Here is a 524027-nt window from a genome sequence, read left to right as displayed (position 1 = left end):
AAAAAAGAAGAGCTACAAGGCAGATTTTTAGAAAAGTAAGTAGGGAGGAAAGAAACTCGACAGCTTAATATTTATTTAATCAATAATCTCCAAAAGAGGTTAGCTTGAGACTGAAATGATGGGAGTTCCTGGATTAGCCACGTTAAAGTCCCCCTTTCCTTACTGACTGCCCTTCAGATGCTCCCAGTGTGTCTCCTACTGGGCACAAAATGTCCCAGTTTGTTCCCAAACCGTGCCAATTCTTGGACAACTGTATTATTTTTTCAGTGTATTCCTCAGGGTAACACTCCATATACTATGAAGCCACAGGACTTCAACGGTTAATAGGCTTAAAACCTTTAACCACAAAGACCAACTGAAAAGCCTTACCAGTTGGAGGGTAGATGGGGGAGGAAACAAAACAAAGTATTGCCATTCAAAAGAAGAATTCAAAATAGAAGTTAAAGGGAAGCAAAAGAGGTTTCAGGTTCAGCATTAACTGATATTTTGGAGTATCATGCACAGTTTCATATTACATGCAGTATTTATCAGATATTTCCCCCAGTGTTATTTCCAATTTTAAATGCCATAATTAAAGCAGCTACAGTACAAAAAATAGACACGTATATGTACACTGAGTTGGGAAAGAGATGCCCCCAATTTTATTGTGTGTTATATGACATGAACAGAAAAGTATATACCGCCACTTTGGGGACACTGAGTTACAGTTTAGCTGTTTGAGAGAAGTTAAATAGTACAGTATGTCCTTTGAGGCCAAAATGACTAGCAGATCATTTGAGACTAGGCTACAATATTCTTGCTCAAGAGCTGAGCTTGTTTCTTCTCTCATGAATAAAATGAATGAGAAATGCATTTTTAAAAGATTGTTTTGTGGCAAAATTTGGCTCATTTCCAAAGTGAATTGAACTGGTCTTACCAAAACTTCTGAAGGCTGGTAACAATGAACCATTCTTTCACTCTTAGATTTTTTTCTTTCTCTCTTTCTTTCATTTTTAATAGATTTAGGGAGTACAAGTTGAATTCCATTACATGTATATATTGTATAGTGGTTAAGTCTGGACTTTTAGTGTAACCATCACCCAAGTCGTGTACATTTTACTCCATAGGTAATTTTTCATCCCTGATCTTCCCCTCTTTTGAGTCTCCAGTGTTCATTGTACCACTCTGTGTGTCCTTGTGTAGCCATAGTTTAGCTCCCACTTACAAGGGAGGACATGCAGCATTTGTTTTTCTGTTCCTAAGTCACTTCACATAGAATAATGGCATCCAATTTGCTGCAAAATACATTATTTCTTGCTTTCTTATGGCTGAGTAATACTCAATGGTGTGTAGATATATATACTACATTTTCTGTATCCACTCATCTGTTGATGGATGCTTAGATTGATTCCATATCTTTGCAATTGTGAATTGTGCTGCAGTAAACATATGAGTACAGGTACCTTTTTGATATAATGATTTCTTTGCCTTTGGGTAGATACCCAGTAGTGGGATTGCAGGATCAAGTGGTAGGTCTACCTTTAGTTCTTTGCGAAATCTCCATACTGATCTTCATGGAGGTTGTACTAATTAAGATTTCCATTAACAGTGTATAAGTGTTTTTAACTGCATCTGAGCCAACATCTATTATTTTTTGACTTTTTAATAATGGTCATTCTAATTGAAGTAAAATGGCATCCTATTGTGATTTTAATTTGCATTTTTCTGATGATTAATGATGTTGAGCATTTTTTCATGTTTATTGTCCATTTGCATATCTTTTTTTAAAAAATGCCTATTCATGTCATTTTCCCACTTTTAATGGGGTTGTTTTTTTCTTGCTGATTTGAGTTCCCTGTAGATTCTGGATATTAGTTCTTTGTCAGATACATAGTTTGTGAATGTTTTCTCCCATTCTGTATGTTGTCTATTCTTTTGATTATTTCTTTTGCTGTGTAGAATTTTTTTAGTTTAATTAAGTCCCATTTATCTATTTTTGGTTTTTTTGCATTTGCTTTTGGGGGCCTTAGTCACAAATTCTTTGCCTAAGCCAGTGTCCAGAAGAGTTTTTCCTATGTTTTCTTCTAGAATTTTTATTGTTTCAGGTCTTACATTTAAGTCTTTAATCTATCTTGAGTTAACTTTTGTATATTGTGAGATACAGAGATCCAGTTTCATCCATCTGCATATGGCTATCCAGTTTTCCCAGCACCATTTATTGAATAGCGTGTCCTTTCCCCAGGGTATGTTTTTGTTTGCTTTGTCAAAGATCAGTTGGTTGTGGGTATATAGTTTTATTTCTGGGTTCTCTATTCTGTTCCATTCATCTATGTGTCTACTTTTATGCCAGTACCATGAAGTTTTGGTTACTATAGCCTTATAGTATAATTTGAAGTCAGGTAATGTGATGCCTCTAGTTTTGTTCTTTTTCTGTAGGATTGCTTTGGCTATTTGGGCTCTATTTTGGTTCCATATGATTTTTTTTTCTTTATGAAAAATGACATTGGTATTTTGATAAGGATTGCATTGAATCTGTAGATTGCTTTGGGCAGTATGGACATTTTAACAAAATTGGTTCTTCCAGTCTTTGAGCATGGGATGTTTTTCCATTTGTTTGTGTCATCTATGATTTCTTTTATCAATGAGTTGTATTTCTCCTTGTAGATATCTTTCACCTCCTTTGTTAAATATATTCCTAAGTGTTTTTTTGTTTTTGGTTTGTTTTTTTTTGCAGCTATTGTAAATGGGATTGAGTCCTTGATTTGGTTCTCACCTTGGTTATTATTGGTAGTATATATTAATAGTATATAAAAATGCTATTGATTTTTGTACATTGATTTTATAACCTGAGATTTTGCTGAATTCATTTATCAAACATGCAAACATGGAGGAGTCCTTAGGGTTTTCTAGGTCTAAGATCATATCATCAGCAACCAGATAATTTGACTTTCTCTTTTCCAATTTGGATGCCCTTTTTTTCTTTCTCTTGCCTGATTGCTCTGGGTAGGACTTCCAGTACTACGCTGAATACAAGTGGTGAAAGTGGACATCCTTGTTTTGTTCCAGTTCTTAGGGGGAATGCTTTCAACTTTTCCACAGTCAGTATGATGTTGGCTGTGCAGTTGTCATATGTGGCCTGTATTATTTTGAGTTATGTTCCTTCTGTGCTAAGTTTTTTGGGGGGTTTTATCATGAAGGGATCCTGGATTTTATCAAATGCTTTTTCTGCATCTATGGAGATGATCATATTAATTCTGTTTATGTGGTGAATCACATTTATTGACTTGCTTATGTTGAACCATCCTTGCATCCCTGGGATGAAACCCACTTGATCATGATGATTTATCCTTTTGATGTGCTGTTGGATTCAGTTTGCTAGTATTTTTTTGTTGTTGTTGTTGTTGAGACAGAGTCTCACTCTGTTGCCCAGGCTAGAGTGAGTGCCGTGGCGTCAGCTTAGCTCACAGCAACCTCAAACTCCTGGGCTTAAGCGATCCTACTGCCTCAGCCTCCCGAGTAGCTGGGACTACAGGCATGCGCCACTATGCTCAGCTAATTTTTTCTATATAGATTTTTAGTTGTCCATATAATTTCTTTCTATTTTTAGTAGAGACGGGGTCTCGCTCTTGCTCAGGCTGGTCTCGAACTCCTGACCTCAAGCGATCCACCCGCCTCGGCCTCCCAGAGTGCTAGGATTACAGGTGTGAGCCACCGCGCCCGGCCGGTTTGCTAGTATTTTGTTGAAGATTTTTGTGTCTATTTTCATCAGAGACATTGGTCTGCAGTTTTCTTTTTTTGTTGCATCCTCTCCTGGCTTTGGTATCAGGGTGATACTGGCTTCATAGACTGAGTTAGGGAGGATTCCCTCCTTCTAGAGGGAATTTGGAACAGTTTCAGTAGGATTGGCACCAGTTCTTTTTTGTATGTCTGGTATTAATAGAATTTGGCTATGAATCCATCTGGTCCTAGGCTTTTTTTGTGTCGGAAGATTTTTTTATTACTGATTCAATCCCACTGCTTGTTATTGTTCTGCTCATGAGTTCTATTTCTTCCTTGTTCAATCTTGGAAGGTTGTATGTTTTCAGGAATTCATCCAATTCCTCTAGGTTTTCTAGTTTGTGAGCATATAATTGTTCATATTAGTCTCTGATGATCTTTTGTATTTCTGTGTTATTATTTACAACGTCTCCTTTTTTCATTTCTGATTGTGTTTATTCAGATCTTCTCTCTTCTTTCCTTAGTCTAGCTAATGTTTTATCAATTTTGTTTATTTTTTTGTAGAACCAACTTTTTGTTTCATTGATTCTTTGTGGAGTTTTGTGTGTTTGTGTTGTTTTGTTTTTGTTTTTGTTTTTGTTTTTTTGTCTCTGTTTCATCTAGTTCTGCTCTGATGTTTATTTCTTTTCTTTTGCTAACTTCGGGTTTGGTTTGTTCTTGTTTTTCTAGTTCCTGGAGGTGCAATGTTAGGTTTTTAATTTGTGATCTTTCTACTTTTTTTGATGTAGGCATTTCATGCAATAAACTTCCCTGTCAGCACTGTTTTTGCTGTATCCCACAGGTTTCGGTATGTTTTATTTTCATTTGTTTCAAAAATTTTTTTAGTTCCATCTTTATTTCTTTAATGACCTAGTGATTGTTCAGGAGCATGTTGTTTAATTTCCATATGTTTGTAAAGTTTCTGAAGTTCCTCTTCATGTTGATTTCTAGTTTTATTCCACTGTGGTGTGAGAAAATATTTGATATGGTTTCAATTTTAAAAAATCTGTTAAGACTTGTTTTGTGGCATAACATGTGCTCTGTCTTGGAGAATGTTCCATGTGCTGATGAAAAGAATGTATATTCTGTAGTTGGCAGAATGTTCTGTAAATGTCTGTTTAGTCCATTTGGTCTAAAGTCTATCTTAAGTCCAATGTTTCTCTGTTGATTTTCTGTCTTAATGATCATTCTCAGATTTTAATTTTGTTAAAATAGCTTTAAAAATCCTTGACATCAGTTCCAAGAGTTAAGAAAAAAGATTGTCTTTTCTGAGATTTTTAGTAAAAATTAAACTAAATTTTTCATAGCTGTTGATATGACCTAAATACAAGTGATTTAATTACTTAACTTCATTATGTAGTTTGTGTACATGATTTTCTATTACAACCCAAAAAATCCACTTACATGTGCACCTACTTAGATAGGAATTATACATCTATTTTATTTTCTAGAATGGCCTGGAGAACACAGTTGTGAGCCATAATGCCTCAGAGCCTGTAATTGAGTCTGAAAGAACAGGTGTATTCCACTGCCCTTCCCACCATGTGCATATTTAGACAAGCATTGTTCTTTGTTCCTCGCTGTGGTCATCATTTGCAGACCCAGCTCAGCTCTGCCTCATGGATACAGGTGCTCCACATACTGGTGTTCAATTAACGAGCTACTTCCCCACTGCTTTATGTTCAACTGATAGTCTCTTTGCTACTGTGTTTTCCTGCATTTTAATTTTTTTTTCAGTTATTAAAACCGATTATTCTGAATATACTCAGTGTTGGGCAATCTTTCTCCTGTGAACACATATGAGTTTTGAAAACAACCAAACGTCATCAGAGCTGAATCTGATAAATATTTGATAATTGTTTTAGTCAGAAACAAAGCATGATTACATGGTAGTGAAAAAAATTGGTTCTGCAAGTAATTCCAAAAGAATTTTCAAAATGTTTTCAGCAATTTCCAGTATCATTGGAATAGAGCAGATTAGGTGCATACTGAGGGAGAGAAGGAAGGAAGGAAAGGAAGGACAGGAAGGGAGGGAGGGAGGAAGGGAGGGAGGGTTGGTGGATGAATGGACAGACATTGTGTATCATTTTATCTTTTCTTGATAGTTTCTTAAGGAACTTCCCAATACAAAATAAACTACCAAGTCCTGGGTTACCTTTCCCTGTCTTTGGATAACATCTTTCACAAAATGAAGCCCACGCTTGGTTATCTTCATCACTTACACACTTTCCTTAAGTCTCTTCTTTGCTAAGACACTCCCTATCTTGGAATGAAATTTGACTCCCCCACAGTCTCTTACCTCTATTCTTGTCCTCTGTTTTATTAGATTACAGTTCTTCCATGTTTGTATCAGGATAATTTTTATACAAATATTAAAATAGGAGTAAGAGTGGCTGAGCTGTGTGCACGTCCTGTCAGAGATTTAAAGTGCTCCTTTTAGATCCGCTGAGAAAGGCTTATTTAGAGCCCTATTTAGTACTTTTGATTATCACTCAGGGACAAATTATGCCAGAAGCAACGAGTCTCTCTTTCAATACGGTAGTCCTTACATCTTCTCTGTGCAGTAAGTCACTCCACATCAGACAATATTTTGAAGTTTTTAATTATCCCTCTATCAGTTGATCCTTGAAATTTTTTTATCCAGGAATAACATTCAAAAAGCTACAGCTCTGCTTTTTGTAATTTCCCTCCTAAGTGAGGCCAGTCATGCACCAAACTACCTTTGCCAAATCTTTAAAAAGATTTAAATGTAAGCAAATCACGGACATGATTTTCCTCGATGTCTTAAACATGGAGTATGGTTGCTGGTTTTTTAACATATTTGAGCTTTTACAATGTGCCAGACACAGGATTTATAAGACAGAGACTATGCTCTCAAAATAACTCATTGATGAAGGAGAAACTGGAAAAAGAGAATTGTGATACAATGAAGGAAATTTTGTAACAGAAGCATCTACATATCAGAGTGACTAAAATGGGAAGCGGGGCATAGTCAGGTTAGGTTTCCCAAGGATGATAAAGATTTAGCCAAGTCTTAAAGAAGACAGACATTTGCCAGATTTCAGGCCAGGGCAGAAGGAAACCAATGGTGCCAAGACTCAAAGGCGTAAGAATGCAGGAAATGGAAGTGGTCAGTGTGTCAAGGACATAAGACGAAAGACAACATAACGGGGAGATGAGGGTTAAACTATAACAGGAACTTCTGCCTCTGTCCACTTTGGGAAAAATGAGATCAGACTTACCCAGCTATCACAAACGACGCAGAGATGATATATGAAAACTGATTTTTCAGTGTGGCAAACAGGCAGCACGGGGACGTGATGCCTGAGAGAAGGGGAACAAATGAAGTGAATCTTACCATCGTCTCAGCTTTCTCCCTAGGAGTACTCACAAACAGCTATGGTGCAGAAGGAGACCCCAAGGAGGGTGCAGAAATCTTGCTGAGATGAGGTGAGAGAGACCAGGGTTTGCTGAGAAACTGAATTTGTGGTACAGAGTCTATAGAGAAGGCTGCTGCCCAGACAAAGAGATCCAGTTTCCTCCTCATGGATGCCCTGGAAGCTCTGGCTGAATACTAAGCTATATGTGCGTAAGATAAAACTCCCTGGGTCTGAGCAAAGAATTTCCAGGGAGCTGTAAGCTGAGCAATGCCCAGAGCTCACAGGGGATTGGGATATATTTTGAGTTCGAACCAACCAGAGGGTATGGGTTCATTGAAGACACAGGCATTCAGTTGAGGCCCCAGAAGAATCAGACCTTAGTACAAAGGCTAACCTAGTCCTAGAATAATGCCTCAAGCCTTTCAAACAACCATCAAAAGAATCAAACTGATCTATGAGAAACTACCTGCCAAAACAAAGTCCCTATTCTGTAAAAGAAGACAACGAAATCTAGGCACGCAACAACATACATTTACAATGTCTAGCATCCAATCAAAAATTATCGGATATGCCAAGAAATATGAAATGTGACCCAAAATAGGAGAAAACTCAGTTGACAGAAGCAGAACAAGATAGGAAGGAAATGACAGAATTCACATACAAGTACATTAAATTAGCTATTATAAATATGCTCAATATGCTCAAAGGTTAAAGGAAAACATGAATCTAATGAGGAAAAATGGAAGATTAAAAAAACTAAGTGGAACTTCTAGAGGTAAACATACAACATCTGAAATGAAAACTGTCTGGGCTCAACAGCAGATTAGACACTTCAGAAGAAATGATTAACAAACTTGATAGAGCGGCAGAAACCGTCCAAACTGAAACAGAGAATAAAGAATCTTTTTAAATGAACAGAGCTTCAGTGCCTGGTGGCATAATAGCAAATGCCCTATCATATCTGTGATTGGAGTCCCAGAAGGAGAAGGGCAACAAGGGGCTCAGAAAAACATTTAAATACATGATGGGTGGAAATTTTCCAATTTGATAAATTTGGATAAAAATGACAAACCTACAGATGCAAGAAGCCCAAAGAACACCAAGCAGAATAAACACAAAGAAGACCACGTCAAGTCACTTCATAATCACATTGTTGAAAAACAGTGATAGAAAACTTTATAAGCAGCCATATAAAAATTGATACATTACATGCCAAGGAACAGGATAAAAATACTGCAGATTTCTTAAGAGAAACTACTCAAGCACAATGAATGACACCTTTAAGCTTCTTTAAAGTATCAACCTAAAATCTTTCAAAAATGAAAGCAAAGTACTTATTCAGACAAACCGACACTGAAACAATTCATCACCAGCAGACCTACATTACAAGACATGTAAGATGTTTTTCAGGCAGAAGGAAATGATGTCAGAAATGTGGATCTTCACAAATGAAGATCTCAAAGAGCATCAGAAATGGTAAATATAAAAGACTTTTTAAAAATAATTTCTCATTTTTCTAAAAGAAAATTGACCGTTTAAAGTAAAGCAGTGTGCTGTGGGGTTTATTACATATGTGAAATGGAAATATGACGAAAATAACACAAAGAATGAAAGGGGAAGTGGAAGCTATAAAGATCTGAGAGTAAATAAGAAGAGGTATGACGTTATTTGAAAGTAGATTGTGGTAAGTTAAAGATACATTTTCTACACCTTAGAATGAGAGAGAGAGAGAGAGACTATGAAGCCCAGTACTTGAGATAAAGTGGAATACTAAAGTATACTCAGTTAATCTAGAAGGAGGCAAGAAAAAAGGAAAGAAGAATAGGACAAACAGAAAACAAAGAGCAAGATGGTACCTTTAAACCCAACCACATGATAATTACATAAGAAGCAAATGACCTAAACACTCCAGTTAAAAAGCACAGATTTGTCAAGCTGAATTTTAAAAAAGCAGATCCAATTCTACGCTGTCTATAAGGATAGAGAACCCCACTTTAAGAATAAAGATACAGATGGATTTAAAAATTAAAAGGATATAAATATACATCATGCAAATACTAACGGTAAGAAATCTGTAGTGGCTACACTGACGTCAGACAGTGTAGACTTTGGAACAAGGACAAAGGAGGACCCCGATGGCCGGGGTCCCGGGGCCCAGCGTTAGGCTATTGCAGCCGTCTGGGGTGATGTCCACAGATGGACAGAACTGGAATCCTCTCAGGGCTGAAAACACAGATTGCTGGGCCCCAACCCCAGAGTTTCCGATTCATTAGCCTGGGCTGGGTCCTGACAGTCCGATTTCTAACAAGTTCTCTCTCCAGTGATGCTAACAGCTGCTGGACTTGAGATCCACCCCGGAACTCCTGGTTTGGACGAATCGTTGAACCTCTTCTTCCTCTGTAAAGTGGACATAATCTTACCCCGAATGGATAATGTCGTAATTAGAAAGATACAATAAGGCAGCGAGGTACCTGGCAGTGTAGAGACTGATTTCTCTGGAAATTGATTAATTGGGATTGAGATTGGGATTTGAGATAAACGGAAACCTAGGATTCTGCTTTAACCAGCCCATTGTGTGTGTGTGTGGGGGGGGGGGGTGGCCAGTGAGGCAGCAAATACAGGAGAAATAAATTATGGGGTGAAAATAATGAGTCCAATTTTGGAGTTTAATGTGGCTTAAATGCAGTACCCATATATCTTTCTCTTAAAAATAAAGGTCTGTGCTGTGGACATTTACTGGCTCAGACATTTTTACCATAGTTTAATTTTGTGCCTTAAACAGGCACTTGGGAGCTTTGACAAAAATCGATGGGAGTGTTTGCAATCTCCGCATTTGCATTCTTGGACTCCGGGAAGGTGCACATTTGTGGGGGGCAAATGTCAAATGAACGAGGATCAGAGATCCAAGAAACCTGTTCCCTGTGTCAGGAATGGTTGCTGGTGGTGGATGAGGAACGCAGATTTTCAAGAAATACTTCCCAACCGTTAATCACGATTTTGCACTGTTGTTCCTATAAAGGGAGTTGATACTGGCTCCCTTTCCTACCAATTTTGCTCACACTGCTCGAAGCGTTTTCGTTGCTTCTCCATCGCGAAGGTTCTGCGTTATTTCACCACGAGTTGGAAAATGGACGGCGCCGGTGCCGTTTTCCCCCAAGGGACGAGGACTGTGACCATTACGGCGGTTTAACCCTCTGTGGCGCGAAACGCCCACGGCGCCGAATGGACGCGGCCTGCAGAGCAGTCGCCGCCTAAGACCTGGGAGTCGCCAAGGATGTCCCCGCGGAAACAGTCCCCGCTCTTGATGAATATGGAAATCGGTCGGCGGCGGGGATCGTGACAGCTCGCGCGGGAGTCCGGGCAACGCCCGCCTCGCTGTCACCCCCAAAGTGGGGGGCGCCGCGCCGGTCCCCCTCCCCGTTCCTTAGCAACGTCAGCGGTAACCTTCGCCCCTCAGCGGCGACAATGCTGTGTGAGTTTCCACAGGTATTAAGCATTTCCCCACTCACGTCCCCGCCTCGGTGGCAGCTGTCTGTGGACGCTCTGGGGGAGGAGGGGGACTGGCCGGGGCCCGGCCTCACGGGTCGTCGGAACCGGCCCCAGGCAAGGAGCAGGGTGCGGGGGCTCGGGAGGGAGCCCGCGAGCCCCGCAGCCCCCGGCCCCGCGCCCACCCCGCACCCCGGAGGCCCAACGGGGGGCGCGGGCCGCGCCGGGCTGGGCTGCGGGTGGGAAACGCGGGCGGGGGCCGGGGTTGGGACGCGGGGCCGGGCGGGGGGCGCGGGGCCGAACCGAGCGGGGCTGGGGGTGGGGAGCCCGGGCCGGGCGCGGGGCCGGGCGGGGGGCGGGGAGCGCGGAGCCCCGGCGCGGGAGCCCCGGTGACGCACCAGTGACGTCTGTGGCGGCGGGCGGGATTTCCCGGCCCCTCCCGGGCTCTGGGCGAGACCCCGCGGCGGAGTGGGCGCGACCAACGTGGCAGGAAGGGGGCGAGGGTCGCAGGGTCACGGGCTTCTCCCCGCGCCGGGCCTGGCGCGACGCGGGGTGCGGGACGGCAGCACCCGGCGCCCGAGCGACTCGGCTCCGGACCCGGGCGGGGGCGCGGGGCGGGCGGGGCTCGGCCACCTGCACGGCCGCCTCCCCCGGCCTCGCGTGGTCCTTCCCGGCCCGGGCGCGGGGCGGGGCTGGGGACGGGCCCGGAGACCCCGCGGGCGGGGGCGGGGCGGCGCGGGGCGCGCGTTTGCACCGCGAGCCCGCACGCGCCCGCCCGGCCCCGCGCCCCGATGCGGAGCGATGCTGCCGGGTCCGGCCGCCCCCCGCGTGCACCGCGCGGGAGACAGAGCCCGCGCGTGAGCGGCGCCCTCGGCCCGCGCGCCCCGCTCCGGTAAGTGGGCGCCCGCGGCGGGCGGGACCCCGTGGGGCGCGGCGGGCCGGCCGCTCCGGGAGGGACGCGCCGCGGCCGGCCCCGGTGTGCGGGCGGGGACCGCCGTAGCCCTCGCCGCGGCCGGCCCCGGTGTGCGGGCGGGGACCGCCGTAGCCCTCGCCGCGGCCGGCCCCGGTGTGCGGGCGGGGACCGCCGTAGCCCTCGCCGCGGCCGGCTCGGGCAGAGCCAGAAACAACAGGGAAAGTCGGGCAAGAAAGTCTCCGCAACTAGAGGAACGGTTCTGGCGCCCGTGTCGTCCTAACGCCGTCAGTGGCGGCCCGCGACACAAAGACCCGGGGTTGTCTTGGCCGCCGTCGCTGGCCCGGCCTCCGCGGCGCCCGCACAGGTGCACGTCCACGGCGGCGTCGCCAGGTGCGGGGCTCCCTGGAGTTCCCAGGGCCTGCCCGATGAGCCCTGGGAAGCCCGGGCGCAGGTTTGGACAGCCGGCTCGGGACACCTGGGGCGTCCCCAGCGGTCGGGTGGCCCCAGCTCTCTGGCTTGAGACAGGCTTCTCAAGGACCTTTCCTTCCATATGTAGGTCACCAAGCGTTTGCTGTTCTCCCAGCAGGGACGTCCCCCGTTGAAGAGGACCTTAGTGGAGGGAGATGGAGTGGCTAGTTGGTCATTTTATTTGGGGACATGTGTTTGGCGAGCGCCTGCGGAAGCCCTCTCGAGTCCCCAGCACCCTGGGACACCTGCCTCGGGAGCGGTTCCAGTGGTGACTGTGGACGACAGGGCGAGGGTTTGCTTTTCTTCCCTCCTTTATGGCGTCTGTCCCCAAGGCTGGTGCTGAAATGTGCTGCGCTCGCCGCGCGCTCACCCAGTAGCATCGGGGGAGCTCGGGCTTCGTTTCATAATTGCTTCGGAAATAACGGGAAATAACGGGAGGATGAGGCGGAGGGGACACAGTGCGGTTGGAAAAGACTCCTTCATTTGGAAGGATTTGCCTCATTTCGTGCACTTTGAGCTAAGGTGTTAGAAAACCTAAAAATGTTGAAGTTGGATGGAGTGATAAAGTGGATCGCAGACACGGGGTCTCCCACCGTCTCCCCAGCTCTCGGGGCTGCCGGCTCGCTCCTCTTCCTGTCGCCTCCCGGGACTGTAAAAGGCTGGCACAGGGCCCGGCCCTTTCGGCCAGAGCCAAAGGCCTCCTGGGCTGCTCCTGTGTGCTCCATTAAACGTGCGAGTCCTGTCATCTGCTCGTGAGTGAGTGAGGTGTGATGCTTCCCACGGGGGGACCGCAAAATTCCGCAGCAGATGCCTCTAAGCCGCTGTGCGGGGACCCGGGGACCCGAGTTCTGTGGTTGGCTTCTGATTCCCTGGGCTACTTACTCCTTTTCCCGATCTTTGCAGCGGCGGGGGAGGGGGGGCGCACCGCGTCTGCTGGGCTCTTCCCTGCAAGAGGCTACGGGGGAAGAGCGCGGTGACAAAAGGCCTTTTCCAGCCCAGAGAGACGAGACAGAGAACATGGGAACTGTGGATTATTTTTGAAGTGTGGGGTCGGTTCAATGATCAGTCTTAGCAAATAGCAGGTGTCAGTGTAAATACGAGGTTTATTGTGACGCTTTGTTAGTTAATGAGTAGCTTCCCTGTGGGGTTATCAGGGTGACATGACTATTTAGGACCACAGACTTCCTGTTGGCCCCTCCACCCAGGCCCAGCTCCAGCCCCCATAGCTCCTTAAAATAAAATTGCCCGAAGGCAGCCCCTGGAGATGTGTGGCTGGCCAAGGAACACAGCAAAAGGCTCGTTCCTAGCGGTCCCATGATTGGCCGGGCAGTTGCCTTTGACATTTCTCATGCAAGTCAACAGTGGAGAAACCAGAAAAAAAGCTTTTTCCGTGTTCATTTTACAGTTTTTAAAGCAAGAGTGACAATCCCTGAAGCCCCCCAAATCTCGGTGCATTCTTTGAAATGGTGTTACAGAACATCGGGTGGGAACATGGACCCCGGTCCCTGCACACGTGGTGCCAAAAGCTGTCTCAGGAGGACAGGAACACTCGGGACTTCAGGAGTGACTGTATAAAAAGTCCCCCCTCCCCGACACACACTCACTCAAACTCACTCCACAGCTGCTGCTCACAGAGGAAGCAAAAGCTAAAGTCTGTAACCAACAAATCGTTCTCATTTGCTTACAGCCACACCTCACTAGCACATTTTACTCATTTTCTGCTTGGAGAGGGGAGAATGCCTAATGTGTGTCAGAAGATTTCCCCTTTCTTCGTGGCATCTTGAAACCATGTCTTTAAAAGATGACCTGATTTTCGTTCTCAGAACACCTTTCTGAGCATGTACTACGATCTAATCTTGCTGATTTTCCTTTTGTCATTTGGCGTTTTTATTCACTCTAGACATACTCAGGCATGGAGTCTTTTATCATTCAGGTAAAGAGATTATTTGTTCAGTTTTCTTAAACCAGAAACCAGAATTTAACTTCTTGAATACGCCGTAAGTACTACAGACATGTCCCATCAACAGTGATTAGCAAGGATGTTTTCACTGAAAGTCAGAAAAGCTAAATGAGTATCAGAAAAGAAAAACAAGGAGATCAATTATAGGGCAATACCACCGAAAGGCTTTAAGTAGCTGGTTAAAACCCGTATGAAGAATAAACCAAAGACCTTAAATAAATGATCAGAAGTGAAAATGAAAATGAAATTTCCATTTTAGGGAAGGAAATAGAGGCAAGAAAAACTGCTAAAAGAGAAACTGACTGCAGAGAAAAACAATGGGTACTTAAACAGAGATCCATTCAGCGAGCTAGCTGGAACATTCCAAATCCCTTTAATTGCCAGAGAGCTTTTGTTAGGTCAAATGGTAGCTGGTGGGCAATCAGTTTTCCTGCTGGAACCCGGCAGACAAAATGGCAGGCGTCCTGCAGCTAGGGGACATGTGGCTGTGTTGAAGCCATGGCACTTACTGTGGAATGCGCCATGCCTGGGCGCCCAGAAGTGAGGGAGTATGTGCAGCCGCGGGGGAGCTGTTCACCTCCATGGCCCTGAGGTTCGCAGGTGTCTGCGAGCAAGTCCCCGAAAGCCGCCCCTGCGAGGACCAGGCAGGGTAGGGAGCTCGGGCTAGGGGGCGGCGAGGGGAAGGGAGGGCCTGCCATGGCCAGGCGGGGGCTGGACGCATCATGCCGGGGATCGACTCTGATCCTCACATGATACCTGCGAGGTTTTTCTAATTTGCAGAAAACAGCAGTGACTGCTAGTGTCCCCTCTGCCCAGGCGTGTTCCGGCGGGGTGTTTGGCGGGGTGGTGGGAACTTCTTTTAACTAGCATCAGAAAAGTTTCCACGAGAAAGAGATGTCCCCCGTAATCCCACCACCCAGATTCAACTGTGTTTACCTCTTCTGCTGTTCCGTCACACAGATGTGTAAAATCGAGAGACTTTAACCAAAACAGTGTCCACGTGTGAAGGTCCGAGTAGGAGAGACGGGATTAGACCATGGGAAGGGAAGAGCAAGGACGCCGGGGTCGGGGCGGGAAGCAAAGCAGGGCAGGGAGGTTGCTGAAGGTCGAGAGTGGCTTATTCTCCACGACGGCCCAGGGGGACTCTGTGGCCCAGGTCCAGATGCTGTCGGAGAGGCGAGGACAGGAGTAGCAGACGGGGTGGCCGTGCCCCAGGCTGGGACTCTGCCTTCCCAGGGTGCCAGGCTCTCGGAGGCTGGGGACAGAGGTCAGGGAGCAGTACAGGCAGCCCACCTTTGCTGACTGTCCCCAAGGGGAAAATCATGAGCAGCCTTGGAAGGGCCTGTGCGTTCTCCCGCGACACCCGCCATCACTGGGGGGCTCTCACAGACCGAGTGCTGCGGCAGCGCCCCCTTCTTACACTGGGGTCCACTCTGACAGCGGACTCCGCCTTCCCATCGCTCCCTCTCTGTGCGAGGGTCCGGGCACACCCAGGAGCCAACGTCCTCCTCTGGAGTGTCTCTCCAGCCTGGTGCAGGGAGCCGTCTGTCCTGCCCTGTGGCCCTGGAGTGCCTGCTGCGTGCACAGCCTGCATGGAAATTTCCAGCAGGGCCTTTCCTCAGCCCAGAGCCCGTGGCACACTGAGCCTGCATGAGTCAGTCCCTATTTGGTTTTCGTGTCCCTTCAGCAGCCTTGGGAAAATTCTGTTTTCTCCGTGCCCCAGCTAACCTCGCCTGCAACCCGGGGGCTACCCCCATGTGCTTGTCCCCCCCCCCCCAGCACGTGTGGGGCCGCACGGAGGACAGAGGGCTGCAGCCTGGTTGGGGAGACCCCGTGGCTTCAGTCCACGACACGTGTGTGTTCGGTGGTGCGCACGGGGGAAGCCGATGTTACGAGCATGCGCACACACAGTCAGGCTTCCCAACGCTCGGGGACAGAGGTGGGAATGGGGTGTGGCCAGTAAGGGACCGTGGCAGACGTGAGGAATCCCAAAGTGCTGACCCCAAGGGAAATAAAGGGAAACCGATGGTGGTATCGGCCACTGAATTCTCCCTGGAACAGGTGTGCGGGTCCCTAAATTGGCTTTTTTTTTTTTTTAAATATAATTTTTTTTATTTTTGAGACAGAGTCTCACTCTGTTGCCCAGGCTAGAGTGAGTGCTGTGGCGTCAGCCTAGCTCACAGCAACCTCAAACTCCTGAGCTCAAGCGATCCTCCTGTCTCAGCCTCCCGAGTAGCTGGGACTACAGGCATGTGCCACCTTGCCCGGCTAATTTTTTCTATATATATTTTTAGCTGTCCATATAATTTCTTTTTATTTTTAGTAGAGATGGGGTCTCACTCTTGCTCAGGCTGGTCTCGAACTCCTGAGCTCAAACGATCCGCCCACCTCGGCCTCCCAGAGTGCTAGGATTACAGGCGTGAGCCACCGCGCCCGGCCTAAATTGGCTTTTGTCAGTGTCACACTCTTGCTCCCCTCTGCAAACTTTATCTGATGGGGACAGAGTCACTGGCATCTTCTGCTGACCTGAACCCCTGGGTGTCTGGGTCCCCACCACCCTCCCCTGTCTCTAGACAGCCACACCCGTCGACCTTCCAGTGGGAGTTTAGCATTTTCCTTCCACTCGGTTGCTCTTGCAGAATTGTGTTTCGGGAGCTCTCTCCGTGCACACCTCTCCGTGCATGCTGTCTACACCGCTACGAGTGTGTGTGTGCAGCCTTCTCAGGGTTCTCTGTGCTCATCGATAGGCCAGAATCTTCCAAACAACTCAGCTTCTTTCCAGACTCTCTCCTTGCGCTAGCGTGTGTTGCAGTAAATAGTATCTGAAAGAAGTCGATCGCTGGCCTGCACCCAGGCACGTTTTTATTAAAGAGACATTTTCTTTGTCACAAGATCTGCCGTCTGTGTGTTCTGCTGGTCCTCGCTGTGGATCTTCCCAGCGTGTTCGGCCTTTCTCGAGTTTCTGTGTGCGCCACGCTGCCTGCCTCTTCCCTGCTGGACACAGTCGAGGGACTTTTCCAACGCAGGTGCATTGCGGAAAGCAATAGACGTGTTTGTAAAAGATTGTATGTAAACCGTGTTTGTAAGACGCTCGCTGACTGCACACGCGGTAAACACCTGCAGCATGTGCACCAGGTAATTTAGGCACCGGCGACAGAAAGGTGAATAAGAGATAGTCATGCCCTGGGTCAGTGCCATGACGGACATGTTTAGAGTTCTCTGGGTGCAAAGATACTGGCAGCGGAAATTCTTCCTGAGAGCAGGGCAGGAAAGGCGTGACGATGGAGGGCGTGTCTTGGGCTGGCCCTGGAGAGCTGAGTGGGGTTTTTGAAGCCAGACAAGTGAGCAAGAGCTTTCTAGGCAGAGCTCCGAGCACGTGCGCAGGCTCAGCGTCGTGAGTAGCATGGGGGAGAGAGCGGAGAAGGCTGATCGGAACCGGGATATGAAGCCTCTTGCGTGACGCAGGGAAGAGTCTGTTCTGTGCAGAGTGGGCAGCCCGGGGCAGTTGGGCAGCACACCCAGGGTGTGGCGGGTGCCGGCCTCGGCCCTCCGGCTGTGACTGCCGCGTGGGGCAGGTCAGAGTTACAAGGCAGGAGAGGGGAGGGCAGGGAGAGCCGGTGACATCCTAGGATGCTCCGGCCCCCGCTTCAGTCGGGGCCACTGTCTGATCAGAAGCAGAGGGGCAGGGAGAGGCTGGCGTCCGGGGGTCCCAGGGTTTCTATCATAGCTTGGGCCTGGACAGGGAGAGGTAACATGGCTTGGTCTTGTGAGTGGAGTTGAGCACGTGGAGAGAAGGTGTGCGGCCTGCCAAGTTAGGAGGTGACACCTAGGGCCGTGTGCGTCCGGAGCTAAGCAGAGGTCTGGCCGGACACAGCCCGGAGGATGATGGACTCAGTGGTACCTGGGTGAAGCCACGTGGTGAACAGGCCGAGGGAGATCCAAGGCGCGGTGACAAAGTAGGGAGGCCCACGAGTCAAAGAAGGGGTCTGAAGTTTGGGACAGAACAAAACCCCTTCTGTAAGATGCATATACTGCTTCTAACACGGGCTTTCATGTGCTGGGGTCCCCTAAAAGGGACCGGACCCCCCCACACACACACCCCTCGCCCAGCTGCTCAACTGGCCGGTCTGCAAAACCACAGCCAGCCGCCACCACCATGCTTCCCTGGGTGACTCATTCTTTGTGTTCCAGCAGTTGCAGTTCTGCCTCTTGTTTGTGGTTCCTTTGTCCCCCTAATGCTTATGCGTTTGCTCAGACGCTGCAAGAACCAGTCTCTTGCTGCCTGTTGAATTTCAGTTTATTAACCTTCGGTGTGTGCCTGTCTCTCTCCGAGGGGGAGTTTCCATTTGACGTTCTGCTCAGTCCTCCCGGGCACCCGCTTCTCACCCCCGAGCTCTGGAGGCCCCGAGGCAGCCTGGCCCCGCTTCCCAGTGACCGTGGCCCTGAAGCACGGTGACCCCGGATGCAGACTCCTGCCCCTCTGCTCCCCGCCACAGGCAGCCAGGAGCAGCTCCGAAGCTCTGGGCGCCCTGGAGGAGCTGGGACCTACGTTCACCCGTCGATCACGGGCGAGACATCGGACCGCTCCTGTGGCCTCATGCCGGGGGTAGGAACACAGAGATGAGTGAAAGACCGTCCCTGCTCGTGAGAATTTGCACTCTGGTGACGGGGACAGATGATTACAACACAGCACAGGCTTCAGGTCCTGCCCGAACACGGCAAGACAGCAAGCCCAGCCCAGAGGTCAGGGAGGGCTTCTGGGAGGAGGCCCCCGGCAGAGCCAGTGAAAGTTCCATTTGCGCAAATAATAACAACAGTGGCTAACATTTCCTAAGAGCTCACTGCAGGCCAGGCTCTACGTGTCTTCTATGGTACTAACTGCTTATTCCCGACAACCGGTGTGGTCGGAAGAGTAATGATCCCAAAAGATGGTCACACCCTCGTCCTTGGAACCGGTGCGTATGTCACGCGGCAAAAGGGATTTTGCAGGTGGGATTAAGGGAAGAATCTCGAGATGGGGAGATGATCCTGGATTATCCGGCGGGCCCAGCGCATCACAGGGGTTCTTGTAAGAGGGGGCAGGAGCGTCAGGGAGAGACATTGGAAGATGCTACGCTGCTGGCTTTGAAAACGCAAGAGGGGCCATGAGCCAAAGAATGCAGGTGGCCTCCAGAAACTGGAAAAGGCAGAGGCTGCGGACTCTCCCCGGCACCTGGATTTCAGCCCAGCAACACCCATTTCGGGCTTTTGAACTCCAGAACTATAAAATAATACATATGTGTTGTTTTAAGCCGTAAGTTGGTAGAAATTGGTTGCAGCAGCAACAGGAAACCAATACAACTCTTCCTCTCCCCACTTTGCAACAGAAGAAAGCGAGAGGGTCAGCCACGTGCTTACATTGCACAGCTGGACAGGAACAGGGCGGGCTCCGGGCCCTGCACTTGGGCAGTCTCGGCCCTCTCCCGTCCCTGCCCCCTGGGAGAGACGAGGAAGCAGCAGTTCAGCAGCTGGTGCTTGTCACGGAGACCGGGAGCGTCGGCAGATGAGCTGGCAAGGAGAGCGGGCAGGAGTTTGGGTCCCTGAGGCCCTTCCTGGTCAAACAGGGGAGCAGCCTTCTCGGCCTGTTGGCCGGGGCTCCTTTTTGGTGATCAGCTCCAGTTCATGCCCGACTGGGAGTGCCCGTCGGGGACAGAGGTCAGCCGCCCAGGCCCAGCTCGCCTGCACCTGGCATCGGCCGCCCACTGCGCCGTCTGCCGTGCAGAGCGCCCTGCCCCCTCCACCGTCAGATGGTTCCAAGGTGCCTCCCCGGCCAGCGCTAAGGGCAGCCATCCGGTTAAGCACTCGCAGCATCCTGATGCGTTTAACATTCTATGTTCAAACATATGTTTCCGCCTCATCCTTCTTTTGCTCGTTCTGATTCTTTAACAGAAAGCATCTCCCGTCCGTCAGCCTTTGACTGCAAGAAGTGGTCAGAGGAATTTTTAGACAGTTTCGTTTTTCAAACAGGACTCATAAGCCTTACCTGAAACTACCACTCCAGATATGTCTGCTTAATTTATATTCCAACTGTTTTACAGGCTGTGCTTGGGTTTTCGAAGGAGCAATCATCGACATTTGATTAGCGTTTTACAATTTGCTAAAAGCATTCACGTGCCCTGTCCGCTTGATCTTTACAGAAATGCTAGGAGGCAGTGATCTTTACCCCATTCTTAAATGAACACGCTGAGGTTCTGGGACGTATCATTTGGCCAGGGCACAAGGCAAAGCCAGGATAGGAACTTAGGGCTTCCGTCTCAAATGCCACATTTTTTTCTATCGCATTATACGGCCTCTTAAGGGGAAAAAGAAAAAAGATCCAAAATGCACTTACAAGGAAATGGAGTCCCAGAATCCAGTTCAGATGTGTCCCTCCCGGGCGCAGAAGTACAACGCCGGGACATCCACATGCCACCACCTCTGCGTGCCGGGGACCCCACCCTGCTTCGGGGTTCACAGATCTCGGGCTTCGATGTGAGAGTGTCGTGCAGGGTGGTTGGAATGAGACGCAGTTGGCTCGACAGCATCTCGTGGCAGAGGCAGGCGTCCTGCTGGGGGACCCGCAGCGACGAGCACGTCTCTGGTGGGAGGCCACAGCGTGGGTGCCCTGCCCGGCGTGGCCGAAGCTCTCTGTCACTGGGGAGCCAGGGCCTGCAGCAAGACAGAGACACAGCAGGCCTGCTGCCCAGCGCCAGCCGCCCTCCTCTGCTCAGGGCTCCTGCAGCCCCCACCACGGGCGCCTGGGTCGTCCCGTCCCGCACACGGCCCCGCTGCCAACACAGCTGCCCCAGGCTCAGGTCAAACCTGGCCTTTCCCTGTTCTCTTTCTAGGTGCCTTTGGCCTGCTCCCTTGCGGAGACCCCAAAGAGCCTTCCTCAAATAAATCAAAAGCTCTGGCGTTCAAAACTTGTTCCTGAGGAGGGCATTCACAACCCGCTTTGGAAGTAAAAAGCAAAATACCTTTTTGTCTTTCTATTCCTGCCTTGATGATCCCAGCTCCCCTCGCGGCAGCACGGATGTCCCTGGCCAGCCGGAGGAGGGTCAGGTGCAAGAAAGCACCGCGAGCGACAGAAGCACAGCCCCACTGGCCACGATGCTCTCTGTCCTCAGAGAGAGCCAGGTGCTCCCCGTCCTGGTCCGGGCTCACCCGTCAGTGACCGGAAGGAGTCGCTGCAAAGGGGTTTCTAAAGCCAGGTCCCCCCAGGAACCCTGTGCAGACTGAACACAGAGACCACGTGTTTGTACGCTGCTCATTTGCAAATGCACGTAGACGCCTTGGAGATTAACAAAATAAAAATGAATCCAAGCATATTACAGCTTTGTCACGTTATAGCTTGGGAGTCAACAGATACTAGAAGTACTGCCATCAGGGAAGCTGCATTTGTTTTATTAGTTTTAGTAGGGGCCTAACTTCTAGATGTTTAGAACTTCATGCTTTAAAACCATGGGAACCGCGGTTTGCGAAATCTTCTACGTCTAGTACTCCGGTTCGTCGGCAATGCCGCGCTGCGGCACATGTCCCGCCTGTGCCGTGAACTGGCTCCCTGCCTGGTTCCCTGTCGCCTCCCTCTAGCGGCTGCTGGCCTCAGAGCGGGAACAGCTCTGGGCAGCCCCACTCCTCCCACAGGGGCATCGAGTGGGGGAGCTTTTCAGAGGGTGGGTCTTTCCAGTGTGGGGGTGAAGGGTAGTTTCGAGACCTGCTGATCCTTCACCCTTCCTAGAGCAGTGAGGTCTCATTAGTGACCCGTGACACTAGCTGCGCCATCCTGTAGGACCCCAGCCTCAGCCCTCTCTGGTTTTGAAACCTCCCACCTCCCACCACAACCCTTTCCTTAGACCAGAGCTTATTTTTCTTCTCCAGTTAGGATCCTGGTCTGTGTGTCCCCTCCCGTTTGCTTACAGAGACTTTGCCATGACCTGGACCCTGTGTACATTTTTCTTGCCTTTTTTTTTTTTTTTTTTGGGGGGGCAGAGTCCTGCTCTGTTGCCCAGACTAGAGTGCCGTGGCGTCAGCCTAGCTCATAGCAACCTCAAACTCCTGGTCTTAAGCAATCCTCCTGCCTCAGCCTCCCGAGTAGCTGGGACTACAGGCATGCACCACCATGCCCGGCTAATTTTTTCTATATATTTTTTTAGCTGTCCATATAATTTCTTTCTATTTTTAGTAGAGTTGGGGTCTCGCTCTTGCTCAGGCTGGTCTTGAACTCCTGAGCTCAAATGATCCACCCGCCTCGGCCTCCCAGAGTGCTGGGATTACAGGCGTGAGCCACCGCACCCGGCTTTTTTTTTTTTTTGCCTTATCCTGGTTAGACTCTTCCCAGCCCAGGTGCTTCTTCGCTCACAACCAGTTGGCTTCAGGTTAAAAGGAGAAAGAACCAAAGCCAGCCTCCCTGGCCAGCTGCCTTGCTCAGAGGGTTCCCACCACCGTCGAGCCATATGGCAGATACAAGAGGAGTTTTGTCATCCCGGGTGCTTCACGCAGAGGTGCTGGCTCAGAGGTCAGATCCCGTCATCTGTGGCTCTTTTGGCTGCCGGGAAGAAGTGGGATTTCTCCCTGCCCCAGCCAGCGCGCTCCTCCACCGCCACCTCTGCCACTCAGGGACAAGTCGCTGGGAACGGCCACGTTGCAGGATCCGCAGCCGCGGTGTTCGCGGTATCAGGCTGTCAGCACATAAAAAAAAAAAACCACCCATGTCAGACGCTTCATCTTTATTCCTAGAAAACATCCAGTTAATTTTCAGGCTTACTTAACGTGTCCTTTTTTTTGTTTTTCACTGCTGCTAAAATATTCTCTTCCATGCGTGGCATCCTTGAGCAACACAAACCAGTCTGTCTGCAAAGTCTGAGCAACCACCTTGGAGAGAGACTTTGAACGCGTGTAACAAGCGATCGACAGTGTCAGCCTTCGGCATCAGCTCTCCTTCCTCTTTTGAAACCGGTTGCCTCTGAGTCGTCATTTGGGCTTGTTCGTTCTTCTAATCCAGAAAGCGAGCTACGCGGCTGTGTTCTTCCTTTTGCTTTTGGTGTTTTTGTTTGTTTGTTTGTTTCAGGATCAAGCCATTGAGTTGTTACCTAATCTCAAGAAAGGCAGGTGACAATGTCTAATATTCTGTGGATTTGCCAAGTTGTCTTACTGGTTTTATTCCTACGTGAGGCATTTGACTTCATTCTAATCATTTTGGGGCAAGAAGATGACAAACTGTTAGAACCGGGAAGACTGAAATGCAGAGAGACAGAAACTTGCTCAAAGTCGTGCAAGGAATCAGTAGGATTAGAGGCAGGTCTCCGGGCACCTCACCCACCCTTCCTATCCGGAAAATACTCTCTTCCAGTCTTTTTTTTTTTTTGAGACAGAGTCTCACTCTGTTGCCTGGGCTAGAGTGCCGTGGCATCAGCCTAGCTCACAGCAACCTCAAACTCCTGGGCTCAAGCCATCCTCCTTCCTCAGCCTCCCAAGTAGCTGGGACTACAGGCATGCGCCACCAGGCCTGGCTAATTTTTCTATATATATATTTTTAGCTGTCCATATAATTTCTTTCTATTTTTAGTAGAGACAGAGTCTCGCTCTTGCTCAGGCTGGTCTCGAACTCCTGAGCTCAAACAATCCACCCGCCTCGGCCTCCCAGAGTGCTAGGATTACAGGCGTGAGCCACCGCGCCCGGCCTCTGCCAGTCATTCATGCTTCCTCTGCAGAACCAACACTCTGCCTATTCCTACTTCCCTGAAAGGCAGAATTTTCCACCTCAGTTCCAGAAGACCATTCTGCAGCCGAGACCTGCAGTCTTGGCACAGAAGAAAAGCGTGTTGACCAAACCTCGCCCCGCCTGAGGTGTGCACGTCACACAGCCCGCCCGCCCTGTGCTGCGGGCCTCCCTGCCCTCCCAGGCTTCGCTCAAACCCTGCCACTCGAGGTATTCACAGAAGGAAGTTTTCCTGCCATCTTTTAGTTAACTGAGAATTCATCCGCATATCACTACCCCTACGGGAATTGGATAAAAGTAAGATGCGCTGGACGTGTAGACAGTCCCAACTCACAAGCCACGTTAGAGTCCAGCCACAGTGCCACTGGCCACCGGTCCTCAGAGCTGCTCATCACCAGTGTTCAAAGATAAACGTAGGCACATTAAAATCATAAAGAGTTTCTTGGAGCAGAGAGGGACTCATGAATTGGGCAGCGCCAGCCTGCAAGCAGTTCAGGGCTGCCCAGGGGGGGGCAAGGAGAAATTTACAAGGTGTTCTTGGAAGCAAGACAAAGAAAATACATGTGATTGGTTAAAGTGCAAAGTTCCTAGTTAGAGGTCAGTTGGCAGTTTCTGATTGGTTAAGCGTAAGTTTTTTGTTTTTTTTTTTTTTTTTTTTTGAGACAGAGTCTCACTCTGTTGCCCGGGCTAGAGTGAGTGCCATGGCGTCAGCCTAGCTCACAGCAACCTCAAACTCCTGGGCTCAAGCGATCCTCCTGCCTCAGCCTCCCGAGTAGCTGGGACTACAGGCATGAGCCACCATGCCCGGCTAATTTTTTTGTGTATATATATTTTAGTTGTCCATATAATTTCTTTCTATTTTTTAGTAGAGACGGGGTCTCACTCTTGCTCAGGCTGGTCTCGAACTCCTGACCTCGAGCGATCCACCCGCCTCGGCCTCCCAGAGTGCTAGGATTACAGGCGTGAGCCACCGCGCCCGGCCCGTAAGTTTTGTTTACTGTTGACATTGAGCTGGGTTTGGGTTTGCTCAGGTAGGAGCCCCGGACAATGCAGTCTCAACCTATGGCCTCCCAGTTAATTTTTTTCTAATAGCAGCTACACAGTGTTTTGGAATTCCTCTTCCAGTGCCTGTGTCCCTCGAGTCTGAGGGCCGTGCATCAGGTTGTTCTGAGCTGCATCCACGCTCCCCTGGGTGGCCTTCTGGCCATTGCTGCAGCCGCTTGGGCCATCGTACAGGCCTATGATGACAGGCTGACCCTGTTCCAGGGGCCTCAAATTGCTGTCTCATGGTTTGGCATTTTACTGACCATCTGCTCTCATCAGAATTACTGGGCCAAACAAAACACCTGGCTTTGGGTGCTCGGCTTTGATGAGGGCGTCTGCTGAGTGACGAGATGGTGGCATTATTGGGCTGTTGGTGTTGATTATAGGACAGTAGCTGAGCCACAGGTTGCTGTTTTTAGCAGCAAAGATTCAAGTACTTGTGCTACTTTGAAGATGTGTATCTAACAGGGTTAAGGTGCTGACAATTTGTGGATCTTTCTGAAATAGTTGCACAAGAGAATTCTTAAATATCACAAATAAACATTACCAGCCTTTTTTGTGAGTGTGTGTTGGGTTTGTGTGAAGTTATGAGGAATGGAGGTTATTCTTATCCTATTTAAAAAGACAGAGAAGAGTAAAAGTGAAGATGTGTGTAATCTATACACACCAACTCTAATTCTAGTATCTACCCTACAGAAATTCTTGTTCAAATGACTATTGTAACAGGCTGGGCACATGGTTCACGCCTATAATCCTAGCACTTTGGGAGACCAAGGCGGGAGGATCACTTGAGGCCAGGAGTTCGAGACCAGCCTGAGCAAGAGCAAGACCCCATGTCTACAAAAGTAGAAAAATTAGCTGGTTGTGGTGGCCTACAGCTGTAGTCCCAGCTACTTGGGAAGCTGAGGCAGGAGGATTGCTGGAGCCCAGGAGTTTGAGGTTGCTGTGAGCTAGGCTGATGTCACTGCACTCTATCCCAGGAGACAGAGCAAGACCCTGTTTCAATTAAAAAAAAATCATTGTACAAAACAAAATATTGGAAATAACTAACTGTCCATCAACAGGAGAAGGGATAAATAGAGGTAAATAAACACAGTGGAAGACCCTTTGCATTAAACTGGGTTAATCTCAGAAAAACAGTTCAGGAGAATACATGTATTATACCATTACAAATATTTTTAAATAAGAAAGATAATTTTATGTATTATTTAAAGATAGATATATATCTACACCCGGGCCTACCTTGTATCATTGCACTTTGCTTCGTCGCGCTTCACGGATATTTTGTTCTTTATAACTGAAGGTCGTGACGATCCTGCGTCAGGCAGGCCTACTGGGACCATTTTTCCAACAGCGTTTTCCCACTTCATGTCTCTGTGTCATGTTCTGGTAATTCTCACAATATTTCAAACTTTTTGTTGATTATTGTGTCTATTATGCTGATCTGTGATCAGTGTTCTTTGATGTTACTATTGCAATTGTTTTGGGGGTGCCACGAACTGTGGCCCCATAACATGGTGAACTTAATCGATAAGTGATGTGTGTGTTTTGACGGCTCCACCAACCAGCCATTCTCCATCTCTCCCTCTCCTGGGCCTCCCTATTCCCTGAGACACAGCAGTATTGAAATTAGGCCAATTAATAACCCTACAATGGCCGCTAAGTGTTTAAGAGAAGGAAGAGTCACATGACTCTCGCTTTAAGTCAAAAGCTAGAAATGATTAAGCTTAGCGAGGAAGGCATGTCAAAAGCTGAGATAGGTTGAAAGCGAGGCGTCTTGTACCAGACAGCCAGGTTGTGAATGCAATGGAAAAAGTTCTGGAAGGAAATTGAAAGTGCTGCTCCAGTGAACACACAAATGATAAGAAAACAAAACAGCCTCAGTGCTGAGATGCAGAAAGTTTCAGTGGTCTGGATAGAAGATCAAACCAGCCACAACATTCCCTTAAGCCAAAGCCTAATCCAGAGCAAAGCCTTGACTATTCAATTCTATGAAGGCTGAGGAAGGTGAGGAAACTGCAGAAGGAAAGGCTGAAGCTAGCAGAGGCTGGTTCATGAGGTTTAATGAAAGAAGCTGTCTCCATAACATAAAAGTGCAAGATGAAGCAGCACGTGCTGAGGGAGAGGTTGCAGCAAGTTAGCCAGAAGATCTAGCTAAGATCGTCGATGAAGGCGGCTTCACTAAACAACCGATTTTCAGTGTAGATGAAACAGCCTTCTATTGGAAGATGTCATCTAGGACTTTCATAGCTAGAGAGAAGAAGTTAATGCTGGGCTTCAAAGCTTCAAAGGACAGGCTGACTCTCTTGTTAGGGGCTAATGTAGCTAGTGACTTTAAGTTAAAGCCAGTGCTCATTGACCATTCTGAAAATCCTAGGGCTTTTATGAATTATGCTAAATCTACTCCACCTGGAACAACAAAGCCTAGATGACGGCACTGCTGTTTATGGTATGGTTACTGAATATTTTAAGCCTACTTTTGAGACCTGCTCAGAAAAAAAGATTCTTTCAAAATCTTACTGCTCATTGACAATGCACCCAGTCAGCCAAGAGCTCTGGTGGAGATGTACAGGAGATGAATGTTGTTTTCATGCCTGCTAACACAACATCCATTCTGCAGCCATGGATCAAGGAGAAATTTTGACTTTCAAGCCTTATTATTTTAGAAATATATTTTATAAGGCTATAGCTGTCATAGGTAGTGATTCCTCTGATGGATCTAGGCAAAGTGTTTTGAAACCCTTCTGGAAAGGATTCACCATTCTAGATGCCATTAAAAACATTTATGATTCATAGGAGGAAGTCAAAATATCAACATTAATGGGAATTTGGCAGAAGCTGATTCTAACCCTCATGGATGACTTTGAGGCATTCAAGACTTCAGGAGAAGAAGGAACTGCAGATGTTGTGGAAATAGCAAGAGAACTAGAATTAGACGTGGAGCTTGAAAATGTGACTGAATTGCTGCAAGCTCATGATGAAACTTGAACAGGTGAAGAGTTGCTTTGTATGGATGAGTAAAGAATGTGGTTTCTTGAGGTGAAACCCACTTCTGCTGAAGATACTGTGGACGTTGTTTTTTTTTTTTTTCCTAAGTGAAATAACTCTTGATGTGGACATTGTTGAAATGACAACAAAGGATTTGGAGTATTCCAGAAATTTATTTGATAAAGCAGCGGCAGGGTTTGAGAGGATTGACTCTAATTTCGAAAGAAGTTCTAGTGCGGGTAAAATGCTATCAAGCAGCATTGCATGCTACAGAGAAATCTTTTGTGAAAGGAAGAGTCAATCAGTGTGGGAAACTTCATCATTGTCTTATTTTAAGGAGTTTCCACGGATACCCCAGCCTTTAGCAAACACCACCCTGATCCATCAGCAGCCACCAATACGGAGACAAGACCCTCCACCAGCAAAAAGATGATGACTTGCTGAAGGCTCAGATGATCATTAGCATTTTTAGCAATAAGGTATTTTTAATTAAAGTATGTACATTTTTATATATGCTATTGCACACTGAATAGACTACAGTGTAGTATAAATATTAATGTAACTTTTATATTAACTAGGAAATAAAAAAATGTGTGTGATTCACTGAACCAAGCCTGCAGTGTCTCTGAGGTTGCCTGTATGTTTGAAAAAGTATCATGTCATGTTGGAATGATAATCCACATTTAGAACAGTGGTTACTGGGGTGGGCACACAGTTAGGAAGAGGTACCCAGGAAACGTCAATCATCTGTTGGATTTCACAAGCTGGGTGGCAGGTAGATAAGTGTGTTAGTTATATTATTCTCTAAATGGTATTATATGTCCCATATCCCATAAGAAGAGGTGGGTTGGAAATCTACCCAACTCACTCAGGGACATATGGGACAAAATAGTCTTATAGATTATTAGGTCATAGAAGATGTTTGTGAAAAAGACGTAATACATATTTTGTTGCTATTTCTGTGCATGGTGGACTTCGGATGTCCAGAAGTCATCTCCTGGCTCGGTGGCCGCGCAAAGGGCAAATCACAGCTGTGCCCAGGATCCCGGGGGAAGACCCTATAACCAGCAGCCAGACTAATGTCCATGCAGATAGATGGCTGTGTGGAGGGACCAGTCGCTAACATAGCAACCAACCACCCAATCTGTTTAGAAAGCTTTGTGTCCATTCCAAGCAACAGAAACCAGCTCAAGTCCAAAGCAGAAGGTGGCTTTATTGTGCGGTTATAGGGAAGTTCACAGAATGAACACTTGCTGGAAGAGCTTTGAATTAAAGCAGCATTAGGATTCTGGAGGACGGGGCTGGGAAACAATGGGGTGAGGTCTCATTGACCTCCGAACACAGCCCCACCGCCAGTGGACACCACCATGTGAACGTCATCTCACCAACCTGTTGTCCCCAGGCCATGTTAGGAGCGTGCTGGAGAGAGGGCCTGAATGGTCATTTGTCCAAGCTGTTGCAGGGACACTGAAACAGGCTGCCGGCCTGGTCACTCTTGGGATTCATTGCAGCCTTACAATTCCATGGATTCTTGCAGACCTGGTTGCCACTCACTAAAAGAAGCTAAACAAATATTCCTGTTGTCTCATTCTACTCTAGGCTTCCAACAATCTAAAATTCTTCCCCTAAATATTAATTTTTAAAGTAGTCATAATATTGTAGGTACTATGTATATTTTTTCTTGAAATGAAGTCAGAGTATAAACAAAAATCTTATGAAACTGAAATAACTTATTGGTGATTTTAATTTTATATTTTTGTATGGAGTGTGAATATTTTCATAATGAACATATAATTAGAACAAAAGTTGGTTGATTCCATTTGGAAATAAACACCCTTTGTCTTGGTCTGTCTGTGCCGCTATAGCAAATTACCTGGGACTGGGTAATTTATAAACCATAGAAATTGATTTCTCACGGTTCTAGAGGCTGGGAAGTCTGAGATCAAGGCGCTGGTGTCTGGTGTCTGGTCAGGGTCTTCTGGCTGCGCCCTCACGTGGCAGAACGTGGAAGGGCACACATTGGCCTGAGCTAGTTCCCTGCAGCCCTTTCCTGAGCCCTACGACTCAATCACTTCCCCAAAAGGCCCCACCTCCTAATGCCACCACAGTGGTGATCAAGTTTCAACATGAATTTTGGAGGGGACACACATTCAAACCATGGCACCCTCCAAGAGAACTGTTGAGATCTGGAACTCTTGTGGCTGATGATATTGGAACCTCTAGGTTTATTATTTTTGTTCCATGGTATTGACTTGGAGAGAGAATGGAGTTGATACCGTATTTTGTGTGGTTTTTGGCATTCAATTCGATTAATTAAATGTCTATTGAATATAAAACCCTTTGCTCGTTGCTCCTGGAAGTATATAAATGAATCTCACAAGCTCCCTGCCCTAAAAAGAGCTGGAAGTCTAGAAAGGAAGAAAAGACACGTTCACATTATTGCCCACCAGATGGCACAGTCTAACACATCGCGGGCAAGAAACGGCCTGGAAGTGTCACAGAAATTAAAGGGAAGTGGTCGGGTCCCAGCGCGAAGGTGGGGAGCCAGCTGGGGAAAGCTTGGAGAGGCTGGGGGCCTCCAGAGGAAACCCTGAAGCTGAGTAGAGGAGGCTTTTAACAGGAAGAGCTGGTGCACTAAACCAGGGAGGAGTGGAATAAATCCAATAGTGGAAGCAAAATCATGAAAGTGGGAAAGTCCTGAGCCCCTAAGAATAAACTCAGGCAACCACCCCAGCTGGATTAGAATCACTTAACTTTTAATATCATATGGGAGAAGTTGGGACCGCTTTGTTGAAGCCTCTTGTAATTGCATTTGACATTTCGAAAGAAATATCCCCAGCCATTCCATTTTAACCACTGGATAGGGTTTTTAAAAATAATAGAATAGGCCGGGCGTGGTGGCTCACGCCTGTAATCCTAGCACTCTGGGAGGCCGAGGCGGGTGGATCGCTCAAGGCCAGGAGTTCGAGACCAGCCTGAGCAAGAGCGAGACCCCGTCTCTACTAAAAATAGAAAGAAATTATCTAGCCAACTAAAATATATATAGAAAAAATTAGCCGGGCCTGGTGGCGCATGCCTGTAGTCCCAGCCACTCGGGAGGCTGAGGCAGGAGGATCGCTTGAGCCCAGGAGTTTGAGGTTGCTGTGAGCTAGGCTGACGCCACGGCACTCACTCTAGCCTGGGCAACAAAGCGAGACTCTGTCTCAAAAATAAAATAAAATAAAATAAAATAAAATAATAGAATAAGCTTCATGGCTTTATGCTGGGCTTCCCCTTTTTCTTGCCTCCTATAAACGTGTCAGTCTCACCTGTTTGCGAATTAACTCCCTGCATGAAAAGTCAAGTAGGTGTTTAACTCCGTCCCTTCCAAGCAGAGGAAGTGCCAGTTTTGTTCAGAGAGGACACGTACGTCTGTCTGTCCCCCGCTCCTGCTCCGTCCTGTGGGGCTCCGTCGGGTGATTGACTTGGAGGGGCTCTGGCTGCCCGAGGATCGGTGGCAGCGGTTCCAAGGGACTAAGCCATCAAAGAGGTGTCCCAGCCAGCTAGTGAGCCACAGAGAGCGGGGTGAGATGCAAAGGTCAGGTGGCCCCGACCAGGGAGTTTTGCGGAAGCCTCAGAATCAAAGGAAAGGGAAGACTCCGTGAATACAAAAGCCAAGGGAGTGACAAACCGGGAGAGGAGGCACAGAGACAGGGGGCTGGGCGTGCTGCAGGGAAGCCATCGCTACAAAGGACGGCCACCTGGAGCCCGGGGGGCAAAGTGACCAGGGCTGATGCGAATCTCAATCCACACGCTCAGGGGTGAGGAAGAGGGCGACTCTTCTAATTTTCCCGTCACTCAGCTGTCACTGAAATATCCCTCCTGCCCGGCTGGCACTCGGGGGGTTGACTCGGGGTCACCCCCTAGACCTTACGCAAGACCAGGGTGGGAGGGGGTCCCCTCAGTCCTTCTCAGACTGGCTGCTTTCACTTAGTAATATGCATTTACGTTTCCCCCAGGTCCTTCCGTGCCTTGACAGCTCATTTCTTTTTAGCACTGAGTGATATTCCCTCGTGTGCGTATGCCGAAGTGTGTTTATCCATTCACCTACCGACGCCCATTGGTTGCTTCCAGGTTTGCGCAGCTGTGAACAGGCTGCTCTAGTGTCCTTGTGGCATCTGTCTACCGGGTGACCAATGAGACACAGGCTTCATCTTCCCAGGCTCGTAACCTTCCCTCTGCCCCCGCGACCCCGAGAAGAATCGATCATCTCCTCTTCTTTGGCCCCTCCCCCCTCTAGCGCGCCTTGACTTGGTCATGGCGTTGGCTGCTGTGAGCCTTGTCCCCACGCTGGATCGAAGGCAGGGATCACGGCCGCCTCACTTCGTCATTTCCTCAGTGGGAGGGTTGAACGAATGAATGATTGATTCGCGGTTCTCATCTTATTTTCACTGCCATTAGCTACTTAATGACTTTGGACGAATGACTCACTACAAATGAGGAAATTGAGGGGGGAATAGGTTATAAATCCCGTCGTGTAGGCTGTTCTCAGTTCATGTGCCCGTCACCCTAAGGTGAGTCCCCCTCCCACACACCCCGTGCTTCTCAGAGAAGAGTTTCTTACAGGTGTCGCAAAGAACAACAGAAATAAGCAAATCTGGTTCTTTTTTCTTTTTGAGACAGAGTCTCACTCTGTTGCCCGGGCTAGAGTGCCGTGGCATCAGCCTAGCTCACAGCAACCTCAAACTCCTGGGCTCAAGCCATCCTCCTGCCTCAGCCTCCCGAGTAGCTGGGACTACAGGCATGCACCACCATGCCCAGCTAATTTTTTCTATATATATATTTTAGTTGGCCAGATAATTTCTTTCTATTTTTAGTAGAGACGGGGGTCTCGCTCTTGCTCAGGCTGGTCTCGAACTCCTGACCTGGAGTGATCCACCCGCCTCGGCCTCCCAGAGTGCTAGGATTACAGGCGTGAGCCACCGCGCCCGGCCTAAATCTGGTTCTTTGCAGTGGTGAGCACAGACCCCCGGCCGTCCTGCATTGCTGGCTCCACTGGGTTGTGTAGTGCGCCCCGCAAATTGCTATGCCCCTGGCTTCAGAGTGTGACTCTATTTGGAGATTGTGTCTTTGCACATGTGATTAAGATAAGGATTAGAGCCGGACCTAAAGCCAATGGCTGGTATCCTTTTAAGAAGAGGAGATGACGCAGAGAGACGCAGAGATTGGAGTGCTGGTCTCCAAATCAAGGAATGCCAACGGTTGCCAGGGACCACCAGATGCCAGGAAAAGACAAAGAAAGATCCTAACCTAGGGCCTTCAGAGGGAACCCGGCCTCGCCGGCACCTTGATCTGGGACTTCTAGCCTCCAGAACTGTAGGAGAGTAAGTTTCCGTTGCTTTAAGCCACCGAGTTTATGGGAATGTGTCCGTGTGGCCCAGCCATGGAATCTCTGAACTGCCCTTTTGTCCTCTGTGACGTGACCTGCCCACTTCAGTAGAGCTGCAGTAAGACTCGAGGGAAAGCGATGTCATTATAACCTGTAAGGCTGATGAACGGTGTAAACGCAGAACGTGTGGGTTTTTGGTCTCCACTGTTCTCCCGCTGGGCAGCGTGGCGGCTCCGTTTGATGAACCCGAGTATCTAACCCAGCGGTCAGAAGGGGACTTAGCTTCACGCCCGGTGAGGGCTGATGTAAAAGCAACAGAACATCAGTAGACGTTTTAACAGTTTTTTTCCTGTCGATTAAGATTTTGGACTCTATCTGCAAGGCCGAAGGAATGGTCAGGGAGTGTCTGGGGTGGCCAGCTAGGACTAAGCACTCTGTGCCCGCCTGTCTTGGCACCGGGGACACCGCCGCTAATGTCACAGCGAGCAGTGTGAAGGGTCCAACCGAAGATGGGTCTGGTTTCTCTCTCTGCTGTCTGTTCTGCACTGATTTGTCCAGTGCCACCTATGACAGCTGGTCTGCTAACCTCTCATCGTGTCGACCTTAATAAGAGCTGGACAAGGGGGGCAGTGGCCCGGTGACGGGCAGCCGGCAGGCCCCAGCACCATTCAGAGCCAGAGTGCTCTTGCCAAGAACCCTTGCTTGTCTCCCAAGTCCATTGTGCTCCATGCCAGGGCAGAAGCTCCTCGTCCCCGTGCTTGTTTAGCGTCTGTGACATTAGACGTCATTAGCTCAGGCAGATGCCATCAGGCAGTCAAGATGTAAATTGAGTCATCGAGACCCAGATTGTAAAGTGCACCCAGCTTGACTGTCACGGTATTTAATTTGCAAAGTGGTTTGAGCTGCAGTGGGAAGATTCGCGCCCCTATGACGGGGACCGTATTCCCTCGGCAGGCAGAGCCCCGGGCGCCTGGCTGTGGCAGCACCTGGTTCCCTGTGGCTCCCTTCCGGGGTCAGGACATCCATCCTGAGATGACTGAGAAACAGCACAATTGGTCACATGATGCTAACATACCACTTTGTACGTCCATGTGTCCAGAAAGAGAGGCTGCACCCTTTTCCGCTGCAATGCTTGTGACTTCTCAGGTGACTTAGGGTCTCCCGTCCCTTTGAGATCCCTGTGACGAAGCCAGTGAGACCTCCGTTGTCGGGGGGACGCTCTGAGATATCCACTCAGTACAGGATACCCTTGGGACAGCTCAAAGCCAATTTATCTCAGAGCTGGAAGGGGGGAGTCCTAAACAAATGTTTGTGCTGAACGCTGGGAGAACCTCCTCCACTTCTGTGCAAAGCAGTGCTCCCTTGGGGACTGGCATTAGGGTAACATGTTAAACCCTAGAAGTGACCACAGTTGCACGAGGTGGAGTCCTTGCTATAACCATGTGCCTCATTGTATTGGGTTTCCCACACAGAATTTCCTAAATGAGTACTTTTGTCTCAGATTTAAAAGCATTTTCAGGCCGGGCGCGGTGGCTCACGCCTGTAATCCCAGCACTCTGGGAGGCCGAGGTGGGAGGATCGCTCGAGGTCAGGAGGTCAAGACCAGCCTGAGCAAGAGCGAGACCCCATCTCTACTAAAAATAGAAAGAAATGATTTGGACAGCTAAAAATATATATGGAAAAATTAGCCGGGCATGGTGGTGCATGCCTGTAGTCCCAGCTACTCGGGAGGCTGAGGCAGGAGGATTGCTTGAGCCCAGGAGTTTGAGGTTGCTGTGAGCTAGGCTGATGCCACGGCACTCACTCTAGTCCAGGCAACAGAGTGAGACTCTGTCTCAAAAAAAAAATAAATAACGAAAAGCATTTTCAGGGCAGCAGTGTTTCCATATAGTAACCTCTGTTGACATACTGTGTTGGTTAGCGAGATGCAAAGCTGTTGTGATGACTCTTTGTCACAAAACTTCAGTGACAAATGTACTTCTCTCTCCTGTGGGAGGCCAGAGGTGCGTAGCCAGGCCAACAGGGCAGCTCACTGCAGGCGGGTTTTCGGGGCTCCTTCCTCATCTATTTTGTTTCTCCCTCTTCTTCCCAGGACTGTGGCTGTCAGACTCTTTTGAGCATCTGAGTCACCTGGAGGGCATGTTAGCCCCCTCCCACTCCCAGAGTTTCTGTGCGTCAGGTCTGAGTGGGCCAAGCGTTTGCATTTCTGACGTGCCTCCCGGGGATAGTGACACCTCTGGTCCCGAGTCCACACCTGGAGGAGCACTGCCCAGGTGCTGTCCTTGCCTGCCCTTGTTGAAGTTGAGCTGCAGACACGTCCATGCCCCGGGTCATGCAGCGGGAAAGAGCGCAGGGGTGCACTCAAACAAACAAACAAAAAAAGAATACCTTCATCAGCAGGATTATTCCAACAGCGAATATTCCCTGGGGCACGTCTGATGTTGGAGCCGAAACAGAGCTGGGGCGTGAAGAGGGATGCGTGCTGGTCTGGCTGTGTTGGCAGCCAGGGGACGGCATTCGGAGGGGGCCTGGGACACACAGTGCCAGCAGGCCACGGCTAAGGCTCCCTAAGGAGGATGCGAGAGGGGAGTTACGCAGCTGTGTGGTCCTTCCCCAACTCCCACCTCTCCAGGTTTGTAGTCTTCCCGAAGGGTGGGCAGGGGAGACTCCGGGAATTAGACCTTCCTGGGGTGCGGGGTTTAGGCTGTGCCCCTCCCCCCTTCAGCAGGCCTTCCTCTAAGGTGTGTCTGTCTGTCTGTCTGTCTCCCTCTGGAAGATGCTAGGGGCAAGAGGGAGTTGGAGGAGGCGTGAGGGACCTATTGCACCCATCCCTCACCTTGCCTCGCTAGGACCGCTCTGGGCCCCCCACACTTGGCTGAGACCTACCAGCAATGAGATTCCATGGTGTCTGCAACACCAGTGACTTGCAAACAGGGTGGTTTCCAAGAGCATTGCTCACAAGGTGAAGAGAAAAGGGCCTTCCAATAACAGAGAGGTGAGAAAACAAAACAGGGAAGGAGGTTAGGGTAAAACAACATAAAAACTCAACAACTCAGGAATTTGAGGTTACAGTGAGCTATGATCACGCCACTGCACTCCAGCCTGGGCAAGAGAGCAAGACTCTGTCTCTTAAAAAAAAAAAAAAATTGGGTTTAAATAAAAGAAAGCCAGGCGTCGTGGCTCACACCTATAAGCCCAACACTTCGGGAGGCCAAGGCAGGAGGATCACTTGAGGCCAGATGTTCGAGACCAGCCTGGTGACCAACATAGCGAGACCTTGTCTTTGTAAAAAATTTTAAAATTAGCCAGGCCTCGTGGCCCATGTGCCTGTGGTCCCAGCCACTTGGGAGGCTGAGGTGGTAGGATCACTTGCGCTCAGAAGTTTGAGGTTAAAGTGAACTATGATCGTGCCACCACACTCCAGCCTGGGTGACAGAGCAAGAGCATGTCCCTAAAAAAGCGCAACTACTTTTTAGGGGTCAGAGCATGGAAATACGAGTTGCTCTAACAGGAACAATCACATTTGAAAGAGTAGGCACGTGGTGTTTGTCACAATGCAGAACAGGCTGTCTTAGTCCATTCTGGCTGCTGTAACAAAATGCCACAGACTGGTGGCCCATGAACAACAGACATTTATTCCTCGCAGTTCTGGAGGCTGAGAAGTCCAAGATCAAGGAGCCGGCAGATTTGGTGTCTGGTGAAGGCCTGCTTCCTGGTTCATGGCGCCTTCCTGCTGTGTCCTCACATGGAGGAAGGGTGAGGGGTCTCTCTCAGACCTCTTTTATAAGGACACTAATCCCATTCATGAGGGCCCCACCCTCATGACCTAGTCACCTCCCAAAGGCCCCATCTCCTAATATCATCACCTTGGGGGTGAGGATTTCCACACGTGAATTTGGGGGAGGCGGGTACAAACATTGAGACCATAGCACAGGCCAAGAAATACATACCCAGCTCAACTTCAAACAGTCTCCCCTGAAGTTCAAGCCAAAACAAATTTGGGTTCCACCCTAGCCAAGGAAGGAAACAGGACTATCATCTGTCCTCATTCCTGCCCGGCTTCTGTTTTCACTCCAAGTTCATTGGCACGCCTCAGAGATGGACGCTATAGGGCAGGACTCTTAGAAAACCCTTGGGGAACGAGCCCATCGTCCCAGTTGGCCATTCTCGAGGCACTCGGACCAAGGAGGGAGGTGGCCGAGGCCACGCGCCTCTCTCTGGAGAAGGGGCTGCAAGAGGCCTTTTATAATAAGCTGTGTGATCTAGTAGCTCTTCTGTGCTAAATGTTCTTTGAGCGAAATCAAGTTGTTTCTAATTTGTGTAAGAATAATATGCATCAACATGTTACCCGTTCTCTCTGGGAGAAGGCATTACAAGTGGTCTTCATTTTCTTTGTTATAATTTTCTCTATCGTCGCATTTTTCTACAGTGGATGTATATTTTTATGATCAGAAACCACATGTGAACTGTTTCTGTTGGGCCGGAGCTAGGACCGCTCACACGCGTGGCAGAGCGACCAGGCGTCGTGCAGGCTGGCGGGGACAGGTGCTGTCTGGCAGGGCTCGGCTGCCTGTGGCCTTGAGGTTGTGTTCCCAGCGTGCCTGAGTTGGGAAGTCTCTTCCTGCCTTCAGCTCCTCGTCTCCCCGAGGTCTGATGTGACAGTCCCCAGGCTCGCAGGGAAAGCTGCTGCGCTTGAGGGGAGGCAGCCAGGGGAGCGGGACAGCAGGGGACACCAAGGACAACAGAAGGGGGGCTTTCCCTGCACCTGTGGACACGTCTCTCCTTGTGCTTTCAGGTGAGCCTCAAAGCGGGAGCTCGGAATCGACCTCTCATCTGAGGACTGACCGCTGCTGCCAGTGCCGGCCTCTGTCCCCTGCCCAGGCCTGTCACTGTGCCGCCCCTTGGCAGGTAAGGGGAGTGGCTTGTCCCGTCTAAGAGCAGGTTCTCTCTGGAGAGCAGGTGTCTTTGCCAGGAGTAGGTGTGTGGGGGCCTGGCTGAGACTCAGCTCTCAGGACCCTTGAGGTGTGACCAGGCCATCACAGCACCTCACGCTCTCCGCGTGTGAGTGAACGTGCCCATCTTGGGCAGCCGGGGAAGAACACCAGCCCGCCCCTGTGGGCTGCTGGGCCTCGGCTGGAGACCCGTGCTGTGCGCGCCTGCCCGTGGGAAAAGAGATGCTCTTCAGGTAAGCGTCCTTGTTCTGCCACTTGCTGTGACAAGGGGAGGTCGGTGAGCACCACCCCCACCCCGACCCTGCGGTCTAAGCTGGCTGGTCCCTTCAGGTTCAGTGCTCTGTAGCCACTGGCAAGAAAGTGGAAATGGCTCACAGCCAGCCGTGACGCTCCACCTTGGGTGCGTGCCAGAATCACCTTGCGAGGCTGTAAAATACAGACGCCCAGGTGTGCGGGGTCACGGCGTGGATCCCAGGTATGCGTGCTGTGAGAAACCGGATTGGCCCCCTGGAGAGAGAGAACACGCATGCACACATGAAACAGCTCAAGGATCAGTGATGGCAGCAAGGGTGACTGCCCTGGAGTGGAATCGGGGACGGCTGGGGGCAGCAGAGCAGAGCAGAGGTGGCAGAGCAGGCTCTTCTGTCCCATGGACGGAGGGGAGCCCTTCTGTCCTCGTGTTAGCATCTCTTCGTTCGCTTACCGAGGGCCACTTAGTGGGACTCTCTAGTTACTCTCCTCCCCACCGCCTTCTTGAGTGAGACTGAGGGGAGAGAGGGTTTTCTGTGTTGTGTTAAGGTGGTCAGATGAAAAAGACATAAGTATATTTTATGTGCTGAGTTGAGGGAATCCAGAGACACAGACGTTACAGGACAGGGGGTGAGTGGCAGGGCAGGACCTTCAGAAAGGGGACTTGTAAAGTGTTAGCCTTGGAGAAGAAGATGCTCTCAGCTGCAGGTGACAGATGACCCAACAAATGCGGCCTGAACTGTGAGGAATGTGCTCTCAATTGCAAGGATCAGAGCTAGGCCTTCCAGGACCCATCCAGCACAGGGCTCTGCGGCAGTGTCCCTAGGAGTCCCTTGACCCTGTCTGTGGCTGATTCTCCTCTTGCAGCTCTGGACAAAACTCATTCAAGGCAACCAAAACCAGGGGTTCTCCCCTCATGCCTCGACTGGGGAGAAAAACCTTCCCTACACGTTCCCTGCAGACTTCCCCTGGTGTCGCACTGATTAGGGCAAAGTCACATGCTCTGGCCCTACTGCAAGGGAGGCAAGAAGGTGAGCGTCTGGCATCGTCAGTCTCTGGAGAGGAAGACGGGCTCTGCTGGCAGAGACAGTGAGTGTTGGAGCCACCATGGGTGGGTCACCAGCAGGCTCTGGTGCAGAGGAGGCGGGGATGGATGTGGGCACAGAGCAGCTGTAGGTGGAGCAGGGAGCATTAAGGCAGGTTTTGTCCTAATGGCCTTTCTCTGCAGGCAGAGGGGCTGAGGTCCTCTGCTAAGCATGAAAGGACAGAGGCGGCGAGGGGGTGATGAAGGCTGGAACAGGAGGACAAAGCGGGGGAGAGATGATTTGGGACAAGGGATCATCTTGCCAGGTAGCTGTGAGGACCCTACTAAGGCTGGAAAGTAAACATCTGCTAGCCAGAGTTTTGGGGAGTCTCTCCCACAGTGCTGAGCACCCCTTGGTGTGGGTGGAGAGGGGCAGGAGTTGGATCCTTATAAAGTTGGATTTTAGGGACAGAAGGAAGTGAGAGACAAGCAGAGAACGTGGGAGACAGTGATGGCAGTGCTGGGTTGTGTTGTTCAGGCTGAATGTGGAACTGCATGGAGCCAGGAGAGAAGGGAACATCAACAGAGAGGGTCGCAGGGCGAGACCAGGCCCAAGAGCACAGCTCCTGGCTGTGGGCTGGGCCTAGGGGGTCTTGGCTGGGGGTGGCTGTGGCTGGGTGGGCTGGAGGGCAGACAGACGTGGCGGGACTGAGGGGGGATGTGGGAGGGATGAGAGTCCTTGAGGGGAAGATACTCAGTTCCCAGCTATGGGAGCCCCCAGAGGGAGGGTGGGCCCACCCCAAAGCTAAATAAAAAACATTCCTAAAAAATAAAGGCGCAGACCAGATGGTTTCCCACCCGAATTTTACCAGACCTACAAAGAGCTGGTGCCTATGCTGCAGGAATTATTCCACAACATCAAGAAGGACGGAATCTTCCCCCAAATCTTTTACAAAGCCAACATCACCCTGGTGCCAAAGCTAGAAAAGGTACTCAACAAAAAAAGAAAACTACAGACAAATATCCCTTATGAATATATGAATATATATGAATATAAGATGCAAAAATTCTCAATAAAATCCCAGCAATTTATGAAGAAGACCCCAATGGCAACCGCAGTAACAACAAAAACAAATAAATAGGACTAGATTAAAATAAAAAGCTTTTGCACAGCTAAGGAAACGATCAATAGAGCAAATAGACAACCTGCAGAATGGGAGAAAACAGTCACAAACTGTTAAAGGGTGATTAAAAAGAATCTACAAAGAACTTAAGCAAATCAGCAAAAATAAATCCCCCAAACAGCCCCATTAAAAAGTGGGCAAATGACATGAACAGAAGCTTCTCAAAAGAAGATAGGCAAATGACCAATAAACGTATGAAAAAATGCTCAATGTCACTCATCATCAGGGAAATGCAAATCAAAACCACCTTACCCCTGTTAGAATGGCTTTTATTAAAAAGTCCAAAAATAATAGATGCTGGCATGGATGAAGAGAGAAAGGAATGCTTATACACTGGGGGGTGGGACTGCAAACTTGTACAACCTCTGTGGAAAGTAATATGGAGATACCTCAAAGAGATACAAGTAGAACTATCATTTGATCCAGAAATCCCATTACTGGGCATCTACCCAAAGGAACAAAAGACATTCTATAAAAAAGACGTTTGTACTCGAATGTTTTTTTGGTTTTTTTTTTTGTTGTTGTTGTTTTTTTTTTTTTTTTTGAGATGGAGTCTCACTCTGTTGCCTGGGCTAGAGTGCCATGGCATCAGCCTAGCTCACAGCAACCTCAAACTCCTGGGCTCAAGCGATCCTCCTGCCTCAGCCTCCCTGGTAGCTGGGACTATAGGCACGAGCCACCATGCCCGGCTAATTTTTTTCTATTTTTAGTTGTTTGGCTAATTTCTTTCTATTTTTAGTAGAGTCGGGGTCTCGCTCTTGCTCAGGCTGGTCTTGAACTCCTGAGCTCAAGCAATCCTCCCGCCTTGGCCTCCCAGAGTGCTAGGATTACAGGTGTGAGCCACCGCACCCAGCCCATGTACTCGAATGTTTATAGCAGCACAATTCACAATTGTAAAGATGTGGAAACAACCCAAGTGCCCATCAACACATGAGTGGATTAATAAAATGTGGTATATGTGTATCATAGAGTTCTACTCAGCCACAAAAAAGGATCGTGATCTAGCACCTCTTATATTATCCTGGGTAGAGCTGGAACCCATTCTCCTAAGTGAAGTATCCCAGGAATGGAAAAACAAGCACCACGTGTACTCACCATCAAATTGGTATTAACTGATCAACACTTAAGTGCACATATAGTAATAACATTCATTTGGTGTTGGGCAGATGGGAGGGTGGGAGAGGGGGTGGGCATATACACACCTAATGGGTGTGGTGGGCACCATCTAGGGGATGGACATGCTTGAAGCTCTGACTCAGGTGGAGCAAAGGCAATATGTGTAACCTAAACATTTGTACCCCTGTAATATGCTGAAATAAAAAAAAATTTTTTAAAGAAATTTACCTTGAAGAAATACCCATAAGAATATGAAAATACATAAATGCCTATAAATCTATTGATCAAAAAAATCATGCTTTAGCCACACAATGGAGCTGTAGCTGTGAATGTACTATGAAGCTGTAAAAAAGAATGAGTATCATCTTTTTTATATATTATTGAACATTTTTACATATCTGTGAATGTTTTTACATATTAGTGAACTAATTTCCAGGATATATTGTTAAGTGCAAAAGCAAAGTTCAAAAATACCACACAGGCTGGACACGGTGGCTCACGCCTGTAATCCTAGCACTCTGGGAGGCCGAGGCAGGTGGATCGTTCGAGGTCAGGAGTTCGAGACCAGCCTGAGCAAGAGTGAGACCCCATATCTACTAAAAATAGAAAGAAATTATCTGGCCAATTAAAAATATATATAGAAAAAAATTAGCCGGGCATGGTGGCGCATGCCTGTAGTCCCAGCTACTCGGGAGGCTGAGGCAGGAGGATCGCTTGAGCCCAGGAGTTGGAGGTTGCTGTGAGCTGGGCTGACGCCACGGCATGGCACTCGCTCTAGCCAGGGCAACAAAGCGACACTCTGTCTCAAAAAAAAAAAGCCACACACACACAAAATGTTATCTTTTTGTGTAAGGAAGAAAGAGAAATAAGAAAATACACATGTAACTGCTCACTTTTTATAAAAACATACTCAAAAAATTAATTTAAAAATTCCAGCAATCATAAGGTGGGAAGAAACTAAAACTGAAATGAAGTACAAACAGAAACAAACCACAAAAAGATCCCGGCCGAGACCTCCTCGCGCCTCAATCTGCACTGTTGGGAGTCGCTGTCACTCGTGTTTCTGCTCACAGTCCCCAGCTCTGAGACTGTAGTTAGTAAAGCAGTTTCTCGCTAGATGGGGTAACTAACTGCGCTCTACAGCATATGCTTTCTGTGACATAGGTGACATTACAGTGGTCTTTTCTTAATCATGTGGCATCATTATGTGTTGGGTCAGGGAGAGTTTCTTTCTAGAAAAGCAAATCAAAGCTTGGGATGGGGTGTGTGTGGGTGTTGTTGTTGAAAAAACAAACTCCCAGCCTAAAGTCTTTAAACTTTTCTGAAGTACAGCAAATTAAAATAATAATAAAGCAATTGTATTCATTGGAGCCGTAGATTGCTAGGGGAAGCTTCTGGAAACAGCGGGGAGGACGTTCAGCCAGGCCTTGAAGCTTTGCGTTCGGGCTCTGGATCCATAAATGTTGGCTGTGGACTCTTTGGCTGTTGGCTTGATTGCTCTGATTTTTGTGCTTTCTTCATTTACAAAACAAAAATTAATACCGTCCTGTCAACTTTTTGGGCTGCTAGAGGAACGAACAAGCAAGCATGTGTGAAAATGATTGATGGCCTTACAAATGCCCAGGTGTGCCTCACTGCGGAGGTGGTGGGGTGAAGAATTCTCTCCGGGACCATCTGTTCTCACTCTTCCCAGGACTGAGAAAGTCTTTGCAAACAAAAGCATATGTCTCCCTTGCTCCCCGCACTCTAGTGAGGCGTGCCCTTCTCTTGTCCCACGAGGGTTTTCTACCAAATGCTCCCAGACGCTCCCTGGCTTGAAAGAAGCTGTAGGAGGTGGGAGATGGGGAAAGCTTGGGGAGGGTCCTGCCTCACCCCTGGAAAAGCAGCACTTCTAACCCTTTGACTTTGGTTGCTTTAACTTTGACTTTGGTTGCTTTGAGTTTGACTTTGACTTTGGTTGCTTTAACTTTGACTTGGGTTGCTTTGACTTTGACTTTGATTTTGGTTGCTTTGACTTTGACTTTGGTTGCTTTGACTTTGACTTTGGTTGCTTTAACTTTGACTTTGGTTGCTTTGACTTTGACTTTGACTTTGGTTGCTTCCAGGGGCAGCAGAATGAAAGAAGGCATGTCCAATAACAGCACCACGAGCATCTCCCAAGCCCGCAAAGCTGTGGAGCAGCTGAAGATGGAAGCCTGCATGGACAGGGTAAAGGTAAGCGTGCCCCCGCCCTCTGCCCAGATCTCAGCTCAAAATTGCCCTCCCGTTTCCAGAGCAGCCTTGTGAGAGTTAACACGTCACCCAACAGAGCATCCAGCCAACCTTAGCTGTAACATTTACAAATGAATGTTTGCTTCCGAGTTCTGAGCGTGCCCGAGGATTCGAACGATGCAAAATACACAGTGTGCATGAATTCCGTAAGGAGCTGCCAAAAATAGACTCATAATTCATCTTGGCTCCTTTTTAGCTCCGTTGTCATGCCGATAAGCAAGAAAGAGAGTTTAACGATGAGATCAATCACTGTTTTTCTGCCTGATACAGTGACTCCGAGGCTAGACAGCATCGGATATTTTGACAGGGTTCCTGTCCGGGGGAAGCACTGAGCCATGCATGTGTTTGTCAGATATTCCCTTGGGGAAAGTGAAGAAGGTGCCAGCCACCTCGCACCGTGTTCATGTCGCTGATAAGTGCAGGTCCCTTCATGCTGGGACGGCTGAAGCAAGATGAAGCCACCTATTCTCTAGGTGCCACTTAGAGGCACGCAGGAAGTCGGGCAAAACAGGTGGCTCTGAAATACATTTGGGGCATATTCTTGCACATACTGATACCAACTGCAAATTAGGTATCAGTCCTTGGTCTCTAGGCTGGAGGAGGAAGCAAGGTTAGCACGCAGAAAACAATTCTGAAACAGGGTGAGACTCAATGGTGTAGAAAAATATTGAGGAAAGAGAGCAGCGCTCAGCAGTGCAAAGACAGGAAGAACAGCTGCCGAGAGGGTGCGGGCTGTGGCGGGCAGCATCCGTGCACAGCCACTGTGCGCTGGCACGGTCCCGGGGTAGGGCCATGTATGGGACGGTCTCCGCCATCTTGCTCAGAGAACACCTCTGGCAGTTGTGAGCTGATACTGGAGCAGGAAGGGCCAGTGTGAGCGGATCCCCCCGGGATGAAGTGTGCTGAACTTCAGGAGTCACTTAGGCACACACGGTCTCTAACAGAAGGAAGAGACGTCATAAGCCAAGACAGGGACAAGTTGGTCACTCAGTACGCAAAGGAACAGGCAGCCATGCTTCTGTGGTGACGGGTGTTATAGACGTGTGGTCACAAAAATCCCTCAGAGGCCCCCTGGAGACTAATTCAGATGCTGTGCTAATCCCAGGGTGTCGGCTGGTGACAGCCATGTCAGATTTGGTTCAGAAACGGAGTTGGCAGAGTCTCATCACTGCAGAGATAATCCCACGGCAGCCTGAGGAGAGGGGTGGCCCTGGGGAACCGTGCCTGTGCTGTAGCTGCATAGTGACATGTGTGGTTTTTTCATGCTTGGGCAACCTTGAACATTTTTTTTAATTGTGGTAAAATATATTAACACATAATTTCTTATCTTAACCATTTTGGAATGTATAATTTAATTCAGCAGTATTAAGCACCTTCGAGATATTGTACAACCAATCATCACCACCATCCATGTCCAAAACTTTTCCATCTTCCCAAACAGAAACTCACACCCATTTAACACCAACTCCTCATCCTCCCTCTCCCAGCCCCGGGCGACCACTGTTGTACTTTCTGCCTCCATGAATGTGACTTCTCCAGGTACCTCATGTAAGTATCGTAAGGTACCTCATGTAAGGATCACACAGTATTCGTCCTTTTGTGACTGGCTTATTTCACTTAGCATATTATCTTCCCGATCCACCCATGTTGTAGGTTGTGTCAGAATTTCCTTCGTTTTCATGGCTGAATAATATTCCATTGTATGGATCTACCACTTTTGTTTCTCCATTGATCTATCCATGGGTACTTGGGTAGTTTCTACCTTTTGGCTATTGTGAATAGTGCTGCTATGAACATAGGTGTACAAGTATGTGTTTGAGTCCTTGTTTTCAGTTCTTTTGGGTATAGACCCGGAAGTGGGATTACTGGATTATATGGCAACTCTATGTTAAACTGTTTGAGGAATTGTCATACTGGTTTCCACAGAAGCTTCCGCCATTTTACATCACGACTGCAGTGCACGAGGATTCCAGTGTCTCCACATCCTGGCCAACACTGGTTATTTTTTAGGTTGTTAAAAAAAATTATTTATTTTAATTGACAAGTAAAAATTGTATATATTCATGGTATACAATATGATATTTTGATATATATATATATTATGGAATGGCTAAATCAAGCTATTTAACATATATATTACCTCAGATACTTATCACTATTTTTGTGATGAGAGTACTTAAAATCTACTCTCTTAGCAATTTTCAAATATGTAATATATTTTTATTATCTGTGGTCACCATGATGTACAATAGATCTCTTGAACTTATTTCTCCTATTTAACTGAAATTTTGTGTCGTTTGACCAACATTTCCCCAATCTCCCCACCTCCGCCCCACCCCACCTCTGGTAACCACTATTTTACTCTCTGTTTCTATGAGTTTGACTTTTGTACATTTCACATATAGGAGAGATCATATGGTATTTATTTTTCTTTGCCTGACCTATTTCACTTAATATAATATATTCCAGGTTCATCCATAGTTTCTCAAATGACAGAATTTCCTTCTTTTTAAAAGGCTGAATAGTATTGTGCATATATATATATACACCACATTTTCTGTATTTATTCATCTGTTGATGGACACATGATTTTGGGGGGACCCTTTCAAACCTTGGCAATATATAATGGCATCTGTTATATCATCCAGCGCCAAACTAGCCGGTGTTGTTATTCCCATTGCAGGAGTTGAAAGCATCTCATCCAGGATGGTAAACTTGCAAAATGACTGAGTTATGGCTTTATTTGTGGGAAATTGGGAAATAGCAAAACTGAAAGCCAGATAGACAGATAGGACGTATCTGTTGAAAGAGTTTGGTCAAGTCAAGGTCCAGGGTGGGTCTGGGTCAATCATATTCTAAACAAGCCAAGGAAGGGCTTTGCTGTTCTTGTGCTGAAGGCCATGTAAGAACAACGCTTGCTTAGATTACCTTGGTGACATTGAAACTCTTTTAAATCATCTTAGATTTACTTCCCAAAGTGCAATCAAATTTTGATCTGAAAAAAAAAAATAAAGCCTTGTGCTGATGGTAGCAAACAGTGGCTGGTTCACTAGTATGGACATTTGACTTCAGAATTCAGAGAGGAACTCTCTACTGTGCTGTACTTTTATTCACACAGATCTTCCACTCTTCCCCTCTCTGGATTCCACCTTTGGGTATAATTTTCTCCACTCTTAAACTGCTGTTACCTGTGGCCTAGGACCCACCCATGGCCAGAAGCCTCCCCCCCACACAGGCCATATACCCACGATTGAGAATTTCCTATATTGATCTGGAACGGTACAAAGTAGTTACTGGGATCCACTGAAAGCCATAGTATGGAAGTATCTAGAGATGGCCCTTAGGAGCTGATGTGTTGGTCTCAAATACTTCCCAATGTGAGAAGAAAAAAAATCACAAAGCTTCACCCTGCAGTGTTTACTGAGAATTTAGAGATGAGATGTATGACTATAGTGCGCACAGGTTCCCGTTAGGGTTACCCATCATGTGACTTCTACTGGCGCATGCACCAGATTTGACCTTGTGAAAGATACCATCGCACCGTACTGGCTGCAACCTGGCTGTGCTCTTAACTATAATCCTATTTTGTTTTCTTGGGGCAGAGGGATGAACAGGCAAAACCAACAAAGATGGTTTTTAATTGATTCCAAGGAGTATTGTTAAATAGACAAGGATTGCTGAGAAATCAGTGTGGGTCTCTCTACTTTAGATGAAAAGGATAAATGCAGTGGGTGTCACAGCCAGAATAATAATTATGTCATCTGTCTTGTCATGGAATGTGACTATAGTAATTGCAACATTTTCACCCATCATTGAAGCTCGTAATTATAGTGCAACTAACAGGATCATGTGCTAACTTGGGCTGTTTTAATCACCTCTTTTACTGTGAGATGTAATGGTAAAATTCCACAGTTGTTCCCAGGCTACCCATTCTTTCAACATCTCTTACCTTGTAACTCAAACAGTTCAATACTAAGGAGGGCAGGTGCGGAGATGCTGTGGGCATTTTATCACAGCAGACTTGAGGGAAAGCCGACTTCAGGCTTGATCAGAAGGCACAAACAGGCCGGGCGTGGTGGCTCACGCCTGTAATCCTAGCACTCTGGGAGGCCGAGGCGGGTGGATCACTCAAGGTCAGGAGTTCAAGACCAGCCTGAGCAAGAGCGAGACCCCGTCTCTACTAAAAATAGAAAGAAATTATCTGGCCAACTAAAATATATATAGAAAAAATTAGCCGGGCATGGTGGCGCATGCCTGTAGTCCCAGCTACTCGGGAGGCTGAGGCAGAAGGATTGCTTAAGCCCAGGAGTTTGAGGTTGCTGTGAGCTAGGCTGACACCACGGCACTCACTCTAGCCCGGGCAACAAAGCGAGACTCTGTCTCAAAAAAAAAAAAAAAAAAAAAAAAAAGGCCGGGCGCGGTGGCTCACGCCTGTAATCCTAGCACTCTGGGAGGCCGAGGTGGGCGGATCGTTTGAGCTCAGGAGTTCGAGACCAGCCTGAGCAAGAGCGAGACCCCATCTCTACTAAAAATAGAAAGAAATTATATGGACAGCTAAAAAATATATATAGAAAAAATTAGCTGGGCATGGTGGTGCATGCCTGTAGTCCCAGCTACTCGGGAGGCTGAGACAGGAGGATCGCTTGAGCTCAGGAGTTTGAGGTTGCTGTGAGCTAGGCTGACGCCACGGCACTCACTCTAGCCTGGGCAACAGAATGAGACTCTGTCTCAAAAAAAAAAAAAAAGAAGGCACAAACAGTAAGGGAGTTTTCGATTTCCTACTAGAATAAAATTTTCTCTTTGAAAGCAAACTATCTATTTTATGTTTCAAAGGTAGCAGATGTTTTTGTGGGATCCGGCAACATCTGCAATCCATGTTTTATACATGTCGAAGGAAACCTGCAACCATAAGAATAAATCTAAGGCTGATTAAGAACCTCCCCCCACTCAGTCCAAAGAGCAGGTTTAGGTTCATTAATGCCTGGATACTAAGGCATGTGTCAGGATGGCACCTTTCATAGGAGGACTTGTTAAGGCAGTCATTCCCTATATTTATCATTTCAGATCTCATTACGATAAACTTCAGATGCTTTTGTATATAGGTTGTACAGGACTTTGGACACTATGTGAAAGGAAGGGGCTAAGGAGAGAAACTCCCTTGATTGTTTTGCTGTGAGATGGTTTACGCTCTGTTAGACACAGCCGCGCACGAGGGCCCATCCTTTACCGTGCTACATTTCTATAATCCTGAGTGATCTAGGAAATTAATTTTGCATGAAACCAGCCCAGATCCACACATTTGGTCTTAAACTGGACACCGATTACTCAGCACTAATCCTGGCTTCCTTACGTTTGCGTGCCTAGGGTGCAGCTGCGTAGACTCAGCCAGCCGGAGGAGTACAGTTAGAACCGAGCAAACGCAAGTGTGCTCTTCAGACAACAAAAGGAGACAATCTAAGAGCAAAATTTCAAGAAATTTTCTTGAAAGAAAAATTGTGGCATTAAGTACAGTGTCCTAGATTAGACCTGCTTAGAACCGGCACAGCCGGACGTTAACAGCATTATTGCTGGGTGCTGCGGCGCTAGGCTGTAAGGGAAGAAAACACTCTGCAGGAGAGGGAACGTGGGCCCAGCCCCATCTCTCCTCTACTGGGCCATCCCTCAAAGCCCCAACATTTTTCGAGCCCCGTCTTCGAATGTCATGGCCCTCATGTACCGGTTGACGGAGCAGCTGCCCCAGGAGATGCCCCCTTGAGGGTATTTCAGAGAATTAAACGAGTCCAATCCACCCACAATGGATGTTAATAACCACCTGCACGAGTCAAATGATCAAGGGGAAGGCAGCTGTCGCGATAATTCGGCAAGCCAGCTGCTGACTGGTTGGATTGGATGCGTAGGTAGAAGTGGATTAACGGGCCACAGCTGAGAGGCAGGAGAGTTTGGGAGGCCACAGTGGCAGCGTCCATCCCAGCACTTCTCAGGGCTGGGGAGGAGGGAGTGAGTCCCCGCTGAGGACACTTCCTGTCCCTAGAGTAAATGAAATGACCTAAGAAACTTTAGGTGCAAGACTCGTCTTCTGGTCGTGTGAGTTCCCAGGTAGTTGGTCTACAAGGATCTCTCCTCTTGTGTGCAGAACAGGCAGATGAGAACATTCCAGTCCATTTGAGAATCACATTTCTCACACCAGTTAATAAGGCAGCTGCTGTAGCATAGTGGCTGGGTGTAGATTCTGTGTAGAGATAGATTCTGTGTAGGTTCTGTATAGGGTACAGATTCTGTATAGAGTATAGAGTCTGTATAGATTCTCTATAGAGTGTAGATTCTATATAGATTCTGTATAGAGTGTAGACTCTGTATAGATTGTGTATAGAGTGTAGATTCTGTATAGATTGTGTATAGAATGTAGATTCTGTATAGGTTATGTATAGAGTGTAGATTCTGTATAGATTCTGTATAGAGTGTAGATTCTGTATAGATTGTGTATAGAGTGTAGATTCTGTATAGATTCTGTAGAGTATAGATTCTGTATAGTATGGACTACTTAGTTTCAAATTCTGGCTTCCTCTCTTAGTGGATGTGTGACCTTAACCTTTGTGCCTCAGTTTCCTCATCTGTAAAGTGGCCTTAAGAATAGTACTTATCAGGAATACTTGAAAATGGTGAAGAGAGTAGATTTTACATGTTTTCGCCACCAAAAAATAAGTATGTGAGGTAAGGGATGTAATTAGCTCGATTTAGCCATTCCACAATGCAGACACTTATCAAAACAGCATGTTGTACACCATAAATACATTCAATTTTTATTTGTCAATTATAAATAAATAAATAAGAATAGTACTTACCGGAAGAATTTAATGAAGTCATACATCTGATGTATTTAGTACAGTGCCTGGCACATCATAAGCCCTCAATAAATGTTAGCTACTATTTTTGTTATGGTTTTATGCAGCCACCTCCTGAGATCTTCTAGAGGGCAGAAATCTTGCCGTGTTCTTTCCCTTGCATCCTCTCAATTAGCTAAAAGGTAGATACTCAGTAAATATTTCCTGAGTGAGATAATAAGGTTTGTAGAGAATTCAGAATAAATTGGAGCATGTCCAAAAAAAAAAAAAAAAGAAGTAGATGAGAAAGTGAAAACTAGAAAACTGGAGAAAGCTGACAGTCAGGCTCGACATCCTGAGATGAAGCTCCTAGAAGAGCTCACTGAAGTCGGGGACAGGGACCCGCAGATCCAGGAGGACGGTGGCTCTGGAGGAGGAAGGCGGTTCCAACACTGCAGCCCTTTGTGGCGCTGGCCTGGGCAGCAGCGAAGGCCACTCCTAGATGCATTCAGAGGCTGTCCTAACACGGTGGCCACACGGAGACCCAGCAGCCTCTGCACCATTGGACGTGGTGAAAAGCGGGGAGTGGAGACGAAGAAGGTCATGACTAAGGCAGTTGGGGACAGCAGCTGGCTTGCATTCAGAAGGTGGCAGCGAGCACGCCGTATGCAGGGCCCAGTCCTCCAAGCCAACACCCACGCGCTGCAGCACTCACTGTGTGATTCCAGTTCTCCGTGTGTCTGGGCCTTGGTGTCCGCTTCCTGCTCCTGTGCTCTGGTCCCTTGTGGTGGCTTCATGGGTCCCCTGCAGGCTTGGTCTTCCCCTGGGCCTCCGCCCAGCTGGGAAATAACTCTATGGGTGTCCTGTAGACCATTGCACACTTCAAACACTCCCAGTCAACTCAACATAACATTTATTTAGGATCTAAAATACCAGCCGTGGTGCTATTGAATGTAGAGTCATAGACTATGTAGAGTGAAATGAATCTTGGAGAAATCTAACTGTCCTGAATTTTACAGATGAGGGAAGTGAAGCTCAGGCTTAGGGATGGAGGTGGAACTAGAAGCCCTCTTGTTCCACTCCGCATTCCCAACGAGTGTAGGCTTTGTCGGCATCTGGATGGACTCATCGCTCAACTTCGAGTTGATTTATTTGAGGAAGAAAACGCATTCTGCCTCTCTGCTGGAATTATTTCTAGCCATCGCTAAAGCAGTTGGGTCTGGGCTGGAAATCAGAAGAACCACCTCTGTCAAATGTTGAAAGATGAGCCAGTTTTTAAAACTCAAAAGGGAACGTGTGTGCTTGTATGGCTGGAGGCTTTGAAACATTTTTTTTTTGTATTCATTTGTGGAGTGTTTTTATCATTCTGGAGAAGATGTAGACATTGAATGTACTAAAAAGATTTCATTTGACTGCTATGTACTTACCGCTGCCTGTAAGCTTGTAATAAGCGCTCGCAGGCAGAACAGCCTAATTGGCGGGACGAGTTAGCGCAGAGGCCATTCATTTGCCAAGCGCATGACACAGACCACGAGTGAAATCAGCTGGTAACTTCGTCTTCCTCCCAGCGAATGCTTCTCGGCACCCCTCGCTCTCCCACCCAGCTCTTCCTCTGGACTTGAGCTTGCAGACGATCCCACGCACCACTGCCGTGCACCAGCAGGCTTAAGATAAGCCTGGAAGGAAGTGGAAGGGGAAGAACTTTCTGGTCAGGAGCAATTCTCTGCAGGAGAGTGGCCACCCCACGTGAAAACGTGTGCATATCAAACATGGCTAAATATATGTTCTACTGAAGAGGATGACATCTCTCTCTCTCTCTCTCTCTCTCAGCAGTGAGAGTGGATTGCAGGAAAACTAATATTAATAATAAATATGATCACATTGGTTGGCTGGGGGCTGCATTCTGCTTTTTTCTTCCAGAAATGATTTAGAAGAGTCATTGTGAGGCTACCGGCCTGGAGCCTCTTCTCACCTGATTGAGAGTCCCACGAGGTCATCTGGTCCTTCCTGCTGGACCTCAGTGCTCTCCAGACACCGACCTGCCATCCTAGGGTGGCCGCACTGCCTTGGAGGCGTGCTTCAAACTGTCCCTTGGGTTTGCACAAACCCCATCTCTCCAGCCAAGGCGTGGCCCTGTCATTGGCTGTGCACACAATATAGCCTGTCCTTGGGCTTGTCCCCTCTCTTCATGGACATCTCTCTGCCAGCCCCGCTCTGCGATGTGGCCTGTAACCAGGTGCCTGTGCTCTGTGTCCCCGCAGGTCTCCCAGGCAGCCGCGGACCTCCTGGCCTACTGTGAAGCCCACGTGCGGGAAGACCCTCTGATCATTCCAGTGCCTGCGTCAGAAAACCCCTTTCGAGAGAAGAAGTTCTTCTGTACCATTCTCTAACTCCATTTGCGGTGAAAATGTCTCCTTTTCCATCCCTAAAAGTCCCCCGTAGAGACCGTGCATGCTCTAAGCCCCAGGGAGCGCCACCCACACCCAGCCCTGCCCAACCCCTGGTGGCCGGGCCTTGTCCCGTTTTCTCACTTGTTTTGTTCGTGGCATTCGATTTCATTTCTATTCTTTTCATTTTCATGTTATTTTCATTATTGGCAGAGAAAACAGACATTTTTATAGCCCACTAACAAATATGCCATGTAAAAATAAGTATGGATGTAAGGGTTTAAACATCAATTCCCAAGCTTAAATGTATCATGTTAATACATTTCGGGGTTTAACTTACTGCAAAGAAAAACTGTACCCAAATATCCCCCATTTAATTCCGTATCAAATTAGAGCATTTTGACCAACTGAAATAGGCACGTAAAGTTTCCACCTCCCTCCTGGAGGAAGCAGCTGTGGAAGTTTTCTCTTTCCTGCCTTTTCCTCATCCTATTAAAAAGGAAACAACCCAAAGGATTGGAATGGTTTTCAGAACGGTGTCTTCCCGGGGCCATGTGACCCAGGCCCTGGTGGTCCCTGTTGACCCCTTTGACGGTGGCCCTTCCACAAACATAGGTGTTGGGCGGACATTGTAATCAACTTGGCCATGAACGTGCACTGATGTGTGTGTGTTGCAGCCAGACCTGCGGGTGCCATCTCCCCTTTCCAAATGCCACTTCTTCCTGCTCCCTCCTCTCCTGGCTCTTACTCAGTGGTCCCAACATGGGCTGCATTCACAAGAGCCTGTTCCGGACACAGCACTGGTCCCCCTGGGGTTTGACCAGGGCAGCCCCTTCCCTGCAGGAGTGAGTCGTGGTGACCGCGGCTCACTGTGTGCCACCACTGCTCTGAGCACTGATGTGTATTAAGGTATTTAATCCTCCAACAATAAATAGCATTAGTGCATGTCTGTTTTCGAGCAAGGGGAAACTGAGGCACAGAGAGATTATGTAGTTTGACTGAGGTTACAGATAGTAAGCAGGGAAGCTGGGACTTGGGTACAGGCAGTCTGGCCCTAGAGCCCTCCCCGAACCCCTGAGCTACGCTACCTGTTTGCAGGTAGGGACAGCCGCAAACAATCCTAACTATACACTGGGATGCGAACATCTTTGCTGTACCGACCCGGGGTCCACTCGCGGCACACTTCTCTTCCCACCTTGGCCAGGAGGAGGCCCGTCGAGCCTGTCTCTGGCGGTTTATGGAAGATGATATATAGATGCCCCCAGGGGGAGGCCGGACATCCACGAATTAGCTGTGGGATTATCCGAGATCACCCTGCAGACCACGCCTAAACCAAACTCACGCCACCCCCAATGTAAGAGGAGAATAAACCGTGGGGGCAGAGAGCTCTTTGTCTAAATTTGTTCTATGCCATGTGTTTGGGAACTGCCTCTCTCCCTGGTCCTGACAGAGCCTTGCTGTATGGCACAGGGCAGGCCATTGTGTGCCTGAAATGTTCTAACCTACAAATCGGGGACAATGGTAATTACTCCTCCTGCCTCTCTGTCTGGGAGGAAAAGGGGAGATGCTGCCTAGATGAAAGCCCTGATTATCATTTAAAACAAATAAGTGTACTAACTGCCACCCTCTAATACAGGGAAGAATGCATGAGTGCAAAGATTGGACGGTTCAGTTGGATGAAGAGTATGAAATTGGCTGCAAAGAGGCAAATCTAATTTCAGATAAATGAATGACTTGCCACTCTCATAAATGGCTTTAGCACATTTTCATTCCTTGCTGCTTTTGTTGAAACCTGTCCTTAGTTTCGTTAGAGCTCATGGATAATGCCGGTGTCGTTAGGAAGCTGTTGCTCAAACTATAGCCGAATTGTCCGCTGGATGTGATGCTTGACACTTCAGATCCTTCTATCGTTTGGTTTAGGACCAGGATCTCTTTATTCCGTGGTCCACGTCACCGTCACTAAGCTGATGAAACAAAGCACAATCCCTTAAAGCACATCAGAGAAGCCGAGGAGGTGGGGCAGCCCAGAGTGCCAAAATCGGGTCAAGAAAAAAGGGCTTCACCAAACCTTCTCTCTTTGTCTTTACTGTTCCTGTCCCTGCATGTTCAGTTTCCCTTTGTTCTCTCTTTTTCCTTTTCTTCCTCACCCTCCCCTGTGAGACGCTTTTCTGTCCTTTTACTACACCTCTCCCTTCCAAACCTATGGCATTTTTTGTGGGTCGCCCCTCCTAAAGGGATTCCTGAGTGCCGGTTCACGCACACGGCTTCAGCACGAGATACACACACATGTGAATGAGTCCCCTCCCCTTCTAACAATCAGTGGAAGATGAGTGACATAAAGCCCGCTTGCTCGATGGAGTGTAGCTGCGGGGGACAGTTGTCGTGTTGTGTTTTCAGCTTGGCTGTCCAGCATCTGCCATCTCCTCCTGTTAGGGGGGACGTCACCCCTTAGGTCCAAACTCAGTGGGATGCAGTTCCTACCTCCCCCTGTGGAAGCTGAGGTTGGGGGGATAGTCCCTGTCTCTCAGGGACACCCCCTTCCGGCCCTGTACCAGCCAGGCAGTGGTAGTGACCTGGGGTGGACCAACTGGACTCCCCTGCTTGGGGCTGTGAGCCCGGAACAAGTGACACAGAGATGACAGGGTGCTGAGACTCGTTTCTTGGAAGCTGCGGTGGCCCAGGGGTGGCAGTCATCCGGCAGGGGAGGTATCCAGGTAGGGACAGCAGGCTGCAGGGATGGTGTGTCCACTGGTAACAACGTCCAGGGCTGGCAGGGTCTGGGGAGACCATTCCTGCTCCCCTCCTTGGCCCCACAGAGCTATCTCCACCTCCACCCGTCTTCCTACGTCTCCCTTCTAGTTTTCTGTCAATTCTTTGAGCCGCCAAGCTCCGTCCAGTAAATTCCTTATTGTTCCATGAAACGGCCTGCATTGGATGTAAATACCGTGTGTGTGACGTAACAATTCCACTCCTAGGTGTATTCCCAACAGAGATGTGTACATATATTCATCCAAACAACAGCCCTAGAATGTTCCTAGAAGCACTATGTGTAATAACCTAAGACTGGAAAGCGCCCACGTGCCCGTGTTGCCTGGGTAAACAAATCGTGGCACAGTCCCGTGGTGGAATCCCACATAGCAATGAGGATGGATGGTCTGTAGCCACACCCCACAGCGTGGTGTGCACCCCACAAACCTCGTGTCCAGTGAGATACGGCAAGAGCACCCCCGTGATTCCATGTATATGAAGTACAAAACCCAGCAAAACTAATCTGGGCTGTTGCAGGCAGGAGGAGTAGTTACTCTCAAGGGGCTAGTTACCAGAAGGGTGCGTAAGGGGAACCTTCTAGAATGTTCTGTTTCTTGATCTGGCTGCCAGGTACCTGGGTGTGTTCAGTTTGTGAAAATTCTTGGAGATGTGTGCTTTCGACGTGGGCACTTTTCTGTGTGTTATGTTATACTTCAATAAAACGTTGATTTTTGTGGCTAACCATCAGGAATCCTACTGTTATTTTTTGTTTCTTTTTTGACACTTTGCTCAACTTTTTACTCCTCTTTAAATATCATTGTTAACATTACATTAATGATAACGACCATCCGTGGCGGGGTGTTTGAAGAGCGTGTTTGAAGATATTTTGAAATACGAAAAAACTTGTACCTGCAGCTGTCTGGATGGAGAAGGGGCGTCAGCGCCCTGTGAATCGCAAATGCAAACGCCACGCTGCGGAATTTCCGTGTTTTGGAAACACGGGGGAGGAATACTAGTGGGACTTCCCGCTTGATGACAGAGATGACATCCTCTCCTGCCTTGTCACCAGCAGGACTGAGTGGAGGGCATGGCCTGCCACCAACTCCATTATCAGACACCACCCGGCCCTAGGTGCAGGGTTCCTTCCGCTCTGCTCCCACCCGCGGGAGCTCCGGTCCTGCTTCCGAACCTCAGATTGTCCCTGAAGATGTCCCCGTGCTGGCTCCCTTGTTCCCGGCTACCACTCGGCCTCAGCCATTCTCCTGGCAGCTCTGACATGTTGAATTCCACGGTGATCACAGAGTAGCTTCACGCTGGGACCTGTGACATGAGTCAGAAGGTCTTACCTTTGATCCTGAGCTCCGGCCTCCTGGGACTCGACAGTGAGTCCGAGAATTGTCAGCAGCCCCGCTCTGGGGGAGCCATGGGGGGGCCGCAAACCAAAGGTCAGAAGGAATTTTGTTCTGGTGACTGTTCAGATTTGAGACAAAAATAATAACAAGGTTTTGACCTGAGAAGAATATGGGTTATGGCAATAGATCAGACAGAATTTATTTACACTTCCCTTTCCTCAGCTCTTCAGGGGGGTGAGAAGATACCGGATCACGGGCGGTTTTTGTAGAGGGTCAGCAAGTTGCTCCCTACCCTGCCCCCTGCCCCAGGTTTCAGCTGCGTCTCCTGGGCCACACCCCGCTCTGGCGTCCCCACGATGGGGGCCCAGGGTGGCAGCAGTAGGGGGTGAGCTGGGTGTCTGCCTGGTGTCAGTGCGTCCTGAGATACGTGAGGATGAACCGGTGACAACTCCCACTGGCCACAACCTGGCATTCCATTCTGTTTGTTTCTAATGAACCCACACTTGATTCTGCTTGAGCTATAAATAATTTAATAACTTGTAAAATTTTCAAGCCCAAGTGTGGTCATTAACCGCATGCTAGTGGTGGTGTAACCACTTCCTTCAAAGATTTCCTAGTGACATAGGGTGGCCGCCAGGGCCCTGCCTGTTCTGGCCTCTTCGTACTCTCCAGCGTCACTTTCCCACCTCACTCCCCCTCAAAACCCTGTGCTCCATCCACGCTGGCCAGCATTCAAGCCTTCCTTGCTAGCCATGTTCCCTGCTGCCACAGGGCCTTTGCACCAGCCGCTTCCTCTGCCCAGCACACTCTCCACGCCTCTCTTGGCCAGGTCTACTTATTTGGTAGATCTCGACTCAGGCATCGCTGAAGGCTCAGGCTTCCCTGACCTCTCTGACCAGGTGGGACCTGCTTCTAGGATCCTACTGCACTGGGAGGCTCTCTGTTACAGCCCTCGTCATTGTTGCCATTTTGCATTTGTATCAGTGATGGCTCAAGAAAGATCTGTGTCCCCTACTATCCACGCGGGCAGGAGTTCCAATGTTACTCACCACTGTATCCCAGCACCTAATGTAACATCTCCCACGTGATAGGCGCTCGGTAAATATTAGCAAGTGCTCACTCTGTAGACGTATATTCCTCATATGCAGATGAGGAACTGAGTTCAAATTAAGTAACTTGCCCAACATCAGACAACAACCAAGTGACTGAATCTGAATCCACATCAACCCACCCGACAGCTCCTGCCAACCACCACCCTGCTCGTCGTCAAACCAAAGGGTGTAAGGACCAAAAGGCTGTTGTCTCCTCCACATCCCACTTAAAGAGAAAAAGCTGCCAGGACAGCACGAGAGAGCACGCTATTGCCTGCAGGGCATCGTTCTGCTTCCTTGCCGTTTAAAAACCGCAAAGCACCTGTGTGCTATAAACTGCACCTTCACACTGTGTAGCTGCACGCCCCGCTGGGTTTAATTGCGGTAATTAAGACCAGGGGCTGGCCACTGCTGGGTAAGAAATGAAAGAACAGCTTGAAGAGGAAAGAAACATTGTCCCGCAAAGCACAAAGGTAACATTAGTCCCTTTAGTTCACGCCTCAGGCCCGTTATTAGGAGTAGGAGGTTTTTGAAGTGTTTCCGTGAGCAAAGAGACGTATTATTACCACGGCCAGGTGTGTGTCCAAGTATTCATTCTCTGACTTTGCTTCCCAAATCATTTGGTAAAATTCTTATCATTGACTTGGAGCTTTTACACTTTTTAGAATATTTTATTCCATCTTTTGTTTTTTCAGTTCAATTACATTTCATTGCAACTCGATTTTATGGAAAAACCAGTCCCGGGGGGCAGAGTAAAAGAATCCATCGTCTTGGGGAAATCCAGTGCTTTGCAGCTGACGCCAATCTTGTGATCCCTTTTCCCTGATCAGATAATCAGTTGTTTCGTGTTAGTACTGGCTGGTCTGTTACATTTGCAAGTGCAGCTTCACAAGCGTCTTCCTTTAGTTAAAAACGACAGAGCAGGCCGGGCGCGGTGGCTCACGCCTGTCATCCTAGCACTCTGGGAGGCCGAGGTGGGTGGATCGCTCAAGGTCAGGAGTTTGAGACCAGCCTGAGCAAGAGCGAGACCCCGTCTCTACTAAAAAATAGAAAGAAATGATCTGGACAGCTAAAAATATATAGAAAAAATTAGCCGGGCATGGTGACGCATGCCTGTAGTCCCAGCTACTCGGGAGGCTGAGGCAGGAGGATCGCTTGAGCTCAGGAGTTTGAGGTTGCTGTGAGCTAGGCTGACGCCACGGCACTCACTCTAGCCTGGGCAACAGAGTGAGACTCTGTCTCAAAAAAAAAAACAACAACAAAAAAAAAAAACGACAGAGCAACAAGAAGATGGAAGAGGACAGGAGACGCCCCACTTGGGGGTTGAATAATGATGGAGCCGGGAGGTGTTTGGAAGACCAGAAAACAAAGACCAGAGCGGTGAGTAGCTTGGGCTTTGGAAGCAGAGAGACTCCTCCTGGCTCTGCCACTTCCTGGCTTTGCCACTGCCCAGCGCTTTCATTTCCTCGTCTAGTGACAGGAGGATAGTACCACCTGTTTCCTAGGTGGCTCTTGAGGGCTCATGAGCATTTAGCATTGCCTGGGACGTAACATGTGCTCAATAAATAGACATTAACTATATTTATCCTGTTAATTGCTGTCGAAACAAGGCCACACAGAGACTCAGGATTTGAAATGAGACTTTGTCATTTATTGCAGATGCGTTAACGGAAGGAGAGTAGGTGACACCCGGCCAGCAGCTGGGCACCTCGTCACACTACAGGACATGACACACCCAAATGATAAGCTTTTGATAGAGGAATATGACCAGGAGTGGCCTTATGAGGAAGGGACCACGCAATATGTGGGGAACATGAGACCTCACCAATCCGCAGCGGAGGGGTGGTCGAGGCTAGAGTTAAAAGTTTACAAACTTCAACATTGCTGTTTAAAGGGCTGATGACACCAGTCATCTGAAGGAAGGCAAAGTATCTGGTCAAACATTCAGGCTCTATGAAGGGACCACTCAAGGGAGTAGACCATTAAGTGTCACCCTGGTGGCTGGGAGTTTGCTTTCTAGCTACCAACAAGGAGTGTTGTCCTTTTTGTAGTCAGATGATTTCTCTGTTACCTTCTGGTTTTTACCTCTGATGATTTTGGATGAATACACGCTGGACCAAGCCACAAAAGGCTGGGGCCCGACTCTGCGACGCCAGGTCATGCAGGGAACTAGAGGGACACACGGGGAGGGATGGCTGTTGCAGCTCAGGCTGGGCTGGGGGGGTGGGGACGCCCAGCTGCCGCCCTGGCCTGCTGCAGGGGCAGGGATGGCTCGAGGCAGCCAATGAGGTGTCCAGCCAGGGGCAGTACAGGGCCACTGTCCTGGCCAGTCCGTGCCTGTGTAACAAATTACCATACACCGGGGGGGCTTAGAAACAGCAGACATTTATTTCTCATACTTCCAGAAGCCAGAAGTCCAAGATCAGAGTGCCAGCATAGTCGGGTGCTGGTGTGGGCCTCTCGCAGGTGGCAGACAGCTCTCTCCTCCTGTGTCCTCGAGTGGCGGAGAGCAGAGAGAAGCCCACCCTCTCGGGACTCTCACAAGGGCGCTCATCCCGCCCACGAGGGCTCTGTCCTCATAACTTCACCTCCCAAAGACCTCGCCTGTTAACAGCATCACACTGGGGGGGTGGGGTGGGGTTCAACGTATGAATCTGGGGAGGGCACAGGCGTTCAGTCCCTCACAGTGGCTGCAGGAGCCTGGCAGTGTCCGGGCACAAATTATTCGTTTGGTTATCGTTAGGGGCTGAATTGTGTCCCCCACCAAACTTCATATGTTGGAGTCCTAACCCCCAGGACCTCAGAATATGACAGTACAGTAGTCCCTCCCCCCTTATCTAGAAGTTTCACTTTCCACAGTTTCCATTACCTGTGGTCAACGGCCGTCCAAAGATATTACGTGGAAAATTCCAGAAGTTAACAATTCATAGGTTTTTAAATGGCATGCCATTCTGAATAGCACGTTGAAATCTCACGCCGTCCTGCTCCACCCCACCCACCCAGATGTGAATCATCCCTTAGTCCAGTGTATGCACGCTGTAGATGTCCCCTGCTGTTCGTCACTTAGGCGCCATCTCAATTGTCAGACTGACTGTTGCGGTATCGGTATCGCAGGGCCTGTGTTCATATAACCCTCATTTTGCTTAATAATGGCTCCAAAGCACAAGAGTAGTGATGCTGCAATACTGTTGTAATTGTTCTATTTTATTATTACTTATTTTTGTTCATCTCTTACTGTGCCTAATTTATAAATTAAACTTTATCGTAAGTGTGGATGTGTAGGAATAACTGTAGTATATAGAGGCTTCAGTATTACCTGTGGTTTCAGGCATCCACTGGGGGTCTTCGTACGTATCCCCTGCAGACAAAGGAAGACCGCTGTATTGGAAAATAGGGCCTTTAAAGGGATAATAAAGTAAAAATGAGGTCATTAGGGTGGACTCTCATCCAATATGACTGGTGTCCTTAGAAGATAGATCAGACACACACACACAAAGACCACATGGAGACACAGAGAGAAGGCGCCATCTGCAAGCCAACGAGAGAGGCCTTAGAAGAGACCAACATTGCTGACACCTTGATCTTGGACTTCCAGCCTCCATAACTATAAGGAAATAAATCTCTGTTGTTAAAGTCACTCAGCCAACCATACTTTGTTACGGCAGCGCTAGCAAACTAATACAATTATCAAAGCTTTATACAGAGAGCTTACCGGGTGCCAGTCCATCTCCTAAGAACTTTGCCAATATCACTTTATAAATCCTCATAATAACCCTGTGAGTACTAGGAATAAACCCATTTCAAAGATGGCGACATGATACATGAGGAGATTGTGACTTGCTGAAGTCACACAAGCAGTAACAGGCACAGCTGGAAGCCAGGCAGGCCATGTCAGGGCGCAGGCTCTTGGCCACTGTGCTGTGCTTCCCCTTGCGGTAGGTGGGGACTAGTTGGCACTCAGGGACCAACTACAAATAGTGAGCTACCAAGCAGGAGGGCAGAGGAATCTGTGGGCATCTTGGCGGGCGATGCTGAAGAATCCCAGTAAGCTGGCAGTCATCCTGGGGGCAAAACAAACCTTTGGGTGGCTGGACAGTGCCACTGGGAAGGGGACAGGCCAGCCCCAGCCCCCAGGATGGGCCTGGCTACAGCAAAATCTGGATTCATGTAGTGAGTCTGGAGAACTAGAATTTGCCAGAAAAGAACTTGGGATGGAGACTATTTTAGTCTGTTTTCTGTTGTTTATAATAGAATAGCTGAGATTGAGTAATTTATAAGAAACAAAACTTCTTTCTTTCCTTTTTCTTTCTTTCCTTTTTCTTCCTTCGTTCCTTCCTTCCCTTCCTTTCTTTTCTTTTGTTTTTCTTTCTTTTTCTTTCCTTCCTTCCTTCCGTCCCTCCTTCCTTCCTTTCTTTTCTTTCGACAGGGTCTCACTCTATTGTCCAGGCTAGAGTGCAGTGGAGTCATCATAGCTCACAGCAACCTCCAACTCCTGGGCTCAAGTGATCCTCCTGCCTCAGCCTCCCAAGTAGCTGGGACTTGAGGCACACATCACCACTCCTGGCTAATTTTTTTATATTTTGTAGAGATAGGGGTCTCATTATGTTGCCCAGGCTGGTCTTGAACTCCTGGCCTCAAGCAATCCTCCCAACTCAGCCTCCCAAAGTGCTAGAATTACAGGTGTGAGCCACTGGGCCTGGCTGAAATTTATTTCCTATACAGTTCTGGAGGCTGGAAAGTCCAAGATCAAGGGGGTGCATCTGGTGAGAGCCTTGTTGCTAGTGGGGACTGTCTGCAGAGTCCCCAGGCAGCGCAGGGCATCACGTGGCAAAGGGCTAGCTCAGGTCTCTCCTCGTCTTACAAAACCACCAGTCCACTCCTGTGATTCCCCTTAACCCATTAATTCATGAATGGATTAATCTATTCTTGAGAGCAGAGCTCTCATGACCCAATCTCTTCCTAAAGGCCCCACTTCTCAATACTGCCACATTGGGAATTAAGTTTCCACGTGAGTTTTAGAGGGACATTCAAACCACAGCAGAGACTGTGGCAGAAGCCTAATCCTACCAACTGGGACACACCATGGGAGGAGAGCTCAGGCCTGGGACGTCCAGGGCAGGAGCCTCGGGAGCAGGACAGGTGGGGGGCTGTGGTCGGAAGAACACTGCAGATGCTCAGCCAGGTGACAGTCACTGTGTCCTAGATTGGCCTCGTCAGGAGGAGCAGGGACAAAACCCTTCCGAGGGGGCCAAGGCTACTTGAGCACAGGTTGGAACAGAACACATGGCCCTTCAGAAGCCCAAGTCCTGAAGGGGCAGGAACAGGGAAGAGCGGGAGAAACGCTTCTCCAAGAGGCAGCCTGGCGTCCTTTGGGAATGTCCCTTTTCTGCAGGGGTGAGGGAAAAATGTCTTAATTTTCCTTAAACTCATTGCTGAGACCAGACTCAACACCACTGACCGAGAAAGGCTTGGAAAAGGTTTACTGCTGCAAGGGAGAGCGTTCCCAGAGGCAAACAAGGTATTTGTTAACATCAGAGCATCTTGAGGGAGAAGGAGTTTCAATGGCTGTAGAGTCGCACCTCCTCGATCCAGGAAACAGGTTCCTGCTTCCTTCAAATGCCATTATCTTCCTAAATGTTGACATCTGCTATTTTGTAAACATCCTCCAAACAGGTTATTGCTTGTTTCTGAAGAGGGCAATCCTTTGAAGAGATGAACTTCTAAGCATCTTGATTGGAGAGTTCTCCATTATAAAGTCATCCTGGCTGTAGCGTTTGTGAAGGTTTTGTGATCCACTATGCATTAATAGCATTTTTACTTCTTACCATTGAAATGCTGAAAAAATTAGATCAAGATACACATATTACACGAATCGTGAATCTATTTTAATAGAAAGTAAAGCCCCCCCCAAACCTACTGCGAGTAAATGGACACGTTTAAGAGGACATTAAGGTGGGCATGGTGGCTCACGCCTGTAATCCCAGCACTTTGGGAGGCCAAGGCAGGAGGATCACTTGAGGATAGGAGTTTGAGGCCAGCCTGGGAAACATGAAATTTTTCTACAAAAAAGTTTAAAAATTAGCCGGGCATGGTGGTTCACACCGGTAGTCCTAGCTACTCAGAAAGCTGAGGCAGGAAGATCCTTTGAGCCCAGGAGTTTGAGGCTGTCGTGAGCTATGATCACAGCACTACACTCTAGCCTGGACGACAAAGTGAGAGCCAGTCTGGGGGAAAGAAAAAAAAAAGGAACATTGAGCTTAAACTTTGCCAGAATAACACTTAGATTTAAATACCACAGAAGTGATTAATTTATTCGTGATCAGATTGAGTCAAGTATTTATAATATGAATTATATTTTTAGCACTGAAATAACAGCAATGTATTACCAAGAGTTTATTTGCTCACCAAAGTATTAACTTGCATATAATTAATGTGAATTTTTGGCACATGCTTTACTTCAACACAGCTATTTAAATTTTTTGGAACATATTTGTTTACTGAACCACCAAATGCTGTGATAAACTATCTTTACGATCTTTGCCTTAATTGGGAGAAGAAAAATAGAAATTTCAAAGAAGGAATTCTTTCTAACACCCAGCCAAATGAAATATGTATAACAAAAGTAATCAGTACTAGATTTAGAAGAATTCTAATTTTATAATATATGTGTCATCAGTGTCTGCCTCATAAGCAACACTAGGCCACACGTTTCCTATCAGTTATGAGCTGGTTGTTTGAAGTTCCTAATCCAGCTAAGTGATGTTTAAAAAGTTCTGTTACCAATGCACGTGCTAGATGTGGCTGGTCCTGTCTTTGCAGCTGTGGCAGAACAGTGCACAAGAAGCAAAAAGGCAGGGGACCCTGCAAAATGGGGGAGATACCAAGAGCAGCTCATGGTTACTAAGTCTTCGCCATGTACAATGAGACTCACTTAATTCATTTAACCCCCACAGAATTCTCCAAGAAGGATGCACTATCGTGGCTCCCATTGTATAGATGAGGAAACCGAGCTGTATAAATGGTAGTACCCAGGTTGAGAAAAGGGGCAGGCACTGGTCTGCAGCACTTGCCAATTTCCCTGGTGTAAATACTCCACCAACGCCAATTTCAGGCTACCGATGTAACATCAACAGGCTCCTAAAGTTTCTGAAAATGTAACAATTGGCTGTCGCTAGCCAATCAAGTCGCTTGCTCCAGTTCCTAGTCACACAATCAGTAAATGGAGGAGCTGTGATTGGAACCCAGGAAGTCTAACTTCAGAGCCCATGTTCTCTCTCAACTGCTATGTCGTCTGTTTTTAGGAAGAATAATCCACGAGGGGAAGAAGAGAACAGGAAAGGGGACCCAGCGCTCCCAGGGCTGCACCGAGCAAGAGTAACAGGGTCAGGCACGGATAGGTGTTTGCCTGCTCAAACTGAAAACTTTAGTAAGAAAAGGGAAGAAAAAGTAACTCATATAATATAGTGAACTCTCAGAGGAAGAAAAATTGACAAATTGGACAGCTTTGAAGTTTGAAGAGATGCTGTATCTTTTGTTTCTGTTTTTCTAATAAAAATGCCCAGTTCTAGAGAGATCCCTTAGGTGGCTGGGCAGACAGTTAAGCCACCTTTATTTGGTAGAATTGACACAATTCCTTTAACCTTTCATAAACAGAACACGATCAGGAACGAGAGTACTCTGTAGACGCAGGCCAGGGCAGGGGAGGTCAGTGTTCTGGAACTTTCTTCTCGAAGTCCTCATTCATCTCCATTTCTGTCAGAAGTTTTATGGAATACCTTGGGAAACATAAAAGGCATTGCTTCTCCAAATCAATTTATGAAATCCATAGATTCACTGTGTTTTTATTTACCGTCTACTATGTCTTTTGCACCTTGGCACCTGGGGGACAAGAACAGGTAAAATTCCCTTTCTGTGAGATAGGATGCCCATTTCAAGGAGTTAGCTGGTGGGATTGTCTAAAGTTAACTGAGACCCAGAGGTGGCTTCAGGTTTCATGAGGACTAAGGCTATGCAGCTTTAAGAGAAGGAATCCCAGATTGCAAAATTGGGTACGAGGGCTTGGCACAGTCCCTGAAGCCTCAGCTTCATTAGCTTCTGCTAATAACTGAAGACTCCATTTCTGCTAAGACCTGAAAACTAAGTAGGAAGTAGCCAGGCCAAAGAGCTGTAGGGACAGAGAGCAGGAAGGGGACTCGACTGGCGCAGGCACAGGAGGGCGCTGGTTCCCAGCTGCCATCTGGGATTTGGGGTTGGTGTCAGGGTGGAGTGGAGCTCTGGTCGAATCAAAGGCAACCCGCTGAGCAAGGCAGGCAGGGCCAAAGCCCATAGTCTAAATGGTCTCAGCAGAGATGCAAACTGAAGATCCAAAACAGAGAAGTGGGAAAAACAAGAGGCAGGATTCCAACCCAGGGGATTGCTGGGCCAAGCCTCCTTTCCCAGGGACTCCAGGCACCTGTCAGAGCGGGGTGGGCTGTCAAGATCACTGCGGGAATCAGCACAATATATTGTACTGCTGAGTTTCTCACTTTTTCACCATGACTCACAAAAAGAAACCCATTTTATATTACAACTCAGGACCTACATACAGAAGTTTCAGAAAGCGTCTTTACTATGTGCAAGGTGCCCGATGTTTTCTATTCTGTTCTATTTCGTTTGCTAACGAATGCCAGCATGGTACACTAAATTGCTTTCACATGCACCAAAGGAGCCTGACCTGCAGTTTGGAAACCGCTTTTGCATAATATATGATGTTGATGTCTGGCTGCCTTTAAATGCTCCGGAAAGAATCTCATTCACACCAAAAGCACCAGTGGCAATGCAGATTTTTCTGGAGATTTTGCAGGGGCAATGGAGGAGGGTTTTATGTCACCCACAACTTTATAAGTCCTCTTGGACATGTCTGCCCCATCAACTGAGGGCGCTTCTCCTCCCCCACCCCCACCCCACCCTGCACAGGGCCAGGTCCCTTCTGTCCTCCCTCCCCGCCCACCCCCAGGAATAGATGCATTCCTGTTCATTTCACACAGGGCAGCACGATTGGTTTCTTGCAGTACAATGCACCAACTGACAAGTCCTGGCACCCTTGCTTCAGAAAGGGAATATCAAAACATCCACCCAATAAAATTGTGCCTCTTGCAACCTGCTAAGAAATTAAGGTTTCCTCCATATCATTACATATATCTATTTCTCCCGCTAGACTGTGGGCACCTTGAGGATAGGGACTTTGGGTACTCAATAAATGTTGACTCAATACATGAATTAACTAGTTAACGAAATGGGTAGTATTATTCCCATTTTCCAAGTTAGGAGATGGTGGACCACAGCGATTGCAGCGATTAGCACTGCTTTACTGGTGAGCTGAGAATTAGCCTTCAAGCTCAAGCCCATGTAGGCAGGATTCCTTTAAACCAGACACACAGATCAGTTCTTTCCCATGTCCCTGCAGTGGCCCCAGAAAGGGACCAATGATGGGAAAAGAGCAAGCATGGGTCATACCATTTCTGAGGTGCGTGCTACGGTTTGTGTGTTTGCTATTTCAGATTAAGCCAAAGCAATAAGGTCTTCAGGAAGGATGCACAAAAAGCCTCTCAATTCTTTTTCCATTTGATATTTAAGGTCACTAGGGACATCTTATCTGTAACATAACTTTATTTGTTAAATTTAATGAGTGGCCATGGTTACTACAGCAACAAGCATGTTGCTCCTTTTCAAATGAGGATGCTATAGTGTGTACCCGAATGAGAAACAGACAGTGGGAAGATATTAAGGTGGCTTTTATAGCTGACTTAAACATGTCTCAAAGATTTACATTGATCGTACGGGAAGCTTATAAAACCAAAAGCTAGCACCAGTGCAAAAATGTGTTCAAAATTGTTGGTTTAGGCCAACGTACAGAATCTGCTTTTCAATTTTCATTTAGCAGATGAATGAGCTCAATTTATAGGCTGAAATTATGCAGAGGAAATGTCCAGTTCCTGAATAGATCGCACAGCCCCATGCAGCTATATTAGAGAACATTCGTGATGACAGAGATAAACAAGTCAAAAGAGTTACTTACTGGACATGGGCTGTTCTGTCTTCTTTCAAAGTATTTTCATATTCTATTAACCTCTTCTCAGATAGTTACAGTGACAGAAAAGAGCCTAACATTAAGAGCTGGATAAAACCTTGAAATAACTAGTTAACTGTCCTTCAAGGCCCCCAGAACTGTTCCTACGACGCTGTATTCCCCACGCTAGTAAACACTGTAGAAACCCAGCACAGGGAAAGATGTGCTGGCCCAGCCATCCCACTTCTAGGCTTGATCAGGAAGATCTGGTTTCCTGATCTGGTGGCAGTGGGCATCAGAATCAGTACTGCCAGACTGTTAGAGTGAATTCCTGAAGCACTTCAAAAGGGCAGCAAGCCCAAGGGTTGGGACACAGACCCTGATGTGACAGATGACCTGGGTTTGAGTCCTGGTTCCACCACTTCCTAGCTGAGTGACTCTGAGTCAGTCACTTAGCCTCTCTGTGTCTCAGCTTCCTCAGCTATAACGTAAGGATGGTTAAAAGACACCACCCGTTATGAGGATGTAGGAATGAGAATTCATAAAGCACTTAGCACTGTGTCTAGCAGATAAAAAATATTATAGACACGTGCATCAGTGGGAAAATGCAAAAATCAACTGTGGCACATTCATGCAATGGTGCGATCTCCTGCTAAACAGTCATTGAACAAAATAGATCTACATATATCAAATAAGACAAGTATTTAAAACATGTTGAGTGAAAAGAACAATTGTGGAACAATAGATGAAGTATGCTATTTAGATGAATTTAAAAAACAAAACAATACTGCATATTGTATGGATACCCATACATGTGTGCACACACACAGACACACACACACACACAAAGTATAAAAACGTGGACCAGAGTCCCAAAGTCACTGTGGTGAACAACTCTGCAGAAGGAAGAGAAAGGAATAGAATTGGGAAGGGGAACAAAGACAACTTCAACTGTATCTACAGGGATTTATTCTATTATCTTAACAACAACGAAGTTAACACCCCCTACAACAGGGGATGTTACTTGTGAGGGCTGAGCCCTGGGGTGCTTTGGGGTGATCCTGAATCTGAGGGGCTCCACCTTCATCTCTTTTACATACTTCCGTGCCACTCCAGGTCCCTGTGCCCCAAATCGCTGCCTTGGCATGGCAGGCCTTGTGTTTGTCATTTTCATTGCTAAATCCCAGGGCCTGCCTCCGTGTCTGGCCCCAGCAGGTATTTAATAATCATTTGTCGCATTAAATTTAAGAGCAGGATATTTTAAGAAAATGTTTAAACAATTTGAATGTCAAGACATTAGAAAGTCATAATATAATGATGTAGGAAGATAGGATAATCCGCACCACTGTGAAAGAAAAGCTAACTCATCAGCTGGCTATTTGTGATGAGTTCATCACCAAGGTGGGCCACATGGTTCCACACAATGAAGGTGTCTGAGCATAATGGATTTGCAGCCATTACAGGGACATGGAATGAAGTCCTGAGTGCGGAAGTGCAAAGATAATGGAAAAGCGCAATTAAGTCAGTTCCGAACCACAAATGCATAATGACATCAATTCAAGGTTACATGACAGACTCAAGGCACAGGTTATGAATTCAAATTCAGATGTCTCACCCCTGCCTAGACCTTCCCGCCCTCCGGCGCGTCACTTGTGTTGTTCATCCCTCATCTTTGTCCTCTCCAAGGCCTCCAGCACTATCTCCTGCTGCCCACACAGCCCTTTCTCTCCCTCATTTCTTGCCCTGATCAAGTTAGAGTCTTTGATCCATCACTTCAACCTCCCTCTTGCCTGTTAGAGGTGATGTCCCTATGACTTTCTCACTTCCTGTGCGGGTGAGCTGGGCTTGAAACCTCCATACGTATGCTCTGAACGTTTGCTCGAACTCTCAAACCTACCTACCTTCCAGGTCACACCTCCTCTTCGAAGCCTTCCTTAACGTTCCCAAGTCCCGTGTGTTCCCAAAGCACCTGGGCTTACTGTGATCACAGGGCTGATCACATTGCCTTGCGAGCTCCCCGCTAGTCTCGCCCCCTTAGTCTTTGCAGCCCGGCGCCTGCTGCATAGCAGATGCTCCGGGCGACACTCGTGGGCGAGCAAATGGGCAGGAGCAGGCCAAGGCGTACAGTCTTCTGTCCCTTGGGCCTCACCATGGTCCTGTTTGCCTTTAGAGAACAAAAATCTCTCCTGAGCAGAAGGCAGAAGACTTCCCCCCCAGCCCTATCTTATCCTTCCAAGCCCCTGGACCCTTAAAGAGAAACCCGAGCAGAGGAAGACAGGGGGCCCCTCCCTTCCCTCCTCCCGCGGAACCCCCCCCCCCCACCCATGGCCGGGCTTGTGCCTTCCAGAAGCTCATTTCATCCCCTTGAATCATATCGCAGTTCCTCCTGGGGAGTAAAAGGAGAAGATCACAGAGAGGCCTTAAAGCCCTCCCCGAGGCCAGACCAGAAAGACGAAAACCTGCGTGTGTCTATTAAGTTGTAGTTCAGTGTTGTTCGGGATGCAGGCATGCGCCCTCCGCCTCTTTGTGTCATGCAATAAACGCGTTACCGCAGAGAAGATATTTTCATCATTATCACTTGTTTTGTCCGACATTGCAAAGGAAGCCGTCCTTCTGGACCCTCACTGTCCCAGGGACGCCGTCCGCCGCCCTGTCCCTTCTGCCTGCATGCTCTTCCCTCCTGCTCCCTCAGCATAGATACCAGCTCCTTGCATTTTATTAGCCTGGCCTTGACCTGGCCCAGTCTCATCACCGTGAGGTCGCGGGGTGTTTTTGCTTCTCTGAAAGATGGCACACTGCTCCCAATCCTTCCCTCTCCCTGCAGCCATGCCCTTTGCCATGTGATTTTGCAGCGCCTCCTGGTGGAGGCGGCTAGTATTTCATCGCACCACTGCGTATGGGGCTTGGCCTGTGGGCGGAAGCAGCATCAGCCAGTTCTGAACCTAGGGCTTAAGAGGCCTCTTGTGTTTTTGCTTAACCCTCCTGTGCTTCTGCCTCTGCCATGAGAAGGACATGCCCTGAGTAGTGACTGTCCCTTCTGCATGGGTCGCAGAACAAGACCAGCAAGGCAGAGCCACCCCTGCCAATCCATAGTCTACATCAGAGTGGCCCCAGCTGACTCCACATGCTTGGGCAAGAATGAACACTGTGGTTTATGATACAGCATAAACCAACTAATACCACTCTTTACCGTCTTCATTCCTCTAGCCTCACAGAGGAAAGGGGACTGACATTTTTTTTTTTTTGTAAGAGATGGGGTCTCGCTCTGTGCTAGGATGTAGTGGTGCAATCACAGCTCACTACAGCCTCAACCTCCTGGGCTCAAGCGATCCTCCTGCCTTAGCCTCCTGAGTAGCTGGGACTACAGTCACACACCACTGTGCTCAGTTGGGACCAACATTTTCTGAGCACCTATTAGTGCCAAGTACTTTTATTTAAATTTTTAAAAATTTTAAATGAAATTAGATTTACATTTTTAAAACTCCTATAAGGTAGTCATTTTTCATTCTACAGAACAGGAAACTGAGGCTCAGAGAAGCTAAGTAGCTTTGCTGAAGCCACAAGTTTAGTAAGTGACAGTTTAGGATTCCAAACCAAGTCTTCTGGCTTCATGGGAAACCCTGTTTGCAGTGCTGAATACCTTATAAAGATCAGATGAGTTCGCTGGGGTATCTGATTGCCATCTCCATGGAAGATAATTACTGGTTTTGTTCCCCGACACTAGTTCATCAGGAGAAAGAGTTATGCACTCACTATGTATAAACCAGAAGGAAAAACTGTTTAATAGCGTGTAAGAGTGGAATCTCGCCCTAGTATAGTAGAGAAAGCTCCTCCTAACACTTATATCGATATGGATAATGAACCCTATGCATAATGAGCTATAGGAAACTGCCCTTTTATCTTTTAAGATCAAAATATCATCCTGTCCTCTGACTCAGAAAGGCTCTAAGATATTCTTGCTGAATTAATGTAGCGTCATTCTGAAAACCTAATGCCATCCTCTCTGCTAGCGTTTGAAATTAATTTCTTATAAAACAGCTCTGCAATTTGGCACAAGACTTCTCTGTACATGTTTCGGTCCAAAAGCTTTGAAGTAATTTTCATGCTGTATCTTGGGCAAATATAAAAACAATGTTGATTTTTAACCTAAACAAAAGACAAAAGTATAGAAGAAACTTGTTTTTCTTTGATCTCCTAAAAGCATGCCTCCGAACCCATCTCAAGGACCAGAATGAACAAAGGGAACAAGATGGAAAAAATCAAAGGCGAGGGTAGGAACAAATCTCTTCCTATATGCACAAAACCAAATCACCCTAAGAATATTAAGTTGTGAAAGTTTTCAATTTGAGGAAATGTGTAGTTGTGAAGAATGATTAAGAGGAATGCATCCTGTTATATATAATATGGTGAAAAGGAATATTAAGGACCAGTCCTTTTAGGAAGCTTTCTGGTGAGCACAAGTGGAAAAGACGAGAATCTCTCCTTAAAAGGGTTTTAGTATGTGCTCAAAGTTGGACTGTTGTGATTGAAGACAATTAAGACCAAATTTTACTTAGGTTTTTAAAAACTTACTCATCAGTACAATCTATTTCATTTTTTTAAAGTTTGAAAAAATATTATTAACTTTATGAGACCCAGTTGCCACATACAACATGGAAAGCCCCTTTTATCCATGTCACAGAGCAAATGACTTCGGCGTGTTTAACGTTGCTGAGTGTCCCCATAGGTTTTGTTCCCCAGTGTCACGGACATCAAAGAAGAAGGACTGTCTTCTTCCTTGATTACCGTCTACACTATTCCTCGTCCTTCTAAATTACCCTCTTTGCTTGCAACACACTTCACCTTAATTCATTTAAACCCAGCCACTGGCCATCCTTGGTTTTCATTGTCATCTGTGTCCACTGTTGGGTGTGCTAGGGCTGTATGTGGCAGTCTCGACTGTCATCAGCCCCTGGGGCTCAGCTCAAAGAAATAGACATTCATCCTCCCTGACCGCTGAAACCGAGCCGCGTGCAGAGGGCTGTACGGTTGCCAGTCGGGTGCATTAAGGCTCTGTGGGCAGGAGTTTCAAATGTGAGCAACATATGAGAAAGTCCAAGAGCCATTTCTGAATGCAGAGCAAGTTGACAGAGCCTGCTGGAGAGGAAGTGATATTTAGTTATGGGGGGGGGCAGTTCATTGTTAATATTTTAATTTACTATAATTATAAAAATTTCTTTTTTTTTTTTTTTGAGACAGAGTCTCACTCTGTTGCCCAGGCTAGAGTGAGTGCCGTGGCGTCAGCCTAGCTCACAGCAACCTCAAACTCCTGAGCTCAAGGGATCCTCCTGTCTCAGCCTCCCGAGTAGCTGGGACTACAGGCATGCACCACCATGCCCGGCTAATTTTTTCTATATATATTTTTAGCTGTCCATATAATTTCTTTCTATTTTTAGTAGAGATGGGGTCTCGCTCTTGCTCAGGCTGGTCTCGAACTCCTGAACTCAAACGATCCGCCCACCTCGGCCTCCCAGAGTGCTAGGATTACAGGCGTGAGCCACCGCGCCCGGCCAAAAAAATTTCTTTTAAAAAGAAATTAAGTGGCAACGCTGCAAACTCGCCAGTGACTCCTTTCAGTGGGGAACCTAGTTGTGCAGACCACACAGGAAGCCACGAAAGTGTAACTGGCCACATGGTGGCAACCATATAGCCTAAATTCCATCAATTCTAAAGAAAATCAATAGCTTTTTTTCTGTTTGCTTGTTCTTTGTGTGCCTTCCCCACTAGAATGGAAGCTCCATGAAGACAAGAACCAAGTTTATTTTGTTCTCATTTGTAATCTTAGTGGCATCAGACATACATAGACACACAATAAATATTGTTGAAAGAATGAATGAGTGAATACTACCCAAGTCGAGCAAATTTTTACAAAAGGTAAACTTTGCTTCCATGGTGCAATCAGTACCCCATTTTTTTCCACTTCCGGTGGTCCTAATCATTTCCGGGACCCACCTCCCACCAGCTTTCCTCCCCGTACTCCTTTCTTTATCATGTTTCTCAGACTCATTACAAACTCTAGCCATTGAAATGTACAGGGACCAAGGAGTGGACCAGCTGATGAACAAATTAGTCTATGATATTGGTAGAAAGCTGGAGAACTTCTAGTAATAAGGGCATTTTAGGGAGTCTTACAGAGACAATGGATCTTTCTGATTTGTTGTCAAATCCATGAGTGACTCCAGCTTTGCCAATTCCCAGCTACTATGTATGACCCAGTGTAATGTAGCAAGTCACCTATGTAGGGGAGACTCCTCCAGAACTGACCAGCATCCATGACATTTGGTATGGTTGAGATTGTGGATTGCTTTTAGCGTTTCCTTTAAGCTGAGGAGGAAAGAGTGAACAGAGAAAGTAACAGAGCAATATAGTTCGTTAAATGAAAAAAGGTAGAGGATTGTTGGCAGGAGGAATTTGAATTCTGGCACTAATCCAAACATTGCAAAGAAGCCCCCTTGTCCCCAAATTCCCTTATAAAGAAATTTCTTCTGGATCAAGCAGTACTTGGACAATGGGGGTCTAAGATGCAAAGTTGAAGAATTATTGAATTAAGATATGTCTAAGACCTTTTTGGTTTTATGGTTTTATTTGTTTTAAAAGCAATTGTTAAAATTAATATTTTTTCCTTAATCTTTGTGATATCTTTTCCAAGGGCTAAGGTTGCATACACCTATTTTAATCTGGATGTCGTCATGTTCATGTTTAGAGAAGAGGATGAAAATAACATCTACAGACTTACGTTTTCTCATTTAATATTCAAAACAAGTCACTGAAGTAGGTCCTATGGCTCTCATTTCACACATTAGGAATCTGAGAAGTAAAGTACTTTCCTTGCTCAAGGTCACGTAGCTATTATAATAAATGCAAATCTGATTTTTGAGCTCAAATTTACCTGCTGGACCGGAAGAGAATATGTAGATTCTGTTTTTTCTCTTATAAAGATTTCTGAATTTTAAATTTTATGATATTAGATTCTGCCAAGATTGCCTGAATCATGTGTACTCTTTCACTTTACCATCCTAAACTTCTAAAAGTCTTTACTCTTTGGACATCTCTAGTTCTATCTCTAAAAATAAGAAATCCGCTGTCATGTGTCATAGCTTTCAAAAACATTTCTAATCTTCCTAGCAAGGTCCCCCAAAGTCTTCCAAAACTGGACTTAACTGAAAATTTATATATATAAATAAGAAATGCGTGCATATAGCGGCGCATGTGCTGAAACAGAAGTGGGAAAATTAATACAAATTATTCTGAATTAGGAGGAAGACAGAAGTTGATCTTTTTAAAGGTAAAATGACTCAGTGTGAAAATGCAACGCGGCCAACGCATTTTATAATTACTCAAAAATTATTTCCTCCTTGAGGACCAATAGAGATACTCTTCTTCATAAAAACGTACAATATGAATTTTCCCAAAGTAAAATCTAAGTTGAAACCTCCCATTTTGAGCTTACAGCTACGGCAGAATGAACCTTTACCAAGCTGAATTGCTATCCAAAATCTCCAAAGCAAAACAAAATAAAAAAAAAAAAAGAGACAAGCTATTTACTGCCACCTACCGTTAGGAAAAAAAAATGCCTGCTAAGTGCAAGGGTGACCGTAGGGCCTGCTTTGCAGAAAGTCCCTGTTGTCTTGACATCCGTCTACTTTAGCAATTGTCCTGCCCCCTTTTGCTCTCAAAACCCTAATTTGGATGATAAATTATACGATTGTTACTGGCTCTTTCCATACATCATTTAAAGTGGCCAAGTCAGGCTTGCTTCTTCCCAGCTCCCATTCTTTCTCTTTCCTGTGGTCATGACCAAGCTTCTTGAGATAGTGACGCACACACCACGCCCACTTCGTTACTTCTCATTCACTCCTCGGCTCACAGTACGCTCCTTATCTGCTCTCAAAACTGCTACCGACCCTCAAATCAGCAGACGTGGTTCTGCCTTTATCTTGCTTCCTATGTAGTGACAGCACTGTACACAGTGGCCTGTTCTCTCTCTGCCATCTGACTTCTTGTCTTGTGTGACACATTTTCTTGTTCTCCACCTACGTTCTGGCTTCTTCTCAGCACCCTCCATCATTTTCTCTGCCCCTGCTCACACCTAAATGTTGGTGTCTCTGTTCATCTTCGCTGTGCACACTGTCCCTGGGTAATTTCGTGAATCCCACTGCAATCACCTTGCTATGGGTTCCCAAATTCATTCATTCACTCACTCATTCACTTGTTCATTCACTAAACATTTATGGAGCACCTACAAAGCGACAGTCACTGCTTGAGGTTCCGGGGTACACTAGGAGGGGGGAATGTTTCTGCCTTGTGTGGACAGTAAGACAATAGACCATAAACAAAATAAGTATGTAAACCGGACAGTGTGTTTGCGAGCGATGATATAGAATAGAGCAATAGAGGTTGGGAGTAGGGGAGGGAACTTTTCGAATGGGATGGACAGTCCTCATCGAAAAGGTGAGCTGACTTGGAGGAGGAGAAGGAGTGAATCATGAAAATATCAGGAAGGGCAGAAGGAACAAAGTACAAAGATCCTGAGGCAAGAACATACCCGTAATATTCATGGGATGGCTAAGAGGCCAGTATGGCTCTGGAGCAAAGCAAATGAGAGGGGTAGGGGATGAGGTTAGACGGGACAGTGCTCCAGATCCCAGTGGCCTAGAGGGCAATCGTAAGGACTTTGGTTTCCCCGTGAGAGAACTGAGGAGCTATTGCAGGGTTTCAGGTAGAGAAAGGACACCGTCTTACTTACATTTTAACAGAATCACTGTCTTCGGTCAGGTTTCCAGGCAAACAGACTCAGAAACACAGGTTGTGTGCAGGAGGCTTATTGGGTCTGCTCTTGGGAACAGAGCAGGGAGGGAGGGAAGCTGAAGTGGGCAGAGGAAGAAGCTGGACTGTATTGCAGCTGCACCGGAGGCCGCGGGATGGCTCTTCAGAGTTATCCCAGATCCTTATACCCCTACTTCAGTAGTCACTGGAGGCCTCGTTGGAGGGAGCTGTACCCTTGGGCGAGGCAGCAACCTTCACCCCAGGGCAATTCCCAGAGGGACATTCCGCTCAGAGTCCTCAGCTGTCCGCACTCTCCATCGTGAATGGGGGGAGGTGCCACTGCATCTCTTACAGTCCCACCCCCTGCCACCCTCCCATAGATTTAGTCTCTATAGTATCTGGGATCACCCCTCCCATCTTCCGGTTGGCTCTCGCTCCTGCACCTTGTCTCCAAGCATAAATGATACTCATCATCTCCCTCCTCTAACCCCCTGGTAGATTTTCCTCACCCTCAGCCAGTCGATTCACAACCCAGTAACGTGAGTGATCCTGGTGAAACATAAATCAGATCATGTCTCTCCTGTGATCTCGACCCATCAAGTAGCTACTCCCTGTTCATTTCAGAGTAAAAGCTCAAATCGTTGTGATTTATCATCGTATTCTGACTCCAGACTACGCCTCTAACCTCATCCCTCATTGTTCCCCCCATGGCTCACTCTGTTCCTGCTACACCCGCCTCCCTCCTCTGCCTCGAGCACACGTTTGAAGGGTGATTTGGCGGGGTCTGTTTTTCTACTCTTCTCAGAGAAGCCCTGACTCTGATGCATGACCAACATATGAGTCAAGATGCTTCAGACTGAGATGGTAAGAATTCTATCTGCTCATGTAAAAGCCTGTCTTCTGCAACAATCATCTGGTAGTCACATGATAGGCATTTAATTTAAAAGAATGCAACTATTGGCTAAAAAAGAAAGAGAAGTAATCATTTAAAGAGTGCCCATTACAAAGGCAGCATGTACCCGCATGAAGCAAAGAATGCCAGCAGTCCTGCAACCCTTGAAAAGAATGTCTGAATGTTTGTAAGGTTTCCCAAGTATTAATTTTTAAAGAGTGAAATTTATTGTATTAGTGACCAGGCAAGATGGTTTCCTGGAGGAAGAAAGTGAATGATTGAGGTCTGCAGAGAAACACTAATGAGAAAGAATTAGAATAAAAAAAATAATAATCTTTCTACAGAATTACACACAAAACCATACATGCTCCACATTTTAGGCATGTAAGAGATTTTCAAGGGCGATTTTGACTTCATTGGCTAGTGATGGAGAAAAGAGAACCAGCGAGAAGTGTCCCTCACATGGAGGAGATGAGAAAGCCCTGGGAAATGGCATTAAGGAGGTGGGGTGGGGTGGGGCCAAAGGCCAGTGGGGAACTCTTCTGAGGGACGCCAGGAGCAAGTTTATCTCATATCTAGTTTCAAATTTTTCTTTCTGTATTTTCTTAGGCTAAATCCTTCATAAAGTCGGATAAACAGGACAGCCATGTCTTAGCTGTGATTTGGAGGCTAAAGGAAGGTCCCGTGTCCATGCCTGGAGAAGTGGTCATGAGTTGAGGTGGTTGATGAAGACTAGAACGCTGTCTGGAGCAAGAGGTGGCAATGAGAGTAACAATGATTTTGTGGAAAAGCAAGCACTCCTGGGGCACTCATAAATAGAGAGGGGATTAGAATTTCTGGAGTTATACAGGTTCAGGGCACAGATTGCAATCATGGGGGTTAAAAAGAAAGGAGCTGCTTCCTCCCTTTCCATGCCCGGGAAAGTAAAGAACTTGGGACAATTCAGAATATATACACAAGAAGAAATACCTAGGCCATAGTGGTTAAATCTGGAGAAAAAGATCAGGGTGGGCTGAAGGAGGAGTCTAACATTACATTTGTATTACTTGTACTTGTTATTATAACCTTGTATTAGATATAAGGCTTAGGAGGAAGCAGGAAAACTGTGAAAAATGATTATAAAATTCATCAGAAATTATAAAATTCATCAGAAATAAGAGTATCGAGGGGAGGCCAGGTGCAGTGGCTCATGCCTGTAGTCCCAGCACTTTGGGAGGCAGAGATGAGAGGATCGCTTGAGCCCAGGAGTTGGAGGCTGCAGTGAGCTATGATCGCACCACTGCACTCCAGCCTGGGTGACAGAATGAGACCCTGTCTCTTAAGAAAAAGAGAACTTTTTGTTTTGCCTTGGGCACTCTTGAATGCCCTTCTCACTTTCTGCCTTGTTAACTGGCCTCTGATTTCAAGCCTCAGCCCTGTGTTTTCGAGGGATAGCCTCCTCTGGGAAGCTTTGGGCTGAGTTAAATAGTTAGCCCTCCCTACCCGTGGGTTCCACATCTGTGAATTCAACCAACTACAGATGGAAAATACTCAGAAAAAAAAAAATTCTACGAAGTTACCACGAAGCAAAACTTGAATTTGTCACATGCCATTGAATCCACTTGAATGAAGTGATGGGTAGGCATTGTATTCAATATGGCTAGCGACCTAGAGGGGATGTAAAGTGTACGGAGGACGTGCACAGGTTATATGCAAATACCACACCATTTTATGTCAGGACCTTGAGCATTCCTGGATTTTGGTATCCATGGGGGGGTCCTGGAAACAACCCCCTGTGGATACTGAGGGAGGACTGTACCTCCTGCTTTGTGCTGCTATAACACCCTGTGCCTTCCCTTCTCACCTTGAATTGTAATTACTTATCACGTTGAATTGGAATCAGGGTGACCAACCATTCTAGTTTGCCTCTCCCTAGTTGTGATTCTCTGTTAACTTGTTCACATCATAGACTATGAGCACCTTGACTGTATAGACTGTTGATATCATCACTGGGTTTTTAAAATTTTATTCTTCCTATTGTACATACTCTCTCTCTTATGATCTTTACTTACCGTAGTCTTGAGTGTATTAGGGCCTAGCAGACAGCAGGTAAGTGGAAGGGTCGCTGGTCCTATCAACAGGTGAGATGGGGCTGGGCGCGGTGGCTCACGCCTGTAATCCTAGCACTCTGGGAGGCCGAGGCAGGTGGATCGCTCGAGGTCAGGAGTTCGAGACCAGCCTGAGCAAGAGTGAGACCCCCCGTCTCTACTAAAAATAGAAAGAAATTATATGGACAACTAAAATATATATATACAAAAAATTAGCCGGGCATGGTGGCACATGCCTGTAGTCCCAGCTACTCGGGAGGCTGAGGCAGTAGGATCGCTTGAGCCCAGGAGTTTGAGGTTGCTGTGAGCTAGGCTGACGCCACGGCACTCTAGCCCAGGCAACAGAGTGAGACTCTGTCTCAAAAAAAAAAAAAAAAACAGGTGAGATGGGCAGCTCCCACTGTGGTGTGATTTGAAGGATATTAAACAGTTATTAAAAACTATCTTTGTTACAGACTTGTCAGAGTGCCAGTGAAAAAAATTCCCTTCTAGGTTGTTGACCGGAAGGAACACCATCTTGATTAGTTCATATATTAAGGTGATATCATTTGTTCCTCCCTTTAGTGCTCATTATAACCTTGAAGAGTTACTTAAATGCTGCTATCTAATACTGCAATCTGCTCCATTTCTGTCCCACTCTCTCAATTCCCCTACCCTGCCCTACTTTTTATATTTTCCATGGTGCTTATCATCTTCTAACATCCTGGTCCAGGGTATTTCTTTATTATGTCTATAGTCTGCACCACACCCCCATCGCTACAGGACAGGGATCTTTGTTTTGTTTATTGATCTATCCAAAGTACATACAAAATTGCCTGGCACATAATAGACGCTCAATAAGCATTTGTTGAATGAATAGATCTAGCAAAATTAGGGATGATTCCTCTTTTTGGGTTAACTCATTACAATTATTCACAAAATGAAAATTTTAGGATATCAACAGACCATTTACTACTTTTCTTGAGGATAAATATAGTATACCCTTTGAGACAACCAATTACTACTTTCTTAACAATTTCTTTAATTGAAATATAAAAAGCAAGTCAGCATAGTTCTAAACACAGAAGAATTTCTAACAAGAAATTTCTAAACATTACATATTCTCCTTTCTTACTGAAATATATATTAACACACAATGTCTTGGAAAGGGGTGTACAGACCTTGGTAACATTTGCTCAAGAGCCACAATAATCAGCCTTTTAATTCCTTCTGTTTCCCATAAGAAGGAGAAAGTGTTCCTTCCTGTCTTCAGGGACCGTGGAGAGTATATAGGGACCCTAAAGACTTCCAAAACTGTTCAGAAACAGTAGTGTTTCTCAAATTTACATAATATACTGTGGTAGCCCACCTCTAAGATGGGTTCCAGTGATCGCTGCCCCCAGTATTCATGCCCCTGTGTCGTTCCTCACACCGTGAATCAGGGCTACTCTGTGTGATCAATAGACTAGTGCAGAAGTGACAGTGTGTGTCTTCCATAAAAAGCATTGCAGCATCTGCCATATAAGTGAGTCACCTAGGAAGTGGATTCTCCAGCCCCAGTCAAGCCTTCAGATGACTGCAGCCCTAGTTGACAGCTGCCTGCAGTTTTATGAGGGACCCTGAACCAGAAAGTAGCTCCCAAGTTCCTGACCTACAGAAATTGTGAGAGATAATGATTACTGTTGTTTTAAGAGTTTTGGATTGATTTGTTAAGTAGCAACAGATAACTAACAAATATATAATACAAATCCCTTTTAAAGGAAAAAAAAAACAACAAACAATTTCTGGCCCTACATGAGTTAAATTATCGTTATTAATTTACTTAATACAAACGCATCGTGTAAACTCCTAGGCTTATAGCTTTTATATAACTATTAAGCCAAACATTTTAAAATTAAATATAGCACAGCAGACAATATTACAAAACAACCAAATAAAAAGTAACTGCAACAGAGGGTTGCTTTGCTGGAACTAAGTTGCCACTCAATGAGACTCTTAATACTGACAGTGCCTGGGAAACCCACGGCTGGGCCGTTGTTACTCGAATAAAGAACTTTATGCTTGTTTGACATGGATCTTCTGTCAACCAAAACTTTTCTCAACAACTTGTGGAACCTTAAACACACACACAGCATAGCCCAGTCTCTCATTCTTATCCTTTCCCCCCATCTTCTTAACATCAGCACTCTCAGTGCCTCTTCCCCTCTTAGCCAAACGGGGTGGGGGTCCCCCGGGCCGCAGGTGCACGACGCCGGGGCAGTTTCATTTCGAAGGAGCCCTGCAGAGCCCGGTTCGCTCAGCTCCCCCGGTTCACCTCCCGTTTGGGAACGCACCGCGTTCCGCTTCCAACTTGACAGCGCCAGTCTGAACCCGGGCCATGTGCAATTCTATCCCCCCGATGGGACCGTCGCCATCGTACTCGACAGCCCGGTCCCCTGGGCGCTGTCTTTCTCAGCCTGCGTTCCTAGAGGACAGAACCGGGCAAAGAGCCGGGAACACGCTGCACCAGAGCTAATCCCTGATGATTCACCGTTCTAGACGCCGGCAAGCGGGCTTTCTCGTCCCGCTTTTCCGGCCGAGGAGACGTTGGCAGGATCCCATCTTCCAGGCGGGGGGAGGGGGGGCGAGCGGGCCTCCGCACAAGGGAGCTCTGCGTGATTTCCAACAAGAGTCACTCGTATTTCCTCGCAATCTGAGGCCAACCGCAACCTTTGTCTAAGTTGCTTTTCGCTTCCTGGCTCCGGGCAGCCTCTGAGGGCCAAGGCGCCCGGCACCACCTCTCCTCGGCCGGTGGGTGGCAGCAGGCGCCGAGGAGGGTTGCGCATGTTCCGTGCGGGGCCTCGAGCTTCGCGTCCGAAGCCTCCGAGTGACGGAACGCGTGCGTGGGATTGTGGGAAATGTAGTTTTCGGGCCTCAGGCTCCCGAGTGCGCCTCCTGCCTGGGCCCAGAACGGGACTTCAGCTCCCGGCCGGCCGGCGGGCGCGGGGGGGGACGCGCGAGGAGAGGGCGGGGCGAGTGGGAGAAAAGGTGGGCGGAGCCGGTGGGAAGGCCGAGCGGAGGGGGCGGGGCTCCGTGCAGCCGCCGCCCGCGGTCTGAGGGACCTGAGGCGCGGGGTCGGGATCCGAGGAGAGCCCAGACGGCGCCGGGCGCGAGGGCGGGCGTGCCCGGAGTGGTTGCGCAGGCGTCTGCCACAGCCCCTCAGTCTCCGCGCTTGCGGGTCCCCCTCCCTCTCCGCCGGGACGCGGGAGAGCCCGGCGCGCGGCGGGGGCGCGAGGTGGAGCCCGCGGGGGCGGCCAATGCGAAACTGGCTGGTGCTGCTGTGCCCGTGTGTGCTCGGGGCCGCGCTGCACCTCTGGCTGCGGCTGCGCTCCCCGCCGCCCGCTCGCGCCTCCGGGGCCGGCCCCGCAGGTGAGGTCCTGGGGCCGGGCGGGCCGGCGGCCGCGAAGGGTGGAAGGCCGGGCTCCGGAGCCTCCCGTGCGGCTCGGTGCCGCGGAGCCCCGCCGGGAATTGCTGGGGGGGGGCGGGGGAGGAAGGGCCAAACACGACGGTCCCCAGACGAAACAAATGGTTCTTTTCATCCGTGGAGCGTCCACATCGGGGAAACTTGAGGGAGCTTTTCTCTTTCTGTGTCCCCGCGGCTTCTCACCTCCCGGCTTCCCTTAACGGCCACCCAGCCGGTGCCCGCAGCTGCAAGTCCTTCGGCTGTCCCCAGGCCTGGTCGGCGTTGTGCGGCGCCCGCCGGGGGAGCAGAGCCTCGTGTTCCCTTCGGCACTAGCAGCTGCAGCTTTGGAAGCTCGGGCTCAAAAGTTTCCTTCCTCCCCAAGTTGCTGGTCTTTCTCGGTCAAGACTTTGGGGTTTTAGTGCCATGGGTAATGTTTGTGCGTGTTTTAAAGGGCGGCTGGGTTTTGCTTCTGAGGAATAACTTTGCTGCGAGAATGTACTGTATTTTGTGTTTTGATTATGATGGAAGTCGGTTAAACAAATCATGAAATAGGGCATGGCGGTGAGTGGAGTTGCTGTGAGTTTGGTTCGCGTAGCCTACTAATGAAGTTTACACGGAAATACCAAATTCCTTAACGATCTTTGCTCTAGAACTTAATCTCACAGGAAACAAATCTTTGTTCTTGTTTGCTTCGCATCCTAATAGAATGCTTTGCCCACAGTGCCCCGTGGATTATTTTATTAATAGGATCCACCACCCTGAACACTACTTTAGGTTTCTCTTTTTCTCGTCCTCTTTTTTAAGGGCTCGCCCTAGGACCTAGAAAAAAACCTAGAAAGTTCTTTTAAAGATGAGGTAATAGTCGTTTTGTTTTTTAACTACATTGGGATTTTTTTTTTTTCTTTCCACCTTGCCCCCAAATCCTGAAAACAATCTCACAGTTATATGAGATTGTATTGGGGTCATTTTGGTAACAATCTCTTTTTCTATTAGACAAACCACCAGCTGTTAGGAAAGAATTTGTGTGACCTGAACGGAATGAAACACCATTTAAATGATTTAATGAAAGTACAATTGTTACAATGCCTTTAACCTGTTAACAGGTTGGGATTTTTGTTTTATGGTGTTTTTTAGGTTTTTGTAAACTGAGCTGAGAAAGGAGTGCCATATATATAATTCCTTGTAACATCTGTTGGGTTTGTGTTTTACAGGTTTCTTTCTTTTTTTTATATAAGTGAGTCCTACTGGATTCTATTTGCAGAGCATCCTTAAAATATTTATGACCTTACCAGTTTTTCGGGGTTTAATAAAACAAACAAAAGCCCTGCCTTCAAACTTAAATCTTAGTAGACCTGCCAGGCAGTTTCTTAGTTTGAGAAGAGTTTTTCCTACCTGCTTAGTGTTTGGATGGTGCCTTTATCTGGCATCCAGTTAGACCAGGCTAGATATCAAGGAAATGAAGAAATAGTTGTAGGAAGGGACAGGGTAATGCTAATATATAGGTGACAAGATCAATACTAGGTACATCAATTAACTTGACTTTGAATGGATACTGTGCATCCGGTCAGATCATAAGTAGGATATTTTAATCTAAATTAAACATGGCTGACTCCCAACTTTCCTCTTTTCCTTTTGGTACGTTCAAAACTAAAAGCAGGGGAAACATCTTGATTGCTAAAATTTCCTACAGCAGCTTTTCCCATTGTCCTGTCACCATGTTTAATCTAAAACACCTGGGCATTTTTACATTTTAACCCTTACAGTTTAAGCCCAAGGAAAGAGAGAAAACCCAAGATTTTGCTAAGTATTCTTCTGTTGAGTTAGCATTTGAAGATTTACTTTTGTTCTCTTTTCTCTTCTGCCTCTTTGTTTTCAGTCTCATTAAGTCTTGGCAGTATTTTTTGAAAGAATGATTTACCTTCCCTAAGTATTAAAAAAGATGCCTGTGGTTGGCAGTTGATTCAGCAAATAATTGAGAGCGTGCTCTGTGCCAGCTTGTGTTGTAAGTGCAGAATTACAAGCTAAAGCACCTGCCCTCATTCAGTTTACAATTTAGAAGAGAAGACAGAGCATAAGGAAATAATTGTAGATATCACAGGGGGAAGAGCTCAGTATGGTGAAGAAAAATAAAGAGGTGTAAGAGAATGTTGGGCTGCTGTTTTATGTAGAGAAATCAGGGAAGGCCACTCTGAAGAGCTGAGCAGGAACGAGAATGAAGTGAGTGAGCCCTGTTAGTACCAGGATCAGCAACTTTTCTAATGTGGTAGCTTGCCTTAAATAGCAGAAACCACTCAGGGAGACCAGTTGGTGAAGAGGAAGCAGGTCTTCTCTTGTGAACTCCAGCACACCTAGGGGTGGCAAGAGGAAAATGGAGGTGGAGATATCCATTGGACTAGGGAATCTAGATACAGGATATCTTGATTACAACATAACTGGTTTGGGGTAATGCCTTGGCAGGAATTATTTAACATTTAATTTAGAAAAACTGTGGCAAAAGAAGCCTTGTCTTTCTAGGCTATTTGGAAAGAAGGAAACCCAAGAGAAAGGAAGGGAACATATATCCACTCAACAAATACTTAGTGCTGGGTGTTGTGCTGGATGCATATCCCTGCTCCCAAGGTGCTCACAGTCTGTCAAATGGAGACAGACATAAGGCAAGTGGAAGGTCAAAAATAAATTGAGCTTGCTTCGCAATTTTGCCTAGGGCTAGTTCTTCCAAAATTATCCCTATGCTAATTATGTCTCTGTGCTTCAGTTTCCTTATTTATAAAATGATCTCATAGAGTTACTGGGAAGACTCAATTAGGAGAACGGTGCCTGGTTCATAGTAAACACTCCGTGAGTTTTAGGGAGGAGGAGGAGTAATAGTATGGTGGTGGCCGATGCCTGTGTTCGTGTGGTGTTTTGGGAGGTATCTTTGGTAGTGCGTATGATGATGGTCCTTATCAGTAGATCTGCGGTGGACTTGTATATTTTCCTCGTTTTCAAGATTTCTGCCTATTTGTGACTGATGTCATCAAAGAGCGTGCACATGAGAGTGGAATTTTGGATTGATTTTTAGGACTCTTTGGGCTTATTTTGAATATTGGTTTGATGTTAATCTCCCTTAGACTTTAATATACTTTGGGATGTCCACTCTCAGTGCAGAGCCTAGCAGGTTGCTAGACTCTCAGGATATATTATATCTTAAAGAACAATAGTCGTTACTGTAGTGTCTCAGAAAACAATACCCCAAAATAAGGCCTCAGAAGCAGTTCTCTCTGGCCTTCTCCTACATTTCTGTCTCAAAGGGGGTTGCTATAAAAACTAGAGCCCCTTTTCCCCCAAATGAGCCATGAAACCTAAAAATATTGGTCTTAACTTTCCCCCTTCCTTTCTGTATAAAAACTGGCCATAAAGAAATTATCTGAGCTACCTTGTTTGATTGTAGGTCATAAGACCCTCATTGCAGAGAGGGTCCTGCCTCATACCCAGAGAGAAAGGATGCAGGCTCAGGCCGAGGAGCATCTTGACAGGCCTTGCTGGCTGGGTTTCCCTACTCAGTCAGGTAGCATTAGGTCATACCTGTTTTGTCCAACCATGTTTCTACACAACTGTCCATACTTTGTTAAACCTAAGCATAAAAATGGACAGTTTCCTCTCTGTCTTTGGATCTTCATTCTGAAGGCTTCCGTGTCACATAAAACTATGATCAAATAAATTTATGTGCTTTTTCTCCTATATTTTCAAAGAATTTTCAGAGGGCAAAGGGAAAGTTTTCCCTTGGCCCCTACAGTACCCTCAGGGAGCTTGCTTGGGATTGTGAATCATTCCTGACATTATGAAGATTTTGTTTGCTGTATGTGTGCCATCTAGAACAGTGAACATAGGAGATGCTTGGTAATTTGAATAAATAAATCAAGAGAATAAAACTGGGAAAGTAGGAATGAATTTTTCATCTACAGATCGTCTGCTTACATGCTATGAAAACTTGAGGATTTAAATTTTTTTCTTACAAAAGTGAAACAACTTCTTTGTGGGAAAATTTTGAATTTTTTTTTTTAAAAAGGAAAGAAAAATGGTCTACTTCTAGACTATTTTCAAAAGTGCATATGTGTTGGGTGAAATTATTTAATATATTTTAAAAATTGTATTGATATATAATACATTCTTTTTGTGCATGTAACTGTGCAGCGGGGTATATTTTCACAAACTGAACATACCCAAGTAACCGGCATCCAAATTAAAAGAAAACTACCAACACCCCAGAAGCTGTCTTCTGTCACTGCCAAGGGTAGTGACCACTATTCTGATCCCTAATGGCAGACATTTGACGACTTTTGTACTTTATATAAAGTACATGGTTCTTATAGCCTGCTTAATAGGATGTAGAATAATACTTGATGATATGTTTACAACATAATTTTGGCTGCGTAGTATTCTATCATATAGAGACACCATAATTAATGAGTCCCATGTTGCATTTATGTACCTTCCTGTTTTTCACTATTAATAAGTGACACTGTTGAATAGAGATCTTTGCGTGCATTACTGATTATTTCTTTAGAATAAATTCTTGGGCATAGAATTGCTGGACAAAGTTTATACTATTCTAAGTTATTTGATGTATATTTCCAAATTACTCTGCAGAAGACTGTACCAAATTACATTCCTACCAGCCCTGAAAGAAAGTAACCATTTCCTTGAAATCACTAGCAACATTTCCTTGAAGTACCCATCATTTGGTTATTGTCATTTAAGAAGACATTTGTCAGTTTGAATGTAAGAGAAAACGGGTATCTTATTGCTCTAATTCAAACTTGATTGCTAGTGAAGTTGAACTTTTTTTTCATAGGTTTGTTAACTATTTGCCTTTCTTCTATTGTGAGTTATCTTTATGTCCTTTTGTATCATGTTTACTTCTTAGTTTTCCTTCTTTTTTTTTTTTTTTTTTTTTTTACCTGTTTCCAGACACCAGAATCAAACTAGGTACCCTATGCTTGTAATAAATAACAGAGGGTGCTGGAGTGTAGAGCCGGATTGACAAAGGGAACTAGGAACTTGAATAACATTCTTATACAGGTTTTTATTAAGCATTTAATTTGGGTTTTATGCTGTGTAACACAGTACTCAGGAGTCTGTTGGACTGATTTACATTGATGGTATGTGATAGATAGAAGAAAACTATTTTTCTGAAGTCTAACTTCAGTATATCTGGAAGTACTCTAAAAGGCCAAAATATGCCATGTACTTCCTCTCTGAGGAAGAGAGCAATTAATGTAAAGTAAAGCAGTTGAATAGAAACAGCTTAGATGTGGATTAGAAGTAGGGAGGATTGACTGGGGCAGAGAGGTGGAATGAGATCAAAAAGTAGTTTACATCCTTAATCCCTGTGATTTTCCCATGCCACACAGTTATCTTTTTATTGATTTACTTATTTTTAGAAAAACCTAGTTTCACAGTAGTATGGAGAAGTCAGAGAGAAACTAGTTAGGATACTTTCATACTGGTCTAGGTGAAAGAACAATTTGAACTGAAGCAGCAGCTAGAATTAATTACGAAAGCGGGTGGATTTGAGAAATTTTTCATGAAGATTTTGGATCATCAATAAAACGTTAAATTATGTTCCATGTAGTCTATTTCTAAAAGATTTACTTTGGTTACCCATCAAAAATAAGGTAGTAAGTTTGGCATTAAAAGGGATATTTATTTTGAAAATTTGCTTTTGTACAGCAACCTTGTTTTCTGATGATGTCAGGTAAATGAGGCATTTAGATTAAATACGAGTTTTTGCCATTCTGCAGCTTTTAATCTTTTGAGATGCCATTTTGAAACAGATGAAAATAGAATGTCTAAAAACTTTTTTGGTATCAGTTTTCTCTGATTAAGAAACCGAGGCACAAGGAATTTAAATAACTTCTTACTGAGGTAACATAGCATGTTGGCTATGGACTCAATGTCGACTGGCTGGTTACTACATTTGTTTCCTTCCTGTCACTAGAATGTTCTTAATAGTTCTCTGTGAGGGGCGAGGCGTGGTGACTCTTGCCTGTAATCTTAGCACTTTGGAAGGCCGAGGTGGGAGGATTGCTTGAGGCCAGGAGTTCAAGACCAGCCTCAGCAACATAGTGAGACCCTATGTCTATAAAAAAAAATCTAAAAATTAGCTGGGTGTGGTGGCACGCACCTGTAATCCCAGTTACTTGGGAGGCTGAGGCAGGAGGATCTCTTGAGCGCAGGAGTTTGAGGTTGCAGCGAGCTATGATGATATTGCATTCTATTCCTGGGCAGTGAGAACTCAAGGAAAAAAAAAAAGTTTCTCTGTGAAACAGTGGAGTGGGGGTGGGGGTGGGGTACATATCATTCCAATTTTATGTAATCATTTAAATTAGTCTCCAAATCCAGACCCATTTACAGTTAGTTTCAGCAAAGGTACAACTTTTATTGTATAGTTAATATCTGAGAAAAAATGTTCCTGAGCCATGAATGCAAAAAAATTAACGTAGTAACCAGCATCTTCAGTGATCTGCTTATCACTAATTCACCACTGAAAGTGGTGTTATAGATAAAAAGATCAGACTTTAGACTCAGATAAGCTACATTAAACTGTATAGCTATAGAACAGTTATGAAGAATGCAGTTAGACTGCCTTGAAATAAATCTTAGCCCAGCCATTTTCCTAGCAGTTTGATGTAAGGCAAGTTACTGAATTCTCTGTGCCTACTTCCTCATGTGTTCAATAAGAACCTACCTCCCTCAGAGTTGTGAGAATTAAATGATACTCTATATAATTTGTCACATATTAGATATTCAAGAAGGAAATGGGGCTTATGATAAGCTTAATCCGTCAAAGTTTGGATTTATGTTAAAGATAAATTCTGTCTATATAGAAGAATTCATTTTGGTACAAGAGTCTGAGGGCAGGGCAAAATAACAAGTAAAATTATATCATGGAAGATAAGGTATCTACACAAAAATTCCTGTATTCTTATGATTGTTATAATATCCTTAAAATTGTCCTGGTAGAAGAATCTGTCTCCTGATTTTATTTTTATTTTAGTGGGGCCTTTGAAAAAATAACATGTTTTTGTTGTCTTTTAGACTGAATATCTAGATCCTATGGCATATTAAAAACATTGCATTTAATGTAGTAAAGATTCTAGCCTTTGATAATTTATTTTGAGAAACATTTTGGATCAGTTCCTACCACAGGAGAAAAAGATAAAATGGATCACTCATCAGGGCTGTAGATAAGCTTGTAGCTCTCAAGCCTTAAAACTGGTGATGAAAAGCAAAATATCTTTCTCTTCTGTCTTCTTTCGAAGGACAAATTTTAGAAATTGAAATGTAAACCTATTAGACCTATGACAGTAAAAAATGAGCCATTCACATGACTTGTAACTTTTTTTTTTTTCCTAAAAACGTTGCCTCCCGTCTCCTGTCCTTCATTCTTTAGAATACTTAGTAGATAATAAAAAGTTTGCTGGCAATAGAATTCATTGACATAAATAAAGGTTCTGATACTTTTCAGTATGGAAGTGCTTCGACTTCATTCCCCAAACTTTTTTTTTTTTTTTTTTTGAGAGACAGGATCCTGCTCTTGTTGCTTAGGCTGGAGTGCGGTGGCCAGATCATAGCTCACTGTAACCTTAAACTCTTGGGCTCAAGGGATCCTCCTGCCTCAGCCTCCCAAGTAGCTGGAACTATAGGCATGCACTACCGTACCTGGCTAATTTTTTTATTTTTGTAGAGATGGGTTCTCCTTATGTTCCCCAGATTGGTCTCAAACAAGCAGTCCTCCCACTGGGCCTTCCAGAGTGCTGGGATTACAAGCATGAGCCATCATACCTGGCCCATCCCCCAAATTTAATAACCTTTATATAGGACTTCAGTTTTCAAAAAACGTTTTTTTATTGTCATTGAGTTCCTACTATGTTCCTGGTACCAAGGAACCTGGTTCCTAGGACCTTTATACACATTATCTCATTTAATTTTTACAACAGCTTTATGAGAATTATTATACCCATTTTATAGTTAAGGAAACTGAGGCTCAAGAAGTTAAATGACTTATTGCTAGTGTGTGACAGAGCCAGGATTCTAACTGTGGCTTCATTGACTCTTACTGCCCACTGTTCTATTGTTGATGCCACATTGGCTTTCAAAACTGATTCTTATCACAGGCATCTTGTTTGTTTTGAAGAATTTATATACTTAAATGAGCACGAATGCATACATATACGTGGAAGACAAAAAGACTGTACACCAAAATGTTGCTAGTGGTTATCTCTGGATAATGGGTTTATGGGGGATTTTTAATATTTTTTTTCTTTGTATTTATCTGTATTTTCTGCAAATATAAACATTTTATTTTATAATAAACTTACATATTGAACATAACAGTAATCAAACATGACTTATTTTTAATTGTTGCTTATTTCTAGATCAGTTGGCCTTATTTCCTCAGTGGAAATCTCGTCACTATGATGTGGTAGTTGGTGTGTTGTCAGCTCGCAATAACCATGAACTTCGAAATGTGATAAGAAGCACCTGGCTGAAGCATTTGATACAACATCCTGCGCTAAGTCAACGGTAGGTTTTCTGAGGTTACCTTGTCTGGTTTACCAGAATTAGAGTTCTGAAAACCCTCATTTTGGATAGTCAGAGATGTTAGTTCAGGTATGTGTCCTTTTTTCCTGGGAGAAATGGTTGTTACATTTGCTTTTTCTTTTATATAGCTGGGCCAAAAAGTAAATTTAACCAAGATTTTAAGCCAGAAGTTAGTTGGAAGAGCGTGTATTCACTTGTTAACATATGTAGATTCATAGATACCAAGTATGGTTTGTTTGGTTTTTGCTTTGACTTAGAATAGCCATTCTTAGAAGGTTCTATTCCAGAGTAGTTCTCTGCTTAGACACACATTTCTGTCTAAATATGCTTTTCGCTAACTTCACAGAGATAAACTTAATTTTTTCCAGTTTTGTAGTATTTTTTAGTAGTGTGATCTGCAGTGTGTGTAGCATGGCATGCTGTTTTTTCCTGACTACCCTTCCAGAACTGCGGTTTGGTCGTACATCTCCTGCTGACAGTAGATGACTCAGTTATTAATTAGGGGCCCAGAGCCTTAGTCTGTTCTCAAAGAGACCAGCCTCTGAAGACTATGTAGTGAGGGGTTGGGGAAGAGATGCATAGACGGTTGGACTTCTAGTTATGAGAAGACACTCAGGTGACGAGTAGAGAAAGCCCTCCCGGGGTTGCATTAAACTGGCATGTTTGTGGTTGAGTGGGAATTGCAGTCGTGAATTTTCTTGTCACCAGTAGTAATCTTTTTTTTTTTTTTTTTTTTTTTTTTTTGTTGAGACAGAGTCTCACTCTGTTGCCCAGGCTAGAGTGAGTGCCGTGGCATCAGCTTAGCTCACAGCAACCTCAGATACTCCTCGGCTTAAGCGATCCTCCTGCCTCAGCCTCCCGAGTAGCTGGGACTACAGGCATGCGCCACTATGCCCGGCTAATTTTTTCTATATAGATTTTTAGTTGTCCATATAATGTCTTTCTATTTTTAGTAGAGACGGGGTCTCGCTCAGGCTGGTCTCGAACTCCTGACCTTGAGCAATCCACCCGCCTCGGCCTCCCAGAGTGCTAGGATTACAGGCGTGAGCCACCGCGCCCGGCCACCAGTAGTAATCTTAATCATAGAAGCTTTCATTCCTTTTCAAGACAGGTTTCTTTAGTTCATGATCGCAATGATGATAGAACCTATTAGTCAGCAAGGCCTCAGAATCATTACTACTGTCAGAACCACCTCTAAACCTGCATTTCCTATAGTCTGTCCCGTCTCAGACAATAATCACTCCTCTATCAAGAGTCATTATTTGCCCCAGACCAAAAAAACTTTGATAGCATCTTGACTCTTCTTTTCTCTCGTGTGCTGCATCCAGTCCATCAGCACATCCTCTTGGTGCTGCCTTTAGGTCACGTCTAGAATCCAGCTTCTCACCACCTTCACCACTGCCGCCCTGATCTAGGCCACCGTTACCTCAGCTGGGTTATTACAGAAGCCCCCTTCTCTGAAGTTCCTGCTTCTGCCTTTTACCCCCTACATTTTATTTTCCATGTAACAGCCGGGGAGATCCTTTTAAAATTAGTCAAATTATGGAAATTCTTTATTCATACCCCTCCGTTGACTTCCTTTCTTGCTCAGAGTGAAATCGTAAGTCTTTATGATGGTCTTTGACCTTATCCACCTCTACTGTCCCAGCAGTGACCACCTTGCTATGCTTTAATACACTCAGCGTGTTCCTGCCTCAGGGCTTTTGCGCTTGTTTCCAGCCTCCAACTCCCTTCTCCCACCGGGACCACTCTTCCACTAAATGTCCTCGTGGCTCACTTTCGTTAGGTCTCTGTTTAGATGTCACCCTAGCAGACAGCCCCATATTAAATAACACCTCACCCCTGTTCTGTCTCTGTCTTCCCTTAGTTGGCTTTATTTTTCTTTATAGCATTTATCACCGACTGGCATCTTTATTGTCCTTAGTTGTATATTTTTAAATTGTTTGTCTTTCTTCACTAGAATGTAGGTTTCATGAGCATTGGGGGCTTCGGTTTTTTTCACTGGTGTATTCCCAGTGCTAAGAACCTAGCTTGGCACAGAGTAAGGCACTCAACAACTATTAAATGAATGACTCAGAACTAAATGTTGTGAGTAAAGTTAGCATTCATACATTCACCAGGAATTTATTTGCCATCATAGCAGTCTTGCTTTAAATTTAGTAAGCTTGGTTTGTGTGATGAAAATGATTGGCTGTCTGTATAAAAATAGACATTAGGCAAAAAGAACTTCCCGGGGCAGGGTAATTTTGTGGATCTATAGAGAGTATGTAAGATGACTAAAAAAAACAAATTTGGTAAATATATGCAATAATATAGCATATTTACTCATTTTTGTTTATACTTTTATCCCAAATGCTAGTTGTCTATGAAAGGATTCTGCCTTAATTGGTCATTAGTAAAAGAAAATGCATTTCTGTGGTTATAGTTTACTTTCCAATCTTGCATTTTACTGAAGGAGCCAAACTCAACATATATTTCAAGGACCTTACTTCTAAGCCTTTCTAATAAAGCCATAATTTGTCAATTTAACATATTTATTAAGTATCTTCTGTAAGCAGTTAGTGTACTATGTGTGGTAGAGTATAAAGATAGATATAGCTGAGTGTTTAGGGGGGCCTAAAGTTTAGTAGAAGGAAATAGATGTAATGTTGTAATAAATGTTATATGTGCTGTGATATAAATAGATATAAAATGGTCTGGAGTGTTTAGGAAACTCCAAGCAGTTCTACGTAACTGGAGCCACAGGGATCACAGGGAATGGGAGTGGAGTGTGAGCGAGAGCTCCGGGAAGGAAGGAGGGGCAGAGAGGAAGTATATGAAGACAGGGGGGAAGGCTGTGAGAGGTAGGCAGGGACCAGAGCATGCAGAACAAGGGTTAAGTGGAAGAGTGAGACCTGTTTAGACAAGCACTGCTGAGAAGCTGAAAAGTGACTTTGCAAGAGAATAAGGAGAATAAGGTCATTGAATATAGAAAGAGGAGGAGTCGTCTAGGATATACCATTCTGACTTGGAGAATAGTGGAATCATCAATCAAGACAAAAATATGACATAAGAAGAACGGGTTTTATGGGAAAGAAGCTCAGTTGTAGCTATGTTGAGTTTGAGGAACCTACATGCGCTGATATACTGGTAAATGTTTACTAATTGGCTCTCTGGGAAAAAGTATGCTTAACTGTACATATATGTTTATTATAAATTTTATTGATTAAAGGATGTTTCCACATAAAGATTATTGTGTATGTTATTACCTGTCAATTATTGTAAATTCCATGTAGCCAATGGATTCTCATAGAATGCTTTTGTTGTTTGCCAGGCTCCTGTATCTGTAACCAACTTATAGTTGCAATTGACAAAGGAGTATTGTTCTGACATAAATCTTAAGAGTTAAGACTAAAATGACAACTAAGATATGTCAGAACTTTACTCTTTGTCAATGAAGTCAGTGGCTTCTTTGCTGAATCTAATAAGACTTTTGAACACTGGAATAGTATTTCCTTGATTTTGTTTTATACTATCCACAATGTAATAGCTATAGACACATCACATTAACTTTGATGTGCATTGTTAATATTTTCTCCATTCTTTCTTAAGTCCACAATCAACAAAACAATAAATCAAGTCCTTATTTGTATTGTTTGCCAATTTCTATGGTGTAAATATTCCCACCGTGGCAAATTTCAAGCAACCAATGGGACATCACTGAACACAGAGTTGAGGAAAGATACACAGTTGTATGCCATGTGTAAGCTTTCCATCATGGAGATGTAATAGATCTAAGTAACCTCAGTAACATAGATAATAGTAAAATGTAGTAAAATCAGAAAATGATTACTTTGAATATTGAGTTCCTTTGTTTTTAATATGTTTTTAATTGTAAGTGTATATAATTTAATTTTTAATAAAAGTGTGTAATAACCATCTCACAGAATTTCTGAAAATTTAACAGTTGGTTCTCATAAGCTAGTATGAGCAAGCTTTAGCACACAACTGTCTATGGGTCATCTCAGTGAAGATGTCTAATGAATTCATGGATCTTTTACTTAGAAGATGGGTCAAAACTAGAGTAACTAATTCAGGAATCATTTCCAGGCTAGTTAAAGCCTTGGGAATAAATAATGTCCAGGGAGAGGGAGGGAAAAGAATAGACTGAGAAGAGATCCGAGGGCAAAGCCCTGGACTAATATCCACTCTCAGTGGACAAGCTGTGGAAGAAGAGCCAGTGAAGCCAACTAACTGAGCAGGCCATGGAAGGAAGGGAGGAAAGCGTTTTAGGGAGGTCAGCAGTATTGAGCCATGGAGAAGTCACGTAGGTAAGGCTTGAAGGAGGGTCTGTTGATTTAGCAGATCTTTGGTTACATTGGTGATAGACATCTCAGTGGAAGTGGTGGGTGTCGAAGCTAAAATTCCTATTTTATAAAATAAGTGGGAAGTAAGAAACTAGAGGCTGCAATTTTAGTTAGTATTTTTGTAGGACCTCGGTGTAAAGGCATGTGGTGACAAGGAAGGATGGTGGGTGAATAGAAATTAGTGTCAGGAGCCACGGATACAGGAGTAGCCAGTGAAGCAAGGTCTAGGAGACGAGGGGACCTTCTCTTAGATAGAAAAACTAATCTTGAGCAAAAGGATCACCTTCAGAAACAGAAGAAAGCAAAAAAGGAAAATTTTAGATATAAATATGTTTTTAGGTATGGGCATGAGAAATTGACTCGTAGTTTACTTCTAAATGACATGAGTATTTGCCAGTAGTCAGGTGAAACATATTCATACTTGCTTTAATATCATATTGCAGTAGAGGACTTACACGTAAGTCACTTGGTAGTTAGCAACTTTTGGTTTGCTCGTTCCCCCTTTTTGCTAGCTAGACTAGAAGAATAAAGGTAGAGAATTAATCCTCGTAAATACTTGTGTCTCAAAGTAAGAGCTCTGAAATGGGCGTGAGGAAACATGCAGGTGCGAGGTGAAGATCAGTAACTGATGTTAATGCCAACACATCTCTCAGTGTGCTTGTGAAGTTCATAATAGGTGCTCATGGCTGCGAAGTGCCTGTGGAAGACAGGGAGGATCCTTATTCCTGCAAACTACTCAACATCACGAATCCAGGTAGGTCATCTTTTTCCTAAGACTGCTGTATACAAATTGGATGTTGAGTAAAAGTTGCTAAGTTTACTAGTATGGAGTCTGTTTTGTTTTGTTTTGTTTTATCCACACATCTGCACACTGATGGAGTCAGTTTTTAACAGATTAAATATCTTTCATCAAAATTTATGTTTCATCCTTTTTGACAGACTGACTAATCGGGATATCTGTAGAGATTCTTTACAGATACTGAACTTCAGGAGAGTTTATTTTTCAGTGTGATTCAGATGCGTTTGGAAATTCCTTATGCTTAGATAAGTCCCGAATTACTGAATTTGAACTTCTGGAAAACTGATGATTTCACCAATTAATTTATAATAGCCTTGATACAAATATTGTGAATCAACTTTCTCCAAGAATTATTGCCTAAGCTTCTGCCAAAGAAACAAATAGTAAAAAATTAAAAATACAAGTAATATTACTTATTCCTTAGAATTAAAAGTTTGTAGGGATTCTTGTGAGGATGAAGAAAGCTGATCCTGATTAGGTTCTCTGTGTCACCAGGGAACCGATTTTTATAAAGTTGCTAACTTTATAATTGTTTGTTAGCACTTCCCATTATGTGTTCAGCTATGATTCTAAGGGAAGTTAAACTTTACCACGTCTTAAATGTGCTGATTATGACTTCTGGTATTTTAAGGTTTGTGAAAACTATAAAATTAAATAACACCTCACTTTTATAGGTGACAATAGTATAATGCTTAAGAGTTTGGGCTCTGAAATCCAGGTTCTGCCGTTTTCTAGCTACGTGACCTCCTGTGCCTCAGTTTTGTCATTTGTAAACTGAGGATAAAAGTTTTTCTACCTCATGGGGGTGGATATGAGGATGAAATATTTAGAATAGTTTCTAGGACATGGAAAGTACTTGATACTGTTATTTTAAAGAATCTGCCTTTTTATAAAATTGGGTTTCAAACAACTTTTTAAATAAATCGGTCTGTATATTCAGGTCTGTATTTATAAAGCAGGGGTTTCTTAGAATGTCTATGAATTTAGTCAGCATTATAAGCAAAATTTTGTGTATTAATTGTATTCTAGGAACCTCTCCTTAGCTTTCACTGGGATCCCAAAGGAATCATGAACCTCATTAAATGTTGTTACCGATGATGTGGTAGCCACAACAAATTACAGTTGAAAACCAAACAAAATCCTCAGTTTTAAATTAACAAGTCTTTTATTATCTTAAGTGCTACTATTCTTAATAGTAAAGGAGTGGAACTTTCCATTAATAGAAAATTCTCAGATATATATATATATATATATATATATATTTAAAAAAATACCTAGGTTACAAATTTTTATAAATATATATAGCTAAATTAATATTGAACATAATTTTATCTTTTTGGTGATCTATTAGGTTATTAAGTATGGAGTGTCCAATTTCCTTAAGTACTAAGTTTGACAGTTGATATCTCTGACATTTCATTTTGACATTTCTTTTTTTTTTTCTTAATTGTGAAGGTAAATTCTTATTCTTTCAAATGCACATTTTGGCTTGTGATTATCTTTCATTTTTTTTTTTTTAGAGCAATTTTTGTGAAACCATGGATAAGTCAAAAATTCATGTTATTTTTTAAGATGAGTTCTATCAAGAAATCAGTGCAGCGCAGACAGGTCAAAATAGCAATGAAGTGTTAGGGAAGGATGTGGCTAATGAACATATAGTACATCAGTGGTTTGAGATGTTCCATTCTGGTGATTTTAATCTTGAAAATGAGCCGTGTGGGTGACCTGAGACCACGGTGGATAATGATGAGCTGAAAGCTGTAGTGGAAGCGAATCCATCTCAACCTACACGTGAATTAGCAGCAAGGTTTGATGTTGCTATTCCAACAATATTGAACCATTTGAAACAAATGGGCAAGGTAAAGAAGCTGGTATAGATGGGTGCCACATGAATTAAGAGTGTCAGAAGAGACACTGCCTGGAAGCTTGCCTTTCTTTGCTGTCACGACATAAAAGTGAACCATTTCAACACTGTATTGTTACGTGTGATGAAAAATGGATTCTTTTTGATAATCTCAAGTGTTTGGCACAGTGGTTGGAATAAAGATGAAGTGCCGAAACACAGTCCAAAACTGAATATTCGTCAAAAAAGCTAATGGCATCTGTTCGGTGGTCCAGAGCTGGTATTATCCACTACAGCTTCATGTAACCTGGTCAGTTGATTACAGCGGATGTGTACTGCAACCGTTTGGACAAAGTGATTGAGGGTGCTTGTGATTAAGCATCCGAGAACAGTCAGTAGAGACAGGCCAATCCTCTTGCAAGACCGTATGTCGCAAAAAACGACGCTGCTCAAACTATAGCAGCTGGACTTGGAAACTCTGTGTCATCCACTGTATTCACCAGACCTTGCACCAACTGACTACCACTTCTTCCAGGCTTTGGACCACTTCTTGCAAGGAAAAATAGTCAGTTCTCAACAAGCTGTGGAAAACGCCTTTCCTGATTTCATCACCACTTGCTCTCCAGGCTTCTTCACTGCTGACACAAACAAGCTACCGTTAAGATGGCAAAACTGTGTCAGTGGTTCAGGCACATACTTTGATAAATTGTACTGCTTCTTGTTTGAGATACAATAAACTACACTTTTGATTCGAAATCGGACATTTTATATTTAATGACCTAATAGAAAGCATTTATGGTTATTTCAGTACCTAAAGGTCGTGATGAGCATTAATCATCATGATACTGTGGATGTGCAGAAGGTTAGATTAATAGCATTATTAAAGGGACAGGATTTCCCATGTCCAGGTAACTTGAGGTTCAAGGTACATTTGTTCTAGATAGAAAATATCTAAAAATCATAATGTGCTTGACACGGTGCTTTTAATAGGCTTCTATTTTGGACATCTTTTATTTACTGAATATGTTAAAGAAAAAAAATTTTGTTGTCACCCAGTATATTTGGAGTCTAGACTCTCCAGCCAGTGCTTGCCCAGCCCATGACAAAAAAGTATATTCTCCTTTTTTTCTCTCCTGCTAATGTCTATAATTAGGTAGGAGCCATGACTACCCTGTGGTCACATTTTATTGAGCATCTATTAAATATAAAATAGCTTCTAGGAACTCTAATGTGGGGAGCCAAATGATCTGCCTGATGGTGGGAAGAAAATATAATCTTTATAGAATATAAAGACTGAGTATATAGACTGGTCACAATATATGTATATATTTTATAAATAAATTTTTGTGTTACACAAATTTTTTTAACTGATGGGTTTGTACAATCAGCATAATTTGAAAACCACAGGTCTAAAAGATATAAAGAACTTTGATATCTTTTAAAATAGGTTTTTATATTATTTCTTAAAGTAGCACTGATACCTGTGCCATATTAACTGCTTCATGTAACCTGTCCTGATTCATTTATGGTAATTAGAAAAATTATTTGAAAAGAATTGTTTTTGTCACTATTTAGACAGCTGTGTGGGATTGGAAGGGAACTGACTTTAAGGTCACTAAACCTGGGTTGGATTCCTGGCCCTGTCACTTTCTGTGACCTTGAGTGAATTGCTTAATGTCTTTAAGCCTCAGTTTCTTAATCTGTAAACCAGAGATAATGCTACCACCATGCAGGGTAGTTGTGAAGATGTCAGTGTGATTGGGAATGTCACATAGTAGGTGGTCCAAAATGTTTACTGTGTTTAATATGCTTATCTTTTATCAAAATTGTATAGCAAGAGTTTTTCAGTGTTATTTGAAGTTCTTTCAGCTACTTTTATACTGTGATAATTTACTGACATGCACAAATATTTTAAACTTATCAAGAAGTAGGATTTTTAGAATTTGCAGAGCAAAACCAGATTTACTGATTATTTATGACTGCAGTCAGTACTGTTTTTATTATCTCTCTTTATCCAGCCCTTCCAAATAGGTGCCTTCCAGTTGACTTAAATTTAATATTCTCCTGTGGCATTTGTACATATATTAATATATGCATATATGTGTACACAAAAATTTATTAAAGTAGTTCTGATAATTGGATATGGTTGAAAATTTTATTCTTAATTTTCAAAATAAGTTTATTATTTAGAAACAGACATGTTTTGCAAGCTTTTTTTTTTTTGAGATAGGGTTTCACTCTGTTGCCTGGGATAGAGTGCAGTGGCGTCATCATAACTCACTGCATCCTCAAACTCCTGGGCTCAAGCAATCCTCCTACTTCGGCCTCCAGAGTAGCTGGGACTCCAGGTGCTCACCACCATGCCTGGATAATTTTTTTTTTTTTTTGTAGAGACAGGGTATTGTTAAGTTGTCCAGGCCAGTCTTGAACTCCTGGCCTCCAGGGATCCTCCCACCTTGGCCTCCCAAAGTGCTGAGATTATAGGTGTGAGCCACTGCGCCAGGCCTAGTGGGTTTTTTTAAATTCCTGCCTGTGTGAAAGAATTATATAACAAATAATTAGGTTTTGCTGTTAAGCCCACTTCAGTACTTCATATTAGTAAATTAAAATGGTATATTTGTTTGATTATGTAAAACCTCTGTTCTCATTACTTCCTTAGTTTTAAATCAGGAAATTGAGGCATTCAGTCTTTCTGAAGAGACTTCGTCAGGGCTCTCTGAGGACCGAGTTGTCAGTGTGAGTTTCCGAGTTCTCTACCCGATCGTTATTACCAGTCTTGGAGTCTTCTATGATGCCAATGATGTGGGTTTCCAAAGGAACATCACTGTCAAGCTTTATCAGGCAGAACAGGAGGTATGCGCTGCTTTGTACAGGATTTCCGTCATTTCTCTTTTCAAAAACATCAACTTTTCTTTATGGCATATATATAGTAGATTGGAAGACTATATAATTCTCCCTGGTTGAGAGACTTCAACCTTTCTTCCCTTACTAATTGACTACGCTGTGGTGTGATATATTATAAGGCTGGTTTGGGGAGAGATTACTTATGAATATATGTATTGTATCTCAAAAAAAAGGAGTTGACTAAATTAGAAGTTCCCAACCTGAAATCCTCTAAAGCCTAAGGAATTTCAAAAATTGGTAATGGATATAAAAAGTTTGGGACTCCTAGGATGAGTATTATTGTCACTTTCCTTCAACCATAAAAGTCTATAATACAAGGCTAACAGCTGCTTCAAATCTTTTTTGTGATAAGGATGTAGAGGGAATAAAAGTTTAAAACCACTGAGATTACGCTGTTCCTATTATTTGGAGTAATCTGATTTGTTCACAGGGTATATCTAAAGGAGTGTAGCATGAAATTGCATTTGAAAAGATCTGTTTCTGAGTTTTAAACATACATAAAACTTGAAAGAATTATAAGGGTGAGCACTCATATGGCCACCAAATAGATACTATAGTAGTAATTTTTCTTTGTTTGCTTAATCATATATATATTCGATCATCAATCTCTTTTTGTTTTTTTTTTTTTTTGAGACAGTCTTTCTCTGTTGCCCCAGCTAGAGTACAGTGGCATCATCATAGCTCACTGCAGCTTTAAACTCCTGGGCTCAAATGATCCTCCTTTATGTGGATTATGTTTAGTACTTCAGAACTTTATGACAACTTTGATTATCTTAAATATCTTGATTTAATAAGCATGACTGCACTAGAAAACTCAAATGGTGCCAAATGATGCCAGTACAATGTTAGTAACCACAGTTAAGACCATTGTGGGTTTAGCTGACCAGGGTGTGAGGTGTTGGAAACTTGTTGCAGCATATAACATGAAGTATTGTTTCTTTTCCCCCCGCAATTTGCAGGAGGCCCTCTTCATTGCTCGCTTTAGTCCTCCGAGCTGTGGTGTCCAAGTGAACAAGCTGTGGTACAAGCCTGTGGAACAGTTCATCTTACCAGAGGTACAGGGTGGAATCAATGAAAAGACTGCAGTAGCAATGCAGGCGTTCATAGGAGCGGGTCTGTGCTTTCAGGGGCAGACACTTGATATTTTCCTGTACCCGGGCAGCTCCCCAGAGTGGTAGATGAGCTACCAACTGTGCATGTACTAAAACGTAGCACTCTGCACTTACACCTCCAAAGAACCTCTTGATGCCTCAGAGATTCTATTTTCTTGTTTTTTTTTTTTTGCCTATGGATGAGATTCAAGCCTCAGATTCTAAAGCCACTCCTTACATGTTGCCAAAGTTTATTTAGTGGAGTAGAGAAGTGTACAACTGTTTTAATGACAAAGGGTAGTATTAGGTATGGATTGACAGAAAGACCAGACACAGGTAACATTAGTTTACTTATCTAAAAGGGGGAGAGTGGGGAAGAGATACTGCAGACAGGATAATGGCAGAGAGATGAACCACGTTTCCAAGTTAAATAAAACTTCTCCAAAGGGTGAACAGCTGTGTATGATGCCTGAAAACATACCTATCACTTTCTGGGTCCCTCTGGGTCCAGTTTTAAGTAGCTATGTGCTGGAGGCCACCTCACCTGCCAAGTGCTCTCATCGGTCCCAGAGTTAAGCCACGATATGGTTGGCAGAGTGTGACAGGATTGTGCATGAACAAGTTATTCATCCATCCGTCAGCCTCAGCCGTTTCAGGCTGTTTTAGCCTAGCCTGAGTACATCCCTGATCTTAGTGCTCCAGAACCACAAGAGGGGTCAGTTTCCTGGACATCCCTGGGATTCACTTTAGATAAGGTATAAAGTTCATACTGCAGCGTCAAATCTTAGTTAAGACGTAGAAGCTAGACAGTTGGCCAGCCTTGCTGACTAACCAAGAAACTTTTTCCTACTACCAGTCTTTTGGGATGCTTTTCTCATTTGTGCAACAATGGGAACCACAAATTTTTATAATATACTGTGGATCTTTGGAGTTGGGTATAGGTAGTTGAAACTGTATGTGTTAATTCTGTGAATGTCAAAGAGATCTAATCTCCTTTTCATCTATATATGAACTTCTATTTTAAAAACTTTTAAATATAGCCAAACTAAAACACACTGGAAAAAAATAGAAATTGTACATAAACTAAAGGAAAACAGTTAAGACCACCAAAATCCCATAATTTGGAGATCATCACACTTAACATTTTTGCCTCTATGCATATATAGTTACTAGGATTATACTGTTCATTCTGTTTTGTAATTTACTTTCTTTAACATATCATGAACATCTATTTTTAATTTTTAATAATTATGGGTGCATAATAGTTGTATATATTTATGGGGTACATGTGATGTTTTGATACAGGCATACAGTGTCTATTAATCAAATCAGTATAATAGGGGTATCCATCACCTCAGGCATTTATCATTTCTTTATGTTAGGAACATTCCAATTCCAATCTTCTAGTTAAAGGATACCCTAACTTATTGTTGATTATAGCCACTTTGTTGTGCTGTCAAATATTATTCATTCTATCTAACGATGTAACTATATTTTTGTACCCATTAACCATCCCCACTTTATCCCCAACCCCCTGCTGCCCTTCCCCCTCCTCTGGTATCCATCATCCTACTCTCTGTCTCCATAAAATCAATTGTTTTTAATATTTAGCTTCCACATAGTGAGAACATGGGAGATTTGTCTTGCTGTACTTGGCTTATTTTACTTAAGATTCTCCAGTTCCATCTGTGTTGTTACAAATGACAGGATTCTTTTTAATGGCTATATCATATTCCATTGTGTATATGTACCATAATTTCTTTATCCATTTATCCATTGATGGACACTGAGATTGATTCCAATCCTTGCCTATTGTGAATAGTACTGGAATAAACATGGGTGTGCAGGTATCTTTTCAATACATGGAATTCCCCTCCTTTGGATGTATACCTAGCAATGGGATTGCTGGGACATACAGTAGTTCTCTTTTTAGTTTTTTGAGGAACATCCATACTGTTCTCCATGGTGGTTGCATTAATTTACATTCCCACCATCAGTGTACAAGGATTCCACATCCTCGCCAGTATTCGTTATTGCCTGTCTTTTTGATAAGAGCCATTTTAACTGGGGAGAGAGGATATCTCATTGTAGTTTTGATTTGCATTTCTCTGGTGGCTACTGATGTTGAGCATTTTTTCATATATCTGTTGCCCATCTGTATGTCTTCTTTTGAGAAATGTCTATTCAGATCCTTTACCCATTTTTTAATCAGATGATTTGATCTTTTTTCCTATTGTGTTTCCCATTGTGTTGTTGGAGCTCCTTATATATTCTAGTTATTAATCCCTTGTCAGATGGGTAGTTTGCAAATATTTTCTCTCATTCTGTTGGTTATCTTTTCACTTCATTGATTGTTTTCTTTGCTGTGCCGAAGAAGCTCTTTAGCTTGATGTGATCCTATTTGTCCAATTTTGCTTTGGTTGTCTGTGCTTTGGAGTATTACTCAAGAAGTCCTTGCCCAGGCCAGTGTCCTGAAACACTTCCCCTATGTTTTCTTTTAGTAGTTTCATAGTTTCAGGTCTTAGATTTAAGTCTTTAATCCATTTTGATTATCATAAACATCTTTTGATATAAATATATTCCTTTTTTTTTTTTTTTTTTAAGTATAGACGCGGTCACCCTCTTGCCCAGGAACTCCTAGACTTAGCCTCCGGAGTAGCTGGGACTTCAGGTGCATGCCACCTGGCTAATTTTTTTATTTTTTATTTTTTTAGAGACAAGGTCTTGCTATGCTGCCCAGGCTGGTCTCAAACTCCTGGCCTCAAGCAATCCTCTGTCCTCAGCCTCCCAAAGTGTTGGAATTACAGGCGTGAGCCACTGTGCCTGGCCTCCATTATTATGCTGCATAGAATTACATTATTTTGGTTTTGTTTTTATTTTGAGACAGTGTCTCACTGTGTCACCCAGGCTGGAGTACAGTGGCATGATCATAGTTCACTGTAACCTCAAACTCCTGGACTCAGGCAATCTTTCTGCCTCAGCCTCCCAAGTAGCCAGGACTACAAGCATGTGCCACGGTGCCCAGCTAATTTTTAAAAATATTTTGTAGGCCGGGCGCGGTGGCTCACGCCTGTAATCCTAGCACTCTGGGAGGCCGAGGTGGGCGGATTGTTTGAGCTCAGGAGTTCGAGACCAGCCTGAGCAAGAGCGAGACCCCACCTCTACTAAAAATAGAAAGAAATTATATGGACAGCTAAAAATATATATAGAAAAAATTAGCCGGGCATGGTGGCGCATGCCTGTAGTCCCAGCTACTCGGGAGGCTGAGACAGGAGGATCGCTTGAGCTCAGGAGTTTGAGGTTGCTGTGAGCTAGGCTGACGCCACGGCACTCACTCTAGCCTGGGCAACAGAGTGAGACTCTGTCTCAAAAAAAAAAAAAAAAATATTTTGTAGAGACAAGGTCTCACTTGCTAGCCTTGAACTCCTGGACTCAAGCAACTCTCCCACCTCATCCTCCCAAAGTGCTGGCATTACAGATGTGAGCCACCACATCCAACCTGCATAGAATTACATTGTATTAATTAAATTCTCATTTAATTCTATATTTGGATATTGATATATTTCCAATTTTTCAGTGTTATGAAACAGGCTATCGTGAACAACATTATACCTCTATTTTATGTACATAACTGGTTATTAGGATGAATTGTTGGATCAAGGATATACACATTTTTAAGGCATATGATTCCTTCCTGGAGGGCAGCTTAGCAATTTGCATCAATTTGAATAATCATTAGCAGTATATTACAGTGCCTGTTTTCCTACGTCCTTTTATTCTTTTTAGTTTCACATATGAACTTTTTTATTTTTTAAGTGCAGTATATATCGAAATTATCTTTTACTTTTAATTAAAAGTAGTGGTTCAACTAAGTAGTACTGGCCAAGTGTTGGATCTTAGTTTTTTGCAGGAAGCCATTCTTTGGTTTGTTCGTTCACTTACTCAGCAAATATTTATTGAGCACTTACTATGTGCCGAGCACTGGGGCCGTATCAAGACACACTATGAAGCTCTCTGCCCTTAAAGCTCTCTGCCCTCCCCACTTACATACAAGTGGGGAGAAAAGCGTGAACCCTGATACGCTACTGAACTCCCTGTGTGGGAGGCGCCGGTGTGAGCAGTTTTCGGCAGTCGCACGGTATGAGGCAAAGAGGGAGGAAGTAAACTTTAATGCTTCAAAAGCTAATCACAGTTTTAAGGACTCTGCTCCGTTTTCTTGGTCAGCCTCGTAGAAGGAATTATAAAATTTGATTAGTGCATTTAAAGGATTACTTTCCCTTAGAATATCCTTGTTCTTAGGAAATACGTGCTCACACGCCTAAAGGCAAAATATGATATCAGCATTTTACTCTTGAGTGATTCAACAACAGAAACGATGTGTGTAGAGAGAGAGAAAGCAAATGTGGCAAAACGTGGACAGCTGGTTTGAGCCCAGCCTGGTCGATGTAGCAAGACCTCATCTCTGTAAAAAAATTTTTTTAATTAGCCAAATGTGATGGTTCGCGCCTGTAGTACCATCTACTCAGGAGGCCGAGGTGGGAAGATAGTTTGAGCCCAGAAGTTCAAGGCTGTGATGAGCTATGATCTCACCACTGCACTCCATCCTGGGCAATCGTGTGAGACTCTGTCTCAAAAAAAAAAAAAAAATGAACAATTGGTGAGTCTAGTTAATTTAGATTGTGATTTGAACTTTTTCTTATAGGTTTGAAGTTTTTCAAAAGAAACACTGGGTTGAGGGAGACAGTTTAACCTTCCTTGCTGGTGTTCAGGACGGTTTAGTCTGGCAATGGGTACCAATGATGGGAAGTACGCAGCCAAAATAGTGGCCATTTTCGTTAAGACTTTTTCACAGCTATAGCCTTGTGATCTTTATTTCTCGTCAAGCTTTGAGCTAAATATACTTTTGATCTTTTATTACTTTTGAGTAAAATTTTTTTCTTTTAAAAACAAGCAATTATTTAATAGTGGCTACACCTAGGGGTGGGATTCTTTTTTTAATTTTATGTTATTATTGGGCAACACTTCACTCCACAAAATAGAGTAAGTGTTCCCTCTGGGGGAGAGGATTATGGCCGATTTTTGTTTTCTTTTTGTGTATCTATTTTCTAAATGTTCTGTAATAAATATATATGAGCTTTATAAAAGGAAAAAGTAACTTGAAAATTTAAAAAAATTCTCTCCTATTGTACAAGATCCTATTTTTGTTGAAAATATGTTTTTTTCTTTTGTTTTAACTAGTGCCATGACAGATTAGAAAATGTGTTTAATTTTACATAAAATTAATGTATCAAGCCTGAATGGGCTTCCTAGCTCAGAAAATGATAGTCATGGTTTGCCTGTATATCATCAGCAAAGAATGACAGAAGAAAAACTGTTCAGTCCCTTTAAGAGGGAAAGTAGATGACTTTTTCTTCATCTTACTCCCCCCACACTTGCCAAAAACACATGTCAGCAGTGTTCCTTGTCAAGTAGGCAGATCTCCTGCAGTGTTTTCATTGTGTAGCTCCCTAAAGCATAAATCTCAGTGGGAGTCACAAGTTTAAGTGAAGACTGCTGTGTGTTTCTCTTAAAATATTTATTTCTCTAATTTCATATTTTCCTTAATAGTTGAAACTTGAACCTAATTTTAGTAAAAAGCAGACTATTTTTGTTCACCTGAATCACTAGAGACATTACTGTTAGCATTATGGATTATTATATACTTTTTTTAATGAAAGTTGAAATTCTTTAGATGTAATGTACAGTAAGTTGTTAGGGTTTATAGGCACAAAAGTACTATATATATTTAAGCTACTCTGTTGTTTGGATGAGAAATTAGAAGTTATAACACAAAAGAATTAACATGCAAAAGGGGTTGCAGATAGCTTGCTTACGTTATGGGAGAGAGAATTTATGATACCTCATTTTTTCGACCTATACCATGCTGTTTTTTCCTCACTTTTATTTTGGTTTTATGATCTTAGCTGGGAATTGCCATAAACAAGTCATTTTGCATCTTAAATGATTGCTGGCTTTATAATTAGCTTATGTCAGAATAAAAAGTAGGCACATTAGAGAAGAGGTGAAGAATAGAAATTAAGCAGTGTTATGGAGCAGGAACAGGTATGAGAGAGGGGGAGAAGATACAGCTCCTCTCTTGCTTCATAACAAAACAAGGCTGGGCACAGCACCTCACATCTATAATCCCAGCTATTCAGGAAGCCAAGGCGGGAGGATCGCTTGAGGCCAGGAATTCGAGACCAGCCTGGACAACATAGCGAGACCCCATCTGTACAAAAAATTTATAAGATTAGCCAGGCGTGGTGGCGCATGTGTATATTCCCAGCTACTTGAGTTTAAGGCTGCAGTGAGCTATGATCACGCCACTGCACTCCCGACTGAGTGACAGAGCAAGACCCTGTCTCTGAGAAAAAGAAAAAAGAACCAAGAAATATCAGAGTGATAAGTGGTATTAAGAAAATAAAACAGGCTGATGTGCTAGAGAGATTTGGGGAGTTGGGGCCCCCTGTGGGATCAGTGGAGGGAGCCTGTCTGAGGAGGTGGCAGCGGAGCTGAGACCCGCACAGGGCTAGGGAGCCAGCTGTGCACAGAATCAAAAATGGGGACCTTGGAGAAATTAGAAGACGTTAAGATTTAAATGTACATCAAACCTTGGGGCAGGAGAGCATAACTTTCTAAGCTTAGAATTTAATAATAATAATCACAAAGGAAAACCTTGTCAGATTGGCCAAGGTAAAATTTATGGACTTCTGAATTTCACAAAAAAATTAATACTAAGTGGCAAACAATTTTGAAAAAATATTTTAGCATATAAAATATGCACAGGATTAAGATTGTTACCCTATAAAAACCTCGCATAGATTAATAAGAAAAATAGAAGAGTTGGGAGCTAAATGGCAAAAAAGCATGACAAGGCAGTTCTCAGAAGAAAATGTTCCATTCATAAGCATCACTAGAAATCAGAGAAATCCAACTAAATGAGAGATCATTTTTTTAAATTTACAATTTTAATTAGCTCAGACTTTTTCTCTTTTGCTAATATCCCATACTAGGGAGAGTGCAATGCAATTGATATTCTCATAAATTGCTAATGACCTTATAAATTAGTGAAAATGCTTCTGTAATCAGTTTGATGATGTGTACCAAAGTCCACAAAAAATATCTCTTTCTTGTCCCAGTACCTCTGGGAATTTATTTTAAATAAAGAAAATGTTGGGGAAAAATAAACATTTATACCAAAACATACCTACATTCTTTTTGTAGATGTTTGGTAGCAACCAAATATCTGCCAGTAGGGAAATGTTTGAGTAAATCAGAACGTATCCACTCAATGGCATGTTATACACTCGTGAAAAAGAATGCTTGTAACAGCCGCAGCAACAAAAGGAAATGCTTTTTTTTTTTTTTTTGGAAATGCTTTTGATACGGTGGGAATTGACAGCCAGCAGCATGTAAAATTGTCGATATATTTTTTGTAATTGTTTTTTATATGTGCATGGAAAATATGGTTAAGAATATACACTTAACGTTAACAATGGTATGTCAGAGTTGTGGCATAAAAATTTTAACTGATCTATCTTGGAAAAAAATTAACCTTTCTCTGAAATCTTACCTAAAAACTAACTTAAAACCTAAATGACGACAGTAAAGAAATTGACTCACTATTCATCTTTCCACAAAAGAGCTTTGAAGGTACAATCGTGTGGGAGAGTCAGGACCTCCATGGCCTTGTGTCAAGAAATCTTCACAAAGTGACAGTGAATGATGGAGGGGGAGTGTTCAGGGTCATTACAGTAAGTCATTCATTTTTTTTTTTTTTTTTATGTTTAGTAACATTAGCTTGTTTTCAATGCATGCAAGTGTTGTAAAATTTATTTTTATACCAATCTAGACAGTATGGGACAATAATTCTTGTGTGTTGTAGAACATACGTGGTAGAAAATGTTGTTGAATTACCATAGTAAAGACAAACATACTCAAAATGTTCTATATGATTCTGTAAGTCCAGTGCTAACGAATATACAGTTTTGCCTTAAGATTGGTACGTTTTTAAAGTGTGGTGTTTTATTTCTGAATAATGTTTAAGTGAACATTAAGAATGCTTGCTCAGTAGTATTTAGAATGTTCAGTATCTCACCTTGATAGTAAAATGTCAATTAAAATACTATAGATAGCAATATCAGAAAATAAGGTCGAGTATCTGCTTTCATTTATATTGCTGAAGCAACTCTGGGATTTCTGACTCGCATTTCTCATTTATTCAAATTTGCTTCAAATTTAATATAGCTTGACAGGTAAATTTCTCAAGGTAAAAAAATATAAGAAGACTTAAAATGATGAACGTTAGCAAACAAGGCTTGTGTGGTGGTGTCTTAGACAATCTTTTATTTTCCTTGATGCTCTGGTCTAATGATTAGAAATGCACTGGCATTTAAATTTACAAGCGTAGTGATTTCATTAATATTAACCTTATTCACGTGAATTAATTTCTGAGTTTAAAATGAATATCACGTGATATGTTATTGCTCATTCAAAAACCATTTACTGTACAGCAATCGTAAGGCAGACACGGTAGCAGCCAAAATGGGCCCATCGCTGGCCCACAGTGGCACTTACAGCCCAGTGAGGAAAGAAGACATTAAACAGACCCACAAATTCATATGTAATTACACAGACTTGTAGGCCTAGGATTTTATCTTTTATTATGAAGATTTTTTTGTTTAGGATACAAAGTTTCATGGAATTTAATTGTAATTTTCTTTCCTGATTTTTTAAGACAAATGCATTTAATATTTTGCCTCCTTTTCTATTTATGAAAACTTAAAAATATCAGAACATGCCGGAATTCTATAGTATTTGAGTTGGTTACACTGAAGGAAATAAGTTTATTTCTGAATTGAGGACTGGGCTCAAATGTAAAGACGCAAATGATCTACTTTGGGGGTAAAAACTAGTTATAGAGAGCTAAGAACAGCTTAAACATTCAGCTAACCTTAAAAAAGGTAACTTAGCAGCCTACTCTGAGAAAGCCCATGTGCGGGTGAAGGTTTTCATCATAAATGCATAGAGCTGAGAGTTTTCATTAAGTCTTACTTCCTTGACAGTAAGTGATGATATCAGAAAATTTTTAAAGCTCTATTAAAAGCCAAGTTGTGACCTTTTAGAGAGGAGTTAATAAACAGAAAACACTATTGAGTTCTAAACAAGTCAAAACAATATAGAAATATACACTAAAAAAATAAAGAGTATACAATTTTTATGGAACTACAAGGTTGGAATCTATAGCATTCACCTTTAGTAATTTTCTCAACATTTGGCTATAAACTTTTTAGAGTACATCGGCTGGGCTTGGTGGCTCACACTTATAATCCTAGCACTTTGGGAGGCCAATGTGGGAAGATTGCTTGAGGCCAGGAGTTCAAAACCAGCCTGGGAAAGAACAACACTCCATCTCTACAAAAAATAGAAAAATTAGCCCGGCGTGGTGGCATGTGCCTGTAGTCCCAGCTATTTGGGAGGCTGAGGCAGGAGGATCACTTGAGCCCAGGAGTTTGAGGTTGCAGTGAGCTATGATGATGCCACTGCACTCTAGCCCAAGTGACAAGAGCAAGACCCTGTCTCAAAAAAAAAATTAATGACAAGTTACCATAGTAACCTCAGAACACTCTTCTAGCCTTAAAACATTGTTTTGTACAGTACAACTCTGCTGAAAAGATCTGTTTAAAAAAAGAATAGTCAAAGAGTAGCCCTCTTGATTAGATGAGTACGTAGAAGAAATACCATAAACCTGCTGAACTGCAATTCTGACAGTGTGATCCAGCCCATAGCAGCTAGAGAATCGCTCTAGTGCTCAGTAAAAGGGCATTGAATAACTTGTGAGATGAAAAAAAGTAGCTAATAATAAAGGATCCTCTCCTCCTAAAAGGTAGAAAGGACTGCTGTTGGCTTTTGGCATCATAGACTCTAGGCACCTTCAACAGCGTCAGTAATCAATAGGGCTCTATCGGAACTGTCTAGGTCAGACTGTTGACATAGAGGAGCTTTTCTCTGCATGGTCACTTACTTTTAAAATATACCAAAATGTATTTGAACTCATGAGAATTTTCAGTCTCCAAAAAATCAAAGGTAGTAATATTTTTTTTGAAAAGTGATAGGGTCAGGATTTAAAATAAATTGGTTTTTGTGCAAGTGCAAGAACATGATTCTGTGTAAGTTGGAATTCTGAACACTGTATGGCCTGTTGAGTATGCCTTTTCTTTAATATTGTAATCAAATAAGAATAGTAGAATACTGTATGTCATATAGTAACTCATATTGTGATATGCTAAGTCTCAAATGCACTAACATCTTAGATGGATTTATCTGCTGCAATTCAGTCATATTACGACTTGTCAAATCAATTTTAAAATATACATTTGTGTTTAGTGATAAAACATTGAGCACACTTCTGTTATTCTTTTCAGACTGAAAAGGGTACATTGCCTCATGAATTCATGGAAGGTGTGGAGGGAGTCGCAGGTGGCTTTATATACACTATTCAGGGTAAGTTGGCCAGTTGAAAAGCACGCTGAATCTCATGTATTTAATCTTACTTTATACTTTGACATAAAAAGTGATTTGGTTTTCGGTTTTGGTCATTTAAAAAATAGCTTTATTGAGATAAAAATTCACCCCTTTAAAGTGTTGTGTCCAATTCAGTGGTTTTTAATGTATTCATAGAGTTCTACAACCATCTCCACTAATTCCAGAACATTTACATCACTCCAGAAAGAAGCCCCATTAGCAGTCACTCCCCTTTCTTCCCTCCCCCATCCCCTGACAACTGCTAATGTTTGTTTCTTTGTGGATTTGCCTATTTTGAACATTTTATATAAATGAAATTGTACAATATGTGGTCTTTGTGTCTAGCTTCTTTTGTTGAGCATACTGTTTTCAAGGTTCATCCATGTTGTGTGTGTGTGTATATGTCAGTACATTTTAAGGCCATATAATATTCCACTGCATAGATATACCCCATTTGATTTATCCATTCATTAATTGATGGACATTTAGATTGCTTCTACTTTTTGGTAATGATAAATAATTCTGCAGTTAATATTTATGTACAAAAAAAAATTCATGTACAAGTTTTGTGTGGTCAAATATTTTCCTTCCCCTTAGTTAAATACGTAGTAGTAGAAGTGCTGGCTCATGTGATAATTCTGTTTAACCATTTGAGGCACCGCCAGACTGTTTTCCAAACCAGTAGCCCATTTTACATTTTCACAGTCAGTGTATGAGGATTCTGATTTCTCCACATCCTTGTCAACACTTATTATTGTCTGCCTTTTTTTTTTGTTTTGTTTTGTCTTACCATTGTGTAGGATTTTTTTTTTTTAATCTTCTTTTTTTTTTTTTATTTCATCTTATTGTTATGGGGGATACAGAATTGCAGGTTACATACGTTGCCCATGTACTGCCTTTTTTAATATACCCATCCTAGTGGGTGTGAAGTGGTATCTCATTGTGATTTTGATTTGTATTTCTGTAGTAACTAATGATACTGAGAATTTTTTCATGTGCTTATTGGCCACTTGTGTATCTTCAGAGAAATATTTATTCGGATCCTTTGCCCATTTTTTAAATTATTCTGTTCTTGAATTGTAAAATGAATTCTTTATAAATGAGCCACTGCACCTGGCCACTTTCTTGGTGGTGTCCTTTAACACACAAAAGTTGTAAATTTTGATGAAATCTAATTTTGTCACTTGTGTTTTGGTGTCATATCTGAAAAACCATTGTCTAATCTAAGTTCATAAAGATGTATGCCTTTGTTTTCTTTCAAGAGTTTTATAATTTTAGCACTTACATGTAGGACTTCTGTCACATTAAGTTAATTTTTGTATATGGCGAGAAGTAGAGATTCCACTTCATTCTTGTGCCTGTGGAGATCCAGTTGTCCCAGCACTCATTTGTTGAGAATCGGTGACTGTAAATGTAAGGATTTATTTCTGGACTCTCCATTCTGTTCCATTGATCTATTTGTCTGTCCTTATACCAGTACCACACCATGTTGGTCATGTGGCTTCGTAGTGAGATTTGAAATCTGGAAGCGTGAGTCCTCCAACCTTGTTCTTCTTTTTCAAGCTTTTTTTCGCTACTCTGAGTCTCTTGCATTTCCAAATAAATTTTAGGATCAGCTGGTCAATCTCTACCAAAAAACCCCAAAAAACAGCTGGGATTTTGAAAAGGATTGCATTCATTCTGTAGGTAAATCTGAGGAGTTTTGCCATGTTAACAGTATTAAGTCTCTGAACATCCTTGAGCATGGGCTGTCTTTCCATTCATTTATGTGTTGTTAAATTTCTTTCTTTTTTTTTTTTTTTTGAGACAGAGTCTCACTCTGTTGCCCAGGCTAGAGTGAGTGCCGTGGCGTCAGCCTAGCTCACAGCAACCTCAAACTCCTGAGCTCAAGGGATCCTCCTGTCTCAGCCTCCCGAGTAGCTGGGACTACAGGCATGCATCACCATGCCCGGCTAATTTTTTCTATATATATTTTTAGCTGTCCATATAATTTCTTTCTATTTTTAGTAGAGGTGGGGTCTCGCTCTTGCTCAGGCTGGTCTCGAACTCCTGAGCTCAAACGATCCGCCCACCTCGGCCTCCCAGAGTGCTAGGATTACAGGCGTGAGCCACCGCGCCCGGCCGTTAAATTTCTTTCTATGGTGTTTGGTGGTTTTCAATGTAAAAAACTTACACTTCTTTTGTTAAATTTATTCTTAAATATTTATTTTTTAATGCAGTTATAAGGGGAATTTTTTAAAATTTTATTTCCAGATTGTTCATTGCTAGTATATAGAAATACAATTGATTTTTGTATATTGATCTTATATGCCGCAACCTTGCTGAATATGTCATTTTTTTGGTTAATAGTTTCCCAGGTGCCTTAGGCTTTTCTATACAAGATCATGTCATCTGCTAATAGAGGTAGTTTTGCTTCTTCCTTTCCAGTGTGGATGTCTTTTATCTCTTTTGCTTATCTAATTGTCTCAGCTAGAACATGTGGTACCATGTTGAATAGAAGTGGCGAAAACAGACACCCTTTGTTGGTGTATATTAATTTAATATATTTATAATCATTTTTCAGATATATTCAGTTAAAACGTGTAACTCATTAGTTTAAAAGGCTTATATTTAATTTCTGCTCTCATCTTAGTACCAACCATTTTCCTGTTACTGCAGTTTTATAACACTTTCATTTTCCTTCCAGTGTTAAATTGTACAGACACTCCTTGACTTATGATGTGGTTACATCCTGATAAACTCATGTTAAGTTGAAAATGCATTTAATACACCTAACCTGCCAAACATTATAGCTCAGCCTCTAGCCTACCTTAAATGTGCTCAGAACACTCACATTAGCCCACAGCTGGGCAAAATCCTCTAACAGAAAGCCCAAGAGAGTATTGAACATCTCATGTGTTACTAAATACTGTACTGAAAGTGACAGGCAAAATGGCTGTATGCGTACTCAGAGTACGGTGTCTACTGAACGCATGTCACTTTCATTGGAAAGTCAAAAAATCGTAAATGGAACCATTGTTCAGTCAGGGACCATCTGTGTATATCTATCCTTATCTTTAAACTGAGAGGATGTAAGAGTCAAGAGGGAGCAGAAGTCATTTAGGCCTGTGTTTCTCTCGGGGTGGTCTGTCTGTAAGTCCCCTGCATCAGCGTCAGAGAAGTGGCCATTGAAAATACAGACCTGCTGGGCCCCACCCCAGACCTAGTAAATCTTTAAGCCCAGGACTCCGTATTTCAGTAAGCGTTCCCCACCACTGACGGAGTTCCAGCCCTCCTTTGATAGATGACAACGCTACAGTCCAGAGACAAGTGTAACTTGTCAGTGTCTCACAGATAGTGGCAGAGGCAGAAGTCAAATGTCAGTTCAGACCGCCACCTCCATCCTTCCCGTTTCCAGCGACAGAGAGCGGAATGCTAAGTTACCTTTCATTTCCTGTCCCCACCCTCAGCAGCTCACTTTCTTTTTATTCTTCAGAGATTTTCTTTAATTTGATCGAGACATTTGAGAAAATCCTGACTTCTCCTGCCCTGGTGACAGAATTACTGCCTTAAAATAGTAGGATTTGGGGACAGTCCCTGCACACATGTGACAAGTGACTCATTAACTTGTGAGAGGACAAATAAAATGTCTTTTAAGCATTAATAATCACTAATCATTTTTATTATGAAATACAAATATACCAAAAATAGTACTGAAAGAAACACCCAGGTGCCCATTGCCTAGAATCACTAGATGTTTATGTTTTGTCATATTTTCTTCCAATTTTTTTTAAGAAATAAAAATGGTGGGCACAGTTGAACCCCGTCCCCTAACCACCTGTAGATCTCCCTAGTCCCATTCCTCCCCCTTCCCTCAGAAGGGATACCATTGTCCTAAAAAGTACGTGTACCCCACCCATTCTTATGTTTCTACTTTCTACTACATATTTACCTATCTTTAAATAACATAGTATTGGGTATTTTCCAATTGATATCATAGAATCATTAATATATATATCCCTTATCAATTTTCACTTAACATTATTTTTCAGTGCCATTCCTTTTAACATGCAAGATCAGGTTAACTTTCTTAACTACTGTAGTCCATTATGTGAATATACCACAGTTTGGTCTTTTTTTTCCTATCAGTGGGCATTTAGCTTGGTTCCATTTTTTTTACCCCCCAACACAATTACAAACAATGCTGCAATGGATATCCTTGTGACCATTTAAAAATAACATCTGTAGGGTGTATCTACAAGTGGACTCAGCCATAAGGTGTACATATCTTCAGCCTAACTAGATAGTGCCAAATTGCAGTCTCCAACCCCCAGGCTGCAGACAGGTGCCTCAGGGACCTGGCTGAGGAGCTCTGCTCTTGTGCCCCCTACCCTGTCCATGGAAAAATTGTCTTCCATGAAACTCAGGAGATGGGGGGAAAGGCCTCATAGCAGGAGGTGAGCAGCGGGGAGCAAAGCTTCATCTGTATTTACAGCCACTCCCCATCGGTGGCATCACCGCCTGAGCTCCGTGCCTATAACCTCCCCCCCCATGCATTCCCTGTACGTCCCTACCCTCCAGTCGTCCATGAAAAAATTGTCTTCCATGAAAACCAGTCCCTAGTGCCAAAAGGTTTGGGGACCACTGCCTGGCAATGTATGAGAGTTCCCGTTTTCCTACCTAAAGTTCCAAACAACTGTATTTGCTAGGTTGCCTTGGGAAAGGAATTTTAGCATACATCGTATTATAGGTTCTGGGTCTTAAGTTTGCAATAGCATTTTTCTCCAGTTCTCAACTTTTCCTTTTTAGAAGGTGATGCTCTTTTACACAACCTTCATTCTCGCCCCCGAAGACTTATTGATCATAAAAGTAATCTCCGTGAGGAAGATGCCTTACTGAAGGAGGAAAGCGGCACCTATGATGATATTGTTTTTGTGGATGTTGTTGACACTTATCGAAATGTTCCTGCAAAATTACTGAACTTCTATAGATGGTAGGTTGTAAAAATGTTGGTTATCTAAAACTTGTTTTATTTTCCTTTTTTTTTTTTTTTTGAGCTGGAGTCTCGCTATGTTGCCCAGGCTGGTCTCTAACTCAAATGATCCTCCCACGTCAGCTGCCTGAGTAACTGGGACTGTACCTGGCTTATTATTCTTTTGATGTAGAATCAATTTATCAACTTCAAACCTCTGAGATTTCAATAAACAAAAACAAAACTGCTGAACACCCAGGGCGTGACCCATTGTATCTGGGCTCCTTGTGAAGACTGAGCTTCTAAAATGCTGCCACGTATTTTGATTAGCAGATCCATAATGATACTGACCTATCAAAAATTGATTTACTTTGAGTCATTCCTACTTGCCTTGGTTGTCTCAAGCCAGCATTAGAGGAAAATTGTTGAGTTCAGAAATGGTCCATTTTCAGTAGTATTTGTACCCATCTGTCCATATTCCCCAGTTATAGTCATTTGCATCCAGATTACTGATCTGAATTCTGTTCAACTGAATATCCACTTTGTATTTCCATTCTCCACTCCATCCATTTAAAAACTGCTTGCCCTGATTCTGAAACTCCTATATAGATGACTTACTGAAATCCCACAACTCTTAGAGTCTATCATATTTACAACTTCCTAGACCCTCCAGTGTTTCTTGGATCTTAGTAGTAATTTCTACTGTTATAATAACAACAACAATAATATATAATACGTGTTATTTTACATATAATTATATTAACATATACATAGTTGCTAGTAGTATTAGTTACCCTGGGATCCCATAATTTGCTGTTGAGTTCACTGATTCTGTCTACCTTGACTGTAGAACTAAAACCTTTGAACTCTATCTCTGTCTAGACTAAACCTATAAAGGGTATTCACATCTTTTGTCTTTTCTTTTTTGAAACCTTATCCTGTTTCTTCGTGAGCCCCAAGGTCTGTCTTTTCCTTCCCTTCACTGCTGCCCTAGGGAGAGTGGGAAGTTCCCAAGTACAGTACTTTACGATCCTGAGAGTTAGATGGTCTAGTTAGCTTGTGGACGGTAACGTTTCCTAGCTGGGACATGGTAATATAATTTTGGAGTCATCCTGTGGGTAGAAGAAAGATGTAAATGAGGGTTGGAAATCTGGACGTGTCTAGAATACCTACCAGGATTAAGTTTAGACAACTGTAGTAAGAAAAAGAAACTTCTTTTAACTCACGGCCACTAATGGGAGTTTTAGCTGCGAGGCCAAGGCGAGGGGGTGAGTAGTATGAATGGAGATCCCGGAAGTGGAAGATCAGGGCTGTGGGATTATTCTGAGACTTCCCAGGTGTGCAAGTTGCATTTGGTGCAGTGCTGCCCACAGTTTAGTCTCTTCTACTCCTTACCCGCCTCAGATTTTGGCCTCTCCCCTTCGTCTCTGCTTCCACTGTTTCGGGCCATCGCCTTCTCTGCCTGGATTGCTCCGGGAACCTTCCAACGGGGGTGTGCGCCAAGACCCTTACCCCTAGCCGGCCCCCCATCTCCCTCCGCACCGTCGGTGAAAGTTTATTCCTTCTTCTTTATTCAGTTGAGTCATCAGTGACCTAAATGTCCCTTATCATGAAAGTTTATTTCTAATTAGCAAATAGGTATCATATATACCTTATGCTGTTAATTAGAAGTAAACATAGGGTTTAGAAACATAGGGTTATGCTAGTTGCTGTGGACCCATTGTTATTAAATTTACCGTTCTTTGAAACTTCTTCGGGATTTCTTTTATTGAGATTTCTGTCATATTACAAGACTCTGCATTTTTAAACAGAGACGGACAGGATTGTCAATGTGAAATGAAGGAGTGAATTTTGTCTTCAGTTGCCATTATATATTTTTTTTTATGTCTAGATAAATGAAGTCATCCTCCTGTGCCTTCCAGAAGGTCATTTATAATGGTTTAATTGTTGGAAATTGTTTCCAAAGGAAAATACGTTTCAATGATATAGCTCAGGTTTTTTAAAACCATAAATTAGCTTGAGTAGAGTATATAAATAGTAGCATAGAATGCATCTTGTACCATAGTCTTTTCTGTGGGAGGCCCAGGTGGAACACCTGACCCGTTATCCTGGGCCTTTGTGATTAAGAACACACGGGACAAAGTTCAAATTTTTAATAGATTTGGCAGTCTGACACGAGCGATGCCCAAGAGGCATTTGTTGGAACATATTCCACTTAAGCCAGATTAAAATCAGCTTGGCACTGTCTGTGTTATGCCACTTCGTAAATACCAGCTGAGGGCTGTAGGTGACAGCAGCAAAGCTCTGTTAGAGCAGATGTTCTCGGCATTTGAGGAAGGAGACACATGGGTAGTACAGGTACAATTTTGAATTAAAATGTTAGCAATGCCACCGCACTGGTTTCTTTGTACGGTCGTTACTGACTTTCATAACCCTTTTTTGCCAACAGGACTGTGGAAACAACCAGCTTTGATTTGTTGCTAAAGACAGATGACGACTGTTACATAGACTTAGAAGCCGTATTTAATAGAATCGGCCAGAAGAATCTGGATGGGCCTAATTTTTGGTGGGGAAAGTAAGTTAACCATTGTTAGCCCGTTGGCATTCTTGTACCTGACCAAAAGTAATTAATTTAGAATGAAATATGCAAGTCATTTTTTTCACATGGAAAATATAGTTGAGATAGGAAATTTCGTATTAGGCTCCTGGGTTAATATGTTTTATTACTCTACAATTAGAGGAAAATATCTTTTAAATGATAAGCCTGAGACTAATTTAACTAAGAAAGGAAAGTGATGTAACTTTTATTCTCATGCCTTAGAAATAAGTGGTACTCACAGTAGAAGCTGCTGTACCTTTTATATTAGAATACATTGGTGACACGTCTCTGAAACTGTTTTCTGTGCTTCATCAGGAATACAATGGGGATTAGTGATTTGGGGTTTTGGTTTTGATTTTTTTAGTATATACTAAAATACAGGGCAATCTTCTAGTACTTTTCTTTCAGAAACTCTACAAATGCAACTTTGAGAAAATTTAATATACCACTCTTCTATATAAAACACCACTGGATAAATGATAATATTCCTTTCCTTAGATTAAAAAACATTTTCTCATCTTGCGACCTCGCTTTTAGAAGCTTATTCCTTTGTAGTGATAATAAAGGATTCAAGTTCAGTAGTGTCAGGGTTTGTGTCGGACCGACACAGGAAGCCACGTTGTTTTTACTCTCAGTTTCAGACTGAACTGGGCAGTTGACCGCACGGGAAAGTGGCAGGAGTTGGAGTACCCCAGCCCTGCCTACCCCGCCTTCGCGTGTGGCTCGGGGTATGTGATCTCCAGGGACATCGTCGGCTGGCTGGCCAGCAACTCGGGAAGATTGAAGACCTATCAGGTACGTAAGGGTGTCGAACCTCAGTGTGCACCCATCAAACCAAGTGTTCTTCAGCCCAGTTTTCCGTCACTGAGAGCAGAGCCCGCCTACTTGGGGAAAAGCATGTTCTTTCTGTGTAGGAATCCCCTCAAAGGCTAAGGACACGCTCCTATCCCTCAAATCTTGGCTTTAAATTTTACTCCTGTGTCTTTTTTGAGCCTACTTATGTTTTCTGCCTGTATTTACAAGCATAATCCCTGGAGGAATATAAAGATTGTTATTCATTCAGGGAGGAAGAGCAAAAAGCACTTCCTAAAGACTGTAAAGTACATGAGAAGAAGGGGCTGTCTGCTCACTGTGTCATCTCATCACCTGTGGTGTGGATGCTTTGTGTTCATGGCCACTGGCTTTTACTTTGTGCGTCAGCGTTAATCCATGTTTGGCATTTCATATTAAAGTAATAACAAAGAAGTAGATTATCATGGAAGTGGGTGTGACATTGTCTTTACAAATGAAACAAGCTTTTAAACTTTTACATTTAAACTTGATGGGCCACGTGCAGGGTGAAGATGTCAGCATGGGCATTTGGATGGCAGCCATAGGACCTAAAAGATACCAGGTATGCAGATTTCTGGGGGCCGGCCTCAGGGTTCTTAAGAGTTGAGAAAGTGAGATTTCCATGTACAGTTAAGTATCCCTTATCCGAAATGCTTGGGACCAGAAGTGTTCCAGATTTCGGATTTCAGATTTAGAAATAATTGCATTAAATTGACCGGTTCAGCATCCCAAATCTGAAATGCTTCAGTGAGCATTTCTTTTGAATGTCATGTCGGTGCTCAAAAAGTTTTGGATTTTGGATGTTTGGAGTTGGGATGCTCAAGCTGCGATGTGGATCAGACCCTGGGCAGAAAGAATGAAAATCTTCTAGCATCGTAGCTGTGCCCTTGATTTAATTCACAGTAATCCGCCTAGGTTATTTCTCATACAGTATTTTTCTCAGTTTAAACCAAAAGGAAATGTTACAAATGAAAGTTCCCCTATCTACAAAGAATTAGGTTTTCATAGATTTGGTCAGAAATTCTTTGCAGCTTTAAAACTGAATGACAGAGTCCACTGACTTGAGTTTCCAGCAGTGTGACCCTTCGGTCCTTCTGACTGGCAGAAATAAAACACTGGATAAAATATCGCAAGATGCCATTTAAAGCACACTAATTGCAAAACCAGAAAAAAAAAAAAAATGAGTCTGTAGAGACTTAAACGGAAAGTAGGAGCCCTGGGAAGAAAGTAAGCGCAAAGCGGGCTTTTGCCGCAGAGATTTCTGTCGCATCCTCTGTTCTTGCAACTTCCACTGTGGCCCTAGATGGTGCAGGGCGCAGAAAGAGTCCGCAGCGTCTGCCGATTAGGAACCTGCTGGGACCCCAGAGCAGCACACTCAGTTCAGGGTGAACAAGAAATAAGCCCAGATCTAGTTGGGCAGCTGTGATGGTCCTATCCTTTGCCGCTTTGAATACAGCTATTTTACTTTCTGTACCCGGTAATTCGGGCATCTGTGATCTCTGCAGATCTGATGCCGCAGTTTGTTCTGCAGACTGTTGTCCGTGGGGCTTGTGTCCTGACATGTTGAGGGACTTTTTTTTATTGTGACCTCACATCTTTGGAAACCAAGACCTATATTTAAAATGCATTTCTACCGAAGGGGGTTTACATTTTTTTCCGCCATGCACCTAAGCGCACTACCATCTATGAGTACTTCAAATTTCTGGCTTGGGACTTTTGGGGCTGCGTAGACTGTAACAGCTCCAGACCCACCCAAGTGGAAGCCGTGGTCACCTGTGTCAAGGGGGCCCCCTTTCCGTCCCCCTCTGGGGGCAAGACAGAAAAGTCTCTTCCTTTCTGTATAGGAAGTTTCGTTTTCTTACGTACCTGGAGGTTGTGGCCCTTCAGGGATCGTGGCTCTCTGTGGCAGTCCCCGATTGGTCTCCTGTCCTGGGGCGTGGACTGTGAGACCTGAGGATCAGCACATGCCTTCAGGGCTCATGCTGACTCCAGCACTTTCTCCAACTCTTGTTTCTTCTTCACCACCCCAGTTCGAGTTCAGCCATGCTTTATAAATATTTTTCATTTTCTCCAGCATTTTTGAGTTCTCTAACTGAATGAGTTTCTTTGTAAATGTGTTCTGTTATATTGCTGAAAACAGAAGCCAATTCACATAGCCGGGAAATAGTCGCGATTGAGGAGTCTTTCACCCCCATCGTTTTACCAGCACGGTGGCCTTGAGCAAGTAACTCTCTTAATTTTAGTTTCTCATTTGTAAGAGGGAAATAATTCCTACTTCACAGGATTATTGTGAGAATTGAGATATTTATAAGATTTTTATAAGACACTTGGTACCGTCCCCAGACTATTACGAGCATTCCATTTTACAGCAGCTGTTACTAATGCCGCTGTATAACCACCTTTCCTCTAATAGCAAATACGCAACTCTCTGTTTGTGGCTTCCACACTTTCTTACTATAGAACTCGATTTGCCAACCCAAAATCGTTCCACGCCACACTGTGCTGTCTCTGTGTCCCACGGCCGTGGTTGGGGGGCCTGGTGCTTTCCCACAGTAGGAGGTGCCACCCCCAAACCTCACCCATCTGTTCACACACAGAATCGTCCCTGACATAATTTCAGCTTCGTTAGAAGAAAAGCTGCCTTTGTGTTTGCTTTCTGTCTCTCACACCAGCCTCTGTGTCCCCCAGGACAGCCTGTGGCTGTGCGAGAAGACCTGCGCGACAGGCATGTTGTCCTCCCCTCAGTATTCCCCGCGGGAACTGGCGGAGCTGTGGGAACTGAAGGAGCGGTGCGGCGACCCTTGTCAGTGTGACGCAAGATGACAGTGGTCAAAATCAGGGTAGGCAACTGATAATCTGAGTGGAAGTCTGGAGAAAAAGCCTAAGGTTTGGCAACATGGTCTTTCCAGGAGCATTATGGGCTGGCACTTTCACCTGTAACCAATGTGGGATTTCTTGACGTTTGCACAAATTTCCTTTTTAAAAGTCAACTGATACTGTAGCATAAGAAAAGTTTTTATTTATATATTGGAAGATGATTTGAAAAATACCAAATTGTTTTATACAAGGAAAAATATTTCTAAATCCTGATGCATTGTTGCTAATTAGTAATTCATTGTTACCTATCATTGTTGTTTAAAACTTGGCCTAGCTCAGAAATCTTGATTAGTAACCGAGAGTTTGAATTTCAAGCTGGATTGCAGAGCAGCTCTGTAATTATCAGCTAAAAAGAAATCACGGAAATGTTGTATGATCATGTGATCACTTAATTTGAGCACTGGTTACTTATACCAAAGTTTGGGGTTTCTGGAAATAATGTCAGATTTTTGTGGCTCTCTGAATGAAATGGGCAACTTGAAAAGAAACCAATATGATTCTCAGTTCACCGTGGTTTTAAGGAAGTTCACATTTATATAGTAGACTAATACTCAAGTTTTCTTTTGTCGTTTAACATAAATCCTGAAGATCACAGTTTAGTATTCCAAAAAAAAAAAAAGCTAAATTTTTGTGAATATGAATAAAAGCAAATACCTCTCAGGGTTTTAGTGCTATAGGGAAGGATATTTCTAAATTGCTGACACTTTGAAAGAATTAACTTTGCTTTCCTTCTATCATTGCATAATGTTTACCTAATAAAAGTAAATTTCAGTCAGAGCTGGTCAGCGCCTGTAGAAGAAGATAATGCTCAGTTTAGCTATAACTGTAGGGAAAAGCATGTGATTAATTTTTTAAACACTCTAAAATAGTACAACTGTGAAGAGATAATAGCATTTATGTTATACATTGTAGAGGATACATCTCTCTAAGTTTAAGGGCCATTTCCCAAAATGACCAACCAAATCATTCTAGTAACCTTTTAAAATAGTATCAATAGAGAATTCCATTAAAATTAGTCTTATGACAGACATTAACTGTGTTCAGATTTTATTAGAGTAGCTAGTTGCTATTTAATATTTAAATCTTCACATAATGAAATGCAATGATGAACTGTAAAAATAAATCAGAAAAGCATTAGTAGGTGCAAGGCCTTTACTAGTGCTATTATATATACAAGCCTAGAAATAAATGGTCTCTTCCCGACAAAAAATACATCCTTTGTTATACTTAGGGCAAGTTGTAAAACTTCATTTTTTGACAGAATTGTTCCAAGAAATCATTTATTTCCGGTGAACCCCAGACGTGATAAGCAGTCCAGTCTCTAAATTTTAGTAGCTGGTTGTTACCATCGTACTAATAGACAATCTCCATTTTCCACAGAATAAAACTGTAATGACTGTAGGTCATTTTCCAGTTCAATTTCTCTGCCCGGCATCTGCAATTAGAACAAAGGTGGGGAGAGGTGTGATTCAGCCAGATCTGACGAAGCATGGTACACACTGTCCCCAAAGCAGCAGGTCACCCTTAAAGACGCTAGATGTGCAGGCATATGTGGTCTCCCGTTTAGAATCCAACTGTTACACAGAGACAATTTAACGTCATCATGTGGGGAAGTGAGCTTGACTTTGTATTTTGCTGGGCAACTTACTTTGGGACTTTCATAGGACAACAGAAGGTCTGACACAGGAACTCTGAGAAGACGTGACAGCAGTCCCTTCACCTTCTGAATTGTCATGGAGTCTGGCAAAGAAAAGAAAAATCCATCAGTTCTCTCAAATGACAGTTAACTAGCTCACGTGCATCGCAATGGTAGCTATATCTGCCTTCACAGTATCAACTTATCCGAGTATGTAATTAGGGAAAAACTCGAGTCATTTGGGGAACTGGGGAAACGGAGCCAATGTTTGACCTAAGTGCCCTTTGACGGTGAATTTTCATACCATTTCAGTAGCATATTTCTTCCTTAATTCAAATAATTCTTAGCACAGAAGCATAAGTGGGCGTGAAATCATTTTCTTTTTAAACCTGTGATTCCTCTCCTAGGAAGTAATGAGAGAACACTGGCGTGGGGCTCAGGGGTCCTGAGGACGTCTCTCAACCTCTCCGGCCTTGGTTCGCCCCTCTGTAGAGGGAGGGCTGGGCTGAATGATCTGTAAGGCCCTTTCCAGCACTACTGTCCTGTCACTACAGTAGCGGAATCATTCTGATGTGTGACTGTGTTCAGCACAGAGACGACAAGTGACCGCCAGGCACAGGAATGTAACTTAAAGAGTACTGCTTTGGTTGGTTCAGAAAACACTATGAACTTCTTTCCAAAGATGGTTGTGGTAAATAGTGGCTATTTTGAGAAAGAGTTTCTTTGAAGCTTTAGCTGGAGGTACAGCAATAGTGTAGTGTTCCTACAAATATCACAATGTATTCAAACAAATATTTTTCTATCAAAAATCATTTTTGTAAAAGCTGTGTGTTTTTATGCAACTTGTGATAATAAATGTTATCTTTATTTTAGAATAAAAACTGGCTCTTATTTATGTATTAATAATATAGGTAAATATTTATAATTTTAATACAATTTGCTTTTTAATCTAGTCCTTTCAAAAGACGTAGGTGGACTGGCTTTCACTGTCTGGAGGGGTCAAGTGCACAGGGGGGAAGGACACATCCCTGAGCCACGCCGGCACCAAGTCTAAGAAACCTGTCTACTTGCACTGGGTCTATAGAAGAAAGTGGGAATTTGTTACTATGGTAACATCCGATTGTCTTTTCAGAAAATATGGAGGTAGTCAATTGTCTGTTTCCCTCCCTATGACCAGTGTTAAAAATGTGATAGAAAAAAGGCTTGGAAGCGTAGCTGTGTTCGTATAAGATGCATAGGTTTTATAATACATGTTGCTCTACCACTTGTATTTCTTTATTATATGATATGCCCATTCCTTTAGACATGCACTGTCCAACATGGCGTCCACATGTGGCTACTAAGGACCTGAACTGTGGCTAGTATGACTGAGGAACTGAATTTTTAATATTATGCTAATAAAATTAAAGAGCCACATGTGGCTGGTGGCAGCTGTTACTGGACAGCGCAGTAACTACTAGACCTTCTTCGTTGTCCTTAATGGTGCATTGTATGGTCCTACCAGAGTTTATTCTCTCCTTTGTAAACATTTAGATTGTTTTCATCATTACAAGTGCTATAAGATAGAATGCTTGGTCAGAGCATCTAGTTTTTATAGCAGTTACCACAGGACGTTACAGAAAGGGGACACTGCTTCTTCATGCCAGCCACTATTATTTTAATTTTTTCTAATCTGATGGATTAAAAAAAATGGTATTGTAGTATTTTACATTTATTACTTTTCTTTTTGAAGGATATTTATGTTTGTGGCTAGATATTCACAGCATGTAGCATAAGAATTAATAGTAAGAACCCTGGCTTACTATTAATCTGCTGGCTTAGTGCTGAGTTTATAGAATACAGGACTCAGATTCTGAATAGCTTAAAGCAGTAATAATTAAATATAATTTCTATGGATAATTCTAACGTGTTGGTTCTACCCAAAGATTAATAAAAACAATGAATATGGTGGGTGTTCCCCAAGTGGGAACTGAATCTCAAAAGACCTGCAATACCAGTCAGGTGTGCAGTGTGGGAGAAGGGGGAGGTGGCCCTGTCACTCCCGGCCTGGGGCTGCTTTTGTGCACATGCTCAGACCACAGTCCTCGACAGATCTATCTCATGCCTTCCCAGAGGAGGCCTGAAAAGGAAAGCTTAACTAAACAGGTCTAAGGAGAACATTCTTGAGCAAATATTCGTTAGTGGTAACATTCCCATGAATTTCAAAGCCAAAAACATTAACAAGTTCTAGCCCTCTTTCACTAGTCTATCCCCACCAAGGCCTTTACTGATCGTTATTCTGTTTTCAAACTTAAATACTAGGGAGTAACCGCTAATTTTAATTCATCATTGTATAGCAGTAGGAAAATTACATACCACAGGAGTAGAAATGGGATTGCCAGTAAATAAGGATGGAGAAATAACTGGTAAATTAACACTAAATGGATGGTTCTCAATCAGAAAGGTGCTTCTTTGAACACACTAAGGCCTTTCACAAGCAGTGCCATGATAAGCTCGCTTTATCTGATAGACACTAAAAATGAATGTGAATTACTGCCCTGACAGGCAAACAGGGAAACACAGTATACTAGAATCAATTAGGTTGATATTTCATTTTTTTCAAATCCTCACTGCTCTAAATTTAACCTGTGTATATATCTTGAGAATACACAGTATCGTGGCATACTTTAAAAAATAAGACTGTAATTGTTCTTTTGAGTAAAACTTTAAGGTAAGTTATGTTGATCTAATTTGTTGACACAAAAGTATTTATTTTCTGAATAAAACAGATTCAGTTCCCGTAGCACAAATTTCGTTCTGAAGTTTTTTCAGAGAAAACCATTTCAGTGTGTCCATTAAAAGAGAGCATCTGAGAATTGTTTCTGCAGGGACGTCTGATCAGTAAGGAGCAGAACGTAAGCAGAATGTAAGAAAAGTCACAAATGTCCCAACGATTCAGTTCACTAGGACATATCTCCTCTTTTATGAAGGGGTAAGACAGATCCCAAACCCAGTAAGTCTCTCTGCAAACAGCAGTGGCCTTGGGGAACTCCTCGGACAGGCTAAGCCACTCAAGCTCTCAGGCCTTCGGTTAAAACTAAAATTATATGCAGCGGCTTCCAATTTTAACAAAACTGTTTTCAAGATAAGCTGACAAAGTTATGGGAGACCCGAACTTTCTGGAGGATGGGGAGAGTGATGCCAGCATGACTGATTATATTTTAGACTATAAAAGACTAATGAAAACCTATAAGCTGTGAGGTCCACACTTTCAGATATGAATCAAAGGTTTTAATTCCAGCTGACTCATACATAGGCTGGCGATTCAGAAGTATAAGGAAGGTTCATCCATCAAATGGCAGTAGGGAAGAAAGTGTAAGGAAGGAAAAGATAAGGCGAATTCCACTTACCTGGCAGTTGTTTCTCTAGGACTTTCTGATCAAGTTGATTAGGGCATTTTATCTTCAGTGCTTTAAGGAAAAAAGGAAAAAGACTAATTGATCGCTACTATAATAAGGATTTAAATTATGCATGCAAGTTAATTGGGATTGCCAAATGATACGGCTATTCACTACGACATGGCTCAATCCTAATGAAAGAGCAGGTCTTACTGATGTTTAAAATTTCTTTTATTAATACTTCCATGAATTACTAACAACAAAAATATTTGGACCAACATGTTCTCACTTTCCCTTTTCCCCCTTTAGTATTCCTTTCCTGACAATTTAGCTGGTTTTCAAGTGTAAAAGTTACAAATTTCCAAATCACAGTTCAGTTCACAACTCAAATACCTCCCACATTTCTAACACTATTAAATAAGTTTAAAGCACGGGAGTTGCAAAACTGTTTAATATAGGAATTTAGATACGTGTGAGAATTCATCATTTCTTTAAAACTCAAGAGTCACGGCTAATCCCTACAGGCCATCACCATCTGCCTCAGCACCGAAGGACTCGAACACAAATAAGCTGTATCTGAATGTGCGGTTCTTACTTAGTAGCTGGTTTTTGAGCATAAATGGTTGTTGTACTTTGAGTTCCCCATCTTCGGGTGCACCATATTCTGTTTAAGAAGAAATAAAAGATGAATGATAAACCGAAGCTCACTGTAACAAAAACAAAAGTGTATGCTAAGTGTCCACAGCCTGCCTTTTGCTTTTCCAGAATAAACCTCCAACACCTGGCAGGCCAACCTGGGATCGGCTTCCTTTTATTAAGTTTGTTTGATTTTTAGGCGAGATGCACAGCAACCACTTCCGAGAGTGGAATCTTCCATCTACCCAGAGCTGCAGACCCTGTAACTTTATCTAGCTCGTTGATGAACGACCGGTGAAACCCAACAAAAGGAAATAAAAGAAATGCAACATGTTAACACGTACATATAGACTTGCCTCTTCCATTGTTATTTCTTAGGGACTGACAGCGTCCTGGCTCAAACTAGCAAGGTAAGGCTGTGCTTTCAGATACCGCAAATGTTTATTCAGAGTTTCGCCTTTGGTAACAGTTACCTTTCTTTCTGGGTCCCGAGAGCGAAACCCTGGTGCTGTGTGGGACACCATTCACAGGACACCTTCCCCAAGTTGCAACCAGATGGTTCAGTGCCAGGCTGGGCGCTGTCAGCGCCACCTCTGCGAACCAGCGCGGTGGCCTGGGCACAGCCTCCGTCTGAGGGCAGGAGGAAAGCAGCACTGTTCTGCTCTGGGCCCCCTGGTGACAGAATTTCTCTAAATATCCCCAGTATCTGTGCTTTCGTCTGACAGCGCTCTGAGCCGTGCAGTACTGAACCCTCCCTGCCCACCCCCAAGTGATTTAGAATTCACCAAGAGTGGCCAGGAAATTGGGCCACCTAATGGAGTCATTTGAAAGCGATTCCCACGGGCAGCTTTTCTTCCTCAAAGACACCGTTTGGGCCTGAAGCATTTATGCAGTGAGCTTCTTACATTAGGAAATACATAAAAAGGAAAATCGCATAAAAGTGAAATGTGGAATAATGATGAAGTCAAACAAAATGGAAAGTACATGAGGGACAAAGACTCATGAATCCTGAGCTCCAGAGCCGGAGGGGCCAGGCTGCAGAGCTGAAGGAGCCACCGTGCATACCAATGTCAGAGCCCGCAGGGCACACGCTGAGCCCTCGGGACAAGAGGGGTTTGGAACTGCGTACCCACGGGAACGTTCGCATACGTTAGAATTACCAACTTTAGTTATAAAGGGGCCTGAAAAAACACCGATGCCTTTGAGATAAACTGAAGCGCTTCCTACCCTCCGGAGAAGGGCACAGCACCAGGAATCTGAAGTCTCTGGTGAACACATGCAAAGAGAAGAACTTACATTCGAGAACTGGCTAACTCCCCAAATGCACGTCTCCCTTTCAGGAACCTAAACAAGCTTCTAGGTTCTTTCTGCAGCAAGACGCTGCTGACGTCTCTTTCTGTGCTGCTGCCCCACGGGAAGGCACCACAGTCCCCTTGGAGGGCTACAAACAGCCCCGGGACAGGGAGAAGAGCAAAAACAGCCCCACTGGGAGCAGCCTTTGACACCCGAGGAAGACCGTTCCAGGTGAAAGGCCGCCGGCGACATGTACTCACTAAGGCAGAGCAGCTGGTATCGGGGGTGGGCTGCGAGAAAGGCTTCATCTGGTCTGTTTCTGTCTGGATCCTGATGTCCCCCAGCCGCCTTCCATTCATTTCCGAAAGCCTTTCGGTAGTCGAGCTCAGCCCCTCGCCTTTCCTCTGGCAGAATCTGCGTCGGTGTGAGATAAAAAAACGAGCCTATCAAAGCATTTTTCTAACAAGTCCTTCGTGTTGTGCACCCTTGTCCTTCCCCCGCTGCCCACGCAGAGAGTGGTTAAATTGAGGGACAGGCCGGGCGCGGTGGCTCACGCCTGTCATCCTAGGCCGAGGCGGGAGGATCGCTCGAGGTCAGGAGTTCGAGACCAGCCTGAGCAAGAGCGAGACCCCATCTCTACTAAAAATAGAAAGAAATGATTTGGACAGCTAAAAATATATATAGAAAAAATTAGCCGGGCATGGTGGCGCATGCCTGTAGTCCCAGCTACTCGGGAGGCTGAGACAGGAGGATCGCTTGAGCCCAGGAGTTTGAGGTTGCTGTGAGCTAGGCTAACGCCACGGCACTCACTCTAGCCTGGGCAACAGAGTGAGACTCTGTCTCAAAAAAAAAAAAAAAAAAACAAAAACAAAAAAAAAAATTGAGAGGGATAAGAAAATAATTATACTTGTCACCTTTCTTTTTTAACATTGACAGAACTCGGGTGTTTATTCAAAAAGAAAACAGAATTTCAGTTTGATACTTTTCTTTGTGAAAGTAGTTTGCCCACGAGCCAGTTGTGGGACCATGCCAGGTGCCGAGGGCCACCTCCCGGAGGCTGGCCTGGAGGTGCCCGCACCGGAGGAACTGACTCCAAGTGACGACCCGGCAAGGCGCAGCCTTCCCGCCTCTGTGGGGAAGAATGGCCAAGGAGAGGAGAAACACACTTCGTGGTTTTGTCTTCTCTCTGCCTACGTTCCCCCCCAAACAATGCAGGGACTGCCCCAGGGGTCCTCGCCCCTCAGACGGTAACGGATCAGGCCGGGCACTAACCCGAGTGTGACGCTCTCTCCCGGGGGGTCAGGGAAGAGCCAGTGTCGCTGAAATGCAACCCCAGTGCTTCGCCGTTTGAAGGAAAACTCCGTCTCACATCCTTCACGACAGTCAAGTATAATTTCTTTAGACATTTTGGATCATCTATTTTCCTGCCTAAAAAAGAGCCCGTCGAGGCCAGGCGCGGTGGCTCACGCCTGTAATCCTAGCACTCTGAGAGGCCGAGGTGGGCGGATCGTTTGAGCTCAGGAGTTCGAGACCAGCCTGAGCAAGAGCGAGACCCCGTCTCTACTAAAAATAGAAAGAAATTATATGGACAGCTAAAAATATATATAGAAAAAATTAGCCGGGCATGGTGGCACATGCCTGTAGTCCCAGCTACTCGGGAGGCTGAGACAGGAGGATCCCTTGAGCTCAGGAGTTTGAGGTTGCTGTGAGCTAGGCTGACGCCACGGCACTCACTCTAGCCTGGGCAACAGAGTGAGACTCTGTCTCAAAAAAAAAAAAAAAAAGAGCCCGTCGTGATGGCGGCGCTCACCTTACACTTGTTCAGGGTCCTCAGCTGACCGATCTTGGCGATGATGAGCTGCCGCGTGGTCTCTGCTGCTCTGTCGCCTTCGGTCAGCGGGTTTCTGTTGCAGGACAAGGCGTGCAGGCTCCGTAACTTGTCTAGCTCGTTGATAAACGACCACTGAAACGCAGCAGAAGGAAATAAACGAAGAGCAACGGGCCTCAGGCCACCTCCCCGTATCATCTGAACCAGCAAGAGAAAAGCCAGGTCCCCCCAGGAAACCCCACACTCTTACTCCCTAACTGCCGTTTCAAATGACAGTCTGCTCAAGTGTGAATTAAACTCATTTCTTTCTTAATTTTTTTTTTTACTTTATATGCGGCATTTCATTCCGAGAAATAGAAGAAGGAACGTCCAAACTCCACCATGAGAGCAGAAGTAAGCAAGCATGTGCTCTGCACACTCTGAAGAAACTCTTACTTGTGATATCCTATTGTCATTTACTACAAGGTACTGCAAGTTCGGGAACATTGCCGTTTTGCACCCTAGAAAAAGGAGAATTAAGTTACACCGTGTAAGTGGAACAGGTAAAGTATCGGGGCGGGGGGAACTTTACTAATCGTACGTACCAATTCCAGCATCCGGAAAATGTATAGAAGAAATTCCAATGTCAGAGAGAATTAGTTGTTCTAATCTACAATTAAAAATGTTAAATTTGATCACATAGAAAAATATGAAATGCTATGGGCTATCAACCGGACTAGATTCATAAATGTTCTGCCTACACTCTCGGTTTCCATCCCATGTAAATTACTTAGGAACCGTAAAGTCCATTTTACGGCATGCAAAGTAGACTCTATGCTATTAATATATTCTAATGATTCTACAGTCATCTAACGGTGTCTGGGTAAGACTGCTGTGCCATGCTGAATGGGTCTCAGGAAAGAGACACGGTCTTACTGCCCGTAGTCTAATAAATTAAGGTCTTTGGCATCATCACCAGAGTCAAATTATTCATCAAATTATCTAGTACATAGTCCCCATTGTACATGGTTCACATGTAAATTCTCTAAATGTATTAAAATAAAAATCCCCCAACGTGGATCACTCTGTAAGAATTCCATCGTATTTCTATTGAGAAAGTATACACAGCATATGAAAATTCATTCACTAAAATTCTACTAAGCGCTATTGTGACAGGCATGTGGGAGCCAGTTACCTGGGCAGATACGCTATCAGAAACAGCTGACTTTCATCAATTAAGTGATTCGAAGAAAGGTCTAACAACTTGACAGTCTGTAGAACATCAGTTGGCCTGTATGGAAAAAGAACATTTTTTCAACGTGAATTAATCTCTTATTTTCAAAGATACAGCCTTAAAATACCTGCATTTGGTATTACGGGGGGGTTGGGAGTAAGAGGCAAGTGGATTATTGTAAAAGGGCAACCGGGGGATCCTTGGGGTGATGGAAATGTTCCTGACTGTATCAGTGTCCTGCTTGAGCTACCGTCCCATAGTTTTGCAACTTGTTACCGATGAGGGAAACTGGGTAATGGGTACAGTGATCTTTGTGTATTACTTCCTGTAACTGCATGGGAATCCACAGTTATTTCAAAATAAAAATTTTAATTTAAAAAATCTGCATTCACTTGTAATAATAAATGAAACCATTCTGTACAATAAGATCTTATTAATTTCAATCCTTTCATTGACAATCTGTTGTATTTTTTCCATGCTTAAGTTTATTTTACACAGTAATTTAACAGAGATGAAGCAACAACATATTTATTTAGGAGAACAAGCTTTTACATATACTTTAGTAAACTGACCTTAAACAGTTAATGCTAATTAAAAATGCATTATTTAATCTTTATAGCATATCGTACAGAACTTCCATTCAGAAACAGCAAGTTAAATACATTTATGCAAAACTAATAAAATTCATGTCTTCACAAAGATTTAAATCTGATGAGTTTCCCTCAATTAAAATCAATTAGTGAAGTTTTAGTTGACATTCTAATTTGTGATGGCAATGGATAATAAGCATTTTTTCTAATTCTTATTTGCAAATCCTTCTAAACATTAATAGGCCGCTTATTTATTCAGAACGACTCAGTGGTGACAGATGCATTTGAGTAAAGCCTTGTTACCTTTCTGAAATGACAATATCATTAGACTCGAGGTACAGCTCCTCGAGAACAGGACACGCAGAGGCACAGCGGAGCACCTGGAAGGGAAACTCGAGTCAGGGGGAAGCCCCCGCAGGTCATTTCTCCCCCGTATTCCTCACTACAGCCTCCAGGGGAATTCAGTTCCGTGACTATTTCAGAAATAAAGTCCCTCGTGGACAGCTCATACAGACTGTACTTCAGGCCCAGAGTCGCGGTGAAGGGGTAAGAAATTAAAATGCTAAAGGGCCGCATTTCAGTGCCATGGGAGCACACGCTGCTGGCACTTTGAGCCCATCAAGGTAGGTGTCAATGCGCGGTTGAGGCAGCTCCAGAGTGGAGCGGGAGATGGAGCCTGAACACGTTCTTACCATTTGACAGGGTTTGATTAACCGAAAGGAGGAAACTGATGTTAAATACAATACCTTTTCTCAGTGCTAGATGCCAATCTTGGCTTGTAAAGAATATGCTAATTAGACAAAATTTCTCAATTATTATTTAAGGGACAGGGTCTCACTCTGTCACCCAAGGTCGGGTGCAGTGGCGTGATCATAGCTCATAGCAGCCTCAAACTCCTGGGCTCAAGCGATCCTCCCCCCTCAGCCTCTCAAGTAGCTGGGACTACAGGTGTGCGCCACCACGCCGGGCTACTTTCTTTTATTTTTGTCCAGATGGAGTCTTGCTACGTTGTCCAGGCTGGTCTCAAACTCCTGGGCTCAAGCGATCCTCCCACCTCAGCCTCCCAAAGCGCTAGGATTACAGGTGTGAGCCCCCACGCCCGGCCTGCCGCCGGAATTTCTACGTGCCCTAGTTTAAGGCTAAATCTATACCTGAGGAGAGAGTACGTACTTCACATGGAAAGAACCCCAGAAAAGCAGCTCCATGGCTATGGGCACATTAAGGACACAAGTTAAAGGGCACCTGTCTGTCACTGAGCTGCCTCTGTGGCATTAGGTGGATGAACATGGGTGGGGATGTATTTCTACGAGTGTGGTTTGAAAATGGAAGATTCTGGGTGTGTGAAGTCAATAAACCCCTGACGGAAAACAGCAGTACCAGATACAAGTAGTGCTGTGCCAGGGATACACACGAGTCCACCTTGAGCCCAGCTGTGGGCAACAGCGGATTCTAGGAGCCAAACTTCACACAGGAGAACCGTTCTGGGGCTTGGAAACTTCCAGGAAAACTCAGGGAGCTCCATGAGCAGCCAACACTACAGCTGTGACAAGCTCAGCACGTGGCTCCTGCACACCATGACGGAATGCCACTGTTTAGAAAGACACTAGAACAAACCAGAGTGAGCTGAGAGAGAGAATACGGATTCCTAGATATTAAATTCTACTTAAACGCAGTGTTTTTTTAACTCCTTTCTATAAGGCAGTTTAAAAATCCTATTATGTGGATAACAGGATGATTAAAATGAAGCCACATTTGGACTTCAGTTCCCTATTAAATCAAAAAATTTTAATCTCTTATCATGGTGTAATAAACCAAAGAAATAGGATTACCTCAGCCCACGTTATTCCCGTCCGATTGAGGACTAAAACCTTCAGTGCGGAAAATGCTCCGGTTAGAGGTGCCGAACCAGAGGGACATCTGAGTTTATTTTCACTGTGTGGAAAAAGAAAACACGATACAGGAGACCCAACTTAAACACTGAAAGCGACAACTTGGGACTTAATTGAAATTCTATTAAAAACAAAGTGAGTCAAGACAACCTAATTTTTCATATTTACAACATACAACTTTTTAGTAGCTGACACCCAAAGACGATGTCACAGGGGTAGGGCGGCGGCGTGGGGCTGGCGGCTTCCAGCTTCACCGGGTGCGGCTCTGGGCATTGCAAAGTGAAGTCCTGTTCATGAGGGTCCTGCTTATACGCTAGATCGGGGGCCGAGGTTCTGCCTCTAAACGCAGCCTGCCCTCTGGCTAGGAGGGTGGCTGAAATATGCTACTGCCCTTTCCATTCCCTCTCAATAGCCTAATATCAGAAAGTACTTGATCTTGACAGTCATTTGGAAAGGATGTAACATTAAAAAGCATGAGCCCCTATTTCCAGAAGAGACACCAAGGGTCAAATCACCCCTGTTTGTTCTGTTCGGGAACACAACTAGTTTAGGCCTGACTACCGACTATATTGTACCTGCCTCGGCCAGGTACGGCTCACCTGTGTACGTAAAGTTGGTTCAAGTGTGACAGGGAAAGCCTGGTTAAGCCCTTGGAAAGGTAGGTTCTGAGATTAAAACTAACCAAATATTCAAAAACTGAAGCAGTATCCCAATGAACTTATACCTAAAGCAATTAAATGCTAGAAGCTTCCAAATAAACAATCACTTTTCATATGAATAGTATCACCTCACCTCTCCTACTCCCCAAACAAACATCACCTCCCCGATGTTCCATATTTTATGGTCAGCTTACAAGGAATATGAAGCTCTTTCAGCTCAATGTCAACCTACCTCATCCCCCACCCAGTCAACAGCAAAACACGTTCCTTATTAATGAATCACCTCATATGACCAATTTCAAGACTATAACAATCAATGCGCCCTTGAAGACTAAGTTTTTAGGTAAATTCAAGTAAGCCAAAATCTGCCTGAATTAAAATGTCTACGAGCTGGTGGCCTCAATTCTGTTCATCTCTCCCTCCCCATTGCACAGAGACACCGTGAAGGAGCAAGGAGACAGCAGGAGTTCCACAGTGACAAGTAGCAACCAAGAGTTCATACCTGAGATTAAGATCTTCCAGGTGTCTGAGCTGATCCGCAATGTGTATCACTTCATCCCACGATGACAACAGGTTTTTTGACAAATCTACCTTTCTAATATCTAAAAGCACAGGTTAAGAAACAGTAATTTCAAAAGATTCATAAAAGACATAAAAGTAGTTACTCTTGATCCTGGAGCGTGGGATCTTGAACTTTTGACTTTATACCCTCATACATATTCTGCTGGAAATTTTGTCATGAGCGTGTAATACTTCTATCTTGTAAATTACCCAGCTGCTCATTAAGAAACTAAAAAGTTCATTGTCATAAACTCAAAACTTGAGACAAACATCTACAATGAAATGAGTAAGAACCAAATGTCCTAACACTAAACCATCTAGCACTATCCAACAAAGGGGGAGGGGGGGAAAGCAGTGATGGTAACTGATTTATTAAGCACCTAAGGTGTACCCTCAGGCCTTGCCCTCGGCACTGCTTCGCAGCTGCAAGCCTCACACCATGCCCGTGACCTTCTCCTGACCTTCTATGGCGCACGCTTGGCCTATAGGAATGCCCAAATAAGCAGCATCATCTCCAAGACGGATAACGGGTTAGCTCTGACAAATGTTCACAAGTGCTAAGAACGATCTGGGGGTTCGGAGGGTCTACCATGGCCTAGAAGCAGTTACGACGACACACCCCACCTCTGGCAGAGGGGCTCAGCGAAGGGTAAACCAGCAGGATGGAAAAGGCAAAGGTCAGATCCCAGCTCAGGTACCCGAGCTGATGGGCAGGTGTGCCCGCTAGCAAGGAGCGAGGTGCGTGAGCGGTGCCACTGGAAGGGGCCAAGCTTAGCAAAGTCCCCGCCAAGAGACGGAAGAGAAGCCTGGAGCAGGACTGGACCAGCTAAAGGAAGACCTTACACTCTAATCTGAAATATCGGGAAATTATTCAATTCACTCATCTAGTCCACGAGGAATCACTGAGGGCCAGGAGTATCGCAGGAAGCGAAGTCTCAATGGGGAAGAGACAATTTCGAAGCAAGAGCCTCCACAGTGTGTCAGAGACAGGCCGTGCTCAGAGCGACAGAGCAGGCACACAGGAAAGGGGGAGTGGGCATTTTACAGGGAAGACCACGTCCCCTAACAAGACGGCACCTGAGCAGAGGACGGAAGGAAATGAGGGAACGCCACTTGGGAAAGGGTCTCCCAGGCTGGGGACGGCAAAGAGCAAGGGCCTGGGGAGAGAACGGGTTCAGCCGACGACAGGGGTCACCAGCTCCAGTGGGCCTGGAGCAGGTGGGGTTGAGGGTGCTGGACACAAGGTCACAAAGGCCACCGGGGGACCAGGCCAGATCATAAAGGGCCTCGCAGGCCACTTGGAAGTCTTTGCCAGTCTCCGCCTGAAGTGGGAACTATTGGAGGGTTTGGAGCAGCCATGGGATCTGACCTGGGGCTTTGAAAGGTCACCCTGCTGCCGGCTCAGCCACGGACTGCAGGGAAACAGAGGACAGGAAGTCCAGTGAGGACGCTCCGACCAGACTGGTGGCACTGAAGGGGACGGAGATGGCAGACTGGGTATCCTCATCTAGAAGAGGAGCTGACACGACCTGCCAATGGATTTTGATGTGGGGAAAAAGGAGCATTAAGGATAACTCCAAGGTTTGTGGCCTGTGCAGCTGGAACTGTCATTTACTAAGAGGGGACGGCTACAGACGGGCAGGTGTGAGGGGCCTTGGTTTTGGACATGCTAGATTTGAGATGACCGCCAGCCGCCCGGACAGGGATGTCAGATAAGCAGCCGGAGAGACAGGAGTGAACTCGGAGTGGCCGCGAGGCGGCCCAGCCACGCCCCAGAAGGCCTCCCTGGGAAGCCGGGGGTCAAAGGTCTGAGTCTTGGGTCACCCCCAACATTGTGTCCAGAGAAGGGTCCCGCAAAAGACACTGAGGAGGAGTGGCCAGCGAGGAGAGAGGAGCACCAAGACTCAATAAAAATCACCACGACCACCGACCCCCACCCTGCCGCCGCCGCCGCTGACCGGGCCCCCCAGGCGGCCGCTGTCTCATGCTCCTGTCTCACATGGGAAAGAACTGAGGCACAGGGCCAGCAGGTCACCGTGACCGTGTGCGAATTAACAAGTACGAATGGAAACACAGCTCTGTCTTCATCCAAAACCCATTTTATCACACCCCACGATGCAACAGGGAGTTGTCAAACATGGATAAAACACGGAGAAACAGCACTGCAGAGGACGGGCTGCAAAGGGAACAATCTGAGGCCGGAACAATGGGGAAGCTGTGCAGGCAGGCCAGGACCCAGGAAGGGCGGCAGCGCGCATGCGGAGAAAGGGAGGCTCCAGACCCAGCCAGCCAACTCGGCCGCACCAGTATCCGGCCAGCCACCGGTTTGTCCCAGCCCAAAAGCTAATGGCTTTCCCATTTCAAATGGCAATATCCTCGATGTTGCCTGTGGGCCCACAGGCCTAAAGTATTCATTATCTGGCCTTGGGGCGGCAGGGGGTTGATGACAGTGTCTCACTCTGTCACCCAGGCTGGAGTGCAGTGGTGCCATCATAGCTCACTGCAGCCTCCAACTCCTGGGTTCAAGTGATGCTCTCACCTCGGCCTCCCAAAGTGCTGGGACTACACGTACGAGCCACTGTGCCCAGCCTATAATTTGACCCTATGAGGAAAAGCTTGCTGACCCCTGACCTAAAGAAGACTTTAGAAGAACGTGGGGTGCAGGTGGTGTGTAGAAAATAATGCCTTGCGTTCCGATTGAGCGAACGACCTCACAGAGAGGAGATCAACCCAAAGGAAGATGCCCAGATTAAACATGCGAGGCAGTATGTCAGCTTCTGGCAGGAATTCAATCCGGAGCTGCAAGACATTCATCACTGTATCTGCAAATACCAAGCGTGACTTGATTATCTCGCAAAACCTCATTTCTCCCTGTCTTGGGGGACTTTTTTCCCCAGGAAAGAGCAGTATAAACAAGCAATACGGTAATTTTTCCGGTACACAGCTGACAACTCCGATCAACCAAACCACCTACATTCCCGATCCCATCCTCTGAGCAGGTCTTTTCCTGGTCAGGAACCCCCAGTTACCGATCTCCTGAGATCACTGAGCAGCAGGCCAGGCAGCACACAGACGCTCCAGACATTTCTGCAGCCGTCTGCTCCTTACAAACTCTTCTCTGCAGCCACTGCGATCCCACCCCCCGCCCCCCACTCCAGCTGCCTCCCCTGTGGAAACGGCCACACTTGTGCGGCCACGCTGGTGCCAGCAGAGGGGCCGCAGAGGCGACCAGCTCGGACTGCAGCTGCCCGGGTCCCAACAGACCCCAAGGCTGTTGTTCCCCCAAGGGGACAGCTCAGGTACCCCAGGTGGGGAAGCTCTGCTCTAACTGCCGTCACCACACTCAGGACGTTTCGCTAACGACAGATGCCTCATCTGGCATCTCTTGACTCAGATAAAATCAGTCATAAACTGCTATTTGCACAAATTACCATGCAGAGATCAGGCTGCCGAAGCGCTGGGCATTCCGTCCGCACTCGAGGCAGGAAGGAAGGTGAAGGCAACAGGCGTAGGCCAGCCAGGCGCGACCAAGAAGCCCCATCTAGAGGCTCCACTTCACATCGCGTCAGCTGGGGGCACCACGCTGGCACCCCGCAAGCAAAGGGGTCTGGGAAGGTAAGTGATTTATCTGGGCAGCGGCTGCCCCAAGCAAAACTGAGTTGCTGTTAGGAAGAAAGTCAGAGAGAATGGACACTGGGCGGGCAACTTGAGGTCGGTGGCTCAAGTGTCACATCCAAAGTCAGATTCCAGTAACATGCTATTCGTGAAAGGATACTAGGACACGCCTTGGCAATTCCTCCTTTTTCACCGGCACAACTGACTGCACAGTTCCTCAGAGAAATGTCTTGCAACTTGCTCAGCTGACTGCATGAAAACAGAGTTCACACGGACACGTAAGCACGCGTGCTACCCAGTGGCCCTTTAAACAATTAAACAGCATTTCAGACATACAAAAATGTACCAAAAGTAATATGCAAATACTAGTAATTCACCGCCCAAATTAAGAAATAAAGCATTACAAAAAAAAAAAAAGCAAACATTGCAGACATTACAAATGCAACTGAGGTCCTTTGTGTTCCTCAGCATGACACAGTCCTGTCCTCCCCCACGCCCCTGGGCAACCTACACTACGTTTGGGGTGTATTTACTCTTAAACATTTCTTAATACTCTTACTATATATTTCCATATCCCTGAGCAATTAGGGCATTTTTGCATAGTATGAAATTTGATATAAACAGCAGTCTACTATGTAGAGCCTCTTTGCAACTTACTTTTTCCTCAACAGTATCTTGCTCAGCAGTGAGATTCAGCCATACTGACACATGGAGCTCCAGGTATACTACATACACCTTATAGTTTTTCACTATATGAACAGACGACAATTTATTTACTCTTCTGTTGACATTTAGCCTGTTTACAACCATCCTGAAGTAAACACTATTGAATACTTTCTGCATGTCACGGGCCCTAGAGATACATGCTAGACAGCGTGCATAGCTTCAGCTTTACTACTCTCAGGAACCATTTTTTAAGTATAGAAAAATCTGTATTTTCTATTCATTAAAAGAATCCACATATTATCATGTCTAAGAACAGAGAATCTGGAACCTGACTCCCCGGGTTCAAATCCCGATTCCATCATCTCCTTTGGCTTTGGGCCAGTTAATTAACATCTCTGTGCTTCAGACTTCACATCTTTGAAATGCTGTGGTACACACACAAGCTCACAGCAGCATTACTGACGACTATCAAAGGTGCAGACAACCCAAGTGTCCACGGGCGAATGAGTGGATAAACAAAATGTAGTGTGTACATACAATGATACATTGCTCAGCCTTAAAAAGGAAGGAAATTCTGACACATGCTGCAACATGGATGAACCTCGAGGAGATTATGCTAAATGAAATAATTTCATCTCCTGTTCCATGCTGATTTTCAAGAGACACTTGCTTTTTTAAAAAAAAAAATTACTAATGTATAATAGATGTACATAAATACTTTTTATCATAGCAATCGCCCAAAACCCAACTTTGCAGGAAAATGACATCATCAAAAGGAATTGTCGGAATTTCATGAAACTGTGAACTACCTCAAACTAGTAGTTTGCACTGTGTCTGACAGATGTCGCTATTTCCCTCTAAAATGTAAAATATCCTGCCCTGCTGGCACAACTTGGCACAAAGCTTGGGGACCAGAGTCTCATACACGCATCACTCCAGAGCCAAAACCATCTCCAAGAGAAATGACACATAATGGCTTTTATTTCCTTTGGATTCCTTTATTGTGTAAGTCTTTTCTTAGCGGCACAAACTCAAAGCCAGTCAGCTGGGTACTATTAAGGCTTTAAGACAATGGCTGAAAGTAGAAGCTTCAATTCCTAACAATGACAGCTACTACTAATTGCAGAATCTCATTTGTTATTTGCAACAGCGCTAACATCTTGAGCATTATTTTGTAAATGAGGAAACTGAAGCTTAGAAATGATAAGTAACTATCTCTAACTAGTCAAAGGCAGAAGTGGCTTAGCTTGTATCGGAACTGGGCCTCACTCCAACACTTGGTGCCAAGCCGCCTCAATTTCTTAATTTACTAAATTAATCTCTGGCCAACATAAGAGATTGCTACAGAATCTCAACAATTTTATCCTTTCAGTCAAGAAAGGCACTAGTAAATTATTAAATGCAATAATACTCAAGTAGTAGGGTCAGTCACCAGAAAAGTCATGAGCTATGTAGTCATTTATAAACTAGGGGAAGAAAGTCTGTTTACAATTTGTTAATAGTCTCAGAGCTCATAATATTCTTGGAAAGAGATTAACCAGTAAGATAAAAAAGTGACTCTTTTGGGTAAAAGATATTTAAATATTTATTTATTTATTTTTTTTTTTTTTTGAGACAGGATCTCACTGTTACCGGAGCTAGAGTGCAGTGGCATCATTATAGCTCACTGCAACCTCAAACTCCTAGGCTCAACGGATCCTCCTGTCTCAGCCTCCTGAGTAGCTGGGACCATAGGCGTGTGCCACCACCTCCAGCTAATTTTTCTGTTTTGTAGAGACAAAGGGTCTCGCTATGGTGCTCATGCTGGTCTTGAACTCCTGGCCTCAAACAATCCTCCTGCCTCGGCCTCCTGTAAGTGCTAGGATTACAGACATGAGCCACTGTGTCTGGCCAATATTTGCATTTTAAATGGAAAAAAATAAAGCAAAGAACTCAAACCCTATGAAGCATATGGTTCTTTAAATCCAAGTAAATCAGTAGGATAAAACAGCAAAAAAAGGTTCATGATAATTATCTCTAGGTAGTGGCATTACTTGTGACTTTCTTTTCTTAAATTTACATTTTCTAAATTCTCAACAGTGAATGTATATTGTTTTATAATTTAAAAAACAGACAAGTTGCTTTTTTTTTGAAATCTTGATTTATTCTGAGTTTTTTTTTTTAATGAGGGCCATCTACGCTAAAGAGTAGAGGTGTGAGAAATGTATTTATTCCTCAACACTGTCCCATGTGCACTTTAATTCTGTATTATGTTAAATCTTAATAACTACCGTAACAAAAGATGGGAAAGAAATTTACTTTGGACAGAACTACAGCTTAATTCTTTCACTTTAGCGACTGAAAGTAAAAATTGCAGGCCTGTGCCAAGTGGTCACAAGTCTTCTCTCCCCAGTAGCCACGACGGGGCCACTCCTTGGATGCCTGGTCGAGGCCAAACACCACAGCACTAACCATCACTACAGCTGAGTGACCCGGCAGGTTCTCGTGCAGCTATGGCTGGTTTTGTAAGTAAGTATCAGCTTCCACTCTCTCTGATGCAAGCAGTTCACTGCAATGAGTAGTGAGTCACTGCACAGAGTTTGAGAGAAAACAGATTCTCTGGTACAGCAGTTTTAAAATGCATTATTTAGCGCCCCTCAGACTGGGGCCCCTTTTATAAGCAAATTCTTGGAGCCCACACCCTAAAATTCTGATTCAGCAGGTCTGGGAGGTGACCCAGGACTTTGCATTTTCAAAGCTCCCCAGGTGATAAAGGTGTGTGGCCAGAGGTGGGAACTATCCCTCCTGGAGGGTGGCAGCACTCTCCATGGCACAGGTGACAATCTGGACATCTGTTTCCACTCCTAACTTATCGTCCAACTGGAAATGTCACCATGAAATGGAAAAGGACCAAAATGTTACTTAGTGATTTATCAACACAAGATAATACGGTGTAAATATTAATAATGGGCAAATCGAAGTTTCAATTACAATCTAGAAAAATCCACTAATAAAAATTTTAATCTCCCTGAATCCTCAATCCTTGGGTTCCTCAGATTTCAATTCACTGTCTGCATGGACAGGATAAAACCAGTTTGGGAGCAAAGTCCTCAGCACCCAAGTACCGTCACGGGAATGTCAGCCTAGAATCTTGATGAAGCCTTAAAACTCAGCTCTACCACTGGCAAGTCCACTTACCTTTGCTGTTTTATCACAGAGTCAAAGCCGATAGTCTCCACAGGTCTACTTCCGATGATAACAACTTGCTCTTTTCCATCCTCCTCTGGTCCATCTTCTAACACATAGCGGTTCTTAACTGCAGTAAGAAAGTCTATTCCAAAATTTACCTTGTTAGGACGAATGAAGGATCCTCCTGTTGGGTGCCTGGAAAAGCAGAAAAATGAAACACAGAAAATATCATCCATCAAGAAAGGTCAAAGTGCAGTGTTCTGAAGGTTTTCAAAAATTTCTATGTACTGAAAAATCAAAATCAGCATAAAAGAGAACATAATGTGTTAAAGATAAATATATAATCAATATGGCCGGGCGAGGTGGCTCACGCCTGTAATCCTAGCACTCTGGGAGGCCGAGGCGGGTGGATCGCTCGAGGTCAGGAGTTCGAGACCAGCCTGAGCAAGAGCGAGACCCCGTCTCTACTAAAAATAGAAAGAAATTATATGGCCAACTAAAAATATATAGAGAAAAAATTAGCCGGGCATGGTGATGCATGTCTGTAGTCCCAGCCACTCGGGAGGCTGAGGCAGTAGGATCGCTTAAGCCCAGGAGTTTGAGGTTGCTGTGAGCTAGGCTGACGCCACGGCACTCACTCTAGCCCGGGCAACAAAGTGAGACTCTGTCTCAAAAAAAAAAAAAAAAAAATATGATTGATCATAAACGGTTCTGAGCTCATGCATGTGAAATCTATAGATAAACACAAAAGAAGTATGGAACAGATAATTCACATTAGAGAAAACAGAAGTATTAAATCCATGGGGGGAAGTTCTATCTTGCTAATGATTAAGAAATACAAATTCAAATAATGAAACTATTTTCAACAAAACTGTCAAAGAAAATATAGAAAAAGACATAAAACTCAAAAGACTGCAAGGTTTGGTTTGTCTATGCTTGTATAACCATACTCCTGGGGATCTGTCAGCAGGCAACAATTTAAAAACAAAAACAAAATTGCATTTACAAAGATTTTGTCTAATAGCATTTATTTGTAATTGAGGAACTCTGGAAACCATAAAAATGCCCAGCTGGATAGGAACTATTAAGTAATCCAGATAGATGCGGTCATTTAAAAATTCTATCTGTGACACTTTTTAAAATCACTTGCAAAATAATGATGAGATTTACAAAAATTGAACACAAATTGTACATGGCACACCAAGAGAGGAACCATATATCGACATACGGACAAAGATTGGATAAGGACACAAAGAAATGAAAACATTTGTTGGTGAGAGGATTACATTCAAAACCTTTTAAATGGCGACAATCTTAAATACACTTTAAAAGCTTAAATATGGGATAAAAGAGAGCATGTGGGAAGAAGTCCACGAAACTACAGAATCCAATTCATGTTAGGTTTTACAGCAATTTTTAGTAATAATCTCTAGCAGGATTTAATAGAAATATTAACTATATTGCTCTATGTAATGACCACTCTGTCAGGCTTTCTAAGAGACTCAAAATAGATTCTTTAAACTCATTAAACTCCAGCGTTCCTTATATCATCGCAATCATTATCTTCAGGAACATCTAATTATGCCTTATAAAACGGTTGTAAATGTTACCATAATTTGATCACTTTAGAAAATAAACAATGAATTATTTGAAATTGTATCATAAACACTATTTCAGCTTAAACCATTAACTCTGAAAGAAATGAGAGCTTCGGAGAAGTTGCCGTAATTAAAAAGGATGAAAACTAATATTTATGAAATATTGTCAATATAAACATACACACATTTTTTTCTAGGAAGGGAGTTCATAGCGATTACCAGACTGTAAAAGGGACTTGTGGTCCCCAAAAGTGAGAACCGATGCCCCAGGTGGGAGGAAGTGGCCAGGAGGTAGGTAGAAACTCGGAGAGTGTGGTGTCCCGGAAGCCGATGAAAAAGGTGAACAACGGTGCCCAGTGCTACGACCAGGCAAGGTAAGGTGACAGCTGAGGCCTGGCCACTGAGTCCAGCAACGTGAGGGTAACACCCTTCCGAAGGGCGGTCTGGGTGCAGCAACGGGGCAAGAGCCTGACGGGGTGAGTCCCAGAGAGGAAGAGGACAGTGACCACGGCCTACTCTCGTCCCCAGGATTTTTACTGGAAAGCGAAGAAGAGAACAGGGACAAGAGTGCAAGGGGTACACAGGTAAAAAGTGGGAGATTTTTTTAAGATGGGAGAAAATATCTAACATCTATGTTGATGAAATTAATCCAGTGGAGTGAGGGAAATTGATGATGCAAGAAATTAAATTCTGTGTTGCAGCGAAATCAAGCTCTGAGTTTGCACAGTCCGCTATGATATCAGAGGAAAATGGACTCTCAGAAGCTGTTAAGAAAATATGCTATTATAACCCTGAGAAAGGCTCATAGTGAAAAGAAAACAATTCTGTTTTCACAAAAACTATTACAAGTGTATCATTCAGCTAAAGAGATTAAATATAGCCAGCACCATTTTTAAGAGGTCAAAAGGATCTCCCTAAGAGATTACCTGGTCCAGAGCTTCTCTAACTTAACCTGAAATGCAGAAAGTCACCTGGAAAGCCAACCGGAACCTACTTCAGAGACGCACATTCGTTCAGTGGGGCTGCGCTGGGGCCCAGGAATCTGTTTGTTTAAAGGAAAGATCCAGAGGATTCTGATGCAGGTGTGCCTTGTACCACTCTTGAAGAAACTCTGATCTAACCCAACCCCATTTCCGTTGGGGATACTGAGGTCTACTGTTACAGAGGTAGCATCGCCAAGACCTAGGATCTTGGGCTTCTGACACTAGCACACTGTTCTTCCCCACATTTCTGTCTGGGCTTATAGACACAAATCAATGGTTCGTTTTTGTAAATTAAACAAAGCCCTAGTTAACGTATATGTTCTTAAAACTGGGGGTAGGGCTTGGGGCCAGAAATGGGGGCAGCACAAGCTTTGGAGTTAGACAAACCTGAGTTCAATTCCTGGCTCCATTACTTACTAGCTGTGTGACCTCAGGCAACTGAATTTCCACCTGTCAGCCTAAGTTTTCTCATCTATAAAGTCCTATCACATGAGGTTACTTATAAGGATTAAATAACCCATCTACTTTATTGCCTGGCATACGCGCTATCTGTCCTTCATATACGGTTATTGTACCTAAAATACTATTAAAAGTAAACTCACATATTTTGAAACACTGGGATAACCTAGAAGCCGTATCTCTAAACTTAACCAACAGCTCCCAAACTTGTTCAGACGGGCTCCTGAGCATCTACGCCATCAATGATGACATTAATTTGATCATATGAACTATATATAATTTTGCTAGCAGAAAATACAGTTATAAATATAAGCACAATAAAGTCATACACAACTTCAGGTATAAAGTTGTTATCTATTTCAGTCATCTGCTGCATAAAAACTCCACAAAGCACAGTGGCTTAAAAAAATGACTTGGTATTTTTTACATTTCTGTAGGTTAGCTTGGTTCAGCTGAGTTTTTATTCCATTTCACGTGGTGTCATCTGGGGTCATCGGGCGACTGCATTCAGCTGGGAGCTGGCTGAGGCAGAACCACTCACGATGGCTACACTCAGACTACTGGCACTTCGGCTGGGGTGGCTGGAATGGTGGGGGGCTGGCTGGCCCCTCTTCCCCATAGGGCACTTAGACTTCTCCTGTGGTAACTGGCTTCCAAGACTCTTTTCGGCAAGCTTGCATAACTAATCACTCATGATGAAAGGAGAAATCTTAGCTTTCCTGTGACATTTATAGGAAATATCTAAAGAGCTGACTTAGTGAAGTTGTTTTCCCATGAGAAAAATGGTGCGTAGATAAGTATTTTGTTGTAGACTGCTTTTGAGTGGCAGAATTAGATTTTGCCCTGATTCAAGAGACACTTCCAAAAATGAAACACATCTATCACCTTTTCCGGCAGAGAGGTACCCCGCCTACATACCATCATTACATTTAATGATTTAAAAAAACAAAACAAAAAACCTCTTCTAACACTCTACACCGTACCAGGACAACATTACATATGGATGCATTAATGCTCATACAAGAACCTCAGAACACTTTACAACAACCTTAAGGCACACAAAAGATGAATGAATCAAGGGCTTTATTTCTTCAATTCTCAAGTAGCCATTTTCTAAGTTGTCCGGTATCATGAACAAAGTCTGGAACAGCATGTCCTCTCTGATGCCAAGTATTAAAGTTAGATTCCACTCACTCGTGCAGAAGAAAAGTCACATTTTAAAATTTCTCACCAGAAAAGAAAAATCTCATCATTACTTGGAAACAGAACCATTGAAATACAAGCTGAGTGGCAGAACATGACCCACCCAATTCCGTTCAGAGCATACTCCGTAGTTTAGGTTGAAAGACAAAAACTAGAAATCACTCTGCTGTCCAGGGACGAGGTAGAGAGGACTTCAAGGTTAATTACCGTATTTGAACCCCTCAACTCCCCAAAAGATAAGAGGTACAGAACAGAAGCACCTGGGAAAGACACACATGACTGGTTCACAGCCATAAATTTTGGATAAACCTGTTGTGAATGCTGATTATACAAACTGTGTCATTCTTGTCATACCCAACTAAATCAGAGTCGAGGGCCCATTGTAAAGCACTAGGGGCACATAACATTGCTCCAAGAATTACATTTTGCACAAGCCCGACTGCTGAAACTGCCTGTTGTAGCCTGAAACCAATTTTATCTAATCAGCTGCTAAACAACCTGCCGTGACTCTAAGACTAGTTTTACCCACTGCTACCACTCACCAATCAGAATTGGCCAGCTCCCCAAAATCTTACTAGTGCCAGTGAACTTTTTTCAAAACAATATCTACTATTTCTCCTTTTTGTACAAGCTACAACCTCCTTTTTGCTCTTCGGACATGCTGAAGACCACCTGGCTCTGTGTGCATGACCCGAATTGCAGTTCTTGCTTCCCAAATAAAATGTTAATTTTAGAGATGTGTCTCTATATTTTGACTTTGACACTGTAAAATGCTATTAATTGATAATGTTACAAATATTAATTATGGATATAATACCTCAGGAGATTACTATATTTACCTTAGGTTATATATAAAAGATCAGATAGAAAATAGAGTGACGTGAAACCATCAAAACTCATGTTTAGAGGGGCCATCAAGGTGGTCCGGTCCACCCCCTAATCCTCTTCTCAAAGTGCTGCACCAAATAGTCAAGGAAAAAAACTACCCTATTTTTAGAGACCTACAATGAAGCCTACAGCCTGGATTTAGCTCAACTCTGGTTTTTCATGCTGCACTCATACCCACCACTTTATTTGGTCCTCAGTGAAAGATATGACTAATACCTGCTATGACCACTTCAACCAGTTAGGAGTTAGGAACGCTGATGAAATATGGAAACACTGCAAGTTAACTGTAAAACTGTTTATTCCCTGGGTACAAACCTATCCTATATTCTACTTCAAGATCATTGTTAAAGCAGAGGTTAGACCCTTGCAAATGTTATTCTGTTCTGTGCCAGAGTTTCATGAGATCAATGGAAGCTGCACTGGTTGGGGGGAAAATACACTAGGATGAGCCTTAAAAACTACACTGTCTATTCCAAAGTTATGTCCTAGAGAGGTAGAACCTAACCCTGAGCAGCAGAATACCATTGCTACCAACCTGAGACTCTGGGGAGATTCGAGAAGCTGACCTCAGGCCAGAACGGTGGCTCGTGCCTATAATCCTAGCACTTTAGGAGGCTGAGGCAGGAGGACTGCTTGAGGCCAGGAGTTCGAGATCAGCCTGAGCAACATAGTGAGATCCTGTCATTATAAAAAACATAAAAATTAGCTGCACATGGTGGCACACACCTGAGTCCCAGCTACTTAGGAGGTTAAGACAGGAGGATTGCTTGAGCCCAGGAGCTTGAGGTTGCAGTGAGCTATGATGACACCACTACTCTCTAGCCCAGCAACAGAGTGAGACCCTGTCTCAAAAAAAATAAAATAAAATAAAGAAGAAGCTGAGCTCACCATACATCCCACTCAATAATTCCTGGTATCCTTTGCATAATAGAGGGAGAGAAAAATAACTTTTTAAAGATTTATATGCCAAAGTGCATAACTACACGGTTATATGCCTATTACATTTGATATTAAGACATATTTCTGAAGAGATGGGGATGCTAGTTCTGCTATGACAACTTTTGATTCATATTTTGCTTATTTAAAACAGGTACACAACCATTTTGCCACCTAAGTATTTCACAAACGTATTTATAAGAAAATGTAAGATCTGACAACCTTAAGCTGCCCTGGCTTCATTAACATAGCATCTAAACATCTAAGAATGTTTACTGTGGTAAAATACATTTCCAGACTGATATTACCTTGTTATTATCACATTCCAAGTAAAATCTGAAATTTTATGATTCCAAGGAATTTCTTAAAAGGGAGTAAGTATATACAACATAGTAGCAAGATATCTGAACTAGCTTAATGACAAATACATGTAGTGTCATCTGTTTTGTCGGATTTCGTAATTCTAAGATATATTGGTACAGTCTTTGTTAGTTCAAGTCATGTTCTAGTTAATGGAAATGTAAGCATTAACAACTCTAATGGACAAGTTAAATTCCTGAAGTCTAGACCAGTGGTTCTCCACCACCTCAGACCCAAGGATATCTTTTGTACCACCCATAAATATCCTGAAACAGAATTCACAGATAATATTACCTACCCATATAATTTTTTAAAGTCAACAAAATGCCCATGCAATAAAACAAAAGTAATTTATAATAAGATAATGTGTATTTCAGTATGTAAATGTTTAGGCATGACTACACTAGAAGACATAACAAAGTAAGGAGTTACTCCAGGGGTAAGAATTCAAATATAGTCATGTACTGCATAATGTATAAAGAAAAAACATTTTTGTACAGCTGTACAATAGGCTTGTGTTCTAAGCTGTTACTACAAAAAAGTCAAAAACTTAAAAAAATTAAAAAGTTTATAAAGTAAAAAAGTGGCAGTAAGCTAAGGTTTGTTATTGAATAAAGAAAAATATTTTTTGTAAATGTAGGGTAGCCTAAGTGTACAGTGCTTATAAAGTCTACAGTAGCGTAATGTCCTAGGCCTTTCCCAGTCCCTCGCCACTCACTCGAGGACTCACTCACAACTAGCTCAATGAATGGCAAATGCCCCACACAGGTGTACCATGTTTTATTAATATTTTTATATCATATTTTTCCTGTACCTTTTCTATGTTTAGTCATGGTTAGATACACAAATACTATTGTGTTACAGCCGCCTACAGTATTCAGTACAGAACATGCTGCACAGGTTTGTAGTGTCGGAGCAGTAGGCTATATCATACAGCCTAGATGTGCAGTGGGCTACGCTGTTTAGGTCTGTCTAGTACATTCTGTGATGCTCACATAATGACGAAATGCCTAACAGTGCATTTCTCAGAACATACCACCTTCGCTAAGCGACACATGACTATATTGAGTCCATACCCCTGATGCAAGGCCTCCCATCAGCACTTCAGGACAAATCCTTTATTAGCCACGATTTGAAGCAATTGATTTTTCTCCTCAGAGTAACCAAGACTTTGAAAATATCACTGTGTCCGGAGACCATTAAGGACCATGTAATCGTGGACAAATTTGCACCAGCTTTTAGAAGCGGGAAGTAGGCTGGGGCAGGCTCCAAACGAAAAGTCCCTTCATTGGAGGGTTTATTAGGTTATGGTGCAGGTGGGGAAGGGATCTGTGGGCCTGGCTAAGAAATTTCTATTTCCACACCTCCCTAAACACATAACCTGTTCCCTTAATTCTTCACTAACACTTGACAGATTCATAGCTGGCCCTATTCCATTTCTGCCAGCATGGCTGACCACTTAAAAACATGCTGATTCGCCTTCTATCAAGACTTTCTAGAAATTACAGAATGGTAGACCAGGAGACATATTTTGCTATTATCTAACTCTGACCTTCATTTTGGAGGTTAGTAAATTTGGTCTTATTCAGAAGTTAAAGATTAAAAGCAGACTGGAGGCCTCCCGATTTCCTGGCCAGTATTGTGTTCGCTGTACTGTGGTTTTTCACTTAAGGAAAGACAGCTTACTAGAAAGAGATTCTTTAGAGAAATTGAAAGGTAAGAAAAATCAACAAAAGACAGGCTCTGCCTGAAATCTCGCCACCACCTTTTCAGAGTTTCATGCAATTTCTCCGACATCAGGTACTGAAAAATATTAGCAGAAGTGCAATATAACATGCAACTCTTTCTATGACAAGTACTTTTTTTTTTATGGTGGCTCAACATTCTACTATTCAGATGTTCTGTATTTTGTGCAATCAATTCCTTCTGATTGGATATCTAGGCTATTTCTTTTTCTATTGTTCAGTTAATGGATTGTGAATTGTTAATGAATCAATTAAAAAGGTTTACATCCACCTAATTTAAAAAACTGTCAAAAAAAAAAAAAAAGACAAAGCAACTCCACTTGTAAGGTTTAGAGTCAAAAATTGTTTTTAAAAAAGGGAAAACTTGGCCAGGCACGGTGGTACACACCTATAATCCCAGTACCTTGGGAGGCTGAGGTGGAATGATTGCTTGAGGCCAGGAGTTTGAGACTAGCCTGGGCAACAAGCAAGACTCCATCTCTACAAAAAATTTTTTAAGAAACTAGCCAGGCATGGTGGTTCACACCTGTAGTCCTAGCTACTAGGGAGGCTCAGGCAAGAGGCTCATTTGAACCCAGAAGATAGAGATTACAGGGAGCTTTGCTTGCACAACTGCACCTCAGCCTGGGCAATGAAGTAAGAATCTGTGTCTTAAAAAAGGCAGGGGGAGGGGGCACGCTACAAACAGTAGTGATTAAGCCACAAATCAAAGAACTGCCTTTTTAGAATATACCAAATTCTACATAACTACCCTATGAGCCAAATATTTCTCCCGCTCCATCCCTCTTTATCCAACTCTTATATATTACCTTGACCAAATGACCGTGCCAATTCATAATGAAAAGTTACCTGCATTTAAAATACACAGTCCCTTCGTGGCTCCCGTCATGCTTTCCTCTCTCGGGATTGTCCCATTCTACTCCTAACCAGCATCCTAGCAGAACAAGAAAAACTGAATGAATAACAAACGATGAGGAGGTAATGCTGTATTTTTCTGCAAGCAAATACAATTTGCAATGGGAACCGTATCACATAAGACACCACTGGGGGAAGAGATGTCGCTGGGAACAAACAAGTTAACCTTATACTTGGGATTTCAATCAGCAAACACAATAGCCAACAAAAACCACAACTGCAGAAAATAATCGTGGCTAAAATTCACGGAGCACGCTAAACATAGATGAACCTTCAGGACATTATGCTAAGTGAAATGAGACACCACTAAAGGACAATGACCACATGACTCCACTTATGTCAAGTTCTAAAGGTAGTCACTGCTGAACTGTACACTTAAAAATTGTGAAGATGGTTATTTTTACATTATGTACATTTTGCCACAATTTAAAAATTTAGAAGTGACTAAAATTGTAAATTTTATATATGTAACCACAATAAAAATTTCAAAAAAAGGAGGAAGGCAAAAATTGACAGTTTAAGCTAAGAAAAATGGGTAGGGGTGGTCTTCAAAGAAAAAGAAAATATTCCAGATGGAAGACTGAGGATACTGTGGGGGATGAAGAGTAAGAAAAAAGTAAAGATATGGGTAAATCTAAATGAATATGGACAACATAAAGTGACAGTATCGGTTGTTTAGGTTTAAAATACACATAGGCTGGGTGTGGTGGTGCATGCGTATTATCCCAGCATTTTGGGAGGCCAAGGTGGGAAGACAGCTTGAAACCAGGAGTTTGAGACCAACGTGAGAAACACAGCAAGACCCCATCTCTACAAAAAATTTTAAAAATTAGCCGGGCATGGTGGCACATGCCTGCAGTCCCAACTATTCGGGAGGCTGAGGCAGGAGGATCACTTGAGCCCAGGAGTTTGAGGCTACAGTGAGCTGTGATGATGCTATTACACTCTAGCCTGGCAAAAGAGACTCTGTCTCAAAAAAAAAATAACAATAAAGGAATAACTATCAAGTTAATAGAGAGGAAAAATAAAAATAATCAATCCAATGAAGGAGGAAAAAGAAGGCAAGAAGAACAGAGCATCAGCAAGACAAACAGAAAGTAAATAGTAAGACGATAGATACAAACACAAATTATCAATAATTTTATAAATGTTATGTATAAATAATATTTGTAAATGGTCTAAATATTCTAATTAAAAGAAAGTCAGCAAAATAACATCACTGGGGCTGGGCATGGTAGTGCACGCCTGTGGTTATCAGTCCCCTAATTAGCTTCTGCCTGAGGGTTATTTACTCTAACACCGGCACCCAATCCTCAATCCCCTGCATCCGGTCTCAGCCCTATCTCCTACTCTTCTCTCCTAACACCAGGAAGCAACCCCATATCCCTTCAAAGGCTGGAACAAGTACACACCTGAACACCAATTTTTTTTGCATCTATAAAGTGTAAAAGAGACGACCCTGGACCTAGAACATTTTAGAATACAAATTAATTAGAAATTACCAAGTGCCTATAATAAAATCTGCTACAAATTTCAAGCAGGACTGCATTCCAGTAATAAGGAAGCTACCACATGCATCATGAAATTAAATGAAATAATAAATTACCTAATTATACTATTTACAATTTTTCAAAATATCATCATTTGTCTGTCAAAGACAAGGACTTTGCTTTGACATAATCTTTAGATGTTCCTCTAGACAACAGTCAAAAAGTTTACCTGTTTCTTCACCAACTCCTAGAATATGAAAACATGTCATCGCCATATTTAAATACATACACACACACACATCTATTTGCTCTGGTAGAGAATAAAGGCACGATTCATCTGAAAGCTCTATCACACTGCTAAAAGAACAACACTGCTATACATACTTTATGTAGGGATTTGCTAACCAGATCATTTGTGTCACCTCTGATTCCCTAGGTAGTATTATTTCAATACAGGTTATGAAAACAAAGAACATTAAAAACTCTAGAACAACAGCAACAAAACAAAAACAATGAAGTACAATAAATAAATGTTATTTTTGAAAACATCTTCAGCATTATACCTCAGCTCATAATGTCAAAAGCCCATAGTAGGTAAATAAATACTACAAAAGTCTTAAAATGATAAACATTTCACTTTGAGAAAAATACTGTAACAACAGGAAATCGTAGGATAAAATTTAGATACAGATTTTCTATACATGGGATACTAAAATTCATATCTAAAATTAATCAAGAAAAAAGCTAGTACAGCATTTTGATGGAATAAATAGCAGATTAAAAGACCTAAAATTTGAAAGGACCATGTAACTAGCCATTTTAAAGAAGGGACACACTCCACTTTGGGACTAGTCCTCAAGGACTAAGCCAAGAGCAGGCTAATTAAGACACGTCTTTCAATAATCTGGGGTTACCGATTTAAAAGAACTCTGTTGGCTGGGTGGGGTGGCTCCTAGCACTCTGGAAGGCCGAGGCAAGAGGATCGTTTGAGGTCAGGAATTTGAGACCAGTTTAAGCAAGAGCAAGACCCATCTTTACTAAAAACAGAAAAATTAGCTGGGCGTGGTGGCGCACGCCTGTAGTTCCAGCTACTCAGGAGGCTGAGGCAGGAGGACCACTTGAGCCCGGGAGTTTGAGGTTGCAGTGAGCTATCATGACGCCACTGCATTCTAGCTGGGGCAACAGACCAAGACTGTGTCAAATAAATAAATAAACAAACTGTTAACCAATTTGACAATATGAATCACAATTTAAGTTTAAAATGTTCCTAGTGTTTTATAATAAAATGATTTACTTTTTAGAGATGTACAGTGAAGCACATCTGTCATGTGTACAATTTAAAATGCTTAAGCAAAAGAGAGGATGCAAATATAGCAAAATGTTAACAACTGCTAAATTCACAAGTATATACAGGTGTTCATTATACCATTCTCTACTTTTCTATACAAAAAATACACATACCCTTCTTAAATCTATTCTACTTCCAGGAATTAATCCTACAGATATACCTCTGTCCGCTAAAAAGGCTTAGAAACAAGGAGCAACCCAGCAGCAGTGAGCACACCTAGAGCCTAGACTGTGGCCTCCAAATGATATGTCTCACTAAAAAGAATTTTTTTTAAAAAGGGCAAGAAATGTAAGATGGACCTTACACACGTGATAGCTTCCTTATCACATCAGAAAAGCTTTTCCAGTCTCTAGAGGCTGCACACACCCCTCGGCTCATGACCCTCTTCCATCTTCAAAGCACTGCAATGGTGGCCAGGTGGAACATTCTCACTTCACTCTGGCGCTGACTCTTCCTTCTCCCACTTTTGCTCCTGATTCCTGTGCCTACACTGGGTCCACCTGGATAACCCAGGCTACTCTCCTTAGCTGATTATCAACTTTAATTCCACCTGCAACCCTAATTCCCCTCTGCCACGTAACCTGACATAATCATAGGTTCTAGAGGCATCTTTGGGGGGCCATTATTCTGCCCACCACAGCAGACCATCTTCACTTCTATCTAAACAGTTTTAAGATATAGCACTTTTTTGAATCTCTGTCTGATGCTATCACAGGAAATTATATCTCCAACCACAAGAAACCATTTGCAAAACATTAGGACAGTTAACGTTTCTTAATTTTAAAAAAATGTTTATTTACAATAATATGCACCAGCAACTGGCCTAAGTGCTACAAACATCTTAACTCATTCAGTTGTCATAACAGCCCCACAGCAACATCCAATGAAGTAACCCCAGGAGCAATTACTAAATCTGTGATCAGTTTCGCTGCATCTTTGCACCAATTTCACCAGATGATCTCTAGCAGAAATCCAAAACTAGCATCACCTGAGCTAAAGTAATGGAGAGAATACCCCACACAGTGAGATAACTGAGAAGGCATAAATACACAGTAGTTCCTTCTTTGCACAATTACAATTTTCATAAAGAAAAACAAAGCATTTCCCTGATAAAACACGCATAGAGAAAGTAACACACCCACAGGCAATTTAATAAAACTAAAGAAAAAAAAAAGAAAGGAAAACTAAAATAATACATACCACTTTATATTTGCTAAGCTACTATTAAATAGCTTCTATCTATATTACTGTACCGTTGCTATGCCACCCTGCCTTCAGGAATGAACTTATTCCTGCAGGTGATGTGAGCGCTGGATTTTGGCAGATAGCCCTCAACTGTTTGCTGTCTTATGGAATTGTCCACTAAAGAAAGCACCTTCCCAAGGGCATTCTCCTTTCTTAGAGCGACCAGAATCCAATGACAGATCATCACAAAGGTGTAAGACCTAGCCCCTCACCTCAACTAACAAAGACTCAGAAGGGCCATCTCACCTTCAGAGCATCCCACGGGGACAGCTGAAACCTTTGCTGAGACTGCATCAGAGTCCAGCTTCTCCCTCTGCCCCATCCTGCTTGCTCCCCTTGCCTTCCGTGAGCATTGGTCCCAGAGTACTTCCTAATAAACTTTCTGAACATAAACCACTACATCAGTCTGCTTCCCAGAGAACTTGGGTATTAGACATTTCCAATCTTGGACATTGATCCAATACTTGCAGACAGTAATTTGGCAATATATATCAAGAACCTGAGAATATTTATATTCTTGAGAAACAACAGAATAGAAAGGGCATGGGCTTTGAAGCACAGATGCAAATCCCAGCTCTGCTATATGAAAGATTTGAGACTTGGTCTCCTCATCTATAAACTTCAGACTAGAAACATATGTTTTAGGGTTGTTGCTGTAATACTCAGTTGAGAACATTCATGACAGTACCTGGTACACAGTAATGACTCTTTAAATGTTACTTTGTCTTCTCACTTACAAATAATCTCAGTCGAGGGGTGGAGTGTGGTAACTCTCCATGTTAAGTATCTGTTTAAGGACTTCCAGAGTAAATATTAACCTCCATGAAGGCAGATTCTACATCTCTCTAGTTCAATGGTTCTCATCAAACCTTAGTGTACAACAGAATCCCCTGGAGGGCTTTATAAGACACAAATTGCTTTTGGGTGATGTGGTATATTTGGAAAAAAAAACCGGAAAACAAAACCCCACAAATTGCTGTGGTACCTGGCATAAGAACAGACACACAGACTGATAGAACAAATTACAGAACCCAGAAATAAATCCACACATCTATAGTGAATGTATCTTCCACTAAGTTGCCAAAAAATACCGTGGAGAAAGGAAAGTCTCTTCAATAAATGGTGCTGGGCCAGGCGTGGTGGCTCACGCCTGTAATCCTAGCACTCTGGGAGGCCGAGGCAGAAGGATAGCTCAAGGTCAGAAGTTCAAGACCAGCCTGAGCAAGAGCGAGACCTCGTCTCTACTAAAAAAATAGAAAGAAATTAGCTGGACAACTAAAAATATATAGCAAAAATTAGCTGGGCATGGTGGTGCATGCCTGTAGTCCCAGCTACTCAGGAGGCTGAGGAAGGATTGCTTGAGCCCAGGAGTTTGAGGTTGCTGTGAGCTAGGCTGACACCATGGCACTGTAGCCCAGGCAACAGAGCAAGACTGTCTTAAAAAAAAAAAAAAAAAAGTGCTGGATATCCATATGCAGAAGAATGAAACTAAACCCTTATTTCTCACCATATACAAAAATCAAATCAAAACGGATTAAAGACTTAAATGTAAGATCTGAAACTATGAAGCTACTAAAAGAAAACATTGGGGAAATGCTTCAGGACATTTGTCTGGGCAATGACTTCTTGAGTAATACCCCAAAGCACAGGCAACCAAAGCAAAATTAGACAAATGGGAAAGCATCAAGCTAAAAAACTTCTGCACAGCAAAGGAAACAATCAACAAAGTAAAAAGATAACCCACAGAATGGCAGAGAATATTTGCAAACTACCCATTTGACAAAGGATTAATAATTAGAATACATAAGAAACTCCAACAACTTCATGGGGGGGGAAAATCAAATAATCCAATTAAAAATGGGCAAAAGAGCTGACAGACACTTCTCAAAAGATATACAAATGGTCAACAGGTGTAGGAAAAAATGCTCAACATCATTAGCCACCAGAGAAATGCAAATCAAAACTACAATGAGATATCATCTTACCCCAGTTAAAATGGCTCTTACCAAAAAGACAGGCAATAACGGATACTGGCGAGGATGTGGAACCCTTGCACACTGCTGGCGGGAATGTAAATTAGTGCAACCACCGTGGAGAACAGTATGGATGTTCCTCAAAAAACTAAAAAGAGAACTACTGTATGTCCCAGCAATCCCACTGCTAGGTATATATCCAAAGGAGGGGAATTCAGTGTATGGAAAAGATATCTGTACTCCCATGTTTATTGCAGTACTATTCACAATAGCCAATAATTGGAATCAACCTAAGTGTCCATCAACGGATAAATGAAGAAATTATGGTACATATACACAATGGAATATGATCTAGCCATAAAAATCAGTGAAATCCTGCCATTTGCAACAACACAGATGGAACTGGAGAACCTTAAGTAAAAGAAGCCAAGCACAGAAAGACAAATCTCCCATGTTCTCACTCATATGTGGGAGCTAAATTTTAAAAACAATTATCTCATGGAGATAGAGAGTAGAATGATGGTTAGCAGAGGCTGGGAAGGGTAGCGGGGAAGGGAGGATGAAGTGGGGATGGCTAATGGGTGCAAAAATATAGTTGAATAGAATGAACAATATTTGATAGTACAACAAAGTGACTAATCAACATAAGTTAGGAAAAGTACCTGAAAGAGTGGAAATGAAATGTTCCTAACACAAAGAAATGATAAATGGCTGCGGTGATGACCCTGATTTGATTAATTCACATTATATGCCTGTATCAAGAACATCACATGTATCCTATAAATATGTAACTATTACATACCCATAATAAATAAAAAGTAAAAATGTTTCAAAAACCCACAAATTGCTGGACACCACCCCCAGAATTTCTGATTCAGTAGATCTAGGGTGAGGCCCAAGAATTTGCATTTCTAACAAGTAACCAGATGATGCGTCAAAGACCACACTTTGAGAACCTCTGGTCTAAGTTTATCACTGAGCCCCCCTGTACCTCTGCAGGCCAGTTCCTAATATATACAAGATGTTCAAATGTTTGTTGATTGACTGAAACATATCAATAAGTCTATGACACTGTTCCTTACAAAAGTAAAGAAACAGAAATTAATGTCCAAAAATGGGGAAATGATTAAACAAACTGAGGAAAAAGAAAGAGGTTCCTTACCAAGGAAAGAAGACACCTAAGGGTTAATAAAAAAGCCAAAGCAATGGCTTAAGATAAACACAGAAAATAACAACAACAAAAAAAGCCCTAAAACCCACAAGACCCTGAGGGCATCTGTAAACCAAGTGCTTGTACTGGTTGAGATTGCTTGTAACCACTTTTGTTGTCCTATAGTACCATTTAGCTCATTTTACTATTAAAATCCCCACCGAGAGGAAAAGATCATTAACATAACATGGGTCACACAAAGACACATGGTGGATACATTACACATTTAATACGTTTAGCCTGTGCACATACAATGAAGTCGGAGAGAAGACTCCACATCATTCGCTAAAAAGAAATTTAAGGCGCCACAACACGCAGACAGTGCAGCTCTTGCTCCCTGAAGACGTCCTGGGCCGTCAATAATATAATAAACTCATTTCACTTGCCCAGCTGGACTCGTCCCAATCATTCTTTGGTCTCTCGACATCATCTCAGTTTGGAGGACAGCTTTTCTAAACCATCCCGGCATTTTCCCAAAGCAACTATATACTATACTAAATGCAACCAGTAAGAAATACAAGTTAAATAATGCTGCAGAAACATAGATGAGTCTATACCAAATAAGTGAAAAAAGGTAACAATAAATTGGATGTGTAGCAATTTACACTGTATTATATACATATACGCAGGAAATAATGAAAAAGAAATTATGAAAAAATTACTTAGTTTTTGAGTCGAGGATTATGAGAATTCAAAGACTTTTGGTTGTTTAAAGTTTCATCAGAAAAAAAAATTTTTTTTTTTTTTTTGAGACAGAGTCTCACTCTGTCACTCTGGCTAGAGTGCAGTGGCGTGATCATAGCTCAACGCAAGCAACCTTGAACTCCTGGGCTTAAGGGATCCTCTGGCATGAGTAGATGGGACTATAAGGCATTCGCCATCACACCTGGTTAATTTTTGCTATTTTTAGTAGAGATTCTGTTCTTTTTTTTTTTTTTTTTTTGAGACAGAGTCTCACTCTGTTGCCCAGGCTAGAGTGAGTGCCGTGGCGTCAGCCTAGCTCACAGCAACCTCAAACTCCTGAGCTCAAGCGATCCTCCTGTCTCAGCCTCCCGAGTAGCTGGGACTACAGGCATGTGCCACCATGCCCGGCTAATTTTTTCTATATATATTTTTAGCTGTCCATATAATTTCTTTCTATTTTTAGTAGAGATGGGGTCTCGCTCTTGCTCAGGCTGGTCTCAAACTCCTGAGCTCAAACGATCCGCCCACCTCGGCCTCCCAGAGTGCTAGGATTACAGGCGTGAGCCACCGCGCCCGGCCGAGATTCTGTTCTTGCTCAGGCTGGGCTCGAACGCCTGACCCCAAACGACTCTCCCACCTTGGCCATCCAGAGTGCTAGGATTACAGGCGTGAGCCACTGAGCCAGGCCTATCAGAAAACATTTTAAGGTTGATTTTACGTGTGATAGAAACACTAAATAATTAAACAGTATATAACTAAACAAAATCATTGATACCACAGGACATTGTCACCCAAATAAGGGAACTGCATACAGGATGTATCTATAAATTAGTTGCTAATTTCCTCAAAATTGGTGTTATAAAGGACTATTGAGAAGCCTACACAGAAACAGCTGCAAATACGCAAACATACACACAATCACAACGTACCTGCCACAGGAGGGACAATGCCAGAAAAACGCACTGTTGCATACTCTCCATTAACTTCAACTCTTCGACCAACGACATCGGATGTCAAAGCGTCATTCGTTGTAATACAGCCGGAATCCAAAATATGAGACCTAGGAAGAAAAAATACAACATTGACAAGAACTCAATAAAATTCCTTGGAAGTATTCTTTTGTAAACTACATGTAGATATTCACTAGGCCAATGCTTCTGAGCAATTCAGTCTTCATACTTCATATTTTGGTGAAGAGAAGAACTTAATATGTTTATATATCATACTTTCATAATTTGATTTTACTCTACTGTCTAACTATATTTTGATAATCTAATATTTTTAAAATCTGGTTTGACTCCAGTTAGTTCTCATCACATGATTTTGTTTATTTTGTCATTTACTGAAAGGGGTGGGAAGGGCAGGGGAACAGAAGGGAGGGGGAGAAAAGTGATAGAGAAAAAGAAAAGGAAATTGGCAACATGGGGCATCGTTCTCTCCTCAGGAAGGGAGGAAAAAAAAATCCCACAGATACAGGAGGCAACATATATAATGAACAATAAATGAAACATTTAACTGTAATGAAAACACAGAATCCTAAAAATAAAGAGGAGGTCTCCAAAGGAGCCCGAGAGAAAAGTATCATCTATACTTTTCTATAGAATATGATGCCTATAGAACATGATGATGGATGTGGGTGTCTAGCTCAAAAGACGTGTTTGCAATAGAAATACGTATTTAGCAGTCGTCAGCACATAGTTTATAACGGATACCACTGAAAGCAGATGACAGTGGCTGGGCACAGTGGCTCATGCCTGCAATCTCAGCACTTCCAGAGGCTGAGGAGGGAGGATTGCTTGAGCCCAGGAGTTCGAGGTTACAGTGAGCTACAATCACTCCATTGCGCTTCAGCTCTGGATGACAGAGTAAGATACTATCGCGAAAAGAGAAGAGGAGAGGAGGGGAGGGGAGGGGAGGGGAGAGGAGGGAGACAGGGAGGGGAAGGGGAAAGGGGAGGGCAGGGAAAAAAAGAATAAAAAAAGTACATGAGACTGAAAAGATATCAGGTAGAAAGAAAAGAGGGTCAATTACAGATCCCCAGGGATACACAGTATTTAAGAAAGAGAGAAGAAATCCCTGAGAAGTCAGAGGAAAAGCCAGAAAGGAAAAAAGAAAACCAGGTTCCTGGTATCTTAAATCCAAGGGGCAGAGTTTAAAGGAGGAATACTGGAGCACCGTGTCAGATGCTGCAAAGATCCTGTGAGACTAGGGCTTAAAAATCCGTGTCCCTTCTCCTAGCACAAATACCATTCAGAGCCAGCCCCTCATCTTTGTCTAAGTCAAACTCACTTCCAGTTATAAAAAACACTGCAGTCCAAGGATCTTTAAATGACCACAAGTTTGGGACTACTGAACAAAGTAATTTGCCATTTTATTACATAATATTACCATATGTGTACAAAACAAGAATAACATGCTGTTAATCAGACTTTCTTGGGCTATAATTACTAACCACCCATAAACTCAATTAGTATACAGATACCCGAGGCACGCAGTATTATTTCTCTACTTTTATGTTATCTTTTTTTAAGAAATGCTGGACATTCCCTCTGTAACTGGAGTTGTCTGGGTCACATTTGACCAGCCATTTCCATACTACAGAATAATCTCAGCATGTTTATCTCAGATTATATAATTTTCAATTTATCAAGTTTCAGTATCAGGTTCTCTATCAGGTCCTCTAGGATTTTATTTTAAAAAAAAAAAAATTTTTTTCCCAATTCTTGTGAGAAGAACCTTATTTCAAAATGGAGCTGAATTTCGTCTATTTAAATATGGGAGAACAAAGGAATTGGGAAGGGGACAGGATCTAGATCTAAACCTTCCCCAGCAGCACTGAAAAGCAAAGAGAAATCATCCCAGAGCCTAAACTTAGTGGGAAAACTCCAAGCAGTTTAGATGATTTGATGGTACAACTGACAGGCCTGCAGGAACAGGCACGGGAACCTATGTTTCAGTAAGCTCAGACTCAGATGTGTATGTTCAGCAGCTACGGGGTCTGGCCAAAGGCACAGCCCTACTCACAAGCCTGTGTTCAGATGCAGAGTTCTAGGCCCTGAGAAGAAAGAATAATAAAATAACTGTAGAACTCAATTCCTACAAGAAATTAAAGTACTAGGCCGCATCGTGGTTCTGTGAACTAGAGCGCATGGGGGTTATCTAAGCCGAGAAACTCAGAAGGCCCCACAGCCTGAAACTCAGGCCAGGGCTTAGCCTCAGGGCACTGTAAGACCTGGCAGATTAGGCTAACAGTGACAATGGCTTCGAGAGAAGAACAGGGCAGTGGTCAACAGCTAGTAAAACTGAGTGGCATGCCAGGCTTGGTGGCACACACCTGTAGTCCCAGCTACGTGGGAGGCTGAGGAAGGAGGATCACTTGAGCCCAAGAATTCAAGGCTGCAGGCTATGATCATACCTGTGAATAGCCACAGCACTACAGCCTGGGCAACACAGCAAGACCCTGTCTCTAAAAAAAATAAAACAACAAAACAGGCCGGGCACGGTGGCTCACGCCTGTAATCCTAGCACTCTGGGAGGCCGAGGTGGGAGGATTGCTCGAGGTCAGGAGTTTGAGACTAGCCTGAGCCAGAGTAAGACCCTGTTCTCTACTAAAAATAGAAAGAAATGATCTGGACAGCTAAAATTATATATGTAGAAAAAAATTAGCCAGGTATGGTGGTGCATGTCTGTAGTCCCAGCTACTCGGGAGGCTGAGGCAGAAGGATTGCTTAAGCCCAGGAGTTTGAGGTTGCTCTGAGCTTGATGCCACGGCACTCTAGCCCGGGCAACAGAATGAGACTCTGTCTCCAAAAAAAAAAAAAAAACAACAAAAAACAGTCAAGGGGCACAATAGCAGAAGTAAGGAAGGAAGGCGCTAGAAAGCCGTTCTCATTATGACTCTAACATCTATCAGTTCCTTCACATGAACAATTTTTTTTCGTTCCTACCTGTATGCTGCTGCCCACAGGACCAATGAAATCATTAGATATAAGGTATCTAAGTTCAGTAATTAATTGACTCCGTGTCTTCTTTTGTTTTGTTTTTGAGGCAGGGTCTTCCTCTGTCACCCAGGCTGGAGGGCAGTGGTACGATCATAGCTCACTGTAACCTTGAGCTCCAGGGCTCAAGTGATCCTCCCACCTCGGCCTCCCAAGTGGCTGGGACTACAGGCGTGTGTCACCACACCCAGCTAACAAAGTCAATATTTTTAAAGATCCTGCCTCTTAACTTTTCTAATAGTTTGTTTCTTGATACGGTGATCTTCTGAGATTTGGAAACTGCACCCATGTTTTGATGACCTATGCCTTAGTTCCAAAGCCTTTACTCTTCCTCTGGCTAGTCACTCAATAGGTTTCTTTTCCCTGTTGTTAAACCTACTCGACGCCAGTTACTAGCCTCCCCTGGACCTCTACTGCCGGTTGCTAACACCATTTTGATCATCCTCCATTCCCATATTAGTGTCCAGTCAAACTTTCCTGAAGTCAGTTGCTCACCTAGAGACTTTCTCCAATTGCCTGCACTGGGCCCTCTCCTAATCACCAGAATTTCAGGGGCATGTCACTATTCCTTGGTTAGGTCTACCTAGGTGCTGGCTAAGCCTCGGGTAAGACAGAATGACTTTTTTAAATATACATACTTTCGAACTAATGAAGACAGCCCACTTAATTTTACGAGTAAGATTATTCTTCTTTAAAAAAGAGATGAAATCTACCTCTACCATTTTCACCCAGTGATTCTAGTACTGCCCTCTGTATCTATAGAGAATCAACCTATTTCCTTTCCCAGCTGACATCTAAATGTTATGTTACCACTTCTGCTCCCCTTTCTTCCTATCCCTCGCCTCCCAAATCTCTTTACCAGCATGAACATTCTCAGGTGCTTAAACCATCCTCATGTGAATTCCAAGTTTACCCATAATTGATTTACCAATTCCGGTTTTTTTTTCCCCAGTCTATTAGTATTAGGTCATAACAATGGCATTCTTAAAATACAATACCTAGAACTAAAAACCATATTCCAAATGTGACCTGACCTGTCTGGGGTACAGAGGTCTGAATGCCATTCATTTAACAATACAGACATTACATTCACTTTTCCTCCCTTTCATGGGAAAGACTCTTACCTACTATTAAGGTTGCAATGAAATAAACTCCAAACTATTTCTGATGAAATATCATCTTCTGATCATAAAAATTTAAATGCTTAAATTTCACTATAATTACATTACCCTAAAAAACACTTTTTACTGTTTAAGTGTCCTTTCAATTTTCATTAACATGTAAACAGAGTTTTATTACAATTGAGACCTATTTCTGTTCTTTTAACATTTTTTCTATAAACATTTTTCTGTACATAGAATCATGTTAAGCACTTCAATGTTCAAGTGTGACCACAATTTAGTAATTTCTCTAATGCTGCATGTTTTCACTGCTTACTATCAGAAAGAAAACAGCTAAAAACAGCTTTGATTTTTAAATTATTATTGTCTTTTGATGGGAATTTTTTGGGAAAAATTACTGACACAATTATTCAAAGTAAATAAATATCGTTAAGGTTCTAGAAAGCCATGGCCAAACTGTCCACTAAAAAAAAGGTTAATTGTTGACACTGCCACCAGAAGAAAGGCCACTTATTTCTACAAAGTTTTGTGAATTCCCCTCAAGAACTTTGGAATCTGTGCTGGTACAACTAGTTTTGGAGGGAGGATTTAATTCACCGTAATATCATGTATAAATGTAGGACTTTACACATGTATATATTAAACATCCAATAATCTGACATATTAACTGTGTCGCCCAGCTTTGTTCTTGTAATTTTTTTAATAGAAACAAAAGAATATAAGACACTGACCAAAGACAGAAATCCATAAACGCTGTGGGTAAAACTTTGTAGTTACACGCCCACCTAATATCCAGCTCACATTCAAGAATATCATGAACTTTGTGAAATGCTTCACTGAAGTCAAAATACAGTCAGGGAATACATTCTGTCAATCAGACAGAGGAGGAATTAAGTTAGGGAAGGGGGTACTTCCACTGTTTTCCTTATACACCTCTGAGTTATAAGAATGTTTTTGGAACAAGTGGTTTTTTTTTTTCCTATTAATGAGGGCCTGGTATACGGTGGCTCATGCCCGTAATCCTAGCATTTTGGGAGGCCAAGGCAAGAGAATCACTCGAGGCCAGGAGTTTGAGACCAGCCTAGCAACATAGCAAAACCCCATCTCTACAAAAATTTTTAAAAAATTAGCTGAGTACAGTGGTGCAGGCCTATAGTCCCTGCTACTTGGGAGGATCGCTTGAGCCCAGGAGTTGGAGGCTGCAGTGAGCTATGGTCACACACTCTAGCTGAGTGACAAAGCAAGTCTTTGTCTCTAAAAAAACAACAAAAAAAAGGGTTGAGAGAGTAAATTTTGTGCTACTGTATATTTTAATATGATTTGAAAAATAGTTTGAAATTTAATTCCCAATATTTTAGGCTTTATAGAGTTCATTTGCTTAGTTTTAATTGGGACTCTGAATCTTACAAATATGGTGTATCTACTCCATTTTTCAAAATATACTTTCCTGGCTAGGCATGGTAGCTCACGCCTGTAATCCTAGCACTTTCGGGGAGATCAAAGCGGGAGGATTGCTTGCGCTCAGGAGTTTGAGACAAGCCTGAGCAAGAGCGAGACCCCATCTCTACTAAAAATAGAAAAATCAGTTGGGCGTCGTGGCGTGCACCTGTAGTCCCAGCTATTAAATACTTGGGAGGCTGAGAGGCAGGAGGCAATTATATCATATTCAACATTTTATTCTTTGGGAAGAATCTCAAAACTAGCAGTTTCCTTTCCCACAATATTTCAATCTCTTCCACTTCACCTATTGCTTCCTCCTGGTTGATTTCAAACCAAAGGAATCTTTCCTCTCATTTTGTTTCTTCCAAGGAACTTACATGGTAAAAAATAAAAATCCAATCTTCTCCCTAAAAAAGAATGAGCCTTCCAGATTTTAAGATAGCTGAAATCTCCATCATAATTCTATTTTATTTTTGTGCCACTTTTATAACCTGTATTAGGAGAGCAACAAACTTATTCTCCTTGTCAAATGATCCGTAGCATAATCGCAGATCTCTTCTATTTCTTATTCCTTTTATTCTCACATGTGCTGTCCATCCTAATGCCACTATTCATAACACCAAACAAGTATACAGCTTCCTGAAATCCACTATTCAGCTCTCAAATCTTGCAGTCATGCACCGCATGTTTCAGTCAACGATGGACAGCATACACGATGGTCCCATAAGATTGTAACGAAGCTGAAAAATTCCGATCATCCTGGCCTTTAACAAAAAAGTTTAAAATGTAAAACAAGAAAATTTAAGTGGAAAACAGAAGAAAGCTTACAGAATATGGATGCAAATTAAAAAGATATTTTTGCAGAGCTGTGTTGGTTTTAAGCTATTATCACAAATAAGTCAAAGAGGTTTTTGACTCTTGACTCAAAGAAATAAAAATCAAGTTTGTAAAGTAAAAAAATTATAGAAAGCTAAGGTTAATTTATTATTGATGAAAGAAAAGTATTTTTCATAAACGTAGGGTAGCCTAAGTGTTCAGTGTTTATAAGCCCACAGTGGTGGACAGTAATGTCCTGGGCTTTCACATTCACTCACCACCCACTGACTCACCCGGTGTAACGTCCAGTTCTGCAAGCTCCATTCATGGGAAGTGCTCTATGCAATCTTTCAAACCGTAATTTTACTGTGCCTTTTCTGTTTAAATGCAAAAATACTTACCACTGTGTCACAATTGCCTTAACTATTCAGTACAGTAACATGCTGTACAGGTTTGTAGCCCGGGAGCCAGGCAGCGTCCCCGACCTCTTTGGCACCAGGGATCGTTTTCATGGAAGCTAATTTTTCCCAAGGACTGGTTGAGGGGGGTGGTTTGGGGATGATTCCAGCACATTACATTTATTGTGCACTTTATTTCTATTGTTATTACATTATAATATATATTGAAATAATTATACAATTCACTGTAGGTCGGGGACCCCTGCCATATTGCTTAGGCATGTAGGAGGCTGTACCATCTAGGTTTGTGTAACTAACTCTACAGCGTTCACACAACCATGAAATTACTTAACATTTTGTTTCTCAGAGTATATCCCTGTAGTTAAGCAATGCATGGCTGTATTAGATTACTCTGAACAAAGACATATATTTGCGTTCCAATAATGAGCCTATCTCAGCAAATTTTAGTGACAGTCACAGTGTTGCATATCTCTCCCTAGAATGGACATTTGAAACCACAAGTTCAGTTACTATGCTTTTGCCACATCTCTTCCTGAAATCTTCTGGGAATTCCTTCCACTGCTTCTACTTTAGTTCTCCCACTTTCTTCTCAACAGCATCTGATTCCAATAGTTTCATGAGCAATTTTTTTTCCTCTATAAAATTTTAGTATCTATTTTTCTCAATCATGTTTTCTTGGTTCGTTTGAAAACTATTTTTCCCAATTCCTGTTAGAGGCATAGTATTTTAGAACGGAGCTGATCATTACCTGGGAAGTCAAGAAAGGAATCTGAGTATTATATGTGCCTACTAGGAATGAAAGATGGAAGGGAATAAATCTCAGTGGTGAAGTAATAACCCAAAAAATTCAGTCAGGAAGGAGGTCAAGGCTAATATACCTGACATCAACAGATTTAAGACGACATAGACGGCTCTCCCAAAAAGTAGGGAGAGCACAAAAATGGACAGTCCAAATGGGTGTTTCTCACAAACCCAAAGGTTGCATCTAGAAAGCTTGGATAAAGAAACATAGTGCAAGGCCAGGTGTCGTGGCTCACATTCGTAATCCTAGCACTTTGGGAGGCCAAGGCAGGAGTTCAAGACCAGCCTGAGCAACATAGTGAGATCCTGTCTCTACAAAAGAAAAAAAATATTAGCCAGCCATTGTGGCATGCACCTATAGTCCCAGCTGTTCAGAAGGATCGCTTGGGCACAGGTGCTGGAGGCTTCAGTGAGCTATGATGATGCTATTGCACTCTAGCCTGGGCAAGAGTGAGACTCTGTCTCAAAAAAAAAAAGAAAAAGAAAAAGAAAAAAAACGAAACATAGTGCAAGAAATAATAAGACCGGGGTTCAGAGGCAACTAATGAACAGAATGGGACCTCATTCTTATCAGGAAGTTGGAGCACAAGGCTAATCACCTACACACAGCCCAAGCAAGGTGGTTTTTACCTCAGGTCCATGAGCCTTCAAAGTACCTTCTAACTAAAGATTTTCACTAACTTTTAACTGAAATTTACCATTTTCCTAAATTGTGAACATAGGCAAAAAAAGTGACATATGGATCAACACCACCTATGACTCTTATCATTAGAAGTCACAAATATTTTTGTATCACATTACAGCTGTGACAGATATCTCAAAATATACTTTACAATATAACCCTGAACTCCTGGGCTCCAACGATCCTCCTGCCTCGGCCTCCCAAGTAGCTGTAACTACAGGTATGCACCACCATGCCCAGCTTCAACTGTTATGTTTTGGTTGGGATTTGGGGGGGGGGGTTTTGGTGGTGTTGTTAGTGACAGGGGGTCTTGCTCTGTCACCCAGGCTGGAATGCAGTGGCACAATCACAGCTCTCTTCAACTGTTATTTTTTATTTCAAAATATTAAGGGAGAACAAATGTGTTTGGTTACATGGATTGCTTTTCTAATGATTGAGTCATGGCTATGAGTGTGCCCATCACGCAAATAGTGTTCACTGTACCCGTTAGGTAGGCTTTTGCCCCCTCTCTCGACCCCTCAACCCCCGCCAGATTGCCACTGATTTTTACTTCCCTCTGTGTCGCATGTGTGCATTGGTTAGTTCCAATTTAATAGTGAGCATATGTGGTGTTTGTTTTTCCATTCTCAAGTTACTTCACTTAAGAGAATGGTCTCTAGTTCATCCAAATTGTTGCAAAAGGCATTAATTCATCCTTTTTTACAGCTGAGTAGTACTCCATGGTATACATATACCACATTTGTTAATCCACTCATGAATTAATGGGCACTTGGGTTGATTCCACATCTTTGCAATTGTGAATTGTGCTGCAATAAACATTCGTGCGCAGGTGTCTTTTTCTCTCTCTCTCTCTCTCTTTTTTTTTTTTGAGACAAAGTCTCCAAAGTCTTGCTCTGTTGCCCGGGCTAGAGTGCCGTGGTGTCAGCCTAGCTCACAGCAACCTCAAACTCCTGAGCTTAAGCAATCCTCCTGCCTCAGCCTCCTGGGTAGCTGGGACTACAGGCATGTGCCACCATGCCCGGCTAATTTTGTTTATATATATATATATATTTTTTTTTAGTTCTCCGGCTAATTTCTATTTTTTTAGTAGAGACGGGGTCTTATTCTTGCTCAGGCTGGTCTCGAACTCCTGAGCTCAAACGATCCTCGCGCCTCGGCCTTCCAGAGTGCTAGGATTACAGGCGTGTGCCACCACACCCAGCATCAGGTGTCTTTTTTAACTGTACTGTTATTTTTTAAGAGTGGAAGAAGCTCTTGAATCTTTTTCTTTCCTTGTTTTTTTTTTTGGAGACAGTGTCTCACTCTGTTACCCAGGCTAGAGTGCAGTGGTGTCATCATAGCTTACTACAACCTCAAACCCTGGACTCAAGTGATCCTCCTGCCTCGCTTTCCCAAGTAGCCAAGTTGGTTTTTTTTTTTTTTTTTTTGTAGAGACAGGGTCTCACTATGTTGCTCTCGAACTTCTGGCCTCAAGCAGTCCTCCCACCTCGGCCTCCCAAAGTGTTAGGATTACAGGCGTGAGCCACCGTACCCGGCAAGATTCTATATTTAGATAGTGGGAAAATATTCCATAAATCCAAAGAAATACAAGTTCAGAATAACAGTAGTTATCATGGGGCAGTTTAGTCACAGTAAGCCTACTGCTCACAGTAGACACAGATTTCAATACCAGTTTAGCACATTTCCTACCTTCTTTAGCCACCAAGAGATCCAAAACGTTGTTTGATGCAAAACAGACAAGGTAAAAACACTTGCATTTTGTGACTATTAGAAAAAAAGACTTTTCAGTATGGATTCCATATTTCTAAATTTATTTTCCTAAATCATTCCCTGATGTTTGTTCAAAATTGTACCAAAAGCTGGGCACGGTGGCTCATGCCTATAATCCCAGCACTTTGGAAGGCCAAGGTGGGAGGATCTCTCGAGCCCAGGAGTTGGAGATCAGCCTGAGCAACATAATGAGACTCCATCTCTTTAAAAAAAAAAAAAATTTTTTTTACTTGTACCCAAATAATTGCTATCAGGTCTGAAGTATCATTGATTCACTGACGCCACTTAGGACATCTATCAAAGAAACATCGACATCAATGAGGAATGCACTTAATTGAGATTTAGGAGCTCCAGGTAGTAATCCTGGTTCAGGCACTAACAAGTTGTGAGTATTTATGTGCCTTAACCTTTCTGTCATGGTGAAGAAGCTAAGGAAATAAAAGACGTGCTCTTGCAACTAATTTACAGTCTATTTGGGAAAGATAACAGCAGAAAAAAATTAAGACCTACAATTAGGAACACAAGGATCAAGTTCAGTGAAAGAGAACCACGTGGGTTAAAAGTGAATGAAGGCTTTACATGGAAATCATGCCCTGGTTAATCATCACGAGCGAGCACCTTAAAAATAACCAGAGAATAAGAGACTAGCTTTCCAGGTAGGGAAATCTAAGAGGGTTTCACTGATTGGAAGTTCACGTTGGGAGACTAGATGAAGAACGCAGAATACCTTCAAACATTTAAAAGAAAAATTACCACCCAGAAAGAAACAATTTCCAAGTATTTAGCCTAATTTTAGACAAACCTGTCTGCTCTTTTATTTTTAATTGTGGTAAAATACATATAACAAAATTTATCTTAATCATTAACTGTACAGTTCAGTTGCACTAAGTACATTCACATAGCAGTGCCACCAACCTCTAGGCCTTTTGTCTGCAAAACTGAAATTCTATGTCCATTAAACAACAACTCCCCATTGCCTCTTCCCCCACTCCCCCGGAAGGTGGGGGGGACTATTTGTTTCTATGAATTTGACTAGATACCTCAGAAGTGGAATCATACAGTACTGTATTGTAGTCGCTGGTTTATTTCACATAGCATAAGGTCCTGCTGTTTTTTCATATACTTCATGCCTAATGTAAAAGCCTCTGCCCAAGTTGTACTACACACTCCCGAAACTTCCTTTGCCCTCACAGGCTGAATTATCTCACAGCATTTTAAGGAGCTCCGCCAAAAAGCTTCAGGCATTTCCACAGAAAGCGTAGGCACGTCTTCTCTCTAAACACCAATGACCTTAAGCTACACCAAACCCACAATTCACTCCAGCTCTTCCTAATAACTGGCACACTATGATGTTTCCCCTTTCTGGTCCCTAACTACTTTCTGGATAATATTCATTTCACACTTAATATGTCTATCATATCCTTGTCCAATTGTCCTTCCTGCATATATTCCCAGCAAAGTGCTAAGGTAGGGAGAGTGTCATATGCTTCTTTTATAAACTTCGAACTGTTAAGTATATGATAAATATTCTATTAAAATGTATGATAAACTGACTTACATAAATCAAAGGGGAAAAAAAAAAGAAAACCACCAAAAAATAGTAACAACTACTAGTTTTATTATTGAACACTCACACCTTTTTTTGTTTTGTTGTTGTTGTTTTTAGTAGAGATGGGGTCTCCAGTGTTCCCCAGGTTAATCTTGAACTCCCGGGCTCAAATGATCCTCCCACTTCAGCTTTCCAAAGTGCTGGGATTACAGGTGTGATCTGTCATCTTATAAAAGTAATTAAATACTGAGGTGCTCCAGAAAACCTGTTTAAAATCAGTACCTTAATGGTAAAAACTATATTGTCTACAGGGTTACATTATGATTAGATTCGATTAAGTATGCACAATAAAATTAAAAATTAAAAGTTAACCACTATAAGAACAGAAATATACAGAGTAACATCTCTTCCAAACAAGTAGAAGGGGAAAAGTAAAAAGAGAAAAAACAAAAAACTCACTCCAGGCCGGGCGCGGTGGCTCACGCCTGTAATCCTAGCACTCTGGGAGGCCGAGGCGGGTGGATTGCTCAAGGTCAGGAGTTCGAGACCAGCCTGAGCGAGACCCCATCTCTACTAAAAATAGAAAGACATTATATGGACAACTAAAAATCTATATAGAAAAAATTAGCCGGGCATAGTGGCGCATGCCTGTAGTCCCAGCTACTCGGGAGGCTGAGGCAGTAGGATCGCTTGAGCCCGGGAGTTTGAGGTTGCTGTGAGCTAGGCTGATGCCACGGCACTCACTCTAGCCTGGGCAACAAAGTGAGACTCTGTCTCAACCAAAAAAAAAAAAAAAAAACCTCACTCCAAAAAAGGCAAGAAAGGAGAAAAAGTATAGGAAATACAAAGTGTAACATGGTAGAAAAAGCCCAAATTCATTCATTCAACATTATATTGTGGAGTGTCTATGAAAAGCCAGATGCTGTTTTAGGCAGTAGGGATACAGCAGTAAACGAAAAATAGAAAAATACCTGCCTTATATCCTAGCAAGGGAGAACCAGATAAATGACTGAATCACATGGCATATCATATGATGAAAAGCACAAGGACAATGAGTGCAACAGATATCCTAAGGATAAAGGTGGCTTGTCACAGAAGGCCTCACTGGGAAGGTAACAGTCCCAAAATTATGAGGGAGGCAAAGAACTAAACCATGTGGATTTATGAGAGAAGACCATTCCAGGCAATGAACAGCAAGTGCAAATATCCTGGGGCTAGGATGCACTGGAGGGACCATTCAGTAAAGCAAACAGGAGACTAGCAAAAGATTTGAGATTGAAGCAGGACCAGGTCATACAAGACCTCGGAGGCCACTCTAAAGACTTTGGCCTTTACGCTGAGTGAAATGTGTAGTCCTCGAAGGGTTTTTTGAGAGGAAAGAGATGATGATTATTTTTTTTTTAAGGAAGATCACTCTAGATGCTGTGATTTGAACATGCTGAAAAACTAGTTTGATGGCTGCAGCGGCAATCCAGGTGAGAAAGGACGTAACATGGACAAACGAAGGCGATGAGAAGGGCTTGTGAGTCTGGTGGATAGACTCTGAAGGTGGAGTCCATAGGATTTGCTGATAGATTAAATGAGTCAGGGATAAGGTTTTGATCTGAACAAATATCTCAGCAGCGACACTTAATGTAAATACAATAAACCTGCCAGTAAAATGCAGACTGTTGGCTTAGGTTAAAAAAAAAAAAAAAAAAATCCCCAGCGATATGCTGTTTACAACAGCACATAAAATACGAGCATACGGAAAAGCTAAAACTAAAAAGATGAAAGAAGTTATGAAGCAAATATCAAAAGACAACAGCCGTGGCTATATTAACGTCGGACAAAAGAGAAGTCTCTCTTCATCTCTACCTCTTCTTTCCCTAACAGTTTGGCATTTGTTAACCTTCTCTTCCCGACCGGACTGCTTCTTTAGGGACAGGACTGTCACACCCTCATTGGGATCCTCCCACAAATTATTACAGAACAGTCCCCAGGTGGTAGTAAACACCATGTAAAAATTCTTTTAAAAGTTCTCCACCTAGTTAACGTTATTTCTCCTTCATCACAAATGTTAACTGATTTGGAAGAACGGGGCTCTTGCTCTAAGATGACGCCAAGTCAAGTCTTTGGTCGCCTGTACCAATTACGCCCCTTCCAAAGTGACATGCCAATTTTCTGTGACAAGCTTAAAAAACAAGGGCTCACGATCGGCTACTCCAAAATAAGGCTTTCCACCAAGCGCAGGGCGGCGCTGCCAACCCGGCTGGCCCCACTCCCTTCGGCCCGCAAGTCTGGGTTCGATTAAAGCGGCAGGGAGCAGGCAACGCCCGGCTCCAGCAACCTGGGAAGACTCTAGGAGAGGAATAAAAGACCGAGAGCACTGCAGGGTGGAGCACTGGCCAGGAACGCCCGACTCCCTCAGCTCCCCAGAACCCCACGAAGCTCACCTGCCCTCGGACATCCCAGGAGGTCTGAGCAAGGGCCTCTTCAGCGAGCGAACAGTACACCTGCAAAGCTCCCGGCTCTGGCCGGAAGTACTGTAGCAAGACAGGAAGTCCCGCCTCCTCGGGCGAGAGCGGCGGCCGCTGGCGCGCTGACGTCATTGTCTGCGACAGTATTGGTGGAAGGAGGTTTGGTCGCCTACCCAAGCCCCGCACCCGCCCCTGTGCTTCCGGAGCGATTTCCTAGCGCAGAGACCTGGGATGACAGAGCAACCCAGTGAACACGCGTGTGTTCCAGCTTACTAGAAGCACTTAGAAGTCCTGTAGAGATTCAGTTCCATGTTTATTGAGCGTGTACCACATAGGAAGCACGGGATGGTCACAGAGAAGAATATAATGTTTGTCAACGGAAAATAACCCAAACTCTGTAAAATAATTTAAAAGAGGTGGTGTATTCTGAGCCGAATATGTGCTACCATGGCCCAGAGAGCCACACCCAAGAAGCTTTGAGCAAGGTGGTTGGGTTACAGTTTGGTTTTGTACATTTCAGGGAGATAGGAATTACATGTAAAGTCATAAATCAAATACGTGCAAGGTGTACATTGGTTTGGTCAAAAAAAAGCGGGATATTTCGAAGTGGGGCATTACAGGTTATAGGCGGGTTTAAAGATTCTTTGATTTTTATTGGTTAAAGAAACAAAGTTTTGTCTAAAGGCTTGAAGTGTTTTAAGTCTGTTGATCAGAGACAAGCCACCTGACATATTTACAGACTCTAGTGATCTGTTAAGTAAACTGATGACCTGCAGGTGTGGTTTAAGCTTTGCCTTGCATAGTCTTAGGCCTGTTAATGAGTTACAAAGGGTATCTCCCAGAAGGGAAGGGGGATTGACCAAGCTTGTCTGACCTCCCTTCTCATGGCCAGCAACTCAGCTTTAGGGTATTTCTGGAGTTCCCTTGACTAAGAGGGGTCAATTCATTCAGCTGGGGAGGCTTAAGATTTTATTTTAGTTCTCATGTTGAGGCCTCCAAAACTGAAAGAAAAAAATTAGCTAAAGCATAAGACAGAATGAAAGTAAATACAATAATAGAAAAAGCAACTACCTGGACAAGCTATGCGTCAGTTTTCTCATATGTTAAAAACTAATAACTGTCTCATTGGTTAGTTGTGAGGATCAGATGAGATGACACATAAATAAGCACTTAGCAATGGAGTCTGGCACATGGTTAAAACACACGATACCAGCTGGGAGAGATGGCTCACACCTGTAATCCCAGCACTCTGGGAGGCCGAGGCAGGAGGATTGCTAGAGTTCAGGAGTTCGAGACCAGCCTAAGGAAGAACGAGACCCTGTCTCTACTAAAAATAGAAAAATTAGCCAGGCGTTGTGATGCACGCCTGTTGTCCCAGCTACTCGGGAGGCTGAGGCAGGAGAATCACTTGAGCCCAGGAGTTTGAGGTTGCAGTGAGCTGCAATGATGCCACTGCACTCTACCCAGGGCAACAGAGTGAGACTCTGTCTCAAAAAAAAAAAAAAAAAAACCAAAACACCACAATACCTATGCTATTATTTTTAATTTTTTTATTTTTGCTTTTATTAGTTTTAATTGACTCAATAACTGTACATATTGTACCCATTTATGTACATACTGTACATATTTATGGGGTATAAGGTGTAGTGTGATATTTCAATACATGTATGGGGTATAGTGTGATATTTCGATACATCTATACAGTGTGTAATGATCAAATTGGTGTAATCAGTATACCCATCACTTCAAACATTTGTCATTTCTTTGTGTTGGGAACATTCAAAATCCACTCTTCTAGCTATTTGGAAATATATAATAAATTGTTGTTAATTATAGTCACCCTATAGTGCTATAGAACACTAGAACATAGTCCTTCTATCTAGCTGTACTTTTGTATCCTTTAACCCAGTGGCCCCCAACCTTTTTGGCACCAGGGACCAGTTTCGTGGAAGACAATTTTTCCATGGATGGCAGGGAGTGGGGGAGGGATGGTTTCAGGATGATTCAAGCGCATTACATTTATTGTGCACTTTATTTCTATTATTATTACATTGTAATACATAATGAAATAATTATACAACTCACCATAATGCAGAATCTAATGGAGGTGGGGCTCAGGCAGTGATGCTAGCAATGGGAAGTGGCTGTAAATACGGAGGAAGCTTCCCTTGGTTACCAGCTGTGCAGCCGGTTCCTAACAGGCCACAGACAGGTACCGGTCTGAGGCTTGGGCGTTGGGGACCACACTTTTAACCAACCTTTGGCTAACACCACCCCTCCCTATACTATTATTATTGTTGTTGAAAATAAAAGAGGCCTTTAAACCCAACCAAGGGGAAATTGCATGTTACCTACCTTCAAGGAGGTAACATTCATGCCGAATATTAAAGTTGAGCATGATTTCAATAGGTGGAGATATATATCCAGTGTGAATCTGCTTTTGTTAATTAAGAGAAGGACATAGGCTCAGAAACTTTGTTCCTCAAAATAAACTTTGAGAAGCTTTGCTCTTTGAAATCCTATCAGTAAGAATGGAACACCCCACTCTTGCCTGGAGGATCTGAGCCATGAGGGTCATTTAGACACTTTTCCATTCCAAGTATAGAGCTTCAAGTATGACATTCTACATTTATTTTGACTTTATAGCTTTCAAGGAATCAAAGCCTTGGAATCTGCTTCATTTAACTCTTATCTAAACTCCACCAAATCCTAAACTATCCCTGTCTCTTACCTTTTTTCTTAGGCCAGTTAACAAATCTAACTTTGTTAGACTACAGCTTTGCATCTTTTTTTTTCAGGGTCTCTCTCTCTGTCACTGAGGTTTCAGGGCAGTGGCACAATCACAGCTCACTGCATCCTCAACTCCTGAGCTCAAGCAATCCTCCTGTCTCGGCCTCTCAAGTAGCTAGGACTACAGGTGTGTGCCACCACTTGACTAATTTTTTTAATGTTTTACACAGATGGGGGCTTGCTGTGTTGCCCAGGCTGGGCTTCATCTCCTGGGCTCAAGTGATCCTCCTGCTTCTGCCTCCCAAAGCACTAGGATTATAGGCACGAGCCATTGCTCCTGGCCACAGCTTTGTTTCTATTAGTCTTTAACATATGGGCTATATCACTAGTTATTTTTATTTCTTTACAGCATAGGTTGATAGGGTTAATGATCCTCCTTTGTTGCAAAAATCACGTTTAAAATGTAGCAAGAAGCTCTAACGTAAAAATCAAATATTTGCACTGCAGTCCAGTTTGAGTCTCATCATTCATGCGTTAAGTAAATATTTAGTGCATGCCAGCACTGCAGCAGATACTACTTTTAGGCACTGGAGATGAAGCAGTGAAAAAGAAATGCATTAGCCAGGTGTGGTTTCATGTGCCTGTAGTCCCAGCTACTCAGGAGGCTGAGGCAGGAGGATCGCTTGAGCCCAGGAGTTTGAGGTTGCAGTGAGCTATGATGACACCACGGCACTCTAGCCAGGGCGACAGAACTAGACCCTGTCAAAATAAAAAAAAAAAAGAAAGAAAGAAAGGGAGGAGGTCCAGCTTTCTTCTTATGAACTTTTCACACCTTCTGACACACAACTACTCCTCTTGGCATGCTGGTTGTGATGGTTACTTTTATGTGTCAACTTGGCTAGACCACAGTATCCTGATATTTGGTCAAACACTATTCTAGATGTTGCTGTGAAGGTATTTTTTAGATGCAATTAACATTTACATCAGTAGACTTTGAATAAAGCAGACACCCTCCATAACATGGGTTAGCCTCATCCAATCAATTAAGAGCTTTAAGAGACAAAGACTGATCTCACCCGAAGGAGAAAGAATTCTGCCTCTAGAAGGCCTTTAGACTTGAGCTACGACAACTCTTCCCTGGGTCTCCAGCCTGCCAGCCTGTCTGTAGGTTTTGGATTTGCCAGTCTTCCCAATCACATGAGCCAATTCTTTTTTATCTTTAAATTTTTAAATGACAAATAAAAATTGTATGTATTTAGGGTGTACAACATGATGATTTAAAATATGTACACATTGTGGAGTGACTAAATCAATATAATTAATATAAGTGAAAAAAAAATTTTTTTTTTTACTGGGCAGCCCCTAGAGCCAAAATAGGTTCAGAGTGACTCCTTAATTAACATATCTATTATCTCACATGCTTATCATATGTGTGTGTGTGGTGAGAACATTTAAAATATACTTTCTCAACAATTTTCAAGAATATAATACATTGTTATTAACCATAGTCACATTGTCCAGTAGATCTCCTAAACTTCTTCCTCTAACTCAAATTTCATCTTTTTTTTTTTTTAATTTTTTTTTCTTTTTTTTTTTTTTTGAGACAGAGTCTCCAAAGTCTCACTCTGTTGCTTGGGCTAGAGTGCTGTGGCAACAGTCTAGCTCACAGCAACCTCAGACTCCTGGGCTCAAGTGATCCTCCTGCCTCAGCCTCCCGGGTAGCGGGGACTACAGGCATGTGCCACCATGCCCGGCTAATTTTTTCTCTATATATTTTTAGTTGTCCATATAATTTCTTTCTATTGTTAGTAGAGACGGGGTCTTGCTCTTGCTCAGGCTGGTCTCGAACTCCTGAGCTCAAACAATCCATCTGCCTCAGCCTCCCAGAGTATTAGGATTACAGGTGTAAGCTACCGTGCCCGGCCAAATTTCCTATCTTTGACCAACATCTTCCCAACATTCCACACCCCTCACCAGCCCCGGTAACCACCGTTTCACTCTCTGTTTCTATTAGTTAAACTTTTTGGATTCCACATATAAGTGAAGCTGTGCAGTATTTGTCTTCCTGTGCCTAGCTTATTTCACTTAACATAATATTCTCTAGGTTTATCCATGTTGTTACAAATGATAGGATTTCCTTCTTTTTTTAAAAGCTGAATAGTATTCCATTGCGTATATACACCACATGTTCATTATTTAATTTAATTTAATATATTTATTTTTCAAGGGACTGGGTCTGGCTATATTGCCCAGGCTGGACTCAAACTCCTGGGCTCAAGCAATCCTCCTGCCTCAGCCTCCTCAGCAGCTGGACTACAGGCACGGGCCACTGAGCCCAGCCCAGCAATATAGTAATACCACATATTCTTCATCCACTTATCTATTGACAGACACTGAAGTTGATTCCCCTATCTTGGCCATTGTGAATAATGCTGCAATGAAGGTAGGAATGCAGGTATCTCTTTGACATACTGATTTCATTTCTTGGAATATATAGCCAGCAGTGGGATTAATGGATCATATGGTAGTTCTTTTTTTAATTTTTTGAGGAAACTTCCATACTGTCTTCCATTATGGCTTTATAGCTAATTCTTTCCAATAAATGTCTCTCTTTCTCTATATGTGTGTGTATATGTACACACACACACACACACACACACACCCTATTGGTTCTGTTTCTCTGGAGAGCCCTGACTAGCACGCTGGTCTATAGCATAAAGCTTTGTTTTACTTCCCCCAGTCCTACCCTGCCCACAGTGTGGCCACAAGATCCATGACTCAGGTCTGACCATCAGAGTGCCCTATTCTCTTATTCATGTCACATGTCACAAAGATAGCAATATGACCCAAAACAGGCCAATCAAAGTGCTTCCCAGGACTTTACTGCTACAGCTAGAAGAAAAGAGATTTTTCCTTTGAGGTCATGGTACTTGGTGGATATGGGCCTTCGATGTCAATGACCATTTTTCCTGCCACATGGGAAGAGCTTGTCCTTAACATCAGAGAATGAGGCCAACATAAAAAGACAAATAAAGTCAACAGACCTGAGAGGAGAAAAGAGGGGAGAGTTAGCCATTCGAGCCCCATATTTAGCGATGCCTAAAGTCAGAAACACCTCTGGACTTCCCAGTTACATGTTCCAGCCAATTTCCTTTATGATTAAATTAGTTTGAGTTGGGTTTCAGTTGCTTGCAATAGAAAGAGCCGTAATTACCATAGAGTTCAACACCCATGTTCATCATTAATATGTCAAATAAAATTTGACAACTCTACATATCATTTAGGCTGAGGGAAAGATAAAGACTAAATACTTTAAGATAAAAGAGATTGCAGGTTACCGCTAGATGACTATTCAATATATAAAAAAAGAATGATTTGGGAAAACAATATCAGCTAAAAATGTTAGCTAGAACAGTTTAATTCCAGATCAATTATCAGGGAGTCTAAAGTAGATTCTAGTATTCAGACTGAAATAGTCTTCTAACAGTTTCAACAGCCAACTATATGTTGGATAACTTCCACATCTTGATCAAATTCAAGTTGTCCAAAATGGAATTCATCATTTCCTCTACAAATACCTATTCTCTCTGGGGGCAGTGGCTGATGCCTGTAATCCCAGCACTCCGGGAAGTCAAAGTAGGAGGATCCCTTGAGCCCAAGAGTTCAAGACCAGCCTAGGCAACATAGCAAGAACCTGTCTTTACAAAAAATAAAAAAATTAACTGGGCGTGGTGGCTCACGCCTATAGTCCCAGCTACTCAGGAGGCTGAGACAGGAGGATCCCTTGAGTCCAGGAGTTTGAGGTTGCTGTGAGGTATGACTGTGACACTGTACTCAAGGCTGGGACACAGAGAGAGAGCTTGTCTTAAAAAAAAAAAAAAAATCTCAGCTGGACGCGGTGGCTCACGTATGTAATCCTAGCACTCTGGGAGGCCCAGGCGGGAGGATCGCTTGAATTCAGGAGTTCGAGACCAGCCTGAGCAAGAACGAGATCCTATCTCTACTAAAAATAGAAAAATTAGCCAGGCGTTATGGTGCTCGCATGTTGTCCCAGCTACTCGGAAGGCTGAGGCAGGAGGATCGCTTGAGCCCAGGAGTTTGAGATTGCTGTGAGCTAGGCTGATGCCACAGCACTTTACTCAGGGCAACGGAGTGAGACTATCTCTATAGAGCCTATTGATTCTGTTTCTCTGGAGAACCCTAATACAAGTAATGCTGTCAGTAACAACCTTCAGCTATCTGCCCCTTCAAGGATTGTCTCATCTTCAGAGAACTGCCTTGCATTGGGTTATAACCCCCAAAATAAAATAAGTGTTTATGAGTCCATTCGATCTAGAATATATTTAAAACCCTCAAAATTCAATAAGAAAACAACCCAACAGAAAAGTGGGCAACAGATTTGAGGCAAAACTTCAGCAAGGCCAGACACAGTGGTTCACACCTATAATCCCAGCACTTTGGGAGGCTGAGGCAGGAGAATCACTTGAGGCCAGGAGTTTAAGACTAAACTGGGCAACCTAGTCAGACCCCATCTCTAAAAATAAAAATAATAATAGAAAAATTAGTGGAGCATGGTGGCTCACACCTGTAATCCCAGCTACTTGGGATGCCAAGGTGGGAGGATCGCTTGAGGCTAGGAGTTCAAGACCAGCCTGGGCAACATAGCAAGACCCCATCTCTACAAAAAAATTTAAAAGATTATTAGCCATGCTTGGTGGTGCATGCCTATAATCCCAATTACTCAAGAGGCTGAGGTAGAAAGATCACTTGAGCCCAGGAGTGTGAGGTTACAATGAGCTATAATCAGGCCACTGCACTTCAGCCTGGGCAACAGAGCGAGACCCTGTTTCTAAAATAAGGAAAAAAAAACTTCACTAACGAAGATATATGGATGGCAAATAATCACGTGAAAAACCAATCGATATATTAGTCAGGGGGAAAACATAAATTAAAATTACAATGAGATAATATTCCACACCTATCAGAATGACCAAAATTAAAAAGATTGACCATACTAAGTATTGGCAAGGATGCAGATGAACCGAAACGCTCATATTGTTGAGTCCTCTCATGTTCTTGGGAATGTACAACCATTTTGGAAATCAGTTTGGCAGTTTTTAAAAAAAAAGTTAAACATACAACTACCATATCATTCAGCCGTTCTACTCCTAGATATTACCCAAGAGGAAAGAAGACATATATCCACAGAAATACTTACGCACAAATGTTCATGGCAATCTTACTTGTGATAGCTCAAACCAGGAAACAACTCAAATGGCCATCAACAGATGAATGGATAAATTGCAGTATATTCGTACTATGGAATACTCCTCCACAATAAAAAGGAATGAATTATTGATATATACAACAACATGTATGAATCTCAAAATAATTATGCTAAATGAAAAAAGCCCAACAAACAAAAAAATATAGATAGGTTATTCCACCATGCAACTGACAGGATGATTCTAACCAGCACTCCAGCCCCGCCCCCTCCATCCCTGCATCTCCGCAGCCGGGAACCTGTGGCTTCCGCCACCCTATCTCAGCCCCAGAGAAAACTTTCTGAACTCTTAACTGCTTGCTGTAACTCACCTGATCGCGAACACAAGAGTCCGGTCTCCTACAGCGCAAACCTCTTCTGCATTCTATTTTTGCAGCTTTTTGTATGTTGCGTTGGGTCTACAGAGTGCTCTGCAGACAGTTAAGTTATAAAAAGGTAACCCCTAGCACCTGTCTCTTTCTTTTGCATGACCAAAGTCAGGGCCGGGGTAGGGGCGAGACTAGATTTGTCACCATCAATTTCAGCATAGTTTCATCTGGTATGTACGTGGCTGCCCCCACTTTTGATACCTTCCTCCTCACCCCACCCCCCAAAAATAAAAGACAAAAAAATGCACATTTGAGGCAGTCGGACGTTAAGGTGGCCCCGTGATCCCTGCTTTCTGGCACTCAGCCCTGTCTAATCCCCTCCCCTTGAGTGTGGGCAGGGTCTGTGACTCGCTATGATAAAAATGATAGGCTGTCATGCCTGGGATTACATTTTATAAGACTGTCTTGTTAGCAGACTGGCACTAGAGTCTCTCTGTCTCTCTTTCTCTCTCCTGCTGCCTTAGAACAAGCAAGTTGCCGTGAATCCTATAGCTGAAAGCAAATGAATCCTTCTAACAGGCTCAGGGAGCCTGAAACTGGATCCCTTTCCAGCAGAGCCTCTGATGAGACCTAGCCCTGGTAGACACCTGGATTGCAGCCCATGACTCCGAAGCGGAGAACTCAGCTCTTCTGCCTCCCTCTTTCACTTTCAAGGATAATGTCCCTATTTTAAGATTATCTGATTAGCAACCTTAATTCCATCTGCACCTTAACTCTCCTTCGCCATACAACCTGACACATTCATAGGCTCTGGGGATTAGAACGTGGACATCTTGCTGGTGGGGGCGGATCACACATGGTTCTACTGAGCCTGTTGAATCCCTTGTCAGCACGACCCCTTCTCTGCACACTCTTAGCCAAGGCTTTATCTCCACTGCTTTCACCAATCAGTAGTCTGTTCTCTGTATCCAGAATTTTTTTTTTTGGAATTTGTCATTCAATAACATGGATCGTTGTTACCCCTTCCCATCATTCTCAATGTATTTTGATATATTAAACTTTTAATTTTTATTATTTTTTGAGACAGGGTCTCACTCTATTGCCTGGGGTAGAGTGCAGTGGCACCATGATGCTCACTGCAACCTCCAACTCCTGGGCTCAAGTGATCCTCCTTCCTCAGCCTCCTGAGTACCTAATATCTTGGAGTATAGGTACACACCATCATGCTCGGCTAAATTTTTTGTAAAGATGGGGTCTCACTATTGCCCAGGCTGGTCTCTGGCCTCAAGCAATCCTCCTGCCTAGGCTTCCCAAAATGCTAGGATTCTAGTCATGAGGCATGGTGCCCGGCCCCCTTTTATTCCTTTCCTTTCCTTTCAATAGTCTCTCAAGAGGGAGAAAAGACAAACGTATGTGCTCAGTCCAGCATCTTGAAGAGCATCAACATTCTTCCTCCTCCTCCGTCTTGCAAGGCTAGCAGAAAACTTATATCTCTGTTAGTGTCGGGGCCTCCTTACCTCTAAGTTACATCAGCGTCTGGATTTAAGAGGTGCCTGGGGGCATCTCATCTCTAGTTACCATAGAAGCCATAAATCGGTTTATTGTTAAAGCCGGCAGTGATCCTTTAAAGCCTGGCATCTCTCTGCTTCCCTGCCACAGGCAAGGATGGGGATTGTTGCAAAGTGGGAATGTCATTGTCTAGTCAGGCTAGGCTCCTGTCATCCCCTTCAAAGTCTTGCTAATTTCCTGAGAGTACTATCAACAATCTTGGGAACTGCTGACTTTTGTTCCTTCCCAGGAATCTCTCCTGTCTTTTTCTCTTTGTCCTTAAAGTCACTTCTTTTCTCTATGCCCCATTCCAGAACTCCTGGCTTTATCTCTTCAACAGAATCAGACTTTAGGAAAATTAAGCCAGAAAGGGAAATATCCTACAGAAACTTTTTTTTTTTTAGCCTTACAATTGTACAACTTCCTTTGGCAAGAAAGCACAAAATGGTCTGTGTACCTTTCTAGAACTAAGGATGGAAAAATAGAGGGAGAAGAACACAATTATCTCATAAAAAGTATTTTGTGGCTGGGTGCGGTGACCCATGCCTGTAATCCCAGCACTTTGGGAGGCCCAGGCAGGAGGATTGCTTGAAGCTGGGAATTTGATACCAGCCTGGGCAACATAGCAAGACCCCCATCTCTACAAAAAATTAAAAAAAAAATTAGCCCAGCGTTGTTGAGTGCACCTGTAGTCCCAGCTACTCAGGACGCTAAGGTAGGAAGATGGCTTGAGCCCAGGAGTTCAAGGTTACAGTGTACTATTTTGCTACCAAATACATACATTCATTCATTCATATATATTCATTGCCACCATATATATTCATACCCATCTATTTGTCTTTCTATACTTATGGTATACAAATAGTTTCGCTCTATTAAATCACCAAGTTGTAACTTATTCAATTCACATTGATGGACATTTGTTACTTTTTTTCCTATTATAGATAATGCTGCGATGAATATACTTTTATATGTATTTGTATACTTATGGGAGTATATCTTAAGAACATATTCCCTCCTCAAAATATAAAACATAAAGTTACCATATGACTCCGTAATTCCACTCCTAGTTATCTAAGAAAATTGAAAAAATATATCCATGTAAAAACTTGTACTTGAATGTTCAGAACAGCATTATTCATAATAGCCAAAAAATGGAAACAATCCAAATGTCCATCAGCTGATGAATGGATAAACAACATATAGTATGTTCATACAATGGACTATCATACAGCCACAAAAAGGAATGAAATACTGACACAGCATGGCTGAACCTTGTCAACACTGTACTGAGAGAAGGCAGTCACAAAAGGGCACATGTTATTTGATTGCGTTTATATATGATACCTAGAATAGGCAAATCCTTAGAGATAGAAAGTTAGTGGCTGCCTAGGGCAAGGAGTTAGGGGTCGAGTAGGGGGAATGGAGAGGGACTGCTAATGGGAATGGAATTTTCTTTTAGCAGAAGAAAAAATGTTCTAAAATTAGATTGTGATGATGGTTGCATATTCCTATGAATATAACACCCACTGAATTGTATACTTTAAAAGGGTGAATTGGGCCAGGCGCATTAGCTCATGTCTATAATCCTAGCACTTTGGGAGGCTGAGGTAGGAGGACTGCTTGAGGCCAGGAGTTTGAGACCAGTGTGGGCAACATAGGGAGAACCCCTCCCAACAAAAAAAAAAAAAATTAGCTGGAGGGGTGATGTGCACCTGTTCTGCCAGCCTCATAGGAGGCTAAGTCAGGAAGATCTCTTGAGCCCGGGTGTTTGAGGTTGCAGTGAGCTGTCATGACGCCATTGCACTCTAGCCTGGGCAACAACAACAAAAATTTTGAAGCTGGAGGTGGTTGTACATACCTGTAGTCTCAGATATTATGGAGGCTGAGGTGGGAGAATCACTTGAGCTCAGAAGTTTGAGACCAGCCTGGGCAACCATAGTGAGACTCTGTTTCTCAAAAAAAAAAAAAAACCCAAAACCAAACAAACAAAAAAACCCAAAAAACCAAAAAAACCCCCTTATCACTACTGCACTTGACTAGTCTTTAAAAGAAAAAAAGGATTTTTGATCAGAGATATACAAAATAAGAGCAAATAGTTAATATTAATCTGGAAGTTGTGTGCAAGATGGGCTGAAAGAAGAGAAGAGCTCTAAGAAAATAAGTCAGGCAATATTAATTATCCATATATTCCATGATGATATTCTAAGCCAGTAGGAAATTAGTACTGTGATCTTTGGCTTCTTGCAGCAGTCACCAGCCAAATGATATTCCTATCTGAGCCATGATGTGACACAGGAAACAGTATCAAATTCTTCCAATTTCCTCATTAAATTGATAATCAGAGGCAGCTTGTAATTTCAATAAATGGAGAATTTCTCCCCATATTTGTGACATTCTTCATGGTGCGGAATTCTCACTTGCTTTCCTCTGAACTATCAGCATTTATATTCAGACTTTTTTCTAAGCTTTATTATACTCTCTGAAATTTTATATATCTTATCTTTAGTACTAATTCATTTATTAAAAGGAATAATTTTATTTTGGTTCAATTCACAGAGCTTTTAAAACCTTAATTGGCCAAGTTTCAAGATTCAATAAATTGAACAAACTTAAAAAAATTATACTTTCACTTTTGTTATCAAACCACAATGCATTTTCATAAAATTTATTAGAAAATCTATTAGTCTCTTTAAATTACTACTTTGTTTCAAATGGCAATTTGTTTCAATAACCTTCTGCTTCATTTTCAATTTCCTTGACTTGGTTTTCTATGTCCAATTCTTTTTGCTTAACTGACTTAATCTGTCAGCTTCAATAAACCATTGCTTCCTTATAAATTACTGACATCTCTGTTAGAATATCATTTATTAAAGCTAAATCTCTTTAAAACTTTTTTAGTCTTCAAATGTAGTCAATTGTAAAATGACTATTCTCATTTTACAATTTCTTTTAAGTGACTTTACAAGCTTTGGCGAGATTTACAAATTACTTTTCAGCTTATCATTAGTATTACTACACCCACTGAGGTCTAAATATGTCCATTACTCACTATATGAACTCTGAGATCTTCTGCTACATTATTTTTCTTTATGTACAGGGATAAATATAATTCAAAGATAATAAATTGGGCATTCCCCTAAAGCACAGAGTGCTTTATAAAGAATGTGTATGACAAGGCAAATGTTTCCCAGATAGCTCTGTAACAGGATACTCATTAATCAAGGGTCATGAATCATTCTCACAATTTGAACTATTGGGTTAATATTGAAATTTATATTACTAATAGTATTCCTTATTGTATTTACTATTTACCAACCAGTACAGAGTATAGAAAAACTAAGCTATTATACTGTACAGTCCTATGTATTCAATAACATAAATATTACAAAATTAATGAAAGGACCAGAAGGCGTAACTGTGAGAAAGATGGATTGGAGTGGGGAGAGATTATAGGAAAGAAACTCTGATTACAATAAACCAGTGCTTTCCAAACCTTTAAAGGCATTTACGTGTGCATCAAGAATGGGAGGCAGTGCCAAGTGCTTTGATCTCTATTACAGGTCAGTAAACTCTTCAGGAAAACATATAAAGCATCCAGCACCCAACGGATACTTCATAAATATACATTTCCGTCCTCTTGGTACACTGATTTAAAAAAAAAAAAAAAAAAAAAAGCCAGTGGAGCAATCTTGAGATATCAAGACGGGAAGATGGGATAGAACAAGGCCTTCGATAGAAAGGAAGGGAATCAAGAACATGAGAACTACTTTGGCCTAGGGCAGAACGAACAACCTTTCTTGACATAAAAGGCAGATTACTTCAAGACAGACCTAAAGTAAAGGTGAGGAAAGCTTGGAGAGTTTACATTTAATGGGAGAAGACTGGAAGAGAAGCAGGGGACATTAGACTGACAAGTTTTAAATCTCCACTAGGAAAGGAAGATTAGATGCAAAACAAAGGGGTTACTGAGGCTGCAATGCGTAAACTTAAAATGGCTACCACAGCAGTTCTCAGCAACATGGCAGGAGCAAAGAATGTAGATGGTTAGATTCATCCAGGATTGGGGACTGGCTGGATGACAGTGGCCAGGGAAAGGAGAAAAGTGATCTGAGAACGAATGCTCTCGAAGTCTCCCTGAAGTGAACCACTAATAGTGTATAGGTTACATAGGGAAGGAAGTAAAGTAGGAAGAAGTTTACAGAGAGGAATGAAGAACTGATGATTTTAAGATCTTGCTAAGGTTAGAAAGTGATTTATGGCAACATAACTGGCATTCATTCTTGTGTATTAACAGTTATGACAATAGATCAAGTGAAAAGGACAGAGTTTTGATTATTTGATAGATAAAATGATTCTCTGTTAAAAATCTCCATTTCAATGCCAAGCATTGTTGTCATTGACAAAGGCAGGATAAAAATGACAAAAGAATCAAAATTGATTTGATTAGGCAAGGAATAAATCTAGGTAAGCAATTTTTATACTTAAAAGTAGATACTTTGTTTACACAGCATTAGATTTTTAGAATCATGTTTTTTAAAAAAATTATGGTTTTATAAAGTTTAAATTTCCTTACTGTAGCACAATTACCCATGATTTTAAGAAGTTCCCTCATCACTGTTAAAATGGAAGATCTAAATTATTTTAGTAGTTAGTAAAGTCACTAACTTTTCAATATGATTTAGGTTGAATGCTTGAGTGAGAATTTCTCATACAATTATAGGTGATTAGATCCTATCAAACCAGTTAAGCAAAACATAATGTCTCTAAGGAAAACAAAAACTTTCATTTTAGGATGTCAGCAACTGTAATACTGAAATTAGGTTTTTTGCCCCCTACTTCTTGGACCACAGATGGCTCCAGTGGCTTGGGTCTGGAACTTACACAAAAGGCAGAGCAGGGTCAGGGTTAAGGCACGAAAAAATTACTTAGTGCTTGATAGTAAGCCTTTGGCTACTTTTCAGTCAGGCACTTTCTCTCAGGTTAACCCTTCTGTTTCCTTTAAAGATGCCTACTCCCTTTCCATTCAAGCATCTGTTGCCTTCGAGGGTGGTAGTGATCTGGGTGGGAAGGAAAAGGGCATTTTCTGCTTTTGTATTTGAGGTAAGCAAACAGCCCTTTTAAGATTTTCACTACCAGTGATGGGGAAATGTAATAAGGTTCAAATGCTCCCTCCTATACTACTTATTCCATACATCCTTTTCCCTTCCCAATTGGAAAGACAATGCTGTACCCAGATACTAATCAGTTTGGGGCACACAAATGTTACATTACAAGCGGGGAAAAGAATTCAGACTAGTACGTGAATTTCATTACAGCAGAACTCCTTGGTCAAAAAGCAGAATTTGTGAGGAAGAGAGGAAGGAAAACAGGAAAGAGGTAAGAAAAAGGACCAGAGTGCTTACTGTTCATCACTATCAGCCTTTTCATGGAAGATTTTAAGGGGAGTTTTCAGGGAGGATACTGAGATATTCTTAGCATCAGCATTTAGGAAAAAAGAGGAGCTTTGTGGTCTTTGGGCCACAAAGCTAGCTGAAGGAAAATAGCTTGGAACTGGAATACATGAATAGGGAACTGCTCATACAGTACTGTTAGGAAGTATCTGGATAAAAATTCCTGGAGGCTGAAGTCTTTTTTATTGACAGAATCAACAGCACATTTGTAGGGCAGAGATGGTCACAATATCCTGCCACAGCAATTTCTGACATTCAAATTAGACCTATATAAATGTGGCTCCTTTTAATTTCTTCAATATGTATTATGATTATCTGTACAGATGGGTTTCTAAATCGAAACAAATTCACATCTCCCCTATAGTTTTTTTGGAGAACAGCTTGGACCAAATTTTTAAAAAGGTGATAGGCTAAAAGACTAAAAGATAAGGGGGAAAAAAAAAAAAAAACACTAAAGCTATCAGGACCAGTCAAGAATAACTTAATATTATTCATCTTCTTCTTTAAACATCTTACTTAAGTGCTCTATTAGGGCTACCAGTTCAGGATTCCCACCGCGTGCATCAATTTGTTTGTAGGCTTTAGATTCGAGCTCTTTAAGAGTTTTCCGAGTGTATTCAAAGGAACCTACATCTTCAAGATAATGTACACAGTATTTTTTAATATCTATGTTTTCTGTTCTCTGGCGCAAGATATTCTGCACCTGGGTGCTTTCAGGCCTCGACCAAATAGCATGAATAGTGGGAAATGAGAACTTTCCCTCTGTTAAGTCTTCACAAAAACTTTTGTTTTCGCTATATTCTTTGGAGTGTAGGTTAGCATAATCATCCCTAATTTGGAAAAAGAGCCCAAGTGTATTAAGCAGCGGCTTTAAATCTTCTTTGTAATCAGAGAACAACTGCATGAGACCTACTGCTAATCCAAACAGTCCACCTGTCTTTTGCAGCACCATAGCTTTGTATTCTTCCTCAGTGGGACAAGTGTAATTATCCCTCCAGTAAATATCTAGGCCTTGTCCCTGATGGAGTTCCAAAAGTTGGCGGGTGAAAAGCTTTACTGCATCTGGGTGATCAAGGGTTAAGACTTTCTCTAAGCCAAGAAAATACACATAATTGGCAGAATTGATGACAGACGGAATTCCATAGATGCTGTGTGCCACTGGAAAGCCACGTCGGAGTTTTGAGTTGTCTTCGATATCGTCAATGAGTAAGCTGGCGTTATGCAACATTTCTGTCACTTCAATGATAATCTAATAAAAAAGAATGGAAAATTTCACTTTATGAGAACTATTCAAAAGAGCTGTACAGTAACAGATCATGAAGGTCTCAGGTGTCTTAATTTTTACAACTCATAGTTATTTAGCAACCTCAATGTAAAATAATATATTGCACGGGCATTAAGTTCAATCAAGAAGTAGGAGTATTTTTATGCAACAGCTATTAATTTCTTGGGGATTAAGAATGAGATTAAGAATTGCTTAAATACCTGTAGCTTGTCTTCTGGAACTTTCAGCCAATGATTAAATGCCTGTGAAAGTTTGGTTCTCACTTGTTTACCTGCAATTTAAGAATAAAATCTGACAATAAAATGAATAGAAACTTCCTTCAAAATTGCCCAAACTTGGTAAATCCAGCCCCATCAATCCATTACCTGCTGCAGAGCTTGCCTTCCACTGCTCGACACCCCACCCTCAACACCTCTGAAATCCACAACCTTTTAAAATCAGGGCAGGTCTGAGATTCTAAAGCACTTCAGTGGCACGCTAGCCCACTTCTTTTACCCTAACTTGAATTGACAATTTTGGTGTTGGATAGGCTTTTTAGGCATTATGGCCTAACTTATTACCTTTTTTTAAAAAAGGAAGCTAGTCTAGTTAGTGGCAGTTAATTAGCAGTATATATTTTATAGAACTATAGGCATTTTTAATGAAATGTACTCTACTATTGAATTACCTCATAAAATTACCTCTTAAAATTATCTACCATTCCTTTAAATTAAGGTTCTAGAGACTGGGCAGCTCTGCTTCTTTCCTATCAAATATGAGACTACTGTACCCAGAAGTATTCCCTTTTAATATCCCTAGTTTAGTTAAAAGCTAATCTCTTTATTATGACTATTTTGCTTTTCTTTTTTGAGACAGGGTCTTGCTCTGTCACCCAGGCTGGAGTGCACTGGTGTCATCAGAGCTCACAGCAACCTCAAAATTCCTGGGCTCAAGTGATACTCCTGCCTCAACCTCCTGAGCAGCTGGGACTACAGGTATGCACCACCACACCTGGCTATTTTTTTTTTTTTTTTTTTTAATTTTTTGTAGAGACAGGGTCTTGCTATTGCCCAGGCTGGTCTCGAACTCCTGGCCTCAAGTGATCCTTTTGCTTTGGCTTCCCAAAGTGCTAGGATTACAGGTGTGAGCCACTGCGCCCGGCCAAGAGAGGTCTTTGGATAGAAGTTAACCACGAGTAGTAACTGTGGCCCAAATACAAAGCAATGATAGATGAAAACCACAAACAGTTCATTTAGTAAGAATGTTCTGAGCTTCCTGATAAATGAATGCATAGTAACATCCCAATTTCAGATTAGGTTTCAGGAAAATGGTTACATAAAAAGTTAAGTTTCAATTAACTAAAACACTATTTCCTAAGTCCTATATGTTTTCTCTGTACCAATCGTCCAAACAAATGAATCTACAAACTCTCATTACATATCCTAATGGGACAAAGTTGCACTTTCTATGAGAAAGGAAAAGAAGGCATCTCTCTTCTGCCTACTAATACTTAAGGTGCACGTGGTCTGGGTGGCAATTATATACTTGATATTCCTGATCTACTTTCCAGTTTGACAAAGGTTAGTCTGGGCTGTACTTACAAAGCACAATTGTGCAAACTAATCTGTTATCACTTAAAAAAAAATAACTTTTGAAGATGAAAACCACAGAGTCCCATTACATTTGGAGTCCCATTTTTTATTTCACTTCCAAATATTATATAGAAAACAGTAAAATAAATGGCTTAATTTTCGGTACTACAGGTTTTTAATGTTTTTTTCCCTCTGATGAGATTCTCGGATCTGGCCTGATACGTTTAAGTTCCCAAATCATTTCTAAGATTGAGGCTAATCACAGAGATCCCTCAAAATGAAAACAAACATTCCTCCTTCCTCTTTAAGACCCTAACATCATTGATTGTCTTTTTGCAGCCCCTTGTCCTCCACTCCCAACTTCATCCTCCTCTCCCTAACTACAAGGCTATAGGGACTTACACTAGGGCAAATAAACAAACAAATCAAAGTCATTCTCTTCACTGGTTTCAGAAAATCCTGATATCATTATTACTGTAATATTTTATAAGCAAGAGTAATTTTATAACAGTACAAATGATCTGGCCCACCTTTACGTTATTTTAGTAACTCTGAAGCTTTCTGTAAAAAACAGGAGTGTGATACATATTGCAATGTCCTATTTTTTTAGGAAAATCTCTGAGGTTGTATTCACCATGGATCAAGAACATATTTGATAAATAAGGTTAGGTACCAATTGAGAATTTTAAATGTTATCTAATGGCTTAGAACATTACTTCCAGGTAATGAGAACTTTAAAGAAAGTTACAGAAGTTCATTGCATAGGTAAGCATTGCGGTTAAAATCTGACTACAGGCAGTCCTTGCTCTGCATGTAGTGGAGTGGGAAACACTCAGGAGACACTTGTTAGACTCCTCAGCATTCTGATAACTGGCTTATTTTACGGCAGTCCAGTTCTAGCCAACATTTGCCAATTTGTTACAAAAGAAGTCCAACAATAGCTGGTGGGTAGAATGAAGGAAAACAGTGCCATGTTTCTCACTAGGAGATCCTGAAATAAGTGAAGTTACTAAATGCTGAACAGATGTCACTCAGTAACAGTCTCTCGGCTTTTTCTTAAACAGCGGGCAACTTTCCCTTTGAATTCTCCATTTCTGTCTTCCCTGCACTCTTTTGCAGCATTGATATTAGCAGGTGAGTCTCCAGTAGGGTCTGCCAGAATAGAAATGACACTAATCATGATGGTTTTCAAGGTGTAGCTCAGGAGCTGGCACTCTTTTGACTTTTGATAACTGTATTTATCCTTCTCAGGCTCATGAAGAATCGAAATGGACATATTACCACTGAGGTAAGCACCATAAATAGAAATAAAAACATGTCTATTATGATTGAATTGAGAGCATCACTAGGGTATAGTTTAGCCACATTATGGGCTAAACAAGTTTTTATAGTTGTCAAAGAATTTACTACCTTTTATATTATTTCCATAAGAAAAGTATTCTACATTTCAAGTAACTGGTTTATAAATGAATTTTTATTACAAGAACCCTCATTTATTATATTCATGAGTTTTTACTCATTATCATTTCCCAAAGTTTAAAAAAAAAACCAAAATAAAACAAAAACATACATGTACATGTGATTAGGCAAGTGTCAAGGCAGGAAGTCACGTCCAGGTGACACACCCTCATACAGGAATAATGTGAGCTATGCTTCCACATCCTGTGATTTAAATGCATTAAAATTTGGCTCTCAAAGAACTAGTAATGTAAGAAACACAGCATGTGTATGAGATACTGGAAAACATGGACATGGAAGGGAAAACTTGAATAGAAGGTAAATGAAGTTTTCTGTTGTTACACAAATTTGCATAACTTCCCCTAACATTTAAACTGTGGGAAATTCAAATGTGTGACATCCATAAAAAATAAAACTTCCAATGAAATACCAAAATTAAAAAAAACGTTTCTTTTAGAGACAGGGTCTCACTATGTTGCCAAGGCTGGTCTCAAACTCCCGGCCTCGGTGATCCCCCTACTTTAGTCTCCCAAGTTGTTGGGTTTGCAGGCAGGAGCCACTGTGACCAGCCCCAGAATGTTTTAAGTATTTTTATTTTTCTAAGGAATGTTATATAATTGGATATTTTTAAAAGAGTGTCTTAAAAAATTACCCTTTTTTTTTTTTTTTTTAAAAGAGATGGGGTCTCATTATGTTGCCCATGCTGGAGCGCAGTAGCTGTTCACAGGTGTGATCACAGTGCACTACAGCCTTAAACTCCTGGGCTCAAGCCAGCCTCCTGCCTTAGCCTCCTGAGCAGCTGGTACTACAGGCATGCACCACTGCACTTGGCAAAAATCACCTTTTAAGAGACAAAAATTATGAAGTTCTGTTTATAATTTTTCTCATATGCATCACCTTAAGTAGGAAATCTCAAGAGCTAGCATGTCTAACTTTTTTCCTTTGCTAACATTTGAATGACCACTACCATATGAAAACTAACCTATATGTGGATTGATTGAACTGTTACCTGGTAACTGAAGTAAATATTTATAGGGTTCTAGAAGAATTCTTTGGACTGTTTCTTGAGTCTTCTCCATTGTTTTTAAATTTGAAAGCTTATCTGTCAAAAAGAAGAAAGATAAAAAAGATCTCATGAACCTAATTATCTTTGAGTTCAAACTGCAAAAGAATTTGTATCTCAAGGTGTATTTGGAAAGGTAGACTTTCAGTTTGGTTTAAAAAGAAAATTCTACAAGCACGAAGCCTTGAAAACATTATGTTAAGTGAAAGAAGCCAGTCACGAAAGACTCCATATCATATTATTCCATTTATACGAAATGTTCAGAATAGGCCAATCTATAGAGGCAGAAAGTAGATTAGTGGTTGCTAGCACGGGGGGAAACAGGGATTGACTGCTAATGAGTACAGGGTTTCTTTCTGGTGGATCAAAATGTTATAAAATTAAATTGTGGTGATGGTTGCACAACCCTGTAAATATACTGAGAACTACTGAACTGTACAATTTAAATGGGTGGTATTAAATTACATCTCAACTTTTTTGAAAAAAAAAAAAAAAAAAAAAATTCTTCATTCACTTGATTATTACAGTGGTCAAACTGTATACTTGGTTTTTAATCGGTTTTCTTAGTTACATAACTTATATCAAACCATTCCTTTTTATTTTTTCAGAGAGAGGACTGGCCCTGTCACCGAGGCTGAAGTGCAGTGGTGTGGTCACAGCTCACTGCGGCCTCAAACTCCTGGGCTCATGCGATCCTTCTGCCTCAGCCTCCCAGGTGGCTGGGACAAGTGTGCACCACTGAACCCAGCATAAGCCTTTCCTATTTTATCACCCATAAAAGGCTTCATTTGTTGACAGCAAATAAATGTCAAATCCATAGAATTAGACAGATACCTTTATATTTAACTGATTAAATTAGTAAACATATTCTTTGTTTCTATGAGCATTAAGATGGGGATGTTTTATATATTTAAAATTTAAAGAGATCCCCCCTCCACTTGGTATTTTCTATATAATTAATCCATTTCAGAGATTTTGACTAAAGACATGCCTTAACTTGAATGCAATTATTTTATTAAAAATATTCCTGGGCAGTACCTTATTATTCTGAATTTCACATTTATTTTAATATTTCCTAGAGTATCACTTGTGGTCATCCTAGGGTCTTCCTTTACTGTTGAATCTCTACTGTTTCTTTGTAAATTTGTTTCTATTTTACTTGTTCTCATATTAGGACTCTTTTTTTTCCTAATTGCTCCAGCATCTTTGGCATATTTTAGGAGGTTTATCATTTTTGTCCTATTTTTTGTCTTTTTTTTTTAGAGATAAGGTCTCGCTCTGTCACCTAGGCTCGTATGCAGTGGCATGATCATAGCTCATTGCAGCCTTGAATTCCTGGGCTCAAGCCATCCTCTGTCCTTAGCTGCCCGAGTAACTGGGACTATAAGCATGTGCTACCACACCCAGCTAATTTTTTTCATTTTTTGGAGACAAGGTCTCCCTGTGTTGCCTAGGCTGGTCTCTGATCTCTGGCCTCTGATCTCTGGTCTCTGGCTGGTCCTCCCATCTCAGCCTCCTGAGTTGCTGGGATTACAGGCATGAGCCACTGTACCTGGCTCTTTTGCTTCTTGGGACTATGATTTGGTCTCTGGGATCATGAGCCCTCTCCTAACCAATTATCTGGCTTCATAACACAAGGCTAAACATAACATGACATCTAATGGCAGTTCATGATCAGTGCTATTCAAAGAGTTGCACATTACTGAATTTTTTTTTTTTTTTTTTGAGACAGAGTCTCACTCTGTTGCCCGGGCTCGAGTGAGTGCCGTGGCGTCAGCCTAGCTCACAGCAACCTCAAACTCCTGGGCTTAAGCGATCCTACTGCCTCAGCCTCCCGAGTAGCTGGGACTACAGGCATGCGCCACCATGCCCGGCTAATTTTTTGTGTATATATATTTTAGTTGTCCATATAATTTCTATTTTTAGTAGAGACGGGGTCTCGCTCTTGCTCAGGCTGGTCTCCAACTCCTGACCTCGAGCGATCCACCCGCCTCGGCCTCCCAGAGTGCTAGGATTACAGGCGTGAGCCACCGCGCCCGGCCTATTACTGAATTTTTTAACTGGCACCTTAGAAAGTTCTTTTTTAGTATGCTAGAAGATAACAAAGCACAAGAACATATTTGGTGGAGAGTCACTTTTTTTTTCTTGAGACAGGGTCTTGCTCTGTTGCCCAGGCTTGAATGCAGTGGTGTCATCATAGCTCACCAAAGCCTAAAACTGTTGGGCTCAAGGGATCCTCCTGCCTCAGCCTCCCAAGTAGCTGAAACTGCAGGTGTGTACCACCACACCCCATTAATTTTTCTATTTTTTGTAGAGATAGGGTTTTGCTACCTGCTCAGGCTGGTCTCGAACTCCTGGGCTCAAGTGGTCCAACTGCCTCAGCTTCCCAAAGTGCTAGGATTATAGGTGTGAGCCACTGTGCCGAGCGGGCCACTGCCTTGGAATAAAGAAAATGAAGTTGAATTCATATATTCTGTATTATCCTGATTGCTCAAAGGTCTTTTTCTGATTCACTGAGTCTGGGCAGGCAACTAGGAATATCCATTTCTAATATGCATCTTGTATGATTCTGATGCAGTCACTTGAGAAAGTGTTAGGGAGAACTGGAAATGAGTTGCTTGCATTGTATGACACCACAGCATAACTAAGGGAGTGGGTGCTGATGTTTTTTATTTACTGTAATGCTGAGGATGCGTTTCTCAATTTCCAAATTTGCCCTAGTAACTTCATAAATGTTAACTACTAAAACTCATCTTTTACAGCCCAATCATCTGAGACTATGATCTCATCATCTATACTCCCAGGGTTTAGGCAGTTCTAGTACTAGTACTGTTACTCCTTGCTGGCATTAAATTAAAAAATGCAAAATATACTTAGGAAAGCAGAATCTGATGTTTAATGCACAAAATACAGGACTTTTTGCATATATTTCAGCAAATGGAACATAATGGTTGATGCACACGCAGCTAAGCAAATCTGAAGATCTTGAGTAAATAGTGCACAAAGTGCCACACAAGTGAAACAATTTCCAAAATCTTGCACCCGTATGTGCACTATTCACAATAGCAAAGATATGGAATCTAAGTGTCTATCAACGGATGACTGGATAAAGAAAATGTGGTAAATACACACGATGGAATACTACTCAGCTATAAAAAAGAATGAAATCAAGTCTTCTGCAGCACACGGATAGAACTGGAGGCCATTATCTTCAGTGAAACAAGTCGGATACAGAAAGACAAATACCACATGTTCTCACTTATAAGGAGGAGCTTATGGATATAGAATGTGGAGTGATAGATGACGTACACTTGGAAGGGTGAGCGGGTGGATGATGAGAGATTACTTAGATACAACGTACGTTATTTGAGTGCCAGATACCCTAAAAGCCCTGACTTCACCATTCTACAATCTATGCATGTAACAAAATCACATATCCCATAAATTCACACCCCTCCCATCTAATTATTAATGCTGGCATTCTACTTTAGCACTGAGACTACACCTATTGACAATTAGGTATTTGATGTCCCTGTTTTGTAGTAGGCAATCAATACAAGGGTAAAAAGGTTTGAACCACATTGTCATGTACTTTTTTTCTTGCTATGGAATGAGATGTATAATATAGCAACAGGAGGAAGGAATGAAACTTCTACATTAACTATACATTGCCAGGCACGTGGTAGGCACATGATAAAGGAGGGCTGAAGCTAATGACACACATATTACCATCAACTGTGCAAGTGCTTTGATGCTTCCGCATAGTATAAACCATCTCATGGGTCAGGGAAACCTTTGGAATATGATGAAACCTATGATCTTCTAAAAAAAAAAAAAAAAATCTGCATATATGTAAATATGCCCTCACACAAATACATGCACACCCACAAAAACCTACATGTAACTTCTCAGGGATGATATGGTCTCTTTCACATGTACCTCAGATTAAAAGCCCCAGCTACAGAGTATCTTCACTGTTTAATGCCAAACAAATATTCATGTTTGCGTGAAAACAGGCTAAGACATAAATTCCACTACCTTAACTCTTTATTGAACGCAGATTACAAATGGATATTAAAGCATGAATCTGGCACATAGTTCAGGTGGATCTTTAGGATTGAAAAGTATATTTTTTTCTAGCCTGTCCTAGATGATTATCTATGTGAACCAATCATAAAAAAAGTCAGCACTCCACCAAAGGAAATCATTTTAGGAAAATGAATTCAAAAAGAAACATTCCATATAGAAAATTTCCATGTCTACTTGGACTAGTAATTAATGTTAAATACATTATAAGGCAAAAACAGCTCATAAAATGTTTTGAAATAATAAAAATAACAATTTAGTAACCTATTACCTATACTGTTCGCTCTCTGATATAGGTTATCTTATTCTTAGAAATTAAAGAAAGAAAAGAGGATATAAAGTAGGGAAAATAATGGCTTAGGTAAAAGATTGAGTATCATTGAAGATAGAATTTTAAAAAATCTCACAAACACCATATGCACTCTCTAATACACTGGAACTAACTGATGGGCACACAAGTGCACAGAGAGAAGTAAAAGTCATTGGAAATCAAGCAGGGGGAAGGAGGGAGAAGAGGAGGGGCAAAAACCCACCTGATGGGTACAATGAACACTATTTGGGTTATGGGCAGATTTATTGCCCTGACTCAAGCCTTGTAACAAAGACATTTGTATCCCCTTTAATATTCTGAAACGATAATAAAAATCTCACATACTTTTTTATTTAAATCTTCTTAACTAGGTTGGGAGCAAAAATCATGTTTATATCTTTTTTAACAGCCTCCAAAACACATCTGACTTAACTTAAAAATCAATGAGACCCATTCTCAGAATTCTTTTTTGTGTCTGGATCACTAACAGGTGTACTTTTGCACAGAAGTCAGAGCTAACCTTTGTTTCAATTCTAGAACTTTATGGTTGATGTTATTTCTCAACTTAAAAGAATTATTCCGTTGCTCACTCAGAGAAGTTTAAGAATACTCAATTAACAAATAAGTCAATTAATGTTCCTTTCCCAGAGGATGTTTATATACAACTATTCTCAGCGGGAGGGAAAAAAAGGAACCTCAATTTTTCCAGGTATCAAAAACCAACCTGTCTTGTGTCTTCTTAAAAGTCTAAGAGATTCTATACACTGGCATGTGCTCTTCACTGCCTGCTTCTTTGTTTTTCTTTTTTTTTTACTCAAAGGACTCCCAATTTATCAGAGCTAGAAATTTCAACTATCATGTAGTAGCCGTAAATGTAGAGGCATATACTGTGTGTTACATGAACTGTACTATGTGGTGAATAACTACAGAACGCCGCAGTGAGAGTCTAAAACTACTCCTCCCTTTCAAAACTGAAAAAGTGCTGGAAGTTTGTTCAAAGAGTGGATAAATAAATATTAACACAAACAACATATTCTTTCCACCGTATGAATGAACTACTACTGTAGTAGCCTCCTGGTTGGGCTGTCTGCATTCGCCCCTCTAATCAATAGTCCTTCACTCTTCAGTAAGTAGTGACAGCGAAATTTAAATGTGGTCTTCTCCCTTCCAACTGAGAACCTTTCAAAGATATCTCATTTCTCTTCGGACAAGAACAAAACTCCTTAACAAAAAACCTATCAAGTTCAGCAACGTCCCTTATCTCTCCAGCCTCAGTTCTTGGAACTGGAGAAGCTCCCTTCTGACACAAGGCTTTCCAACATGTTACTTACTCTTTCTGCCTGGAGTGCCCTTTCCTTAGTTAACTCCTGCTAGCCCTTTAGTGCTCTGCTCGATCCTCACTTGCTCGGGAAAGTCTTCCCTTGCCTCCTTAACTGAAGCCAAATGTCTTACTTCATATTCTCCTATCACCATGTATTGCAGCACCATCGCTGCTGCAACTTCACATTCACTTGGGTGTCTGTTTTGTTTAACATCTGTCTGTCTGACCAGGCTCAGGTCTACGAAGGCAGAGGCCATACCGGTTGTTCCACATGGTGGGCGTTCAATACAAGTGAAGAAATGAAAGTACCTTCTAACGCACCACAGGACGAAACTACCGCACAAACAAACAAAAAGTGAAAATACCATGCAAAGTTTTTTTGCTTTTGTTTTTTTAAGAGAAGGGCCTGGTTTCAGAATTGCTAAATACAGACATACAAATGTTAAGCGCAGCTGTGACGCGCAGAGTAAATCCTTCCACTCAAACTCCGGGAGATGATGGAGTCTGAAGGAAACTAAGAGATACGGGCAGGGAATTTAATTAGTTTCGAGGCCGATTTTCAACAGCGCCTTGACAGAGAGCTTGCAATGTTTACTGGGCTAGCATAGAACCCGCAGAGTGAAGAACCGTGAGGCTCCTGCTTCCGCCCCACTGGGTCACCTCTTCCTTCTCCCTGTCTCAAGCAAGGGGATGGAAAATTCATACACAATCCGGTTCAGCATCCGGGTTCTCACCCTCCTTTCTTTCTTTCCTCTCGGCCCCGCCTTCCCGCCTCCCCCCGCCCTCCTTCCCATCCGGGTCCCCCCCAGCCGCCACCACCACCGCTCACGGTTCAATGATGATATCACGACTTTCACGCCGCCAGTCCAGGAGTCGCAGTACCCAGCATCAGCTTCTACTTTAGAGTTCACACTAAAGCGCCTCCGGATGCCTACATGAATCCCTCCCCCTACTTCACCACAGAACTCTCCGCCCTCCTCAGCCGCCAGCGACACCGCATTACTCGGTGCAAGAAAATGCGCCATCCCGGTCACACTGCGCAGGCGTCGTTGCCACCTCCCCCTCTGCTTTGGAGCCCCGCCCCCTTTCCCTCCCCTTTCTCGTCTCACGCAGGCGCGGGGCATTGCGGGTCTTGCAGTTCTCACTGGCGAGGGCTAGCGCATTGGCCCCAGAGGCTGGACTACATTTCCCGGTAAGCTTTGAGGCGTAACTTTCTGTTTCCATAGAACTGGGGGAAAATGGCGTCGTTGTTTGTATCCGGGGGCCAATAGGAACACGGTGTGGGCGGGTTCTAAAGAACCCTAACCAATCCGAGGTCGTCTGAGAGGCCATCCGGGAAAGAGGTAGGGGAGGGGAAAAAAATCTAGGGGAGGAGAGAAAAGAGGGAAGGGGGGGAGCCTGGGGTGGGGGGGAAGCGATGTTTGCCCGTCAGTCGAGTCCGGAGTGAGGAGCTTGGGCGCCGGAGCGGAGGGAGACTCCTGAGCTTAAGCTTCCCGCCGCCACGGCCACCGCTTGGACCTTTGCCTGGAGGAAGCCGCAGAGGGTCCATCGCCGCCGTCCTCTGGAGGGCAGCGCGATTGGGGGCCCGGACCTCCAGTCCGGGAGGGATTTTTCGTCGTCCCCCCTCCCCCCAACCAGGGAGCCCGAGCGGCCGCCAAACAAAGGTACCAGTCGCCGCCGCGGGAGGAGGAGGAGCCGGAGCCTCAGCCTCTGCAGCCGCTGGACCCACCGCCCTTCTTCCCCATCTCTCCCCCGGGCCTGCTGGTTTTGGGGGGGAGGAGAAGAGGGGACTCTGGACGTGCCAGGGTCAGATCTCGCTTCCGAGAAAGGTAGGGGACATTTTCTGGGGCTTTCTTGGTCTCCTAAGGGGGTCCCTTTGGTAGTCACTGGGCCCGGCCGAGGAGCAGGGGAAGATCGCTGTGGTGGTCTCACGGGCGCCTGAATTCAGGGCCTCGGCCTCCCGGGAGCCCCCGTCCCCCCTCCCGCTTTTGCCGTGTCCGAGCCGCCCCCTGGCCGGGTGGCCGCACACTCAGAGGTTTAGGGGCCTCGGTGGGGGGCCCTGGCGGGGTAGGGGGCCGTGCCGCCTCCCGGGCCCTCGGCTCTGTGGTCGTGCCCGCGACGGGGGCAGATGTTGATCCCACTCCCACTTGTCGGGTCTCCATTCGGAACGGGACGTGGGCAGAGGCTCTGCGGAGGGTCGGTCCTGCTCGCGGCCCTCGGGCCCGCCTGGCCCCTTGGCGGCCCCCGGCTGGGCTCCCTCTCCGACGCGGGGCTGTGCGGCCCATGGGGGCGCGGACCGGCTCGGCCCGGCGCGGAGGCCCACGGAGAGGGCGGCCGGCCCCGCGCCGGACTCCGGGCTTGTTGTTGAGTTTCTTCTCTGACAGAAATGGCGTCATTGTCGGAGACGGGAAACTCCGTCTGGCCCCGACAATGGGGACGGGAAGCCGCCGAGCTGTGTAGGTGGCTGGGTTTGCGGGGATGGCGAGGCCAGAGGGAGCCCCGAATCGGCGTATGATGGTTCGGGGGCTGACGCCCTGTACGACTCTTTCTTCGGGGTTCGGGCTTCGCTCGGTTCCTCCGCCTCCGCCAGTGCAGAGGGGTGCCCATGGTGTTGACGGGGTGTCTTTTGTTTCCCCTCCAGGTGCAGGTGAACCTGGTGTTTTCGAGGATATCTTGGTCCCAGAATCATCATGAAGGTAAGATTGCCTACAGAAAATGAACCTCCGGGGTTATAGAATTCAGGAAGTAAGGGGTTTGGACGAGGTCGCTGTGTGGGGCCTCCAAGTTGTGCATAGGGAGGTGTGTTTGGTGGCTCGGTGACCGAGCCCTTCCCCAGGAGACGTGAGGGTCAGCTGTGGTGGATATTCACGGGCTTTGCTGTGGAGTTGGAGTCAGTTATAGGGTATCTTATTGGGGATGATTCTCCTATATAGATCGTCTGTTTTTGCAGGCAAGGATAGGAATAACTGCATGAATTAAAGTGTTTTAAAAAGTAAAATGAAAAGCAGGTCAAGTAATCTGACTCTAGAAACCGAACTGTGTAGTGGTTCTATCAGTTACACTGATGAAAGAAAATCTCATTTATTGTGTGAACAGTACTGTGAAATTTTAGCAGAAAACCATTTGATTGGCCGCACAAATAATCTTAGTTGAAAGATTTTAAAAGAGGATTTTGGTGATCTTTATACAATTCACAGATAGCTGCAGTTCCTTGTATCTTCCAGGGGATTAGGTTATATGTTTAATCTTTCTTTATTGATCTAGTTGGTCTGCAAATTGCTGAGTTCCTATCTCACTTTCATGTAAATGAAAACATAACCAATGATGTTTCAGGAACGATTCCTTTTTGTTAGTCATAAACCCTAGCTGACCCGTGTCTTTTACCTGTGTAAAAGAGTGGGTGAAAAGTGATTTTATTAGGTAAACTATCTATCTACCTTGGTGTTGGATGAGAATTTCTTAAGAAAAGTGTTGAGTTGAATAATATATAGTAAGTTCAGAAGCTGAATAAATACAGGGCTTAGTTTGGAAGAAATGTAATTTGTCACAGTTCCCAATGTACTGCCTGTCACATCTTAAGTACTCTGTAAATGTTTGATTAAAAGAGATGTTGTAAGTTGAAGGTCTTTTAGATTTAAATTTTCTTTTTTTCTTCCTTTCGTTTCCCTTTAAAAAAAAAAAAAAGGCTGTTTGAAAAAATGAAAGTATGTTGGAAACTTTAGCCTTAAAAGTTTCAGGGTAAAGACTAGGCAAATGCAAATTTTTTGGTATTATTTTAGAACTACTAATTTTAAGTGCTCATCATTTCCATTCTTACTGCCTTTTAAAAAAGGGTACTATTAATGTTAAAAGGAAAATGTTATTAAAATACAGTTCTAACTTTATATAAGAAGGACTTCCTGTTATTGTAAGTACAGCAAATCTTCTCTTAGGGAATCAAGTAGTAATCTCTAGTACTAAACATTTAGCTTATTTTCTTGTATGATAAAAGATGAGAAGCTGTACATGATTTGTATTTGCTTTAGCAAAAATTGCAATGAAGAATGTTTTTAGTGTTGATTATACTGGGCTTAAATTTTCTTTTTTATGTGTTCCCAGTTTCTATTTTACAAGATAATTGAGCTGTAGAAGGACTTATGCCATCTATTGGATCTTACCAAACATATTTATACTTAGAAGCAAGCTTTTAGGTTTGAATTATCTATCTTATTATTGACAAAAAACTCTTAAATTTTATTAAATGACAATGTATTGAGGTAATTGAAAGAGTATTTTATAATATTTAGTAGTAGTACTTTCTGGTTGTTGCTTTAAAGTTCTGAAGAAAAGAAAAATACATATGCTATTTTAAATATTATATGTTTTGGCAGCAATTTTCCTGTAGTACCACCTTCAAGAATTTAAAAATAAATCCCTCTTACTGACTAGTACACAAATATCTTGTAATATTTTTGCACAATGTGTTTTTGAGAAATAAGACTTGTTGACAGAAAAGCAATTTGTGCTTTAATGTAGATTATGATGTGGATGTTACGTTGGGTTTATGTCAGGTTTATTTTTCATACTTTTGATAAACCTTTCAATGTTAGCGATAGCACCATTATCAGGAAATGATAGGTTCTTGAAGTTTGTAAATAATTTCAATACTGAATTTTTATTAATGTGAAATAAATTTCCTACTTTTTTTATATAAAACTTTTTTGTGCTTCTGTTTTGTGCATGTTACTAACATTTCTTACTACATTGCAGTAAATTTTTTTTTCAGAGGTTTAACATGATAGAACTTTATTTCTCACTACTGCAGTAAATTTTTGAATGGGCAGGATGGGCTACACATATCAGACTCTTTAAGAGATAAGTAATTTAGATGGTTGTCCTTAGAATCTGGGTAGATGGGCTTTTTCAGATGTACCATTCTTTCTTCTACAATAACTGGCTTAGACCACATAAAAATAATGGATTGATTACAAATGCCCTGTCTTAATGCTGTGTGCATGTTCTTTTTCCCTTTTTCTTTCCTTCTCCCTCACTTCCTTCTCCTCTCTCCCTGCCTTTTCCTTTTCTTTATCCTTTCTTTCTTCTTTCCTTCTGATGCATCCCTGTTTCATAAATCATTCATTTAACAACAACCCCTTCCATGTGTTAGGCAGTGTGGAATGAAGGTGAATAAAGTATCTGACCTACTCTCGATGAGCTCACAGTTTAGTAGAAGACAGAAAAATTAAAACTTACAGCATATTGAATAATAAGAGTACGTATATTATTTCAACATACAGTAATTGTAGTAAGTGCTATGGGAGGGCAGAATTCTAGAGGACATCTAAATCAGAGAGCCATGGAAAGTTTTCTGCTGTAGTTGATACGTAAGCTGAGTGTTAAAGCTTTTGCTAGGCAAAAAAGGGGAGAAAAGAGTGTTTCAGACAGAGAGGTAACAACATTGGAAAATAAAGAACAAAACAAGGTGATGTATCTGGACACTATACATAGTTTGCTGTGGTTGAATTAAAGGATGATGTATGTTGGGTAGGAGTAGACGGGCAATGATGGGAGATGAAGCCAAGTGAGGGAGTTGAAAATTTTCTTGAAAGCTACATGGAACCACTAAATGTTTTTAGTAAGGGGTAAAGATGTGGAGAGATCATTTTGGTAGTATTGTGGCGAATACATCAAAAGGGAGATCTGCATGGAAGGTCTGGAGATTCCAGATGAGAAATCCAAGTGAGAAATGAATGAGGACCTGAATTAATGCAGTGGGAGTGGAGCAGAGGGGATAAATCTGAGACATTTAGTAAGTGGTATTCAGGACCTAGTAACTCACCCTGAGGTAGGAGGAAGATGGAGGTTTCTATCTTGGAAAATAGATGGATGTTATTGTCATTTGAAGCATGTTGTCATTGGAGTAAAGATGAATAGAGTTTTGAGTATTTAAGGGAATGTGTAGGAGGTCCACATCCAAATGGACCTGTTAACTAAGAGGTAAGATTAAGAGAGCAGGTAGGATGAAGCCAGAGTCTTGGTTAATCCAGTGTGGATGTTAACCTTATTATTCATACTTAACTCTAATATTTGAAGGGATTTAAGATCCATGATATAGCAAATGTATTTTGTGCTATAATTCTGTGGTCTTTTTGATGAACAGGTAATTTTTGTAAAATACTAACTTGTTTTCTGTCCAAATTGCTAAATCTTTGCTTATTGCAATTTTAAAAACTATGCTAGATGAGTACATATTTCACTGAAGAATGTGTTTTTTACCAATTCAGCCAGTAAATTCAGTCACTGAACAGATTATATACCTTCTTTGTAGCAGACATGGTTCTGGGTTTTGAGGATGCAGCAGGGAACAGATAAGAGTTCTTACCTTCATGGAGTTTTCTGTCTACTAGGGTACACAGACACTAGGAAAAAAAGAAGTAATAAATGTTATGAAGAGAAATAAAGCAGATTAAGAGGTTAGAGTGACAGAGGTGTTACTTTAGATTAGGTAACAACTCATAATGGAGGGCCTGTTTGAGGAGGTGACATGTAATTGTGATGTGAAGCAAGTGATAAAGTGAGCCATTCACTCTTCTGGAGGAAGAGCATTCTCTGCAGAAAAGCCAAATGCAAAGTCCCCAAAGTGAAATGTGCTTGGCACGTTTGAGTGTGGCGTATTTAAGGAAGGCCATCAGGGCTGGAGTGGTAGGAGATGCTAGAGAGGGTCACAAAGGCCGGTGTAATGTGTAAGGCCTTCTGGGACTTGGTAGGGACTTGAGTAAATCAGAATGTGTTGGAAAGTCTTTGAAGGGTCTTGAGTGAAGTGAACAGATACATATTTTAAAAAAAGAACATCAACTGCGGTGCAGAGAATAGACTGTGGCAGCAAGAGTAGAAGGGGGAGGTCGGTCACAAGGCTCTCCAGCCAGTTCTGGGGAGAGATGGTGGTAGACCAGGTAGGAGAAGCAGTAATATTGGGATGTATTTGAAGGTGGGGATGATTGGATTTGAATGGATTGGGTGAGGGAAAAGTTCTACTTGCTGCTACTTTACAGATGAGTATTCCACCCCCCCCCCCCGCCCTTTAAAAATTTTTTTTTGCTGTGATTAGTTGGTTGATGGGATTCTTAGAACTCAGTATAACCAAGAAGGCATTTCCAACTCTTAGCCTTTCCTCAGTAATGAGTAGTGAACATTGAGCTGAGCAGGCCTGTCAGTTGTTTTTGGTTTTGTTTTTGAATTTTAAAAAATGAGATATAATTCACATACCATAAAATTCACCCTTTTAAAGTGTTGAAATTCATTACTTGTTAGTATTTCACAAGGTTGTGCATCTATTACTACTGTCTTTTTTGGATTTTTAAATTTTTATTTAAATTTTAGTTTTTTAGAGAGAAGGTCTTACTCTATTGCCTAGGTTGGCCTCAAATTCCTGGGCTCAAGTGATCCTCCCACTGTAGGCTCCAGAGAAGATGGGACTGTACTGCTGGGCCTGGCTGTCCATCACTACTGTCTTTAACTCCAGAACATTTTTATCCAATGAAAAAGAAGCCCCTTACTCATTAGCAGTCACTCCCTGTTCTTCCCTTCTGTCCTTGCGCTGACAATTAGATATCTACTTTCTGTCTGGAAGGATTTGCCTATTCTGGACATTTCCTATCAATGGAATCGTGTAATACGTGGTCTTTTGTGTCTGAAAACATTTTTAGAATGTTTTCAAGTTTCATCTGTTTTGTAGCATGTGTCAATACTTTATTCCTTCTTATTGCTGAATAATATTCCATTTTATGTATTTACCACATTTTGTTAATCCATTTGTTATTAATACTTTGTGGGCATATGGGTTTTTTCTACTTTTTGGCTATTAAGATAATGGTGCTATGAACATTTGCATACAAGTTTTTGTGTGAACATATATTTTTAATTCTCTTGGGTCCTAGGAATGGACTTTTCAGTTTTAGAGTGGTAATATTACCTGTATGAGATAACCTGTTGAGTGCTGTGTTTAACTTCAGGTGTTTTGTTTTGTGGCAAGTGGCCCAAAGAGTTGGATATTTAAAGTAAGTCATGCACCATTTATTGAACAGGTACTATATGCTAGTCTCCATTGTAGCCATTTAGGATGTATCAGTGAACAAAACAGCTAGAAATTCCTGGCTCTGGATTTTACATTTCAAGGTGAGAGGACAGACAAATAAGAATAAATATAAATAAATAAATTTCTAGTTTGTTAGGTGACCAGTAGTATGGAAATAAGAAAAGAATAGAGCTGGGTAAGGAAGATGGAGAATGTGGGTGCTGGGGCGGGTTGCAGTATTGCATAAGGAGGTCAGGTGAGGCTTTATTGAGAAGACATTTGAACAAATACTTGACTGAAGGACGCAAGTCAGTTAGCCATGTGGCTTTCTGGCAGGACAGCCTTCAGAGTTGCTCAGCATGTTCAGCAAACAGTATAGAGGCCAGGGTGGCTGGAGTGGAGGAATGAAAGAAGACAATGGGTGGGGATGGGGTCAAGACGGGTAAAGGGGCTGTGGGTTGGGGGTGGAGCAGATCAGATCTCTAGGTCCTTGGAGAGGTGCCTTTGTAAGGACATGGCTTCCACTGTGATAGAAATGGGGAGCCTCTGCAGCTTTTGAATGGAGTGGTGCAGTATCATTACAGAGTGGCAAAGTTTCATTAGATTTTTGAAAGGGTCACTGAATGCTCTGTTAAAAACAGCCTGTAGGTGAGTCAAGGATAGAAGCTAACCAGTTTGGAAGCTGTTTTGTTAAAGGATATGGCAAGATGATTGGTGGCTTCAGTGAGGGAATGAGGAATGGTCAGATTATAGATGTCTTTTGAAGATAGGACCAACAGGAGTTCCTGTCAGATTGAATGTAGGGGAAGGAGAAAGAGTCAGAGAGGACACCAAGATATTTTGGCTGAGTAACTGGAAAACGAGTTTAGGATGAACTGCAATTTTAATTTTTGGAAATAAGCATTTATATTTTATACTTGTGAAAAACGCTTACTGGTATATTACTCTGTGAAACGTGGCTCTAAACAAAATACAGATATGCTGTATTCATTTTTTACTAACGGACACATTTAAAAAGTTGCAAACTTTTATTCTTGATGAATTGTTTAAAAACAGGATTTATACTTGCCTTCCTTTTGGTGTCACAGAACAAAAGTAGTGAATCTTGTAGGATGTTTCTACATTCATGAGATGTATGCACTATTTTTCTGCGTAAGATGATCCACAATAAGCAATGGAAACCATAGTCACATTAATTCTTTTGATTTTAAACAATTGCAGATTGTGGAAGGTGTGGATTTTGGTAGGGTGTATAATGCAAATAGAATTAATTTAAAGTTTTTATTAAGTGCAAAGTATCACTTTTAGCTTGTAACTTAATTTGAATATAAAAGACTAAGGAAAATATTAAAGAAAATATGTCAGTAGTGCCTTCTTTTCAGTTTAGCCTTCTTTAAACCTAGTGGACATTGGATAAAATATAAGCTATAACTAACCATTGTTCCCAGGATGATTGAAATATTTTCGTTTAATTAATTTGCATCAAAATAAGACAGTGTATTTGTTAACTCTTAAACTACTAATCAATATGTTTAACTTAATTTTAAAAGAGAACTTTTGTTATGAAACTTTTTACATTTTTTTGCTGTCTTAGGAGTGCAGGAAATCCTAACATTCAAGTTTTCCATGAAAAATAATGTATTTTTAGAAATCTGATAATTTTCATTCTAAAATTGGAGACAGCATTCAGGTTTGGATAAGAAAAATTGAAGTTATGAAAGTATATAAACAGTTTACTAGAAAATAAAGCAGATCTACTAAGGTCAGCATGGAGAAACCAAATTTCATGTTCACCTTACTGTACTAACGGTCATATTTTAGACTGGTTAATAAAAGAAAGGGACATAGGAAAAAAGGCAAAAAAGGGGAAATGTTTTAAAACAAAACTTGCTTTACTCTGAGCATAGTTTCCAGTATTCCTTAATTAACACTTGCTCATACTTTACTCATGAAATACAAATACAGGCTTCAGAGGAGAGGAATCATAGCTTTCATCAAATTCTTCTTTTTGTCAAATTATCATTGCTATTTTTTAAGTAGAGACGGGTCTCACTATGTTCCCTAGGCTGGTCTTGAACTCCTGGCCTCAAGTGATCCTCCTGCCTTGGCCTTCCAAATGCTGGGATTACAGGCATGAACCAGTGAACCCTGACATTTCATGAGATTCTTGATGGAACCGCAATGCAAATGTTATACACAGCTCTGTAGCATCATCTGTTGCTGATCTGCTGCTGATCTATTTAGTAGGAGTAGTTGTTTGTGTATCCTTCTACTCTTCCCATTAAAGAAACAGTTAACCAGTCACTAATCATTTTTTAATTTTTTAAATTTAAATCATTGCATAGCCAGAAAAAAAATTTTTATTATATTGTTTCTGAGATGTTAGCATTTACATGAATGCATATATAGGTTGAGTATCCCTTATCCGAAATGCTTCAGACCAGAAGTTTTTCAGATTTTGGAATGTTTGCATTTATATACTTACTGGTTAAGCATCCCAAATACTGAAAATCCACAATGATCCAATGAGCATTTCCTTTGGGTGTCATGTTGGTGCTCAAAAATTTTGGATTTTGGGTTTTTCAGATTAGGGATAGTCAATCTGAATTGCTGGGAATGTTTACTTTTTTGAATGCCTAAGAAGAATCTGAATTTTTTCAATTATAGTTGGCCTTTGATTCATGGAAAAATTTTATGGAATAATTTCAAAAGTTTACTCAGGAAATCTGGAATTATAGTTTTTAGCAAATGGGTATTACTTATGAAACTACTATGAAACTTAATAGGTGCTCTCTCTTACCTTTTGCACAGTTTTTTGCCCTAATGGGGTTATCTAAGGTGAGGATAATATCTAACTGTGAATAACCAGATGTACTTAGCTTTAGGAGTCAGTTAGAAATAAATATAAAATTTGACATTGCTCTGTGTGGCATCAGTGTCTTTCCAGCTTAACATTAGTGTTGGTAGTAAGGTGGTAGAAGTAGCTACTTCTGTGGGTCATGATTATTGATTTGTAGGGAAGAAAATCTTACAGAAAATAGCATATATCACTTCAGTTAAGAGAATAATAATTCTGCTTATAGCTTTATACTATTAAAATGTGTCAGGTTATAGTATATCCTGGACAGTGGGACAGATACTTTATGTAGACTTTTTCTTTCTTTCTTTTTCTTTTTTTTGGAGACAGGGTCTTGCTCTGTTGCCTCAGCTACTGTAATCTTAAACTCCTGGGCTCAAGCAATCCTCCTGCCTCAGCCTCCCGAGTGTCTGGGACTACAGGCATACACCACCACTCCTGGCAAATTTTTCTATTTTTTAGTAGAGACGGGGTCTTGCTGTTGCTCATGCTGGTCTCGAACTCCTGACCTCAGGCAATCCTCCCACCTCAGCCTCCCTGAAAGTGCTGGAATTACAGACATGAGCCATTTTGCTGGCCTAGATTTTTCTTATTTTAGCCAGTATTTTCTAGTTGATAGGTAAATTGTTGGTGATGTGGCTTAACTCTAGGATATCTAAAGTCCCATATAAAGTTTCTATTTATGCTACCTGCTAATTTGATAATCTTTATATTACAGGGCATAATTGCTTATGAGAGCATAGTTATTGATAACTGTTTAATAACCTTAATTGAAAAATCACACTTTATTCTTTTTTTCTGCCCACACTAGAGTGGCACAAGCCATAATGCCTGGCTAATTTTTCTATTTTTTTGTACAGGTGGGATTTTGCTATGTTGCCCATCTTGTCTTGAACTCCTGGTCTCAAGAGATCCTCCCAAAGTGCTAGATTACAGGTGTGAGCCACTGTGCTGGGCCTACACTTTTAAAATATCATTTACAGGCTGGGTGTGGTGACGTGTGTAGTCCCAGCTACTTAGGAGGCCGAGGCAGGAAGATCGCTTGAGCCCAGGAGTTGCAGGCCACAGTGCACTATGATCATACCTGTGAAGAGCCACTGCACTGTGGCCTGGGCAACATAGTGAGGCTCCATCTCTAAAACAAAACAAAAATATCATTTACTTTAATAGCAGAAATGAAGATTATAAACTAAAACCTTTGAAAAAATGGCATTTAAAGAAAAGATTGGCTTTACACTTATAGTAAAAATACATACTTTATACTATATATTATGTATAGCTTAGTTAAATATAACATATAAATCATATTTAAATATAAAGAACCAGATTTCTTTATTCTGAGAACTCTTTGCTCTCATTTCTAACCTTTACTTTCCTAGTTCTTACTGATGCAGAAGCTTCTCTTAATGAGTATAATACTTGTCCTCTCTCCCAATTTACTGCTTGAATATGACTGTAAAAACTGTCTTTGTTTAGCTAAAGTGCCCAATAAACATTGTAGCTTAGTGATTAAGAGCATATGTCTTTGAGAGAGAGCGTGTTCTTGTTTCCAGTCCTGTCTCTCTGTCCTTTTGGCTGCTGAGGTTTGGGTAAATGTACTTATTTTTGAAGTGAGCATAAACATCAGTTTCATTTTTTGTAAAATAGGAATAATAGCACCTATCTTGTAAGGTTGTGTAAGTTACACTAAATGAAATAACGTATTTAAAATGCTTTACACTGTGCTTGGCCTAGTCCTGAGCAGTCAGTACACAGTAGTATATTATTGGCAGGCAGATGTCACTTTTTTTAATAAACTGATAGAATGAAGGTTCTTTTAATCAAGAGTGCTTGGGATCGAATTGCAACTCCTGCTTACCAAGTTTTGGGCAGCTTTCTCAAACTTTCCAAGAAGGCTGGTGTCCTTACTTAAATTGAGGAATGATTATAGTACTTAACCTCAGGGGATTGTTTGGGGTGACTCAGTGTGATAACAGAATTTATTACATACTATAAATTGTAGCTATTATAATTAGTTCTACAGAAGGAATTGCAAATTCTTGTGAATTTATTTTTTTTATTTTTATTTTTTCTTTATTTTCTTTCATATGTATCCCAACAGCAAGTCAGAAGCTATCTCGTGAATTTAAGTAGGCTTTCAGGGTGATGTTTATTTTGAAGTTGCAGTTTTGTGATTAAGATTAAAATCTTCTATTTTTGTCTTTTTGAAATCCTTAAAAACAAGGTTTAGTGGAAAGTGAAAACCAGATTTCTTTTTTCTAAGAACTCTTTGCTTTCATTTCTCACCTTTATTTTCCCAGTACTTACTGATGCAGAAGCTTCTTTTAGTGAATAAAATACTTGTCCTTTTTCCTAATTTGCTGCTGTCTTGCCCAGATGGGATTCTTTTAAGGGAAAAGTAAATTTTACTTCCAAGCCTAGAGGGTTTTAGTGGATTAGATGAACCACTAGAGATACTTATTTTCTGGGTAAGTGTCCACCTCAAGCCTTACTTATGTAGGGCAAAAAAATTTTTCATCTCTCGATCAGATCGCTGTTCTGATGTGGCACTTAGTCACCTGAAGCAGGTCTAGCACGGTGAGCCTCTGAGGGTGGGGCAAATGAGTGCTGGGGCCCTGCCAAACCCAAGAGTCTCTACTCTAGAGAGGAGTAAAAAGAAAGCCAAACAGGCCTGAAGACAAAGGAGTCACTATTGCTGTCAAGGTTTAAGTAAGGCAGCTTGGCTTGTGTTTGTTTTGGACTTTTCACATTTTCAATTTTTCTTGATAAGGATATCTCATCAAAGGACCCATTTCTGTTTTTTTAATCTGAATATTCTTACTGAAAATTGCTCAGTGATTTCTTTTTTAAAAAAGTCAAACCAGAGGCCTTTTGACATTTAATAGTCAAAACTTTTGCATTGCTCCAACTGGTAGAAACATTTTTCCAAACTAATTCTACTACCAAAATTAAAGAAGTTTTTGGCTGCTTGGTGAATGGTGACTCACACCTGTAATCACAGCACTTTGGGAGGCCTATTTGGGAGGGTAGCTTGAGCCCTCGAGTTCGAGACTAGCTTGGGTGACATAGCAAGACCTCATCTCTCTAAAAAAAATTTAAAAAATTAGCAAGGAGTGGTGGTTTGTGCCTGAAGTCCTCGATACTTGGGAAGCTGAGCTAGGAAGACCACTTGAGCCCAGGACTTTGAGGCTGCAGTTAGCTATGATCACACCACTGCAGAGCACTTCAGCCTGGGTGATAGAGCTTGAGCCTGTCTCTTAAAAATAAAAAAGCTTTTATTTTGAAAACAATAAAAATTTGCTGTAAATATAAAAAATTACAGAATACTATACAGTGAACAAACAGTAAAAGTCTGCCTTCCTGTTGGTAACCTGATTAAACAGTTTGGGGTGTATTCTTCCATACCTTTTTCATTGCACATATAAACTTACATATAAGTATTTAATGTTTGGCTTTATAAAAATGGGCTCATATTATGTATATTCATAATTTTCTTTACTTCCTTCTGTATCAGTACATACAGATCTGTGTCATTCTTTTTGATGGCTTTAGTGAGATTTTATTTTCATTCAACGTATTATTTTCTCTACAACCAAATGATTTATATAGGGTACCACTATGTTTCTTTTAGTTTTGGTAAATCTGTAGAAGCCTCACTTACAGCAGTGTTTAGCATTCAGTAGGTACTAGGTGTGTATTGCTTATTTATTTGGATGTGTAGTACTGCTAGGTGGTGAATAATCTCACTACCTGTAACAGGTACAAAGCCACTCATAGTGGTATAAGTTATTGCAACTACCAAATACTAATGAAATCTAATTGCATGAGATTGCTACTAAAAGGAAAGCCGTGAGTATTAGTGAAGGAGCATCCCTGTGCTATATGGCTATTTCTAAAGAAGCTTATGCTGTTCTTTGGGATCCCTGCTAGCATTCATTAGAAAGGTTAATTTTGCAACAGAGCACTGTAGGCAATGACCCCAACAGATGCTCAGGGTCAGAATATATGGTTTATAAGGGATTCTTTAACACTATAGTTATATAATGTTTTTATATGGCACATCATGTTTTTAAAGTTTCATAATCATTAGATGTTTCTTATAATATCCCTTTGAGGCAGGTCAGCAGCATTTTTCCTTTTTTATGGTTGAAGAAGCAGATATAAAGATGTTGAGTGATTTGCCCACAGGCACACATTAAACTGATCGCAGAGCCTGTTCTCTTGTTAGTAAACTGAACCATGCTGCCTCTCTACTAGTTATTCTAAATGAGTAATGAAGTTGTTGCCATTTAATGACCTTTTGATGGCTTTGTTGAATAGTAAATGTAGTTTAGGAACCATTTATCTTTATTGAAAGAAAACAGTTTTAAAGTTAGAATTTACTTGCATCATGGTATTAAACATTCTTATGTAAATTTACCATGTTTTCTTAAAAATTAGAATAAATTATATGAAAATATATTAAGACGAACTACAGTGGACTTAGTTCTTCTGAGAGAACCTTTGCTAGCTTGAAAATGGTTGTGTTGGGCGTGGTGGCATGTGCCTGTAGTGTCAGCTGCTGTAGTGTCAGCTACTCCGTTGGTTGAGGCAGGAGGATCGCTTGAGCCCAGGAGTTTGAGGCTGTAGTGGGCCCTGATCATGCCTGTGAATAGCCACTGCATTCCAGGTTGGCAACACCAACCTGGAGAGAGACTTTGTCTCTCAAAAAAAAAAGGAAAGAAAGTATTGTAAATTAAAATGTTAGAGGAAAATGGTACAATGCTTTGAAGAGTTAATATTTTAAAGTAGGAGAAAAATGACTCCTCAGGTTATATTGCCATAAGTAATTTTGGGTTGAAACACTGTGGCCCATATAGCTAGAAGAGACTTTCAAAGTTCATTTGGCCCTGTGGAATTAAGACCCTAACTATTCTGCCAGTTGACAACACAGAAGGTTATGTAGACTAAAAAAGTATTATCTGGGTAGCTTCCGTTAAATTATAAGTTTACTTTGTCCATTTGAAACATTTTCTGTTTACTTGTTTGAACTTGGTTCTATTATTCCATTCCCCCTTGAATTATTTTTCTCTAATTCATATGTGCAACCTTTTTTCTTCTCAGTTAAATAATTCCGACTTCAATCTTTCTGCATTGATGCAAGTAGTGAGGGGGGTCAATTAATATACAACTATTGCAAAAAGATTTTATTTAAGGGATCATACAGAGTCTGAAAATTATATATTCACAGTTGGAGTGTTAAGACAGATGGTTTGACATGAATATAAGTCTGTGATAAATAATGGTTAATCCTCATGTAGTTTGGTAGCACAATCCTAATTTTGAGCAAGGATGTAATTTCTGAATTCATCTTTTATTGCTATAGTAACATCCCTTTTATGTCACTGTTAAGCTGTTATCAGTTTTGTCTTGTTTTGAAATAGTGTTATTACACCAGCCTCTGTCTTGGTCTTGTTCTTTTTGCCATCATCATCATCGTCGTTTTTGTTATTGAATGATGATCATTTTGCTACTTATTTATTGCTTAATATGTGTCAGTCTTTTCTTATATTTTAAAATTTAATCTGCAAAAAAAATCCTCAGAGGTATCTATGAATGTTCTTATTTTACAGATGAAAAAAATCAAGGCTGAGAGAGATTATGTAATTTACCTAGGGTCGTGTCACTAGTAAGTGGCAGAGCTAGGATTTAAATCTGATTTGGATCTGCTCCAAACCAGAACTCTTCCTAACGCTAATGCTGTTCTACCTCTTATTTAACTTATATCTTTACTTGGATATCTAGTTTCCTTAGTCCATGGATGATTTAGAACTTGTGAGAGCCCCCAGCTACTCGGGAGGCTGAGGTGAGAGGATCCCTTGAGGCCAGGAGTTTAAGACCAGCCTGGGTAACACAGCAAGACCCCATTGTTGTCTTGAAAAACAATGACAACAAATGCTTTGTGTGTGAGTGTTTGTATCAAGAGGGAGGAATTTTGAAATGGGCATAGTGAGAGCTGTGGATGGACTCAAGACACTGAAGGAAAAAGAGACACTTTAAAAACTGTAACACATGTATTATTGCTTAGCATTAAGTTCAGTTTTCAAAGGTAGGCCTTGAGTTAGCAAGCTTTTAATGTGTTCCTTATCTTTGTTTAATAGGGCAAGGGAAGTAGAAAGATTTAGAAAGAGTTCCATTAAATTTTCATAAAAGATAAGTCTGTGTTCTGGAAAGTGTGAACTTCACTTATTTACAAAAAATCAACTTCTGTGGAATACGTCATTCTTCCTTGGTGTTGGACAAATAAGTTGCTGCTATATTTTTAAAGGATATTATGTTTTAAATTCAAGACTAATTATTTCAATTTTTTTTTTTTTGAGACACTGTCTTGGTCTGTCACCCTGGGGTAGAGTGCAGTGGCGTCATAGCTCACTGCAACCTCAAACTCCTGGGTTCAAGTGATCCTCCTGCCTCAGACTCCTGAGTAGCTAGGACTACAGGTGCATGCCACCATACCTGGATAATTTTTTCTATTTTTGGTAGAGATGGGGTCTCGCTTTTGTTCAGGCTGGTCTCAAACTCCTGACCTCAAGAGATTCTCCTGCCTTGGCGTCCCAGAGGGCTAGGATTACAGGTATGAGCCACCTCACCCAGACTAATTATTTCAAATATTTTAGGAGTCAAGACACTATCGTCTAGGGGTATACAGGTTGAATTTTGAGGTATTGAAAAAGACAGAGGCTTTTATAAGCATATCGTTGCTAAATTTTACTGTTTACTACATAGTTCTTCACAAAGCCACTTAGCAAATTTACTTTTTGCAGAATGGTGGCAGGATTGGGCTCTGTATTTGTTTCTTATTGCTGCTGTAACAAATTGCCACAGATTTAGTGACTTAAAATAACACAGATTTATTATTAAATATTTTACAATTCTGGAAGTCAAACATCTGGCATAGGACTTACTGGGCTGCATACCTTCTGCAGGCTCTAGGGGAGAATTGGTTTCCTTGCCTTTTCCAGCTTCTAGGGACTGTATGGTTCCTTTGCCTCTGGTCTCTCTCCTCTGTCTCAAAGCTGGCAGCCTACTGTCTCCGAATCTTTCTCTGACACTCTCCTGCCTCCCATTTCCACTTACAAGGACCCTTGTGTTAACATTGGGCTCACCCAGATAATCCAGGATAATCTCCCCGTTTTAAGGTCAGTTGATTAGCAAACTTAATTCCATCTGCATCTTTAAATTTCCCCTTGCTAGGTAACATAATATTTTCACATGTTCTAGAGATTAGAATGTGGACATTTTTGGGGAAGGATGCATTACTCTGCCTACCACAGGCTCCTTAGTTTAGCAAAATGAATTAGCCTTTTAGGCCTGTCTGTAAAATTAGATTAATATTTACTGTTTACCACAAAGGAATTTTATGAAGATAGAAATTATATGCCAATGCAGACAGACCATGCAAAGAATACACAATTAATAGATGCTTTCTGGTTGATCTTATCTTCTAGGCAGATGCTTGGGGGATAGGTAGTCTCCAGGGTAACCAGTGGGCTTGGTAAACTCATCTGAATACCTGACTCTTCTAAAGGCAGGTTTTTGTTTTAGAGTTCAGCCTTTCTGGACCTTTATGTGTTGAGGATAGTGATGATTTATAGAACAATGTTGACAAAATAGATGAGTGCTGCTTAACTCTAATTTGTTTTATGATTTGAATCTGTCTTAATCTAGAAGATACAACTTGTTTTTTAAGCAGGTGGCTTTTCTACTTACTATGATTTCCTAAAGGATTACTGTAGAAAATAATTGAGGGGACCTTGAGTAATTGCACCTTTTTTTTTTTTTTTAAAGAGGCAAGGTCTTGCTCTGTCACCCAGGCTGGAGTGCAGTGGTGTGATCATAGTTCACTGCAACCTTGAACTCCTGGGCTCCTTCAATCTGATTGGACTCGGCCACAGGGATGGTCTGGATGCTTAAGAGCAGTAGTGGCCACAGCCCTATTGGTCAGAGAGACCACTAAGTTAACCTTGGAGATGTCCTTAAAGGTCAGAACTCCCCACTGGGTGCAAGGGGTCTTAAAAACAAAAGGTCACCATTGGCTAAAAGGACCGTGCCTTACCAAATACCAGGCTCTCCTGCTGGACTCCCCAGATATCAGTTTCAAGGTATGTCAAACTTTAAATCTGGCCCCCCTGATACCCATGGGACCCCTTACCAACTTAACACATTACTGTACAAAAACTATAGAATAAGTATATTCTATCAGACCAGATTTAAAAGACACCCCCTTGGACAACCCAGATGAAGAATGTTATACACATGACAGTAAATTCATGCTGGACGACATCTGAAAGGCAGGATATGCTATAGTCAGCCTTAATGGTGTTGTAAAAATAAGACTTCTACCCCCCAACACTTCTGCCCCAAAGGCCAAACTGATTGTTCTCATAAGAGCCTTAGAGTTGGGGAGAGAAAAGAGAATAGCATCCACGCAGATGCCAGATACACCCTCCTTATCCTTCATGCCCATGCTACTATTTGGAATGAACAGAGATTAATAATAACAAACAATTCCCCCGTTAAACATCACTTTGAAATCCTTCAGTTATTATAGGCTGTCCTGAAACCAGCCAGGATAGCTATAGTACACCATAGAGGACATCAAAAGAAAAAGTCAGACACAGCTTCTGACATATGGAACAAAGTATCCTCTTGATGACCTGCTTTTAGGCAAATGCTGTGGTCCTGGCTAGTTTCCTTTATACTTTATAATCCCCATTATTATCATAGTTTTTACTTTCCTTTTCTTTCCTTGCATTATTAAACTTTTAAAATCTCTTGTCTCAGGTTATCCAGACTACCACACAACATGTCATGGCACTCCAAGGGTTCTGTCCTGTTCCTCTTCAGAGGTATAAAGAAAGAGACTATCAAAATCCCCTTGAGTGGGCTGCTTGTTCCTTCTGCTGACAGTCACTTGACCTCCCTGAGGGCCCTGAAGAAGATCCCTCCTACCACAGTGAGGTGCCTTAAATCCCATGCCCTGACACCCAGTCCTATTAACAGAGAACAAGATATCAGTGATTTTGGTGCCCACAGGCAGGGTCAGTGTCCCTTACCAGCAGGAGGCAGCTTCAGAAGATGGATTTTCTTCCCTCAGCCTTCCTTGTAAGATTCAACTGCCCAAAGCTCTTAAGGGGGGAAATGTTAGAGTAGGAGACTAGGAGACAGGGCTGAGAACAGATGCAGAGGCTTACAAAGTGGGTGCAGGTGTTGAAATAAACACCCCCCCAGGCAGAAGCTAAGTAGGCTACTAGGCTTGGAGCGGATGCAGGCCTTGCTGAGTGGATGCAGGTGCTAAAGTCTAACTAAGAGTGGGTCTGATGACCATAGACAAGAACCAGCTTCAGCTGGCTTGTCTGCTCTCTTGGGTCATCATACATGAACTTTGGCTAATTACAATATCATTTGCATTGTGGTTGTAAAATTTCTCCACCCTTGAAATTGCCATGACAGCTCTGAAACAACTACATAAAGTATAAAAACAGGAGGGAACCCAATTCTAGGAATTACTACCCAAATTCTTAGAAAAAAACCAACCGCTTATCCTTGAATATTCCTCCCCTCAATTAGTGAAGCTTCATAAGACCAAAATCCCTTCCTTTTGGTGCAGGTGCTCTTTTTGAGCTGCCTCTTTTTCTCTTGAGAGAGTGTACTTTCACTTTCAATAAAAGCTACTTGCTTGGCTTAAGTGGTGGGTCCTGAAATTCTTTTCTTTGTAGAAAGAAACCTCCACTTGGAGGACAGTAACAATAGTACATGTAGTACTGTGTACCTAACATTTTTTAGATTAAAATATCTACACCTCATTTTAATGGAGGTGATAATTTCAAGTGGCATTCTTCATCGTCAAACTTCGTCAGAGGTAAATTAGAAGCAAAATAGGATGTGATAGTGCTTACCTCATCACCTTGATAATAGAGAGTGGAATTGATTTGTTAGGTTTAAATCCTGCTCTGCTGCTTAACTAGTTGCATGGCCTTAGGCAGTTTACTTCTTTGAGTTTTATTTTCAGTGTATGAAAAATGTGGATAATAATATTTACTTCAGTGCTTTGTTACAAATTAAATATGATGCATGCAAAGTACTTATTACCGTGTTTGGTTTATAAGTGCCAAAAAATAATAACTATAATAAATTGTTGGGTTGGGGAGGACCACTTTACTAGATGTCTTCAAATTCCTAATTGGGAATAGTTTAGAATATGTGCTTGATATGGTCAGCATGCATTGCATTAGATAAGATGAAGTACTTATTACCTGTGCATTTAATTATTGGAAGTCAAATTCTTAGAGCTTTGGTTAATCTTTGTTCTTGCAGCCAAAATATGTGGGGATTTTTTTGCTTCCTAGTTGATTTTTTTTTTTTTTGAGCGTTTAATTTAAAAAGGGAATTGAATGGCTTTTAGAACCTCTGGAAAATACCTGTTTTGGGGGCAGTGTCTTAAGATAATGTACAATTCAGGAATATAAATTTCAGGTGGGAGATAGCAGAGCCTAGTAGTTAAGAACATAAACTTTCAAATTAGACCGTTTGAATTCTAATCATGGCATCATTACTTAACTGCCTCGTGACCTTGGGCAAATGACTTAAGCTTCTCTGATGCTTAATTTTAAATCTTCTCTGAAATGATGATAATGATAAAACCTACCTCCTACTTTGGAAGGATTGAATGAGGTGATCCACGTAAAGCATTTAGTGTGGTGTCTAATGTTCACTAAGTGACCCACAGCAGTTATTGTTGTTAGTGATGAATGATAAATAGGACAAGGGTAGATAATTCAGGTGCTAGGGTATATTGTTTAGAACAGTGTTATCAGTAGGAATATAATGTGAACCATGTGTAATTTTAAGTTTTTTAATAGTGTGTTAAATAAATTGAAAGAAACAGGTGTTGAAATTCATTATAATATTTTATTGAACCCAGCATACCCAAAGCATTCTTATTTCAACATGTAATAGTATCAAAATTATTAGTGAAATATTTTACATTTTTTTCATACTGTGTCCTTGAAATCTGGTATGTATTTATACAACTATAGCACATCTTAATTTGGGCACTAAATTGCATTGGAGATACTTGCTCTGTATTTAGGTATTTTTCAAAGCATAAAAATTTACAGTTGAAAAAGATTCACAAATCCAGGTTGTTCTAAACATACATAAAAGTCATCTAATAACTAACTGACTTGAGTATTAGTTTTTAAGTTACAATTAAATTTTCTTTTTTTTTTTTTGGAGACAGTCTCGTTCTATTGCCCTGGGTATAGAGTACAGTGGTGTCATTGTAGCTCACTGTAACCTCGAACTCCTGTGTTCAAGCGATCCTGTTGCCTCAGCCTCCCAGAGTGCTAGGGTTATAGGCGTGAGCCACCCTGCCCAGGTTTACAATTAAAATTAATTAAATAAAATTACAAATTGTGTTCTTCTGTAACAGCCACAGTCTAGTGCTCAGTAGCACATGTGATTGGTGGCTCCTGATTTGACAGCATAGTTTTGGAGGCTCTTTCTGCTGTGTCTCTGTGTTCTTTTTCATGCCTCCTCTTGGAGTTGTTTTATGGTGCTTGTGATTTTGTATTTTCTGTAAGAAAGTTCTTTCACCTTATATAAGCTTTTGCTATCTTCATTTAAGTAGCCCCATACTTTTGTTGAATTCTGGCATTTCTTGATGTACAGAGAATAAATTTTTTTCATTTCATTTCCTATGCCCTTTTAGATATTATTCTTTGATGGTATCTCATTTTAAAATAGTTAATTTTTCCAATAATTTAAAATGAGTTTCATTTAAAAATAATCTTGCTAAAATACATCTATATATTCAATAGGTATTGTGTCTATCATGTGCTAGATGCCTTTTTTGTTGTTAAAATAACATTTACATACTAAATTTCATATAGTCCATTTACCTTTTATTTGCCTTAGGTAATAAATTATTTGATTTGATTATTGATACATAATTTATTTTTATACACTTTTTAAAGGAAAATTTAAGATTTTAGTGATTTTAAATAAAATTTTATGTTTTTCTTAGTGTATAATATTTAAATTGAAACAAAAACTTAGAGAACACAGTATGCTCCAGGTAGCCTACACAAATTTAAGGAAATATACCATAAATGAAACTTCTGCATAAAAAATTTAAACCAGGTGCCCTAGAAATTTGTGTGCCTTTGAAAAATTTTAAAATATGGATATGATGGAGGAAAAACATCCATCACTGAAGAATAACATTTATTTAAAATGTGTTATTGTGGTTATCCTTTATTTCTCCAGCCAGGCATCTTTAATGTGGAATAAACTATATGTAGCAATAATAGTAGTGGTAAAGAATATTTTTATTATCCCTGTGGACAGAAGAAAATGGGGCCCAGAGAAAGTATTGATAGTAGAGTATGAATTTGAACTCAGGCTGACTCCAAAGCTTACCTTCCTAACAACTACACAACCTACTTACTGGTTCCTGGATAGAGTGAAAAAGCAAATGGAAGTGTTACTCCCCACCCCTTAGTAGTTTTCTGAGTTTCTTTTATGTGGGAGCTGGGTTAGAATGATGTAGAGGGTAGAGAGATAGTGTTTCAGCAACCCATTTAAAGATATTTAAGAATAGGACTAAATATTTAAATTCCTTCTTGTGACAAGAAGATACCAAGTAAAGAAAGCCACATTCTTTTCTAGTTCCAGATTCTTTGCACCATACATTTAAAAACTAGCATGGACTGTAGACCCTTTCTGCTGGTCCTAAAACGAAACTTTAGAATCTTTTGCAGGATAGTGCTATAGGCAGCTGCCACCAATGGATAGGAATTATGAATTCAGACTCTGGTGTAGACCAGCCTTCCTACTTGGACCTCTTAACCCCATAATCCAGTGTTCCTTTCCATTATATTGCAGAGAACTGCTCCACTTTTAAAAAGCAGTGCCAGGATTCTTATCTCCTCAAATGGTGTAAACACTGATAATCAAGACATGTTTGTTTCTGTGAGCAAATAACTCCTTGATGTGTTAGTCTGGTGTTAATTTTGACTAAGTTGTTGAAGTCTTATCATTTGTTATTTCTTCAGATATTAAACCTTCAGGCAATTTTAGAAACACACAGTTTATCCCTTAGAAAAACACTAAAAAGTTTCATATATATATGAACTTTTGTATTAGGTTCACACTTTAAGATGGCTTTAGGAAGTACAATGAGAAACTTATAATAAGACTACATTTTTTGTTATTGATCAATTAATTGCAGAATCTTGCTCTGTTGCCCAGGCTAGAGTGCAATGGCATGATCATAGCTCTCAGTGCAATCTCAAATTCTTGAGCTCGACTGATCCTCCCCCTTCAGCCTTCCAAGTACCACCACACCTGGCTAATTTATTTTCATTTATTTTTTTTGTAGAGACAGGGTCTCGATATATTACCCCAGGCTGGTCCAGAACTTGTGGCCTCCAGCAATCCTCCCACCTCAGCCTCCCAAAGTGTTGGGATTATAGGTGTCAGCCACAGCGCCTGGCTAATGCTGCAGTTTTTAATAATGAAATGCCTCTGTATGTGGATCGAAGCCAGCTTTTATGGCAAACGTTAACACTATGTTTTAGTTCCCCATCTCCACACCTCTTAACGTTATAACTTAGATTGTTGTGATTGTAGTATTAGCTGATGAAGGAGATAAGGAGTCCTAATTAAGCATGGTGAAGATCTCAAAAGTTGAAGTAGAATGAAGCAGTATAACTACATAAGCACCATTCTGCTAAAATAATGCTTAACTATGGATAGGCACAGAATTTGTTTATAAAACAGGTGGTCATTTATATATACATTTAATATGATATAGTAGTTGACTTTTGGATTAAATATATGAGTTTAAACTTTTTGAAGTTTTTTAATTTTTAGAGAATTCAATGATATTGAAATTTTGGAGGCGAATAAAAATAAATGATTAGCGATGAATACGTTTCAGGGTAACACACATGCCAGTGGTACAGTTTTAAAATTTTATTATGGCAATTTAAAACATACACAAATGAAGTTCATTGATGTTTCACATACTCATTGCCTAAGCTTCAACAGTTGACAGCATTTTGCCATGCTATTTTATCTCTTTCACTCTGCTGTCCCTTCTTTCCCCTTCACCATGTAGCATTTTAAAGCAAATCCCAGATACTGTTTTACCCATAAAATAGTTCAGTATGTGTCTGTAATACATACGGACTTTTTCTTCACAGCATAATCACAATGCCGTTGTCACAACTAATAACGTTAATGATAATTCCTTAATGTTGTCTGGTAGCTGGAACATGTTCACATTTGCCTGACTGTCTCAAAAATATCTTTCACAATTTGTTTGTTTATATTAGGACCCAAATAAAGTCCTCACATTGCAATTGGAAGATACATCTCTAACTAGTCTCTTAAGTCTCTCCCCTTTTCATGCCCTTTATTGATGGAGAAACTGCTATTTAACCAGCAGAATTTCCCACATGTTATTTGGCTGATTGCATCTTTATGGTTTGGTTTACCACCTGTAATTTCCTGTAAACCGGTGATAAGTTCTAGAGGTTTTTTCTGGTGCATAGCCTTCATAGGAAATGTTATATTCATTCTATTATGTATTATCAGAAGGCACATAATGTTAGGTTGGCTCGCTCTCAGTATTGGCAAAGATTGGTCATTGGTTTTAGCTGTTGTCAGCCTGGTCTGTCCTTTATAAAGTGGTTATCAACTTTCACCTAGAGGTTTTAGTAGCATCTGAATATTGTTGCCTAGATCTGTTAGATAAGGATTGCAAAATGCTGATTTTCTAATTATCTGACTCCTACATTTATTAATTGAAATTCTTCTGCAAAGAAAACTTTACTTTTTTAATTTAATTTAATTTAATTTTTTTTTGTTTTTGGAGACAGAGTCTAGCTCTGTCACCTAAGCTGGAGTGCACCGGGGCAATCATAGCTCACTGCAGCTTTGAACTCCTAAGCTCAAGCAGTCCTCTTGCCTCAGCCTCCCAAATATTAATAGCTTGCACACCACCACATTTGGATGATTAAAAAAATATATATTTTTTTGAGAGACACAGTCTTGCTTTGTTGCCTGGGCTGGAGTGCAGTGGCTTGATCAAAGCTCACTGTAGTCTCTCGGACTTCTAGGCTCAAGTGATTCTCCTGGCTCAGCCTTCCAAGTAACTAGGACTACAGGCCTGTGCCACTACAATGGCTAATTTTTAATTTTTTGTTAGAGACAGAGTCTTGCTATGCTCCCCAGGCTGGTCTTGAACTCCTGGGCTCAAGTCATTCTTCTGCCTCAGCCTCCCAGAGTGCTGGGATTATACACATTAGCCACCCCATCTGGCCTGTTTATTTATTTAATGTGAAAAATGTGTATTTAGAATTAGCTATCTGGACTCAGTTTAGATGATCTCAATTTTGTTGGCAACATCCAAAGCATCATAGTCAGGAGCTAGTTGGACATATGCCTTCTTTTTTCCATAGGCCTGATCAGGGTGTTGACCTTGGCCATGTCAGTGTCAGAGTTTTTTCTCAGCCTACTTGATCTGTTACTTCTTGGCCTTGACGTCCACAATGAACACAAGTGTGGTGGTGTTTTCTTCATGGCTCGCTCAGTGGTCAGGGGGAACTTGATAATGACTTAGTGGTCAAGTTTGTTTCTGCTGGGGGCATATTTCCGTTTACATTTGGACTGCCTCTGGGGCAGTGTCTTGGGCAGTCAGGAGGTGGGTGATGCATGCAGATGTCCTTTTCATTTTTTGTAGCTGTGGACACCTTTAGCATTGCCTTTTTGGCCTTCAAAGCCTTGGCTTTGGCTTTGGGGGAGCAGGGGCTTCCTTCTTCGTCTGTGTTGCCATCTTGGTAAAAAAAAAAAAGGCTGTTTAACTTCTTTTATCTTTGTATCATTTTTTATCTTATTCTAAAAATCTTCATTTCTAACAGCATTAACATTATATTATATATATAACATATTAGTTTTGAAATATTAGTCTTGTTAGTAATGATAGTACATATGAATATATTTGAAGATTCTTTTATTATTATTTTTTTTATCCTTAGGCTTTATTCCACTAGGGGCATAATGTCAGAATACTTTTAAAATAAAAATAAAATTTTAGTAGAAAATAATATTTTGAATATTTAAAATACTCAAAATAATTCTTTTCTATATGTTTATGCCAACAACTTAAAAATAGGACATTTACTTCAGCTTGGTTTTGGTTTTTAGGGATTGCTCTATTTTTTTCCTTTTTAATTTTTTTTGATGTAAAATATTTACATGGTTTCAAAATGTTGATGGTATTTTTAAAAAGATGTTCCTGGTTGCATGTCAGTATTTTGCCCATATCCTATCAGTAACTAAAGAAATGGAGGATTATTTTATCATGCGTTTTTACTTAAAATTTAATTTATGCTTACATAATTGAAAAATAAATTTTTTTTTGAGACAGCATCTTGTTCTGTTGTCCCAGGTAGAGTGCAGTGGCATCATCAGAGCTCACTGCAACCTCAAACTCCTGGGCTCAAGCGATCCTCCTGCCTCAGCCTCCCGAGTAGCTGAGACTATAGGCGTGTCTACAACACCTGGCTAATTTTTCTATTTTTAGTAGAGATGGGGTCTCGCTCCTGCTCAGGCTGGTCTCGAACTCCTGAGCTCAAGCGATCCTCCCACCTTGGCCTCCTAGTGTGTTAGGATTACAGGTGTGAACCACTGCGCCCTGCCTCCTTATACAAAGTTTTCAAGGTCCAGATTTGAAAGTTCAGTGTAAATTTTTCAAGTCATCGGCTGGTTATTAGACATTAGCACATAGTTCTTGTTTATATATTACGTTTTAGAATTTTAAATATTTTACTGGGTTTTGAACCTATTGCATGTTACTAGAAGTTGAGATTATGATATCTGTAGATAATCAATTTTATTCCTTGTAATCCATCCTCCCAATCAGTTAATAACTATTTAAAGACATTTTGCAGGCTGATATACTGAAATTCTGACATAGAATCAAACTTCCAGATTATGTTGCTCAAATTTGCCAGACTAGGTACTTCTAGTGGAAGAGAAAAAAAGGAATCTTTCCCTGAGTTTGTTACATATATATATTTGCTTAATGCTTTGTTACCATAGAAATAGATGTTAGAATCAGCTCTTAAGTAGGTAGGTGGTGGCAAATTGGCTGTACTGCTGTGTTGGGTTGCTAGACTTTATTTGGCCCTTTGTTCCTCTCATCCTTCCGCCTTCTCTTTTATTTTTTTCTTTTGCTCTGTGTGCTTTTTAGACTATTTTTTGTGGTTAGACCCAAGTTTACTTACCTAGGTTGGGGCAACAGTTTGCTTTTGCTTACAATTGTACTATCTATAAGTAGATATTTTACCTCATATCCACTTACGATTATACTCAGACACATTGATGTCAGTGCTTCTTAGGAAAGGTCTGGAAAGAACTGTAACAAGATGTTAATAGCGATTGTCTCTAGAGGGTGATGGTATAGAAAACATTTAATGTCTTATTTTGTGCAGTTAAGATGTTTGATTTTTAAAATGAGCATATACTGCTTTATTAGTTATAACTTGTTTTACTTGTAAAAATTTGTGTTAACGATCAATCTTTAAAATATTAAAAATTAAGGGGGGGAAATGGAAATCCTCTCTTAGAGCATATATATTTTTGGCCTTGACTTTGACATTTAATTGTGTGATGGTGATTGATTACTAGTTATTGTATGTAGATACTGAGGATAACATTACCTATGTGTCATAGTGTTGCTGTGAGATTAAATGAGATCGTATTACTAAAGCATAATGCTTGGCACAAGGAGAGCAATGAGTAAAATAGGAGCTCTGGTCTTGTGGATCCTAGATTTGCTGCCCTGTAGGTTTTGGGAGAGGGTAGTATAGCTGTACAGGTATGAGGAGTGTGTTGCAGAGTCTTAGAAGAGCTAGCTATGTATTCATTTCAGTCTACAACCTGCCCTTGAAGCTTTCTTCTTGGTTGTTTAGTTTTACTTCTGCTTTTCTCCTCTGTCAGTATATGTCCAGTCATTTCCAGTTTTTGGCTCAGCAGAGACTTTGGAGTTCATTTTGTACCCGTTCTGTTATTGTTACCTACAAATATATTTATAAATTTATCTTGTTAATAATTATTAAAAAAGTTAAATTTTCAAGTTTTATGTATATCTGGGATTAGTCTACTTCACCCAACCTTAAATTGGATCATGTGATTGAAAAAAAAATTTTGGGGGTACATCTTCCAGGTGTCACTGTTGATATAATTTGGACAATTTGGAATTTCCAAGATCCTTTATTAATTTATAAATTGATAACTTTTGGAATCGAGTATTTGGAACTGAAATGGTTCCAAGAATTTCAGGATGCGAAAGTTTCTGTAGGCACGGAAGATTCTTCACAAAAGCAGACTCTTCGGGACAATCATGATGGTTACAAAATTACATCAAATGTAATGTGTAATGAAGTGAGGAAGCAGATAATTTACATTAAAGGGTATATCTGTAATTATATTATTGAAGTCCAAATACGTATTTTTAGTTTAATTTTTCATATGATTAAAACATGTGGCTGAAAAGTTAAAAAAATACATATGAATGCATATAGTATTATAAAAAAAACCCTTCATCCTACTTTCCCCCTCCATTTGTTCAGTTTCCCTTCTTTCTGCACAGATAGCCATTGTTACTTGTTTGCTATTTATTGTTTGAAAGTTACTTAGGCATAGAAAAGTACACACAAATTTGCCTTCTTGTTCCCCTTTTTTGCCTTCAGGTTTTAAATTATACATACTTAGTTCTGCACTTTTTAATTTTGTCACTTAGCACTTCTGGGAGATGTTTTTATATCAGTACATAGAGAATGCCTTCATTTGTGTGTTCTTTTTTTGTGTGTATATTCCTGGTGCCAGGGTTATATACATTTTTAATTTTGATAATGAAAAAGAACACACAACTGAAGAACACCCTAGCCCGGGCAAGAGAGAGAGAGACCTGGTCTCAAAAAAAAAAAAAAAAAAAAAAAAAATATATATATATATATATATATATTTTTTTTTTTGTAGACATGGGGGCTGTGTTGCTAGGCTGGTCTCGTACTCCTGACCTCAAGCCATCCTCTCGTCTTGGCCTCCCAATATGTATTCTTTTTAACAACTTTATTGAGGTATAATTTGCACACTAAATTAAACCATTGTAAGTGTAAAAATCAAGAAATTTTAAATAAATGTCTAGGGCTGTGCACCCATCACCAAAATCTAGTTTTAGAACATTTCTGTCACCTTAAAAAGTTCCCTGCTGCACATCTGTAGTCAGTCTTCATGCCCATCTCCAGCCCCAGGCAACCAATGTTCTCATTTGTTTTTGTAGTTCTAAACTAGTCAGTTTTATGGTTGTAACATAATTTATTTAACCACTCCCCTATTTTTAGACATTTAGGTTGTTGACCTTTTGCTTTTAACAGACAGGTCTGAGATGAGGTAACTTTGCATATATATTATTTCATACATGTGCAAGAATATCTGTAGATTAAGTCCCCAAAGTACTGATAAAGGGGTATATATTTTTAATTTTTATAATTATTGCCAATTTTTCCCATTTAGGGTATACAGATTTACATTCTCCCCAGCAATATGAGTGCTAATATTTTCCAAAAATCTTACCAGCTAAGTATATTAACAGACTTCTGAATTTTTGCCAATCTGATATTGAAAAACGGTATTTTGGAGTAGCTTTTATTCAGTGGATTTTATATCAAACATGAATATGAACATCTTTTCATATGTTTAAGAGCCAACTGTATTTCTTTTTATATGAACTACCTCTTCCTGTCATACGCTCATTTTTCTGTTAAATGGTTGGTCTTTTTAAAAAATTACTAATTTTAGGTATTTATATATCAGAAATTAGATCTTTGTTTAATGATATTGAGTACAAATAATTTTTAAGAGCTTGTCGTTTATGTTTTGATTTGTTTGCTTTGTGGGGTTTTTTGCCATATAAAGTTTTTTTATGGTTAAATTTATCAGTAGTTTCTTTTATAGCTTCTGAACTTTGAGTTAATTTGCTATTTAAAGTAAGGCATATATTGAATCCCCTTCCAAGATCGTAACTTCTTACATTACTTTGAATTAAGCTAGAGTTTTGGCCAGACCTACTAAATTGCATCTGTGGTAAATAACTTTGAACATATGTTATCTCAACATGTACAAGTATATGTATTGGATACATTTTGGGGTATGTTCCTGGGGCCAAGGTTATATACATTTTTGATTTTGATAATTATCATCAAGTTGAATACATACATCTTTTAAGATATTACATTGCTAATAATTAGTGTAGAATTTAATGGTGATTGATGTTCAAGATGCCAGATTGTTAAATTCCCCTAGGACTGGAAAAGCTTTGGTTGAAAATAAAACACTTAGCTATAAATAAGAATCTTCTTTTTTCATTATGTATTGGTCTTCAAGGTACCAGAATTACATTTTAGAAATTCCTTGGGAAAATTTGGATTATCTATTAAAATTAAAAAATGTGCACGTTCCACGTGTTCCCTCTTGACATCTACCGTAGAGCAGTGCCTATGTAGGCGCACAAGGAAGCACGTATGAATATGTTTGTTGCAGCCTTCTTTGTAATAGTGAAAAACTGGAAACCATTTGACATCACCAAGAGAGAAGCTAAATAACCATGGTAAATTTCTACAAGGGTTATACCACAAAAACAATTTAATAGTCTGTGTTTACTGATGTACGAAAATCTCTAAAACATTTTTTGAATGAAATAAAAGTTGAAAGACAGGCTGGGCTGGTCGCAGTGCCTCACACCTGTAGTCCCAGCATTTCAGGAGGCTAACGCAGGAGGATTGCTTGAGCCCACGCGTTCGAGTCTGCAATGAGCTGTGGTTGTGCCACTGCACTCCAGCCTGGGTGACAGAGCAAGACCCTGTCTCAAAACAAAGCTAAAAGAAAAGTTAAAAGACATTGTATTGAATATAATATCAATTATGGAAAATATATTCACAGAAATGCCATTATGTGTGGACACATGTACATGTATGTAAGTGAAAGTCTGAAAAAAATCTGGAAGGTCATGTGTCAAAATGATAGTAGTGATTACTGATGGGAAGGAATTGGGATTGGATGTGGTAATTTAGGATTTAATGTTTTATTATTTTTATAAGGATAATATATTCATAGATTATATAACTAAAAGCTAACATGTTGGCCAAAAATTACGTAATTTTGTATATAGATCCCTGTAAATGCAGAGAAAGAAGACTGGAAGGATATCCTTTTTTTTTTTTGGTTTTTTTTGTTTTTTTGTTTTTAAGAAATGGAGTCTCTTGAGTGGGCGCGGTGGCTCACACCTGTAATCCTAGCACTCCAGGAGGCTGAGGTGGGAGGATCGCTCGAGGTCAGCAAGACTGAGACCCTGTCTCTACTAAAAAATAGAAAGAAATTATCTGGACAACTGAAAATAATATAGAAAAAATTAGCCGGACTTGGTGGTGCGTGCCTGTAGTCCCAGCTACTCGGGAGGCTGAGGCAGGAGGATTGCTTGAGCCCAGGAGTTTGAGGTTGCTGTGAGCTAGGCTGATGCCATGGCCCTCTAGCCCTGGCAACAGAGCAAGACTCTTGTCTCCAAAAAAAAAAAAAAAAAAAAGAAATGGAGTCTCACTCTTGGCCAGGTTGGAGTGCAGTGGTGGGATCATAGCTCACTAGAGCCTTGAACTCCTGGGCTCAAGCAATTCTCCTGCCTCAGCCTCCCAAGTAGCTGGGACTACAATCAGGCACCACCACGCCCAACTAATTTTTCTGTGTTTTGTAGAGAAAGGATCTGACTCTGCTTAGGCTAGTCTAGAACTCGTGATCTCAAGCAATCCACCCAGGCCTCCCAAAGTGCTAGGATTACAGGCGTGAGCCACCACTCTAACTCCTTCCCCCCCCCCCTTTTTTGTACTAGTTCAGGATCAGATCTGTTCTTAAGAAATAGGAATCAGCGTTGGGGGGGCGGGGGGAGGTAAAATTCTTCATCCCTTTATTCAGTTAGTCACTTTGTATGAAGATGTCTCCAGCCAGTCTTTCTGTCTTCATCCCTACTTTAGTGCAGGCTAATTATATCTCATTCTAGATTATGGTAGCAGATTCCTAACTGATCTCTCTGATTCAGCCTTGTATTCTTTTTTTTTTTTTTTTTTTTTGAGACAGAGTCTCTCTCTCTGTTGCCCGGGCTAGAGTGCAGTGGCGTCATAATAGCTCAGTGCAGCCTCCGACTCCTGGGCTCAAGCAAAGTGATCCTCCTGCTTCAGCCTCCTGAGTAGCTGGAACTACAGGTGCACACCACCATGCCTGCCTAATTTTTTCCTTCTTTTGCTCAGGCTGGTGGTGTACTCCTGGCCTCGAGCGATCCTCCTGCCTTGGCCTCCCAAAGTGCTAGGATAACAGGCCTGAGCCACTGTGCCAGCCTGAGAATTTGCATTTCTAACACATTGCCAGGTGATATTGATGCTGTTGGTCCTGGGAGCATACTTTGAGAACCACTTTTCTAGTTTATATAATAGTATGATCCACAAACTCATGTCAACAAAAAAACTTAGTTACAGTATACAGGCATACCTAATACAATATGCCGAAAGTGAATTAAGCAATTGAAGGCTGCAGCGTCAACCCTTGTGTATTGTGCACCTGCCCCTTTTCCCTCAGGATATATGTGTTTACAGGGCACATTGCTCATGTACATCAACATAAGACATATTTATTACTGAAGTTTGTTTCTTATCTATTTTTAAAATAAAAAGTTCAGGATATTTTGTGTGCTCAGTGAATCTTCCTCATATCACCTGGAATTTATCATCACAGTCTAGTGGATTCTCTCTTTACCATTTTCTTAGGGAAAAGGGATTGGCAAAGGAAATGCTAGACTATTTTAAGGGCTTTATTGGCTTTTTTCTCCTTTGGGAATGCTTATGGGAGGGGATGTCATGGAAATGTTTTTCATGATTTTAGTGGGGATTGGAAAATCCTAGGGAGGCTTAACAGGAGGCTAGGTAGGTGTGGTTACCACATTAGTTAGCAGGGCAGGTTTGATAATGAAATTCTCAGTGTTCTGACCTGCATTTGATCCCTACGTAGATAAGCAACGTCGTAACTCATTTGATTGGTATAATTTTTTAAAACTCCAGATCTTATGATAAACAATCTAATGTGAACTATCCTATTAGAATGCTTCAAGATTGAATCTGTTTAGTTCTCACAGCCTGTTCAAAGAAGGCAAGATCAGGTATCCTGGAAAGTCCTTCCTATCTGCCTTCATTTAGGATACCTTGTGTGCATTTACTTAAGTAACTGTGCAATAGGTATAGAGGAATAATACTCAATTCTTAAAACTTGATGTTGGCACTGACTTAGTAATTTCTGGTAACTTAATAGAAGAACACCAGTGTGATCTAGCAGTAAGACTAGGTACATGTGGAGAGTCAGGAGATAGAATTTTGATCTAAGTATATTTCTCTACACTAATCCTGAAATTGTTTCTCTTGGTCCTAAGTGTATAGTTGGAACAGATATACTCAGCAACTAATAGAATCTTCATTTTAGCGTGAGGTAGTATGATAGGAACAGCCAAGTAAAAGCTATTTCATGCCACCATTAAAATCCTGAAAGATTCTGGGAGGGTGATCAGGAGGAAAACAACATAAAAACAGAAAGAAAGAAAAAAAAACACCTGAACCAAAAATACGCACATAAGAATTTAAGGCATTAAAAACAATCTCATTTACATTATTTTTAATATCACTGTTTATCTTGTCATAGACTATCAATTTATAAAAAGAGAATTCTCTGGATATGGTATATAAGAAAGTTCTTTCCAGTTTTAGTGATAAACTGTAATACAAATTAAGACTGCATAGGCGGCATAGACTGTATATTATTGTAAGTGATTTCATTCTTCAAAATTACTGTTCCAAGTGTCTGACTTTGTATTATAGTGAAACACACACACACACTATGGGAGGATCACTTGAGTCCATGAGTTCAAGACTGGCCTGAGCAACATAGACCCCTCTCTCTACAAAAAAATAATAAAATTAGTGGGGCATGATGAAATATGGTAATTTTATATGAATTTCAGTAATATAAAAATAATTTATCATCACTATAGTGGAGAGAGTTTTTTTTTTTAAGTTTAGGAACAATGCTATGTAAACAATGTTGATCATCTTTTCTGCCATGCTCATATCATCTTTTCTGATTCCAGGACCCATGGATAAATATAACTGCCAGGAACTTAAGATTCCAGAAAACATTTCTCCAGAATATCTGGAAAATCACCTGGCCTAGTCAAACAAAATTGCTACTTGTGGATATTTGCTGTTGATGCCCCTGTCATTCCTCTCCCTAGTCATGTATTCATAAGATTAATAGCTTAGCCGCTCATACTATTCTTGTGCTATTTCTGTCATTAATCTCTATATCATCTGATTAAGTACAAAATCTGCTTTGAAAGGAATGGTAATAATAGCAGATTAAAACAAGCATTTATTTATCGAGTGCTTATTACATATCAGGCACTATTAAGCATTTTACATATGATTTTTGGTATAACAGGTCACAACTTTATTATATATTTAATATATAAATAAGTAAATGCATTGTATATTTATTTTATTGCTGTAATCAATCCCACTTTACAAATGTGAAGCTACTCTCAGAGAAGTTAAATGACTTGTCCCAAGGGTCATATAGCTAGTAAGTTATGCACTTGTAGTTGGATCCCAGGTATTTTGATTCCAGAGCTCATGCTTTTCACCTCCCAATATAAGGTGTCTCCCAAGATAGGGTACTTTTTGAAATATAAGTAATTTTCAACTTAAGAGAAATCTCATTTAGCAGGGCTTAACTAATGTCTGCTCTTTTTGATTGAACACGTATTTCCAGAATTCTTCCCATATGTAGGTGCTATTCTAGGACGAGGGCATACAAAGATGAATAAGATGCTATTTCTGCCTTAAGTAGCTCTAGAAGACAGATAAGAATTTATTAAAATACATTGTGGAATGGTCACCTTTACAAAATGTTTGTAAATTTGGGACAAGCAAAGTCAATATATAGTGTTGTATCAGTGAGTATTGTAGCATTGGTTACCAAAGGGCTCAGTACATTAGAGCTCTGAAATTAGAATGAATTCTGTGACTTAGAGTGTTTATTACATATTGTGGGGGTCAGTTTCTTTTGGTTGCTAGACAAGTAATTGATAGTTTTTTGAGAGATCAGAGATTGCTGTTTCCTATTGATGGCTTCTTTCAAGGTCATATTCTTTTTTTAATTGAAGATTTTATTGAGATAATTGTACATTCACACAAGCTGTAAGAAATAACACAAAGAGATTGTATTGTACATTTTGCCCAGTTACCAAAAGTAACATTTTGTAAAACTCTCGCATAATATCATACACAAACACATACAGGTGATTAAATTTTAGAACTTAATATGCACACATACAAATGAGTACAAGTAAAACTTGGAAAATCTGATTGGTGGATTGACTCAATGCCAAGGTCGTATTCTTAAGAATATAAAAACTTGATCGGTGGAGGTTTTTGAGAATTTTTTTTTTTAATCAAAAAGCTCTTAGAAATGTTCTCCAAATGCATCTTTAGTTCTTACATTTTAAAATATTGTACTTTTTGCCTTCTAATCTATGTCAGTAGATATTACTAACATGTCCAGATAGATATACATGAAAACAGTGCCAATTATGGTTTCTCTTTATTCTGATTTTTGAGCTGGCTGTACCACTAGTCTCCTTTAATTTCTATATCATTGAAGTTTAAATATGTTTGAGAGTGTTGTTACTCTAAAACAGAACCATTTGCATTTGAGTAGGTTGTGACCTCACTAGCAAGATAACAAACAAGATTAACTTTGCCTGCTGAAGGCAAAGTAAGTTGGTTATCTTTGAGTTACTTGCAGAAGCTCCTTTGCTTTTTTGGTACTTAGAGCAATGTCTTAAATACAATAGGCACTTAATGTCTTCCCCAGTTTCTCTCTTAACCTCTTCACTGAAGCTGAAAATTCCAGTTAGAATGTCTCTTTTGAGTTATTTAAGTTTCCAGGAATATATAGATACTCCTCTGTTAATATCTGTGAGTATACAGATATCGCTCTGATTAATAGATGTGTATCTAAAATTTACTTATAAATGACTTGTGATTTCATCCTCTGTAAAGTAATTTAAACTTTAAGAACAATTTTAAAGGTCAGGCGCAGTGGTTCACGCCTGTAATCCCAGCACTTTGGGAGGCTGAGGCAGGAGGATTGCCTGAGCTCAGGAGTTCAATGTCAGCCTGAGCAACACAGCAAGACACTGTCTCTACAAAAAGAAAAATTAGCCGGGCATGAGTCCCAGCTACTCGGGAGGCTGAGGCAGGAGGATTGCTTGAGCCCGGGAGTTTGATGTTGCAGTGAGCTATGATCATGCCACTGCACTTTAGCTGAGGCGACAGAGTGAGGCTCTGCCTTTAAAAAAACAAACAACAAAAAAATTGTTTTAAAGAAATGTAGATAGCATCCAGAGAAGATTTTTTTGGGGAGGGGTTGAGTTTTTAAGAATATGCAATAACTTTTACAATCCAGTAAAAAATGAGTAACTCAGAAGATGGGTAAAGAACATAAATGAATACATATTACTTAACGATAATTTATTTTTAAATAATTTCAAATTTATGAAGAATTCATGTAGCCCCCTTCACCAGGTTGGCCCGTTGTTGACATTCTATCTCATTTGCTCTATATCTAATCTCCCTTCCCCAGTGTTTGTATATACATATGTACCCATCATCATTATCTTTGAATTCTTTGAGAGCAAGCGGCAAAGGTGACTGTTCTGTCATTCCTACATACTCCAGTATGTGATTCCCAACAAAAAGGACACTCTTTTACCTACCCTGTATTTAATCCTCCAAATCAGGAAATCAGCATTGGTACAACATTATCATCCTATCCACAGACCCTCCCTTTCAGATTTCACCAACTCTCCTAATGGTGTCTCTTTTTTCTTCCTATTCCATGCTTCGTCCAGGAACCGTTGGTTGTCACTTCTTCAGACTACTTGAATCGAAAACTGTTCCCCAGCTTTCCTCATATTTCATGTTCTTTAGAGTTTTAAGGAATATAAACCTTATAAATTCTGTAGAATAACTTCAACTTTTGTCTAATTTTTCTCATTACCAGGGTTGGTATACCACAGAAAGGATGCTTTTTTTGTTCTTGGCGCATAACATCATTACACCACTGATAATTCAGTAGTATTCCAAGATTATTCCAATATTCTGTTCATCAAACCACTGGTCAGCTTAGCATCTATTACAACTCTATGAATCAGCCACCTTTATGATGGTTGCCAAATGATGATTCTCTATTTCCATCAGTCCTACTACCATTTTTTTTTTTTTTTTTTTTTTTTTTTTTTTTGTTGAGACAGAGTCTCACTCTGTTGCCCAGGCTAGAGTGAGTGCCGTGGCGTCAGCTTAGCTCACAGCAACCTCAAACTCCTGGGCTCAAGCGATCCTCCTGCCTCAGCCTCCCGAGTAGCTGGGACTACAGGCATGCGCCACTATGCCCGGCTAATTTTTTCTATATAGATTTTTAGGTGTCCATATAATGTCTTTCTATTTTTAGTAGAGACGGGGTCTCGCTCAGGCTGTTCTCGAACTCCTGACCTTGAGCAATCCACCCGCCTCGGCCTCCCAGAGTGCTAGGATTACAGGCGTGAGCCACCGCGCCCGGCCTGTCCTACTACCATTATTAACATTTTACTATAAGGAAGAGCTTTCCACTTTCTGCATCTTAAAAAATTTATTCATTCATGTCAGCATGGAATCATGGGTTTCAGTTTTATTGAATGCATTTTAATTTGTTATCAATTCTTAAAGCTGAGATATAATTAATTTACAGTGGAATACATGGATCTTAAGTTGATCAGTTTGATATATGTATACTTCCCTAAGAAGATAATAGAACGACTATTTGTTTGTTTGTTTGAAATAGGGTCTCGCTCTGTTGTCTGGGCAGTGGTGTCATCGTAGCTCATTGTAACCTCAAACTCTTGGTATCATGCGATCCTCCTGCCTCAGCCTCTGGAGTAGCTGGGACTCATGCATGCCCAGCTAATTTTTCTATTTTTTTGTAGAGACACAGGGTCTTGCTGTTTCGCTCACACTGGTCTCAAACTCGGGGCCTCAAGCATTCTTCTTGCCTCAGCCTCTCAAATTGCTGGGATTACAAGTGTGAGGCATGTGTCTGGCCATATTTATTTTAATGCTCAACATTTCCCCCATTTAGCCAGTAAGAGGAACCCCTTCAAGGAGCTGCCCATGTCCCTTTGAAATATCCCCATCATTCATTGAGTATTTCCTTAGTTTATGGCACAAGATGTCTCAGATTCTTCTTGTACTTTTCTAGGCCCAGTCTTGAAATTAGCCATTTCTCCCAGGATCCTGTTTCCCTTAAATGGAGGATGTAATTTAGAAATTAAAATCTAGGCCATTGCTATGTTTTTCATGTCAGTTGCTCTTAGCCCTTCTTGGTGGACAGAACTAGGAAATACAGGGACAAACACACACATACATCTATAAGTACTTTTTTATTTTTTCTGTGTATATGTATATTACACAACTATGAATTCAAGCCATATTTTGAATTCCAGTCAAATGCTTAAACTTCTTTATAGCCTGCCCCCTTCCTTCCTTTTTAACTTCTTTGGCAGTGAGAAGCGTAGCTTTCACTATCTTTAATATATTTACTTATTTGGTCAGTCAGTTTACTTATTTGGGTGGTGTGACCAATCTTCAAGCCACGCTGCTCATCTCCTCTGTCCCTGCTCAGCTCCTACCCAGGTCCTCAGTCACAGGGTCTGACTGTGCCTCCATGTGGCTCCCCCAGACCTCCACTGCCTTGTACATTCAGCATCTGTCTTCCACCTCCTCGTGCCTCCCCAACCCTCACCCTTCACAAACCTCTGTCCTTAGTACCACATGAAAAGGAAGAGAGGAAATGGCCCCTGTGAAGATTTCAAAGTTAGGTGGCATGGTTTTATTGTCTCAATGTATTCATTTTTTTGTATAGTCCCCAAAATTGTGCATTTTAAGCTAGTTTTTAAATGCTATACCTTTTTGTATATAAGTGTGAATATTTTTTATTCATTCATTTGTTGGAATTATCCCCATTACTGTTTTAATACCTCTTTTGGATTGTTATATACAAACTAGATTCTTTTAATAGATTTATTGTCACACTGTATGTGTTTAAGTACATTTATTACTTACTGCTTTTTACCACCAAATTTAATATTCTTGTTTTCTGATTCTCCTGGCTGCTTTGGCACTGTAACTAGTTTGAATGTCTTACTCTTTTAAAGAAACTATGATACCTCAATAAAATTTCATCAAGTATGTTTTGCTTTTAAAAAATAGATCTTGAATAAATGATTATTTTTCTAGGCATTGTCAACATTAGCCAGCCATTTGAAGAATTAACTACTGTCTTTCTAAAACTTATTTTATATATTTTATGTACTACAGCACAGGGGCACATTACAGATTACTGTTGATTCATTGTGCACTTATATGCTTCCCTGGCATTTTGGCATCCTGAAAGATCATTAACTACCAATAGCTAATTTAAAAATTGCTTATGCTTTTTAGTGTTTCCATGGAATTCAACGATTTTTAGGTGCCTGTTAGGACATTTGGTAGATTGGCTAGAAAAATAATTGTTTAAGCAATGCTGGATAACTGTGAGGTAGCAGTTGCCTTGACAACTAGAAAACTGTTCTGTTTGCTAAACAAAGGGATGGTAATTTAGTAGTTTAATTTCCTTTTTGGCATGGAGGTACTACATAAAAACATCTTATTTTAGCTTCTGAGATGGTCCATATTACTGACCAAAACCAGAGAAGCCAAACAAAAAGAGAAGGTAGGAGTTTTTTCTGGATATATAGATAGTCCGTATGTCCATCAGGGTTGGTGTTGGTCAAAGGAATCTTAATTAACCTGCTGACATAATTCTTTGTATATTTCTACATTGGACCAAAGTACATTAGCCTCAGAATCCGTATATAATCTTGTCTCTCTGCCACACTAAGAGGTCATGATATACTTAGTTATGGAGCATCGCCACAAGGACTTGTCCTCTCTTGCTGTTAGAATTCAATGTGATTACTTTGTATCTGAATTGAAGAAGGGAAATATTTTAAAGAAACCCCTCGCTGCCTACCTATATATAGTTATACTAGCATTTGCTCTGTTTCTGTGGGAATTAATTCTTTATGACTTAACCCTTTTAGAATGGGCTTAAATTTTTACTGGACTTATTTAAATTTATAATCCCCCTGATTATTATATAATAATAATAATGGCCTTTATTTGGCACTCTGCTGGGCCCCGGTTCCTAAGCATTATATGTGTAGCTTCTTATTCCTCATCCCTGTGAGTAACTGTTGTATCCTGAAGCACAGAGGACTATAGCTGTTACTGTATCCAAGGCCACCTAGCTACTAGTGGTAGATTTGAACCTAGGCATCTAATTCAGTATATTCTTAATATTATACTGTCTTTCATTAATATGATAATTGCAAATAAATTGGATAATGTAGAAAAGTATTAAGAAAATTCAAAATAACCCATACTCCCATTCATGACAGATAATATACTTTTTATTGCTCTGATACAGTATCTGGAATTCCCTTCAAAATAATGAGTGTTTAAGGGAAATTGGTAGGAGTATAGATAAGACAAATTGTCTATGAGTTCATAATTGTGGAAGCCAGATTATGGGTATATGAGGAATTCATTATATTGTTCTGTCTTCTTTTGTATATGTTTGAGATATTCCTTAGTATGCCTTTTAAAAAGCAAAGAATACATACTAATTGTAAAAAACAAACAAAAAGGAATCTTTTTTAGAAACGGAAAGACTTTGAGTAAAATGTTTTCATTTACATACCCCTCCATTTCACTGGGAAAGTTCTAATAAGTTAATTCTTCTTAACCTATCTTTATTACTACTAATACAGGTTTTTCCATATGTATAATATAATGTATCCTTGATTGTTTCCTCATTCTTGCAAAAAGTATCACATTTTAAAGATTTATTGTATATATTACCAACTGTCCTGTGGTATTTTTTAAAATTAGATTTATTACTGAAAATGTTGAATTCTGAGTACTGACACTGATTGACAAAGAGAGGAAAGTGATTTAACTTTGAATTTGCACTTATTTATGGTGAGCAATCATTTAAAATGAGAATTTGCCTCTAGAACAGCGGTCCCCAACTGCTGTTTTGGCACCAGGGCCTGGTTTCATGGAAGACAATTTTTCCATGGGGCGCGTGGCGGGGTGGGGGAGGCAGAGCTCAGACAGTGATTTCATGGAAGGCAGTGTTTCCATGGGAGGGGGCCGGAGCTCAGGCGGTGGGGAGCCGATGGCTGTAAATACAGATGAAGCTTCTCTTGCTCACCACTCACCTCCTGCTGTGTGGCCTGGCTCCTAACAGGCCACGCACTGATACATACTCAGTCTGGGGATAGGGGATCACAGCTCTAGAATATTAAAAAGAAAAAAATGGAGCAGGGCCAAATCTTAATTTGTATCGATCTAATGACTTGTTTGTGCACATAGAGTGTTTCATAATATTAATAGTAATTATTGCTAGCTATTTCAAGCACAACGGAGTGCTTTTTAATGTTGACCCTATTTTCCTGATGTGGTAACTAAAGCTTAGAGAACTTGAGTAGCCTACAAAAACTCATCCAGTTAGTGTATGGCATAGAGCTTGGATTAAGACCTTGTCTTTTTGCTTTGAAAGCCTGTGTTGTTAATCAATCTGCTACATTACCTCATGTTAGATTAATGACAGAGTGATACCTTATGCCCTGCTAAAGTTACATACACAAGTCTGACCATGTTGGTTATGGATTTGATTTGGGTTTTTGTGGAAAGTCTCATTTGTATTTTGGTTAGCATTTAAAAATAGTTCCATAGTTTCACTTCTAGATGATTATATATTCTTAAAGCATTGCATTCTGACCATCTTCGTAATGCCAGTGCTTTGATGTAGTCTTGTTAAACAAATGTATATAAGATTCAAATTATTATGCTAAATGAGAATTTAGGAACAGAAACGTAACTGATCTAAAATGATGGGAAAAAAAAATAGAAGCAGAAACAAGATCAGAACATAGCCTACTGTTTTTCCTATGTTCTTTCTAATAAATTAACACTGTTCCAGCAATGCATTTCAGTTTCAGTAGCTTTCATTAGACTTTGGCTTCCCATTTCAAGTCTTTTTCTAAGGGGCATTTCCTTTATATGCTTTAAAATTTTTCTATGTGTTCTAGCTTGAATGAAGGAAAATAGTACCCTTCAAAATAATTTTCCCCCTATGATTTTTGAGGTAATTAATACCCTTCTCCTGTAAACATGGATTTTTGTGTTGGTGAGAATGGGCAGTGGTCTTAGTTTGGAGGAAAATCCTTCTGTCAGATTCAACTTTTATAAATCTGCCCAATAAGCATTTCTATAGTTAAAATGTTGCTAGTGTTTGATATGAATATTAATAAAAAATACATAAATGGGTTCATGTATAGTCATCTAAATATGTCACTATTGTATTCCCTTTTTAAAAAAATTTTTCATTAAAAATTAAACAGTTTATCATTTAAAACATAGAATATTTGTATGTTCCTGAGAAGGTACAAATGTGCAACTTTTAGTTGATTTCTTGTTTTCTTCTACACTTGATAATTTTGGGTTCCTCATTTGTTTTATCTTTTTTTTTATTTTTTTAATTTCATTTTATTTTTTTGTCTAGTCTCCGTAGAGACTGTCAAAAATTGCCAGTGCCGATTATAATTCAAATCATCGTGGTGTGGGGTATTGGGGAAAGTTTTCAGTTAGCAATAATCGCGTCTTGGGTAAACCTCATTGGCTATCATACTGCCACTGTGCAAAGCTCCTCATTCGTTTTCATTTACTTTTAGTGTACTGTTTGTCTCTGAAAATAAAATTTTACCAGTTGACCAGGAACAGTGGCTCATGCCTATAATCTCAGCACTTGGGGAGGCCAAGGCAGGAGGATTGCTTGAGACTAGGGTTTGAGACCAGCCTGGGCAACACAGTGAGATCCTGTCTCTTAAAAAAAAAATAAAAAATTAACTGGGCGTGGTGCATACCTGTAGTCCCAGCTTACTTGGGAGGTTGAGGTGGGAGGATCTCTTGAGTATGGGAGTTTGAAGCCGCGGTGTGCTTTGATTGCACCTGTGAATTGCCACTGTACTCCAGTCTGGGCAACATAGTAAGACCCCCATCTCAAAATTTTTTTTACCAGCTAATAAGGTGGGATGTGTTATTGGAAGAAGTTGCAAGTTGTGCAGAGTTATGAGCCTATGGTCATGAAGACTGCCCCACCATTTGGGCTTTTCTATCACTGACATTCAATACCACTTGAACCACCAAAGTGAATTGAAATTTCCTTAAAATTTTTCTCCTTTTTAAAAAATTTTAAAATATTTATTTGACAGGTAAAGGTTAGATATATTCAGGATGTACGACATGATGACCTGATACACCGATACATTGTATAATTATTACCACAATCAGATTAACAGATCCATCATGACCCATGCTGTACATTATATCCCCATCATTAAAATTTTTGAGTGAAGTGCTGTGAATCTCCTTTGACATTCCCGCTAAAATAAAGCCGCTAGTCTGTCTGGACTCTAACCATAATTTTGGCCAGGAAAATGTTTTAAGAGGGCTGAGACAGGTAGGTTAACTTTCAACTTTAGGTGCAAAAGCAACGTAAAATTATCAAGCTGTAGTTAATATAAAAAATTTTAAAAGTAGTAATGCAGAAATGATTATTTCTCTGTGAGGGCACACTCCTGTTATAGCATGAATGAACTGTTGTCTATTTTCCTAAATAGATTTTAAAAATTATATACTTGATATGTTTTGAGTTTTTTTTTTTTTAAAAAATGCTTTCAATGAAATACGTAGAATGTGATACAAATGACTGTTATGGAGGTCTTTGATATATTATTAATTATGGACACTTTTGTTTCAGCATTAGAACAACTTTATTTATTTTTGAGACAGGGTCTCACTCTGTCACTGAGGCTGGAGTGCAGTGGCACGACCATAGGTCACTGCAGTCTCGATCTCCTGGGCTCAAGTCATCTTCTCACCTCACTCTGCCTTGTAGCTGGGACTCCCTTGTAGCTGCCACAACACCCAGCTAATTTTTAAAATTTTTGTACAGACAGGGTCTCACTGTATTGCCCAGGCTGACCTAGAACTCCTGGCCTCAAGGGATCCTTTTTCCTTGGCTTCCCAGAGTGCTAGGATTACAGGCATGAGCCCCTGTGCCTGGTCCAGACTGGATTTCTTCATGTAGTTTTTGCCAGTAATTTGAATACATGTATTCCACTCCCCCTTTTATACTGTTGTACCTTAGAATTATCTAGGTAGAGAAGTAATAGAACTATTCTGAATTTGGGTGGCTGCCAAGATATTACAAGAGATTTTTTCAGACTTTAAGCTTTGAAGATCTGCCTGTAGCAAATGGACCCTTCTCTGTAAGTTGTCATATAGTAAATAAATACTTGAATAAATGAATGGGTGAATGGAAGGCTGTATTTGTGAGTGAGCTAATTCATACCATGGACCATATGTGTTTAATAGGAAAAAGATGTCTTTATATTTTATATGATGTATATCTAGTACATTTAAATAGGCTTTATGATAAATATTTTACTTATTTTTAATTTATAGTATTTTATAAATTGGTCTTGTTAACAAATACATTCCATAAGTACAACTTTTATAGCTTAACAAGATTAGACACACTATTCTGAAGTATGATTGTAGGAAAGAATTAGTTTAAATCTAACCATATTTGTTTACATTTTTAGGCCCTTGATGAGCCTCCTTATTTGACAGTGGGCACTGATGTGAGTGCTAAATACAGAGGAGCCTTTTGTGAAGCCAAGATCAAAACAGCAAAAAGACTTGTCAAAGTGAAGGTATAGTATTTGTAGATTTTATCAATTATGTTCAGTAGTGGATATTTAAACTGTTATTTGGTGAATGTAATAATTATTTTTCTGCAAAATGAGTTTCTAGGAGTAATGGTTGTAAAAATACCCTAAAACAAAGCATTTTTTGTGATTTTAAAGTATTCCAATTGGAATAAAATTAGATTATCACAGTTGGTATTTTGAATGCCATTTCATTATAGACTTGGTATTTGCGTTGTTAGTGTTTCAGAGCTGGAAAGGACCTTAGAATCATCCAGTTTAATTGATTAATTTTATTAAAAGAAAAATGAGGCTCAGAATGAGTTAGTGATTTCTCCTAGGCCCTTATAGCAAATTAGTGGCAGAATTGGAACTATCATAGTTCATCAATTTTAAGTCATCTCCCTCACCACTTTAACCATGAAATTGGGATGTGACTTACAATTAATAGTGTGTTAGATAACAATGAAATAAGGTACATCTAGTTGTTGATTCTTTATTCTTTGTGTTTCTTGAAAAATCTTTGTAAAGTACTTGAGTTTTGTCCTAATGCAGAAAAAAATACAGTTGCTTCCATTTTAATAAATCATCAGTGTCAAAAAACACTGGACAAGTGAAATATCTGAATGTAGCTATTTATTCATTTGTCAATAATTTATTGAGTGGTAAACCCTTTGCAAGGAACTCTGTTAGGTAGGAAGGAGGATGAGGACATGAGGATGAGGTTGACCTGATCTCTGTTCTTAAGGGATTAATAATCTAGCTTAGCAGATACCTTATAAACCATTGGTTTTAATATCACCAATTAAACAGGCTGTGTAGAGGTGTTGTATACTTCCTGTGTAAGGTATCAGAGTCTCTTCTAGAGCTTTTTCCATGCCTGAATGCCTGGGTTCTTCCCCCTTATGCATGAATGTGTTGAAAAAAGCTTCCTGGGTGATTGGAATTTGTATTCCTGCTTAAGAACCATTGTGATAAGGCCTTTGAATTAACTATAAATCTGTAGGATGCTAGTCTTGGCCCCACTCTACCTTAAGTTTCCATATGCATGGTGCTAGGTACGTGGTGCTCTTCTAGTGGCTTTTCCTGTTCTGGCTTTACACACTGGTGTTCCCTGAGCGCTCTGTTTTTTGCCACTACTATTCTAGAGGTGAAGAATTTTCTCACTTTTGCAGGGCTACTGCTAGTACTTGTAACACCTTTGTGTGAATTAGACAAAAGCCCTGCCTCCTGGGGGAGAGCCTCGTTAGCTGAGCTTGGCATGCAGATAGCATGTCTGTGCCAGCTTGAAAAGGTATTGTCTTTGGGCAGAAGCAGCGTCACTCCAGGACTCATGCTTTGGCCTGCAAAGAAAAAGGCTAGATTTTAGCCCCTGCTTTCAACTTTAGCTGATTGTCCCTGTGTGATGAATGAACCAGGAAAATGACATTATAGCACACCTGCCATTTCTTGCTATAAATGAAAGAAACAAGACTGTTAGTACCTGGCTCTGATTCCTCTATTGATAGCACAGAGTACCTTGTGCCTTGTAAATAATGGATATCTGAAAGTTAATTTTTTTGGCTGCTCTATAAATTTGTTTCTAATTTAAAGTTAATGATTTTCTCAACTGCTATGGGGGTTTATTTCTCAACCAGTTTAATTTGTTTATGATTCAAAGTTAATATATTTTCAACAAGTTTGTTGATACGTGTCTTTACCAGTTTTCATTTATTGAGCTTTTACTATGTGCTAAGCACTGTGTAAAGATACTGAAACGGTAGTCTTCAAGACTTAGTCCCCGTCTGTAAGTGGTTTGCGGTTTAAGTGAAGAACACATACTTAAACACATGATTTAAATAAAGTGTGGTAGTGCTTTTGTGTGACACAATGCCTGGGATGCTGTGGGTACAAGGCATCTCCTTTCATAGTTGGTTCGTGAGTAAACCTGTTACCTAAAATGATTATCATATTCATCTGATAAGACCACGCTAATGGTTCAATCTCTGTAAGAATTCTTTTGCCCTACATAGAGAATACAACCTTTTCTGTACTGAATCGTAGAGGGTATCTGGTTTTTTACCAGTTAATTAAAATGTAAATTTGAACCCTTTATTTTAACTTACTCTTCATGTCTGGTTTCCCATTGTCTGATTTCTGTACCGATACAGAAAATACAGTAAGGTTCTAGAGCTGGACTACCTACATTTGAATGTCACCTTTACCATATAGTAGTTCTGTGATCTTCTTGGACCATTTACTGATACTTTCTGATCCTCAGTTTTCTTAACAAAATGGGAGTAATCATACCTACCTAATAGGTTGTTGTAAAGAGTAAATGTTTGATTCTTGAGGCTGATGCTTAGTTCTCCAGTAAATGTTTGTCACTCCTGTTTATTATTAAGGTAGGCCTTCACAAAATGATGTAATACCTAATGGCCTAAGATCTCCACATCTTCCTTTCTTTCTTTCTTTTTTTTGTTTTTGGAAAAGGAATTGTACAACTAAACTAATAACTGATAGTGTCAAGTAAAGTTTGATATGTAGAACATCGAGTAATTTAGATGTCATGTCATCAGTTAGTTTAATTTTTAAAAACTGAGATACAGTGTGGGCAGTTATCTGATTAAATAATTTTTAAGTTTTTCAGTCAATCTACTGAGGGATTGGTTTTTTTTTTTTTTGGGACAGGGTCTTGCTGTGTCGCCCAGGCTGGAGTGCAGTGGTGTAATCATAGCTCACTGCAGCCTTGCTCAAACTCCTGGGCTCAAGCAATCCTCCTGCGTCAGCCTCCAGAGTAGCTGGGATTACAGGCTAGAGCCAGAGTGCCCAGCTCAGCGATTGGGATCTTGTATAAACTAGGCAGCTTTTAGTTTATATTACTTGTAATAAAAACAAATAATTAGTGTATTGATGAGCTTGTGTTGCTTGATTTTTTTTTTTTTTTGGTGGCTAATTAAATTTATAATCTCTAGGTGACATTTAGACATGATTCTTCAACAGTGGAAGTTCAGGATGACCATATAAAAGGCCCACTAAAGGTAACTCATTTGTATATTATTCATTCTAACATTTGTTTGGGAAACAATGATAATACTTCGTCATTTCCTTTTAATTCATTGGCTATTTAGTTATTGAGTTGAAAAAGTAAACATGTAGTTTTCTCTAAAAAGACTAATAGCAAAAATAGATTTATATTAAATAATGCCTGATATGGTAGTAAAACATAACAATGCATTCAGAAATGAAATGAGCATCAAGGAAGCACTGACTGCTTTTACTTACTTAACTATTTGAGTTCTATCGTGAGTTTGTTATTGAAATGTTGAATTTTTCCAGAATTAGTGGGTGATGAACTTGGGATTAGTGATGCAAGTTCCACGGTAATTTAAAAAGTGAGAAAGTTAGAAAATCAAAACTCAGAGCTTTTATTCTTTGGAGCAACTATTGGCAAATGAAATCTTTTAAGGGTCATCAGACAGTTGTAAGTTATGAGCATGTTCATACCGACAGCTAGAGAGATTTATTTCTGTGCATTAATTTTTCCTCATTGGCCAGTGAAATAAATGCTGCATTACTCTTTCTTAGTAAGCAAGCTAAAGGGAATATGTGGGTTGCCACGGTGTGCATTTTGGCCCTTTTAAATGTCTGAAAATGGACATTGGTCTGGCTAGGAGAATTTTAAGAAATACTGAGAATTGAAGGAACATTTGTAGATGTAAGAAAAATCCTTTACTGATGAAACTATACTTTTTGAGGAGTTAGATATATTTGTGTGTTTGCCAGTTTTTGTTTGTTACTGAATTTAAAACTTTTAATTGGATTCCTAGGGCATTAGTACCTTGCATATATAGTAGGTACTACAGAGGACTATAACTCTTAAGGTTTTTATTTAAATCTTGCCTTGTAAAAATTATTTTCCACCATTTCTGTTTTGTGCATCTTTACTGTTACGTATACATGTTTAGCCCTTGCAGGGACAAAGGGCCAAAAACCTGTATAGTTACAATATGATGTTAGTCACAATTTATTTAGCGCTTGCACCATGCTAAAACTTTTACACATATTATTTAATCCTCATATCAGCTGTTTATAGAAGAGGAAACTGAAGTAATTTAGCCAAGGTTTCACAGCCAATAATAGCAGAACCAAAATTCTGACAGGCTCACAGCCTGTAATTGAAACATTGTGCCCTCTGTATACTCAATACACATACATATCCATGCCTTATTTGTGTTTTTGCTCCAAAGTACAGCAACATGTCTTTTCACTGCCTGCTTACCCTGTTCACCCAGCACAGGCCCATACCAACTACAGAAAATGTTCATTCAGTATTGCAGAGGGATAGAAAAGGCAGCAACTTACTTTTGTAGCCTTAAGCCATCTTTTTCTCCTTGTACTGCTCCAGCCTCTTTGATGGTGGCGTCGTTGGTATAGTTTGCTTTTTTGGTATTTATTTTATTAAAATTTTCTTTGTATGTAATTAGGGCTGGGGACCATTTTGAAATAGGCAAGTCTATTGAATTTCGGTTTCAAAATTGCTGAAGTATCTTTCTTAGTAGATTTTTGTTTTTTGTCTCTAGATTTTGAATTGTTCCCTAATTTACTTTGTAGCTTTTCATTAGCTGATAGAAGGTGTCAGCATTTGGATAAATGTTTCTTTTAGAGGCAATAAATCTATCAGAAATGATTGTCATTTGGTCTCAATACTTTTTCAATAATGAGTTTACATGAAAACAATACTTATACCATTTGATTATTAAATTAAAAAATTAGGGGGGTAAACTCACAACTAATGGACGCGGTGAGCCTGAAATAAAAAAAAAGAAAAAATTATAGCATGTATTTATTGACTTATGTCATTTAAGGAAAGTTTTGTTAATTCCCCTGAGTTCCCTGTCCTCTTTTGGGTATTCTGTGGGGCTAAGAGTCTCTTCTGAACAAGTTTATTTTTTATCACTATAAAGACCATATAAATGTAATTGTTAGCATTTTCTTGATCAAATGTAAAATATTTGAAATGGCTGTCATTAGTGGTACATTCTAACCCTTAAGGAAACCTCAGAGCAATTTATTAATTTCCCCTAACTTTCCCCAGCCTCCTTGAAAGAAGAGTGAAAATACAGGTCAAGGATAGTCAATTTCACAGACATTGGTTCTCCCAAGTATGGTCTGATGAGCCCTGGGAGGTCCCAAGACCCTTTTAGGGTGGTTCAAAGAACAAAAATTTTCGTAATATTATTAGATATTATTAATATTTGCCTTTTTCATTATGTTAACATTTTCACTGATGGTACAAAAACATTGGTGGGTAAAACTGCTGGCTCTTTAAGTCAAGTCAGTAGTCATTTTATTCTTCACCCCCATGCACTCAGTTAAAAAAAAAAACCCAGTTTTGGTTTGTTCATTTATTTTTTAAAACTTTTTCTAACATTTAAAAAATATTTTAGGTAGGAGCTATTGTGGAAGTGAAGAATCTTGATGGTGCATATCAGGAAGCTGTTATCAATAAATTAACAGATGCGAGTTGGTACACTGTAGGTAAGAGAATAAATTTTCTTTTAAAAATGTATTTTCAATTACACAAATAAAGCTTATCTTAAAGAATACAAATAAAGTGAAATTTCCTTGACTCACTTTCTCCCTGGATGCCATAGATGTGATTAGTTAATGGTTTTTAACTTTCCAGATCTTTAAAAAATTTATTTCAAAAATGTATATATGCACATATAACATAATTTGAAATTATTTAATGTATTGTGCATTTGGATTTCTGTTTTTACTTCCAAGTATATCTTAAATTTCTTTTTTATCTTAATTATTTTTAAGTGTACGGTTATTGTTAAATATATTCACATTGTTGTATAACAAATTCCTTTAACCATAGTATGTTTCATAATACTTGATATACCATAGTTTATTTTCTTACTGATGATCTTTCCAGTTTTCTTGTTATTACAGTAAATGCTGGATTGAATGTCTTTCATATGTGCACATTATCCTAATATTTCTCTTGTGTATACACTGAGAAATAGACATAGGTTGAAGGGAAATGTACTTTTAAAACTTTTAGTGCTTGATGAAAACTGCCTTCCTAAAAGACTATATTAATTTACACTCCCATGAACAGCGTATGAGTGTATTTGTTTTCTTAATCCTTGTCAGATTTGATGTTACTAGTTTTTAAAAGCTTTTGCCAATTTGGACTCAAAGTAATATCTCAGTTTCGTCTTAATATGCCCCTCCTAGCTGGGTGTGGTGGCTCATGTTTGTATTTCTAGCACTTTTGGAGGCCGAGGTGGGAAGATCACTTGAGGCCAGGAGTTCAAAACTCACCTGAGCAACATAGTAAGACCCTCCCTGTCTCTACAAAAAGTAGAAAAATTAGCTGGGCATAGTGGCCCGTGCCTGTAGTCCCAGATACTTGGGAGGCTGAGACAGGAGGATCATTTGAGCCCAGGAGTTGAAGGTTACAGTGAGCTGTGATGATGCCTCTGCACTGAGACCCTGCCTCCAAAATAAAAAGAATAAAAATGCCCCTCCCAGGATTACTTAATGAGATTGAACATCTTTTCATATATGTTTATTGATAGGAACATGGTTTGATTTGTATGTTCTCTGTTGTGAATTGCTGGTTCTTCCCATTCTCCTTCTTTTTCCTCTTAGGATGATAAATCTTTTTCCCATTATTTTGAGGATATGAGTTCTTTGTATATTCTGAATATTACCTTTGGTACTTTAATTGCAAATATTTTTCTCCTTTTCCTTTATTTTTATCTCTTTCTAATTTTCATGTGGTCAATTTTTGTGTGGTGACGTTTTCCTTTCTAGTTTTAGTTTTGAATGCTGTTCAAGAAGGTCTTCCTTCCATCGTTGTTATAAATCCATTTTCTAATGTCTTCTACAATTCATTTATGCTTTTATATTTGTTTTAAAAATAGGTTTTTATTTTGCCTACAGTACATTTTTTCAAACCCTCTGAAATAATGATTGAATATTATTTTTTCTAAATAGTCATTATCCCAGTATTATTTATTAAATGGTAATAATTCTTACTAATTAATGACCTCAGAGATGATTATAAACACCTAGTAAAATGTCTTTGGTGATGTCAGAATTTGATAGAGTTTTGAAATACTATAGATGAGTGTTTATATTTTTGGGGGCTGAGAAAACCTGGCGAAACAAGGGAAAATTATTTCATTTTGAGACATAAGGAAATATTTGACTTTATGTAAGTTGGAAGACTGAAGGCAATTCTGTGTAGTAAGTATAGATGGTAATTAGGTGTAGTTGTCCCACAAGTGTGGCACTTTTATTGTATATTTTAATTATAAATTTAAAAAATGTACTAAAAGTTATTTATCCAGTTCGACAGAATATAAAGTATTATATAATATATAAGAATCTAATTTTGATAGTAACACAAAAACTGTGTAATTTTTAAAATCGAGGCCTGATAACTTTATTTAAAATAGATGTACGTTTTTTCCGTGATTTCTAAGGAATGTAATATGTCCTAAAATTATGCATATGGTACAAATATGGGCATAGTCTATGTGTGGTAAGTTTGTAGTAATTTTGTTGGGACATGTTAGTTTTTTATTTTTAATTGCTTAAAAATCTTTTCCAGCTTTATTAAGATTAATTCACTAGTAAAATTGTATGAATTTAAAGTACATGTCATAACTAATGAAGACAGAGTAAGAAAAAAAATAAAGTACAACATGATGATTTGACATACATGTACATTGTGAAATGATTACCACAATCAAGTCAGGTAACATTTCCATCACCTTTTAGTAGACATTTTAGTACTTTAAATCAGTAATTATCTTTTTTTGTTTTTGAGAAAGGGTTTTGCTATGTCATCCGGGCTAGAGTGCAGTGGCATCATCATAGCTTACTGCAACCTCAAGCTCCTGGGCTCGAGCGATGCTCCTGCTTCAACCTCCTGCCTCAGCCTCCCGAGTAGCTGGGACTACAGGCATGAGCCACCACGCCCAGCCTAAATCAGTAACTTCCAACCAGGGGTAAATTTGCTGCCCCCTCCCAATTTGGCAACGTCTAGAGACATGCTAGGTTGTCACAACTGGGAAAGGAGGCGCCACTGCCATCTAGTGGGTAGAGGCCGAGATACTGCTGAATATCCTGCAATGCACAGGACAAGCCTGTCACACCAGAAATTTTTATCTGGTTCAGTGTATCAGTAGTGCTGAGGTTGAAAAAACCCTGCTTTAGATAATGAAAATACAATCTTTTTTTTAAGGGTCAGTCTTACTATAAATTTGTAATCATACTTTCTGTTTTTTGGATAAGTCTGTCAGTATCTGTCAACAGGAAAATTTTCCTTTCCTTTACCATCTTGAGAAGGGTTAATTAGCATTTAAATGGTTTTCTCCTGAAATGCCAACTTCTTATTTTTATTGGTGTTTTCTGTTTCAGGGAAGATGTTTTCATTTCAGGTATACTATTTCTTTTTCACTAGAAATTGGAAAAGATACTCTTACAGCTCTATATTTGAAGTTATTCATTAGAAAACAAAATGTGAATTGAATTTGAAATGTAATCCAACAGTAGGTCTATTTACACTCAGAAAATTAAATGAAAGTTTATATCGTCTTGTTAATCTTTGAAAGATCCTTCAGTAGCTTCCATTTTTACCTTTTCTCATAGTTTTTGATGATGGAGATGAGAAGACACTGAGACGATCCTCACTGTGCCTGAAAGGAGAGAGGCATTTTGCTGAAAGTGAAGTAAGTAATCATTTAACAAATTAACATGTGTTAATGTTTTATACTTGGGGGAAGTAAATTTTTGCTTTCTCAACTCAGTCAAGTTACTTGTTATTCAGGAAAATTCATTAGTAAATAATACCATTAATCTATGAAGCCTATTTAAGGCCTTGTGTTTGAGCACCAAGTTCTGTCTTCCTTTTTGCCTAAAATATTTTAGTGTTTGTCCACAAAGAAAATATAATAGGCTTGTTTAATTATTATCTTTAGGCAACTTTTATATACAGTTGTAAGATTTGTAAATAATTGTTAAAAAAAGCTGTCTGTTTTATAAATCCACACAAACCTTGTCATAGTTTAAGGATGTGTAGATACAGTAAGCAGTCTCTTACTACTGCTGCTACTGCTACGACTGCTGCTGGCTGAGATTATTATAGCCTCTCCTTGAAGAAGCCTTGCCTGACTGCCCTTTCTAAAATAGTCCCTTCCACGCCTCTTCATCCTTTTAGGTTGGTTTAGTTTTCTTCATAACACTTACTCCCTGACATCAGAATATGTGTATGTACTTAATTATTTACTTACTGTCTGCCTTCCCTACAAGGGCAAGGACTTGGTATGTCATCTTTATCACTTCCTTCCTAGTTCCTTTAACAGTGCCTGGCACAGAGTAGAAACTGACTAAATGTTAATTGGATGAATCAATGAAGTGCTTATAATTGCCAGAGGCTTTACTAAGTGTTTTACATACACTATTGTATTTGCAACATTGTGAGGTACTTAACTATTATTATCCCCAATTTACAGAGAGGAAACGGATGGCCAGATCTGATTTTCACAACCGGAGCTTTTCTAGCACCAAAGCCATGTTCTTAAATTGAAAGGTGTTACTAAGTTACTAAGAACAGAGGGTTCACAAAGTTTTATAACTCAGTAGCTTGCAATTCAGAATTTAAATGATAGACATATTATTATAAATGGTGTTATGTGCTGTAGTCCAGTCTATAAATACTAAATGATGCATAGTGTGGCCGAACTACGATTTTTTTTTCTAGTTACTATTTAGAACTATGTTTCTTTGGGGGTATTTTTCATATTACTTATTAAACTATAAGACTTTATTTTATGGTTTTGTGTTTTGAAAATATTTTTGTTTCACTTAATGATTGAATTCCCATTTAAATTCAGAATTTGAGACAGGTTCTCTGTATTAGGGTTCCAGCCTATCCCTTTAGTCTCATGTTCTACCACTTCCTTCTACTTTTGCCTTATTAGACCACTTGGTATTTCCAGACTGTGGTCCGTACTTTCCTTTCTTGGCTCCTGTTGAGCCCCACTGCTCTCCCCTCTTACTGCAATCTCAGTTATGTTGTAAGGCCACTAGAAATGCGCCCTCCTCTGTGACGTCTGTTATGAGTTCTCTAACCCACATTTGATCACTTTGTCCTTTGATCTTTTTGTACTTCTCTTTTTTATTCTTGTTTTATGATGATCTTTTTGTTACTTTTCCTATTTTCTCTATAAGAATTTAAGCTGTTTTAGGGGAATATCCATCTTCTTCTAAATTGATAGGCCATCCTTTTCCCAGCAGTTTTCTACACAAAAGCTTTCAATAAGTATGTGTTGAATTGTGAAGGTTTAAATATAGGATATATATAGACAGCTTTGGGGCAAGTATGGTGATGAAGTACTGAATTCTCTCAGAGTTTATGTAATTATTATAAATAATTTCATTACCCTTGAGTAGAATACATGTTCAGTTATAGACAGTGAATGGGGGCTTGAAGACTTGATTTTTCACCTGTTAAGTGAAGACATGCATCTTACTTGTTTGGTCCAGAGAAGTATCTAAAATAATAAAGTCACAGCGGCTCTCACTGTAATCCCAGCATTTTGGAAGGTTGAGGTGGGAGGATTGCTTGAGGCCAGGAGTTCCACATCAGCCTGGGCAACATAGTGAGGCCCTGTCTCTACAAAAAATTAAAAAATTAGCCAGGTGTGGTGGCACGTGCCTGTAGTCCTAGCTACTCAGGAGCCCAGGAGTTCAAGGTGGCAGTGATTTATGATTGCAACATTGCACTCCAGCCTGGCCAACAGAACAAGACCCTGTCTTTAAAAAAAAAAAAAAAAAAAAAAATTAATTTTGTTTCTACCAGGAGAATTTTAAGTCGAGATGTTCATAAGACAGTTGTAGTATAAAGGCTGACGTAGTATGAACAAGTAGTTGTATATCCTTTGTACTTTTAAGGAGGATCAGTTTTCCGTTGTTTCTTTGCAGGTATACACTTGTAGTTATATTTTGCTAGAGAGAAGTTAGAATATTGGTATACGATTCCTTAACTCCCTTCCCATATAGCAGGAGTTGTGCTAGGTACTGGGACCCAAGAGTAAGGCATGTAGACATGGAATTTTCCCTTCTGTTGGAAGAGAAAAAGCATTAGTCAAACAATCAAAAATATTTTAGAATTTACATGTGTTAAGCTGTGTGAAGACATGGTCAAGAGTGTACACAATAGGGGAATTTAATCTACTGTCTGTATATTATTTCTTCTTTATTTGATATATTTTTACAAAGTTTTAATTTTTTGAAAGACTACTCAGTATTGTTATTGTTAGTATAACTTTAGCCGTTGAGAGGAAAGCCGAGTGAACAAGATACTGCTTCTTATTGTTCTAACTCTTCATTACATACTAGAGGTAGTCTATAGTCTCTTATTTGAAAATTAGTATATGTGATTCTTAACTCCTTAGAAATTTTCTTTCCTATAACAAGTGAAATGAATAACATACTTAATACATTATAGAAATATCTGCTTTTAAGAAAGCAACTTTAATGTTTTGTGAGGGGAGGGCCATTTAATCCATTTGTTAGGTTGGCAAAAAGTGAATCCAGATCATTTTTTACCCCTTTTTACCAAATATATAATAGTAATTTAGTAATATTAGATAGTATCACCAAAGTAATATTTCAAATTATTTTGAAATTTTCACCCTTTGAAAGCATAATTAGGCTTTGATGACAAGTAATTTCTAAAGAGTTTAGGTTTGGCATATATTGCATTTAGGACAGCTTTTGACTCCAGATAATATGTTTTAAATACCTGATTCATTTACACAGGGGTTAGGTTCTATACAAACTAAATTTGAAAGATTAGATTTTTTTGCCTTGTGGAAGTTGGAATTTTTGTCTATCTTTTGAAGGAATCAATCTTTATTCCTTTATGGCTAGTGCCTTTTTTCTATGCCATATTTTTTGTTGTCATATATATATCTATGTATCTTAAAAACATTTATATACATACTAATGAATTATGCAAAAAAGATTAATATGCTTCCCCCTTTCACAGTTTAGTTCATCATTGTTTTCATAATTATATCAATTTAAAAAACAAGTTAGTCTGGGCATGGTGGCTCGTACCTGTAATCTCAGCACTTCTGAAGGCTGAGGTGGGAGGATTGCTTGGAACCAGCCTGGGCAACATAGCAAGACACTGTCTCTACAAAAATAAAAAAAATTAGCCAGGCATGGTGACACGTGCCTGTTAGTCCCAGCTCCTTGGGGGGCCAAGGTGGTAGAGTATCACTTGAGCTCAGGAGTTTGAGGTTACAGTGGGCCATGATTGTGCTGCTACACTCAAGGCTGGGTGACAGAGGTAGACTGTCTCAATCAATCAATGAATCAATAAACATTAAACATTAAAAAAACCAGCATTAATTTGTTTAGGTGTCTGATCTTTAAATCAATGGACAGCCTTTCCTATACCACTTTTGTTTGTAACTTTAAGAAGTTTCTTTATCCTAAATAGTTTCTCACCCTCACTTTCATTGTGACAGTTTTCCTGGGAATCTCTAGTTCCCCTGGTATTCATGAAATTATAACAATAAAAGTTCTGGGGGTGATGAAAGGAATAGCAGCTGTGTGAAATCTTAAAAATGAATAAAAAGTAGAGGGCTGGGGAACCTGCGGCCTTAAGGCCACACGTGGCCTTCTAGGTCCTTAGGTGTGGCATTTTGACAGAATCCACATTTTATGGAACAAATCCTCTTATTAAAAGGGGTTCAGCAGAGAAAGATGAAGCTTTTCTTGCCTCCCTTGGTATTTAAAAAAGAACTATCTTGAAATCAGAAGGCCGCAAGTTCCCCACATCATTCCAAAATACCTTTTTATTCTTTCTGCCTTCAACCGTCAACCAGTTCTTGCCTGGAAAACATTGTTGGAGAGAGGTGAGGGACAAAAGGATTAAGAGGAAGAAAGAAATGTCCATTTATTGATTATTAGTCTCATACCAAGCATGATGTTGGATGCTGCAGATTGAAAAGGAAAGGAAGAAAATTAAATATAGAAAAACTTAAGTCTTTACATTTTCTTTAAAATAGATTTATTGCAGATAATGTTTGCAGAGTAATCATAAATATGACTTAAGCCTTTTTCAGACAATTGATGCTTATCTTGATAATTAATTTTGTTTCTGTTACTTAAGAATTTTGTTTTATAGATTATGATTCCCTATGTACAAAGAAAAATAGGAGCTGCATTTGGCCCCATCCTAGTTAGGTCCTTACAACAAATACGGTTTTTTAACTCTCACATCTGTGTTTCCACTGAGCTGTGTTTGTTTTGTTTTATAATTTTAATCCTTCTTAGATGCCTGTCAGCCTTCAAATAGGTAATGAATCATCTAGAGACACCAGCCAAACTTCTTTTCATTTTTTTCCAGTGATGGGCTCATTCTTCTTTATTCTAGTATCTTTAAAACTAGAATTTTCTATCTTTAGGAAAGTTGTGTTTTAGCTTTCCTTGGGGGAGAGTTTTAATCTGAAAATCTGAGCATATTCTTAAACTGGTTTGGTTTAAAAAAGGAAAGCACTTGCAAAGTAATAACTTTTGATGGGTTTATGTTCTTACCCACAGACTTTAGACCAGCTCCCACTCACCAACCCTGAGCATTTTGGCACTCCAGTCATAGGAAAGAAAACAAATAGAGGAAGAAGATCTAATCATATGTAAGTCCATTTTCATAACTGTTAGTTGAACCTGAATTCATTTCGCCTTCTAATATTGTTTTAATAGTTATTTTTAAATTGTAATTTGCAAAATGCTTACTAGATCTAGTGGTAATTTCAGATCTAATAGTAATTTCAAACTTCTCAGCATGGGCGATTCAGGTTCTCCATGCCCAACCAACCTTAATCACCATGTCTATCTCCTGTTTCTCTCTATGCGTATCTTGATGCTATAGTCAAAATGAAACTAGTCGATAATCCCTGAATACATTGCTTGTTTTCTGATATTGTGTTTTTATTCATGCTGTTTTTTGTCTCTACTGCCTCCCTTCCCTGTCACTGTCTTGCTCATTCTTTAAATCTCAACAGAAGTGCTTCCAACTTTATGTGAATCATTTTGTGTCCTCCCCACTCTTTCCTTGAAACCCAGATGTATTTTTCTCTTCCCTGAACCCACTAAATTCTTTGCATCTATCTAATATCATAGATAAGATTTCACCTCTTATTATCATTGTAGTGTTTGTTTTCTCAATAATTTTAATTTCTCTGACGGCAGGAACTGTCTTACTAATTTTTTTTTGGCTTCTTACAGTTCTGACACTTATTTTACATCTTTAACCAATTACTTTCAATGAAATGTGAGAGCCTTGGCCTCAAAAGGCTGTCAGTGACTAGGGATCAAAGGACCAAGGGGTCATGAAAAGAAACCACTTTCAAACCATTCCACAAAGAAAAATAATTTATTGCAAAGGATTGAGAAAATGACGTCAGACTTTTCGATAATAACACTAAATGCTAGTAGGCAGTAGAATACACAGTGGAGGAATGGAAGTCCTTATTAAAAAGGAAGACTTGATTACCTAATATAATGGAACATTGGGGAAAAGCTAAAGATAGGGTAATACAAATAGAGGAAGGAAAATAGCAAAGGTGTTTAGTAACTCCTCCCCAAGAATTATATAAGAAAGGAAAGCAGAATTAGTAGAATAGAGAGTGGGGAAGTGGTTTAAATATAAAAGTTATCATAACAGTGGGAAGTCAGTGGGTTTAGAATAATGTCTTAAATGTGTAAATCAGCCAGCATGGTGGTGGTGGTGGTGGTGGTAGCTCATGACCTCTAATCCCAGCACTTTGGAGGCCAAGGCAGGAGAATTGCTTGAGTGCAAGAGTTTGAGACCAACCTGGGCAACATAGCAAGGCCCTGTCTCTATTTAAAAAAAAAAAAAAAAAATCAGCTGGGCCTGGTAGCATAAGCCTACGGTCCCAGCTACTCAGGAGGCTGAGGCAAGAGGATTGCTTGAGCTCAGGTGTTAGAGGTTACAGTGAGCTGTGATTGTGCCACAGCACTCTATCCTGGGCGACACAGCGAGACCCTGTCTCCAAAAAAAAAAATACATAAATCAAGAAATACGAGAATAAGGATATTATTTAAACATAAGCTAGTAACTACCAGGAAAAATCAGCTGAAAGAATTTAAAACATTAGCCTCTATGGAGCAGGAGAATGAAGTTGGAAGGGATGGGACAGGGGAATATAGTTTTTAATTTATTCTATTAGAGGATATTTTAAAATTTTGCCTGAATATTTTGTTTAGATTAGCATTTTTTTTTTTTTTTTTGAGACAGAGTCTCACTCTGTTGCCCAGGCTAGAGTGAGTGCCGTGGCGTCAGCCTAGCTCACAGCAACCTCAAACTCCTAGGCTCAAGCGATCCTCCTGTCTCAGCCTCCCGAGTAGCTGGGACTACAGGCATGCACCACCATGCCCGGCTAATTTTTTCTATATATATTTTAGCTGTCCATATAATTTCTTTCTATTTTTAGTAGAGATGGGGTCTCGCTCTTGCTCAGGCTGGTCTCGAACTCCTGAGCTCAAACGTAGATTAGCATTTTTATATGCATAAGCACAAACATTGTTAAAGTAGCTGTTTAAAAATAAATACTGAGCTGAATTATTAAAAACTTCAGTATAAGTAAATACTTTCATTCAAGGTATAGAATCAAGTGTTAAATCTCATTTTGACTGAGCTTTGAAGATAGATGTTGGGTAAGCGCTGTCTCTTACATTATTTAATTTTTCAGCCTCACAGCAAGTACATGAAGGTAGATATTATTTTTATCACTAATAAAATTGGAAAAATCGGCCTCCAAGACTGTAAGTAATGAATCCAAGGAAAACAGGAAGGAAGGGACTGGTGATTTCACCTTACCTTTGCTCTGTAGGCCTTTTCCCATCTAACTGAATGACTGTTTTTTGTTTATATAGAGTACTTCAGTTATTTCCCAAATTAGTTTTAACAATAAATAAATAATTACTCATTTGGGAGTAGAAATTAGAATATTAATCATGGCATCGAAAATACACTCAATGTTATTTATTTTCCTAATTATCAGGTAAATAATTTCTCTGACCTGTGACTTTGCTTGCTGGTGACTTGATTATTTTTAAGGTAGTCAGGATGTAACTGTTACTGACTCTTCATGTATGATATTTAAAAATTGAGTGCTTTGGCCAGAAAGAAAACAAATGAAAAAGGTATGATGGCATTATTAGTAAGAAAGCATTCTGTTGTGAATGTTAGCTGTTACTATGATCTAATGGTTTCACTTTTTCCTGAGGGCTGTTATATTGGCATAAAATATATTCACTTAGTCACTTAAAAGTTTGTGATATCTTTTGATATCTGTGAAAATTAATGACTTGACTTAAAAATTAAAATTTTATCTATCAGTGATCATTAGAACCTTTCTATAGTTCTATACTCAACTTTTAATTAACTATGATAGATGATATCAGCAGTGAATTGAGGTATATATAATATAAAATTATTTCATGAGTTATTTATCTAGAGACTTTCTAATTCTCTAGCATGGTATAAACTGTGGAACCAGATGGCCTTGATTTGAATCCTGCCTCTGCCACTTCCTTGCTGTCTGACCTTGGGCAGGTTATTTCATCTTTTCATCCCTCAATTCTCATTTGTAAAATTGGAATTAAGAATATTACCTATTTCTTAGAGTTGTTTTGAAAATTAAGGGAATTCATATCCTTAAAGTGTTTATATAGTAAGTACTATGTAAATAATAGATACCATCATCATATATTGACATGAAGAAAAATTTCATGATGAAACACCAGTATGTAACATGATTTCATTTATATATGAAAATGTATTTATATGTGTGTATATAAAAATTCTGCCTGGCCGGGCGCGGTGGCTCACGCCTGTAATCCTAGCACTCTGGGAGGCCGAGGCGGGTGGATTGCTCAAGGTCAGGAGTTCGAGACCAGCCTGAGCGAGACCCCGTCTCTACTAAAAATAGAAAGACATTATATGGACAACTAAAAAAAAATCTATATAGAAAAAATTAGCCGGGCATAGTGGCGCATGCCTGTAGTCCCAGCTACTCGGGAGGCTGAGGCAGTAGGATCGCTTAAGCCGAGGAGTCTGAGGTTGCTGTGAGCTAAGCTGACGCCATGGCACTCACTCTAGCCTGGGCAACAAAGTGAGACTCTGTCTCAACAAAAAAAAAAAAAAAAAAAAAAATTCTGCCTGGTGGTCTTTATGTCTGACAGGTAGGACTGGTTTTTGCTGCAATATTTGGTCTCTTTAAAACAACATTCTCGTATTATTTTCTATATATATTACATGAAAAGTAGTTTTAGTATCTATCAATAATTTTTTTTAATTTTGAAAAAATTGCATGTAATATTTTGACATTTTTACCTTTTTTACAAATGTCATTTAAAAGTAGAAGAATAAATTTAAAATAAATTCACTCTAGAATATCACATAATATACAAAATGAGCAAAGTTGTGATTTATTAAAAAGTCTGTTATATTTCTTAGCTGAGATGTTCCTTTCTTGTATATGAGAATAAAGAATGCAACTGTCGCTGAACAGGTTGATCTTTGCTTTCTAAAGACTCTAGCAAACATTCTAAGTTAGTGATTTTCTTGTTAAGAATCTCTGTGTGTAATGAGAGATTTGCTGTCGGGATTGTGTTGTAAATGTGAAAAGTGTGAAGCCACACAAAAGGTTGAGAATTACTAGTCTAGGAAATGAAGCTCAGCATGTCTGTAATCTTGTTTTGCTTGCACTTCCTTCCCCCTCACTGCTGTGGTTGGTCATTCTCACTGCCAAGGGACCTGACAATGTTATTTTTGCTTGGTGTTTTAAGCCTTGGTGTGTAATCATCACAGGCAGGTACCTCCATTTGAAATGACCATCTCTTTGATAACATTTCCTCAAAATTCTTTATCCCCTTTCCTCAGGGTTATTTCCTACAACAAAGTCTTGGACCCAGATCTTAAGAGCTTCATCTAACCTTCATTTCTTCTTCTATTACTCCACTGAAAAAAGTCTTCAGTATGGTTCTCAGATTGCCATTTAAAATGTATTTTTTATAAAGATAAATAAGTTTATCTGTTCCCACAATTCCCAGGACTGCATTGTTACACTAGGAAATTTGTTTTCTTTTAGCGACTTTTAATCCATATACCAGTTAATCTACCTCCAGTTATTCCAAAAGTGATTTTTTTACATCTTCCATTAAATTGAGTTTCACTTATAGTCTACCTTTAATTAATCCTAAGAAGTTCAAGTATTTTCTTTTTTAAATGATTATCATCCTCCAGCTTGTTAATTTTTTTAATCAATGTATTACTTGAGTTTTGCCCTTACAATTTACCCATTTTGTGCAGAGATTGTATTTCATTCTGCCTGAAGACTAGAATATCTGAAATTATGGAAATATTTTTGTCCCCTCCTGTCCAAAGTTTTTTCCAGTAATGGGGCAGAAGTTTATGTGCAGTTAAACAGCACGTAGGAAACAGTGTACTTGCTAGTATTTTTTTCCCCTTCAGAAAAAGAATAAAGTAGGCTTATGATGATTCTTGTTAATAAGGAATTATTTAGGGTATAAATTTTACCCAGTGACAGTGTTAAGATTTACCTGATACCTGATTTATACTTGGTATTTAAAGATCTACAGATCTTAACATGTGTTAAAAATTTATTTAATTCACATATCACAAAATTCACTCTTTTAAAGTGTATAGTTCAGTGGGTTTTAGTGAATTCAAAACCCATCACCAGTATCTAATTCCAGAAAGTCTTTTATTTTTTGCTGCTTTATTTTGTTATGAGAATTTGATTCCAGTTTCCTTCTTGATAAAAATGCAGAAAAAATTAAAATCCTTTTATTGTTGTCTTCATGTCCATATGATCTGTATGTTTTGATCTCTAAGAAGCTTACATTGTCAGTCTTCCTGATACTAATATAGATTCTAGCACTCCTCACAGTGAAGCTTGAATAATTAACTATGTCTTTTGAAAATGTGTCCCATCATTAAAATTTCTTATAGCCATTTTCAGGGACCTTAAATGACTTCAGTGTCCTCAAGGCTCATAACATGGCTTTACTATTGCCAGCTTTTAAAAAATTTCTGCACAAACACATTCAGGTAAGCAGATTCATTGGCTGGCTCCGATTCTAAATTTATTGTAACAAAGTTTGAAACTGAGTTAATTGACTTGCTTGAAATAATCATTGAAGTCAGAATTGCATTTCAAAGATTGAAGCTCTCAAATTCCTAACTCAGTTTTCTATTTGCATCTGATTATATGCTATTCTTTGGCTCACATCTTGTCTAAAGTTGTTGTTTCTTGATTTATAATTAATTTATAATTAATAGTGATGTGTGATCAGCTTTAAGTAATCAGCTGTTAGTGTATTCTGGTAAATATTTTCATGTAATTAGCTTTGTTTCCAGTGACAACATTGATTTTATTTCATAGAGAAAGTGCATTATTTTGTGGTGGTTCTTTATATAAATACCATGCCACCAAAGAAATAACAATGTCACAGATGAATAAAAACCAAGCAGTTCTGAAATGATGGGACTTGCTAACAAAAAAGAAAGAAAAGAAAATTAAAAAAAACAAGTGGACTCTCTGCTTGCTCTGTCTTTTGCTCTCTTAAAAAAAAATACATATATATATATATATATATATTTTTTTTTTTTTTTTTTGAGACAGAGTCTCACTCTATTGCCCAGGCTAGAGTGCAGTGGTGTTAGCCTAGCTCACAGCAACATCAAACTCCTGGGCTCAAGCAATCCAACTGTCTCGCCTCCCGAGTAGCTGGGACTACAGGCATGCACCACCATGCCTGGTTAATTTTTTCTATGTATATTTTTAGTTGTCCATATAATTTCTTTCTGTTTTTAGTAGAGACAGGGTCTCGCTCTTGCTCAGGCTGGTCTCGAACTCCTGAGCTCAAACGATCCACCTGCCTCGGCCTCCCAGAGTGCTGGGATTACAGGCATGAGCCACCGCGCCCGGCCTGTCTTAAAATATTTTTGATGCTCATTTATTTTAATTTATCAGTTTATTGAGCAACTGACTTGTGTAAACAGTTTTCTGGCTAACCTCCTCTAAGAGGAAAAGTTAAAAATAGCCTTAGGTATAATGGTGTGGTTTACGCTGATTACATACATTTTGTGATTTTTAGAATAAAATAAAATCAGAATTGTCATAGTAGAAAGAAATAAATCTTTTTTCACTTCATTTATTTCATCAACAGTTATTTATTGAGCATCTATCTGTGCTGTGCTAAGCACCGTTCATGTACTTGAGATATATCAGTGAACAAAACAATTTAAAAAATCTCAAGTAGGCGTGGTAGCTCACACCTGTAATCCTCGCACTTTGGAAGGCTGAGGCAGGAAGATTGCTTGAGGCCAGAAGTTTGAGACCAGTCAGGGCAACATAGTGAGATCTGGTCTCTGCAAAAATTAAAATTAATTAATTAATTAATTAATTAGCCTGGTTTGGTGGTGCGCACCTGTAGTCCTAGCTACTTGGGAGACTGAGGTGGGAAGATCACTTTGAGCCCAGGAATTTGAGGTTGCAGTGAACTATGACTGGCCACTGCACTTTAGTCTGGGCGACAGAGTGAGACCCTGTGTCTTAAAAAACAAGCAAACAAAACTCTCCACCTTTAGAACTTACATTTTCTCATGGGGGGAGATGGCTGTTTAAGAGTAAACACGGCCGGGCGCGGTGGCTCACGCCTGTAATCCTAGCACTCTGGGAGGCCGAGGTGGGCGGATCGTTTGAGCTCAGGAGTTCGAGACCAGCCTGAGCAAGAGCGAGACCCCATCTCTACTAAAAATAGAAAAAAATTATATGGACAGCTAAAAATATATATAGAAAAAATTAGCCGGGCATGGTGGCGCATGCCTGTAGTCCCAGCTACTCGGGAGGCTGAGACAGGAGGATCGCTTGAGCTCAGGAGTTTGAGGTTGCTGTGAGCTAGGCTGACGCCACGGCACTCACTCTAGCCTGGGCAACAGAGTGAGACTCTGTCAAAAAAAAAAAAGTAAGTAAATTACATAGTAAGATAGAAGTTGTAAGTGCTGTGGAAATAAGAATAAGAGCAGGGCAAAGAGAGGTAGAGGGGCAGGTAGGTTGTAAATGTAAAGTGGAATGAAGTCTTGAGTAGGTGAGGGAGGAGGGGCATCTAGTCCAAAAGTGGGGATGGCTTTAGAGTAGATGTTTCATCTAGCCAAACAAAGGTTTTTTGTTTTTCTTTTTGATATAACTTTTTGGAGTCTGAAGTCTTCGCACTTGTTAAATCTTAAGAAAGAAGTTAGAATTTTTATAATGACACAGATAACTTTCTTAGTCACTTAAATCGCAGTTTTCTCTTTCTACATTTTACAGATTTTTATATATGTTATCTCTGACATTGTGGATTTCTAGCTTGCTAATAATACATTATAGTGTTCAGGCTGGGCGAGGTGGCTCACGCTTATAATCCTAGCACTTTGGGAGGCCAAGGAGGAAGATCGATTGAGGCCAGGAGTTCCAGACCATCCCAGGGAGTAGCAAGATCTCCATCTCTACAAAAAATAAAAAATTATCTGGCACATGCCTGTAGTCCCAGCTACTCAGGAGGCTAAAGCAATAGGATCGCTTGAGCCCAGGAGTTTGAGGTTGCAGTGAGCTATGATGGTGCTGCTGCACTCTAGCCCTGGCAACAGAGTGAGAACCTGTCTCAAAAAAAAAAAAAATGCTCATAAATCCCTAGTGGAGCCAGGTGTGATGGCTCATGCCTATAATCCTAGCACTTAGGGAGGCAGAGGCAGGAAGATTGCTGGAGGCCAGGAGTTTGAGACCAGCCTGAGCAGCATAGCAAGACCCTGTCTCCAGAAAAAATTAAAAAACTAGCCAGCATGGTAGCATGCACCTTTTGTAATCCCAGCTACTTGGGAGGCTGAGCGGGGAGGATTGCTTGAGCCTAGCAGATTGAGGAGACAATGTGCTATGATTGGGCCACTATACTGTAGCTTGGGCAACAGAGTGAGAGCTTGTCTCTTAAAAAACAAAACAAAACGAAACAACCCTAGCTGAATGAGTCTTCTACAAGTGCTTTAGAAAAACAATTATTATGATTTTAAATTTGGTTGTGTTCTGTAGTTATTTGAAAGTGAAGAGATAAAGTCATTGCCCTTGAGAAGCTCTTCTAAATCAACTAGAAATCAAACTTGTCAAGTCTGTTACGACTTGTGCTAAGCTATGTGCCCATGTGTAGGAACTTTTGCTCAGCAAATATAAAGGTGTGTTGCTTTTTTCAGCTACCTGTTACCTACTTTCTAAGTAGGGATTAAACTTCTTTGAGTGCCATTCAAAGTATAGTACTTCTCTACTCAGTAGCAAACTTCAAAGATTTGATTTGTTTTTGCCAGGGAACAATTTTTAAGTTAGCTGTCTGATCATTGAAATCAGATAGTGATATTACCCATATCACTTTAAAATGTTTAATATTATTATAATAGTTTTTCCTTCTTTTATATTTATATTGGTATACATAAATATAAAGGGGTGTCATTTATATTGTCGTCCCCTTAGAAAGGCATCAAAGACAAATTCAGACTATACTGAATTTGTTCCAATCAACCGAACAGGTAAATTATGTTTAAAATTTTAAAATAGTTGATCTTTCACTTCATAGTTTTTGGTTGGTGAACTTGGTCATTGACAACTATGTCAAAAATATTTTCATCCCTGTAGGTAATCAATATTAGCTGTTATTCTGTTGTATTTTATAAGAACATATATTGTAGTCTATCTATTCAACATTTCCTGGTGTCTTTACTTATTCTGGGCATTTTGAGCAGCCAGTTGTTAGAAATCTTTATTTTTAGTACTAATTGTAGACTTTTTGGGAACCAGATTAAAAATAGAATAGCTTTTTGTTTTATTTTCCTTTATAGTTTTACTTTTTACTGTGTTTCCTCTAACATGAAACTGATGGTTTCAGATACTTCCTTTTTCTTCTGACAGTTAATATCTTTATAATTTACTAGTACAATATTCAATGTTACGAAAGGAGTTTTCAACTTAATACAAAAGAACCATATTGTATATTTCATGAATACCTAGTTCGTGTATATTTGATATTAAGGATAGCAGTGGTGATCTCTTACTATATTATCTCCTCTTCCCACTCCCACCCTCAGTCAGCAAAGATCTGCTTCCCCCCCTTTTAAAGTTAGTTTTGTACTGGGAATGTAAAATTATTATCTCTAGACATCCTTTAATCTGCGATTGGGATTGAATATATTTTCATGTAGTACTGAGTTTAATATGGGACCTTCAGCTTTTTGAGGATTTGGGGACCAGTTATTCTGTACTGATCTTCCTCTTTAATCTTTTGAAATAGCACTAAATAAATCAGACTTTTAGGAAAATAATGTGCTTTCCTCTAATGATAAACTCTTGCTGTCATTTTTTTTTTTTTTAGAAATTTAGAAAATGCTTTAAAATTTAAATTAGCCATTTTCTAGGTTTTAGGAAATGTGATACGAGTTCTGGAATGCCTGTGTTCAACATTGGCATGTTTATTCTTTGTGAAGATAAATGGAACTATCTATTTTTTTCTCTCCCTAGACCAGAGGAAGAATCTTCGTCATCCTCCAGTGATGAAGATGAGGATGATAGGAAACAGATTGATGAGCTACTAGGCAAAGTTGTATGTGTAGATTACATTAGTTTGGATAAAAAGAAAGCACTGTGGTTTCCTGCATTGGTGAGTAGCTTCAGTGTAAAAGAGTTTAATTTCAACCATGTAAGTTAATGAAGTAAACAATGGATTTTCTTACTGGTGTTTTTCGTAGGTCTAAAATGGGGAAATGTTTTTAGCATCGTTCATTTCACACAAAGATTACTTTCAAAATTTTCTTTGAGTACAAAGAACTCTTGAAGTCATCCAAGAAAGGCAAAAATCTTGATAATCTTAGAGACTAGGTATATGGGAGTTGATTATACTTTCCTCTCTATTTTGAGTAGAAAATTCATAATGCAGACTACTAAAACTCCTAAGTCCACCATGAGGTCTGGATGGCAAAAGAACACAATCTTTTTTGGTTCACGAAGATAGCCATTTTCCTCATACTTTTTGAGCCAGGGTGTTTGCTTCCTTGATCTTAATCTTGCATTTTATGCACTCTCTACATAACCATGACTGCAATTATAGGTTACCTCAGTCTCTGACTGTCCCTACAACAGATTCTTTTATCTACCTACTTTTTAATGTTTTCACTCCACAAGTTTTATAACTCCCTAGATCCCAGGTTCAATATTTTGAATTTTCTATTTGTTTTCTCACATTGCCTTTCTGTGATTCTGAGGAAGCACTCAGTGCTTTATTATCAGGAGTATCCTCATTATCCCAAGTTCTGTGCAACTCAAACTGTGATGACAGATGAGAGAAAGTCTTTTGAACTTTTACCTCTTTGTTTCTGATAACCACTAGCCTCTATAGCAAGTTGGAGGGGCCGTGTATAGGAGACCATTTTCTTTGACTTTTATAAAGGGAATATATACCAATATCTTTTAGAGACTTAATTAGGCTGCCTTTCAACTAATCTTTTGGTAGAAAACAAAACAATTTGTAGCTCTTAAAGCACATGCAAGTTCAATCAGTAATTAGTTATATATCATACTATTATGAAGATTTAACTCTTGTGGTAATAAGAATGCATTTCTTTTTGGACAGGATATAATTAAATAAGTCATTGAAAGTTTTGAACTTCAAATAGGAGACTGAAATTAGTAATCAGTGTCTCTTCACAATTATCTTGACTTATCTTTTAAAATTTGATGTGTTTGAATTGTCGTGGCCTCTGATGATTTTATCTGAAGGCCATTGGGTCATTTGTATCAAATACTGGGATCCATGTCTTTTACAGATAGATCCTCCCCCCACCTCATACTTATAAACTGACTCATACTTATAAACTGAAGATCCATTGTTTAACCTAAAGATATTTTGAAGGTACCATTCTTCTCATTTCTAACAACTACTTTTTCCTAAGGTATCAAGAGACAGAATGGGTCAAAAATTATTCCCTTGTCTCAGTTTCATATATTCTCACTCCCTTACTACTATTAACCAGATCCCCTTCAAATCTTGTTTTCGGCCGGGCGCGGTGGCTCACGCCTGTAATCCTAGCACTCTGGGAGGCCGAGGCGGGTGGATCGCTCGAGGTCAGGAGTTCAAGACCAGCCTGAGCAATGAGCGAGACCTCGTCTCTACTAAAAATAGAAAGAAATTATCTGGCCAACTAAAATATATATAGAAAAAAAAAAATTAGCCGGGCATGGTGGCGCATGCCTGTAGTCCCAGCTACTCGGGAGGCTGAGGCAGTAGGATTGCTTAAGCCCAGGCGTTTGAGGTTGCTGTGAGCTAGGCTGACGCCACGGCACTCACTCTAGCCTGGGCAACAAAGCGACACTCTGTCTCAAAAAAAAAAAAAAAAAAAATCTTGTTTTCTTCTGTTAATGGCGTTTAATAAAATTTTTGTGTGTTCTCAAGCATATTTAACTCGTATTTGTTAAATATGGCATTTATCATATACCAAACACTTCAAAATGTGTTACTAGGATTAACTCATTTAATGTTGTAGAGGTTCTCTGTTCTTATGTTTGATAAATTTTTAAAATTTTTAGTTGAGAATCTACTCAGCTTTATTTTCATTCTCTTATTTTCGTATTCACTGATTAACAATTGCAGAAACCATGGAAATAGGATTGAAATACACTATTCTTTGTTTATGTGCATTTGTATGAAAATTTATGTTCATAATATATATAAACTTTTGCATATTTGTGGTTTTTATGAGGTAAACTAAGTAACCATGGTCTCATAATTATTCATTTTTTCAAATGAAAAAGAAATATTATGGAATAGAAGCATCTTTCTTTTATACTGTTGTCTAGAAGTGATACCTGTTTATCTTTTTCAGTGAACATGTTGTGTACTTTATCCCCACTGCTTAATTTAGTGTTTAGCACAAATTAAGTGCCCAAAAATGTCAGCTCTTAAATTATAATGAAAAAATGTAGACAATTATTTGCTTTAATAAATACAAATACTTTATGATACCTTGGTACCTCCCCATGTGTCCATCCATCCAACGTATATTGGATGCCCATTACATACAAGGATTGTGCTAACACCTTTATAAGTATTATGAGGTAGTTGTGATTGTGTATCTGCATTTAGAGATAAGGAAACAGCATTAGAAGCATTAAGTAACTTGCAGCATTTTGGGGTTAATGAGTAATCTACAAATTTAAGTATCAGCGTGAGATTATTTCTTTGTTCCTAAAGCACTAAGATTCTTTTGAAAATACGTTTTTTGGAGACACGGTCTCACTCTGTTGCCTGGTTTAGAGTGCAGTGGTGCCATAGCTGACTGCAGCCTCAAACTGGTGGGCCCAAGCAATCTTCCCACCTCAGCCTCTCAAAAGTGTTGGGGTTACATGTGTGAGCCACCATACCTGGCCTGATAATATGTTTTTTAAAACTGTTTTGTGTGTCTTTTTCTCAAGCAACAGCAACATTAAATTTTCACCATTAGTGTTTCGGGTATTAAGTTTCTCTCACCGTAGTTAGTAGTTTCCTTGATGAAAAGAAAAACATTTAAGGATTTATGATATTGAAAGGTTAGTAATCTGTTTAGTCAGCCATTCCATTATTATTTCAAAAATCTGAGAATTATTGATGTGTGTTATCCCCCTCCCAAAATTGATCTATTGAACAGTGATGGAGTTATTTTTGTCAACTAGAGTGTGAAATTGTGCTCTAAGTCAAACAGTCTTGATAAAATCACATAAATAAGACTTATGTTTTAATTTTAAAGTTATTTATAAATTGAGTAAATTTTTATAAGTGTTTTGGTAACAACCTCATATTGGAAAACAATTGCCTGTTTCTAGGAACTATAAATAGCTACCATGCACTGAGCGTTTACCTTACTAGGCTCTGTGCTAAGTTTGTTAAATGTAAGTAGTTTTGTTTAATTCTAATTGATACTGGAAAATAAGTGGTATTTACTCCCATTTTAAGAGGAGGGAGCCTTAGCTTCCATGGTTTGCATCATCTTCCATTTCATTTTCCTTCACCAACTTCTCCTCTTCTAACCCACCTTTCAAGTTGTAATTTGGGTTCAGAATATATCACTATCTTCTCTTTGTGTGTGTGGGGGGTCTTCTTCCATCTTACAGCTTCAGTTGCAGAGATAACAAAGTGAGGTGCTTTAGGGACCAAGAAAATAACATACATGAGTGAACAGGGTAAAATGCAGATTGTGGCCAAGCACGGTAGCTCATGCCTGTAATCCCAGAACTTTGGGAGGTTGAGGCAGGAGGATTGCTTGAGGCGAGGAGTTTGAGACCAACCTCAGCAACATAGTGTGATGCTGTCTCTACAAAAAACAAAAACAAAATTATATAAAAATAAATAAAATGCAGATGTGGTGGAACTGGAGAGTGAGCCCACTTACACGCCAGTGGCAGCACTGCCCAAAGCTATCATATGTGTGGTTTTTGAAACCCTTAATTCATCAGAGAAAAATAATGGGTGGATTTGGCTCACAGGCCCCACATTTTAGACCCCTGATATTTAGGCTGTTGACTCCCAAATTTATATGAGCTCCAGACCTGGGTATTTGTCTGTTCACTATCTCCATTTGGATGTCCTTTAGCCGCCTCAGAACTTAATAAGTCCCATGCTTTTTTATCTCCTCCCTCATGCCCAGATGTGGCCTTCTCTGTTGTTTTCCTTTCATAGTGAAGGACACTGTCATCTTTCTGTTTGCACAAGGCAGAAAACTAAGTGTCCTCTTCACTGTCATCTCTACTTCCCTAGTTATCTCTGATATTTCTCATCCCTTTAATTTGCCACCACTGTATATCCAAGCCACCACCTCCCACCCAGATGATCATAGTAGCTTAGTCTCTTTCAACTCTTGCCTTTCCCTGGTCCATTTTCTTCATAGCATCCAAAGTAAATTTTTAAAAGGCATATCTATTATGACATTTTGCTTCTTTAGACCCTTCCTCTAAATACTTTAGATTTTATCCTAAGATTTAATATGGGCTACAAGGCTCTGGAAATTCTGGACCCTTGTCCTTCTCCTAACCATGACATAGCCCCTCAGTTTCCAGCTCTGCCTCTTTTCTATTTTTGGCTAGAACTTGGTCCGCAGCTCCAGCCTAGTCATAGCCATTCTTCTGCTTTCAACACCACGCGTGTGCTAAAAAACAGTCTGGATTATCCAGAGAGCTGGAAGGATGTAGGATACCAATTTAAAATTACTTATGTGTGCTCCCCCGTGTGTGTGTACCGATTTATTCTCAAACTAAAATTAGTTTTTAAACTTTAAGCTTAAATTTTTTTTAAAGCATTTAATTAGTAGGTACTTATATAACTATCTGTAAATGTGCTTTTAGTTACAATAGTTTCACACTTTTTTTTAAAGGTGGTTTGTCCTGATTGTAGTGATGAGATTGCTGTAAAAAAGGACAATATTCTTGTTCGATCTTTCAAAGATGGCAAATTGTAAGTATAATTCACTTGGTTTAAAAAACTTCTTTATCAAAATATGTTATTTTTTCAAATTAGGATGTTAAATGATGAATTAGTTATTCCCAGTGACCTTAGGCTTTTATTTCTCACATAAAATGTCTTTCAAATAGAATGTTTCAAAGAGTGACTGTTTTTCATGCTATCTTTAAGTGTAGTAGTCTTACAGTGTGTCTTTCCTTGCTCATCTTGGTCTTCCTTTCCACAGTAGACTCTCAGTGCTGTCTCACTGGTCAACATTTGCCCATATAACAGATGGTGATTTGAGACAAATTTGCTATACCTAACATATCTAATACTTTATTGATATATTTATTGACCTTTTTTAGGGTTTGTTCTTGATTGTTTATTTCTAATATTTCTAGTTATATCTAATGGTTGTAGTGATACCTCTTGGATAGTATTCAGCTTTTGCAGTAGTCAGGATTAAAATGGGTTACTGTAGATTTATGTTAAGTGTTAAGAGAGTGATTTTTCTTGTAGAACATTTTTAGAGCTGAATTCTGAATTTCTATGTTTTTTTTTCTTTAAGAATTACGTGACTAGAGAAGCCAGATATTTTATACTGAGCTATATATTGCGTGTCAGTACCTTACCTAAGAAGTTCATCACGTTTTAAGATTTGATGTTTGGGGTTTGAAGTTCTAAAAAGTTATTTTTAAAAACAATCTATGGAACCACCTTTAACAAAATTGAGATAAGAGATTTTTGAACACTGAAATTGATTACATTCTTTATATTAAATTATTGTTGGGGATGGAAGAAATGGGGAAATGTTAGTCAAAGGGTACAGACTTTTCATTATAAATGAATAAATTCTCAGGATCTCATGTATAGCATGGCACCTGTACTTACTTGTACTGTATTATATACTTGAAATTTGCTGAGAGTAGATCTTGAGCATTTCTACTCTCTCCCTCCCCCAAAAAGTAACTATGTGAGGTGGTGGATGTGTTAATTAACTTGATTTTGATAATCATATCACAATGTATATGTATCAAATCACACTGGATACTTTAATTATATGCAATTTTATTTGTCAGTTATGCCTTAGTAAAGCTGAAAAGATCACATATCTAATTTTTAGATGTGCAATTATGATATGATTATATTTTTTAAAAATTTTCTTTCAAAGATTCATGATGAAATATCCTAAATAAATTATGTAATGTCTGGGATTTGCTTCAAAATAATCCATTTGGGGTGGGATGAAGTAGATAGGGAAATAAATGAAACAGTGACTGTGAGTTTATGATCATTGTAAGCTGGGTGATGGATGCATGGGGATTCATTGCACAATTTTATCTACTTTTGCATTTGAAACTTTAAAAATAAAAAATGGTAGGCCAAAAATGTATTTGGAATAGTTTTAAGGCTTTTGTGATCAATGGACCCAAACCAAATGCACAGAAGCTAAATTATGATTTATTATTAAGAAACATGGGAAATACATGTGATATCTGTGATAAGCTCTGTTCCAGTAGTTTGCATCTGACCCTCTTTATATCATGGAGTTCCATGAAAGGCCTCACTCAGATTTGTATCTTAGAAGTTTGCTTGTGAGCCTAGAATCCGGTTCTTAAAAAATGTTTAAAAGAATATTTACATTATAAACTGGTACATTTTCTTCCAGTCTTAAATGGATTTCTTATGAATATCCCAATGTAATGGCAAATTCTTACTGTTTTCCTTCTTTTTTATTGGGTTCATGCATTCTGTCATCCAAACATTTTTATTCATCATTATATTATTATAAACAGTTTCCAGTATTACATTTAGGCAGGAGACTCTTTGCTATTTGAGAACATCTTGGTATTATAAAATATATCTTAAGGTAGGATCGTTCTGTAGATGATAATTACATATTTTAACATCCTCCCTAGCATATTATTTGGGCCTCGCAACCTTGTGTGCAGTCACTTTCATTGTAGTTACCAGTACTCCCATATTTTCAGTATCTTTCTATGTATATAAGCAACTGGATTCTTAATCCGTCTTTTTTTTTTGTTTGTTTTTTTCCTTTATAATTCAAAAATACATGTAGTACTTCAGTGCCAAGAAAAGATGTTCATGAAATTACTAGTGACACTGCACCAAAGCCTGATGCTATATTAAAACAAGGTAAGGATAATCTTGGAATAAATAACTAGTAATTTTAAAACTGCTGATATTTTTGAAGATTAAGTTTTATTTTACTCTTTAAAAAATTTTTTTAAAAAAATCATGTCCTTGAAGTTATATTTAGGTTCTTGTGGCTTATACTTTTATAAATCCATGTGTCTTTTGTTAAATAGATTTTTTTTTTCCTTTTTCTTTTTTTTTTAATCTCATAATCAGGGGCAATAATCTAGAAAAGTGGGAAAGAATTGTGTCTTTAGCTATTACTATAGTCTGGCTTTTGCCTAGTAAATAAAATAATACTTCCATGGGATGATAGAAAAAAGAATCAAAGTAATTTGTATTTGGTCTTTCTCACTAATGAATGTGCATCTTAAATCACAAGGCTCCAGTAGTTTTATTTGATTGAGGAATATGCTGTAATTGCATTTGTTACTTGGTTTTTGGTATTGTAAATAGTTATTTTTGCTTTGCCCTTATTCGTTGAATCTGATAACATGCTATGTATATTGGCTCAAAATCATCTAAATTTTATGGTTTATAATTTATTTCCATTTATTATAAAATGAGAATAATTGTGTCTAGCTAATTTTAGTTTAAGCTAATTGTTAACATAGTTTTAATTTGAGTTTAACTAAAAATGTTAAAAACATTTGTAGTCAATTTTTAAATGGTGTATGTTTATTACAATGGCTCTTTTTCGGATATATAATTGCTTTTTGGCTAAATTGTTACATGATTTACCTGTGTTAAAGTTATTTTTATTGGACAAGATTAATTTTCATTTAAAAGAAAAAAAAACTGTTTTTTTTTCTCCTGTATGTGTTTGAACCTAAGAACCTTTCAGTGGTAGCAGTATTGCCATCTGTAAAATGAGTACCTACTGCTTAGGACTGATAGGATTAAATGGACTTTTGTATTGAAAAGTACTTAGCATAGTGCCTGGTACATAGCAAATACTTAATAAATACTTGGTTGACTGAGGATGAGACGAAATAAAAGTGAGTGGTATTAGTGCAGTACTTTTGTTTTGTTTTAAGAGACGGGGTCTCCCTGTGTCACCAGGCTGGAGTACAGTGATATGATCATAGCTTACGGCATCCTCGAAGTCATGGGCTTAAGTGATCTTCCCACCTCAGTCTCCTGAGTAGTTGGGACTATAAGTGTGTGCCACCATGCCCAGCTAATTGTTTTTTCATTTTTTTAGAATTTGGGTCTCGCTGTGTTGCCCAGGCAGGTCTTGAACTCCTGGCCTCAAGCGATCTTCCCACTTCAACCTCCTGAGTTGCTGGGATTACAGGCGTGAGCCACCATGTCATGCTCTAGCACAGTAGTTTTATTTCTTAATATTTTTGGACAAATCAGTTGTCTTAATTCTTCCAGTTCATGTAGGTGTATGGTCTCTTTCCAGCCTTTGATCAGGCACTTGAATTTCACAAAAGTAGAACTATTCCTGCTAATTGGAAGACAGAATTGAAAGAGGACAGCTCTAGCAGTGAAGCCGAGGAAGAAGAGGAGGAGGAAGATGATGAAAAAGAAAAGGAGGATAATAGCAGTGAAGAAGAGGTAAGTAAAACCAGTTGATGCCTATTAAAATTATAAAAGTTGGGTTTCCTTTGTGGGTTAGGATTTGGCATAAAGTCATTAGTCACATATTTATAGTATGAGAAATATCTCATAATAAAATTGTTTTTGATATTTATGATCCAGGAGTTTGCTTACTTTAAAATAGAAATATGGTCTTGTGAAATTAAAAATATTAAGTATAGTTATCCTAGTGACCTCAAAAAAGTTTCTTGCCGTGCCTTTGGTTTATCATATGATTAAGGAAGTACCCATCTAATACTTCAAAATGTTTTTCATCACCATGTAGACAACTGTCACGTCAAAATGTTTATACCCGAATATTTTATTGAAATATCTGGAAAAGTGTAAAATAAAATATCTTTCATTTAGTATGAAAAGAAAAATCAGCAGAAAAGAAAACATTAATATCTCTTTGATTTAGAGAACCTTAAATCATTTTATCTAATACAAATGAGTAGATAGTTCTAATTATATCATAAATAAGACATCTGTGAATTTACATGGATCAAAGAGCTAAAGCTAGATTTTACTGTAATTGGTGCTTTAGGTTTGGCAGTGATAAGGCACTCCTCAGTGGTTTGCTGAGCAACTTCCTAAAAGTTATTGAATGAGTGGTACAGATAGTGAAGGCTACTATATTTGACCATAAAGTGAATTTTATTTAATATGTTTAGGAAATTAAGGTAATTTATTGTCATATGTAATATTTTTGGTAAGTTATTAATTTCTACCATTTAACTGTAGTAAACTCTTAATGAAATAGGATTATTTTGGAGGTTATGTTTTAGTGTATAGTGATTTATAATGACAGTGTATAGTGTAAAAATTTCCTTGCTTCAGTCTTTCCCCTGACTGCTTTCTATTAAAAATGCTAAAATGAGCAATCTATCCCTGGCTAAAACCCTGAATGGCTTTTTGTCACTGTAAAAGTCAAGCTTCAATGTAGAACTGCCTTTCTGGTCCCACTCATGCCTGTTTTTTCCCATCACTTCTTTTAGCACCCCCCTCCCCCCCCCTTATGCTGTAGCAGTGTTAAATTACATTCCCTGCTGCTGCTTACCTTCACGCATACCAGTACCTCTGCCTTCCCTGCTTTGCCTTTTCCGCCCTCAGTCAGCCTGGCACACTGCTGTTCAGAATTCACAACTGCTTAGGCGCCATCTCTGTAAAGGGAAACCTGTGAGCCGTTGCCTCCCTCACCTCAGGAAGATTCATTACTTCATTTACTGGTCTAACTGCTACTGTTCCTTGTACATATTTTTGTCATTTATGTATATGTATGCACACATACACATACATTTATTTATAATTATTGTCTGTGTTTCCAACATTAATTTATAAGCTCTTCATAGACAGGAACTCTGTCTTGCTCATATTCACACTCACTGTGTCCGTCATAGTATATAAAATGTAACAGATGATCAATAAATATTGTTACCAAACCTTTTGGTGCTTAGATTTGTGTTTTACAAATTGTTTTTGTAAAAGCAAATCTGATCTCCAGTGTATTTATTTCTTTTTTGAGACAGGGTCTTGTTCTGTCACTCAGGCTAGAGTGCAGTGGTGCCATCATAGCTCACTGCACCCTCAGACTCCTGGGCTCAATCTATCCTCCTGCCTCAGCCTCCCAAGTAGCTGGGACTACAGGTGCTTGCCACCACCACACCTGGCTAATTTTTCTGGGTTTTTTTTTTTTTTGTAGAGAGACAGGGTCTTGCCTCTTGCTCAGGCTGGTGTCGAATTCTTGACCAATCCTCCTGCCTTGGCCTCCCAAAGTGCTAGGATTATAGGTGCAAGCCACCATGCCCGGCCCTGATATCCAGTTTAAACATTTTCTTAAGTTACATACAACCTTTCCTTAAATGTTTGAGGAATAGGAATAAATTTTTTATTTATTTATTTTTTTTTGAGAAAGGGTCTTGCTCTCTCTCCTGGGCTAGAGTACAGTGGCGTCATCATAGCTTACTGCAACCTCAACCTCCTGGGCTCAAGTGATCCTCCTGCCTCAGCCTCCTGAGTAGCTGGGACTACAGGCATGCACCACCACACCTGGCTAATTTTTCTGTTTTTGTAGAAATGGGGTCTCACTGTTGCTTAGGCTGGTCTTGAACTCCTGAGCTCAAGTGATCCTTCCACCTCGGCCTCCCAGAGTCCTAGGATTACAGGCATGAGCCACCACGCCCCGCCTAGAATAGGAATAAATTTGGCAGTTTATTAAAGTCAAATATTGTACTATGAGGACACCTAATATCTAGAAAATAGATTTCCTTATATTTGTATTTGACTACCTTACCAAACCTGACATATGTGGAGTATGTTTAAATTGAGAAATGTAGATTTATTATAAGGAAATTAATGGTTGTCATTTATTCTTCTCTCCTAACTAGAAAACCTAACAGTTTGTGAACATGGATTTTTTTTTAACTTGGCTTTCTTTATTGTATTAGGTTTTAAAATAAGAGGGCAAATCTCAGTAGAACAATGGCATTAGATACATGAAATTCCAAATTAAAAAATGATAGGTTTTGGTTTATTTAGAATATCCGTTGAATATCCTAACTCTTACTATTAGAAATATGTACGTTTCAGCCAGAGTAACTGTAAAGCCTTGCTTTATATTTTGAATCATTTTCTCTACAGTTACTCCTAATTATATTCTGTAATGGCAGGCTCCATAGCTTATGGTCTTTTATTTGATTGAGCACCTAGCATAGTGCTTACACTTACAGGTGCTCATTAAATGTTTGCTGAATGGATGAAAGTCATAAATTGGTGAGTTCCTCCATCTTACCTACTACTCTGCTCCTTGCAAGTTGCTTCAGGACCAGCTCCCGACTGCCACAGCTTCAAGAAGCTAGTCCCTTCCTTGTAATTGATAAATCGAGGGAACAATTTTATCACTTGAAGGTTCCCTAAGTCTGAATCTTCAGGTATTGTAGATCAAGTTTGTTCCCTACTTTACTGATTATATAAGCCTGAAGTACGGTACAGTAGGGCTGTGTTTAGTGAAGGGTGCTTGTAGTTATAGCTAATGGGACCCAAGCTTGTGTAGTTCCTTGAGGAGCAATAATAGGGTCAGCTTTGACATTAAACCCTGACCCAATTTCATGTAAGTGAGAGTAAGTCTTCTTGAGCTTGTGACCCTGATTTAAAGAATAGATCTCTGATATGGTAAAAAGTTCATGAACAATCTTGCTAGTCATATTTTTTATATGAGAATTTACATTTGAGATTCTAACTGTTGTGATACTTTGGGGACATTCCTCTGTAAAGCATAAAATGTTTAGACTTACTTGGTTTTGAATAGCTTAGCATTGAGACATAATTCTTATTTGGTAAAATACCTTTGAAATATTTTAATGACTGTTAGTCTTTACTGTTCGTAGGAAGTATACTTGTATTATTAAAATGTTAAATTGAGGAAAATAATATTCTTTTCTTCTGTGACTAAAATTAGGAAGAAATAGAACCATTTCCAGAAGAAAGGGAGAACTTTCTTCAGCAGCTCTACAAATTTATGGAAGATAGAGGTGAGTAGTTTCTCTTTTATTCATCCCTAATGTTGTAGGTTTCAGACAGATAATTAGTGTCTTAAAAATAAGAATTCTGTTCATTAAGCTTGATGTCACCAGTAATTATGGTTGTATTTTTTTTTGAGACAGAGTCTCGCTCTTTTGCCCTGGCCAGAGTGCCGTGGGGTCAGCCCAGCTCACAGCAACCTCAAACTCCTGGGCTTAAGCAATCCTTCTGCCTCAGCCTCCTGAGTAGCTGGGACTACAGGCATGCGCCACCATGCCCGGCTAATTTTTTCTATATATTTTTAGTTGTCCAGCTAATTTCTTTCTATTTTTTTTTAGTAGAGATGGGGTCTTGCTCTTGCTCAGGCTGGTCTCGAACTCCTGAGCTCAAACGATCCTTCCACCTCGGCCTCCCAGAGTGGTAGGATTACAGGCATGAGCCATTGCGCCCGGCCATGGCTGTGTTTTTGACTGCTGAAATCACCAACACCTAGCATAGTGCGTGTCACATAATAAGTGGAATGAGGAATTTGACAGTATTTTGATAGATATTATGGCATGGACACATAATGCCTGTATCCTGTCCTGCCAATCCTTCCACCTATGCATGGGACCCCAAAGAACCTTTAAATTAGGGAGCGGTAGCAGAATGGACCTCGTAGTACCATTTTGTTAGCACCTGCACAAAGGCTTATAGTAAAAAGCCAAAATCACTTAAGTTTGATGTACTTAAAGTGTGTGTGTGAGAGAGAGACCATATCTTAAGATGAACCATAAGTAATCTTATAACCCAGGCACATAGAACTAAGAAGAGAATTAAACTATTCATAGGGAGCCAGAAATAGAGAAAGACTTGTGAAAGAGTCTCAAGGTAGCCTTGGCTCAGCTTATTGAATCTGCCTAATGATGCTAAAACCGTGCAAGGATTGAGGGAAGAGGAATAATTTACAGAGATGATCTGGTCCTTCAGTGACTGTGGCCCTGTTGCTTGCCTGCGTATCTTCTTGGTCAGTGTCTCCTTTTTCCTTTCTTGGAAAGATGCTAGAAAGGGGGTAGGAAGAGGCAGAAAACTTTTTAGCTTGAAGGGAAGATTAAAATGAAAGGTTAATATTTGAAAGTGTCACAATACTCTGGGAATTAATGTTTTTTAAATCTCTGTAATGCTGATGAGGAGAAGCTGGCTCTGTTTGTCTTTTGTTCTTATGATTGATAATGGCTACCACAATTTTAGTATTTTTTAATCCTTTAATATAAAATGTCTTTGTTTCTTGTATTGTTTTTTATATGAATGGAGGCATGGCCTAACAAGTTGCTGTTTCACAGGCTTTTGTATAAGATAAAATGAAAAAGTGAAGAAAATGAATAAAATCTGGTATTCGAGTAGATTAAAGATGATTAAGCCAGTCATATGTGTTCTGGAAAGGGCCATAAGTTGCATTATATCACCACTCTGTTATCTCCTCTACCACTTTCTAACAGTTTGTTAGTTTGATTTAGTGCCCTTGCCCTACATATTCCTGTATTAGAATGAAACAAAACTATAGCTTTACTGTAGAATCATTGTTTAGTAGTGAATTAGTAAAATAGAAAGAAAGTATTATAAGAATAAGTCTTATTGTAAAGTGGTTGCCTTTCAAATTACCTCAAAAAAAAAAAAAAATTTTTTTTCCCCCCAAAGACACAGGGTCTCGCCCCAGGCTGGAATGCAGTGGTACAATCATAGCTCACTGTAACCTCGAACTCCTGGGCTCAAGGATCCTTCCACCTCAGCCTCCCAAGTAGCTAGGGCTACAGGCACACGCCATCATGCTTGGCTAAATTTTTGTAGAGATGGGGTGTTGCTATGTTGCCCATGCTGGTCTCAAACTCCTGGCCTCAAGTGATCCTCCCAAAGTGCTGGGATTATAGATGTTAGCCATTGTGCCTGGCCTTCTCAATGTTTTCTTTAGTTCTACAAAACCTTATTTCCCTAATTTTTGAAATTGTTCGTTTCATTGGAATTTTATTTTGTCTTATTTGATATTTATGCTCTTGCTTACCAGAGGGAAGAAATCATGTAATATAAGGGAAGATAGGATTAATTGGAGGTCATGAGATTGTCTTAGCCGAAGATGGACTTAATCAGAACTTTTTTAAAATCTCTGTGCTTCTGCTCAGAAGCAGGACATTGGTACTTTGAGACAGAAATCTGCCAGCCTCCTCATTTGCCAGCAAATAAACTCCTCTCTCCTTCTCCTAAAAAAAATAAAATAAGTGAAATGGCTTTAGTTGTAAATACCACGTCTTTGATTTTTTAGCATGGGATTTTTTTCTCATATTTTTATATATATATGTATTGTACTATGTATATTCAGTGGTATTATTTATATCCTTTGAAATTTTAAGTAAAAAATGTAGTGTGTCTCTAATATATATTTTGTATCTCGTCTAACAGGTACACCTATTAACAAACGACCTGTACTTGGATATCGAAATTTGAACCTCTTTAAGTTATTCAGACTTGTACACAAACTTGGAGGATTTGATAATGTAAGTATTACAGTCATTGAGACATCTTTTTCATACCTGTTAGGTATCTGCCATCTCTAAAATTGTTTATTAATAAAAACCTAAGAATATAACAGAAAGAAAATGTACAGCTTAGAAATGTAGAGGTATCCTCCTTAGGCAAAATATAAACTTTTTTTAATTTTTTTTTTTAAAGGATGGGGTCTTGCTTTGTTTCCCAGTCTGGTCTTGAATTCCTGGCCTCAAGGGATCCTTTGGCCTCAGCTTCCTGAGTAGCCTGGATTTCAGGCAGGAGCCACTGGGCCCATCTAAAATTTAAGTTTTAATTATAGATTTTTTTAAAATGAGCTTTCTTATTTACTGTTAAGTTGGTCAAACTTTCATAAACCTCCTGTGTATATCTGAGTCACAGCACAACCATATTGGTGAAAACTCTTTTGACATCTCTTTTTCACTAGACTTCATGCTCCTTGAGAGAGCAAGGGTCTGTCTGAATATTCTTTATTTTCTTAATCCCTTTCACAATGCCTTATACAAGGAGGAAAAAGTTTGTTGAACTAATCTGAAGAAATTATTTGAAGGTTGCCATGATGTATGATACTCATCTAACTGAGAATATTCTGTAGAATAAGATGCTTTGATAATCGTGGGAGAACTGCTTTGATTTATTAGCTTATTAATTTTGTGGGAAATAATAAATCCTTTAAAAATTTTTGTCTGTCTACTTTTTACAAATTTTGATTTAGGAACCTGTATGTTTTTATATTTACTATAACTGGGTTTATTTAAATGTCAAATGATCTAATATTCCAACATTTATAATTCTTTGAGGTTTGTTAGAGTACTAAAACCTTTTATTTGTAAACCAAATTTAGAACTTATTGAGTTTGATAATTTTTATTCCTTTTGAATAAATACAAACCGATTTTTATATACTATATGTATCAAAACATTATTATATTCCCACCTTTTAATTTTGGAGTTTTCATTTCACTTTGTCCCTTAGATTGAAAGTGGAGCTGTTTGGAAACAAGTCTACCAAGATCTTGGAATCCCTGTCTTAAATTCAGCTGCAGGATACAACGTTAAATGTGCTTATAAAAAGTAAGTTAGTATACTAATAATAAGGCTCTCTTCAATATTTTACCTAGAAAACAGGATGGAATTTACTATATAGCTGAGTTTATTTCTTCAAAGAAGAAATCAGAAAGTTTTACTAGAGTAATCACTGTATGATAGCATGTTCTAAAGTGTATTTTATAAATACTAGGTATGTGAGAAATTCTGTGAAGAAAGTTTTTGTGGCCAGGTATATTTGTAAAGTAGTGCATACAGCTTAAAAAGCCAATGTTCTGAAGTCAGATAAATCTAAGTTTGAATCTTAATTTTGCCAGTTATTAGTTGTTTGTGCCTTTGGACCATTTATTTTTTCTCCTAATTCCTAGTTTCTTCATTTGTGTAATGGGTTAGTGCTGCTTGCCTCAGAGGATTACTCTGATGATTAAATGAGATTTACTAAGTGACCCAGAGCCTCACATATAATAAATGTGCATTGAATAGATGCTATTACTAATATTCTAATAGCTATTATTGTTAATATTATTATATTTAAGATTATGATTATGTTTTCACCCGGAGCACAGTCTTTTTAGTGATTTTTTTTTTTTTTTTTTGACAAAATTTTGTATTTGGGTTGAAAAGATTGGAAAGAACTAGAATAAATTAGAATGTTAATATGGCTGAATATTTGAGGGTTAAAATAAAGAAATGAATACACATTAAATAAAAACTCTATAGTTATATTTTGAAAAAATGTTTTCACTGAATGTAATGTCTCTTCCTGTTTCCAGATATTTGTATGGTTTTGAGGAGTATTGTAGGTCAGCCAATATTGAATTTCAGATGGCATTGCCAGAGAAGGTTGTTAACAAGCCATGCAAGGAGTGTGAAAATTTAAAAGAAATAAAAGTTAAGGAAGAAAATGAAACAGAGATCAAAGAAATAAAGATTGAAGAGGAGAGGAATATAATGCCAAAAGAAGAAAAGCCTACTGAGGACGAAATTGAAAGAAAGGAGAATATTAAACCCTCTTTGGTAAATCAGATATTGTTAATTGTCCTTTGCCTTCTTTAGTATATTTTCTACATGCTCTGTGAAGTTCCCAAGATTAATTTATTGTATAATATTATACTTTATTATTTATACATTTTCTGCATTAAGTGCTACTTTTGTATAATTTTGATGTAATAACTATTCAAAATAGCCATTAATTATTTTTGTGTAATGTTTTAAGAATGACAGGAGTTTTTTACAAGTAACTTTATTAATATTAGTGTTGGTTGGTACCTCCTGTTGCTAATAGTAAGATCATTGATTTAGGTTGAAAATTTTTACTTTTGTTGGTTTAGTTCCTCTGATCTTTTTCTAGGGAAGTAAAAAGAATTTATTAGAATCTATACCTACACATTCTGATCAGGAAAAAGAAGTTAACATTAAAAAACCAGAAGAAAATGAAAATCTGGAAGACAAAGATGATAACACAACTAGGGTAGATGAATCCCTCAGCATAAAGGTAGAAGCTGAAGAAGAAAAAGCAAAATCTGGGTAAGAAATTTGTTCTTGGTTACAATGCATTTTGGCTAGTTGAATTCTTATAATTTGCTTTTTCTTATGTGTGTTTTTATGAATCTAAATTTGATTAATAAAATACCAAATAATAGAGTGATTGGCACTTACTAAGTAAATAGCATTTGCCTCCTTCAGAGACCCTACTAATGTAAATTTGTAGAAAAAGATCATATTTGTGATCCATTCTTCTTGCTCTCATCATGGAAATTTATAAAATTTTTAGGTAGAGAAAAGTACTTTTTATTGTCTTAAGATCTGCTCAATGACATGGTAATACAAACTTGGGAAGATGTCCTAGTGTTTTGTAGATGGTATGTTGGGTGTAGATTGTCTGACAGTTGTATTTATTTCTTAAGCAAAGTAAGAATGGAAAAATGCTATTAAGTTTTAAAAAGGCCCAAACTTCTGTTTTATGTGGTAGTAGCATTTCCTTGTTTTAGTCACTTTAGAATGATGGATTATTTGACAATGTAATTTATGCACTGCCAGTGGACCCTGGATTTTATAGGTAATCTTTGGCGTTTGATCTTATTTCTCAGGTTTAAAAAACATAAACCTCTCCATGTTAGTGGTTCCTTTAAATAAGCACAGCTTATGTTTCTTGATCATTTTTAGTGTTTTTCTGAAATTTGGCCATAGCATGCAGACAAACAGGGAAGAAAAAAACCCGTGGACTCAGGTGAATATAGTAAAAGGTGTTTGTTTATTATACTTTGTTGTATTTCTGTGTATACAAATATGTGTTTGAAGTATATCTTATTGCTTACTTGGAGGCAGTTTTAACTATTAAGAAACTTAGTATAGATTCAACTTTTTGCCATTTAGAATTTCTTCTGAAATTTTGGTGGCATCATGGAGACAAACATGGAAGAAAAAAACCACTGGGTTTAGATGAACATAGTAAAAGTGTTTGTTGGTTATACTTTGTTATATTTCTGTGTGTACAACTGTATATTTGAGGTACTCCTTACTGCTAGTGGAGATTATTTAAGTAAGAAACTTAGTAAGGATTAGCATTTTGCCTAAAAATCTGACTTTTAAATCTGCAGATGTTTCTGGAACATCTACTGTTTGCAAAACACTGTGGTAAATGTGTATTTTTTCTCTGTTATTAATAATTATCTTAGTTTTCCAAGTTGGTACTTTTGCTTATTTTATAGAATAAATTATATTTTGTAGGTTGGTATTAATCCCTTTAGGTCTTTTAAGTATATGGATTTTTATGCACGGTAGATATTTAATATACACAAACTGCAAACTAAAATTTTCTTGCTGTGACTGCCGTAATTTGGTAGATATTGTTTAGAAGCATTATGTGTTGGGACTGTCTATACAATAGTCCCCCCTTTTCCACAGTTTTGCTTTCCACAATTTCAGTTACCATGGTCCAAAAATAGGTGAGTACAGTACAATAATATTTTGTGTGAGAGACCACATTCATATAACTTTTATTATGGTCTATTTTTATTATTGTTATATTATTATTTTAGTTCATCTTTTACTCTCCCTAATTTCTAAATTAAACAGTATCATAGTTACGTATTAGAATGTGTAGGAGAAAACATAGTATATATAGGGTTTGGCACTATCTGTGGTTTCAGGCATTTACTGGGGGGGAGCTTGGAATGCACTCCCCATAGATAAAGGGGGACTACTATAATTGTTTGAATTTTATTAGATAAGTACAAAATAAACTTTTATAATTATAAAGAATTAATATAAAGGTATTTTTCTAGTATATAAACTTTCCCTGAGTAATTGGCTACTACCAAGAATTTTCAATGTCCTTCCTCCATAGTCTAGGTATAGTAGGTTGAAGAAGTTAATATATATAAAATGCCTAGTTCAGTTCCTAGCCCATAGTAGGTACTTAATGTAGTACCTACTACCTTAATGTAGTACATTTTAAAAAAATTTGTTTCATTGTAGGGAGTGTAACATCAAACTGGGAAAATTTGGTATTTCTTTGTGAATTCAGCTGAAAAATCCTTGCTGATACATTTGGTTTCCCAAAATATTGTTTTCTAAAAGATAACTAACTTAAATACATATGTGTGTGTATGTGTATGATGCAATATATTCATCAACTTAATTTTTTAAAGTGTATCTGTTGCTTGTATTTTATACTTTTCAGGGGCTCTCTTGGCATTCTGTGTTCCATCTGGTTTGGTACATTACCCTCTGAATTCTTAGAATAGAACAGATATTTTTGGCTGATTGCCAGTAATTGTGGTGTTTGCTTCTTTAGTACTTCAGTGTATTATTTCAGTGAATTTCATTTGGTTTGTATCTGAAGTGGACATTAAATGCAAATCTTTTATTTTAAGTTTTTGATTGCTTTGTTTTATTGGGTTTTTATTCTAGATTAAATAAAAATTTGTCCTGGCTATCACTTAAAGTATGATTGTGCTTGCTGTTTTTGGCATTTACCATTTGTACTCAGTGTATTGTATTATGTAAGATAAAGTTTAGAGTTTATTTTCATTTTGAAATATTTAAAGTTTTTATTCTACATCTCTCTTTTATGTGATAAATCTCTTTTTGTGACCACCAGAATACACTTCTTTTCCCCCTCAAATGCAAAGATATGGTCTTATGACTTAAGCAAGTAGTATTCTTCCCTAAAAATTTCGTAGCTGTTTTAATTTACTATATAAAATAACATTAAAAATTATTTATAATAGTTTATCATTCATAACATCATTTCTGTTAATTTCTTAGCTATTTTAGCCTTATTAAAATTATTCTTCATTATAGAAATGTATTTCCAAAAGCAGATTTTTTTTTTTGAGACAGAATCTCGCTTTGTCTCCTGGGCCAGAGTGCCATGGTGTCAGCCTAGCTCACAGCAACCTCAAACTCCTGGACTCCAGCGATTCTCCTGCCTCAGCCTCCCGAGTAGCTGGGACTACAGGCATGTGCTATTACACCACAGCTAATTTTTCTATTTTTAGTAGAAACGGGGTCTCACTCTTCCTGAGGCTGGTCTCAAACTCCTGACCTCAAGTGATCCTCCTGCCTCAGCCTCCCAGAGTGCTAGGATTATAGGTGTCAGCCACCACACCTGGCCCCAAAACAGAGTTAATATTTCTTAAATCTCAGATCACAGCCAGTTTCCTTTAGGTTTTAGTTTTTAAATACCTATTCATTTGACTGTGTGTCTTTAGGAATAATTCTTGAGAATCTTTGTAGACTTTGTGATGTATTTCAGACAAACTTCATATATTTGGTGCTTCCATGAACTCAGGTTTAATTCCCCAAGTCTGTTAGGCTTATCCCCAACCCACTTGCTCTACTATAGAGAAAGAAAATGGTGAATAAAAAAAGCATTATAGTGCTGCTTATATCACTATAGATTATTTTTATTGTTTATATAATTACATAATTAGGAATGATAAAGTATGTTATCACTAAAAAGTTTACATATAAAAATGTAAAACTGAAATTATCAGTGGAGGAAGTCTTTTTATGTAAATATTATAACCATTAACTTTTAAAGCTTAATTACTAAGTTGTCTTGTGGTTGTGTTTTATGATGTTTATTCATTTGTCAGCTATAAATTGATGTCTTTTTGGACAACTGTTGTATTAAGTACAAACATACTGCAAAGCAGATAAAACTAATTATACTCAGATTTTATATTGAAGTTTTTTTTGTAAGTGTAGTGCTTGGAAATCCTAGAAAGATTTATAATTGAAGATTTTCTCTGACTTGTTTAATACAGATTCATGGTCAATATAAAAATGATACGAACACTCAGTTTTAGAAGGTATATGGTATTAAAATCAAAATGATTGTAATGCTTTCTAAAATAGTTTGGCTTTTTGTTTCATATATTTGTAATTGGCCTCTCATATACATATTTCTTTGGAACTTCAAAGTCGTGAGAGGATTTGTTGAAGAAAGCTTTGAGTAAATGTGGTAGAGAACAGAAATTGTGGCAAAGTTTGAAAGGATGGAAAGAACAAATGGTGTAATGTTGATGTGACATCAGTAGAATGTTTCTGTAAAAGTTACAGTAGTATTTCAGTTAGTAGAATGTTAGAAAATTTGGTTGGAGCATGTTTTAAAGTTATTAATACTAGCCATTTGCTAGTAAAAATTTGTTTGAAACATTCTGAGGCTGGAGATATTTGAATGTAAAATAACTTTTAGTGAGAAAATGGCAGTGACGTATAATGAATTTTTTTTTTTTTGTCAACTGAGATGTAAAACACTTTTATAGTAAAATTGTTATAGTTGACCTAGTAACTAGTTTCTTGCTATTCAGTACAACTTCTGTTTTCCTGACTGTTGGAAATTTCCTTTTAATGCACTCATTTTTGGACCTTCATTTTCTCTAAATGTATCTTTCTATAACCATGGTCATCTTACACAGTTTTAGTTTTTAAATATTAAATTGAAACTCAGAGAATTTCATACACATGGAATCTGCTGTTCCTGGAACAATCACAGCCACGATTTTTTATCAATTTATGTGGTTTGGAACTGAAAAGCTTATGAAGTATCTTTTATTAACTCTGCAATTTTTTAAACCTTTCAAGAGATGAAACGAATAAAGAGGAAGATGAAGATGATGAAGAAGTAGAAGAAGAGGATGAGGAGGAGGAGGAGGAGGAGGAGGAAGAAGATGAAGATGATGATGACAACAATGAGGAAGAGGAGTTTGAATGCTATCCACCAGGCATGAAAGTCCAAGTGCGGTATGGACGAGGGAAAAATCAAAAAATGTATGAAGCTAGTATTAAAGATTCTGATGTCGAAGGTGGAGAGGTCCTTTACTTGGTGCATTACTGCGGATGGAATGTGAGGTAACTTGAGTTTTAGCTAGTGATTATTACCTAAAAACACTTCTAAAATACTTTTCTATTTAAAAATTTAAGTAACGAATTATGGACTTGATAGTATTCTAATTGAGGTCATAGTACCGTATAGAAAATATGTAGTTTTTAGCACATAAATCCCTTACTTAGTGACTTCCTATCTAATGTTTTTAGTGCTTAAGAGATATCCTTAGTGTCTAGAAAACTGAAGTCTACACAGTTGATTTTTATGTGTAATACATGTAGGTTAATAGAGAAGACATTATTGATGGAATGATAGAAAAATCTATTAAAAAGGTAAAAGAGATTGTAACTTCTTGACATCCACAAGCCAATTCAGGCTGCCTATTCTTCTGCATTTTAAACTACATTACCACAGTAACCTCTTTGTATCCTCTTAAGTCATCATTTTTTTCCTTTGGTAGGCAGAGATTTAAAAGTTTGACTTTCCTAAGAAATATTAGCTATTTCAAGAAGGCCTTATCTCCTCAGCAGCAGCTATTACATTCCAACCTAGTTCAGAAGTCTCAGAAATTTACTGTTATCTTCAAAACAATATGGTGGAAAATGTAGGCACGTCTGCTTGACTAAAATCGAATGCACTTTGTGGTGACTACTGACCTAGGGATCTGAAAGGCAAAACTGAGATTCATTGTTAGGTTGTATTCAGTGACTTAAGTTTTTTTCTTACACAAGTTTTCTTTGGCTTATCAAAAGAAATTTGTATTTGATTTTATCCAAAATTGGCAAGCCTGTTCTGGGATCTGATCATTTAGTTATCTTTTAAGAATAACTTAATTCCTTTTGGAATGTTTGATATTATTTTTGATATCTACCCTATGATAGAGTTAGATCCCTTGAAAAATTAACTATAGAAGTTTTAAATTGTGGTTTCATGGTGAAACTAGTGTCTTCAAAAAGGAATACAGTTCTCATGATTTACATTTAAATTATGTTTTGTGGTTTGGGATGTTACTAAGGACATCATCTCACATTCTTTGTTTCTTAAAGGTAAAGTTTTATTGTCTGTTGTGGTAATAGTAATAAGCTCTAGAAGCATGGTTTAATCTAGTTACCCTTGTTATTTTGAGAAAAGTACAATTCTGATCCATTCCAATGCTTGGAAGAAAATAGCAACTTAAATCATGAGGAAATGTTCAGAAGTTTTGTTTGGGACTCATTCTTTATTAGTTCTAATCAAAACTAACGAAGTTCTGGAGTTTAAGAATATCTGTTATCAGTGCTTAGATGTGATAGCTGCCCTGAAACAAGCTTTTCCGGTTATCACTTTAACACTGTGTGCAATTTATCCTTTCAGCTGTTGATTCTTGTTGCTGCCTATATAATACATGATTTTCCTCACCTGAAGTCCTGGAAGATACTTGAAATCTTAGATTTAACCACTATAGGAATATTTTGCTTAGTTTTTGATTTTTAGTCATTTTGATCTTACTAAATGATCTTATTAAATAAAATTTAGAGGGAATTCCAGTTCTGCTTAGGATATAAGTGTAAAATACATTGTTTTAAAATTAGGAAGAAAAAATTGAATCAGCAAAAATGAATAATTACTAAGTAATGCCCACAAGATAGATAGGAATCACATCGTCTTTTACCTCTCTTCTTTTCAATTCTTCTTTCCTAGTTATTTTGCTGGTTTATGTACAGAGACAGTTTTTAGTCTTGGTCTTTATAAAATATTTGAAATTCTGTGATGAATGGATTGAATTTAGATGTTCTCCGATTTTCACTATAATTAGGGCTTGATTATTTTCTGTTAGCTCATTAATATTAGGTGTAAGCATTGAGAGATTCATGAAATTATTTCACAATTAAAATATAATTTTCTGTTTTGTTAAGAAAAGTTTTGACAGGGTCTTGCTCTGTCACCTTGGCTTCAGTACAGTGGTGTGATCATAGCTCACTGCGGCCTCGAACTCCTGGGCTCAGGCAATCTTCCTGCCTCAGCTTTCTGAGTAGCTGGGACTTTAGGCATGCACCGTGTCCAGCTAATTTAAAAAATTTTTTTAGAGACAGGGTCTTGCTATGTTGCTCAGGCTGGTTTTGAACTTCTGGCCTGAAGTGATCCTCCTACTTCAGCCTCCCAAAGTGCTGGTATTATAGTCATGAACCACTGTACCCAGCCTTGTTAAGAAAAGATTGACATAAATGAAACAAATTCTAGGAACACTTGGGTTTTAGAGGATAGAAAGAATGTCTAATAAAATAGTGGGAGGTGAAGATAAAGGAAGAGTTTAATTGAGGAATTTAAGTCTTGAACAGTCTTTAACAGTATGGGAAGGAAAATGAGACCTAGTTTAACCAGACATGCTTCTGTTACTAAGAAGGATGCCATATATTTCTGACAATTGAATGCTTGTGTGCTATGAACTTTCAAAAGAAGAAAACTTGCCATCTTTGTGAAGACGTGCAGGGTGGATCTTTCACGCTCCAGCACCATAGAGAAAATAGCTGTACTTCCGTAGATGAAGCTGTTTGTTTTCTTATAGTTAACATAATAGTATTATTTCTCTATGCAGTAGGAACCAAAGAGTCTGTCTTATTGATAAGTAAGCAATAATTATGATTTTTGCTGCTCCTTCAAGTCTGAATAAGGACTGCAGCAAACCCTTATCAGCTCTATCATAATTTTCCTATTATTTGGAGGATCCTTAGCTTGATCTCTAAATTAACACTTAACAGATATGAATTAGGAATTAAGATTTATGCATAAAGGTTCATGAAAATAGTTTTACCTTCAGTGGCAGTCATTCATGATGAGAACAATTTAGGAAATTTTGTATACAGCTGTTTACATGTGTTTTTGTTTTGTCTGAAACATCTTTTTTCCATCAAACAGATTTTTCTTAAAAAAAATGTAAGAATATCTTATTTTTTTAAATACTATTTTCTTACTAATTTCTACATTTTTTCTTTTTTCTAAAATGATATGTAAATCTTTAATATAATTTTCATTTGTCCCTATTTCACAGCTGATGAATGTTGATTTTTGTTACATGAAAGGCTAGCATTTTGGCCAGTTCATTTTTTACTACTACAATGAAAAAAAAAAGGGCCTATTTTATATGCTTATACCAGATTTACTGGAAAGAGCCAGAACTCTTGACCCAAAACCACAAATGGCGTAATACTGCTACAGAATTTTCCTGACATGGTGACCATATATAGAACTATTTTCTGACACTATAGAATTTATTAGATCACCAAGCACTAGAATGCTTTGGAGCATTCTAAGTTGGTGTTTTTTTTTTTTGTTTTTTTTTTTGTTGAGACAGAGTCTCACTTTGTTGCCCAGGCTAGAGTGAGTGCCGTGGCGTCAGCTTAGCTCACAGCAACCTCAGACTCCTCGGCTTAAGCGATCCTACTGCCTCAGCCTCCCGAGTAGCTGGGACTACAGGCATGCGCCACTATGCCCGGCTAATTTTTTCTATATAGATTTTTAGTTGTCCATATAATGTCTTTCTATTTTTAGTAGAGACGGGGTCTCGCTCAGGCTGTTCTCGAACTCCTGACCTTGAGCAATCCACCCGCCTCGGCCTCCCAGAGTGCTAGGATTACAGGCGTGAGCCACCGCGCCCGGCCTTCTAAGTTGGTGTTTTTCACAAATTATTTTTTAAACTCTACTAGAAATAGCAGTCAATTAGAAAACTGAGAACATATATAAAAACAGAAACAAAATCATTGTTAATATTGTAGTGTGTTCTCTTTTAGTCTTTTAAAAAATATATCTCCTTACATTTATTAAACTTTAGTCACACTTAAATAATTTTTAATAGTAGGCTCTCTGTTACATTTGTTTTAACTTTTCTTAGTGATAATATTTTATAGAAATTTTTAGTATCATTATCTAATTGATCCTTTTCACTTTCAAGTTTTGAAGTCATGTCATAAATATAGGATTGATTTTTGAAAATAAGGTTACATACATATATTACCTGCCATAGATTCTATTGAGTTTGTTTGACTTACCCTTGTTCAGTTGTTCAGTAACAACTGAATGTATTGAAACTGTCTAGACTGCTTGGTACAGGATTTAAAATACATCAGTATTTTATTATGGTGTATTGATACTGATTAAATTTTCTCCATTTATTTCCAATTTGGCTTTACATAGAGTGGCAAATTTGATGAAAGAATAACTTTTTCTATATTGAGGATCACCAGCTGCATTAAAGGACACCCAGATGTAAAAGAGGAGTAGAAAAGAGACTTCATAATTTCAACTGTGAAACTCTTAAATATGTCACACAACAGTTCTGGTCCATATTAGTAATTATGGAAAACTGAAAATAAGATAAATTATGCTTAAATATGTTAATATTATTTGAAATAGAAATGCATTACATTTAAAAATATCATATTTTTCTCTAAGTGAATTAAATCCTCTGTGGAAGGAGGGACTCAGGGAGGGAAAAAACCTAGTAGAAGGCTTTCACAAACAATTATGTTCAATCCATTTTTGCCAGCATTCAGTTGCTTTTAATCAAATTTTATTCCCTCATTTGGCAAACATACGATGAACATCTACTGTGTGCCAACTGTGCTTGGCACTGAAGATAACCAAGAAATGATCCCTATTAAGGAATTTATAGTCTAGGCAAAGGAATTGCCCCAGCAGATACTACAATCCATTGATCCTACCACCCTTCATCCACTGTAATGTCCTCAGCCCTCTGCTTATATTGCTTACATTGCTTGGTCAGCTGTTATAATCGCTTCTGTTGACTCCCACCTCTTCTTTTGCTTTCCTATTGCTTTGTAGTACTTGTCTGACAAAACCATAAGAACCCTGGTTAAATCCAACACTCGTACTTTTTGCCTGTACCTGTGTAGCTGATCCTGGTTGGAGTAAAGCAATCAACCACAATGATTCTTATTTTAAATTCATGACATGTGAACCTCAGTGGGTCCTTAATTCTTTATGTCCTTCTTTTATGCACTCTCCTACTTTCTTAGAAGACAGTTTCATGCTGCTTGTCTCCTCACATCCCTAATAACATCTCTTTTGCATTCTCACTTTCAGCTGGTGATCTTGCCTTTTACCTCATTGAGAAATTGAATCAGGAAGCAAATTTCTACAGACTTTGATTCTGTCAGCCTTTCTACTTGGATCTGCTGCCACATTCTCTGTGTTCTCATCTTTAGCCATAGATGAACAATCATGCTACTGTCTAAGGCCAGTCTTCTAATTGCCATCCCTTCTTGCCTAATCAAAGATATGGCCCATTTTCTTGCTCTCTTCTAAATCATTCCCATCTGCATGTAGACCTGTGGTTATTTCTCCCATCTCAAAGAAAGCCTTTTCTTGAGCCTACCTTCTCTTACTGCACCATTTCCATCCAACAAATCTATTTGAAAGTTATCTACGCTTGTTATCTAGTTTCTCTCCTACTGTTCCTGTGTAAACCCACTCTGATCAGGCTTTTGCCCCCTCCAGACCTCCAAAACTATCTATTGGCATCACTAGTGACCTTGTGTAGCTGAATTCCACCATCTCTTGTCCTCTTGTGTTACACGCCTTATTGGTAGTATCATACCCAGTTGATCACTTGTTCTGTGAGACACTTTACTTGGGTTCCAGCTGCTGTAGCTGCATCTGCTTTTCTTGTTTATTTTCCTTTTCTACCTTTCTCAAAATTAAGAAACCATTCCTCAGTTATCTTATCTTTTGTTCTTCTTGATTTTCTTTGTGTTTTCTTCCTTCTGATTGTTCTGTTATATTTTCCTTCTTATCCATTTTGTTTTTTTATACTTTCTGTACCCATTTTTCCAATCCTAATTTGTGTCACACTTCTGATACTGAATTTTTCTAAATTATTTTTCTGAGCCCAAGGAATTTGGTCTCTTGGAATATAACTTCCATCTAGCGTTCTGGGCAAATTCTTTTACTTCTACTCTCCCCCCTCCCTTTTTTCATTGTTCAGGCTTTCTACATCAAGACACATTACTTTATATTACAAAAGTGTGTTTAATTTTAAAACATGAAAAAAATCCCGATTCCATATCCATTCCCCTAATATCCTTTACCACATCTAGAAAAATATATACCTGGCATATTGGAAATACTAAATGACTGTTAAATTAAATTGGACCTCCTGACAGCAAAATGGAAGTAGAGCAGAAATTAAAATCCAATTAAAAGTGACAAGTAGAGAATATAGAGACTAATGGAGGGTTGGGACAGATGTGGCTTGGCCCTCTCATTAGAGCGTCTTCTCAGCTCATTTATATATATAAAACTCTGTATTTCATTTTCTGAGGAACTCTTACATCTTTCCACAGAGGCTAGGTCATTTTATATTCTCACCAGCAGTGTATGAGCGTTCCAATTTCTGTACATCCTCACCAACACTTCTTCATTTAAAAATTTATTATTGGCCTTCTAGTGGGTGTAAAGTGGTATCTCAATTTGGTTTTGATTTGCATTTCCCTAATGACTAGAGTCATTGAGCATTTTTCTATGTGCTTATTAGCCATTTATATATCTTCTTTGAAGGAATGTCTCTTCAAGTCTTTGCTCATTTTTGAATTGGTTGGTTTTGTTGTTAAGTTGTAGGAGTTCTTCATATATTCTGTATATTAATTCATTATTAGATATATGATTTGCAAATAGTTTATCCCATTCTGTGGGTTGTCTTTTTGCTCTCTTGATGGTATCTTTTGATGTACAAAAGTTCTTAATTTTGATAAAATCCAATTTATCTATTTCTTTGTTACCTTTGCTTTTGGTGTTATAGCTAAGAAGACACTGCCAAATTCAGTGTTGTGAAAAATTTCCCCTATGTTTTCATCTAAGAACTTTATAGTTTTAGCTGGAATATTTAGGTCTTTGATACAATTTGAGTTCATATTTATGTAAGATATATGATGGTTCTTTTTTGTGATCTCTTCAGTTCATATAATGAGCCCATCTCTTAGCAACTGAAATGGAGTTGAGGCTGAGAGACTAGAATGAATTTGATTGGAAATGCTTGTATCCTATGACTTTCTGCCTACACTTCATCTCATTTTTTAATGTCACTTTCCATCTTAATTTCTCTTTTCCTTCCTTCTCTAGAATGTGCTGTGTCCTTCAGTGTTTTTTTCTTTTGCTTCCATGTAACCTGATCCCTGCTATACTTTGTATATGCCATTGGAGTTAGAAATACTGATAGAAGAGTACCAAGTTCTACTTATATGTTTTGAAATAATTATTCTGGTAATGATAGAAAGAAAGCAAGGTTCCATGGGAACTAGTCTGCTTTATTTCTATAATGTACAAGTTAAAGGCCTATAAAATGAAGACCATTTAACAGTGGTTTCCAAGTACATATCTGTAAGCTTGTCTTAGAGGAGAGTGACTTGAGTTAACTGTAATTTTGGGGTACAAGTGAAAATAAACATTTCCTTCCTGAAAAAAGATTAACAATTTAATTATTTGTTGCACTCAAATAGGCTTTTTCTTTCTTTGTGTATTCAACATAGAGCATTTGCTAAACTTAGACCTGTTCCATTGAGTAGTTTTTGTAAAAATGGCAGGTACATTTAATGCATTAATAAAACATAGATGTGTTTCATTCAGTAGTTTTGTAGATTGGTAAGGACATCAACATTTTTGTCTAAATGTACACAAATACTAATTCCCTAAGCTTGTCAAATATTACCAAAATAAATTTTGGGGGTATTTTAAAAACTGAGTATCTGTGTCACAATATGCAATTAGTGCCACAGTTGTTAACCGTTTGCAGTGGCCCTTATAAGTAAGCTATGGTAAGATGCTCTATGATGTGTTCTTAGTGTTACATGTTATCTCTACCTAAAGACCTATACTTTTGTTTCATTTTATAGAGTTATATTGCTTAGGAAGACCTATTGATATAATTACTGTTTCATTCTGTTGAGCTGTTTATGTCAAATCTTAAATATGGCTATGCTATAATATTCATGTTTCTATTCTGCTGTTATATTCTTAATTATGATGAATACTATTCCTGTCTATTTGTGGATTTAACAGTGCTATATGAAATGGAAATATGAAATGTTGATAGCATGCTTAGGATTTTATTTTTTGAGTAATATAATACTTTAATTTTTGTTTTGTTTTATAATATTTTAGGTACATGACTAAAAGCACTAAATTGTTATAAGTAGTTCTTTTCATAAATCTTGCTTTAGATATTTTATTAGGTAAAAATATATGTAAATTGAGATTATTATATAAAATTCATAAAGTAATAGAAATATTGATAAAATTGCTCATAAAGTTTATAATTGATAATAACTAGCGTTGCTTTTCATCATGACTTGGCGTTTTCTTATTATTTTGTAATGCTTTTTTTTCATATTTTCTTAGTTAAGGAGGAGAAAATTCCTTTCCTTATTAAAATAGTCTAAATTTATACTTTAGATGTGAGGTTCTTAAACCAAGTAAGTTAGTTATACATATGACATACATTAATGTTTTTGCATATAGAGTGGCAAGCTATAAAATACATGTTGTTCAATAATTATTAAATGAGTCTGTCTATTACAGAAAGCAAAATGTAGATGATTTTAATATTTTACTTAAATTAATGGTTGGTCATTGGCTTTATATTTTTAATAATCTGTATACATATTTTAAATAGTATGTTTTTAACTATTATGTCAGTTTGGTCTTGCTTATGAAATTATTTTTAAAATATCTTTATTCTGCATGTTATTTATTATTTGTTTTTAAATCTCTAAGGTCATACCTTTACGTGCTTATAATATTTCCTTGAAGGTTGGGTTTAAGAAGAACCAAAATCTGAATTGATATGGGCATAGTAACCATTTTGGTAGTATATCTGGTTGACTAACATTGTTTTCTGTTTTCATTAGTGCTAAATGATTTCTTAGATAATTTGCCAATATATCCAAACAAAAAGTCATAAAGCTTTCTTTTTAGAACCCCTATTTTTCTCTGGTGAGAGCAAGTAGGTTATGGTCTCTGAATGGTTTCTTCTAGCTTTATATGAATATTTAAATTTATGTTTTATATAATTTAAATATCTATGTGACTTCTTCTTTCAGAAAGTTTCGGAAGGTTTGTATTATTATATTTGTAATTACTGTTTTAGTGTTGTATTCTCCGTAAATTGTAAGCTCCTTGCAGGCAAGAGCTGTGTTTGTTGCATTCATTGCTGAATATTCAGAGCCTAGTGCAAAATCTATCATATACTAGGTACCTAAGAGGTATTTGTCAAATGAATAAGTCAACATGCATACTTACAGTCTTGAAGTCTTATATAATTTTTCATTTTAGGGATCATCTGGTCCAGTTACTTCATTTTATCTAGGTCAGGGAGCATCTGAGACCTTTAGAAGTTAAATGAATTGATCTTGCATATCTTCTTTTATGTTTGTTCTGTTAGTTGAAATGTTAGATGATCTCAATAGAAAATTCTCAGATAAGTCATGTATAAACCTTAAAATATTTTCCTTAGTACTTTAGGTAAATATCAGATAGTATACTTGTCTAGATTCCATCTATAGCTTTAAGTATAATGAATGTATTAATAATAGAATTGAAAAAGTATGGGCTCATCACTAACCTGTAAGTCTTAACTTTTTAACTCAGTATTTGTTTTTAATATTTGTTTCAATACTTTATAAAAACAATATTCTTTTGTTGTTGTTATTTTTGTTTTTGAGATAAGGCCTCTCACTGTGTTGCCTGGGTTAGAGTGCCATGGCGTCATAATAGCTCACTGCAACCTCAAACTCCTGCGCTCAGGCAATCCTCCTGCCTCAGCCTTCTGAGTAACTGGGACTACAGGAGCTCGCCACCAGGCTAATTTTTCTATTTTTTGTGGAGATGGGGTCTTGCTTTTGCTCAGGCTAATCTCGAACTCCTGGCCTCAAGCAGTCTTCCCGCTTCAGCCTCCTAGAGTGCTAGGATTACAAGCATGACAATATCCTTTTTAAATGGAAGAATTTAGTAATCCTCTTTTCCCTATGCCCTGGCAAAGTAAATTTTCTATTGTCATGGAGAGGCCAATTACTCTCTTCTGATCATAATTTCCAAAGGCAAAGTCCAATTAAAGGCAAGATGGTTTATATCAACAATCCAAATCTACCTGGTTTTTCACAGACATTCCTGTAAAACTCTGTTGCTTAAATCTAAAGTTGCAAGAAAATTTAATTTGTTTGTAGGCCAATGGCTTACTTTAAATTTCTCTCCTACTTCTCCAGCTGTATTATCACTAAATGTAATACCTGACAGTAATGGATATGCTATACTTGGAGAGAAAGCTAGCTATTTAGCAGTAATGTGGTTTCTCTGAAGACCTGTTGCCCATAATTGCTGTTACAATATTAGTGTTCTTCCTACACAGTAGAGAGACCCCCATCAGAATATGCCCTTTAACCTCTTGATTGCCCGTGTGATTAAAACTTAAAGCAGAGTCAAGAATATTGGAGAGCCCCTGCAGAGGAGGACAGGGCATCTGTGTATTTGTGGATGTCTAAAAAAAGGACTTAAAGGCATTTTAAAACCAAAAAGTTTGTGTTTGACTTAGTTATTAAGATTCTTGTATTCCTGAAGAATGAAAAGCTACCTTACTTGATAGGGCCCTCCAAGGAGAAATTGATAGATAATTTATGGTCTTCTGTTATAATTCTTAGCTGTAATTTTCTGTTCTTTGCCACTTCCTTTTTAGTAATTCTAATATTATAATGTTCAAGATATTTGGACTTGAGCTAAATTTTCCCATTTTCTATCTGCATTGACTACTTATCTATTTTGACTAAAGCAAATGTAGTGTGTATTTAAAAATATATATTAAATATACTGTATAAAAAGTCTGAATTTATATAGAATAAACAGGATCAACTGAAGTCTGTTATAGTTTTGAACTAAATTCCCCTCATTCAAGTCTTTATTCTTGGTATTTGATAGGGAATCAGAAATCTTGATCCACTAATATTGCTCCCTTTTATTAAATTACTTGGCACCAGTATTTGTACTAGTCTGGCTATTTCTTATATAATTTTAGAGTCTGTAGGAAATGTTGAGTTTTGGGGGCATTATTCTTGTTTTTTCCTCCGCATGAATTTGTTTCTCTTTTTCTGTTCTTTGAAAGTATTCCATAAAGAAAATACAACACTTGGGTAAGACTCTAATGAAGGGAAGGAACGTTTCCTATCTTTAAAATATGATGATTACTTATAGTTATTTTATCTTCTGATCATTTTTATTTTCCTTATAACATTGATCAGACAACTAAAATGCTGTTTTAAAATGGCATTAAGTTTTGAAATATTTGTCTGCCAATATGTTTATATTCATGGTTTCAGCCTCTATTTGGTAAGGGCATTTGTAATTTGATAAAAAGCTTCCTCACCCAAAATTCTCACATGTTCTTTTCACCCGTTCTTCTCTTCATGGGTGCAGTTTCAGTGAGGCTTCTTCAGGCGCTGGTCTCCTACTGTTCCCCATGCGCAGTCTGAATAGGGCCTGGAGGGCCCTCTGCCATCATTCTGGTGTTACACTCTTTTACCAGGAAGTCCATTTCCTGTTCTTCTCTAATTCTCCACGTAGTGCTTTTCGGCAAACCTATACAGCTTGCAAGGTCAATTTGCTTCTGTTGTTGGAATGTCTTAGTCTGTGAAATAAATTCATTGATAGATTTTTAAGGTATGCTCTCATTTATAACAGTAACAATATTGTGTTACATTTTATAAAAAGAGAGGATAAATTGGCTAAGAAAAGAAAAATCTAAGAGAATAGTATCAGAATAAGGGAATACTTGAACAAACAAACAAAAGCACAGAGAAAGTAGAATAGAAAGAAGCCAAATAATAAAGAAGTCATAATATTAGCTAATATTTGTAGACCCACAAGTCACCATATAATTACTCCAACTTGAAATAATATAACCAAGGAATTTTCCAAGGAATCTCATAAAACCATACAGAATATTTAATGAGAGTTTTAAAATAAATTTTTATCCAGAATAGTAAAGACCATAGTGTTTAATTAGTACTATTCAAATATTTTAGAACTATTTATGTAGTTTATGTCATTTAATTCCAATATTTTCCTTTTTTGTGCCCTACCTGGTCCAACGTTCTTTCTACATCTAACTCACTACATTTTTCTGACAACCAGTTCTTTCATACCATCTTATTTTATAATTGGGTGGAGGAGAAAATGATTACCATGTGGCAACTGTACACGATGGGGCTTAGGCAGTGGGCCCCAGCCAGTATCATACTGAGCTCCATTATTTTATTGTTTGTGTATATGTTCCTTCTACCTCGTTCCTAAGAGAATTTAAGCAACATTATCTCCAAGTAATAAAGAAATCTTCCTCTATCACAATGAACATTTTACCCATGAGGCAGTAACTGTTTTTCCTTATTTAATGTGTTTGGTGCTCCATGTAAAATATACAAATGTAAATATCATGATGGTATTCTTAAACTGAAGACTACTATTTTGCCCTAATTTGAAATATAATTCCTGTCGAAACCCCAGGTTGAATTGAATGGGTTTTTTAATTGGCAGTAAAAAATGTCTGGTATAAAACTAGCTATATAACAGATAGACTTTGGTTAAGAAAGACAAAAAACTGTTATATCTTGGTTTGACTTACATTAACGTTAAGTGTAGTCAGCATGAACTGTCTTCAGTTTATCACATAAAAAATTAGAAAGCTTGTTTTGTTTTTTTTTAGACAAAGTTGACAGCACTGATTTTATTCCATAACTATATTCCAATAGAGCAACTGCCAGGAGTTAACATTAAACCTTGTAAAAGGCGGAGCTATTTTCTATTCCTTTTCCACCCTCCTCCCAATTTTGGAAGGAACTAAAATTGTTAAGGATAATGCTTAAGCATAATGCTTAAATAAACTACACCTGATGTTGAGAATGGCTTGGTCAGGGCCATATAACTAATAAGGAGGGATTATGTTAAGACTTTCCCAGCACTCATTCCTTTCCTTTCCCCATTCTCTTTAATTCTCATTATGGTCCTCGGCAACTTCCAGCATACGTACGTAACGTAACACCTTGCATGGAGTTGAATCCTCAGCTTTACTGCTGCCAGCAGTTTGTACCAGCAGCATGGCTTTGCCTGGGAGTTGCTACACATACTTTCCAGGCCTGTGCTAGGCCAAGAGTATCATTTACTAGTCAAGTAATGACCCAAGTTATTTACTTCTTGATTTGGGGCGTTTTGTTACTTCATTTTGTTACCCCTAACAATGAGGACATTTTAATTTAAAAGCTCATTTTCAGATGTTCACGTTCTAGAGTTAAAAATGTCAATGAGTTGTCCATTTTCCAGAATAAATGTATATAATTTTCAACCACAAAGAGGGAATGACTGTTAACTAGTTTTTAATGTTTTTTCCTAGCTTTATAAATTAGTCATTCTTTTTGTTTTATATAGATAGCTTTATTGCAGTTTATAGCAACTTGTACCTTATAAAATCATGAAGACTATCAGCATTGAATTGAGAGGCCATCACAGCTCTGTTGACTTTCAGCTGGTCTATACATGTAGGAAGCATCTCAGAATACTGAAAAGCTTTGTAGAATATTGTATTTTATGAGTAGGCGTTTTTTTTCTAGGTGATTTTGTGTTGTCTACAATGTATATTAATAGGATGCTTTTCTATCACACAATGCCATTGCAAACTACTATAGCATATTATCTTGGCTATTATCCTGAGTGTCTAGAAAAAAAATTGCCTACCTGATGCTTAAGAACAGAACAATTTTTTTTAAAGTGTAGAAAACATTGTGATTTCTCTTAATATTTATTGTACAGATTTAGTTTCTGTGCTAGTCAAGGGGTCAAGAAATCTTGCTTTCTAAGTCTTGGCCCAGCCAGTAGCTAACATATCCTTGGGCAAGTATTTCCCCTCTCTCTTTGAGCCTTGGTAGCTTATTCTGCAAACCACGAAGTTGAACTAAATGATCTCCAAGGTCCTTTTCCTTCTAAAATGTTATGATTCTATATATGAGTTTCTCTTTAATATGGCATAGTTATTTCTGTGGTATATGTTGTTCATATTTATATTAATTTCCTTTATTTTAGGTATGATGAGTGGATTAAAGCAGATAAAATAGTAAGACCTGCTGATAAAAATGTGCCAAAGATAAAACACCGGAAGAAAATAAAGGTAAATGCTTATTTTACTATACATCATGAGCTTTTAATTAAAGAACTTTTTCTCCAAAGTGATACAATTGAATGTGTGTGCCTTAGTGTTACCTTTAGTGTTGCACTCTCTTGAAATAGCACATTTTTCAAATGTTACATTTTATCATTAATTTTGTCAGATTGAGGAAAGCATTTTAGAAACAGTACTAAATGATCTTTGAGCATTGTATAATTCCACTCAACCAGATTTTGCTTATCCGTTTCAACCCTTTCCTGCCCCTCTGTTCCCCAACCAGGAGCCATTAAGCAGTATGGCTTGGAGACATGGGTTATTGTCATAGCTATAAACCCTTCCATGCAGGAAAAGAAGGTGTCTGAAGGCATAAGGAACCTATCTGACAACTCTTCTTTTTCTCTTTTTCATATCTGACTATAGGCAGTGGCTTAGAATATGCACACAAGACCCTATTAACCACACAGATACCATGGGGATTTATTCATGAGCTCATGGGGAAAATTAATATTACTTTTATGTATAATTGAGTTACTTTTATTCATGTTAAGACTAAATCTTTTTAAATGTTTGATTAGAAAGTAGACCATTAACTAGGTTTTAGAATATTTTTTATCTTTTTAAATGGCTTTTATATACTTTGAGTGGTACATGTAGTTGAGGTGCTTAATAGTTCTTTTGAAATTCAATCTTCATATTCAAAGTGAGGAGCTATTTACATTAATGATACCCTAGAGGCCCCAAATAATGAAAGCCTTCCCCTAATGTGGTTATTCTTTTCTCAGTATTAAATTGGCCCCTGTTTTTAAATTTTTAGTATAGCACCCCAGTAGCTACAACTCAGGACTTCTCAAACCTGTTTTCATCTTCACTCTTGGTCTTTATTAGAAAGTATGGGAATCATGGTGTATTTAGTATTGTTTCTAGTTACTAGAAAAGTTTTTGTGTGTGGCACTCCAAATGCCAATATTTTTTACACAAAGCAAGTTTTAGAGTAGTATTTCTAAGGTAGAGGATAGGGTAGAGGTGGGAGAATTAATACATTTGTTTCTATTCAGTTCTTAGCCCCTCCATAGGCATATAAAAATTCCTGGCCATATGGGAAGAAGCATGTGAATTTTGAATAGTCTTCCTAGATAGTATTCTGATTTTGTACATCCTCCCTCACTCCGTCTCATCTTGTGCTGAGAGCCACTGTTGTAGAGACTGCTCTCTGACAGTCATTAAAAGCTTAACCCATTAACTGCCATGTGAGTTGTATTTAACTCACGCTGGTTTTGAGCCTGGAGCCTTGTGAAGCATATGTAACACACATCTCTTCACCTTGGGAGCTGAGAGAACTATTTTTCAAGTTGCATATAACTCACACACAGAAATCAATAAAAAATAAGTTTTTCATTAAATTAGAAAGGATCATTTTGTTTTTGAAGTTTTTATTGTATTTTCATAAAAAAACACTGTGGCCCCAAGGAAAAAGTTTTTTTCCTAGTGTGGCAGTCAGTGTGTTAAACTTGGACTGGTGTGAACTGTTTCTGCCTTCAGCATGCATGGTAGATTATGACCTCTGGGATAAAGTAATGAAGTGGTGAAAAGGCTGGCAATAGCAGAAAAATTGGAACAACGCTAATTATTGATTGGCTGTGGAAGGCTACCTACACATAAGCCTTCTCAGTGCATTCTGAGAATTAAGCCCAGATGCCCTATGGCAGCGGATCTCGTATTTGAGTATATATCACAATCACCTGGAGGACTTGTTAAAACTCAGATTGCTTCACCCCATCCCCCGTATTTCTGATTCAGTAGATTGGAGGTTGATTCCAAGAGTTTGCATTTCTAGCAAGTTTCCAGAAGGTGCTACTGTTCCTGGGCCAGGGACCACACCTGTATAACCACAACCCTAAGGCATCTATTATATGTAAGGAATTAACGTCTCTCCTAATGCATCTGGAATGATACTAGCTGTGTACCATCCTTAGGAGAATTGTGAATATAGTCAGTCAAATTTTGTGGTCTGACTATATATATATTATTTTTCATGTAAATTATTTTTAAACAAACTTTAAGAGTAGTTTCCAGGAGATATATTAGTTAGCCTCTGTTCATCTATTTGTAAGCAGAGAATTTGAAAAAATTTCTCAGTTTTCTCTGGAACATTAATCTGTCAATGATGTATAGTAAGTCAGTGATTTAACATTGCAAAAATACTTGGAATTTAGTCATTCCCAAACCACATTTTATAATGAGAATGTTAAGGATTTTAAAATGACCAGATTGAAATTGTTTCTTTTTTCTTAGTGAATATTTAATTTAAAAGTAATCATGATTTAATTTTGAAGAATTTGTAATGCCAATTATTAGCAGTATATAGATTTGCTGGTCTTAATCACCTAATTGCTAATTTGATTCCCACTATTAAAATTTGTTATAAATATAAAAACTTTTTGCTCATCTTGTAGTATTTTGTTAATAACTTTTAAAAGTCTTTGGCTATTTTAAGGGGCCTTTTATATTCTTTTTATGTTCAGTAGTTAACAATATATTCTATAACTTTGAGTTAAAAAATGTTTATTAACATTGTTACTAATAAATGCCTCATGATAAATTATGGCTAACATGAGATACTTTTTTTCCCCTTAACCTAGAATAAATTAGACAAAGAAAAAGACAAAGATGAAAAATATTCTCCCAAAAACTGTAAACTTCGACGCTTGTCAAAACCGCCATTTCAGACAAATCCATCTCCTGAAATGGTATCTAAACTGGATCTCACTGATGCCAAAAACTCTGATACAGCTCATATTAAATCTATAGAAATTACTTCTATCCTTAATGGACTTCAAGGTAAATGTAACTGTCATCCTGTTGCATGCAAGTATTTGATTTTAATTTTTATAAGTCAGATTCTATAAAGGTAATTCATTGACATTTCAAATTCTGTTTTTCAGTCAGAATTTTGTTTGCTCTATTGTTACAGATAGAGTATCCCTTATTGAAAATGCTTGGGAAAAGAGTGTGTTGGATTTCAGCTCTTTTTGGATTTTGGAATATTTGCATCATACTTACTGGTTCATCCCAAATCTGAAAATCCAAACTGTTCCAGTGAGCATTTCCTTTGAGTGTCATGTTGGTGCTCAAGAAGTTTCAGATTTTGGAGCATTTTGAAAGTTTGGATTTGGGATACTCAACCTATACTTAAAATAAAGTCAACCATTGATTGAGGCTTGGAAATCTTTCTGTTAATAGTAGATCCAAGGGCATTATTAAATTGTACTTAAAATTTAATATTCACTCTACAGCACTGTTAACTGTATTTTTTTATTCATTCTTTCTGTACCGTCCTTTCTGTTTGCATATAAAGTGTAGTTTGTGTTATATAACATGAAACTATAAACCTCTACTGATAGTTTTTTGTAAAAAATACCAAATTTTGCTTACTTTGCTTACATCTATTATGATCTCTTTTATGATGGCGTTATTGCTTAGTATTTAAGGCAGCATGAAGTAAGTATCGGATAATAAAAGCAATGAGGACTGTGGGGGGTGTTTATTAAATCTAACTGGCAGGGAAGGGGACATATCCGATCTATGAAATGAATTAAGAGAATGTGTAGCTGGGCACAGTGACTCACACCTGTAATCCTACCACTTTGGGAGGCTGAGGTGGGAGGATCGCTTGAGCTAAGGAATTCAGGACTGGCCTGAGCAACATAGCAAGACTCCATCTCTACAAAAAATAGAAAAATTAGCTGAGAGTGCTAGTGCCTGCTTGGTATACTCATTTTGGTGGAGCAATTTTTTAGTATCTTTTTAAGAACAGCTGCATGAGAGGAAAGGTAAATTTTTAGAGACTGCAAATATCTCTATTCATTTCTGTAAATATTTTTATTCATAGTTTGGCTGGTTTGGAAGTTTTTCCTTCAGTATTTTATTGGCATTGGTCAGTTGTTTTTTTGCTTCCAGTGTTGCTTCTGTGAGGTCCAGAGCTCTTCTCATTCCTGATTTTTTTATATGTGACTCATCTTACTGTTTTTTCCTTTTCTCTGTTATGTTGAATTTTTTTTTTTTTTTTTTTTTTAATAATTTCATGGTGACAAGCCTGAGCAACACAGCGAGACCCTGTCTCTACAAAAAATAAAATAAACTGGGCATGGTGGTACGTGCCCGTAGTCCCAGCTACTAGGGAGGCTGAGGCAAGGGGATCACTTGAGCCCAAGAGTTTGAGGTTGCAGTGAGCTATGATGACACCACTGCACTCTAGCCCAGGTGACAGACCGAGATACTGTCTCAAAAAAAAAAAAAACTTCACAGTGAGATATGCCTTGTGTGGATATATTTTCACCCACTATGGTATGTATTATATTTGCTAAGCTATTTTATTCTAGGAACTTGTGTCTTTCTGTTCCCAGGCAGTTTTCTTGAATGATTTTGTTGATTATTTCTTTCCCTGCATTTTACTATTTTTTGACTAGTTATTATTTTGACATTATACCTTCTGTAATATACTCTAATTTGCTTATCTTTTTTTGGTTTTTTATGTGTTGTTTTGTCTTTTGCTTCTTATTTTTTTGAAATTTCCTTTATCTTCCAATTCTGTTATTGACTGTTATAATTGCTATAATGTTTGATTTTTCAATTAATGGTTTTAATCTCTTAAATTAAACTGGTTTAATTTTTTTTTTTTTAAGAGACAGGTTCTTATTCTGTTACCCAGGCTGCTGGAGTGTAATGGCGCAATTGTAGCTCACTGTAGCCTCCAACTCCTGGCTCAAGCGATCCTCTGCCTCAGCCTCCTAGTAGCTAGAACTACAGGCACCTGCCACCATGTCTGGCTAATCTATTTTATTTTTTTTAGAAATGGGGTCTTGCTTTGTTGCCCAGTCTGGTCTCAAACTCCTGGCCTCAAATGATCCTCCCACCTTGGCCCCCCAGAGTGTTGGGATTAATACCTCTATTTTCCTCATGTTTTTGAACCATTCTGTTCTTGTAAATGGGTGCGATATCTTACCTTTCTGACTTTGATCTTATCTTTCAAAGGATGTTTTAATTTTTTTATTATTTGCTTATTTTTGCATGGTCAGTTACCTTTTGTTTTTTTTTCTCTTTTATTGTTTTAATTCCCTTCCTAATAAGGGTTTTTTTTTTTCTTGTCTATCCTATGATTATGAGTGAAGGACTAAAAACTGAAATGGAATCTCAAGCATTAAGTTGGCACTAGTCAACTTTCAGCTTCACTGTAGGGTGATCTAATAGGCCATTTCTTGGGGAATCTGCCATATGAGATCTTTAAGGTCTTTTTGTCTTAGACTAGTTGGATTCCCTTGGCAGGTAAGAGAATAGCTTCCAGTGTTCTAGGATCCAGCTGAGGAACAGAGAGTGGGGTGGGGTGGAGATTCTTAAGATTTAGTGTGCATAATTTCTGTGTTCATGAATGCCCCTTATTTCAGCATCACACCTGTACCTGCAGCAGTTCCTAGCATCTCCCAGGTCAGAAAACCTCCTCTCTTTTACTATCTTCAGAGAATAAACCTCTAGAACGGTCACCTAGCAACCTGAAGTGGAGTGGGAATCTTAGGCATCTAAGTACTTTCCAAAGTACAAAGCACCCAGTGCTCCTTATGTTAGCCTTCCTGCTCCCCTTTTTCATTTTCACAGGTACATGATGCAGCCAGTTATTATTGAGGGTTCTATGGTAAACTGGGTTGGTTCTTGGCTCTTCTCACTGCTGGTGTGAAGTTTGTCTTTCACTCATTCATCTGTTTTCTGGCTTGCAAATTCTGTTGCTGTTTTCTCCTGTTTTTTTCCCCTATTCTTGTAGGTTTATATAATTTCAGAAATTGTATTTATATGCATATATACAACTTACATATGTATATGTAAAACATCCCAAAGCAATGTATGTAGTATGTATTATATAAAATATGTACACATGGTCTTTTTACAGATGGGATTATTACCATATTACAAATTCTTTCTCCCCCCCCTACTTAATAGTATAACTTACAAGTCTTTCCATATCAGCACATCCATAACTGCTGAATGTATGTATCATAACTTATTTCATTAGCTTCTAATAAAAAGACATTTATTTCCTATGTTTTTCTCATTACAGACAATTCATCAGTGAGCATCATATTGGCATACTTTTAACATTTCAAATATTCTCTTTGTATTTTCTCTTCAGTGAATTTTATTTTAATTTTAGCTGTAATTCAAATTCAAGACATTTAAGATATTTCTGGTTAAAAAATAATGTTCATATGAATGCATATGTGTATGTGTGTATATATACAGAAATAAAAGGATGCCTCTTGTGAGTGTAGTACCCAGACAGCTATGATTCTATCCCCTTGGCCTGAGGTGGGCTGGGAACAGAACTAGAGGGTGGGTGGTAGTTGGATGGAGTTTTGTGGAGAAATTGAGTGTCCAGAGAATAAGCCTTCCACATTCTGACATTGGAGATCCTTTAGAGTACACTGTATCCCTGATGAACCACCCAAGTGGAAAGCTTCATTATCTCTCTTGTTAATCTCAGAGAACCGATAGCATCTGTAAAACAAAAACATGATGCAAAGAAAAAGGAACAAGGAATAAGAAAAACCTGGAATTTAAAATTTAAAATTCAATAGAGTTCTAGAATTTAAAGTTGAGGAAATCTTCCAGAAAGAATATAAAAAAGCAGCAATGGAAATTTTAGAGAAGGGATAAGTGATAATAGAGTATTAATCTTGGAACAGAAATATATAAGAAAGATAATAGAGTATTAATCAATGAAACAAAAAGAGGGAACAGTGAAAACAGGTAAGTTAGCATAACCTAAAGAAGAAAAATTCCAGAACTGACGTGAATCTTTAAATCGAAACTATCCACCAATTACCTGATAAGTTAATGAAGAGAGAGCGATACCATAAAACATTATTGTGAAATTATAAAATACCAAGAATCTAAAAATCACCACAAAGGAATGAGAGTGCAAATAAATTATGGTTTTCAACACCATAAGCAAAGGAGCAGTACCTTCAAAATTCTGAAGGAAATAATTTTCGACCTAGAATTCTGTACCTGGTTAAACTCTTAATCAGTGACATTTGAGGGTAAGGAGGTATTCAGACATGTACGGACAAGGAATATTTATGTCCTGCGTACCATTTTTAGGAATCTGTTAGATGATGAGCTCCAGTACTGTATGGGAATAAACTAAGGAAGAGGAAGATGTGAGAGTCACTTAACAGTGGGTGGAGAAAGCAGTGAAGGGGATTCCCAGGATGACAGCTGTTGGAGTAGAGCCAGACAGAGCAGAAGATGGGCCTCCAGGGTGGAGGGATTGGGCGAATAAGGGGTAACTGGACAAGATGCATGACATTATTAATGGAGCAATTTAAATAAATGTGAAAGACATACAAAGGAAGACGTAACATTCGGAAAAGAAAGGCAGTTAGAAACTCTTAGAAAAAGAAAAGGCTATATAAGAAAGTTTATCAAGTATACTGCTTATTCTGCAGGGTACCTCATTTACATATATTATAAATACTATATTTTAAAAACTAAAGGTAACTATATATAGAAAGGATGGCAAAGGGGAAATACAGATGTTGATCACAGAATCCTCATTGCTCAAAAACTCCATAAATAAATCAACAAATAGTGTATTAGCAAGAGATGGTAGTAATTATCAGAAGAAGTAGTTATAACACTTTGGAGGCTGTGTGAGGCAGAAAAGGAGGAGCTGTTGGGTTTTTCACTATGAGTCTAAATTTGTTTTTTAACCGGTATATGTATTGTTTTGATGATTTAAAAAATGCAGTCATGTAGGAACACATTGAAAGATTAGATGTTTTGGCCATCTTAATTATACCAATTTTTTTTTACATTTAACAAATTTAGCTAAAAATATGCATGAATTTCTCAGTAGATTGTTGTAGTTAAGATTGTAAGTTCTGGAATTAAATGACTTAGATTTAGATCTTATCTTGACTATTAGATCTTTGGGGTAGTTTAACCTCTCTAAACTGCAGTCTGTTGAACTCTGAAATGGGGCTAATAAAAACATGTTCTCATAGGATTATTATAAGGATTGAATGAGATGATCTATGTAAAGCATATCAAAGTATCTGGCGTGTAGTAAGTTCTCAATAAAAGTTTTTTTTTTAAATCATAATATTAATAGTAATGTTATGTGCCTGTAGTCCTAGCCGCTTGGGAGGCTGAGGCAGGAGGATGGTTTGAGGCCATCCTAGGCAACATAGCGAGGCCCCAGCTCAAAAAAAAATCATAATAATGGCTACTATTTTCTATACTTAATTGAGTTTACTAAAATGAACACGGAAGAAATAAATTCTGTAATTATTTTTATATAAGTTATCAGTTAATTATATATATTCTTTAAAATATCATGGAGATCCATTATTATAAAAATCTTTGGATAATCATTATTACATTGAAAAATGAAAGCCACAATTTTATAAGAATACAAACTTTTGGAGGTAGTACAACCTGGGCCTACATCCTAACTCCACTATTTTCTACTCATATAAATTTGGAGAAGTTCTTTTCTTTTTTATAATCAGCTTTATTGAAGTATAATTTATATAAAATAAAATTTACCACCTATATGTTTATAGTTTGCTGCGTTTTGGCAAAATTATATAGTGGTGTAACTACTACCACTGTGATCATGGTAAGAGAACACACCATCATTGGGTGAGTGTCTTAACCTTTTCAAAACCCACTTTCCTTACCTGTAAAATGAGGATAAGAGTGAGCAACCAGAGTGGCTAAAAGCACACAAACTAAGATACAAAGTACCTGGTACATAGGAGACATTGCTAGTGTTCTTATCATACTCACCATTTTTTTTCTCTTATTTTTTAGCTTCTGAAAGTTCTGCTGAAGACAGTGAGCAGGAAGATGAGAAAGGTGCTCAGGATATAGATAATAATGGCAAAGAGGAATCGAAGATTGATCATTTGACCCACACCAGAAATGACCTTATTTCAAAAGAGGAACAGAACAGTTCATCTTTGTTAGAAGAAAACAAAATCCATGCAGATTTGGGAATATCCAAACCAGTGTCAAAATCTCCAGAAAGATTAAGAAAAGATATAGAAGGATTATCAGAAGATACTGATTATGAAGAAGATGAAGTCACAAAAAAGAGAAAGGATGTCAAGAAGGATACAACAGATAAATCTTCAAAGCCACAAGTGAAACGTGGTAAAAGAAGGTACTGCAATACAGAAGAGTGTTTAAAAACTGGATCGCCTGGCAAAAAGGAAGAGAAGGCCAAGAACAAAGAGTCACTTTGCATAGAAAACAGTAGCAACAGCTCTTCAGACGAAGATGAAGAGGAAAAATCAAAAGCAAAGATGACCCCAACGAAGAAATACAATGGTTTGGAGGAAAAAAGAAAGTCTCTGCGGACAACTGGTTTCTATTCTGGATTTTCAGAAGTGGCAGAAAAAAGGATCAAACTTTTAAATAACTCTGATGAAAGACTTCAGAACAGCAGGGCTAAAGATCGAAAAGATGTCTGGTCAAGTATTCAGGGACAGTGGCCTAAAAAAACGCTAAAGGAGCTTTTTTCAGACTCTGATACTGAAGCAGCAGCCTCCCCACCCCATCCTGCCCCAGAGGAGGGGGCAGCAGAGGAGTCACTGCAGACTGTGGCGGAAGAGGAAAGTTGTTCACCCGGCGTCGAGCTAGAAAAGCCACTGCCAGTCAGTGTCGATAGTAGACCCGCTGAAGAAAAAACAGTAGAGGTCAGTGACAGAAAAGCAGAGTTTCCAAGTAGTGGCAGTAATTCAGTGCTAAATACCCCTCCTACCACACCTGAATCGCCTTCATCAGTCACTGTAACAGAAGCCAGTCGGCAGCAGTCTTCTGTAACAGTATCAGAACCCCTGGCTCCAAACCAAGAAGAGGTTCGAAGTATCAAGAGTGAAACTGATAGCACAATTGAGGTGGATAGTGTTGTGGGAGAGCTCCAGGACCTCCAGTCTGAAGGAAATAGCTCGCCAGCAGGCTTTGATGCAAGTGTGAGCTCCAGCAGTAGTAATCAGCCAGAACCAGAACATCCTGAAAAAGGTGAGGAGGAAAAAATATATATTAACTTATTTTAGGATTTCCCCTCTTAAAGTTTCAATGGTTTCACAGTTATCTCTTGTCACAACATGAAGTTTTTAAGTGACGTATTTGTGTGAACATGGTAAAAATGAAAATTTGAAAGGTAATTTGAGTAATGCATAGTGGAATGCATTTAAAAGCTTGAGAAGGCTTTAATGTCCTTTGCTTGAGCCGTCCATGACGTTTCATTGTGGACCAGAACACATGCTAGAAATTGCAGCCAGGCCCAAATCCAAACCTATATGAAAAATCATTATATACACTGGTTGACTATATGGCATGAGCAGCTTAAATATATTTCTGTAACATTGTTTTTGCAATTGTAATGTGCAGTTTCTCACAAACATTTTGATTTATTGACAGACCCCTCCACCCTTAACCAAATACTGTATGTAGGGGTTTGGAGCAACCAACTGTCCAGGCACTGCTTCCCTCAGACAACCGTGTCAAACTGATTTTCAAGCCTGACTAACTTGTGTGAGTTTGTAAAGGAATTTGATGCTTTTTTAGATGCATAGCTTCCAAATTGAAGGACCAATGTGTATGTTAATAACCTAAAGTAATACTTTTTTGATTTTCCGTGAAGTTGTTAAAATTGGAAAGTCAAATTAGTACTTTCCAAAAGTATTAGTGCCTTTTGATGGTGCCATAGCTATACTTCTGTCATCATTTTTCTTATAAACCACTTCATTCAGGTATTTTTAAATCAGTATACTGATGCTTGGCTTTGAAACACACTTTTCCACTGTAGAGCACTAGGGTATGTATTTTATCTGACATATCAGATTTTAGTGTGCTAGCTTTAGGTTTTTAGATAAGCTGAAAGAGTTATGGTCTAGATCAGATTAGTTAATTTTAAGTTTTCTCACAAATCTTGACTTAAAACGTTTCTTTTTTAAATAAAAAAATATAGTTGCAATTAAATTGGGGTGTTCTTTGTTTTTTTCACATGCACAAGTACAGCTACTGTGATTATATTTGTGTGCCGTACTGTCTCATGGAATTGAATTATCCAGACATGAATACAGTAATCTTCAAAATGAAAGAATCCGTGAAATTTTAAATTCAGCTGATTAAAAAAAAAGGCGGCCAGGTGTAGTGGCTCACGCCTGTAATCCTAGCACTCTGGGAGGCTGAGGTGGGAGGATTGCTTGAGCTCAGGAGTTCGAGACCAGCTTTAGAAAGAGCGAGACTCCGTCTCTACTGAAAATAGAAAAAATTAGCCATGTATGGTGGAGCCTGCCTGTAGTCCCAGTAACTCAGGAGGCTGAGGCAGGAGGATCGCTTGAGCCCAGGAGTTTGAGGTTGCTGTGAGCTAGGCTGACGCCACAGCACTCTAGCTGGGTGACAGAGCAAGACTCTGTCTCAAAAAACAAAACACAACAAAACAAAAACCACAACAAAATGAAATAATCCTTTATCACAGAAGATTAGATAGGTTTTCAACAGTAATATAAGATTTTATTATAATTCTTTTTTTTTTTTTTTTTTTTTGAGACAGAGTCTCGCTCTGTCACCCAACTAGAGTGCAGTGGCATCAGCCTAGCTCACTGCAACCAAACTCCTGGGCTCAAGCGATCCTCCTGCCTCAGCCTCCTGAGTAGCTGGGACTATAGGCATGTGCCACCATGTCCAGCTAATTTTTTCTGTTTTCAGGCTGGTCTCAAACTCCTGGGCTCAAGCGATCTTCCTGCCTCAGCCTCCTGAGTAGCTGGGACTATAGGCATGTGCCACCATGTCCAGCTAATTTTTTCTGTTTTCAGGCTGGTCTCAAACTCCTGAGCTCAAGTGATCCTCCTATCTTGGCCTCCCAGAATGCTAGGATTACAGGCTTGAGCTACCATGCCAGCTAATTTTTTCTATTTTTAGGCTGGTTTCAAACTCCTGAGCTCAAGTGATCCTTCTGCCTTGGCCTCCCAGAATGCTAGGATTACAGGCTTGAGCTACCTCCAGCAGCCTTATTATAATTCTTAAGAGGTTGTATCCTCACAATGTTCCTCATATCTAAAGAAAGATTAAAATTGACCAAAAAAGAGTTCTGCTATCTTGTCTGCTGATAGACTAAGTCAGCACTGCCCTTTTGGATCATAATATTGTCTAGATTAAAAAGTATGGAATTTGAGAGCTACTCCCAAATTTAGGGCAAGAGAGACCATCTGTTATATTAAATCAAAGCATTATCCTATAGTGTTTTTTTGGAATTTATCTCTCTTGAGAAATAAATTCTTAAGCACCTATTTCATATGGCCTCATTTCAGTAAATTTGTCTCCTATGAATATTAGAGAATCCCCATTATATTAAAAGTAAAAATGTATGTAAGTTTTACTATTTAGATTTAATTTTTTCTTCTAATTTACCCTACATGAAAATTTTTATTTCTTAGTATCTGACCCCTTTAGAATTAAACTCTCTTGAAGAAAAACCTGGTAATTATTTTGAAGATTCTGTGCTTCAGTATGGTCGATATCTAAGTCCCTTTCTTAAGTTTCACTTCCGTTGTTATATTAAAATAGCCTTATGAAAAATTACAAATAAGATGATGTGACCCATTAAAAAAGAAAACTATCTAGGGAGTTGCAGACAGTTAATAGCCTGTTCCATTTTTGACCAAGGAAGCCATGTGTTATATATATACTGAATGTTGATTTTTACCATTCATAATAGGATCAAGAAACTTTTTTTCGTGGCAAACATGGCATAATTTTATCATAATATGAATGTATATAATGTGTTATAATATCTGATATTGGAACCAAATGGAGATAGCTTTATTAGTCTCTGGGATAAAAAGCTTATTTTGTATGAGTCTGAGAGACAATATATATAATTAGAAAGATAGAGAAACATAGCAGATGCTAAGGACCAAATGAGTAGTATAAAAAAATGCTACAGTTCCGAGTAGTGATTAATCAGTGAAGCCTGGAGCATCAAGCAAAGATGTAGGACTTAGGCTAGTCCTTGAAGAAAAGGAAGACGTTTATTTATAATGTTTTGGGATAATTTTCCTCCAAGAAGATGAGACATTTCTTAAAACTACTATGTTGGATTTGTAAATGATATACATGTTAACTAACCAGTGCCTTGGGAGCTAAGTTATTGAAATAAATTGATATAAAAAAAGATACGAGTGAATTACTGCTAAACCTTATCTCATTAATATTATATCATTTAAAAATTATATTAATATTATAACATATAATGTCATTAACATTTTAATTGGTAATAAAATCTTAATATTTTGGTTTTATTGAAACTTAACAAATTTCAGTTTTTATTTTCAGCATATACTTATTTTCAAATTACTAGACTCAGACTCATAAACACTTAGTACTATTTTAAAAACTCTTCAGTTTATATCTGACTTTTCTAACAAGGATATGCATACTTTATTTGCTTTTTTAAAAAACCTTAAGTGTTATAATGTACAAGAATTTCACTTCATTAATGACAGTTTATTAAAAATTTGTAATTTCTGTGATTTATAAATCTCATAATGAATATGTAGTTTTGGGATTGTTCTATGCTTCTAAAATGTGGAATTAATTTATACCTAGGAAATGTTTGATTTTATTTTGAGTTACTTAATTTCTTTCCCATCATAGCCTGTACAGGTCAGAAAAGAGTCAAAGATGCTCAGGGAGGTGGAAGTTCATCAAAAAAGCAGAAAAGAAGCCATAAAGCAACAGTGGTAAACAACAAAAAGAAGGGAAAAGGCAGTAAGTGTGAAACCTTTAATTTTTAAAATATAAAAATAATAGCTGATATATTTTTTCCCCCATTAAGAAAAAGGGCATTCAGGATATGGGATAGTACAATACAGATTCTGTGAGGCTACCTGCTTTAAAAAAAAGAAGTCACAGAAATTTTTTGATCCTAGGTAAATTCTAGGATTAAGCAAGTTGGCATTATTCAGCAGGGGTATTCATTACAAATGAATGATCAGGTAATCGGTTTTAAAAATAATATCCAGTATAATATAAACATCAACATCTTTGTTACCTTTATATTCCACAGCTCTTTCCACTTAGTGTTACATGTATCACATGTGAAAATGCTTCAGTTAATTATTTTTATTACAGTGAAATTGCTTAGTAATTCTTCAAGGCAAAATCAGCATAGAAGTAAAAAATCAAGATGGCTTTAGGGCCATAATTCCAACACCAGTCCATGACATTTATCTTTGGGACCCCAAACTGTGTGACCTGAGAACACCTACAGATGATACTTTGCTAAGCATGCTCCAACCCAAGACTTAATTTTAGCAATGGCTCTCTGTTCATCAGTCTACAGAGAATTTATATACTGTATTTCTTCTGAGGGCTGCACATTTTATCTCTCTTTTGTAGACAAAGTAAGAAGCAGAAAATATGTAAAGAATTTTTTTTCAGGTGCCCCACACTGACCTCCTGCTGCTCTTCCAGGAGACTCCTGCCACCTCCACTGCCTGACCTTTGCTAACAGCCGGCTTGGCTGCACTTCAGTGCAGAAAAGGGTTATTCGGCCAGCTCCCCGAGGTTCTGCTGAGCCCATATGACTTCCAGGCGGTGAATATGGCGTCCCTGGGGCCCCGGGCGGCTGTGCTCAGCAAGGCCATGAAAGCCAGGCTGAGGCAGGCCACTGCACAGAGTGGGGCCAAGCCTTGGGTGTCTTAGCTAGGAGTTGCCAGGGGTTCCAGAGCAGCAGCGGGGGAGCTGGGAGGGGATTTGTATAAAATATGTGTAAAAGAGTGATGGAGTTTCTTTATTTCCAAAACCACAGTGGGAGGAGTTGCTATATACCTTTACTATTTGGAATACTTGTCAGGCTTTGAGAGCCCAGCAATTTTTTTTGTTTTTTTTGGTGGCTGTTATATTTAATGAAGAATCAAGAAATATATGCCAAATTAAGTTGGTCATCAATTATTTGGTGTAACTGATAGGATATTTAAAGTGTTTTTTCTTACACTGTAATGCTTTTGTCTTCAAGACTTTATTATTTAAAGGGCTCATTTTCCACAAGTCAGTATTTCCGTATAATTTAGAGATATAGTGGTTGATTATATTCTCCTATTTTACTTAATTGGGCTTCTGCCATGGTAAATCAGAATGAGTTAACCATTCTCTGAGAATAATGTAGTAAAATGAATTAACTATTATATAATCTAAAGTAATACTTTTATCCAGAAAGAGGTAATCTGTGGAAATACTAATCCCATCACCTATTCACATGGTAAGCTGTCTAGGTTAAGTATTTCCATTCTAGTACTGAAGTTCAATTAGCAAAACCAGATGTAACATAATTATTACACAGACTTCTGAATTCTTCATAAAATAGTGCATATATTTACTAGGGTGAAACTGCTGATTTATTTTAGTCAAGATATGGTATAGAAGTTACTTAAGAATTTCATTATTCATGTCAAAATTGAGAGACTCCTTATTAAATATGATGAGCATGTGTCATTCTTTGTTACCAAAGGAGTAGGAAAATGTTATGTGTATACAATCTGAAGTATTAGAATTAAGAAGTTTCTATAATAATCATTTTAAAAGATATTATGTTCTATACAATAGAATAAAAATCCATTTAGATGATGGTTGTATATTTGACAGTTGACCAAGTATAATGAAAGATTAGTGTAAGTGATTTTTAAAAAAATACATTATTATTGGCAGGTCAGGTAAGAAGAGATTTTTGTGGGGTTTTTTGTTTTGTTTTGTTTTGTTTTTCCCCTTAAGATGCTGCTGCATTTGTATGTGATTTTCCATTTTTACAGACAGGTTGTTTTCTGTAGTAGTAAATTCAAATGGTTAATTTAAAATCATGCATTAAAATCTGTGACAGATTTGTTGTTCATTTTTGTTCATTAATACTTTTTCTTTTTCTTTCAGCAAACAGTAGTGATAGCGAAGAGCTTTCAGCTGGTGAAAGTGTAACTAAGAGTCAGCCAGTCAAATCAGTTTCCACTGGAATGAAGTCTCATAGTACCAAATCTCCTGCAAGGACACAGTCTCCAGGAAAATGTGGAAAGAATGGTGATAAGGATCCTGATCTCAAGGAACCCAGTAATCGATTACCCAAAGTTTATAAATGGAGTTTTCAGATGTGTAAGTGACAAACATGAAATTGACAATTAAGCATAGAAACTTCATCCCAGTTACTCTTGATGCCAGTCTGAAAAAGAGGCTGCAGTAAACTTAAGAGACATACTTACCAATTGCACTATATCTATCTTATTTGGGTCCGGAGTTGAATAAACACATTGTTAAAAGAAAAATTTTAAGGCAATTGAGGCAAATACCAATACTGACTTAATATTTCTGATATGTGATGTTGGGAATTTGGTTTAAAATAATCTGCTGTTGGGGATGAGAAGTGGATGGGGGTACAGATGAGACAAGATTTCCCATAAATTGGTTAATTACTGAAGCTGGATAACGGGGACATGGACTTTATTAAATGAATACTTCCCTCTGTACTTTTGTATATGTGAGAAATCACCATAATTTTCTTTTTCTTTTTTTCTTAAAGGCTACACCAGAGTTTCTTATACAGGGAAATATCTCAAGTGTTCTTAGGAGATTGAAGATTGCTTTAGATAAGCTTTTGAAAATTTTCTTCCAACACACTCCTAAGAAACAATAAAAAGGAGACAGAAGAGAAAAATTTACCCACAGTCCTGTCACTCAAAAAATATATACAATGTTAAAATTGTCATCTTTCCAGTCTTATATCTAAGTTTGTTTGTTTGTGGGTTGTGGTTGTTTTTTTTTTTTTTTTTTTTTTTTTTTTTTTTTTTTTTGAGACAAAGTCTCATTCTGTTGTCCAGGCTAGAGTGCCGTGGCGTCAACCTAGCTCACAGCAATCTCAAACTCCTGGGCTTAAGCAATCCTCCTGCCTCAGCCTCCCGAGTAGCTGGGACAACAGGCATGCGCCACCGTGCCCGGCTGATTTTTTCTATGTATACTTTTAGTTATCCATGTAATTTCTTTCTATTTTTTTTTTTAGTAGAGATGGAGTCTCGCTCTTGCTCAGGCTGGTCTCGAATTCCTGACCTCGAGCGATCCTCCCGCCTCGGCCTCCCAGAGTGCTAGGATTACAGGCGTGAGCTGTCTCACCCAGCCCTAAGTATGATTTTTTAATGATGCACTGTGATCATACTGTATATGACTGTGGGTATTTCAGCATACATATTTAGGTTATAAGATCTTTAATTCTGTACATATTCATTCAACAAATACTGCACATGTGTTATGTGCTAGGCATTGTTCTATGCTAGGGAAAAAAGCTTGGAAAACAAATACTTGGTTTTTTAGTTTATCTGCCTTGACTGTATTCTACAACCATACTCTGTGTTCTCTCTTTTATATATTAAATTTCAAAAATACATATTAATGAAAGCTTTAAATTCACAGCGGACCTGGAAAATATGACAAGTGCTGAACGCATCACAATTCTTCAAGAAAAACTACAAGAAATCAGAAAACATTATCTGTCATTAAAATCTGAAGTAGCTTCCATTGATCGGAGGAGAAAGCGTTTAAAGAAGAAAGAGAGAGAAAGTAAGTATTTTACCTTACTTTAAACATAAACTAGGGTTTGTGATTCCTTAAACTAACATGGGTTTTATGTCTGTGTATCTTCAGGAAGTTCTTTAATCTCTCTGTCTTACTCTCCCCATCATTTATAAAGTGAAAAAAAGGATCTCAAAAAAATTATTTCAAATTATAATATTCACTCTCATGGAGTTTATAATCTGCCAAAAAAAATCCTAAATAATTTCAGATAGGGAAAAGCACTGTGAAGAATCTCATGTTAAGGCAGTGATTGGATGGGTTACTTTAGATTACAAATGGCCAGGGCATTTTTGTTGATACCTGAATAACAAGAGGAATTGAGGTAAGTTAAAGTCTGGGGGAAAGGAGTTGTCGTGTTTTGCCAGGGCTGCTATAACAAAATACCACAAACTGGGTGACTTAAACAACAGAAATTTATTTTCTTTCAGTTTTAGAGGCTGAAAGTCCAAGATGAAGGTGCCAGCACATTTGTTTTTTCCTGGTCCTCTCTCATTGGCTTGCTATGGGGCCTCATATGGCCTCTGTGGGTACAGAGAGAGAGAGATCTCTGGTGTCTGTTCTGCTTGCTTTTTATTTGTTTTATTTTTCACTTTGTTTTTGAGACAGAGTCTCCCTCTGTCGCCTGGGCTAGAGTGCTGTGGCGTCAGCCTTCCTTTCAGATTAGCATGCTACCCATAGGACCTTAATTCCCTCCCTACCTCCAGATACAGTCCCATAGGGAGTAAGGGCTTCGACGTAGAATTTTGGGGGGGTACAATTCAGTTCATAACAAAAGTCCTAGGCAGAGAGAACAGCATATGCCCTTAAGATGGGGTTTCTCAAATTTGGCACATTTGAGGCAAGATAATTCTTTGCCTTGGGGGCCTATCTTGTGCATTGTAGGAGTTTAGCAGCGTCCCTGGCCGTTACCCATTAGGTGCCAGTAGCACCCCACAGTCGTGATAACCAAAAATGTCTGCAGACATTGCCAAATACCCTCACGGTAGGGGGGCAAAATCACCCCAAGTTGAGAATCACTGCTCTAAAGTGGGAATACACCTGGTGCCTTTCAGGAACTAAAAGAAAACCATTGTGGTGTGAAAGTGGTAGAAATAATCAGCCTGGGCCGTTGCAGTGACTCACGCCTGTAATCTTAGCACTCTGGGAGGCCAAGGCAGGAGGATTGGGTGAGCTCAGGAGTTTGAGACCAGCCTGAGCAAGAGTGAGACCTAGTCTCTACTAAAAATAGAAACAAAAAATTAGCTGGGTGTGGTGGCTCCTGCCTGTAGTCCCAGCTACTCGGGAGGCTGAGGCAGAAGAATCACTTGAGCCCAGGAGTTTGAGGTTGCTAGGCTGTTGCCACGGCACTCTATCCTGGGCGACAGAGTAAGACTCTGTCTCCAAAAAAAAGAAATAATTAAAAATTAAAAAATTAGAAATACCAGAGAGATAAGCAGAGGTTACATTATGTGGGGTCTTGTAAGCAAGGATAAGGAGTTTAGATTTTAAGTGAAATGGACAGCTATTGGAAAGTTTTAAACTGTGAATTGTGATGATCTGTTTATAATTTTTTGAAGATCACCATCTGTCATGTGGATGGTAGATCCTAGAGGGGCTGTGGCACAAGCCATGTCTAATAGGGAGCCCGTTGGAGAGGTTCAGGTAGGAGCTGATAGTGACTTGGACAAGGATGGTTGAAGTAAAGCTGGAGAACAGTTAATGCTGAATTAATGGTCCTTACTGATAGATTGGATGTAATAGATGAAGGAAAGAGAGGAATTGAGGATGACTTCTAGGTTTTTGACTGGAAGAATTAGATACATAGTGCCATTTTGGGAAATGGGGCAGATGTAGAAAAGACGGGTTGTGGGTTAGAGCACGACAAGGTTGAAACATTATGTTTCAGCAATGTTAAGTTCTGAAGTGCCCATTAAACATCCACGTGGAAATGTCAGGTAGACAGTGGGATATGTAAATTAAGAGCTCAGGGGAGAAGTCAGGACTAAAGATACAATTTTAAAGTCAATGGCATACCTAGATGCAGTAGGTTTTGGAAGTGTTTTTGAAAGCCCCAAGACCTGAGTAGATCACCTAAGAAAGAAATGTGGATAGAAAAGAAAAGGAAAGCTGTGGCAAGTCAGCTCCTAGAGGTAGAGCTGAGAAGGAGAAGACGGAACCAGCAAGACTTGAGAAAGGAGTAGCCCCAAATGAAGAGGAAAGAGGAAAACCAGAAGATGATGGACCAGAAAAGAAAGTGACCAGGAAGAGCTCAGTCCGCTCTGTGAAATGCCACTGAAAGTTCAGAGAAGTGGTGGGAGGGTTGGCAACGTAAGAATCTTTGTTTTGACCTTTCAAGAGCATTTTCAGTGAGCTGTGGAGATAGAATCTGAATTGAGGCTGGTTGGGGATGGAGGAAGAGGTAAGGAGTAGAGACAGAGACCCTAGGGAAATCTTGAGTTTTGCTACGAAGGGGAGCAGAACAATGGGACAATAGAGGTGGGAGGAGGGAAAAAGTGTCACTTATTGTAAGCTGGTGACTTTGCCTTCCTGTCTGTCTTCTTTTGCCATTGTTACTGTCCTCTGATATACTTTCCCTTTTTTTTTTGTACACAAATTTTTCCACTTCGTTTTTCTACTGTCATCTTATTCTTTAATTCTACCTGATTTGTCTAGACTTTTTGATTTGTGGAATGAGTGAAAGTCTGTCTGTCTGAGTTATAGAGTATTTGAAAATAAATTAAATGTTAATATACAGAAAGTATATACAGAACATTCTGTCAAAGGAAGAGGATCTAGGTTTTATGTGTTTGATGTCATGTACCATTTTAAAATAATTAAAAATCAATTATAATTAACACATTGACAGTTTAAGTGCTTTTTACTGGAGCTCCCCATTCTTTAGTAACCAAAGCCTTTTTGTATAGGAGCTTCCTATATGATAACATATTTATCCAGAAACTCCTTCAAAACAGTGTTTTGTAGATATGGTCACCACAAATTCTCTATAATGAATGATTCTGCTAAATAGATGCTTTCTCTGGGCAATTAGCATTAAAAATTCCTAAAGTTTATTTAAAAATCAGTAGCTGGCTGTTGTAGCTCAAGCCTGTCATCCCAACACTTTAGGAGGCTGAGACGGGAGGCTTGCTTCAGGACAGGAGTTTGAGACCAGCCTGGGCAGCATAGTGAGACTCCGTCTTTACAAAAAATGAAAAATTAGCCGGGCATGGTGGCTTGTGCCTTTATTCCTAACTACTCGGGAAGCTGAGGCAGGAGGATCACAAGCCCAGGAGCTCAAGGTTGCAGTGAGCTATGATTGTACTACTGTACTCCAGCCTAGGCAACAGAGTGAGACGTTGTCTCAAAAAACAAACAAACAAAAAAAAATAGAAAAATGCCAATCCTGATTGTCAAGGAAATAATATAGCTAAAACCAATGCCAGAAAAAAATATAGTGAATTTGATATCTTTAGGAATTGCTGCAAGCATTGGCGCAGTTACCTTGGAAAACATTTTGACTAATGTTTGGAGAACTAGGTAATGCTTGTTCTAAGAACAGATCTGAAGGAAAAATACTTAGCCACAAAGAAGTTCATTACACTGATATTTATAATAACAGATAGAAATTATTGTATGATTCAGTTGATGAAAAATAGACATTTAAAATTTTATTTATAATGCACAGAATATTGATAACATTGTTATTGGTAACAGCAAAAGACTAGGATAAGACTAGTCTTAAGACTAAATACTAGTCAAAAGACTAAATAAGTTATGGTTTATAAATATAGTGGCATACTACTCAACTTGGAAAAGAAAAAGATGTTATGTGCTAATATGGAAAAATCTCTTAAAATATATTAAGTAAAAAAAAATCAAGTCAGATACTATACTATGCTTCCACTTGTGTTTTAAAAGTACTGTATCTACATGTTTTAAATTTGCATATCGTATCTCTCGTTTCTAGAAATAAAATTCCGCTAGAACACAGGTTGTAAATATTTTTTGTAAAGAGAAAATATTTAAGCTTGTGGGCCATTTGTTCTCTGTAGAAACTACTCAGCTCTTCCCTGGCCAGTGTGAAATCTTCTATAGGCAATATGTAAACAAACAGACATGGCTGTATTCCAATACAATTAATTTTCTTTGCAAAAACAGGTGAACCATATTTGCCCTGGGGCAGTAATTTGCCAGCCTGTCATCTAGAGTTATAAAGAATATGAAGCAACTAGTGACAGTGGGGAGGGAAATTTGGGGGATTAGGAGGGTCCTAGATGAGAGGGAGATTTGCCTTTTTGCCTTACACCCCTCTGCTAAATGAATTTTTTTTTTTTTTTTTTTTTTTTTACCTGTGCATGTATTCCTTTAAAAATATTCTTTTTGGGACACTGTAACAATGAAGGGATTTTCCTGAGGAAAATAATGTGTCATTTGTTTTATAAACCTAGTAGAGGAAAATGAGGTAGTTAAGCTATGGACTCTTTTGTTCCAACTTTAGAAGCAGTTAGCTTCCCATTCTCATCACGATTTAAATGTATAAGAAAACTCCACGTGCAGAAAGATGGAGGAATCAGGAGGAGGGGGGAAAAGATTTTTGGATGGATTACAGATTCTTCCTATTTGATTCAAAGCTCTTCATGGCATTTGTTTCACTGTTACAGGAAGTGTATTGTGTTTTAGTTCCATGTCTTATAGACCGGCCACACAATTTTTTCCCCTATTTAATGCACACAGGAGCCTTTCCTGGTATGTCATTTTTCTTTTTTTTTTTTTTGAGACAGAGTCTCACTCTGTTGCCTGGGCTAGAGTGCTATTGTGTCCACCTAGCTCACAGCAACCTCAAACTCCTGGGCTCAAGCGATCCTCCTGCCTCAGCCTCCTGAGTAGCTGGGACTACAGCCGTGTGCTACCATGCCTGGCTAGTTTTTTCTATTTTTAGTTGCCTGGCTAGTTTTTTTTTTTTTTTTTTTTTCTATTTTTACTAGGGACGGGATCTCACTCTTGCTCAGGCTGGTCTTGAACTCCTGAGCTCAAGCAGTCCTCCTGCCTCAGCCTCCCAGAGTGCTAGGATTACAGGCGTGCGCCATAGCACCCAGCCTGTCATTTTTTATTACTTCTGTAGTTGGGCACATCATGGTACTGTGAATATTGCCTCCTCTTGTGGTAAGCCAAATGATTTTGAGGAATACAATAGAATTTCAATTCAGAGGCATTGAATTCAGTGTTTTCTTTCTTTCTGTTGGTGAATACACTTTTTATTAAGCTCCTGGTCTGGTCTCCGTTTTCCTTAGGTGCTGCTACGTCCTCATCCTCCTCATCACCTTCATCCAGTTCCATAACAGCTGCTGTTATGTTAACTTTAGCTGAACCATCAATGTCCAGCGCATCACAAAACGGAATGTCAGTTGAGTGCAGGTGACAGCAGGACTTGCTAAAGCACTTTGCACTTAATGGCTGTTGAGGGCCACGTCTTTTTTATACTGCACAGTGGCACAAAAAAGTCAGACAAGCACTATTTTATATTTAAAAATTGTTTCTTGACAAGCTGACTTGGCACTTAAGTGCACTTTTTTATGAAGAAAAAGTACAATGAACTGCTTTTCCTCAAGCAATAATTGTTTCCAACTTGTCTGGGAATTGTGTGTCTGCTAACTTGAAGGCCTTCCACTGTGGCAAATGGAGGCTTTTCACTGCCTGTAGAGACAATACAGTAAGCAGAGTTACGAGGTGGGCCAGAACATGTTAAGGTATCTTACTGTATATGTATTCCCTTGTATTTTGTTAAAGCTGGAACATTTGATATTTTTCCATTTATTTATGAAAAAATATGAACCTATTTTCATTTGTACAAGCTAATTGTTTTTTAAAGCAAGTCACCTTAGGGTGGCTTTAATTGTATAAGTCAAGCACATGTAATAAATTCAAAACCTGCAGTTAACAGGATATTAGACATCAAATCCTGGTAACCAAATGTTAAAGATTCTCTTTAAAAAAGACTGAAAATGTTTACAGGTTTGAATTAGGCTAAAAGGTCTTGCAGTGGCTTTTCATGCCCCTTCAAATTGGAATGGAACTACTGTACTTTGCCATTTTTCTATAAATCAGTATTTTTTTTTAATTTTGATATAATACATTGTGTGAAAAAAGAAAATGGCTAATAAACTGTATTAAATCTTAAACAATGTATAAAGATTGTACTTAGCCAGTTCAAAGTGTATATTTATTCATAATGAATTATAACAGTTATATTTTTGTGTTTTCTTGTAAATGTTTCTTTTCCCTTAAATACAGATAATTCATTTGTATTGCTTATTTTATTATGAGCTACAACAAAAAGGACTTCAGGAACAAGTAATGTAGTATGGTTCAAGGTTGTTGATATGAACTCTCTCAAAAGGATCGTTATTTTAAATATAAATAGCTAATTGGGGTGGTAGGCCTATAAAATTAAATGCCTTGTATAAAATCCAAAAATGAACGCAAAATTGTTTTCACTTGTATTGACTTTATGTTGTATGATTCCAATCTTTGTTCTGTTCGGCACTTGTATTTAATTCTTCACCTTTGTAAGACATTTGTATATTGCGGATGTGTTCATTCAAGCTATTTAATACCTGGCACTGTTAATACACAGTACTTTACTGTACAGACTGTTTTGCTGTTTTAATTGTAGTTCTGTGTACTTTTTTTGAATGGGGCTGGCATGTTTTATTTGTTTTCCGGCAGTACGACATGTGAGAATTTCGAAGCGTTTTGTTGTAGATGCTGACGTGTCAGAATCCTTTACATTCAACTTTTCTAAGAAAAGCATTTTCAGTCTTGTAGTGTGTGCTTACAGTAACTAATTTTGTTGAAAATGGTTTCAAGTTAATCAAATTTGTACAGGACTGTAAAGATTTGTTGACAGCAAAATGTTGAAGAAAAAGCTTATAGAATAAAAGCTATAAAGTATATATTAGGATCTGCAAACAATGAAGAATTATGTAATATATTGTACAAATGTAAGCAAAGGCTCTGAAATAAAATGCCATAGTTTGTGAATCCTTGATTTTGTTTCTAAAAGATTTAAGTAATTTTAGTTCATTTCTGTAGGTGATGACTGGAACATACATATCCAGTATGTATTATCACAAGGGATTAATTAACATATAAAAATGGATTCTAACTATAAAAATTAAAAGTCCTTAAACCAGATAAGGGATTTATTAGGCATTCTTTTATCTTTGCATACACTATTTTGCTTGAGTCTAAATGTAAATATTTTTATTAAGACTTCGAGGTTTGTCCAAAGAAGAAAATCAAATCAAATTTTTATTTTTTCTTTAACACTTGAAACCATTACCATCAGCTTTTTTCTTTTAATTTATTGGGACCCTTGCTGGTCTCTTGTACTCTAGTACACTCTACGCTGTTGCACATTGGAATCAGGTGGGCATTGTTAAAACGATAGTCAATACACAGACCCCATCCCCAAAGAGTCTTATTTAAGTAGACTGGGGTGATACTGGATGTTGATCTTTAAAGGTCTTCAGTAATCTTAATATGAATCAGAGTTGAGAAACCCTGCTTTGCCCCAGAGTTTTTAAAATCAATAATGTAGTTTTTTGGGCCCTTTAGTGGACTTTCCAACAAAAGAAAACAAAATAACCTTTTTTAAGGCCTAAAAAGGTCAAATATGTGTTTTTAAAGCATCGTTGGGATGTCTGTTTTCATAGAAGTTAGCTTAACTTTTAAGGGATGAGTTTTAAAATCTGTAGAACAGTACTTCCCACAATAAGTTCCTAGAATTCTGGCCCCTGGAAATGCTCTGGGAATTTATTATCAAACATATTTTGGTGGTGCTTATATATGGCACATTCCCTTCTTAGAGATTCACAGTTAGCATATTAAAAACTTAGAGAAGGCCTGTGAGGAGACACCTGGCTAAATAAGGTGGGGCATACAGGCTAGAGTGGAGGGGAAGAGTCTGAAGGCCAGATAGGATGAGGTTGCAGTGCTCCAGCTAGGAGGTAATTCATGGAATAATGTCAGGAATGGAGAAGGAACAGGTTTGGTTGGGAGACCTGAGGAAAAAGGAGTAGTATTTCTTCACTGGACTGTACAGGACAGAGGCGTGAGTTGCATCTCCTGTTTGTGTGGATATAGGTTTGTGTCATTTTTGTGATGAAAGATGATCAAGATTATGGGAAACCAAAAAACCCAGGGCCAAGCATTTAAATGTTGTGGGGTTTTTTCATAACCTTATCTGATGGGGGCAATAAAAGGTCCCAGTGAACTTGTTAAGAGCTTTCGAAAAGCAAGGCTGTTCTCAAAAGATTCAAAGTCAAATCCTATTTTACCACCTAAACTGTTCAGTAATTTATCTAGCAATCTTTTATTCCTAGATGTCAATTTAACAAGTATTCTCTAGGTACAGTGAATAGGGATACAGGCATGCAGGATGAATAAGACATAGATACTCTTAATGTCTTGCCTTTACATCTAAAGAGAGTGTGTATATAAATAACGCTAATGCAAAAAACGATTATAGTAGGTACGATGGGGGCTTGGAAAAAGATTATATCCCTACAGTAAATATTAGCAGAGAAATTTTCATAAGTGAGATAGTATCTGAGCCGGGTCTTGAAGGTTGGGTACTATTTTGCATAAGGGGAAAGAAGAGAGCAATTATTGGGGCAGGAATAACGAGGAGAGGCAGTAAAGAAAAGCTGGCTAGAATGGAAGGGTTTGGAGGGGTTTGGATATACAATCTTTCGAACTGTATATCCATTTGATCAGTTAGAGCCGTGCTCTCCACCTGTGTGCTCTTAACTTTATTTTGAAGTAACGTCAAACTTCAGAAGATGTAAGAACAGTTCAAAGAACCCTTGTATACTCTTCACACCGACTCGTAATTGTAAATACTTGGTTCCATATACCCCCGTGACCTCATTGCATGTCAAACCTCCCTCCTTCCTCTTAAAGTTTTTTCCTCTGCTTGGATTTAAACCCCACTCCCCGCCTGGTTGATTCTTATTCATACTTCAGGCCTCTGCTACTCTCGGAAGACTTTCTTGACTCCCAAGACTAGGGTTCTCTGAAAAAGGGCGAGGAAAGCCAGCCGATGGGCCCAAACCGATGTCCAAGCCCTGGCCCCCGTTCCCGGGCTCCCGCCCGAGCATCTCTCCCGATACCCCGCGCGGCCGCAGCCGGAGCCGAGCGGAAGAGGCGTGGCCAGAGAGCGGAAGTAGCTGGAACCCGGTAGTGCGGCTCGTGTGTGGCGGCTGTCTCAGAGGCCTTGGAATAAAAAATGGCTGTAGAAGGGCAGAACAAACGGAAGAAAAAGAAAAGTGCCGAGCAGGGGTGAGTGGCGCGCGGCACGTGTAGCTGGGCAAGGGTGTTGTGCGTTCGCGCCGGCGGACGAAGCAGTGGGGTGTGGCGTGGCTAAGTTTCTGGCGTCCGTTTCTAGAAAGAACCCAGTCGACGGTGTTCGCGGGAATCTGACCGGAGACTATCTGGTGGGACAAGTCGCCAATAGTTTATTCCACGACAAGCTCTCCAGAGGCAGCACAGGTCGGCTGGCGTCCCTCTTCGGCTCTTTTGAGCCTCAGGTTCAACCCGTGTACGTGCCCGTGCCTAAAGTAAGTCACTGGGGTCTATTTAGAATGACCCGTTAGAACAACTTTAAAACCAGCGTCTTACTATTCAAAGCATGTCCTAAAGGCAGGTAGATAGGATTAATATTAAATAACCTTTCATTATTCGATATAGCAGTGAGAGAGAAGAGATGCTAAGTTAGAACACTAATTATCGGTTGAAGTAAAAATTTTAAAAGATGAGGTTTCAAACCTAACTTCAAACTTTTGAAAGGAAACCGCCAGAAAAAGGAAACGGGATGAGGAGGAAGAAAGTACATCCCAGATTCAAAGACCACTTTTGCAAGAACCTGCAAAAAAAATGAAAGTGAAGAAGAAACGCTCTGATGCAGACAAAAAGTTGGCAAACAGGTTGGTAAAATTCTCTTATTTGTTGTTAAATAAATTAGGTGGTAAAGAAATTAAAATTTTGTCTGAATTTTTTTCTCATTTTGTATTTGTAATTTGTTGCTTTCAAAACTGTTATTATGGAAAATCTCATACATATACAAAAGTTGCAAAGGGTAAGAAACCTCATGTACCCAGCATCAACAATTATTAATATTTAGGCAATCTCGTTTTATCTTGTACTCAATAACCGTTCATTATTTGGAAGCAAACTTAAGACTTTCATTTCGTCTGTATATATGATATTTCATCATGTACATAAAAGATGAGTTGGTTTTCTTAAACTCAGTCAGAGACCAAATTTCCTCCATTAACTTAAAATTTTTTGACAGTGTATTTGAATCAGGATCCAAATAATGGTACCATCACATGGTCCTAGGTAACTTTCCTCATTCCTCTTGCCACTTTCTTTAAGCTCCTTTATTTCTTTTTCCCTTTTCTCTCCCCTCTTTGAGCTGAGGACCTTTTCACCTATTCTGAGAGCTATTAATCACAATTGTGCACTACTTCTGCTTTTGGGCCTGTTTACTTAATATATTTATGCACAGCCTTAATTTCTTCCCCATCTTTCAGAGAAAGGTGTTTTCCTTCTTGTCCAAGATTAACTTAACCACCTTTGTGCTGTGTATACCTGTTCTGCTCCCTTAGGGATTGTGCCGTCGGATCCATCCATTTTCTCATTTCTACATCTTTGATCTTTCCACCATATAAACATGCTCAAGATTCTCATCTTAAAAAAAGAAATGAAAAAGCCCTATCTACAGATGTATGTCTCTGTTTGCTACCATTCCCTCAATTCTGTGTTTCATAGTCAAGCTTTTAGAAAAAGTAGGGTATTCTTACACTCTTTTTACACACTTGCAGTCCGGTGGTGGTGGTTTTTTTGTTTTTCTTTTTGCCCTGCCCATAGCAGTGCTCAGGGAGGCCATCCTAACCTTGTTGCCATCTTTGCCATATTTAATGGGTAACGTACCCTTTGTCTTAGGAGTCTTCTCTGTTACATTTCACATGACTGCTTTTCTTGTTGAAGCTACTGGATTCTCTGAGAGCAATCTCTCTCTCTTTTTTTTTTCTTTTTGAGACAGGGTCATGCTATGTTGCCTGGGCTAGCCTTGAACTCCTGGGCTCAAGTGATCCTCCTTGGTTCAGCCCCCCAGTCACTGGGACTAAAGATATGTGCCACTGTACCCAACTGTGTTCTGTTTTTGGACTGATGCTCAGACCTTACTTATCCATGTGCACCAATACTTTATATTGTATTTGCCATTTCAGAATTTACTTTTGGTAAGCAGTCCTTTAAATATTACAGAACTATCATGAGTAGGAAATTTGGTTTGTCCTATTGGCCAGATTGCTTTTACAAAGTAAATATTTTGCAGGCATATGAACCTTTTTAGACTCCCGGGGAGTGTTATAGTGCCCCTAAAGTTTTAGAGCAGAGAGTGAAATTAGGCTTTGGTAGAGTGTAAACTAAATCTCCGAGAGTTTTAAATGAACCAGCTTTCATTTAGACAAACAACTTTTGCTGCTGCTATTACCTGGCAGTTTTAGCATATGTTTAGAAATTGAGCTTAACTTCTTTTAACTCTTGAGTTGTAGATTTGTTTTCTAAAGATACTAGTTAACTTTCTAGATAATGCTGCTTTAAAAATTTCAATATATTTGTGAGTGGTAAGTTTATATTTAGGAACAGCCAGAAGTCATTGGGAAATGTTTCTAATGATGAGGTTAGGACTGTGCTTTGTCAAATACTAGACCTGACTTCCATGACTTTTACATCTGCTTTTCTTTGTTTTTTTGTTGTTTTTTTTTTTTTTGCCTTAAAAAGGGAAAGTGCTCTAGCAAGTGCTGATTTAGAAGAAGAAATTCACCAGAAACAAGGGCAGAAAGGGAAAAATTCTCAATCTGGTGTTAAAGTCACAGATAGAAAAGTACTTGACGATGTAGGTGACGCAGTTGTAAATCAAAGAAAGAAAATTCAGATCAACCAAGAAGAAGAGAGATTAAAGAATGAGAGAACTGTGTTTGTTGGCAATTTGCCTGTGACATGTAATAAGAAGGTGAGTTTGTAGTTTGTATGTTGTAAAACTTGAAAGAAATGAATAACTTTGTTTACCCTTCCTTTATTGAATAAGCGTTTTTATAACTTCATTGTAAATGACTTCCTATTATAAATAAATCCATAGGTGGATTCCAATATCCGTCCCTTCCTTTTCATTCCTGTAGGCACTGCCCTAATTCAGGCTTTTGCAGATCATATTTGAGCTATTGCATTGACCTGTCTAGTTTTTTTCTTTCAGCCTTATCTCCTACTGTATGCTACTATATGGATGTAAGCTCCATATGTTTAGGGATATTTATCTCTTTTCTTCACTGCTGTATCCTTAACACCTGAAATGGTGCCTTGCACATAGTAGGGGCTCAATCAGTATTTGTTGTGTAAAAGAATGAATACATCCTCAGTGTATTCCATTATGTGGGGTTCACTGAACCAAAAATCTGCCCTTTGCTTTCTGTGTTCACGCGACAGTCACTCTGTTGACGATCCTTGTATCACAATCCTGCTTATCTTTTGAAAGACAATTTAAATTCTATTAATACTTCCTTAAAAACAAAGCAGTACAAAAAACTTGCTGATTTTTTCCGTTTTCACTTACCCATTTGCCTACCAGCATTTGATTTGTGATTATTTTGTAGGACATAACACATTTTACTTTATAGCATAGTTTTAGTTATTGATTCTATTAGATTATGAGGAGCTCAAGGGAAGGGAGTGTTTGTATAGTGCTTTGCACAAATACCATTCAGTAAATTATTTTTTAGTTAGAATTGGTTGTAGAAATTATTGTCGTATTGAGAGGATCACTTGAGGCCAGAAGTTCCAGGCCATAGTGCACTATGATTGCACCTGCACATAGCCACTTCACTCCAGCCTGGGCAGCGTAGTGAGACCCTGTCTTTAAAAAAAAAAAAAGAAATTATTGCCCTACCTATAAAACATATGCATCCTTCATATCCTGAGCCAGTCATAAGAATAATGCATAAAACTTATCCATAAGGATTTTCTTCAATCTGGTGGTCTGAATTAGAGATAGCTGGAGAATTTCTCATAGTGACATCAGCATCCTTAAATGTCATTTCTGATTTAAACCGATGTGATAAGATGAGGGAATCTATGGAAACTATAAGTCTAATCTTAATTTACATGTGGTAAAGATTATAAAGGATTGAAGGAAAAATATTATGCACCTGATGAATACTAATATGAATTTGAATTATATTTTCTTTGTAAATAAGTTTTAGTGAAATTTTTTGTTCATGCAACTGAATAGTCACTTTTCTCGAAATGTTCTTAAAAGATTATCAGACAATTTTACTTAATTTCTTTTTGTAGCACTTACTTGATGTTCTGAAAGTGAGCTAACGTATATATGTATTTTTTTAATTTTAGAAGCTGAAGTCATTTTTTAAAGAGTATGGACAAATAGAATCTGTACGATTTCGTTCTCTGGTATGTTTTCTCTCCCCTTACAACTGCATAGTATTGAAATGTATTGCACTGACAACAAAGTGACTACAATCAACAGTAAGTTAGGGTATACTTTAAAATAATTAAAAGAATAGAATTGGGATGTTCCAAATACAAAGACATGCTAAGTGCCTGAGGTGATGGATACCCCAGTTACCCCGATTTGATTAATTCACATTGTGTGCCTGTATCAAAACATCGCATGTACCCTCTAAAGATACAGGACTTTTATGTACCCATAATAATTTAAAAAATTGAAAAAAAAATGTATTGCATTTAAATCACACCTCCTAACTTCTTGATATTAGTGAGATGGAGGACCACTTGACTCTAACCTTTTCAGTCAACAGGTTCAAATCTAACCCAAGAAAAGAATTGTTCTTAGTATTTACTGTTGGACTTTGTTAAATATTTTAGTGAGTTCATCTAATAAAATGATATCCTTGTTATCCGGCAGTGTATTTTGGAATATATATGGGTGATTTTTATTTGCTCTGTGAATAGACTAAAAAGTTAGTACTTACTGAGTAGCATTTCTGGAATCACAGGCATTCTTATCACATGTTGAATCACATGCATTCGGTGTGGGAGGTTGGTGCGATTGCTGCGCACAGTACTTATGCTCTGCACACAGACAGATGAAGTATTTTTTAAGTCAATTTAATGTTAAAATTTTATACAAGTGAGTGGTGTCTGATTTACCAACTGAGCACTCTGGACCAGTTATAGCCACATTCTTTGGAGCAGGAAATGAGCATCATTTGTATTTGGTTTTCCCAAGTGAGTTTTTTTTTTTTTTTTTTAACTGGGTAGTTGACATAGCATAGTGTATATCCTTTGACACTATTTTTTTTACACAATTAATGTGTATTGGAATATAGGAAATGTTTATTGCATGTTTCTAATTGCTCTTTCTCATGTGATTCTCTAGACTGGGGTTTCTCAACCTCGATACTTACTGACATTTTGGGCTGGATAATTATTTGTTGTTGGGGACTGCCCTGTGCATTATAGGATGTTCAGTAGCATCCAGGACTTTTACCTGCTAGGTACTGGTAGCACCCCCCACTGCACCCCAGTTCTAACAACTGAAGGTACCTTCAGGCATCGCCAAATGTTGCTGGGGGCAGAACTGCCCACTGCCCTAAAAGTAGACATTTGACAGGTCTCCTTGATTTCTGTCAGTGTGTTTGTTTCCCACATCTATCACATACGCTTTGTCCGCCCTTCAAAGTCTCATTTCCCCTTATCAGACTGTTGGCTGACACATTAACTTGGGTGTCTTGCCAGCGCCTCAATTTCAGCATGTCTGTGCGTTCCTCTGTCTGTCCCCATGCCAGCCTGTGCTGCCTGCTGATCTTCTGTAGTATTTAAGTAGCACCGGGGTTTTGCAGTTGCCTTTGACTCTTATCACTGGCCCACTCAGCCTATTGTTTGCCATCCCTACCTGTTTTTCAGCTGTAATTTCTTCCTCATATGAGTCATTGCTTTCTTTTTCCCTTGTCCCACCCGAGTTCTCATTACCTCTTGTCAGATTAGTTGCAGAGGCCTACTGCGGTTCCTAGCTTCAGTCTTCCCCTAGTTTGTGCAGCATATGGCTATCAACTGCATCTTTCTAAAGCACTTGTTCCTGGAACTCCAGCCCACTCTGCACTACTCCTGTTAGTTAACATCACGCACCCCCCCCTCCCCCCTTGGCCTGGTATTATCTTCTCACCTTTGGGCAGCCTGCCCATCCTGCCTATCTGGGCTACTGGCATGCTTGGTGACCCTGCTGTGCGCTCTGCAGGCCCCATCCTCATTATAGTACGCACTACATTCTCCTGAAATTGTTTGTTATGTGGTTTGCTGCCCCACCACACTGTAAGCTGTGATTACAGATACCTTGTTTGTCTTGCTTGTCCTTGGGTCACCAGCACCTGCACATTGTGCTCATTGAATGTGCACTGAAGCACCTGAAGACTTTCGGCGAGTCTCACTGTCAGTGACACTTCCCGCAGGGTGGCAGTCCTTACTGAAGCACCTCCACACAAGGGCTGTCTCACCCTGTCCTCTTGCTCAGTTCATTTCTTTTGCCTGGAATCCTCCTTAAACTCCCATTTTGCCTATGAAAACACTGTCTTTCAGTATGCAGTTAAAATATTGCTTTTTCAAGCCTTTTCTGATACTTCCTACCATTAAATGGTATTTTTCTCTCTCGATTCTTCTTGTACTTTATTGCCTTTTGTTACGCTTATTAATATCTTCAGTGACAGGATGTAGATCCAGTAGATCTCGCAGAAGGCACACAATAAATCATTCATGTGATTATTTATTTGGAAGTTTCTCATGTCTTATACTGTTTTTCTCTGTATTTTTTGCGAGTTTGAGTATTTATTAGTGATTTGAGCAGGACAAACTGAAAAGAGAAGAAATAGTTTGAATTTCTTAGTTTTACTGTGTATCAGGTGACCAAGAAAGAAAATAGGCTTTCCAGAGGAGGTTTATAATACAACTGCCCTAAATGAGATTTACGTTCATAGATACTTCTGGATTGTGAACTTACAGGGTCAGCATCTTGTTTTCACCTTGATCTCCTGACTACCCGGTTGTATTGGGCACATTGCTGACAGTCATAGTTTTTGAATTTCTTCTTCCATAACATTTTCCCTACTGTTTTCCCACATTCACTTTGTTTTGTGCCGTAAGTTTATTTACAAACATATCTAGTATGCTATATGAGTTCAAGAGTTTGTTCCATTTTTCAAAGAGGTTGCACCTCTTAAAACATTCTTCATATCTGTTAAATGAACTGAAACATCCTTACTTCTTAAGCAGTTGGTGCATTACTTTAAAGAAAAATGCATCACATCCAGATCCAAAGTACAAAGTCATCATAATTAGTAACCGCTGCGTGTTCTTCCACTGATAATGGCAAGTTCTTTCTTGGGCCCTCCTCAGCGTGGCTCCTACAGACCACGGACATCGTGACTTTCCAGGTGCTCTGTTCTAACCTGGTCCTGTTGGAAGCTCAGGGACCAAAAGCCGAAGCAGTGGCACCACACCAAGTCCTCATGTTTTCATGACCTTATTCCCCCATGCCTGTTTGCCCTTAAGGGCTATAAGTGACTGAAAATAAAGTCAGCCTGAATATAAAGGGAATTCCCATACTTGCCCAATTAAGGACACCACTAATTTTTTTTGTTTTTTGCCAATTAGATTAAATAAACTCTTAGAAATATGGATGAAGTAATGTCTGCTTATATTATTTATCAGTTTAGTTGGATATTTAAAATTGTAGAACATACAATAAAATATTTATAAGCATTGCTTTTTTCCACACTCATTTTAGAAAACAGTTTTCCTTCCATTTTCCATGTGTCATCAACATCAGCGTCTCCTCCTGATGTCCTCCCCCTCACTGATAGTTTGAGAGCTCAGTGTCTTTACTTCCATCTGGGTTTTTTAGAGTGACTACCTGTTAAATCTGAGTATGATACTGTCATTGGAAACTTTATCCTAAGCAAGCCACAAGGTCCCTTTCATATAACGTTAGGATAATTGTTTCTGATTTATTTCCCCAGTGTGTTTTTAATCACAACGTACCAGAGTTAGATGTTTAGGCTTCAATTAAAATATAATTAATATGAAGTAGTATTTCAAATATTGCACTTTCTTTAATACTTTTCTTTTTCCTCTTAAAAGATTCCAGCAGAGGGAACTCTATCCAAAAAGTTGGCAGCAATAAAGTAAGTTTATAATTATCGGAAGGGAATTGTCTTAAACTTTCTTCCTTTTTGGTTAAAAATTGAGATCATTTCTTCACAATTTCATAGACTTTTATATTTTTATAATACAGCATGTTTGACTGGTTCCTTGTGTCTGTAATACTCCTTAAATTTATCATGTTTGTCTTTAAGCCTTAATGTAAATTATAGAGTCACTGAAGGTATTGTAAAATAATTTACTGGAAAATGTGCTGTGATAAATTTTAAGAATGTTTAAAGTGTTTAGAAGAGAATAAGAAAGTTTTGTGCCCAGATTTCTAGTGCAAATCATAAATACTGTACTTCATAAGTTCTTTTTTTGAGGGGGGGGACAAAATCTCACTCTATTGTGTGGGCTACAGTACGGTGGCATTATCATAGCTCACTGCAAACTCAAACTCCTGGGCTCAAGGAATCCTCCTGCCTCAGCCTCCCGAGTAGCTGGGACTACATACAGGCTTGTGCCACCGTGCTTGGTCCATATTTCATAAGTTCTAAGGGGTGCCTTGTAGTTGCTGTGGGATCAAAGTGCTCCTAAAAATAAGGGATGCCTCATACTTGCTGTTGGCTGCTCAGATTTTTCCAAAGAATTCATGTTTGTTTCTGCCGATCACCTAGGGGTACTGCCAGCTTGTGACTACTCTTACTTTCTCTATTTAGGGGTTCTGGGACTGGTGGTGTGGCTTGTGGTTCAAATTCTTGGGATTTTTTTTTTCCATCCAGTGTTAAGCATGAGACTTACATATCTCCATGTTCTCCCTTCCCACGTAGAAGGTTTCTCATTTACCTTCAGCTTTATGCAGAGTTTCTTACTAGTCTCACTATCTTGGGTATTTCTTTCTTAGTGGTATGTGAAATGATGGATTTTACAAGCAGAGGTGTCTTTATATGAGACAAAATATAATGTACTTTAGAAACATTTTTGGGAATCCTGTTCTATCAAAGGTATACATTACAGCTGTTCTTTTGGACATCTTTTGACTTCATATTGACATTCTTAATTTGGAGTTATTTGAGCAGTTTCATTCTTGCTCTTTTTATTCCCTGTGCCAAGGAGATCTTTTCCCAGAGAGAGTAAAATGCAATTACTAAGATTTTTAACAGTCACTTTGCAGTCATGTGTTCCTGGGGAGGCGCCATGATGTGTTGGATTTGGATGTTGTCTGCAACTGCGTGTTGTGTGGAAAGAGTAGGGCTCAGGAGTCAGCTGGACTTGGCTTCAGTCTTAGGCCGGTCACTTTGTGATTGTGGTTACGTATCTTTCTGAGTCTCGGTTTCCTTATTTATAAGGAAATAAGGAAAAATAACGCCCATGTCGGAGATGTGAGATTAAATGTGATACATAAAATGTCCAGCTCAGTGCTTGGTATATCTCGGGCATTCAGTAAATCACAGCTGGCCCTATCAGTCGAAAACTATTAAATAGCATAATACATTATTACAGAATGCCATGAGCCATGCTGGGCACTATTTTCCAATACCTGTTATTTGTGTAGTAGCATTTTTGTAAATTTTGTAAAATACTCATTTGTGTAGTAGCGTTTTTGTTACTTCAAAACAATAGATTGATGTCTTCAGGGAATGATTATGGTCATTACCAGATCCTTTTTGCTAACTTATCACATCTAAATTATATCACCATTTTGCAAACCTAGTGAATTAATGAGTTTAGGCATTAAGTAGCACCAGCTGCAGTCATTTTGAAAAATAGTGAAAACCGGTCATAATATGCCTTCCTTTGAAAGAACATAACACCTGCTACGGTCCTGGCAAAGGTAGGTGCTGGTCGAATCTGAGTCAGATCAAACCTTGGGATCCAACTCTCACTTAAACAAGGATAGAGGACAGAGGTACATATTGAACTGCATTATGAGCTTGCAGTCAGCAAAATCCAGGCTGTTGGAAATTCTTCAGGTCAAAGAGTAAGATAAAGAGATAAGGGGAGAAGCCTATAAATTAAACAAGACTCAAAAGGCGTATCAAGTCAAAGAATGGACAAGACCAAAATGTGTCCAGGAATAGACACTTGGATGGTAAAACCACATAGACATGCAGGGAGTAGTTCCTATAAAAGTGGGGAGAGTGGTTACCTGTGGATGGAGGGGAGGGGCTGTACCTGGGAAGGGCCATGAGAGAAGTTTCTGGGTGGTCGATGGCTGCAGTGTTATTGAGCTGTTGGTAATTCACGGAGCCTTATACAATTGTGTACTTTTCTATATGGGTGTTTAATTTTACAGTAAAAAGAAAAACTCAAAATGCCTTTGACATCTATTTGTGTGTGTTAGATACGGAGCTGCAGCTGAGATAGTTTCTAGTCGTATTGTTCTCAGGGATTGGTGCACTTGAGTGTCTTGTGGGCAGTCCCCCATTTTCTTACGGTGATGACACACATCTAAGAAGGTGTGGGTTACATGTGTCCGCCTTTTGTAAGTTGTATGTTATTTTTTGGGTTATTAGTAAATATTTGTTCCAAGAGATGAGATGTCTGCCCAGCAGTTCTTGTCACATGTGTTGATTGAGAGTAGAAAACAAGCTGGATTTATTTTAGTGGCTTAGATGTTAACAAATTTTACATTGTGGTGTTTTTTTTTTTTTTTTTTTTTTTTTTTTTTTTTTTGGTTGTAGGCGTAAAATTCATCCTGATCAGAAAAATATTAATGCCTATGTTGTGTTTAAGGACAAGAGTGCTGCTACAAAAGCATTGAAAAGGTAATTTTATCTCTGAGGTTTGAACATAATTATTGTCATATAAATGTGGGGGGGTACTTTTTTTATTCATTGATTTCACTTTAGAGCATATAAGTAATTTATTGCTCATTTTTAACAATTTTCCTTCCTATTTATAATGTAGAAATGGGACTCAAATTGCAGATGGATTTCATATTAGGGTTGATCTTGCATCTGAGACTTCATCTGTAAGTAGTACTTGATTGTTTAAAGAGCCTAACTAGATCCTTGTAGAGAGAAATATTTCCTTCTGAGCTTTGGCTGGGAGGGCAGTGGAATCAGTAATGTGAGCATGAGGGAAGCACAGAAGGAAACAGCATTTGTCCTTTGTGGTCACAGAGTGGTACGAAGAATGGCACAAGGACTTAGGTCAACATGAGCTTCAAACTTAGTCATTTTCCATTTAGATCCATTAGATCAAAGAATCACAGGGAATTAGATTGGATGGTACATTAGAGATTATTTGGTCTAGCACCTTAGTTCATAGTCTGAGGTCTAGAAAGTTCCCTTATTCATTAGACAGTTTTTTTTAGTATGTGCTCCATCAGGGGTACAGTCCTTACACATAGTCTCAACTCTCCAGAGCTGACAGTATATGGCGGGGACAAGCAGAGGGACCGCCTGGCACTGTTACATGATAAATGCACAGGATGCTTTGTCAGCCAGGAATGGGGCACTTGACTTAGAGACGTGCCAGTCAGAAGGGACAAGGAAGGTTTCCAGCAGAATAGCATTCATGTTAGTCTTGAAAGATAAGGAGGTATTATCTAGCCAAAAATTTTTTAAAGGACAATGACGATATCTGGGCAGGAAAAAAAAAACAATATAAATGATCGGGACAGAAACTTAATTTGCTCAAGGAATGGCAGGAGCTTGGTACAGTTATTAGGGATGTGTAGGGTATGAGAGGCAGTAGTAAGGAGTTGGTATTGGACAAATCGGTAGAGGCCAAATCATGAAGACCCTGGTCTGCCATGCTTCATGCAGAGGAGTTGGGATTTTATCCAGGAGACTTACTCAAAGTTTAAACATGAGAGTGATGTGACTAGATTTGCATTTGACAAAGGTGTGTGGAAATGAATGAAGGATTCTTTGTAAAGGTTCACCCACAGAAACACACAGTGCATTTCTGTCAGTGTCAAAGCAGCTTAGTTGAGAAATGACAACAGGCTGGATGAAAGCCCTGGCTTTATTGGAGACTTAGCACAGCATTAGCAAACTATGGCTGAGGACCAAATCCACCCACTGCCTGTTTTTGTTAATAAAGTTTTATTGGCACGCAACCACACCCATTCATTTCTGTTTCACCTGTGGGCTGTTCTCCAGCTATATGGGCAGAGTTGCATAGTCGCAACAGATACCACATGGTCCACAGAACCTGAAGTATTTGCTACTTGGCCTTTTACAGAACACGTATGTGGACTCCCAGTATAGCAAGTCATTTCTGAGCACTACTGTGTGTCAATGCCAGCTGTGAATGTAAAGTCACTCCTGCCCTCGTGCTCGCTCACAGTCTAGTGGGGAAGACGGAAGAAACAGAATTAAACAAGGGATAGCTGTGTGGTTAAATCAGATGAGCGGGGACTCGTCAGATATGGGGGACATGAGGGATGGGGACGCTTAGGATGACTTCCATTTTCTGGTTCAGTGAGTGATTTTCATTAACTCTCTTTGTGTTTCAGAGGGACAAGAGATCAGTATTTGTGGGGAATCTCCCTTACAGTAAGTGTGTTTAAACAAATAAAGTACAGATAACCTTTTTAAGTTAATAACAGGGAAATAAAAACTAAGTAGTAACTTAATGTTTTACCAGTATTTAAGACTAACTTTAGGCTGGGTACAGTGGCTCATACCTGTAATCCCAGCACTTTGGGAGGCTGAAGTGGGGGGCATTGCTTGAAGCCAGGAGTTCGAGACCAGCCTGGGCAACATAGCAAGACGCCATCTTTTTTTTTTTTTTTTTTTTTTTTTTGAGACAGAGTCTCACTGTGTTGCCCAGGCTAGAGTGAGTGCCGTGGCGTCAGCCTAGCTCACAGCAACCTCAAACTCCTGGGCTCAAGCGATCCTCCTGCCTCAGCCTCCCAAGTAGCTGGGACTACAGGCATGTGCCACTATGCCCGGCTAATTTTTCTATATATATATTTTTAGTTGTCCATATAATTTCTTTCTATTTTTAGTAGAGACGGGGTCTCGCTCTTGCTCAGGCTGGTCTCGAACTCCTGACCTTGAGCGATCCGCCCACCTCGGCCTCCCAGAGTGCTAGGATTACAGGCGTGAGCCACCGCGCCCGCCCAAGACGCCATCTTTAAAAAAAAAAAAACCAACTATAAAAAGCGTGCAGTGTAATTACATATTTCCATGGCGCTATGCTTGACTAGCTATAGTATTAAACGTCTCCACTTTTCTAAGGAGAGGCCAAGTCTTTACTTCCATTTTGGTTGAATTTGGTTTTAGAAGTTGAAGAATCTGTCGTTGAGAAACACTTTTTGGACTGTGGGAGTATCGTGGCAGTGAGGATTGTGAGAGACCAAGCTACAGGAGTTGGCAGGGGATTTGGCTACGTGCTCTTTGAGGTATGCGAGACTAATGCGTTTGTCCTTTGAAATGCACTGGGTGGGATTGACACCGCTATGTCATGTTTCAGACATAACTCTATCATTTCCATCCTCAAATTCCATCTGAAGAAAGTAAATTCCTGATCTGCCTTAGTAGAGTACTGTTGCTAAAATGGCACTTAACCAAAGATGTCCTAGTTCCCTCTTCCTTCATACTAATGTTATTGAACAGTGTTTTAGATTTTGGGTATTGGAACAAGTGTCTAAATCTCCACCTTTAAAATGGAGAAAATAATTGACCACTCACTCGGGTAGAAGAAAACTTTAGTCTTTGTACAAAATTGGTTATATTTAGTTCACTAATTGTTAACCAGTGTTTCATGCCTATAATTGTTAAGTAGTAAAAGAATATACATACAATCGTCCCCTGGTATCCGTTGGAGATTGGTTCCAGGACCGCCCTCCGATACCAAAATTTGGAGATGCTAAGTCCCTGATGTAAATGGTGTAGTACTTGCATATAACCTGTGCACATTCTCCTGTATACTTTAAATCATCTCTAGATTCCATGTAATACCTAATACAATGTAAATGCCACGTAAATAATTGTTATACTGTGTATTTTATTTGTATTATTTTTTATTATTGTTATTTTTTTTTTCCCCAAGTATTTTCTATTGCAGTTGGTTGAATCCTTGGATACTAAACCCGAGGATGCAGAGGTCCAACTGTACCTGTTATTTGATAGCATTTGAATTTTTCTTCCCTCAATAGCAACCTGTTAATGTGTTTCTTTTAGTTTTTTCGTCTGCTGCCTTTTTTATAGTTGAACTTACATCTGTGAACATAAAGTTTTGCAGCCTGCTTTTGTTTTCTGTTGTGTGTGTTCCATTAAGTGATGTATTTTATACTGTTGTTTCCCTAATATTGAACATTGGCAGTGTTTTCTATTTTTCCCTGTAATAATTAAATTGCAGTGGTTACATTTTTTTCCTCAAAAGTTTGCCTGAATTTGGGACTGGATTACTTCTTTAAGATAAATCCCCATTGGGATATTCCTAGGTCAAGGTATGTGACCATTTTAAAGACTCTTGGTCGGTATTGCCTGGTAGCTTTTTTAGAAAGGTTGTCACAGTGTATGTTGCCATTATTACTATTTCTCTGCTGTCTTTTTTTACTTGATGAGCTTGTAAAGTCCTTTAACAAATATCTTACGAATGTTCAGGGTTGTTAGCGTTAATGGTTCTATATTAGAATAAAAGAACAATAGCTAGGAGGAGGATATTGAATGTTCCCAACACAAATGATATTTATGAAATGATGGATAAACTAATTACCCTCATCTGATTACCATACATAAGTATTGAAACACCACTGTGTACCCTGTTGAATATGTACAGTTACTATCTGTCAGTTATAAAAATAGGCCAGGTGGGTTGGCATACACCTATAATTCCAGCACTCTGGGAGGCTGAGACAAGAGGATTGCTGGAGGCCAGGAGTTCAAGACCAGCCTGAGCAACATAGTGAGACCCCATCTCTACAAAAAATAAAAAAATTAGCCGGGCATGCTGGCACACGCCTGTAGTCCCAGCTACTTGGGAGGCTGAGCCAGGAGGATCGCTTCAGGAAGGGAGTTGGAGGTTACCTTAAGTTATAATGGCACCACTGCACTCCAGCCTGAGCAACATAGCCAGACCCTTTCTCAAAAAATAAAATAAGATTAAAAAAATAATAATAATAAAAATAAAATAACAAATAATTTACCAAAAGAAAGAATAATAGAATTTTGGATCTAAATGGAACCCTAGGGGTTATGTAGTGCAACATCTCAGGGACTGTGATGGAGAGTTCCCTGCCCTCAAGTCAACTAATTCAGCAGAGCTTTGACAGAAAGATGACTTGTGAGAAGGGGGTTCATTGGTTTAAAAGATTGCATATGACTACTCTAGTCAAAACCTCATTTTATAATGAAAAAAATGAAGCCTATGGGATTGGGACTTACCTGAATATCTGACAAGGCAGTTTGAGTGCTTTCTGGGAAAAAAGTCCTGAGGAGCATGACCAATGAGACTTCACACGTGGCTGCTAAAACATTTGGGATTGGATCCCCCCCCCCATGGAAATAGGAGGGGCTTCTATGTGCAAGCTTAAAAATCATTCTAATTCATTGAAGTCACACTTTTAGCTAGTTTCTTTGCAGATGAGTTTCTGGTAGAAATTAATGAATTGATTTTTTTTTTTTTTAAATTGCAGAATACAGATGCTGTTCATCTTGCTCTGAAATTAAATAATTCTGAACTTATGGGAAGAAAACTCAGAGTCATGCGTTCTGTTAATAAAGAAAAATTAAAACAACAGAATTCAAATTCAGGTTTGAAGAATGTCAGTAAACCTAAGCAGGGACTTAATTTTGCTTCCAAAAATGCAGGACATTCTAAGAGTTTATTCATTGGTGAAAAAGCTGCTCTTATTAAAAAGAAGAAGAAAGGACAGAAGAAAAGTGGACGAACTAAGAAACAGAGAAAACTGAAATAGTGATTAAAAGCTGCTTTTTACTCCCCTCACTAAGTAGTTAGTAAAAGTGCTATTATCTGCTAATATTCATGTAATGAGTTTTATAATTTTTTATGAATGGTGTGTACAAAATGTGGGGATTTCGCATCTTAGTTTATTCACATTGTAATACTACCTTTGAAACATTTGTTCTAAGGTTAGTTACCATGGATTATGTGTTACTTCTGATTATATCAGAGATGATTTTAGACTTAGGTTGAACATTCAGAATTTTAATGGCTGTTTTTCAGTGGATGTTAGAAATGGATAATTAACACTTCTGTTATTTCAAGAATATTACTTGGGATGAGATAAATTTAAAAATTAAGTAAACTGAAAGAAAAACAAACTTCAATACTGATTGTACTTACACCAAATATCCTAATAATTAAAGTAGAAACACTGATCCAAGATCTAGTCATAATCTCTAAGAAGAAGGTTTTGAGAGCTGTTATGTAATATCCACTCATTTCTTTCTTTCTTTTGGACTTATGGTAAGTGGAATTCTGGATTTTTATATTATTTCATCAACCTAATAACTAAACAAAAAGAATACTAAAAAAACGTCGCTCTGATTTTTATCATTTCTAACCAGGGATTGGACTGGTTATTGAAGTCCTTGGCAAATTGGCTGTAAAGCAGATTTATGCTTTTCTATTTTTATTTGAAAAATATTCTCCCAGGAAAACTTGTGATTCTTAATGTTAACCAGTAGAACGAAAAATTCTTTCCAAAAAAATCATATTTAAAGGAAACATTTCTAATAAAACGTAATTAAGCCACAAAGTATAAATAAAGTTCAACAAGGAGGGAGAGGATACCACTGCATTCCCTTGGGGCTTAACCTTGTGAGAGGCCGGCACCCCTCACGGTTCTTACAGACTGGGTCTGTGTCCAGCAAAGAGCTGCCACGTGAGAGTAAAGCAGCGTGGCTGGTTGTAGGTGGGCAGAATCTGCAGTAAACACATCCTGTCACTTAGATGGGTGAGGGGGTGAGGAAGGTGATTATTACTGATTGTTTTAAAAATCCTGTCTTTTGGGACTAGCACAAGGAAAACCTAGTGGATCTTTGAAATGCAGCTCTGTAGAGAGCAGAGAACTCTGTTTTCCTGTATGCAGGGACTGGATAGTTTATGCTTAGCATCCCTTATAGGGCTTAGAACCTTGTTTTTCATAAGTTGACTTCAAGTCAATATTTATTATCTGATCATTCTTGAATATTTTTGCATATATTTCCAGTTATATAAAGATGCAACATCTGTAGACTATATAGGTGATATGTTCATGTGTAGCCTGTGTGCATAAACTTAATTGTGACTCTCCTGTGAAAGGGCCTGCTTCTTAAAGCAGGGCAGATAAGATTATTAAACACATTAAAATGTTACTTCCCATTTGTTACTGTGTAATTGATTTCTATTTTTTCTAAGCATAACATGTATGTTACTATAATACTTTAAAAGCACATTTAACAGCCTGGGCAACATAGCAAGACCCTGTCTCTAAAAATGAAAATTAAATAATTAGCTGGCCGTGGTGGTGTACACCTGTAGTCCCAGAAGTAGCTGAGAACAGGATGCTGAGGCTGGAGGATGGCTTTAGCCTAGGAGTTCGAAGTTACAGTGAGCTACGATGGTGCCACTGCACTCCAGCCTGGGTGACAAAGCAAGACCCTCTCTCTCTTAAAAACATTTAACATAGACAAAAAGTAATGTGTGCTTTATAAATAAAATTCCACTAGAGATACTTTGTGTAATTCTTTGTTACCTAGGAAAAATACTGGGATGTCGTATCTGCTTAAATATTTCTAGCCATGAGAGTATATATGGGTGATCAACAGTGGCTAAAATTTGACTTTGAGTTACTGTTCTAAAGACTGTTAGTTTTGAGACTGTTAGTTTTGATTAATCATGAGCATTACTCTTGTCTTTCTCATGAACACTTTTTCCCTAACTCTGCCTCATGAAGGTCTGTTTTCTGCTAATGATCCTGGGCTTAAAATGTAAAGCCAAAGAATTCTTCCTTAGAATGAGAGGACAGGAATGCTTTATATCCTCTATTTCGTCCCTCTGAACCCATGGCTGGAATCACTCCAAAAGCAGCAATAGAGAGTTCCCCAGATGGGGTTGGTTGGGATTCCAAAGAAAGAAGTACTAAATGCCAGAGTGATCAGTCCAAAACATTTATTAGAACTTACAGAGTGCTGCAGCAATTCTCAAGCCAGACAGCGAGAGAAAAAGAGTGTTCTACCTAGGTATGTCTGCAATGAGGGGGTCAGGGTGTGGTTTATATGAGAGTTTAAGATTTTTTTTTTTTCCCCCACAGACAGGGTCTTACTCTGTTTCCCAGGCTGGAGTGCAGTGGGGTGATCATGGCTCACTGCAGCCTCAAACTCCTGGGCAGGATCCTCCTGCTTCAGCCTCCGCAGTCAGTGATTAAGGTGTGAGCCACCAGTGCCTGGCAAGTTTAAGGAATTTGGCTCAGGGCTGGGGCCAGTTTCTTTCAGCATTTTGGGCAACAACCTAATGTTATCAGTGCCTGGGAATGTTTAAGGCCCCAGCTTGGGTCCATGCCTGTTGGAAAAACCTTCAGTGGGCTGGGCCACAAAATAAGGCACTCTGGTTTTCAGTGAGGATACAAAGTGGAGGGAACTGGAGGACCCTACAATTCACCCCTGTGGCCGGCTGACCTCTTCCATGATGTTCCCTGAGCCTACAGGAAAGGGTGGGATCACATGCAAGGTCTTTTTCCCCAAGTTTATGAAACACTGCAAATAAAATCCACACCAGCAGTAAATGTAAGTGCACATGTCAAAACTGCAAGGGGGTTCGGGTCTAGGTCCAGTTGCTGGTCACACAAAGATCCAATTATTGAGATGAGGATTGCCATGGAAGAAAGGAATTTTTCATATGGCAGATGTCTTGCCAGGAGGGTGGGGAAAGCAAAAGGCTTACTAGCTGAGCTTTCCACCAAGGAAAATCAGAACCAGCCTAAGGGAGAGAAGCAAGGGTGAGAGGTCTGGGAGGGTCCCAAACCTGAAACTTAAGTCGTTCTCCTTATAGTTACGAAACATCATCTCAGCACGTTAGCACATCCATGTGTAACTACACATAGTATTGCCAACCTGGGAGGCTCACCCCAAACTTTAGTATCCAGGGTTTTTTTTTATGGGGGTTTCATTATGCAATCCACGTGGTTGAATCTCTAGCCGCCCCCTCCCTCATCCCAGAGGTAAGACTGATAACCACCTTTATCAAAGCACCAATCCTCAAATCACACCGCAAGTCAGGCATGGCCAGCCCTCATCCTGAGTCATTTTTGCATAAACTGTCAGGGCCCACCATGAATAACAAAGCCACCTCTATCACTTGAGAAATTCAAGGGTTTAGAGCTCCCAGGAACCAGGGACAAAGGTCAAGCAAAACTGTTTAATACACAAGCCTGCACTTGATTTCCGATACCCCTCATCAGCTTACGCTTGCCTGTTCAATGTCTGCTTTTTGCCCACAGTTTTCCTTTTGGAATATTCTAAACTACGAATGTAATGTTTTCGGGTGGCTTTAAAACAATTCAGGTTTTCTAATTTTTTCTTCAATTTCGTGTATAGGTTTTATCTTTTTCAAGGAATTGCTCCATTCAATTTTTTCCACTCATAAAATGAAACTATATCGTAACAGTCTTTTGAAATCTAATCGCTGTGTGCAATGGATCGCGACTGAACTTGAAAAGCAAGTGCAGTTTAATTCATGCAAGTCACGGGCTGCCTGTGTTAACACAAGAAGAAGATGAAGCACTCATCGTCGGCGACCCTCCATCTTGGCCTTTCACAAGGCAAGGCTGTAAACGAGTCTTTTGAGTACGTGCACGACGGCAGCACGCCCGCCTCGTCACATCACGCTCGGCGGCTTTGCAGGCAGTGCCTGATCCCTCCCAAAATCCACACGCCGGCGCGTTCACCAGCCCGCAGCCTGTCGGCTATGGCGGCAAGGACCGCTGCGCAGGCGCAGAAGCGGCGCGGGCGCCTCTGCTCAGGCACTGCCGCGGTCGACCTCGGGGGCCTCGGAAGGCCGCGACCGGAAGTGGCGTGCGCTCGGCCTTTCCGAGTCGCAGGCTGGCGGGCGTCGGGGACTGAGCGGCGCTGTCCGCTCTGAGGGTTCGCGGCCAACCGCTTCTTCGCTGTCCCCGCCGCCGCCGCCGTCGCCGTCTACACTCGGTGTTTTAGAGAGAAAGAGAAGATGGTGGGCCGGAACAGCGCCATCGCCGCCGGTGTATGCGGGGCCCTTTTCATCGGGTATTGCATTTACTTCGACCGCAAGAGACGGAGTGACCCCAACTTCAAGAACAGGCTTCGAGAACGTGAGTGGGTCTCCTCGCCCCAGGGCCTCCCGCCGCCGCCCTCCATGGAGTGGGGTGGGGTCCTTGCCGCCCACCCTGCCTGCGGGCAGCACGCGGGCGGCCGCGTGGTGCGGCCGGAAGAAGAGATGGCGCCGGCTGCGCGGCTCCCGGGCCCCCGGGGCTCTGGTGCCCCACAGGATTCCCACCATTTTGGTGGAAGGATTTTCCCATTTTCTTTCCCCCGAATACTTTTGCCGTTTAAATGCACTCTACTTGTTTGTTGTAATTTAGGCTATGTGTATCGGGCGGTTGTGTTTTTTTTTTTTCATTCACCTTTTTAAACCTTGAGTCTTAACTCAAAAGTGGTGCTTTTTGCATTTGTCGAATTTTAGCCCGAGACTAAATCCGCATACCTAATGCGGTATCTGTTGCATTCTTAAACCCTCTTGGTTGCTTCGCTCTAACCGCTTCCAAGATACGAGTGAATGCTATAGAGATTGCAGGGGAGTCCAAAGGGCTGCGCTTCTCCTGTGGCTCAGTCTTATTTCATACCTGCGACATCTTTTAAAAGAGGTTTACCAGAGGGAAGTCGTGCCACCAAAACTCTTGTGATCCGCTTGGAGTCTGTATTTGCAACAACAGAAGTGCAAGTTTGTTGCAATAAGAAATGTTTTTGTAACTTATCTGTAAGGTTGCTCAGCCAAAACAGCTTCTGAAGTTAAAATTGATAAATAAGTTACTAAAGCGCAGGAAGTAGAAAGAAGTGATTATTTACTCAAGTAACAGTGGTTACTTTTTAATTAAGCTATATTAAGTCATTTCAAGTGTTCATTAGCCACATATGGGTAGTGACTATTGGAGAGCGCTGAGCTTAGCTTTTACAATATGACATCTAGTTACAGTTGTCTTATGTTCCAGAAGGGAAGGGATTAGACATAATTTGTTTTATTTTTGGTCAGGCAGACGAATAGAAAGAATGCTGTTTTGGATTCAGACACTGGGCTTCCAGGCCCAGGTTGGTCACTGGTTAGGTTAGCAGAATAACCTTGGGCTTTCCAAATCCTAAATTCCTTAGCTTTAAAATCAGGTCATATGCCACCTGCTTATTGTTGGGTTTGTAAAGATTAAGTAAGATGTTTGAAGTGCCCACCACGATTCCTGACATAGGGATGCCCCTCCAAAAATGCTGGCAGTAAGTGTAACTAATGGAATTTAGGTCATTTTCCTGTAGTTTCAAATATGGGTGGCAACTGGGGGTGTTGGTGCAGATGCAGAGCTCTGTAAGGAATGGATTAACCATATTTTTCATTGGAAACCTTGAAATACTGTTGAACACGTTTGAGAAAACTAATTTTTTTGGTTGACAGAATCGTAAGAGCTATCATTTTAGGGAAACTGAGGAATGTTATTTTGAAAATTTTTTACATCCTCAATCCAAAAATTTTTTTTCTAGGTTTAGCAATAACTTAATGATTTAAGTGAATTACTAGCTGTAGTAGTACACCCTTGGGTAAACGACCTTAGTTTTCCTTTTTTGTAAAATGGTATATAGTAAGTGTAGAGTTTAGTTCTGTTCCTGACACATGGTGATTGATAAATAATAGGGATTGTTTTTATGAATAGAATTACTTTGTTTGATATTTTCCTTAGCAAGTATGACTTGTATTCAGAGTAGTTTTGCAGTCTGTTTAAAGGTTTTGCATAATGGGCAGAGTTTAACAATTTGAGGGTATTTTACATTTGTGAAACGAAATTGATTTCAGTTCAGTTAGAGTTTTTCTAGTCTAATTTCCTGTAGAATATTTACATCTACAATAAAAGGGCAGTTTCTCAATTCGGTTCTTTAGCTTGTTTGCTTTCTTGATTTTTTTTTTTTTTTCTTTTAAAGGAAAGGAGGCTTATGGTGTTGAAGGTTTGAGGTTAAATCTGAGATGCTAATGTGTTCAGACTTTTTTTTGTATCAGGACTCTTAGAGCATAATTCTTACCAACCTAAATAATTATTAATAAATGAAATTTAACCTCCAAATATACTGCCAACTATAGGAGTGCTTCACTTACAATAGTACCAGTTAAAATGATACATCACTTAAAAATACATTAAGTAAGCATCCTATTTAAATGAATGTTTTAAAAATGATTTTGGTTTGGGACTTTTGTAAGCTCATGTTTTATGTGTAATTTTTAAAGTAGGCATGCCCAGTAGCACTTGGAACTGGTAATCTATTAATAGCAGATATTGAGTCAGGGTGTGATTTGACTGATTGAATGTGTCATTTCTTATTGGCTTTTTATTTATTTTAGAGGCAGAATCTTGCCCTTCTTTCTTGGCTAGTGTGCAGTGGCTCTCATCATAGCTCACTGCAACCTCAAAATCCTGGGCTCAAGTGATCCTCCTGCCCCAGCCTCCCAAGTAGCTGGGACTACAGGCACGCACCACCACACCCTGCTAATTTTTCTGTTTTTTGTAGAGACAAGTCTCCTTATGTTGCTCAAGCTTTCCTCCTTCCTTGGCTTCCCAAAATGCTAGGGTTACGGCCATGAAGTGCCTGTTTTTTTGAGATGTCTCAACTCTGTCATCCAGGTTGGAGTGCAGTGGCACGATCATAATTAACTGCAGCCTCTAACTTCTGGGCTCAAGCGAGTCTCCCATCTTCGCCTCCCAGAGCGCTGCCATCACACTGGGACTTGGTTTTTTTAGTCAATTACTAACTGCCCCTTTACCACAGAGATACTATATTACACTATATCTGAAAGTAAATTAATATACCAACTTAATTGTCCTACGAAACTAAGGCCAGAATTTTAATGTTACTGCTAAAAATGTAAAGCAACTAGGTCATCTTAAAATTTGATAACTGTATCAGTCAGTTGTATTCTTGACAACCATACACTTCTCCCTGCCCTCTTGAATAAAATCTTTTAAGATTGGATAGTAATGGACACTAAGTTTCACTCCACTGGGTTGAACTATCATTTTTGTCATTTTCCCTAAATTCTGGTTTACAAACTGTATTTCTCAGTGTTGATTTACAAATTTGACTTGTTCATTTCTTAGGTGCCTTTTAGTTGTGACCTTGGTAAATCAGAATTCTCATCTGTAAAATGGTGATAATAGTATGTGTTATTGTGAAGATTAAATAAGCTAATTAATAAACATTTAGAATAGTGTCTGGCATGTAGCATCTAAAACTTGAGTGCTTACCCTTAACATCCAGGTGTTCTTTGTCTTCATATCCAGTTCCTCTGTGAAGTCTTCCATTTCTCTTGTAGACTTAATGCTCTCCTTTCGGTACAGGTTCCCGTCTGTACCATGATACTTAGCAGTTAGATAATGTCATCTTGTATCATTCATTATTTTTTGTCTAAAGAGGTGAAAACCTTTAGCAAATTGAGGGTAGAATTATATTCTGTGTTCTGTTTCCCCACAGTTGTGCAGTGATGAACTTAGGCAAGGCAGTTTGTTGGAAAAATTGAGTCTTCAGATTAATATGTAAGGTCACCTTTAGCCTATATTTTTCTGTTGAAACTGCTAGAATTGTTATTTAAGCCTTAAGAGTATTAGCACTTTGTGTATTATGGAGGACTAGAGTTGACATTGGATACTAATGTGGTTAAATCTGGTTTGTAAGAGTAGAATAAGAAAAGAAAGTACCCTGGCCATAGTGAATTAACCATCTAGCTAGAGTTAGGCAAACAGGTCACTTTAGTCATGCATTGAGACTCGGATTTGTAGCGTACTTTAAGGTTTTCAGACAACATTTGCTGCTTTTATGGCTTTTGTTTCTCATAGTAGGTCCTCTATGTGTAGGTAGGCTTTATCTTTGGAGAGTTAAGAGATTTACTTGCTAAGGTCACCCAGCTAATAGTAAAGCTTTACCTTTTCTCTCGATTACTTATAATACCTAATCCAGTATAAATGCCATGTAAATAGTTGTTGTATTGTTTTTATTTATATTTTTGTTGTTATTTTTTTTTCCTGACTATTTTCAGTTGATGTTAGTTGGGTGCCAGGGTCCGGAAGGCTGACTGCATTTAGCATAGCACAGCTCCTTACCTGAAGGGACTGTCTCAATTCCAGATGCTTTTGTGGCACATGGTATGAAGCAGGCGCTGTCAAAATACTTTACGTATATGAACTCGTTTAATCCTCAGAATAGCTCTGTGAAGCAGGTACTATTCTCAGACCAATTTTATGAAGAAAGTGAGGGCCAAGTTACCATAACTTGTCAAGGACATGCTGCCAAAAAGTGGAAGAGCCAGGGTGCAAACAAGGCAGTTGAGCGCAGAGCTTTGTGCTTACTGTGTGCCAGCGCCCTTTGACGTGGGGTGCACCGTTAAAGAGCAGAGAGTTGACTGATGATTAGGATCTCTCCCTCCTGCGATTTTTAGTATTGCTTGGTTTCATATTAAAAACAAGACAAAAGACAACTTAGACTTCTAGGCAGAGGGTTTTTTTTTTATGCTTAACTAATCAGCAATAGTTGATTCAGACTTTAGCAGTGCATTTCTGAGCACTACCCCCACTTTTGCCAAGTGCATAAATACTATATTTGTTTCATTTTTAGAAAACTTTATCACATGTTTTCTTTTTTTCATTGATGAATGGCAGTGAGTTTTCAACATTTAGTAAAGATAGAGTGTGGTATGTTCCATTAATGAAACTCTCTAATGCCAGTGGCCTGGTCCTCACTCCTATTACATGTCCTGTATAGGTTGGAAAGGGGTTTGTTCTGCTTATTGTAACTACTCAGAGGTCCAGAGTCAGGAATATTTTGCAAATGGAATTAATGACTTGCCACAGCAAGTAGACATCTTTTGATTCCCATTTTGATAATGACAAAATGAAAATATTGCATTACATTTCTTGTAGGAAGAAAGAAACAGAAGCTTGCCAAGGAGAGAGCTGGACTTTCCAAGGTAATGGTCGGTCTTTTGTTGAGCTTATGTGGTATACTTTATAGAAATATTTAAAAATCTGCTTCAAATACATATTTGGAGAAAGCTAGTTGATACCGACATTGATTTTCTATTTTAAGTTAGATGTTTTTAGGAATAGGTGAATAACTTAGTTTAACTACAGATTATGCGGTCCTGCATTATTTTCCCTTTCTTAGCCATAAAAACAAACAGCTTTTTGTACAAGCAATATTTAAGGGACAAAAAGATGATTGTTTCCAAAAGACATTTATACCAAAAGGTGAAAAATGTTCTTAGTTGCTTCAAAAGGATAAAATAAAACATTTATGTAATTTTCCTTGCTCCAGCTTCCTTTAAAAGAACCGCACGCTATTCGTTTGAAAAGTTATTCAAGATTATTCACACCCACTTATCCAGAATCCCACCATCCTGAGAAATTTTTACCTTGTAATATGCAAATGTAGGTATAAATCTTATTATTTATTTTTTCTTTTCATAGATCCTGGGTTCATGATTATTTTTAATGACTACATAGGTTTATCTACTTGGTAAAAAATGTTCTGTGGCATGAGTAAGTAAATTAAGTAAGTAGATGTTAATCATTGTGCATACAGCTTTTCCTTTTTATTGAAATTAGTTTTGATTAGATTCCTAGGACTTGATTGAATTACTGGATCATTAGTGGTTCCTTTTGAAGCAAGTTGAGGCAAGGAAAAATTAGTCAATAAATATTATATTTTGTTATTGTCAAAAAGTTGAGTAATCAGGACAGCTAATTGACTGGACATGGTAATGGTGAAGTGAAACTAGGGGGGAACCATTTTGTTCTGATATGTTCAAACTACCTTTCTGAAATGTGTAATATGTTAATTATATTTTTGGTGGCCTTTTCTTTCTATGGGTATAGGAAAATACAGACCATGTATCTGTGTATTTTTAGATCATGAATATAATTAAATTCTTCCCATATGTTGGGATAGTCAATGAAAGATGCTTCCACTTTCAGAAAATTTTTTTCACCTATGTTAAATAAGCATGTACAGTGTAATTCAAGAACCAAAAACTTTCATTAATAGAAGTTTAGATATTCAAATAAAAATGGACTTTTTAACATTTTTAGGAAGGCTTACATTTTTTAAAAGACAAGTCATATGGCCGGTGGCAGAACTATTCAAATACCAGTTTGATTAATAAGTACTTTTTTCTTTCATTCATTTGAAGGTACGTCCTAAACTGATTCTTACAAGTGTTGTTTAAGAGTAAATTTCTTTTATTGGTTGTTTAGAATGAGCTATTTAATTTTTTTGTTTTTATTGATTTTGTGAGTGTTGGTTGTATCTTCTGTTGTAATTTTGGTATCAGTTACTAAATATTCTATTCCCAAACAGTTACCAGATCTTAAAGATGCCGAAGCTGTTCAGAAATTCTTCCTTGAAGAAATACAGCTTGGTGAAGAGTTACTAGCTCAAGGTAATAGTCATTAAAAGACTGAGGAACTAAATAGAATTCTTCAACATTATATAAATTTATGATGATAAGGGGTTTTCCTATGTAGTTGGCTATTTTTAGGAAAGGTATTCTAAATATTTTAAGAAAAATATTTTTAGGCAAATATTTGAGATTAAGTGAGTTTTAGGTTTACTTGCTTTTTATCTTATGATGTAGAAGATATTATAAGAAATTTTTACAAATGAGGTTACCCTTACTCTTAAGTTTTTAGAGTATACAGTCGTAGTGCAGTATGTAAATAGTAACGGAAGGAATGTGAGCTAGGAATATACTCCTCAGTCCCCTCTTCTAATCTTCAGATCTTTTTCAGTATTTATAGGAAGGAATGGCTAATATAAATCCCAGAGAAGGTTAATTTACCTAATCAAGGTCACACGGTGAGTTCATGACACTTCATTTCAGAACCAACGTGTTAAATGATCCAGAATTTAGACTTCATTACTTTGTACCTTGTCTATTTCATCAGCAGTAGTAAGGTTTTTTAAAGTTACCTGTTAAGAAATTAAAATTATCAGATTGACAAACCTGAGAACCATAGTTGACTCAGTAATTTAGAGTCTTAAATGTTTATGTAAATCTTTTTAGTGTTAAATTAGCTTTTATCTCAAAAGTAGCTTTGAAGTAGTTGCCATCATTAATAAATATGGTATCAAGTGTCAAGTTTTTTTTTATTCTCATTGCTGTATCTACAGATTTAGACAGGATTGAACTACATGGTGTGGGGCATTTGTATGTATATGTTTCTGTTGTTTCTTTTATGAGAAGAGATTTAACTGTTTAAAATGGTGATGACCAGTCTTTTTATTATGTCTCTGCTTTCCCAAGAAATACTTTTTTGACATAATTAGAATTTGCTTAATTAATTTCACCCAAAGAGTCACAGATGGTCTAGTCTTGATACTCAAATTGCTACCAAACTGGAAAAGGTTAAAACTGAGTAGCAGAACCACTCAAAACGTCCATAATTGCAAAGGAATACAAGGTCGATACCAGTCAGGAAACATTTCCAGATCTTATAGGCTACACACTTCAATTGCTCCAAGGATCAGAACTGAGGCCCTAGGTGTTGCGGAAAGGGAGAGCATTCCCCTCGCCACTAAAACAGTGCTTGATCCTGAATGGCACTGCTCTTTGAGTCCTGTAACACTGGGTTTGATCCTCCTGTGCTGCGTAATAGATGGATTAAACGATGCTCTCAGTGCAGTTGGTGATATCAAAAGGTACCACTTATGATATGGTTTCTAGTCAGCAAAAGTTGTAGCAGCATCCACTTTGCATATAGGAAGGGAGCTCACGATGACAAGTTGACTGTGATTGAGGTTGTGTCAGTGTGTCATGCGTGTGCTCTTCAGCATTGTTGTTGGTTTTGCAGAAAAGATAATTTGCCAGCGTTGGTTCAGAAGAGGTTTAAGGCCTTTATAACTGTTCACAAGCAGGAACTGACTTAGCCAATCTCTTGATTACCTAAATTCTAAAGCAGCTCTCAGCTGGTTCAGTGTACGACCCTGGGTTGCATCTCCTATGATGGGTATCGTTATGACATCATTTCAGTGCCCAGGAAAGGAACTGGCTGAGCAGGTCAGGGTGGTGCCTGCACACTCAGATGGTAATGGTCAGCACAGTCAGGGGTATCCTGAAACAGTGTGTAGATGGGACAGTCACAGTCCCCACATTGGCAGTGGAGGTCGAGCTGTTTCTGACAACAGTCAAGAAGTTAAGAAACCTTTACGCTTAATGCAGGTGCCATCAGATACCCACAGTGTTCAAACTCTTAACCCACAAGATTTCTCAGTCTTTCCATGGCAGCCTATTGGTGGAACAAGAAACACACACCATCATATACCAGGTTGAGGATCCTGGAAAGAACACCAGAGTGAGAATACTATTAATATAATATACCCATGCCTGCCATCAGCTCACAGGGTCAGGCACCTGGGATCTGATGGTAGAGCTATTATTTCCCAAGACAAGGGGGAATAATGATGGTGATCTGAAGCCATTTCCTTAAGTTGCTGATTACTCTTGTAAAGGCTCAGAACACAACAGTTATTCATCGTATCATTGGTTATTTTATTTATTTATTTTTTAAATAAAGACTCAGTCTCGCTCTTGTTCAGGCTGGTCTCTCGAACTCCTGAGCTCAAGCGATCCTCCTGCCTCGGCCTCCCAGAGTGCTAAGATTACAGGCGTGAGCCACCGGGCCCGGCCCCATGGTTAATTTTGTAGTGGGCCTTGCCATGTCATTGTTAACTTAGTTTAGAGTAAATCTGAATTGGTTCAACACCTGTGCTATCTATAAGAAAAGTTGGATCAGAGAGGAAGTTTAGGAATATAAGCAGGGGTTGTGGAGTTAAGAAGCCCTGAGCTTAACTCAAAGCAAATTTCTTAATTTTTCTAAACCTGTTTTTTCAGATGTAAAATGAGGACTTTTACTAGTACCTAACTAAAGGTGGTGGGAATGGTGAACCTATTCATACAAGCCACTAAGAACGGTGTCCCTAGCACCTAGTAAAGGTTTGGTAAATGTTAGTAATTAATATTTTTAATGAGAATAAAGATTGAAGAGGAACTGTTTAAGCTACTTGAATGTATTTTTATATAAAGTCAAAACATGAAAAACACTGTTACATAAATACTGGATAGAGCAATTGAAAATGCATTATTGTTCATTAAGATCAGTTTCCTGTGAATTTATATCATGGCAAATTGTTTAGTAAATAAAAGGAACTTAGTAAAAAAAAAAATCTTAATGGTGTCGAGAACTGTGAAATTTCTGAGATTTATCTTGTGTGTTAACAAGTTAGTCTGCCTCAGTTTCCTGGATGATGCAGAGGGTTTGGTGACAACATGTATGTGGGTTGCATGTAGGAGAGGAGCCCTGAACTGAGGGAGCCTAATGTTTATATAATGGGCAGTAAGCAAACCTGTCCTTCCTCCATGCAGAGGCACTATGTATTTTTGAGGTTGTTCACTAGCCAGACACCCTTCAAAAGGGAATTTGGGGTAAAGGCAATGAACGCCTCTGCTCAGACATGCAGAATTGCAAGAGACTCATGGAGAATTGTTCCCAGCTTGTATCATCAGGTTTTGTGTTTGTGGTTTTGTGTTTTGTGTTTTGTTTTTTTTTTGTAATATCCAATATTAAAAGGATCTCTTTCATGGAAAAATCCTTTAACAAGGGAGTACTTAATTTGGAACCATATTTAATAGCGCAAAGTTTTGGTCAGAATTTGGGGCAATTCTTTGGATTTTGATTTAAAATAGAATTAACTGAGGAAAGGACCACATGGCAAATACTTAATATTTATTGAATTAAATGAACCTTCAAAAAATGTAAGACTTAAGTAATTTTTTTTATTTCAAAAGTAACAAGCAGCTGTTGAAGGAAATATATAGGTAACTGAAAAATAAATCCTTCCACTCAGATAATCATTGTTTTACTGGGCGTGGTGGCCCAGGCTTGTAGTTCCAGCTACTGAGGAAGCTGAGCTAGGAAGATCGCTTGAGCCCAGGAGTTTGGGGTTACAGTGGATTGTGATGATGCCACTGCACTCCAGCTTGGGTAACAGAGTGAGACCCTGTCTCAAAAAATAATGATAATAATCAGTCAGCCACGTGTGGTGCTGTATATCTGTAGACCTCACTACTCAGGAGGCTGAGGCGGGAGGATTTCTTGAGCCCAGGAGTTGAATCCATGAGCTGTGATTGTACCTCTGCACTCCAGCCTGGGTGATGGAGTAAGATCCTGTCTCTTTAAAAAAAAAAAAAAGATAATCATTGTTTTGTTAAGTGCTTTTTCCTATCTTATATGACCATTTTTCCTGCTGGTATAACTTAAATATTTTTTTGTTATATTTCTGTGTTGTAACATTCAAATAGTACAAATGGTTGATTTAAAATGAAACTGGGTCTTTTTTCCATTTCAGTTGATAGTCTTGTTCTCTCTTCTCATAGAAAAGTTCCATTTCATTGTTAGCAATTTCTTATGTCATCTTTCAGAAATATTCTAAGTATATAATATTTCCACCTCATGCATGTGTATTGGAAACAGTTCCATATTGGTGCATATAATCTGACTCATTCTTTTTAACGGCTACATAATATCCAGTTATGAATGCACTATAGATTGTTTCCAGTATTTGACTTGCTCAGTCTTTTTGGGTAGAATCACTTGGAGATAGAGTCAGAACAGCAATTGAATTTTTGACAAAGGCCGAGGCATTTCAGGTTACATGTCATTTTATGTAAATTTTGTAGGTGAATACGAGAAGGGTGTGGACCATCTTACAAATGCAATTGCTGTCTGTGGACAGCCACAGCAGTTACTGCAGGTGTTACAGCAAACTCTTCCACCACCAGTGTTCCAGATGCTTCTGACTAAGCTCCCGACAATTAGTCAGGTAAGGAATTGAAATGTTATGAAATAAAAGTGAGTAGGATCTGAGAACTGAATGGTTAGAGACATCTAAAAATGAGCCTGATGAACATGATGAAGTCATGAAACTCATCTGTTTAATGCAAGTCATGCTGGAGATAGCAGTTCTTGAGATCGTCTTCCCTCATGGCAGAACATCCAGACGACTGGGCGTAAGACCTGTGATTGTACCCTGGAGGTGGATCAGGGAGGTGTTTGTCTTAGCGTTCAGTCTCAGGCCATGGTATTCCAGTCCCTAAATTCAGGCCACTGTCAGCTACTTTCTACAAGAAGCTTTTGTCTACTCTCCTGGGAGACTCTGCCTTCAGTTAGGTGGCCTGACAGGAGCCAAGATGGCAGAGCCTGGTCATTAAGTCATCAAGGAATGAGGACTCCCTCTGAGCTGACCTGTCTAAAGACTCGGTGTCTCTGCTGCTGCTGAGGTGGGCTTAGAGTTCGGAGCTTTATAACTACATCTCTACTGAGAAGGACAAAACACCGTCAAAATACTGTAAAAGATTAATTTATGCATAACTGAAGAGTGAGTTAAAATGCATTGTATTCATTTTGAATTCTTTCCACAAAGCCCAAATGAATCTACTTTTTGGAATAACATGTCTGTTACATGTGTTAATTTCCCAAGTTGTTATGATTAAACATCAGTGAATTAATGATGGAAAGAAAGTTTTTACAGAACTTTAGTAACTGACTAAAATAAAGGTCCCAAAGATTTGAAAGAAAGAGTTGGAAAACCAAGGACTTGGTCTAAATCTTTTGTATTTAGAGTAATGTGGTTCCAGTCTATTCATACCAGAATCCTCTGTTTAATATTGTGTGCTATTTGAAAGGCAGCGTAGCTTAGTGCTTTTGGAAAATTGACCCGAGGATGATGTCTTGAAGTATGTGTGCGTTCCGGATGAAGCCTAATTCCTTTCTATAAAAGTGGCCTCCTTTACTCAGTATCTTGTCCCATGTTATCTGGAAATGTTTTCAGAATGCTAATTTCAGAATACTATATTCCTTCTTCACATAATGGCTACTAGCATTTCCAGGCCAACCAGGGAAATGTTTGGAGCATAGAATGACGGGCAAAGCACTAATCAGTATTTTCAATTTGTGTGGGAGTGAAAAGAGGTCTTGAATTCTTCTTGATTTTGTCTAGCATGTAGCATAATGTAATGTTATGCCTTCTTTATTAACTTTTGAAATGGGACTAACAGTAGTATGATCTTGTTAATTTATTAGATGCTGAGAGTGTATAAAGTGCTATATTTTGAAATAAATGTTAGAATGGGTGAACTTAAAAGAGTTGATTCTTTAAATACAAAGAACATTTTATGTTAAACTTAGAATGTTGATAAAACGCTTCTGACACTTTTGAAAATTATTTTCTTTTTTTTCCTCTTTCAGAGAATCGTAAGTGCTCAGAGCTTGGCTGAAGATGATGTGGAATGAGAAACAAATGTCAATGTAATAAAATCTCAGTTAAAAATACTTTAAAAATTCTTAACTCGGAAGTTGAGCAGCTCTGGGGGGATAAGGGCAAATATGCTTGTTATGGACTATCCCACACTGAAATCTACCAAAGTTCATGTTTACTTTGTGTAGATCCATTTGTCTGTTTTATTTATTTTTCCCAGTAAAAAGTGTATTTTCATAGAGAGCTTTTCATTTTATAAATACACTACGAGTTACTGAAATACCATGGATTTTGTTTATTTCTCAAACATGCAATTAAAATGTACATATAACAGAACATTACTTATATTCAAAACACCCAGTACTCAGTTTTGAAAGAGGCAGAAAAAAGTGTAAGAGAAGCTGACGAATGCACATTTTTAAAGCTAGTACATTTTGCTATAAATCAGAAAGTTACACAGAGACTTGCTTTATGAAAACTGAGCCTTAAAATTTTTGAGTAATCTTTTCTTTCCATTTGATCTCTTAAATTTGTAAGGTGTGCTGTATTAACAACTTCACCCCATCCCCACCCCCCCATATATCAGTCTTGCAATGCTTTGTTTAAATCAGTGGTCTTAATGTGTTCTGGGTATTTATCTCCTTGTATTTTAAATATATGTAGTTGCAAATGGCACCAGGAATTAGATCTATGTACACCCTCCTCTGGCCATGTGGGCTGCACCAGTTCACGTCTGCTCACTGTCCTCACTTGATTAAATGAGGGACTCAGGCTGCTCATCTCTGAAGCCTCCGTCCCTCTCAGCTTCTCATTCTGGCGCTCTGTTCAGCATTTTAGCTCCGCCTTCCCCTGAGGAGCGTGTGTGGGCAACTGGGCTTCGCATATTTTTATTTTCTGAATTTTGCATGCTTGCCTGACTTAGTAGTTGTGAACTGATCTCTTTCTTAATGGTATAACTATATGGTTGATTTTCGCTGAAATTATTGCGGTTCTGTCACTGCTCTGTAAATTAATCTGAAACTTAACCTTTAAGGTAACTGGGATGATCTTGTAAAAATGTTTCTTTCCTTTTGCTTTTATCTTCAATGTACCTCCTTAATCCTACTTCAACTTGATTAATATATCTTGTTAAACAGTGAGAGTGAGGTGTAACCTTGTGACTGAAGACTTGAAAAGAATGGAGCCGGTGGAACCTCTTATTTTCAAATAGTGACACTATCTGCAGTCTCAGTTCAGTTTCCGAACTGAGAGGAAGGATCCTTGGTACTTGGGCGTCTGTTGAGCTGAGCAGCATCTCTCAGCGTACAGATTGCCTTTCTTCTGGCTAAAAATCTGGAGAGATCCCAAAGACTTCCTATGTGCTAGGCTTTTTATTTTGGTTTACAGACTTTTCTTAACCACTATTAACCTTGGGTTTTTGTGGTGTAGTGGAAAGAGTCTGGAATACAGCCCTAGTTTCTGCCTCTGGTTAGCAGTGCACGGGCTTGGGCAAGTCGCCTAAACATCTCTGAACCAAAATGAGAGCATGAGACTAGGGGACACACATTTGAGGACTCTTTCAGGGTTTGTGATCCTGAACCCTTCAACAGTGCTTTTTTGAAGAGGACACGAAATATGCTTGGGTGGGGGGGTGACCTGTACAAACATGAGAGTTAGTCAGTGTAGTGGTGGTTGGTCAGTGACTGACCAGGCAGCTAAGGAACGATCTTCCACACCAGCCCAGACATAGATAGAGGAGTCGTCAGGGAGAAGAGAGGTGGGAAAGGGAGCAAGGGGCAGGCAGCTCAGCAAGGACAGAAGGGGCCCAGAGTAATGCGGGCTGGCTGCAGGGGCGAGGGGCAACTCAGGTTTGGGGAGGGTGGGAAGACTGCCCTGGAGAACTGTCGTGCAGTGTGAGTTGCAGATCACTGGGCTCCCGGGAAACAATCGGCTTTGGTCTAATGCTTGTGAAGGCAGCTGGTATATCTCTTCATTTTGCAACTGATTAAGCCAAGTACATTTTCTTAGTTAAATGACAGCTTTGGTGTGTTAAAATTAGGTACCACTTTTGAAAGCTAGCTGTGTGAAGTTAAAAAAAAAAAAAAAGAAAAGCAGCTGATTCTTTCCCCAAGGAAAGTAATTGCCGAACACTGTCTGTTCCCATCTTAAGTATTACAAGATGCTAGAACCCCAGGTAGCTTTGGTGATGCTGGCCTTATGGTGCTCAGTAGATGATATTGAAAAAACCCCGTATTTAAGTGGAGTAATAGCTGAGTGTTCCCATGTGCTAATGTGGCACACTTGTAAAAAACAAAAACTTTGGAAATGGAAAATATGTATTAGTGCACGTTGACATGCTTCTTTGGGCAATGATCTATTGTTTCCACAATTTGTACTTAAAGTGAAAAAGCATTTAAAACATAGACTTAACTGGCAGTAGCAATGCTACTAAAAGATAACTAGAACTTACGTTCACATTTAATTTGTGTAAAGTGTGTAAAATCTAGTACAGTGTGCATAGTGGGCGGTCAGTACCTGTTTGATTCTTCTTACCCTTCAGTAAGTTCGATGTTTCTACCATCTTCCTGCCTGCCTTCCGGCCTTGTTGAGTCAACCTGTGGACCAGAGTGTTAATGAAATGCTACTGCAGAACAGATTATGAGCAAATTGGTATATCACGCAGATAAAACACAAAATCTTTTCTTGTAACATAAAAAAATGCAGTTTTATTATTGCTTGTGCCTCAACTGTTTAAGTGGATATTAAAGGGCTTGGAGAAAATTTTGGCTTGGTGTCTGTTTGCAGAAGTGAACTCTGCTGAATTGGATGGCTCTAAAGCAGTGGCATCTAACCTTTTTTAGGATAATGTCCCTTTGAACGCATCAAGCTCTGCAGTTGCTTCCCCAGGGGACTGCACATTTGCCTGTGACTTCATGGGGGGGGGGGTGATGTCTCGGATTCCAGGTTAAGAACCGGCGATTTAATGTCAGCAGCCACGGGGTTCTGTGTAGTAGTGGTGGTCAAACGTCAGCATGTATCAGGATCACCTGGAAGGCCTGTTAAAGCAGATTGCTGGGCAGCAGGTGTGGGGCAGGAAGCAAGTACTAGTGTTTCTAGCAAGTTCTCAGGTGATGGTGGGATCACTGAAATTGACAGTGGAGCTCAATGGCGATGTGAGATGTGAACAGGAATCCTTATTGGAGAATATTGCCCATGTTAAGGTCACAGGTTATGGGCTTTAGCACTGAGTAGAAAGTGGCTTGTTGGTAGCAGATGGTTATATTTGAGAACACCAAGTAGGGTACGCTGCGTTATTGATAATGATCTGAAGCGTAAAAGACCGTCAATGTCAGACTTCAAATTATGTTCAAGACAGGCTAGTTCATTTAAATCTATTTTAAGAAACTTCAGAAAATAGCCCATCAAACTAGACAGGTTAATTAAGCAGAAATTATGTTCCCTAAGATTTCATCGTGAGTTTTTATTCCATATTTGTGTCATTGGTTAAATCAAGTGGATTTATTTCCCTTGTTAGACCCAGGATTTCTAGAACGTTGTTTTTATAATGTTTTTATACATTTTACTTGTAAAAGCTACAACTGTATTCTGAAGGCAGTCCAGGAGGCACTGGATCTTGCTAAATCTCCATTAATGCTGAGAAAAGAGTCAAAGAGTTGGCATAACAGTGACAAGGAAGCAGGAGTTTGGGGGGCGAAGGTGTGGGAGGGAAGTGGAGACCAGAGGCTGTGGGTCAGCTGGAGCTCGGCCGGAGGAGTGTGGTGGTCCCGTGGTCCCGTGTCACACCAAAGTCCCATTCCCAAAGGGCCCTGCAGAGAGCGTCAAAAGTTTCCCATGAAGTCCCCTGGATTAAGTAGGACGCCACCAATGAGTACAGAAACCCAAAGCCAATTAGTTTAAGAGATAATGGCACTTGTTAGCTCCCCGGGAAGAGCAGGTCTCACCTTTCAGGGTTAAGAAGTGGGATCTGCAAACAAGGGCAGCTCCGCCTCCATCTCTGCTCACTGGGATGGTTTCTTTTTCACACACCTGAGAAGGAGCCCTGGGCGCTGGGCAGCTCGAGGTTCACATGATACAGCAACTCCTCACAACCCTAAGAGGTAGTAAGTACCCTTTCACATCTTAAGAAACGTCCCCAAAGTGTGTGGCAAATGGAAGATTCAAGATTTGAATTAGGAGGGCAACTTGCCCTGTACCTGGCTACCTATTTGACAGCTGGGATTCACGGAGTTAGGAGGGTTTTTTTTTTTTTTTTTTTTTTAAAGAATGGCACTTTTCATCCAAGATGAGAGACCATGAGCAAACAAAACAAAATGGCCACTGTTCAGTTCAAGCGGTGCATGGAACGGATGCTCGTTTCTTGTGAGAATACAGAGCCTGAGGAGGAGTTGGAAACACAAAACAGCATTGAGACCTTGTGATCTCTTTTTAAAATAAGAAAACTTTTTGTTCTTTGTAATTTGCGCCAACAAAACCTCTTAGCCACCTCCCAGTTAGTGGAAGTAAAGTTAATGCTTTGGGAGGGTGTGTTGTGACCAAAGTTCCTGCCACGGACTGGCCCAGGTGGGCAGGACCAGAACGTGCTGGAAAGGCGGGGAGGGACAGGGGGGCGCAGAGAGCAGATGAACTCTGGAGGGCTGGGATGAACTTGGCCTAGAGCCAGAGACTCAGGCCAGAGAGTGGGACCTCTGCTAGAACTTCTCTTAGACTGGCCAAAGGTCCTGTTTTACCTAGAAATTCTCTCCATTCTTCCTGGGTGGTTTCTCCCTCTCTCTGCTTTCATCATCAGGGAGCTGGTGACTCCCTCCCGAGCTCCCTGTGGGTCTGGGCCGCTGCTTGCCCAGTGTCCCGTGGCTGTCCACAGGCACCTCAAACTCACATACACAGAACTGAATTCATTTTCCCGTATAATCCAACCCCATTCCTCAAATGCTGTCCTACCCTCCCAGACACACAAACTCATGCGACGTCTGGTCATCCTGAGCTAACTTGCCCCCAAATGTGCCTTCCTCTCCACCTGTCATCCCATCCTTTGCCTTGGGGCTTTTGCACATGCTGCACCCTAGGGTGTGGGCAGGCTCTGTGCTAATTGCCCAGATTGTCTTGATAGGCAGAATAGTCCCTGCCTTCTCTATTTTACCATCTGGTTGAGAGATTCTCTTAGCGTAGCCTTCCCAGGGGCTGCTTGGTTCAGTGCCACTTGGAGATTCTGTAAAACCCTGAGGTTATCTTAACCACGGCGTTTACGAAGGTCTTCTGAAATTGCTTGCTGACTTGTCCATCTTTCCCACTAGACCATTCCTAAGTCCTATTGATGACTGGGTTCTCCAGCATAAAACTGGTTATGCTCAGTTAGTACTGAATGGAAATCCAAATGGGCAGGGAATTTTTCACATTGAAACTTAAAAGATTCAGGGGTTATGTATGCCAGGGAAGTGGAAGGAAAAAAAAACATGATTTTGAGGAGTGACATGATCTACTTTAAAAGCCACCTAACCCATTTGATTATTAGAAATATGCTAAGTTTCAGCATAGGGAAGAGTAGGGAACATACCTATTTAATTTTTTTCATATTTCTTGATGGTCAGCCTCCTAATTTAACAATAAAATGCCAAAAAAAAAAAAAAAAAAAAAAAGAAAGAAAAGAAAAAGACCCAACAACCATTGAAGACCATTATAAGGTTTAAAAAATAAAACAACTTAGAGTCTCTCTAAACAGTTCACCCTTTTCATGGAAACTTGTCAAATTCAGCGATAAATTCTACATTTGAGGGTGCTCTTCTGTAGACCAATCTAGTCTTTGCTTTTCCCAAGCCCGTTGAAAGGACAGGATTCTTTTGTTTTTTTAGCTTTGCCTTGAGCTAGATGAGCTACAGATGCCACTGTTGCTCAGAATGGCATCTCACACCGAACTTTTAGACTTGGAATTTAGTGTACTCTCACAGATGACTGATTTGTAAAATCACTTTTAGATTCAGGAAAAGATGCCAGCTAAAATAACCTTAACTAAATTTTTGTTGACGAAGACGAGGCTTTCCAAATCATCTTTAGCTTCCCAGATATTACCAGGCCTGGGTGGCTCACGCCTGTAACCCTCCTAGCACTTTGAGAGGCTGACGTGGGAGGATCCCTCGAGTGCAGGAGCTGGAGGCTGCCGTGAGCTATGATGATGCCACTGCAATCTAGTCCAGGCGACAGAGCAAGACCCTGTCTCAAAAAAAAAAAAAAAAAAAAAAATGGGACTTTCAACAGGAAATTTGCAGAATTTTCATGCTCTTTTGCCACATGTAATTTCTGCAAAAGGCCATACAGATCTTGGAGCACTTACTTAAGAAAAATAGTATCAATTCCACCTGTTTCCCATGAAAAAGGAAAAATGGTTCCATGTGAAGTCCCTGGGTGATGCGGTGACCCGTCAGGATGCCTGGGGAAGCAGGAAAAATGGGGAGACTGGGAACACTGGGAGTCATCCCAGCAGCCTTCAGTCACTCAGTTCATTGACTCCGCACCTGGGCTGCACCCAGGTCTCTGGCCACCTCGCGGCAGCCCGTGCTCCTCCAGGGCACGTCCGGGGTCCCGTCTGTGCGTCTTACGTTCATCGTACCTCCTCCCTCCCGGGGTGCTAGGGTCACAGGCGGGAGCCACCGCGCCCAGCCTGGACCAGGTTTTTTTGAGAAACAAAAATCAGCGAAGTATGCGTCAAGTGACAATTTTTACAAAAATACATTCCTGCCCTTCCCCGAGGTCCCATCAGCGCTCCCGTCCTTGCGAGCGCCCGCAGCGTTGCCGTCACGGTGGGGACGGCGCCCCCTAGCGGCGACGGTCGGGGGTGTCCGCGCCGTGACCTGCCCGGCGACCACCTGGCGCCCACCGCAGCGGAACTGTGATTCTGCAAATGATAGCGATCGTCATAGCAATAGGAAAATGCTCCAACTATTGTTTCTTTAGGAAAAAAAAAAAAAGTACCTCCTGGAAAATGCGCCAGGATGGCAATTTGTGAAGTCTTGTTTGAGGTCTTCGTGCATTAAAATTTTATATGGGAACGTGGCAAATGAGAATGTGATTCAGAAGAGTAGCTGGGAGGACTGCGGACCTGTCCGAGGAGAGGCATGATTCCAGATCGGTCTTCAGAGTGACTCAAAGCCATGTATGACCTTTTCTGTTAAAGGTAAAGAATAAAGAAAAAAATAAAGGCAAAGAATAAAACGTGGCAGAGGGTTTCACCCCTTCCCTTCCCTGTTCTGTATAATTACGGTGCAAAAATAGAGGGGCAGCTATGGTGCGGTGGGAGGAACACGGTTTTTAGAAGCAGAGAGACCTGGGGTTTGAGTCTCGGCTCTCCCCTCCACCCTCAGGGTCACCCTCTCCCGCAGTTCTTTCTCTCTCTTCCGCATCATCAGTTTCACCTCCGTGACTAGATATTTCCGTTAGCACACAGCCACGGTGTAATTTCCCCCATCTTACAAAAATGTCTTGACCCCTCGTCCCCTGCACCTAGCACTTCTATAGCAAAACGTCCGCTGTCCTCTCTGTCTCCACTTCTCCCATTCTCACCTGACCCACCGTATCCGGCTTGTGACCACCCCCTTCACTGCGGCTGCTTTTGCCAAAAAAGCCACTGGCCTCTAAGGTGCTGCATTCTGGGGTCAGTGTTCCGCCTTCGTCTTCCGTGGCCCATCAGTGGCTTGACGTGTTCATGCTCTCCTGCAAACCTTCTGTCCCCTTGGCTTCAGGACTCTACACTCTGGCACATCTACGGCCCTGGCTGCTGGCGTCCAGTTTCCAGGGCTCAATCCTTGGGTGTCTTTTCTAGCTGTGTTCACCCGCTAGTGATCTTGTCCAGTCTGTCTGTCTCTCTCTCTCTCTCTCTCTCTTTCTTTTCTCCCTCCCTCTTTTCCTGTCTCCTTCCTTCCTTCCTTCCTTCTTTTCTTTCTTTCTGGACTGAGTCTTGCTCTGTCACCCAGAGTGCTATGATGTCATCACAGTTCACAACAACTTCCAACGCCTGGGCTCAAGCGATCCTCCTGCGTCAGCCTCCCGAGTAGCTGGGACTACAGGCATGCGCCACCAAGCCCGGCTAATTTTTCTGTTTTTTGTAGAGATGGGGGGGTCTTGCTTTTGCTCAGGCTGGTCTCAAACTCCAGGCCTCAAGTGATCCTCCAGGCTCGGCGTCCCGGGAATCTGGGATCACAGGCACGAGCCACTGCACCAGGCTGCAGCAGGCCTTTTACAGATTCAGATGAACCGGCCCACCGTGGCCCCCCTCCCAGCCACAGCACCAGGGCCCCCAGGCTCCACGAAGGAAGCGTGGCCAGCAGCTTGGTGCGGATGGTGCTGCCTCCACGTGGTTCTTGTGTGGCCCCTGAAAGACGAAGGGCACACGTGAGGTGCCACATGCTCCTCTGAGACACCAGCTCTCAGTCGGCTCAGCTGTTCTGGCAAGAAGGCGTCCGGTGCTGGACCAAGCCCAGAGCACAGGGGTCCTCTCCTCTGCCCCTGGGTTCCAGGAGTACAGATTTATGGCTTTTGAACGTGGAAGGAGAAAAACATATTCTTAACTCTAAATCAAAATGCTGCTAGAACTACTCACCACAGCTAAACAGAAGTGAGCTAATACGCTTCTGTTATGCGGCTTAAATGGGAGAACTGTGAAGGGGTCTAGTCTGGGTGACCGACATGTTGGAAGGTGCTCATGAATGGTGTCTTTACCCTATTTGGGGAAGAGTCGGTCCATTTTACCATTATCTCTAGGCTAGATTATGGGGGATTTTTTTTTTTTTTTTTTGCTTATTCTTTCCTGTATTGTTCACATACCCTGCCATAACCACACACTGTTCCCATAGTCTGGCTTTCTGACTGTACCTACTGTATGAGCTGGGACACTTTGCGCTGTGACTACTAACAGACCGGATCAAACTGAAACAAAAGGGGACTTTGTTGCTGGTCGGCAGGGTGGGCTTCAGGGACAGCAGGGCCTGGGGGTTCCGGTGATGAACTTAGACCTGGCTGCTTTCTCTCTCCTCACCCTGCACAGCTCGCCTACCGATTTGGCTGTGTGGTCAGGCAAACACTTCCCTTAGGTCACAGTACAGCTGTGGTGGCTTCAGGCTCACGTCCTTCCAACCCTGAGTCTAATGGGAACAATTTCTATCCCGTCATTCCTGGCAAACTGCTTTTTTGCATCTTGTTGCCTCTGATCGGTTAATATATGCACCTAAATGCCAGCATTGTGCAAGGGAGCGAGCGTAACTGCTTGGCTCATGCCTCACCGCCCAGACGGAGCAGGAACCTCTCTCCAAGCGCGTGGGCTAGGAGTCGGGGGAGGATAGTTTCCAGGAGGGACTTTGGTGTCCAGTTACCAAAAGAGGGGAATGTATGGATAGCCAGAAAATCACAAATGCTCCGTCTTCCTCCCTACTTCCAGAAAGAACTTGCAGTAGTGCAGGGAGAAGAAAATTTAGGCTACAGAAACACTGCTCTGATTAAACCCGGAATTTAGCTCTGAGCTTCCTGGCAGCCAAGGCAAAAGGGAAAGACTTGTTCACAGAACGTTAACCCATCAGGACTAAACAGCGGGGAAGGATCAACACCTCTGATAGAACTATGACCCCAAGCCTCACAGAGGCTGTCTGCTACCTCCATTTTTTCTTTCCATCTCAATATTTCTTACTATTTTCACTTTTTTCCTTTCTAGGACAATCTTCACTTTTTTTTTTTTTCTCATGCCACCAAGATGAGTCCTTGTCCCCCATCTCTGCCTAGGGAGGGCAGCATATGGCCTGCCGACTTTTCTTCGCAGTCACATGGGAAATTCTCAGAACGTCCCCAGAGTTAGGCCAGCACTGTGGTAACGTTCGATTTTATGCTCCTGGAGGAGGTGGTTAAACTTTAAGGTTAAAGATTCACTGCCATGGGAGCCGCCACGGGAAACAAAGCGTCAAGAGCCCTGGAGCTGAGTCCTGTTTCTCTTTCGGAGTCACCCACCCTCCCTGGACTCTTCTTAATTGGAAGAGGGATGAACTGCATCAGTTGGCGACACCCCCCATCCCCCCCCCCCCCCAAGACCCCGCAGCAAGCCCATCGCACGGTGGGAAAGTACAGTCCTCACCAGCGCCCCTTTCACAGCGTCCTTTGCATCCAAAGCTTTGCAGAGGTTTCCTTTCCAGACCGCGTCGTTTCTCACAGGTCCCGGGAGGTTCACACTCAATTCGTTTTCTTGCGTTGACAACCGGGGGAAGCGCATCTGTCCACGCCGCGGCCCTGGGGCCCCTTCTCGCCCGCCCCGCCCGGGCCTGATTCTGCGTTGCCGGGGCAACCGGCCGCGGCAGGTGTGCAGGGCCGGGGCCCGCGCCGCTCGTCGGTCCCCGCGGGGTGGCCTCGGGACAGGTGGTGCTGGCAAAGGACACGCAGGGCGGTGACCCTTCTTACCCACTGCTGGGCGTCAAGTTGACAAAGTAGCTACGGGGGTGGGGGGACTGTGGATCCCCAAAACCGAGAGCGAGAAGGGCGCCCTTCGGCCTTTCTCCTGTCGGGGACATTTCCTTTCCTAGATTTATTTTATTTGTCCCTTTTAAATTGCTAGCATTTTCCCGGAAAAGCCGGCGAGGAGAACAATTGGACTGTGGGAAGGGAAGGATCTCGAAGCTTTCCTGTGTCAGGGGGTCAGTCTCGCTTCTGGGTTATTCTTATAGCCCGGATTTTAGTATTTCATCAATAACTCGGAGTTACGTGGGCTATTGATCATCTATCGATTTTCCTCTTTAGGAACAGAGGTCAGGGCACAACACAATCAGCTGGGGAGAGCTGGTGAAAATGCAGATTCCAGGGCCCCGTCTCAGAGTTTCTGAGACAATAACGTGGAGTTGGGCCCAGAAATCTGCATGTTAAATAAAGAGGAGGCAATCTGATAGCGCTGGACTCCAGAGCAAACTTTTAGAGGTACGTTAAGAAATAGATATATATTTTACATAGTTATTATGCTATTAGTGAATATAGTCAAAGTTACCACTGTCCTGTATGTATTAGGCACAGCATCTCATCGAATCCTGGTAAACTTTCCAGACAGATATTGTCTGTCCCCATTGTGCTTTTGAGGACACTGAGGTTAAGAAAAGGTTAAATAATGAAAAAGCCATAGTGAGGAACATAATTAAGATCACGCATTAGGATCCCAAACCCATGGAAAATGAAGGGAGAAATGAAACTAACGTTGTTTGTTCCACTCAACTCGCCTCCCTGTCCCTGAAGCTGGGCTCTGCCGCCGACACCTGTTGTTTCCTGCCTGTCCAAAGTCTCCTGCTCTGTGATTTTGGGACTAGTGCCCCAGTTTTGTTTTGGAGAACCATCCAGTCCCTGCTCCACGTGGAGGCCCTGGTGGGGTGAAAGTCATTGTGCCCACAGGCCCCCAAAGTCAACTCATTTGTCCCAGAAAGAATTCCTTCTCTTTTCCCCTCGCTCCCTCCCTCCCTCCCTCCCCTCCTTCCTTCCTCCCTCCCCAGAGTGTACGGTCTCTGTTGAATGTCACCGGAGAGCCCTGGTCCCACGGTGCAAGGTCCTTAATTTAAAAGCTGGATTGCAAAGTAGAGGGTATCTTATATAATCAGACAGCTTTTCCCCCAATAGTTTTTGTGAGTTTATTACAAATGGCCTAATTTTGCTTTAATCTAAAGGGTTTTATTATGCTAACTGACAATGTATAAATACAAATTAAAGCTTTTTTTTTTTTTTTTTTTTTCCCTGAGAAGAGTTTCTTTAAAAAACAACAACATGGAAGAGTAATGGGTAATTTTACTAATAGTAATATTTGCAGTTTTAATGGTGGAAGAAAATAATTTAGCAGGCAAAGTGAGTTTGTGCCTTGCCTTAGCAAGTGGTCATTTATGAAACCTCTGAGTCTGGATCTACTCACAGAACTTTCTGTCAGTAGAGTGGTTCTAACAATTACACTGAACCCAGGAAGCTCCCTTTGGACCAGCAAATATTTCCAGTTGACAACAGGAATATAAACATGACTCCAATTAGTGAATTTGCTAATAGCTCTATCCTATCTGACATATTAGCTCTGCTCAGCTAAGAGGGTAAAATTTCTTCCTTTGTCTCCCAGCTTACTCATCTTCAATTAAATTAGTCACCATCAATTCACAGCCTTTTAAGGATTATCAGCTATTTTTTTTTTTTTTTTTTTTTAGACAGTCTCACTCTGTTGCCCAGGCTAGAGTGCCGTGGCGTCTGCCTAGTTCACAGCAACCTCAAACCCATGGGCTCAAGCAATCCTCCTGCCTCAGCCTCCCAAGTAGCTGGGACTACAGGTGAGTGCCACCATGCCTGGCTAATTTTTTCTACTTTTAATAGCGACGGAGTCTCACTCTTGCTCAGGCTGGTCTCGAGCTGCCGACCTCAAGCGATCCTCCTGCCTCGGCCTCCCAGAGTGCTAGAGCTAATTTTTAAACATTGATGAAAATTCTGAAAACAGCATCTATAAGCCCCATAGGTTGGGATAGTGCCTTTGGAAATTTAGTTCAGGACCACTCTCACGGGCCACGTTCCCTGCATTGCTTTCTGGGGTTGCACGTGGGAAAAACATGCCGGTCCATGAACCTATGGCTTTCTCCGGGAGGAAACAGGTCTCTGCTCCAGAACTTTGTGCTCATTATGGGGCTCTCGGGGGAGAGCGAGAGGGAGACGGCGGATGCAGGTCTCCATGCAAGATCATGGCTTGTCTGGATCTCAAGGGGAGTGTGTGTGTGTGTGTGTGTGTGTGTCACAGTTAATTTTATGTGTCAACTAGGAGGGTGTTTTGGGATGAGATTAACATCATACTGGTGACTTCTGAGTAAGGCACATTGCCCTCCCATTGTGAGTGGGCCTCGTCCAATCGGTTGAAGGTCTGGATAGAACACAAAGACTGGCGTCCCCCCAAGCAGGGGGGAACTCTCTGGCAGAGGGCCTTGGACTGCATCTGCCCCTTCGGCTCTCCTGGACCTCCAGCCTGCTGGCCCACGCTGCAGATTTGGGACGTGCCAGCCTCCATAATTGCATGAACTGATTCCTTATAATAAATCCCTTTCTGTATACATATCTTACTGGTTCTGTTTCTCTGGAGAACTCTAATACAGTATGATGCGCCGATACTGGCTCATTTGTGCAAGAGCTTAGACTTTCACTCAAGGGGACGATATAGTGACAGATCAGCTGCTCCGTGTTCCTTGAACCCCCCTGCCCAGACCACACAGCCCTCGGCCGTGTCTCAGCAGCGCCTTCTTGGTGTGCTCGGGCGCCATCTCGTGTCACTATGTGGGTACTGCAGCGCCCCTGCCTCCTCCCTCCCGTGTGTCCATCACCATCATCGCCGGTTTAATTCCCTGAGCACGTGTTAGCGGCCCCCCATGTCTGCGTGCATCATTCACTCTTTTATTCAGTCCAAAAATTCATCGAGGGCTGGCTTCTGCGCGAGGCATTGCATCAGATGCAACGATGGCCCAGGTGGCCTCTCCCCTTCGGGAAGCTCACGGTCCAGCACAGAGCGAACGCAGACGATGACAGTCGAGTGAGATCAGGGACAGGGGAGGAATGTGACAAGGAGCTCGGGAGCTGGGGAGGTGATTAAAGGGTGGGGGGCCACAGTCGATGCTGTGCTTACAGTGTTCCAGGCACTGAGTGGGCTGTGGACGTAGAGGGGGCAGTTTAGGCTTTGGTGACTCCTCCCCGCTGCCTGCGTGTGCACTGGGCCTCTGGCTGACGGAGGGACAGACAGACAGACGTAGGACTGTCCACGCCGGCCTCCAGGCCCGAGCCCCAGGAGTGACTTCCTTGCATTGCCAGAGTGTCGCAGCCGTTCTTTAAAGATCAGCGCCCTGAGAATAAGCTTCAAGTGACACCTGGGGACACCTGCGGGCAGCGGCAGGGGCTGCACGGCTGGGAGGGGTGGGAATGTCCCCTGGGGTCAGACTGGGGGTGGGGCCAGATCCTTGCTCATTTCCGTTGCCTGGGGGCTGGCCCCTCACCCTGCACTCCAGGGTCCCTCCCCCGCTGGTGTCCCTGTCCTTTCCTCCCCCATCAGACCCCGGTCAGCACAGGTCCTGCTGGGCTCACAGGTGCTTTGGGGGTGGCCCTGAGACTCTGGGGGCTCCTTCCCAGGGGTGTGACGATACTTTGCTGGAAAAGCCACTGTAAGCTAATAGCCACAAACACTTATTGAGCACCTACTGTGTGCTAGGCACTGGGTGCTTTACGCAGGTCACTTCCAGTCCTCCTAAGCTTCTGTAGGTGGTTTCTCAGGCACTTGGCTCAGAGGGCTGAACTGGGGTCGAGGTGAGAGTGAGGAGCCTCCGCCCCGGGGCAGGCCAGCTGGGCCCCAGCAAGGGGTCTGCGCCCGCCTCAGCCACCCAACCTTCAGCAGAGCTGCCGGCCTGGCTCGCGGGGAAACCTGGCCGGTGCCCTCACTCAGGCTCGTCATGGGGGTGGGCCGGGCCCCCCCTTCGAGGGCAGCGGGAAGCCAGTGCCCACCCAGCCTGACAGTCTGAGCTACCCACTGGGGGCCTCATTGCCTTTCATTCACCCATTACTGCTAGAGCCGGTTCCTTTAGAGCAAAATACATCTTTGTCTCACTCCTCATTTGATCCCATGATAAGATGACTTTTTAGCGACTTCACTGGGAAATATGGCTTTGGGAGAAGCGGATGCTTAGGGAAAATCTAGAAGAGGCTGGCACACAGCCTGCCACCCCTCCAACTGCCCAGCCGGGTGGGTCAGGCCATGGAGAGGCAGGGGGCTCGTTGTCCCATACGCAGGACAGGTGGCCTGAGTTCCACTTGTGCTTAACCAAGAGGGTTCAATTCTCCTTCCTTTTAACCTGATCCCAGGCCATGCGGATCAGGATGGCTCAGCTGCGGCAACTGCTCTTCCTACATGGGGACCCGGATGGCACCGAGAGCCGGGAGTGGTGGTCCTCGGTCCCGCAGCTTTGCTCCCTGCTTTGCTGCTGTCCCTTCTCTGCAGGAGGATCAGGCTGTTTAGACCCTGGGGAGGGTCGGAGGGGGGGGGGCGGGTCTCAGCTGGCCCTGGCTGCCGTGTCTGGTCAACAGGGAGTGGCACAAACGGTGATGACGGCCACCACCAGTGTGACTGGCTCTTCAGCGGAGCTCCTCCCCTGCTCAGCTGAACACAGCATCGCGTCGACGGTCCCCCATCACGACCGGTCAGCGTTGCTTTGGGTATCTGAACCTGCGGCCTGGTTACCTGGAGAGCAAACGTACCAAAGTTGGTGCTGGAGGAGGGAGTGGAGAAGGGTCCTCTCCAGCATAGGTGACGCAAGCAAGTCACCGATCATTTGAGAGCCCTCAGATAAGAAGCCCAGGCCGAGGTCTGGCCACATGGAGCCTGCCCCACAATTCGCTTTCTGCCAGAGCCGTTTACCCTCTGCCCAGAGGCAGGAGCTGCTGCGGGATCAGGGGAGGAGGCGGCAGCTTGTCCTGTCGTCGGCTTGAGTGATCTCGGCCTCGGTGGTCTGGGGTGGGGTTGTTTATGAGGGAGCTGGGTTTTGGGGTGTGTGTGTGTGTGTTTTGAGACAGTCTTGCTCTGTTGCCCCAGCTAGAGTGCCGTGGCATCAGCCTAGCTCACAGCAACCTCAAACTCCTGGGCTCAAGCGATCCTTCTGCCTCAGCCTCCCGAGTAGCTGGGACTACAGGCATGCACCACCATGCCGGGCTAATTTTTTCTATATATTTTTAGTTGTCCAGCTAATTTCTTTCTATTTTTAGTAGAGACGGGGTCTCGCTCTTGCTCAGGCTGGTCTCGAACTCCTGACCTCGAGTGATCCTCCTGCCTCAGCCTCCCAAAGTTCTGGGATTACAGGCGTGAGCCACTACGCCCGGCCTGGAGCTTTTCAATTTACGGGACTGTTAGGAGGCTTAGAGGATAGGTGTGAAAATACTCCAGAAGTTGGAATGTGCTGCAGAACTCTCCGGGCTTACTTCCTGGTCGGCAGGTTAAACCTCAGGATTCTCCTTCTGAGACTCATGGCATCTTGCCGCCCAAGGGGGACGTCACCATCATCCAGCCCCAGCCTGTCATCTCCCAGGTGAGAAGACCGCAGGGAGGGAGGTCGAGGGGCTGAGCCCTGGCCTCCTGCCTGGAGGTGCAGGACGTGGCATCGCCCAAGGGAGGAGGGGTTGGAGAGGCCAGAATGTCCCTTCTCTGGAGGGGCCGCCACGGGGCACGGGAGTGGAATGACACCTGGCCTTCAGCGTGGCGACAGGGGCCTCCTGCTCTTAGCAAGATGGAAGCTGCGAGTGTCTTCAGATACCCCCGTCCGGCTCCGCTGGGATAGCAGCTCGCTCTGCTCGGAGACATCCTCTGGCAAATCAGACAGGAGAGCCTCGATAAAATCAATACCATGCGCCCCCGCTTTCCCCGCCGGGAACGCATTAATCTTCCCATTTTTGCCACATCACTGCCTCTCGCGACAGCTCAAGATGTTTTCCTGCTGCTGAGTGAGCCTTCATGAAACGGCCTGGGGCCCCCGGCCCTGTTCACCGGGGCTCCCTCTGGCGCCCCCCGGCCTTGCCATTTGCCCAGCCCTGCTTCTGCCTCTTCGCTGCCCCCACAAGTCTCTCCACATCATTCATTTTGACATTTAAAAGTTTCCAAGCTTGCTCTGAAATGCCACAAGCACTGCCGTTGTTATTTGCTGGGCTTTGGAATCCTGAGAATCCCAGGACACTGGGAACCAGGGCCTCGTGCCTTGGCAGGGGAGCTGGGGGTGTGGGCCGAGAGGGGCGGCTCCCCTGTCCCTCTGTGGGACGCGCCAGGCCCAGGGGCCATCGGCTTCCTGGCCTTGTCCACTCTCCCTGTGCCAGCCCTAGTGTTGTGCTTCCCAGAGTGTCACAGCGTCCCCCCAGGCACCCCATTTATTTAGCAAAGTCACCCCTCTTTTCTTCACTGCCTGATTTCTTCACCTTCTGCCTGGTTCCTGCTCATGTCGGGCTCTCTGGTTTTCAGGAGAAGATATCAGATGGATGTGTTTGAAGGTCCAGCCACTGTCTTGTTACCATTCTTATGCCAGGGCTGTTTTTTGGGTTTTTTTTTTTTTTTTTTGGTTTGTTTGTTTATGTTTTGGGAGGGATGGGGTCTTGCTCTGTCACCAGGCTGGAGTGCAGCGGCATGATCATAGCTCACTGCAGCCTCGAACTCCTGGCCTCCACCGATCCTCCTGCCTTGGCCTCCCAAAGTGCCAGGACTTCAGGTGTGAGCCACCGCACCCAGCCTAGGGCTGTTTTATTAAGATTTCATGTCCATGACCATGGCGTTGGCCATGGGTGCTATTTTTGCAAGCACACGGCGCAGCTACAGTGATCTGCTAGTTGGTGGCTGTGCTGGGGCAGCCGGATGCCCTCGGGCGGGCGGGCCAGGACTCGTGTAGATCTGCTGGGATCAGGAATGCCACCTTCCAGCCACACTGCTGCCTTCCTGTGCCCATTTCTGAGCTCCGCGCAACGCTCCTCCCAGAGTGGGCGCCCCTCAAAGACTGCCGCACCCCGAATCTGACGGGGAACACCACGTTCCAGTCTTGCGTCAGCCGGCACAGGGTTCAGCAAGATTCATTTCTAGCTGTTCCCAGACTTTTGGATTCACAGGCTGGAAAACTGAAAACAACAGGGTAGACATCGGTAACCAAGTTTTATTTTGCCCAGCAAAGACATAAAACAAAACAAAACGACATCCACCATCGCTCTTGTTCCCTAAAACAAAGCATATTTTAATGCCAAAAAAGCAGTAGGAAAGGAATAAAATCAGAGTGGAAGCCAGCGCTTGCCAGGAAGGGACCGATCTCACGCCAACAGTTTCCCCGCGGGCTGACAAGGTGGCCGCAGCCCGGCGTCGGCGAGTGAGCCCGCGTTTCCAAAGCTCTGGTCTACGCCGCTCCTCGGACTTCAGTGCGTGCCCGGGTCTCCTGGGGGTCTTGTTAAAGTGCAGTTTCTTACTTGTTAGGTCCGGATTGGACCTGAAGTTCTGCCTTTTAACCAGCTCCCAGGTGACGCTGGCACTGATGCCACACTCTGAGTGGCAAGGTCTGCTCTATGCGGTGCCAAAGACAATCCGTGGTTCGGTCACGTCAGTGAAGAAAAAAGTTAGGTAAAATGGTTCTTTCAAGTCACATAAGCAAAAAAAATCACTTGTAACTACATCGTCTGCTGCTGCGTAGACATGGCCACAGCTGATAGGGGACCGCCACTGTCCCGCTAGGGGTAAAAAGCAGCGATGTGCCAGGACCCCGGGAACCCTTGGCACCTGTGAGAACGAGGACAGTTCCCATCCGGCAACTCCATGCACAGCACTCGTGTGACCTAAAGTGACCATGAGTTTCACGTCTGACTTCCTGAACTCTACTGACCCTATCAGCCACCCGCACTCCCTCCCAGCCCCTACAAGGAACCCCAAAACCAAAAACCAAAAGCCAAGCAGATGTCTTGGGAATCGAGTGTCGCGGGACTGGCCAATGGCAGAGGTGGTACGAGGAGGACAGAAACCAGGGTTGGGTCCGTCTTGGAAATTCCTACCGTCCCGCCGGGTTCTAGGCTGTTGCCGAGATCGTGGGCGAGTGCGGTGGTGAGCAGGGTCCTGGGGTGCGTGTGTGAGTGTGCATGTGTGTTGTGTCGGGTCAAGGAGTGAGGAGAGGGGCAGCATGGAATGGCTGGGCAAGAGCCCTGGCCGGCTGCTTTGACTGGGACCCACAGTGAGACGTACGTTGGGCATCTTCACCCAGCGCACACACCTGTACACGGTTGGCATCAGTTTTTTTTTTTTTTTTGGAGACAGAGTCTCACTCTGTCACCCAGGCTAGAGTGAGTGCCATGGCGTCAGCCTAGCTCACAGCAACCTCAAACTCCTGAGCTCAAGCGATCCTCCTGCCTCAGCCTCCCGAGTAGCTGGGACTACAGGCATGCACCACCATGCCCGGCTAATTTTTTCTATATATATATTTTAGCTGTCCAGATAATTTCTTTCTATTTTTAGTGGAGACGGGATCTCGCTCTTGCTCAGGCTGGTCTCGAACTCCTGAGCTCAAACGATCCGCCCGCCTCGGCCTCCCAGAGTGCTAGGATTACAGGCGTGAGCCACCGCGCCCGGCCCTGGCATCAGTTTTTACAAAACTGGTGACACACTCTCATTTTTAAAAGAATTCTAAAATACTGGTTCTGATCCACTAAATTGGTTTGAGAGCCCACTATCGAGTCGTGACCCAAAGTGTGATAAGTCCTGAAGTACCTTGGTGGCCTTTTCTCACAGTGAGAATATGTAACTCTTGGATCTGTTACAGGGTCTTCTTGAAAATAAGAAAACCCAATTAAGGAAATGCATGCTTAAAATTGTGATTTCTTCAGATTCTACCCTGGAAGCTCTTAGTGAAGGGATTTTTTTTGCCATCTGTGTCTTCAATAAATCTCAGAGCATCTAAGAAAATGGATAAATGAACAAATGAATGAACTAGCCTATTCACAGATAGTAAGTCCGTGGATGGAAGATTTGAGGACAAATACATTTAAAGTGTTAGATGGCATTGATAGGTGTAGCCCAAACAGATATGAGTAATAAAGCATTTTTGAAATTAAAATTTATAGTGTTATAGCTAGGTTGTAGTCCATGTAGCTATGAACAGTAAAATGTTTTTGAAACTAAAATTTACAGTGCTATTGATAGATGTAGTCCAAGTAGATATGAACAATAGTGTTTCTGAAGTTAAAATTTATAGCAACAGGAAAATACGAATTATTTATCAACAACTTTTGAAGACATCAATAACGGAGGTGATAATGTTAATATTTACGGAGTCATTTTATGCCATGCTGTGTTGAATTCGTCAGATGACAGTCTATTTAGAAATCACCCTTTATTTTAAAAAAACAGAATGTGGCCCTGAGGGAATGAGGCATATTGCACTAGGCATGCTGATCTTGTTTCTTAAAGTTGGGAAGAAGCTTTTTGATGATCTTGTCTAGTGCTTTATTTATTTATCTATTTATTTAAAGACGAGTCTCACTCTGTCACCCAGGCTGGAGGGCAGTGATAGAATTATAGCTCACTGCAGCTTCCAATGCCTGGGCTCAAGCCATCTTCCTGCCTCAGCCTCCTGCATAGCTAGGACCATAGGTGCACGCCACCATGCCTGGCTAATTTACGTGTACATTTATTTTCTTAGAGATGAGGTCTTGCTATGTTGCCCAGGCTGGCCTTGAACTCCTGGCCTCAAGCAATCCTCCCACCTCGGCCTCCCAAAGTGCTGGGATGATGGGCGTGAGCCACCATGCCCAGCCATGTCTAGTGCTTTTTAAGCTTTTAGCAGAGGCCCTTTGATACCAGTCTAAGGAAAACGGGGGAAATATATTGTAGGAGAATACGGTGCTTGAGGGCAGGGTGCGGGGGAATTGGGGAGCGGGGCTGGTGCTGGACAATCCACTGAGCAATCCAACATGGTGCCCCAGTGGCCACGGCAGCCTCTGGGGTCGCCATGTTCCTGCCTGTTCAGGCGCTAACAGAGAGACTAACTTTGACTTGATTTGACTCAATTGCACATTCTGGGGAGGGAGCATCAGACTGGCTCCCTGGGACAGGTGTCCATCTCTTAGAAAGCCAACAGTAGTCTGGTCCGGGGTCATGAAGTATAAACATGGAGTCAGGGGCTCAGTTCTGCCGGCCTGGGGGACAGTTCTGAGAGCCGTGGGCAGGGCACATCCCTCCAAAAGTGGCTACAACACCATGGAACCCTTCGTGCAAATGACATCTTGCCTAAAAGCCAAATGTGAAAGATGGAGGGAGGCAGAGTTGCTCTGGTAACGGGGGTGGGGGCGCAAGTCCCACCCGACGGGCACCCCCTCTCCTTGCGGAGCCCGAGGAACGGACCTCGTTCTCGTCCCTGTTTTTACACAGGAGAAAAAAGAGGCCTAGGGAGTGAGGCCACCTCCTCAGAGGGGCACAGTGACTTAGTGTCCGCACTTGGAGCCACCCCAGGGGCCCGGACTCCTTGTGGAATGTTCTCCCTCCTCCTATCCACCTCCTCCTCGCTCCCAGTTATCCAAACACACCATTGCTGAGAAAGTCTTTTGTTTCTTTGAAATTCTTCTCTTTAGAAATAAACTAAAAACCACTTTCCTATTTCTAAGGTGAATTGATTTTGATTTGCAGAGTTCCAAAAAAAAAAGAAACAAAACAACAACAACAACAAAACACGGAATGCAAGTGGAATAAGAGAAAGGCCAGAAAACGCCTGTGTCCCTGGCGGGCTGGAAGCTGAGCTGGAGGGGTCCTAGCAAGCCTGCCCCCCGGAGTGCAGGGGGCCACAGCTAGTGTTGTGCAGCACCCTTTTTTGTCCTCTGCTCTCCTTTGAACACAGACAAGGGTCTGATGGCACCGACAGGCTTGCTCTGGTCGCTGATCACATCTTGTGTTGAAAATGTGCTTTGTGCCTCTTAGGAGAAGGTGACGTTTGTCCTGATGCCTCCCAGCGAAGCCCTTGCAGGAACTTGGTAAACCTGATCACCTGCATCCATGAAGATTCTTAGGCATTAGACTGCACTTGGGGAGTCGCCTTGCCCAGCTGCTTGCAGACCATTCTGCGGAGAGGTGTTTGGCCACACAGCTGGGAGGCTCAAGACTGGCCCCTGGCACGGGCGGGGGCTCAGAGCTGCCCCTCGGCTGGGCCCCCTGCCCCTGTCTCTCGGGGTCAGCTCGGGCTGTCTGGAGGCGCTGCCCTGCGCCTGCTCCCCGCGCCGCTTGATGGCACTGTTAGAACTGCGGAAGAGAGAGAGGCTGCTTCTCCAGAAACAGTTTGCTCCACGCTGATGTCTCCAAACTGTCATTTCCACCCACCTCCTTCCCAACCCAACAGAACAAAATCACTTCACGCACCCGTTGCTGCGGTTGTGCTCCCTTCGCCCCGCCCGGCCACGCATCCCCCAGCTGGGGGCAAAGATTTAGCGGCCCCTCTGCTCTCTTTCCTGCCCTCACGCACTGATCTTCCCATCTTATTTTTCCAGAGCCTTATGGCTCTGTGCGTTTTGGGGGCCTCAGGGGAGCCCAGGCAGTCTGCAGGCGGACAGAAGGCCGTGAAAATCTCATAAGAACCCGGGGATCTAAAAGAGAAAGCAGCAGTGCCCGAAATCCTTCTGGCCATGTGACTGCTTTTCTAGAAGAAAGAAGAAAATAGCAGTGGGAGAAGGAGCTCAGGAGGAATGGAGGGAATGGGCAGAGAGGGCAGGAAGTGGGGTCTCTCGGGCGGAATCTTGGCATTAGGTTGCATGGCTTAAAGGCGTTCTGTTCTGGGCTTCGCAGCTGCCACCGTGTCAAAATCCCCCTCGACCCGGTCAGGGGTGGGTGGAGGCGTGGCCAGCAGGGACCCTCGCCTTCATCTACTTGCTGTGGCCTCTGCTTCCTAGTTCTTTTTTTTTTTTTTTAAATAAATTTTATTGTGCATGTTTAAGGTATACAACATGATGTTATGAGATACACATATATATGTACAGTAATATGGTTACTATAGTGGAACAAATGAACACATCCATCATCCTCCCATAGTTACCCAGTCCCCTCCCTGTGGCAAAAGCAGCTCTAATCTACTCACTTAGCAAAAATCCTGACGACAACACACTCTGACTAACTATTGTCTTCATACCGTACATTAGATCTTTCCACTGTTCACCCTGCGTGTTTGCTACTTGGTGTCCTTTGACCTCGACCTCCTCGTTTCCTCTCCCTCCCCCCAGATCCTGGTAACGACTGTTTCATTCTCTATCTGTATGTGTTGGACATTTTTTTTCTTTTTTAAAAAAATTTTCCGCATAAGCGAGACCATGCAACATTTTCCTTTCTGTGTCTGGCTTATAACAGCCTCCAGGTCCATCCATGGCAGGAACCTCTTTGTTGAAGGCTGAGTGACCTCCGAGGTACGTCCACACCGCAGGTTCTGTCGCCATTGGCCGCCGATGGGCCCCCCGGGCTGTTTCCACGTCTTGGCTGCTGTGAATAGCCCCGAGGGGACCGCAAGAGTGCGGGTATCTTTATGATGTGGTGATTTCATCTCCTTTGGGTGTATACCCAGGAGGGAGATTGCTGGGTCAGATGGTGGTTCTATTTTTAATTTCTCTGGGTGGTTCCTAGCTCTCGCTGCCGCTTCCTTCTCCTTGGAGACACGAGCCGAGGGAGGCTGGGGAGACTCACGGGCTGGAGCAGGAGAGAAGCCCCACTGCCCACCCGCGCCCCCCGACCTCAGGCTGCACAGCGCAGCCCCTCCCTGGGCTCCCCTCCTCTGCAGGAAGGAAGAAAACGCTGCTGCTTGGGAGGAATTTGCTACGACATAGGCATTTTCCCCAAACAATGACCAGGAAATATTGTCTTCGCTGATATTCCTGACACGCACTGCCCTCTTGGCAGAGTTATTTGAAGGCTCGTTACAGCCCGCAAACGTGGATCAGGCATGGTTCCCACACCCAGAGTGGCCCGCCCAGCCCAAGGCCAAGGCCTTTTGGTTTCCCCTTGACAGGTGCTAGGTGTGCTCTCCACGCCTCTCCTGTTGGCCAACCCTGACCTTGGGCAGGGGCCCCAGCCAGCTCTCCCAGCCTGCCCGTGGGTGGGAGGCCATTCTCTGCTGACTCAGGCGCAGACCCGGGCAGGTGGATGCCTTCAACCCCGTGAGTAATACCTGCGTTTCATCTTCAAAGGGCCTTCCCAAGATTAACCAATTAGTCACCCCTGGGAGAGCTACAAAGCAGGTCATTACTGTCTTTATTAAGCCCGGGGTGGGGGAGGAGGGTAAGTGGAGTCCCCACCCCAGGCCAGAGAGGAAACTGGGAGGAAAGTATGGATTTGGGTACGGGAGTTGACAGCCACCCAGGACTTTCCAGGGTGTTGGGGGTGGGCAGTGGTGGACCAAGGGCAGATAAGCTGGAGGCTGGAGCTTCTCACCTATCAGGAGAGGGAGAGACTACGGGAGTTTTGGGGGAGGGATTGGAGAGTTTCGGGCCAATGGAAAAGAGCATCTTGCTGAATCCCCGAGTGAGAAGATGGAAAGAGCATAGCGTAAACTCACCCATGGAGGGCGCCACCCTGCGTTCTCAACCATTGGTGCCAATTGCACCCGACTCACTCTGCCCCTTTGAGCCCTGCAGATATTTGAGAAGTGAATCTTGGAGCACTTTCCTTTTTGTATCTATGTGAGGATTTTGAGGGACTAAAAATGATGATAAGACACGTCACTCAAACACTTTGCAAAGAAGAAGCGTGCTATGACAGCGTAGCAGGGTAAGAGGTGAACGTTTCTCCAGCTCCCCCCGAGCCTTCAGGTGCACAATGAAGAAAGCTGGAGAGTTTTAAGAGGTAAGTCCGAGTCCTGGTGACAGAGTGAGAACCCAGGCACCTTCTGGAAGCCAGACAGCAGAGCAAGCCTTCAGTCAACCCTGTCTGCAGCTGCTTTTTATAAACTTGGCATAAATATGTGCTTGGGAACGCCAGGACAGTGTATCTGGAAAATATTTTCTACCATTTGAAAACACACACACACACACACTCTCTCTCTCTCTCTCTCTCACATGCTCGGAAAGGAAAAAAAGAAACAACAGAAATTGTGCATAATACAGAGTGGCTTCGCTTGTGGTTTTTTTCCATTACTTCCTCAGTTCATTTTTCTGCTGCCAATTTTAGAAGGCCATAAGTCATAGTTGTTGTTAAACTTTGTCAGTTAAAATGTAACTCGAAGAACAAAGTCATACGATACACTGTAGTCGAATAGCCTTTGTAGAGGAGTCTTGATGGGAGGCAACACCTCCCCGTGCTCTGTGAGGTCTGCTAAGTTCAGTCCTGGGCGTCTCCAGGTATTTTCTGGTATGTGTTACACATCGTGCCTGCAAAGCCGTCTCTCAGGCCCCGGGCTTGTCGTCTGTGCCACAGCTCAAGGGCCACTTAGCAGAGGGAAGGAGACGTGATGAGTCAAACTGTCAACATTTACTCTGCGTGACCCAGGAACAGAATGTGGTTTCATTAGGGGTGAATCGTTACGAGTTCCCCGCTCTTATTCCTCCTAGAAATGGCTGGATCCACTTTCTCACAAACCTTGACCCTGTAGAATCAGACATTAAGAGGCCCAGAAGGCACAACTGGCTTCGTTTGATGCTGGAATGACCCAGCGTCCTCACCCCTAGTTGGGAGAACTGAAAATCCAGGAATGACAGACAGCCGTGGCGGGTGCCCCTGAGCTTACAGACTCCGGGAGGCCTTGCTGTTTGGTTTCCCTGCTAGACTGGGAGCGTTCTGAGGGGAGGGCCCTATGTTCCTCCCCACCCCCACCCCAGAAGTCCTAGTGCTCAAACAAGGCCGGGAACACGATGAGCCACTAGGCACTTACAAACGCTTGTGCTTAGAACCAGGATGGAAGTCCAAACCTCAGCCAGCCCCCGGGGGCAGAACCCACCTTCAGTTTGGATTCTGGCAGGACACCCCACTTTCCAGTGTGTTTTTCTGTCTGCTGTTCTTGTCCTCATCTCACTGTCCCCTTGAGCCAACACTGGGGGCTTCGGGGACAGCAGGGGAAGCCAGGGTGGGAGAAGCGAGGCTTTCTCAGTCGCCAGCCCCCCAGACTTCAAGGCTGGGTATAATCTTTGTGAGGCAAGAGCAGGATTTAGACCCTTACTCTGAAAATTAGATCATTGCTTCTGTCCATGAGCTGAGCAGGGAGTCATGGGCAGGACCGAGAGATCTGATTCCAAACTCTGCCCCTGACTGGCCACGCTACTTTCAGGATATAGCACTGCTCTCTGTCCTTGGTCCTTCCTCTGTCGGAGGGGCACTCCCACCCCGTCTGCTGGGAGAGGGGCACGCTCCCTGCGCTTCCTGTGCAGACCGTCCGGTGCTTTGATGGAAATGCAAAGGCCACTTCGCTGCCCAGGTGTTTGCTCAATTGTGTGCACGGGTTTTGCACGTTGGTTTTGAAATGGACGGTGCTGTATCTCAGCTGGCATGGGCCAACTCACTTGCCAATCAGCTGTGCTCACCATGGTGGCCACGGCAATGAAGCAGCGGTGCAGGGTGCTAAGAGAGCGCCCGGCAGGGAGGCTGACCTGGTCTGCCGGGTGGGTAGGGTGCCCTGGGCTTTGCCGCCTCACCTCCCTGAGCCTCATCTGTGAAATGGGCCGACCACCATTTGCTTCACGGGGTGGCCGTGAGTAGTGGGAACAATGACGTCTGTGACAAAGCACTCTGGCAAGTGTTGGCTGCCCTTACAATCTTTCCCTAATGATAGTCTTAATTATCTCCCACATCCATTTTTCTGCCTTCTCTTATGGATAAACTGATTTCATAATTCAAGCTTGCCTGGACAAACAACCCCCTCCAAATTCCAAACTGGCCTCAAACACGTGTTCTTGGAGGGTGGTGGGAAGTGGAGTTGGAGGGGGAACTGAGGCAGCCCCAGGACTTTCGACACTGTGTCATTGCTAAATGCAGTTTTCCTGTAGATGGCTTGTGAGGACCCAGTGTGGGGACAAGGTCCCCTCCTCCCGACCCCCCCCCCCCCCCGCGAGTGCCTCTGGCTGCGGCCACTCGATGTTCCACCTGCAGGGAAATATCTAAAAGACTCAGGAAGTGAACTCACATTGAAAAATTTTCCTCCCCCTCCTTTTCCAAAACAGTGCAGCCTTCCTGGAAGAAAGCAAACAAAACAAGGGTGACGATTTAAAAAACGATTGGAAAACCCTTTCTGAGCAGTACGTGGGCTTGAATGGTTCTCCAGGGTGGGTGGGTCACCCACAGTAGGGCCGGTTCCTCTGTGGCTTCTCCCACGGTGTATGTTTGGGGAACGAGGAGGGCAGCCCACGTGGTCTTGGAGGGGAGGCAGCTGACGGCTGAGTGGGCCGAATTCCTGGTCCTCTCGAGCCACCTGACCCGGGCAGCCCTCGGGGACACAGGCAGGTGATCAGACAGCACGAGGACCCGATCACCTCCAAAGTGCGGGCGACTTCTGCTCTGCACGTGGCTGACTATTTTGGGTCTCTAGGTGTTTGCGTGTGCTGTGTGGCATTTGACGTGTTGTTATTAATAACGCCGTTTGGCTGTGCAGAGGCTGAGGACGAAGCCTTTTCATTCCGGCCATCTGGTCAGGATGCTTTTCCCCTGAGGAGGGAGAAAGCTTTGCCGCGTTTCAGCTGGAACGCCGCCTCCCAATTAAGGTGACGGCAGAGGATGCTCGCTGGGCTCGGAAGGGCCGGCTGTGTCCGGGCGGGAGGACGCCTGTGCTATCGATCGGGGCTTGGTATGCAGCTCAGGCACAGACTTGAAGGCACGCGGGCCGGGAGAGCTGCCACGCGGTGTTTACCGGCTGGGAGCTCAGGTTTTCCATTGTCAGGCAGTGACAGCGCTGTTACAGACGCCCTCAGGAGACGTTCCTCTGCTTTCATAACAAACGAGGACTTTTTTTTTTTTTTTTCTGACTCATCTTCAGAAGATTTCCTCCTCCCTCTTCGTTTGAAAGTAAATATAATTAGAAACAGGCAGACTTACTGTATATAGCCGGCCCTGCCTATCCGAGAGAGTTATAATTAAACCTGCAGCCTGTGTGTTCTTCCCTGTCTGCTGAAGGCCTTGCTGAAGCCACCTGTAGGGTGGGCGGTTTGTCTTGCAGCAGTGGCCTGGGGTGGCTGCTGCAGGGACAGACGCCTGCTGGGGCTCTGAGTCCAATGTCCAGTCTGAAGCTAAGATTCAACCATTGACCACACAGCAGACAGGCCCGTGGGCCCCAGACTGCCCTCACCTCGGCTCGCCTGTTCTCAACCTCCGGCGGCTCCGATGTGCATGGTCAGGGCTGGGGCTGGCCCTTCTTGGGGGCAGGGTGAAGGTTGCCAAGCATGGTTGTCATGGTAACGAGCTGGCCGGGGGCCACTGCTGTCGGCTCAGGAGGCACCTGTGTGCCTGCAGGTTACGATCTGCCCTCCGCAGGCTGGGCGCCAGGATTGCTTGTCTTTGTTCCCGGCTCCCTGCCTGAGAGGCTGGCACCGAAGCTGCAGCCCCGCCCTGCATGGCAGGAGCTCAGGTAGGCTGTCCCCAGGTGACCCCGCTCTTCCTCCTGGCTAAGGGCAGGCTGGGTGCTCGAAGGACGCCGTCCGGGCCCACGGAGGGCTCATATTCTGCTGAAACCAGTGGGTCAGGCGGCCCCAGAAATGCACACACACCTCGTGGGCATATTCTGGGATCACAGCACGGCCAACGGGCTTGCTGACATAGGCCTGGTGACACAGGAGAGACTGCTGCGCCTCCTGCCTCTTAGGCGGGTGCGGCGGTGACCGGATGACTAGTTGGCGCAGCCCTCCCTGGCCTGGATCGAAAGCAACAGGCGTCATCTGAGCCACAGGCACCTTTACCCAAGTTGCTCAAAGTGTTTTCCGAGCAAACAGTTGTTTCATAACACCCGTGAGAAGTAGGTGGGGTGACAAAGCATTCTTTGTCCCCGTCTTACAGATGGGGAAATGGAAAAGCTTGCCCGTCCTGGTGGTGAGGCCAAGAGAGGGAGAAGGTGCTCTCCTGCCTGGGGCCCTGGGTGGGGAGGGCCAGCTCCTGCCCTGTTGCCAACTCCTGTGGAAAGTGGGGTGGCCCCAACAGAGCAGGGGGCCAGGATGGAAGAGACCTCAGACTCGATGGCAGGAACCCACCGTAGGCCAGGCGGTCCGAGGTGTTGAAACCGGCTGTTGCTGACGCCGGGAGGTGTCGGTGTGCTCTGTCCTGCTCAGTTGGCTTGAAGTCACTGGATTCTCGGAGGAGTCAATAAGTACTTTTTGAGCACCCTGTTCTGGCCCAGGAACTTTTTGGGTGGCAAATGAAGTGGATGTGGCCCTGCCTTTTGGGTGCTCACAGGGGACAGAGTGTCAACGAGTAAAATTAAGAAGAAATGATTTCAGAGAGTGACGTGTGCTATAAGGACAATAAAAATGCACAAAGCGGCTGGGCGTGGTGGCTCACACCTGTAATCCCAGCACTTTGGGAGGCCGAGGCAGGAGGATCACCTGAGGCCAGGAGTTGGAGACCAGCCTGGGCAATAGTGAGACCCCCGTCCCTACAAAAAATAGAAAAATTAGCTGGGTGTGGTGGCGCATGCCTGTAGTCCCAGCTACTCAGAGGCTGAGGCAGGATGATCGCTTGAGCCCAGGAATTGGAGGTTGCAGTGAGCTATGATGAGGCCACTGCACTCTAGCTGGGACAACACAGCGAGACCCTGCCTCAAAAAAAAAAAAAAAAAGCACAGTGATTGGCCAGAGGGGAGAGTAGAAGAGGAGAAGAGGGGAGGAGGAGTCTGCACGAGCTAATCCAGAAGGAGAAGTAGGCAGACCTGGGCTGGGGACCAGCATTCTGGGGGGAGGGGACGGCTGGTGCAAAGGCCCTGAGAGGAGGATGAGGTGGCCTGTCCAAAGCTCAGGGAGCAGGACGCTGGTCCTGGATGGTGGCCAGGGGTGATGTGAGATGTGAGGGGGGTGAGCAGGGCTCTGGTCGTGTAGGGAGGACCCTGCTGGCCACAGGGCCACAGGCGATACAGGAGTCTGGATTTCTTGGGGAGGTAGCGTTGACATTCTTTCCTGATGGACCGGACGTGGGGCACGAAGAAGGGAGGACTTAAGCATGGTCTCTCGGTATCTGCTTGAGCGGGAAGATGGCGCAGTTGATCGCGACGGGGAAGACTGGGGAAGACCACGCGTGGAGGGGAATGAAGAGGGTGGGCGTGGGTGTGGCGAGTCCGAGAGCCCTGCTTCTATGTGGCCGCCAGTGGGGCCCGGGCACCTGTGTCTCTCAAACTCCCCCCGCCCCCTCTCTCTCTCAGATCGCAGAGAGGAAGGGCAGAGTCTACCACGGTTGGTTTTGAATTCACCCAAGCCTCCCCGTGCTCAAACCCCATGTCTTTCAAGGACAAGACTGCTGCTCTCTGGGCGGAAGAGGCCTCTGTTAATGTTGGTTTACGAGGGAGGAAGGAGACCAGCTGTGCTTGGTGCATGGGGCGGGGGGCAGCCAACACGGCCCGAGTGTCCCTTCCAATCCAGCCCTCTGCCATTTGCATTGAGATCCTCGGTGATTTGTCCTTGGGCGTCATAATTAGGCCAATCTTATTACCTGTGGATGAGGAAGGAACCAAGCCTTGCCTCTCTTTTGGTGGATAAAATGGAACAAGTTTTGCAATTTCTTTGAAGAGGAAGCATCTTGTGAGCAGCAAGAGCCGTTGGTCAGAGAGGGGTCTGCTGGGCAGGAGGGCAGGGGTTCTTTTTGGCCACTGACTTGGCATGCAGCTTCGAAAAACTTGTTAACTCTTCCCCTTTAGTATATAAATTGGAAACTGCTAAAGGACTTGCATCGGGGAAAACGGCCTGACCCCACTGCTCCGCCCGCCTACCGGGTCTCACTGTAGGGTCAACCTGTAGCCATTAGTGCAACAGACATTTCCATGCAAGTCTGCGAGCAATTATTTCGGAGCAAAGGATGTACTGCATTCACAACTAGGGATTGTATTTCCTGACATCTTATCATAAAGCTGTACGAAGTGGCATGGGGTTTATTGCTCAGATTTGACACGGGAAGTTTACCTGCTGATATATAGGTTAAGCGTCCCACAGCCAAAAATCCAAAATCTGAAATGTTCCAAAATCTAAAAGTTTTCGAGCACCAACATGACACCCAAAGGAAATGCTCATTGGAGCATTCTGGATTTTGAATGTTCAGATTCGGGGTGCTCAGCTGCTAAGTATTAATATATGATGCAAATATTCCAAAATCTGAAAAAAAAATCAGAGATCTGAAATAATTCTGGTCCCAAGCTTTTTGGATAAGGGACACTCACCTTGTACTAGAAGCACTTTGTCCTGAGGTTTTCTTTCCGTGTCCTGGAAATGCATTTGGTGACATCAGTCCTCATACCCCAAGAACTCCCTGGGTCAAGGCTCGGAAGTTCACCCATTGTGATCAGTTGTTCCACGGGACAGAACCACTGTCACTTGGTGCTTTGTAGTAACTTCCAGAGTGCTTTCCCAGACCCTTTCTCATCTGCTTTTCCCCACGACTCGAGTTATTGCTGGCAACGTATCAGTGCAGAAGCTAAGAGAGGTTGAGCCATTTGCCCAAAGTCACACAGCAAGGGGAGAGCTGGGCATGAGCCCCAGTCCTTGGCCTCTGCTCTCACACTTTCTCAAGTCCCCGTTGTCGGGCCTTGGGTGGCAGCGGGCCAAGGCAGTTCCGGGCACCTGGGCAGATTGTGTGACTGCGAGTTTGGTAAGCCGAGCCTGGGAGGCGTTTGCGATTCCCCGGGCTGGTTCCTGGGAACTGGTTCTGCGCGACGGAGGGCTGTGTTGCAACGTGACTAATGGATGAGCAGGTTGAGGAGGAAAGCCATTACTTCACCAACGTGAATCAAGGTCATCCGTCACCTCAGGAAGCAGGCGGAGCCGTGACACTCAGGAGGGGAGGGCCACGCTGCTCCCAAGCCAAGCCCGTGGTGTGGCCTGGTGCCCATCCCATTAATATATGATGCAAATATTCCAAAATCTGAAAAAAAGATTCAGAAATCTCCCCGTGGCAGGGAGAAGGGGAGTTTCTGGACATGAGGCTGTGCCAGGCAGCCAGGCCTAGGGCCGCAGAGCCGGGGGCCCCTGACCGTGCCCGGGTCAGCCCCTCCTCAGAGAATACTACGTGGGGGTCTCGCCCGCAAGGGACGGTGCCCGTTCGCAGCGGGTGTTGGCAGGAGTTGGCTGGCCACCCTCACTGACTGGGGTCTCCTAGAGACCGAGACGGGAGCGTCCGTGGGCTCCTGACCCCCTAGTGTCACCTGAGGGGACCGGGCCACTGTGAGCTACCCGAGTGTCCTCACAGAGATGGCCTCTCCCTGGTCTAGCAGGCCACACGTGCTTCCTTCTCGTGAGGGACTCCTGTGCTTCCCACCTGGGCAGGCTCCATCGCCCTGCTCTGCCGCAGAGGGCCGGGGGCCGGGCCTGGGGCGTCCCGCTCCGGGCCAGGACATGCCCACGTCTGGCGAGCTGGGACAGCGCCTCGTCTCACCGGGCCTTCCATTTCCCGCTTGCAACGGGGATCCCCCGCCACGGCTTCCTCCTGGGCTCCCCCGCTCAGGGGACCGGCCCAGAAACGTGCTCACTGTTTAGTGCTCAGGCCTCAGCTCAGGTGTCCCTTCCTCAGAGAGGGATGACCGAGCCCCTCCCCCCACCGTGGAAGTTCTCCATGGCGCTTGTCACCAGCAGGAACTTTCTGGTTTCCCTGCGTGTGTGCTTCTGACGTCTTCGCTCACTGAACGGTAAGTTCCAGGACAGACAGAATCCTGCCTGGTTTGGGTCACCGTGCATCCTCAACACCTTGCGTACGGCCTGGAACTAGGGACACCCACGACCTATCCTTTGAGTGAATGAATGAATGAGCAAATGCAAGGAAGTGGCTGCGGTGGAGGCAGAGGTCAGGAGGGGCACGTTGTATATAAGTAGATGCCGTGCAGGCGCCCTCCCAGGTGCTGCTGGGTGCTGTCACCAGCCCGCGAGCCTCTGGAGGGAGGCCACCCTGCCACCCTGCCACCCTCAGACGCCTCCCGGGGCCGGGTCGTTCCCTGCCAAAGGAGTGGGTTGTGCGGATGAGCAAACAGGACTGGCCCAGAGTCAGGGGTAATTCAGCCTCAGAAACTGCACGTGTCGATGGGACTCGAAGAGCCCAGGAATGTGTTTCTCGCTGATGTCAACCTGCCACTAGGGACCACACCTGCTTCTCGACCCAGGAACGTGGGAAAGAGAAAGCCACGGCTTGTTTTGGTGGCGGTGCAGGAGCTGGCAGTGTGGGAAGAATGCCGTTGCTCTGACTCAGAGCGGGAGTGCTCCCTGCCACCGCCCGGGCCCCGCCGGTGAGTCGCCCAGGTCACCCCGTGGCTTCTCGCCCTTCCCGGGCAGGCGCTCCGCAAACGGCTTGTTCCGGCAAGTACTCGCTTTCTGGATGGAACAGCCTCACTTTTGTCCAAACCCTTCCTTTGAGTTTAAAATGCACGAAGAACCTTTGGAAGAAGACACTAATGGGACCAAGCGGAGGAGGCTGTAGCTCACGTGGACACTGGGGTCCCAAGAGCCTGCCCGGGGGGTTTCTGCAATCCGCTCCCACACCACACCGTGCCTCTCGGCTCCCCGCGTGACACCCACGGCTTCATTCTTCCGGGAAGGCAGGGTCACATTCCTTGGAATCTTCTTCCTTTCCTGTCCCCACCCTTCGGCTGTCCTGTTCACAGGACTTGGCATTTGAGCAGCGAGCTTCCGGAAGCCCGAGTCAAGCCCTGCCCAGAGACCCTGACGTGACTCTGGAAACTCTTCCGAAACAAAACGCGGGACTCCAGAGAGGCGCAGCCTCTGTGGTCTTTGCAGATTTTAAATTCAAACGCGACATTCTGTGTGACTCACTGATGGGGAGGTGTGACCTCCTCTTCGCAAGCAGTGGCGGGGTTCACCTGCTGTGCTCTGGCCCAGGCATCGGCATTGAATGAGGGGACCATGAGGCGACCATGTCATTTAACCCTTACAGACCCCTGTGCCCCGTTAACCTTGTAATTGTCCTGGAGCGTGAGCGCAGGGTGCTGGCCCATGTCTGTTTTCTCCATTTCAAGCAGTGCTTGCGCCATGTTTTGCGGGCGGATGTTTGCCGGACAGAGTCTACGATGTGGACCTTACAGCCAGCCCCCCTCCTTACATCTTCAGGAACCCTGTTCCCAGCGGGTCATGGGTTTACAAGCCCATAGCTGCGTTCCACCCACGTCGGATTCAGCCTGCAAACCGATGCTTCCCTAAGTCTCCAGTTGGGCAGATGAGCAGTTTGATCCCTGGACTCTTTAAAATATTGGATGTTTATTTCTTCTTGCTTCTTGCTTTTTCAAGTTTGAAATTTGTCAGCACATCAAAGTCCTCAATATGCCCTTGAACTTTGGTTTCCAAAAACATTTTTTTTTTTTTTTTTTCTGAGACAGGGTCTTGCTCTGTTGCCCCAGGTAGAGTGTATCCTAGCTCACTGCAACCTCCAACTCTTGGCTCAGGCGATCCTCCTGCCTCAGCCTCCTGAGTAGCTGGGACTACAGGCGGGTGTCATCATGCCCAGTTAATTTTTAATATTTTTTTTGTAGAGATGGGGTCTTGCTCTTGCTCAGGCTGGTCTCAAACTCCTGGCCTCAAGCGATCCTCCTGCCTCGGCCTCCCAGAGTGTTGGGATTACAGGCGTGAGCCTCCACACCGGGCCTCCAAAGGGCATTTTTGTACTTGGCCCTGTACAGTGGAACCTGCGTCTCCATCAGGAGGTTGAAGTTGATGTTGGGTTCTTGAGTTCGGTGTTGTTTGCAAGAATAGGACACAAAGCTAGAGAGCCTTTTCATCAAAAGACCAGCCATTTATGTTACATTTTCATGGATTTCCATTATTCTAAGTAGAAGTAGTAGCTGAAGTCTTCATGGTGTTTGATGTTTGGTGATCTTATCAGCTGAAACTTATTGTTTGTACGGTTTTGGGGAATCTCAGTAAAATAATTCAGTGTTGCCAGATCCAGGAGGTGTTTTTTCCCCGATGGCATTTGGTGTGTAATCAATGTTTGTATGTCCCATATGGAGAGGTGTGACCAGATTACACTTGGCATTAGTTTATCTTTTCTTTTTCTCTTTTTGTTTTTTTCCCCTTTTTCTTTCTGTCCTTCCTTTCTTTCTTCCTTATTTCCTTCCTTCCTTCCTTCTTTTTTTTTCTTGGCCTGTCAATAGACATTGCTAGTTTTGAAAGAATTAGTTTATCTTTCTAAAGATTCTTTCACCTAGTCATTTTTTAAATGTGATCTAATGACCTAGGTAACTTTCATTAAGCCCATTTTTCATAAGGAAAAACAACACACCGTTCTCAACTTCTGGTCCCCCTTACCAGGTCACCTCTACTCTTATTCATCTTTCTCTTGTTCTCTCCAGGAACTGAGAATCAGCTGCCCTTTCCCATTCACGGCTGGCCCGTGCCCACCCTTGGCCTCACACCATCGGGGACAGCCCATCCTTCCTAGTGCGCCAGACTTGCTCTGTGGCTCTACCCCTGGCAGCATGCGGGACTCTTGCTCTTCCTTTTCTTCGTAGTTAACGGCACTGACATGGGAGCAGCCTACACGCTCTGTCTTCATTTTCTCACCCCGTCCACTCCATCGTCTACCGTAGCCCTCAAAACGCTCTTGCTATGGTTACTCAACTGGCCTCTTTCCTCTGCACTCACCTGTCCAGGTGCATGCTGACACCTCCACGTGACTGTCCTACACATCATCTCAAATTCCAGATGGCAAGGAACAGACTCACCGTCTCGTCTAGGGGTCTGCCTGTCCGTCAGGGTTGCTCACGCCAGCTGGGGTAGCGACAATCCACCCACCTGTCCCAGACGGAGAATGTGGGTGTCGTCCTTGGCCCCTCCTCCCCCTCCACAGTCTATCACTGACTAGGTTGAGTTTACTTACTAATCGTCCTGTCCATGTCCCCCGGGTCACTCGGCTGCCCCAGCCCAGACCCCTATCTCTGCTGCCTGGACTGTTGCAGCAGCTGATGTCCTGGTCTCCTTGCTTCTGTCTTTTCTCCTTTAAAACTTTGTGCGCGCTGTGACCAAAGTGACCATCTCAGGTGGGAACCTGACTACGCACTCCGCTGTGTGGATGCTCCCGCGTGTCCTGATTAGTGACGGGTCACATCTGCGCTCTCTGCACGGCACGCAGTGCTGACTCCCTGGCCTGCCGGCCCTCACTTCCTGCCACGCTGTGATCTGTGATCGAGCGATTGTGCAACTTGCATTCCCGGCACGCTGGTCACGCCAGCTGCCTCGATCAGGGTCAACTCCCGCCTCCTCACCTGCCTGGCAACTGCTGCTCGTCCTGCAAAATCCTCGCCCGAAGTCAGCACGGCTGCAAAACTTCCCCAGCTTCCTGCCTAAGACAGGTCAGCCGCGCTCCTCTGACCCACGTGTCTCTCATTTGCGCCACTGCTCTGTTGCCACGATCTGTCTTCGTGCTGAGCCCGCCTGCTGGCTGTAAACACCCCGAGGGCACAACCCAGCTCCTGGCACGGTGCAGTGCACGGTGGACCCTCAATAAACACGTCAAAGTGCATCCTCCGGTAAACACAGAGGGCCTGGTTACTAGGGCCTGTTCACAGCTACTAAGAGTCAAAGAGGAGAATCAGGCAGGGACCCAAGAAACGCGTAGGGTCTTCCCCCCTTTCTAGGCAGCTCACTGCTCCCACATTTCCTTTTCTCGGTCAGAAGACCTGAGCTTGAGGTTTGGCCCTGTCATTCACTAGCTGTGACCCTCCGAGCTCCGTTTTGCTGAAGGAAACGGGGATCCAATAGGACGCCGTCTCGAGCACTCTGCGACTCTCGGGACTCCAGGGCCCTCCTCACGCCCCCAGCGCGTGTGCTGGCCCCCAGCTGTGTGCACGGGTGTGCAGTGTGCCCCTGGTGTGCACATGCTGTTCATACAGGCAAACCGAGTCGCCCAGAATTCGGTTTCAGCTGGCCGTGGTTGGGGCACTCACAGCTGTGTTTCTTTATTGGGCTGATGGCCGAGGCAGGTCACAGCATTGTTTTGGGGCGTCTCGGGTAGGACATGCAATGTAGCTGCCAAGTTTAGGCTTCAGAGTGGGCTGTGCTTTGGCCCAATGCACGGGACAGCAACTCCTGGGTGGGAGGGGGTTGGGTGGGGGTTGGGGGGTGTTGCAGGCAGGCGGGCCTCCTTGCCCTGCTGCCCAGGTGCGGGCTGCACACCCTGGGAAGCCCGGTCACGGCTGTTACCATGGCGCATGCCAACAGACATATCAGCAACTTGGGGCTGCATGGCCCCACAACTGGGCCAGAGGGGACTTGGGCCCAGTGCGGCCGTTGGCCTTGGCAGTACCTATTGGGGGCGGGGACTGCTCTTGAGTAACACCTGAATGGATTTTACCCTGAAGCCGCTTTGTGTAACCCCAGTGATTAGCTAACTAGATTAGTCATTGCTTATACCTCCTGAGTCCTCAACCTTTTTTAAAAACATTTCCAAGACGATCTCTATAAACAGGTCATATAATACGCTGCATGTTTTGGGCCAAATTCCTCTGCAGATACTCGATTCCATTTTGCATATTCAGGTGGCTCCGAGGTGGGTCAACTTATTCCGCTGAGTGTCCTCACCTAGAGGTGCTTTCAATGGTGGCTTTTTCTGCCCAATCCCTTTATCTAAGAGATAGCCTCTGCCCTTTTGTCCAGCCGTATATATCTCCACTCCCGCCCTCCTGCCCGAGATGTTCCAGAGCCGCTATTAAGCCAGGCACTCCGCTAAGTCAAGGGGTGGAAATATTACTAAGGCTCAACCCCCAGCCTGCAGAGCTTGTGAGGACCAAGCACGGTGCATCGGTGAGCTCCGTGCTACCAAAGGGTACCTGTGCGAACAAAATCCTCGGGCCCCAATCACGGTTATCAATACAGAGGTGCTCCGACTCTTTCATAGAGCAAATGCAATCACATCCAGCCTGTCATCAACAAATACGAAATACTTATTCTACTTGTATTGGTTATCACCAGAGCATCACCCAAAACAGGTGCTTCCAACGTGTAAAACTCTTGGTACAGTCAGTATAATGAAAATCACCTGAGGGCAGGTCCACAGGTGCTAATGCAAACATAATAACATCAGTTTTTTTGCTTCAAACATGTCTCCGTGAAAGATTTCTGCAGGCCGGATGGAGCACGCAAGTGGAACTTGCTTTAGAAACCTTCCTCCCGTAGCCCAGCGAAAGATCACGGGAATGAAGGTTAGTGCGGAGGGAAACCTATCCCAGGGGCTCCTCACACAGTGTTTCTCACCTGGGTAAACATGCATTTGCATATCAATGTATGGATTACAGACTTTTCCTTTTCTGAGAACAAGAAGGTGCCTTGTTCCGCACACAGGCGGACAAACAGCCGGGGAGCTTTCAAATCCTGTGCAACATGAGAACAGAGCACTCAGGTCTTCAGAGCCCCAGAGGCCAGACCTGTACAGCAATCTCCGTCTTCTTTCCCTTAACGCGGGCGATGCTGTTTTGTAACTCGCCCTGCCCTCCACCGTGGCCTCCTCCCGGCTGCCCTGGCGGCTGCACGAGCCAGCCGGATTTTGAAATTCCACACGGAGCCAGTCATTTTCAAAAGCCCAGTTCTTGGAGGGGAAGAAAGGTGGCTTTGATAGTTATTGATGAGCTCACCAGGTAGGGATGGAACTTTTCAAATAGGAAAAATGAAATACCAGGCCTTGAGCCTGGGGCCTCACACTGCTGTGAGGAGCAGGAGGAGGCTCGGGGAGTATCAGGTGTGCACAGCACAGGTGAACAGGTAACCTGAGCGGATCGCGGCAGGTGCCCCGAGGCTGGGACACAGCCTTGCTTGGTGGGGGTGGGGAACCAGCCTGCAAAGTGTCTTCCCGGTGTCCCTCTCACCTGGCAGTACTGGGGCCGACAGGTTAACCCAGGCTGTTCCTGCAAGACTGACACGCGCTGGTTCCAGTCGATGAAAGTTGATGCAAATCAGTGCAATCTCCTCCGAAGCCGTCATTTAACCCGTGGGCACCTTTTGGGAGCAGGTGGTTTCAGGAGAATGGCGCTGGCGATGTTGGGGAGACATTAGCGTTTTTCAGCTCTGGTTGCAGTGATTTCTGCTGCATTTCAGGGTGCGTTCCGTTCCAACTCATTACCATAAAAAACCCTCGTAAATTCACCTATCAGGCAGGGAAAATCGACGTTGTTTGGGTGGATAGAGGATGCTCGTCTGCTTTGACAGAGAACCGGCTGTGGAAATCCGTCCTCAGTTTCCTGACCTGTCGGAGGAGGGCGCTGTCCTCACCGTCCTCTAGAACCTGTCCGGCCCAGCAACCTGGGATCCTATTTGCTTTCGTGAATCAGAGGCCTGACCAGGGCCCAGGGAAGCATCTACCCATCTGCCTGAGCTGTAGCTGTCGGATGACACACGATTCTCATTTCAAGGCGTTTAGGGGACTGGACCGCTTTCGTGGGTCCCTCTGCCTGCGGGCAGTCCCTCCACCGTGATAGCTGCCCCGTCGTGGCAGGATTATTTTGGGTGGCGTGAGTGGCCCAGAGAACCGCGTGTTCTCCCTGAGCAGGCCTTCAGCTCTGATCATTTCGTATCTCGGTATCTGGCACAAGGTGCTTGAGACCTGAGAACCGCTTGTGTAAAGAAGGAGGAAAGAACACAGGGAAGGAACCTTTCCCAGGAATCCTTCCTTAGACCTGAGCCGACTCCTACCTGTCCTCAGCGTGAGTCACCTTTTCTGCAGCTTCCTCTTATTTCCATCAAACACTGGGGCATGTTTTTAATTGGCCCCGAATGTCAATGAGAGAAATCATGTCCTCTACCCACGTTTCGCTGCCCAGGCCACCCGGGCACAGAGCAGGGCAGGGTCCCCACCCACAGCAGCGGCGCCACGGGCACAGAGAGGCTCCGGTTTACGCACATGCTCCGGGCCCCTTGGGTACCTGTGCCCTTTCCCTGCCTGGAGGGTGTGCTTGGAAGGGATCACTTAGGCCAATCAGAGGTCCCCAGTTGGGCTTCTAGAAGTCTGGAACTGACCCCGGTTTCCAGAATAGCCAGTTTGCATTTCCTTTATCTGCACAAGGAGGCAGATTCCTTTGGGGGACTCTGGGTATGAGCATGGTGAGTGTGAACACATCAAGGTGCCTAAGAGGACAGGGACAGATGCCGAGTGTGAATATTCTTACCTTGAAGCTGCCTTGAAGTTGAGTTTCACAAGAAAAGAGTATTAACGTAATTCTTTAAAAACTTTGAGCTCTTAAATGTTTCTGTTTTCTTCACTTTTTTCTTTTCTGTTAATAAAGCAGTATTGTTCAAATCTGAAGACACTGAGGCCTCCGAGGCTGTGTCAGCAGGTCCTTAAGGATGTGCAGTTACTTTAGGGGACCCGCCAGGGCCAGATGGTGAACACAAATGGCGGTGCCGGCTCCAACATCGAGGGGCAGTTTGTGATCATGAGGGGATCAGCTAGATCATCCACAATAGACCCTTCACTTTTTTCCAGATTACTAATAAAATGCAAAGGTAAAATGAAAAAAAAAAAAATTTCATGGAGAACAACCGTGTCCGAGCACGTGTTCGAGAAACAGCAGCGCGTGGTTAGGAGCTTTGACTTTGGTGTCAGAGAAATCAGGGCTGCATTTCTGGCTCTGTCTTGTAAAGCCATGTGACTTTGGGCAAACTATTAGTACTTGACTTTGTCAAGCCATAGTTTCCTCACGAGGAGTAAAATCAGGAGTATAATAGCATATACCTTAAAGGTTTGTCGTGAGGATTAACTCAGAATTATATAAAGTGCACAACAGAATGCCTGGTGTCTAGGAAGCACCCAAGGCGTGGGCAGGGAGGCGAGAGGCACCGTCCTGAAAGGTCACAGGACTTCAGGGTGAGGAGGACCTCAGAGGTCACGTAAGGCAGCTTGACTGATAGACACTAGGGCCCCGGGGAGCCGGTGGAGGTGCTGAAGCTAGACACCGAGCCTCCGGACTCTCCCAGGGTGGCAAGAAGCAAACCTCGCGGCCTCACTTCAGTCTGCCTGTTTGTTCCGGGAGATCGCTTTGCACCGGACTGTGTTTGAAATGCATTTTGCTAACTAGACATCCTTGACATTCAGGAGGGAGAAATTCGGATGCTTTGGTGACTCCCCCAGCTCAAGACTGCCTCTGTAACGCATAAGCCCCTTCGACAGTGTCGGAAGGCAAAACTGGAGGCTGTGGGACCCTGGTTTGCACGCCATGACCTGTCATGCGGGACTGAAGTTGGGCAGCAGGCTCCGGACTCTACGGACCTTGCCAGACTGCTTGTCTTTCTTCTGTTGTCACCGCTAGCACATAGCTTTCTTTCTGGAGCTATCTGCACACAGAAAAGCAAGTCTGCACCCCTGGGAGTGTCACTGTGTATGCAGAAAGGAGCCGAGGACATGAAGCTTTGCGCAGGGGAGGAGGCTGGCGGTTGGCTGGGTTCACCCTTTAGCGATGTGGCTTCCATGTCCTTCCTGATTCCAGCTGGGCTGCAGCCGAATGACAGACTCTCACACTCACAGGAGAATCTGTGGGCAGAGGCTCGGTTTTGCTGCAGTAATAAACAAGCCCGAGTCTCAGTGGCTTAAAATAGCAAAGGTTTGTCACTTGCGAGACACATCCGATGCAGGCCAGCAGGGAGCGCTGGTCCTCGCAGGGACCTGGGTGGTTGGAGGCTCCATGTGGACATGTGCTGCCATGATTATAGGCGGGACTAAAGGGACAGCAATGAGTCACGTGCTGGCTTTAACACCTCCACCTGGAAGTGACGCTGGTCACTTTGCCCTGTCTCATTGGCCAAAGCGAGTCTCATGGCCACAGCTAATTTCAAAGGGAGAGGGGAGGTAAATCCTCCCTTGCGTCCAAGGGAAGAACAGAAGGGGAGAGAAGAGGACTACTCGTTCTTTTAAAAAAATCATTTTATTGAATTTTAGTTGCTGTATGATAAAATGTGCATATTTAAAGTCTACAGTTTGATAAGCTTGACACACGTATATACCCATGACACTACCGCCGCCGTAATTGTGATAATGAAGATCTCCGTCGCTGCTGGAAGTTTCTCCTGTCCTTTTGCCGTCCCCCACCCCCGACACCCCTACTCCCCAATCCCTAGGCAACCACTGATCTGCTTTCTGTCGCCGTATGGATTAGTTTGCATTTTCCAGAACTTTGTATAAATGGAATCACACAGTATGTTCGCGTCTGGTCTGGCTTCTTTCACTCAGCATAATTATTTTGAGACTCTTCCATGTAGAGGAGGAATATTTGTGCTACCTACCACAACAGGCTTTGGGATTCAGAGACTTTATTCTTTCCAACAAGACAACTTCTATCGCTTGAATTCTGTCCCCCCGTAAATTTATATGTTGAAGTCCTAACGATGAGTCCGTCCGAATGCGACTTTATTTGGAGACATGGTCTTCACAGAGGTGTATTAAGTTAAAATGCGGTCATTGGAGTGGGCCCTGATCCAACAGGACTGGTGTCAGCAGGAAAAGGGGAGACTTGGACACGCACAGCCAGACAGTAGGACTCCCTGTGTCCATCCGCCACAGCCTCAGAAGGAACCAACCTACCAACACCTCGATCTCAGACTTCCAGCCTCCAGAACTGGCTGGAAGGTTCCAAATTTCTGTTGTTTAAGCCGCCCGGGCAGCGGTACTTTCTTACGGCAGCCCTAGCACACAGATACAATAACTTTCATTCTCAAGGGAAGCAGGTTTAAACGAGCGCCCTCGGAGCTCTTTACATACATGTCTGTGTGTGTAGACAGGGTGCCCTCGGAGCTCTTTACATACACGTCTCTGTGTGTAGACAGGGCTATCTGCGTGCGGTAAGGAGCCTTACAACACAGGCTCCTCTGTGTTGTAAGACCAGACATCCTTTGTCATGTTTAAGGCGGTCTGGGGAAGGGGTCAGATGAGATGAAGCGCTTCACGCTGCAGTTTCTGTCCCGCCTGTGGGATGCTCAGAGCCTTCCCAGCTGGTCCGTGCTCAGGTCTGGCTTCGGAGGGGCCGAATGCAAGAGACGGGGAGGGTTACGGAAGCTCATCTTGGGTCTCTCTGAGCCCTGCAAAGGACGCTCCGCGTGCCTTAGAGACCATCCCTGTGCTACCCAGAGCAGTTGCTGCGCCTCTGAAGAATGGCACCAAACCCCGAATTAAAACGGATGACCCTGTGCCCTTGGTTCCAGCGCCCACAGCACAGAAAGCCGGGCCCCTCCTCCTCTCCCTGAACTGCGATCCGGACAGCGCACCAGGACCTCGGCACCTGTGTCCCTCCGTCCCTGAGAGCTGTCGCCTGCCATGGCGGGGGCTCACATGTCCCCTCTGCCCCAGCCTCCTGGCACCGTCAGTGGACGGTCTCAAGACAGGTGCAGCAGGAACACAAAGCATCATTCTGGGGTGAAAGAATTTCGCTCAGCACACAGCGGACATTTGTTGTACGTCTGCGTCGTGTCAGACACCGTGATACGCTTTTACATTTATTCCATTTAATCCTTGTGACAGTCCTGCGAGGTAGGAATTCCCATGTCCTCTTAAGAGACGAGGAAACCAAGGCTCAGAGGGACAAAGGACACGCCTTGGGGCGGGGGCCGAGATGGCCCTAGAACACCCAGCCCGTGACGTCCAGGGTGGTGAGTGGAAATCGCCTGTATGTTACTGGAATGCGCAGACACTCAAACGTGAGTTCGCTTCCTTTCCCCTTTGGGATCTGCCTCATGGACTGCGTCTGTGTCCTTGAGGGTGGAGCTGCTGCCCAGAGAGGAGAGGGGCGAATGTGGCCCTTGGGTGCCTGGGCTGGGGTTCTGGGAGAGTTACCAGGTTTAGCAACTCAAAAGGCAGGATGCCCAGTTAAATTTGAACTGAATTTCAGATAGGCAACCAATACTCTTTTGGAGGTGTAAGGATGCCCCAGGAAATATTTGGGACATACTTATACTAAGCAGGTATTGGCTGTTTATCTGAAATTCAAGTTTAACAGGCGTCCTGGATTTACCCGGCAGCCCTGGTTCCCGGTGAGCTTGTAGCTGGGCTAACGCTGGAGGAGGCTCCATTTGCAGAGGCTGGGACTGGATCCCGCTTTGCTCATGGGCGCGGCGGACTCTCCAAGACTCTGAAATCAGCCTCCCCTTCCACACTCAAGGTTCTGAAGCGGCAGCTTGGGCAGAATCAGCTCTTCCTCGAGGAGCTCGTAAGACCACGTGGCCGCAGTGATCTGGAGCTAAGTGCCAGCAGTCCTCTTAGGCGGGGCACGCACACGCCAGTGTTCCCTGTCCCCATTGTTCCCCATGGTGACATCCTGCCCACTTGCTTCCTGTCCGGCCCCTTGCTGGAACTGAGTTTTCAACTCTCCTGATCTACACCCTACGTCAGAGAGTTTCCGTCTCGCAATGACAGCAAAATACCGAGTCTTTAATCAGTTGCACCCTCCTCCATTTCTGTCTCTTTCATCCCCTCTCCTTCTCTGTCCCCGTTTCCATGTGCTGATGCCCACGTGCTGGCTGCGGCGTGGCTACCCCTCCCCCCATGGCTCGGGCTGTCCCTGAGGCCAGTCCCCGCGTGTGGCTTCCTTGGAGACGTCTCCCAGAAGCCCTCGAAGAGAGGCCCTCTGGTGCATCCACAAAATCGTGTTGCCACTTGGTTGAATTGTACAGATGAAGAAATGGAAAATGTGACTCTCAAGGATCACACACGACTAAAACTGTGCGAAACTGTGACTAGTACCCGGGCAACAGGGAAGTGGGAATTTCTCACCAACCCACGTGCTGTTCCTGAGGATCCAGCCTCGGCGCTCTGTGTGCCTCCAGTGTGGGACAGCACCATGTGCTTAATGAGTTCTTTCTCTGACTGATTGATTGATTGATTACTAAAACACTCGGCACTCCTGGCAAAGCAGCTCTCACTCTGTTGAACAAATTATCTTTATGCATTACAATCTCTTGAGCTTAGATGAAGGCAAGCGTGCTGTAATCTTCAGATCATTTGGCAATGTCTTGGAACCACTGGCTATGAGAAAAGCATGTGGAAGAGGAGGGAGAAAATACAGGAACTGGGAGGCACTGTGCTAGTGAATTTCATGTTTATTTCCTAATTTGAGCCAGGGGTGGACAAAGGACTGCCTCAAGGAGAGATCTGGCCCTCTGCTTGTTTTTATAAATAAAGTTTTATTGGAACACAACCATGCTCACTCGATTATGTATCATCTCTGACTGCTTTTGTGCTACAAGGGCAGAGTCAAGCAGTTGCCACAGAAACCGTATGGCCTGCCATGCCTAAAATATTTACTATCTGGCTCTTTACAGAAAAAATCTTTCCGATCCCTGATCCACTCAGCAGCCCTTCGCCACTTGCAGAGGGCAACGTTGATTGCCCAAGCTCACCACCAAGGTGTGGTGGGAGTAGAATTCTGATATTTGATTCAACAACTCATCATCATTTGACCAAATGCCCACAAAATAAACTCGCTAGCAGGGACCACACCCCTTTGTCCACTTCCTTTCTCTCCTACGTCCCTCAGGCCAACAGTTTTGAACTTCTTGCTGGTTTCCAAACATGCCGTGTAACATAGGTGTCTGTATCATTGTATAATAAATGACATGCCCTTCTCACAAAATCCTCCATCCTCCTTCTGCGTAAGTCCTTCAGGACGCATCTAAAAATATTACCTCCCCTGACTTTGTCGGAGTCAGTAAGAATGACAGCCAACATTATTGAGTATTTCCTTTGAGCCATGGACTAGGCTGACCACTTTGCTGTATAATTAATTTTTTTTTTTTTTTAAAGACAATCCTATGAGGTAGGCACCGATAGCCTCATTTCCGAGAGGGACATACACGGGATTTGAGAGGTTAAGTAACTTGGTCAAGGTCCCAACGCTCATGAGGCTTGGAGTCAGGACTGGGCCCAGGCCTGTCTGACGTCGGAGTTCTGAGCCGTTACCACTACACGATAGCGCAGGGTCCCCTTCTCTGCTCACGGCTCCTCCTGCAGGCCTGGCTTTATGGCACTTGCTCAGCCTGGTGCGACAGTGTCTGTCTCCCAGGGGTGCAGCCAGCACGTCCCGTTTATGATCGTGGCCTGGCCCACGGAAGGGGCCGGTAAACGTCTGCCAAGAGAACGCCGGCGACTTTGACTTTGCCGTGCCAATCCTGAACCTCATTTTGTTGTTCCATCCATGTTATTTGGGGAGACAAGATTTCCCCCAATTCCTTTCAGTTGGGGCCACGATCTCTGCCTCTGTGCTGATCGTGCGCCGCGGACGAGCCAACCCCACTTCCAGCCTGGCGCTCGGGTTTTACCGTGATCACTCGGCACACCGTCCTGTATCGGCGTGTCAGAAGGCTTTTGTGTTTTATCCACACTTGAGCAAAGGTTTGTAGCTACGAGTAAAAGATTGATTAAAAGGAACAACAGCAAAACAACTTTTTTTCCCCTTTGCCGTCTGCCTTCCCCCAGAAGTGTCGCCAACTCCGAGCAGAGAGTCCCTGCCTTGGGGGTTTCCTCAGACCCCAGAAACGGAACCATGGCAACGACAAGGATACCAACTTGGCTTTATCTGCAGTTGGCATCATTTTGCATTTTCTATGCTGGGTGCTGGGATTTAGACAGGTCCCAGCCCCCAGCCTCACGTCACTCCCAGTCTACTGGGAAACGACGTCACCCGCTGTGGGGCACTGTGAAGAGCGAGGTGGCGGGGAGGCCAGACCTCGGCGTAGGGGTGGGGACAGAGGGCGGCCCAGGGAGGGGCGAGGCAGGGCAGCAGCAATAGCCAAAGCTTGGTGCAGCGCTTGGATGCCTGCTGCCCGGGACAAAGGTGCCGTCAGCAGGACTCGCACCCCGGCCCTCTGGCACCAAGCTCTGCCCCCTCCAGCCCCGACTTCAGAGGGGTGGTGACACCAGGGCACCTCCGAGGCACAGTGTACCCCAGCCCTTCCACCGTGGCCTCCCCGGTCTCCATCCCTCTTCTGCTGCCCAGATCACTGGCTCAGTCGAGGAAGATCATTCTGTCCTGGGACTACAGTCTGTCCTTTGTCCTCCCCTCCTGGGTGGCGGCTGCTTTGCTGGGAGACCAGAGGCAGCAGTTCGTCCTGGGCTACGTAGCACGAGCCCCGGCTCCCTCACCGGTGCTAAGACTGTTTCAGTGTATCAGAGCCCCCAAGTGTGCGGGATGGACCCTGTCGCCTCGTGTTTCAGGAGAACAGGCAGGTGTAGTGCCCGGGTGTAGCTCCCCGCCGACCGTAATCCTGTCTTTGGCATCTTTCTGTGGCTGTCCCTCGGTTTTGACTTGGGCACACTGGACTTTTTGCTTGGTCCTCCTGGCCCCAGTGATAACAGGGGTTGTGAATTATGGATGCGCCAGCAACTGTTTTTAATCTTCCATGAAACAAAACCAGAGTGTTTTCTGCCCCAGGGGCCCTGGGGGAGGGCAGGAACAGTGGCAGCTGCCATACGGCTGCCTCGGGCTGACGTCAATCTGCGACATCGCAGGCCAAGGGCTCTACCCAGGAAGCCTGAGAGTGATACCGAAAACGAATTTGCATGTTTTCCTTTCACGGGAATTCAGCGACTCTCAGTTCCACCGAGATGTTTTCGCCAGGCTTTGTGCAACGGGCGTGTGGAGCCAGCACAGCTCGCCCTGCGACTGGAAGTGGCTCTCGTCGCGCTCCTGTGTCGCCCCTTTCAAATGTGTTCAGCTGGACTCCTGTCGCCTGGCCCAGAATAAAAACCCCGCCTGGCAGACTCGCGCTTTCTCTGCTCCTCTTAGGAAATAGTCTGTCCGATGGTGGCTTTAAATGGAAAACAGTCTCAATTTGGAATTACAATGTCCGGGCCAAGATATTAGTCAAAACTCCAAATGGTGACATCTAGTCTTCTCCCCCTCCAGCTAAGTCTGCTTGGGGCTGGAAGCTTGAACGGGAAGGGAGGAGGCTGGCTTCTCCTAAGGTTGGAGCCGGGTGAGGGGTCGAGGGGCCAAGGACAGCTCTTACAGGAGTGGTACGTGGGAAGCCGGCTCTGGATGCTTCGAGCCTGCCGAGGGTGCTGCCCTTTCTCCTGGTGGTGCTTTCTGTGGGCCTGCACCTCCCTGGGCCCCTTCTGGGGGGTCACTTGTTTTCCTCAGCCCCTTGGGTTTACCTCCAGCTCTTTGCTGCTGGGGTGTCTGTCCCTCTAGGTGGCCCCATTGGTAAGGCCCCTAGAGACCCACATCCTGGTTCTGGCCCTCCAGTGCCACTTGCCTGACAAGCTCTGAGATGGAGGTCCCCCCACTCAGCCTGGTTTCGGCACCAAAGCAGGGAGTAGTGAGCCTGCGTATGAGTTCCTGGTGGCTGCTGTAACAAAATTGCCCTAAGTGTGATGGCTGACAACAGAAATTTATCCTTGCGCAGTTCTGGAGGACAGAAGTCTGAAGTCAGTGTCACCGGGCTGAAGTCAAGGTGCCGGCACAGCCATGCGTCCTCTGGAGGTTGCAGGGGAGAGTCTGCACTTTGCCTCTTCCGGTGCTACCCGGCACTCCTTGGCTTGTGGCCGCACCGCTCGTCTCTGCTTCTGTGGTCACGTCACCTTCTCCGCTGTGTGTGGTTAAATCTCCCTTTGCCTCTCTCTCTCTCATAAGGATTTGGGTAATCGCATTGAGGGCTCCTGTAATCTCATTTAGGGATAATCCGGGATAATCTCCCCGTCTCGAGATCCTTAATTTAATCACGCCTTCAAAGACCGTCTTTCTAAATAAGGCCACATGTGTAGGTTCCGGGGATTAGACCTGACACCTCTGGGCCCCGATCAGCCTACTGCAGCGGCTCTCCCCCTCTGGCTGGTGACAGCCCTGGCCTTTTCTGTCCTCAGCGAGAGGGAGCCACGTGGCAAGCTCCCCGAGCAGCTCTGTGGAAGCCCTCAACCGGCGACTTGTAGTCTTCAGGGGTGTGAGGAGGCTTGAGGGTCGTGGATCAGGTTCTAGGTCACTTCCTGTCACATGGAAAGTAACTTAGTGCCCAAAGTGTCACTTTTAACATCCAGTTACCCTTGCTGTGGAATTATTAAGTGGCTGATGCTGCCCAGGGCTGTGACCTCTAAGGTTGTGGCAACTGCAGCCTCTGTAGGAGGCCACGGAGGGGCCACTGGGGGCAGAAACCCAGCCCATGCTCCCCGGGCAGGCCTGGCGCCCTCGTTTGTGGGGGGCACACCCCCCTCTTGTGAACTCACGCCCCATTGGAGGGCCTGAGGTTCCCCCTGGGCCCTGCCCTGGGCACCGACCCCACCCTGTTCTCTCACGGTCCAAGCACTTGCTGGCGGGCGGCTCAGTGACTCGGGCGCTGCTACGTGACCGTGGACCCCTGGTGACAAAGAATGCAAACGTACGTCCACCTCTGGATTTCCAATGTGCCACTGTCGTGCGGATCTAGACATCTCCTCCTCTGTGGGTTAGCAGACTGTTGTTTAATAAGGAGTCGCTGCTTGTGTGAATGGAGCAGAGACGGACAAGCTCGTTTGAAAGAAAATGTACTTCTCAGCTCACAGAACGTGGTCCAGCTTTTGGGCTGGGGGTTGGGGGGAAGGAACAGATTTGTTTGGAAGGTTCTCAAATGTTCAGATAATAAATCCTTTTATCTCCTTCTTCCACCTTAGCAGTGAAGACGAGTGGCCTGTCTCTTGGCTGCTAAAATAGGGAATGAAAAATCCGGAGACCTGGTCTAAATTCCCAAAGATCTGGGTGTGCTGGTGAACACGAAATCCATTTGTTCGCAGGGCTACCCACTGGAGAAGAAACTGACAAGTCTCAGCAAAGATACTGTCCAGAATGACAAAGCCATCAAAGGCCGAGCTTGCTCAGGGATCTGCCAGCTCGAAACTTGATGGTTTTTCTCTTCACTGAAACATTTCTCTCCCCTTTCTCTCCTTTTACCAACCCCAACCCCCACAGATGCCTTGAATGAAATTTCAAGTCTTTTTATATTCACCTCCAACTCATCTTATTCTTGATTTCCAGAGCTGTCGTCTCATTGGCTCAATGGAGGGTCTGTTTTGGATGGGCCCAAGTCTCTCTCATTTGGATAATCCTTGGGGAAACCGAGGACGTTTTGGGGACAGCCCTGGGAGGCAGGTTTTTCTTGAGTGTTATCAGCCTGAAGTCTGTTCCGTGGCGTTTCTGTTCCCTGCTGGGGCTGCCCTAACCAGGCACCACAGGCCGGGGGGCTTCAAACAGGAATTTATTCTCTCGTAGCTCTGAGGACTAGAAGTCCAAGGTTAAGGCGTCGGCAGGGTTGGTTTCTCCTGAAGCCCCTGTCTTTGGTGTGCAGACGGCTGTCTTCTCCCCACGTCCTCACGTGGTCGTCCCTCTGTGCGTGTCTGTGTCCTCATCGTCCTTTGTTTCTTAAAATTGTGTTAGAACGCTCCTATAAACTGTTTTGGCCTAGTGTTCTCTTTACAAGAAAATTTTAACTGCTGGTCTAATTTTATTCATATTTCTTTTTATTTTGTAATAAGTTTGAGTCAGTTGTTTTCTAGGGATGTATCAATTGTATCTAAATGTTCAACTCTATTGACATAAAATTGCTGAGCTACACTCTTATCCTTTTAATCTCTGCTGTATTTATAGTGATCACCCCTTTCTCATTTGCGTTATTATTTATTTTGACTTCTCACTTTTCTTCTTGATCGTTCTCTTCAGGGGTGTTTCTTAATTATCCTCTTCAGAGTTATTAAAAAATAATTTCTCACTTGTTTTCTATGTTACAGCTACACCTGTTGAAAGGCTCATCAGAAAATATAATTTTTGCTTTCAACCGTCCATACATTTTAAAGAGCTCAATAAGAGAAGGATGGTTTAATATATTTACCCAGATATTTGCCATTTCTGTTTCTCTTCATTTCTGATGTTCCAGTTGCCTTCAAGTATCATTTTCCTTCTTTCTGAAGAACTATCTAGCAATTCTTTCAGAGGAGGTCTGCTGGCAGCAAATCTTTGTTTTCCTTGAATTGAGACTGTCTGTATTTCACTTTCCTTTCTGAAGAATATTTTTGCTGGCTGTAAAATTCTGGGTTGACTTTCCCCCCCCCAGGATTTAAGACATGTTGTGCCACTGCCTTTTGGCCTCCATAGTTTCTCCTCAGTCATTTCAATTTTTCTTTCTCTGTGGGCAACGCGACACTTTTCTCTGTTTCAGAGATTTTCTTTCTTTGTCGTTAGTGTTCGGAAGTTTGATGATGATGTGTCTTGGCATTGATTTCTTTGAGTTTATTCTGTTTGCGTTTTTCTGAGCTTCTGAATCTCTCTGTCTTTTGCCAAGTTTGGGAGTTTATATCTAACTGTGCGGTGTCACTTTGCCAAGCTCCTTCCTCTGCGTGATCACGTCAGTGCTTTCTTATCCCCTAGGGCTCGCTTTCTGGTCCTCTGGGCAGAAATCTGGGCTTTCAGCCCCCTGCTCTGCCCGCATCTCTGTGAGTGTGGCCGTGTCTGGGGCAATGGCCCAGGAGGACCAGAGAGGGGACAATGCCAACTTCCGGGCAGTCTAGTAGGAGTCTGAATTCTTGTTTTCTTACTCATTCTGCCGGCTGCTATTTACATTTTAGAGTCCTCAACTTCTCTGTGCGTTCTGTGCTGGCATCCGGTGGGAGAGACGGCGTGGATGCAATGTGCTTACTTGCTCTTACCTAGAACTGGAAATTTAGAGCAGAACAAAATTCTCAGTCGAGGGTTTCTGGGACTACCGAATTCCTAGCTTGGGTTATTCAGGGCCACCAGGGCAGATCAGAACAGCAAACCCACATGGGAGCTGGCTGGAGGTTGCGGATTCTCAGGGTAAGTTTTTTCCCTTCTGTGCTGTGCCAAGGTTCAAGATAGCAAGTCTTTGCAGTTCCTGGTCTGGGTCACCCTTACCCTATTAAGAGTGTGCCAGCTTTACAGGGAGATGTAGATGTTTTCCTATTGGACTTGTCTCCTGTTCCCTGCACTTCTCAAGTTACTGAGCTTGGCCAATGCCCTCAAGGTAAAAGCTGGCAGTTGGTGCCCTGTAGGTGATTAATTTTACTTAGATCTCCTTAGGTTCTCAACTTTGCTGAGAATTGCCCTCGAAGTAGTCCTTAGTTTCTCTAAGTATTCCTTAGTGTCTTGATCCTCTCCAAAAACACTATTGTTTAAAAAATATTTTGTTCAATATTTTGTGTTGTTTTCAGTAATTGTGTTGGTCAGCTTATCAGTCTACCATATTGCTGGATATGGAAGTCTCTAGAAATACATTTTGAGTTTCTAATTATGCTCATTATTTTACTGATCTTGTAAAAGATAACTTCATGGGTGTGTGCTGATTTCCTTAAGAGATTTCTCCTTTCTATATATTTAGTTTGTCTTATTTAAAACAGCATTTGAAGGTAATAATGAAATAAACAGTATTTTTTAGACTTTACTTATTCATCAAATGTATTTATCTGTACAAATGTAGCCCACACTGAATGCGTGATATACAAATGAAATGAGACATGCGGAAGTACTTTGAAAACGGTAAAGCATTGTATAAATGTAAGATGTTGTTATCTAAATAATTGAAAATCTCTTTATATCTAATTAGCTCATGAAGGACTGAGGAGAACTAAATTAAAAAGAAAATTCACAGCCGGGCACTGCGGCTCAGGCATGTAATCCTAGCGCTTGGGGAGGCCAAGGTGGGAGGATCACTTGAGGCCAGGAGTTTGAGACCAGCTGGGGAAACATAGGGTGACCCTCATCTCTATAAAAAATTTAAAAATTAGCCAGGCATTGTGACATGCACCTGTAGTCCCAGGTACTTGGGAGCCTGAGCCAGGAGGATCGCTTGAGGCCAGGAGTTGGAGGCTGCAGTGAGCTATGATCCCACCACTGCACTCTAGCCTTGGTGACACAGTGAGACTCTGTCTCTAAAAAAAACAACAAAAAAGAAAATTCACAACAAACGCCTCAGTGGGAGCCCCAGAAGCTGCCGAGGGCCAGCTGTGGACCCTGCTACCCAGCACCTCCCTGTCACAGGTTTTAAGGAGCTTTTGCTTATGATCTTGAACCAGAGTTTCTTACAAAGCAAGCAAAGGAAGTCAGTGAAGCAAAATGTCCCTTGGAAAGTTCATGGCTAAATTCGTTTCCTGTTCAGTCATGACTCTGGTCTGTTTAAAAGGCATTTTGTAATTTGTGTACAATGATGGATTGGTTCTTAGTGGAACGGTGGTTATAAAGCCAGGACGCCCCTTGGGTGTGGCCTCCCGTGTGCCTGCCCACCTCCCCTTTGACCTTCGCTGCCAGGCTTTGCTGCAGCACAGAAGTCCTCTCCGGAAGCTGGCGGTGCCAGCGCCACGCTGCCTGCACAGCCTGCAGACCCGCGAGCTTTCCCAGTTTCCCAGCCTCGGGGGTTCCTCTATCGAAACACAAAATGCACTAAGACAAAGGTTTGAGGCTGGCATGAGCCTATGTTCCAAAGAAGCGCCAGTAAGTGTTTATTGTCCCTGCAGAGGCTGGTTTCAGGTGTGACTTGGGGCCTCTCTCTTCACCTTGGGAGCCTCAGTTTCCCTGTGGATAAAATGATGGGATTGGAGCAGGGCCCCCAGTGCCGTGTGCCCACCGTCCGTGCCGCAAGAGCCCTCGCAGACCTCGAGTCTGCTAGATTGGCCACGAATTTGGCCTTCACATGCCCAAGGAATGTCCTCCTGCTTCTTTCTAAGAAAGGTCACCAAGTCCCAGAGCGCCAGAATTTCCTTCTGCTTTGGCAGTTTCTTCCTGAACAACCAGGGCCGTGTGCTGTGTCAGGGACAGCCACTCCCACTCTTATGACCAGAGGGGCCCTGGGATCTCCTAGCTCCTGCAGCTGTTTTGTTCTCCTTCGTTAGGGTAGAGGCTCCATCCTTGCTGCTGTTGCCCAGGTGACAATAGCAGCTTCCCCACAAAGCCAAGGACCTCAGATGGGCTCTTCTGTCCATGCCCAGGGGCTGGCCAGAGCAAGCAGCTCCAGTGATGGGCGTGAGAAGTGGATTTGTCCCTCTCTCAGGGTTCACTGTCGCTGGGTCCCTATCCGCAGAGTGGGCTGGGGACACCCGTGGGGTAGACGGGTCACTCTGCCGTGGGCTCTGCCACCTGCCCTCCCAGGCTCTCCCCCCGCCACCCCTCCCAGCAGGCCTCCTACCCGTCTTTCTTCCTTCACACTCCTCCCCCCACCAAGCCTCCCGGTGGGATTTTCCTCCTTCATATTCAAAGTGTGACCTTAGCGTCCAGACCTGGCCACTCAGCATATTTCAACCTCCTGAACGCAGGGACTTGTTAAGGGACAAGCCTGTTGACACAAACCGCTCAATGACACCCAACCCCAACACTTTCCCCAGAGCTGCTTTCCGTGAGGATGTGAGTCTGGGGTCGCTGCCAGCATTTTTCCTTCCTGGGGTGGGGCAGCGGAAACTTGCCTAAGAATGACATCACGTAATAAAAGCAGAGACAGGCACTTGAGAACATTGTCTGAGCCATGGGCCCGGCCGTCATTAAAATCCAGCCCCAGACTTCTCTGGAAGTACTGGGGCAACTTGCTCATTTATTTGTTATTGTTTTGCCTAAGCTACTTGCCACCAAGAGCTCTGACAACCACAGCTGTCTTCAGATGACCACTGGGTCTCAGAGAGTTTGGTCCAAGGGGCTGAAAACAAGCATTTTGTTGGACTAATTGCAGAACGCCGGGCAGAACTGAAAAACATCAAGGGCTTTGGTGGAAGACGGCACTGATTAAGCCTGAAACTTGACGTTGCCACTGGACACGGTGTGTGACGCTGGGCAAGTTTCTGCAATGCTTCGAGCCTTTGCATTTTATCCTTTGCACAACACTGTGCTCCAATTAGGCAGAACATAAATGTCTATGGAATAGATCTTGGTTGAATATGGGAAGTTGTGCGCATTCTGCTCAAGCAGAATTATTCGTGTCTGCCGCCTCCGCAGGGAAATGAGCGCCAGAGAGGTGAATGGGCTTCTTCAAGATGGAACATTTGTAAGGCACCGGGTTGAGGAGTTTGAGCGGGGAGTCCCACAGCTTTGGGCGCCATGATGTCTCACCAAGCACACACGTCTGTCCCCCACCCCACGCACAGGCAGAGCGTATCAGAGCCTCTCCCCAGGAGCCAACACTCTGAGAGGAGCCCCCGGAAACCTCTTCTGGATTGAAGCACATGGTCAAGGGTGGAAGTTCGGTGCAGGCTGTTGGAGAAACCCCGTTCTTTGTGGCGCCTGCTGACTTTCGGAAGCGGCAAGCGAGGGAGAGGAGGTGCAAGGGACAAGTGTGGGGGCCTGAGCGGGGCAGGCACATCGAGGTTGACGAGGCAGAGGATGACAAAAGCCAACAGGTGGAGGAGGACGCGTAAGAGGAGCTGGCAGGGCGTCCGGAGTCAGAGGCTGCTGCAAAAATAACCCACATCCTGGCCAGGGATGGCCAGGGTCAGTGTTCCAGCTTTAACAGCGGCCTCCCTCCTTGGTGGCAGCCCCAGGGCCACCTCTCCCGTCTGTCTCGTACTGTAATGACATACAGAGAGTCCCATGCCACTGGCAGCTTCCAGCGGATGAGCAGAGCTGGGAGATTGCGTGCGCAAGAACAGTAGGAACACAGGCTGCGCTCAGGCCAGGATTTGCATATATGCTTCACAGTCTAAGGGAATTAAAAACAAACACCCTCGGTTGTCTAAGAGCTGTGTCACATGACTGAGGTGTGATTTATGAACAGGGGTGAAACTTCACTAATGGGTTCCAGTGACTTCAGTGGACCAAGAAAAAAAGACTCGTTCCCAGGGACCCGGTGGACTCTAGCCGAGTGTGTGCACGTGTGGGACTCAGACCGGATTGCACCATCCTGACCTCTCACGGTTTTTATGAGAATCCACTGAGATGATGAACGTAAAAATGCCTCCTCCCAAGTATGGAAATGGGATACAAATATGACCTGCTGTTCTGTTGTTTCTTCGGTAGGAAACCACTTCAAGGCAGGGCAGCCAGCATTCCAGTCCCCGCATAAAGTCACCGCAGCCAACAGCATCCTGGTATTTGTAGGGCTGGTCACAAAAGAATTGGACCTACCTTCCAGAAGCAGGGTGGGTGATAAAAGAGGAAAAGAGTTATCTTTTCAAAGTGAATAATGTAGGACATTGCTGGCCAAATGTTCTTTTCTTTCTTGCCTGGGCATGGGGAACGCATGTCATCAGTCTCAACATCGTAACTGATGATATTCCGGAATAACACAAGATTGCAGAGTGCTTTCATGCTGTGATGTAATTGCATTGCTTGATATAAAAAGATTTTTTTCCAAGAACTGGGAAATCTTTGCTATTTAGAGGAGTAGACATTTTTTATGGCATTGCTTGTAATGGAATTTGATTTGCACGACAGAAAAGAAGACTTGTGTTTCGATTACCATTTGTCTTTCTTTTTTTTATTGTCTCTATTTTCTCCTTTCTGTGATTTTAGGAGATTTGTCTGCAATACCTGACTCGGGTATCACAAGCAGTCGTATGCTCGGCTGGCTCCCCCCAGATATGCCCTTTCTTCTAGAGAGTTTGTTTCTCTCTGGGCATTATGGGCTCAGTGTCTAGACTGGGGATTCATGGTGGCTTTTCCCCACCACATACTCCATGCTCTCCCCACCCATCTCTGCCCAGGCCTAATTCTCACGGCTGTTCCTTGAATAAATACGCTTTGTCTCTATGGCGGACTCTTCCTGCCCTCAGTGTCCAAGGAAACTGATTCATCACACTGAGGTTTCTGTCTGGGAACTGCCTGCAGACACCCCAAGCCATGTTCTAGCCTGTATGTGGGATCTCGGTTTGGGGCTGGGCCTTCTCTTTCTTTGTTTTGCTTCATTTGCTCTTCCTTTGGGATGCAGTCTCTGTCCCTCTCTGTCCCATTATTTCACGGAATTCCATGCCCAGCTTTAGGTTTAATCCAAGGGACATTCTGGTTGGTCAGTGCAAGGCGAAGCTTCTGAAACTGGAGACCAGGTGCCCAGGTGCATGTAACCCTTCTCTGGAGTTCAGCGTGCTCAGCCCAAAGGCTCAGTCCGTGGGCGTGAAGTCACATGGTTTCCTGTCTCAAGTGAATGTTAGTCAACAACCTTGGTGGCATTTTTAGGGGCTTTGATGGTAGAAAGAGAAGCATTTCTTTTCCATTTAGGAAAACACTCAGTTCGGCCTGGAATTAATTTTCCTTGTCCAATTATTTTCAATCCAATGGCATGGTGAGGAAGCCACTGGGAACTTGTTTAATGACTCTTCTGTTGTGTTTTTGTGTTTTTTCTTTTTTTTAGTATTCAGAAAAATATTTCATCCCTTTAAGAAGACTTGGCAAGAAGTTACAGAGGATTCACAGGGACCAGGCTGCAACGTGGATGTAAACCGTCCCTCATGGCGACGGAGGGAGTGGAGTGGGGTGGTTGGGTGGGGGTGGGGACTGACAGATTTTGGAGCCCTGCTGTGAAGAGGAAGTGTGTTCTCCGCTTCATGCAGTTAGGATCTTATGTCAATAAAGATTCGGTGTGTCCTAGAGCAGCTGAGCATTCAGAGTCCTCGCTCTAGGGTAGGGGGAGACAATAAGAGCAAGACATTTATAGGTCAACAGGAAAACACTAAGGAGGCAATTAATTCTTTCTTTCTTTAATTTTTTTTTTTTTTTTTTTTTTTTTTGAGACAGAGTCTCACTCTGTTGCCGGGGCTAGAGTGCCGTGGCATCTGCCTAGCTCACAGCAACCTCAAACTCCTGGGCTCAAGCGATCCTCCTGCCTCAGCCTCCCGAGTAGCTGGGACTACAGCCATGCGCCACCATGCCTGGCTAATTTTTTTCTCTCTCTCTATATATATTTAGCTGCCCAAATCATTTCTTTCTATTTTTAGTAGAGACGGGGTCTCGCTTTTGCTCAGGCTGGTCTCAAACTCCTGACCTCAAGCAATCCTCCCGCCTCGGCCTCCCAGAGTGCTGGGATGACAGGCGTGAGCCACCGCGCCTGGTTGGCAATTAATTCTTTCAGCAGGCAGCCAGTAACAGGCTTGGGAAGAATAGCTCAACACTGAGAGTGTGTCTCAGGCTGTGTGGCAGGACATCGCCTTGGGACTCTTTGATTCTTTTCCCATGAAGAGATAGACTCTATGTTCCTCCTCTGGACAGACTTGAGCCTACTTTGACCTGTCCCTTATGGGGGAAGTGACACTGTCTGACTTCTGAAGCTGGGTCTCCAAAGGCAATGCAGATTCTGCCTTGTTTGCTGGGACACTTGCTCTGTAACCAGGCAAGAAGTCTGCCTACCCGAGGTGGCCACGCTGTCAGGAAGCCAAGCCACATGGAGGGGCCACGTGGAGACCGCTGGTCTGAGTTCCTAGTCTCTGAGTCAGCTGAGCTTGATACATTAGTGAGCATGCACTCAGATGATTCCGAACCCTAGCTGCTGAGTCACCCCCAGGCTCTGAGCTTTCCCTGTTGAGGCCCCAGACATTGCAGACCCGAGACAAGCCATTCTCTCTGCACCCTGTTCAAATTCCTGACCCGTAGAATTCGTGTGTGTAATAAACTGGCTGTGGTAAACCACTAAGTTTTGGGGTAATTTTTAAAGGCAGCAATAGAAACTGGAACAGACAACCTATAAATCTTGAAAAGATAAAGCAAATTAAGGGATTAGAGAATCAGAGAGGTGGGTTTAGGGTTGTGGGCAGATATTTTGGCTACGGTGTCAGAAGACTTCTCTGAGAAGCTGACCCTTAAGCAGAGAGTTGAATGACGTCGGAATGCAAGTGTGCAAACTTCTGGGGGGAATGAGCCCCGGTTGTAGGGGACAGCAAAGGCAGAGGTCCTGAGCTGTCAATGAGGTTATCCCAGGGGTAGCAAGGTGGCCTGTGTGCCTAGAGCTAAGAGCTTGAGGTAGGGAGTGATAGCAGAGGGGTTAGAGAGGGAGCCACACAGGGTGCTTTTTTGGCCATGATGAAGGGTTTGGGTGTTATTATAAGCTAATGTGAAGTTTTGAATAGGGTATATTCTCCACACTCACTCCCTCATTGATTGAATCCAGTCTCATGACTTCAAATATCTCGCTTACACTGATCATTTCTAACCCAGACCTTGGCTCCGAATGCCAGATTCCTTATGTAACTGTCTCCTCAGCTCTCTATGCAGATCATTAACAGACATTTAAAACATGGTATGTACAAACTATTAGCCTATTCCCTGTCCCCAAACCTCCTCCTCCCACAGTCCAGCAAATATCATCTCCATCCTAATTGCTCAGGTCACCTGACTCCTTTCTTTCTCTCGCACCCCACGTCTGATAGACCAGAAAATCCTATTGGCTCTGCCTCCTGTCAGTCCTCCCTGCTCCCACCCTCACCCTCTTTCCATCCATTCTCCTGGCACAAGTGTGGCTACTGGAAAGTCTGAGGACAATCTGATTTTCTCTCCCTTAGAAGTAGCTTGGTCTTCTTGCCTGGATGTTCAAGGGATTTTATATCTTTCTTCAAAGTCTAGAAATATTACCAAAATGTATTTTGGTGTTGCTTACACTGGGTTGATTTTGATTTTCTATGTAGTCTCAAATTTTAAAAAATCAATTTCAGAAAAATTTTCTTGAATTATAGTTTTTGTTCTTTGCCTCACTTTGGTTTTCTGTTTTGAGGACTCCTTTTACACAAATGTTGTGTCTTGTTTGCCTACCTTCTGTATTTGTTACTTTCTCTCAAATCCCTCAATTTTTTCTTCATTTCTTTTAACTTTTTTTTTTTTATACTTTCTATTTCTCTTAAGGCATTGTCTCCTGGATTTATGCCCTCTTACCTTTTTTAAAAAAATGTAATCATTTCTGACATGACTTTTTTCTTTTTATTTTTGAAACTTTACTGAATTCTATCATTTTACTTCTGAGTTATTCTTGTTCTAATTTGTGTTGATCTTTTAGCTGCTTTTGAGGGAGGCTGTGGAATTCATTTGTTTTGTGGGCATGTCTTTCTGGCATTTTTATGGTCAGTAGGGATGTGATTCTGCAACTTTTATCTTTTTTTTCTAAGTAACTTTATATGTTGTTTGACTTTGATAGTTTTCTGTTAAAACTTTTATATAAAGTTAGTTTCTATGAATAGCTAGAAAATACAGTTCCACTTGACTTTTCTAACTTCATGGCTCCAGAGTTCTCTCTTCTGTTGTTTTTATGAGTGTTCAAGAATATGTTGGCTTACTTTTTGAGGTCTCTAGGCTCTGTATTCCCCTTACCCACTATTTTTTATTTATTTATTTATTTATTTATTTTTGAGACAGGATCTCACTCTGTCTCCCAGGCTAACTAGAGTGCAGTGGCGTCATCATAGCTCACTGCAACCTCAAACTCTTGGGCTCAAATGATCTTCCTGCCTCAGCTTCCTAAGTATCTGGGACTACAGGTGCGTGCCACTGTGCCTGGCTAATTTTTTCTATTTTTAATAGAGATGGGGTCTTGCTCTTGCTCAGGCTGGTCTTGAACTCCTGAGCTCAAGTGATCCTCCTGCCTCAGCTTCCTGAGTAGCTGGGACTACAGGCATGTGCCACCATGCCCGGCTAATTTTTCTGCATTTTGTAGAGTCTGGCTATATAGCTTAGGCTGGTCTCAAGCAATCCTCCTGCCTCAGCTCCCAGGGTGCTGGGATTACAGGCATGAGCCATCGTGCCTGGCCCCCTCACCCTGTATTAACTTCTTCATTTGTCTCCTTCTTTTGCTTCTATTTACCCATGTTCCCCTCAATTTGGATTCTGTTCCTAGAATTTTCTTCTCAATGTGGGGGCTTTGTCTTGGAGAGAATTTTGGTTGATCAGTTTTTAAAATTTATGGGACTTTCTCAGGCATTTCTAGCTCTTTCAAAACTTTACCGCAGACCCCCTGAACTCACCCACTATTTGAGTGGGCAAAACCCTTCCAGTTTCAGCTCTTGTTCTCAGATTGACTCTCTCAGCTTTCTGTTGGGTCCTGTTGGGTATTTTGGGATTCTCAAGTTTGTCATATGATCCGATTTTCCCCTTTGCTTTCACTTGTATGGCTGTTAATACTGCTCAAGCCTTATATCTGTTGGTGGTTTGTCCCCACCCACTTATTAATATAGTTTAGAAACCACAGGGATCCCTTGTCAACTAGTTTTGTGGCAAATATGACCCATGAGTTTTTGGTTTTGCCATACTACTTTGTATGATCTATTTTTCATATTGGTATTTGGGAATATTAGAAAAATTATGCTTATAGGCATCATCCCAGAATGTTCTTTAGTCCATATTCAATATATTATCCAGAGTGGGACTATTAACAAATATGTACATCAGAGCATGTCACCCCTCTGCTAAAAATGCTCTGATGGTTCTCTATGTCATTAGAGACAAAGCCCAAGTCCTTACTTTGGCTCACCAGGTGCTGTAAATCCGGCTCTCTCCACCTGCGTTCCTTGTTTTCTCTCATTTCACACTAATCTCCCCTTTGCTTATTAGCTAGAGCCACACTGGCCTCTTACTGTTTCTGAAGTGTGCCAGGAATGATCCTACCTCAGGGTGTTTATACTTGCTATTCCCCTCTTGGTCTTTCCTGAAGCGTCCCCTTCTCACCGAAACCTTCCCTGGCTACCCTGTCTAGAATCGCCACCCTCCCAACACTACCTGTCCCCACCCTCACATTCCTTGCTTCCTTTTCTGCTTAGTGTGTCACATTACCTATTTTATTTATTAATTAATTAAGTTTTATTTTTTAAAAAATTTCATTTTTAATGATCATGGGTACATAATAGTTGTACATATTTTGGGGGTAAGGTGATGGTTTGATATAGACTTATTCATTTTTGAAATGTGAACTGGAATGTAAACTCCATGGAGGCAGATATTTTTGCTCAAAAATTAAATTTTTGCGGAGGGAATATATTTCAGAAATCCCTCTGGTTTCATTGCGGAGAATGGCAATGTGTAGGGAGACAGAAATAGAAGAGGGAGACCAATTAGAAAGCTGATGCAATAATCCGGGCAAGAGATAGCGGTGGAATTGGAGATAAGCAGGTTGAATTTGTGATCCATTTTAAAGGTAGAATAGGCAGACTCGCGCAATATCAACCTAGGTTGGTAGATGCTGCTTAATTGTTTGCTTGATGAACTATTATACCATGTGGGCATGAAAATGACTTCATGATCATAGCTCCTGGGCCCCATAAACTGTCAGTTTTTCACCAAATAATCTACCAGGAGTGGTGGGGCTAGCGGAAATCCAAGAGTAGCCAAGGGGGAAGATATTTTAGAGGTGGGAATAGGGAAGGTGTTTCAGGAAGAATTTGCTGCATACTAAATCATCCCAAGGCTTAGTGACTTAAAACAACAAGGATTTATTATTTCTCATGATTTTATGAGTTGTCTGGGCAGTTCTGCCGGTTTCGCTGGGGCTCACTCACGTGGCTGCCTTTAGCTGGAGGCTCAGCTGGGATGGCCTCTCTCACGTGGCTGGCAGCTGGGGGTCACACTGGGGGAACCTCACTTCTCTATGTGGCCTCTCCTCTTCCAGGAGGCTAGTCCAGCTTCCTTACACGGTGGTCTCAGGGCAGCGTTCCAAGAGGGCAAAAGCGAAAGCTGCAAGGGCTAGCCTTGGAAGTCCCACGCTGTTCCCTCTGCCAAATTCTATCGGTCACATCAAGTCCCAGGCTAGTCCAGACTCAAGGGATAGGGAAATAGACTTCACCTCTTGATGGGAGCAGCAGCTAAGTCATTGCCAAGGGACATGGTTACCCAGATAGGGGGCCTTTGTGGCCATATTTTACAATCTCTCATACAAGGAAATCAACAGGTATCGAGTGTTTACTATGTTGCAGGCACCGCGTAGATACAACACACACATGATTTCACTTAATCCTGACGGCCAACCTGGGAGGACGGCCACTGAAGAAACAGAGGTCCAGGGGCAATATACAGCCTTTCTAAGGACCCAGACCCACCAAGGGGGGGAGGCCGACATTCAGCTCCAGATTTGTCTGACTCTAAAAACCTGTTTTGGTTCTATTTTCTCTTCCTCTTTAACATTGAGACTGATCAGGCATCTGTGGCGCGTAGAAGAGGGATTCAGTGGGTTCTGCTAAGCGTTTTTTCTTCTCCCCTGTCCTTCTTTTCTCCTTTGCAGATTTAATGAATTCCTTGCCTTCTTTGAAGATTTTGTGGGTCACATGCGTAGTAGTTAATATTACTGAGGAGTTTGTTACTGTACATGTGGGTCAGCTTTGCTCATGGTGGATCCTGCTCTCTAGACATAGTTCCCGGCTGGCCGGGCTGATCTGGGTTGTTGGAATGTTCAACGGTTCACTGTCCTACCAGAATGACCCTCCTGTCCCTGGTATTGTCCGGGGATTTTCTTTGCTGCAGACTCCTGATGTAGTGGAGCCACCTCTGAGCAGGTGACCAGAAGCTAGGAGCCCTGCTGCACGCCCCAGATGGCCTGAAGGGTCCTTTTCAGGTTTTTCTTGATCTTTCTAAGTGTGGCCACCAGGAGAGTGTCCGGGAGAGCCCCAGGGCTGCGGACAGTCAGTCCCCCACCGGGCTGGGGGCTGGACGTGCTGTGTGTAGAATGGCCCTCAGGGTTCCATTGCTCCTGTCCCAACATTTCCTGCTTTTCTAAGGGGAAGATGAACAACGTGTCTCCTTTCTGGGTTGCGGATGAAGGTGCATGTCACCCCCACCCTACTCTGCCAGTTCACGCTGCCCTAGTTGCCTGGTGCTGCCCTGGGCAGACGTTGCGGACTAGCGAAAGCACCTTCGGACGGCAAGGTTTCCATTTTTTCCTGTTCACTGAACTTGGATGGCTGATGATAGTCTTTAAAGCACTTTCATACGCAGGGTCCCATGAGAACCTTGCAACATTCCCTCGAGGCGGGCAGGGGTCAAGTGTACATTTCAGAGAGGCAGCAAGTGGGACTATTGCCTGACTCTTCACAGCCACGAGGTCCCACCTGGCTCTCCGGCTCAGGTCTGTCCAACTGGCCGTCCTGCTTTTCTGCCCGCGTGTCGGGCTGCCTCTTGGAAACCAGGGGAGAGGATGCAGGTACGAGGGAGGCGCAGATGGCCTGCCTCTCTCCAGCGTCGCTAGCCACTGCCTGGAAACCGGCAACGATGATGTAACGACAAGCATTGTTCAGCCATGGCGGCTTCCTTGTGTGGGTGGGACCGCGGTGCCGCCTGGGCTGGGGAATCCCATCGGTGACAACACAGCATCCTTTTGAGCTGACGCGGCAGCAGATGCCCCAGACCGACTCCAAGTCTGACAGCATCCGTGTGAGGTGTGTGCTGGGGACAGCAGACATCAGAGCTCTTCTGTAAATCACCTCCGCAAAGGCTCTTTGTGGTCGATTCACTGATGACTCATTTATAATCTGGTTTCAACATTGTGAGTCAAAATGCACCACTTTCATTAAAAATAACATTCACTAGGGTCTAACGGCTTTCTTTTTTCTGTTTTTTACTGTGCTGTGCGGTTTCTGGAGGGGAAGCTGTCAGATAGCAGGCGAGGCATTCCACGGGACCCGAACGTAACCGTGCGTGCCGGCACAGGGTCCAGCGACTCGGGTATGGGCCGTGCACCGACTGTGGGTGCTGTGGCCTCTGACCCGTGACAGTGTGTGGTCAGCGTGAGCACGTGCGGGGTGTGTGTACGTGTCTCTGCCCTTGACGAGACCCTGGTCCCAGAAGTACCAGGATCGCTCCGCACGTTTGGTAAAAATGCAGATTCTTGAGCTTCACCCCAAATCTCTGAGTCGGGGGTCCTTGACACATTCCTCAGGAGCTTTTTAGGCACAGTAGAGTCAAGAGCCTTGACTTTGGGTGAGAGAGGATGGGAACTCCCTTCAAGCAGAGCCTCCCTGCACACGGAGGGGGCAGGGGTGCGGCGGGCGGGCTGCAGACTGAGGGGGCGGAGCGGGGGTGAGAGAGGAAAAGGCGGGCAGGGGTGGGGAAACACCGGGGCCAAGTGGCCTTCTTGTCCCCGTGGGGACTGCACTAAAACCCCCTGCTTTGTGCAAGGCGCCCACAGTCTTTCTGGTGTGGGGACCTGATCTTGGGCGACTTCTATTTCCCTTGTTAAAAAAAAAATGAAACGTGCAAAATCGGTTTTGTGGGAATTGTGCAGGGTAAAAAGCCCTTGTTGTGAGGCTGTGTCTTTAGGGCTTGTGGTCTCTAGCGCTGTTGGAAACTTCACTGGGAAAAACACTCTAAAAAGCGACAGTTGAGGGGAGGGGACATGGGCGTTAGAGTTTCAGTTTTGCAAGGTGAGGAGTCCATGGGGATGGATGGGGTGATTTGAATGACAAAGGGAACGTGTTTCACACCGTTGAACAGTGCACGCAAAGATGGCTAAGATGGTCAATTTTCTGTTATGTGTGTTTTACCATAATTTGAAAAAACTGGAAAAAAGAAGGGATGCAGTTGAGTTTGGCTTGGGTGCCAGTCTAGAGGCACGCCACTGACGGTCTCAGCTGCTCCTGGGGAACGGCACTTATTTCGGCCATCTGCAACTTGATTCGCCAGTTTTTATTGTTGTTCTAAAGTTCGTGAAGATTCTTCCCTTCAAGGCCAGGTGGAAGTTTAACCTGACCCTTCGAGGCACCCTCTCCAAGGGCTCCTGGTGCCCAGGGGCTCTCAACAACGGGAAACAGGGGTGAGGTCTGGGAGGGAGGCTTGGAGCGGGAAGGGGGACATTTCGTTACAGATGGCCTTGCCCTCATGGAAGGCTGACGTCGTTCAGCACCTATGGCCTGCCTGGCCCGGTCTGGCCACCCGAGCCTCCCCGAGCTCCCAGAACCCAGTCGGAGCCAATGCCCAACCCCTCCCTGGGCCATGGTCCTTGCTCCTTTGCCAAGACACCGTGCCTCTCGTTCCCCGTGTCCTGGCCCACCCTGAGCCCTGGCCCGAGGCTCCCAGGCCTGCTCTGGTCTGAGGCTCCAGCTCACTCCTCCTCTGCTTCCCTGCTGTGCCTTGGTTCACCCACTTCTAGCTGCTTCCATCTGCTCCCAAACCAAGTGACCTTTCTTGACGCTTCCCCAGTACCAGCCTCCACAGTGGCCATTCCTGCTGGGTTGTCTTCTCCCTCCTGGGAAGGGAATCGGACTCTTGGAATGAAAAGCTGGTGCCTCCTGAAGCGTCTTATATATTATCCATCTATTTTTTTTTTTTTGAGACAGCGTCTCACTCTGTCACCCCAAGTAGACTGCAGTGGCGTCATCACAGCTCACTGCAACCTCAAGCTCCTGGGCTCAAACCATCCTCCTGCCTCAGCCTCCCGAGTTACTGGGACTACAGGTGTGCACCACCACACCTGGCTAAGTTTTTCGTAGAGACGGGGTCTCACTCTCGCTCAGGCTGGTCTCGAACTCCTGACCTCGAGCGATCCTCCCACCACGGCCTCCCAGAGTGCTAGGATTATAGGCATGAGCCACTGCACCTGGCCTCCTTCTTTTTTAAGGCTGAATGATATCCCATTGCGTGTATATACACCACATTTTGTTTATCTATTTATCCATTGCTGGACACTAGGATTGCTTCCACCTTTTGGCTATTGTGAATGAGGCTGCTATGAGCATGGGTGTACAAATATCTCTTCGAGACCCTGCTTTCAACTGTTTTGGGTATATGTCCAGAAGTGGAATTACTGGATAGATGGTAATTCCATTCTTAATTCTCTTGAACTGCCACAATGTTTTACACAATGACTGCACCATCTTACATTCCCACCAGCACTAGGGTTTAAGTTAAGGATTTTGAGATGAGACGATTACCCTGGATTATTCAGGTAGGTCCTAAATACCATCACAAGCGTCCCTTATGAGACAAAGGAGTTTAGACACACAGTGAAGGTGATGCTAAGACAGAGACAGAGATTGGAGGGCTGTGCCCATAAGCCAATGAATGCCGGCAGCCACCAGAAGCTGGAGGAAGCTCTGTTACAGCCTCCGGAGGCAGCCTGGCCCCTTCAACACCTTGATTTCACCCCAGTGAAACAGATTCCAGGCGTCAGTCCTCCAAAACTGTGAAAGAATAAAGTTCTGTTGTTTTGAGCTACTGAGTAATAATTTGTTTCAGCAGCCACGAGGGACTAATACACAGGTCCCCCCACCATCCACATCCAACCTCTCGCTCCTCCTGAGCCATGAGCCTCCTGCAGGCAGCGACTGTGGCGTGTTCACCTCCTGGTCCCAGGAGCCCAGCACGTAGCTTGGCCCATAGCATGCATTGGTGAATATTTACTGGCTAAATGATCATACGTGGGAAAGGAAGCGAGGAAAATCTCACTGTAGGACAAGCAAGATGTCAGAAGCCACACTGTAGGTCCTCCAGAGTGGGTGGTTCCTTGTGTCTGCCAGGAAGCATGTGATACCACGCAGGGTGCCAGGGCTTGGCAGCACTGTCGGGGGAGGTTCGGGATCCTTCCGGAGCCAAATAAACCACCTGAGCATTGCTCATCGCTGGCTCAGGGGTTTTCCCGAGAGATATCACACAGATGTCACTGGTCTATCACGCCCTTGCCCGGCAGCTAGGCTCAGCACATTGTCACCCACCCTTGCCTCCGCTGTCCCCCAAGCAACCCAACACACACACAATCACCTGACTCGTGAAATATTCTGATAAAAATTTTTAAAAATTTAAATGGTGCTAAAGCGCACATCACATAAAATTTACCGTCTCACCATTTCTAAGTGTGCAGCTTGGTAGCGTTAAGCACGTTCACGTTGCTGAGCAACCATCGCCACCACCCATCTCCAAAACTCTTTTCATCTTGCACAATTGAGGCTCTGTACCCACCCAACGATAACTGCCCATTCTCCCTCCACGCCCACCCCAGTCCCCCGCAAGCCCCATTCTACTTTCTGTCTCTACCAGTTTGACTATTCCAGATACCTCACACAAGTGGGACCATATAGTATTTGTTCTTTTGTGACTGGCTTGTTTGACTGAGCTTAATGTCCTCAAGGTTCATCCATGTTGCAGCATGTGTCAGAGTTTCCTTCTACAAACTGAATCATGTTCCATTGCAGGCACACGCTGCATTTTGTTTACCCGTTTATCTAACAATGGACACTTGAGTTGTTCCTGCCTTTTGGCCACTGGGAATAGGGTTGCTGTGAACACAGGTGTACAAATATCTCTTTAGACCCTACTTTTGATTTTTTTTTTGTATATACCCAGAAGTGGAATTGCTGGATCATATAGTAATTCTATATTTAATTTTTTGAGGGACCACCATACTGTTTTTCATAGCGGCTGCACCATCTTATATTCCCACCCACAGTGCATAAGGCGTCTAATTTTTCCACATCCCTGACTCGTAAGGTTTTTTTTTTTTTTTTTTTTTTTGAGACAGAGTCTTGCTCTGTTGCCCTGGCTAGAGTGCCATGGCGTCAGCCTAGCTTACAGTAACCTCAAACTCCTGGGCTGAAGCCATCCTCTTGCCTTAGCCTCCCGAGTAGCTGGGATTACAGGCATGTGCCACCATGCCCGGCTAATTTTTTCTGTTTTTAGCTGTTTGGCTAATTTCTTTCTATTTTTAGTAGAGACGGGGTCTCACTCTTGCTCAGGCTGGTCTCGAACTCCTGAGCTCAACCAATTCACCCGCCTCGACCTCCCCGAGTGCTAAGATTACAGGCATGAGCCACCACGCCCGGCCGACTCATAAGGTTTTGATGGATTTTGTAGCCTTTTACTGAATATTTCTTGGTAGAGGTCGGGGGGAGGTGGTTACATTCCATGTCATACCACAGATGTTTTTAAAAATGTTCTTTAAGCAGCTCTCCTTCTCCCTGGGGTTCATTTTTGGGTTGCAGATGGGCCGTCTTCCCTTGTTCTCTTCCGTATCGATAGCTTCTCCTTGCTAGTCTTATCATCCCTTTCATTACCAATTGCTTTCAAAGTATTTTTGATTAGGTATTTGCTCATGTGGTTGGGCATTAAAAATGTTCACAAGTCTCCCTTCTAGACCATCTCATGGCCACCTCGTTCCATTTCCCAGAGGCCACCCACGTGTTCCTTTTTTGATGACATTTTTGGAGATATTTTACAGACATAACATTGGAGAACAAATTGAGGAGGAGTCACATGAACCATGAAAAATAAAAGTCATAGCAGGTCAGCAGCAAAAACAGAACTGAAAGTCCTCAGACAAGGAAAAATCAGACAGGTCTGTTTAACACCAGCTGAGATCATGAGATACAGTGGAAAGTAGCCACCTGGGTCTTTGCATGGCTTGGATCACAGAAGCGTGATCTAGGTTGCACACACCTGGAAGAAAAGAAGTTTGCATTATGGCAATTACCCAAGGCAGCGCCACGGGACTATCGGGGGTGCAGTGGGGACAGTGGCCTAGGACCCCTGAAGGATATCTCAAGGGGGATTCTGGGCAGACTCAACCAAGGGTGCAAAGAAGGTGGTGGTGGGGGGGGTGTTTGGATAAATATATAAATCCAAGCATGCACAGTTCAGCATCTGGGGTGCTGTTTTCTCGCTGATTTGATAGGTTGTCACTGTAGACATATTAGCTTTAGAAGTGTCATTGTACTTCCTTGCCCGTGGGTCCCACTGGGAGGATGGGTTCTGGCCAGGGCAGGAGCGGTCCCCTCCTCGGGTTGTGCCGGTGTGTACTTGTTCTCCTCTTCTTTTCTGGTACACGCCCAGTCCCTGCATCTAGTGGGGCCATGAACTAGTTTTCACCAACGGAACATGAGAGGAAGTGATTCTATTAGTCCAGTTTGTGCTGCTGTAACAGAATATCACAGACTGGATAATTCATAAAGAACAGAAATTGATTTGCTCACAGTTCTGGAGGCTGGAAAGTCCGACATCAAGGTGCTTGCAGATTTGGTAATTCCGACTCCAAGATGAAGCTTTGAACGCTGCATCCTCCAGAGAGGAGGAACGCTTTGTCCTACGTGGCTGAAGGCAGAAGAGCAAAGAGAGAAAGCTCACCAAACTCATCCTTTTATAGTGGCATTAATGCCACCCAGGAGGACAGGGCCCTCAAGGCCTAATCACCTCTTGAAGGTCCCACCTCTTAATACTGTTATGATGGCAATTAAGTTTCCACGTGAGTTTTGGCAGGGACCAACATTCAAACCATAGCAGCGATATGGCCGCCTGAAGACGGGAGCAGTCCCTTGGGAAGACTGTATTCCAGTGACACTGAGCACTACTTAGAAGGAACCCATGTCCTTGACCTCTGAACTCTGCTGCCTTCTCTTGGTTGCCCCTAGAAATCGCATCCACCATTAAAGAACAAGTAGTTATTCTTTATTTCATCACTGAGGATATTCAGTAAAATGCTCCCTCGGACAATCTCAAAACTGCTGGGGTGATGGTGTCATTAGTGGAGCAGGACTGTAACTCCCATAGCTCTTCGCCCCGTGTCTTGGGCCCTCTTAGATCTATTTAGAGATACCCCCTGCTATGGTTTGAGTATTTGTCCCTTCCAAAACTCATGTTGGAATTTAATCCCCAGAGGTGGGGTCTTTAAGAAGTGATTGGGTTGTGAGGACAGAGCCCTCATGAATGAATGGGTCAGTTCATTCATACAGTAATGGATTAATGGGTTCATGGATTAGTGGCTTATCATGGGAGTAGAACTGGTGGCTTTGTAAGAAGAGGAAGAGAGACTTGAATATAGCACATTAGCACACTCAGCCCCCTCACCATGTGATGTCCCCGCGCTGCCTCGGGACTCTGCAGAGAGTCCCCACCGGCAAAAAGGCTCTCACCAGATGTGGCTCCTTGACCTTGGACTTCTCAGCCTCCATTAACTGTAAGAAATAAATTCTTTTTGTAAATTACCTAGTTTCAGGTAGTCCTTTTTTTTTTTTTTGAGACAGAGTCACACTCTGTTGCCCGGGCTAGAGTGAGTGCCATGGCGTCATCATAGCTCACAGCAACCTCAAACTCCTGGGCTCAAGTGATCCTCCTGCCTCAGCCTCCCGAGTAGCTGGGACTACAGGCATGCGCCACCATGCCCAGCTAACTTTTTCTATATATTTTTAGCTGTCTAGCTAATTTCTTTCTGTTTTTTTTAGTAGAGACGGAGTCTCATTCTTGCTCAGGCTGGTCTCGAACTCCTGAGCTCAAACGATCCACCCGCCTCGACCTCCCAGAGTCAGGTGGTCCATTTTAACCAACAGAAAATAGACTGAGACACCCTGTCTCCTTCACAAGAGCCACTCAGATACTCACAGTTCACATCAGTAGGTGGAAGGAATGTCAGTTCCTGGTAGGTCTTGAGAAGCACAGGTACCACAATCGAACTCAGGATCAAACACACTCTGAGGACTCTGGGCTTATAGTTTATCACGCACCATCTTCCCTGACTGCTGACTCCAGCTGCAGGGTGGTGGGGTCTACGTGCTGCCGCGTGGTGTGGCTGCTGCGGGCATCTCGCCTCTCCATCCCACCCCGCCTTCCCCCCAGCTCCTCTCTGTAGCTCGCTGTCCCATCAGGCAGGTAAACCCATCTCGTCGTACGGCGCTATCATTATAACATCAGTGTCAAACGATAATCAAAACCCAAATAGAATGTCTCAGATCTTCCCTCTGGTTAAAAAAAAATTCAATAATATCTCAAGGTCAGGGCCAACAGTACAAAAGCCCTGTGTTCATTAACGTGCCCATGTATACTGAATGCACAGTCTTTATTCTGACTTTCAAATTTTACAACATTTGGGTCTAATTGTGAATAGATGGTATGCTTTTTTCAGGTCTGCATTTTTTAATTGATACATAATATTTGTACATATGTGTGGGGTACACGTGGTATTTTGGTACTTGCATACAATGAGTAATGATCAATTCAGGGTAATCGGGATGTCCATACTTCAAACATTTATCATTTCTTTGTGTTGGGAACATTTCGAATTTTCTCTTCTAGTTATTTTGAAATACACACTATGTTTTTAACTACAGTCACCCTACTGAGCTATCAAACACTAGAACTTATTTCTTCTATCTAACTATGTGTTTGTATCCATTAACTAACCTCTCTTCAACCCCCTGCCCACCCTTCCCACCGCTGGTAACCATCATTCTACTCTCTACTTCCATGAGATCAACGTTTTTAGCTCCCACTGATGAATGAGAACATGCGATATTTGTCTTTCTGTGCCTGGCTTATTTCACTTAATATGGCGGCCTCCAGTTGCATCCATGTTGCTGCAAATGACAGGATTCCATTCTTTTTCATGGCTGAATAGTATTCCATCGTGTTAATGGGTAGATACATTGAGGGTTGTCCCCTTGGCATGTGAAGGACAGAATAACTAATCCTACTGGGGGCAGGGCAGTGAGTGTTTGTGTGTGTGTGTGTGTGTGTGTGTGTGTGTTTGTGTGTGTGTTTTCGGAACCGGACTATGAGGAAATGTTTTGAAGCCCAGCTCACATGAGAGAACGTTTTCCTCAGCATCTGCAGAGGTGTTTGAGTGGATTTGGCCTCCCAGCACCCTTTCATGAATCTTGGGTCCCTTATCAAGTTTTGCAAGTCGTTTCAAGCCCTTGGTGCCATCTTTGTGCACTTTCTGCAGAAACTGTGGACTAAGGCTGACCTTGCTCAATTAAATATCCTTTTAATTAAGCTCCAACTGAATGTTGTCAATGAAGTGATAAAACGAATACATGAAGGATTCCAGAAAGGGGAAAAAAAACAAAACAAAACACAAGTACGCAAAGCAAGGATTTGTTGTTTTTTTTCCCTTTAAATGACATTTGGCAAAACTGGTTAATTTGTCATGAAGTGATCGAGATCCTCCTTTAATCTTCCCATGAAAACCTGTGTACTTTGGGACTCAAAGTCACATGAATCTTTGCCTGGCAGAAATGTAAATGTTTTGAGAAGCCGGTGTCTGTCTGAGTTTGAGCCACAGCAGAGACCGAGGGACCTGTGGACGAAGGCTGGGTGGTGCACGCCGGCGTTCTAGGCAATTTCTAACTGTGACAAGACACAGCTGCTTCCCTGCTCCCCTGGCACCTCTCCTGTCCCCTTCGGTGGACCCTGGGCTTATGGGGGCTGTGGAAAGAATGCTCCCTTCTCCCCGATCTGGCCCCCTATGGCAGGGCCGAGGGGCTGGAGGAGGCCCCCAATTTAAACTCAAACTATTCTTTACATCATTGCTAGTTTTTTTGCCCCTTTTTGGGTGAGGCTGGGAGTCAGGGAAAGTGAATTTTAAACTCTGCATGCCTGACCTGAATGGATCAGTGTCCCCAGAATAGGGCACTGAATCCACGAGACCCCTGGGACTAAGGAGGGGGAACAGAATGAAGAGAAAGGAGCCCCATTTTGGGGTTGTCAGGTGGCTGGTGTTCACGGAAGGCAGCTGACCCTGTGTTAGCCAAAGTGCAGGAAGAAACGGGCCTCCCTGCCTTTCCCATTTTTGTTGTCCGGTCCAGAAGTTCCTCTTGAATGCCCTCAGACCCCTGCAGGTTGAGGCTCCACCCTTGGCCGGTGTTGTTTCCAGCCGTGTAGACACTCGCAGAGGAGATGTGGAGCTGCTGAAGGCTCCTGGTCCCAGGTCTGCAACTCACCAGCGCCGTGGTGTCTGGAAAACTGTTTCTCATCTGCAAGGGGGGATTGTAACACGGCACTGTCCTTGTCATCGAGGCCTGGTGAGGCTCCACTGAGAACGGTGACCATGAACTGAAGGTCACAGTGCAGGTGTCAGCGTGGGCTCTGAGGGATTCTCATCTGGTGGCTGCGGATGAAGGTTGGGTGGGACCAGAGCTTGTCTGGAAGTGTGACAATCCCATGTGTCAGAGCTCGATGGAAACTTAGCAGATGTTTACTCCCACTCTGCCATCGGCTAGATAAGCAAAGCCGTAGGTAAGGGAAGCCACTGGACCTGCCCAGGGGTGGCCCCGGAGAGGCTCTACTCCGCAGTGCGACATGTACCAAAGGACCCCTTGTCCTGCCAGGGTGATGGAGAGTCCCGCCCATTCCAAGGTGGAACTGACAAAATAAAGGGCGGATGGCAGAGCTGAAAGGTCTGACCCCCACGCGGAGAACAAAGGCCCAAGGGAGACAACGACGTAGGACAAGGTCCAGATGGTTCTGCAGTTCCTGTTCACTGTGCCAAGTGCCTTGACCTCGTGAGCGGAGGCCAGCCCCGGCCGACTCTTCCAAGTCCCAGCACGGCCTGAGGATTTAACGCGCCTGACAATGCCAGCGCCTTTTGGGTGGGCAGGGGTCGCGAGGAAGCCCTGAGTCACAGCACCGCCTGCTGCAGGGCTCCGGCTCTAGCACTCGCTGCTCCGGGGGAGGATTATAGGTGCGGAGGAGACTAACCTTGAAGGCTACAGCTTTATAGGGCATGAATAAAGGCTGATGCATGGTGCCTGGGAACAAAATCAGGGCAAGTGCCAGCTCTTGACCTCATCCAGCGAGGCCCCGACTTGTTCAGCAGGGCCGGGGTTGCTCACGCTGTCCAGGATGGAGGCGGCAGAACGCCGGGGGCCGGAGCAAACCCTGGCGGCAGCGCAGGAGGACAGGGGCCTCTTGTTTCTGAAGAGCTGGATCCGTGCAGGCCCCGGGCTGTCTGTGCTTTGCGACAACTGACACCTGCAACTCCAAGCACACAGGGACAACTGGGGAAGGGACAGCTGTGTCCTGGCCGCTCTGGTGATGTTGGAAACGCTGGCCACGGGAAGGAAAATAATCTCTCGCTCTCTCATATCCCCCCCAACCAACACGCGCACACACCTTCCAGGTCCGCGAGCCTCTCTAGAAGGTGTCCCCAGGCACCTGTACTCCGCCTCGTCCTGCCCGACACCGATCACATTTCTCCCTGTCAAACCCGCGTTATTCAGACAGCAGAACGTGGTTCTAGCATCGCTCCTGGGAGAAAACGGTTCCGCCTTCGTTTCTCTAGTCTGCCTGACATAGTGTGCAGGCTGAGCAAAGTCTGAGAAACAGGCCCGGGGTTCAAGCCAGGGTCACGGGACTGGGACTCTTGGCCCTTGTGCGGGAGGAGGAGGAGAAGGAAGAAGAGGAGGAGGAGGAGGAGGAGGAGGAGGAGGGGGAGGAGGAGGGAGAAGGCAACGCTCAGGTTGTTATGGATTTATCATCTGGTGGAGCCCCCTGGGCTGGGACATCACGTGGGAAGGTTGGTTGTCACGTATTTGCTCAGGAAATGGACATGGAGGAGGTTGACTGTAGAAGTTTCTGGCCCCTGCTCCAAAGTCCAGACGGCGGAGGGAATGGTCATGTTCTTTCTGGAAGCAGCCTGCACTCAGGCCCAGAGGGAGCCAGGGCTGCTGCAGAGACGTTTCCTGAAGGACGGGACGGCCCGCAGCACACGTCAGCCAGGGGAGACTACCTTGCTCGTCTGAGACCAAGGCGGTTTGGGAGGCTGAGTCAGAGGGAACGCCGTGGCTCACCCCGGAGCGGGGCCAGGACGCCAGGGTTGGACTCTGCTAAAAATAAGCCACTCATGTTTGGACATCGTGCTCTGTCTCCGCAGAGCCCTGGCACTTGGCGCCCTGCCACGGCCTGTGGGTCGAGGCCAGGGGCTGACTCAGGAGATGTTCTCTGGAATCTTCTTCCACCGGGTTGGGTGCAACGAGGGAAGGGCTCGGCTGGGGCTGTCGTGGGAGAAGGAGCTGGAAGCAGGAGCTGCTCAGGCAGGAGCCCCCCGGGGTGTCAGGGACGTCTGCTCCTCTGGGGCTGTCCCTCCCGGCCCTCACGGACCCTTCCTCCTGCCCCAGAGACCACGGTGTCTCCCTGGCACCGGCCCCCCAAAGCTGACGCCCCTCCACCAGCTATTAGAGGGTGGAGGAAGTGAGCAGTTTTTTCCCCCCAAATGAAAAGAACTTCAAGGTATACTCATTATTTTAAAAAAAAGACATAAAAAGAAAAGTAAAAAGAAATTAAAAAAACCCCATATCTGCCTCCTCCCATAAATTTATAGAGGAAATATACATATTTTCTATGCATATTTAGGTGAATACATATTCCTTTTATAAGAATGGGATTGAGTCAACATTTTCCAACTCATTTTCTTGTTTTTGAGACAGATTCTTGCTCTGTCACCCAGGCTGGAGTGCAGTGGTGTCATCACAGCTCACTGTAACCTCCAACTCCCAGAGTTAAGTGATCGTCTTGCTTCAGCCTCCTGAATGGCTGGGACTACAGGTGTGTGCCACTATGCTTGACTAATTTTTTTGTTTTTTAAATTTACTCATTGTACCAAGAGCCACGGCTAAGTTTTAAATTTTTGGTAGAGACAGCAGTCATTCTATGTTTCTCGGGCTGGTCTTGAACTCCTGGCCTCAAGCAATTCTGCCTCAGCCTCCGAAAGTGTTAGGATTACAGGCGTGAGCCACTGCACCTGGCCCTGATTTTCTTATTTAGTAATATATCATGGACAACTTTTCATAGCCACAATTACAGACTTATATGATCATTTTAATAGCCGCATGTAGAGGAATCAGAATTTAACCCAGGAGTTAACGAACTTTTTCTGTAAAGGGCCAGATAGTAAATATCTTTGGTTTCACAGGCCAGATGGTCCCTGTTGCAGACACTCAACTCTCCTGTTGTAGCTCCACAGTGGTCAAAGATAATATGCCGATGACCAGGTGTGGCCATGTTCCAATAAAACTTTATTCACAAAAACAGGTCCTGGACTGGTTTTGGCCCACTGACCTACTCTGATTTAACCTGTCACCTACTGATAGACATTTCATGGCAATTCTTTTGCTGCTGAAAACAACACATAAATATGCTTGTGTGTGTGCAGATATGAATATGTATATATGTGTATATATTCATACACGCACACAGGATTCAGATATACAGTATATATATATCCTTGTCTGATGGCCCCCGTGATGCTCTGTAGCCTCAGCACGGTGCTGGGTGGCCCCGGGCTGGGGCCAGATAAGTGGGCTGTGGGGCCGAGGGGGTCTTTGCAGAGAGAACACGTGGTCCTGGGAGGAGGAGGATTGCTTGGCTGGAGAGTCCGAGAAGCCTGGAAGGTTCCGATCAGCTTGTGTGACAGTGGCTCTTTGGGAATTGGGAAGATGAAGTGTCTGAACGAGGATCTGGTGATCTACAACAAAACCTCCATGGAATGAGGAGAGACAGACTCGGGCGGGATGCAGGATTCTGTCCTCGGCACAACCCCCATCGGCTTCTCCGCAGGTCTAGACGGGAAAAAACAAGCACCAGGCACTGTTGACCTCTCCTTTACCTTCGTGAAGGTCCCTTTTTGCCTGGAGTTCCATGACACTTTTCTCTTTTGTATCCTGTTCCTCTTGGGCCACACCTTCTGAATGTCCTTTGTTGGTGACCTCATTCCTTTAATTCTGAGTGTTCTTAGAACTCTGTCCGAGGGTCATTTCTCATTCAATTTTGCATCCTCCCCTCAAATCACCTCCATGGCTGCCAATACCCTTTCCATACCCGTATGACTTCCAGATCCTTTTCTTCCCCCTGGCCTTCTCCTCGGCTCTGGACCTGAGATCTTACGGGCGTAGCAACCTCAACATGCCCCACCCTGAACCCAAGGCCATGTCCCTTCCCAAACCTGCTCTTCCATCACAGCACCCCAATTTCAAGTGGTGGCACCATTTGCCCTGGTTCTCAGGCTGGTACTGTGGGCTTCCTCCTCGGCACGCTGCTTTCTCCCACGCCTTGCCTCTACTGAATTCCAGGTCTTGCCAGTTCTCATGGAGACAATAGCTGAAGTTAGCTGAACGCTGGCCGCCTGCCAGCCACTGTGCTTAGAGCTTTGTAAGCAGAGTCTCCTTTAACCCCCAAAGTAACTCTGTATAGCAGGAATTAATGAAACATCATTTAATATACGAGGAAACTGAGGCACGCAGACTTGCCCGAAACCCCAGAAAGATTTAACTCACGACCATCCGACCCCCTAACGGTCCAGGTTACAAGATCCCCCCGCACGTCTGTGCTGGCGGGCGCACTGCCTCTCACCGCGAGACTCGTCCTGCCTCTGGTCTCTGCACGCAGCGACCAGAGGAACTCTCAAAATGAAACTCCGATGTCGTCACTCCTCTGCGTAAACCCTCAGAGTCTCCCCGTTGCCCCCAAAAGAACGTTCTCATTTTTTAACGAGCGCTAGTTCCAGGCATGGGACACACCGTGGCACATGAGATAAGTTCCTGTCCTCATGGAGCTTACATTCTAGACTGCTGGCGGATTATAACTGAGTAAATAGACAACGTACTTGCAGAGAGTGGTGGGTGATACTGAAGAAAAATAGAGCAAGGTAAGGGCGGGACAATGACCTGGGAGGGGCATTGGGATTGGTGGTCTGACGGAAGCTGAGACTGCATGAGGTAAGCCCCTGCAGTAAGGGGAAGGAGTATTACAACTAGGAAGGAAGAGCATGTGCAAAGGCCCTGTGGTAGGAATGAGCTTGGAGTGCTTGAGGAACAACAAGAAGGCCTGTGTGGCAAGAGCCGGGTGAGAAACGTGGAGAGTGGTAGGCAGCTGGGCCCAGACTGGTAGCCAGGTGGGTCCGGCTCGCCATGGTAAGGAATTTGGCTTTTATCCTGCATGTGACAGGAAGGTTTAAGTGGACACAGGGTGGTGATCTGATATGCTGTAGGTTTTTAATTGATCATCTGGCTGCTGTGTTGGAAATGAGCATGTGGGTGGTAGCAGAGAGAGCGGTGAGGAGGTTCTTTCGGTGTTCCGGGGGAGAGACGCTGGTGAGGACGCGGCAAGGGGTGGCGATATTTGCCTCGGGCGTTGAAGATGAGGCCACCCTTGCTAAGTGTGAGGGGGAAAGAGGATAGTCAAGGACAGCTGGTGGGGCTTTGCCCTGAATGTACTGGAACAAGGAATGGGGCAGGTGAGTGTGAGACTCTGGGCGGGGTTGGGGCCGAGATACACCCGTGAGGGTTATTGGAAAGAGATGGCAGTTCAGACCACGGAGTGAGATCACGTGGCCCAGGCTTGGTCCTTTGAGTCTAGACAACTCTTCTGAGGGCTTTTTGCTACAAACAAGAGCAGAGATATGGGAAGTGTTATGGGTTGACCTGTGTCCCCCAGAAGGTGTTAAAGCCCTAACCACACAGTACCTGTGAATGTGACCTTATTTGGAAATCGTGTCTTTGCAGGTGATTGAGTTAAGATGACATCATTAGAGTGGGCCCTAACCCCAAATGCCTGGTGTCCTTATAAAAAGAGGATGTTTGGACACAAAGACAGGAGTGCTCCGAGGGAAGGTGATGTGAAGACACAGGGAGATGACAGCCATCTACAAGCCGAGGACGCCTGAGGCTGCCAGAAGCTGGGAGAGGGGCCTGGGACAGAGGCTCCCTCTCACCCTCGGAAGGAACCAGCCCTGCCAACACCTTGGTCTCGGACTTCCAGCCTCCAGGACTGGGAGATGATGAATCTCTGTCACTGAAGCCATGAGTCTGTGGCACTTTGTCATGGCAGCCCTAGAAGCTAACACAAGGAGGCAGACGTGGGGTTCACTGGGGGTCTTTTAAACAGGCGACAGAACAGCGTGTTCATAGGAAATGGAATGAGCCGGGGTGGAGGAAACACAAAGGATGTGGGGGGCGGGGGGCAGTGCGCAGAGGGACGGTTCTCTGGGTTCTCAGAAAGGAACCAGGTTCTGGGCCTTTACACACATGGGTAGTTCCCACCTGCCCGGGCCCCAGCGTGACGGCTCCTCTTCTCCAGAGAGATCCAGAACTTTCCTCTGTGCTCCGGCCACACTCACCACTTTCTCCATCTCTGCACGGGCCACCCTGTTTCGCCATTGCTTGCTGAATCCTGCCACCTCCCCTGCCCAGCGCTCTGGGTTGGGGGGACGGGGCCCAGCCCACGGGAGCAGATGTGAAGTCCTTCCAGATTGTTTTGTCCAGGTGACACTGGTTTCAGGGCTCCTTTTGGAAAACCGGTTCCTGGCTGGCACGACATTCCCACCTCTTCGCAGAGATAAACCTCGGTTTTGTCCCGTGTTTATTCAACCCTTTGTGGGGCTATAAATCCGGAGACAGCTCCACCGGGAACTTTTAAGTGGGGACAGACCCTGTGAACTGCGTAACCTTGAGCAAGTCACTTAACCCCCGCGACCTTTGGTTTTTCCATTAGTCAAACAGGGCAGAGAGCTGCCCTTTCTCTCCCTCGCAGATGAGGGCGCGGTGGCTCCGGCTGAGTCCCGACCCCGGAGGCCGGCGTGTGGATTCGCGCCCACGCGTGGGCTCTGAGTCAAAGGCCCAAGCGATGGTTCTCGAGAAGAACTGTGCAAACGCGTAGAGAAGGGGAAGGCTTAGTCACCCAGGATTCTGTGTTCAGAACTCTGAAATTTTTCCAATTTTTGATTAAAACGATTTCTAATTGTGGTCAGATAGACGTAAGTTCAAATTTACCACCTTCATCATTTCTACGTGTGCACAGCTCAGTCGTGTTAAACACGTTGACACCAGGGTGCAGCCATTGCCACCCTCCATCTCTAGGACGTTTTCATTTTGCAAAACCGAAACTCTGCACCTATTAACACTGACTCCCCATCCCCCCGCCGCCCGGCCCCAGGAAACCACCATTCTACTTTCTGTCTCTATGAATCTGACTACTCTAGGAACCTCACACAATATTTGTTCTTTTTGTGGCTGGCTTATTTCACTTAGCACAAAATCTTCAAGGTTCATCCATGTCGTAGCATGTGTCAGAATGTCCCTCCTTCCCACGGCTGAGTACTGTCCCGTTGGATGGATGTACATGTGTTTATTCACGTGTCCAAGGACACGCCACCTTTGGGCTGTTACTGAATAACGCTGCTATGGCCACGGGTGTGTAATCGGAACTCTGAATGTTAGACCATATCATGGCTCCCCTTAAATGCATTCATACCCTCATCATCCTCGGCCTTCTTAGCGGTGGTTTGATTCATCCAAGGACACAAGAAATCTGGAGGAATCTTGGCTGCTGCTCCTAGACAGTCTATGCTTTTAACTGTTCTTTAACACAGGCAGACATTTCCACAGGGCCCTTTCTGGAGGGAGGTAAACATCAGATAATTTAAGGTATTATGGTTTTGGAGTTAAGGCCCTTTTCTTCCCCTTGGAGGATCATCTGTTTTATCTCTACTTGACTTTTTAAAAATGCTGGAACTGTTTTGTTTTTTTTTTTGATTGAATACCAACCTTTTTTCCTCTGACGTTTCTACGACCGAAGGTGGAAAAATAAGACCTTTGCTTATTAACAAAATGAATCAATCTCTTTCCCCCATGGGAACTTGAAAACAATTTAGAGAGTCGAGTAAACTTCAGATTTTCCTCTGCTATGCATTGGGCTGACCTTTCCTCCAGGTAAAACTGAAGGGAGATCTGGCCGGGCTGGACAGAAAACGAGGTCACACCGGGTGCCACTGGTTTTTAACCCTGGCCGGAAGTGCCTTGAACTCTCATCCACCCTGTTCAGCCTCCCTCGGCACCTTCAGACAGAGGGAAGTTGAGGCCCAGAGAGGTTAAGTGGGCTGGCAAAGGTCACCCCCGGAGACAGTGACCAAGGGAAAATCGTGCTCCATCAGAGCCCTTAATGAGGTTGCAGTGGGCCGCTGCTCCCCAGAGGACATCCTCAAAGGCGGCCGGGCTCACTGTCGTCTGTCTTCCTTTCTTTGTAGGTGCCAGATGTGTCTGGGGAAAGCCTCTCCTTTGTCCAACCATTGTGCAGGTTCCGCCTCCGGAGGTGGTGGGCCCCGGAGTTTCCAGCCAGCTGGCCCCTGGCGGCCCGATGCCAGGGCCTGCGTCAGAATAAACAAAAGCAAAGAGACTGTGTTGGAAACGGGACCGCGCGGGGCTGAGGAGATACTTAGAAAAGTGGCCTTGGGCCAGCTCCTGCTCTTTCCAAATATGCCAGGAATGCTGGGCCCAGAGGAAGGGGACAAAACAGGAGACAGAAGGAAAAAGAACAAGCCTCACCAGGGCATAGTCCCAGCGGGTCGAGTTGTCCAAACAAAGCAGAAGACAACCCCCAGCCCCAAACAAAAGTGGATCAAGGCGTTTCGGAACTCAGGAACGATAATTACTAAAGTGTGCAGCTATAGTGGGGTCTCGTCTCCAGAAACAAATCTCTCCGTCTTCTCAGCACCTATTTTTAGGTGAAGAAGTGACTCCGAGGACCCTCCAGGAGAAATGATGAGCAGGGCTGGGCTGGAAACCTCGGTTTCCCCAGTTGCAAGCACCCTGCTCGGGGCCGGGCTTCGTCCTGAGCTCGGTTTCCCGGTCTGAGACCAGGATCCTGACAAAGGACAAAAGGTCAAAGGGCACAGCAGAGGGGGAGGAAAACAAAACAAAAACAGGAAGTGGCCGGCTCAGGGATTTTCCACAGGAAAGCTGGGAAACAGGTCCTGGTGGAAGAGAGTGTCAGAAGACAAAATTGCAACCAATCTAATAGAAAGGTCTCAGTTGGCTTTATTTGTGATTCTAGAATTGGGCAAGACTGCGTTCCGCCGAGCTGAGCAGAAGAGGTCGGCTTTCTAGAAAGGGAAGGGCTGGAGAAAGCAGACGAAGAGGACAGAGAGTGCATTGGTTACTTTTCAAACTTACTGTTTCCGTGTGTGGTGGGGTGGGGGGACCAGGGAGCTAGAACAATAGAAAAATAATGAATTAGTGAACATCAGGGTACTTCAGGCTACCTTTTTGGGGTGTAGAGGGAACTTCACTATCATGCTGACTGAAGATTTAAACTGGCCTTCTGGGAAGTCGGCTGTTCTCTCTCTCTCCTCCTTTCTTGGAAGGTCAGATAACAATTCAGTCTGGTTTTGGTGACGCGGAACTCTATAGCATGAGTGACTCCATTTTGATTTTTAGTCTGGTCTGTTGGGGCCTCGTCCAAAACAATGGCCTCCTATAATTTTTATTTCACAAGAGAAACAGGAAGAAAACGGGCTCCTCTCAATCCTCTGGAAGCCGCTGGAGATGTGAAATGGGGCTTCAGTAGGAGGGAGGCGTGGCCGGGGGACAGGACCCCCCAGGTGGGACACCCGAGCCCTGGGCTCATTGACATGACTCCGGATCCCTCCCTGCTTCCGTTCTCCTCTTGGAAGGAGAGCTTTGTCCCCTCCTGTGTCCCTTAGGGAAGTACGTTCGTGTATGTCTAAGGCCAGTGGGTGAAGAGGGGTCTAAGACGACCCAGGGGACACGTCCCCCTCTCAGCCGTTCTCCTTGAGTGGCATTTCTGATGTATATGGGCAGACAGCATTTAGAACCATAGTCGCACAAATGGAAAAACATTAGTTTCACTTGTCTCTCACTTGTAGGGCTGACTCAGTGCTTTTGCTACCAGAACTTGGAAGGGGCAAGGCCAGAGGGAGGCTGCCTGGGGCCTCTCTCTCTTCTTCTCCTAAGCAGGGCAGGGGCAGATTTCCCAGAATTGCAGCTGGGCGAGGGTCTGTGGGGGAGGACAGTGACAGGTCCCGGGTGGGACCCCAGGAAAAATGGGATTGTACAAGAGCAGAGGACCAGCGTCCTGGATCCCAACCCCTGTGCTCTGTGGATGTAGTTAGCCACCCCTTCCTTCCCCAGGGGGAGCTGGGTATGTACTTTTTTCTGAGACAGGGTTTCACTCTGACGCCCAGGCTGGAGTGCAGTGGCCTCGTCATAGCTCACTGCAACCTCGAATTCCTAGGCTCAAGCCATCTCCCACCTCTGCCTCCCAAGTAGCAGAGACCACAGGTACGCACCACTGGGCCGGCTAATTTTTAAATTTTCTGTAGAGGTGGGGTCTCACATGTTGCCCAGGCTGGTCTCCAACTCCTGGCCTCAAGCGATCCTCCCACTTCGGCCTCCCAAAATGCTGGGATCATAGGCGAGAGCCACCAAGCCCAGCCTTCTCCACTGTACTTGCACTGAAGAGCTCCTTTGTCCACAACAAGAGGAAAAAAAAACCCAAACTCCAGTTCCTTCCTAGCCACTTCTGTCTTGAGATCTTATTTTACTCCCTAATCAAGGAAGTCAGAACTTTAGGCCAAAAGGGAAGAAAGTGCCAGCTTGTTTCAAACACCCTATATGCAAATGAGTCAGTAAAGTCTGTCGCAAGCGGCCACTAGAGGTCAAAGGTCAGCCTCTGAGTCTGAGTCCAACATTTATTTTGCTCAAAATATACTGCAAGCAGGGTGGCAGGAAATGAGTGGCAGCAACCTCAGTTGTTGTGTGAAAGTTTCCAATTAGGAATTCAAAGAACTTGTTTAATGAAAAAGTGACATAATTCCTTTTATGTGCTTCCCACTTCCTTGGTGGTCCCTGGCTAAGGGCTGGATCCATTGTCAGGACGATGGATGTCATTCAGTTCACCTGATAGAAGGGGCAGCCGGATCTGATGTAATATTTAATAGAAAGGAAATTGATTAGTTCCTTAGGTATGGGGTTGGCAAACTATCGCACGGGCCAAGCCTGGCCCACAGCCCGTTTTTGTAAATAAAGTTTTATTGGAACACGGCCATGCAAATTTTGGCTGCTTTCATGGTACAAGGGCAGAGTTGAGTAGCTGAAAGAGAGACCATATGGCCTGCAAAGCCCGAGATATTTACTCCATGGATCTTTATAGAAAAAGTTTGCCAACCCATGCCCTAGTGTATCACTTCTTAATTTTTTTTTTGTATGATGGGACCCCTTCAAAAATAGGGTGAAAGGTATACATGATGTATCCCTTTTCAGGAAAATGCATGACTTCCTGGTGAAGAATCCCCATAGGTAACTCTAACTAGACTCTTCTATGGGGACTGGGGCTGTCCTAGTGTATTCGGGACCCTTCCCAGGAATAGTTTCTGAGGGTACGAAGGACGTCTCTGCACTAGCACCCACCCCTGCCCACTGCACTGGTCCTAGTTGTGATAGAGCAGAAATAACCTTGGATTACAGGGCAGGAGACACAAGCTCCCCTCTTGCCTCTGTCCCCTTAATGCCGGGTGGTCTTGTGCAAGTCACTTCACTTCTCTGAGCCTTGGTTTCCTCACTTGTCAAATGAGGGGTCCAAAACAGATGATTTCTTAAGAGTCTTTCTGGCTTTAAGTCTCTGTGATCTCCAAGGGTCTGGAATGTATTTCCAGGGCTGAGGAGTTGTGGGGTTGTGATTTACATATTTGCAAAACACTTGAATCTGCTTGGCCACCCAGAGAGGTCTGTGATGGTTAATTTAGTTAATTCCCAGCTCTGAAATGTGGGATTTGATTACCGCACTGGATATTTGGCGTCTGTTGGAAAATATTCCACCATGCCCCAGTCTCCACCCCTGACCCTGGTCAGAAACCCTGATCAATCCAGTTGTCACACGGGGGCTGCTTGAGGGAGCGAGGACACATCCAGCCCGGTCCACCAGAGCGCTGGAAGAATGACTTAGAGCCCAGGACCTCTGGCAGAACGTCCCCAGTAACATCTACCAGAATTGAGGGTGTGTAAATCTTATCCTGGACAGATAGGACCTGTCAGGGAAGCAAAACAGCTTTTGGATTTGTGTTGCTTTTGGTTTTAAAATGAAAGTAAATACATATATTTTTCTGATCATAAAAATGCTTCCTGTTTGTTGTGGACAATTTTAAGAAATACAGAAAATATGAAGCAAGAAAAAATGATCCCCAAATCCCACTCTGCAGAGGTGACTACTGTTAACAGTTTGATCGATGTCCACATGTCTCTTTTATGCGCACACTCACGACGACACTTTTTTTTTTTTTTTTTGAGATAGAATCTCACTCTCTTGCCTGGGCTGGAGTGCCGTGGCGTCAGCCTAGCTCACAGCAACCTCAAACTCCTGGGCTCAAGCGATCCTCCTGCCTCAGCCTCCCAAGTAGCTGGGACTACAGGCACATGCCACCATGCCTGGCTAATTTTCTTCTACAAAGTTTTAGTTGTCCAGCTAATTTCTATTTTTAGTAGAGATGGGGGGGTCTCGCTCTTGCTCAGGCTGGTCTCAAACTCCTGACCTCGAGCGATCCTCCCGCCTCGGCCTCCCAAAGTGCTAGGATCACAGGCGTGAGCTACCGCGCCCGGCTTCACGACGACTTTTACATCAATGGGCTACACATGTTGTTTCATCGCCTGCTGTTGTTCATCTACCAAAATGATCCCTGTAAATATCTCTCTGTGGCTTTGAATGTAGATTTCCAACATTATTTTTTAACAGTTGCCGTAGTATTTTATTAAATGTACCCTAATTCTCTGACTCGATCTCCCTAGGTCTTGAATGGGTCTACCCATTTCTCTCCCTCTCTGGGATGGGAAGACGAACGCTTTGCTTCAGCCACTGCAACCAACAGAGCCTTTATTAAAGTCAGAAGATGCCTCGTGCCGCCTGTGACCTAGTGCGAGTCAGGATCGGAAGCCCCCAGGGACAATGGTGGAGCCACGAGTGTTCGCAGCGGCAACTCTGCCCCGCCAGCCGCTGCTGTGGCCTCGTGCCACGATGACCAGCCCGGGCGGGAGAGGGCCGCAGCAGGGAGCTGCCCCTTCCAGGGCTGGCTCGCGGCGGTTTCCTGCCTTGCTAAATGGCCGTTGCTCAGTGGTGATGATTCATGGCATTTGGAAAGTGTGGCTGTGTTCTGAACAGGGAAGTGAAAAATAACACGGCCAAGGTCAGTGCAGGACGGGACAGGGGCCGTAACACGATGTGCTGTTTTACTCTGGAAAATGCAGGGGGCGGGGAGCCACAGTAAAATTGATGCTGGCGGTTCACACCGTTCACGCCATGCCAGCGGGGCTCTGCTCCGTCTCCTTTGGAGCATCAACTTTTCCGAGTGTCGGTCACTAATTTGTCCCTTGGAAGCGGCTGCGGGTCTTGGCTGAGCGGCTGTGGGTAGGAGGAAGTGGATGGGTGATTCAGGGAGTGTCTGCTTCCTCTCTGAGTCAGGACTGGATCTGTTTCCTGCGGTGGTGCCAGGGGGCACTGTGTGGCTTTCGCTAGATTCTTTGAACTGGGGATCAAACCTGAGGCTCTGAGCCCTTGTGGCCGCTGGCTGTCCTTTGACCCCTCTGGCTGAGGGAGGGGGTTGAGCTGCATCCTATGAGCTCGGTCCAAGCGGGGTAAGGCCGTCCCGTGGTGTCAGCTGGGAGACACCAGCGAAGCGGAGAGCTGAGTTATCTCCTGGATCTGTGCCCACTTTGGGGGCTCCCTTGTTTTTGGAAGTTGTATTTGGGGGAGCAGCATGGTTCTGAGGGGCTCTGCCTAGGCAGGTGTTGGGCTGATGCAGGAGGCAGTTGAACTAGATCTCCTGGCGTCCATCTGTCCATCTGGCCAATGACACGATCGGACAGGGCCGGGTGTGTGGCTGGGACGTTCTTATGTGAGGAGTCATAATTGGCTTCTTGTTCCAGAACACTGAGTTTTCCAAGGTTTTCTGTCTTGAGTGCACTGCCTGAATGGCTGTCATTGCTGTCACCTCAAACCCGTTCTAAGAAACGCTCCAATTATCCAGATGATTGCCTCTGCCTAAGAGTGTGTAATCCTAAGAGTGTCGACTTGGTAAGTGCTTGGAAACCGGCTGCAAACCTGCCTGAGGTGCCGTGTTCCACACCCTCCACCCCCTTGGCCAATGCTCATTTCTCCCGTCCGTTCTCTGCCCCCTCCTCCCTGCCCCCGCCCCTCCCACTGCCAACCCCAGAGCCAAGGCTCCGCTGGTCTAGCTTAGGCAGGACGACCGCCGTCCCATAGCTGCCTATTTAGTGAGGACTATTAGCCACACGTGAGAGAAATGCAAGCCAGGGCAGCCTGGGCTCCTAAAAGGGGGCTTTGTGTGCCCCAGGTCACCTGCAACCGTGCTCCCCACCCTGCCAGGTGCTCTCTCGTCTCTCACTTCAACTGCCTCCGAATACTGATTTTGATCTCTTTGATAAGCTTCTCCATGGCAGGTGACGTGCAATGGCAGCCTTTGCTTGTCACACCTCGTGGTGTCACCACTGGGGAGAGACAGAGAGAGGCCAGGGTGGCCGTTGCTGGCTCGGTCAGTCACTGTGGCCTGAGAAAGAGCCGAGCTGATGGAGCTCACATTTGGACTCTGTGCTCAGTGCAGGGAGGGGGCTATTTCTCAGAGGGAGGGGCCCCTGTCCTGGGCAGACATACAACAGGGCCACCACCCCTGGGTGCGGAAGGCTCTCACGGAGTCCTGGGATGAAGCCGGGCCCTCCCTGCCTCACCCCTGCGCCCCCTGACCTGGCAGTGAGGGGCATGGCCTGGGGGAGGGGCCCCTGTCCTCAGAGCCCACTATTTTATGGCTTGAAAATCCATAGGAAAATGGCAGTTTACTCAACGACATTTTTGGGGGGAGGGACAGCAGCTCTGTGACCTTCTGAGCAGACCGGCTTGGAGGATCTCAGCAGCCAGTGAAGGAGAACAAAAGAACCATTCTCAGAAGCATGGCAAAAATGAAACCAAATAAAAACCCCATAAAAATCCCTGCTGGGGCAGAGGAAATACCAGCCCGATGCTTTTGTGCTGCACGTTCACTAATAAAGGAAAGATTCACAGATAGGCCCAGCGACTTGATTAGGTTTGGACTGGAGGGAGAATGTGTGGAAAAACAATACAAAGGCGTCACCAAGCTGGGGAGGTCTGCTGGTGCGTGCATCTGTGTGGCGTGTTGCTGCAATTCAGGAACCGACCGCTGACCGGGGTTCGCGTGGAGGCTGGAAGGACCCTGGACTCGAACCGGTGCAAAGTTAGTGCAGAGCTGCCGGGATCAGATGACCGCCAGCTGGGCCTGCCTGCCCCTGGCGCTGGTTAATCGCCGGAGGAACTCTGACCTCCTTGTGGTCACCAAAATACCCCGTCTGGAATCGCTTTGAAGATTGATTCAGTAAACACTCGCAGCGCAGATAATAATAATCGAGTGACGTAGCTGAGTTATCTGTAGCGAGTAGAGCGCGCTGATTATTAAAGCTGACAGGCGCGTGGCCTCTCTGTTCCTCTCCTTTGGCTTCCTCACCCAGGGGTGCAGTTTCCGGCGCAGGGAGTGTTTTAAGGGGATGGAGTTGAGGATGTGGAAAGTTTCACTCTCGTGTCACAGGCTGACACCGTCCCAGGGACAGAGCACCGCCCCGTGGCCACACAGCAGCTGCTGTGGCCTGCGGCAGGCAGTCCTTTTAGCACAGCCACCCTGAGATGCTGCCCTGGGGGGGCTTTCACTTCTGCTTTGTGGCTTCGGGCTGCTGCGAGCCCCCCCTGGAAAGAGGGTTTCCCTATGTCTCACGGGGGCGCCAGGGAAGGCCTGGATTCCACCCGGGAATGCCTCGCCTCTCTGCACCATGATTCTGCTCTGGGCAAGAGCAGCTGGGCTTCCCTAGGCATGGCACGGTGGCCACGTTAGTTTCCCAATTATCTGTGCAACTCCGGTGTAGACGGAGGAGGAAGCGGGCTGGCAGCTCTGGACTCGGCTATGCCGCTGGAGTAAGTGTGCACGGTCAAGTTTGTTGGCGCCTCCCGGCTCTGGGAGCAGCTCTGATGTCGCTCGCTCCGTTCATTCGTGATGGGTCCGTCCATCCATTCGCTTCCTCACTTGGGGCTGCCCTTCGTCCTTCGCTCACACTGAGCTGATGCCTTTGGGTCCTTTGTCTCCACTGCCTGGCACGGGGCGGGGTGGCGGGGTGGGGTGGGCGGCGAGCGCCCAGTAGGGGCTCTGCACACATCCGTTGACTTCTCTTCCTGCGCTGCCTTTGTTACGGTTGGCGTCCTAACCACCTCCACGCGTCAGAACGCGACCTCATTTGGAGACAGGCCCTTTAAAGAGGCGATTAAGGGTCACATGAAGTCATTAGGGTGGGTCCTCATCCAATGTGACTGGTGTCCTTATAAGAAGAGGAGCCAAGGTCACACACAGAGACGACCCCGTGAGGACGCAGAGAGGGGGTGTCCATCTGCAAACCAAAGAGAGAAGCCTTGAAGAAACCAACCCTGCTGACAAGACACCGTGATCTCAGCCTTCCAGCCTCCGGGCTGTGAGGAAAAAAAGACGTGTTGCCCTGGCCAGTCTGCGGTGCCGCTACCGCAGCCCGAGCAAGCGAATATGAACCTCAGCATGCCCGTTACGCACAGAACCGTGCACGAGGCATTTTAGAAGATCTGGAGACAGAAGCAGAGAAGAACAGGAAAAGAGGAACAGGAACAGGCTCGTCTCATCTTTTCTTCTTCCTTTTCTCCTGCACAACCCCTCCCTGCCCAGCCTCTCCTTACCTCTGCCCACAGCAGAAAGCAGAAATGCAGAGGGAAACGAAACAGGGGGCTCCCAGCAGATGCCACCCATGGATGCTCCGGAACAGAACGGAGCGAATCAGGGGCCTCGTTTCCTTCTCGCTGCCCCCTCCGGCCCCCACGTTTGTTTTTAGCTCACGCATGTTCTATATGTAGCTGACGGATCAGCCGCATGTGTGCGTCTCAGGAAGACTGGGACTAGGGTCCCCAGCTGCGGTGGACACACTGTGCAGCTGGCCAGGTCGTGCACCGGGTGTTTGCCGGCCCCAGCTTTATGGTGCACGGGGGCTGGAAAGGGCCACGGTGGAACAATTCTCCGCACCAAGAATTACGTCACTTGTTGCCCTTTGTGTCTAAAGGTGATGCCAATGCTGTGTTTCCACACAACTGCCATTGGGAGGACTGTCCTCAGATTTATGGCCCTGGCTGATGGCTGTGCGCTTGAATCTCTGTCTGGCAGGAATTGTGAGCTCATTTCATCGTGGAATCATCTTGGGATCTCTGGGAACATCTCCAAGGCCTCAAACCTGCCGGGCCTATTCACGAGCCAGGCCCGTCTAAAACTGACACGATGCGGAAGACTCGATGTTCTTCCATGGTATCCACCACTTTGGATCCAAGACATTTTCCACTACACGACTCAACGACAATCCCGTCCCCTTAGAGGGTCCTTTTGCAATCCTGGCTTAGGTCATTGATTTTAAAGGGAATTGAGATTCTAGGAGCTCAGTGTTGACCAACGGGTCCCCTGTTGCACAGGACTGGGTCCCCAGAGGACTTTGGCCCACATGTGACTGCCAGTTGGCTGCGATCAGCCTCTCTGTGCATGCCGGGGAGCGGAGTTTGCATGTCACTGTCACTTTTCTCTCGTGCCTCTGATGGATAGTGGCATTTCTGAAGACCGGTGGCATTTCTTCATTTAATGTTGATATTAAAACAAGCTTCCCTTTCTTCTCGACACATGTTCCAGGGGTGCTCTGAGGGCCGATCCGACGAGAGTGTTGCAAAGCCCTCGTGTGCTCGGCCCCTCCTGCCGCACTTCCTCTCCCCCGGCAGTGCCTTCCTGTGCGGGCATTTCTGCCCCTCAGCCCTGTCTTCCTCCTCTCGCTTCCTGCCTTTTGCCAAGCAGAATCCTCGTAGCAGACGGGACCTTGGGTGTGTCCTTCTCCTGAGATTAGCTGCATTTTAGATGGCTGACTCTCGAATACCCTAAGCTTTCAGAATCCAAAGCAATTATCTACTAACGCTAGAACAGAGCCAAGGGCTTCTACCTGGGCTTGTTGGGTGATGGATCTACTTTGCTTACTCAAGTAACCTGGCCGGGTGGTCTGCCTGGCTCTGAGTGTAGCAGCCCTGCTTCCGTGGTGCATGTCTGCTGTGTAGACATGATGTCGGATGTGTAGACGCCTTCTTGGGTAGGTCTGGGGGGATGCAGGCCCCTTCTCTCGCCAAGGGAGCAAATCACTCAAGGGCATTTATTACATATCCTGTTGTAAGTGGAGCCTGACCTGGGCTCTTGGAGTCATCTCTGCCACTTTTCCCGAGCCCTGGAACTATATTTACTAGCTAGCCAATTAAAAAAAAATTACCACCACCACCACACAGCTCTTCGTGCTTTCCAACCCTTGCTCTCTCCTCCCATCCTTCAGTTTCATAAACGTTGGCACATCCTGATAACTGAACTGGGCCCTCAACCATGCACACACTCTTCAATGACCTGATGACTTCCAATCTGCTCCAGCCAATGAGGACTCAGTGTAGTGACCCTTAGATAAAAGGCTTCATTTGGCATGACTCATCCTTGGAGACATCCCGCTCACTTGGCCTGTGTTGTTAAGTGCCTGGTTCCTGTAAATATTGGCAGGTAGAAACCATCCCAGGAGCTACCAAGCAATGATCTGGAAGGTAATGCACATGGATATGACCAGTGGTTAGGCAAAGCTCGTCAATTGCTAAGATCCAGCCACTGATAAATATCACCCCAGTATCTCTCTTCCTAATAGTGGCTCATTTACTTGCGTGTGACTCATAGTTGATATTTTATGGCGTCTGATTTAGCAAGGAAAGTTTGTGACAACGGAGAATGACATCCAAGGCCACTTGAGTTTCCATGATACTGGCTCCTTAAGGAGAGTGACTTTGCCAAGAAGGAAAAGCTAGGCCAGGTGCGGTGGCTCACGTCTGTAATCCCAGCACCTTGGGAGGCTGAGATGGGAGGATCGCTTGAGGCCAGGAGTTTGAGACCAGCCTGGGCAACACAGTGAGACCTCCTCTCTACAAAAATATATTAAAAAAAAAAAAAAAAGAAGGGAAAGCGAAAGCAGAGTCTTCATTATTAAGAAACTGAAGAAGGCATGGAGGGACAGAGCCCATCCGCGCGGGCACACTTTTGTTACCATTTATCCGCCGAGGCCAGTGGATCTGGAAGAGGCAATTTCTCTCTGCTCAAGTCAACGCTTTTGGGTTTGTCAGTGCCACTCAAAGAAGGCGCAAGGATAAATCTCTGCCCAGGCAGAAACTGGTTGTACTTTTTTGCTCTCCCCTTTCTAACTGCTTAAAATAAATTTGTCATTACCTGAATGTCCACAGATGCTTTCCAATGGGTTTGGCCGTCTGGTTTATTGAGCTTTATTCCTGTGCAGGAACTTGCCATTTGAATAACGGTCTTTATGAATGGGCCTTGTTTATTTCCTACTTTTGCTCCAGGCGGAGGGGCTGCCCTGCCAAATTGGAGATGAGCTTTTCAGTGGGTGGGCTTTGAACATGGGCCTTTGGCAGACTGCTGTCCTGGGCCGAGGGTACGTGCACACACACACACACACACACACACACATACACACACAACTGTTGTCCTCTGCATGAGCGCTTGGCATTTACTCTGTGTTGTCTGGAGTGGGAGCTGAGCTCTCTCTGCCGGTGCAGACCTGTCTGTGTGCACATCAGCCAGCACCTGAAAGAAGCATGTATGGCCTGGATGGGAGCCGTCTCTTTGCCACTGTGCTGTGTGATCCTGGGCAAGTTACTTAACTGCTCTGAGCCTCAGGTTTCTTATCTGTAAAACAGGGATAGGGAGACCTACCTTGCAGGCTGGTGTAAGTAGAGATGTTGTATTTAATACACATGGCTCATAAAAACTTCTCAGCAAATTGCAGCTATTGTCTTCAGCACCAAGCCACCGTGGACATTGTTGCTGCTGACAATAAAAATGGATTCAAGTTATTAAGGGCCTATGACAAGCCAGAAGTTTTATATGCCTCGTGTTAGCCCATCAAGGAGGTGTTATTATCCTCGTTTTACAGAGGATGAGCCCGAGGCCCCGACTCCAGCCGGCCAGGATTAGAACTGGGCATCTCTGCCGCAGAGAGCTGGCACTGGCTGGTGCCTGTGCCACTTTTCAGGGACACGGGAGGTCGCGGCTGCATGTGTGTTTAGCGGAGGTTGGCAACTTGCGGTGTCAGATGGCCACGAGGGCAGCCGCTTCATCTTTGCCCCCATCATGTGTGCACAGACTGGTCTGTGCGCTGTTCGCCAAACAGCATTGCAGCGCCCTTGCTCAACCGCCTGGCAGCGGCTGAGGGTTCTGTCCTTTGTTCAGGTAGCTCACACGCCCACTGAGTTGCAGAGCAGCGTCTGGAGCTTGCTGATTCCCTATTTCTGATGGGACGTCAGTGGGAGGGTGGGAGGAATCCAGTCTGTTGGGATGTATGGGGTGGGGGTCTAGGGTGCGTGGGGACTGGGAGGAAGCTCAAGCTGACACCCAGCTCCGCTCTGCCCTGGTGACCAGAGGGGAACAAGCCGTGTGCAAGCGGGAGCGCCTCCCCCAAGCTCCTTCTCAACGACCCCACGCACCCCTCCCCACCTGTCTCAGGGAAACATCTTCCCCGAGATGACGAGATTTAAGGTTACGCCCTCACAGGAGTGTATTTATTAAATGCACGTCTATGGCATCAGGGCTATAACCGCACGTTTGGAAGAAAGGAGAGGAATTCAGTACAGTAACGGTGCGGACCATGAAGGAGACCGAATGTCCCCGAAATGGCCAAAAAATGGATAAGGCGTGTTCCCTGGAGAGGAAAGGAAAGGTGGAGGAAAAGTATCCTTGTGACGTGCTGGAAGGAGAGCCTGCTTTTATGCATAGTAAATAGCTGCGAGGCACTGAGGCAGGTGAGAGAAGGCCCCCAGAGGTCACCGAGGACAGCCCCGTTGGCAACACTCTGCCAGCCTGAGTCCCTGACTGTCCCGGAAGACTGGAGTGTGCTTTCCCGGGGGCCCAGAGCTTGCCCAGGAAGGCTGGGCCCGGAAGCACAGCCGGAGAAAGTGCACCTGCAGCTTGGAGGGAAGGAAGGAGCGGCGGGAGGAGGCAGGCAGCCTGGCTTTGCCTCGGGATCAGACCTCATTCCTCCCTGAGCCCCCTCGGGGTCTCTGCACAGTGATTCAACAGCGGAGTGACTGTCCCCTCTCAACAGTGACCCGTGGGGAAGAAATTACAGTGCAGGCCAGACTCGGGCAGGCAGGACTGCAAAATGGCCCACGGTGCCAACCTGGAAGAGGCGCACGGGCTGCTCTTGGTTGGATGCATCTGCTTCGAGTCCTCCTAAACCCTTCAGGGCCAGGATTTTCTTCCTTGGTGCCCCAAAGAGTCGATGCGCCCCCAACCTAGTTCCCACGTCTTGAGGTTGTTATGAGAACTGGCTGAGCTGACGTGTGTGGGGCACTCGCGGTGTCCGGCGCATGGCAAGTGTTCAATACCTGTCACCTAGTGTTGTTGTCCCCAGTGACCCTTACATCAGACTCCTGGTTTGCATTTGTACTTTAGAAGTTTGTTCTCTTCCAGACTGATCCAGCAGACGGCCCCCACGCCCCAGAAAGTTTTGGCTTTGTTTTCCAAACCAATTTATTCCTCTTAGTCCTTCTCTTGCTCATTCATTCATCTGCCCAAACATCGACTGTGTGCCGGCCCTGTGCTCCTGCTGAAGTCCCGCTACCTGCTCAAGATACTGCCGTGCACGGCCACCCCGCCGTACACGCACATACAGGTTCTCTTTCAGGTTCCAGGTCTAATTTCTGAATAGATTTGGGTGACCCTGCTCCATTTTTTTCATGCATGCATTTTTTCACTGCCAGTACGCTTTTCTCATGAACCTGCAGAGAGCACTTGGAGGCTTTGGTTTACAAAGTGTTCCTTGTTCTAAGGTCCTCCGATGCCTGTGCTGTCCAGATCTGAGAAGGGATGAAGGAGAAGGGAGAACATTCCGTACGGAGAAAATCAGGCCCACATGTACCCCACCCCCAGGCCTGCTCCTTCTTGTGCCCCTCCCGGAACCACATTTGCAGCTGGTGTGTTAGAACCTGTAAGGCTGGAGACAGATTTCTGCCTTGGCAAAGAACGACAAAGTCACGTTACTCCTGGACCGAGTGACAATTCACAGCCACAAAGGGAGTTGCCCACTCCACCAATACTCACTCTGTGACTGCCGGGCCAGACTCCCGGGGTGACAACCGCTGCCCCTGTTGAAACAATGGGGTCAACAAAAATAATTTACAGGGGAAACAAAAGCATTGCATGGTCAGGCTACAAATGCTTACCTAGACTTAGAATCTTTATTCTAGAAAATTCTATGCTACAATGGGAGCAGCTGTTGCTGCCTTTGATGAGTAGAGAAAAAACAACTCTAGTGGAAGGGGGGGAGGAGCCAGAAGAAATCCTGGCCCAGCAGCCTGGGCCGGGTCCCTGGATACAGTAGCCAGGGAGCAGGGCGCACGCTCCCCTCCCAGATACTATTTCAGGCGCTGGAGGAGAGTGTATGTTCTTTGCCACAGGAAGAATGTTCCCTCAGACAGAACTGCTAATCGGGCAAGATGAAGGGAGGAATGTGCCGCCAGCGGTGGTTACTGTTGGCTTCCCGGCAGCCTTTTCCCGTCCTACCCTGAGCAGCATGTATTTCTGTCTTGCTAATTCACCCACCTCCCGCCATACCCTTCGGTTTCTGAAAATGTGGGAATTTTCTGAGCCTGTGAGCTCAGTTGCAAAACCATGAGCAATTTTCCACAGCTACCCCATGTCATCTGTCTCTTTGACATAAAGAGGGAAAGAGGAGGGTGGGGACAGGGGAGAGGACAGAGAGGAGGGAAAGGCGGAGACAGGGAGAGGGAGAAGCATTTTGCTGACGTCAAAGAAGACCACACTCTACAGGATAACATTACTTGTACCTCAACCACCCACTCCCTCTAATTTACTAGAAACCAACCGAACAGCCTGTTTAGAAGCCCTTGGCCTTGCAGTCGGGTTTTTTTTTGTTTGTTTGTGTGTGTGTTATTTTGTTTTTTTGCTAATTATCCTTTGACCAAAAGGGCCGTTCATTGTTGGGGGTTTGAAAGCTACTTGATTCCCCGAAACAGAGGGGATTTCCTAGAGTAATAATTCAGACTGTGCTTGTGTAGGGCGCTGGAGCTAGAGTAAATGGATCCAGCTGTTTGCAAAGCTTATGGTAAAAGGGCCCCGGGGAGAGGATGGCATCTGCAGCTGGGGCCACTGCGGGCGCTGTCACCTGTCACATGGTCCCCCAGGCATCCACCCAGTGCTTGGGCTCCGTCCCTGCGCACTCCCCTCCCCCCGCTCCCCTCCCCCACCCCTTCCCCCTCCCCCCGCCAGGACCCCTGGTCCCTGGGAAGTCCTGCAACCCCCGCTGACTTTGCTGGCTGAAGGCAATTCTCCTGCCCATGTGGCAACCTCTTCTAGGGAAATGCAGGACATGGAGGATGATGGGGTGGGGGGGGAACCCTCATGAGAGTCCCCCTTTGGTGCGCTGGTGCATGTGTTTGCGCTTCCCAGACGCATCCCCCAAGTTCTGTTGTCTGGATACACCAGGGCCTATTAGCAAATAAAATCAAAGCTGGCAGCAGTAACCTGTAACCCGAGGCTACAGAAATACCGATTCCACTACCCAGATGGTGGAGTTCAATGTGTTTTGTTGGCTCAGGCCAGCACAAGTTAATTTTTATCCTAGTAAAAAATAATAAACACTGCATTAGCAACTAAATGTTTATCAATTTGCAGTTCATTTCCAGCCAGATCGTTTCGCTCCTGCGTGTTTTTACTGCTCGCCGATGCACTGGAGTGCTTTTCACCAAACCATATGTGGCTACTTAAGCCCTAGCCTCTGTAGCATTTCTACGGCGCTTTTCACCTTAATTGGGTAATATTGTTTGGCTACTTCAGGCATGGTCCTCAAATATTGCATTTTAATGACAGAGAAACTACAGTAAATAAAGGTTTCAATGACCTGCCTAGGATCACCCTGCAGTTTAGGGGTGATACTAAACAAGGAGCCACAAGTTTTTGTTTTGCTTTTAGACGTAGCACAGACCTGTATGCTCTGGACCAGGTGTCTGAGCAGGGCTGCGGTTTGTTGTGTTTCTTTTCCTCATCTTACAAGTTAATATCAGAGGAGGTGGCAGAGAGCAGCTATCAAATGGAGTCGGGGACTCTGTAGGAAGATGTGTCAACGCATATAAGAAGTGATAACATGTAGAGAGCACAGCTGAACCTCAACCTGTCCCACAGCCAAGACTGTCTGCTTCGGCTGTCTTTGTCATCTTGGTGGAATCAGAGCCACCATTTGGTGGTGTCATCCATTGTTTATCACCAGACTGTTAGAGCCAGAAACAATGAATGGACCAGGACAAAATGAAGCGATGGCTATCCTGTGACCATGCGGTTGCTAAACCCTCCCTCCAGCCATAAATTTAAGTGTGGAATAGGAACCTCCATATTGCTGCATGGTTTAGGGAAGATCTAAAGCAGCTCCTTGGGGAAGGGGAAGATAAAAAGGTCTGCAGGGCCTCAGGCATAGTAAGGCAGACCTGTGTCCCATCTTCATCTCCTGGGGAAAGTAACTTTCTTGAAGCCTCAGTTTTCTCCCCTGAAAAAAACGAGAGCATAGCAGGAGGTCCCTCACAAGGCTGGGATGTGCATAGGGGACATATGTACTCAGGAGTTGGCCTAGTGCCTGGCATCTGCTAGACACTCAACAAGTGCTCTTGTCCGGGAGAATTTTTAAGCTTGGCAGGGGCTGGTAGGCGATGGGCTGAAGATACCATGTATGCAACCCCCAATGTGAGGTAATTTCCTAGTGGGTAGGTTACAAAAATTTTGTGTCTTTTTTTTTTTGCCATCTTATATATATAAACTTTAAAGGATGCAAGTGAAATAGTCAAATTTCTAGTTATAAAACTTTATGGGCTTAATAACATATATTTAGAATTACATGTGTAAATAGACTCACTGAGAAACACTGCCTTTGTTTTACTCATCGTCCGCACTCTTCATCATCACTGAGCCCTGTTTTGAATGATCTAACTCCGTCTTCCAGAACACGTCATCTTGCTTCTGCCCAGAAATCCTTGCGAGTTAGTACTCTTTGAGTCTGTATGCTGTGGTCACTGGAAACGTTATCTTAGGCCTCAGTATCCAGGCATTATTTGCCATCTCCACAAAGCTGACTTCTTGTATTGCTTTTAAAAAGGATCTTCTTGGGCTTGTGGCCATGTAAGGAAATGTCCGTGCATTTTAGAGACACACGCTAAAGTAGGAAGGGGTGAAATGACATGAGGCCTGGGATGTCCTTTAAAAGATTTCAGCCAAGAGAAAAAAGTAAAAGACAAAAAATGAAGAGAAGGTGAAAAGAAAATCCAGGTAATGGTTGATCTGGGTGATGGATATATGGAAATTCATCGTGCCACATGCTCTTCTTTTGATATGTTTGAAAATTTTCATAATAAAAATTTTAAATGAGCTTTAAAAGACTTGCTTATAATACCTAGTACTTGCAATTGGAGATCACACCTTCAAGAACAACTACACAAACTTTTACATTTCTTTGCATTAAAAAAACAAACAATAACTATTCTTCCAGGCAACCTCTATACACATCCTAAACTAACATTGATGGAATTCCTTTCAGGGTATGTTGTTGTTCCAAATAAAGAGATTGAGAGAGCACTCTATAATATGAGGAGTTTTTATGGACACAAATATAAGATGACATCATGTATATATTTAATTATTATGGGTACATAATTGTTATCTTTATAGGGTACATGTGATGTTTTGATACATGCATATGATGTGAATTAATCAAATCAGGGTAACTGGAGTATCGGTCACCTCAGGCATTTGTCACCTCTGTGTGCTAGGAACATTCCAATTCCCTCTTTTAGCTATTCTCACGTATACCCTAAGTCATTGTTGATCATAGTTACCTTGTTGTGCTACCAAATATTGTTCATTCTATCTCACTATCTAACTCTGTTTTTGTACCCACCAACCATCCCCACTCCATGACATCTTATATTCGCCTATAAATTTATCGTCCTCTATGCTTTGCTGGTCCGAGCAGACAGGGTTGGTAATGACCCCAAATGGAGAACTTCCATAAGTTATGGGAAGATCTACTGCAGTGTCCTTCAGCAGAAGTAGCCACTACCTAGTGCCCTTGCTGGCATTGGAGTTGGCAGGCCCAGGACAGCAGGGAATATGCAGCCTACGGTCCTGGAAGCAGGCCTGGTGGCACAGGTCTGGGTATGGAGTGTCAGTAGTGGCATAAAAGGGGAGTGTCAATGTTTTCTTCATTGGTCAATGCTTACCCCCTGGAGTGAGGGGCAGAGCTGTAGTCTACAAAACTTGAGCAAGAGGGTGGTCGAACGATTGTCTAGCAATCTCAGTCAAAGTCAGGCAAGAATGTTTGGGCCTAAGAGTCCTAATTAACACAGTCTATAGTGATCAGAAAACTGTTCCATATTTATGTCTATTTTGTAGCAATGGCTTTACCAAAGGAGGAAAGAAAAAGTAATTATTTCAAAAACATGGTTGAAGAATCATATGCTTTCTGTACAAACATGGCGGGTCATTTACCAATGAGTTAGTTATTGTGATTAAAAATACCTACCAGGTCTATGTGGGAAGTCTGGAATTCTCTGGAATTCTTTTATTTTATTGAATTTTCCCCCAAGGATGTATTGCATAGTAGGCTGGTCAGATTTTCTTCTGACACTTTTTGGTGTGGCCTCATTCACACTCCACATTTCATAAGAGAGAGAATTTTGGCTATTTTGAAAGAACCCTCCCTCAAACATAAAAATCACAGAATAATGGCTTTAGGAGTGTCTATCTCAACCTTTCAGTGCTAGCAGATTTATTGGAATGCAGAAAAATAAGATAAACAAAATACCCGCGTGCTCAAACTGAGAGCAGGTTCTTTTTTGGAAGACACATGTTTTTTTGATGAGCTAAGTGTTGATTCTAACCCAAGACGAGGGAAAAGTGTGAGGTTAGATAAGTGTCTGCTAGATTCATTATTGCCGTGTGGATTCCGTGAAGTGGACTTAGAGGTCACCGGTGGTAGCTGCAGGATAAAGGTCACTTGTTGTTTATTCTCACTCTGATTGGGCGGTCTCTGAAAACAGAATGTGCACACTGCCTTCTGGAAGCCCTGTGTTAACTTCACGTCTGCCCTCTGAGGGACGCTTCCAGCGGGGAAGCGCATGATGAAGTCTGCAGGCATGACTTGAGCCAGGCCAAGTGGCCACTGGCCAGGGGAGAAGTGAGACCGGGGAACGGCCATCAAATGCAGTTGTTAGGTTTGGCACATCTTTCTCAAGCTGCTGAGCTGAGCAGGAAAGAGAGACGTTTGCTGGTGGATTTATCTCATCAGTCCTATAAGGCACTCTTTAATCTGAATCTTTCTATTTGCTCAAGAGAAAAAACAAGTCCAACTTGCATACCATCGAGGATTTAGGTTGGACGGTTTACATCTCTAACCCATGCCCCGGTAGAGTCCTCTGCCCACGATTTCCCAACATTGATTTTTCCAGCAACCTGGACAGCAACCTCACAGGTGATGCCTTTTGGCTGTACTTAAACATTTCCAGCAGATTGGCTGCACGCCCTACGATAAATATAATAGTTTCCTGTGGAATTGGGATGATTTCTGACACTACATTTGCACGCGTGTGTATGCATCTGCGTGAAAAACAGCCTGGCTCTGTTAGGGAACTCCGCCGTAACCACAGGACTGTTTCCGTTGAATTTTCTTCCGTGTGGTCATCCTGCCTTTGGGTCAGCGAATCAACGCCGTCTGGCACAGATATTTTAACCTTAAAGCTTAATGTATAACTAGTGTTTTTTTTTTTTTTTTTTTTTCCTTCTGTGTCAGCAGTTGGCAACGCGACACAGCAAATAAGGGCTCTGGTGAGTACATGGCTGCGTGTGTGTCCCGGGGAGGGGAACGGTAGAGTAAGCAGTTTTGCAATCCATGCCAGTGGTTGCTGCAAGTGATAAGATAATTTGAGTAACCTGTAGGACCTGTGGATTCACAGGTTTCAAAAACAGGAAAGTCTCTTGTTTTAAAACCCTCTAAAGCAACATGTGGGCTCAGAAGAGAAGCTGGCTTGTGGTCTGGTGATTGTACTTCCTTATGGGGGAGCATGGCCGCCGACGCAAGGCCTCCTGGGATTGCGGCGCGGCGACCGCAGGCCTGGCGGTTGCCCTGCCCGGCTCTGACACAGGCCCGGGGCTTTCTGGCCAGATGAGAAGTCTAAAAATTTCCCTTTTCGTTTCCTCTCTTGTGTGACTTTGTCATTTTTTTTAAAAAAACTGGTGCCAGAAAAGGGAATTTTGCCCCTGCTTTTAAGGAGTTTATCTCGACTGCGTAGCTTCCCTCCCACTCCTCCAAAATCCCACCCCAAAAACCCCACGTTAAAAAAAAAAAACCAGTAAAAATCATCTATTCTTGTAGATTTTTTTTTTCAGTGGGTCTATGTTTGATTATTCTGCTTTTAGGCAGGATTCATACCAAGCAGGTCCTTTAAAATGGTATCAGTTTTAAAAAACACACTCAGAAAAAAAAAACAAAAAAAACACACTCAGAGACCTTTCCCTATCATTGGCTTCGGGGAGTTTAAAACACAGGTAGATGCTACGTCTTCTGGAAAACTAGCCCCTCACAGCCTGGTGGGCAAACACTCCCAGGGCCATGCTTGAGTTCTTAAGCAAAGTGAAAGCAGATGCCATTCCTGGGCGACACAGCAAACTGACCACAGCACAGAAAGTTCTGTTGGCTACATGTGTGGGGCTGTCTTAGGCCCTGACCACACTCTGCATCAGAACTAAACTTCAGAAAAGGGCTCCTGCTCTCCTGTCTGCTCCGGAGAGATTCATGCGTGACAGCTCGTGGGCTGACTCTGCACTTTGGCAGCTGTTTCTCTTCTCTCTCTCCAGGAAGAAAACAGGGCAAAAAGGTGGAACCCACTTCCATACCCAAACTCCTCTTGGAATCATGTTGTTTGCATTCTTTCCTATGCATCTTAGGCACGTGTGTTTGCCTGTATATGGGCAGGTATGTGTTATTTATGTTATTTGGTCCTTTTATTTTTCAGTGAATTGAAACCTTTGGACGAAGTGTACATTTCAGTGCTGCAGGAAAGCACCAGGGAAGCATGCCGACTCTCACCAAGTGACCCTGTCTTGCCAATTCCTCTCTCTTGGCCCTGATTATCTGCAACTTAAAACCAAACCCAGGATGACTGCACAGCATTTTACTGCTCTCTCTCTCTCTCTCTCTCTGTCTCTCTTTTTGGTAAGCCCAATAAATCTGCCCCAATCACGTCACTGAGGCCACAAGGAAATGTAATCCTGCCAAGTGTGGGAACTGACAAAAACTGCCAAAGTCTTAAAGTTACAGAGAGAGATCAAGAACCACTTTCTGGGTTTTTGCACGTCTGCTACGTGTGTGCATGGGTGCCGTGCGTATGCACCATGTGTGTGCCTGGGTACTGTGTGTGCACACAAGCACTGTGCATCTGTGTGTATGGGCACATGTTTATACCGTGTATGCATGGGTGCCGTGCGTATGCACCATGTGTGTGCCTGGGTACTGTGTGTGCACACAAGCACTGTGCATCTGTGTGTATGGGCACATGTTTATACCGTGTATGCATGGGTGCCGTGCGTATGCACCATGTGTGTGCCTGGGTACTGTGTGTGCACACAAGCACTGTGCATCTGTGTGTATGGGCACATGTTTATACTGTGTATGCATGCGTGCTGTGTGTATGCACCATGTGTGTGCCTGGGTACTGTGTGTGCACACAAGCACTGTGCATCTGTGTGTATGGGCACATGTTTATACCGTGTATGCATGCGTGCTGTGTGTATGTACCATGTGCCCGTGCACTGTGTGTGTATGAGCGGACTCCACATGTATACCGTGTGTGTGCAAATCAGATGCCCCAGTCCGTGGGAGGCGGTGACAGCGGGTGGGAGATGCTGGCGTGCGGAGGGCCTGCTTGGAAACGGGTAAATCACTTACGTGCACGGCGATTTTCATCTGGTTTGCTGCCCTTTCCCGCCTTAAGCAACACACACCGAGAGTGTGCATTCCGCTTCTCTTGCCTGCCTGCGGCTCAAGTGAGTTCTTTTCAAGCATCTTTTTTTTCTTCAGCTTCAGAAAAAAAGGGGAGAGGCTTAGAATTGAGAAGATGGAGCCAGGATTCAACATGAGCCATGTGAGTGTGTTTCCTGCGTATCCAAAAGACACAGAGGAGATGAAAAAGAAAACAAAAAAACAAAAAAAAAACAACAACAAGAGATCAGATTAGAAAGATAGTGGATGAGTTTGTATGCATAAAATGAAACTTCTACACAGGCCTGGCAGCATGTCCCAGTTTCCTCTCTCTCACCTCACTGTAAGTGCTGACCCACTTCTGGCTATTTTTATTTGTTTCTTTGAAAATGCTCACTGTGCGATCAGAGTTGACTCTGGTCGCCTTTGTTCTCATTCCTCCCCGCCACCTGAGTCCCAAAGTGCAGCCCTTCCCACCTCACTCCCAACAATTATGGGTGAGTCCAGAGCCAAAGGACGGCGGGGTTTTATCGGTGATGTGACAAACGGGTGACCCCTTTCCTTGCAATCAGAGACACAAGGACAGGCAGCTGGCACCCGCATGTGGAGCTTTGTACCACGTTGCCCTTTGTCTGATCTTTCTCTCTGAGGCTCGCAGACTCCACTAGAGACGGCCCCTTCCGCGTCCCAGTGCTGGGGGTGGGGGGGGACCTGCTGACACCCGGCTGCAGCCCCAGGTTTGCGGCTGGGCCCAGGGCATTCAGCCTGTGCAGCCGCTTATCTGGGGTTGCAGCCTGAGTCAACAGTGGAACCAGGAAGTGAACTCAGGGCCCTGCATTGTATGGAAAGTTGGGTGTATTTACTTTTCTCTTAAAGCAAACTTTGATTTACTCTTTAATAAGTTACTATTGAGGATATAGATCTGGAGAAATTTGACTTGGCATCCAAATCTAAGTCACATATTGATAAGGAAGGAGCGGGAACAGAGAGTCTTTTACATTTTTCCAGCTTTATCATTAACCCCAAGTTTGGAAATATATTTGCTTTTAGAGGTGTCAGTTTCCCAGTTTGAGAGGGTGATAATTCTCTATTGATGGGGCGTGTTGGCACTGCTGAAACCCCTATGTGACGAAATAGAGTGACCTCCACTTCAGCCGGAGCTGGTTTGGATCCGGGCTCTGTCACTTACGGTGTCACCTGTGGTGTACCTTCAGTTCTTTGGCCTCGATTTCCTCACCTGTGAAATGAGGGTACAAAGCATCTCCCTTACGAAGGATTCAGCAAGGAGACAGATGGGAAGGGCTGGCTGGGAGCGTGGAATGGAGTCTACACTCGCTATAGCCAACTATCAGGGTTACTTATGACCTAAGTCATTTTTATTACGTGCAGTAAAAATTGTTTGCTCCTTCCAGAAATTTCTCCAGGACCTCCCCTGCATGAAGTACACAATGAGATTACGGGCTCTGCGCTTGTCCTACTCGGGCTGAGAGGGACACGGGTCCTAGGGGGTGGTCAGGAGCGAAGCTTCCCGTCCTTTCTGCTGACACCACTTCCTCATTAAACGCAGAGGTCTGCAAAAAGGGGAAAAAAAGCACAAAAAGAAAAATGAAGCCCCAGTGACCTTTTTCATACGCCTGTGCTGATCTTTGGGGACCGGTTATTTCTTTGCTTGCCCAAAGGGCCCGAGAAAGAGCTGCCAGGGGAGGCAAAGCATCCTTTTTTGGGATGTTCCAACAGGCCTCTCTCCTGAGCGCTCCTATCGTAGAGCTGCAAGCCAGGTGCAAATCATGTTTTAAGTTAAGGGCAGCAAAAAAAGAGAAGAGGGTGACCCTTCAGGACCCAGGCGGCTCCTAAAGGTGCGGCTCTGGGTGAGCCGTTGCAAGGAAGGGCGCAGGGGTGGGTCTGCCTGGGTGCTGGCAGTGCCGGGCGGTTGTCCCTAGAGAGTTTAAGAGCAATAATCAACCTGGCTCCAAGTCAGACTACTTTTTAAAAGGTTGTGCTCGCCACACACCAGTAATTCCAAACAATATCAGTGATAAAATCTCCTTCCGTTGGCGGCCAGTCCTCCTGTCCCCTCTTGCTGTGCCGTGCAGGGGGTGGAAAGGAGAGAGCGTGGCCTGCAGACAAGGAACCTGAGATATTCCCTTCCGCTTCCCAGCGAGAGGCTGGAGAAGACAGTGATGAGTGCTCTGGGATCCTCGGGGGTCAAAAGAGTCGCTTGAGAGAGAGAGAGAGAGAGATTGTCGCAGCCTGGTGACAGGAGCACAGCTGTCTCTACCTCTCCCAGCTGCCAGCCTAGGAGGCAGATCTGGGAGTGGAGCCCACGATGGGGCCGGACTGGCCACGGTCACGTGTTGGAGAGAACATGGTCAGCAGACCACCCAGCCAAGCACACGCCAAGCTCGCAGTACTGGAGGTGGAGGGTGGGACAGAGACCTGCGCATCCCTGTGCATAAAGACGCCCTCTTCTGTCCTGACCCGCAGCTGGGTGTCCTTGCCATTTCTGGTGGAGAGAGCTCGGAAGACCCCTGCTTACCAACAGGGCTGGTTCAGTTAACCGCCACAACCACCTGGTGAAGTAGACATAGTTACGCCCATTTAACAGATGAGAAAATCGAGGCTGAGAAAGGGGCAGGAAATTTCCCCAGTCAGAAGCAGGGGGTCTACTGCCACTTGTTTGGCCCTGAGGCTGCCACGCCCCCACACCTCCCTGCTCTCCAGGGCCGAGGGCTCTGCCAGCCCCTAGCAGTCACCGTTTCTTTCCAGTGCTTTGCACTGTGCCAAGATCGCTTGGGGAGGGGGTCGCACGGAGCGCCCCACGCCGGCTCAGCAGGCCAGCTTGTCATGGTTCAACACACCCCTGGGGCGGGGGTCACATTTGGGAGGCCTTGGAGGACACTGTGCCAGACAGACAGACAGATCCTCAAGGACAGACTCCTGCAGAGAGGCAGAACAGATGTTCAGAGAGCAGTTCCGTGTTCTCGGGTGGCCCTGGAGGCGCGCTCCTGACTCAGTTCCTGGAATCCCGCTCCCTCGAGCCAGGCCCATCGCAGGGACTGGCTGGCCGAAGTGCCACCCTGCTGCCAGGGCTTTTCTTGGTGTGGAAAATCTGAGAGAGGCTCTCTCCGCCACCTCTTCGCTCGGGATGTGCTCATCTCTCCCCACCTACTTCTGAGGGCTTAGGCCTGCAGGAAGCCTCGGAAGACGGGGAACTGTCTCGGGAAGGCCACCTGCTGAGGCAGAACCCAGGGTGACGGACGGATGAGACCTTGTTCTGACTCATCCTGGCCCAGCCCCAGGTGCCCTGAGCCACCGGGCTTCACGCAGGGCCCAGGCCGTGCCAAGGGCCCCAGGCACGTCAGGTCTGAGCTGAGCAAAGTTCCAGACACACGTGTTCTGCCTTCATCCCGGCTTCCGGCTGGGTCTGAACGCTTCCCAGCTCTAGAGGGGTCTCTACCTTCGGGAAGGAAGACCGGGCTGTCTCTGTTATTTATGTGTCCCCCACCCCCACGGTGTCTCCCTTTGTTCAGAGCAGAGCAGAGCACATGAAAGGCTTCTGGGGCAGGGGAGAAATGCCGCTGGGTGACTCGCACAGGAAATTGGAAATTGGAAACCCAGGTCTCCCCCCACTCCTCTGACTCACGCTTAAACAAACCCCATACACGCCCTGACCTTTGCTCCCGCCATCTGTAGCGGCCGTACCTGCCAACAGCTCCCTTCCCCGGCCACAGCCACGCCGCCGGCTCACGGAGTGCAGCATTTGGCCAGCTTCCTGGGGGATGAATCCGTCGGATCCCAGCGAATGCTGCACCCGCAGCCTCTCTGATCTTTTTTTTTTTTTTCTGGTCTTCAACAAAGTGAATACTTACATTTTTTTTAATCTTTAAATTTTCATCCATTATATTCATCAACACGGAGAGATGGAACATTTGGCAAAATTATTTTAAGTAGCACTCCAACCTGTGATCGTAATTTCAAATCAAGGAATTTGCTGAGCAGCTGTGGGGAGAACAAAGGGCCTGGGAATGATTTAGGGCTTGGGGGGAGGGAGGCTGGGACCCCAGGCAGTAGCTGGGGCGGCTGGGGAGGGTGGCTGTGGGCACCCCATGGGGGAGTCGGCCTTCTCAGCGCCTCCATCCCGCCCATACGTGCCTCCTGGTCAGAGTTCTCGTGTGCTGAACGTGCCAAACATAGCACTTAAGAATACGTAGACTGAGCAGAGCTGAGAGCTTCAGCTCAGGAGTCGGACGGGGCTGACCTTGAATCCTGATTCTGCCACTCACCAGCCTCAGTTGAGTCATCGGTAAAATGGGGATAATTGCAGCGAACGCATCAGTAGGGATTATTAGGAGGATGAGTGTTTACTGGGCTCAGTCACTGGCGTCTAACTAGTGTTCAAAGTGCCATTGTTGTCACCCATATGCAGAAATGTCCAATTTACGCACTTGGTTTTTGCAATCGATTCATTCAACAAGCATCTATCGAGCACCGATAATGTCCCAGGTGCAGGGCTGGGTGTGGTAGGTACAAACATGCAACGCATAGAAATTAACATGCTATTCGATAAATAAAAAATACTTCTATCGAGTTGAAAAGTAATAATGACTTCCAAGACCATTTAAGTCATTTATACAATAGCCTTTCTTAACAGATAGTCTATTAGAAACAATTTGAAAAAAAAAATGTATGCAGTTAAAAAAAAATAAAAGGGAAGCTGTCTTATTTCTAATTGTTTTTGAACTTGTTGCTTTTCAATACAACTATTATCTGAAATTAACTGAATTTCTTAAAATAAGCCCTGCTTCATCCCCAGAAACCTTCAGTCAGCTAATTTGCAGATAATGTGCCAACAGTCTGATTTGTCTGAGTGGCTTTCAGTGACGCATGGGTACTCAGGAAGGGTGTCACTTGCCAGGGATGATCCAGTTCTGCTAAATGACAATCTTAAGCATTAGAAGTCACCTAGTTCAACCTCTCATCCTTTTAATGGCATTGCTGGTGGGAAACAGCTCAGTTCTGCTCAGACTCTGCTAGGAACGGAGACCTCACTACTTTAAAAGGTCAGTGCTGGCCGGGTGGACCAGCTCTAAAGGTTCAAGATGGAAAATTAATGGAAACGAATTTGCATAGCACATCTAAAGGACAAAAAGCCTTTCTGTTGTGTTTCCTTTCATCTTGGTCTCTATCACCTTCCTTTGGTCTTGTTTTGACTGCCTGCTCCTCTTCCCCTTTTGCCCTGAGCTGCCGCCTGTCCTCTGCCCCGAGGGGACAAACAATAGCCTCGGTCACCATTGGGTGGCCAAGCGTAGCATGCCTCAGAAGTTCGGAGCCTACGCTCAGCTCCAGTTGCCCCTGTCCCTGTTGTCTAGGGTGGCTCCACCAGCCTCTGCTTTCTTGGAAAACAGCAGTGACCTTTGTTCAGCCAAAGCCCTGTTTCCCAAACTCTGATATTTGCCCACCGGCCCTCCCTCCTCCAGCTGCTCCCAACTGCTGGCCGCTCCCTGCTCCCAACGCCAGCGGCTCCTGCTGTTCTAGCACTTCTTGGAAGGTGGCCACCAGGGGCCAAGGCAGAGAGAGCGCAAGCCCTGTTGCTGTGGCCTCGGCTTACCAGGCCTGAATCCACTCCGGATCTCTGGGAAGAGACGGGGTGTGCGGCTACCTTTGAAGCCTGTGGGGCCAAAAGAAGGCTGAGCAGCACAGCTCCAACAAAACCCCCCAGTGGCTTTGTTTGGTTCACACTTTGGGTTGCCTCTGCGGAATTGTTAGAATAAAAAAAAAAAAAAAAAAAAAAGCAAGTTGAGAGCAACTAAAGTAAAAAGGGAAAAATGATAAAAGGGAAAGGTTTATTTTTAGAGCTCTTGGATTCTGAAACTCCTTCTGACTCTTTCATCCTTTCGCCTCTCCTGCTTCTCCTCACTCGGCTCATTGTCCTCACGGGGAATCTAAGTCTCTGATCTCACTCTGGGCTCTGGGTTTCTGGATCTTAGAGGGGGCCTTTTCAATGACACCCTCCCTCTCTTTCCTCTCTCTCTTGTTCTTCTGCCATCCAGACTTGTCGTACCCGAAATCTCACGCAGGCCAAGCGCATGGCTACTGACATGGGCTGGAGAAATCCATGCCCTCGGGCGATTTGTTCTAGAACAATCTGTCTGGCTCCCCCAGAGGTCTCAAACCCACCCCCCACATCCAGAACATAAGATGGGTTTTGTCTGGCCTGCATGATATTTAAAATAATTTGATTTAATTACAAACATTTAAGGAACAGGAGATCACCAGGGAGTCCAGATGTTTAGCTGCATTTGCAGAGTGAGAGAGCTGGTGATACCGGGTCTTTGCTCACTCCGGAGTGGCCACTAGTTGGAGCCGAGAGGCAGCTGTGCCTCTGATGTGTGGCACACACAGTCCATGTGCCACCATCTCTGCAGCGAGTGTCTGCCTGGACCCGGAGAATGAGCATTACACGCCATCCATCCACGGGCTTGTCTCTTTCCCACGCCCCAGCGACCTCATTTATGAAGTGCCTCCCTGTTTCTCTGGGCATCTGCGTTGGCTGCCTATGCTCAGGGAAGTGTATTCAGCAATCCTTTCCCTGCTCTCTAGTGGACTCCCAGCCCACCACATTCCTCACGGGGCTGTGCAAGTCTTGTCCAGGCCCTCAAACCCTTGATCTCTCCAGGAGGCCTTGCCTCATACATTATTGAAAGGACTGAGACCACACAGCACGTGCCCCGCCGCCAGAACTTCCTCTCTCTCCACCTCGAAACTCTCCCTCCATTCTTCCTTTCTCCCATCTTTTCTGACTCTCTTTCTTTCGTCACTTTTTTAAACTGTAAAATCAAACGTACCTACAGAAAAATGTTCCAAACAAAGATGTATAGTTCCATGATTTATCACGAAGTCAACCTCAGTGTCGTTACCAGCCTGGCCAAGAACTATGACTCTGTCCTCACCCTGGATGTGTCCCTCATTCCCCCGTTTCCACCCTCCCCCACCAGGGTGACCGATATTCTGACTTTTATGGTAAAGGACCCTTGATCTTCTTTATTGTTTTGCCGTCAAAATGTGTATATGGATGAATGTTTATAGCAGCTTTATTCATAATTGCCAAAACTTGGAAGCAACTGAGATGTAGGGGAGTGGATAAATAAATACATCCAGGCAATGGGGCCATCATTCTTGCCATTTCCTTTACCCAAACATACACTCTTATTTGAAGGTCACCCAAACCCTCGCCAGTTGGCCATCCAGTGGCCCTTTCTTGATCCTCTTGCAGAGTTGTCAGGGCTTCACCCCTTTCTCTTACTGCTCTGCTCGCTGGGGTTCTGGAATGCTCGACTTCCTTAGCTCTCCTGCCTCCTCCCTCTTTTCCACTTTCCATTCCTTTCTTCCACTTTCGAAAGGTAGAACTTCCTAAAGGCTCTGAAGAGGCCTGTAGCATTGAAGCCACAGGCTCCCAGCCTGCTTGGCTCTCTTCTCCTCTTTCCTCTTCTCATTATTGACTCTTCGCCTTTGTAAATTTATAGCTCCCACCACTCCTGCTTGCGTGAGGACGCCCAGATCGAAATATCTGGCCCAGGCCTCTCTGCTGGGTTCCAGTTTTGCATTTCTGAATGGCTGCTGTTTTTTTCCTTCCCGCATGTCCTAGAAGTCCTTCAAAAACATTTCAAAAGTTGAACTCATAATTTCCATGCACAAACTTCCTCTTTCTTCTAATTCCCCATGACTCTGTAATGTCACTATATCTCTATACTCATTTTTTTTCCCCTCTACATTAAGTGCCCTTTCTTTCATCTCCACTTCTTCAAATCCCATATAGCTTTGAAGGACCAGTTCAAAGGTTTCTCCCCTACAAAACCTTAGAAGCATGTGGAAAAAGTAAGGGTTTCAGCAGTGAGAGATATGGTTCAAATCCAGGCTCTGTCACCAACTGTGTGACTCTATACCAGGTGTTGACTGCAAACTTGAGTTTTTCTCATGCATAAAATGGGAATAAGAGTGACTAACTCACTGGTTTACTGATAAGATTAATGCATTATTTATGAATATGTTCTATTTCTTTTATTAGACTGTAAGCTCCTTGAGAGCAAGATTCATTTCTGATTAATCAATGTATTCCCAGGTTCCCTGATTAAATAGTTATCCAATGAATATGCACAGTGTGTCAGACAGCCTGGTGCTTATGTCAGCATTTTATGCAGCAATTAAAAGGATCAAACCTACTTTATTTTCTTCAATGGAATATTGTCTGATAACACTCAGACACTACTTTGACACCCTTATTTTATTTCTACCCGGGCGAGTGGCCTGACTTAATGTCAGAGGGGCGCTAACATAGGAGAACGGTCAGGAGCCTCTAGACTTCCCTGGCCTCAGTTTTTTGTGGCCCTCCCAAGTGAAGGCAAGTTTGAATAATTGTCTGGTGGGTTTAATGGTGTAGACAAGTGGCCTTGGCTGGAAAGGTCCCCAGGTCCCATTGCCTCTTTTTATTGCTGCCTAATTTATCCAGATAATTGCTTCCTCTCTTCTCTTTTCTTGATCTTTGTTGAATAGCCTCTTGGGTCCAGGCAGCCGTCCATTCCAACTCCTCTGTTCGTATTTCCCTCTCCGACCCTCCTTCTTCCTCCTTGGCCTGAAAGGTGCGTGAGGCTGGCTGTAGTTGGAAAGCCAGCCTTCGCCTGGGAAATGACCCTTTTCCAAAAGCGTACCAGGCCCAATGCACCTGTCTGCAAGGGTGGGCCCGCCAAGCCCTCGACTCTCCCTTGGTCTGTCAGATACAGCTGGACACATTTTGCTGATGCTTCAGCAACTTGGTTATTCATTTTCTGCTGTCGGCTGAGCGTCTACACCTGGCCAGAGCTTGGCTCACCCTCTTCTTAGCTCCCTTGGCAGACAGTGCCTGGCAGCCACAGTATGTCAGCTCTTCTCCTCTTTCCCCACTAGGTAAGTCCTTCAAGGAGGAATAGGTGGAAGGAAGGGGAGGTATGAGCACACACGGTGACATTCCTAGTGAATAACTGGGAGAGATCTCAGAACAAAGTTTTCCAGGCAAGGCCAGTGTAGTAAGGCGGATAATTGCGGCCCAAAATATTAGATCCGATAACCTGTAAATATTACTGCGGAATGTTTGCATCCTCCCCTAAATTCCTATGTGGAAATCCTAACCCCCAAGGCGATGGCATTAGGAGGTGGAGACTTTGAGAGGTGTCCTTACAAAAGAGAGCCAGCTAGTCCCTTCCACCACGTGAGGACACGGTGAGAAGGCACCGTCTATGTACCAGGAAGCAGATCCTCACCAGACACTGAATCTGCTGAAGCCTTGACCTTGGACTTTCCAGCCTCCAGAATTGTGAAGAATAAATTTCTGTTCTTTATAACCTACCCAGAGTACGGTAGTTTGTCTTAGTTACCTTATTGGGATAAAAAGCACTTTGCAGATGTGATTAAGTTAAGAAGCTTTGGATGGAAAGATTATTCTGGATTATGTGGGTGGTCCCCATCACAGGTATCTTTGTAAAAGAAACACAGAGGTATACACACACACACACACACACACACACACACACAGAGGCAATGTGAAGTTGGAGGCGAAGATTGGAGTAACGTGACCATAATCCAAGGAATGTTGGCAGCCACATTCCAGCTGGAAGGAGCGAGGAATGGATTCTCCCCTAAAGCCTCTGGAGGGAGCATGACCCTCTCGGCACCTTGATTTTGGCCCAGTGATTTTGATTTTTAAACTTCTGGACTCCAGAACTGTGATGGAATAAACTCAGGAGTTTTAAGCCACCAAGTTTGTGGTAACTTGTTTCAGCCGCTACAGGGACCCAGTGCAGCCCCATGACAGCACTGGGCAGATCCTTCCTAGGCTCTGCTTTAGAGAGTGGTTGGCTGGAATATCACAAGCCAAGCCTGGCCATCAGTTCTTTTAATTCAGAAACTCAATTCGATCCCTTTGCTCAAGATTGACTGGGTTCATAACAACCGAATAGTCTAGACTGGATTTTCCATCAGGATAGCCCAAATTTTGATTTGCCCAGGACAGAGATTGGGCCAAGGATGCTAATGGCTGTGTAGAAGCTTCCCTGGCATCATCTGGAAGCCCCCAACTCACAAACCCGCATCTGGAGTGCCCCAATGCTGTGTTATTGTAACTCAACACGTATTTCTCGAGTGATGTTTTGATCCGTGTTCAGCTGCAGAAGCCACCGTAGTTCATTTCAGCAGAAAGACTTTCTTGCAAGGCATTGAATGGCCAGTGAGATCCTTGGAAGGACAGGTTCTAGGCTGAGCTCTCGGGGATGCGTCCACAGAAAGCTGCTGCTCTTGTCACCACCAGGAAGCCGGCCGCCCACTGCAAAACTGCCCTGCAGCCGCTGCAATCTGTGCCCCGCAAATGGATGTCTGGTGCCCTGCTTCTCTCCCCACTGAACACGGTTCTAAATTCAAGCCTTGCATGACTGCCTGTTATTTGAGGAATTCAAATTACAACTGGGACTTTGGCTGCCGGGGCACGTGGGAAATGTGGTTTTCGCGTTGCAGCTTCTGCCTTGCAGGAAGGCGACTTCCCGTTGTGATGGATGTCGCAATCCCAGATGCCCTGGATGTTGAGTGAGTCAATCCGCAATTTCTAACACAGACACCTACTATGGGCACAGCACGGCTCTAAGCAAAGAAGGCAGAGCCCTACACTCAGGGGGCTTACTGTCTCATGGGTGTAGACAGCAAGTTCATTGACACATAGACACGGTAATTTAGGATACTGCTCAGTGCTACAAAGGAGATAAAGTAGTAGGATGAGGGAGTGGCTAGGGGTGGGATGGTGGTTGTTTTAGCTGGGATAGTCAGAAAGGCATGTTGATGTCACATTTTTTGTTTTGATGAATGATCTGAATGATCAAAGCAGCTGTGAGCAGCAAGTCTGGGGAAATGGTGTTTCAAGAGCAAGAAGGGCACGTGCAGAGGCCTGGAGCTAGGAATACCTTGGCATGCTCAAGGGAGAGAAAAAAGCCATTGTAGCCCCAGTTCTGACATGGGGCTTCTCTCAGGGAGCAGGTTTTCTGACACTAATTTTTCTCCCTAAAATAGGGGGAAAACCTCCATAAATTTAATCTTAGCTTACTAATAACATGGTTTGGTTTGCTGTCTTTTTACCATTTAGGGCAGTTTTTTTAAGAGTCTTCCATAGACCTCCCTCCCCATTGATGTGGAATATTCTGTCCCCCAAAGAATTCCACAGTCAAACCAATTTTGGACATCTTGTGTATTAAAGGTTCAGAGAAGTCCTGCAATGAAAAACCCATTTCATTAGTTCATTCTGTTTTACTCGCTGTTTCTCAAATGTTATTTGACCACAGTATTCTGCGGAATACATTTTGGGAAATTTCTGTTTCTATAGCTCTCAGTTTATCACCAAAAAATGGCCATTTTCATTTCCCATCTATTAATAGCGCCAATGGACCCTTTAAAAATATTTTTCAGGGTATATACCTACATGATGAGTGCGATGTGCACTGTCTGGGGAATGGACACGCTTGAAGCTCTGACTCAGGGGGATGGGGGGGCATGGGCAATATACATAACCTGGACTTTTGTACCCCCATCATAAGCTGGAAAAAAATAAAATAAAAATATTTTTCAGTCATTTCACATATAACTTGTAGAAGCAAGAAGGAAAGGAGAGTGAAAAACAACTCTACTAGAAATTTAGACACCAGAATTTAAACACAGCAAGTCCAATTTTTTTATTCCACATATTCCTGAGTTTGAAGTGAACAATACCTTTGAATGCAACCAACTGCCCATCAGCTGTCATGCACGAATCTGGAACATTCGTCTTGAAATACTGGCTCAAATTGCAAACACATCACTAATAAGTTTGCTCCTTTAAAAATGTTTTATTTATTTATTTTATGTATTATTATTATTATTTATTTTAGAGACACTCTGTTGCTCAGGCTGGAGTGCAGTAGTGGGATCATAGCTCACTGCAACCTTGAACTCCTGGGCTCAAGCGATGCTCGTGCCTTAGGCTCCTGAGTAGCTGGGACTACAGGCGTGTGCTACCACACCTGGCTAATTTTTATTTTTTTCTCTTTTTGTAGAGACGGGGTCTTGCTATGTTGCTCAGGCTGGTCTCAATCTCCTGGCCTCAAGTGATCCTCCCTCCTCGGCTGGGATTATAGGTGTGATCCCTGCACCTGGCCTCAGAAATTCACTCTTATCGCTTCTGCCTCTTCTTGTGCTTGCATTGTCAAAATACGTGAAAAAAAATTTGAAGCCTTTGAAACTGTAGTTTTGTTGAAGAGAGGATGACCATCTTCTTTGCTTCCTAATTGCAAAGCATTTTCATTTTTAGATTTATAGCCACCGTTGAAAATGATCAAGCCACCAAGTTTTTCTATTTTCTCCCAGTCACCTTTGTATACACACATCTGCCTTCAACATTTGCTCACTTAACAAAACGTATCAAGTAAATTTCGGTGCACAAACATCATAAAAGCTGAAAAAATACTGCCAAATATCCTTTTAGCAAAAGACATTGTCCAGGTTCTTGTGACAGAATATTGCATGATAAGGTCCTTCTGGTGGAATGACTAACAAACTGGATGAGAACACCATGTTTCCTTTTGGTCTGTAGAAATAGATAGTTCACCCATCACATTTTGAGTTTGACAAAATTCATTGAGAGTATCGCCATCTGTAGACATAGGGTCTGAGATTTCACTTCCATGATCAATTGTCATGATCATTGTCATTACAGTCTAGAGACCCGCTGTCTTTTTGCTCTCATCTTCTGATTCCTCTAAGAATCATAAAACACCTTCCTCTATTTTTTTCTCAGCTATTCTAGACTGCAAGTGAAAAAATTTGAATTTTCAATGCATTCAATGCAAGCTAAAAGCAGACTGCAAAGATGATGTCTCTAGTCCTTTCCTCTATCTTCTTGAAGACCATGCCATACTTTCGCCGAAGCAATAGGAAAACTGAGAATGACGCATTGTGATGATTTATCTCACTATTGTATCATTATTCTAATCTAGGTCATTCCACCATTCTTTTTTTTTGTATAGTTTGAAATAGTTCATGAATAATAAGGAAATAGCAAATATGTTTCAAGACACAAGAAAAACAAAAACCCTAAGATCCTCAGATGTAACTTTGATGTATAAAAGATTCCAATGGATGCATATGGTAGTTGCAATACAGAGTGAGTCCTACTCTCTTAAGAAAAATAAATAATTACTTCTTTTTTCTTTAGAAGACCTCTAAGAAAGAATAAAAGTCAAGTAATATCCATCCTTACAAATAGATAGAACTGCTCAAAAAGAAACTCAAAAGTTGAAATTGGATCCACTGGATGACAAGAGTTAGTTTTCTTCCATGTTTTTACTCACATATAATCTCTTAAAACGTCTTGAATGGAAACATGTTTTTTCTTTCTGAGTGGTATGTGATACAGAAGTGGTTTGCGTAGAACATGTTTTATGAGTAGTGTGTTCTTATTTTATGTCTTGATCATTTATTTTCATGTAATTTTTAACATGTTCATGATATTTGACTTTTCCCCCACTTAAGTGACACGTAGCACTAAGTTGATTTGAGATATGTTATATAAGAGAAGTGTGTTTCATAGCAAATAAGGTAAAAAAGGTAAAACATAAAAATAAAGTAAAAAGGCAAAAAGTTTTGATTTTCTTTACTAAATACATACATGATATATTTTATAATGTCATAACATAAAAACATACAACATTTGTGTTATAACATGTACAAAATCAGCAGCTATTTTTATTTTTCTGACATTTGGAATGCTTATATGTTGCGCTTAAACTGGTCTATTTTTATCATTTTTGACATTTTATTTCTAACAGACAAAAATAAGACAGGAGATTTCAGCTGTTCTTTTCAAATAATACATTGTAGTATATGGATTTTTTTTTACCAATTAATACAAAGACAAATTACACATAATTACCAATATATACATTTTTTTCTTTTAACTTACACTTTCGAAGCACTAGAACTCTGGGTCCGGTGAAAATAACCCCGAGACAAATCTGGCAGAATTATTATCATTTTATGCTTCTTGTTACGTTCTTCTATTTCCTCATCAGTGTTCTTATGCTTCTCACCTTCACCCAGTGCTCCACCGTGGATGCAAAATAAATGACACGTGACAAAGAGTAAACCCGTGAAAGACTGCATAGCGCCGAGTCTGCTGAGGGCCACTGGAACGAATGGTCGAGTCACAGGCACGCTCCCGCCACCTCTGCAAACCACCACACGCCAGGATGTTCTTAAGCAGTTTTGTTTCAGAGGGGGGCATTTGAAATAATCGTTTTGTTTATTGAGTTAAAAAGTAGAAATGGACACAAAATGCTCCTAGCGTTTTCAGTGATTCAGATCCCTGGGGCACTTTTTTAAAGAGCTGGAGGTCTCGCTGTGTCGCCCAAGCTGGAGTGTGGTGGCCACTCACAGGCGCCACCACGTTGCACTCTGGGCTCCAACTCCTGGGCTCAGGTGACCTCCTGCCTCAGCCTTCTGAGGAGCTGGGACTATGGGCGTGCGCCACCACGCCCTGCTTCTGGGTCCCTTTTGAGAGACCTTGGAAAGTGACCAGTTGAGGGCTGTGGGTGCTGGTGCATGCTGTCGAGGGGTGTGGGTCGTGCCTGACTCATGCTTCCCCCTTGGGGCTCTTGTGCGTAGACTCCCCCCACACCGTCACCTTTTCATTCTCTACTGCTCACAGCAGACTTCAGTCTCCGAGTCTGTAACCCAACTTGGATTCCACGGCACGTTTCTGGAACATGGCTTCCGACGGCGACTACTGCCAGGCTAACATTCTAAGCTTGCGTTGACCTGCATTGGCTTTGGGCCTGGAGGCTGCCAGTGTCCTCTGTGGGTCTTGCAGCCCCCTGGCACGGAGGTCCTGGGAGCAGGGCGAGAGGCAGAATGAGCCCGAGGGACAGCTGTTGTCACACAGAGTCCAGGCTGCCGCGGGGAAGCACGTGGGAAGAGCTTCAGCGTTGGCATCTCCTCTCGCCAGAGTTCCCGGGCCCGTCAGCACACACCTCGCTTCTTTGCCTGGTGGGTCAGCCGGGCCTGTGCGGACACCCCCAGCCCCTTCCTGTGGCGCGGTGGCATCTGTCCACGGTGTCCCCATCCACGGCGGACGGGCCCTTCCCCGCGGGCTCTGCTGCAGCCCACGACCCTCTGTAACCTGCTGCTTCTGGAGAATACCGCGGTGCACACGTGCTCTGCCAGGGTCAGTGGCTTCTTTGCCACCAGTCCGAGGGTGAGCAGGAGAGAAAGGAGGATGGAAGAAAGAAAAAGAGGAAACAGTATAGAAAGAAACAAGAAAACTGCGAGCGGACAGATGAAGATGAAAGAGGAAAAACACACCTCGAGGGGATTCGTGCTGCGCCGGTGGCAGTGCCTGTCTCATTAGGGTTGTCACCTTTTGGGCTGGGTCAACTCTCCGTTTTGAACAATGAGGATCAGGAGGAGTGTAGACGGCATGCCGAGAGCGAGCTGCGACCCGGCCTGCTCTGGGGGACCGGTGCCCACGGAACGGGGATGTGACCAGGATACAAGCTCTGCAGAGGCAGGTGTGGGGCCTTGCTCGTCCCTGCACCGAGTGCCCAGGGACAGTACCGGACACGTCACAGGCACGAGATAGATATTTGCTGAATTAAATTGAATGTCCCGTGTGTGCACTGAGGAACAGTTAGATCTGCCGCTGTCCTTGTGTTCTCACGGGTCTTAAGGCGAAGAGTCCTTTCCCTCCTCTAGGCCCCGTATTTAGAGACCACGGCTCCACGTCTGGTTCTGACTTGGAGCAATTCTGCAACGGTGGGGACACCCCTGGGCAACGTGGGACGAGCTGGCTGCAGGCAGACTTGCCACCGTTCATTTCAGACGTCATAAATGTGCTCACAGACGTGAATAGACTCTGCAAATGTGACAATTATCTGAGACGGGTTGTGTTCTGAGGAAGGGGAAGGTTTTTCTGAATCTGCAGATGAGCTGGTGGGGGCCGTCGGTGACGTGCACGAGGAAGTATTGTCTGCGAACGCCCCACTAGGGCAGCGCTAAACGATGGCGCGCACGGGCACGGTGCGGAGTGGCTTTCCGGGAGAGTCCTAGAAGGTTGCCATGGGGAGGGGGACCCGGAATTGGGCTCTGATGAGGCAGATTAGAGGGAGAAGCACTTTGAAGTGGAATTACGGTGGGAAGAAAGGCAGGAGGGAGGGATGCCCACAGAGTGGCCGGGACAGTCTATGGCACTGAGGCTTCTTGTCGGAGAGCAAGAGAAGGTCGTGTCGGTGCATTTGGTCCCTGAAGGCCAGGCTGAGCGTTGGTCTGGGGGTGGCGAAGGACGTGCCAAGGGAGGAAGCAGCCTTCCAGAGGGACGCGTCAGAGAACGGGGGACAGGTGCTGGTGACCAGGCCGGTCTGGGCCGAGGCCTGGCCCAGTGGCAGTGGGTGCAGAAGGGGGAGGTCTGAGTGAGGAGACGCTGGCAGGGGAGCCTGACAGGCCTGCAGGACTCCTGGGAGACAGCGAGGCTTCCCGTCTGTGTGGGCGGAAGCTGCTCATACTTCAACAGAAATTGGGGTGCCCGAGGTGACCCCATTGGGACACGTTGGTGGGACCGTAGTAGACAGCTGATGTCAGGAACCTGGTGACTGCAGCAAGGTCCCATCAGGGCCATGTGCCCACCGGGGGGCTGCCTGCACACGCAGAGCCTGCCCTGACGTGGGGCTGCAGGCAGGTGGCTTCTTGGGGGACAGAGGCGCCCGGAGAGAGGAGCTGAACCGGTGTCGCCCGGGAAAGGCCGCAGTGGGAGGCCACTTCACACAGGCAGAAAGGAGTTTCTGAAAGCGTCGCAGTGGTCGTATGTAGGACTCCGTACTGGTGTTTTCTCACTGTTCTGCAGTGTTGGTTTCGGTTTCCGAATGAGTTTGCATGAAAATAATGAGCGCGGTGAAAGCCCAGATCCTTCTCAAAGCAGCAGAACAGAAAACAGAACTCTGAGGAACCAGCTCTCTTTACATCCTGAGGGTTGTGGAACAATCTGGAACCAGCACCCTGCCCCGCCCCGCCCTGACGCCCGCACCCGACTTTCCTGACGTCCAGGGTGCACCCTCTGGCAGCAGTCGCATTTCTGGGCTATGGATTCAAGATGACTGAGCCAGGTGGGGGATGATGTGATGTGGTTTCTGGGCATGAGATCTCTTCCAAGTAGATGGACAGGCCGTTTCAGAGACGCTGCAATGGGGGGAACTCGAGCACACGTTTTTGCTCTGGCCACCTCGGTACTTTTGCATCCTGCCACCATCTCTGTGCACCCTGCGACCCCTCCTCCGTCTAGCCACTGTCCCGGCTCATCGTGAGAACAATGGAGAGCGCGAGCTGTGGGCTCAGCACACTTCCTCCCTGAGCGCTTCCGACGGCCTGCAGAAATCAATCAGTTAGGATAAAGAACATGACATTTTGCTTCGTCGGGGCTCCCCTGCCAGTGTCATTCCGCAGGCTTGGTGTGGAATGGAAACTCTGTTTCCTCCCCCCGCCCCCCCAAACCTACGGACGGGGCTTCCTGCTTTCCTCTGAGCGCCTACGCCCAGCCAGACAGTTCTGACACTTTGACTTACCGATCAACTTTGTTGTTGTTGTTTTTTTTTTTAACCCACAGTTTTAAATAAGTTAAACACACACACAGCGACAGGAAACAAAAACACGCAAAGCAACAAACGCTGCTTGAGAGCTGAGTAAGCACTAAGGCATGCAACCCAAGGGCAAGGGCCAGGACGCAAGCTCTCCGCGTAGCTGACTAACACAGCATTTTTCATCGTTTACAACTCTTCACAGGCGGTTAACACTTTGTTGCCTTAGAGGATGTCTGGGCCGAACGGCTGGCAGAGCTATTCCACTGGGACATGCCGTGTCCATTCCAGAGAACAGCAAACAGGAGTGTTGCAGGGAAGGATGAGTCAGGGCCACGTGGGTTGGTGCCCACACAAAGCAGCAACAACCCAGTGTTCTGGTGCCTTTGGGAAGGTACGTGTGTGTCCCCCACACTCGAGTGATTGGCCAGGGCTGCCCTGTCCAAGCCTTTGTCCTCATCTCTCCTTCACCCCGATGGTCACCAAATGTCTAGAGCAGGAGAACAAAATGTCTCGGAGGTCATCTTGAGCACCGAGTCCAAGACTATTGTTAACACACACGAAGCTTTCCCTCTCTTGGCCGAAGGGTGATGTTTTCTGTTGGTACAATTTTTAATTTAAGATAAGGCAATAGAGCCCAAAGCCAGCAGTGTGATGTGGGCACCATGTCACCAGCCTCATCTCTCGAGAGGACCTGTGGTCTCTACTTCAGGGTCTCAGGATTTGCACAGCCCAGGCCACGGCCCATGAGGACTCCGGATGGAGATCTCTGCCTAAGGGGCTGGTCCTGGAAATGAGGTCAAGTTTATAGAGAGGTCACCAATAGCCACCAACAGCCTCTTTCTGGTGGCACCAAACTGCATTTGCTCGGAGGAAAAGATGCACACTTACTAGATAAAGAGTTGTAGTGTGGTTCTCACCCACCGGTGAGCCCAACTCCAGACGGCGTCCTGGGCCTTGAGCATGAACGCATTTGCAGAGCACTTTCCAACGGACCGGGCACCACGCTGTCAGGGTGGACAAGGTGAAGGGCCTGTGTTCCTGGGGGCTCAACTATCCAGGGCTGGGCTGGCAGACGTTTTCTGCAAAGGGCCAGAGAGTGAATATTTTCTCCTGGTGTTTTCTGCAAGAGGCCAGATAGTAAATATTTTCTGCTTTTCCTGCCATAAGTCTCTGTCCCAGCCACTCAAATCGGTCACTGTAGGGTGAAAGTGGCCGCAGGTGAATGGCATGGCTGTGTTCCAATAAAACTTTATTTCTAAAAACAGCTGCTGGCCAGATTTGGCCCCTATGTTTACAGCCCAGATTTTTCCTCTGAGCTTGCGAAGGGCGGGGACAAATTCCTACTCAGTTTTGTCTTCCTGGTGCCAACCGTGGGGCTTGACTCATGGTGGGCCGTTGGCGGCGTGTGCTGAGTAATGCCCCGTGAATGTCTTCCAAGGAAAATGCTGTGGGTCTCCGGGTGTGTTTAACATTTGCAACTTGAGCTGCACTTGGAGTCATGATGGTAAATTGTTTAAATTAAAGGACTCCAGCATCACACACGCACACACACACACACACACACACACTGAGATATGCACACACATCTTACCACTCACACCCCAGGTAGACGGGCAGTTTACATTCCAATTCTGTTGTCCTTTTAATTCCTTCCCTTCCTTCCTCTTCTCCCTCTCTCCCTTTCTCCTCCTCTCCCCTCTCACCTCTTTCCCTAAATTTTCATTATGTGCTTCCCACGTGCCAGGCACTGTGCTGGCGCTGGGAATATAAGGACAGAACCAAGACAAAGCATCTGCCTCCGAGGAGCTCACAGCCCAGGAGCTGCACAGAGGAGGAGAAAACCAAGCCTCCCAGGCTTGGGAGCGGTGTGCACAGAGGGCGCATTCTGCTGTGCCGGGGGACCCTCTTCTCGTGAGAGGTGCTGCGTGGGGGAGACATGAGAGAGAGGAGATGCTTGCTGGTGGTGTTGCTGGGGAGGGTGGGCAGAGACGGGGACAGGCGTTTGGTGCAGCTGCAGACTGGGTGTGAGCTGGGCCGGGGCTGGAGGAGGATGTGCCAGGGTTCCTGCTTTGCAGGGGTGCCCCAGCGGTTTGCTGAGGATGGACGGAGAAAGGCGAGCAGGAGGGAGGATGGCAAGGCCAGGTGAGAGGCGCTGAGGCCGGGACACGGTGCCCTCGCAGAGGGGGTGGGCAGAGAAAGTGGGAGCAAAGACGCTACTGAGGTGGAACCCCTAGGACTTGAACAGTGAGTGTGTGCAGGGCGAGAGGGAGAGAGAAGAAGGGAAGAACTGTAAATTTGGGGAGGGAGTCAGGGGAAGGTGGGGAGCTGAGTTTGGGCACGTTGAGTTTGAGAATCCATTGCCCAGTAGGACGTTGGGCATTTGGGTTTGGTGCTCACTGGAGAAATCTGTGCAGGAGAGATCAGCCGTCATGAGCAGCAGGTGACAGGAGGTGCGGGCAGGATGGAGGAGGTCTGGGCAGCACCAATGCCTCCAACGGTTGTGGGCCACGGTGAGAAGGTTCCTACCGGGAAGAAAGCACAGGCCCTTCCTTTGGGGTTGTCTGCACGGGTGGTGCCGAAACCAGTCACCCTGGCTGCGGAAGGCCTCCGGTGGGAGGGAGCCCCTGAACAGGGAAACACGGACAAAGGGAAACAGAAGCCCTTGTCTTTAGGTTGCAGGTGTTTCTTATTTGAGCAGTGACTCCTGGTCTGGGTTAAGCCTGGGCCTCTCTCCAGGCCACTTTCTCCCTTCAGCAATAAGGGAATACGGTCATTGTGTTCCCGATGTCGAACCAGAGTGTGATTTTTGGATCATCGGCCCTGTAGGCACTGAGAAGCCTCCGAATGCCTTGTCCTGCCCCCGGGTGGCCCGGCTCTCGGCACACGGTGCTCCTCGGTTCCCGGTCTCCCAGACTGAGGAGGGAAGGTAAGAGCTTTCGAGAGTCGCCTCAGCCTTTAAGCCATGGACAGATTAAGTTTGAAAACCGTTCTGCAAATGCACAGTCCTGAGTGATTTTCTGTTTGGAGGATCGAGGCGGTAACATGAGTCTGCTGTTTTGATAAAGCTTTAGGATCAAAGTCTGTGTAATCGGTTGTAGACATTTTGAAGTAAAATAGTAGATAAGTCCTCACTGAGGGGGTGGAAAATGAAGCCAAACAGATAATTTAAAGCCGAAGAAAAGTAACTGGGTCAGACACATTTTTGGAAAAACGTATTACGGGGGCAACCTTTGTTTGTTTAAACAGATTTTACTGAGGAAGGAACCCAACAGGTAAAACAGGTAAATGCTGAGCTGTTCTGGAGGGCAGGTCTACCCCTCCCCCCACCTCCTCTCCAGGAGCTACCCTGGGATGTAGCCAGCAAATCACTGTCGTCCTTTTTTATTTTTTATTTATGAGCTTCTTTATTTTATTTTTTAAATTTCAGAATATCGTGGGGATACAAATGCTTTGGTTACATAAATTGCTTTTGTACAGTTTGAGTCAAAGTTATTGTACCTGTTAAGTGAATTTACCCATCCCCTCCTCCTCCCGCACCTGCTGGATTTCCAATGAGTGTTATTTCCACTCGTGCACGTAAGTGTTGATTGACGGGTTCCAAATCGGTGGTGAGTACAGGTGGTGCTTGTTTTTCCACTCTTGTGATACTTCACTTAGAAGAATGGGCTCCAGCTCCAACCAGGTTAATTCAAGACGTGTGAGTTCACCATTTCTCTTTATGGCTGAGTAGTACTCCATGGTATACATATACCGCATTTTATTAATCCACTCATGTATCGATGGGCACTCATACACTGCTGGTGGGACCACAAACTAGGACAACCTCTATGGAAAGTAGTATGGAGATACCTCAAAAAATTAAAAGTAGACCTACAATTTGATCCAGCAATCCCACTACTGGGTATCTACCCAAAGGAGATAAAGCCATTTTGCAAAAAGGAACCCTGTGCTTGGCAGAAGGTGCATCTGTCCTGCTAACTCTATCAAGCGCCCAGCGAGCATATCTCCAGGCCATGCACTTGCATCTCTCAATCAGGACGAAACCTTCTGACACGAAGCTCGTTCATCTGCATGGTCCCTTCTGACCCTTGAGTTGCAGAGAGGCCACTGGCTCTTTTTGTTTATAGGGACTATTCCAGCCAGTGTATTTTCTGGCCTGGGACTCAGTCCCAAGGCCTCTGGCTTGAGTCAACCCGAAACCCCATGTCTGCAGGGGAAACCCACGGCTCTGGGCTTCGAGAGGCAAGAACCCCAGAGACGTGCACACGTTCTTTGGGTGTGTGGGTGTTAGCTGCGGCCTTGGCCAGGTCCCTGCACGCCCAAACAGCCACATGCCTCCTTGGGTGGAACAGAAGGAGGACAGAACGAGGCAGGAGGGTGAGGGGCTCCCAGGGATGCGGATCCGGAGGAAAAGTAGAACTTTTAGGTGTTCAGGGTTTCCAGGGACTTAAGGATCAACATGCAAAAACACAAATAATTTGTGTCAATAAACCTCACTCCTTACGCAACTCCTGACAGTTCTACTTTGGAATTTGCTCTTGAAAAGAATGTCCTAACCTAATAACGGCGGATTTAGGAACTCAGCAGGATGACGGCATTCGTTCAGAGGTCGAGTTCAGAGGTCGAGTTCCCGCTGAACCGCGCCAGGCTACCTCTCGTAGCCGGGCGGCTAGTCACAGCCCTCTGATAGCGAGGGAGCACGCCAGGGCTTCGCACGGCTTGTCATAGCCAGCTCTCAGTCCGTACGGACTGTCATCAGCTTGAGGACAAGCAGCAGAATCACAGCAACACTGACCCATGAGCACTCGCCGTGTGCTGGCCACGACTCTAAGCGCGTTCAATGCATCATCTCCTTTAACCCCCACGGCAGCCCGCGGAGGTATTACGATTGCGCTGTCACCAGGGGGCTGACAAAAGCACTGGTGGGCGTTTATTTATTGGTGCAGGCTCACTGCGCAACAGGCTCTGGGATAAGCCCCCCACATGCATTGTCTCAGCCTGGATCTGGTCCCACCGGCCCCAGGGACCTGCCCGCTCTCTTCCATGGGCACTGGAGCAGGCAGAGCCGTACGGGTCCCCTGGCACCCGGCTGAGCGCAGATGCAGGCTCCCGTGTTGTGCACATGCTCACGCCCTCCTGCGTGTGTCCCCAGCAGTGGTGGGAGGGACCCAGCAGCCCCTGGACATCCACTGCTTAGTCCCTGAGGGTAAAAAGGGACATGCAGCCAAGTCCTGTTTCGCTGGCCTGCCCAGTGTCACTCTGCCCTGGGGAGATGGTGTCACCCAACCAGGCCCCAGTCTGTAGAGAGACCCCCATGAGCTCTGGCGGGAACGTCACCCACCAAGCTGCTCAGCTGCTCAGAGGAAGGGGCTGTTTCTGTACAAGGCCCTGGGACAGGAGTGGGCAGGGGTCTGTTCCGGGGCTGCCGCAGGCCTGGCCCACACTGGCGTGTTTGCTCTTCCTCTTCCTGGTGTTAGTGACGGGCATAGGACATGCAGAGGACAGGAGTGCCCCTGTGCCCATAGCTTTGCTCTGACATGTTGCTGCAGGACTCCTTTGTGGGGAGGCCACAGGGTGAGAGGGACGCTGGACAGGCACACAGTGTCCAGACAGCGAGGGACGTGTCCTCAGCGTTCCCTTGCAGTGTCGGTGTTCTTGGTTCAAGGTTCTGCTCCGGCTCCCGAGTCTCTACACTTGTCTGTGAGTTTTTTCCGGGTTTATAAGGGGCTGAGCTTCCAGAGGGTGAAGAGAAAATAGCTTTTGGCTGCAATAGATGAGAAGGATGTTCTGGATTCTGGCTTCCAAGCCAGCCAGCACCGCTCCCGGGGGTGACACGTCCCCACCGCCTGCCCGGGCGAGTCAGTGAGCCCTGTGCGGTCTGCGTCGCCTTAATGCAGGGCCGAGGGATGCTGGGGAGGGCGTTTGCGGTGTGTCTTTCTTTGCTAGGTCCTGGGTAAAATATGCCCTGCGAGCGAGGGAGCCTGATGCCGGGGACAGAGGAGGCAGGGCCACCGGGGACAGAGGTTGTGCGGTGGCTGGGAAGGCGGGAAGGAGGAAGGCCAGAGGCCAGAGGGGAGAGGGCAGGAAACGGGGGGCTCTCAGGTGGGCGGAAAAGCCACGGCTGCTCCGCAGTGGAACTTAGAAACCAGAACAGGATGCCAGAAATGACGGAGGGGATGGGGGGCCTCCTTCCCAACCCCAGGAGGAACAATGGTCATTCTTCCATTGAAAGCTGCCGTTCCCGGAGAGGAAAGGCCTCCCGCATGGGGGCCGCGCAGGTTAAGGGAAGGGAAGGAAGGGGCCGAGAAGCCCCCCTGACCCAGAGAACGCAAGGGGCCCTTGGAATTGCATCTGGAATTTGATATGCTCCCGCCTCCGGCATGAGAAGGACACAGGCCAGCTCGCACTGAGGGCTGTACCCAAGTGTGACTTTCCCAGGCACTGGGGACTCCACCCCCGTCCCCAGCTCTCCGGCCAAGTCCAGGACCCCACGTTGCAGGCCGCCCAGGGCAAGGGGTCTCACACGCTCCACGTGATGTGGTTCTGCGAGACTTGCCATCTATACACACGGGAAGAAGGATTTCCCAGAAAAAATAGAGGAAGCCGGCCAATATAATCAACCCAGACAAACCCTCCTCTTTCCAAATAGGCGCCTATCTCCAAAACAATCAAAGCCGCCCCATTAAATAACACTTGTTCAGTACAAAGGAAGTGCGGCATGATGGGATCGCAGGCCGGTTCCAAGGAAAACATTCCCGATTGTTCGGCATGCAACAATGAACAAAAAAGCTCAATGCCTTCACACGTGAGAACCGCTGCGCGGGCCGGGGCAAGCCCCTCAGAATCCTTGAGTGCCCGGTCATCGACGGGGTCATTGCGGGGGTCACGGTGTCCCCTCATCACAGGCGGGGCCTCACCTGACGGGCAGTCCGTGCCCCCTCCTGCTGCTCTGCACGCAGCGACCCGGGGTCTCACCTCACCTGCCGCTGGCCTCGTCCTCTCAGTGGGAGGCGGGTCCTTTGCCAACAGCAGTGGTGGCACCAAGAAATTTGGCAACGAGGAGGAGATTATGGCCACAGGGCCCAGGGAAGTGGAGAGGAGAGAGCAGTCCCTAGTACTGAGTGCACGATGGGCTGGGGGACCTCAGCCACAGCAGTCTTGTCATTTGTTATGGACTGAATGCTTGCGTCCCTGACACCCAAATTCATTGTCAAAGCCGTAACATGACTGTTTTGGGACATAAGGCCCGCATGGAGGCAATTAAGGCTCAGCAAGGTCATTAGTGTGAGCCCTGATCCAATGGGACTGTGCCCCTGTGAGCTCTCTTTCTCCCTCCCTCCACCACGCGAGGACGCAGTGGGACGGCCAGGCCCTCGGCTGCAAGCCAGGAGGAGGCCCCCGCTAGGAACTGAACCAGCCGGCACCTTGATCTTGGACTTCCAGCTTTCAGACTGTGAGAAATAGATTCCTACTGCTTAAGCCACCAAGCTTAGGGTGCGTGTGTCAGAGCAGCTTGTCTTAGTCTGTTTTCTGTTGCTTATAATAAAACACCTGAAACTGGATAATTTATTAAAAAAAAATAGGAATTTATTTTTACCGTTCCAGAGGCTGGGAAGTCCAAGGTGGAAGGGACACACTTGGTGAGAGCCCTCTTTCTGGTGGGGACTGTCCGCAGAGTCCCACGGCGGTGCCAGGGTACCACGTGGTGAAGGGCTGAGCCTGCTAGCTCGGGTCTCTCCTTCTCTTCTTATGAAGCCACCAGTGCCACTCCCACTATAACCCATTAGTCCGTTAGCTCATTAATGCATTAATTCATGAATGGATTAATCGATTTACGGGGGCAGAGCCGTCATGACCCAGTCACCTCTTACAGGCCCCGCCTCTCAATACTGCTACTTTGGGGAAGAAATTCTAACATGAGTTTTGGAGATGACACGCACTCAAACCACAGCACAGCCTTAGCCAACTAATGCTTCATCCAGGGACAAACCTGAAAGCCAAAAATACAGGCAGTCTCAGGTGGCACAAGGACCCCAAGGGCCACCTGAGGCATCTGCCTGTCCGGCTGGTGGTGGCTGCCCTCCCAAGGCCCACCCCCACCCGGCCTTCCCCCAGGGACGTGGCCAGCAAATTCCCTTGGTGTGTGTGTATGCGTGTCAACTTTTATTTTGGTTTGCTGACGTGGAGGAATAGAAGCCTGGGGACATCCACACCGTCGTTTAGCCTTGACTCTGTTCGTGGGGTACCCCCTTTTACTTTCGGGCTAAAGGCACGTGTGACTCCATCCCAGGACACGTCCCTTGCAGCCCCGAGAGTCTCCGGGCAGGCAGTAAACAGCAGGGAGAGATAAATTCTTAATAAACTGAGTCCCGTTTTCATGCAAATGTGCCTGCTAATAAAGAACGAGAGAGTGAGAACTACAGCATATTTATGACGGAGAGAGGCAGGACTGTTTGGAAACAGACGTTTTATTAGGTTCCCGTGAGGCACCAGCTGCTCTTTTAACATTTCTATTTTGGGGCTTTATGTAGGAAAGCGATTGCTCTATAAATAGTGGGGCAAACACAGTTAGCAAGGGGGCCGTTGGCATGCGGGGAGGCTGGGGCCCAGAGCCTGAGGAATCTGTGCATCTCTGTCCCCAGCCACTGGGGTGCCCGACCAGACGGTGTCTCCCCATGGTGATCGATCGGCCTTCTCGGTGGCTGCTTGGGAGTTCCACGCTCTTCTCCTTTCAGCAAAATCCCTTGCCTGCCTCTGCCCGTTTTCTCACACTCCTTAAGGTTTTTAATTAAAAAAAAAAAACATTTTTTTAAACTTTTTATTTTGGAAAAAATTCTTATCTCGGAAAAGTTGCAAGAATAGTAAAAGGCACACCTGTGTACCTTTTCTATGGATGTACAAATGAGCATTTTGCTTTCTCACTGTCTTGGTATAAATAGTATTCGTATTTCTTGCTGAAGAGTTTGAGATTAAGTTGTAGACATCATTGCTCTTCACTCGTAAATACTTTGTTAATTTTTTAAAAAGCTTTTAATTTTTTTGTAGAGAGAGCGTTCCCCCTGTGTTTCCCAGGGTGGTCTCGAACTCCTGGCCTCAAGCCACCTGTGCTGGGATTATATGCATGAGCCCCTGTGCCCTGCCACCCTTAAATATATTCCTAGTCCTAGGAATAAGGACTTTCTCGTACACAACCACAATATTCTTATTTACGTTCAATACTGTCATATAACATAAAGTCTATATTCACCGAACGTCCCTACGTCATTCATTGCATTCACACGTCCTGTTCTCCTTAGCCTCTTGTCATCTGAAACAATTCTATAGGCTGTCTTGGAATGTCACAGAGTTGGTATTTGGATCAGTTAGGATCTTCAAAGGGAAGAGAATGATCATGGCTCCAAAGGAATAAGAGATCGACCGCCATGGCCTTCCCCCATCGTTGGAGGAGCTGGGCATTCGAGTTCGGGAAAGGCACCGCGTGGGGGAGTCAGAGGCAAGTGTCAACTTGGAACCACCCAGCGGGGCTGGTGAATACATCTGAGGAGGGCTGTCACCTCTGCGGTGGGTGCTAGGGCTGAGCCTCTGTAGGTCAGCAGAGTGGGCAGGGGGGAGGGGGCAACCACGGCAGAGTGGTGCCTATGGGGACACAGTGGTCGTGTCTGTCCCCACCGCATCCACAAGAGATGCTGGTCCCCTCCACCGTGGAGCCGCACCTGAACCTGGCCCAGGACTCGGAGGAGCTGAGGAAGGAGATCTGTGGGAGCCGGGGTGGCCAGGCTGGTCGCCTTTAGCTTTTCCTAGAAAGGGGGCGAGTGGGTAGCAGTGCGTTGTGATCGTTTTATTTGTGTCGTGGCATAAGATTGTCCACAATGCAAACATAAAACCACAGGGAGTGGGCTCCCCTTAAATGTATTGGAAAACAAAGCGAAAATACAACCACCCCAAACCCCAAGGGACGTTTATTATGATTTAAAGACCCTGGTGAGAAGACAGGAGAGAAGCACGTGTTTAGATGGCCGGGCCACCGGTTTATTGTGGCTGCTATCTGGCTCCTTTTGCCACATTGTGATTGAAGAGTGTGTTTGCTAGAGGGTGGGAATTTGAAATCTCCTTTACAAAGCATGAGTCTCATGGGAGTGTGTCAACGGCGGAGAACTGATCCCCAGAGAGCGGTTTCGAAACTCCTTGTAGCCGAGTTTATTTTGTTTTATTAAAGAATGCCCAGCCAAACATTTCCTCTTGTTCTCATGCTCTTGGACTGGAGAACGTGGAAAGTAAATTTGCCCACGAGGAGCGAGACCAGCAGGATGTGAACCAGGGACCTCCCCCCCTTCCTGCTCTCCCCGGTGCATTCTGGAGGACGATGGCTTTGGGGCCTGGGTGAATCACCCTGAATTCCAAGCAGTGAAGTGAGGGGTGGGAGAAGCAGATGCTGTTTCGTAAAGGAGTTGTGACGTGCCATCGCCCCAGCCAGATTCCAACGTGACTCATGAAATGCTGGTGTTTATTCCAGTCGACTCCATCCTGGGGACCCGGGCCGCTCCTGTGCCTGCCGCTGCCACTGTTGTGGGGGACCCGGCAGGCACCGTGTGCTCTACTGTGCTGGGCGAGGGCTTCTCTTAGTCCCCTTTCTGTTGCTTGTATGAGAGTCTCTGAAACTGAGTAATTCCTAAAAGGAACTGATTTCTTACAGCTGGGGAAGCTGAGAAGTTCAAAGTCGAGGGGCTGTATCTGGGGAGAGCCGCCTTGTTGGTGGGGACTCTCTGCAGGGTCCCGAGGGGGTGCAGGGCCGCACACAGTGAGGGGGCTGAGCATGTGGGGTCAGGTCTTCCTTCGTCCAGAAAGCCACCAGTCCCACCCCTGTGATAACCCATTAATCCATGAATGGATTAATCCATTCCCAAAGGCAGATCCTTCATGACCCAACCACCTCTTAGAGGCCCCGCCTCTCACCACCGCCACATCGGGGATTAAATTTCCACAGGCGTTTTGGAGGGGACATGCACTCAAACCATAGGTGGGTTTATTTATTTAGCTACATCCCCTTCCTTCTAAGCCCTTACGCTGTTTGGCAGAGCAGAGAGGCAGACGCAGGAACGTTATGTAAGTTGATCAACAGAGTGAACAGAATCTAAAGCAATAGCAGCTTGTTGTTATTGTGTGCGTGCTGCGTTCTAGATCCTGAACACGCGCTCGGCTCATCCTTCGATAATAACCATAAAAGGGGGGATTGTTTTCTCACTTGGGAGGTAAGGAGGACGAGGCTGTCAATGGAACTTGCTTCCTGGTCTGTGTGTGATGGGTTTGGGGGTCGGGAGACACTCAAGTTAAAAACTCACTGCCAGTGGGCATTTGTGCAGGAAAGGAAGGCGGTTACTGTCACAGGCAGGGGCTTCCAGGGCTGTGACGTGTGTGACAGAGAGCAACATCCCACAGAGAGCTGCCTCCAGCCCCCACACACAGGCCAGCCCCGGGCAGCCTCTCTACTCTTCGCAGCAGCCACCGTGGTTGACAAAGGTCCTCTAGCTGACCCAGCCCCTGGTTCCCTGTGGTATTTTTCATGGAAGACAATATTAGCACTTCAGCTTTGGGCTAGAATACAGAATTCACCTTAGAGTATGAGATCTCCTTTCCTGAACTTTTCCCTTTGCGTCTATACCACCAGTTCAACCCTTGACTATTTTGATCTGGTACTTTCCACGCGTCTCCTGGTGTATCTCGCTCCAGAGAGGAGGAGCCACATAGCCAAAAAAATCCCCTGCTTGGATAGCGCTAACAACAGAGAGCAACACATTCTTAAAGACTCATTGAGAGATTTAATAATAAAAAAGTTACTTCCTCACCCTGTTGTGTCTTTTACAGAGCTGCGTCTTTATTCCATTAATTATTTGTTTTCTTCTCCTGTGGCTAGTGGGAGGGAGACCTTGAAGACTTTAGGGGGAAGGGTTCTGCTGAGCTATTCATACATAGGCCAGTGGACTGTCTACTGCACTGGTCTTTGTATCTCCCATGCTAGGAGATAGACTCACATAAGCGGTGGTTGCACTGGACCAGCACCACAGATGCTCCACCCAACTGTATCCCCAGGTACAATCCAGTGAATTGTCTTCCATCAAACAATTATTTTTACATCTCCATGCATGAAGTAGTTGGAATTTCTGCCCTGAGACACCTTTGTTTCAGAGCTTTCCCATGTTGTCTTGTTTCAGTGAATCAACAAACATTTTCAACGTGGCTACTATGTGCTATGGGCAAGTGTAGGTCATGGTTCCTGCCCTTAGGGAGCTTACGATTTAGTTGGGAGTTGAGATAAAAAATAATCTAGAACACACAAAATAATAGAGAACCACAATGACCACACAGCATCGAGGCCTTAGTTTCAGACCCCAGCTTGGGATCCGTGGGTGGGCAGGTTGTAAAATCAGTTTAAAGGATCACAGTCAGCATTAAATAAAAAAGAGGAATAACTAAAATAGTAAAGGTCAGAGTGTATCCAATGTCATAAAAATAAGATCTGTTTTGGGAAAATTTGGTTCTGTTTTTACAGACGAAGATAATCGGATATTTACCATGGGTTGTGTTCAAATGTATGAAAACTTCTGACAAACTCTGTGTGAGTTTGAAGGATTCCACCTGAAGGATTCCTAACTTGTGTTTGGGACGTGGACTCCTGAGAGCCATTTGAAAGCTATCGAGGGACTTTCCAGAAAGCATGCCTATGCCCGGCACTTTACACGTGACCTCGGTAGTTCACGAGCTTGGCAGCTCGTCCACAGACCCTGGTCAGATCCCTCCGATCTGAAGGTTAAGGTCAGGAGGGAGGCAGGGGAGGCTGGAGCAGACGGTAGGGTCTCCATCTCCCAGGGCCTCGCTTTGCTAATGAGGAGCAAGCACCACCCTTCTCCCACGGGAGGCCAATGAAGCCCTCCAAGGAACTTATGGTCCAATTCATGTTTTAGGAAGATTGTTCTGGAAGCACTTAGAGGCCGGAAGTCCAATTTGGAGACTATCGTCATAGCTATGTGAGACGTGGTAGAGGCTAGATAGGTTGGAGGGCACAGCTGTGAGAAGTGTTCGGGACAAAAATAATCGTTGCACTCGGTGTTTGTTTGGATGTGGGCGGAAGTGAGGGAGGAGGAAGAGTCGGGGGTAGCTCTCGGGTCTCTAGCTCGAGTGGCCAGCGGTGCCGATGGCTGAGCCTGGGATACATACAGAAGGAAGTTTGGGGAAGTGTAGAGCTTAATTCTGCAGTAAAGGGACTTGAGTGGATATATGCCCAGCACCCCAGTATATTCTCCCAACATTCTCTCTGCAGAGAGAGGTCTGTGTGACGCTAAGGAGCCACTGCCACCTTAGGGAGGGTTGGCGGTGCCGGGAGAGCTAGAAGAGGAGGGGGCTTCGGACTTCATTTCGGTTGGCGTGTTCTTTGGGGGAGCGGGTTGATGATGGCAAGAGGAGTGCCCCCAAAGACTCTGAGATCTCTGTCCCCGATGGGAGTTCCAGGCGAGGCACGCTGGGGCGAACTGGAGCAGGGAGCGAGCGACGCTTGGAGCCACTGTTGGACCTCTGGAGGGGAGGGGTCCGCACAGCACACTGGCTTTGGAAGTACAGGGAAAGGGGGCCTAGGAGGGTGCTGGGGGGGAGACATGTGCCGGCCACAGCAGGGAGGACGGCCCAGCAGCTGTGGCAAGGGACCGTGTGTGTGTGTCCAGCGCCACCCGTGCCTGCGGTCGGGGGTCTGCCAGTCCCGCTCCCTAAGCACCTGTGACGAAGGGAAGGGCCTTAGCCCTGGTGCCATTTTCCCGGCCTGTGTCCTGGCTGTGGTTTGTGTGCTTCTGAGGACACAGCCACTGCCCTTGCTGGGTCCTGTTTATGGCCTGCCACTGTCCCTTTGGGCCTAGTGCTTGGTGCCGCCCATCTGGTCCTGGCCCCTTGCTAACTGCACCCTCCCCTCGTGCCCCTCCGCCACCAATCTACCCCCATTTGCCCTCATCCATGGGCTGAGCTGCTCTAGTCTGTCTGGGCCGCTGCCCTGTCTCCCCCAGGGTCGCACCCAGGCCGGCTTGGTGGCCTGGCTCTGCTGGGCTCCCCTGCGTCTGCCGGCAGGAAACAGGCCCAGGACACTCAAGTCTCTCCCAGGCCTAGAAACCTGAACCAACCGTGTCTGTTTCCGTTCTAGAGGAGGCTGATGCAGCCAGGAACTCAATGCTCATTCACTCTCGATAAGCGCTGCTATGAATCTGGGTTAGAGTCAAATTTTTATCTGATTATCTGGGTGAACTCCTTGACTATTTGTTTGTAATACCTCTAAGTATTTCCAGATGTCAGCACAACACGCACACCTCACTGCTGTGATCGGCGTGTTCAGCGTTGAAACTAATTTTTTTTTTAAATAAGAAAAATGCATAAGGGGAAATTAAATCTCCCACCATAAAGATCTCGCCTTATTTATCAACCACGAGAGTTTTTCCTGGGGTGGTTCATGTGTCTCCTCCCAGCACTCGTTCCAGCTGCTCAAATGTTCTGTGACAAAGTCCCTCACTAGCTCCAGATACTAGTATTACCAGATTCCTGTCCAGTGGTTCAGTGATTTGGCATCTGGAACAAAAGCAGAGGCAATCTCAGAATTCTGCTAACTCCCCAAATGGAACCAAATAATAGTCCCGATCTCATGGGGCTATTGTGAAGATTAAAGGAGACGATTTTTGACCGAGAGGCCAGAGAATGCCATGCAAGAAAAGAAACAGGTAGCAGAGACAAGAGCTGTGGCGCTGGAAGGCCTGGGTTTGAATCCTAGCTTTGTTTCCTCCTGCCTGAGTGACCTCAGGGCGAGACATTTTGCCGGGTCTCCGTGTCACCACTTGTATGTGGGAATGATGCCTTCCTCCAAGGCTGTTGGAAAAGCCAAACGAGAACCCCGGCTACCGGTGGGTTGTTAAACAACGGTTACTGTTGTGATGGTGACTGTTGTCACTTGCAGTCAGTTGTCATAACGGCACCATATTCTCAGATATCTTGGCGGGTGATACAAAAACTGCTTGATCACAGGTGCTGATGATTCATTCATTCATTGACTCATCTAACAAATATTTATTGAGGGCCTGCCATGTGACGGGAGCTAGTCTATGTGCTGGGGATATGGCAGTCAGCGAGCAAAGCCCTGGCCCTTATAGATATTCTATTCCAGTGCAAGGAAACAGATAGGGCACATATAGGGCACGTAGGTGTAAGCCGCCTATACATCAGAGGGGGTCGCAGTCTGACTTCGCCAAGCTTCGGCGGACGGTGAGACAGGACCCCCATGGTCGTTATGACCATTCGACCTTTCTCTAGTTTGGATGTCCTCTCTGCAGCCCACACTCGGGTGTCTTCCCTTCTGTTGTAGACTTCTTCTCCTTCAGCCCTTCCCTGCCCAGGCTGAGCAAGCTCTATTGCTCTGTGGCCCCCAGTTTCCACTTTGTCCCCTTCCAGGAGAAAGATATTTCTGGCACTTTCATCGGAACATACAGCATCTCTTGAGGAATAACCCCAAAAATGAAATAGTGCTTCCGGTTGTCAGGAGGGCGTTCTGGAGGGTTCTGATTCTCCATCCCTGACATCTGCTTCATGCCCCATTTGGTCACACCCCAAACCGGCCAGATGCTGTCCCCATGGGGTTTGTGTTAATACTGTCCCTTGTAGCCCAGCATCTTTTTTTCTCTCTTCTCCACCTGCTGACTCCCACCCATCCATCCAGGTGCAGCTCAAATATAATAATTTCTCTGTGTCAGAGAATGTGAGCTGTCCGCCAATGTCTCTGCCACTCTCTCTCTTTCTCTCCTCTCTCTCCTTTAAAAGCCACTGTTATTTTGGTTTTCGTTAAAGAACTCAATCTGGTTTCCTGAAAACTCACTCTCCTCTGTGAGGTCCTCCCAAGCTGCCTTTTCCTACACCTCTCTAGAGCATGTGATTGTGCCTCAATTAGAGGCATCCTTTGGCTCTGTGTGAGCGTATGGTCCCTCGACAACGCAGGCGCCTGGGGAGCAGGAACCTGTCTTGTTAAACCCGTGCCCTGCCTAATAACCAGCACGACTCTTTGCCTTTATCCTTGGTGCATTTAGCGCGTGTCTGCTCAATGAAATCTCGGTGAATGAAGAACGATGCCCTGCTTCTCCTGAACTAAAAATACCCTCTCTGTCTCTAAAGCAGCACTGGCCAGTAGAAATACAATGCCAACCGCATATGTAACTTCAAATTTGCTAGTAGCCACGTGTATAAAGAGCAAAAATAAACTGGTGAAATGAATTTTCGTTATATGTTTGATTTCACCCTATACAGTCATCCCTTGGTATCCATGGCGGGTTTGTTCCAGGACCTCCCACAAATACCAACATCCGAAGATGCTCACGTCCCTGATATAAATGGCGTAGTATTTGCACATAACCTACACACATCCTCCCGAACCTTTTCATCTCTAGATAACTTATAATACCTAATGCAATGTACATGCTATATAAATAGTTGTTATGCTGTATTGTTTAGGGAATAAAGACAAGGAAAAGAAAGTCTGTACATGTTGGGTACAGATGCAGTTTTGCTTTTTTCAAATATTTTCTATCCGAGGTTGGTTGAATCCACGAATGCAAAACCCACAGATACGGGGGGCTGACTGTGTATCCAAACATTGCCGTTTTCATAAGTGATCAGTATAAAATTAATTAAAATGATTTACATTCTTTTTTTTCATACTAAGTCTTTGGAATTTGGTATTTTTTACTTATAGTGCATCTCAATTTGGACCAATTGAGTTTCGAGTGCTTGATGGTCACTTATGGCGAGTGTCTACACCTCCCGCAGTGCAGCTACGGGGGGGGGGTGCGGGGGGGGTGCGGGGGGGGGCCCTGAGCCAGCCCTGGAAGCGGGGAAGCTTCGGATGGGTCTGGAGAGGCACGGGGACACTGCTGTGAGGTAGAGACGAGGAATCCCCTTTCAGAAGCAAGTCCCATAAAACTCTCTTGGCACAGGGCTCTGCAATACATGAGGCGCTCAGTGACTGTTAGCGACTGTTAAGTGACTTTGATTAGAGAGATTATTGTGGGAACAAAAAGAACCACTGAGGGGAGAGGAGAGGGGAGTTTGAGAGGGGGGCTGGGGACCATGGTAGGCTTCAGGTAGGACCCAAACTCTGGGCACATCTAACAACGTATAAAATCAGGGACCCAACCTTGGCCCAGAGGACCCAGAGGTGGTGGCGTGAAGCGGTGATCAGGAGGCTGGGTTTGTCACCGCTGCTGCGGGAGCGACCCTGGGTAAGCCCTTTCAACTCTCTGAGCCTCAGTTTCCTCAGGGAGCCCACCCAAAAGCAGCACTCTGGTGGGCACAGAGCAACCTCTTCAAAGGAGCCGATGCCCAGTGGCATGATAGGGAGATGCTTAATTGACCACTCTGACCACCTCTGTGGCCACCAGACATTTTTTTCTTGGATGGTTTTTGGATTTTTTTTTTTCCTTGGATTATTGAAGCAACAGACAGCTTTTGTTCCAAAAGATCTGGCCAGTGAAGGGGTTAGTGTCACAGAAAGTGGTCTCAGAGGCTGAACATGGGATAGGCCGTCTCCACACGCGGGGAGGGGCCCCATAATCATGGAACCCGGAGGCCAGCTGTGGAGAGACCTGCCTTTGCTCTTCATTACGGAAGCCTCCTCGTGGTGCTCTGGGGTCTGCGAGGAATTCTGAGTAGACGAGGCATAAGATATTAAACACCTCAGCAGCCCGGGCCCGGCCCATACTAGGGAGAAATGGGGAAGGATGGCCATCACGCAGATGGCTTCACGGGGAAGCCAGAAAGTCCCTAAGAACCCTTCAAGGTGTCAACTTTCCAGTGTCTCAGACTCAAGTGTATTTTTGGCCTGCATTTATCTAGGTAAGGGCTCAGGTTTTTTATGTAATTTCCACACCTACGTCTGGCCATAAAGGACTTGGAAGGTTCCCGCCAAGGCCACTGTGGGAGGAGGCTACGCCAGAGGCCAATCTGGAATTGGTCTTAGGAGGGGATAGGTCTGATGCTCCAAAGCTCAAGGCTGCACTTGCTGGAATATACGGGTGTCTGGGGAGCAATGGAACCGGTGGTCACGGTGCTGGGCTGGGAAACCCGAATGCCTGGCCCACTGGAAGGTTTTAGAACTTTATGATTCTGTACTTAGGAAGCTGCTGGCCCTCCTGGAGGTGGCTGTGATTTTGGGTGAGAGCAGCTGAGGAAATACAAGGGTTAAGGGTTCAGACCCACACCCCACTGAAAAGCCGTCAGACCTGCGGTGAAAGAAGCTGGGTATCTCCAAGGCCAAGTGCGTCCTGGATGGAAAATGAGTTCTCAGGGAACAAGCGTGTAATTGGGTGAAGTTCCTTCGTGTCTCTCTCCCCAGCTGGTAGGAACAGCCAGCCGTTTTCCACAGAGAATGCTAGTTCTCCAAGACCCACGTGTGTTCCAATGTTTCCTTGGGGTGACATTTTCCTTAACTGGCCTTATCCAGAATAGAAGAGTGGCACCTGGAGTGGCTCTTGGTGCAAGCAAGGTACTCAACAGTGCTTGTGACAAGTCTGTGTGTGGAATGTTCACCCCTGAGCAATCGGGGTAAAGTGGCACTTGTCACCTCCCTCTTCCTCTTTCTGCATTCATTTTTCATGCCGGATGTCGCAAAGAGAGAACCAAAAACCACCTTTCTTGCCAGGGTCTCAGTATTGTCCTGCTGCTCTTACCTTTCAAGTAAGGAAGAAAATCCATTAAACATGATAAACGTATTGATTCCAGAGTGTTTGGGATTTAGTGTGTTACCTACCATCCCGAGAGGTCTGGGCTGAAGGTTCGGAGCTAAGCCTGCTGGCTGTGCCTCAGATTCTGTCCCTGTAGCCGTGAGGCTCTGGGTAATTTACTTCATCTCTCTGAGCCTTAGTTTTATGATCTGGAAACGGGGCATGATAATCATTTTCTGTCTACTTCCCGGAGTTCATGGGATTACGTGAAATGATTCACATAAAGCTCTTGGCCGAGCGGCTGGGATGCAGCAAGCTCTCCAGTGCTGGGCACTGGGTCAGATCTTGAAAGTCATTGACATGATTTCCCCTTTTGTCTGCCAGAGCATATAACCTTTACGCTCACTGGCCAGCTCTCGGGGAGAGGAAGCGGAGGTAGCAGTGGGTTTGGGGGGAGACTGGGATTTATTATGGAAAAACCTTCCACCATTCCTTTTGGTTACCTCGTTTCAAAACAGTTGATCGGACAGCTTTTGTGAATGCAGAGTTAGAGTTTGTGTTTTAGGCGACAAGGAGAATGCGTTCCAGTGATACAACATTTGGCAGGGATGAACTAAGGCAGCGCCCGGGGGAGTCATCTTCCCTGGAGCAGGCAATACCAGGGTGCAGTATCCGTAGAGAATTTAAAAACAAGGGTAAAATTAACTAAACGTTGAGTCTACGCTTTTATTATTGCCATTCGCAGACAACATCAGACCATATCTGTGATAAAATAGTCAATCCCTAGGCAAAAAAATCTCATTCTAAGTTCTAAACAGTTGGTACAGTTACTGTTGAGTTGTAATAAAATAAGTAAGCTTCTTAGAATTTTTTTTTAAATTTGTCCTTTACTAACCATTGTGTTCTTGGTGGAAAGTAATTTGGAGAACTCCCAGGTATACAGTTGGCCTCCTGTAACACATGCTTACCCAGCTACACGATTCATTCTGAGAGTAAATTCGTAACGAACTGGAGTCATCAGTGCTCACTTTGGGTGTAGCTTATGTCTCCAATGCCTGGGTGCAAATTATTCCTTTCTTTAAAAAACATGATATATCAATTTAATGGAATACTATGCAGTCGTCAACAAGAATAAGGTAGATCTATGTGTACTGATCTATAATAGTACAATATATTACAATATAGTAGAATCTCCAATATATAGTTTAAATGAAGTGAGCGATATGCAGAATATTCAGAAGCATTTTGAAAGGTGACGTGTGCGTGTGTGTGTGTGTGTGTGTGTGTACACAAACATATACACATAAGCTTTATACATGAACAGAATATCACACAAAGGACAGATAAACATTATGTACATTTAACATGATTGTGAAGACGAAAACATAACTTGAGCATACTTTGATTCCGTCATTGTGTATCATCGCTTGGAGATTTTGTTTATGTCAAAAATCAACACAGTGAACCGAAGTGTGAATTGCAAGGTGTAATATTTTTGTTTGATTGAATGCAAATTTTAGTTCATACATGAAATATTTTACTGGATCCAAATAGCATTTTCAACACTGGCATTTATTTTTCTTTCTAAATTGTTAATTGTTCATTTTAAAGCTAAAGGACACATCAAGAGAGCAATGGCTATAACCGATTATTATGTGACTCTTACGTGAATAATTCTGCGGCCCGGGGCGTGTTGTTAAATGATACGCTCTGGGTGTCTGATACACCGTGTGCTGTTGACTTTTAATCAAAATTTAAAAATGCTTCTCGGGCATTATTTTAATTTTATCCTCATCAGATTTGCTCCGGGGAACAATTTAATCACCATTTGCAAATTGGTCACCTTTGGGGTCATTCTAGAAGGCTCTGAGTGATTTCAGGAGCACCCACCTTATTAATCTGACCGATGTCGTACTCATTCCCTTTTCTAACAGCAAGAAGCAGCTCCCTGCTCACTGATACTGCAAATCCTAGGAAAAAAAAAATCCTTTTATTCCCTAGATGAAAGGCTGAACCTATAAATGCTGTTGAAGCAGCTTCTGGGGATGGTGGAATCCCGGCTGAAGGAGCAGGGAAATCTGCGCTGCTGGGCCCTCCCTGCTTGGGCTAAGGGGAGAATTTGGAGAGTCCAGCAGGGAATTTGAAACCCTGAAGTAGGGCGGAGCTGTTCCCTGGTGGGGAAAGGATATGAAAAGAGGAAACCAGGAGTAAGGTCTCTGAGGACCTTTCTCATCTCTTCCTAAGGGGGATTCTGTTTTCCTTCCAGCGCGCGGGGCTGTGCTTTTCCACGCAATTGCACGGGGAGGAAGAGCCACTTCACACAACGTGTGGCAGGTCTCTCTTTATCCCCTCCCCTGGGTGAGCCCTGCAATTTAGGATTACAGAGGGCCCCTCCCCGCTGAGTTTCTGGGACTGTGTTAGTGGAGGCATCATCCTGTAGCAAGGCTTTCCAACAGATGGACTGAGGCATGTGCCAATGGGTTTCAGTGGTGCCAACGTGACCCTCGCCCCCTCAGGGGCCAGCTGCAGCCAGGAGTCCTGGGCCAGTCACCTCCTGCTTTGAGCAGCAGCCTCCCACGGACCCCACCGTGCCGTACGAATGTTTTGTGTGTGCGCCATTTCGTGCAGAGGTTGAGAAGAACTTCCCCCAGGGGGCAAAGACAATACCGTACCTGGCTGTTTGGGAGAAGCCAATCTGCTATGTGTAGATAAGAAAAAAGGTGGCTTGACCTGTTTTGTTACCTGGTTAAAATAATCTTTGGTGGCGATTTTGCTTCTAGATTGATTTGAGCGTTTTGCAACCTGGCATCCCACTGGGGGACATGGGTGGCTGGCTGAGGATGCAATCTCGTGTGACATGAAGCTCAGCTCTTGTTCTCTAGAACTTTCCGCTGCCCCACACGCCTCTTCACTTTCTCCTGCTGTACACATGGCGTTCTTTTTCTTCTGAAAACAAAGAGAAGACTCTGTCTGTGGCTTTGGTGCCCTGTGATGCACGCCATCTAAGAGATGTCATAGTAAGATGATTTACGTCCCTGTTTCTGGAGATCTGCCACTCCCCGTGTTTGAGGGTGATAGTGACAGTCGCCGGTAGTTGTGGAGTTGTGACATTTGAGTGAAATCTAAGTCAGTAACTCCTTTTAGGGGCTTTGCAGCTGTTGGTTAAACCACCCGGGCTTCGGTCACAATGTGTTGAGGTTTCGCATTCTCTTCCCTTCCCTTGTGCAATGAACGAAGGGCGGAAGCCTGGCATAGTGGAAGCCAGAGCACAAGCACGTGCAGTCAGTCAACAAACGCTGATGGAATGGCTTCTGGGTCAGGCTCCGGGCTACGTGCTGGGCATGCAAACAGTGAGAAAAGTTCCTCCAAAGGCCAAAAGGAATTTCTGTAAACAAAAGCTGAAGGTGTTCTGAAGATATTTCAAAGTGTCGATTTAAAGGAACATGTAAAAAAGTGCCTGCCTGCCATGTTTTTAAATGCGTGTGGCCTCGTTCTCTCTATACTCGGGGGCCTGCCTCGAACATTTGCAGAGCCCGGGGTAGGAGCACAAATAAAGTCGTTCATTTGTCCAAATATTCAGGAACATAAATCAAGCCTACAAACAGCTAAATCAAATATGCTCTGTTCCCATACTTTAAAAGACATATAATGCATAAAGACAAAATTGCAAAGTATGTAAAGCTATAGTTTTTACATGACCGAAAGTTGGCTAGATATCAAAGATGACTGAATTAATTATTATCGTACATGTTTAAATGTTCTTTTATTCTGTTGGAATGACTAACAAAATAAAGACACACATAATTTGTAATGATCGCTGATTTGTTTCTTTAAATTAATTTTTCATCTTCATTTCATCATGACCACAAATTCTGCCATTATGATGAACATTTTCACATAATTCTGTTCTATTGATAGCAGTGAGCTAAAGGATTTTCAAGATGTAAATGTATTTAAAGTATGCAAAATTTGAATATATTTCCATCAAAAATGGGAAAATACATGTAAAAACATCAAAAATTTATTTTCTCCTATCTCTGTTCAGAGAAAGTTATTTTTTAGTATAAAATAGGAACATTAAAAGTCAAAAGGAAAGATTCAAAAGTATAATGAATAAATATCAAAATGGTAAATAAAAATTACTTAAAGCTGATTTTTAGATCGAATGTTCTGAAAATTAAATGAAATCTTATTAATATTATTGTCAATAATAATTCACATTTCTAGCATTCAACTCTCATCTAGTTGTCAACCTAAACAGTTGTCCCTATTTTGGGTCATGTGGGTTACATTCAGACCTACCTAGATGCCAGTTTAAGAACAGTAGGAATTGTTAGGGGTCGCACAGTGGTCCCCAGCTGCCATTAAGATCGTGGCAAACACCAGTTACTTCTTCTCTAGCTCCACGAACAGGAAGAGGAGCAATGAAAGGGACGAGTCCCTCTGCAGGAATTAATAACTTCTTATGCAAGAATCTGCGCATCCTGGCATCTGACGGGAAAGAGCTGACGTGCTAATTTGTCTTTTCTTTTACCTACGTTTGTTGGCTGCTGGAATCCTCTGCCACTCTGAAACACTGTCCTCTCTGACACGGGCAGTCACAGTGCCCGCCGACCTTCACAACCCTTGGAGACACCGGGTTTTTCTTTTTTGCTCCCCAAAGACACAGGGCAAGGAATATGGAGAAGCCACGAAGGAGTGTTTTCCTGGGGCCTGAGCAGTGCTAGTTATGGGAGTGGATGTTTAAGGTTATGAGTAAGTCTCTCCTGTCTGGAGCACTGGATCCCAATGAACATTAGTACATGACATTGTTTTTTTTTTTTTTTTTTAGACAGAGTCTCGCTCTGTTGCCCGGGCTAGAGTGAGTGCCGTGGCATCAGCCTAGCTCACAGCAACCTCAAACTCCTGGGCTTAAGCAATCCTACTGCCTCAGCCTCCCCAGTAGCTGGGACTATGGGCATGCGCCACCATGCCCGGCTAATTTTTTCTATATATATTTTTTAGTTGGCCAGATAATTTCTTTTCTATTTTTAGTAGAGACGGGGTCTCGCTCTTGCTCAGGCTGGTCTCGAACTCCTGAGCTCCAGCGATCCGCCCGCCTCGGCCTCCCAGCGTGCTAGGATTACAGGCGTGAGCCACCGCACCCGGCCCATGACATTGTTTTTGTATTTGCGAGTGTGGAGCTGTCTACACCACAGGGCTGGGGCAGGTGTCCCTTTTGCCTGAGTTTTCCGGTGATGCTGGCTACTCACACAGAGCCAGAGCCCAGTGACCATCTCCCACTTTTGCCTGCTGGTAGCTGTCTTCTCCTAGCTCCCAGGGTGGGCGGGGTTCTGGACGTGGCATCCTTCTTGGACAGAAGGATGCTTACAGGAGGCGTGGCCTGCTCCATGCTTCTTTCTGGTCCTGGCTGGTTGGTGGCGCAGTGAAGAGTTGGAGCTGAAGTGAAGGTTGTGCAGCTGGCCGAGAAGAGCAGTGTCCCTTTGCAGACTGCGTAGGGGGCAGGGTGTGCGGGCCTCGGGCAGAAGCACAGGCATCTGCCTCTCTGGGAAGCCCCTCTGCGAGGTGCTCTCTCAAGGCAGGTTGCTCTATGGGCTCTTCCCTGATCGGCTCTGAGCCATGTCTGACCTTGGCCTTGCTCCCTGTGCTCCTGACCTCACTTCTTATCCGCTGTCTTTTCCCCCCACCCCCCAGATCCTGAGCTCCAGCCGTGCGTTCCCCGCCTGATCATTCACCTGGACTCCTGATTCTCTCCTGGCTGATCGTGGTTGCCTAGTAGATTTTCCCCCCTCCCCAAGGACATAGGGCAAAAGATGCGGAGAAGACGTTTGAGTTTCTCACTCCCGTGGATCTGACAGAATGAGATAGACATCCCCATGTACGATGAACATATAAGCAAAAATTTTTAAAAAAGCGAATGCATGAGTAGATGATAAGTTCCACACAACGTTTTGGGTGTGGGTCCACATAATGGAAGGGTCACCAGTAGGATCAGCCCCGCAGGATTGAGGGCTGGCCCTGGCGAAGTCTCACATTTCGAAAAGTTCCACGGCTCTGCCCATGAAAACCCGTGACTGTAACGACACCCACGATTCATCGATCTCCCCCGGAGCAGAGCTCTGCGCCCAGTGAAATCAGGTGTGTCTGAAAACACATTCGGAATATATTTAAATTGTGCTGGAATACGATTGTTCCTCAAGGATGCCCTTTTCTCTGGTTGCACAGATGTTTTGGCTGGATTTTAGTTTTAAACTGCCTTAGCCAGAAACATCTCCCTGCAGAAACAGCAGGTTCATTTCAATTCCATATTTCACTTTGGACAACTGCTTGACTTCATTTAGTGATGCATGCTGGGACCCAGTCTCCCCCGGGGTCCCCACACTTCCCTAGCATCTGCGGGAGGCTCGGTGGACAGACTGAGGCTGGGGGAAGGCGGACCCCCGTGACTCTGCACGGTGGGAGTCCAGCAAGGCCGAAAGCTGGTACACGCTAGCAGTTGCCAGTGGTGCTTTTGGGCCATATGCTGCCTTCGATTGTGTTTACGTTGCGACACGCAGCATCTTGTTATCAAACAAGGCAAGACACAACACTCCACGGTAGGAGACAGCAGCTACGGGAGCTTCTCCATCCATGCGCTGTTGCCCGGGTGTTTAGTCTGGCAGAAATTCAGAACACAAGGTCATTGCGGGGAAATGTGACAATGCCATGTGTCCTAGGCTGGTGGACTGCGTCAGCGTGTAAAAGGAGGCTCTTTCTGCACCCCAAAGCAGAAAAATATTCAGAATCTTGCTGCCTGGCTGAATTATTTCTTCAGGAACTGGTTGAGGCCTTCAGGGTTAGGCTTAGGGTTAGGCTTAGGGTTAGGGCTAGGGAAGACAAAAGCCCTTAACGGGGTCTTACAAAACTGAAACTCTGGGGGGCAACTTTTGAGCCCCATCTGTGAAAAGATGTGGCAGAGACGGTGCCACAGAGAGGCAGAGCTGGAGGCCCAGGGGGGTGTCTGTGCAGGGCTGGTGACCTGCTGTCCCAGGTCGGGACGGTCGTTGTCCTGCAGGGACCTGATAAATGAACGTGCAGTCTTGTTGGGCACCCAGGGTGCAGGCGTGCCTGTTTGCATCGTGGCTCTGCCTGAACCGGTGTTTTGTGATTCTGGGTCGCTCTCTCCAGTTACAGGTTACGTCGAGCCGAGCATCCAGCTCAAGTTACCTGTGGCACAGGTGCCTTCTGAAAGGCCCTCGCTCTGGGCTGGAAGGTGGCTGCTCCTTCCCCAGCAAGTGAAGCTGGCAAGAAAGGGTGGGAAACCCTTTGTCTGTGTCCTGGTCACACCTACCGCAAAGTCACGTGGATTAGGTGGCAACCCTGCCCTCGCCAAGCTCCTCATTGGTGGGACGGCGTTAGTGTCTATAAACATTCTTGCACGTTAAGAGAGAATGATGAGGCAAAAGCGGAATTTCAGGCTGGCAACTCCACAGGGAGAAAGGGACCCTCATGTTTTGGCTGGTTGCCACTGGGCACACACGCCAGGGCCGTTGTCTAATGAGGGAGCTGGACTAGAAGGTTTTGGGGATTTGTTCTGAACCTGAGATTTTGTTAGGCTGGTCAGAGGGTGGGCGCAGGCTTAAGTCTTCTGGGAGAACTGAGTTCAAGTCTTGTCTCCCAGTTTCTTGCTCGCTGTGCATCCTGGGGTAAGTTACTTAACCTTTCTGAACACAGCTTCCTTGTCCCTGCAATAGATGGTCGATATGGACAATGGTCTGGCTCACAGTAGGTGCTGAGTAAATGGCAGTTGCTTTCCATCTTTCTCCTCCTTCGAGTTGGCAGAGGCCCACAGGTGGGACAATATCTCCGGCTCTGAATGCCTGTTTGTGACAGACTCAAGTTTCCTCCCCACGCCAGGAGGTGAGAACCGTCAGCTGGAGTGTCATTCAGATGGAAGGCACAGGTCTCTCTTTGAGCACAGTCCACCTGTCACCTCATTCTCTGCCAGGCCAACTCAGAGTCTATGGCCTCTGCTTGGGGACCGGAAGTACCTGCGAACCTCACACCTCCAAAGAAGGCAGCCTGTCCACGGGCAGCGGAGCCGGGTTTTATTGGCCTGTGTGGCATTTGGCGCTCTGAGAACACGTCGTCCTGTGTGATGCCCCTGCTCTGCGTGGACCCTGCCCCTGCTCCACCGCCACCCACCCTGGCGTTGCCAGATGAGACGGGAAGGGAGGTGGAAAGAAGGAGGCTTCTAGTCACCCTGCCCTCAGTTACAATCCTGGCTCTGCCCGTCAGTAGCTGTGCAATATTAGGTGGGTCACCAAGTCCCAAGTCCCAGTATTCTAGTGTGTAAAGCAGGGATGCTAATTTCCTACTTGGCAGGGAGTTGTAAATATCGAAGGCAGTACAGGGTCTGCTCACGGGCGGTATTGGATAGTAATATCCTTGTTACCCAGAGTGGTGCTCACATGCCCTTAGATCATGCGCCTTAAATAATCAGACCGGTGGTTCTCCCAGTGTGGGCCCTGGAGCGGCACCACCAACATCACCTGGGCACTTGCTAGAGATGCAGATTCTTGGGCCCCACCCTGCACCTGCTGAATCAGAGTGTCTGGGGTGGGACCCGGCCATCTGTGTTGTCACAAGCCCTCCAGGGCATTTGGATGCACGATAAAGTTGGAGAACCTCTGAATGAGAAATATTTTTCCAAACCTCATCCCCCAAGGTCGGCTCTTTTGCCTGATGACGCTTGCTCGCTCCTGCGTGGGATCTGGGAGGGAGCACAGATCGGAGGGCCGTGAGGCTGGGGCAGGCAGACACCTGTCTGCTGAGGTTGGGTGACATTTGTTGGCCTAAATGTGAGAGAAAGGGCTCCAGGACCCCCTGAGTCCCATCCTCCTGGGGCACACAAGAGCCTTCGATCGGTGTTCCTGGCATTGCTTTTCACGCTCCCTTCTCCGTGCACTGGGAGCAGGAGTGGGCAGAGCCGGTGCCGATGTGCTTTCCGCCTGCTCACCTTGGCTGCGTTTCCCGGGCAGGGCCGGCCGGGGCTGGGCGGTGGACGTGAGCGCGACTCTCCAGGTTCGCTGCGGGCACGCGTTCTGACTTTGCCTGCAGCCCAGACAGCGTTACTAGTACCGTATGGAGACTCTGATTTTAGGGGAGAACCGGATACCTTGGTGTTGCTGCGTTCTGTCAAGCAGTCTTCCAAAGGATGTGCTGATTGCTTTCATGTGGCTAGCTGTCATCCTGAGCTGTCATACTGAGTGGGCCACAGGCAGGCAGCTAATACAAACAGCGCTCCACGCCGATGCTGTGACTTGCTGTCACTCCCGAGGGCCTCCCAGGTGCCAGTCATCCCGCAGGCGGCCTCCGAGGGTTCAGAGTCTGGGACGGCCTCTGTTCTGAAAACAGAACAGTTCACACAGCTACCCAGAGTTTTCCAAATATCCAGAGAGTTGATGTCCCAGTTGGACCCAGCCTCACTGTGAGTCGTGTGGTGTGAACCCTCAATGGTTCGCGTTTCTTTTCAGAGGAAGCGTGCTTTGGGAGCGAGGCCGATCTGGGTCTGAGTCTGGCTCTGCCACTTCCTGGCTGTGTGAGCTGGGGAAAGTTACTTAACATCTCTGAGCCTCATATCCCTTATCTCTCAAATGGAGCTAAGAACCCTTGCAGGGCTCTTGGGAAGATTTCAAGAGGTGCTATGGCAGGGGGCCTGGCCCGTGGTGGGCAATCCAGAAGCTGTCGTTCTTCTTGTTTTAGGGTTTGTCTCTGGGCGAGGCACTGGGGAGGCAGCACACCGCATCCATGGAAACATAACTTTGGAGGAACGGTTTCAACATTTCAGTGGAGGAAAGATGAAAAAAGCTTTCAGAAATAGAAAGCAAAGGTCCTTCCAGCAACGTTTGGGCTTCTCGTTTCGTCATCCATCACAAGGCATACCCCTGGTGAGTCCCCCAGGGCCCTCCTTCTGGACAGCAGGTGAGGGACGTGGTGCCCAGCTACCTGTGCCCTCGAGGCACGGTCCAGCCTGTCAGCCGCCTGTGCAACCGTCTCAAGGTGCCGGGGAGCGGGCTGCATGTTTTCACCTATGAAACACTTGGCTGGACCCAGCTGACTCACTGAGCTTGGGCCAGCTGAGCAGAGTGTGAACTGGTTCCTGATTTTTTGCTGTGATCTCATAGGTCTGGTCACTTGAACCCTTGAACAGGGATATAGCCGTCCAGGTGAGGGGATGGGGTAAGAAATCGCCTACAGGGTACTGTGGGCAGCCCTGGAGAAAGTGCTGGAACAGAGCAACACCGCTGCGGTGGACAGCACAGGCCCAGGCCTGGCGCGAGTGTGCACTGGGGCCGCAGCAGTCTGGGGGTGTCCGTCACTCCTGAGTGTGCTGTGTGACCAGGTGCTCCGGATGCAGAGTCAGTAATTAGGTAAAAATCACATGGCTATTCTCACGCATTAAGCAGAAGAGCGCGTAACAAACTCGTAAAACCTTTTAGATTCCTTTCAGTATGGTGATAATTTTTTTGTTTTAAATTGTATTGAAACTTTTTTTTGGAGGGGCATGATTTTTATTCTGGTAAAATATACATAGCATAAAATTTTTAACCATTTTTAAATGTACTCCTCTGGAACATTAAATATCTTCATATCTGCAACAGTCACCCCCGTTCATCTCTAGAACTTTCTCGTCTTCCCAGAGTGAAACTCTGTCCCCCCTTAAACACCAACTCCCCTCCCCCCACTTCCTGCAGTTTCCGGCGACCACCGTGTCTTCCACTGAGACTTCCGTGAAGACCAAAGGAGCCTTCTAGACAGCAGAGGCCGTTCCAAGTAACCACCTCCTCCAGCAATATATTTAAGGACACTGTTTTCTAATATAGGACTTTTTCCCTCCCGTCTCAGATGTAGACACAAAATAAAGCCATGAACGTATGTGGAAATATTCGGCCCCTTTGGAGTAATTGTCCATGCCTTTATTTTGCCCTTGTTGAAAAGAGCGATCTAATGTTTACAGAAGAACATTTACAGAGAAGAAAGACTTGGATAAAAACCACCGTCTTCCTGAGTTGTTGACAGCTGCTATTCAGTGGAAACCTCAGTGGAAACAAAGAAATATTGCGGCATTGTTTTCACATGAACATTTGAAGTGGCTTCCTTCCAAAGCCTGGCTGATTTAGGTACCTGGGATCTATAGCCAAAGCCTCCTGTACCGTCTTGATTGCTTCCCTATAGCTGTTGTTGATGCAGCTGTGGAAAAGTCTGGTGTGTGTCCTGAATCTGCAATTGCTTCCACTTGTACAGTCGGCTCTTTCTAGGTTATGTCACTGTGTCTTCCTGAGTGGTTGACTGTCCCACTTGCAGGGCTTGTGCCGTCTGGAGGAAAAGCAAGCTGCTCACCCTGGAGGAGATTCACCAGCTTTCTCAGAACGCTGGGGCTGGCGGCAGCCAACACATAGATTTCAATGGAAAACAATCGAACTACGAAGGTAGCAGGAATCTAGGGCATTTAAGAGAAGCAGAAAGTTTTTTTTTTTTTTTTTTTTTTTCCTCCCAAGAAGGGTGGTACCTTCACATCATCTGTTTTTAAAAATTCGTGGCGATGCAGCTTGGCCTATTTTGAGCTGTGGACACTGTTCCACAACTCTGCCCACCTGGCCCGGGCGCTGACTCACCGTGGCCCCTGCTGAGTCATTTCATGTCCCATTTTTCTTTTTTTCCACCGGTAGAATGGGGTTAATAACGCCTGCCCTGGTTGTGAGACTTCAATGGGGAAACAGACGTGAAAGTGATTTGAAAATCATAAAGCGTTTTCCATGTTGTGACGTGGTGGCCCTTGCGCTGTGCCTCTCGGGGCAGACATGTCGGGGTGGGGTGGGGGCAGCACCTCCCAACGGGGTGTCGCGGCAGTTGGGGTGTGGGGGAGGGGGTGGTCCCGTGCCCTCTGGCTGTGAGCTATCTCCTCCATTCATCTCCTACAAATACAGTGGTTTCCAAGTGGGCCATGACAAATTACAAAGTGGTTTGTCAGCCTGCTGGGGACAGGCCGGTGGGCCTTGGTAGGAGCAGCCGAGGAGGATCCCGGGCCAGGAATCCCACAGCACACTTTTCCCAGTCATCCAGCTCAGGTGTCGCGTCCTCCAGGAAGTCCACCATGAAGTCCCCCCGGCCTCCCCCCTGCCCACTGCATGGGGAGAGCTCGTGTCATCGACCCCCCTGCACACAGCAGATTTCACGAGGGCGGGTGTCCGCCTTAATCCCTGTTGTACCACCAGTTCCCGGCACACAGTAGGTCCTTAATGAACGGGTGAACACCCTAACCAGACACCCTTGTAGACCTGTGGTCTTCATACATATTTATAACTATTTCCTGTCTTAAGATTTGTTGAATAGTAAGTTTTGGAAAGCAAAAGCCAACAATAAAAGAGCATCGCTGACAGCCTGGTTTCTCAAAGTGTGGCCCAGGGACCAGCAGCAGGTGCCATTGTCAGACATGCACAATTGCAGCCCCATCCCACATGGACTGAGTCAGAATCCGCTTTTTTGCAAGCGCCCAGCAGATGCGTGTCCCCCTGCAGCCTGAAAGGTTTCAGGCCTCGGCAGGGCCCCGGCAGGTTGAGGGAGGGGAAGCCCTGGCCAAGCTTCCCCTTCCAGATCTCGGAGCAGGAGGGCTCAAGGCTTTGCCCCTTGAGGGGAGACTGCCAACCACGAAGCCCCGAATTCCCAGCTCTGGGGTGGGGCTGCTGGAAAGGGCCCGAGTGTCTTTAAGGGATACAGGCAGAGGGACCGATGCCCAGCCCAGGGCATGGATATGGGCTGCCCCTTCACACCTGAGAGGGGGCTTGGAGGGCAGGGGCCAGAGCAACGAAGAAAACCATCTTCCTTTGTCTTCTCTGAAAATTAGGGCTCACCTCGCCCTGAAGGAACCCTGGCCGACTAACACTTTCACCCCTTTTGCCTTTCCTAGACAGAGTTTTCTGTGCGAAGAGGTAACTCTGGCCTTGATAGGTTCCAATGGGCTCTAGATAAGAAGATTCCAGAACTTTCTTACTACCCCACCCTTGTGCCTACAGCCCTCCTGGTCTTCCTTGTACCTAACTGACATTTATTCTCACTGCCTTGTGAAGATGCTTGTGTTATCTTTTTCAGATCAGTATCTGGTTTTGCACTATGATTTCACTATTTATGAGCCCAGACGTGGGCCAGACTGCCGGGTTCGAGTCCCGGCCTGGGCAGCCGTTCATTGAATGAATATTGAGCATCTGCTATGGGCCAGGCGCTCGGCTGGGCGCCGAGGACGAGGCAGTGAGCCAGGCCCTCGCTCTAGGGGAGAGACTGGCAGCGAACAGCAAGGAAGTCACAAATAGCACATTGCTCTTCGGCCATGTGACCCTGTGCCTGCGTAAGCTCTCAGGGACTCGATTTCTTCGGACTTAAAACGGCAGATGGGGACAGTGTTTTCCAGAGTGTGGCTGCGAGCACTGAGTGTATTAATACACACCGTGTACGATGACACTTAACTTAGAAAAGTGCGTCGCCAAAGGCGTCATTGAGCAAGTGTTAGCTCTTCCTGTTTGTCCTCCCAGCCGCACGCGTAGGCAGGCACGACTGTTCTCTGGAGTCCCTGGTCAGCCGCCCACCGGCCCGTGTGACCTCAGTGTCTGCGCCGGTGAATGGGGAACTGAGGTCTCCTTGCTGGGCGAGGCCTGGCGGAGCAGGGCCACGTGGGCGTGTCCCTCACTCCCCGCCCCCGGAGGTGCTCAGGAGTCCTGGGGTCCCGTTCTACCCCGTTCTTGGGGACAGCCTCCCGGAAGGACTTCCGAGTCCGCTGTGCTTTCTCTAATTCCTGATTCATTGCCTTGGCCGTGTTTTTCTCTTTGCAAGTCCTTCCGCTCCAGCTTCGTGAGGGACACAGCCTTGATGACAGTCAGTCCCTCAGAGCGAGCAACCTCGGAGCTACATCCGTGTTTACTCACGTCACCAAACTGAGTGATGGAGTTCGCCGCTGTCCTTTTTGGGACAAGGACATTCAACCCCTGCTTTTGATGCAGAATTTGGGACGGGTGAGCAGCATGTAATTCCATATGTAAGTAGGCGTGTCTGCGTGCGAGGCCTTGGGCTGCTGAGGGAGTTTTGTCCTGTAGATGCGGGACTGGGTGTGTGAGCTCCTATCGGGACACACCTAGGGACCCCTGTGGGAAGGTGTCAGGCCAGTCCAGAGAGGCCTCGGGGCCTCCTCTCAGACACACTCGGGGACTTCAGATGCAGGCACTGGCGGGTAGTCCAGGCTGTGGGCCTGGGGGCCCAGGACGTGCAAGGGAAAGGCTTTGAGCACTGAGCTTGGGGGAGGTTGGGCTGGCGTGGGCTGTGGGACCCAGAGCTGGGACGGGAAGCTCATCCCTGTCCTGGGCGAGGGAGGGGCGTGGAGCAAGGGCAGCTCTGCAGCACTGACGGGGAGGCTTGGGGCAGCCTGTGCACCTAGGGCAGGCGTGGTGTGTGTGTGATTGGGGACAGCGGCAGCACTTACGGTCCCC

The 524027-nt window shown here is 43.2% G+C and overlaps 7 protein-coding genes and 3 non-coding genes across 18 annotated transcripts; 6 read left to right on the top strand and 4 right to left on the bottom strand.

The window, feature by feature from the left end:
* The first annotated feature begins 10489 nt into the window (after window positions 1–10489).
* Window positions 10490–56558, top strand: GNG4 (G protein subunit gamma 4). 3 transcript variants are annotated; one of them, XM_069484706.1, is made up of 4 exons: window positions 10490–10601; window positions 37874–37986; window positions 43709–43817; window positions 52957–56558. In XM_069484706.1, exons 3-4 carry the CDS (start codon window positions 43719–43721, stop codon window positions 53083–53085), a joined length of 228 nt encoding a protein of 75 aa, XP_069340807.1. In that variant the 5' UTR covers window positions 10490–10601; window positions 37874–37986; window positions 43709–43718; the 3' UTR covers window positions 53086–56558. The 3 variants fall into 3 exon arrangements, with proteins under 3 accessions (XP_069340807.1, XP_069340806.1, XP_069340805.1); XM_069484705.1 differs by lacking the exon at window positions 10490–10601 and adding an exon at window positions 10647–10718; XM_069484704.1 differs by lacking the exon at window positions 10490–10601 and adding an exon at window positions 11351–11493.
* Window positions 56559–83175: 26617 nt separating this feature from the next.
* On the top strand, window positions 83176–124864 carry B3GALNT2 (beta-1,3-N-acetylgalactosaminyltransferase 2). 2 transcript variants are annotated; one of them, XM_069484702.1, is made up of 12 exons: window positions 83176–83492; window positions 91947–92094; window positions 97112–97212; window positions 101760–101953; window positions 102964–103059; window positions 110778–110888; window positions 113559–113637; window positions 118447–118630; window positions 121059–121184; window positions 121844–122003; window positions 122545–122601; window positions 124728–124864. In XM_069484702.1, the coding sequence occupies exons 1-12, from the start codon at window positions 83381–83383 to the stop codon at window positions 124860–124862; spliced, it is 1503 nt and encodes a 500-aa protein (XP_069340803.1). In that variant the 5' UTR covers window positions 83176–83380; the 3' UTR covers window positions 124863–124864. The 2 variants fall into 2 exon arrangements, with proteins under 2 accessions (XP_069340803.1, XP_069340804.1); XM_069484703.1 differs by lacking the exons at window positions 118447–118630; window positions 121059–121184; window positions 121844–122003; window positions 122545–122601; window positions 124728–124864 and adding an exon at window positions 91092–91214 and having other exon boundaries at window positions 83189–83492; window positions 113559–113654.
* Window positions 124865–125994: 1130 nt separating this feature from the next.
* TBCE (tubulin folding cofactor E) lies at window positions 125995–178174 on the bottom strand. 2 transcript variants are annotated; one of them, XM_069484564.1, is made up of 17 exons: window positions 178116–178174; window positions 164014–164144; window positions 155069–155153; window positions 146057–146242; window positions 142374–142462; window positions 138540–138639; window positions 137319–137421; window positions 135793–135869; window positions 134861–134956; window positions 134271–134335; window positions 134122–134186; window positions 133669–133821; window positions 132119–132272; window positions 130525–130593; window positions 129942–130001; window positions 126565–126656; window positions 125995–126351 (listed from the first exon to the last, which is right to left on the bottom strand). In XM_069484564.1, the coding sequence occupies exons 1-17, from the start codon at window positions 178127–178129 to the stop codon at window positions 126259–126261; spliced, it is 1632 nt and encodes a 543-aa protein (XP_069340665.1). In that variant the 5' UTR covers window positions 178130–178174; the 3' UTR covers window positions 125995–126258. The 2 variants fall into 2 exon arrangements, with proteins under 2 accessions (XP_069340665.1, XP_069340664.1); XM_069484563.1 differs by having other exon boundaries at window positions 126284–126656.
* A 15394-nt stretch (window positions 178175–193568) lies between these two features.
* On the bottom strand, window positions 193569–205568 carry GGPS1 (geranylgeranyl diphosphate synthase 1). Its single transcript, XM_069484701.1, has 4 exons — window positions 205386–205568; window positions 198786–198878; window positions 194948–195018; window positions 193569–194711 (listed from the first exon to the last, which is right to left on the bottom strand). Exons 2-4 carry the CDS (start codon window positions 198853–198855, stop codon window positions 193950–193952), a joined length of 903 nt encoding a protein of 300 aa, XP_069340802.1. The 5' UTR covers window positions 198856–198878; window positions 205386–205568; the 3' UTR covers window positions 193569–193949.
* Window positions 205569–205975: 407 nt separating this feature from the next.
* Window positions 205976–335261, top strand: ARID4B (AT-rich interaction domain 4B). Of its 4 annotated transcripts, XR_011235181.1 has the most exons (25): window positions 205976–206385; window positions 207198–207252; window positions 250475–250585; window positions 253534–253599; window positions 256009–256099; window positions 259235–259314; window positions 264203–264294; window positions 274252–274390; window positions 279129–279208; window positions 281277–281353; window positions 282762–282916; window positions 286395–286467; window positions 288890–288984; window positions 289970–290067; window positions 290814–291057; window positions 291392–291567; window positions 296137–296403; window positions 310487–310571; window positions 313208–313406; window positions 319434–320645; window positions 324288–324401; window positions 325074–325229; window positions 326556–326771; window positions 328080–328226; window positions 333512–335261. XR_011235181.1 is itself a non-coding variant. In XM_069484559.1 (24 exons), the coding sequence occupies exons 2-24, from the start codon at window positions 207247–207249 to the stop codon at window positions 333637–333639; spliced, it is 3951 nt and encodes a 1316-aa protein (XP_069340660.1). In that variant the 5' UTR covers window positions 205976–206385; window positions 207198–207246; the 3' UTR covers window positions 333640–335261. The 4 variants fall into 4 exon arrangements, 3 of the variants coding, with proteins under 3 accessions (XP_069340660.1, XP_069340663.1, XP_069340661.1); XM_069484559.1 differs by lacking the exon at window positions 325074–325229; XM_069484560.1 differs by lacking the exons at window positions 205976–206385; window positions 325074–325229 and adding an exon at window positions 206676–207012.
* On the bottom strand, window positions 248371–248513 carry LOC138393518 (U4 spliceosomal RNA). Its single transcript, XR_011235198.1, has one exon. It is a non-coding gene; the product is annotated as a U4 spliceosomal RNA (small nuclear RNA).
* On the bottom strand, window positions 269653–269783 carry LOC138393537 (small nucleolar RNA SNORA33). Its single transcript, XR_011235216.1, has one exon. It is a non-coding gene; the product is annotated as a small nucleolar RNA SNORA33 (small nucleolar RNA).
* Window positions 335262–337489: 2228 nt separating the features above from the next.
* RBM34 (RNA binding motif protein 34) lies at window positions 337490–353367 on the top strand. Of its 2 annotated transcripts, none has more exons than XM_069484699.1 (11): window positions 337490–337562; window positions 337669–337840; window positions 338070–338206; window positions 340071–340302; window positions 341694–341753; window positions 345456–345499; window positions 348143–348226; window positions 348369–348432; window positions 349927–349966; window positions 350702–350817; window positions 353056–353367. In XM_069484699.1, exons 1-11 carry the CDS (start codon window positions 337510–337512, stop codon window positions 353335–353337), a joined length of 1284 nt encoding a protein of 427 aa, XP_069340800.1. In that variant the 5' UTR covers window positions 337490–337509; the 3' UTR covers window positions 353338–353367. The 2 variants fall into 2 exon arrangements, with proteins under 2 accessions (XP_069340800.1, XP_069340799.1); XM_069484698.1 differs by having other exon boundaries at window positions 350699–350817.
* A 4106-nt stretch (window positions 353368–357473) lies between these two features.
* Window positions 357474–371573, top strand: TOMM20 (translocase of outer mitochondrial membrane 20). The gene is made up of 5 exons (XM_069484697.1): window positions 357474–357708; window positions 362560–362606; window positions 363995–364076; window positions 368373–368515; window positions 369940–371573. Exons 1-5 carry the CDS (start codon window positions 357588–357590, stop codon window positions 369982–369984), a joined length of 438 nt encoding a protein of 145 aa, XP_069340798.1. The 5' UTR covers window positions 357474–357587; the 3' UTR covers window positions 369985–371573.
* On the top strand, window positions 358116–358250 carry LOC138393535 (small nucleolar RNA SNORA14). Its single transcript, XR_011235214.1, has one exon. It is a non-coding gene; the product is annotated as a small nucleolar RNA SNORA14 (small nucleolar RNA).
* Window positions 371574–524027: the final 152454 nt, after the last annotated feature.

Source organism: Eulemur rufifrons, chromosome 11 (genome assembly GCF_041146395.1).
Source record: "Eulemur rufifrons isolate Redbay chromosome 11, OSU_ERuf_1, whole genome shotgun sequence".
NCBI lineage: Eukaryota > Metazoa > Chordata > Mammalia > Primates > Lemuridae > Eulemur > Eulemur rufifrons.
The sequence above is the reverse complement of the archived record's forward strand: the minus strand, read 5'-3'. Positions and strand labels throughout refer to the sequence as shown.

Excerpts from the sequence above, each read along its gene's own strand:
- RBM34 (XM_069484698.1), top strand. The coding sequence starts at position 337,510 with ATGGCTGTAGAAGGGCAGAACAAACGGAAGAAAAAGAAAAGTGCCGAG. Across the intron at positions 338,207-340,070 it reads GACAAAAAGTTGGCAAACAG|GGAAAGTGCTCTAGCAAGTG; the intron begins GTTGGTAAAATT and ends TGCCTTAAAAAG. Across the intron at positions 350,818-353,055 it reads TTGGCTACGTGCTCTTTGAG|AATACAGATGCTGTTCATCT; the intron begins GTATGCGAGACT and ends TTTAAATTGCAG.
- ARID4B (XM_069484559.1), top strand. Across the intron at positions 256,100-259,234 it reads TGCGAGTTGGTACACTGTAG|TTTTTGATGATGGAGATGAG; the intron begins GTAAGAGAATAA and ends CTTTTCTCATAG. Across the intron at positions 286,468-288,889 it reads CAAATTTATGGAAGATAGAG|GTACACCTATTAACAAACGA; the intron begins GTGAGTAGTTTC and ends CTCGTCTAACAG.
- TOMM20 (XM_069484697.1), top strand. The coding sequence starts at position 357,588 with ATGGTGGGCCGGAACAGCGCCATCGCCGCCGGTGTATGCGGGGCCCTT. Across the intron at positions 357,709-362,559 it reads CAAGAACAGGCTTCGAGAAC|GAAGAAAGAAACAGAAGCTT; the intron begins GTGAGTGGGTCT and ends CATTTCTTGTAG. Across the intron at positions 364,077-368,372 it reads TGAAGAGTTACTAGCTCAAG|GTGAATACGAGAAGGGTGTG; the intron begins GTAATAGTCATT and ends TAAATTTTGTAG.
- GGPS1 (XM_069484701.1), bottom strand. The coding sequence starts at position 198,855 with ATGGAGAAGACTCAAGAAACAGTCCAAAGAATTCTTCTAGAACCCTAT. Across the intron at positions 195,019-198,785 it reads ATATTTACTTCAGTTACCAG|GTAAACAAGTGAGAACCAAA; the intron begins GTAACAGTTCAA and ends CTTAAATTGCAG. Across the intron at positions 194,712-194,947 it reads TTCCAGAAGACAAGCTACAG|ATTATCATTGAAGTGACAGA; the intron begins GTATTTAAGCAA and ends CTTTTTTATTAG.
- B3GALNT2 (XM_069484702.1), top strand. The coding sequence starts at position 83,381 with ATGCGAAACTGGCTGGTGCTGCTGTGCCCGTGTGTGCTCGGGGCCGCG. Across the intron at positions 101,954-102,963 it reads TTTATCAGGCAGAACAGGAG|GAGGCCCTCTTCATTGCTCG; the intron begins GTATGCGCTGCT and ends CGCAATTTGCAG. Across the intron at positions 121,185-121,843 it reads CCTAATTTTTGGTGGGGAAA|TTTCAGACTGAACTGGGCAG; the intron begins GTAAGTTAACCA and ends TTTTACTCTCAG.
- TBCE (XM_069484563.1), bottom strand. Across the intron at positions 134,336-134,860 it reads CTGATAGCGTATCTGCCCAG|ATTAGAACAACTAATTCTCT; the intron begins GTAACTGGCTCC and ends TTTTAATTGTAG. Across the intron at positions 130,594-132,118 it reads ATACCAGCTGCTCTGCCTTA|AATATGGTGCACCCGAAGAT; the intron begins GTGAGTACATGT and ends CTTCTTAAACAG.
- GNG4 (XM_069484706.1), top strand. The coding sequence starts at position 43,719 with ATGAAAGAAGGCATGTCCAATAACAGCACCACGAGCATCTCCCAAGCC. Across the intron at positions 43,818-52,956 it reads CCTGCATGGACAGGGTAAAG|GTCTCCCAGGCAGCCGCGGA; the intron begins GTAAGCGTGCCC and ends GTGTCCCCGCAG.